Below are 448,864 nucleotides of genomic sequence, written 5' to 3'. Positions count from 1 at the left end.
AAATAATACGCATAGTATGTTTTTCCTTTGTTTGGTCCTGGGTATGTTTTAAAGTTTCTGTGTGTGTGTTTGTGTGTTTGTATTGTTTTTGAGACAGGGTCTCACTTTGTAGCTCTGGCTGACCTGGAATTCACTATAGACCAGGCTGGTCTAGAATTCACAAAGAGATGCCTGCTTCTGTCTCCCAAGTGCTGGGATTAAAGTCTTCTTTTAAAGATGTTTTATTATGTGTATGTGTCTGTCTTCATGTATGTGTGTGCATGCCAGAGCACATGCATGCAATTGGAGGCCAGTTAGAAGGGGAGTTACAGATGACTGTGAGCCACCATGTAGGTGCTGGAACCAAACCCAGGTCCTCTGCAATACCCACAAGCACCCTTAACCGCTGAACCACCTGTCTAGCCTTGGTCTTGTGATTTGAAGGCAGGACTTCATGGACACAGGCTGGTCTTGAATTTGCTATGACTTTGCCCATCTGCCAAATGCTGGAGCGATAGGTTTGAGCCACCATAGCCAGCTCTGTGTGCTATGGTTTTTAATCAAGGGAGAGTTGGGTGTGGTGACTCATACCTTTAGCCCCAGCTCTCCAAAGATCTCTGAGTTTGTAGCCAGTTTGCTCTAAGTTCCTTATCAGCTAGAGCTGCACAGTGCGATGCTCTTTCAAAAACAGAAACATAAAGAAAAGGGCAAAATAGCCAATGTGCCTTAAGTATGGATGTTGGACCTGGACAGGTGGCTCAGAGATTAAGAGCACTGGCTGCTCTTCCAAAGGTCCTGAGTTCCGTTTCCCAGCAACCACATGGTAGCTCATGACCATCTATAATGAGATCTGGTGCCCTCTTCTGGCATGCTAGTGTACATGCAGGCAGAACGCTGTAATACATAATAAATAAATCTTAAAAAATATATATGGATGTCAACTGCCGGAAAATACTAAATAATTCTTTCCCAACTTTTTCAATACAGCCCTAATTTTATTTTCAAAAATATCTCATTTTTATTATTACTATTGGTGTGTGTGTGTGCACACAAGAGAGAGAAAGAGAGAGAGAGAGAGAGAGAGCGCAGCTGCCCCCAGGCCAGAGTAAGTGGATTCCCTAGAGGTGGGGTTCCATACTGCACCACCCAGCCAGGGCATTTGAATACTTGAAAGAGCAACATGTGGTTTTAGCAGCTGAGCCATCTCTCCATGAGGCCCAGAATTATACTACTGAGTGCTGGTGCTGGGATTGGAGGCGAACATCACCACCTCCTGGCTGTACTGCGTTGTTTTTGTTTGTTTGTTTTCCTCCTCTTTTCCAGGTGCTGGGAATCGGTCCCCAGAGCCTCACACATGCTAGGTGTGAGAGAAATGAGGCCGACAGACCTGACCTCACCAGGCAGACGTTGCTCTGCTGTGACTGCGAGGGTCCCCACCCTTTCCCAGGAGTGAGGGTTGGCCACATTTGGAGAGGCTACACACAGGTAGCTATCTGGTTATTATCACAGTTATTATTTTGTGGTTTGACTGGCGCAGGGTGGGTTGTTTTCCTTACAGGCCATGCTGCTTCTGCAGGTGGAGTTGAGGGGTCAGACTGGGGCTACTCCGCGCTTTACCGATAGGGGCTATTCCTCAGCACAGCCTGACTCAGTTCTTCATGACCTGAGGCCAATACCCAACACATCCCAACTCTGGGTGGGAAAAAAGAATAAAGGAGGGGTCAGAGTTTGGGGGCAGGGCCCTCCTTCCAGCTGGAGGAGGTGATGGTCTCAGTGGAAGAAAGGACATGATGAAGAGGGTTAGGGGCTGGTAGTTGTCTGGCCATGAAGAATTCTGCGATGCTCTGGGCAGTGAGAGCTTGTAGTCTTTGTTGGCGGAACATAGTGAGACCGCTGAAGGGTCTATAGTCATAATGACTGGGGCCACCAAGGGAGTGACCCACAGTCCCCAAGCACGTCCATGTGTCCTTCCAGAAAGTACTGTCTGTTTGGCTTTGAATTCTTTCTAATAACTGTTTAGCAGTTTCCCTTAGTAGGCCAGATTGGTTTGCATGAAAACACCATTCTTCGCCTAGGAAGGCACAGATGCCTCCCTTTCGGCAGTCTAGTCCTCTGCGCTTTGGAAGGCCCACTGGAGCCAAGGAATCATTTTGATTTTAGAGTAACTATGCACTGTTGGACCAAGGTCTTGTCTCCCTTAATCTGACTAACGTGAAACCTTGTTGGGTATGAGGGGAAGTTCCGATAATAAAAGACAGTAAAATATGAGTATGTGGATGATACAGAAATAAGCCATTCAGGGGAGGAGCCGGAACGGGAGGGAGGCTCATGTTGAATTTTTGTCTGGTCTCTGTGTCTTCGGGCTCCATTACAAACCAGTTAAGATTCATCCGTGTGGAAGCGGCACCATTCAAGGAGAAGAGGGCACAGATCCCTTCCTTAGCAGTATTCAGAGCTGGTTGTGGTGGGCTTTGGCAGCTGGAGACGACTGTGTCCTGACAGACGCTAAACTGACCGGAAAATTCTCTAAGGTGTTTGAGAGCTGGTGAGACAGAGGCTGGTTGATAGAGAGAAGGCTGTCGTCCTGCTCAAGGTTTTAGTTCTGAGTCCCCAAGCAAGGTCCAGAGTGCCACAGGAGGGATGAGTTGGACGGAGTTGGATCCTGAACTGCACTTAGGGGTTTAGGCTAAAGATGAAGGGTACCCCAGAAGAGGCTCGGTTATAACCTCCAAGATTTTGCGATCTAGAGGAGTGAGAAGCTCCCACGGCTTCTGGAGTCTGGTCAGGGCGCCTTTGAAGCAGACCCGGTGGATGCTTACCTTGTCCTGCACAATTTTAGTTCCTGGGTAGCACCAATCAAACTGCTAAAGGCCTCTCAGCCCGGCGATCAGAGTCTCTGGGAGGAGGAGGTCAGAAGGAGGGGCAGAGTAAGGTAGGATGGAGAGGAATCGGATGAGACCAGAGGACTGGGGTCAAGTTGGGTTTAAAACAAAGCAACGATAAAGCCCCTTAAAGCCCGGGAACTGAAGATCATCTTGGGACTTGCACATGTCATGGAGGAAGAGGCCACAAAAGGGCAGAGGATTCGGGCTGGACTACTGGGTGTTTAGCCTATACAGTGAGCTTAGAGGAGCTTATATGTTCGCCCCCAGAGGAATGGCTTTAGGGAAGGGGGATGGGGAAGGAAGGCTCTCTGCCCAAGGACCCTAAAAAGGTCTTAAGTGGCACAAGAAAAACCAGACAGAGAGGGCTTTCCTGGAACAGCGAGGGGGCCTCAAAAAGTCCAGTGTATTTAGAGGGTTTGGAGGCAGGTTCACATACATAGGCAGCAGAGGGAAGTGACGGCTCTTTGTGGTTTGAGCAGAGCGGGTTGTTTCTCAGACAGGGCAGATTGTCCCTGCAGGTGGATTGGGACAGCCAGACTGGGCCAAGCAGGTCTTTACGGTTAGGGGTGCAGTCCAGCTGACTAATGACCAATGCTAGGCAAATGCTCTAATACTGAGCTACATCCCCAGCCGACTAGCTCCCTTCTACCTCCACAAAAGAAGCTGCAGGTCAAGCCACGTGACCCCAATTCATGGTGGAATAACAACAGCCTTGGCCACAGCTATATGCAAATGGGTGAGTATCTATTGAAAGTGCAACAGGGGAACCAAGGACCCTCTTGTTCTTCCTTCCAGTAGGTCCCAATTTTTTCTTTTCTTTGAGTTACTTAAAAGTTATCTCATCTAGACAAAGAGGAACCTCTCTAGCCCCGGGGCTCGGACTATGTTAATGTATTACCTCCCAGAACCTGCTCAGCTGCTCTCACCTGTTAGGATACCTGGGTCACCCAGCTCTCTGCAGCCTCTTGGGGGTCTGTTTCTCTGGGAACCAGTGGCCATCTTCCTGGTCCCTCTGAGAGGGGTAATTTTACTTTCTGAGGGCATGGATCTTGATTCCAACTCCTGTGGGTTTCAGAGCCACAGAACTTTACCATCCTGGTCTCTGGTCCAAAAAGGCTGGGCCCATTTGACAACTCTGGGTTCCGCTACACCCTGCAAGCCCCTCTTCTTGGAGGTTTGCCTGTTTATCCGCCTTTTTGTTTTTCCACAATCCAGGCAGCTGCAGCTGCAAGCAGGTTTCCACCCCAGCTGGTCCTCACCGGCCTTCCCCCACAGCCTCAGGGGACACCTCTAGGTTGTTGTTAAGACTCTTGAGCGGCCTGTAGAGACAGAAGGAGGAGGAGGAGTGGGGCAGAAATAATTGGCACAAAAGCTTGCCTGGGTTGTCAAAGACTCCGGCTGCAGATGAAATCTCCATTAAGCAGCCAGAACCCCCGTGAATTCCTTCCCCTAAACGACACCTCATGGCACCTCAGGCTGGGGGTATTGCTCACTGGCAGAGGACCTGCCCACCACGCAAGTCCGTGGCACCTATGCCCAGCAAACACCGTAAAAAACAAAAATGATGCAGCGACCTGAGACCTGGGCTCAAACTGTGACCCTTCTGTTGAGTGCTCCTGTAATAGCGTCTCTTGCAATCACCTGGAATGTGAGAATGAAGGCACCCACCTCTTTGGGTAGCAAAGGACTGGATAACCAAATGCACGTGAGTGACTAGGAGCTAAACATCATCTCCAACAGGCAGGCAGGCAGGGAGAGGGGTCACGAATAGACACTGAAGATGGGAGCATCTCTGCTTCTTTTTCTCCCTCTTAACCTTAGACAACAGCCTGGAGGACTTTTTTTTCTTCCTCCCCCTCCTCGCCAGGTCCTCTTATGGCTACTTATGTTGTTACAAACTTTTCCTGGGGAGATGCAACATACATCTATTCACCCCAGATAGGAACCCATAAAAGACCAAAGTATGGATATCAGCAAAGTCCAATTTGGGGAAAGAGTAAGTTTTATTAGGTTACTTACAGGGGTAGAAATGACTCATTGGCATCACCAAAGCCCACCCTAGCATGGAGCACACTGCACAGCCTGCAGGCAGCTTAATAGACTAGACAGAATCCTTCCCAGGTGCCTCAGTTGGTCTAAACCTGGTTTCTGCTTCTGTCAGGCAGTGGTCTGGCCTCAAGGGTCTCTTTTGCAGTTTGGTTTATCTAAATCTTTTGGGTTTTTTTGGGGGTGGGGGACAGTGGCTAGTGAGTCTAGTCAGTTTCAGGAACTTCCTGAAGCTATTTTGAGTTGTTTACCTTCTTGTTTAAAGAGCTTTCCTACTGCATGAAATGTTTCAGTCTTGGAGGAAACTGTTACATAACAACCGGTCAGATAAATTCAAGGAGGGTCCTATAGATGTTAATCTGAAAGTTCAAGGAGGGTCCTTAACATGTTAACCTGAAGCTGTGAGCCTGTCAGCTGCCCATTCTTTGTTTTAGCCTAATCAACCCCAAATTAGGGGAGACCTGCCCTATGACCTTCCCACAGAAGTAAAAGGCCCAGGCCTTCCCAAGGGGTTAAATTTCAGTGTCTCTAACCCTCCTCCAGCTCCCCACCTTACCCTGCTCTGATGGGACCGTCTGTGCCTCCCTCTGCTTCTTCACTGTTATTTCTGCCTTCTGTGAGATTCCCCCCCCCCCCCCCCCGCTTTTTAATTCCTCGACTGGTGGGAGAAAACAAACCAGATAGGACTAGCAATGGGTAGCAGCCTAGACAGATGTGCACCTGCCCCACAGCTCATACTTTTTTTCTCTCTTACTCTTTTACTTGTGTGTATGAGTGTGTTCCTACACACATGCACATGAAGGTATCCTGGGAGACCTGAAGAGTGTGTCAGACTTCCTGGAGCTGGAGCTACTAGCAGCTGTGAGCAGCCTACTGTGGGTACTGAGAACTAAACTCAGGTTCTCTGCAAGAGCTGTAAGCACTCTTGTTTTTGAAATAGGGTTTCTTTTGTAGTCCTGGACTTTCCCTGTGGACCAGGCTGGTTTTGAACTCACACAGATCCGCCTGCCTTTGCCTCCCAAGTGCTGGGATTAAAGGTGTACACCACCATGTCCAGCTGTAGTAAGCGCTCGTTGCACTGACTCATCTTTCCAGCCCATCAAAGTCGGTATTTGATGGTGGGATTTAGGGTCCTAGCTCAAATGAGAGTCCTATGACAACACTCGGTTCTGTGCAAGCGTTTGATTACTTCGGGATAAGTCTGTAAGACCTGAGGTCTCACAGCTCAGGAGTTCAATCGCGCCCTTCCCAGAAACTCCCCCAGACCAAGACTCGTTGCAAAAGCAAGAGGTTTATTAACCATTGTACAATGGGGTCACCCCTGCTGGTCAGCAAAGAGTGGCACCGGGAGACAAAGGCCTTTAGGTTTTTAAAAGAAAAATTGCGGGAAATTTGAAGTTGCAGTTTTGGCAATTTAGGATTGGATGAGGAAGTTATAAAGTAAGATAATCGGTTAGTCTTAGGTGTTCAAGCTTGGCCAGTCCTGCCAAGTGTGGATGCAGCTGCAATTGAAGGTGGGGGTGATTAGCTCATCCTTGAAGATTAGGGCTGCGGGCTCTTGGCTGGAAGTCAAAAGCTACTCAGAAGAAGTCTAGGTTCGTTGCTAAGAAACGCTATCTCAAGGACAAGGGTCTGGTCCTTCTTTTGCTGAGTGAAGGTCATTGCTTGCTTGCCCTTTTTCTATATCTGTCCTTACGGATAGGGTCACATTCCTTCACTCTCTGGAAAGGTACTAAGAGGCTTTAGCTTAACCTGGACCTAAAACTCAAAACTATAGGCTTTAGAAGACATATAGGTTACATAGTCTAACCCTTTCAAGTCGAGGCACACTTTTCTTACAGCAGGCCGGCCCCCTAGATGTCTCTCATTGATGCCCTTGCCTTGCCGGGGTACTCCACGGAAAGCCCCAGCTGTCTGGCCAATCTTCCTGGCATCCTCCAGAGCATTTTTCATTCTCAGGAGTGGATGTCATGCCAGTGTTTCTCAACAGAACCCTGGCCCTAAACCAAAGGCATGGCTGTTTGATCTGGGTGATGCCCAAGCATTCAGTCCTTCGGCTTTAGCAGTCCTGGGAGAAGTGACAACACTGGAACTTGGCTGAGCAGGACCTGGGGTCAGGAGTGGAATCTAGTCCTGGTTTGACTACCAACCAGCTTGCCATAGCAACCCTGGGGAGTAGTAGGCTGCACCCAGTAAAAATGGGCTGAATGGTGTCTCAGGTCCAAGGGTTGCAGGAAGTTTGTGGTTGAGTTACCAAGTTCCCCTCCCTGGGCACCACCAAGATTCCAGAACATTCCAGATTCTTGGTCAAAACCTTGCTGGGCCATGCTTTAGAGGACCAGGTCGTTGACTTCAGAATGCTTGCCTGTAGCATTCAAGAAACCTCAAAACCAATTAACTTAGCCAGGCACTGTGGCATGGTGTGCCCCTGTGATCCCAGGATGTGGATTGCTGAGGCAGGAGGATTGCCTCAACGTAGAAGACTGAGTGAAACGGTGTGTCAAACTACAAGACATTCAATTATTTAATATGTATTGGGTGACAGGGGTGTTGGTGAACCAGGGGATACCAACAGGAGACAGGCATCTTCATGGTGAACTCCCTCTGTTTGCCGATTCGAAGGCAGGTCTCTCTAAGAAGCCCCAACTTGAGACGGAAGCCTTTCAGAACAGAACGAGTGACTCTTATTCCATTTTTAGCTTTTTCTCACATATTTTACTTTGATTGGTTTTGCGGTGGTGGAGATGGAATCCAGGGCCGGGAGCAGGCGTTATAAATACTGAGTGTTGTTCTCTCTCAGTCCTCCCAGTATTTTATAAACTCACAGAAAGTCTGGGAGGGCGTGAGCCAAGGGATGTTCACCTCCAAGAGCCCACTTAGAAGTTTCCGCCGCGGTGTCTATGTTCTTGTTTCTCCCGGGGCTGTTTCAAGGGCAGATCCTCCCGAGGGCCCAGCAGTGTCGGTGTCCACCAGGATGCCAGGATGGGACGCCAGAAAGCTGAGCCCGGAAATGTGGCGCTCCGGGAATCGGCCGGGATGGGGTTGGGAATGGCAAAAAGGGACAGGCGTGGGAGCGCCTGAAAAACAAAACAAAACTCACTCCTCCGGTGCGGTCTCGACCCAAGTTCATTCGAGAACCCGAGCCTCGTGGTGGCTTTTGGCCGGACGGTCGAGAGATCATCTTTCCCCGGGCTCCGAGCGATGGCCGCGCTCTGGCCCGCCCCTGCACCCGAGAGCCCAGATGACAAGCGCGACAGAGCCGCAGGGCTGGGACGGCGCCCGGTGCCCCGCAGCCCGCGCGCAGTGCACAGGCCTGCGAGCGCTCCCGCACCGGCGGGGACCGGGGCTCGGGGCCGCCTCCTCCCAGGCCCAGCGGGACTGGGATCATCGCACAAGGCCCTCCTCCCAGCCAAGGTAGAGGAAGTCGCCGGAGAGGCGGGAGGGGGCCCGCGCCTGTTGTTTTCCGCCAGCCGGGCAGGCTGGGCGCAGGGGCGGGGCGCGCGCCCCGGAGGCGATTGCCGGGGCCCGGCTGGAGCATCTCAGTCCGGGAGCCCCTCGCCGAGGGCCTGGGAGCCCCAGGAGCAGCCCCCGCGCACGCCGAGCTCCGAGCTTCCCCGGCGGAGATCTAGGGAGCGATGGCCGGACTGCGCGTCCTCTTGTGCCTCGGAGCGCTGCTGGCCCGCCGGGGCTCGGCAGGTAAGGGACTCGCCAGGCCTACGGAGGGGCACGTGGAGAGGAAAGGGAATCCCCCCCCCCTTCCTTCTCGTTTCTAACTCTGCGTGCTGGCTCTGCCCGCGGTGCCGGCGCGCCCCACCGAGAGCTCGGGTTTGCGCCCGTTTCCCCGCCTCCCCCAGGTTGACCTGGCCCCACACCTGTGACTTGTGGCGTTGCTCCCCCACGCCCTCCTTGAGTGAGTCTACCTGTGCCGACCCAAGCGTTCCAGGCCCCGCCCGCCTTTTCTATCCCTTTTCTCTTTGCCTTTTTACTTTTTCTTTCGAAATCATTTCAGACTTGACTGAAAATTCCCCTCCTGCGAGACGGAGCTGGCGAGTGGTCTTATGGACCTCAGCTTTGTGTTGTTGCCGAAAAAATAGCGCGGGGGTGGCAGTGGGGGAGCGTGGGTCGGGTGGGGTTGGGAGGGGAGGGTTGCTTAGAAAGATACGTAGATTGTAAAAAGGTTGGAAAAGCATGTTTGGGTTGAACTCTCCGGCGATTTCGTGTCTGTTGTGCAGGCATGGTTTGTGGGAGTGGGGGAAACGGAACCAGGAGGTGGGTAATTTCCACAGGTGCACAGGGAAATGCTACTTTGTGTGCGAGTCCCCGGGGCCACCCCACCCACCTGCTGTCCTTGTGCGGATAGGAGATAAGCTAGCAAATCATACTACCTAGCAGCAGGGGCGAAAGTTCCTAATTATCATGCACTTATGATTTATTGGCTTGTATTTGGATCTAGCAGTCATAGAAAAATCAGTAATATTTCCCCGTACCTTAGGTTTCCCCAGAATATATGGAAAAAAAAAAAACCCTGAAGGTTTGACAACACAGACTCTCCCACCTGGGACTGGGCAGGGGTCATCTGTGTTGTCTAGGACATGTGACCCCAGATTTGTTCCGTTTATTCCTGCTGGGTTACTTCCCAGTCCTTTTCAGTCATGGATTTTTAAAATTTTTTGTGGGTGATGCGTGTGTCCTCGGCAGTCCTCAGCGCTTGGCCACGCCACCCTCTCCAGTCGTGGATGGTACCTAGTAGCCTTTCCGGACATTCGATACAGTGAGGCTTCTGCTGTCAACAGGAGGGTGGGAGTGAGGGGTCAGGTCAGTCTTCCTGGGTGTTCCCAGTGTCGCTAAGAGCATTCCGGAATGAACTTGCTTTCAAGGGTGTGTGATTCCTCCCACTTGGAGATCTCCCTCCAGATCTTTCCTGTTAAGTCTCTTGAATCATGGTCTCACTATGTAGTTGTGGTTGGCTTCAGATTTACCATTCCCTCACCCCAGCTTTCCCAGAGCTGGGGCTCTAGGCATGAGCCACCAGCTCCGACTTTCTGCCCAGTAACTTCTGCCCAGATGCCGTGGCCCACTTGACCTGTGATGGGTGCCCAGGGGCTTGCTGGGTATGCATGGTTCAGTCATTTCGTTGTTTCCAGGTTGAGAGGCGGGACAGGTGTCTTTCCTCTCACGTGTCCTTGATGCTTCCGCTTGTCACCTGGATGGTGTACTCCAGGCCTTCCTGGAGAGGGTTACTGGGAGAAAAATCCTGTTCTGGGATGACCCCGGCATCAAGAGTGGTCATCTTGCGGCTGGAGAGATGTAGCCTGGTTGTGGAGTGTTTGCTTAGCATGGAGAAAGCCGGATCCCACATCGGAACCCCTCCCAGCACCAAGAGGTTGTATCTTGTTGTGTAATGTGAATTTAAGTTTGGGGCCACAGCAAAGGGTCCCCTGGACAATGAGTGATGTGGAGTGGCACAAATGTTATTTTGCCTTTAACTTTTTTTTAATTATGTTTTAATTAATTTCTCTGTGTGTGGGGTATGTGTATGTGCCGTGGTGTGTGTGAGGTCAGAGGACAACCTTGAGGGGCAGTTCTTTCCTTCCACCATGTGGGTTCCGGGGATCAGGTCTGGTGGCAAGCATCTTTACCACACTGAGTCATCGCTCCAGCCCTGTTGCTGGTCTTTATCGTCGCGCTCTTTTCCTGTGTCTGTGATCCAAGTAAAGCCGACTGACCCAGTGCCCTCAAGAGTATGACTGTCCCACATCTGTAGGGACACATGGGAAGCCGGAAGTGGCAACAGTGAAATGAGAGTGTGTAGAATCGGCTTGTGTGTGTAGTTGATGTATAGTCGGGGCCACCCTGTTCTTGTCCATGGCAGACATCACCAATTGATGACTGTTCAGCCGCATCATTGACTAGATGATCTAGGGCCATATTTGGCCTCAGTAGTTAGAAGCAGCAGAGTGGGCAGAGCCAGGAGGAGACTGGCCAGACCATTGTCTTTCCTGGAGAAGACAGCCCAGGTTTAAAGGGTAAAGCCGTCCAGGCTGGCAGTCTATTATTCCTTTGCAGAGGGCTAGGAAGGAGCAGCTGTTAGTCTGAGGGACACTCTGTGCAGCGGTAGCTCTACAGTGTGTATTTTTCTTGGTGGAGGTTGCCATGTGAGAACTGGGCTGGTAGCCTAATAATTTGAAAGTGATCCTTCCTCACCCCCATTCCCCATCCCAATTCCTCCCATCCTCCTCATTGAGTCAGGGCCTTACTAACGAAGCTCAGGCTGGCTTTGAACTTGATCTTCCTGCCTCAGCCTTCCAAGTCCTGGGCTTGCAGGCCTGTGGCCTCAGACTCAGCTGTGGTGGCCTTTTAAATTATCACTCTTAAGTGTTCCGTGCTGTTTTGAGAGAGGCTGGTTAGTGGTAGTGGCTTCTCAACCTTTACAGATAATAGCCTGGCTTATTCCCCCTGTTGTTTCTGGCTTTAAGGCCTTTGGGGAGTAGTGTAACTAGAATTGGTGTAGACTTAGGACTTCTTGGGGCCTCACCCAACTTCAGTCTTTTGAAAGGAGCCTTTTCTTATCACAGGATTGACTAGCAGACCCAGCTCAGACACTACATGGCAAGGTCGCCAAAAGGCAGGTGGCAGTATCTTTCTTTCTTGTAATGATTTTATTGAGATATAATTTGCATACCATAAAATCTACCCTTGGCCTGGGGATATAGTTCAGTTGGTAGAGGGCTTGCTTAGTGTAACTGAAACCCTGTGTCCAGAACTCCATGAAACCAAGTGTGGTAGCAACGCCCATCATCTCACCACTGGGGATGTGGATGCAGAAGGATCTGGATTTCATGGTTATCCTCAGCTGTACAGTGAGTTCAAGACCAGCCTTCGCCGCTTCGGACCCTGTCATAATGAATTATAAGACAAAACCAAGTACAAGCCACTCTGTTAGGCCAGTGATGTGGCCCAGTGGGCAGAGGAGCTTGCTGTAGACCTGGATGACATGAATTCCATCCCTGCAGACCTCCCTCCGTCCCCTGCATGGTGGAAAGAGAGACCCTACTTCTGAAAGTTGTCATCTGACCTCTGTTTGTGTGCTGTGATATGGCTCATAGCAACTACCCCTGTTAATTATCTGCAAGATATTTTTATCAGTCCAGCAGGTTCTGCCCAAATCTTTGTCCCTGTGGCCTCTTGGTTGTTGATTGTAGAAAGTTCTGGAATGTTGTACTTCTCAGGAAAAAAAAAATAGACAGCATTTGTTTTTTGTTACCTACTGACTAATGCCCATCGGTCTTGAGCATTCGTTGGACACACACACACAAACACACACTATGTTTTCTTAGGTCAGGGTCTCAGTATGTAGCCCACATCGGCCTCCAACTCCTGATCTTCCTGCCTCTGCCTTTGAGTGTTGGGATTTCACATGGATGTCACCACAGCTGGCTCTGGTCTGGGCCTTGGAGTTAGCTGTTCCCTCTGCCTGGGATTCTGGCTCCTTCTGAACCAGTCTCATGCCTACTTGTCTATCAGGCCCTGCTCTGAAGAGCTTGGACGCTCTTCCCGTCTCCCTGCTCCTCACCTCTGTCCTTCATGCCAGTTTTGTGTCTGTTTTCCCACTAGCCGGTAAACTGGATGGTTCTCTCTCTCTCTCTCTCTCTCTCTCTCTCTCGTCACCAGCAGACCTACAGGGCCTCCCAGTGTATACACAGCACTTGTTATCAAACCATTTTTCCAGGGGGAAGGAGACGGAGGCCAAGATCTGACCCACCCCACCCCCACCCCATCTGGATGTCTAGGCAACAAAACTGCAGCCTAATGATGTGTGATTGTGGCCTAACAGATGGCCACGCGGAGAGGGTAATGCTTATTTGCTCAACGCTGCTTGGGGTGATTGGATAGGCAGCTCTGCTGATCATGCCTGGGCCGTCACATGTCAGGACGGTCTGCCCAAAGGTTGATCTAGCTAGACCCTCTGCCCTTCCCCTACCCCACAAAGGGTTCATTGCCCTGCAGTCAGAGCTGGGCCTGTCCTCGTGGACAGCAGATAAAAAGGGTTCCGTCTGATGACATGGCGCTTCCCATGTTGTGTGCGTTTCATTTCTCTTGCTATGATAAAAAAAAAAAAAAAAAAACAAAAAATGTGACACATTGACTTAAAGGATTGGAAGGGGTTGTTTTGGCTTACAGTTCCATCATGGCAGAGAAGGGGTGGCAGAGCGAGTCTGAGGCTGTCCCCTCTCTGTGCGTCCATCCGGAAGCACTGTACACTTGTGGCCATGTACACACCAGAGCCAGTGTCCCACTTCCTCCAGGAAAGCCCCACCTTCAAATGGTTCCGTGACCTTCCTAAACAGTGCCACCAGCTGGTGCCGGAAAACTCGGGGGGAGGGGAGGTGCATTTCAGATTCAAACCATATCACCGCTACTTAAAATGTTTGTAAGCTAGCTGGGGATTTAGCCTACTGTTAGAGCCCTTTTGCACACTCTGGGTTCGGTGCCCAGCCCTGGATAAGCTGGGCGTGGTGGCAGAGCTTGTGATGCCTGCCAGCATTCGGGACGTGGAGACAGTTCAGTGGCAGTATGTGCTAGGAGGTGAGTTCAGGGCCATTTGGGCTCCATGAGACTAGTGTTCCCAACAGGTTATTTCCCATCAACCAAAAAAATGTGCTAACGGCCCAGCCTTCCCTTTACAGAACCAGGGGCCGTGGTCATCGGCGAAATCCATGAAGACGTCACTCTTCGCTGTGGCAACGTGTCAGGATCCAGGGGCCCGGTGACCTGGTACCGGAATGACTCCCAGCCCGTCTTCCTGCTCTCCTCCAACTCCAGCCTCCCGGCAGCCTCGCCTCGGTTCTCCCTGGAGGATGCAGGCGCCCTGCACATTGAGGCGCTGAGTCTGGAGGATGCCGGCGGTTACACCTGCCAGGAGGATCGGAACGAGACCCGCTGGTTCCCTGTGTGGCTGCGGGTGGCCAGTAAGTGGGGCTGGTGGGGATGGGCGTGGGGAAAGGGGGCCCTGTCAGGAGCGAGGGCTGTAGTGGCAGGTGATTTCAGTCTAGGCAAGTTGGAGGCCGGCCTGGGCCACAGAGAGAACCCATGACTCAAAAAGAACAAAGAGAAAAGCTGGCTTGTATCTAAGGAACTGCAGCCGAGGTTGTCTTTTGTCCCCCGCATAGGCACACACCCAGGGGAAAGTGTGGGCCTGTGGTTGGTGCAGTTTCTGTAGGAGAACCAGAGGTGGTGCCCCGTCGCTCATGTGTGGCAGAGCCCTCTGGGATCTTCTTATTTCTTCTTCCCTCCCAGAAGATCCTGGGCTACAGACCCTCCCTGCTTGTGCCTCAGTTCGTGGCCATCTGGAGCCCGTCCCTCGGATGGGGACCTGGCCTCATTTTGTTCAGGGAGTTTGATGGCACGGTGGTCCTGGGCGGTCTGGTGCTGCCTCTTGTGGACAGAAAGTCCTCCGAGGGCTGCACACCTGGGCTCTGGTCTTGGCCCTGTTAGCTGCTATTTCCTCAGCTTTTGGTGTTATCATCTGTGAAGTTCAGGGTCATGGGAGAGTTTTGCTGCATCATGTGCATTGATAAGATAAAACTGGCACAGTAGACGTGACCTTGGCCATGAGCCTGGGGTCCACTGCTTAAGCAGGTGACTGGACTCCAAAATCCTGGCAATCAGGGTACATCCTGGTCTGTTCCTCCTCTATTCCTCTCTTGTTCTGTCATTCCCCCCTCCCCCTCCCTTCCTCCCTCTCTCTCCCTCTCTCTTTCTCTTTGGACAGGTTTCTCTGTATAGCCTTGGCTGTCCTGGACTCACTTTGTAGATCAAGCTGGCCTTGAACTCACAAAGATCTGCCTGCCTCTGCCTCCCCAAATGCTGGAATCACAGGCTTGTGACACCCTGCCCCGCTTCAGTCTCTCTCCCCCCCTCTCCCCCCCCCCCTGTCTTTCTCTATCAGCAGAAGGTCATGGTTGAGATAGACAGGGTCTTTCTATGTGGATCAGATTGGCCTTGCATTCATAGATATCGCCTGTGCCTGTCTCCTGGGTGTTGGGCTTAAACGCAAGGGCTCCTGCCTAACCAGCTCTTTATGAGACAAGATCGTGGTAAGTAGCCCCCACTGGCCATAACTTAGGAGTAGCGCGCCTACCCAGCAGGGCAAGACCATGGCTTTTGATCTTTCATCCAAAATGGGAGCAAGGAAGGAGAGGTAGATAGGTGGTAGGGAATGAAAGGAGAAGTGAACTTACTTTTGGGTGATATCCTAGCACTCTGGAAAGAGATGTGGGACAGTCATGAATTCAGGGTTGTCCTTGGCTACATAGCAAATCTGAGGCCAGCCTGTGCTCCTTGAGACCCCGTTTCAGAAAAGCAAAGTACAACAACAAAATCCCTCAAGGCAATCCTCCTGCCTCTGCCTTCTCAGGGCCTGAGTCACAGGCCTCCATCACCTCTCTTGAGTTTCCATCTGGGTGTTTGAATGGGACTCAGTGAGAGTCAGGCCCTGGCTTTTCTTTATCATTTCACTTAAATGGTTGATAATCTGGTCACATGCCTCTCTTTTCTTCTAAGGAGAAAAGTTGGCAAATGTTCTAACATGGCCTTGGGAACCAGGGAGGAAAAATCCCCAGCTGTCCCAGGCTTATGAGTGACCTTGGTTATCCAAGACAGAGAGGCGTGCCAGAGAGGCGTGTGTCCAGCTGTGTCCATGCTCGGAGGCTTCTGTTACCATACAGCTTCTACCCATGGGAGTCAGCTTTTCTGTAGGGCCCGGGTAGAAGAGACCATCTGTGGTGTGTCTCTGTGGAGAGACCACAGTGGGGTGTCATCTGTCACTTCCACCCAAAGTGTTCATAGCGCTGTGTGTCAGGTAAGCGTGTGGTGGGGCCTGGGGATGTGCTCAGTACTCACAGTGCTTATCCTACAGGCGTGAAGCCCTGGGCTCATCCCCAGAACCACAGTAAAGCTGGTCATCCCAGCACATAGAAAGTGGAGGATAGGAGTAGACATTCAAGGACTTCCTTAGCTAGGGAGTTCATGGCCAGCCTGGGCTACATGAGACCATGTCATTTTCTTTCTAAAGGTTTTTTTTTAAAAAAAGATTTTATGTGCATTAATGTTTTGTGTGCATGTATGTGTAGGTGAAGGTCCTTTGGAACTGGAGTTAACACAGAGTTGTGAGCTGACGTGTGGGTGCTGGGAATTGAACCTGGGTCCTCTGAAAGAGCAGCCCGTGCTCTTAATCACTGAACCATGTTTCCAACACTGAGACCCTGTCTTTCGGTGTATGTTTATGCGTGTGTGTGAGTGTGTGTGTTTTGGTTTTTGCTTGTTTTTTAAGACAGGATTTCTCTGTGTAGCCCTGGATGTCCTGGACTCCTTTTGTAGACCAGGCTGGCCTCGAATTCAGAGATCCACCTACCTCTGCCTCCCAAGTGCTGGGATTAAAGGCGTGTGTGTGATCACTGCCCAACAAGACCCTGTCTTTAGCAAAATTAGTAATGGGGCTGAAGAAATAAGTTGGCAGTTCAGAGCACTGGCTGCTCTTGTAAAGGACTCCGGGTTGGTTCCGAGCACCTCTTTGGTAGCTAATAACCATTAGTAACTCAGGCTCCAGGTGACATGATAACCACACTAGGCATGCATGTGGTGCACATACACACACGGAAGGAAAACCATACACGCAGAGTAAAAGCAAACAAACAAACAAACAAAGGCAGGATAGGCTGGGGCCGCATCAAGATAGGATAGGGCTTTGTTACTCTGTCCGGAAGGGTCCAGAAGCCCTCTGCGCCATCTTTCAGCACTGTCGAAGCTGTTGCTTTCATCTTGCTCCCCGTCCCCTTCTGGCTGCACATGGGAGTAGAATGGGATGGGCCAGCTGAGTGCTTGCCCACAGTGAGGTTGGAGGGACAGTGAGGGGTGGCTTGGGTTAACTAGTCCAGCAACCTTGGTGTTTTTTCCACAGTCTCCTTTTATTTTGGACAGGGTTTCTCTGTGTAGCCCTGGCTTTCCTGGGCTTTACAGGGTTTCTCTGTGTAGCCCTGGCTTTCCTGGGCTTTATAGACGAGGCTGGCCTCGAACTCCCTTGGTGCCTCTTGCACAGTATCAGCACGTAAAGGCATTTGGGAGCTGAGTAGTGGAGCCAAGTGAGGACTCCAAAGACCAGCCCGTGAAAACCCCAGTCAGATTTCATGACACACTGACCAAGGCTCAGCCTAGGTCTAGTTTTCCACAAGCAGTTGCTGTGGGGACACTGGACCGATTGGCAGGAAGGCAATGAGGAAGCAAGCTTGTAAAGACTGCCAAAGCCCCTTGGCCGTCAACTGGGGCTGGAGGCTAGGGCATGCTGGGATCCCGTGTAGCTGCCTCAGGGAGCTCCCAGCCCCTTGGTAAGCGCTGCCACAGCTTCAGAATGCAGGTTCCTGGAGAGACAGAGCAGTGAGCACACGGAGGGGGAGATGATTGGCCTTATCAGAAGTCGGGGTACTCCTTCTCAAGGTTTAATTCACTTGGGTCGGAGGAGAGCCTGAGTGCTTAGAAGAGGCCAGAGGGGGAGAGACTGGGCTCTGGATTTAGGACCTTGTACCAGGGAGCTGGTTGACACACCAGTGAAAGTGGCGTTGAAGGGATGTGGGTGTGGTGTGACAGGTCCGTAGCCCCGGCACCTGGGAGGTAGAAGCAGGAGGAAGATCAGAAGTTCCTTGGCTACAGTGTTCGTTGGGGGCTAGCCTGGGCCACACAAGAAAACTAACACAAGCAACAACAGCAAAAGCACGGTGTAGGGGTTGGTGGGGCAGCTCATTAGTGGACCTGCCCAGCCTCGCCAGGCCCTGGTTCAACCCAAGCCTCTTTCTCAGCTGGAGAAACTGATGTGCACATTCTAAAATCTGAAATCTGTGGACCCGAGCATTCTGAATGGGGAATTCTCTGCCTGTGGCACTTCCTGGGTCAAGTGAGAACCCGGGGCGGGGGTGGGGGGAGCAAGAAGACAGGCTTTATATAACTCAGGTTCAGCCCAGGGCTTAGGATGAGCTATGACCTTGGAGCAAAGCACCACTCAGGCTCAATAGAGTCTCACTTTGATTTTTTTTTTTAATTTCTTTTAAAATGATATTTTAATCTGGTTTGGCGGCATGCACCTTTAATCACAGCACTTGAGAGGCAGAGGCGGGAAGATGGCCGAGTTTGAGGCCAGCCTGGCCTGTGTAGTGAGCTCTGAGTTAGCCAGGGCTGCACAAGGGTTGGGGTGGGCTTCCTGCCTCGCCTTGTCTGGTGAGACCTCGTGTCAAAGGACAAAAGATTGGTGTTTATTCATGTGTCTGCCACAATTACATGGCTGGCTGTGGACACCAGAGAGGACTTCCGGTCTGCAGAGCTGGACCTACAGGCATTGGGGAGCCTTCTGCAGCCGAATGCTGGGAACAGACCCTGGGTCCTGTGCGAGAGCAGCAAGTGCCTTTAGTGTGTGAGCCGTCTCGCCAGTTCTGACTTTCTTTGTGTGTGTGTGTGTGTGTGTGTGTGTGTATTTTTACCCCCTCAATGTGTATGTGTGCACATGAGCTCACAAGCGTCTGTGGAGCTCATGTGAAGAGTCAGTTCCCTCCTTCCACTCTGAGCCTATCAAACTCGGGTCGTCAGGCTTTCTGGGAAGCCCCTTTCCCTGCTGAGCCATCCTGCCTGCCCTCTAAAATTAATTTCTGTATTTGTATGGGGAGAGTGAGTGCAGGCCTGTCAGAGGCAGGAAGACCGCTCTCGGAGGTTTGTTCTCCCTGCCCCTTGTCGGGTCTCTCTCGTTTGTCCAGCCGCCCCTTTCGCTTCCCAGAAGCCCCCCCGTTTCTGCTCCCTACATTACAGGAATACCACCACATCTGGCTTTTACATGGACTCTGAGAATCAGACACCGGTTGTCCGGTCTATGAGGCTTGGGCCCTTTCCTGCTGAGCTGTCTCCCACCCGATTTTTTGCTTTATGGTCCTCCTGAGTGGCTCCTTTCCAGTGACTCTGAGCAGCAAACTCTACTTCTTGTTGACTGTGTGGCCCAAAAGCCCTTTGTAGAGCTGCCTTTTGGAGGTTCACACTCTCCAGGCCAGGGCACCAGGACCTAGGAGACTAGAGGTCTATGACCAGAGTCACATGACCTTTGCCAGCCCGGGCGTCGGCTGCCAGTCCCTCAGTACTCTGACTGAACCCTGTTTAGTTGGAGGGGTGCCAGCGGAAGGCACGCCCTAGGACCTGTTGAACCACATACCTGACTGACTAGCCAGCAGTGGTGAATGGGACATTCAGGCACTCCCGCCCCCCGTCACCATCTAAGTCTCCCCAGACCCTTGCGGGAGGTGGGCAAAATGGTTTTCAGCGAGCCACCTGACAAAGATGTTGTCCTGGCCAGTGTGTAAAGCACATCTGTCATCCCAGCACTTGGGAGGCTGAGGCTGGGGGGCCTTAAGTTTGAGGCTAGCCTGGGCTGTGTAGTGAGGGCCTAGGGAAAGAAGGCAGTTTCGCTGAAGGGCTGCATAGGAAAAATCTCTGTGTCCCATAAGTGATTTTTTTTTTCCCACTGACCTATTTCTGGACTGAACTCCACAGCCATAGATGGATTCCTTTGCTGAAGCTCTGACCTTCCTGTTCTAAAGAGAGCCGTCTGGGGAGAAATGGCACACAAGATCACGCTAATGTGAGCAGCCATTGGCAAAGTAATTATATAGACAAGTTTTGTTTTTCTCCCTCCATATATATATATACACTTACTTTTGAGCAGCCTCTCCCTATGTCGCCCTGGCTGGCCTACATATATTCTTTCTATAGCCTTGTATGGCCATATGTTAAAGTAAGCTGATCTTGAATTCAGAGATCCACCTGGCTCTGCCTCTCAAGCGCTGGGATAAAAGATCTCTCTCCCTCTTTTCATGCTTCTCTTCTACCTCCTTTCCCTCCTCCTTTTCTTCCTCTTCCCTCATCTACCTCCTCTCCTTTCCTTCCTCCTTTCCTTCCTCCATCTCCTCTTCCCTCCTCCTTTTCCTCTTTTTCCTCTTCCACCTCCTCTTCCTCCTCTCGTCTTTGTTCTCCTCTCCTTCCTCCTCTCCATCCTACACTCCCTCCTCTCCTGTCCCCCATCCTCCTCTTCCTTCTCTCCCTCTTTTCCTTTCCCTCCTTCTCTTCCTCCTTCTGCCCCTTCTTATTTGTGGTACTCACTACTGAAGCCAGACTCTTGTACCCACTAAGTTCACACTGTACCTCTGAGCTGCTTCTCCGGCGGCGGCGGGGAGATGTGTTCTTTTTACTGAAGGGAACTTAGCTCTTGGATGCACAGGGTAATATAGCACAGGGTATTTTGGGGGTCAAGAAAATTCAGGGCTGTTTGGGGTGTAGGTGTAACTCATTGACAGGATGCTTCGTACGCAGATGTATGAGGCCCTCCCTTTCATTCCTAGCACTGAAGAATAAAAAATAAAAAAGCTAAAAAGACACCAAGGTGGACTAAGTTGAGGTCCAGCCGTTTTTAGGGTGCTTCCAGCATGCCAGGCTCTATCGAATAAACTCATTTCATGGGCCCTGTTGGGAGGATACTGTCATCACCCTCATTTCACAGACCAGGAAACTCAGGCTAAGCAAGAATGAGTAAGTGATCATTTCCTGTCAGCATGATGTGCAGTGGGAGAGGGGCCAGGTAGCAAGAGTAGCCTCAGGTTGACGGCTCCTCTAGAAAACTGGCAGGAGCTCAGCGTGTCCAGTGCTTAGAGAGAAAGCAGCCGCATGGAGGGAAAGGGCCCCAGGCCAGCACCCTGGAGAAGAAACACCGGAGCTTTTAGCACGCTCTGCTCTGCCCACACCCGATGAGAATTCTCTGAGGCAAGTGGCTGGTCTGTAACCACACAGCTCTGTTAGGCGGAGGCCCGGCGAGCCACGGTAACAGTGTTCAGCATGGTGAATGCGCCCTGGCATCAGCATTTAGGTTCTTCTGGGGCCTTGATGGGAGATCAGTCTGAGACCCAGAGTGTTAACTTCTTTTTCTGTGCCCACACCCTTCCTCCTTGTCACGGCGTTTCACGTGTAGGGGTGTTCTGCTTGCATGTGTGTCTGTGCATTCTATGTGTGCCCGATGCCCGCGTGGAGGCCACAAAGGGGCATCGGATCCCAGGAACTGGAGGTAAAGATGGTTATGAGCTGCCGTGTGGGTAATGGAACCTGGGTGGGCTGCAAAAGGAGCCAGTGCCTGTAACTGTTGAGCCAGGGCTCTAGCCCCTTGGCAAGGCCGGCTTTCTGTTTTTGTTTGTCTTACTCCTTTTCGGTTTCATACATTTATTTTTAATTTATTTTATGTGTACAGGTGTTTGCCCACGTGGAGGTCAGGGCGCCAGATCCTCTGGAATTACAGTTATAGACAGCTGTCAGCCACCATGTGGATGCTGGGAAGATAGCTGAGGGTTTTTGGAAGAGCAGCCAGTGCTCTTAACTGCTGAGCTGAGCCATGTCACTAGCCCCTGGCTTTTGTTTTTGTTTTCTTAAGACAGGTCTCACTATGCAGCCCTGGCTGTCCTGGAATTTTTGCTCGGTAGACCAGGCTGGCATTCGTGTGGGCATGTGCGTGAACTTGCTAGTTCGTGCATGCGTGTGCGTGCGTGTGTGTGTGTGTGTGTGCATGCGTGGGTGTGTGTGTAGGTGCCCAAAGGAGATTGTAGGTCCTCTGAAGCTGGACTTGGAGGCAGTTGTAAGCTTCCAGGCTTGGGTCCTGGGACCTTAACTCTGATCATGCCCGTAGTGCGGCAGCGCTTGGGAAGTGGAAGCAGGAGGGCTGGAAGGCCTCCAGGTCCAGCTACGGGTGTCCCTCAGGTGTTCACAGAGCGCCGTGAAGTCCTGCACAGCACCACATAAAACAGGAACAGCCCACACGTCTGTGACCACAGCACTTGGGAGGCAGAGGAAGGGGGATGGGAAGCTCGGGGGCATCCCCAGCTATATAGTTTGAGGCTAGCCTGGGCTACATGAGAGCCTGTCACAAAAAAAAAGGGAAAGGCCTTCTTGAAGGAAATACTCCCTTATCCATAGCTGATACCATGTACCTGTCAAATGTAAAATAAGCGGGAAGTGCTCACACACTTGCAGGGCCTTGTCACACACAAGGATGATCCGTAGACCATCCTTGTTGGGTTCCATTAGAGCTGTCAAGATGCTGAAACTCCGGCCACGGCGATTCCCACCCGTCCTCACCCGCCTTTCATTCCCAGGTGGTCCCACCCACATTGACGTTAACATCTCGGCCACCGGCGCCCTCCCCAACGGCACCCTGTATGCAGCCAAGGGCTCCCAGGTGGACTTTGGCTGCCACAGCTCCGCACAGCCCCCACCAGAGGTGGAGTGGTGGCTCCAGGCCCACAGCGAGCCTGAGTCCTTCGGCAGGAACCTGTCCGCCAACAGCTTCGCGCTGCTGCTGATGTCACAGAACCTTCAAGGCAACTACACCTGCTCGGCCACCAACGTGCTGAGCGGGAGGCAGCGAAAGGTGACCACCGAGCTCCTGGTCTACTGTGCGTAAGCAGCACGCCCATCCTCCAACCATGTCTGTGCGGCTTCCCTTTCAGCTTTAGCCCTGCCTCCTTCTGCCTCGGTTTCCTCTGCACTGCAGCTCTGTAGTGTGCTTTAGTGCTTCGTTTCTTATCGGGGCTATGTGATACTCCATCGTGTGTCCACGCACAGACTCTAAGACGCTTCATTGTCTCCTTCCACATGCATGCGCATGCCTGGACTGTCAGGCCTGAAAGCGTGCTCTTGAATGGAGCAGAATCCTCTGAGCCATAGAGGGAAGCTAATCCAGAGCGCCACACATTTATTTTTAATAGGGGGAAAGTACGAACATTTCAAAATATATACCACTGGGCGTGCTGGCTCGTCCCTGTAGTCCTAGCACTCCGAAAGCTGAGGGAGGAGGACCATCAGAGTCTCAGGCCTGTTTTTGCTGTGAAGTGACTGTCTCAAAAACAAAAAACAAAACAAAATAGGCTGGGGTTTGGGGTGGAAAGACAGCTGTTGGTAAAGTGTTTACCCTATGAGCATGAGAAACTGAATTCAGTCCCCAGCACCCATGAAAAGAGCAGGGCATGGCCGCCTGTGCCTGTAATCCCCATGCTGTGGAGGCGAAGACAGGGATCACTGGGGCCCACTGGCTGGCCGGCCTAGCCTACTGGGCAAGTTGACCCCTGACCTTCACATGCAGCTGCACACACTTGTGCACACACACACACACACGTGCACTCACCACACAAAAAAACCACAATTCGTCTGTGCCAGGCAGCTTTTTGGGTACTCTAATATAAATGACCTGACACGGTCAGCTTATGAAGAGAAGAGGTTTCTTTTGCCTCACAGTTGTAAAGGTTCCAGCCTGTGACTGACTGGCGTTGTTGCTTTGGGCCTGTGTCTACACGGCATGTCATGACTGGCACACGTGGGAAAGGGACCAGTTTACTTTACAGCTGGGTACAGGACAGAGGGAGAGACAGGAAGAGGAAGTGTCCAAGGTCCCACACTCCCGTTTGACCCACAGTGACCCAAAAACTCTCACTAAGCGCCCATTTCTTAAGGGTTCTACCACCCAACAGCACTTTCAGGCTGGGGACGTCATAGACCTGAATAAGTGCCTCACCCTTAGGAAGCTTCAGCTCCATTGGCCTCTGTCCCTGCTCCTCAGCCCCCTGGGGCAACCACTCTGCCCTCTGCTCCTCAGCTCCAAGGACCCTGATCCCTGTATTTACCTATTCTGAATATTTCTTTTAATTTTTTTACCTCTATTTATTTTGTGTATGCATCTGTGAGGGCACATGTGTGCCATGTCGAGGTCAGAGGACAACCTGAAGGAGTCTGTGCTCTTCATGTACCATGTGGGTTCCAGGGTTTGAACTCAGGTGGTCAGGCTTAGCCATAAGCACTGTTACCTGCTGAGCCACGTCACAAGCCCCTCCATCTACTGACTCCCTTCCTTTTTCTTTTTCTTCTTTTTTAAAGAATGTTTTTTTTTTTATTTTTAAGATTTATTTAATCATTATTTATACATTCTGCATGAAGAAGTGGGCACCAGGTCTCAGTAAAGATGGTTGTGAGCCACCATGTGGTTGCTGGGAATTGAACTCAGGAGCTTTGGAAGAACAGCTAACGCTGGTAACCTCTGAGGCATCTCTCCAGCCATCTCTCCTAACTCCCTTTCTTTTAGCTTGCCTCCATGTATGCAATTGCATTGTGTACGCCTGCTAGCCAGGAAGGCCAGAAGAGGGTGCTAGATCCCCTGAAACTGGAGTAACTGGTGGTTTTGAGCTTCCATGTGGGTGCTGGAATAGAACCCTGGTCCTCTGCAAGAGCAGCCAGTGTTCTTACCCACTGAGCCATCTCTCCAGCCATGTGACTGTTTTCCCTGCATTCTTATCTCAGATGCCTTTTGGCCCTAGTTAATTCCTTTTTGTTGTTTTGTTTTCTTAAGACCTGGTTTTATCTCTGTAGGCCAGGCTGGCCTTGAACCCATAGATCTACCTGCCTTTGCCTTCTGAGTGCTGGGATTAAACGTGTGTGCTTAACACTGCTGGCTCTCAGAGTTTTTAAAAGTTAATTCTGTACTTGTATGATGTGCAGGTGAGCATGTGGCATGGCACATGTGTAGAGGTCAAAGGCTAACTTTTGGGAGTTGGTTCTCGGCTTCCACTGTGGGCTCCAGGCATTGATTTGGGTGGTAAGGCTTGCAAGGAGACTCCTTTTCACCCACTGAGCCATGACAGCTCTTCTCCTCCTCTTCCTCCCTGTCTCTGACAGTGTCTGTGTATCCCAGGCTAGCCTTGAACTAGATAAGTAGCCCAGGATGACCCTGAGCTTCTGATCCTCCTGCCTGTTCCTCCCAGATGTTAGTATTACAGATGAGTACCACCATAACCATTTTGTGGGACCAAACCCATGGCTTTGTGCATAGTAGGCAAGCAGTGTAGTGTTTAAGCGAGGCCCCCAACCTTATAGGTGCTTTCTGAAGGTAGACCAGCTGGCCTTAATGGCTCTCTCAGACCCTGGCTCTGTAACACACACACACACACACACACCCTGCTGTCTGACTCAGTCTGAGATGAACCACGCTCTCTGTTCTATTGTAGGGCCCCCTTCATCAGCACCTCAGTGCTCAGTGGAGGTGTCTTCTTCAGAATCGGCCACCCTGGAACTCACCTGTAATTGGGATGGGGGATACCCTGACCCGACCTTCTTGTGGACTGAAGAACCTGGAGGAATGATCATGGGGCATTCCAGGCAGCAGACGCTGAGCCCGTCACAGCTGTCAGAGGGCAAGAAGTTCAAATGCGTTGGGAGCCACATAGTGGGACCAGAGTTGGGAGCCAGCTGCGTGGTACAGATCTGTGAGTCTGCCTTTCTTTGTCCCGAGGTTGGGGTTCACCTGCCTTCCTTTCTTCTCAAAGAATCGTTTGATGGTAGTCCTAGGAGAGAAACTCAGTGTTGGAGTGCCCAGAATTCCTCTCACTTCTTGTGCCTCACGGCTATTGCCTTGGAAGTTTAAAGATGCCTGGCTTAGCTTCTTCATCATAGCAAAGCACGGACTGTGTTTGTGTGCCTGTGGCCTTGACTTTTAGTCACTCAGCCCAGCCCAGTGAGCAGGGCGGATAGGATGCCTCTGTTGGTCTTTTTTATTATGTAATAGAAGATCCCCTCCACCCCAAAACTTGGTGGCTTAAACATTTGTTGCCTGAGGATTTCTGGTAGGGTACAATTGTGTGTCTCAAGAGTGTGAAGTATGTGTTGGGGGGTGGGGGGAGAGGAGGTCCAGGCAGAAGACTTGGAAGTCGGGGTGTAGAAATTATGAAAAAGATAGACTTTCCAGCTGGTCAGGGTTGGCCCGTGCCTTTAATCCCAGCACTTGGGAGGCAGAGGCAGGTGGACCTCTGTGAGTTTGAGGCCAGCCTGGTCTACAGAGTGAGATCCGGAACAGACATAACTACATAGAGAAACCCTGTCTTAAAAAAAACAAAAACCAAAAACTTAAAAAGATGCACTTCCCAGGTGCTTGGTCACATGCCTGGTGGGCTGTCTCCTACCCCTGTGGGACCACCTTCCTTGGGGCTATCAGAGTGTCCTCCTAGTGTGGTGACCCACTTTTCCAAGAGCCAGTGATAGAAGAGAGACCGAGCCAGGCAGAAGTGACCCTCTGTAGGCGCTGGCCTTGGGAGGCACTTGGTCTGCTTTCTGGAACACTGCATCTCTTAGTAAAGAGTCACTAACTGTAGCACACTCTCAAGGGCAGTGGGGGAGAATTATCAGGCTCCTTTGTTGTTTTTGGAGATGGTCGATCTCACACATACTAGGGTGTCCTCCTGCTGACCTCCAACCCTAAGGCCCTGCCTCTCGAGAGATAAAAAGGAAACTAGGGCAGAAGGCAGTGCATTACTCGCTCAGCCTGAGCGAGGCCATGGATTCTATACCCAGCCCCCGCTGCACCTCTGCAGAAGGGGATCTTGCTAGATTACCCCCGTGGTTCTGAGTTTCCTAAGTGGCCCTCCTGCCTCAGCCTCCAACATAGCGGTACCAGAGACAAAGAGCCACCATTCTCCGCTTCAGACATCTCAGAGCGGCCTGCAAGTCCATTTGTTGAAGAACCTCTGGTAAAGGGCCACCTTCGGCAGACCATCATGTGACGGCCCCCACATCCATCCTCACTTCCTGATCTTCGTGAATCTCCCATCTTCTGCAGTCTTTCTTCCTGTCCTTCCCGGCTGCATCCCCTCAGATAAACTCCTTGAGTGGATAGGTGCTGTACCGGTGTGTGCGTGAAATTTTGTATATGTGGATGTTTTACCTGAATGTATGTCTGTGTGCCACGTGTGTGCCTGATGCCCTTGGAAGCCAGAAGAGGGCATCGGATCCCCTGGAACAGGAGTTAGAGGTGTTCGTAACGTGCCATGTGGGTGCTGGGAATGGAATCCAGGTCCTGTGGGAGAATGTCAATGCCCTCGTCTTAGTTAGGGTTTCTGTTGCTGTAATGAAACACCGTGACCAAAGCAAAAAGGTTTATCTGGTTTATGCTTCTACATCATTGTTGATTATGGAAGGAAGTCAGGGCAGGAACTCAAGAAGGGCAGGAGCTGATGCAGAGGCCGTGGAGGGGTGCTGCTTAATGGCTTGCTCCTCATGGCTTACTCAGCCTGCTTTCTTATAGAACCCAGAACCACCAGCCCAGGGATGGCCCCACCCACAATGGGCTGGGCCCTCCCCCATCAATCACTAAGAACATTACAGGCCTGCATAGCATACAGCTCCATGTTTTGGAGGCATTTTCTAAATCGAGTCTCCCTCCTTTCCCATGACCCTAGCTTGTGTCAAAGTTCACAGACTGCTAGCCAGCACAGCTCTTCATCCCTCTCAGCCATGTCTTCAGCTCCGTGGGTGACATTTTGAAGAATGACTGTCCTCTGCTGACTAGTGTCAAATCTAGTCAGAAGCATGACCTTTGTTTGGGGACTGGGGAAAAGTCACCGGGGAGGCTTATTTAAAGAAAAAGGGGCTATTTCTGAAACTGGTTTGAGTGTCCCAGAATATCAGCATACTATTGAGACCTGCCACTGATGTTGGCTTTGTGACCCGGAAGGAGATATGGGTTCCCCACGGAGAGGGAGGAAAGATGTCTTTCCTGAGTTCGCCAAGCATGCCTTTAATCCCAACACTTGGGAGGCAGAGGCTAGTCTCTTTTGTTGACCGAACCTTGACAGCGAACTTGGAGGCTCTTCCAACCCCACTGGCCCCTTTCCTCCTCCTTTTCCCTTCTTTCCCTCTCTTTCCAGGGTGCCAGATGTGACATCCTAGCTACTCCTTTGGAACCACAGCCAAGAGACTAGTTTCATTCTACCAGGCAGGACCTCAGGCTGTCACAGCATGGACCTCAAAAATGCTTCAAGGTGACATCCCAGCCCAGCGGTTCCCAACCGGTGGGTTGAGACCCGTTTGGGGGTCGTAGGTCAGATGTCCTGCATATCATATATTTACATCATGATTCATAACAGTAACAAAAGGAGAGTTATGAAGTAGCAACAAAAATAATCTTATGGTTGGGGCCTCACTGTTATATTCTTAAAATGCCATGCACTCAATTAGATCTGGATATGAAGAGATTTATTTGGGAGAAGGAATAGAGAGAGAGGAGTTAGGACCTGAGTTAGGGCCATGAGGGTAGAGAGAGAAAGAGACAGATAGATAGACAGATAGACGGAGAGAGACAATGGGAGAGAGTGTAGGAGGAGAGGGAGATATCGTGGGTAGGGGGGGACCCTCAGGAGAGAAACTTGAAGCAGGGAGGGAGCCTGAAGTGATGGGTTGGTCCTTTATATCTGGTGCCTCACTGCCTCACTGCAGGCACGTGATGACATCATAGGTTGCTAGGCAACCCAGAAGCAGGCTGCCTATTTGCTAACACCACAACTTGAAAAATTGTATTAAAGGGTCGCAGCCTTGGGAAGGTTGAGAGCCTTTGTCCTAGCCCTTCCTGGAAGAGTATGCGTTAGAGAGAAGTTCTCAGTGAGGTGACTCCATGGTGTTCTGTGGAGAGAACTTTCAGAGACTAAAACAATATCCATCCCCAGCTAGGACCACCAGACCAAAGATCCATGAGTCCACTGAGCTTACTGGGGGTTGCTCACAGGAACTTGGGCTACAGAGAGCAAGTGACTCTGTAACTTACCTGAACCTTTCATCTTCCCTCCTCCCTCCTGCAAGGATTGTTGACAGGAAATAGGCGTGCAGCAGGAGGCCATTGTTCGTCATCCAGGGCTAGTAGTAGAGCAGTGCTCCACCTACAGAAGCTTTGTTCTGGTCCCTAGAGCCCAAGTACGCTTCATTGTGGATTATTTTATGGTCTCTGTGTGGTCCAGTGGGTTCTTACAAAAGGGAGGTGGGAGATCAGAGTCAGCCGGTAATGGAACCATGGAAGGAAGACACTAAAAGGGTCTGAGGAGGGGCATGGTAGTGTACCCCTTTAATCCCAGCAGAAGCAGATAGTATCTGTGAGTTTCGGACCAGGCTGATCTACATGGTAAGCTCCAGGTCAGGCCAGCCAGGGCTACGTAGTGAGACCCTGTCTCAGACAAACCAAAACAAGACAGAAGGCAAAACCAAGAAAGAGAAAAAGAGGGGCTGGAGAGATGGCTTAGCAATTAAGAGTGCCTTCAAGCTCATGGAGGACCCACGTGCCTTGTGGCAGTTGGCCACATCAAGGAGAGGAAACAGCCAACCCTGTTAACTTGATCCTCCTTGTTGACCTGTGTGTCAGCATTTAATGTGGTCGGTGTACTTGTATTGCTTTATGTCTGTGTGTTTGTGCTTGTGTGTGTGTGTGTGTGTGTGTGTGTCCACGTGTCATAGTGCAAGCAGAGAGGTCAGAGGATAACTCCCTGGTATAACGTCTCTCTTCCTGTATTGCAGAGATGAAACTTGGGACCTCAGGCCTGGCAGCAAGCCCTTTTACTCACTGAACCATTTCACTGGCCCGTGTACTTCTGTGACATAGCTGTATTAGGTAGTGGGCGACCCTGGTCTGGCTCAGGGTTGCAGGGTCCATGGTCATCAGCCTACGTGGTCTTACCCAGAACTGTACTGCTGGTCCATGGAAAGCCTCCTGGCCCAGCAGCCTTCTTAGTCCTAGGAAAAGTGGGACAGTGGCTCACCCTGGGTCTTAGCCACATCTCCTCTTTGACTTGTGTGAATGAGCAAGTCACTCGGCTTGCTTTATTGCCTCGGTTTCCTTCTCTACAAAATGGGAATAATCTCAGGGTTCTTTGGAGAGTGAGCTGAGCTCATTTGCATACGGCTCCTGTGTGCACTAAGCATTTGGTAGATTTTAGGCTTTATTCTGGAAGACCAAGGAGGTGTGGCTGTGGGAACTAAGAGCATTGTTTTGCCATGGCTCCTGAAACACTTGCCTCTGTTTACCCTCTTGTGATCACCAGCGAGCCCCTTACTTTCGTCTCAGCCCATGAAAACGTGCTTCTTGGGGGGCAACGTGACCCTCACCTGCCAAGTGACAGGAGCCAACCCCCCGGCCAGGATCCAGTGGCTGAGGAACCTCACTCAGCCAGAGGTGACCATCCAGCCTGGCAGCCGCTATGCCATTACCCAGCAAGGCCAGAGCTCCTCCCTGACCATCCACAACTGCTCTCAGGACCTGGACGGAGGCTTTTACTTCTGCCGGGCCGAGAACCCCGTGGGGGTGAAGGCGGTAGATATCTGGCTGAGTGTGAAAGGTAGGTGCTGAGAGTGGCCCCAAAGGTTAAGAGTCTCAGAACACCCGGCACCATTGAGGGGGTAGTCTTGGGGGACTCTTCATGGGGAGGGGAGCATGGGCTAATAAAGACGGCATCTACTTGTCTGTGGCTTGAAGGTACCTGAGAAAATTAGTGTTCAATCCTGGAATCACTGACACAGTGGTGTAGGACACAAAAAGCTACCCCTTTTACTCATCAAAGGATGTGTGCTAGAACACACACATACATATGCTGCCTCTGTGTGCACACTCACACGCCTATAATGGAATTAGTGACTTGTAACAGGAGAGTGAAGACTTCTAGCCCACTTAGAATGTATGTGGAGCTCCCTATGGGAGACAGGGTAACTTCTAGAAATCACTATTTACAATTTTAATCTTAACAGCTTTTATGTCTGGGTTCCGTCTCCCTCCCTCAGTAACTGGGCCTGGTGGCACCTACCTGCAGTCCTAGCCCTCAGGAGGTAGAGGTGGGAGAACGGGAGCTTGAGGCCAGCCTGGGCTACAGACCCCGTGTAAAAACAAGAATGGACAGACAGACAAACGGACAAATGGATGGACAGAAGAGAGGGAAGGAGGAATGAGAGCAAAGAAGGGAGCAAGAAAGGGACAGTTCCTTTATACCAGAGCTGCTTTTTAAACATTTCTCACTCTCTTTGTGCCCAAAAAGTTTTTCCAGGGCCCCTGGTATGAAGATGTATAAAAAGTAGGTACATGAATCAAACGTTTACTGATGATAAATCATGAAGCAGCTTTTTAAGGAAAACTCTCTGGGATATACGTACACCTTTAGCATTCTTTAAGAATGAATGCAGATTGGCCTACCAAGGCAGTGAATGCACGTGTTTTGACACAGAAAGTTAAATTGCGGGCTGGCGAGATGGCTCCCTGAGTAGTTTCCAAGTCTGACCACCTGAGTTTGTGCTCCAGGACCCAGGTAGTGGAAGGAGAGATCTGACTGCCTCAAGTCATCCTCTGAGTCACATGCTGTGACGTGCATGCATAAATGTGAGTGCACACACACACACACACACACACACACAAATGTAATAATGAGAATTAAATTTGGGGTATTTTATACCGCACAGAGCGTTTTCAGTGTTGTTCAGAGCTGGTTGGTGTTTTGACTGTGTAGTCGTCATTGCTTGAGTGCTTAGAATTACAGGTGTCTACTACCATGCCTGGCTTTCTTCTGACATTTTAACGTCCTCCCCCCTTGGTTAAGGATTTAATTCAGACTTGATTTTTGTGGGTGGTGTGTGATTGCATCAAGTTTCTTGCCTTCCTCCTTCACCTCCCACCTTGCCTAGGTTTGACCCAGCTCCATCTGCCCTGCTTCCTTTGTTTACTCTTAAGCAATATCAGGCTCTTCTATTTTCTTCATTTGAGACAGTCTTGATATATAGGCCTGGCCAGCCTGGAACTTCCTGTGTGGACCAGACTGGGCTTGAACTCATGATCCTCTTGCCTCAGGCCTGCGTCACCACACCCGGATGTCACATTTCTTTTTGTGTGTGGCCAGTAAATTCTCTGTCCTAGCTGAGTAGTGATATGACACTTTAATCCGAGCCCTTAGGAGGCAGAGATGGGCTACATAAAGAAAGCCTTTCTCTAAAGGCGAAACAAACAAACAAAATCCCTGTCCTAGTCCGTTGATCAGCCTGTTTACTGTGGTATTAATTTCCACGTGTGTCTGGTCCACATGGAGCCCCATAACTATGTAGTGTTCATTGATGTTACATGGTTCCTTTGACTCCCCAGATTCTCTCTGCCTGGGGTTGTTTTTGGAGAGGTTGTAAGGACATGAAACCCAAGATGGGACAAGCAGTGGATTTGGGCTGAAGAGGGGAGGTGTTTCTGTAACCCCGTGAAAGGGCTCATGGTGTGGTCTCGTTACAGAACCTCTGAACATTGGGGGCATCGTGGGCACTGTGGTGAGCCTCCTCCTGCTGGGACTGGCCATTGTTTCAGGGCTTATGCTGTATTACAGCCCCGTGTTCTGCTGGAAAGGTAGGAACCCCTTGAGTTCCCCTGCTTCTCTTTTGGGCTCTGGGGCTGGAAAGATGGCAAAGCATTTAAAAGCACTGGCTGCTCCCCCAGAGAGCTAGGGTTTGATTCCCAGCATCCAAATGGTGGCTCGCAATTGTCTGTAGCTTCAGTTCCAAGTAATGCCCCATTCTATGAATGCTTCCTTGGACCAATATGTGTAATAATGGGGCACCTAGGTAGCATCCCCAAGCAATTTGAATGCTTCTTAGTTGCTCATCTTTGTCAGTGTTAGTTTTTTTTTAATCTTTAATTATACTTTTATTATTTTTGTCTCTGTGTTTATATACTGTATGACTGTATGTACAAGGGTGTGTGGGTGTATGTGCCCGTATGTACCCATGCAGAGGCCAGAGCAGGACCTTGGGTGGTTTCTTTTTGCTTCCTCTCCCTGCTTGAGAAGGGTCTCTGTGCTGAATGCTCAACACTTTGGCTAGGTTGGCTGGCCAGCAAACTCCTGGGCTCTACCTGCCTCTCCCCACTAAGGCCAGGGATGTATAATACCATATCTGGCTTTTTAGGCATTTGACTTTCATCTCAGGCCCTCATGCTAATGAGTCATCCCATCTCCGCAGCCATGGTTGGTTTGGTTGAAAACTCTTGAGACCGAAACGATGGGCCTGGTACTTATTTTTGTTTTCTTTTCTCTCTTCAGCAGGGAGCACTTTCAGGTGAGTGTTCTTGGGATTCTGCTCCAAAGCCTTTTCCCCTCATTTCTTGGCACTGTTGGTTTCATTTCTTCCATAAGAAATGAAATGTAGATTCATAAGAAATGAAAAGTAGACCAGCCTTGGGACCCTGGGCTAGGAGCTTCCTGAGGCATTGTGGGAAAACCATCATCTTTGATGACATACTGGGGTAGGGGTGGCTTGTCTGTCTTACGGATAAGAAGGTGGAGAACCAGTGACGTGGTTTCCGCAAGTGCATCCAGGAAGCAGAGGGTAGGGTCTGAGCTCTGACTATGGTCTGATGGATTCTGTGCCCCTTGACAATGGGAATCTACAGGCTGGGCACGCTGAAACCTGTGGGCCATGTGTACACATGAACCAGGTCACTTGGGCATTTGCTTCTATTTCATTTTCTAAAAAGAGCTAAAAGGAAGACCAAGTCATAGACAAACAGAACTCTTTGGAAGACAAGTCTAAGCATGCCCAGAAGTCCCCACCCTCCCAGGAAAATTCAGTAAGGGAAAAGTAAACAAATGGAATTTGTATATTTTAATTTCCCAAGGTGTTCCTGGGCAGGAGACAGAATTCTTCTTTATGATCTGTGGACAAATAGTTCCTTTTTCTCTCATTCCTCACAGTGGGATCTCAATGTTCTAAAACCATCTTTCATGGGAAACTGTTCCCTTTGCCACTCTGTTGTTACAGGCCATTGTCCAGGCAGATTTGTCATTCCCAGGCTTAATATTAACAGGAAACAGCAGTGTGGCCTTGTGGGATGTGCTGCTGTTCCCAAGTCTTTTGTATAGGGTCTTCCCGATCTTCTGAGCCTTCCTCCCTCCATCCATTTCACAGAAGGGTGGGAGGAGGGTGAATTGTGGATATAGTGCTCCTGCGCCCTCTGTCAGCTGGAAACATTCCCTCCTTAAGAGGAACGTGGCTGGGGCTGGAGAATGACTCAGAGGTTAAAAGCACTGGCTGTTCTTCCAGAGGTCCTGAGTTCAATTCCCAACAACTACATGGTGGCTCACAACCATCTATAATTAATTAGGTCTGACGCTGTTTTCTGGAACATGGGCCACAAGCAGACAGAATGCTATATACATAATAAATAAATAAATAAATAAATAAATAAGCCAAAAGAGCATGGCTGGGCGGGGCAGGGCAGGCTAGAGCAATGGTAGACCTAGAGCTATGGCAAGATGCTGGGCACAGAACCCATGTGTAATTGGAGGGAGAGAAGACCTTACCTGAGGACCAGTAGGGATCTCCAGAAATAAGGCCATTTTAGGAAAGAACCTGGCTTTGTTTATTTTTACAATTTAGTTAGTTAGTTAGTTAGTTAGTTTAAAGACAGGTTCTTGAGTATTCTGGGCTGGCCCCAAACTCCCTGTGGTAGCCAAAGATGTTTTTGAACTTCTGATCCTCCTGCATCCACCTGCCAAGTGCTGGAATTACAGCCATACTCTGCCATGCAGATACACTAGGCAAGCACTCTGTCCACTGAGCTGGAGCCTCCAGCCCAGAATGCAGCCCAGAATGCATTCCATGTTGGGAATGTATATAGTATTAACTGTGCCTGATGTGTGGGACAACAGGAGAGGGACAGTATATAAACAAATATCCTACAAAAGACATAACTACCATCTCTCACCATCTGTGCCTACATCTTGTCCTGAGATTATACTCTCACCGTCAGGGCTAAGCCATGCTGACTACATGAAGAATTTTCTGTGGTCTTTTTTTTTTTTTTTTTTTAAGATTTGTTTATTTTATGTGTATGGGTGCTCTAGCTGCATGTACACCTGCATGCCAGAAGGGGGCATCAGATCCCAGTATAGATGGTTGTAAGCCACCATGTGATTGCTAGGAACTGAACTCAGGACCTCTGGAAAGACTTCCTGATTATTTTTTCTCCTTTGGAAATTAGGAGACAGGACATGGGTGATGTCATGGTTTTGGTGGATTCAGAAGAGGAGGAGGAAGTAGAGGAAGAAGGGGACAAGGAAGATGTTGCCGAAGAGGTGGATCAGGAGACAAACGAGAGAGAGGAGATGCCGAAAGAAATAAGCAAGCATGGACACATCCACAGAGTGACTGCTCTGGTCAATGGGAACTTAGACCTCATGGGGAATGGACTCCAGGAGCTCCAGGGTAAGCTTGCCCTCCTTCCGGATCTGTAGCCAGCCTTCCTGGAGGGAATCTCTGAGGAGCAGGGGCAATTTCTTAAAGCCTAGGGAAGATAGCTGGCTCACGTTTGGTCTAGAACCCGAGACTCCATACTAGGTTGGATGTTCCATTCCCCAAAAAACAAAATGTAAAATATTTAAGTGTCAACGAGTGCCACAAGCCTGATGCTTCAGCATACTTGAACTTTGTTTCCCGCATGAGATTATTTAAAATATTATAGAAAATGGGGCTGGCAAGGTGGCTAAATGGGTAAAGGTTTTTGGTGCTAAGCCTGATGATCTAAGTTTAGTCTCTGGAAAAAGTGAATTCACTCCCCAAAGTAGTTAGTTCTCTGACCTCTACCTAACCCCACTAAATATGTAAATAAACAGTAAGGTGAAATATTCTGTACAGAGCCAGGTGTGCGGTGCTAGGAGGCAGAGGCAGGCGGATGTCCATGAGTTTGAGGCCAGCCTGGTCCACAAATCAAGTTCAGGATGGCATAGGCTACACAGAAAAACCTTGTCTCAAAAAGACACACACACACACACACACACACACACACACACACACACAAAGGAAAGCAAGCAAGAAAATATTTTATACAGTTACCTACAAATGACCTACTTAAGGAAACTATGAAATGATCATGCAGTTCATGTTTAGGCTTGGGTCCCACCCAATGGACTGTCATTTTGAACATGCAAATTACCCACAATCTAAAGTCCATATCACTTCTGGTCTGAAGCATTTGGGTAAGATAATCAACATATAATGACGACCAGCACAGGGAAGAAATTATCCAGCAAAGTACGTGGGGAAGACACAGCATGGGTATTGTGGACGAGGAGGTGGATCTGTGTTGTCTGTCTGTGAGTGGGCACCCTGCCCCAATTAACAGGCTAAACACATTAAGATGTATGGGGGAAGTTAAAATGACCCAGTGCTGAGAGAAGGTCCTAGGAGAACTGTGCTAACAGAGGGGTTTGATTATCTGATGGTTGATACATTTAAAAATCCTGAGACCTGTGGGGGTTGCTGGCTCAATGCCTTTAGTCCCAGCACATGGGAGGCAGAGGCAGGTAGATCTTTGAGTTTGAGGAGCGAGTTCCAGGACAGCCAGGATTATACGGAGAAAACATATCTTGAAAAACTAAAAGGAAAAAAAAAAAAAGAGAGAGAGCTGGGAGGAGCACTTTGATCCGGAGCAGCTTTGGGAAAAGGTTACTCTGAGGCAGGTCTAAAAGCTGAGTTTGGTAAGTAGAGGGAAGAGAGAAAATCTCTGCTCTTGAGGCAAGAGCATGATGGCTGACAAGCATTCTAGACTCTGCGGGTGGCAGCACTTAGGAAGTAGAAGCAGGAGGATCAGGAGTTGAATTATTCTTGGCTACGTAGTATGGGGCCAGCCTGGGTACGCCCTGTCTCAAACCAAACCAAACAAATGAGATTGTGGTATACCCTGTCTTACCTCCTCCGTGAAATCCTGTTCTTGTGGCTCACAAGTCACCAAGATGAGCAGAGACAGAAGGTAGAAGCCTCCCTTGCTGTTGGAGGTAATTCATTTCCATCTCTTTTGCCCCTGAACAGATGACAGTGATGAACAGCAAAGTGACATTGTTCAAGAGGAAGACAAGCCACTTTGATGAACAGGATTGTCCACTGTCCGTGTGTCTTGCAAGTTCATTCAGTTGTGACTGCCCCCTCTCATTCTGCCCCAGGGAGCTTGCGTTAGGGACAGCTGGGGTCTGCCAGTACAAGCACTCATCTCTCCTTCCATCTTTCAGTGATTTCATTCGGTGTGAGTTACCCCGTAGGGTGGTGTGTGATGCACTGGGAAGGAGCAGCTGGTGTGGGACAAAGCTGAGGTGCTGTGAGGGGCCGCTCTGCTATGGCACCTGGCGTTACCCAGGTTGATGTACTGTGGCAGACACTGACGGGGTGGGGGAGCACTTGGTTCCTATGCGCTGTACGACTAGTCAGGGTTTGCAGCCAGCTTGCCCAGTGTGAATACAGAGGTAGGGCTTTTATCACTGGTGAGGTGAGGAGCCAGGCACCTTCCTGACAGGGGAAGGTATCCTTTTCCAGAAGTCTTTTGGATTGGGCTTGGTCATCACACTGAGGCTTCAATTCTTTCTTGTTGCTTTGCCTCTGTTTCCCCATCTAGAACACCCAAGAAACAACACCAATCTTCCAAGCTCCTGAGAAACGAAGGAGGTAGTTCAGGGTGTAAGAGTGCCAAGGGAGGGCCTTCACAGAGCTGCTGCAGGGGCCTTCTTTGTAGACTGAGTTGGCTCCACCCACTCCAACTATTCTTTTGTCCCCTAGAGAGGGATGCACCTTTCCTTATAAAGCCTCACTGTGTACAGAGCACAGCCTCCTAAATGATGGACCTTGGGTCAACTTTCAGCTGCTCTTTCCTCATGTCTCCTGTGCTATGCAAGAGAAACATTTCCTCACATGAACTGGACACAGTTCACTTAACCTCAATATTTGTGTCTTGGAATTGGAAATATGTGTTTCCATCCTACTTTTACCAGGATGATGTGCTGATTAAGGACAGTAAATTTCAAAAGAAAATAGTGGATGATGACTTTGGCTTGGGACAGCTAGGCTCTGGAGATTTTTTTTTTTATTTTTTATTTCATCTGTATATTCTGAAGTCAGGGATCTTCTAAGGGTGCAATAGGTATGTGCTAGCCATCAACATCTGACTTGAAATTTGCACTCATCCTGCTCTCGGGACAAGATCTAGGGCTTTAAGGACTTTCTAACACAGGGGCCCAAGAGTCCTGAGGAGCTGGTTAGCAGCACCTGCAAGGTGTGGGAGGGGGTATCTGTTCTCTTTGAATGCAGGGACTAAAGTGAAGAAACCATGGCCAGTGTGGCCCGTCCTGAGCACAGGGTATGGGAGAGTCTAGCTGGCTATGAATTTGAGCCCTTGGGAAGTGCAGTTCTCTTGGATCACTCCAGTCTGTGTCATTTCACAATGGGACACCCAGCTTGCCTTCAGTCCTGGGAGCTGGCCTTTCCTTTGAGGCCTGGTGACAAGAGTTCGTGAGTTTGTGTGCAACCCAGAGGCAAATTTAAAAGAGAACAGGGGGAGTTGATAGCTGGGACCACAGTGAATGTTTTGTGAGATCACTGGGTGTTCCCCACAGCTTCCTCTTCTGCACACACCTGGCAATAGGAAATATTTGAGGGTTTTTCCACTAGCAAATGGGAGCTTCAAGGGCTTGGTGCCAAATGCTGTTCTGAAGCCCCGACCAGCTATTGTTGTCACTTTTATTAGCCATTTATAGAATGGTAGTTCAGTTAAGAACTCAGGCACTAAAGGGCTTCATGTTTTAGTGATCTGTGCAAAACTGGAGCCCTCATGCCCTTCTTTCCCTTAATGCAATCCACACCCAGATCTCAAAGCATATGGACAATGGGTTACGGACGTTATATGGGAAAGTCCAATTTGTGCATTGATTTTTTTTTTTAAATCTTATCTGCATGTATTAGTTAACTTATGAGACCCAATTGTCAGAACCTGGAAGAAAAACACTTCATGGTTGCTTTAATCTTGATTTCCCTCAAAACACAGTAGAAGTGGGAGAGGGGCTCTACAACCCTGTGGCTTTAGCGTTAGCTCCATTTTTCACACTCTAGGGGAAGCACATAGGAAAAGTGTCACCACTGGGTACAACTTTGTACGTTAAGTGCCAATCAAATTTCTCACCACAGGACTGGATACCAGCTGCTGCAGAGAAAAGCTGCAGATGGTTCTATGTGATTGACCTTACCATTCGAAAGGGGAAATTGGGAGAAATTAGTTCTAAGGTTAGGAATTTTTAAAAGACTTTGGAATAAAGTTATTTTTAAACATATTCTCTCAGTGATCTTGACTTACATCTGACTAGTAATTATAAAAAATTGGGGGTGAGAGAGTTGTGCCTGTAAGCCCTGCACTTGGGAGCTGAGGCAGGACTGCCAGGAGCTTGAGTCCAGCCTGCCCTACAGAATGACACCTTGTCTGAAAAATCAACCAGGGCTGGCAAGACCACGCAGCCTGTAAAGGTATTTGCTTTTCAAGCCTGACAGACCTACGTTCAGTCTCTGGGACCCATATGGTAGGAGAGAACCTAGTCCTAAAAGTAGTTCCCTGATGTCTGCTGGTACACCATGACATCCCACAGCTAGCTGCATACACATACAGGATAAATACGTGGGTGATTAAAAGAAAACACAAAAGTAACCACCGAAAACGATTTGGAAAAGAGCTGGAAGTTTTATTTTTGTCACACCTTACCACTTGACTTTTCATGACTTGTGCACACTGAATGCGTAAGTACAGAAAGGGTGTAGCTCACTGACAGTTTATTAAATACATGTGAGTTCAGTCTTCAGCACAAACAACAAAACCATTAAAATTGAGTCCCTGAGAACACCAGGAAATGGACATTTGAGAGATAAAAGAGAAGGGGTCATGGTGGGATGGCTCAGTAACTGAGAGCACTGGCTTCTTCCTCTTCCAGAGGATCTGGGTTCAACTTCCAGTGCTCACATAACAGCTAACATCCATCTGTTGATCAGTTCCAGGGAAATCCAATGTTTGGACTCCTTAGCCACCAAGCATGCATGTGCACAGACATACGTTCAGGCAAAACACCACCCAAACCCATTAAAAAACAAAAACAACCCCCCCCCCCAAAAAAAAAAACCGACAATACCTTTGGCCTCCATGATGATGGGTATTCACAAACAAGAACACTGAAGACAACATGGTAGAGGTGATGGAAACAAGGTAGGTTAAAAAGATTGGAAAGAGTAGTAGGAAAAAAAATCTGGAGAGTAGAATTGAGATTTAAGGAGATCAGGAAGGACAGATAAAACAGGAACCGTGGGCTGAGGGTGGGAAACATGCCAGGTTTTAAAAAAAAGAAAAAGAAAAAGCTTTAAATATGGAGGGTGAAAAGGGGACTCGTAAGTAAAAATGGGAGATGATAAAGGGACAGACAAGTAGAAAAAGAAGACGGATGAACGTGTGTGTATGTGGTCCTCAAAACAGACAACTGATAAAGTACGGATATAATCCAGGAGACCCGAGGATAAACAGGTCACGGGAAATGTGCCTGGACTAAAAGGTAAGTGGAAGAGAATCCTACAAAGCAAAAAAGGCAGAGGCAAGGGTTTGGACTAACAAAACATGGAAAAACAATTACTAAACCCATCACTTTTCCTTTCCTGGCTCCACATTAGAAAAATCCATGTGACTCAAAGGGGGAAGGAAATTAGGGAGATTGAGCTTTGAGAAATATCCAGACTGGGAACAGGAAAAGGGACTTGAGACACTTTTGAGTATGGGGACGGTGACGGTGACAGGAGACTACCCGGGATTACAATTAGAGCCCGTGAGAAAGTCCAAGGCCAGGTACTACTAAAACCCTTTTCACCTACCCTGGCTCCAAGTTGAAGAAATCCATTTGACCCAAACAAGGACGAAGACCTGAGGCATTTCTGAGGACACGCAGAGGGAAGTCGGGGGTGGGGTGGGGGTTGGAAAGATGGGGTTGGTTAGAGTTGACTTTACCCTCACCTCTTCCGTCCCTCCCCTTGGCTTTTCCAAGCCAGGCTCTCCAACGGTCCTCCCTCTTGTGGGTGTCGTCAAGGCCAGCATTCCACCTCCACCATGAGCCCCAGATTCTTCAGCCCGCTTGATCAACACCCAGCATCATGACCCCAGCAGCTTCCCTGAGCCTCAGGCAGTCCTCTAGGTCTCTCCACTTCATCCCTGGCCCTTGTCCACCCCCATCTTTATCGCTTGAATTCTGCGCTTCCATTTTAGATCCTGTCAGAGCTCTCCACGCCCCATCTCTCAGTCAGACCTAGGCTCTTAGTCCGATAAATTCCCATATCGGATCCGGTTTCTGCACACCTTTCCTGTTGGCTTGTCAGGTCCCCTCGGTCAGTGTCCCGTAGCGGTTGCCCGCTCGCCTCGCTTCCCCCTCAGCCCTTCCTCAACCTCAGTCAAGTCCGCGCGCCCCCTCCTTTCCCTTCCCTCTCTGCTACGGCATCTCCCCCGACCTCCATCAGTCCGGTGTTTCCCAGCCTCGAATCCCACCAGCTCTGCGGCTCTTCCCCCTCCTCCCTCTTCCCGCATTCCTTTCGGCTCTGCGTCCCCCGGCCACCCGTCCCCTCACCCCAGTGTTCCCCCCAGCCCCTTAGCCCGGTGTTCCCCGGCACGGTGCCCTACCAACCCAGCGTTCACCCCCGCCTGATGTCCCCTTAGCGCCTTGTCCCCTCGGCCTGATGTTCCCCTAGCCCCGCGTGCCCCGGGCCCCGCGTTCCGCTCGGCTCGGCGTTCCCCAGCCCACCCGACGCCCCCGCAGCCCTGCGTTCCCCTGCGCGCTCCCCGCCCCGGCCCCGCCCCCGCCGGCCGCCATGTGACGGGAAGCAGCTGATGGCCTCTGCGGGCGGCGGCGGCGGCGGCGGGCGCGGCCGCGGCGGGGCGGGGGCGGGCGGCGCGGGCGCGGAATGAAGGCCCGCGGCCCTGGGGGCTGAGGCGCCCGCCGCCTGGCGCGGGCCGCGCGTCCTCATGGAGGCCGGAGGTGAGTGCGGCCGCGGCGGGGCGGGGACCGAGGCGGGAGCGCAGCTTTGTTTCACTTTCGCTGTCAGCGGCGGCCGCTGGCCTCCAGCCGCCGCGGGGACCGGAGAGGGCGGCCGGCCGGCCGCATTCCTCGAGCCCACGGCGAGGGCGCCGGGCCCGGGTCGCCTGCGCCATGGCGGGGCTGCCGGCCTCAGCGGCCACCGCGGCTCCGTAGTTGCAGCGGCCGCTGGGTGGGTGCCTGGGAACGGGGTGGGGCCCGGGACGCTGTCCCGCGGTGACACGTAGGACCCGACACCCTGGTGGGTGAGGTCCAGTCCTGGCCCTGCCCTTGTCCACAGCTGTCACTACGAAAGCTGGAAGTGCGAGCAAGGGATGAACTTCCTGGCCGACTGGAAACCGCATTGATGCTAGGGATGGCTAGACCTGCAGCCCCCTTCTTTCCCGGGGGCTTTTCCCTAAAGGGCCCTTGGCCCTGCATCCCGCCCACAGAATAGTGGCGTGGGTTGGAGGTCGCTACTGCCAGACTCCAGGATCCCCAAATACCCGAGCTTAAAAGCAGTTTCCGTTGGGAAATCCCGGGAGTTAAGGCCTAGGGCTCAGACTTGTTCCAGCGAAGTTGAAGCCTCACCTAGGTCTGGAGGAGTCGGATGCACCCGAGGGCTTCCAGTGCTGGATGGGTTGTTCCCGCCAGGCGGGTATTCCCTGGGGTGGTGTCCCCTTTGCATTTAGGAAATGACATTTCTTTGTTTGCAGGGGCCAAGCTTTCAGGGAAAGGTGTGGAGGCAGCTCTCCCGGTCTCCATCTAGATGAAGCCTTTCAGTATCTTCCCCATAGAATTCGGTTTAAATGGCCCCTACTGTTTTCTTCTGTGAATCTTTTTATAGCTTCCGATCTCATTTCCATTGATGCCTTATAGTTAAATCTCAAAGCATTCTGTGAGCGGACGGCTTTTTAACCGGAATCTGTTCCAGTGCAGTTTTTTCCTAGTGATTGACAGCTGTGTTGTAGGGGTGTGGGCAGAGCTGGTGAGCGCTGCCAAGCTACTGTTAAAAAGGCTGGACACCAGGCCAGAGTTTAACCCCCTTTTCAAACCGAATACCGTCTCTTGTAAAGTGTTTACAATAGAAAACACTACAACAGTGGTTAGAATTAATTTATTCATTCAGCATATATTTATTGAGTATCTGCCATGTGCCAGGTGCCCTATAGGTCATTGCTGGCCCACGGAAATATAATAGCAATATGCAATTTAAATGTAGTAGACACATTAAAAAAGGAGTTGAAATTAAAAAGCTATCTTTAAGAGTAACGTGAAATATTTCAAGTTGATTCATTTGTGTGATCAAACAATTATAGGAATGTTTTGGAGGCTTAAGAATTTTTCTGCGTGGTGTTTTAACTGTATGTCTGCACCACGCCGTGCATGCAGTGCCTGACGGGGTCAGAAGAGGGCGTCAATCCTCTGTACCAAGTTACAGATTGCTGTGAGCCGCCGTACTCTTTAACAGCTGAGACATCGCTACCACTAAGGTTTTACAGTCTGCTGTGTACTTTATTCTTTCTAAAAAAAACTTCTTAGTTTTTTTTATTTTTATTTTTATTTGTATGAGTGTTTGCCTGAGTGTATGTCTGTGCACCACGCATGTGCCTGGTGCCTGAGGAGGCTAGAAGGCGTCAGATCCCCTGGAACAGGAGTTACACGTAATTGTGAGCTACCGTTTCGGTGCCGGAAATCAAACAGAGGTCCTCTGCTTAACTGCCAATCCATCTCTCCAGCTCCATGTATTATATTCTTAATAGACCTGCCACACAGTCTGCAGCTGCTTGTGACTGGTGATAGGCAAGGTGGATTGAGGAAGACCACAATGCATGCAAACCACAAATGCAACCCAGAAACCCCTAGTGTAAAGAAAACTAAATGACTAAATCTGAAGGAGAGTAGCTAGTCACCTTGGAGAATCAGGAATGTCACCAAGAAGGTGACACAGAGCCCTGCTTATTATGATGGAGCAGCCAATCAGAACTATCCAAGCTGACAGAAGAGCCTAGCAATGCAAAGATCCCAAGGCAGGTATAGGCTCATCAAGCTTGCTGCCAGCCAGATTCCTGGCTCCACCTCTGTTAAATTGAACCTCCTTGTGAGGAAGAGGCTATTGCTAATTGTCTTTCCAGTCTGCCTGACTGTGGGTACAAATTCCTTGTTTAGTTGGAAAACCTGGAAGGGGGTAGGGTTAGAGAAATGCTGGTCAAAGGTTGCAGCATTTGATGATGACTCCAGCTAATAACAGTTATATACTTGAAAACTGCTGACAGATTTTTCAAGAGAGTCTGCACTGAAAAAAAAATGCTAAGAATGCGAAGGAGTGCATATGTTTGCTCATTAGCTTGCCTGAGCCCTCTACTCCCTGTATCTCAGTGGGCCAGTGTGTCACATGGTGTCCAGTAAGTATGCACTGCATATCAATGTAACAAAGCCCTGATCCAGCCTGATGCCGGTACAGTCTCAGGTGAAACTGGATCTTCCCAGGTCTGTTTTGTTTTCAACTTCTGTACTAATTATGGCTTTGTTTTCCAGTAGCCAAGTTTAGTTTGGGACCAGACTCCAAGAGACAGCCACTGCTTTCTTCTTTTAGATTCTAGATTCCTGACCTGAAATAGCAAGAGATGAACACCCCCCCCCCATCCCTGAAATAGAGTATGAATTCTAGGCAGGCCTAGGGTTTAAGAAGAATTTCATATGAATGACAGCACAAGCATCTCAGTATTTCAGGGGCTCCGTTTCCTCTATATTTAAAGAGGTATCAGAATCTCTTCATTACCTGGTAGCCTGACTGTTGGCACTGAGAACAAGCATATAAGGTTTGCTGCTGTGGGCATACCTAGTGCTGGGGGCTGGGTAGTGACCTCAGTAGTGATGAACTCACAAAGGAATTAGTGAGCTCTGTGAAGGTGCTGGATTAGAGGTCTGAAGGAGTTGTCCTTTGAATCAGCCACAATGAAGATGAGATGCATCCATGGGCAGGGATTCCTGTGTGGTGAACAGGGTGCAAAGTCCAGAGGTTGGAACTAAGCATAGTTAGATGGGAGAAGGCAGGGAGGGGAAAGGCACAAGTCCAGGTGTAAAATGGAGGCAGGGCATGGTAATAAGAGAGTTGGGGATAGGATAAGGGCCAGTGAAACTACAAGCTAGGAAGAAAGGAGAACGGATGGTTGGGAGCTAGAGCAGAACCCAGAAAACAGTTAAAAGACTGCCTATTGGGCCAGGCATCAGGCAGTGCTGTCGAGACCCAAGTAGTAGCCGTTGAGATGGAAAGGAAGCTTTGCTGAGGCTTTTGGAGACAGACTTGATTGAACTTTAGAGAGAATTTGGCTTGGGCAGTAAAAGAAATGGAAGCTGAGCCCTTTTATGTTCTGTGGAGTGCCATCTTATCAAAAGAGTGGGTGATGTATGTGTACAGGAGGAAGTGAGTCAGGTGCAAATAGTATCAGGATGGATGCAGTTTTCTCAGCCTCATCACTGTTGACACTGAGGCCAGAACCTGTTCATATCCAGAAAATAATGCCCATGCAGTTATGTGGTTGCATACACGAGAGCATTCCAGATACAAGCACACACTGTCTCTGGGAAGAGTGGTCTAAGTCTGTGTATACAGCAGTTTAGACCTGACGTATTAAAACCTGTATCTCCACACAGAACCTCAAGCAATAAATGCTCTCTATAAAACCAAGATATGATGCATTAAAATTCAATTTGAAGGTTGAATTTTTAGCAACATACATATTTTATGAAACGATGTATCTATTGGTTCAGTGAGATGTCTCAGTGGGTTTTTTAAAAGCAGTTGGCACAAAAATCAGTTTAATCCCTCAAATCCATAGTGGAAGGAGAGAACTGGCTCCTGAAAATTGCCCTCTGACCTCCTACACATGCCCTATGGCATTTATGTGTGTGCCACACGTACACAATCTATGTATTTTCCTATTATATACATAGCATTACTTTCTATGTCACCAATATCATGCTAACCATGGATTTCATTAGCCTGTATGCACCAAGAAAAGATGCTGTTCCTCTGACTAGGAAAAATTCCCCAATGTAAGGTATATGTTGATTTCTTTGAGGTCCAAATGTAAGAAAACACATACAAGCAGGTTTTGAAATAATAGCTTATTTAAATTACTTTCTGTGGACTCTGGAAAGGGAGCTTGGTCGTTAAGAGCACTTGCTACTCTTTTGGAGCACCCAGGTTCAATTCCCAGTGCCTACATGGTAGCTTACAACCATGTGTAAGTTCCAGGGGACCCAACTCCCTTTTCTTGCCTTTGAAGACTCTGCATACATATGGAACCAACATATATGCAGGCAAAACGCTCATACACATAAAATAACTTTTAAAAATTATGTTATTTTCTATTTATTAACATCCACAAAAGCATCAAATTCCAGAACTACTAAAGTGAGATGTGCACAGAAGGTAGTTATGGTGGTTAAAAACCTCATTCTTCGGGCCTCTGACTTACAAGTCAGTCATAGTGTTTCTTCACTGGAATAGAGAACTCCAGAGGAACTGTGGTTGGGTTGAACAAGCACTGCCTACTCTTAGGAAATGGAAGGAGCTCTCGGAGAGGGAGGAACAGTCATCTCGGTGGTGTGGAAAATGCTTAAGTGCTGGTCTACAAGACTGTAAAGTAGGTTTTGGCTTCTGTTTTGATATTAGGAGGTTGGGGTGCTGCCTGTTAGTAGACCTGGTTTCCACTCTTAGAAGCAGAAAATGAACAGGGTGTGGATGGGAAAGGGGCTTGGACCCTGCAGGGCAAGAGAATGCATAGGAAGTGGCCTGATGGGGGGTTAGTGCAGGGGTGGGTGGCAGACCTGGGCTGGGGCAGTTGGGAGCATTGGAATATATTTGTTGTGTGTCTTCAGTTTTGGCGGGATCCCTGGGGGCAATAGAATGAATTAGTAGTCACTTAGAGTAGGTTAAAGCAGGACTCAGGACATGGGAGGAGGAGGAGGTGGAGCAAGTAAGTCTGCCCTAAAAGGAGATGAGGGTTCTGGTGGTGGGAAGGAACCCTTGAATTGAAGGCATCGGTTCCTTTTGAGGGGATCTCAAGTGTACTCATTGGCTGGAGTCCAGACACAGTTGCCTCTCACTTTCTTCCTGCTTAGGCAGTCACAGGAAAAGGAGGCCTCATTCACCAGGTCCACCACACCGAGATTACTCTGAGTCACCCAGTGGGGAGGGCTGCCACTGAGTAACCACCGTGGAATGTAGCCTGTGGCTACTGTTACTGCCCTAGGTCATTTACGCGACAACTCTCTTCCACAGAGTCTTGGGCAGGCAGCAGCTTCCCTAGTCTGGTGGTCAGGCTGAAATATGCTATCTCCTTCCCCAGAGGAACCACTGCTGCTGGCTGAACTCAAGCCTGGGCGCCCCCACCAGTTTGATTGGAAGTCAAGTTGTGAAACCTGGAGTGTGGCCTTCTCCCCAGATGGTTCCTGGTTCGCCTGGTCTCAAGGACACTGCGTGGTCAAGCTGGTCCCCTGGCCCTTAGAGGAGCAGTTGTAAGTCCCCTTTATACCATGGGAATGAAGGAGGTACATGGCAGGGCATTGGGTACTTTCCCAAGTTGTTTCCTACTCTTCGGGATCTTTTCCAAGACTACGGTTCTTTTCCAAAGGAGGGCTGAACAGTTGAGGACTTTGATCATGAGGTCCCAAAGCCCCACATTCTGTACATAGGGAAGCCAGCTCTGCAGAGTGTGTGTTGGCTTCATACTGAATTTTTGGACAACTTATTTGAGCTAGAAGTGACACCTCACACAGTTTGTCCGTTTGAAGTATATAGCACTAACTGTGCTCTGTAATTGCAGTTCAAAATCACAGATGAGGCACGAGGACCATCAGGTGAAGAATACCCAGCACCAGGTGGTGAGACACTTCCCAAAGGAAAAACTAAAAAGTATTTGCACTCAGTATTTGCACTCCGAGCTGTGCACCTGTCACCAAAATCAATTCTAGAGCATTGTCATTTACTCAGAAAGATACCTGTCTCCTTTATCCTTCTGTCTGTCCTGGCAACCATTGTGTCTTGTGCCCCCACTGTGGTTTGCCTGTTGTGGGCTTTTTACTGTGATCTTTCTGCGAATGGCTGTCTTTTTCTTTTTAAGATTTATTTATTATGCATACAGTGTTCTGCCTGCATGTACATCTGCACCCAAGAAGAGGGCATCAGATCTCATTACAGATGGTTGTGAGCCACCGTGTGGTTGCTGGGAATTGAACTTAGGACTCTTCACCCCTGAGCCACCTCTCCAGCCCACGTGGCTGTCTTACACAGCTCTGAGTAGTGCCTGGTATATCACCCCAGTGTGCACACCACTGTTCAACCCTGCCCCGTGACATTGTACTGGTGTGAAACGCCAGACTCAGTTGACAGGTTTTTTTTTTTAGTGGGTGTGTTGTATAGCTCTGCTCTAATGTTTCTGGACACATCTATGTGGGCATGCGCGTCCAGTGTTCGAATGAGAGTGGCCAGTTCTTTTCCAAAGTGGCAGTACAATCTGACATTCCCCAAGCAGTGTCTTCAGATGTGAAATTCTCCACATCCTTGGGACAGTTGACACTTGTCCTCTCTTTTGCTCCAGCCTGGCACTCCTGGTGTGAGGTGGAGTCTGATTTGCGTTTCCTTCCTGGCTACCAGTGTTGAGCCTTTTTCCTGTGCTAATGGACCTCTGACTTCTTCCTTCAGAGAAATACCTCCTCCTTCCCATTTCTGGCCATTTTCTAACAGGGTCTTTGTTTCCTTTTTGTTTGTTTGTTCCTTTGTTTTCTAACCTAGTTTATAGTTTTCGATGCCATGCAAAGATTTCGCTTGGGATGGCAGGTCCTGGGGCCTGAATGCTATGAGCTCCTGGTTGATGTGTCTTATCTGTCTGGGGGTAACTTCATGTCTGCATTTACTTACTCATTGACAGTCTTCTTCACTTGGCACAGAGCAGAGGTAGAGAATCCTGAAGTACATCAGGCTTGTTCTGGAGGTTTTCAGCATTTCTCATCAGTAATAGGCTACATTTAAGCTTGGATACATTTCTTGGGAAACTGTTGCCTTGATAATGGCAATGCCACCAAGAGTTCCAGTTGTCTTAGGCAGCTTGATAATGGTAATGTCACCAAGAGTCCTGGTGGTCCTAGGCAGGATGCACAATGCTAGGGAGGAAGGTGTTTGTTACACCGTCCCCACTTCCTGGAACCCAGTTCCCAAGAATCCTCTGACTGTCCAAAGTAGGGGTCTCTGAGGTGACTGGTGGTGGGCTACCTCCTGTGTGGTTACACCCTGAAAAATTATTTCCACTTAGTTTCTTCTGTAACAGGAAGGCAAGGTCAAGGTCATTTGCTGTTTGAATGTGTTAAATTTTCTAAATATAACGAGAGCGCTTTGTGACTAGATTTGAGTCTAGGGTCAGCTTATTGTCTGAAAAGTTGTTTTGTTTTGTCATTTTCCTCTTTGTTATTTTCCTTTAGAGTACTTATTCTCGATTATTTACATCATTGTAGGCAAATACACCCTTCCTGTGATAACTTAATTGGGAAGAGCTGTTTGAATGTTAGTCCTTCTTCTGTGTCATTCAAACCGAGAAAAGTATTCATTAGTATGTTCAATGAGAAATTAATGGTGTGGGGGGATATCACAGATTTTGACGTATAATCATCTGGTGTAGTATAAGCAGATGGCTTCTTTTAAAAAGCAGCCAGGTGTGGCAGTGCACCTATAATTCCAATTTCTTGTGAGGCTGAGGCAGAAAAGTAGCCTGAGCAACTCAGTGAGACACTAAAATGGGATGCAGCTCAGCAGTAGGGATGTCTTCCTGAGTGTGTGCAGCTCTGGGTTCCATCCCTACTGAAAACACTGCAAACAGCAAAACAAAACACACCACCATCGCTACAGTAATGGCTGCCAAGTGCTATCACATGCAACAGCCACAAGCAGTATGTGATATGACCCATGTGACTTTATTAGAAGTGAGTACACAGCCCTTTGTGGTGTTATGTTTACTGTGGCTAAAGTCTGGTTGGACTATGAGTTATTTTGTCCTGTGCTGGACCTTGGACCAAGCCTTTGTGCACTGCCACAGCTGTGTACGCAGTCTGAGTAATTTTCATTATTATGTTTCCTAAGTTAATGTAATTGTTACATCATTCATATTCTTGTTAGGGGTGTCTGATCTTTGTCTGCTTATTTATTCACTTATTGTTAAGACTAGTGACCCAACCTAGAACCTTGCCTGTGTGAGAAAGGTCCGCTGTAACTGAGCTACACCTCAGCCCAGAATGGTGATACATTTGGTTTTCAGAGACAGGGTCTCTGAGTGGCCCTGGCTGTCCTAGAAGGTGCTATGTAGCCCAGGCTGGCCTCAAACTCCCAGAGATGCCAAGTGCTGGGATTAGAGGTGTGGGCCACCACACTCGGCATTACGCATTTTAAAAGAACCCTACTAGTCAGGCATGGTGAAGTGTGGCTTTAGTCCAAGCACTCAGTAAACAGAGGGAAGTAGTCTACCCAGTGAGTGCAGGACTGCATAACAGACACCCCCCAATACACACACCTACACTTTCTATTAGGAAATGCTTTTGTCATTGATTACCCAGTGTCAACCAAGAGTCATATAAACTGATAAGAATCTTTCTTGTGGTGAAATGAGCTAACTGAAGACAAGTTAAAGTATATAAATGCAGGTTTGTTGGGAGCAGCTCTCAGTGGGTTCAGAGGTTCTAAAGAATAGGGCTGGAGAAGTGGCCATTCAGGGGGAGACAACAGAGACAGGGGAGAGAAGAAATGCAGAAAGAAGAGAGAGGGAGTTGAGGAAGGGGAAATACAGAAAGAGAGGGCCCAGCACTCAGGATAGAGAGGCAGGAGGATCTTTGTGAGTTCAAGGCCAGCCTGATCTATAAATTACAAATGAGTTCAAGACAGTCAAGGCTACTCAGAGAAGCCTTGCCTCGAAAAACAAAAAGCAAAAACAGAAGGGGGGGTGGTTAATTAAAATGTCTGTATATAGTGAAAAGCCTCTTCGGGAGGCCCAGCCCTTGGGCTGGAGAGTTCAGGGCAGAGGGCAGGGGTATGCCAGCTGTGCCCTGCAGCAGGTAGGGGCCGAGGAATGCTGGGAGAACCTGGAGGTCAGGTCTGCATTAATTCCAAATGCACCTTAAGCTGCTTCTCCAAGGCCTGAAGCCCAACATACACTACTTTCAAGAATAAAAATTTGAGAAACTTAAAAGTTACCTATGTGTGAAGTCAAAGAACAACTTGCAGATATCAGTTCTATTCTTCCACTCTCTTGGTCCCAGGCATAGAACTTGGGCTATCAGCCTGACAGCACGCTCTACTGAGCCATCTCATCTGCCCCAGATTTAAGAAACTTTAATTCAAGTGAAGTCAGGTTCTGGTAGGACAGTGGTTCTCAACCTTCCGACTGCTGCAGCTCTTTAATACAGTTCCTCGGGATGTGCTATCAAGGCTGAAGGTGGAGGAGCCTCATCAGCACTGGAGGGTAGTATGTGAGGATGGACATCACTAGGCACCACATGGGCTGTAGTGGCAAGAGAGGGCTCACTTCAGCCTCCTTGGGAGTGTCTGAGCTGGAGCTGGGGGCTTGTTGGGCATAAGAGCAGCAGATTGACAGTATTTAGGTTCCAATTTTGTCTGTCCTGGTTCTAAACCTCCACTGTGCAGTACATACTTTCTCATGGGGAAAAGTGTTTGCTTCTCTGTAGGACCAAAACCCAAGAGAACTTCCTGAGCAAGCATGTGGCTCCCGGGAGGTTGTGTGATCTACTTATCTCACAAGGCAGGTCACCCAATTTTAGAGCTGTTGCAAGCCCATGTCCCATGAACTCCAAAAGGAACTGAAGCCACACCAGATTCACTGAATGCCAGGAGTGGCTTCTAGGAATTGAGTCTTGGGCTGGCAAGGTGGTTGATGTGCTTACAATTGTGGACTCATTCAGAAATGTCTGCTTTGCCCAGCATCCCTAAAGGATTTGAAGCCAAAAGCCGAAGCAGCAAAAATGACTCAAAAGGACGGGGCAGCCTGAAGGAAAAGACACTGGACTGTGGCCAGATTGTGTGGGGGTTGGCCTTCAGCCCTTGGCCCTCTCCACCCAGCAAGAAACTCTGGGCACGTCACCATCCCCAAGTGCCAGATGTCTCTTGCCTGATCCTGGCCACAGGTCTCAACGATGGACAGATCAAGATTTGGGAGGTGCAGACAGGTAGGGCTTTCTAGCTGGTTCTTGTCCAGGGCATTATACTTATGACATGTGGTCATGCCCCCCAGGCTCCACAACCACCAATTGGCTGAGACTGGGCAGCAAAGGACATGTCTGCCTTCACCTTGCACTGACCAAGGGCTTCTGCTTCCTGCAGGGCTCCTGCTTCTAAATCTTTCTGGTCACCAGGATGTCGTGAGAGATCTGAGCTTCACACCCAGTGGCAGCCTGATTTTGGTTTCTGCATCCCGGGATAAGACTCTTCGAATTTGGGACCTGAATAAACATGGTAGGAGAGAGGGCTGAGCCACTCAGTCCTTTATTGCTTCCCTCATCTCACCAGTGCCATTTAAGATGGGGTTGCCTGCCTTCTCCATCTCACCCAACAAGCCTTTCTAAGATGTTCTTTTAGCCACCCTGTGCCTACAAAGTACTGAGCTAAAGGTGTTTTAATTCCAGAGTTCCCTGTACAGCTGTCCTGTAGGGGCAGATGCTAAGCCTCCCCCCGCCCCAGAACACCAAGAACTGGGTGCTTGTGCCTCTTAAATACACAGACCCATACATTACCCTACTTTAAGCTGTCTGTAGAGGACTCACAGTCCCTAATTGCTGTAAATGCTCTGAAAATAGTTGCCATGCTGTCTTGTTTAGGCAGCACTGATAAGACTATATAGTCAATACAGACAGTCTTTCTTAAAATTTTAATTTACTGTTACTGTCCCAGGGTGTGTGTGTGGGGGGGAGCGACACATGCCACAGCTTACATGTGGAGGTCAGATGACAGCTTGCAAGAGTGAGTTCCCTTTTGTCTTTCCATCGGTGAGAAAATGATGGCAATAAACTCTTTTTTCTCCTTGACAAGGACACCCTTAGTTCTTTCAGGAAGCCCCCAACTGGATTGCTTCCAGACCAGGGGCCCCTGGGCAGAGGAGCATTATCCTCTGGGGGATCCTGCAGTGTCTAGAGGTTAGAAATGCCTCTAAGCAGACTGAGCATGGGGTGCTGGTCCACAGAACAGTTACAGAAGAGTTCGGAGTGTCTTCATCCAAACTACTGGCTCAGAGACCCCCATGGTTTCTATCTGGAACAGGAACATGAAAACAAGCAGCCAAAATGGGCCTCGTAATAAGGGCCTCTAGCAGTCTGGGCCCACCTGAGTTAGGCTACCTACCAGCTCCAGACCCACTGTAGTTTTATTTTTGAGACAGGGTCTCTCTATGAACTCTGCATAGACCAAGCCAGCCTTCAACTCACAGATCCACCTTGCCTCTGCCTTCCAAGGGCTGCGATTTAAAGGCGTACACTATTGTGCCTAGCTCTGCTGTGTTCATGCTCTCTGTGTAGAACTTTCTCACCATGTGGCTTGGTCTAGGCTAGCCCTGGACTTCATTAGAGAATGTGTTTCCTTCTCCCAAGTGCTGAGATTAGAGGCTTGAAGCACACTGGAGGGGAGATTCAGTAGTCCCTTGCTGACAGGGAGAGTGAATGGAACAAAGTGGGCTATCGGGGTGGGGTCGGGAGATCTTTTTGTTTTGAAAGTTTATGTGAATGTAATATTTTGTCTGAATGAATGTATGCACACCACTCATGTGCCTGGAACTCACAGAAGCCAGAAGGAGGTGTCAGACCCCTTGGAGTTGGAGTTAAGGATGGTTGTGAGCTACCATATGGATGATGGGACCCAAACCTGATCCTCTTCAAGGGCGGCAAGTGCTCTAAACATTGAGCAAGTTCTCCAGTCCCAAGTTGGGCTTTCCAAGGAGAAGAGAGAACAGGCCATTGTCCTACTAACCTGACCTCCATAATACATCCAGTTATGACAGCCAAGTTGCTGTAGAAGAAACCACAGAGATGGGCATGGTGGCCCATGCCTGTAGTCTCAGCACTCAAGGAGGCAGAGGCAGGCAGATCTCTGTGAGTTCCACGCCAGCCTACAAAGTGAGTCCAGGACAGCCAAGATTACACAGAGAAACCTTGTCTCAAAAAAACAAAAAAAAAAAAAGAAGGAAAGAAACCACAGTTGGCCCTCATAAGCTAATCATTTATAACCACACGTACAAGTAAACCTTGTAAACTGTGTTTCTTGCTTGGCTCTTTATGTCCCCATTCTTAGCTGCCCTCCCTTTTCTATGTCTTTCACACTTCCCTTACAATTGGTAACCCATGTCAGGAACCCACGATATCTCCATCCAGATGTTTGTACTAGTGAACATATTCCCAAACACACACACACATTGGGTGAGGTCATTTCACATAATTAGACTCTTATTCCTCATTTTTTCCCTTGTATATTGCAGTTTTCACTAAGCAATACCCCACGTGGGATGGACATGCTAGGTGTACTCCCTATTAACTCACTCATTCTCATGTGGGCCAGCCTTGGGGTTTTAAGAAAGCCCAGGCCTAGAGATGGTGCACAAGCACCTGACTGTACACAGTGCAGTGGCACTCAGAACCAGGCCATCTGACCCGAGAGCTCCAGCCTCTGAGGACTGCACCCTGCTGTGCCGGCTTCAGCAGGGTTCCATAGGGGAAGGAGGCCGTCACGCCTGGACAGATGCGAGCACTTACAGTGCTGCATTCCTGAAAATTGTCTTCTGTGTTGCGCACCTTTGCCCTGCTCATCTGCAGATTAGAGGAAGCCGCAGGGAATGAGCTCCCTTGGCCTCTCAGCTGCTGCACTCAGACTGCAGGTGCTTGTTTCTCCCTTTGATTTCCAGGTGTTTAAAATATAGTCTTACCCTACACTTGAATGTGGGTCTTTGGGCCTGAGACCTAGATGTTGCACTAAGTTTCTTATGTTCTGAGGACTGATTCACCCTCTGCTCTTCTCTGGCAGGTAAGCAGATCCAGGTATTATCCGGCCACCTGCAGTGGGTTTATTGCTGCTCCATCTCCCCTGACTGCAGCATGCTGTGCTCTGCAGCTGGCGAGAAGTCGGTAAGCCTCCAGTGGTGAGTGTGCGCATGTGTTGCCTGAGTCTGTCTGCCAGTGTGCCCCAGCAGAAGCAGGCAGGCAGCCTGGCTCTGGCCCCTCCACAACTGCCTGGAGGCAGGAGCCTTGAACATGACCATGGAGAGGAGGATTTGGAAGTGGTTGCTTCATCTCTGGGGGAGGTTCCTTTTCCAGAATGGCAAAGTGCAGTATTTTCAGACACCCACCCCCTGGAGTCCAGGATTTTAAAAACTACAGCCCACACCCAGACCTCTGAATTTGAATCTCTCCAGTTTGATTCCACGTGAGTAGAATTTGAGTCCAAACCCTGATAAGAATAGTGCTGATCTGTTGTGATTAGAGGTATTGGAGCCCGGGGGCAGTCTGGAGAGGTAGTTTCTGTTTGTGCAACTTCACTGACCTTGGATGTGACAATTTAGAGGGGGTCACTGTTTGGCAGAGCTCAGGAACTTGATCATGCAAGTGAGGTGTTGCCCTTTTCTTTGTTTTCTTAGAGACAGGGTCTTACATAGCCCAGGCTGACCTCAAATTCATTATGTAGCTGAGGATGACCCTGAGCTCCTAATCTCCTACCTGTACCACCTGGCCCATTTTATGCAGTGCTGGGATGGAACCCAGGGCTTTGTGAAATGTTAGGCAACCTCCCTGCTGAGCTACATCTCCCGCCTAAGTTTCACAAAGACAAAAAGGAAACCCTATGTTGATGATTCTCAGCAAGGTTTAAAGTTATGAGCAGGGTCAGAATCAGTTACGGGGCAAATTCCCAGGGTTCTTAAGCAAGGTGTCCAGCATCTGGGAAGGGTGCTTGCTAGTTGGTCCACTGGGCCCCCAGGCTCATACCTGATCCTGTGCTTGGCTTCAAGTGGAACAAGCCACCATTGCAGAAGTCTCCTTAACACTGCCACACTATCTCAAGCAGGGATCAGAAAGCAGTGAGAAATTTTGTGTAGGCAGCCTTCTGTAGGCTAGCCTGGCCTGTGCTATCTTTTAAAATGCATTGCACATTTTTAAATGCTTATTTAAACCTGCATGATGAGTCCTGGGAGGGCTGTAGAAAAGGAGAGAACCTTCCCTGGCTGAGCAGCAGGATCAGAGGATTTCTTTGCCTGTCACTGCTCTGGTGTCTATGCACCTTGCTCCTGCCCCTCAACACATCCTTCTGTACTGTTGCAGGTCTTTCTGTGGAGCATGCGCTCCTACACACTCATCCGGAAGCTAGAAGGCCACCAGAGCAGTGTTGTCTCCTGTGACTTCTCTCCTGACTCTGCCTTGCTCGTCACAGCTTCTTATGACACCAGCGTGATTATGTGGGACCCCTACACCGGCGAGAGGCTGAGATCACTTCAGTAAGGACCTTGGAGTCTGGGGCAGGATGGGACATTGTGGATGGAAGAGCACAGTCGACTGAGTGCTTTTCAGTGTTGAGCTCTGTTCAAGTCATATGAAACCACACTGTTTCCACTATCAGGTCCAGAGTGACTCTGAGCAGAGCTGTTACCTCCAGTCTAAATTCCCCTGTCCTCACAAGCTTGTTCTACTTTTTTTTCCCCTTAGCTTCTGTTGTTTCTGAAGCAAATGATAGTAGTCCTATAATTACCACAGATCAGCCTAAAAAGACTTAAAATTGAGTTTTCACCGAGGCATTGAAGTGCATGCTGACCTACTTTACATAAAGAAATTAGCACAAGGAAGTATTGGGAACCCTTCTGATACTTGGAGCATTCAAGGGACCTTGTTTTCCATTTTGGAGATGCTATGGATTTGCACAGGCTAGGGCATTTGGTGTGCTGCCTGCTGGTAAGGATTCTGGGGAGGGTAACCACTATTCCAGACCTGCTGTTTCTTTATAGTCACACCCCGCTTGAACCTGCCATGGATGACAGTGATGTCCACATGAGCTCTTTGAGGTCTGTGTGCTTCTCTCCTGAAGGCTTGTACCTTGCTACAGTGGCAGATGACAGGTAAGGAGGAAATTCATGAGGTTGCCTTTAGAGTCCGTACTTGCAAGTAATGACAGGCATTTCCTTGCTGACCTCTAGCTCAGCTCTCATGTAAACTTCTCTGTCCCATCCAGGCTCCTCAGGATCTGGGCTCTGGAACTGAAGGCTCCAGTTGCCTTTGCACCTATGACCAATGGTCTTTGCTGCACATTCTTCCCACATGGTGGCATTATTGCCACAGGGTATGTATCTGCACTAAACAGATGGGCAGCAGTGTCTCTTGTGTATACTATGAAGAGTTTGAGGAAGGAGAGTGTCTAGAATAGTCTTGCCTAAGAAAATCTAAGGTACATAAAAATAAAATATTCCATCCTGCCATTGTGTCATTTATAGATGTTAGTAATTAATGTATATGCAATGACATCTTTATATGGTTTGTCACCCTGAATGGCCAATTCCACACAAAGGAATAAAAGGTGATGTGGAATTTATATGGGAAGCCACAGAACTGAGGCCACTTTACAGAGCACATCTCTAAAATTTTCAGTGTTTGTGAACTCAGGCCTTCTGCTCAAGCAGTCTACTGTACCCAGTCCCTCCTTTTCCTTCTGAGCTAATATGTAGGAGTGCTGTGCTGTGCTGACAGAGATGGCTCTTGTCTTCAGAGGTTTTTTTGTTGTTGGTTTTTTGAGACAGGGTTTCTGGGTAGCCTTGGCAGTCCTGGACTTTGTAGACTCAAGCTGGCCTTGAACTCATGGATCTTCCTGCCTCTGCCTCCCAAGTGCTGGGATTAAAGGTGTGCACCACCACGCCTGGCTCATTAAAGGTAGTTTTGGGTTTTGTACAGTTTCACTATATTGCCTTGGCTGGCCTCAAATTCCTGGGTTTGGGTGGTCATCCTGCTTTAATCTTACAAAGCAGCTGGGACCACAGGTGTGGGCCACATCCTGGGTTCTAATGCTCCTACCACATTGTGGTTGCCACACAGCAGTTTACAGCCCTTCTCAGTCAAGGTGCACTTCGGCTTCTGGAGTCTCCCACTTGAGGTCAAACCAGAACCACCACTGTCTGCTATAATGGAAATGGCCCTTGAGGGCCTGCTAAGGCCTGGTTTCTGTTGTTTCAGGACAAGAGATGGCCATGTCCAGTTCTGGACGGCTCCCCGTGTTCTGTCCTCACTGAAGCACTTATGCAGGAAAGCTCTCCGAAGTTTCTTGACGACGTACCAAGTCTTAGCACTGCCAATCCCTAAGAAGATGAAAGAGTTCCTCACGTACAGGACTTTCTAGCAGTGCCAGCCACCCTGTCTCCTGCCGCAGAACCAAACGAAGGACTGGCTAAGATGGAGCCCAGTCAGATCACACTGGACCAGTTGTGGCCCTTTCTCCCCATGGCATGTGCAAGTAGGTCTGAGTGACCCCACGTGGTGCCAGCCTTACCTCGTCCTCGTCCATTGTGAGCAGCCTTTGTCAATCGAGTTGTGTTGAAGCCAAGTGCAGTTGTGGATGTTGTCTGGGTAATAAAAGGAAGCAGGCTCCAGAGTCTCTCTGGTAGTGGCGAAGTCCGCACACCCTTAACTGGGGAGTGCCTGCCACGTAGCGTAGTACCTGCTGCCATTTCCAGTCGGCGGCTGCATGGTTTGAAGTTCCCTTGCTCTGGTTGCAGGAACTTTTGATGTTGGTTTCTCACTCAGCTACAGGTGGACTGGGCTGTGCTCCTCACCAATACACTAGTACTGGCTTTTATTTTCCTTTAAACTTTGGTGTGCATGTGTAGGAAATGACAAACGAGTACATCAGATCATACGAGGAGGTGTTCCTCAACTGCATGACAGTCAGATGGCCATTTATCCGCATCATATTTATTTGTATTTTCTCAGCAGATATTAAGGTACAACTGTGTTTTCTCAATGGTCTCTTAACAACCAGAGTTCTTATGTGGCCCACTTGTGAAGCCATGTCTTAGTTATGTGAGTCAGTGGAGTCATTGGCTCACGCTGTCACTTAACGTTTGTCTCTGATGCTTGACCTCACGGGATTTACCCTCCAATTCCAACTGCCTGAACAGACAGTCCCTTCCAAGCACCGCTCCTCACCAGCGGCAGCAGGCTACCTATTGAAGACGCCTCACACAAAATCTGCCTTAGGAAAGTTAATATATTTTAAATTATTTTAAAAGAAAACATCTTATTCTTTGGCCTTTCTTAATTGATGCTTTATGGAGGCAGTGTTAACATTGTACAGTGTGCATAGAGGAGTCTCCTCTATTATTTGAAGAAAATGTTGTAAAATGAGGCTTTCATTGAAGGGAGAAAAGAGAGAAAAAAGCCTGTCTCTGTTCCTTTTTTTTTCTCCATTAAGAAAAAAAAATCTTTTAAAACAAGCACAAAACGGGATAGCAGTGGCAGCTTAGCCATGTGGCTGAGACACTGGGCTGCGGCTTCAGACTCTGCTCGACGACTTGGGGAGCAAGCTCTCATGGACAAGGAAACCATTCCTCCCTTGATAGCACACACTGAAAACATCCCCACCTCAGGCACATCTTACAGAGCTGGTCTAAACGGCAGGTCAGCCATGGTGCAGCGGCTACCAGCGCTGTGGCCCCTCATCTAGCCCCAAACACGTGTGGTCTCGAGTGAATGCACATGCGCTCCTGCTCTACAGAGGCCTGTTGGCAACAAGCTGATAGCTTTGAGGAACAGCCTCAAAGAGTTTGTTCTGGGGCACCAGCCTTAAAAGAAACGCAAGTAGATAGGCCAGCACGAATTAGAACCCTAAGCAAACACTTTATTCTTACCATGAAGGACGTGGTATAAATAGACCAGCAACTCGGACAGGAACATTTGCAAGGTCCCATCGCTCCCCAACAAGTAAGGTTTATACAGCCACTGGCCACAAAGGCCCAGTCTGAAGGCCAACTGCATTATTATAGTGTGTTTTCTGTTGTCACAATAGAATTTGGAACCTTCTGGTAACCCTCCAAGAGAGAGAGACCAGTGCTTGCTTTCTAAGAAGGGTCTATCTCACCTCACTAGGCTGGCCTGCAACTGGCTAGTAATTCTGCATAGGCTTCCTGAGGCCTAAGGTTACAGGCATGTTGTCACTTTGGGCAAAGACCGATTTTGAAAGTTTGTAACAGAATATTTGATTGGAAACCTACTAGCACCCATTTAAAGTAGAGACAGAAAGTAAGAAAGGGCAGGTTCAGAAGTTTAGGTCTGGAGATGTTGACCTTGAACTGGAAAACATTAAAGCATATTCAATTTGAACATTACACTGTAGAACTGAGGTAAGGCCAATTTTGACTTTAAAGCAGCCTTCCCCAAGAGGTGGGGGATTTATTCTCCCCTATAAAAGGTCAGCAGTGTGGATAGTTACGAATTAAAGTTGCTCTGTAAATCCTTGCTCCAAGCAGCCAGAGCGCTGCCTAAATCCCTGGAGAGACTTCTGTGATTGGTTTTATTCAGTGGTCCACGTCAGCACATCCTTTGTCCTCCAGTCACTGAAGGGCCTGAGGCAGGGCCAGCAAGCAGGCCTTGGAGTAGCTAGGCCTCTGTGACTATCAGGTCTCTGGTGACTTGAAAAGCAGCAATGAGGGAGCTCAGCTGTATCTTCTCATTGGTGCCAACAGAAAGTCTGTACCTGAAGACACCAACCCCCAAGTTGAGTATAAAGCATCCAGGCCCTACCTACTACAGCAGACCGTGAAAGCTACTGTGGCCTGTTATGGGGATACCGCTGCTTAGACATGCCCTGGAAAACACTTATCTGTGTCCTCTAGCAGTTTCTTCCCCGAAACACTCACTCAGCCATTTGAAGCTGCTGAGAACAGATAAAACTCATAGCAGCAGGTTCTGAATGGTACTCCACCCTCTCTCTACAGAGGGAGGACGGGGCACATGTGATGGGGCTTAGGAACTGTGATAGGAGTTGCTGCAGACTCCATCTGGCTGTGGCACTGCAGGAGGGAGCTGGGGTTTGTGGCAGTGCAGTAAAGCAGGGCACTGGCAGTCCATCTTATCACTTTTAAGTGCCCAGCCACTAACAGCAAAATCACCTCCAATGTAGTGAGAGAAAAATTACTTAATTTGTCTACATGGCTACTGACAGCCTACTGGAGCTTGTGATACTGGCATTTAGTTGGAGCCCAGGGCACTGTCCACTTAAATGGCACCTGCCAGCAGCACTAGGGACTAATGACATTGTTTACTGTGCTGGGCAAAGTAGAAAATTGAATTTGTGCTTTCCCTCTACTCTGCTCCCGTATGTCACAGTGCCTTACGAAGCAGCGTAGCTGGCTACCCCCAAACAACCTGCACGCCCACCGTGAGGCAGTCAGAAGCTAACTCTCGGACACGGACCGCTCTCTGCTTGTACTCTGCACCGCTTCCCTATGTTCCAGTGGCAGCACAGTCTTCTCACATTGCATTTGGCACTATCCCAAACTAGACCACCCCATGTCTGAACGGCATGGAAGCTGAAGCCACGCAAGCTGAAACTAACAAGAATACAGCAGGAAAGGGGGTAGGGGAGCCAAAGAGTTGAAACTGGGAAAACACTCACTCAATGTCGGCCATTTTGGTCAATAAATGTATCCGAACTGAAGATGGAAAGTCAACTGAAAGAAAAAAATGAGTAAGAGCGGTCACTTCTAATATAAAACAGCAACCACAGAAGAAAGACTGGGTTCAAGCATCACACACACACACCTTCTGACAAGCCTGAGCATCAGGTAGGTAGCAGTGACCAGAGCCTCAGGCCCGTTGGAGATCTCCAGACCAGTAAGCTAAGACTGGTGCAGGTCCCACTGGTCTTCATTTACTCTTTTTTTTTTTAATTTTAATTTTTTATTAATTACACTTCATTCATTTTGTATCCTCCCCATAAGCCCCTCCCTCCCCTTTCTGCATGCATGCCACTCCCCAAGTCCACTGATAGGGGAGGTTCTCCTCTCCTTTCTGATCTTAGTCCATCAGTTCTCATCAAAAGTGGCTGCATTGTCCTCTACTGTGGCCTGGTAAGGCTGCTCCCCCCTCAGGGGGAGCTTCATTTACTCTTTTGTGACTTTTGTTCACAGTGTGGCTGTAAGCACACAGGCTGGGGTGCAGGTCAGGAAGAGTGCTTGGCTGTGCCTGAGCAGATGAGTTCCATCACCAACAACCCCCCTCCCCAACCAACACTCAAACATAAACACATCCCCATCCCCTGTGGTCATAAGAACATGGACAAGTCGACACTGTCCACGATGGGGGACAGCTACACACTAACTAGAGCTCATGCTACCCAGTGTTGAGGCCAAACTTAAGCAACAGGTTCCACACAGGCACACAGTACTGGCAGCCTGAGAGAGCTTCTTTTGGAGGCAGCTGCTAGAAGAAAAGCTTCCAAAAGGCTATATGGAGGTCCCCCTGGGGAGCCTCATAAAGCTGGCATCTGGCTCCCCGCACCTCCGCCTCACTCCAACCAAATCATCTGGGGCAGCTCCCAGGTCCTATCCAGGCTTAGATTGATCCCAGAAATGGAAGGCAGGAATCGGGAACTTAAACAAAGCTTCCCAAAGACTGCCTAGTCTACAGAAACACAGATCTTCTCCCCTCTAAGGGAGGTGATCTTAGAATGTGACTTAGGCCTAGAGAGCAGCTTGGGGGTATGGTCTGTGCTTAGGATGCCCTGGGTGCAGATCCCAGAAACAAGGTCTGTGGATGCAGCCCAGTGGTAGGCCTTGTGTACAGGCCCAGAATTCGATCCCCGGTGTGGGGAGCGTGTAACAAGAGTGAAAAGTGAAATACGCTATTCACTTGAGGAAACTCAGCCTCTAGGGGTTAATGAGCCCCCCACTGCAGCTCCAGATTAAAAGGGAACAGAGCAATTCAGAAGTGCTCAAGGTTAAGGGACAGACCCTCTTCCTGTTTCTGCTCAGGAGTGAAGGCTTCCCACCCTTGTAGCCATCTCAAAGCTATGCCTCCTTCCCACTCCATACAGGGGCCAGTTACCTCTGTGCACAAACAAGTGAACCTCGGTCAGGATGTCATGCAGCGCCAAGCCCTTCAGAGTTTTCAGCTCCATGATATCTAGAGAGGTACAGCTAAGGTGAAGGGACCGTTCCAGATCATGGCACAGTGCTTCAAGCCCAGCCCTTGATGAGCGACTTCAAAGTAGGGCTTTTCATCCCAGCAGATGCCCGTCCACTTCAAGCTGCACACAGGCCTAATTCTCCCATTTTATCTTCAATAAGGCTTTTCTAAAATGTACAGCCCCATCTCTCAGCATGTGCAACAAACAGCCCCTTAAGACATCACACCATTCCCCGTAGCTTTGCATTTCACTGCAAACAGGTAATGCGTCCACTTGCACCACTGCTTCCTTCACCCCACAGCCTAACTGTGAACACAGAAGCCACATGCAGCCCCACATGGGCTAGAGCCATTCAGGAAGAGAAGGGAACGCAACCCCTGGAGACACCTGCTTCCCACCAGCTGATACCCTTCACCCTGGAGGCAGAGGTGCCGGCTGCAGCCTGGGCTCCCGGGCCACGCTGCCGCCTGAACCCAGTGGCAGTCACCAGAAAGGATACTTTTGTAGGCGGTGGTGAAGTCTTGATTCAGCATCCAGTCCAGGATGTTGGCAATGTCTGTCTTGAGTGGATGCCCAGTGCAGGTGTAGACAGTCTCCTCTGTCACCTTCCCAAAGGCCATATTGGTACTCTGCGGAGAGGAGGGCCCGGGCTGTCAGCCGCTGCCCTGCTGCAGGGACGGGCCGAGGACAGTGTGGATCCTGTACTTTCCACACTGGGAGGGCTGACCTCTGCTGCTGCACGCTGTGGAGCGGCAGCACTCTGCCCTAGCTTCCCTTGCAGCAGCTATGAGAACACACAGGCGGGGGGCTGGTGCGCGACAAGGTGAGTCCTACTAAGTTTCTGAATGTATGGACTGGCTGGCTTTCTCATGACACTTTCAAAGCAGTGGTTCGATAGGCCTGCAGTGGCACTATACCTGCAGAATGTTCAGAGCTCTTCGCATGTCCCCACTGGACAGAGTGACGAGGGCCTTCATTCCATCTTCACTTATATCAACGCTAAAGGAAACAGGCAAAGCGGTTAATGAAAACACCCCTCTCCTAGAAAAAGAGCACGAATATCAGCACGAGGACCTTGAATGATTAGGCTTTAAAAGAAGGAAAATATCAAAATGCAGGTGATAGCACTTCCTGATCCAGAGCATCTAAGCTACTGCACTTGAGTCACATGTGCCCCAAACGGTCTTACTGTGGACCAAGGCCCTAAGAAAGTGGCTGCCATGAGTGACATTTTTAGGAACAGAGGCTACAGCTTGGCATCTCATCACCCAGAATGGATGTCTCAGAACCTTACTTTCCAGTCAGCTGGAACATCCACAAAAAGGGACTCAGCAACAGTAGGTTCTCATGACAATGAGAGGGGACAGCTTTCAGGAAGATAGGAATGGGTCAAAAAAAAAAAAAAATCAAAAGGACTCATGAGGCAGAATGTCCAGGGCCCAGAGAAAATGACAGCAGCCAGCGGTCCCCAAAGCTTCCTTGTGGACTAGGCACTACTCTACCCAACCTCCATGCCAGTCAGTCCCCCAGCCCCCTTCCTTGTAATGCCAACTCACTTCTCTTCTTCTACTACGTGTTCCAGGCGAGGAACCATGAGTTCAGGTGTCAGGGGGCCAAATCGGAACCTCGTGCACCGTGACTGCAAGGCAGGGATGATCTTGGACAGATAGTTACAGATGAGGCAAAACCTGGTGTTTTCTGTGAACTTCTCAATCACTGGGAGGGAAACCAAACGGCTCACATCAGAGGGCCCAGGAGAAGCTCAACAGTCAGAGTGGGAAATGCCTGCAGGGGATGCTGAGCAACAGGGCGAGCTCAACCGCTACGCTCTGCAGATCTCCCTCTGTAGCCCAGTTTGGCCTCAAGCTCCAGAAGATCCTCCGGCTTCAGCCTCTGGAGTGCTTGGATCCCTGGCATGGGTCAGCACACGCAACTTGCCACTATACTTTCAAATCTAATAAACATTCCATCAGAGCGCACAAAATGCATCTTTTGATGATCTGCCCACATTTCTAGCACTCTTGCTAACTCTTCCTCAAGATCCAAGCTCAGAGTATCCATGAGCTCCCCACCCCTTTGTATAAGACGCTTTCTGATGTTGTCAAGGCTGGGGAATGGCTCTGTGCACACTTCCCTACAGCCCATGTCTGAAAGTCCAGGAGCATTTGGAGCAATAGCCAGCACTGAGAAATGTGCAGGACACCCAGTGTCCCCACACAGATCTGCCCACACTGACAGTCACTCGGCAGAACAAGATGCTGAAGGAAGGATGCCAATGCTCGAGGACCAGAAGAGATCCTGCCTTGCCCCCACTCCTTTTCTGCAATGGGTGCTGCCATTCCTCCCTCCCGGTCTCATTTTCCCAGGCTCCTGAAACTGCTCTTCCCTCCCAGCAGGTTCCCCAGCAGTGTTAGTGGGGGCTGCTCGCACAAAGGTCTGTGACAGGAGAAGCACCAGCCACACCCCAAAGGAGAACACAGGGCTCGCGCCATACCAGTCACTAGACTCAGAGTCTTGCCTGGTGTTTTCTTGTTGGTTTATTTGGCCAAAGGCAGAAGGTCTGCCAGGAGATTAGGAATTTAAGCCTTATCCCCACTGAATGACACGGACTCCCAACCTGGAACAGAAGCCAGCAATAGAGGGAGGATGCCACAACAGAGATTAGCCATACTGAGCATGCTGAAGGGGACCCAGGTATAGGGCATGAATCACTGGGACTAAGAGGGGCCTCCTGATGGCAAGATAATCTCACACCCAGAATTCCTGGCTTTCAGTATACCCCTTGGCCAATATGTCAGATGGAGTAGCAAGTCTTACCTCGCCTCAAGGCATTCTGGGCATCTTGAGTCATGGCATCAGCCTCGTCCAGGATCACAAGCTTAAACCCTTTCCTAGGAAAACAAATGCATGCTTAGGTTTCCTCAGCTCTCTCCCACACCCAGGCCGAGCCTACATCTTCAAACCCAGGCTACCTCAAGTCAGTCTTTCTCAGACTGTGATGAAGGCTGATGCCTGCTGCTTGCTTGTGGGACTGGAACCCAGGGCTGTGAGTAGGCCAAGCACAAACTTTCCCAGAGCTGCACACACCCAAGCCTGTTATTACACTGTACGTGTGTAGGTGCGAGTGCCACAGCATAAATACGAAGGTCATAGGCTGACTTATGGGAAGCAGTTCTCTTTTTCACCATGTGGCTCCTAGGAATCGAGCTCAGGTCATCAAGCTCGGTGGCAAGTACTCGAGCCCACTGTACCACCTCACAGCCTTGTCTCTTTTCTCATTCTGACCACCATGCCCAGCATCCTTCCTGATCTCAATTACCCCTGTTTACATTCAGACCAGTTCATCCGGTCTTGGATGTGATCCTTGCCCAGCTAATAACCCACGAGGCAAAGTCGCTGATGTAGGCTCAGTCAGTACTCTATCCTAGCACCCCAACATCTCTCTAACCACTCTTGACTACTCGTGCCTGCTTCGAACCAAGTCATTCCTTCATTCATTATACACAGGCCAAGGGGAGACCAAACAGTGAAGCTGTGTCCCAACCACTCACTGAGACCTTTAGGGAGAGAAATTACACAAATAATTCTCACTTGAAGATGGTTCTTGTGCTGGCAAAGCTAAGGATTGGCCCCCGAACGATATCGATTCCTCGGTCGTCAGAAGCATTCAGCTACATGAGGAAGAGAGGCTACAGTGAAAAATCACACCCTGTGCCAGCTATAAGCTCCTGGCCCAAAGTGTCTGTTCAGCAGCCCAGCAGTGCCAGCTAGCTCTCTAGGCCTAATGACAGCTAAGATACAATCATTAAAAACCAACGCCCTGTACTCAGTCACATAACACCATCACATACCATCCTAAAATGCACATGACCCTTCTCCCATCCTTCATGGACCGTCCACATAAACTTATGAGAGAAACACAGGGCCCGGGGACCCTGAGCCAGGACTTCTGCCACAAGCAAATGATGCAAATTGTAGTTCTCACTGCCTAGAGGTTGCAACGCTATGAATAAACTGAAGGCAGAACACTGACAGCAAGGGGCTGAGCATCATGCCTGATGCACAACAAATGCTTTTCTTCCGAGTGAGGGTCTTTTGTACTCAAGCTGACCTTGAACTCACATAACCTAGTATGACCGTGAACTTCTGGTCCTCCTGCCTCCACTTCCTGAGTGCTGGGATTACGCGTGTGCAACCTGTTTACTCATGCTAAGGATCAAACCCAGGACTTCGTGCATGGTAGGCGAGTACTCTACCAAATGAGCTACATCCCCAGTCCCTCAAATGCTTTTCTTTCAAACACAACATTTTAGGTTTGTAACCTCAGGCTATTAAGGTTATCAGCCGAGGTCCCAACAATCCACAGATGGCATATCTCAGTGAAGTAATCTGACAAGATCCAGATGAAGAGACAAAGGTTTTAAAGGTGTTTATAGAGCAGCGGCTCTCAACCTGTGGATTTCGACCCTTTTGGGGGTTGAAAGACCCTTTCATGGGGGCTGCCCAAGGCCATTGAAAAACAGATACTTATACTATGATCTGTAACAGCAAAATTATAGTTATGAAGTAGCAACGACCATAACTTTATGGTTGGTTAATTTTAATTAATTAACTTGTGTGTGCCGTGACGCACACGTGGAGGCCAGGGGACAGTTTTCAGGACTTGGTTTTCTTTCTTATGTATGGGTACTGGGAACCGAACCCGGTTGTCAAGCTTCGCAGCTGGTGCCTTTCTCCCGAGTCATCTCAGCAGCCCGACGTGCGCCCTGCTTACTGCTCTGTATTTTCCATAAAGAGTGCATATAGCATCCACAACACAAAAAACTGTGCTAAAGGGTCACGGCATTAAGATAGTTGAAAACCATTGGCCTAGAGAAACTACAGGGCTATGCAGTACTCATTATCTGCGTAGCCCTAAATCTGAACAGGTTCAATAATAGCTGTGGGCAGGTAGAGCTGTGAGAAGGGCGTGACCTCAGAGTTGGGCCCTGCAGGAAGGAGAGGCTGCCTGGTGTTAATGCCCTAGCAGGTCCAAGCATCCCTCACACACACTCCACCCCCACCCTCCACCCCCCGCTGCCAAGATCCTATTGGCCAAACCCAATCAGCACCCAGAAGGCCAGGGAGTAAGAGAACAAGGACAACCAATGGTAAGAGACCAGAGGCCTGAGCTATTTGTAGAGTGAGAATGCCTCCTTCACCTCCAAGACCATGGAGCCAAATTCTTTATCTTTGTATAGCTGCTTGGCACAGGCCAGGATGGTGGATGTCTTTCCTGTCCCTGGAGGGCCGTAGAGAAGCAGGTGTGGCAGGCGGTCTTCACTGATGAACTTCTGAACTGAGGGCAGGAGGAAGGGGACACCCGTCAGTCTCTGGGACCTGCATATTTGAGGAACGGTCTGGTTGTGCTGGATCTAGCCATGCTTTAGTCCTTCAGTGTCTCAACTGGAGCAGACACGGGAAGGAGAAATCCTAAAGCCATACTGCAGTTTGTCTTCCATGGACTTACACTAGCCATCTTGGGAGGGTCTAGAAAGCTTAAAGCACTGGTTCTCAACCTATGTGTCTTGACCCTTTTGGAGGTCGCATATTAGATATAGTGCATGTCAGATTACATTACAATTTATAACAATAGCAAAATTACGGTTATGAAGTAGCAAGAAAAAGAACTGTATGGTTGGGGGTCACCACAACACGAGGAACTGTATTAGGAAGGTTGGGAACACTGGCCTAAAGGCACAGCCTAGTTGGAGGACGCAGGTCACTGAAGGCATGCCTTTGAGGGTCAGACCTGGTCCCCAGCTCTCTACTTCCTGTCTACTATGGACTGAACAGTGCTCCCCTGCCAAGAAGTTCTGCTCACCAAGAGCCTAGAGTCAACGGAGCCAGGACTGGGGACCAAAAGCTCTGAACCCATGAGGTAAAATCAATCTTCCCTCCTCTAAATTGTCTTCTTGGGGGGTGGGGGAGTTGGGAAGATGGCTCAGCACCAGGTTCCTAGCACCAACATGGTGGCTCACAGCTGCTTACAACTCCAGCTCCAGAGGACCCACTGCCCTTTTCTGTCCTCTGGAGGCACCAGGCGCACATGGTACCTAGACATATGTGTAAACAAAACAAAATACCTAAACAATAAGACAACAAAATAAACAAATCCTTAAAAATTTGTTCTCTTAGATATTTTTGGTGTGCTATGGAAAAGGAACACACAAACACACACACCAAACACACACACACACACACACACACACACACACACACACACACACACACGTGACGTCCAATCCATCCTCTACACTGTCACCCAGCAGACTTGGCTTCATCATGTACCCTAACCCTCCCACAAGGACAACAGGCACAGATACTCACTGGTACTCAGAATGTCCCGGTGAGAAATGAGATCGGCCAGGGTCTGTGGCCGGTACTTTTCCACCCTGAAAGAGGATTCAGCACAAGTTAGGGTGTATGCAAGCCATGTTCTGTCACATGCAAAGAAGCCCCTTCACTTCCTAAGCAGCAGAGGAAGAGAAACCCTTCACACTTGAATATAACTAGTGGCTCTCACAACCAGGGGTTGTTCTGTCCCCTAGGGGACATCTGTCGGGCCAGTCGGCTGGAAAAACCGTGCAGAGGGTGTTAGTGGTATCTGTTGAGTACGAGTCAGGAGGCTGGACAGCTCCCTGACCTCACCACCACCACCACAATGGGCCCAAGTCAGCAGCACTCAGCCTGAATGACTTGAATCTGAAATGGAACTCATACTCGAATATCCACACGCAAGTGAATGGGCAAAGCCGGGATGATTTGCCTATGATTCACGATTCAAACGGGAACAACCTTGAGTTGGAGAAGCCAGACTCAACGGGCTACTGTGACTCCACTCCTGTAAATTTAACGTGTGGTCCAAGACAGTTCTTCCTCGTCGGCCTGGACCAGAAAACTCAAAAGACACCGCTAGCTGGTGTAGGAGCATTCAGAATGAGAACTCTGGGTCCCCTAAGTCTGAGGACCTGGGTTCGATCCCCGGGATCCAAGCTGATGAAAGGAAAGAACTGGGACCTGCAAGCTGTTCTCTGACCTCCACACGGTGGTCTGCTACGCTCCCCTCTCCCGCAAATAAACAAAAATATGAAAGGTAAAAAGAATGCAAGAGCTGAATTTGGACACTTGAGTTCGAATCCAAGCCTCCCCACTCCCCCGGCCACTGAGCCTTTCTAAAGAAAGCCAGGACCGATTTCTTAGGGTCACAGAGTGCAGGGGCGATGCTCAAGGCATGCAAGGACGGCTAGGCTGCGCTCAGGCCTCACAACAGTGACTGTTTAGTGTGGAAGCGGGCGAGCGGCTGCAGGCAAAGTTGCGGCGCCAAGGTCGGGTGTCCACAGCGCCGTCGCGGGGAGCCGGCCGGGAGCGGGATCCGCAAAGCTTCCAGGAAGAAGGACAGGGACCAGGATGAGGGGTTGTTCCTACCAGGGCAGGTTCCGGGCCCGGGCCGCCACGGGCCGCTGCTGTGAAGGCTCCGCCGCCATGAGTGACAGATGCTACAGGACCCAGCCACCGACCCGCGGCACTTGGAGTCCGCGCTCAAAACCAACCCTCGCGAGGCTTCGTCTCCCGCTTCCGGCTTCCGTCCTCTGGCCCGCCCCCGCTCTGTTGCTAAGAAATTGGTTGCTAGGTAACCCGAGGCGCCCGCCTGCCTCCGAGCTACTGCCTGAGCCGGCTGTACCAGCCACGCACCAGGCCCTGGGAGACCGCTCTCTGCAGCCAGTGCCACCGAGGGCCTCGCCAGGGTCCGGTGAGGTCCGGCTTCCCCTGCCAGTGCAAGGGGCAAGCCACAAAGGAGCAGCAAGTTGCAGAGACAGAAACATTTCCGCGGCTGGGGCTGTGGGCCGTGCGCCCTGAGTTTCATAACCAGCAAAACACACACACAAATACACGCTACATATGCATGTCCACGCATACATCCACATGCATATACAATCACATAATACATTAAACACGTACACTTGCACTTACATACACATAAACATATATACAAATACACAGTTAATATGCATGCACATACACCCACATTTATATACATGTACACTCACACACACAGAAACGTACACATTCAGACATATACACAAAAACACACAGTTACAGATATACACCTACATACATATATGTATGTATATATAGCATGTTTATATAAATACACACAGAAACTATACATTCAGACATATATACATATAAACACAGTTAAGATATACACCTACATACATGTATATATATATATCATGTTTATATAAATACAGAAACATACACATTCAGACATATATACACATAAACATAGTTACAGATATACACTTTTATATACATGTTTATATAAATACACATACATAAACACACACAGAGACATCTGTGTTTGTATAGATTCCTACATTTTTTCCCTACAGAGAGGATTCCAGACCAACTTCATTTTTTATCTTTAAAATTTATTTTGAGCCAGGCATGGTGGCACATGCCTTTAATTCCAGCACTTGGGAGGCAAAGGCAGATGGATCTCTATGAGTTCAAGGTCTACCGAGTGAGTTCTACACAGTGAGACCCTGTCTCCAAAAACCAAAATTTATCTTAACTTTAATTAACTTGTGTGTGTCATGATGCACACGTGGAGGCCAGAGGACAGTTTTCAGGACTTGGTTTTCTTGCTTTTTAAATTTTTTTATTATTATCATCATTTATTACAATTTATTCAATTTGTATCCAGCTGTGTCTCCCTCCCTGGTCTCCTTCCAATCCTACTCTCCCTCCCTCTTCTCCCTTATGCCCCTCCCCCCTCCACTGATAGGGGAGGTCCTCCTCCCCTTCTATCTGACCCTAGCCTATCAGGTCTCATCACGACTGGTTGCATTGTCTTCCTTTGTGGCCTGGCAAGGCTGCACCCCCCCCCCCCCAGAGGGAGGTAATCAGAAAGCCTGTCACTGAGTTCATGCCAGAGAAAGCCCCTGCTCCCTTATTAGGGACCCCACTTGGAGGCTGAGTCTATGGGCTACATCTGAGCCAGGGTTTTAGGTCCTCTCCATGCATTGTCCTTTTTTGGGTTATCAGTCTCTGCAGGTACCCCAGGGCTCAGTTTTTTTGACTCTGTTGGTCTCCATTTGGAGCTCCTGTCCCCTCCAGGTCTTTCTACTCCCCCTTCTTTTGTAAGATTCCCTGCTTGGTTTTCTCATGTGTGGGTGCTGGGAATCGAACTTAGTAATCAAGCTTAGCTGCTGGCACCTTTCTCCACTGAGTCATCCCAATAGCCCAACGTTTGTCCTGTTTGCTGCTCTGTATTTTCCATAATGCGTGCATGTAACATCCACCATAAAGGTTTTATTATTTGTTTGCTGGCTTTTAAGATGGGGTCTCACTTTGTAACCTCGACTGACCTGGAATTCACCATGTGGGTTAGAAGTCTCTGCCTCCACTCTTCCAACTCTTGGGATATAATGTGTTTCAAGACACCACCACGATGAATCAGATGAGGAAGACACTGGGAGCAGCCAAGGTTGCCAGTGGAACAATGCTGGGAGCAAGATACTAGTCGCTGTCACCTGCTAGGGGCAGCAATTGCTGCAGCCTAACCCCTGCCTGGAACCCAGTCTCAGGGACTTGGGGCTGGGGGTGTGGCTCAGTTATTCAGAGTGCTTGTCTCCCAGCATCACAGAAACCAGGCATGGTATTGCATGCCTGTTGTGCCAAGTCTGCAGCAGAATTGCAAGGTCATCCTTGGCTACATATCCAGTTCATGGCCAGCTCAGTGTTGTGTGTAACCCTTGGAGCCAAGCAACCACCATCTTGGGGATTTCAGCTGTGTCCACTTACAAAGAATTACCCCAGCTGGACTTTTTAACTGTTTACATCCGCTCACAGAAGACCCATACCTGAGTAATCCAGTGTCTCCCTCCAACTTACTGTGTGCAACTCTGCATATGGCCTGGCTGGGAGAGCAGACATGGGAAGGGGTGGCTAAGAAAAACTAGGAGAGGGGGCTCTATCTATGCAGCTATTCGAAAACCCTCACCCTGATGGATAAATGTTTTCAGTGCCATCTCTGGAGGAAGGGGTACTCACACCCCTGTAAGTAACTCTCACCTGTGTTCTGTAAGGAAATCCAGTAAATTCGTTGGTACCTCAGAGTGATGTTTGGCCATTTAATCATGCCACAAGGTTGTCATTGGGACCTTAGGAGGAGGGCTAGACATGCTTGTGCCACTTCTCCCAAAGAATGCTGGGCTATATGAGACCGTCTCAAACAGTACAAAACAGGTCACAGGAGAAGGGAGTCAGTTGAGGCTCTAGGGATGACACCACCCTGACTCGCTGCTTCCCCATAAGCCAACATGAATACTGTTTTGTGGGATCATTAACATGCCACTTTCCCTACTTGGCTCAGGGAAGCTGTGGATGATATATCTTCTCCTTAGCAAGCACAAACACACTACACTAATATCTACTCAGAGATGGCTGTGAGGGCTAGACATAGTGACATAGCTAACGCATCAGGGACTGTGCCACACTCTTCTCCCTCTCTGACCATCTTGTTCTTGATATATATATATGTATATATATATACAAAACTTCAAGAGTCGGTGTGGTGATTTCAATGAGAAGGGCCCCCATAGGCTCATATATTTGAGTGCTTTGTATTCCGTTGGTGGAACTGTTTGGGAAGGATTAGGAATCGTGGCTGTCTTAGTCACTTTTCCATTACTGTGAAGAGACACCATGTCCAAGACAACTAACATAAGAAAACGTTTAAAGTCTCAGAGGGTAACTCCGTGACTGTCATGGCGGGGAGCATAGCAGCAGGCAGACATGGCTTTGGGGCAGTAGCTGAGAGTTTGCTTCTTGAAACAACAACCATGAGTGGGGGAGAGAGCAAGCTAACTCGGAATGATGTGGGCGCACACCTCCACTAACAGGACCACACCTTCTAATCCTCCTCAAAACCTACTCCAGTACCATGCCCTCTGACTGCCACACTCACTACTAAGATAATCATGGACTCTAACCCTCTGAATCTGTAAGCTCCCAGTAAACTCTTCTAGAAGTTGTCTTCTAGATGGTGTCTCTCAAAGCAATAGAAAAGCACCTAAGAGAGTTGCCAGTGATATGTCACAATGGGTATGTCACTTGGCCACCTCATTTAAATTCAAACTGCTAATACCCCTTGGAATGGTACTGTCCCTTCCCAGAGCTGAGAGAATCAGTCGAGAATGGAACAAATTCTCAGGGCTGGAGAGTTTCTTACTAAAGAGCTCGCTGTGGAAGCAAGAGGATGTGAGTCTGATCCCCAGAACCTACATAAAAAAAGGCAGGAGTGGTGGTGTGTGTTTGTAATCCTAATGATGAAAAGGCAGAGATAGGACAACAGCCTAACCTAATGGGAATGCCCCAAGGCAGTCTGAGACCCTGTGTCCAAACACAAAGTGGATGGCTCCTGAAGAATGACTCCCAGAGTTAAACTCCGGTCTCTACACACATGCACATCCACACATATATACGCACCTGCACCCAAATGAACACTTACACACAAACTCACACACTCTATCTCACACATACACATGCACACACATACACATACATGTGCATATGCACACACATCCACACTCATGCACACATGCACATGGAAAGGACAATTTCTAATAAAAGTTCAGGTGCACCTGCTGTCCTGGCTTTTAGGGGTACAGTGTGATGTATCTGTAGCCATTTGGGACCAGAACATCAAGATGACCTCTGACTGGGTTGTCCCTTAAACCACAAGCAGATAAAAGCATTAGAGTCATGTCTGTCTTGACCTTTGTACTCTGGCTCTAAAATGCACCCAGCTCTGACTTTTCCTAAGATAAACCAGGCAGTTGTGGCATGTGCCTTTAATCCTAGCACTTGAGAAGCACAGATAGGTAGATCTTTGAGTTTGAATTCAGCCTGGTCTATAGAGCAAGTTACAGGACAGCCACGGCCACACAGAGAAACCCTATCTTGAAAAAGTCAAAACCAAAATCAAAACACAAGCAAAAAAGCACGGTAAACCAGGAACATCCTGGCCAGGATAAATCACCTTTGTCCTAACCTGTAACCAGGACTCTAGTTCTTACTAGCAGCGGTCCTCCAGTCTTGCAACTCTCCAGGAACAAGCTGGGATTAAAGGTGCGTGCCACCATGCTGGGCCCTACCTGTTCTTATAACATCTTGGAATGGGTCCTCATATACTAGAGTCGGATGCTTGGCACAAAGAATTTGGGTGCTGTTGAATTTGGGCACTGATGTCATCATCTGTGCGTGCCTCGGTGCGGACTGTAGCTCTATGAGGAGGGATGCTGTGTTACTGACCACCGAGTGCCAGGTGCCCATCATGCTGTCTGGCTCAAAGGAAGCACTCAACAACAGCAAAATGAATAAACGGATGGATGGACGATACCAGCTGATCTCCATTAGGCTGTTACCATGGTGCAGGCAGTGTTCTGAGTGTTATGCATTTCCTGCGCGTAACAGTTGGCTATGGTTCAACGTACCCCTTTTCATCTTTAGGCTGGGTTTGTAGGGGTTTGTTCATTTGTGATGGGGTTGGGAATATAACTCCTTAACATAAGCCAAGGAGGGTCCTTACGGAGAGAGAGAGAGCATCACTTCACACTCAACTGTTGCAAGACACCCAAGCTGTCATCTTGACCTCTTGTTGCAGATATATTAGGTAGTTGCTCATCTCGAATTGGGGGCAGAATGAGATCCTACCTAGAGTCTCACTCCCAAGCCCCAGCTCTTAGCTGTGACACCAGTAAAACTCTGGGTTGGCAGCAGTCTCAGCAGCCATGTCCCCTGGGACATTGTTAGAAATGGTAATTACCTTCCCCTACCACAAAACTCATCAATTCTGAAGCTCAGGGATGGTGGCCCCACATGGGGTTCAATAAATCCTCCAAGGGATTGCAACCCACTTAAGTGTGTGATTCCCATTTTCTTTACTATGTTGTTCCTTCATCCTCAAGAAGAAATCAGAGACAAAGGACAGAAAGCCAGTGGTCATTTCACTTACCCCTCTAGAAATTACTTGTCTCATGGCTATGACAAAATCCCTGGCAAAAAACATCTTAGAAGGAAAACGTGTCTATTTTGGCTCCTGATTTCAGAGTGTGGTGGCCCGAGATGGTGAAGAAGGCATGGCAGCAGGCACTCGAGGCAGCTGGTCATGCTGCACTTCTGGTCAAGAAGCAGAGGGAGATGGATGTTGGAGCACAGCTTGGTCTCTCCTTCTTACAGTTCTGGACTCCAGTCCCTGGGATGGTACAGCCCACATTTAGGTTGTGTCCTCCTACCTCCATTAATATAATCTAGAACTTCCTACACAGGTTTGTCTCTTATTCTAATTCTGTCAAGTTGACAACCCACGTTGACCAGTTGACTTCCTTAGAGGCTGCTGTGGTTTGGTTCTGGGGTGTGTATGTCCCCTGGGGTGTGCGTGTTGGAAGCATGGTCCTCCTAATTGCAGGGATGGGGGGGTATTGGACCCTTTTCATGGGCTAAGCTCAAGGTTATTAAGCTTTCCAGGGCATTTCCCTAGGAAGGCTTGGTATCACCTGGCACAAGGCGCTAGTTAGTGTCTCCTGGAGTCCTTACAAAGAAAGTTTGACTTCTGATTCTATCTGGCTTTCTCTCCCACCAGGAGGTCGTCACCCCCATTTATCCTCACTAGAAGTCCAATACACAGGGACAATTACAGATATTTACCTTCCCGAAGTGTGACTGAATAAACCTCTTTGCTTTATACATGACCCAAGCACTTCATTATCATCCCTGACCATAGACCAATATAAAGGGTTAAAGTAATAGGACGTTGCTACCGCACCCCCTTCAGCTGACCAGGCTCCTTGGGTCAGCTGTTCACATCTTGATTGTTTCTGGAAAACTGGCTCACATTAAACTTCCATTTGCTTTCATGTCTCCTGGGCTGGTGATTCCATCCAGGTTTGGTCAAATGTGTTGGGTCTAACTTCAGGAGTTTGGTCTCAGACAGTACCCTTCGCCACCAAGTTTGACTTAGCATCGCTCACTGGAACATTTGTCAAAACAGAGCTGTCTCATTAAGTGTTTTGGGTGTGTGGGAGGGGCTTGCTTATTTTCACTTTTGCGATTACTTGAAGATGTAATCCTTTTGTTAAGCTACTTAGCATGTCTTTGGACTTCAGTATTGGCATCTGAAAAAATGGGTATTGATGGTTTCAGATTAAAACCACCTGGGAAAAGATGGGTGGCGAGAAGGCTCAGGAGCTAAGAGCTTCAGTAGCAGAGGACTGGAGTTCAGTTCCCAGCACCTATATCAGGTGGCTCACAACCACCTGTAACTCCAACTATAGAGGGATCTAACTCCCTCTTCTGGCCCCTAAAAACATCTACACTCACACACCCCTGCCCTCCACTTATAATAGAAGTAAAATTGTTTCTAAAAGTACCTAGGAAGCCAGGCAGTGGTGGCACACACCTTTAATCCCAGCACTCAGGAGGCAGAGGTAGGCGGATTTCTGAGTTCGAGGCCAACCTGCCTGGTCTACAGAATCAGTTCCAGGACAGCCAGCCAGGGGTACACAGAGAAACCCTGTCTCTAAAAAACCAAAACAAAAATCCCTCTGACACAAAGTCCCTCTTCCCTTTCTTTATAAATGTATAACTGACTTCAGACTCATGACAATGGCCTCTCTTTTAGCCTTCCAAATGCTGGGATTTAAGGCACGAGCCATTTTGCCCTGCTCAAGTTTCTCAGTATAAGATCTGATCAGAAAACCTATGTGCAAGAATGAGACGCTGGCTAGATTGTGTGATCAATAGGAAGGCTGGAGGACTCCGGTGGGAGGTAGAGCAGAGACAAACTGCTTCCAAAATAAATGTAAAGTGCCGCCAACGAACCAAGTCATTTGGGGAGCTCAGGTATAAGCAACCGCAGATAGAAAAAGGTTTTTTGTTTAAGTTTATTTTGCTGTGTGTGTGTGTGTGTGTGTGTGTGTGTGTGTGTGTGTGTGAAGAGGGTAGATGTGCATGTGTGTTCATGCATGCAGGCTTTCTCACCTCTACTGGTACATGGGCCAGAGGCTGACCGATGGGACTGAGGGTCTAGTTTGTTTTTGTTTTTGTTTTTCTCTCTCTTCTTTTCCTTGAACTTGTTCAGGAAGTTGTAGCAAAACTGGCCCAAACTGTTGGCAGAGGGCCATTGATTAGCACTTTTTGGAGTTCATTGGAAGTGGTCCTCTTTGTTGAATAGTTCAGATCTGCAATGGCTGAATGTTTGGTTTGGTCTCCAGCTGGTATTGTCAAGAGGTTGGAACCTTTGAGAGGTAGGGCCTGGTGGGGCACCCTGAGGCCACTGGGAGGTGCGATTTTTAAGGGGATTATGAGAACCCAGGCTCTTTCTAGCTCTCTTCACTTCGTGTCTACCTTAGAGTGACTAGCTCCCTCTACCATGTGCCCCAGCCATGACACTGGCTCATCACAGGCTCAACAGGCTCAAAGGCGCAGGACCAGCCTACCAAAGAAGGACAGCCAAAAAATGTCAACAGAAGAACCTTCTCTTTGTAAATTGATTATCTCCAGTGTCATGTTACAGTAACACAGAGCTGATTCACATACAGAAATAATCTCTCTGAGTATCGACAGCTCCATTGTTGTTTTGGTACTTTTTTTTTCTCTTTCTCTTTCTCTCTCAACTTGTAACTGACACTCATGACAATTCAGAACTTTTATCATTTCTCCAATACCACACAATTAGATTGGGCTTCTCTGAGAGCTGAATGGAGATGGACCATGAGTTACACTGGCAGGGAGCTAGTTACAAGTGGGGCCTGAGTCACAGAACCTGTCTGTGAATAGGATTTCCGGGCAAGTCACGTGCTGGTGTCAGCCAATAAGCCCCTGGATATTGGCAATGTATCTCTAGCCTGGCCTGCCCTTCTTGGCTTTTCAGTGTCTCTGTGGAGAAATTATTAGCTCTCTCTCTCTCTCCTTCCCTCCCTCCCTATGCTCCCACTCCTCTCTAAGGCCCTGCGGGTGGTTTAACAGTTCAATTGCTTTCCCCCTGTTCCTAGGCTTTCTTGTTCCCCTAGGTTGGGCAAGCCAGACACCCCAGAACTCTAAGGTTTAATTGCTTGGAGGAGGGAGGGGAATTCCCTCTTGTGATGAGTCTACACCAGAAAATGCAGCCCTTAATTCTCAACCTCTTATTTTGTCACACTCATAAAAGACCCTCCCTGCTGGGGAAATAAAAAAAAAAAATTTTTTTTTCCTGCCTTTTGGAGTCTTCCTTATTCCTCCTACTTTGATTTCAGTGTCATTGCCTTGGGCTAGAGTCTCTGGGGTCATTATGATTAAGAAAGACAAAAGGGTTTAAGAAGCCCAGATCATCTCTGGCTTGTCTCAGGCTGCTTCAGGGTTTGTGAACATAAAAAACCCACTGGTGACAAATGATTGGGCTGACTGTTTGCAAACAAACAGCTGGCCAGTGTCCCACTTATCTTCACACTGTGACCCTGGCACTGTGAAGAAGAGGAATCAGATCTTAAGTCAGGGGTAGCACATGGGAGGCTAAAGGAGGAGGATTGCTGTGAGTTTGCTGGCCTAAATAGTGAAATCCTCAGCTACAGAGTAAGATGCTATCTCAAAACAAAACAAAAATATTTTTAAAGGTATGTGTGTGTGGTGTTCATGTGCACATGCATATTACAGTGAGGGTACATGTGAAAGTCAGCAAAACTGTGTAGAGTGGGGTCAGTTTCTCCTTCCACTGTGGGTTCTGAGCATCAAACTCAGGTCAGTGCTTTAATCCCTTAAACGATCTTGCAAGCCTCCCAAATCTTATCATCAAAGGGCCGTAGCCTGTACGAAAGGACACATAGTGACAAAAGAAAAATACAGATTACTGTCTCATGCTCATGGCACTGTCTTCTGTTGTTACCTGCACAGTGCTGTGTTGTACAGCAGACAGCACGTTGCAAGAGTGGCTATCTGTAGATGTGTCGTTCCAACCCTTTGATCCCCTCTAAACTCTCTTTTCAAGGCATTTAACTGAAGCCCAGCAGAATGTGATCTTAGAAGTGTGCTTTCAACATACACCCTGCTGCGGTAAAGTGCAAGTGAGCTCTGAAAACTAAGAAAGGAGGTTGCGCCCAGTCAACCTGAAGAGCCTTTAAACCTGAGGCTACCTTTGTGTTGCAGGTAGAGACAATCAAAATATGTTTTGTGTCTGTGTGTTTTAAATTCTTTCACCTTTGGACTGGGGAGGCAGCTCAGTCAGTAAAGTGCTCGCCTTGCAAGCATGAGGATCCGAGTTCGATCCCCAGCACCATGTGAAAAAAATGAGTGAGGTTGTGGGTACCTATAATCCCAGCACTGGGCACGCAAAAGCAGGAGGATCTCTGGGGCTGGCCAGCCAATCTAGCCTCCTAGTGTGAGGCCTGGGTCCTAGTGAGAACCCTGCCTAAAAAATAGTGTGAGAGTTGGGTGTGGTGGAACACTTTTTAATCCTTGGGAGGCAGAAGCATTTGGAAGCTCTGTGAGTTCAAGGTCAGCCTGATCTGCTTGGTAAGCTCCAGGATAGTCAGGGCATTACGGAAAGACCTCATCTAAAACAAAACAAAACAAACAAAAAGGACAACAGAAAAAAAAAATGGAGATGGCTCTGGAGGAGTGACTTCTGAAGTTGACATCTGGTCTCCTCACACACTCAAACACACCTGCAAAGACCCTCAATCCTGGCTAGTTTTATGTCAACTTGAGACATGGTGGTCATCAAAGAGGAGGGAACCTCAATTTAGAAAATGCCTCCACAGGATCAGGCAGTATACAAGTCTGTAGGGCATTTTCTTAATTAAGGGCTGAGGATGGAGGGCCCAGCCCATTGTGAGTGGAGCCATCCCTGGGTGGTGGTCCTGGGTTCTATAAGAAAGCAGGCTGAGCAAGCCATAAGGAGCAAGCCAGTAAGCAGCACCCCTCCATGGCCTCTGCATCAGCTCCTGCCTCCAGGGTCCTGCCCTGCTTGAGTTCCTGTCCTGACTGCCTTCGATGATGGACAGTGATGTGCTTCCCTTCTTTCCTTCTCAACTTGGATTTAGTCATCCTGTTCCATCAAAGCAATAGTAACCTTAACTAAAACAACCTCCTACTTTCCACATAAATGCTTTCAACCCCAAAAGTTCATATATATATATATATAATATATGTATACAGTTTTATTCTTTGTGTATAATCTATTCTGAGCATACCTACCCTCACCTCCTTCATCCAACTCTTCTAGTACCTTGCTCCCTAAACATGTATTCCTCCCAACTTTATGCCTTTTTTTTTTTTTAACCTACTGAGTCCCAGTAATGCATGAGATGGGGCCAGAATGGCTCATGGGCAGTCTACCAGAGAGTTTTTAAACTTCTAAAGATTTATTTGCTTTTGTTTTGTGCATGTGAGTGTTTTTCCCACCTGTGTGCATGTGTGTGCCTGTGTCCACGCATGTGCCTGTGTCCACGGAGATTAGAGTAGGATGTTGGATCCCCTGGAACTGGAGTTACAGACAGCTGTGAGCCACCCTGTGGTTGCTGGGAACTGAATTGGGGACCCCTGCAAGAGCAGCCGGTGCTCTTAACCTCTGAGCCATCTCTCCAGCCTCCTCTTAAAAATGTTTAAAAAGAGAGCGAATAGAAGTAGATTGTCCTCTAAATCTGAGAGGTGTGGCAGACTGTGGAAAACTAAAATATTATTTCTTACATTTGTTACTATGAGGACTGGACAACAGTGTTTTGGGAATGTTCTGAAATTTAAAGATTACTTCAAGTACGTACTTTAACAAAATTTAGCAAAAGTGATATTTTTCCTGAAGGTGTAGCTCGTGTTTCTGAGTCATGTGATAGTAAGATATGTGCTTTGCTTATTTAAGGAGCATTGGGTAAAAACAGCCAGTTCAGGGTATCCTAGCCTGGCCAATGTTGACCTGAGCTGGCAATTATCTAGCTTCAGTCTGTGCCAATTAGTTAATTGTTTTCTTAATGCTAAATTCTAATTGAGTTCCTAGTTTTGATGTGCAACTTCTCATTTTCTTCTGTTGCTCAGGTGATTTGAAATTCTAATTGTGGATTAATTTTGCAAAATTAATATCTAAAAGGGCATCGTGCTTCCCATTGCATAACTCCAAAATGCCAGGGAGGTGGTTTGGCATATTGGAAAGTCAGAACTTAAGTCAGTACATACATCTTCTCAAATCACCTGTCTGCTTCAGCACCAGGGGGGCCTGGAGGCCTGCAGTGGTTAAAGCTTGCTGCACTAGAATGCAGAGAATGAAATAAGATCAGCCTGGCAAAGTCAAGGTCATGGTAGGGCTTTAAAATCAATGAGTAGGGTCAGAATGGAGACTAAAGCAGCCTGAGACCCAAGAAAACACCACTATTTGTTTCCTGTCTCCCTCACACTCCTAAATTACTGCAACAGGAGAAAGTGCTCATGGGACAGAAGATGGTGACATCTTTCATCCAAGTACAATGAACTCTTAGCGCTTGGGCCGCACCGCTCTTAGCAAGCTTTCTCTTTCGTGGGAGGCAGCTTCATAAACAGAACAGTTACCACTCCTTATGTGGGAAGAGGATCTTCATCCTACATTGATGAAGGTGTGGCCTTGATGGTAACCAGGCATCGTGGTCACTTCAATGAGTGGTCGCTTCAATGCTCCGTCCTCTCCACTCGTTAGCATGGAAAGGAAAGCGTCCTGGTGAGACAGGAAGGGAAGGGCCGCTCATCTCTGTGCTGTTCCACAGGGCCAATGCGTCCGTGGTCCATCAGGCTGACAAAACACCTGGAGAGGGCACCCCAAGTGAGCACAGATTTTTTCCAGTTCATGCTTTTGGAGTTTCAGCACATGACCATTCATCTCCATTGACTTCTTTGGGTTGATCCGGAGGGGTAGAGAATGGAGAAGAAGTCAGGGGAAGTTCTATCCCTACCGGCTGGCTTTGTAGTGCTGGAAGCGTCTGTGAGCCCAGAGGAGAAGGGCGTTCAACCAGGGTCTTACCCAGCTGTGAACCCCGTGAGTTACAATAGTGACAGGCCTGATATAACCACAAGGGTCCTTATCACCGAAAGAGGGGTGAGTCAGACAAGAAAAGGATCATGCATGCAGAGTTCAGTAGAGATGATGGATCAAGGTTTTAACACTTTCTTTTGAGACAGGCTGGCATTTTGTAGCCCAGGCTGGCCTAGAATTCACAATCCTCCTTGAGCTCCTGATCACTGGGGTTAAGTGGGAATGAGCCACCACACCAGAATGAAGGATTGTTTTAGTGTCAGTTTTAAATCTTTTATTAAAAGGAAAGGGAGGGGAGAGCCATTACTTCTCTGCCTTTTGTCTAAAATCCAGTATGAAAAAGCAAAGCCCACAATTCCTCCTTGTCATGATCAAAATACAGAGCGTTTGATGTTTGCTGGAAGAGGCTAGCCTGCTGCTACCAGGTCCACTAGTGCAGACAAGTACAAAACATGGAGTTCCAGGATGCGGCTCCCTGGAGGGTTTCCCCCTCCCCTTTTCTTCAAAGAAAAAGAAAGCCCAAAGCTTGTAGGCCATCGAAGTGCCTGTGTTCAGTGGTGGGCATACCTTTAATCTGAGCGCTTGGGAGGCAGAGGCAGATGGATCTCTGAGTTCGAGGCCAGCCTGGTCTACAGAGTGAGATCCAGAACAGCCAGGGCTACACAGAGAAAACCTGTCTCAGAAGAGCCTATGTTCTGGGAGATGCTCCAGCAGCAGCTTGCCTGCTGTGCAAACCAGGTGTGGCGGTTCGAGCCTTGTAATCCGAGCAGAAACAGGAGGATTCGTGGGTGTCGCCAGGCAGCCAGGTTAGCAGAATCCATGAGAGAGACTCTGTCTCAAAAATAAGGTGGAGAGTGGTAAAGAAAACAACAACAAAACCCTTGATGTCAGTTTGTGGCTTCACCTGCGTGGGCACCACCCCCACACCAGAGTGTGGCCATTTTAAGGAACTCTCCGTTCCTCACCCTCAGCTGAGGTCAGCTGTGCCTGGCACCTCTCTCCTGACCGGACATCTGGTTGACAGAAGTAGCCCGTGCCCCGTTCCTCGCACCCTGCTGGAGCTACTTTGGCTGGTGGGGCAGAATGTCTTTGTCTTCCAGCATCCTTGTGACTTGAGAAAAAGAAACATGAAAAGGGGGCCCATATCAGTCTGGCTGATCCTTGAATTGGCATGAATAGATGGCCTGTGTAGGGGGCAGGCCCAGGCATCAGGAACATTCCAGGTTGTCCAGCCTCCTGACCTGAACTGTCTTCTCAGTCACTCTCCATCTTAGTTTTTGAGACAGGGTCTCTCACTTAACCTGGACCTCACCGATTAGACTAGACTGGCTGGCCAGGGAACTCCATGGAGCCCCCCCTTGTCTCTACCAGGTCCCCACTGCAGGAATTCCAAGTAGACAATGTCTGTACACGGCCCGTACTTCCATGGAAAACCTATTAAAATCCCAGCCTTCGTGAGGCAGAGGCAGGAGGATCTCTGTGAGTTCAAGGCCAGCCTGGTCTACACAGAACACAGAGGGTTCCGGGTCAGCCATCGGTGCATCGTGAGACCCTGTGTCAAAAAGAAGGCAACAGCAAAACCTTCCGGCCCAGGCAAGCACAAGTGCTGTGCGTCTGATTGTTTCCCAGGCTGAATGGTTCATAGTGACTAAACACCAGTGGGGGAAGGAAGGTCTTAGGGGATGCCTTGATAATAAAGCCACAATCTCCCCTCCGAAAACAAACAAGCAAACAGAACTACAGTGGAAATGGATCTGAGCATTTCTTGTATGCGTCAAGCTGGCCATCTGGAGAAAGGCTGCATCTGTAAGTGTAAGGAGCAAAAACAAGAAGTGGAACCTTAGGGGCTGGAGGGATAGCTCAGAAGTTAAGAGCACATGCTTAGTTTTTGTTTGTTTGTTTGTTTGTTTGTTTTTGCAGAGAACCTGGGTCTCAGTACATGGTGTCTTGCAAACATCCATAATTCCAGTTCCAGGATGCGCTTGATAAGCAGACAGGCAAAATACTCGTACGCATAAAATAATAAGTGTCTGAAAAAATTTAAAGAAGTGATTATTTTAGTCAAAACTGAAAGAGACTTAACTAGTACATTGTTTGGTCTGTGACGTTTGGTGGTAGGGACAATTTAAAAAAAAACAACAACCTCGAAACCCCCATATTCTTCAGGTCAGAGAAAGCAGAATGTCAAGGGCAGGGAATTCAGGCCCTGTGAGTGTGAAAACCTCCCAGGTTATTTCCCTTTGCATACATTAAAGGGGAAATGACCTTACCTCCTCAGCGGAGGTATGGGGTATGGCAATCACCATGTAGTTTATGTGGTTCTAACCTACTTTTGTTCTCACCGTCCTGTGCAAACTGGCGATTCTGCGCATCAGGGTGGAGACCAAGCAGTTCTAACAAAGGAGTGAGAGCCACGAGGGTTGGCCTGTGAAGTGCAGGTGTTTGAACACTGGGTCACCAGATGGTGGCGCTGTTCTGTGCAGTTATGGCGCCGTTGGCGGGCGGGGGGCCGGAGGAGCTTGCCGCAGGGAAGCAAGTTGCTGAAGATGGGCTTTGAAGGCTTTGCAGCGCCTGCTCTCTGCTCGCTGATAGCTCTTGCGTAACAAGCCACTCCACACTCCCTCCTGCAGCTCCTGCAGCCCCTGCCTGCCCGCTTGGATGGTTTGTATCCTCGCAAGCCATGAGCCAAAACCAACCCTTCCTGTCTTAAGGGACCCATCCCGGGTACTTCATCACAGCCGTGAGATGAGTCCCTAATACAAGGCCCAGCTGGAAAAGGGAGGGAGCCTGGTGCCTCCAGGGTGAGATACAGTTCATGCCAAGCTGGTTTTCAAAATAAGTGGGTGATTAGATGGTTTAAACGTAAAGCGTCCAGTTTTAGAAATGTTTGAAACAAATGCAGATTCTTTTTTAAAACTTTGTATTGCGTTTAGTAGTTTACTGTGTGTGTGTGTGTGTGTGTGAGATACACACACATGCAACAGTTCACAAATGTGGAGGTCAGAGGACAACTTTTAGGAGTAGGTTCTCTCATTTCACTATGTAGGCTCAGGGATTGACCTCAGGTCCTCAGGCTTGCCAGTAAGTTCCCTGACCTGTTGAGTTGTCTTGCCAGGCCCAAATTCAAATTCTTGTTTTGTTTTTGTTTGTTTGTTTGTTTTTTGTTTTAAAACAAATTTTAAAATATTTATTTTCTTTTTATTTTAAATGTATGAGTGTTTGAGTGTATGTTGGTCTACCATTGGCAATCAGTGCTCATGGAGGCCAGAAGAGGGTGTAAGATCTCCTGGAATTGGAGTTACAAGGGATTGTGACTAGCCACATGTGTGCTAGGAATCAAAACTCTGTCTTTTGCAGCGATTCTTAACCACTGAGCAATCTCTTTAGCCCAAGTGTTTGTTTTAATCATGTATTTGTGTGTCTGTGCATGTACGTGCAGATCTTGTTGGAGGCCAGAAGAGGGCGTCAAATCCCCCTAAAGCTGGAATTACAGTTTGTTTTGAGCCACTTAACAAAAGTGCTGGAAATCAAAATCTGGTCCTTTGCAAGAGCAATAAATGTTCTCACCCTGTGAGCCATTTTTCCAGCCCTAGCACACTTTTTTTTATGTTTATCCAATTTGGAGCACTGATCATAATTTCCTTCCTTTCAATGTGTAATTTTCCACTGTATGGACATGGCACATTTAGTTTATCCACTGACAGATATTAGGTTATTCCCACCTATTGCTATGGACATTCATGTACAGGTTTGTTTGCCTGCGGAGACAGAGCACAGCACCCTTCCTTCTCCTTAGCGCTCCTTAGAGTGAGTGAGTGTTTGGAGGAAGGCCCAACTGTTTTCAAATGCTGATGTCAGTACCTAGAGATCTGGTTACTGCCCTGCCGTGGGCATTGTTATGAATGCTGAACTGTCTCCTGTACCCACGTGACGTAAGGAATGTTTCCTCAGTTACCCCTGATTGGCTGATTAAAAGGCTTACACCTGGGCAGGGCAGAAATGAGGGGTGTCTTGAAGGTTCAGGAGCTTTGGGGAGAGAAGGATCTTGGGAAAAGAGACAGGTCCCAGGAGAGGAGAGAACGTGCCATGGGTTAGTGTGAAGAGAAGGACATGGCTGGAAGAGCATGGATGGAGGAAGTGGCCCAGATGAGAGAACAAACAAGTATTTATGGAATTATGGATGGGAAATAGCTCAGGTAGGAATTGCTGCAATAATTGGCCTGGAATGGGCGCTGGGAGGTGAAGGCAGTTTAGGAGATAATATCTGCCTCGCTCCAGGTAAGATAAGGCTATTCTAAAATCTATCAGGTGTCTTGTGTCTTTTATCGATCACAGCGGCGGATTAGATATTACTGCCGTAATAATTATAGGACTAAAGAAACATTAGTAGGCTATACTTTTAAATTATCAGCAACAAGTGAAGGACTTGACTGCTGTGTGATCAAATTGTCCCGAGTTTTCTTTGTTTGTCTAGTCTTAGCATCAAAGTTCTTATCACCTATGAATGTCCTCAGGCCCAGGGAAGCCGGGGTGGTTGGTCACCCTTCGGTGGATTGCTTAAACTCATTAGTAGGAGACCGGAGTTCAGGATTAAGACCTGAATCTCTGCTAATCGCGCCCTACTCAGTTCTGCTCCAGGAGGAGCCCAGCAGCTTGGTATTTCAGATGCTAGTAAAAAAAAAAAAATCATCGAGCCTGGAGTTCTGTTCAGTCGTGAAGAAGGATGAAATTGCTTCATTTACAGAAAAAAAATGGTCAGAGCCTGAGGTCATCATGGTAAGTAAAGTACCTAGGTTTAGAAAGTGAAATAGCATACATTTCTCTTGGAATACAGTATCTGGATAAGAAATACTCTTTTGGGGCTGGAGAGATGGCTCAGAGGTTAAGAGCACTGGCTGCTCTTCCAGAGGTCCTGAGTTCAATTCCCAGCAACCACATGGTGGCTCACAACCATCTATAATGAATCCGTCAGCCTCTTCTGGTGTGCAGGTGTACATGCAAAACACAACATTGTATACATAATAAATAAATAAATCTTTAAAGAAAAAAAAGAAATACTCTTTCATCAGGCGGTGGGGGTACACATCTTAAAATCCCAGCACTCGGGAGGCAGAGACAGGTGATCTCTGAGTTCAAGGCCAGCCTGGTCTGCAGAGTGAGTTCCAGGACAGCCAGGGCTACACAGAGAAGCCCTGTCTTGAAAAACAAAAAACAAAAAAATCCCACATGCATTTATGTACACACACACACACACAAAATGAAAATAGAGGACAATTTGGGGAAAGAAGAGGGCAAGAAAAGGCCAGGAGAAGTTAATATGTGTGAAGAATAAGCACATACAAGTGTGCACATGTCATAAGGAAGCTGCCATTTTATTTCGCATACCTTCAGTCCAAGCATTAGGGACATTGAGGCAGGCAGACCTCTGAGTTCAAGATCAGCTCTGTCTGTATATTGAGTTCTAGACCAGTCAGGTCTACACAGTGAGACCCTGTCTAGATGAAGAATTCTCTTGTCTTGGTCACATCTGGGGGGGGGGAGCTACCCCCCAAAAGGACCTCTACACAGAAGGCGGAGCTCAGAATCCTGGGTCAGAAAAAAAGGTCTCCAGCTGTTGTGACATACCTCCCTTGAAGTTTTTCATGTGTTCCCTTTTCCCCTACTCTAGTTTGTCCTTTGCAACTGAAAAATTAATATTTATATCCTATACACAGAGTATCATTTCTGGCCCGTGTGTCACACCTGCTTTATACAAGCTTGGTGTGGTGGCTTACACCTTTACTCCTCACACTCGAGGAGGCAGAATCGTGAGTTTGAGGCCAGCCTACGTGAGTTCCAGGACAGCCAAGGCTACACAGACCTGTCTTAAAAAAAAGAAAAAGAAAAAGAAAACAAAACCACCACCACGATAATAAACAAAACAAGCAAGCAAGCAAGCAAACAAACAAACAAACAGGAAGGGATTACACACTGTGACTTCCTGTGACCAGTTCCTGTTATTCCACATAGGACTTAGCACAGGTCCTCCTCCTGTTCCTCCTTCTCCTCCTCCTCTTCTTCTTCTACAGTTTTTCTCCTTTTTGGTTGTATTTGCTTAGGTATGCTTAGGTGAACACAGGTATCTGAGGAGACCAGGAAAAACAAAACAGAAAACCCCAGAAAACCACGGAATTCCCAGGTGCTGGCATTAACAAGTGTTTGTGAGTCACATGATGTGGGTGCTGGGGACTGCTAGGGAAGCAGCTCACTAGTGGCTGGATAGATGGCTCAGTGGTTAAGAGCACAGACTGCTCTTCCAGAGACTCATGAATTCAGTTCCTAGCACTCAGGTTGGGCAGTTCATAACCTCCTGTAACTCCAGCTCCTGGGGCACTGGAGCCACACACACATACTCACACATGTGCACACACGGTTAAAAATAACGCGGAATCTTAACAGAATTAGTGAAACAGTGCCGAGCTGGTGGTACACGCCTGCGGTTCTAGAGACTTGGGAAGCAGAGGCAGGAAGATCACAAATTCAGGGCCTGTGTGGGCTACAGAGAGAGTCCTAGGCTAGCCTGAGGAAGTTAGTGAAACCCTGTCTCAGGGCTGGGCCTGTAGCTCAGCAGGTAGAAACCTGGATTAACGTGAATGAGACCCTGGGTTTGATCTGGGGCATTGCAGTAAAAGAAAAGAGAAAAAGAAGAGGAAAGGCAAAGTTTAGTTCAAGGAAAGTCATGAGCTGGGAATAGGAAGGTTGCTGGTGGGGGTGTGCAATGGATCCTCTGCTGAGAGAAACGTCTCAGTATCTCAAGATGCTAAACACAGAATTAGAAGCTAAACACTGAAACCCTGCCGCTGGGGAAATACTGAGAATTAATGGTGGAGCGGATGCTCACAGAAGACAGGCTATTAAATGAAAACCTCGGTGCCAGGAGCAGGCCAGTGCCTGTGAGCTGATGGCTGTGGAGTCCCAGAGAACCCCTGCCCTATTCCAACATTACAGGCTGTTGGTATTATTGTTGTTTTCCCACCAAAACCAGACGGCAAGACCCTGTTGCCGAGCATAGCCTGTACCCTGGTAGCAGGACACAGAGACTCAGGCTGGACCTGAGTCAGCAGCTTCCTCCCTGCCGGCAAGCTTTCACAGTGGTGAGAAGCGTGGTGCAGGTCTGCAGAGAACAGAAGCCATCGACAGCCTTACCCACTCCGCACACTCCTGGTGTAATAGTGGCACCACTGTTATGGGTGGTGGTGGTGTGGTAGACACTGCTTTCTGATTGAACCTGAGGCCTGCTCCACAGGAGGGAATTCATACCTGGCACTATCAACCCGGTCAAAAGCCCATGGCTGGGGAGGTGATAAGCCCGAGGGAAGAACCCTGTAATTGCTAAAAGGACATGCTATAAAACTGACTTGTAGTAGGACACCATTATGTTGCAGGTGGTTTTTTCCCTCTCATCCCTTAGCTCCTGGAATAATGACTCATGAGTTTGTTTTTTTTTTAAATATCATACAAATACCTAGGCCACATAAATACACATAGCTAGGCTCTTCTCTGAGTAGCTCCTAAAAGCGGATAAGAGACGTTAATGGGTGGGTGACTGCGATCAAATATATACATGTATAAAATTTGTCAAGGAATAAATATATTAGAAAACAAGACACTTGGGCCCCTAGAGATATGGCTTAGTGGTTAAGAGCTCTGGCTGCCTTCCTAGAGGACCGAGGTTTAATTTCCAGCGCCGGCATGGCAGCTCACTATTTGTAATCAGTTCTAGGGGTCTAGTGCCCTCTTCTGGTATCCATGAGCACTGCATGCATGGGGTGCACACAGATTAAAAAAAAAAAGGTGGATGTAGGTTGTGCTGGTGATATGGCTTGATAGGAACTTTCAATGAAGTGTCTTTGATGTGTGTTTTTGGGGGCTTGGAGGGCGGCCCTGTAACTGAAAACACTTGGCAGATTACAGAGTCCTTTACTTGGAAAGCCAGAATAAGTTACTGGCCAAATGGCCCGTTCCCATGGGCCTGGATGATCCCCACGTGGACAGAGTGACCTACTTGCACCAGAAACGAAGACGCAGAAGCGAAAGGCCCCAAAAGGAGAACTCCAGAAAAATGATTTTCCTTGATGTCAGAGAAACCTACAAGATTAAAGAGAGGAACATTTTGTTTGCTCTTATCAGAGCTATTTTTAAAGTCATTTATATTTGGGGTTTCAGTGAGTTAGAACAGAATCACAGTCCCCGTGCAGCTGTGAGAAATTTGGTGGTATCTTGGGGGCTATAGTTTTGAGATTCTATTCTGTCTGAAAAACTTGGTAGGAAGGGGTGGGGGAGGGAGTGTACAAAAAGAAACAGCCTGGGAAGACAGAGAAGACACCCAGGAAGGTAGGAAAGGCTCAGTCAGAAGCGTTTGCTTAGCATTCACAGAGCTGCCCATGGTGGCGCATGCTTGTCATCCTTTCACTTGGTAAGTGGAGGGTCAGAAGTTCAAGGTCATTTCTGGCTGTGTAGTATGTGTAGAAGTCAACGTTGGTCCTGTGTAGCTCCAGGCAGATGGCCCTTTGCCTCCTCCTAATCTACCACTCTCCGGTTTGTGAGCCCAAGGAAATTTGGCAAACCTTGAGGCCAGCTCATAACTCACTAATCAAGCAGGGTACAGAGTGTCACTTTTCTGATGTCCCAGAGTTTCAGCTAAACCTCAAAGTTGATGGGAGAGGTGAAATTCTGTGAAGAGGTGGCCAGACTTGTCCCTTGACCATCTGCAACTATCAACCTCCTGCCTACACATGATAAGATCGAGATCTTATCTAGAAGTTTCTCTGACAGGCCTATCCTGTTCCCCAGGGGCCCTGTGACTGACTAGCTCACAGCATGCTTAGACTTGTGCCACCCCTGAAAACACTCAGCCAAGAGGGCAGCCTTCCAGCAAGGGGTTCTGGGAGCTGTGGTGTGGAAGAATGTACATGCGAGGTCTTCACTCTGTGCCTTAGCCCTGACAGGGTCCCCTGATTTTTAGGTCTCTAAAGGTTCCCCATGTGCCTTTTTTTTTTTAAATTACTTATTTGTATTTTATACACATTGGGGTTTTGCCTGCATGTATGTCTATGTGAGGGTGTCAGATCCCCTGGAGCAGGAGTTACCGACAGTTGTGAGCTGCTACATGGGTGGTGGGAGTTGAACCCAGGTCCTCCAGAAGAACAGTTGAGAGACCAAAGGATAAGCAGCGATTGGTAAGACTGTAGAGTAGGCGCGGTATAGCAGTAAGTTCCCTGAGGGGAGAGCTACCTCTCTGCGTTCTTTCCTCACCCACTAGAGATACAGTTGCTAGGAAACTGGGCCCTCCCCCTAGGGAGGGAAACCTGGTCATCAATGTTCTGGGAACCTTCCTATAGCCAATCGATTAAAAATGTAGCACCTTGACCAATAGATGCTTGCCAGGCAGGAATTGCCCCTGCCTTGGGCATGCTGGGATGGACCAGAATCTATATATCACCCCACTAACCTGGGCGCGGGGCGCTCAGCTCCCGCCGCTTCGGCGGTGGGTGCTGTGTAGGCCCGAGCTGCAGCTTGTAATTTTCAATAAAGAGAGACCCTCATGTGTTTTGCAATGGAGTCGATTCCTGGAGATCTTTTGGGGGCTCTCGAACTGGGTATAACACAGTCATTACTTATCTGGTGAGCCATCTCTCCAGCAGTCTCCCCCTCCCTCATGTACCTTTTAGATCAAAAGGTGGATGATAGGTGACAGGGTACATCGAGGAAGCTAACATTCTGTGCCCGTTAGTGCTCAGTGAGGATGGTCCTTTTTTTTTTTTTTTTTTTTTTTGTGGTGTGTGTGTAGCTCTGCTGGAGATGGGGAGCAGCACTCTCACTGCAAACTTCTGAACCATCTGAGGTTATATCTCAGCCCTGAAAGGGTAGAGGGAGCAGGATCCTAAGTTCCAAGTTATCCTCTGCTACATAGCAAGTTCCAGGGTATAGGCTTCCCTAGGGGGGAAGAGAGAGAGAGAGGAGTTATTTTTTAGAAAAACTAAATCTATCCCCTTCTTACTGGTTGTTAGAATGGCCTGAGCAGTTCTAGACCAAGGCATGGCTACAAAGACTCTCCAGGAGGACTAGAGGGACAGCTTGGGCTGTGAGGTCAGGGATGATGCCCCAAGCAATTGTAAGGGTTGTCTGTGAACACAACATTGGGCCCCTCAGCATGGGCATCACAACTCATACAGGACTGGCACCTAAAAGCAGGTATTTGTCTGCCATCAGCAGAGTCCTCTCAGTTGGGTACTTCACATTAAAAACCCCATATGCAGTGTCCAATGATATGGTCGGATTACATGGAACTTGATTCCCTCTCTTCCTTCTTTCCCTTCCTTTCTTCCTTCCTTCTTCCTTTCTCTTCTTCTTCTTGTTTTTTTTTTTTTTTTTTTTTTTTTTGAGGTAGGGTTTCTCTGTATAGCTCTGGCTGTCCTGGAACTCCATCCATCTCCTAAGTGCTAGGATTAAAAGTATTCCACATCACTGCCAGGTTTGGGTTTTTTGCTTGTTTGTTTCATTTTTTTCAACACAGGCTTTTCCTGTGTAACTCTGGCTGTCCTGGAACTGTAGACCAGGCTGGCCTTGAATTCAGAGCTCCACCCGCCTCTCCTCCTGAGTGCTGGGATTAAAGACCTGCTCCACCATTTCTCTGGTCCTCTCTCTGTGTCTCTCTCCCCTAAGGGGATTTTACTGTATTTCCAGGCTGACCTCAAGCTCTTCTGCTCAAGCAGTCCTCCCGCCTCAGCCTCCCAAGCGGCTGGGATTTCAGGTACATGTCACACCAGTCTACTCATTATTGTAAACACAGCCTGTGGGCAAGTCCATCAGGGATCCTGTCTGACCTGCCAGTCAGAGATGGGAGGCCTCCAGTGAGACGACAGAAGACTTCACCCTGAATGACAAGGAGAAAAGTCAGTGAGAAGAGAACCAGGCTGCGGTGGTCTGGGCAGAGTTCGTTCGTAGAGAGAACACAGATTTAATCAGGAGTTGGCATAGCTCTGTGGAATGCCACCTCTGCAGCAATCACTGGCTTTTCAACAGCACAAAAGTAGCCACGCACTCTACCCACATGGGTGGTAATCTTGAGGTTGCGGCCTCTCCGGCTGCTCACGTGTTTCGTGATGGATGCCCTTCTCCCAAAAAAGCCCGCCGGGGTTGATTTCATCTCAGTTCCTTTCTGTCCAAACTGTAATATAATGTCATTTCTCTTTTTTTTCTTTCTCTCTCTCTCTTTTTTTTTTTTTTTTAGACGGGTCTCACTACGTAACCCTGGCTGGCCTAGAACTCACCATACAGGTCAGTAGGCTGGACTCGAACTCCCGGAGACCCACCTGCCTCTGCATCCCTAGTGCCAGGATTAAAAGTGTGCGTCATCACATGCGGCTAAGAAGAAAGGCTTTTATTATTTTATCACAGGGTGGCGGAGATGGCTCAGCGAGAACGGACTCCTAAGTTCAATTCCTGGAACCCACGGTGGAAGGAGAGAATTGACTTCAGCAGCTGGGCTCTGAGCTCGCCGGCACGCTGTGCTGCGCGGCCCCTCCCCCACCCCATTAATTAATAAAGAGCGTATCTGTGACACGGGCACTCCAGTAAAACTTTATTAACTCCACAGTGAAATGTGAATTTCTTTACGAGATCCCCGTTGTCACGAAGTATTCTTCCCCGCCCTCAACCTGTTTAAAATGTGCTGGGCGTTCTTAGTCCACCCGGTGCTCTAGGTGGCTGCCAAAGGGTAAGGTGGAGGTAGACGCTACCCGCCCTGGTGGGACGGGATAGCAGTGAGGAGCAAGGCAAAGCCTCCTGTTTCCCTACAAATGGACCCCAGCTAGATCAGGCCCAGGTAGTCTTCGCCCGCTAGCCGCCCCAAGGAAACCCAGCAAGGTTTGTTCCCTCACTCCATCCCAACCCACTCCAAGACATTAGAAGCCATCCGCAAAGCCAGGCGCGGCGCACACGCTCGGAGCCCTGCAAGCCCGGCGCGCACCTGCTCCCGGGCCCCCGCGCACCTGCTGAGCCTCTCTCCAGCCTCGTCTCGCGAGATCCGGGCTGGCGTAGTGGCCCCCACCCCCACCCAGGCCACCGAGTACCTCTCCCCGCCCCCCTGGGCCCGGCCTCCCAGCCACCTTGGGGACCAGCCCGGCCCCCCTCCCCACCCCCACCGCACCGTAGCGGCTGCGCTCCGTACGCGAGCCCCTCGGTCCCGAGGGACCCCGCCTCCCGGGCTGGAGGGTGGCCCGGGTGGGGGGGGGGCAGGTGCACGCGCCGCCTGCCGCCAGCGGGTCCCAGGCGCGCCCGGGGTGGGGGGACCCGGGGACCGGCTGCGCGCACGGCGCCTCTCGGCGCTGCATCCCTCGCTCCGCTCCCCACCCCGCCCAGTGATTGACAAGCAAGATGTCGATGTGGAGCGAGGCAGGAGCGATTGCAGCAACCGTCACCCCTGGAGCCCGTCGGCGACAGCGACAGCAGCAGCAGCAGCAGCAGCAGCAGCGTTGTCGCGGGGAGCAGACCGCAGCCAGCCGCAGTGGGCGCCGCAGCTGCGCCGGTCGTGCGCACAGCATCCTGAAAGCGCGCTGAGCCCGGGGACCCGCGGACCATGCAGTGTCGCCGCGACCGGGAGGGGGGCAGGCGTGCTCCTTTTTGACATAAAAGCCAGCCGGCCAAATAGATTTTTATATACATATAATTCCACCCTTCACGGAGCCGGTGTGCTAAGCGTGAGCTCTATTTTCCTCTGCCTCCTCCTTCCACTCCTCCTCCTCCCCTTCCTCCTCCTCGCCCTCCTCCTCTTTCTCCTCCTCCTCTCTAAGTGTACAGACTGCACCCTACCACCTGGTTGGCTTCTGACAGACGGGCATCTCTCCCTTTTTAGGGACCAGAGACACAGAGAAAGAGAGAGGAGAGAGACAAGGGATATTCTAATGAAGACTGCCTGATACTCCCCCCAAAAAATAATAATAAATTTTGGCTCTTGTCCCCTCCTCCACCCCCCACCCCCTCAAGCTTGTGTGAGATGTTGGGTTTCTTCAGGAGACACTGCTGAGAAGTCGCAGTGGTTGGAGAGGCATAGGGGGTGGACTCCCTCTACCTCCACTCCCTCCCTCCCCCTTTTTTCTTTCTGGGAGGAGGTGGAGGAGGAGGAGGAGGGGAAGGGGGGTTGCAGAGCAAGCGATGGATGAGGAAAACATGACGAAAAGCGAGGAACAGCAACCTCTGAGTTTGCAAAAAGCCTTGCAGCAGTGCGAGCTGGTTCAGAACATGATAGAGCTGAGCATCTCCAACCTGGAAGGGCTTAGGACCAAGTGTGCAGCTTCCAACGACCTCACGCAGAAGGAGATCAGGACCCTGGAGGTAGGTGTTGCCTGCGGTGGGGGTGGAGGGACAATTCTTCCTTCCCTTCCTCTTCTCCAGTCTGTCCCCTACCCCGTGGGATTCTGTTTGTTGAGGGAGGGCCTGGGGAGGGGAAGGGGTGAAGCAGGTGGACACGAATGGTGCGCTATGATTTATCACCTGGCAAAGCCAGCGCGGATGTCCCTTCCCTTCCCAGTGCGGCTGTTGTCTGTGCTCTGCCAGGAGGCGGTGGTGGCAGTGATAATTGCTGTTCCGTATTTATTATTACGGGTTGTAGCTGTTGCCATGATTATTTTCCTGTGAGAGTGGGGAGTTCTTGTTATTATTGTTATTGGTGTTATTATTATTATTTTCTCTGGCTCTCTCTCGGGATTTGTTTATATGCCACGGGGGCGTTTTGGGTGATACATTAAGAGGCTGCAGGGAACCCACGTGACCTTGTGCGTTCTGCAGGTGGTCAAAGGTGGTTTTGACTGGCTGGATGGGTCTGCCTGAAGGGAAAGACTCAAGCCTTTGCTCTGCATCTCATCCACCTTTCCCCAATAAACACCTTAGGAAACCGTATGCATAAAAAAAAAAAAAAAATCCCCAGGGAAGTACTCATTTCTAATAGAATCATTTGATGTAAGGGGGTCGGAGCAGGCCCAAAATGTGTAAAAAGAAACAATGTTACGGTTGCCTGGAGTGGTTCTTGCACTAGGTGGCGTGGGAAAACCCTCTTAGGCTGTCTTGGTGAGACTTGGTGGATAGGGGTCCAGGAGGAGTTTAGGTTTGGCTAATGTAGCATCCGGTCTCCAGTAGAACTTGAGGGGAGTTGGAAGCAGTTTGCTGAAACGCAGGTAGGGTTGGCTACAAAGTTACCACAAAGAAAAGGAAGAAACTATTTTCCTTCAAAGGCCGTTTTTCCCCCAGAGGAAGCTTTCGCCGTTTTGGGAAAGGCCTGGTGCTCTGAAATCCTCCGGCGTCCACCTCGTTCCAAATGTCTCCAGATAGATTTAGTCCCTTCACCTTCCTTCCCTCAAAATGGCCCAGCTGTCCACATTGCTTGATTTAATTTGGGAATTCCCACTAGCTAGCATTTGCCAGGGAGTGGTGGCTGTGGGGCTCAGAGCGAAGGAGGGTGGGTTCCCCTTTGGGTGGCCTGGCTGTGTATGGTGGGACCTGGTGGTCCAGCTTGTGAGTTGCTGAAGCTTCAAGTCTTCTTCAGTCTTTGCTGACCCGGTCATCTGCATGAGTGCGCCTCTGATTAGTTTGTCAGGCCTCATGGTTCTCCTCCATGGTTTTAAATTTGGTCAGACGCCGGTAGGCTGCAGGGCGCTATCGTTTGAAGAGAGGAGTTTGTGTTTATTTTAATACAGCGCTTGCCACCCTCGGATATATGTCTGTGCTCACCTGTCAGGTGGTAACATGATCCCAGGGATGAAAGAAGATAAATGTTACTGTGGGAAGTGTGTTGGGAGGCACAGGCATTGCCTTTCTCAGAGTTGGGAGGGGGAAGGGGAGGGAGGATGCGGTTTGGCTAATGTTTAAAAGTGTGGGATGTGTTAGCCCAGCCCTGGTCTCTCTCTGCACAGGGCCCAGAAAAGATTTGGTTAGGAACTATACACAGGAAAGCTTACGTAGATAGCCCCTGATGGCTGCCACCCTCTGCCACCAGGAGCCCCCATGGTTAGGCTGATTATTACAGCGTGAGATGCTTAGAAGTTTCCTTCTGTTCTTTTCTATGGTGTTTCAGCCTCAGATCCCTGACTCCCTGGAGAGGGTGACTAACCCAGCTGGGCGTTCGGTGGCTGGGGATTGTAGCTCAATGGTAGAGTATTTCTGCACCAGTCCCCGGGTTCAATCCCCAGCACTGAGCAAACACACAAACAAACAGAGGGTACTTGGTTCTGTTTTGTCTCTCCGAAAAGTGTTTTATAATTGGAACTTGGGGGATGAAGTGCTGATGTGCTGGCCAGGAAGTTGGAATCATAGCTGTCTTCTCTAGGATTATTCGTGCTGTGATGAAACACGTGACAAAGGTGAGTTGGGGAGGAAAGGGTTTATTTGATTTAGGCTTCTGCATCGAAGTTCCTCATCAAAGGAAATCAGTGCAGGAACTCAAACAAGGCAGGAACCTGGAGGCAGGAGCTGGTGCAGAGGCCACGGAGGGGTGCTGCTCACTGGCTTGCTCCCCAAGGCTTGCTCAGCCTGCTTTCTTATAGAACCCAGGACCACCAGCCCAGGGGTGGCTCCACCCACACTGGGCTGGGCCTTCCCCATCATCACTAATTAGGAAAATGCCCGACAGCAGGATCTTATGGAGACATTTTCTCAATTGAAGTTCCTTCCTTTCAGATAACTCAAGCTTGGGTCAAGTTGATGTGAAACTAGACAGCACAATAGGGCAGTGCAGGCCACACCCACCCCTTGATCCATATTGCCCAGTGACTGTTCTGGAGCAATTATGCCAATTTCCACTTCCTAGTTCCCTAGGACCAGGGCGTAGGAGAGGAGCACTGGGGGGGGGGGGTATGGTCCTACCAGACTTCATATTTGCATTCACCAAGTTTTCAGCTCTAACAGCTATCAGATCCGATATCCGAAAGCCTCACAGTGATGCTGGCTGAAGTGTGGATTCCCAGCATCTAATGGCCACATTCTAATTTAGCTGAAATTAGACAGAGGGCCCAGGAATCTGCATTTAGTAAGCAGACAGCGTGCTTCTGTGTGTAATTTTTCTTTGGTGGTGTTGGGAGTTGAACCCAGGACCTTGTGAATGTTGGATGAGGGCTTTGCCACTGACTACATCCCCAGCTCCCACACCTTGTGTTTCTGATTCAGGTTTTGATAGGGACTTTATGAATTACTAATCCAAGCTGGGTGTGGTGGTGCACACCTGTAATCCTAGCACTTGGGATGCTGGGAGAGGAGAAGGGATCATCCAGGGCCAGCCTGGGCCATATAATGACACTGTGCCTGAAATTAAAAAGGAAAGGAGGGCTGGGCTGTAGCTCAGTGGCGGAGATCTTGCTTAATATGTTTTGTTCAGCCTCTAACTTTGAAAAACAGAAACAAAAACAAAACCACAAAACCCAACCAACAGCAACAACAAAAAGAAAATGACAACAACAAAACTCCAGATCCGTTAGGACATAAATGCTGTGTTCCAGCTATTTGTTTTAAACTCCTCTTGAATTATTGCTATTGTGCATATCGTGAGTACAGGTACTCGCTCTACTTTGGGTTTCAGGGATTGAACTCAGGTCATCAAGTTTTCAAGGCCAGTGTTTTTACTCACCAGGTAATCTTGCCAGCCCCTATGTATATTTGGGTGGTTTATTTGACTCGTGGCTCTGATCAAAGGTCGAGGGGCTGCGTCTGATGGCTGTATCCATCTTGCAGCCAGCATCCCAAGGTGGCTCAAGGCACCACATGTTGAGAGACAAGTTCCCCATTGTTTCTGCTATTGAATGGTGACAATTCCCTGCTCACAGGCACTGCAGTCACTAAGAGTTTGAACAGACCATCCTGAAGACATTGACAATAATTCGTGCATACTCCTGCAGAAACAAAAATACGCAACATGAACTTGGCCTTAACAAAGCTTCTCAGGCAGGGAGGAAATGGCGACCACAGCAAAGTGACAATGAAGGCCAAACACTCAATCCTTTGGAAGATGGCGGAGGAAGTTCTGATGGCCTTTCTGTGATGGTTATAAGACGGGCTTCCACAGCTCCAGCTGTCACCTCTCCATTCAAGGCAGGAAAGAGGAGAACCTGTGAGTGTGGAGGGATGGAAGTTCATATTTTTAGCTTCAGGAAACAAAGGGTTTCGCATGGTGACCCTCCTTCCTGCCAGCAATGTTCAATTATGTTTTCTTGGCCACTGTAAGGTCAAATGTTCTAGCTGCAAGGGAGGCTGGACAGCAAGAAGTAGGAAAGCCATTGTTTTCCTTGTCCGGGATGAGCTCTGTGCTGAACCATATAATGTCAAGGTTCTGCTTTCCCAGGGGAAGGTACCAATCGATGTTATTGGCTGGGCCACCAGTAACACCATCCGTGTACTTTCTGATAGGTATTTTGACAGAAAAGAAGTTCCACATGCTTTGTAGTTTGAAGCAGGTTGGCTTCCTTGCTGTTCTACTTTATCTCCGGATACAAATGTAAACATTTTAACCGAAACTGGCAATTAATTGTAAGATAATAACTCCTTCATCAGTGGGTGGGTGCAAGGATCACCAAGGGTGCGAAAGTATCAAGCAGGCGCCAAGCAGACAGTAGTTTCAGGCAGCGCATGCTAGTGACTTTCCATTTGCTGTGACTGATACTGATGGAAACCACGTAGAAGAGGAAGGGTTTGTTGTGGTGCTTTTGTTTTTATTTTCATTCATTTATCTTGTACTTTTTCCACTTAAAAACTTTGAAATTCACATCACTCTTCCTCATTCTCTTTCCCCCACTCCAGCTACTCTCAGCTACCCTCCTGAGATGCAAAGAGTTATTTTGCCTTATGGTTTAAAAAGGGACACAAGTCAGGCATGGTGGCACTTGCCTTTAATTCTAACACCAAGGATGCAGAGGCAGGTGGATCTCTGGTGAGTTCCATGCTAGCCAGAGTTATATAGCAAGTCCCTGTCTCAAAACAAAACAAAACAAAACAAAACAAAACAAAACAAAAACAACAGCCTATCAGGATGAGAAAGCATGGCGAAAGAAAAATAAGGTAGCTGTTCATGTTTTGTCTGTAGACAGGAAACAGAGAGCAGACATCGAACTTCAAGACTTACCCCAAAGTGACTCACTTCCATCCACAAAGCAGTGGTTTTAAAAGCAGCGATTCTCAACCTGTGGGTCGCAACCCCTTTACTCCTTTGGCATCGTATATCCTGCATACCAGATATTTACATCGAGAGTCCTAACAGTAGCAAAATTACAGTTATGAAGTAGCAATGAAATAATTTTATGGTTAGGGGTCACCACAGCATGAGTAGTTACTCACGTGTCAAAGGGTCACGTCATTAGGAAGGATGACCACCTTTTTAAAGGTACCTGAACCTTCTAAAACAGTGCCACCAGTTGGGGACCAAGTGTTTAAACACACGATCCTGTGGGAGGGAACGCGTGACTTTCAGGCATTAACAGTGATGGTGGTTAGCAGGTGATGGTGCGGGATAAATGGCATGGGGGTGGCTGGGAGCAGGGGAATCTGAGTGGCGTTTCTGAGTATGCTAGGTAGGACCCCACTTGTGTGGGACCTTAGCCCTGTCCCAGAAGCCGATGTTCAGCGAGTATCTTACGGGCAAAACAAATTCTGTGGTGAAGGGGTTCGGTGCAGGACTTCTTAGAGCTCCATCTACACACCGTGGCTCCATGAGAAGGAGCCTGGGGTGTTTTCTTTCCTCAGAGATTACCCTGGGGGGGGGGTTATTCCATAGAATCCACCTGGGAAAACTTGGCCCAGCGGTCAGGGAGGCCTGCTTAGCTGGGGAGGTGGGGATTTGGAATGGAAAGAAGGATGAGAAGGTGGAGACCGTAGCAAAGGGGACCCTGTGGCTCTCCAGACTTCACTGTGCTGCTTAAGGGACCAGTTGGCCCTGAATGGAATGTGCCTGATGGAGTGTCTCAGGAAATGAACTTAAGTTTCTGATCCCTGTGGTCTCACTAAGGGGACCCAAACCGACCACTTTCATCTCTTTGTGGGAAGGGACAGATGTCTTCAGAGGTTTCAGCCAAAAGGTGAGTGACAGCAAGTCTGATGGCAGCCTATAGCAGGGCTGCCCAGCCTTTTCTGTCAAGGGCCAAATAATAGATAGCTTTGTGGTGCCCAGGTTTCACAGTCACCCTACTGTGCTATCACAGCCTGTAGCAGCCACAGGCCACATATGAGTTATGGAAGTTTCCCAATAAAACTTTATTTGTGGCCCCTGAATTTTGAGTTTGATATCATTTTCACATACATACCATGATGTATTGTTTTTCTTTTGATTTGTTTTACTACACACACACACACACACACACACACACACACACGCACGCACACTATTCTTAGTTTTAGGACCTTGGAAGTGGTGGGTGAGACTTGGCTCATCCCTGGTCTGGAGGATGACTTGGACGGGATTGGACGGAGGTCATCTGGAAGGCGATCAAGTGACAACGTGGCTGCAAGGCTCTGGCCCTGCACAGGGAGATGGCTTAGAGCCCACTCTGGCCTGGTCAGATTGGAGGGGGAGGGAAGCGGTGGGTTTTCGGACCAAGGGCAGATGCTTCTGTGGTCCAGGCATCATGGCCACACTTGGCAACGCTGTTCTTTGTACGTATACCCACCTCAGTTCTTGGTTTCGTTGTAATGAGCCCTCCCTGGACTGAACTCCATTTGGGAAAGTCTGCACTTGAGACACTACTTCACAGATTCCCATAAGCCTGTGGGATGTCCTCCCGTTGATGCGTATATCACTCGCCTTATCCGGCCTCCTTCATGATCTCACCTGAAGCTGACAGAGGGGTTGGGGACAGGATGAGGAGGCTCCCAGGGCAATGGTTTGGGCGATTTTTTTTTTTTTATGGTGTTAGTGTCCCAAGATAGCAGGAACAGCACTTGTTGCAAGGGAGCTTGGGACTGCAGAGCGGCACGGTGTTGCTTCCATCATGTGTAGGGGTTGGAGTGGGTCTCTCGGCTAGCCTGGATGCGAGCGGAGGGGAACAGGCATCCCTCCTCCCAGCGGGAGTTGCTACAAAGTTAGTTAGGTGAGATGGGCTGGGATGACTAGAGCCGGTAGAGTGAGGTGACTCCCTTGCTCAGGAATCATTTCCAGGTGCTGTCCTCCCGTCCTGTAGCAGCATCACTGTTTATATCCAGGGAGGGCAGGGGGTGCAGAGAAGTCAGAGACGCTGAAAGCCTCCTTCCCTGAGGTCACCCTCATCATATCTGCCCGCCTCCCTGAGCTAGAGAGTGTGTGTCCACGTGTGTGTGTGTGTGTGTGTGTGTGTGTGTATGGGTGTGTGTCTCTGTGTGGGTTACCGCAGCTGTGGGCCAAGGAAGAAGAGACTTAAGTCTGCTGAGGGCAAGGGGTCTCTGGCACAACAAGCAATGAGACAAGCAAATGCCCAGGGCTCTCTGGCCGGTGAGGTCTATTCAGTGAGCTCCAGGCTAATGAAGAGACTTCTCAAAAAACAAGGTGAATAATGAGAAACAATGCCTGAGACTGACCTTTTGTGAGCACGCACACACACACACACACACACACACACACACACACACACGCACGATACAGTTTTGCATAGAGGTCTTTCCTATAGAAAAAGCCACCCCAATATTAGTGGCTACCCCGGGTCCTAATGAACTTGTGTTCCTCTGGTGGTTCCATTAGGGCTTGAGGACTTACAGTACGCTCTCTTACATGGCTGCCTGCTTCAGTGTCCCACACATTTCCTCTCCGCAGAGATGACCTGGGTTTCTCCCGTTGGAGCAGAGGCAGTGTTGCAAGAGGACAGACCCGGTGCCTGTCTTCTTTAGCCTTTGTTTTCAGATGACCCATTGGCCAGCCAAGGGGCACGGGCAAACCTGAGTCAACACGGCTGCACATCCTAGGACGGGGAAGCGTTTGAATGTTCTCATCAAGGGCGCCTTGATGGTGAAACTAAATGCTAAACACTGGCACAAGGGACCGAGGAATGAGTGTGAGCGGACCGCAGAGCCTCCCCCGTTCCGAGGGAACATCGCCAACAGACTTCCAGAGTGCCACGTGCTGGGCACGCTGCTGGGGAAATGGAGTTGGGGTAGAACGGGGGAAGGAAGGGGAGGTAACCCAAAGTAGGATCTGGAGACCGTGAAGGAAAGCAAAAAATGGAGGATTGCACAACAGGGGCGGTGGTGCACGCCTTTAATCCCAGCCTTTGGGGGGCAGAGACATGACAGGTCTCCGTGATGGTGCGTGCTAGGAAGACTTGCGGGGAGGCTGCACACCACAGTTGCTTCCTGTGCTTGTCAACAAGACAGGTGGATGAACAAGCTGGAGGCCGAATGGAGCCTGGAGCTGGGAGGCCACTCCTTGCACCAAGCATATCTCTCCTGATGATTCGGGCTGCAGTTTGGTGTGTGTGTGTGTGTGTGTGTGTGTGTGTGTGTGCATGGAGGCCAGAGGTTGACATCAGGTGTCTTCCACAGTCATTCTCTACCTTATTTTTGTTTGAGGCAGGGTCTCTCCCTGAACCTGGAGCTCACACAGTTAGCTAGGTTGTCTGCCCTGTATGTACTAGGGTCCCCACTGAAGGTCTCTGACCTTCAAGACCTGGGGCTATAGTGGGCTGACTGGCTTTTGTGTGGGTGCTAGGAATTCATATCTGATCCTCTTGCTTGCATAGCAAGCGCTTTACTGGCTGAGCTGGCTCCACAGGTCCAAAGTGTAATTTTAAAATATTTATCATTATCATTATTTGTGTGTGTGTGTGGAGTATATGTGATCCATGTGTAGGTATGTGTGCTACAGTGCATGTATAGAAGTCAGAGGAAAACTTTGTGGATTTGGATTTTCTTTACCATCTTTATGTGGGTTTCCAGGGATTGAACTCAGGTCCCCAGGCTTGGTGGCAAGCGCTTTTATCCACTGAGCCATCTTGCAAGCCCTTAAGTGTTATTTTCAGTGGCTGCATATCATTCCAGGGCCGTTCTACAGACCCTGACTGAAATCCTGCAGTTAGATGCTTGCATTGTGACGTCCCACCATGGAGGAGCCTGTGGTGGACTTCCTCATGGCTGGGGGTCGCCTTCAGTTCCTAGAAGTGGACCTGCTAGGTCAAACGTCACACAATGTTTTCTGGACCTTTAATAGGTTTTATCAAATTGCTCTCCGTGAACAGTGTGAGAAAAGGAGTGTTTCCCATAGCCTCAGCTTGGGTGCACATTTTGATTTATTATTTTACTTGTTGGTTTTGATCAAGGCCAGCGTGCTCCAACCCCGTGTTCCCCTCCAGCTCCCAACTTCGTTGTAGAGGCTTCTCAGAAGTATGGGTGGCGGGTGCATTATTTCTGAGGGGTCCATGGCCCCTTCTGACCTTTGAAAGAGCTTCTACTATGGAGTTTTCTAGTTTCCCTGCAATGAGCAAAGGGTTTTTTAGTTTTTCATTTTTGGGAAGAGAACAGACTAATTTTCATGTTTGGCCCCCTCTGTGGCTCTGGCTGGGAAGGGAGATATTCAGAGACTGGGGAAGACTGAGGGTACCACGTGGCTGGGAAGAAGTCTGGAGAAGCTGAGGGATGGCAAGGGAGAAGGGACACATTAGGAGGAGGAGCAACTCAAAGCGATTTTCTCCTGCAGGTTTCTGCCAGGTTGGAATGCCTCTCCAGTGGGTCATGGCCATCACAGTGGTCGATCCAGCTTTAAAAGCGAGTTTGCAGAGGTTTAAGTAATCGATTTGACCCAAGCTGTCGAGTGGCAAGGGCAGGCACAGATAAAGAACAGGTAGAGGGTCACCCCTGTACTCTGGCATCTTCAGGGGTGGCATGACCCGGAAGAGAAAGGGGTGAGGCCAGAGCAGATGCAGGGCAGGAGCTGAGTTTCTGATGTGGCTGGAGGTGATGGGTATAGATTAAAAAGGACTATAGTAATGGAATATTGTTTGACTACAATGTTTCTGGGTGACCGATTGACAGAAATAGCCTGAGGTGTCCACAGAGATGGGGGAGGGGAAGAGAGAGAATGAGGCCAGGAGACCCAAGCTCATTTGGTGTAGTGGGCTCCTGCCCGTGGCCACACTGTGTGCTATGTGGTTCTGGGCTCCCGCCTGTGGCTGGTGCTGACAGCACTCAGATTTCTAATCTCTTAGAATACTGCAATGAACGGAAAGCATCTCTTTGATGTTTTTGTACCAGGCACATTGAAATGACAATTTTTTAGAGATACTGGTTTAACTATTTCAAAGTTAAATTCCTATGTTATCATGATGCCTTTTTCCCTCTGAGGAGACTAGAAAGTTTTAAACATTAGTTGGATAAGGGACATTTCTGTGGGACAATACTGGCATTGCCCTCCCCCTTCTCCTCTCTTTCTCTTCCCTCCCCTCATCTTCCACCCCTCCATTTCCCTGCCTGCTTTTTCTTTCTCCTCCCTTCACCTCCCCTCCACTTTCTTCCCCTTGAATGGGTGCTGGGACTTAAACACAGAAAGCAGAGCAGAAGACAGCTTGTTGGGGTGAGAAGGAGGCACTGTGTTACAGATTAGGACCTTCCATAGAATTCCGTCTGAGATGAAGAACCCATTTTGGGGCTGATAGTGGTGACAGTCAAACAACCTACCAGGGCGCCTAGTGCCACTGAACCATGAACTTAAAATTATTAGAGTGGGAAAATTTATTTTCTTTACCATAATAAAAAGTGGCTTTTAACATTTTTATTACATTTATGTATTGTGTGTGCGCGCCTGTGCTTGCACCCTGGTACATGTGCCAGTGTGTCTGGAGGTCAGAGGACAGCTTGTGGGAGTCAGTTCTGTCCTTCCGCCATGCTGTGAGTCTCCGGAAGTGGACTTGGGTCTTCAGGCTCGGTGGCAATTGTCTTTATTCACCGAGGCATCCCAGCAGCCCCAACAGGTGAGGGCTTTGCCTGTGTTCATCCACGAATGACTGGCGGCTTGAAAGCTACACTCACTGTGGAGGCCAACAGATGGACAGAAGTGGCCATGAAGTGGGGGCACCCAGGGCCTTTGTTTTTAATTTGTCTCCATATCACATTTTGCATTTTCATCTTTATCTGACTTGGAGGATCTGTGTTTTGTGATAATTCAGAAAAGCAACATCCATAACATCCAGGCTACAGGAACAGACTTCTTTGCCACAGCTTCAAAGAGGGTCCTCCAGGGCAGGCACTCCCTGAGTTACTGTGACGCTAACCTAAGGACTGAAGTCAGGGAGCTAGAAACACAGGCAGACTTGTAGATCCTGCTCTCCTCCCCAAGCTTGTGAGGGCAAAATTCAAACATCCAGCAAAACTGCACTCCCCACCTGTGACCTGGAATGATTCCCTCTCTTCTTTTTCCACACATCTGTCCACCTCTTAATCCGTCAGGCCACCGATGAGGCCGTCACAGTGCCTGATGGGTTCAGAGCAGGCGGCAGAGACGAGCGCACTCCCCTTCGTGCGCGCCGTTGGTCGATGCTCAGGGTGTGACTTTTGTTTTGGTGAAGAAGGAACATGCTATGTGCAACCCGGGTTTGAGTGAGCATCACTGAGCTTCAGCAGATGTGTGCAGCCCAGCCAATGAAACCTCTATCCAGATGTGAAGCGTTCACCACCACAGGATTAACTCTACCAGCCTTTAAATCAACCAAACGTATGTTTCCTTTTCCTCCATAGATTGTTATCTCTTGCCTACTGTAGGGCTGTCTGCTAAATGAAAGGATGCAACATGTGCTTTCAAAACTTTTGGCTTTAAAGAAATCTCTGTGCGTATGTGCGTGTGTGTGTTTGCTCACGAGTGTGGAGGACAGAGGACAAACTTGGATGTTGCTCTTGACTTTTCATCTTTTTGCTGGCCAGTAGGCTCTTGGGAATGCTCCTGCCTCTGCATCCCATTTTGGTACAGGGGCACGAGGATTACAGATGTGTGCTACTGTGCCTGGCTTTACATAACTTTTAAGGTCCTTAACTCAGTTCCTCTGTCCTGTGGAACAGGCACTTCTGTTTTTCAGGCTTCTCACATCTACTTTTTGCTTTTTATATTTTTTCAGTGTGTATGTTTTTTTTTTCCTCCCCTCCTTCTTTCCTTCCTCCTTGTCCTTCCTTCATCACTGTATATCCTAGGCTGATCTTGAACTCCTGGAATCCTCCTGTCTCAGTCTCCTGAGTAACTCCAGGTGGACACCACCACAGCTGGCCGAGTGTTTTTTTCTGTGAGTTATAACCCACAGGCAGTCTGTAAGAGCTGTCATGCTCAGAGTGCTGAGCAGTTCTGCCACCTTCCCTGCTCCTTCCCATCGTTCAGCCCTCCCTCCCGCTTCAGCCTGCCCCTGGCAAACACTGGCAGCCGCTGGTCATTCTCTTTTAAAGAATGTTCTGTGCATGAAAGCACTGCTAATGTTGCTCTTGAGTTTGGCTTTTTTTTTCCTCACACGATGTCTGTGAGATTCATATCCACATGGTTGCACAGGGTAGTATTTCCTTTCTCTCTCTGTATGTGTGTGTGTGTGTGTGTGTGTGTGTGTGTGTGTGTGTGTGTATGTATGTGCATGTGTACCCATTTGAATGCATGTGGAGGCCAGAGGAGGATGTCAGGTGTCCTGCTGCTCTGTTATTCTCCATCTTAGCTTTTGATGCATAATCTCTCACAGAACCTGGAACAAAGCTCCAGCGAGCCTTCTCTCTTGGCCCCCCACAGTGCTAGGGTTACAGGCACAAGTGCTCACCCACAGCCTTTTTACATGGACCCTGGGGATTTAAAATCAGGGCCCCAGTCTTACATAGCCAGTTCTGTTGCCTGCTGAACCGTCTGCTCAGCCTTACTTCCTCCCTTTTGGGTACCGAGTAGTATGCCAGGACAGGGCACGATACAGCCTGCTTAGCCACTTTAGTCAGCCACTAAAGGACATCTCTAGTTTTTTTCTCTTTTCTATTTTCATGTGGTTATAAACAGAGCTACTGTCAGCATCCGTGTGAACTTGTTCACATGAACTCAACTTTAGATCTCTCTGGGATGAACGCATGGGTGTGGCGTGGCCAGATTACAGGGCGGATGGCTTCTGTCCAGCATGGCCTTACCCTATGCATCTGTATCATTGGGCATGACCATTGGCATGTCGCTGCACAGCTTTCCCAGCTGGGATGATCCCTGTCTGAGACACTGCTCTGCTGCTGTGAAGAGACACCACGACCAAGGCAACTCTTAGAAAAGAGAGCAATTCCGGCCTGCTTATAGTTTCAGAGGGTCAATCTGCTATCATCAGGGCAGAGGGCATGGCGGCATTCAGGCAGACATGGTGCTGGAGAAATAGCTGAGAGTTCTACATTGGATTCCCCAAGCATCTGGAAGAGAGAGCCACTGGGCCTGGCTTGGGCTTTTGAAAACCTCAAAGCCCACCCCCCAGTGACACACTTCCTCCAACAAGGCCACACCTACTAATCCTTCTCAAGTAGTACCACTCCCTAATGACTAAACATTCAAATATGTGAGCCTGAAACTATGGGGACCATTCTTCCTTATTCAAACTACCACGGTTTGTTTTTGTCTTAAATTTTTATTTATCTATTTGTGTGTGTCAGGGTTGGAAGTTTATACACCATGGCACATATGGAGGTCAGAGGACAGCTCTTAGGAGTCAGTTCTTTCCTTATTTGTGGGTGCTGAGGCACCAACTCAGGCCATCAGGCTTGTCAAGTACTTTTACCCACATGTTTATCTCAGCAGACCCCAGCATTTTTTCAGTCACTTAATATCAGCTGTGATGGTTTTCAGTTGTGTTCGTCTGATGCCCGAGGCATTGTGTGACTATCTCTCACCCACACACACTCTCTGAGAACATGTAGGTTCAGGCCTGTGATGGCTTGTCAGCTTGACACAGCTGGGGAGAGGGAACCCCGGCTGAGGAATTGCCTCCATCAGATTTCTCTGTGGGTGGTTCCACCCCTAGGTAGCTGGATAGACTGAGCAAAGGCAGAAAGTACACCAGTGAGCAGCTTTCTCTGTGGGCTTGGCTTCAGCTCCTGCCTCCATGTTCCTCTGCTGGGAGCCTACCCTGGCTTCCCTAGTGATGGACTGTTTGCTTCAGCCAAATGAACCCTCGTTTCCCCAAGCTGCTTTTGGTTAAGAGTTTAATGAGAGCATCAGAAAGCAAATCAGGACAGAGCCTTTTCTCTCATTTGAGGACAGTTAGATTGCTTGTAGACTCTGAACAAGAGCTCCACTCAGGTATGAGGTTGTGAATTCCTCCTCCCATTCTGCACACTGCCATCTTTCCTTTCTCTTAATATTGTCTCTGACAGAGCAGAACTTTTAAAATCTGATGAAGCCCAACTGGTCAATCATGTCTTTTGCACACTGTTGTTTTTGGTGTTCTGGTTGAGAACTCTGCCTGGCCTCAAAGAGTGTCTCCTGACTTTGATCGTAAATGTCTTGCATCTGATGACACGTGTTTAGCTCTATGATGTGTTTTGAGTCAGTTCTTGTGGGTTGTGTAAGGGGGACCCTTTCTTTTGGATGTGCCATTATCCCAAAGACTATTCCTTCCTCTGCTGACTCGTTTCTTGTATCTGGGCTGTAGAGTCAATTACTCATGCCTATCAGTAGCCACCTTTTCTTTCAGGAAAATTTAATTTTCATTGGCACACATAATTATGCGCACGAATGGGGTATGATGCATGTGGTGTGTGCTGGCATGTAGTGTCTCTTTGTGTGTGTGAGCAGAGGCATGTATATGTGCATGTGAGTACGTGTGAGGTCCTCACCCCCCTCTCCATCTTATTTTTAGGGTCCCTCACTGAATGTAGAGCTCAGAGACTTGGCTAAACTGACAGGTGAGCCCCAGGGATCCTCCTGGATTTTTAGATAATTTCTGGGGCTCTAAACCCAGTCTTCATGCTTGTGTGGCAAGCACTTTGCTGACTGAGCTTTCTTTCTCTACAGGCCCTTGATATCTATCTATCTATCTATCTATCTATCTATCTATCTATCTATCTATCTATCTTTCCCTCCCTCCCTCCCTCCCTCCCTCCCTCCCTCCCTCCCTCCCTCCTTCTTTCCTTCCTTCCTTCCTTCCTTCCTTCCTTCCTTCCTTCCTTCCTTCCTCCCTTCCTTTTCTTCTTTTTCTTCTTCTCCTTCCTCCCTCCCTCCCTCCCTCCCTCCCTCCCTCCCTCCCTCCCTCCCTCCCTTCTTTCTTTCTTTCTTTCTTTCTTTCTTTTCTTTTTTGTAGCTTTACTTAACCTTATGGATCATTGTCTTGCCTGCATGGACGTGTGTACCACATGTGTGCCTGGTGCCTGAGGAAGTCAGGGTAGGGTGTCTGATTTCTTGGAACTGGAGGTACAGATGGTTGTGCTGTGAATCATCCCCATGTCCCTTGGACGGAGCTCTCCACCGCCTTTTCCACCTCCATAGCAGGGCTTTAAAAATCGGGATTAACAGGCTGATTCTAAGACGGAAAGAGCAACAAATTAAGTAGCCAAAGCAATGTTGAAGGAGCAGGAGGAGAGAAGGAAGAGGGAAGAGAAGAGAGGAGGGAGTGAAACAGTTTGGTTTTGAAGAACTAGTCTAATGCTACCATGATGCTGAGGGTGTGGCATTGGCGAAGGGTTTTCAGTATGTAGGTCCTGATGTATCTGACCAAGTGTTTCTTTTCATTCTTGCATCTGTGATAAATGACATGACTCGGACATTTTTGGTTTGTGTTTGTTTCTTTTTAGTGCTATAAATGTGAGTGACCTTTTTTTGTTGTTGTTGACATTGCATCTTGTGGTTTTAATAAACATATTAGCATTTTTCAAAAAGATATAGATACTGTGGGAATTTTTTTACACAGATAACTGTGTCATCTGTAAACAGGGATAGTTGTATTTTTAATTTTTAATTTTACTGTGATGTTTAATAGGAGCAGAGGGAATGGACATCTTTGCCTTGTTTCTGGTCTTTTGGGGAAAACACTCAGTTTTTCCACCATGATGATGTTTCCTTTGGGCATTTAAAATACATTGTTTTGGTATATTAGCTTTTCCTTTAAAAGGTTAAGACATTCCTTTCTATTCTTAGTTCACACCAAGTTTACATTTGGTCAATTGCTTTTTCTAGATCAATTGGTACGGTCATATGGTTTATTTTCTTTATTAATTAGTACCGTTTATTTCCTTCAAAATGCTCTTATTTTGCTCCATTGATGGCTCAGCTAGCAGAGCAGAAGACTGTAAAATGCTTTTATTTGAAAATATCCATGTAAGGTTTTTAATTAATTAAATTTCTTTTAAAATATTTATTTTTATTATTTCATTTATGTTGTCACTTGTGTCTGTGCAGTCATGGAGCTAGAAGAGGGTGTTGGATCCTCGGAGCTGGAGTTACAGGCAGTTGTGAGCCACATTACGTGGGTGTCAGGAACCCAACTTGGGTCCTTTGGAAGAGCAGCAAGTGTTCTTAACTGCTCAGCCATCTGTCCAGCCCCCAAACTAAGTTTCTTGAACAGTGTTAAAATTACATAAAGAATTAATACTTGAGTAAATTTGGGTAGCTTGTGGTTTTCAGGGAGTTGGTAAATTTATTTAAATTTTTGAGTTTGCATCCATAGAGTTCTTGTGCTTTCATTTATTATACATTTGGTGCCTTTAGGATCTGTAGTGATGTCTCCTCTTTTGTGCTTGATTTTGTCAGTCTGGCTAGGAGGTTATCATTAAAAATTTTTTTTTTCCCAGAAAAACCAGGTTTTGGTTTCATTTATTCATACACACCCCTCCCCATTTCTTTTTTTCTTTAAAAAAAAAACAAAAACAAAAACAAAAAAACTTGTTCCAACTATTTTTCTGGATCGCTTTTTTTTTTTTTTTCTTCTCTGGGCTTTCTTTGCTCTTTTTAAAATATTTCTTGAGGTGAACGGTTATGTTTACTTGAGACTGTGATGGAAGCTGTGGTTTCTTTGTATGCTATGTAAATATGTTTTTGCTTTAATCCCAAGCGTGGGATTTTAGTTGGGCTATAGTTTGTCCATACCTCTTAATTGTCTCGTGTAGAGCATGGCCTTTGCCAGCTGGTAGCAGCCTTCCAAGTGTGGCATGGAGAGGGGCGTGGTCTAGGACTTTTCAAGTCAAAATAGGAGAGCAAGACAGAGATGAGGTGGCATTTGGTGTTGGTGTGTGGTGTGTAACAGTGTGGAGAGTCCCAAGAGGTGGATGGTGTGTCCGTTTGGAGAGGAACACATCAGAACACAGACGTGGGGAGGAGACTGCTGGCTGCATCTGAGGTTGATGGAAATTGGTACAGAGCCCTAAAACCTTGACCCTAACCAGCCAGGAGACATAAATGGGTCTGGGACCCCTCTCCTACTTAAGGTGGAGGGGTTGGTAGAAGGTAGGTAGAGGCCTAAACAGCCCAAATAAAGGAGAATAAAAAGAGTGCTACAGGTGGCTTTTTAGTACATGAGACATCTTCATTATTTAATTTATTTTATGAATTTCTTTCCAGGGACTATGTCAACTATGGCTTTCTCTTTTTTATGTCCTACATTTTAATTGCTCTTCAGTTTATAATATTTTCTAGTGTGTTTTAAGGCTTCTTAATTTATTTATTTTTCAGTATCTGTACATAGGCCTGACTGTCCTGGAACTCACTCTGTAGACCAGGCTGTCCTTGAACTCACAGAGATCCACCTGCCTCTGCCTCCCGAGTACTGGAGTTAAAGATGTGCGCCACCATGCCTGGCCCTGATGCATATAATCTTTGTATGTGTGTGGCTAAATTCCTAGTGGTTAGGACTTTCCTGTTGGCTTTTTGCTGTTTGTTTTTTTTTTTTCCTAGTCAGTTATGGTTATTATGGTCACCATCCGAAGACATCTAAGGTCATTACTCTGGATGTGTTATGTCATTCGAAGTGAGCTCGTATGTTGCTGTTGATGTGTGCAGTGTTCTGTAAACATGAGCTGGGCCCCAGGCTTTGATGGGATTGTCTACATTCTCTCTCTGTTGCTGATATTCTCTCTAGTTGTTCTTGATGCCCTGTGCATATTGTGTTTTTTTTTTAAATCTTTTTCCAGTCCTCTTAGTTTCATGTATTTTGAGCTGTCTTAAGTGTTTATGTTTAGAATAGTTATGTCTTGATGAGTTTATTTTTTAAAAGTTATTTTCTGCCCCATTTATCTTTCTATCTATCTATCTGTCTGTCTGTCTGTCTATCTATCTATCTATTTTTTATTTATTTATTGTGTCAGTGGAAAGGGGGTGCAGTGTGTATGTAGAGGTCAGAAGACAATGGGAGCCAGTTTTCTCCTTCCACCCTGTGGGTCCCAGGATGGCGCTCAGCCAGGGTTGGAGGCAGCACTTTTACCCACTGACCTTCTTACCCTTCCCTCATTTGAGACAAGCTCTCATGTAGCCCAGGCTGTCCTTAAATCTATGTAGCCAACGATGACCCTAAGCTTCTGATCCTCCTGCTTCCAGTTCCTGGGTGCTGAGATCACAGGCATATGCTGGGGTTAAAACCATGGTTTTGTGTGTTTGAGGCAAGCCTCTACCCACTGAGCCATACCCAAAGCCTTTGACATGCTCTTTAAACATAATTTAAGGTTTCTTTCTGATTACGCCTGTTGATTTTCCTTGCTCTGAAAACCGTTCCCACTGTTAGGGATGCAGCCACTTTTTATTTTCTCACAGGTTGTTAGGAGCTGCAATATGGAACGTATGTCATGTGGGGTTCAGCATTCCAACTGTCATGAAGGGGACAGTGGAAGGTATTCCTCTGTGTGTTCAGTGTCACACGCAGCAGATGCCTCACACTTGACACAGGGGTCAGCCCCAGCCACCTTGATCACACCCTGACACCTGTCGTTCTATTTCCTGTTACTATCATTTTGCCAGCTCTGGATATTTTACAACCATGAAACTGTACGTACAGAATGTGGCCTTTCTCATATGCTTTTATTTATCCAGAGCGATATCCCCAACATCCGTTTATGTTACAGCACTTAGCAATACTTCATTTTTTATGGGTGAATAGTATTCCATTGCATTCACAGATACAATTTATTTATCTACTGGTCAATCAAGAGCCTCTCGATTTAATTCCTTCTTATGGCTGTTGTGAATAACGCTTCTATTAATGCTGTTTGTTTAGCAGGGCTGAGATATTTTGGGAGCAAACTGGAAACTAGTTTTCCTCTTCCAAACTTGTCATTTCCTGTATCAGGCTGTTGGGCAGTTGGGAAGCTGTGCATGGTATGTGGCTGTGCATGGTGGCTCTCTGTGGCCATCCCCTGAAGCTTTGTCAGGGCACTGATTGGCTATTCAAGTTACATATTGAGCCAGTGATATGGCTCAGGTGAAGGTGCTTGCCACCAAGCCTGACAACCAGGTTTGATCTTCAGAGCCTCATGGTGGAAGGAGAGAAGATTCCTGGGAATTACCCTCTGACCTCCACCTGTATTCCGAGACACATGCATGCACCCCCCCCCAATAAAACATTAAAAGAACCCAAGCAACAAATAAATTACTAACCTCAGATTTAGAGAAAATGGTCATGTTGAGACAGTGTTGTTGAGGCAAAATGCATTCTATATAAAAAGAAAACAATATGAATCCAAATGAAGAGAAAATGAACAGCTGTAACTCACCACCCACGAATGAAGTCTTCAGGCAACTTTGTCGTGGAAGCTTATGAGATTTCCTCATGTAAGTGTGTATTTGTGTGTGTGTGTGTGACTTTTCAATGATAAATTATATGAATTTTGTAGTTCTGTCTTTTTCTCCTAAAAGCTGACTGAAGACATGGATGCCTTTCACATTCCAAACCATTTCTATAGTTTTTCCTTTTCCCTCCCCTCCCCTCATATCCTTCTCCTCTCCTTCCTCTCCCTTCCCCCCCCTTCCATTTTCCCTCAGGGTCTTATTTAGCCCAGGCTAGCCTCAAACTCTCTATGTAGCCCAGGATGATCCTAATCCTATCCCAGTACATGCCTCCCATGAGTACTGGGATTGTAGGCATATCTTAAAAACTATTGTTATTGCAATATTTTATTCAGATTTCTTTGGCTTAACCTAATGACCTTATTTAAAAAAACAAAACTCTTTGCTGGCTTCATTTACACACACATACACTCACTCACTGTATTGTGGTCATTGTGGTCAATCCTCCATCTTTCTTATTCATGCCCCCTGGCCCCTGAACCTCTTCTTCTCCAGAGCACCTCATACTCTCATGGTTTTATTTTGCTGTTTTTAGTGACCCCCTGCTTGTCATTAGGGCTGTTTGCATGAACACAGATGTGGGGTTGTTTACTGGAGCATGGCTGCTTGCAGGTAGCCATACCACTGAAGAAAATGACTTCACTTCCCCCAGGAGCCATTAACTTCCCATGGCCCCTGAAACAGGGGTGCGGCCTCATAAGCCTCTCATCCACAGTGCAACGTCCATGGCCCAGTCTTGTGTAACTAACTACGCTGCTGGGAGTTCATGATGTAATGGACCACGTCATGTCCAGAAATGGGGTTTCACCTTCCTCCCTGACCTCTTACAGTTTGTCCTCCTCCTCTTCCATGACGTTCCCCCAGCCTTTGGGGGGGGGTGGCACACCTCTCCTTTTTAGAGCTGACCTGTGCATTAACTACTGCCTACTGCACATAGATGCCTCTTTGACCAAGCTTGAGAGCAGCACCCGCCAATGGGTATAAACATAAATATTTACAAGGCAATTTCACCCCACGTCCATTTAGCAAAATAGTAGTAGGCTCCCAAATTAGTGCCTATGACCTCCCCAGCCATGGGCTTTGACCAGGTTTATAATGCCAGGCATGAATTCTCCCCTGCACACTTCTTGTAGGCTGGCTTATGTGTGTGTGTATGTGTGCTTACTTACTTATCTGTTTTGCAGTGTTGAAGCTTGAACCCAGGGTCCTGCATGAGCTATGCTAGTGCTTTGCCACTGGCTGGCATCACTAGCTTCCTATTGGCTAGGCAGGGTATGCTGGCTAGTTTTATGTCAACTTGAAACAAGCCAGCTGAAAGAAGGGAACCTCAGTTGAGAAAATCTCACCATAAGATCTGGCTGTATGGCATTTTTAAAATTAGTGAGAGCTCCATCATTGTGGATGGGGCCATCCCTGGGCTGATGGTCCTGGGTTCTATAAGAAAGCAGGCTGAGCAGGCCATGAGGAGCAAGCCAGTGAGCAGCACCCTCCATGGCCTTTGCATCAGCTCCTGCCTCCAGGTTCCTGCCCTGCTTGAGTTTCTGTCCTCACTGCTTTTGATGATGAACATTAATATGGAGCTAAATAAACTCTCTCTTTCCCAAGTTGCGTGTGGACATGATGCTCTGTCACAGCAATAGAGACCCTCACTAAGACAGATGGCTATTAATGTCTTTTCCTTTTCTTTTGGGAGAAGGGCATTGAACCCAGGACCCCAAGTCTGTTGGATGAGCTTTCCACCTTGGATATTTTTTCACAGCTCTTCCAACTTATACTACCTGTGTCTCCTTGGTATGGTAGCCTTTAGACCCGAAGGCAACTTACAGTGACAGCCTCTGTAGGTCACCTGGGGCTGATGTTCCCAAGGGGACACAAGCCCCTTAGCTGTGGCTGTGGACGTGAACTGTGAAGTGACAATTCTGTTCATATTTGATAGGAATTAAACACACTGCTTTGCCATTACCCAGTCAAGAGTACCAGCAACTTTCCTGTAAATCTGTGTGTGTGTGGAGGGAACCACTAGGTTGGTAGCAATTGCTAGTTCTGATTTTTTTCTAAGTCTAATACATCTGTAGGTTATAAATAAAATAGCACAGAGACTGTGGTGGCTTGGCAGGTATAAAAGCCCTTGCTTTGCAAGCTCCACACCGGAGTTTGATCCCAAGAATCCATGGTGGAAGAAGAGAAACAGGTCTCAAAATTTGTTCCCTGATCCCCACACATGCACTCATTTGCAGCGCACACACACACACACACACACACACACACACACACACACCAAATTGTAGTCAGTCAACCATTGTCCTCCTTGAACATCCCTGGATTATTTTGAAGCCCAACATCGCAGCATTCCACTTCTAAAATATTTCTATATATTTTTCTTTACCAAGTATTTATTTACTTTTATTTATGTGTATATGTGTTCTTGTGTGTGCCTGTGCGCCACACACATGCAGGTGCCCTCTGGGGCCAGGAGAGGGTGTGAATGTCCTGGAGTTGGACTTATAGGCCGGTGTGAGCCTCCTGATGTGGGTGCCGGGAACTGAACCCCCAGGTGCTCTGCAAGAGCAGTAAATGCTCCTAACTGCTCAGCCACCTCTCCAGCCCCGTATCCCTGTGTTTCTGCTAAGTGATGACTACTCTCTCAAAACTCAGACTCCCATGCCAGCCACTCCTTAACCAGGCATTTCCTTGAACGACAGATGGAAGTATTTATACCCAAATGAGTTCTGTCCTTGAAGGAGCTCCTGTGAGAGACACCTGCCTGCCCGAACTCCCCAGATGTCACCGAAGACGACTTAGAGTACAGTCTGGGGAGTCATAAGCGTCCACCCCCTCTTGAGACAGCGCCTCTCTGTGTAGCCTGGGGTGTCCTGGAATCACACTGTAGACCAGGCTGGCCTTGAAGTCATAGAAATCCACCTGCCTCTGCCTCTCTGAGTGCCTCTGGTTACAGGCCTGCTTTTTCTTACTTTTTCCCTTCCTCCCTTCATCCCTCCCTGCCCTGCTCCCTTTTTTCCTTCTTCTGTTACTCTTTCCCTCCCTCATTCCCTCCCTCCCTCTCTTCCTTCTTGTTACTTTTGTCTCTCCTAGCCCAGGTTTTACTCAAACTCTATGTAGCTGAGGATGCCCTTGAACTCAAGACGCTACTGGTCCTACCTCCCAAGCACTGAAGTTCCCAATATCACTGTCTGTGTAAAGGCTAACTCAGCTCCAACCTCTCAAAGAACAAATTAGTTGGAATTGGAGGTTACAGTCCTGATAGTCTGGGCCGGAATCTAAAACACAACTCAAAGGGAAGAGATGCCACATGGGTTTTAGTCTTCAACCATCCACATCCTCTTCAAAAGGGGGCCTTGCTGGCTGCTTCAAATTGAAGCAAAGCCTTGCTTCCCTAGTTAGTACATTACAAGGTACAAATAGGTATTGTATGGTAGGAACAGTGCTAGGGCCTGGACACAGGACTGCAGCTCTCAGACATTGGCCACGTGGCATTTGAATGAAAAAATGAAGTAAAAGGAGTACATGGCTACTCTTAAAGTATTGAGATTTTATTGTAGATTTTTATTGTAAGGGAGAAAGCAGACAGAGGAAGACTTTACCCTGGACTTGGCCGGCAGACTAAACTGAACCATGATAGGAGAGATGGGGAGGGAGAGCAAGAGAGGAGAGCCACTGACCAAGTAGGTGGCCGGGGCCAAGAGACCAAGATTAAAATGCTGAGTTATACAGGATCAGGCTCGGGCTTAGGAAAGCCCTGGGAGGGAGGGGTTTAGGGTAGGGGGCGGGGCGAGGAGTGCTGGGAGGAGCCACAGGCAGAAGGCAATGCTGGGAGAGCTGGGAGGAGCCATGAGTACTGAGTGGTGCTGGGAGGAGCCATAGGTAGTAGAGAGACTTGTCCTGGGTTAGGGACCTCACAGTGTTAAAGCTGAAATCATATGCTGATGAGAAAAGAATATTCCAGGGCGAGGGGACAGAAAACTCAGAAACTCAGAGGTAGGAAAGGCACTGGGCATCAGGGAACCAAACACGCTCCAAAGCGGCTGGAATCCAGCACCCCAGGCCTTCTGGGAAGCCAAGAGACCCGGACAGTCTATTTTCCCTTCCCTCCTCTGGCTTCCTTGCTTCTTTTCATAGGAAACCGAGGCATGTCATTGGCTAAATTGAATAAGCCTCTCTAATCTACCATCTCCACTTCTCAAATACAATTTGAAAGCCTAACATGGATTTATTGGTCCCCTAAGGTAGAGGCAGGTTCTGTTAACAGCAAGGCACACCCAGTACCTTGGGAGAATAGCGTGGATGGGCAGGACTCAGGGAGGCAAGTTGCCCGGTGAGGAGGTGCAGTTGGGAGAGGAGAGGTGGAGGAGTGGAAATATGTTTTCGATCCTCACTCCGTTACTGTCAACAGCAGCAGAGAAAGCATCTCCATGGGGTTATGAAAAATTCATTAGTAGCATGCTAGAGGGCCGAGAGGCCGACCATTGTTTGATTAGATTAGCGAGGATGAGAGCAGTCCTAAATGAACGGAGATTAAGAGGACTCCCTCTTAGCAGCCCTCTGTCTGTAATCACAGCTCCTTCCCGCCAGCCATCTTTGCCTGTCTGCTGAGCTGGGCAGGGGGCTGGGGCCAGATGTCATCTTGCGGGTGGGACAGTACAGTGGAGGGGTCTGGGGACTCACTGGGGTCCAGCTCCGTCTGTCCCTCCTGTTTGAGAGACCTGTTTTCTCTTCTCCTGGGGTTGTCCAGAGTTGAGAACCAGTAAAACAGATGTTGCATTTGAGCAGGAGGAATAGGTTGTGAGGGGAGCAGGAAGAATCCTGATATCTCACTCAGCAAGGAGTCTAGGAGACAGACCACTAGCGACCAACAGAAAGAGTTGTCAGGTGGCGTGGTGGCACAACCTTAATCCCATTGTTCCAGAGGGAGAGGCTGGAGGATCGCTGTGATCTGAGGCCAACCTGTCCTTAGGGTATCCTGGGACAGCTAGGATAACACAGGGAGACTCTATTTCAAGATGGCTTATTAGTCAAGAATATGTGTTGCTCTTGCAGATGACCCAAGTCGAGTTCCCAGCACCCACATGCAACCCCCATTCAGAGCCTTGACGCCCTCTTCTGGCTTCTATGGGCACTGCATTCCTGTGGTGCTCAGATGTACACATTGGCAAAACATACAAAAATCTGAGAAGAAAAACAGAACAGAGCCACTAGGATGGCTCCTCCGTGTGTAAAGCAGTCTACCATTAAGCCTGGCATTCACCTTCAATCCACATGCCCAATGTGAAGAAGCCAGACATGGTGAGTGTCTGGCTCACAGCTAGCCAGCTCAGTCTAGCCAGCAAATTCTGGGCCAGGAAGAGATTCTGTCTCAAGCACCACTGCGGGCAGCTGTTGAGTAATGACACTGAAAGTTGACTTCTGATGGCTACACACATGTGCACACATGTCTATACAAACACACACACACACACATACACACACACTCCAAGAAGGAGGGAGCTAATTAAGTGTGAGGGAAGGTGGAGCGGGCAGAGATGGCTCAGCAGGAAGAGGTGTGCCTGTGTCTGAGTCTAAGCACCTGGGTTTGATCCCCAGAACCCACATGGTAGGAGAGAAATGGCTCCCCTCTGATCTCCTTCCTCCACAGAATTTTAAAATGTAATAAATACCAGAGAAGGTGGTATGTATCTGGAAGAGGTGACATATGAAAAGAGATGTTGAGAGGTGGGAGGGGATCCATGATGCCCTTGGGGAGAAGAGCTTCAGAGCCTGGCAGCAGCTCATGCAAAGGTCCTGTGGTCTCAGAGAAACAGCCAGGAAGCATGCATCACCTGGATGGAGCGTTAAAAATCAGGTTGAGAAGTGACCTGAGACCAAATCATGGACTTTAAGAATCCCATGAAGGCTTTTACTAGGTGGAAAGAAACAGCCTGGAGGATTTGGGGCAAAGGGGTCCCATAAGCTGCCTGGAGTGTGGGTTGAGCAGTGGGTTGAGAACAGACTCTACTAGCCATTTGAGTGACTGTGGGGGAATGTTGCTTAAATTTAGCAATTGCTGTAAACAGGCTTTGGACCATGCCTGTCTGGTGATTGAAAAACAAAAACAAAAATAAAAAACAAAGAACACAATAGAAATTTATTGTTGTAATCACCTGAACTCATTTGGTTACAAGTGATGGAAACTGACCCAAATCTGTTATTCCTTGACTTCCGTAACCGGGAAGTTTTGGGGTAGCACCAGCTGAAAATGGTGCTACTTAGGGAACTAAAGTTAGGGGTCACCCCACCTCTCAGCTCCTCCTCTTCCACGTGTGTTTAGCCAGTCAGGCTCTCCTTGTGGTCACAGAGTGGCTGCTGGGAGCCCTACACTCGCCTCCTAGCCCCTCAGCTCCATACAGGAAGTGCACATGGGTGTGTGAGACCTCCCTCCCACCTGTCATGACCATTTTTCCATTCTGGGCTTCAGGAAGGCGTATTGCTCTCTTTGGTTGGTTCAAGGAGTGAGATCAGCCCTTCCCAAGTGCCATGGGCCAAGCAGGGATGGTCCCCGAAGGCGAGCTGGGATGCTGTTACTCTGGAGAGAACGGCTGCATGAAACAGTGAGCTCTAACTGGTGTGTCTAGGAGTCTCAGTCTGGGGCAGCAGCCATTCCAGACAATGGTAGCCTGGAGGTACGGGCAGCTTTGAGCCGTCTGATGTAGGAGCTGAGACCCCAGCTCGATCCTCCGCAAGAATAGCCAACACTCTTAATGGCCGAGCTGTCTCTCAGCCCACTTACTGTTACATTTTAAAACACCATTTAAAGCTACTTGGTTTTGGAACACAGCGCTGCCTCTTCTAGACTGAGCTGAAACCTTGGTGCAACTAGGTAAAGAATACATGACAGGTGCTTACAGCAGCTACAGAGGTCAAGACAGTACAGTGCCCGCGGGGTTATGCTATCGCCCGCCACACGTCAGCCCAGTGTGGCCAGGCATCGTCTGGCCTCGTTGTTGGAGTCAGTAAGCGGACAGCAAACCGGAGCGCAGTGCCTAGGTCTCGATTCTGCCCCGCCTCCCATGGTGCCGCTGTGTGATAAACCCGGCAATCCGCATCATCCTACAAAACCAGGAGGACCCTGGGAGAACTGAACAGAGGTTCAAGTGCTTAGCCTGGACTTCACAGTGCGTCCAATCACGGTGTGGCAGGTACAGTGCTGCCGAAGTTGACGTTCAGGTAAAGAGCGAGTAGCTGAAGTATGCCTAGATATATGCGCGGGATATACTTACACTAAAAATGCTGTTGGGCAATATTCTCAGAATACATGCTACGGAAGCCTGCAAATGGCACAGCGAAGCCCAGGATCGCCTAGAATGAGTAAACACTGGTAAAAATGTATGTATCTGGAATTCAAGGCCAACTGCACCAGTTTCCCCATCTCTTTGTCTCTCTAGCAGTGAACATCAGCATGAAGACGACATTGGCGAATCTGGTAACTCGAGATAATGAGGTTTTGTCATTGTCCAGCACTCTCGGTATGACAAAGAACCATGAGTCATAGTCACTGGTGGTGTTTTCACGTTGGCTATGAGTTTAGCACTGAGCTGCATCCCTTACCCTGATTTTATCGTTGTTGTTTTTGACTGTTGTTATGTTAGTTAGCTTTCTGTGGCTATAACAAAACACCTGAGAAAAATCAACTTACAAGCATGAAAGGTTTCTTTTTGGTTCATGGTTTCAGAGTTTCAGTCCATAGTTGGTCTCTGTTGCTTTTGGGTCTGTGGAAGTAGAGAGGGAGATAGGAAGGGCCAGGTCCCAGGATCCTTTGCAGGGCATGCAACTTCCTCCCATCAGGCCTCACCACTTAAAGGTCCTACCCCCTGTCAACATCTCACCAGGCTGCTGAGCCAGCCCTTAGCCCATGGGCCTCTGCGGACACCATAATGGCTAAGTTTGAATTCCTGAATCTCCCTTCTCTGTGGCTTCCTGTGGGCGTGTGCCAACCTCACGGGATGCAAATAGCACAGTAAAGAAGGTCATATTTTACGTTTAATTCTGTGTGTATGTGCACACTCACAGAAGAGGCCATCAGTCCTGTGGAGCTGGGAATGCAGGCAGCTTTGAGCCGTCTGATGTGGGTGCTGGGAGCCCAACCTGATCCTCTGCAAGGACGACCAAAGCTCTTCATGGCTGAGCCATCTCTCCAGCCTCCATAAATCACATTTTAAGTCGGCCTTTGAAGCTACCTGGGTTTTGGATTAGTGTTGCCTCTTCTAGATGTAACCTTGGGAGTAAACTCCCATGTGCCTCTGTTTCCCCATCTGTCAATGCAGGAGAAGGAGACCGCTTATCTCACAAATGTTGAGAGGATTGCCTGTCAGTTCTCAAACATGCTGAAGCTGTGACCCTTTAATACAGTTCTTCATGCTGTGGCGACCCCCAACCATCAAATTTTTTTGGTTGCTACTTTGTAATTTTGCTACTGCTGTGAATTGTAATGGAATCATTTGATAGGCAGGATATCTGATATGTGACCCCCATGGGGGTCACGACCTACAGGTTGAGAACCCTACTACACATGCTCTGCTCCGGGTCCAGCCAATGATGAGCACTCAGGAAAGCCCACATGATGATGGAAGAGATTCATTTTCCTAGATCCAGCTGCCCGGGGAGAACTGCCATTTCCTTTCCCTGAGAAATGCCTGAGATGTTGGGGACCTCCTGACTGAAATGTTCCTTGGGTTTGTGTCTAGGAGATGGAGTCCCACAGACAGACCATCCGTGCGTCTTCAGTTTAGATTGGGGACCAAGAGATCCTCCTTCTCTCTCCCTGTTCCCCCTCCTCCTTTCCCTTCTCTCGCTTTTCTTCCTATCTCTCTCTTCCTCCTTCCCTTCCTCTTCCCCTTCCTCTTCCTCCTCTTTATCCTCCTCCCCCTGTTCCTCTCCTGCTTTCTCCTTTCCCCTCCTCTTCTACTTCTTCCTTCTTTCTCCTCCCTATTCCTTCTCTTCCTATTTCTTTCTTGGAAACATTGTAGTCCAGTCTAGCCTCAGATTTACCCTCCTCTGCCTCAGGCTCCTGAGCACTGAGGTTACAAATGCTGTGGACAGGATTGTCCCATGGTAGGTGGGCCTGAGCTTGGCTGTCTTTACTTTGCCCCAGTCCAAGAGGACACACCCTCCCTCACAAGGGCACGTGGCCCGAGCCCCTCAGCCTTATCCCATGAGCCGTGAACAGATGCTGAGATCTGTTGCTGAGATCAACCAAGCTTCCAGCCACCAGAAATGTTCAGAGATGCCGAGAGCAGCGGGTAGACAGGCCACCTCCCCTGGGTCTAGCTGCACTTGTTTTTGTTTGAGGTCAGGGAGCAGACTGCTGTGTGTGTAGACTGATTGCTGTGAGGCAAGTGTGTCCAGTGTCTTCTGGAGGCTCTGTGCAGAGAGGGCGGGGCATGAGGGAGGCCATGGTAGCTGCTCAAAGCATGTTTCTTAAAATGAGTGCATCCCTAAGAGACAGTCATGGGAAAGGACTGGATGCACTTTAGTATTCATTGTGAAACCAGAATTACAGCCAAAAAGGGTTTTGTGGCGTGTGTGTGTGGGGGGGCGTGCATATGTGTGTGTGGGCATGCATCTGTTAGTTCAGACATGAAGGCCAGAGGCAGCCATTGGTGTCTTCCTCTGTAGCTCTCCAGCTAAATTTTTGAGACAGGGTCTCTTGCCGACCCTGGAATTCACCATTTCGGCTGGGGGGGGGGCTGGTCAGTGAGCCCTGGGGTCTGCCTGTCTCCACCTCCCCAGTGCTGAGGGTTACAGCCGTGCACCTCGCTGAGTGGCCTTTTACATGGGTCCCGGTAGCAAACTCAAGTACCCCCTGTACCGAGCCATCGCCCCAGTCACCCCACCCCACACTGAAGAGCTATGTTATGGGGTGCTTACCACATGCCAGGGCTGGGTCTCTCCCAAGGCCCTCCACAGACAGCAGCACTAGCGCCCCTTAGAGGCTGACTGGAGATGGCAAACACACTGTCCTATATCCCCGACAGACATTTTACCATCGTCTGGGTCACTTGCACATTCAAGTTCGAGAAACAGGAGTCTGGTCTGGTCCTATTTATTTGTTTTTAGTGAAATATTTCATTTTCACTAACTTGCAATCTCACAATTGAATGACATTAACTACTGTGTCACCCAGACTCCCACTGCCCCCTCCCCCACCATAGAAACCCTATGCCCATTAAAGAAGAAACCTACCCCCACCTACCTGCCCGTCCCTCACGGCTGCGCTTCTGAATTTTCCTCCTCTAGGTACCACATGTAAGTAGATTAATACAGTATTTATTTTTGAGCCTGTTTTCGGGCACTTACGTTTTCCAGTTTTACGTTGTAACATGAACTTAAGCTGTTTCCCCCCTAACCCCCACTCTCCACAGTGTTTCTCTTTGTAGCCCTGGAACTTGCTTTGCAAACCAGGTTGGCCTGGAATCCAGAGTGCTGGGATTGAAGGCCTGCGTCCTCACTTCCCCAAGTAGGAGATGGTGGTTTCCCGCTACCCCACCGTCTAAGCTACATTGTTTAACAGTGTAACAAGCCTCCCGGTAACCTGCTTCCTCCAACACCCGGCCACCCAGCTGCCAGTTCACAGTAGATTGATTCACCTGTTGGTGAAGTTGGAGCCATCATGATCCACACATGCACCTGCCATACGCAGGCCTTCAGAGGTCATTACTATGCCCAATCCACGATGCACAGGCACCCCGCCTTTTGTTTATTGCGGGTGTGCCGATGAACACATGGGTAGGTGCTGCTCTTGACTGCACCTGCTGTAAATGTGTGTGCATGTGATGAGCGCATGCTGTAACACAGATGAGCTTTGACCGCACCTCAATGAGCAGAAGACAGACTTAAGAGAACAAGCAAGTGACTCCGTTTACATCACCTCCCTAGAGGTCCAAATGTCAAAATCACCGGAAAGAAGGCGGGATGGCGGCTGCCCTGAGTGGAGAGAATGGCGTTACTTTGTGTCAGTGGGAAGGTCCCAGGGCTGGTAACACAGCAACACTGCTGTGTACTTACAAGGGTGGGTTTTGTGGTGCACATACTTGCAGTAAACAAATAGGGAGAAGAAGGGAGGAGAACAGCGTCCTGGCACTGGTGTCACACCAGTGCGGTGGCTGCCTCGCTCTGATGCTTACATGGTGCCTGGGAAGCCAGTGTGGTCCTCTGTTTGCTTTTAAATAATGCTGAAAGAGCTACCCTCCAGGATCAGTGTTACTGGGTGCCGAACTGAGTCGGGGAGCAGGTTATGTATGCACTTTCTGTGGACGATGCTGGCTTTATCCATGCAGCCAGCCTGGGAGGTAGAAAGCATGTGACGTGTAACTAAATGGAGGAGCCACCAAAAAGTCAAGTAATTATCATAACGACACACAGCTAGTCACGGTGGAGGCAGGATTGGAGAACCTCAGGATGGAAGGACAGACAGGGTATGTGTTCTGCCTCACAAGATCCTTCTAGAAGGTGCTCTAGCCTAGATAGCGGCATATATGTGTGTGTGTGTGTGTGTGTGTGTGTGTGTGTGTTTGCGATAACGTTTTGTTAGGCAGCCCAGGTTGACCTCAAGCTTGCATTTCTACATGCAACTCCACTTTCTGTTCTCTCTAGTGTTTCTTAGAGGGCATGTGGGAGGGTGAAGGTCACTGACCTGTTGCTGCCAAGAGCAGCCATCTGTGACTGTTTTTGCTGTGGCTATGGGTGAATTTTCTCCAAGAGTGAGTGCTGATATTTGACCATAGGATGGTCAGAGGAGCTTCTGAGGTGCCCAGAGCTCTTTTGGAGACAGGGAGGCACTGGCTGTGTCCCTCCATCGCCACCAGCCATTCTCTTATCCAGAATGGCTGAGCATAATGCAAATTGAATTTGCGATTTGCCTCCAAAGCTGTAGCTTCCAGAGTCCTAACTGTGAGATGCTTATCAGGCCCTCTGCCTGTTGTCGAAGGGGCCGCTCTGAGTGTCACGGCAAGGCTCCCTTGTCCCTGTCAGCAAGTGACTGGGCATTTATATGTGTGGCAGAGAACAGGTGTGCTGGCAAAGGGTTTGCCTAGGATGGAAGCTGAGGATCAGATCGGGGGAGTGGGGCTTGCTTCTCTTCTTTCTAAATTGTTTGATTCCAAATCCACTGCTTGATGTTCTGGGCAGCACATTCATGTACATACACAGGTATAGACAGACAGACACAGACAGACAGACAGACAGACAGACACACACACACACACAAACACAGACACAGGCAGATAAATAGATATGTACACACATATGTACACACAGGCATAGACAGATAAAAACAATGCACATAAAAGTAAATGAATCATTCAAAATGGAGAAGAATTGAAATGTGGATTCAGTACGCACATAAACACATGCACACATATACATAAACACATAGAAACAGACTGATGCATGCGTACATACAAAGGCAGAGAAACAGACAGACACACATATATACGTACAAATTTTTTCTCTCTCTTTCTGTCTTGTCCCAAGTGTCGATCTTACTTTTTTGCCTATTAGCTGTGTATCTTGGATCCACTATGATACTGGTTTTCCATCCTGGGGGATAAAGGGCCCTTGGGACCTGCCTCGTGGGTAGGATGTAATTAGAGGGTCCAAGTAAAAGGCCGAGCTTTATTCAGCTGTGCCGGAAATCACCATGTTCATGGCCACTGCTGCTGTCGTTGTAAGTGTGCAGCATACCAGCTACGACTGATGCGAACATACTAGAAGAAGACGCTAAAATAACTAAGACCTATGGACATGAGGGGCTGCAGAGATGACTCTGTGGTTAAGAGCCCTGGCTAATCTTGCAGAGTACCTGAGTTCGATTCCCAGCACCCACATGGCAGCTCACACAAGCACCTGTAACTCTAGTCTTGGGACTCCGATGCTCTGCTCTGGCTTCTCCTGTCACTACATGCACGTGGTGAAACACCCACATTCACAAAAAGCAATAAAAACTTCCATCATGATCTGTCTCCTCCTTAAAGAGTGGCAACCATAGGAGATAATTTTTAGTGCTTTTTTATTAATTAAATTTATCCTGTGGCAATTTCAAACGTGTGTAGGGCACTCCGTCCTCTCACCTCCCTCCCTCCCTGTCCTTTCTCTTTCTTCCTAATCTCCTTCCCACATCCATGTCCTTTGTTTCTGTCCCTCTGCCTCTGCCCAAGTTTATCTGTGTGGCCGCGGGATTGGGACTGTCCTGTGGAGCCTGGTTCCTTAACGAGAGGGCACATATGTGAAGACCACCACACCCTTTCTCAGAGCGAGTCAGCGGCTACCGGTTTGGCAGTGAGGGGCGGATCGCATGAGCCCCTGTCCCACCCATGGCTGTTGGGAGGGCCGAGCAAGGAACCTTAGCTGTTTGGCGTTTCATGATTGCATTGGTTGTTCTCTGTCTAAAGGATGGAATTTGTGAGCCTGTCTCCCAGGCTTCCGGCTCTTACATCCTTCTTGTCTCCTCCGCGTTCCAGGAGCCTTGGAGGGAGCAGGGTGGTTAGATGACGTGGTTGGTGGTGAGCCCCCATCTGTCACTTATTCTCAGCATCTTAGGTAGTTGTGAGTTTTTGCATTCACCACTGGTTCACTGCGAAAGAGAGGTTTTTTTGTTTTGTTTTTGTTTTTTTCTGATTAGGGTTGACAGTCACTTTTGTCATGCTGGCTGCATGGAGCCAAGAAGGAGGGAGAGGCTCCTGAGGCAGCAGGGACTGAAAGGGAAACCCCAACTTAAAATATAAAGATTTTAATCGTGTGTGTGTGTGTGTGTGTGTGTGAGAGAGTGTGTGTGCCTGCCTGGTGCCTGAGGAGGCCAGAGGAAGGCACTGGATTCCCTGAAACTGAACTTATAGGTAGTTGTGATCTACTTTGTGAGTCCAAGAATTTGAACCAGGTCTTGTGGTTCTAATTAGTTGAGAGCTGTTAACTAATGAGCCACCTCTCCAGGCCCTGCTTTTCTCTTTTTCTTTTTAAAATTGAACTTACAGACTTACCTTAGAACCAGCCAACCAACCAGCCAACCAGCCATGTCTTTTTGCCACCACACTCAGCAGGCAACTGCAGCTTCTGTATAGAGTATATTCTCTTTGTTCATAGCAGTTAGACTGTCACAGAGCTCCGGGTGCAGCCTCAGGGATCCAGGGACAGGTAGGAGAGATCCACTGTCAGGTTTCTACAGGCCTCCTTTCCATCTGTGCACTTGTTCTTTGGATGTTTCTTTTCTTCTTTCTAAATCCATCTATATTTTTATATACTTTGTTGTTGCACCTGCATGCATGTCTGTGTGAGGGTGTTGATTCCTGGAGTTACAGACAGTCGTGAGCTGCCATGTGGGTACTGGAAACTGAACCTGGTTCCCCTAGAAGAGCAGTCAGTGCTTTTAACTGCTGAGCCATCTTTCCAGCTCCTGGGTGCTTCTTAATATATTACACTGAGCTCGCTACCTAACTCATGCCCAACGCTTGCCCATACACGAAGGTCCTCTAGCACATTGATTCTCAATCTGTGGGTCTCGAACCCTTTGGGGGCTGCACAACCCTTCATATCAGATATTTAGGCTATGATTCCTAACAGTAGCAACGGTTTTGTGGTTGGAGGAACTGTATTAATGGCCACAGCATTAGGAAGGTTGAGAAACATGGTTGAGAAAGCACACAAGCTTTCTCCATTAGGCGCATGAACCTTTCTTGCACTTAGGCCGATGGGATAGCATTTCTCTAGCTTGGAGACCGTGGGGACAGAGAGATGGCTCAGCACGTAAGGGCACTTTCTGCCAAGTCTGTTGACATGGACTCAATCACCAGAATCCATATGGTAGAAGAAGAGAATTAACTTCAACAAGTTGTCCTCAGACCTCCACGTGTACACTGGGGATTCACAAGCTACACCCCTGCAAAAAACAAAAACAAAAACAAACAAACAAAAAAACAACCCAAAATACAAATTTTTATAAACAATAAAACCAATAGTACTGTTGTAAGGAGCACAGTAAAGAAACTGCTGATGTGACTGCTCCATTAGTAGGAGGAGGCTTTTTTGTGAATAAGGGAGAAAATATACGGAGGCTTCTGGAAACGTCTGGAGCAAAGAGCAAGTGAAGGAGAGTTCCCCAGGGCTGGGGAAGTGGGAGATAACAGTGGAGATACTGAGACGGCACAAGCTAGAGAATGGAGAGAGATGAGAGAGAGAGTGAGAGAGAGACAGAGACAGAGACAGAGATAGGAATCATGTGGATTATATGGAGGTTGAGTAGCTGTGGGGAGGGTGGGGACAGGAGCTAGCCTGGTCTTTGAAATATGTAAAAGGTACTTGTGATACGGAGGCCCCTGGAAGCAGGGCGGTGGTGGCACATGCCTTTAATCCCAGCACTGAGTGAGCCTGGAAGCCAGCATGCGCTCTAATACACTGTGGCAGACTCTGCCAGATGTAAGGGCAATGACTCCTTTTGGCAGATGGGGACCAGTTTCTCACAGTTCTGAAGAATGCTGGCTTTTATCTAACTGCCAGAAACCTTCCTATAGTCCAGGCTGAGCTCGTTTCTAGGTATACGGACTGCCCGAGACCCAAAAACTACAATAAAAGGCACAAATCTGAGCCAGTCGAGTGCCGCCTCCCTTGAATGTGGCTGGTGACATGGACTTTAGACAAATCACATGCTAATGTGTCCTCAGATGACTGCGGGAATCTTGTGTGCATTGATTTTGAGGTTATAAATGAATTTCAGTGCAGAGCAATGGTGACGTGCGAGGCCCAAAGGAGTTTTTCTCTCCTCTTCCTGTCCCATTCTCACCAAGGCGTGTGCCCTGTAAGGGATGCAGCTCTGCCGTATACCTTTTATTATCATCATTGTTACTTTTAAACAGGGTCTTGCTGTGTGGTGTCGTAAGGTCTGGAACTCACTCTGTAGACCAGGCTGGCCACACACTCACAGAGATCCTTCAGCCTCTGCCTCCTGAGTGCTGGGTTTAAAGGCCCAGCTCATGGTTTTGCTTGTTTGTTTGTTTGTTTAAAATGGGTCTTGCACAAAGTCCAGGCTAGCCTTGAACTCACCATCCTCCTGCCTCTGCCTCAGTGTTGGGATGATGGGTGGGTCTCAGCATTCCCAGCTTTGGTCCTTAGGGCTCTGTCTACTTGCTTTAAGGTGCTTTATATCTCCATTTCTGCTGTTCTGAAATGTAGCTAGTTGTCTGTTAGTACAGCTTAGAGCTGGAATGGGCATCAGTTGATCGGGTAAATCTTTGAATTCCAGGCCTCCAGGGGTTGCTCCCATAATGCCCAGTGGGTGTGAAATTGTCCAAATGCTTCAATCCTGATTGCTGTTCCCCTTGGATTTTCTTTAAGGAATTAATAAACGGCGCTTTCTTGTACCTGAACGTGATTGACACACAGCTTTTCAGATCCAGGGGCTAGGGCTCAGGGTCGGTTCACGAAGCTGCCCTCAGAGCTGACCCTGAGCGCTTAACTCTAGTGGGCTGGGAAGGCTTTCCCAGCAAACTCCGCTGAGCCGTTCAAGGCTGGTGGGGTTTTGTAGGGTACTGCTAATTTGAGCCTCAGCTGGGTTTGCCCTGTCTTGAGATAGGTGGGAATGTTTCTGGGTGCGATTAACAGCCTAAATATACCACCGTCAACACGCCTGCAGAGAACCAACCTTCCCGAGAGCTTGGGAAGGCGCCCTGGCTCCGTCTGGAGCACTCCCTCCATTAGCGTCTTCAGATTCAGGGAAGTAAAGCAGCGCTACAGCTTCTGTAAATAGCTGACATACAAACTCGAGCTCGCTCCCCACCCCTAAGGGATTGCTTTTATGAAGGGGGTGGGGGTGGTCTCCGCCCCGCCTCTGGCTTCATTTCAGAAGCTCCAAGCTGCTTTATTAGTTAGTTCTGCATAAGGTGGGCCGGTGTGGACCTCATCTTCATGGAAAGGGTCGTCTTCATTCGGTGAGCCCGAGGCCAGGGCGCACAGTCTGATTGCACTCACTTAATGAGCTCGCATCACTAAGAGCTTTATATCGATCGGGCAGGAGAGTCAATATCTCCTTTCCTGGGTGGGGAAGCTGAGGCTCAGAAAAGGGAGGTCAGCTTCCTAGGACCACACAGCCTGAACGTGGAAGAGTCTAGGTCTGCAGGACTTCAAAGCCTGTGCCTTAACTGCCATGTTGGCCGGTGCCTCTAGATATGGCCTTTATAATATGACCTTGCTCTGCAACCTTGAAGGTGGCTTGATTAAATTTGCATATCATTTCCTAGGCATTTACTACATGAATACTTATACTATGGAGTCGGCATCAATGGGAGTAGAGATAGCAACAAACAGCAGCTCATGTTTGCACAGGACTGACCATGGCTGGTCAAGGCAGCTAAGAGCTAAGAAGATGCAAAAGTCCCGCTTAATAATCTTGCGTTTTGGGCATCATGGGAAACTTGTGCCATTTCTTTCTTGCTGTGGATCTGTGCAGCCTGGGGGACACAGAGGCCTCCGTACCAAGCCACCCGAGAGCACAGCATCGTTAGGCGTGGTTTAAAAAAGACCAGGGGAGCCTAGCAGGAGACAACAGGGTAGGGAGTGTGGGGTCTGCGGCCGGAGTCTAAAGAACTTGGCTGGTGGGCACTGGGGCTTGTTGGCAAGGGCATCACATGCTTTGGGGAACGATGGGAGTTGGGCAGGAGTGGGGGCAGACGTTACATTTGGGATAGCAAACAGGCTCCAGCGGGTCACAGTGTGCATAAGGCAGTGGCTGATCGCTGCCCACCGAGCTGACAACAGTCACCATCCCTGAGGCGGCTGTGACCACTTGAAGGAGTTTGGTTTGGCCTGCTGACCTTCCTCAGAGACAGTGGTGTGGGGACAGTGACTGGACCCTCACTGTTCCCCAGCACCTCCCGGCCATGAGTATGTAATTCTGCCCGAACGGGAGTCTCTAGAGACCTGGAGTATTAACTGTGGGAGGTTAACTGAAGGGGGACTCCACCTATGCAGCTGGGGTGCACATCCGTGCTGGGGTGAGGCTTTCTGGGTGTGGTTGCTTTGGAGTCCCCCGTTGCTCCATACGTGAGCCCCCAAAACTCATTGGCTCCCCAAGTTTGGCTCTCGTGGAGTCTTACTTCGGCTTGATTGTGTGTGTCTATGGGGCTGTGTGAAGAGGGAGTGGACCCCCCAGGGAAGGAGCTCAGCCACGCCTAAGTAAATGCAGGGTCTATAACAGCAGCTGTCGTTGATTTGGTAATGGGACACCCCCCACCCCGTCTGGTTTCTTAGCTCCTTCTTTTCGTCAGAAAGCCACCCAGGGTGGAGTTGCTCCTATGGCAGATAGTAAGGGTCACAGGTGCGGAGGAGATGCAGGGTCTGAGACTGGAAGCAGCTGCTCCTGAGTCCCAGCCCAGGTTTCAGGTTGTACACAACTTCTCATTTTCAAAGCCAGAAGATTAAGGTGATGTGGAAAGGGGTCTGGCCTGGGAGCTGGTTTTTGTGGGTCGTCTGCTACTGAGGCGAGAGTGCGCACCTCGAGGCCACACACCATGGGCTGCGGGGCCCAGGCCACACCCCCACCTCGCATGCTGGTCGGGTGGGGCTTCCCAAGCTTTGTCTGTTTGTTAATAAAGGAAGCGACTCTCGGCTAGATACCCCCAACAGTGTTATTATTTTTCCTATGTTCCTTAAGTAGCTACCAACACAAGTTAATATAATGGTAGAAAATTATATTAATTTATTTAACTGTTTGCGCGTGCGCATGGCTTGCGTGTGGAGGTCAGAGGGCTGCTGGGGGGAAACAGTTCTCTCCTACTGTGTGAGTCCCAGAGACTGAACTCGGGCTTGGAGGCAGATGTCTTTATCTACCGTGTCATCTCTGCTGGCCAGTTCTTAGCCTGGGACATTTATCAAAGTCTAGAGAGTTTCTGTGATCGTGGCTTAGTTGAGGTTAAGTTATCAGACTTGGTGACTACAGCAGGGGAGTTACTCCTTACTGGCTGACCACAATGAAGGATGATTCACCCCCAAGTGTCCACAAAGCCTAGGTTAAAACTCTCACGTCCACACCAAAGCACAGCATCTAATATGTCCATACAGATGCCCAAAGCAATGACGGCCAACCAGTGTGCCCAAACTGAGTACGGGCTGCTTTGCAGAACCAGGTCATGTCATCGCCTGACATCAATGATGCAGATATTTTGCTGAGAATAAACTAGTCATTAAAATTCATTGTGCCCAACCTGCTCTTCTGTGGGTCATTTGGTCCCTGGTGAGCCTCAGGCCTGTGCGTTTGGTGGCTTATTTTTTCTGAAGTGTGAGGAGGAGTGGGCCATAGGAGTGACTATATTTGGCCTTCACTCAGGGGATGGGGCATGAGCCTGTGCGTTGAATCTGCTGAATTTCAATTCTCATTAGCTGTGATAATTAAAGCAGTGTGGCTCAGTGCCAACCGTGTTATAAGTTAGAGCTGCAGAGGGCCCTAAGCACTGGCTTTTAACATGGGTGGCTGGGTCACCCAGCAGGTACGTTGGCCCAGGTTCCATTCTGAAAACTTATATTTGAAATAAAAACTAAAAATTTTATCTTAACATTTTTTTTTTTTTAAATTTTATTTATTTCTGGGGCTGGGGAGATGGCTCAGTGGTTAAGGGCACTGGACCTCTCCCAGAGGTCCTAGGTTCACTTCTAAGCACCGCTGTGGTGGCTTATAACCATGCAGTTTCATAGGATCTGAGGCCCCCTTTTCTGGCTTCCATGGACATGGGGCATGCACATGGCATACAGACATACATGAAGGCAAAACAGTCATGTACATAAAATAAAAACGAATGAAGTCTGCAGAAGAATCAAAACAAAATAAAACAAAACCTCCTCAGCCAGGCGTGCTGGCACACACACCTTTTGTCCCCACCCTCAGGAAGCAGAGGCAGGCAGATCTCTGCCAGCTCTATGCCTGCCAAGGCTACAAAGTGATACTCTAGCTCCAAAAGAGAAGAAAAGATTCTTATTTGAGCTCAGACTGGCCTGGAACACACAGCAATCCTACTGCCTGAGCTTTCTAAGTGCCGGCATTAGTGGGTAGGCTTCACTCAGCGGTACAAGTTTGGGGTGGAACCTAAGACCTCATGCATGCTTCCGTTGGCTCGCAGCCCCACCTTCATCAGTTTTCCTAGTGTGTTAGTTATTCAAAGTGACATGTTTTACCATGACATTTTTGTTGTCGCGTGTGCTGTGCTTTGGGCACAATCCCTCTGTACTCTCTTTTCCTTTCCTCCCCACCTCACCCCTCCGCCCCGTCCCCCACACAGCCCTTTCCATTTTCACACCATATTAATCTCTACCTATTTCTTTCTCTACTCCCCTCTCCTCCTTGCCCCTCCCCCACTTCCTAGTTCACCTAATTTAATGATCTCCGATTCCATCCATTTTCCTGTAAATGAAGATTTTTTTTTTTTTCTAGACAGGGTTCCTGTGTATCCTTGGCTGTCCTGGACTCACTTTGTAGACCAGGCCAGCCTTAAACTCACAGGGACCCGCCCGCCTCTGCCCCCTTGAGTGTGTTGGGATCAAAGGTGTGTGCCACCCCACCTGGCTAATTTTTGTGCTTTCTAAAATAAAGTATTTTAATTGGTTAATTAATTAATTAAATTTATGTACATTGGTGTTCTGTCTCCATGTATACCTGTGTGAGGGTGTCAGATACCATGGAACTACAATTACAGACAGTTGTGAGCTGCCATGTGGGTGCTGGGAATTGAACCCAGGTCCTTCGGAAGAGTAGCCAGTGCTCTTAACCACTGAGCCATATCTCCAGCCCAAATCTGTGTTCTTTATGGCAGAATAAAATTCCACACACACCCCTTTATCTTATTTATTTATTTATTTAGATTTATTTATTTTTATTTATGTCTTTGAGTGTCTGCCAATCTGTGATGTGAGCTGTGTGCGTGTCTGCTGTCCATGGAGGCCAGGAGGGGATGTCAGGTCCCCTTCTGGTCCAGAACTGGAGTTACGGGTGCTTGTGAGTCACTGTGTGGGTCCTCTGCAAGAGCTGAGTGCTCTAATTACCAGGCTGTCTTTCCAGCCCTGTGGCACACTTCCCCCTTTTATCCATTCACCTGTTGATGGGAATCGAGGCTGGCTCTGTCATGTGGCTACCCCGAGCAGTGCTACCTCCATCGATGATGTGGAACCTCAGGGGCCCCCAGGTGGATTCCCAGGGGCCCCTGGAAGTCCATGCAGGGATTTGACATTAGAATAGAACAATCAGAATGCAGCTCCTGAGCACACCTGGAGTGAGCGGACCACAGAGAGGCCCACTGTGCGTTGATAGAGACGCTTCTGTGCTGCTCACGCAGTTTCCTCACTTTCTGGTCCCTATAGAGTTCAATTAAATGTCATTTCAGAGAGCAAGTTCAAGGTCACATCAACTGAGTGGCCTGCACCGCAGCAGATATCCCCCCCCCCCCACCAAATCCCCCTGTCGAAATCCAAATTTCCAGTGTCATGATGTCAGCAATGGATGCTTGGTGATAAAGGAACCATGAGGGTGGCCCCTTGTCAGTGAGATTAGTGGCCTCACTACAGAGACTCACTGAGATGTCTTGTTAACTTCCCTCTATATGGGGGCACAGTGGGAGGCTGGCCCTCTGTAACCTCAAGAGAAACTTCAGCAGGCCTGACTGCCCCGGCACCTGCTCTTCGTCTTGTCTCTTCCAGAACCATTAGAAAGGTTTTTATGTTGTAAGCTGCCTAATCATAATGCCTTGTCATAGCAATGGCATAAAAGTGGAAGGGCTAGTGGGGTTTGTTAAAACTTCGTGTGTGTGTGTGTGTGTGTGTGTGTGTGTGATGTGCATGAGTGTACACTATGTACAGGTGAATGTGTGTATCAGTGTGTGTGTGTGTGTGTGTGTGTAGGTCACAGGCTGATGTCCAGTCTTCCTTGATTGCTGTCCACCTTTCTCTTTGAGGCAGGGTCTCTCGGTTGATTCTGGATCTTGCCAGTGTGACTACCCTCACTTGCCATCTTGCTGTGGGGTTTCCCGTCTCTGTGTTCTGAGCACTGGAGTGATTGGGCCACCACCCATCTGGCACTTACATGGGTTCCGAGGTGGCAAACTCTGGTCCTCACGGTTGTCTCCCAGCCCTTTGTTAGATCTTGAACCCCCATTTTTGGCATGGCTAAAAAGCCACTGTGGGCACATGTTACTAGCACAGTAGTGACTTTGGGTGACTTGTACCCTCGCTGCTGTTCGGTGTTGTTTACTTTCACCGTAGAGCTGAGACCCTGGGTTCCTCAGTGGGTTCCTATTGGTCTTGTCTGTCCCTACCCTGACCCCATGCCACAGCCTCAGTTTGCACAGCATGAACACAGACCACACACGTAGAAATTTATTCCTTTCTACTCTCATCAGATTATTGGTTGTTGGGGCTGGAGAGACGGTTTAGTGCTTGCTCCTATAGAAAACCCCACTAAGGCTCCCAGTACCAGTGCTGAGCAGATCTCTTAGTCCTGTAACTCCAGCTTCAAGAGATCTGGTGCCCTCTTCTGGCCTCCAAGGTGCCTACAACTCATGTGCACACACCCACATAGAAGTGCACTCATGTCTGTAATTAAGAATAAAAACAACTGATTGGCTCTCATCTGTCACCAGTGCAAGAGACGGACAGGGGTGGAGATGGGAATAAATGAAAGAGCTTATTAGGGAACATGCTGGCAAGTGCTAGCTGGGTCTGAACCCGACTACCTGGGCTTCCATTTGGGACAATGACTTCTTTGCAAAGTGATTTCAGGAATCAAACAAATCACAGCTTGGCAGGTGGATCATCTGTAAAACCAGTGGGATTTGTTATCCAGCAGTGACTAAGTTTCTGAGTCTTCCAGGAATCCCAGAATCTTCCTTGCTCTGTTTTCATCTGAGGATACACGAAGCAGCCTAGGAGAAAAGGCCAATAAAAGGCACAGTGGAAGCTGCCTGCGGACTAATTAGGAGAGAGGAAAATATCTTGTGTTTCCCAAACGCTGTACTATATTCTTCATAGGTCATTTTCTGGTCCTCCTGAGGGCACTAGGGTCCCAGAAAGTTGTCCTTCCCAGTGTCCGGTTGAGATGTCTGCTGGCAGGGAGTACCATCTCACCCAGGCTGGGGGTAGGTGGAGCCCACTGCTTCAGAATAAGGGGAGGACAGGGAAGGAAAGTCTGGGGAGAGGTGCTCCAGAGTCATTGGTAGGGCAGAAGATGAGTCCTACACACGGGCTGTATCAACGCATCCCGACTTCTGGCAGCTGATGAACCAGAAAGTCTACCAGTCAAGGTTTTGGTGGGACCTCGGCCCCTCCGGAAGTTCTAGGGGAGAGTCCTGATGATGGATGGTCTTAGAGTTTCTTGGCTGTCATCTCTGCCCACTATCCTCGCATGGCCTTCTCTCTGGCTCTTGTGTTCTACTTCTGTGTCTCACAAGGATGTTCTCATTGGATTTAGGGACTGGCCTAATATAATGGGATCCCTCCCAATTCTTACCGCTGTGTGTCCACAGAAGATGCTGTTTCTAAGTAAGGTCACATTCCGATGTTCCACACAGGCGTGGAGCTGGGAGAACATTATTCGGTCCACTTAGAGGCAGGCTGAGATCCTAAAGGGACAGGTGCTTGGTGTGTGGAAGGGACAGACAAGGCCGAGTCCACTGTGTCCTGGACAGGACAGACACTTTCCTAAGCTTCCTTCACTTCAGCGACACAGGAACTGCTCACAGTTCAAAGAAAACAGGTCCCTGAGTCCTGGTCCAGAAACTGCCAATCCAAATCCCAGGATGTTGCTGCTCCAGGGCTAGCTGGGGATAGAGCACACTCTGCCTGTAATGCCAAATTTGGGGGGGGGAGAAGAACGACACAGATGTCATAGCCATAGCTGGTCTTCCATTCCCCCCCCCCATCCTCCAAGCCTGTTGGAGATTCTCAGCAAAAGGTTAATTCAGAGAAAGACTGTTTTCAGAACTGCTAGAAACAGTGTTTGCCTAGAGACGAGGATCAGCTGATGGGGACTTATAAAATAAACAAACTAGGTAAGGGTTTCTGGGGTTGGCATTGACTGTCTCTTCCGGTCCCCCTCCCCCCCTCCGTCACATCTCCCTAAAACACAACACACTAGGGGTGCAGCCAGAGAGAGCGAGTCCTCTGAAGTGTTAAGACTAGCTCCCTCTTCCTTAAAGTGTGTGTGTCCCCTCCATTTCCTACTGAGTCTGACTCCTTGTTGAACTTTTGGGACAAGGCATAAAAGGTGCATAAATGGCACCCCATAATCCCACCACCCAAAAGCATTTATGGAAATACTTTGGGTTTCTTCCCTTCCCCTTTTATGTTTTATTTATTTATTTTGTGGGTCCGTTTATGCGCGTGGGGTTGGGAGGTCAGAGGACAATTTGTGGGAGTCACTTCTCTCCTTCTGTTGTGGGTTTTGGGGCTTGAACTCCTGTCATCAGACTTGGTGGCAGGCACCTCTGCCCACTAAGCCACCTCGGAGGCCCTTTCCTCTTTTTTTTTATTTTTATTATTTTTTATTAATTACACTTTATTCACTTTGTATCCCCCCATAAACCCCTCCCTCCTCCCCTCCTAAACCCACCTTCCCTCCCAGGCCCTTTCCTCTTACTTACTGAGATCAGCTGAACAGAATGGTCTGTATCTTGCTTAACCTCGAATTTATCGCTTGAGGATGTTATCTGCGGTCACCCTCCTGTGCCATAGAACTCAAGACCTCATTTCCTACTCTTGTTTTAGCAAGGAAGCTGAGATGCACAATAACGAAGGTCAGACTTCCAAGTAACCCATCCTCTCCAGGGATGTAGCTTCTCCCTAACCTCAGATGTTATTGATCACAGCTAGAGAAGGCTGAGGCAGAAGACATGGGGTTTTGAAGGATGCATAGAAGTTTATTACGTATGAAGGTTTAGAAGCACTTGACATCTTGGGGCCAGTGAGCTGGCTCAGAAGATAAAGGTGCTTGCATCCAATTCTGACAACCTGAGTTCAGTCCCTGTGACTGGTACAAGTGTCCAGTGGGGAGTTACAATCATGCTTGGGTGGAGAAGTGCAGAACTGCCATCCCTTTGAGATGTATGTAGCTCTCAGGTTGGTCATACTAAAATAGAATACAAGTCCTTCACAGCCGGATGGCATGGTGGTCTCAAATGCCCAGACACTTCCACAGCACATGTCAGAAGTGATCTCCCTGACATGTCTTCTTTGTAATAGAGTATTTGTTGAAGCAAATAGGACTTGATACCCTGTGTTAGCCATGTAGCCCAGATTGGCTCCTGCCTCAGCCTGTGGCTGGTATTGAAATATCTTTGACAGGGGCTGCAGAGATGGCTTAGTGGATACTTTCTACCGAGCCTGATGACTTGATCCTTGGGGACCCACATAATAGAAAGGAAGAATTGGTTCCTGCAAAAGTCCACTATGGCACACAGGTGTTCCCAACCTCAAATACGTGAATAAATAAATTGACTGAAGAATCTTGTGGGTTTATGGAAGATCTGGAAACATACCTGACTGATTATTGGCTCCTTGTCACAGAGATGGGTAGAGTGTGATACTCTCCAGGGAGGAGAAAGGGCACATACTGTGGCCCTTGCCTCTGCCCATGGTCCTGTTCCTAAGGCGAGTTGCCTAGGGACGCTTTGTGCTGGCGCATTTCCTTAAAAGTGACGGTGGGCGTCTACATAACTGCGTTTGTGCGGATCTGAGCAGCCTTGTGCACCTCATAAAGCCGCCCTGCTCCATCAGCATTGCTGAGCGGTTCTGACATGCCATCCAGGAGGAAGCCAAGACCAGTGAGCAGTTAGTCCTGGGGAAAAACAAACAGAGCCAAGCAAAGCCACAGTTGATGAGTTTTTAAACTAACCCCCCCCCCCACAGGGGGGTTTCTTTAGAAACAGTTCTATGTGGTTGTATGAGGAACTCATTTAAATATGTTCTCAGATTTGCTTTTCCATATGCGAATTATTTTTATTTCAACTTGAAATACAAATTGAAAGCCAACTGTGGTGGCTCATACCATATGTGAGGGACTGAGGCAGGGGAATTGCTGTGAGTCTGATGCCAGCCTGGGCTACAGTGCAATTCTGTCTCAAAGGAAAAAAAGAAAAGAAATACAAATGAAAGATCTGCAGCCTTCTCTTTCCTTTCACCTGACCCCAGTCTTCTAGGCTCTTCCAGAAGCTTCTAGCTCTCAGCAGACACTTCCTTTTAGTTCTTTTCTCCCTGGAAGTCAAGCATGCCACTACTTGGAATGCCCTTCCAGTGATTCTCTGGCCCCTAAAAAAGGGTGGTGAGAACATTATTTTGAAGCCATAGTTTATACTTTTAGAGGAATAACAAAGGAAAATTTTAAAAAATCGACACCCACCGCCCCAGATGTTTTTGGAAATGTCTCAGGTTAATTTCTCCCCATTTGTGCTCCGTAACTGAACAGCGTAAAGTCTGCCTGCATCAGCGTCGCCCTCTTCCAGGTGGCTGCTTTCCGAACCCGTTTTTCCATCCACGCTTTTTGATATTCTCCTGCGCCCTCTGGTCTGTGTTCTTAATCTCTAAACAGGTCAGGGCAGGAGAGCAGTTTCCACCGGGGCTGACGTCAATCCAGCCCTGTAGATTAGTTAGCGCGGGGTGTCAGGAGAGGGGTGCAGCTGTTACCGCTTTACCTGGAGACCAGATCTCACCGGAGACACCTGCCGAGTGTTGCCCTGAGCTCCTAGAGCTGGCATCTCTGAGTCACAGCATGGAGGATTTTAAAATTTTTCTTCAGGTTTTATTTTTTTTTACCAACCCTGTAGTGTAAAGAGTGTGTGTGCTCTATCTTGAACAAAGGCAGTTTGTCACCAGGGCTGGTGATGTGGAAGGTTGTCACTGTGTCAGAAGAAACAGGGTGTGGCTGTCACTCCTTCAACTGTGCTGACTTCCCCCGAGAGCCCCGGTTTCTCCAAGTACTCAATACTCGCTAAGAGAATCATCTGGTTGCTGGCTCTTGAAGTGGCACCTCTGACCACCAACAGCAGTGTCACCTGGGTGTCCCCTTTGTTAGGAATGCAGATGGTTATATCTCACCTCACAACTATGGAGGGTGCAGCTGTGAGGGAGGAGCCCAGCCATCTGTGTTGTCACAAGCTTGGGGGTGGGGGTAGGCTTTGATGTAAGCACTTCTCCAGAGTGAGGAGTGGGACCTGGGCCTGTCTCTTCCTAGAGAGGGAGCAGTGTGAAGCCAAGAGTCCATCCCTGCTTCTCATCCCCCTCCCCCCTCCACTCCCTTCCCCCTTTCTTCCCCCTCCCTTCCCTCTACCCCTCCCACCCTTCTTGTTGAGACAGGATCTTGTGTAAACCAGGCCACCATTGCAGGCTTCTGTGGAGCTAAAGATGGCTTTCTGATTCTCCTGCTTCTACCTTCTGAGTGATGGGGTTATGGGTGTGCACCATTACACCCTGTTTATGAGAATGGTGGCATGGAGCCTGGGGGTTTTGCACATGCTAGGTAAGCACCCTATCCACTAGACACATCCCCAGCCATTCATTCATCTGTTTGTCCATCCATCCATCCATCCATCCATCCATCCATTTATTGCTGCATGTTCCCGCATCTGGCACAGTATCCGGCAGAGTACATTCCTAGTGATGATCTGAACTGAATGAATGAGTGAGCGCTATCACTCTTTTTACTATTTGCCATCTTTTTTTTTTTTCTTTTCTTTTCTTTTTCATACAGGATCTTGCTACACAACCCAGGCTGGCCTTGAACTCATACTCCACTCATTCTCTCTCTCTCTTTGGTTTTCTGAGACAAGGTTTCTCAATGTAGCACTGGCTGTGTTAGAACTCCATCTATAAACCAGGCTGGCCCCGAACTCAGGACTAAAGGTGTGCACTGCCACATCCAGCTCACAATCCACTCTTAGCCTCTCTAGTTCTGCCACGTCAGGCTTCTGCTACCTTGATTAGCTTTTCCTCCTATTTTTTAAGGTCACATAAAGAGAACTTGGAGCTGGGGATATGTCTCAGAGGGTAGAGCACTCGCATAGTCCTTATAGGCTCTGGGTTCGATCCCAGTACTGCATGAATGGATGTGGTGCTACATGTCTGTCTGCAATCCCAGCACTCGGGAGGTGGGGGCAGGAGGATCAGTTCAAGACTATCTTTGAATAGGTAGTGACTTCAAAAGCAATCTATGATGTGTTTGTGTATGTGTGTGTGTGTGAGAGAGAGAACACAAACACATGCACTCAATATACCTTAGTCCAAATCTTCCAGAAAGCCACAAGCCTTCCATTTCATTCTTTCTCTTCCTTCCTTCCTTCCTTCCTTCCTTCCTTTCTTTCTTTCCTTCTTTCTTTCTTTCTCTCTCTCTTTCTCTCTTTCCTCCTTCCCTCCCTCCCTTCCTCCCTCCCTCCTTCTTTCCTGCCTTCCTTTCCTTTCCTTTCATTTTCTTTTCCTGAGACAAGGAAAGCCCTGGTTGTCCTGGACTCACTTTGTAGACCAGGCTGTCCTTGAGCTCACAGTGATCCTCCTGCCTCTGCCTCCCTGAGTGCTGGGATTAAAGGTGTGTGGCACTATGCCGGGGGTGCATGCTAGTTCTATTTTGTGTTTTTATTTCATCTGTTGTTTTTCTTCTCTGAATGGCCTGTTGTGTGATATCCAGCATGCCCACAAAGCTGTGACCTGAGCCCTTCCTACCTGCCTCGTGGTCATCATGTCTTGTCTTCTGTGCCTTGACCTTGACAGGAAGAAGAGGGAGGCTAGCACAGTGGTCCTGAGTTCTGCAGCTGCTCTCTGTTCTGGTGGGATAGTTGGGCCTGGTCACCTACATGGCTCACTGTCCTTGTCTCTTCTGTTCTTAGAATTTGCCTGTCCCTTCATGGCATTTTGTCAGTTCTGGAGTTCTGAATACCCCAGAATGTGGTACATTTGATCATGAGGGATGCTCAAGGCGATTTGGGATTGAGGTGTGTGTGTGTACGTTTAAAAAGGGGATTTCTTAGAGTTGCTGGCAGATCTGGGTAATGCAACAATAGCTGTCTCATGAAAGGAAGACTAAGAACCCAGTGTTCAGCCCGAGAGGCCGGAGGCTTCTGTTGCTGCTGTCCTGCAGGACTGCTGGGGCTTTCGGTCCTCAGTCTGTGTGGGAACCTGGAAGAAGTGGTTATGACACCAGGGAGGAATGCCTCAGCAGCAGGAGAGATGAATTTGCCAGCAAGAACAAGGGCAACCAGCAGAAAGCAAGGCTTCCTTCTTCACGTCCTTTATGTGAGCTGCCACCTACAGGTGTGGCCCAGATTCAGGGTGGGGGTAGGCACTAGGTTTTAAAACTCTGCTTTATTTGGGGATTCCTTAAAGCCTCTGCCTCCCTGCCAACCCTCCAACTCTAGGAAGGAGACAAAGAAGGCTAGAAGGGAAAGGGAACATAGACCTCTTTACCTCTTCCGGCTGGATAGGGTTGCCGGGTTCTTTTTTGGGGCAATACCCTCCTCAGTTGTGGTATGCAGTAGTCCAGCAAACCAGCAAAGGCAGCAAGCAGTCCTCCATCCATCTCCTCTAAGCTGCCACACCTTCTTCCTCTGGGCTCTCAGTGTTTATACCCACCAGAGTCCTCAGAACTGAGCTAACTCTAGCTGGCAGAGACCATCTCCCTGCAGACAGCAGTTATCAGCTGCAGACAAACTAAAGGACAAACTAAAACCTCCCACTTGGGATGAAAACAAAAATGCATTTACATAGCATAGCTGAGTCTTTAAAGAAACCCAAACTTCCATTACGGGTGAGTCTTTCTACTTTAAATAATATAATCAGGAAAACCCCTCACAGGTGTGCCCAGATGCTCAGGTTTTAGTTGATTCCAGATGTGACAGCCAAGATCAGCCATCACAAGCCCACCCCTTGTCCTTGCGACACACAATCACGGCTTGCTTAATTTCCAAATGAAACAGTAACAGGTCATAGTTCCACCCGACATGATAAAAGTATCCCTCATATAACTGAAAACACACAGTCTGTTTTGGAAGAGGTGAGTGTTCCTTGAGAAATACTTACTCTCCTATTGTCATATAACTTAAATGTGATAACAATTCATATTACATCAATCGCTGTTACATGATAAAGAAGTAGAGGAAAGAAAAGGCAAATCTCTGCTTAGTATTTGTATATATGCACATCAATGTTCTTTTTTTTTTTCTTTTTCTCTTTTTTAATGATTTATTTTATGTGATTGGTATTTTACCAGCATGTGTGTCTATGTGAGGGTGTCGGATCCCCTGGAACTCGAGTTACAGACAGCTGTGAGCTGCCATGTGGGTGCTGGGAATTGAACCTGGTTCCTCTGAAAGAGCAGCCAGTGCTTTTAACTGCTGAGCCATCTCCCCAGCCTGCTTTTTGGTCTTTCTGAGACAAGGTCTTACTTTGTAGCTCTGGCTGTCCCAAAAACTTAGTCTGTAGACCAGGCTGGTGTTCAACTCAGAAATTCACCTGCCTCTGCCTCCTGAGCGCTGGGACTAAAGGCATGTGCCACCATAGCTAGCTCATGGACATGTTCTTAACAAAATAGGGCAAAAACGCTCATGTCTGTTACAGTTTTCACTTCTGCAACAGGTCATATAGCATCGGCTGGTATTTCTCTACTCCCATTCTGTATTTCCTCCACTCTCAGCAAGCACCTCGCTGGTATCAGCTCTTTTCCTGGAAGAGTGACTCATACACTGATCCCTGAAGTGTCTTGGCCATTTGATGCCCTACCTGGATTTGGTTGTTGTCGTTTCATGTTGACCTTGATCATAGGATGTGGTAGTAACAAGAGACCGCCTGAAGATCTCCTCTACTCCAGATGTACTTTTCCTCTGTAGGGGGGGCATGTAAGGCAAACCATTTTTTTTAAATCTATGGTGTGTGCATGTGTGTGTGTTGTATATGTCAATGCGAGGGAGGGCATGCTCCTGCCATATGTGTGTAGTGGTCAAAGGACAAAATTAAGTGTTGGTCTAAGTCTCTTGTTCACTGCTGTGTAGCTCCAGTTAGCTGACCCACAAACTCCCCAGGATTCTCCTGTCTGCTGCCCATCCCTCAGTAGGCACTCTGGGAATTCAAACCTGGTGCTCCTGTTTATCCAGTGAGTATGCTACTCACCAGATCATCTCCCCAGCCTACTGTTTACATTCTCATTCAGAGCCCTGCAATTGCTCTGACTTCAGTTAGGAAATGTGTAAACTAGGTTGTCACATTTGTGGCCTCCCAGAGATGAGAGAGGCTACTGGAGAAGAGTGCTTCAGTTACATTAGCTTGAACACATGGTTTTATTTTTTGAAAGATTTATTTTAATTATTTTTAAGTGTGTGTCTGTGTGTGTGTGCGTGTGTGTATATATCTGTGCATGTGACTGCAGTTGCCTGTGGAGGCCAGCAGAGGGCGTCAGATCCCCCTAGAGCTGGAGTCACAGGTGGCTATGAACCACCTGAAGTAGGTGGTTGAAAGTTGTTGGTTCATCTCTCTAGCTCCACTGAACACTCATTTTAAAAACCAATGGTAACTGCTGTTTTCAAATGCACAGCGGTGATGGTGGCAAAGGCCACAGAGAAGGTAGGCAGGGGACAAGGTTAGAAAACAGAGCCCCAGAGAGTATTGTCCTAGGAGCTAAACCCAGCTGGATTTGAATTTGAAATCTGATACTTCTCAGAGCTAGGACTTGAGCTTAGCATCCTTAAGCTACTGTGGTTTCATCCTTTAGATGGGGTGGGTAATATCTCCTCCCTCACAGGACCTTGGTGGATTCGGAGAGGAGAAAAGTGCAGAATGGTTATCAGGGCCCATCTGATAACATGGTAGAAGGTTCAATATGGAGATTATGTTGGGGATTTGTTTTTAATGAAATGAGGCTCTTACTTGGGCTAGGCTGATCTCATACTCCTGGGATCAAGCAATCCTCCTGCCTCACCCTGCAAGTAGCTGCCACTACAGGTGAGGACCACCATGCCCAGCCAAGCATAAATAAAATATTTATTTCTTGGGGAGTAGGTGTGTGTGTACTCCATGGCATGCATGTGGAGGTCAGAGGACAGATTCCTTGTGGGAATCAGTTCTTTCCTACCGTGTGGGTCCCAAGGATTGGAGTCAATTTGTCAGGCTTGGCTTGGAGGCAAACACCCTGTGTGACTGAGGACACACGGGGGTCTGTGGTCAAACACCCCAAACAGTTTCCATCTCATCAGGGAGGTTGGGCACCAGATAGGACAGAAGGTTTAGGACAGATAGGTTTCGGGGCAGGAGAAGGTTGAGGATGGAAGGGTGTGGAGTGTCGGATGGAAGGCTGTGGGATGGTGGGGGTTTTCCTGTGAAGCCTGGAGATGACGGCTTTGAGTAGAGGCAGGGACACCGGCCTGTTCTTTGTGAGTGGTCAGTCTTGACATGGGAGTTCCATTTCTTCTGAGGTTAGCACATGAACAATTTGGAAAAAAAAAAAAAAAAAAAAAGAACAATTTTCAAAAGTCCTTTAAAAAAAAATTGGAGACAAGCCGGACGTGGTGGTGTATGGATTTAATCCCAGAGGCAGACGGATGGCTATGAGTTCGAGGCCAGCCTGGTCTACAAAGCGAGTCCAGAACAGCCAAGGCTACACAGAGAAACCCTGTTTCGACAAAACCAAACCAAGACAGAAGAAAGACTGGAGACAAGGTCACCTTGAACTCGGGACCCTCCTGCCTCGGCGCCCCAAGTTCTGCAATCACAGGTGTGCACTACCCCACTTGCCCTTGAAGTTCTGCGTGTCTGGAGTCTGGCGGCTGCTTCCATCACTCTCCACTGTGATCTTTGAGGCAGAGTCTCTCCAGCTTAGCAATTGACAAGGGTGGCCAGGAGGCTCCAGAAATCCTCCTGTTTCCACCCCAACGCCAGCACTGGGATCACAGGCATGTGCTACCACACCTGACATTTTACATGAGTCCTGGGGATCCAAACTCAGGTCCTCCTGCTGATGCACCCGGAAGTTTCCCAGCTGAGTCTTCTTCCCTGCCCATCGATGTCATCATCAGCATTGTTGGCACAGGGGCTACAGCACTCTGAGGGGGCCCGGGGGGACATGGCGAGGGGGCGCAGTGTTGGCTGCATTGGGGAGCTTGAGCTGTCTATTCTATTTCTGGGTAGAGTTCCAGGGTAAAATTTAGATTTTGGACAAATAATGAATATCTAAAGGATACATTATTACTTTTTCTATTGATATAAAAATTGTATGCCACAAGGAGAGCAACAGAACCAAAAAATCTGGGCACAGGGGTCTTTTCTGAGACTGATATGATACTCCAACCAAGGGCCATGCATGGAAATAACCTAGAACCCCTGCAGAGATGTAGCCCATGGCAGTTCAGTGTCCAAGTGGGTTCTATCATAATGGGAACAGGAACTGAACTGATTGGCCTGCTCTTTGATCACCTCCCCCTGAGGGGGGAGCAGCCTTATCAGTCCACAGAGAAAGACAATGCAGCCAGTCCTGATGAGACCTGATAGACTAGGATCAGAAGGAAGGGGAGGAGGACCTCCCCTTATCAGTGGACTGGGAGAGAGGGGCATGGGCAGAGAAGGGAGAGGGAGGGTAGGGTTGGGAGGGGAGGAGGGAGGGAGATACAGGGGGGATACAAAGTGAATAAAGTATAATTAATAAAATTAAAAAGACTATGCATTTAGTTGTGTATTTTTACCGACATGGAGAAATGGCTCCTATAAACCGGTTGAAGTACATGTGTATATCGTTAAGGTTCAGATCAGGGACGAACTCCAGCTCACCCGGCATTGAACATTACTTTGTGGCAGACACGTCCAGAATCCTCCCTTCTAGCTTTGTGCGGGGACACGCTGTCTGTTAGTGATTGTGGAGAGTCACAGTATGTGCAAGTGTACACCAGAGCGTTGCTCTCGTCCCTCACTGCTGATGCCTAGTGACCAGCCTTAGCAGCGAGCACTGTGTGTGCGCACCTGTGTGTGTGTGTGCACCTGTGTGTGTGTGCTCACACGCAGATGCTAGAGGTTGACTTTGGGTGTCCTCCACCATCACTCTCCACCTTACTGTTTTGGGGGAGACGGTCCTTCTCTGAACTGGAGCCCGCCATCTAGGCTGCGTGGCCAGTGAGCTCCCGGGTGCCCCTGTCTCCCTGCTCCACCATGCCCAGCTTTCATGTGGGTGCCGTCAATCCAGACTCAGGTCCTCATGCCTGTAGGGCCAAGACTCTGTCTACTGAGCCTTCTCTAGTCCCCGTGAGCACCGTTCTTTTAGAATTTTATGGATGATGATGATGATGATGATGATGGTCTGCATATGTGCATGCTGTGTGTGTGTGTGTGTGTGTGCATGTACAGGTGTGTGTATTTGCAAAATGTGGGCACACATGTGGCATGGCACATGTGGAAGTCAGAGGGCAACTCAGCAGAATCGGTTCCCATGTTCCACTCTCCATAGGTTCTGAGACTCAGGCTTGAGTTGCCAAGCTTTCAGGACAACTCCCACTACCTCTTAATCTGTCTCAGCAGCTCTTTAAATAAAGATCACACTTATCATCTGAACTTGTATTTGCTTATGTGTACATATGTGCCACAACCATGTGGGATCAGAGGATGACTTTCAGGGGTGGTGTCTCACCTTTTACCATTTTGTGTCACAGGGATTAAGCACAGGTTGTCAGGCTTGATGGCAAACCTTTTTACTGGCTGAGCCATCTTGCTGGCGCCCATGACCCCTTTCTAATAAGAACATCTTCCATCCAATGCTGAAGGTCTCCTTTTGCTAACTTCATCCTCATTGCCTCCCCAAGATTCACACTCACTGGGATGGGTCTCTGCCTTTGTTTGCTAACTGTGGCCACTCTGTGACCCAGTGTTGTTTGTCCCCAAGCTGTTAAGATGCAAGTCACACATGGTCTCCTTTGTGTGAGCACCCAGGGCTCTGGTGGCCGGGGCAGCCATAGCTTTAACTTTCTGGCACTTCTCAACACTCAACTTCCTTAGTGGCCACACTGATTCTTCAGCTGTTGGTGCTCACTGCTGGCTGCGCTGCTGTGTGGCCCCCACGTGGTCAGGGTGGGATGGAGACTTTCTTACTACTGTCACATTAAAGCTGATAAGAATGCACGAATGAACGCTGAACGTCACTATGCTCTTCATGCCTGATATCTCAATGAAAGTCCACTGACATTGCAGCAGTCCAGGGGCTGGGTTTAAAGACACAGCTTGTTTTGTGTGGACATCCTCTCATGACCCTTCCTCACTCCCGTGACCCCTTTCCCCACCCACGTCCCCTAATCATCCTCCTTCTGCTCTCACGTGCCCCTCTCCACTCCCTGCAGATTCCACTCGTCAGACAAAGGACCACACTGATCATCCTCAGTCTGGCTTATTTCACTTAACAGCTCGGTCTCCCATTCTGTCCACCGTCCTGCGAATGCCATGATTAGTTCTTCTTTACGGCTGAATAGCACTCCCGTGTGTAGACACGCCTCAGCTTTCCACCCACTCATCTTCTGACAGGCGCTGACACGGATATGGACCTTGCCTGCTGTGAGCAGTGCTGTGGCAGGCAGGGGTCACTGGTGTGCGAAGACCCCTTTACCTGAATACCCAGGGGTGGGGTAGCTGCATCGTGAGACATTTCTAGCTTTAACTTTCTAAGGAGCCTTTACACTCATAATGGCTGCACCAACTTACATGCCTCACCAGCGCTGGGGAGGGTTTCAGTTTCTTGGGCCAAAGTATCCTGGTGGGTATGTGCTAAGCTGGAGCCCATACTCTCACCGGAATCAGCGTGGCTCTGGTTGTCAGAACTTTGCCTTGTGCCGGGCTCCGAACTCAGCACTGCGAATGAGGCTTCAGTTTTCTGGGTCCTCCCGAACCCAGTGAAACAATCTTCCTGTCTCTAAGGGGCTCAGAGTGGTTAAGGAACTCTCCCAAAGTCACACAGCTTGTAGCAGGCAGTCAGATTTGAATCTAAACAATTTGACTCCAGAGATGCTGATTGTTTGAGCGTTGTTCTGTTTATCTGCGATGAAACTGCCAGTAAGACACTGAGGTGGGGCGAGCTGAAACGTTTTAGTTTTTATTTGTATGTGTGTGCTTTTGTGTACATGTTCATGTGTGCCTACTCATGCGTGTAGGTATATGTACATGTGTAAGTGAGTGCACGCAGAGGCCAGAGGTTAGTTTTAAATGTCATTCCTTAGGCACTGTGCACCTGTTTGTCTTCATTTGTTCCTTCCTTCATTTCTTCCTTTCTCCCCCCCTCTCTTTCTGTCTCTCTATTTCCTTCTTCTTCTTTTTTTTTTTTTTTTTTTTCTGGACTCATTTGGAGACCAGGCTGGCCTTGAACTCACAGAGGTCCACCTGCCTCTGCCTCCCTGAGTGCTGGGATTACAGGCATGTGCCACCTTCCTTCCTTCCTTCCTTCCTTCTTTCCTTCCTTCCTTCCTTCCTTCCTTCCTTCCTTCCTTCCTTCCTTCCTTCCTTCCTTCCTTCCTCCCTCCCTCCCTCCCTCCCTCCTTCCTTCCTTCTGTAGTGGTGTTTTGCCTGCCAAGTATGTGTGTGCAGTACCCAAGGAGACCAGAAGAGGGCATCAGGTCTGTAGGAACTGAAGTCACAGGTGGTTGTGAGCTGCTGTGAGGGTGCTGGGAACTGAAGCAGGGTCCTCTGGAAGAGCAGCCAATGCTCTTAACTGCTGAGTCACCTCTTCTCCCAGCACCCTTGCTGCACTTTTTGCGAGATGGGGTCTCTCACTGGGCTGGTAACTTGCAGGTTAGGGGCCCCCGGAGTCTGTGTCTGTCCAGCACTGGGATTACAGGTTCATCCTTCAATGCCTGGTATTTTAAAACGAGATTGATGAGCTGGGGAGGTAGCGTGGTAAAACTTTACTTTCAAATGTGTTTGGTCCTCAGAAACCACTCCCCTCACGCGCACCCCGTCATGATGTGGTGATTTGAATGTGGAATGTTCCCCATAAGCTCATGTCTTTAAACAGTTGGTCCCCAGTTGGTAATACTGTTTGGAGGGAACGTTCTGGAGCTTGTCAGGCAGGAGGAGCCTTGGTAGAGGAAGTATGCCATTAGACATAGGCTTTGAGAGTTTGTACCCTTGCCCAATTTCCAGTTCATGCTCTCTGCTTCCTGTGTGCAGCTGAGATGTGGTCTCTCATCTACCTTCTCCTGTCCCCATGGCATTCCCACCATTATGTATATCCAGCCCTTTGCAACCAAGACCCAAATTAAACTCCTTACCTATCTCTCTGTCTGTCTGTCTATCTATCTACCTATCATCTATCTATCTATCTTTGTCCAATATATTACATTCTGACTGCAGTTTCCCCTTCTCCCTTCCTCCCAGCTTCTTCCCCTTTCCCTTCTTCCCCCAGATCCAGTCCTTCTCCATTTCCCTTAAGAAAAGGCCAGGCCTCCCAGGGATATCAACTAAACATGGCATAAAAAGTTATAGTAAGACTAGGCACCTCCTCTAATATCAAGGCTGGGCAAGGTGACTCAGTAGGAGGAAAAGGGTCCCAAGAGCAGGCAAAAGGGTCAGAGACACCCCACAATCCTAATGTTAGGAGTTCTACAAGAAGGCCAAGTGTCATAACCATAACATAGATGCAGAGGACCTAGGTCAGATTCATGCAGGCTCTGTGATTATGACCTTAGTCTCTGTGAGCCTCTGTGAGCCTAGTTATAGATAGACTGTTGCTTTGAAGTTGTCTTTGGTTACAATATTTTATCCCAGCAATAAAAAAGTAAGTAATACCCCAGGTGTGGTGATGCATACTTGCAATCCCAGGACTGAGCAGGCTGAGACAGGGGGATTCCGGGGGCTCTCTAAAATAGACTGCTACTTGGTAAGTTCCAGGAAAAAGAGTGGTGACTTCTGGCCTCTACACATGTGTGCACACATGCACATATATACAGTTTATAGCTGTTGAGCTAGTGTGAGTCAGGGATGTACAAAAGACAATGCCCTTAACCACCAGTTTGAGCAGACGGGGCTACCTTCCCGGAATCGCCTGGCTCTGTTTGCTGCTTCAGGCAGGGGTTTACTCTACATTTCCCCCATCCAAACAAAAACAAGATGACTGAATAACCTGCAAATTCCCCTATTATTTTCTTAAAGAAAGTGCAAACAGGAGTGGCTGTCTGGTCGCCTCTTGAGTCTGAGGACTTTTGAAGTGTGATTGCATTTAGCTCAAGGTGGCTGTTCAGGGGGACGAGTTGTATCCGGATCTTTCCCCTCCTTCCCTCCCTCCTTCCCCTCTCTCTGAGTATGTGTTTGTGACTCCATCACTGCTGTCTCTGTCCTATCTACTTTGTGACATGGTGTCATGTAGCTCAGGCTGGCCTCCAGTTCACTATGTAGCAGAGGATGACCGTGAACTTCTGAACTTCCAAGGATCCTACCTCTACCACCTAATCTACCTGCTCGGCACTCTGATTCCAGGCATGCTTCATTACGTTAGACTTGTGCAGTAAAGGGGGGCAGAACCCAGGGCTTCATGCATGAAAGGCAAGCTCTCTACCAAGGGAGCTGCATTTCAGCCCTTTTGGAGGCTCGTTTGAGCTTCCTGGTTCCCTGAGATGGACCAGAGTGCAGAGGCAGAGGTCTCGAAGGAAGCTCCTGGTGGTGAATCTTGGTGCTGTAATTGGTCCTGCGGTGGTCACCATGGGTTGATATGACATTTTGGATGGAGTGTGATCACACACACACACCTGCTAGCCCTTTTAGGGGTGTTTTTGTTCTCCAGCCAGCTGAATGGTAGAGTGATTTTGTTGGTAGACCTAGAAAGAAATCAGTACTCCCAGCCGGCTGGGCAGCAGATACCTTTGGGTGATAGCACACCTACTCGGTGTTTTCTGCAGCGCTAAAACTCCAGCATCCCCGTGCCAGCATCTCTGTGATGTCAGCCCCTTAGTTAGCCAGCTCACATCCTCAAACAGGAGAATCACTGAGCCAGTACTTATTTTTGTACCAAAGGGGATTTCCACGGGGGGGGGGAGCATCTTCCTCCCCCGCTGAAGGCCGTTGCCACCAAAAAAGCACGTGTATTCAGCTAGGTGATGGGGACAGTGCAGAAGACGTGACGAGACCGGGATGCGGGCTTGCCCCGGCATGGCAGGAGGCGGCAGCAGAACGTGGATTGTGTTTCTGGACAGTGCAGAGCTGGTGTGGGCTGAATTTTATGTATGCCTCTCGACAGCACTTGCCTTTCTCCTCAGAGAAGTAGAGATGGTTCCTCGGCTGGGTCTGGAGAGGCACCCGTTAGCACAGCCTGCTGGGAGCAGAGCTGTTCTGGGCAGCCGTGTCTCTCTTTCCCTGGCATCACTTCACTTTATCTATCTATCTATCTATCTATCTATCTATCTATCTATCTATCTATCTATCTATCTATCTATCTATCTATCTATCTATCTATTTGAGATGGTATATCGCAAGTTAGACTGAAGAAATGATCCTCTTGCCTCGGCCTCTTGAGTGCTGGGATTGTGGGCATGCTCCACAATGTCCACCAAAATCCACCCTTTTAAACTATGCAGGCCAACTATCTTTTTTTTTTTTTTGTTTAATCACATTTACATCAGTTGTTTGTTCCTCTTCCTGACTGAATGATATTCCATTGCTGGGCTATAGCCACGCATTTATCTGTTTACCTGCTGATGAGCAATTCAGGCTGTTTCCCCTGTTGACCGTTGTGAACAATACTCCTTGGAGTGTTCTTCTGAAAGCCTGGATACGTATTCTCAAATTTCGGAACTACTGACTTCATGCTTGATGCTTCGAGGGACCCCAGACAGCTCTCATCTGTGGCCACACTGTCTCTCACCCCACCGGCAGTGTAGGACGGCTCAGTTCCTCTGCACACTTGCCGACGCTTGTGACTGTCTTTTTGCATCACATTTAAAATGTTGTTACATTTATTTATTAATTGGTAGGCGGCATGTCCATGTGTGGAGGTCAGAGAGCAGCTCAGAGCTGTTGGTTCTCTTCTCCCACCTTGTGGCTCTGTCAGGCTCGGCAGCAAGCCCTTCACCTCCTGAGCTATCTCTGCAGCCCTATGGTCTGTCCTTTTGATGAGAGCCGACCTAGCGGGAGTGAAGCAGTCTGGACACCTAACAACAACAACAACAAAACAAGTGAAGCCTCCGCGTCTCTCCACCCAGAACAATTGTTTTATTATTATGTTTAAATCCCCCAGCCTGAGTCACAGGCACAGTGGGGTTTTGAGGCCCCCTGGACTGGTGAGAGAATGTTCATGTGAGATATTTAATAGGTTTCTGCCTGGAGTTAGTAGGGGATGAAGGTCAAGAAAGCCCCGGGACCCTGTTGGACAAAACAATACAATGGAAAAAATATAGCATCTTCAACAAATGGTGCTGGTCTAACTGGATGTATACATGTAGAAAAATGCAAATAGATCCATACTTATCACCCTGCACAAAACTAAAGCCCAAGTGGATCAAAGACTTCAACATAAAACCAGACACATTAAATTGGTTAGAAGAAAAAGTGGGGAAGAGCCTAGAACTCATTGGCACAGGAGACAACTTCCTGAACAGAAAGCCAACAACACAGGCTCTAAGAACAACAATCAATAGATGGGACTCATGAAACTGAAAAGCTTTTGTAAAGCAAAGGACACTGTCATCAAAACAAAATGTCTCCCTACAGATTGGGAAAGAATCTTTACCAACACAACATCTGACAGAGGGCTGATATCCAGTATATAGAAAGAACTCAAGAAGTTAAACAGCAGCAAATCAAGTAATACAATTAAAAAATGGGGTACAGAGTTAAACAGAGAATTCTCAATAGAGGAATATCGAATGGCAGAGAAACACTTAAAGAAATGTTCAATGTCCTTAAAGCTCAGGGGGACATTCAGAATCAGTGATGACAGGCTGTCTCCGTGTGGCTCAGGCTGGCCTGGAAGTTCTCATTTTCCTGCCTCTCTCTGAGTAATGAGATGATAGGTGTGTGCCAGCAAACCTGCCATATGCAATGTTGTAATAGGAAATACTTTCGTGCAATATTTGAACCCCCAATAAATGCCAAACGCTCACAAAAGGTAAAGAGGGAGTTTCATATAAAGATAGCCACTGACTCAAACTTAAATATTTCACTACCCTGATGTCGGCTCAGTTAGATCCTGCTGTGGTTTAACACTTTGAACATTTTTCTTCATGGGTATTTTTGGTGTTGATTTTTAACTTTAAAAACTTATTTCTTGTGGAACGGGGATGTAGCTCAGCCTAGGTGCTTGTCTAACGTGCGCGGCCCCAGATTCCAACCCCAGCTCTGTCAAATGAAAAAAGAACAGCGCTGCACAGAGGTATCTTTAGCCTGATCACTGAGGTTCGGGCACTGCCACAGCTTTTGCACCCAGGAGGAAGAAGAAATTTTATCCACCACGGGTGGGAGTGTGAACTGCCGCAGCCACCGTGGGAGTCAGTGTGGAGGCTCCTCAGAAGACTAAAGATAGAATGGCCGTATGATCCAGCTATTTCACTCCCGGGCGCCTACCGGGGGAGACTCAGCATGGCCCAGAGGCCCTTGTATGGCCTGTGTTTACAGCTGTAGTGTTCACGGTAGTGGGGAGACAGAGCCCACCTAGACATCCACCTGATGACGGGTGCATGGAGGAGGGTGTGGTTGGGATTCACAGTGGGGGTTTGTTCAGCTGTGAAAAAGGCATGAAATCAGGACTGGAGACCGTGATGTTGAGAGAGGCAAGGGTCAGTTTGCCTCTCTCAAACCACATGTTTCTTTCATATCGAACTCTAGACTTAAGTGTGTATGTGTAAGTTATGAAAATACAAAAGGGAAAAGGGGGCCGTGAAAGGGGAGGGGGAACTTAGAGGAGGGGGGGACAAAGGGGAGGGTAATGGGTGCAGGTGATATGAAAGAAGAAGGCAGAGAGAGAAAGAGAGAGAGAGCACGCTGTTTTGGGGGAGGAAGGTGACCAAAAAGAGTGGAGCATGGGGGATGAAGGGGGGCAGTGGAGGGTAGGGAGAGGGGTGGAAAGAGAAAATGTACACACACACACACACACACACACAAAACCTAGCCGTGTCTATGCTACCTTATTTAGGGCTGGGGGTGTTGGTGGAGCCTCCAGGAAGCCTTGGGCTCAACCCCTCAGCACAGGACAAACGAGATGTATTGGTGTACACTTACAATCTCAGCATCTGAGAGATGGAGGCAGGAAAACCATGAAGTTTAAAGTCATCCCTGGCTGTAGAGCATGTGGATGTCAGTCCAGGCTACAGGAGACCCTGTCTCAACCTGCTTTCCCACTTCACACTCCAGGGCCTCCCTCTCCTCATCCTTCTTCTGGCCCCAGAAACTGAAAAGTCAGTGTGCCAAGTATCCAGAGGTTCTCTGCGCATTTCGTTTTCTTGCATCTAGTGTCACAGCAAGCCTTGTCCGGAGATGTGATGTAACTTGTCTCAGAGCACAGAGCCCATGCCCCCTTTGCTCACATGTGGTGCCCAACACACCTGTTGCACGGTATCTTTGGGTTCACTGGCCTCTGCCAGTCCCGAGGAGTCTGTGGGGAGGGGATGTTGGTCTTCATCTGTAGGTGAGGTAAGCCAGCCTCCTTCAGCAGGCCTCTGGGGACTTGTTTGCTCTTTTGCAAAGGCATGAGTCTCTAGTTTACATACTCAGCTTCATCTTCAGCTGTTGTTAGCATTTCATTTTCTTAGTAAAACAAACCCTGATGGAGTCCGACGGCGTGGTCCCCCCCCCCCCCGCCGCCCCTCGTGCTGATTGCCAGGCAAGGGCATAAGGCAGCCACAGCCCAGAATCTGCAGTCTAGCTATAGTGCTATTTATAAAAATTCACTTCACAAGCAACTTACCGTGAAATGCATTCATTTCTTCGTCCTCTGAGCAATGGTTAGCAAACGATTCTGTAAAGATGCATATAGTGAATATTTTAGGTGTGTGTTCTAGGTCATCCAGTTTCTGTGTCGAGTACTCAGCTCTGCAGTTGTAGCCTAAAAGGAGCCCCAGACAATATGTAAATAGAGGAGTATGGTTGTGTGCCAATAAAACTTTATTTATAAAAACAAGCCAAGGGCCTGATTTGGAGGTTAGCCAATAAGTTTGTAGACTCCTAGTGTACTTTTGTTCCAGAAGCCAATAGGGAGAAAAGGGCTTGGAAAAATATAAAATTTGTCTGTGAGAATAGAATTTGAAAGACAAGAGGGGAAAAAAATGGGACAAATTCTAAAGGAAGAAATGGACAAAGTAGAAAGAAAGACTGTTGTGAACGAGCTGTTTCCTGGGAGCCGAGGAAGATAAAGATTTTCCAGTTGTATTTTTCTCTACTGTGTAACTGTGTTCACTCATCCTAGTAAAGGAGGTGTGCTCGTGCGAACAGGGCAGGAGGAGGAAGGATTCAGGGACTCCGCTTGTTCATACCTCTTTCCTCCTGCTTCAGCTCTGCCCTGGTCCCTCACTCGGCCTCTGATCAGCTTCATTTTTTCCCCCCGAGCTGACAGTTGAAGGACCCGGAGGTAATTCCCCATCAGCAAGGGACTCCGGTTGCCCTCTGAGGCCGAAGCTGGTGTGTTGCAATATTCCACTCCCGAGTTCCTTTTCCCTCTTGCTAGAGCCCAAGGTCGTTTCCATTACACTCCTGAGTGTGACGCAAGGTGTGGCAGGGCAACGTCCTGAGGTGGATTTAGGTAGGAAGAAAAAAAACGTAACAGTTATGATTATATGAGCAACTTCAGGTGACAGAGCACGAATGGTCTGAGGGAGAGACAGGAGCCCCCACGCTCAGGACTTAGGGAGCAGAAGCCTGGCTATCTATAACGCTTCTGTGTGTGAGCAGCCCTGCGGAAGGCCCTCTCACACAGGCCTTTGTAAAGTTTTGCTGCTCTCTGCTGCTGCGCTCGCCCGCATGCTTAGAGCTCCAGGTCTGACCCCAGCATTGGAAGAAAAGCTGTGGGACACAGAAGCCGTGATTTTAGGACGTGTCTCTTTCCACCCAAATCCACAGTCCTGCTGGGCGAGTGCAGCCCTTGATGCGGAAACTCGACACTGAGGTTCGACCCTGAGGCGCTTAGGTGCAGAGGCAATGCTGATGTCAGCAGGTGTCCACGGAGGATGGGACTCGCCGGCCGTGTGACATCCCGCTCTAAGTGGACCCGGGAAGGCTGGTGTGGGGGACCAGGGCCTTACAGTTTCTATCACTCAAAACCATTGGGTGGCCCAGGACAAGGAGGTGTTCTCTGCCCTTGCTTTTTAAATAAATATTCAAAAAATTTTCCGTATACGGCATCTCACTTCACGTGTCGTGGTAAAACCGGGAGGTGACAGAATAGGAGGCGGGGCCTGGCTGGAGGCAGCTCTCGTTGCTGTCACACCAAGAAGCCCATCCGTGGAGCTCTCCATGGATAAGTAAAAGCCTTTGCTCTGTTCGTCACTTCCCAGAGCCCCCCACTCCAAGCAGAGCCTCGGAGAGCCAAGCTGTAGTCACACCAAACTGACAGAGGCACAAAGTCGGGCCCCTCCTCAGATCTGCTGCACCGAGGCTTAGATGGGATCCATGGTCAGAGTCCTCTCAGGCTGCAAGGGCTTCTGCTCCGGTTTGGAAGCGGCTGACCTAGACACACATCCTGGCCGGGGATGCGTGCCCAGGCCTGGCTGATTGTTTGGGCGACAGTTCGGCACATGGGGGACACTTAGCTCTATCTTGGCCCTCTACTTGTAGATGCCAGGAGCGTGCTTTGTCCCCAAGTCCTGATAGCCCAGATGTCAGATGTCCCCCGGAGGGACACAGTTGCCCCTAGCTGGGAACCTCAGGGCTGGGATGGAGCAGGTCTCTTCTGAATGGTCTTTATTCCCCTCCTCGGGCCGTTCAGCTATCTGAACTCCAACATGGAGGCAGCACTCCAGCCTTCTGTACCTCGGAGCTGGCCCTGGACCTCATTATCTAAAAATAGCCAAACCATTTAAACTTTCTAGCAAAATTTTCCTTTGAGTAGAAGCTAAGCATGGAAAATCTCTGCCCCAGGGACCCGTGGTAATGTTCCCCTAAGAGCCTGGTTGCTCCAAGTGGGGATTTGGGTGGAAATCTTTGGCCTTCATAACTGCTAACTTTGCTGCAGGGTGCTGGGTTCCCTCCACGCACCTGAGCTTCCTCTCCCTGGGGGGCCAGGCGGCAGGCCCCTGGGGCCCATTGGTCTGTCCCTGTGGGGGCATTAGCCTCGAGCCTCTGCTTTCCATTATTGGCATGCTGGCTCTTAGCCCTGTGATTTACTTTTCCAGTTGACCCATGTGTGAGAGGCTGGGAATAGGGCCATCATGCTAGGGTTTGGATGGTTCGGATTCTGCCTCCGGCACTAACCCGAATGGGAGCTGTTAGGCAAGTCAGCCAGCCAGGCACCTGGCCATGCCTCAGTTTCTCTACATGTGAAACAGGCACTATAGGACTGGGCTGTAGCTCAGTGGTAAGGTGCTAGCCTGGCCCGTCCCTAGCATTGCAAAACCAAGCCAAACCAAGACATACGCAAAACCCCAAGCACAGCGATACGTTTTGTTTGCTTTTGATTGCTGTGTTGGGAGTTGAACTTAGGGCTTCATATATTCTAGGGGAGAGCTCTACCTCCCAGTTACACACCCAGGCAGCAACATGTGTGTGTGTGTGTGTGTGTGTGTGTGTGTGTGTCTATGAGCATGTGCGTGGACGTGTGTGTGAAGGTCAGAGATCAACAACGGGTGTCATTCCTCAGGCCTGCCCACCAGTTTTTTGAGATAAGATCCATCACATAGGCACCTGCATGTATGTACACATGCAAACGCACACACTCGTGCATACACACACACGCAGACATTCTCTCCCCTCTACGGAAGGAATACATTTGCTCTGACCTCTATTGCCAACGTGTCTCCCACCCTGGGTTCGTTCCAGCTGCCTGAAGCTGCTTTTCAGATCTCCGGTACCAATCCCCTCCACGCTTTATAACAAATCCAAAATAAACAGACGAGCATGCCGTGCAGTGTCTGGGTCAGACCGGGCCAGAGCCCAGGATCAGTCAGGCTGCTGTGGGTGTGTCTGTGGGGAGAACCTTTATCTGTTCCTTTTTGCACTTCAGGGAAGACCCTGTCCCCATAGTAGCTGCTGGTAGAACCAGGTTGGAATAGAAATGCTTCTATTCCAACATATTGTAGCTGTTAAGTGCACACAGTTCATCCACGTGGGGAGTGGAGGCAGGAGGATCGGAGATCACTGCCAGCCTCGCTTCGGTACAGAAAGTTTCAGGCTAGCCTGATCTCTATGAGACCCTTTCTCAAAATGAAAACAAACAGAAGAACCCTTGTGTTTTCAGAAGCTGGAAGTGGTAGATCACACTTCGGAAGAAAGACACAGAGAATCTGACCTGCTACTTGAAGGGTGAGCGGGAGGTCAAAGGCGGTGACCTCAATTACTCCCAGAGTCTCGCTCAGTATGCCTGCCCAACAGGCCCCTGGTGGGTAGCACCTCTGATCTGGGGATATCACTTTGAGAGGCCCCAGTGTAAGCAAAGGACTGCATGAGAGAGTTAAGAGAGTTGTTTGTTTCCTTCCTCCTTCAGTAAATAAAGCACCCACTATGTATCAGGCCCCATGCCAGGAGCCAGAGAGACAAAGGAGATGCCGATGCTGACATGCTTATGACCATGTGTCCCTGTCACGTGATTGAATGGTGTGATCAGTTCTGTGAAGGAAAAGGAACATATCAACAGGAAACATCACCCGAGCAGTGGACTCCTTTGTCCTGGCTAGGATGGACATGCTTTATGAATGGAGCCTACAAAGAGGAGAGGGAGTCGACCTGCCGGGTGGGAAGTGGGCTCCAGGTGAAGGGGCCGGCGTGTGCAAATGCCTTGGGGTATGGTCAGCTGAGCGAATTCGAGGAGCAGGAGGGTTCTCACGTGGAGTCGGAATAAGGGCTTTTGGGCTTTGTGGCGGGGGCTGAGGGCAGAGCCTCTCGGGCTGAAAGACCGGATGTCATCTTCAGGCTGCCCAGAGTCCTACAGAAGAAGGTTGTGAGAATGGAGTCTGAGGCTGTGTGGACGGAAGGTCTCGGGTGGTCCTGGGCCTCCATCTAGGCTGGGATCAAGGTCTAAGTGAGACGTAATCTCTAGTCAGTTGGACAGTATCACCTTACGTCTTGGCACAGCCTCAACCTTCTGCAGTTACCCTTTGCCCATCCGTCATGTCTACCCATCTCCGTCACTTTTCTTTTGCTGTGACAGGATACCATGAGCAAAGCAACTTATGAAAGAAAGCAGTTAATTTGCTTCCTTTCATTAATTAAAAAAATAAAGCGCTAATTTCAGTGCTTATCATCGTGGTAGGCAACATGGCGACAGGCAGGCGGTCAGGCCGGCATGGGCCTGGAGCAGTAGCTGAGGGCTCACGTCTTGATCCGGGTGGGTTGAAGCTTTGAAACCTCAGAGCTGGCTCCCAGTGACACGCCTTCTCCAACAAGGCCACCTGCCCGACACCCTTCAGCCAGTCCAGCCAACTATGCAAACAGCTGAGCTCGTGGGGGCTATTCTCATTCAAAGCACCACAGCACCCAGAAGGTCGGCATTAAAGTCCTTACCTGCTGCAGGGCATGGCTGGCATGCCCTGCCCTCTGCCCAGGGGCGGAGCTTCTCCTCTCCCAGAGGCCCATCTCTATATAATCCAGACATCTTGGTTCCGCCGGCCCCTTTCCCCCTTTCCTACTCTCTGTCTCCCTATCTCCTTCTCTCCCCCAGTGTACACCCCTCCCCACTGCTCCCAATAAACCTGCATTTATATAATATAGCTTCATCTCAACATTGGCTCATTCCATTTTATTTAATCAGTCATCTGGGAGAAGTTTAGACGATGGGGGTGACCACCATGGAGAAAAGGTTGTGTCCATACCCTCCAATATGGCTGCCATTGCTGCACGCAGCTCGCCCCTACTAAGTTAATTCATATTAAACACAACCTTAGCCTCAGCTTCTTGGCCATACACCCTGTCGCTGCTCCAAGCACTCCATAGCCATGTGTAGCATCACAGGTACAGAACATGGCCGTCATTTTAGAGAGCTCTGTTAGACCTTGCTGGCTCAGGTGCTTGGTCCCGTTAGCTGACCTGCCGCAGAGCCTGGCTCGATCCTGGTATCCCGGGCACTTCACAGATATGACTGTTCTTGCTGCAGGGCCTGTGGTGGCCTTCACATGGCCTGTGGTGTCTTCGTGGGAGGCTTGTGCTCCAGCCCAGCCCCTCACCCCTGTGTTTGCTGCTGACCTTGTCCCTGTGGCTAAAATTACAAATACAGAGATTCAGGATGGGTCTCTTGCCCAGCAGTGCAGAGACCCAGACAGAAAGCTCCTGGGGGATGTGTTTGCTTTCTCCAGTCGTACTGCTGATAACCTTGGGAGTTTGGAACACGATGTCACTCTTGAGTATAGCATTAAGAGAAAAAAAAATCCCCATTTAACAGAGAAAAGTGCATCTCTGAGAGGTCATGCAGAACATTTGAACCCACAGCTCCTCTAGACCTGAGTGCAGGGCTCTTCATTCTTGCTTTAGACTTTCTTCACCTGGGTAGTCAAAGGGCACAGTTGGGGCAGGTGAAAAGGAGGGGGTGGTGAGGGAGGGGGAAGCACTTGCTGTGGAGCCCGACCTGAGCTGGATCCCCAGATCCCACAGACTGGAAGAACAGACTGACTCCCACGAGTTGTCCTCTGACTTCCGCATGGCTCTGTTGCATGCAACACCTCCCTAAGTAACTAAATCAAAGAGTAAAAACAGCAAGGGCGTGGCCGTGTTTCTGTACTCGGGGTCCTTGTCTGTTTAACAGAAACATCCCCAACTGTATTTTTGTACCTGAAATATTTGGCTTGTGTGTGAAATTTATTCAGTGGAACTTGGAGTTCTGATCTGGACCTTAACAATTAAACACCTTCAGACAGTTTAAACAGTAGCGATACGTCCGATATATGGAAATTTTAAGTATCCTAATTATTGATTAGCAAGCCTTCTCAGCTATGTGCACAACCCAGAACGGCTTTGGGAAGTAACTTTGATGGGGGCCTGTGAGATGGCTCAGCACGTACAGGCAATTGCTGCCAGAGTTGGTGATCTGAGTTTGATTCCTGGGACCACCTGCTGAGGGGAGAGCACTGACTCTCGAAAGCGATCCTCTGATCCACCCCCTTCCGAGTGCTGTGGAGTGTGTGAACATGTGCACACACGCAGGCGCGCGCACACACACACTCACGTTTGCTGAAAAAACAACCAATCACATTGGTAAGCGGGTCTCATGACTCAGCGGCTCAGCGCTATGCTGGTTTGCAGGAGACCTGGGTTCATGCCTGAGCACTAGCAAAATCAGAACGCAAAACCTCCATAAATATGCTAAGCCTTTTGGTGAGGTCGACCTAAGTTTTGAGTTCAATTTCAACTGAAACCGTGTGTCTAAATCAGCCATTCAACCACACATTTCTTCGGGTCAGTGTCCGGGAGGCTGTGTTCATCTTGCTACGTCCTGTCTGGCTGGAGGAATAGGAAACAATCACCTAAATACACAAGCTGTTTAATTCAGACGCTCCTCAGGCGGGTTTGGTGATCGTTCATGTGTAGAAGGCGTCCCAGGTCTTGACTGGATCTAAAGATCGCATTCTGATGAGGGTCTTGGGTTTCCCCCCACCCCATTAATGTTAAGCCCCGATGAAGTTTTCAGGTTATTTGAGGGGGTTGAATTCTCAGCTGAACAGTGATCAGACCTCAGCAATCTGGATTCGATCTGGATTTTTTTTTTAAAGCTCTATTTATTTATTTATTTATTTAAAAATTATGTGTATGTGCGTATGTGTGTGCGCTTGGGTGAGTTCATGTATGCATGCAGGTGTCCACGGCAGCCAGAAGAGGTTACCAGCTAACCCTGAAACTGGAGTTCAGGCAGAAGTCAACAACCCAGCGGGGTGTTGGCAATCGAACCCGGGTCCTCCGCAGGAGCAATGAGTGATGGCAACTGCTGAGTCACTTCTCCGTCCCTGGAATTTTATTTATTATTATCTTGGGTCAAGCGTGCTGAGATGTAGGTTTATTCACTGGGTTGGTTATTTATGTGACCTAATTAATTTCAGTTTCGCCGCCGTAGTCCCGAGTGGCGCTGCGTTGTGGATGTCTTGGGCAGTGTGTGTGTGTGTGTGTGTGTCTCGGCTCCGGTGCGAAGCTGTGTAGCTGTTGCCTCGACGACATTCAGCCCGTAAAGTTTACTCTAGATCCTTCTGGTCTCTACCCGGTATTTTTTTTTTTTCTTTTTTTTTGAGACAGCGTCCTACTGGGTAGCCCAGGCTGACCTTAAACTCACGGCCCCCTGCACCGCCCACACCTGGCGTGGGGATCAGACCTTCAGCCCCGCCCCTAGCGCCGCCCTTCAGTGTGACACCCGCCCACAGGCCCTGGTCATGTCCTTTTCACTCTGTACCGCCCTTGACCTTTCTTACTTGCGTGGTTCAGAACGGAGGCACAAAGGGTGGGTCCCCAGCTTATCAACGAGCATTTCGCATACGCAGACGATGTGACCCCTGGGGAGGGGTTACGAGGGAGGGAGCTACCGTGTGTGTCTGTGTGTCTGTGTGTTTGTGTGTGTGTGAGAGATGGAGTGGGTGCGAGGTCCGGTAGGCTGGTTAAATTGAAATTGCGTTCAATGTGGGTATGATTTAGGCTGGGGCGTTTTTTTAGAAGTTGGCTGTATTAGGTAATAAGCTCCCCTGAAGGCAGGGAGGAAGCTTGTTCATATTTTGGGTACCTCCCTGTTCCAGAAAGGTTGAAAATGATTGCAAGGGAGCCACAGATTAAGTTTGTATTTTTATCCTCCTCAACCCCGTACCTGTGCCTCCTGGGACTACCGACTCTGTGCCTCTTCCCCACCCCCTTACAGCCCCTCACTGCTGGAGCTGCGGTGACTCAAGGAGAGCCAGGCTCTTCTAGGACAGTGAAGCCAAACTCTCGCCTCTCCTTACTGCCTGGGGACCTTGTTTAGATGGAAAGAGAAGCCCCCGGTCCCAGGAGTCCTGGGGGCCGGGAGGGGAGCCAAGCAGGGGCTTAGCATGTGAATTTTTAACAAGACCCCCAGGCAATTCTCTAGCAAGCAGTTTGACAACTTTGAACTCAGGGACAGGATAGGCTTGGCAGTTCTGTCCCTGTCAGTGTGCTCATCGCCTTAGGCAGGTTGGTGGTTACTTTATGTCTCTGCTGTCTTCCCTCTAAGAGGTCTTAGCCTGAAAGGTACACAGAGTGACAATCAAATTTGATATTAGCAAATCACTTATCCCAGTGTCTGGCAATCCCTGTAGCTATGAATTAAACTGTGACTAGATTATTAAATAATAGTTGGTGAATTAGTATTATTATCAGTAGACTGGTAGATACAGCAAGTATATAAAAATCTACAAGTGTCATTTTTACTACAAATATAATATGGTTACATTTCAGATTATATATCAATGTTCACGTATGCATGACTATATTACATAACTACATTGTGGCAGCGTATTGAACTGTTCGTATTATAATAATGGTAGCTCAGTGGGTAGAGCACTTGCCTGGCCTGCGTGCATCCCCAACATGGTGTAAACGTGGCGAGGTGGTGCATGGCTGCCTGCCCCGGCATTCAGGAAGTGGAGGCAGGAGGATCCAGAGTTCAGCATTATCCTTGGCTACACAGTGAGTCTGGGGCTAGCCTGGACATGTTGGAAGTGCTGGGGACTGAGCGTCTACATTATGTCTCTCACTGTGTTGCCACTGTTCCTTAGAGTAAGGAAAGCGACATTGTCTGGGTCGGTGACACAGCTCTGTGGCTAAGAAGGCACATTGCCTGTGTTCATTTCTCAGTATCCATATTGAACTGTTACCTGTCACTCCAATTCCAGGGGACCCAGCGCCCTCTTCTGGATTCCATGGGTACCTGCATACACACACACACACACACACACACACACACACACGCCACGCCACACCACACCACACCACACTATACACAGAATCTTAAAAAAAAAAGACAGAAAAGCCATCAGCTATCCTGGACCCAAAGTGGTGGGCAGTGGGATATCCCTCATCCCTTGACTGCCCCTGACTGATTGGACCCCTGTGGTGCTCCCTGCCTCCAAGTCCAGGCAGTGCAGAAGGCCCCTCTCTAGCAGGGAACTTGCCTCTAGATGCGACAGGGTCAGTGGTTTGAAACCTTCTCAGCCAGACGGTTCTCTCCCGTCAGCTGGTCCCTGCTGCAGGGGTGTTATGACAGTGGTCACCCTGGCAACAGCAGGCCAGCCTTAGGCCTCTGGTTGCAGCTCCAGCTATTTCATTACCCTGGCAGGCTTTGCCAGCCCTAGAGCCTTGGCTGCATGTCCAGCAAGCTAGTCCTGCCCAGGCTGCACCTCAGGAAAGGACTCAGGGCTTCATTTCTGAAGGTCTGGCGGTTCTTTCCAGCAATGAGCGTTTGTCGAAAGACCAAGGAAAACGGACAGACCACTGTCTGTCTGCTGGGCAGGCTCAAATGCTGGGGAACACAGGAGAGAAAACCTCTGCTTGGAGCTGACAGGCTGACGGGGCTGTGGTGGTGGGGAGGTGTAACCATGGAAACCAATAAACAGGATCGTCTATGATAAAGAGTGTTACCAAGGATGTGGGGTGCGTGTGTGTGTGTGTGTGTGTGTGTGTGGAACGGGTGGGCCTGGTTTGCCGAGGGAACTCTACAGGGTGGGAGGTCACTTTGGCGCGGCTAGGAGAGCTTCCTGATGGCAGGAGAGACGAGTGCAAGGCCAGACTTTGTGGTTGGAGGGGAGGCTGCAGGGTCGCGGTTCTGTGCAGCTTGCACGCTGCCTTTCTCATCCTTGGGCCCCAGATGTCCCATGTGTCATGGGTGTGAGATGAGCCCCAGCCCTGGTGGGCTGGGAGGTTCACAGAGGCCTGAGGGATCGGGGACACCCCCCCCATACCCTGAACTCCTCCCAGTTTTCCAGACTCCTCTTTTCAGAGAGAAGCTCCGGAAGGTGATGACTTTGGGTGGGAGCAAGCCAACCCCCTGCGTGTTTCCTATAGGTCTTTGCAGTTTGTCTTAGTTTAGATTTGGAGTGAAAAGTTTCCTGTTTCCCATTAGGGATTTGAGACAGAGTTATTTTTAGAGCTGTCACATGTTTTGACTTTTAATTTTTTTTTTCTTGTGTGTGTGTGTGTGTGCGTGCGTGTGTGTGTGTGTGTGTGTTTATGCTGCTAAATTTACCATCCTGCTAATACGGAACACAGTAATAAGGCGTGGGGCATGCTTGGATGGAGTCTGGGCCTGCAGACAATTTCCATTTGCTGTGTGAGGTGCCGGGCTGCCCTCTGGTGTGCAGATGGAGAACTACACCCTAAGATCCCACACTCCCTTAGTTGGTGCGGAATGGCGCCTGTGACCTCGGTGGGTGCAGTTGGACCAGCTTTGCTGAAATTAGAAGGTGGACCCTTTGAACTGTTTTTTTTTTTTTTCACGTTAGCTCTGTGTGGACTTGAATTGAGGATGACCTAAAAATCAACTAGGCCACTAGGCGGGCTGGGGCCACCCAAGTCTCTTACGCCGTGTCTTTCAGTGGAGAAGCAAGGAGAGGCCCTAGAAAGTGGGCATTATATGTCCTGAGGTCAGATTCCGGCCCTGCCACCTTTTCACTGTGTGACTTTGGGATGGGAGGCCACGACCCCAGCCTCCATTCCCTCATGTACAGTACAGTCCCAATAATGTGACCCCGACATCAGCACGAGACACATTCAAAAGGAGAAACATATCACCAACTATTTAAAAAACGAATTTAGTGATGTTGAAGGATTTCATTATTATTACAGTGACTTTTGGTTGGTTCTGGGGCTTGAACCCAGGACCTCATACATGCTGGCTGTTGGTATAATGTTCTTTTGAAATGTATACATCTTACCCTTGTTCATTCAAATGCTGATCCCCCCCCCCCCCCCAGTTTCAATCCGGATATTGCATTGTGATATTTATTCTAAGCATCACCTGTCTCAACTTTGTGTAAACATGACAAAATAAAACAACTAGCCACACTGTTGAGCAATAGAGAGGAAGGAGTAGGTGGGAGAGGGGAGGAGCCAGAGGACAGGAAGTGGTGGGAGGCAGAGAAGGAGGAGAGAAGAGGCTGGAGAGAAGAGAGCAGAGCTGGAGGACAGATCTTGGAATGACCATGGAGAATGAACCAGACCTAAGATTTCACAAAAAAACAAGTATAATGGGTAAAATCTAAATGTTAGGAAACTATGTGGGCTTGGAGGTTTAGAAGGGAGTAACTATTGCCCAGCATTGTGTTCTAGGTTAACTAAATAAACCCAGTCTCTGTGTGGCCATATGGTTATACAGCTGTTTAGGATTAACAGCAGTTTTACCAGAATATATGTCAATAGTAAATATTAATCGACACATACAACCCTGGCAATTTGCTCTGCCACCGAGCTACATTTCTAATGTAAAAGGAACCGAAATTTGGCCCAAGGGAATATTACTGCTTTGTACACCTTCTGTGGTGAAAGGCTGGCCTTTTCTTCTTCTTCTCCTTCTTCTCCTTCTTCTCCTTCTTCTCCTTCTTCTCCTTCTTCTCCTTCTTCTCCTTCTTCTCCTTCTTCTCCTTCTTCTCCTTCTTCTCCTTCTTCTCCTTCTTCTCCTTCTCCTTCTTCTCCTTCTTCTTCTTCTTCTTCTTTTTCCTAGGCAGGATTTCTCTGTGTAACCCTGGCTATCCTGGAATTCACTCTGTAGGCCAGGCTGGGCTTGCACTCACAGAGATCTGCCTGCCTCTGCCTCCCTGAGTGCTGGGATTAAAGGTGTGTGCTACCATTGTCGCCAAGGCTAGAGCCGGCATTTTCAATGCAGAGATTTTCATAAAGAAAAATGAGAAAAATGACTCCATAGAAAATGAAATGGATGGAGTAAGGCTGGCTGGAAAACAGACTCATTTTCCAGGATACTGAATTTTCAGGATACTGAATGATTCTTGCCAAATAGCTATGTGCCTCTAAATGCTCTGGTCCCTGGATTACCTGAAGGGGCATAGCTCCTGTCTTCAGCATCCCCATTAGGAAGAGCACCGCCCCTCACACAGGGGTGTGGTGTGATAAGCTTGGTGCTTAAAACCACCTCCCAGAACTGTGAGAGAAGGAAGGAGAGGCCCTGCTTCCCTTAGCAAGCCCAGCACTCCAGCCATTCCCGTTCTGTGATAATGGATCGTTGCTGTGCAAGAAGCTTGCCCATCAGTATTGCATCTCAGACGCCCAGGCTGACCTCTGGCTGCCCTTCTTGCTTGGCTCTGACCATGCGGCCTTGCGGTTTGTGTGTACAGCGTTGTCTTCTCAGAGATGAATGCTGGCAGTCAGCTCAGTTTCTCCTTTTCATTCAGTCCCGGTTCCTAGCACATAGAACAGCGCGCATATGTTGAAGGTGGCTCTTCTAACCTTAGTCACCCTACTCTAGAACCATGATTCTTGCCAAATTCAACTTGTCAATCAGGATTAAGTGTCAGCTGTTTAGTTATAAGACTTGGGTTCAAGACCTGGGTGAAATTTGATGGCCTTGAGCCAGGGATGACCTTGGGCAAATGCCTTAACTTTGCTTGGCTTCAATATTTTCCTTTGTAAAATGTGGAAGGCGATCAGAACTCAAGGTTGTCACAAGGATTCAATGATTAATGAAAGGGACCATCACTCACAGTCACGATTGCACTGTGTGTGACCTTAGTCTTGGGGAAGCAACATTTCTGGGAAAACTTATTGCCACTAACATGGCTTTATGGGGGCTGGACCCTCACTGCTTTTGCAGAAGACCCAGGTTCGGTTCCCAGCCCTCACATGGCTGCTCAAGATCATCTATAACTCCAGGAAATCTTTGGCCCTCCTCTGGCTGCTTCAGGCTCCTGCATGCAAGCATGCACACAGACTCGTGCAGGCAAACACATACATGTAAATAAAATAAATTAATAAATTAGAAGAAGAAAATGACACTGTCAAGCCAGGCATCACTACACACATCTGTGATCCCCAAATTCAGGAGGCGGAAGTGGGAGGATCAAGAATTTAAGTCCGGCTTGGGCTTATCACTAAGACCTTATCTGAACCCCCCCCCCCCCCACACACACACACGATACCTCAGGGTCATTTCCATGTAATTAGGAAGATCATAGATCTGAAAAACAAACAAACAAACCTTTATTTTAAAATCAATGAGAACAAACATGGATTGATCGCTGGTCAACCTAAGTTCCTGTGTGTGTGGTGTGCATGGGTTACGTGTCTCACATGTTTGTGGGCACATGTGGGTGGGGCTTCACATGCTCCTATGTGCACATGCTCATGGAAGGCAGAGGGTGCTGTCCAGTCACTCCTTCCCTCCCTCTCCACTGTATCGCGGCAAAGTCTCTTAAACGGAGAGCTCACCCCCCCAGCTCGTCTAGCTGGCCAGCTTTTCCTGGGGAATCCTCTCTTCCGCCCCTGCGAGCTGGCATTCCAGGGAGGCCAGCTTAGCCACAGGTTTTATGTGAGTTCTGGGGATCCAGACTCTAGTCCTCACGCTTGCACAACAGGTGTGACCCGACAAAACCAAACAAAGATGGCCATGCCCGGTCATACGCCTGTGTGGCAGGTATTCTGGGGGGGAGGACTCGGGAGAGCTACGCTCTGGAATCACGTGTGTGGGGGCGTCAACGCAGGGACAGGCTCGCCAAGGGGGCGTGCCCTCCGAGCTCTGCCCACCCTGTCCATATTCTGGCTCACACCACACAGCACCAATGTTCTAGCATGTTCCCCAGTCACACCTGGACTCGAGGATGCTGGGTGTTCTCTGCATTAACACCAGCGAATGTCCCTCACTACAGAGACAGAAACTAAAAACAACCGGCGTCAAGAATGTTCACAAAAAAAGCCTTCCTTCCACCATCGCTCCGCCAGAGAGAAGCGCTCACGTTTCACACCCCTCTGCAGGCGTGGTCTCTACCCTGCAGGCTCTCATGGCGCCGAGGATGGAGCCCAGGACCTCACGTGGGCTAGGCAGGTGTTCCTACTGCTCTGACCTACACTTCCAGCTCTCCTTTTACCTTTTTTCATTACAAGATTTTAGTTTTCATTTTATTTTATGTGTGGGTGTTTTGTCTCCAGGTTATCTCTGTATGCTGCGTGTACGTGTAATACCTGGAAAGACCAGAAGAGGGCATCAGGCTTGGTGGCTACTACCTTTCCTCTAGGCCGCTATGCTGACCCTCATTTTCTTAATGTCTCTTGTAGAGCTTTGGATTAACAATTGAAAAAAAATTGCAAATACTGTGTATTGTTCTGGTATCATCTGCTTGGCAAACTGGTATTGCCTGTCTGCCTGCTTGCCTTCCCTCCCTCTCTTTCCCTCCCTCCCTTCCTCCTTTCTTTTTTCTTTCCTTCCTTCTTCCCTGATTTCTTTTTATTTATTATTATTATTATTATTGTTTATGAGTGTTTGTCTACATGAATGTGCACCAGAAGAGGTACTGGATACCCTGGATCTGGAGTTACAGATGGTTGTGAGCTGACATATGTGTGCTGGAAATCAAACCCAGGTCTTCTGATAGAGCAATGCCCCCTCTAAGCCACTGCTCCCGCCTCCGCCTCCTGTATTGCCTTAATTTGGTTAGTGTTGTTCATTCGTACAGACTAGCCACGAACAAAACAGACAACATTCCTTTTGCATTCCTGGTGTCTGTTCAGAATCGAGGGCCAGGTCTCTCTAAAGAAGCACTGGATGGCTGATGGAGACTCGTGTGTGACTTGCAGGTCAAAGGACAGAGCAGGGTGGAAATGTTCTTTCTCCCCATTCTGTTTCCTACCTTCATTTTCCTCATCCCCAGAGGCTCAAGGATCCTTCCAGAAAGAGGCTCTGAGTTTACAAAGAAATACATGGCATGTTTTGCTGGAGAGTGGGAGATTCTGCTCAGGAGGTCTTAGAGATCACTGTCTGCTGCCATGTCAATTTATTTGACAGTGGCGTGAGCTTCTGGAACTTCCTCCCTTGTAAAAGTATGCTTTATTTGCCTGATTTAATTGTCTTCTTGGAGGCTTACTGCCTCTGTCTGCTAACCCAGGCCTAGTCCTGGAAGCTTCTAGCCTTCATACAGTCTAATCTAGGCCTGAGACTTCCTGCTGAATAAGCTCACCGTTTGTGCTTGTTTCTAAACTCTATTTTATTTAAGCCTCTACCTCCCTTCCACCAACCCTTTAACCCTAGGTAGGAGAGAGGTTAGTGGGGAGAGGGCGCAGCCCCCTTTACTCCTCCGGGCCATTTAGGGTCGATGAATTTGTTTAGGGATATACCAATCCCCATCAACAGCCAGCAGTCTCCTCCAAGCCGCTGTGTTGAAATGTTTCTGTCTGTCTCCTCTGGGCTGCCACACTGCCCATTTCTGGTCTCTGCAAACTGCCACACTTTCTCTCTGGGCTCTCCTGTTTATATTCCTCATAGTCCTAGACCACACTCCTCTCTGTGCTGCACAAGGCAGGCTGTCACCAGCTGGCAAAGACCACTCCCCACAGGAGGCTATTATCAGCTGTGGACAAACTGAAGCCCAAACTAAAATCTCATACTTGGGGTTAAAATAAAAACATATGTACGTACTATAATTGAGTTTTTAAAGAAACCAAAACCTCCATTAAACTCAACCTTTCTAGTTCTTTCTGAACTCTGGCTGGCTGGTTCAACTCAGCTGTTCTGGCTCAAATTCCATTTTGAGAAGATTGATTCAGTCTGGCTTCTCTCAATTTCTCGCTGAATTGCTCTGCTTGGCCTCAAACTAACTCTGGCAATCTGTTTTAATCTTTTGGCTCCTTCTCATTCTCTGGCTTGTTTTGTCTTCACCTGTGTTTAGCTTGTTCTCTCTTCAGTCTCTGTAAAACTGTCCTGATTTAAAAAAACAAAACCAAAAAACAAAAAAACTGCCTCTGAATTCCATGAACTGAACTGCCATTAACTTAACTCTATTGCACTGCCTCTCAACTCATTAACTCAGCCTGTCTCAACAGCACTGACTAGAACTCAGAGATTTGCATGCCTCTGTCTCCTGGCATTAAAAGTGTGTCTGTATTCCAGCCAGATCACATAGACCTGGAAGATTGGATGTGATCTCTTTCCAGAGCATGTATGTTCTGAATTAACATTCTTCTATAGCCACTTACCGCCCCTTTTTACCAGTGAAATGTTTATGCAGCTGGGGTATGCGGGTGTAACTAATCTAACATTGCTGATTATAAATCATAGCGAAGTTTATTTCAGAGTGATTATATACATTTATATGATGTCATCATTTATTAAAGATGAAAATGAATGTGTGTTCTAGTGAGATGGGTGTGCTCATTTCTTTTTATATGAATAACTAAACCTGAACTGAACATTTGATATTTGACACTGCAGGGTGCAGGGCATTTTCGAGGTTTCTTAGAGCCAGCTGATATTCTGATTTTATCAGTATCGAGACTGCTGCTTTGCGTAAAAACAGAGTACGAGATGGTAGAAACGCGTTCAGCACCATTTCGGAAGTCATTGAAAATTCTGTCCTAGTCCCCAGACAATTCATTTCCTGATTTTTAAAAAAACCATGGGATGGGGACACTTGTGGGCATTGCCAGGAACACCCCAGAGCCCTACGTGTTTGATCTGGAATGAACTTTCGGTTAGTGCATATTCAGAAATCTTTAATGTCCCCCAAACTTTCCAGACCCGACCCCACGTTCAGTTGTGCAGGACTCACAGCTTAGGAGCTGGGGTGTAGAGGTCCCTGTGTGGCCATTGTCGTGAGTGTGTTCACAGTCCTTTGCTATTGCAAGCAGAACTGTTAAAAAAAAATCCTCGGGGGGGCTGGAGAGATGGCTCAGTGGTTAAAGAGCACTGTCGGTTCTTCCAAAGGACCCAGGTTCAATTCCCAGCACCCACATGGCAGCTCACAACTGTCTGTTCCAGGTGATCTGACACCTTCACACCAATGCACATAAAATAAAGTTAAATAAATTATACAGTTTAAAAAAGTTTCCATTAAAAAAAAATCCTCAGGCATAGTTACTGTTCCAAAGATGGGTGCCATAGAATGAGCTTCTAGATGTGCAATTGTTGGGTCAGAGGATCCGTTGGGTTAAAATGGTGGCTACTGCCACAAAGGGGACGCGCCATCCTGCAGCCACCACAGCAAAATACCGAGGTCTACCTGTTGGCCCGTCTTCAGCGACATGGTGAGAATGTGGTGGCATCTTAGTTCATTTTGTGTGGCTCTAACGAGATACCGGAAGCAAGGTACTTCATAAAGAAAACAAACGTATTTGGCTCACGATTCTGGCAGCTGGAGGGTCCAGGCAGACTGTCGCTCTGTAACATTCGGGGAAGGGAGGAGCTGGCTGCAGGTAGAAGGGACCGAGGACGTGTGTGTGTGTGTGTGTGTGTGTGTGTGTAGCCTCTTCACCACTCACTTCCAAGGGCTGGACTCTTGAGAACCACAGCACTCCCTTCTGGGTGTCATTTCCCACCTCTGAGCCTCGGTCCACTGCAGACCAAGGTTCAGACGGAGGAACCTCGCTGTGGTGGAAGCCGTCTTCATGGCATGGAACTGGCCGGGCTTAGTGGGTGCTGTCAGGGCTTTTCGCCCCAGAGCCTGTGGCAGCGCCTCTGAGATGTGTCCCTGTGTTGTCTGTCTCCGCAGAGCAAGCTGGTCAAGTACTTCAGCCGACAGCTCTCCTGCAAGAAGAAGGTGGCCCTGCAGGAGCGCAATGCTGAACTGGACGGCTTCCCCCAGCTCCGCCACTGGTTCCGGATCGTCGATGTGCGCAAGGAAGTCCTGGAGGTGACCGAGGCAGCCTTGAACCCCTTCACCCTCACTGGCCACCTTCTTTCCCCGCTTCCTAGATGGCAGGGTTTGGGCTATACCCAGCATAGACTCTGGTACACAGTAGGCCTCCAGTGTGTGCTGGGTGAAGGCTACAAGATCTCAGGTGTATATGAGAGAGGCTGTTGAGGGCTGTTCTATAGTCAGGGCTCACTCACTCTGCCACTTAACGGAGTCACTCTAAGCCCCAGCGTAGACCCGTGCTGCCCATCAGCTTTTTGCCACGTGTCTGTGCTGTCTGATAGAGCAGCCATGGGCACACATGGCTCCCGAGCTCGCAGAGCACTGGGATTTCGATTCATGCACGGGATCAGGGATCTGCATTTTGAATTGTATTTAATGTAAATTACCGTGGCCAGTGCCACCATATTGGATCGCAGGGACTCAGGATGTCAATCTTTCCATGTGGAGAATGCACAGTTCGGTCCTTAGAACCCACATCCAGAAGGCGGGTGTGAAGGCATACACCTGTAATGGCAGAGCTGGGCGGGGGGGAGAGATAGTTGTATCCTTGGGGCTTACCCACCAGCCTGTACCCCCAGCACTATGTGAATTTCTCCACCCCTAGTTTCACTCCCAGGACTGCCGGAATGCCTGAGGCGGTGTGTTCGCTTCCTGTAAGCAAAGCAAATTTGGAAGGGATGGGGTTCATTGGCTCAAAATTCCAGGTGACGGCCCAGTTAGGGAGGCAGGAAACTGAAGCAGCCGGTCATCCCTGCTGCCCTCAAGAGCGGAGAGAATGAATGCGTGGTCGTGCTCGGGAGTGCTATGCAAACTTTCTCTTAAGCCCAGGGAGTGGGGTCTACCATAGTGGGCGGGGCTTCCAAGCTTAATAAATATAACCAGGACAGCCCCGCCTCCCAGACCTGCCCACAGGCCAGCCTGATGGAGACACCCCCTCCCTGAGACTGTAGGCTGTGTCCAGCTGACAGTTAAACTCAGCCTAATGGTACACGTGGTGCATTTTAGTTGCACAGCTCAGGGCACTTCCTAAAGGCTTTGGAATCATGTAAATATTTATATGCTGAGGACCCCCCCCGTGGGGCTTGTAAGGCAGAGACAAGTCTTTTAGAGGAGGGCTGAAAACTGTGGTCTTCAAATTGCAGTTAATGGACAGGCAGTTCTTGTTTGGCTGATAATATCTGATCTTCAAATTTTTATTTTGGCCCAATGCCTTAAAACTTTTATTTTTAATATATATATATATACATATATATATATATATTTTTTTAAATACTCGAGATCCCTGGTTTCAAAGCCACAGGTACTGATTATACAGAAGAGAATCCTTTTCTGATGTGATGGGCCACAGTCGACAGCCCTTTGGTCCCCAAGGCTCTCCCCCTCCACCCTTTGGAGATTTTAGTCTCCCAGCCGGGGATTCTGAGGCCTTCACCCAGGTCGGTGAAGGCTCTCTGCCTGCAGTTCACGCTTGATCACCAGGGGATGCTCTCAGGAGGGAGAGGGATAGGGAGACAGCTGTGAGACATGCCCTGGGTTCAAATGCTGCCTCCACCATTGTCCTGTGATGTAGGCTACAGGTTTAGCTTCTTTGAGCTTTAGCATCCTGGTCGGCAGGTGATGATAGTGGCACTTTTGCTGAGGATACAGTTCAAAGGTAGAGTCCTTGCCTGGCGTGCATGAAATATAAGTCCAGTTCTCCAACAAACACAAACACACACACAGACATTTGTACATACACACATGTACACACACACATAATACATGTATCACACACATTCACAATACATACACACAATTATCCACACATACCTCCAGATACCCCCCCATGGCCACACACACATCCAGTCACATCCACAAACATATACACACATCCACACAATGCACACACACACCCCTGCATACATACGCATGCACACACACGCTCACACACACACACACACACACACACACACACATGCTCACACACACACGCACTCACACACACACACTCACCCCCCTCCCCACTTTTAAATCACAGGATTAAAATGCACAGTTGGGTCCCAAAGCAAGGAGAAGGCCTTAGATTCTGCAACTGTCCCTACTTATCACCAACTGTCAACTCCGCGCAGCCTAAAGCCGCCTGGAGAAAAAAAAAAAAAAAAGAGTCATAATTGAATGATCATCTTTATCAGGATAGTCTGTGGCCACCTCCCTGAGACAGGTCTTGATGGCTAAGTGAAGCAGGAGGGCCAACCCACTGTGGGCGGTGCCGGCCCTACCCGGCCGGGCCTGGGCTGTGTAAGGAAGGGAGCAAGCCAGAGAAGACAGTGTTCCTCCACGTCTGCCCCAGGCTCCGGCCTTGCATTCCCGGACTGTGGAAGTGTAGGCCACATAAGCCCTCCCTCCCAAGATGCTACCGGTCAGCGTGTTTTATTAGAGCTGCTTTTTTTTTTTTTTTTTGTGAGAGCCAGAATTTACGGGTTCTGTTTTCAATCTGAATGTTACTGTAATGCACAGTCGTGGCCACGAGGGGGCAGCCGGAGCCCACACTGTCGCCGGGGACTCACCACCCACAGATTCACAAGACTTATCTAGATAGTATGTACTATTCGTGTATAAAATCCTTGGCTACCATAGAGACCGTGAATGAAGACTCTTATGTGCGTATGTGGAAACACTGGAAGGCGAGTAGGTATCAAAGCTTGAGGAACGCGGTGGCAATGTTGCAGACTTAGGACATTCTTTAGGGAAGGGGCTGTGTGGGAGGAGGGCCACCCGGCCATCCCATGGCCACCCGGAAATCCTGCTTCTGTCCCCAGCTCCTTTGTTCAGAGAGGTCCTTTCTCCTGTTGCATGCTATTCCTCAGCCTTACCACACAGCCTCACGGAGCTCAGTATTATCAAAACCCGCTTCAGTCTGGAGCCACCCATGGGCTTTTGGCCACCGTTTTCTTAGGCCCTAAGAGGCCCCGTATGACTCCTAGACCCCGTGAGTGCATCAGAAGGGAGGTGGCCGCCAGCCAGCACGACTCAGATTTGTGCTTCGCTGGCTTGCTCTGAGTCCACCCTGGCCAAATTCAGTGTGGCTGTCTACTCACGGAAGGATGAGCGGGGTTTGTCTGCACCGGCGTTAGCAGCCGCCAGTGTGGACAGTTGCTCATGTAGGCACCGCACCTACAGTCCGCACCTCCATTTTATAAGGGAGAAGAGCGAGGCCTAGAGAGGTTAAGTGCTCTGTCTAACCAAGTGGCAAACGGGACTCAAACCCGAATTCGGCCAAGTGCTTGCACAGTGGGCAGTACCCAGGCGCCACGGGGTTTCCCTGTGCAGTTCTTCTGAGCGCCGCAAGAGGGCCGTATGAAGATGCCAAGCCCGTTTGGGTACCAGGTCCAGCTGACTGCCTTTGTCCCCTCCACTAGGAGATCTCCCCTGACCAGCTGAGCTTGGAGGACCTCCTAGAGATGACCGACGAGCAGGTGTGCGAGACGGTGAAGAAGTACGGAGCCAACCGGGAAGAGTGTGCCCGCCTCAACGCCTCGCTGTCCTGTCTCAGGAACGTGCACTCGTCAGGTGAGCAGCCCAGGAGGTCAGGATTGTCCCCAGATGGTTGACCTCTGTCCTTCGAGCGTCTGAGAGGGCTCTGGAGAGCAACGCCAGTCCAGGAGCAAAGATGGCCATGAGAGCTAGGAATAGGCGGGGTCTGAGCTCCATCCTGCAGAGGATGGAGGCTTGCTCATCCTGAGTCCTGGATAATTAGGGTCCAGAAGTGGGAATCTTGGATGTTCGAGGGAAGGCAGGGTTTTCCCCTCTCAGGCACTCCGAAGTGGCTTTGTGTTCTGAAGAGCAGTTCTGATTATTTCTATGCACAAACACTATGCAGTTTTTGTAACAGAAATCAGGTTCTAACTGTCCCAGGACCTGCAGTTGTCATTTTACTATACTTTCAGGCACAACCCTTCCTTGCCAGTTATCTCTCTGTCTGTCTGTCTTTCTCTGTCTCTCTCTTTCCATAACAGGGGTAAGATTACTTAGAAATATTATTTTAAAATTCATTTTCTCCTAATCTAAACTCTGTGGCTTTGCCTTATTAATTTACAATCTAAGTATTTCATTATTTTTTTTTTCCTGGATCGTCCAATTAATCACTCAGAACTGTGACGTAGAGCCGTAGCTGTGGTGGTTGTTGGTAGAGTGTTTGCCCTCCAGGTTTGATCTCCAGCCTCATAAACGGGGTGCAGGAAACCCTGTCTCAAGAGAAAAAGGAAGAAAACCTGTGCAATCAGCCGATCACTAACAGCAGGTGACTGAAGCTGGCCTTTGCTCTCTGGGCTCCCTGCAAACCGTTACAATCACCAGCACTGCCGTTTCAGTTCTCACCACAAGGTGGCGCTGTGGACCACAGCTCTGGCACAACCTGGCGGCTGTTAATTCTTACTGTGGCTAGTTAATATGCAACCTGCAATTACGATTTACTGAGTGACTGTTGGTACGCTAGGAGGGCGGATGGGCCGGCGGCGGTGAGCCAGCCAGAACAGGTTTCCAGTGTGCATGCCCGAGGACCTGAGCTCCATTTTAAGAACCCCGTGTTAAGAACAAGCCAGTTGCGCGCACACACGCAGGCACTCATTCTTGTTTCCTGACAGGGGACCCAGCCTGGCAGGCGTGGAGGGGAGGCAGGTATTTCCGATTCGTCCCCGTTGTACAGTGTCGCCACGTGTCTGTGTGTGCTGCTGGCGACTGGACCCAGAGCCTTGAGCCTGCTAGGCCAGTGCTCTACCACAGGGTCACATCCTTGTATTCTGTACCCTACACCGAATGCTGGCCATGACCTGCCGTCCCCACGCGCCGCTCAGGGGGTTGTGAGCTGCGGCCTGAGAAGATAACGGTCTGTGGGACGGAGGATGGCGGAGGGGTCAGGAGGACGTACTGCTCTTGCAGAGGATCCTGGCTTGATGGCCAGCACCAATGGCGGCTCACAACCGCCCATAACTCCAGCTCCAGGGGACCCGATGATTTCTTCTGGCCTCTCTAGAGTACTTCACATATGTATTACACGCTCAGAGAAGCATGCATGCATGTGCACACACACACATCCCAAACTACGCACTTTACTCCTTTGGTCCAAGCGCTTAAGAGATTGAGGCAGGTGGATTTCTGAGTTTGAGGCTATTCTTGCCTACATAGTGAGTTCAGGGTAGCCAGGGATACAGAGCGAGACCCTGTCTCAAAACAAAAACAAAAACAAAACCAACAAACCAACTGAAGAACAAAACTAATCGGAAAGAGAGAGAGAGAGAAACTCTGATGATGTAGTTCATGCTGCTGGCTCCATCTCAGGTATTTCTGAAGTTCCCATGGCAACAGGATGCTAGTTCCTGCTTCTTGGGATGGCCAGAGTCAGGGCTTGGGTTCTGAGCACCAGTGGCTAGGAGTTGCTGTTGTGCCCAGCTATGGTGGCACAGAGGCCAAGCCTGGAGCCATGCACCCCTCTTGGGGAGCGACGAGCACTGGCTCCGGGTTTCCTTACCTCTAGCCCTCCGTTCTGTGGTACCCGCAGATAGCTATGTCAACACGTTGTCATTTTTTGCCTTTCGTGGGGTGCCCCTCCCAAAGGCACAGGACTGTCCATCGTCTGTTCCCGGTGTGAAAGTTAATATCTGGCACACAGTAAGAGTTTAATAAATAATTTGGTTGTTCTCCCCCCTTTGCCCTGCCCGTGAAAACACGGCGAGGCCTGGAAGCGTGGATCTCTCCACACTTAGTGAAGACGCTGAGGGGTTGGCTTCCACCTTGTTCCCACTTTCCTTTCAAGCCCTAAAATGTGTATTTTCAGATTTGTGTATTTGTGTGTATGTGAATGTATGGCGTGTGCCCATCTGTGTGTGCGTGGATGCTTACACCCGCGTGGTGCACAGAGCTCAGAAGAGGGCACCGTGGGCACAGCTCCGTCACTCTCCACCAATCCCCTTGAGGCAGGGTCTCTCTGAAGCCAGCAAGCCCCGGCCATCCTTCTGCCTCTCCCTCCTCGGGGCTGGGGTTTTAGGCATGTGGGGACACCTGGCTCACCGAACATGAGCTGGGGTCTGAACTTCAGTCCTCCTGATTGCACAGTGAGCACTATGAGTCCATCTCTGCAGCCCCTAAAAACTCGATGAGCCACCAGTTCTGCAGCACTGCAGATGAAGTTTCCTATCTCGGGTTTGCTCCTTTGTCCAGACTTCCCCACCCCTTCCCACTCATATCCTCAGACCCAAAGCCGGCTCCTCCCTATGCCCCCTGCCCCCGCCAAGCTCTTTCTGGACCACACAAACCGAGCTGGCTCTGACCCTTGATCCCTAGAATGCCATATACATTCAGTGACTCCCAAGGACTCTGTACCATGGATCCTCTCCTCTCCTCTCGCACCTCTGGTCCTGGTCAGTTTTATTCCAGTAAATTCAAAGAGGGCTCCTTGGTTTCCTCTCAACATGGCTGACGCGATTCTGTGCCTCAAGGCTCCTGCCCCTGGGTGAGTGAATGAAGGGATGAGCAATGAACAGATGCTCTGTCACTCATGCCTCATTGTGACTGTTTCCTCATCTGGGCACCCTCACTGGAGCAGGTCCCTCCTGTAGGCGGGCAGCTGCTGCCCTTGGATTTTGGGACCTAGCATCCTGACCAGGTTGAATTAATCTATGTTGGAGAAAGTGGAGGGTAGAGCCTCAAGATGTGCCTGCCATAGATATCCACCAGGGGGCAGCATCAAGCCAGCCACCATGGCTCCTTCCTGTTTCCAATACTCTCCCGCCTTCAAAAATTCTAATTATTTCCTTGAAGCTTCTAAACACCTCGGGACTGGATGCTCTTCTTTCTTTCCCTCCCTGCTTTCCGGTGTAAATAAGAAGTCTAATCTCAAACCAGGGAGTAAGTTGGAATCTTTTCTTTAGCCCAGGCTGTCCTCAAACTTGTCTCCACCTTCCAAGTGCTGAAATTGCAGACCTGTATCCTCGCCTGGCTTAGCAGCCTGGTAGCATCCCTTTATCTGTTTGGTTGTCCATCCATCCGTCCATCTGTCCTTCTGTGTGTGTATCTTTCTTACGCTACTGGGGGACCTAATTCAGGCCTTGAGTATGCTGGATGAGAGCTGTAGCAGTACCAGGAGCTCTGCCTCTGCTTCTGCGGCTCGGTCCTTCATCATTTGCTGGGATCCTCGAATCTGACAACCTTGGCTTTGGATTCTGGCTGTGACTTTGGTGGGTGGCGGCCGTGATTCTGAGCTCAGTGTCCCGAGTGCATGAGAGAGGATGGGCATTTCCACGGTGTGGTTGTGGGGAGGGTGATAAGACGATGCAGGCAGAGCACAGGGCCTGGCCAGAGTGAGGCAGGTGATGCTCCATTGAGCTCTTATTGTCAGTGCAGCTTTACCACCATCATCACATTGTCACACCCACTCCTATCCGAACACCACCACCACCACATTGTCATCACAGCCAATCCTAACCTGCATCACCAGTATCACCGTCACTGTCACTAGCATCATCACCCACTACCCTTCCTCTGCCCCCAACTTACTTTTCTCCACTTCTTCCCATACTTTTTTTTCCCCCTCAGAGGGACCTCAGTTCATCCTTTCCTTCTGCTGTAGCAACATATCTTAGGCTGATAGTCTGTAACAAGCAGAGATGTGTTACACATGGTTCTACAGACTGGGACATTCACAGTGGCCACATCACTGGGCTACCCGAGAGAAGGGCTCGGCAGACCCCCCCCTTCCCAAGGCTTGCTCACTGCCTCACCTTTCTCTTCCTCCCGGTATAGTTTAAGCCAGTGGCCCTCCGCCTTCCTAACACTACGACCCTTTAATACAGCTCCTCATGTTGTGGTGATCCCCCAAACAAAATTAATTTCACTGTTGTTTCATAACTGTAATTTTGCTACTGTTAAGAATAGCAGTGTAATGCTATTACACTCATAAGTGGATATTAGACATATAATATAGGATAAGCATACTAAAATCTGTACACCTAAAGAAACTAATCAAGAAGGAGGACTCTGCCTAAAATGCTCTATCCCCATTCAGAAAGGCAAGGAAGATGGACATTGAACAAGAAGAAAACAGGGAACAGGACAGGAGCCTGCCACAGAGGGCTTCTGAAAGGCTCTACCCTGCAGGGTTTCAAAGCAGATGCTGAGATTTATGGCCAACCTTGGGGCAGAGTGCAGGGAATCTTATGAAAGAAGAGGGAGAGTATAAGACCTGGAGAGGACAGGAGCTCCACAGTAGAGCAACAGAACAACAACAAAAAAAAATCTGGGCACAGGAGTCTTTTCTGAGACTGATACTCCAACCAAGGATCATTCATGGAGATAACCTAGAACCCCTGCACAGATGTAGTCCATGGCAGTTCAGTGTCCAAGTGGGTTCCATAGTAATGGGAACAAGGGACTGTCTCTGACATGAACTGATTGGCCTGCTCTTTGATCACCTCCCCCTGATGGGGAGAGCAGCCTTACCAGGCCACAGAGGAAGGCAATGCAGCCAGTCCTGATGAGACCTGATAGACCAGGATCAGAAGGAAGGGGAGGAAGACCTCCCCTATCAGTGGACTGGGGGAGGGACATGGGCAGAGAAGGGAGAGGGAGGGTAGGGTTGGGAAGGGAGGAGGGAGGGAGCTACAGGGGGGATACAAAGTGAATAAATTGTAATTAATAATAATAATAATAAAAAAGAATAGCAGTGTAAGCTAGGCGTGGTGGCACTCAGAGGCAGAGGCAGGCAGATCTCTGTGAGTTTGAGGTCAGCCTGGTCTACAGAGGGAGTTCCAGGACAGCCAGGGCTGCTCAGAGAAACCCTTTCTGGAACTCTTGCTCTGGTGAAAAGGTCATTCTCACCACCCCTCCCTCCGGAAAGGGGTTGTGACCGCAGGTTGGTAACTGCTGGCCTGAGCCCTCACTCTGTATCTGCAGGGCTTGCAGGGCTGAGGCTTAAAGTGAGTGACTTTTCAGGCAGTTATGGGGACAGGTGGGCTTCTGTGGTGCGAGGAAGGGTGGGGAACCCCAGGCACGCTAAAGACTGGTCGGGTGTGGGGGTTACTAAGTGGTTAGTGCCCATCAGTCAGAGGCCACCGCAAAGCGCTCACCCTGAACACCATCCAGCCACATGACACCCGGACAGACACCGTGGCTGTAGCCTAGGGCAGCGTCTCAGATCAGGGTGAGACGCTGGACATCCTTCTGAGGCCGGGAACAATGAAGGGAGAAGGTCAGAGCGGGACACTGCTCTCCAGGTCTTTGCTGGCCTGTTTGGTCCCCCGGGCCCCTCATGAGTATCAGGGTGGGGGTAGAGGAGAGCTGGCAGCCGGGAACAGGAAGTAGAGAGGCCCTGAAATAGACCAGCCTCAGATACTTTGTGGCTTCTTCCCAGCCAGGCTTTGAATGAACAAAGCCTGAGAATGGGTCTTGATTGCTCTATTGTTCGACTTGCTTCTGCTTTGGAGAAGGCAGGAGGGAGAACAGCTCCCCTGCCGAGAAGGGCCCAGGGGGGACCAGTGTGTGCCAACATGATGCCATGGCCTGCTCTCAGCGTCCCTCCCAGGCATGTGGCAACCCTCAGGATACATGCACATGGTGACAGAAGCCTGTCCAAGTAACCCTTCTGTCCCTGTGGCTCATCCACTCACAGTGTGGGACTTCCTTTGCTTCATTATTGCTGGGACCAGGGTCACAAGGATAGCAAAACCTTCACCCTTTATCAGGAGACTCTCTTCATTTTCACTGACCCACTGGCACAGTACATTCCTAGAACTTTCCATGCATTGAAGAGAGTTCGTGTGTGTGTGTGTGTGTGTGTGTGTGTGTGTGTGTATACATATGCTATGTATGCATGCACACATGTAGAAGCAGAAACAACCTCAAATGTCATGCATCACATACCTTATTTTGGGACAGGTTCTCTGACTGGACTGGGATTTGCCAATTTGGCCTGCCTGCGGTCACATGGGGTCGCGAGGCCCCGCTGTTGGGAAGGTTGGAGAGGGTACACAGGGACAGCACCTCAGGATCACACTTTCTATTGCTCCAGGGGCAGGTGGCCCTCCAGGGTGTGGTGGAGACTTCTTCACCCTGGCCAACATGGGCTTCTAGATACTTGCTCCCAGGAGGATGCAGGGGGGAGGTTGATCTAGAGCCTGGCGTAGCCCCAGGGGCATTGGCTGAGGGGAGATTTCCTGACAGTCCCGTGGATGCTGTCAGGAAGCTTGGCTTTCAGAGCTGACTGGGAACTGGGGAGGAAGTTTCTGGAAGGGCAGGGTCTCCATCCTGTCCTACAAAAACTCAGACTGGAAGGTGGAAGGAGCTTGCTTGAGGCAAGTCAAGCCTGCCCTCCTCCATTGCCTGGGACACCTTCCGTGCTTTCTGTCGTTCCAAGCTGCAGGACTAGGTGTAAATGGGTTGATTAAAGCCAAGCCTTCTCCCCGCCCTCTGGTGACAAATGAATGTCTAGCACTCTGCAGACCCTGTTTGTCTTCTGTGTTTTTAAAGTTTGTCTCCCGTCTCCTGCCTCCTCCCTCCTCTGAATGGGAACACTGGCCTGTGAAGCCTGGGCCTGATGTGAGACAGACTGTTGCCTCCTGGGCTGTATCTATACCTGGGGGTCAGAATCTCACTGGTGACCCACCCAGCCAGGGTCCCCCCACCACCACACCTGCCTTCCACACCTGGTCACTTCTACCTCCTTGCAGGTCATGCATCTGTCCCTTTCTCTGCTCACCGGTTGCTTTGAAGACAAGGTGATCAAAGACTTTCCTGGAAGTGCCTTGTGGGGAAAAAGGCTCCTGCCACCTGTGGCTGGTACCATTATTAAGATAATGGTAGAAGAGACAGGTGCATATTGACAGGGCCCTGAGCCACGTGGTTGGAAGGGCGGAGGCCTTTGAGGATCATGAGTTAGCACCAGGCAATGGCTTACATCTTAGAAAGAGCTGGTGTCCCAGGCTTCTGGCCCGTCACCTAATAATGTCTTCAGTAGCCCATTAGAAGGCTTTGTCCTTGAAATGTGCTGCCCTGGCCTTTCCCTGGCGAGTTCCTTATTGATTTGATCCATCTCAGCTCCAAGTCTCTTCCTTAGGGGGCCCTGCCTCTGTCTCAGGTGGTTTCTGCCTCATTACCTGGTAGTGTTTTTATCTGAGATGGGTCATTTCCCAGGCTGAACCATCAACCACAGGCCTGATTCCTAGAGTCCTCTCCACAGCCACATGGAGCCAGGGGAGGTTTCATTTCCCAGTAAAGAAATGAAGCTCAGAGAGGTTCATCCTTTTCCTGGGGTCACAGAGCAGCTGAGTGAAATGATGTCTGTCTGGCTTCCGAGTCAAGGCTCTTAGTTCACAGAGCAGTGGGAACGGCTTTCCCTCAACTCTGGCTGGTCCCCGTGTCCTCCTTTGCTCAGAGTGAGAACCAGCCCCTTTGGAGGTTCAGGAATGGAACAGATTTTAGTCCAGGAAGCAACTATGAGGCTGCGTTTCAGATGAAAATGTCGGTAAGACCACCAGCCCCGGTACCACCTGCAGGTGGGAGGCCAGGCCCAGTTTCCACGTCACGTCACGCAGACAGAAAAACTCTATAGACAGGCGAGCATTTCTCTTGGCCAGCCTCTGTCCTTCCTGGCTGTGATCTGAGAGAAGGTGGGGGCCTGCCTGGGGGACAGAATGATGAGCTGGGGCGTGGCCCAGTGGCAGAGTGCTTGGGGGCATGCATAGGACTCTGGGTTCTGTCCCCAGCTCTGCAAAGATAAGTAGCTTAAGCAATAAGTTATAGCAAACATGCGGGCCAGGGAGCATGGGAAAGATGGCCTTACTTTGGAATGCAGTATTTTCGCCATCACCTAGGGGTGGCTGGAGCTGGGCCCCAGCCCCTCACAGCCGACGACGTCCTGCCTCAGATGGCCTTGAACTTCATTCCGTTGTTTTCTATATTTACAGTCAGATACAGTCACGTATAGAGAAATGCCCAGGCTTTTTTGGGGAAGAAAAGATGGAAACAATTCCAACAGTGTATGGAGACTAATTTGCATCCACATTTGCATACGATTAATATTTAAAACATGGCCACTGAGGAAAAAGTCAGAAGGAAGACCTGGCTAGTCTCTCCTGCTCATCTTGATTTTTTCTCTTCTGGGGCAACGCCCACGAGGCTGTGCGGCTTCAACAGAGGTTTCAGGGGAAAGAATCCTCCTCTGTTTGGTTTGTGGACGTGGTCTATACTTCCTGTGCTGGGTTTCTCTCAGTGCAGCTTTCAGTGGCTCCTGGAATAAGCACCCCCCATCATGCCCCTCCCTCACCTGCGTTCCCTGAAGCCAACTTTCACACTCTTGACGATGCCTCAGGGTGTGGCAGCGTAAAGCCCACCACTCCCGGGCAGCCCTCCTGGGTCTCACCCTCAAAGCTGCCATCTTGTATCTGTTTGTAAATCTTGCGCTTCAGTAAGTCTGGACAGTGGGTCTATCTGGCAGCAGAAACAAAACAAAACAAAACAAAACAAAACAAAACAAACAAAAAACAATAACCGCATGGAAAGAGCACATGTGTTGTGCTATTCCAAGGTGACTTTGAAAGTGATTTCACTTACGTTCATCCTGCTTTGTATTCTCTTTTCATAGAAGGGAACCCAGGAGCAGGGAGGTGGCACAGGGCACCCAGGTCGCTCAGGAAGAGCAGGGGTGTGCACCCCAAACTCACCCCTTCATTTTCTACAAACTATTTAACGCAGGAACAAAAGTGTGGAATGTGCTAATAAGCCAGTGAACGACCTGACCCCACCACGGAGCCTCCCCCACCACGGGAGGGGCGGAGGAAGGTAGGAGGTGTTTTCCTGGGAGAGAGGGGAGGTGAAAGGACAAGCAAGTGAGAGCTTTCTCTCCGTGGGCCCATGTCAGCCTGATGCTTGCTTTTTAAAATAAAGTTTTACCAGTGCATTGCCACGCCCATTTGTTTACACATTGTCTAAGGCTAGCTTTTCGTTTTGAGACAGGGCACGTAGCCCAGGCTATCCCCTAACTCCGAGTGCTGGGACCAGAGGTGTGCACCCACAGGTCTGGCTCCTACGTTTTCACACTTAACACCAGAAGTGTATGGCATAGCATAGCGGAGACTGAGTAACTCACGAAGCCAGAAATATTTACTATCTGGCGCTGTAGTGGAAACACTCGTTAACCTTAAAAAAGGCCGAGCATGCGAGAAAAAAGAGTGAGAAATAAAACACACGGCTCTAAATCGGGAGAGGCTTTGGGGGGATATGGAGAAGAGCTTCCTTTAGGGGGAAGCCTAGGGAGGTGGCAATGGAGAGAACACTGGGTTGTGGCGTGTAGACTTCCTTCACGTGGTGCACGGCTTGTGGAGCCGGCATTCCCAGGGAACTTAAGATAGGATGCTCAAGGGAGGCGGAAATGAGCACGCCTCAGAGAGGTTGGGTAACACAGCTAACTCCTAATAGAGGGCCCAGGTAAATCTCATCCTGTCTTCGAGTTTCTGTTGCTATGATGAAACACCACGACCAAAATCAACTTGGGGAGGAAAGGGTTTATTCAGCTGACACTTCCACATCACAGTTCATCATCAAAGGAAGTCAGGACAGGAACTCAAGCAGGGCAGGGACCTGGAGGCAGAAGCTGATACAGAGGCCATGGAGGGGTGCTGCTTACTGGCTTGCTCTCAAGGCTTGCTCAGCCTGCTTTCTTACAGCACCCAGGACCGCCAGCCCAGGGTTGGCCCCGCCCACAGTGGGCGGGGCCCTCCCCATCAGTAACTTATTAAGACAATGCCCGACAGGCTCGCCCACAGATCAGTCTCATGGAGCCATTTTCTCAATTGATATCTCTTCTTCTTTGATGGATCTCGCATGTATTAAGGTGACATAAAGCCAGCCAGCACACACCTTAATCAGATGCTTCCGTGAAGTAGTTGTCCGTGACACCCCAAAGCAGGTTCTCTAGCATGCCAGGGTCATGGATGTCATGTGGACAGGACTTTCTGAATGCCGTTCCTACATGGGAGTCCCTCATTCTCTTTGGGTAAATGTATGCTGCACCCCAAAGGGATTTTGGGATATGGGGCTACCTCACATCCCCAAAGGAAGTCTGAAACTCCCCTTTCCCCCCAACCCCGTGTAGCTGTTGGCACATCGGGGCACGGGGATACCTCCTATCCCCATGCCCGCCCTGCTCTCGGGAACATGGCTCAGCTTAGCGTCATCGCCAGATGCTTTGCTTTGCTTTGAGCTGTTGCTTTGTCCTACTCTGTCTATCGCTCTGTGGAGAAGACATCAGGGCTTACTTTGTGACTGGATTGCAGGCCACCCCTGGAAGTGGCTGACTGGCTGTCAGGTGGGTCCCTCCGGGGGCCTTGTGCCTACATCAGCATGGTGAGCTACAGAACTGAGTAGCAGTCCTGCATATTTGCTTTGTAGCAGGGTCAGAGTGTTCCTTGGCCGGAGACTTTTTCATTGTTGTTTATTTGCTGGACATCCTGCCTAGGTGCCCTTGCGCTGGTGCAGTACCAATTGTGGCCACCAGGAGGCACTGTCTAACAATCTTCCTTTGGCCTGAATTGGAAGAGATGCCATCAGCATGTGCAATCTGGAAATTTCAATCTTCTGAAATGCGGGATGGGGGCGGGGGTGAGGGGAAGGGAGGAAAGGGAGAGGGACAGGACTAGAGTCCTGATGTGGGGGGAAGGTTGGACTCAGACACAGTAGGGAACTAGTGTGCGTGTAATTCACAGACTGAGTTTCCCGGTATGCTGACACCCAGGAGTGGGAATTTGGTCTCTTCCCAGCTGGCCTTGGTCTGTGGATGTCTGAGCAGGTTCACAGCTTCCTTCCGCTGTGGTCTGCTCAGAAGGGACCTTGCTGTCACTCACTTCCTCTCAGCATCCTGTCATCCAGGCTCCGGGTCTGTGTCCCTGCTCTGTTCTCAAGACCAGTTAAACTGTGAAAAAGAAGCACCATCTTCCAGGCCGAAGCTGATAATGGCAGAGTTGCAGCAGCTTGATTCGCAGTTGCTTAATTCTCCTAAGAGACATCTGAAAAGGGCCGAGGGTGGGATCTGGGGCTAGCTCAGGCTGTGAAGAAGCCCTCCTGGAGCCTTGGCTTCTGTGCCAATCTGAACCTTAGTCTTTAGCTTGGGGCCAGGCATGCAGGGCAAAATGGAAACCAAAATAGGCAAAAAGGAAGAGCTGTGTGCACAGACCCAGTTTGGCAGAGGCAGGAGGCCTGGCACCTTCTTTCTCCTGCCCTGGCCAGCCCGTGGCTCTGTCGGGGTGTTTCGGGGAGGCTGAGTTCTGAGCCTGGGATCTGTGGTCTGGGCCTCCTGTTGGCACAGCCACCTCTAGGGCACATGGAAGAAGCTCAGTGTGTGCACAGAGCATGGTCTGTGGTAGGCTCTTTGGTCTAAACCACAGACTTGAAGAAAGCAGGCGGGTCAAAGTTTCCCTTGTGTGCCTTGTCACCCCTAGGCTGTGCTTGTGCAACCTGCCTATAGCTGCTTTCTAGAAGGAGGTTCTGTCCAGGGCTGAGTCCATCCTGTGAACCTGGTAGAGACCAGGAAGCCCTTGAACTTACGGGAGCAATTTCCCTGTGGATGGAGGGACCCACACTCCAGCCCCCGGAGTGTTTTAGAGCAGAACAAAAAGGCCTGAGACACTGTCTTCTTGTAGCGTAGTTGCGAAAGCGAAGGCGGAAGCCTGTGGAATGAGACGCCACTCACAGTATCTCTCATTGCTGCTAACCTTGGGGGCCAGGCTTGGGAGTCCTGGGTTCCATTCCCAGGAAACGAATGAGTGAATAAACAAATAAAACAAACAAATAAATGACATCTTAGCGCTGCCAGCGTTTCTTGGCGAAGATTGCTGTGGTGGGGACCTCAGACTGACTTCTAAGTGCTCGAATGGTTCTGGAGACCGGGGAGATGACAGCTGAAGTGCTCAGAAGCCAGATGAAAGCCAGGAGATTCCGCAGGGGCTGAGACTCTGCAGAAGGCATAGACAACTGTAATTGAGTTGGTGTGAAGGCTTGTGATGGCCAGAGTCTGCCTTTCCCAGGGGACCATGGTCAAATTAACAGGAAACAGATGAAAGCTGGGAATTTTGATGCACCCCTCTTACAAACATGTGTGGACGTGTGCACAGGCAAACACATATGTACATACACACAGATGCACATACACTTAGCCATACTCGTACACACACAAACACTCAGAAAGAGAGAGAGATAGAGACAGAGAGATAGAGAGAGAGAGAGAGAGAGAGATGCAGTATGCAAACACACCACCATTTTTCTTCTCTGTGGCCATGTTAAATTTTCTATCAGATTTGTAGGTAAACAGTCACCGGTGGCCCAGGAGAGAAGCTAGAGGTAGGGCCAGGTGATGGGAATCTGTTCAGGCCACTGGCCACCCTGGACTTGGTGTCTTGTGACACACCAGGAGACAGGACAGATAGCTTGAAACCCTCCCATCGACTCTGTTGTGAATAACAACACTCAGTCTAGGAGCAGGGACTCCAGCTTGCGCTTTGAAGCGGTTCTGTCACTCGCATGGAGGCGGGATCTCTTCTCACTTTCTTCGGAGGCTTTGATCCTCAGAGGTGGATGCCTGTGGGCCACAGCTCACCTCACTCACCTCAGCACCCAATGTTAAAGCGGTGGTCATCAATGTAGCGGTCATTAGTACAGTGAACAGTGACAAACTGATCATTTGTCAATACCACCACTGATCTATCTACGCGCTGGGGAAGCCCAGGGCTTGGGGGAGCCCAGAACAGGATCCTCTCGGGTCCTGAGGGGTGATGGGCTGTTTGGGCTTTCTGCCTCTTCCTGCTTCATAGCTTCTTTTCATTTGTACACCAGATGCCAAGTTACGAATCTGCTCAGCAATCTTTTTCTTGTACATCATCACGGCTCAGAGATATTTTTTTAAAATATCTTCTTGAACTGTTTTGGGTTATAAAAGCCTGTGGAGAGATGGATGGCTCAGGTCGCACCCGGAACAGTCATGAAGTCAGTGTTGCCTGGAGGAGCTCAGCCTGTGGCCGTCAATAGTTGCCTTGGTCTCAAAGACAGAAGCTTGACCAAGGTCACCCAACTGGATTTAGTCAGATTTGTCTGAAATCTCTGGAGCTTCAGGAGCACAGACTGGATTCACAGGGGATGCCACCCACCCCCACCCCCAAGTGAGAGGGATGATTGTTTCAAGCTAGCCATGTCCAGGAAATGCTGGCAGATGTTTGGATGCCCTGGGAGGAGACAGGAGCAGGGCCAGGTTGGTGAGGAAGAAGGAGAAGGGGTGACCCGGGAGGGTATAGGATCAAGGCTTTGGGGTCAGAAGGCCCCCCCTGTCCTCTGAGATGTTCCTCAAGGCCAGCCCTGCTTCTGGCTTGCTCTGCAATGCCAGGCAGCTGCTGGCCTGGCCTCTGTGGGTCTCCTGGGAGTCTTGTCAGGGGGCTGCATTGTACCAGAGGCTCTGGGCACACAGCTGTGCATGCACACAAGAGCCAGCCAGAGGTTGCCGATATGGCTCAGCAGGGCCAGGTGCTTGCTGACAAGCTTGGTGCCTTGACACCCACATAGTCAGAGAGGATTCACCTGAAGGTCGTCCTCTGACTTCTGCACATGCACACATGTGAACACACGTATGTGGCCATTATCAGTTCTGTTGGTTAACCTTTTGAGAGACATGACACAAACTTGATAGAGGAAAAAGAAACCCTCAGGTGTCCTTGCTGGTGTGTCCTTGAAAACAGCGGCAGGTTCGCTGGCTGTAGAGGTGCTGGTGGCCAGCATGACCTAGCCTTAGCATGTGGCTCATGTACACAGTCAGTGTGAACCAGCACTCATGAGTACCTACTGTGTTTCTGGGGAGCTGCGTGGTGCTTGTTCTGTGGCCTTTGGCCTCTCTGTGTTGGCACTTCCTGGTCTGGAAATACTTTAAACCTGAGAATCAAGAGGCGAAAAGACCAAATCCACAGTTGTCTATTTAGAGCAAGCTGTATTTTGGCGTGTGCCTGGCGGCTGTCTCACCCTAAGTCAGGATTTGGGATGGAAGCTTTTGCTGGCCTCTTAAAGTCCTTTTTATAGGAGACAGAAGGTGTTTGCAGGTGGCAGAGAGTCGGCTGCGATACACAGTGAAAGGGAGGGAACAAGGGTAAAGACAGATATACAGCAAGCGAATGGGGTCCCAAGTTCCGTGTAGGTTGAGAAACACATTCTACAGTTTACATCAGATCTAAGAAGAAGAAACTTAATTACGATCAGAAACTTTAGCTTGCGAGGACTTAGCACAGGCCAAACGAGGAACTCTTTGATTTTTGCAAGGATGCAGCAAACACCTTAACAAGGACAAACACCTTATTCTTTAACTGCAGAAAACTTAATCTGCATGAGACAAATAGGAACTTATTCTTAACTGTCTTAACTGCAGAACCCTTAACCTGCAAGGAGTATTGTTCCTGCTCTGGTCTCCCATTAATTTTCAAGAAATATTGTTCCTGCTGTAGTCTCACAATGCCTCTGCCTCGTGGGGTCGTTTTGCTAATGAAATGAGGTCAGGTACAGAAAGCTCAGTGGTACCTTGTCGCTGCAGAGACAGTAACTACCCTTACCGTGTAGTGTCTTCACCTACACGAGTTTACTCACTCCATCCCCAGCCCCTGGCATATTCTTCCAACGTCATTTCACCGTTCCCGGTTGTCTTCTTTGTGGATTAAGGACATTAAAAAAAAAAAAGAGTATTGTCTCTCTCTCTTCCTTCCTCTCTCTCTCTCCCCCTCTCTCTCTCTTCCCCTCTCTCTCTCAGTATGGTAAGAGGACAACCTGAAGGAGTGAGTCTCTCCTACCAGAAGGAGTCCAGGGTCCCCAGACTCAGGTTCCCAGGCTTGGCTGTAAGCACCTTCACCTGCTGGGACATCTTGTGAGCCCAAGCCCCATGTTCTTGCCCCCCAGTTTCTAGATGACGATAATGGCAGCAAGGCTCACAGAGGAGCAGAGGGGAATAGGCCCTGGCTGTCCCTTCCTGCTTCTAGTGAGAGACGGGCCAGATGGCGGGTTTCTGTCAGTGTGGAATGCACGGCATGAAATTTCTTGAAGTAAAGAGGTTGTGCAAGGCTGTTTGAGAGCGTCAGCTCAGGAGTAAGCTGTAAGGAGGCAGTTTAGAAAGAAGCCAGGCTCTCTCTGCCAATGTGTTTATTGGTGAAGGGGAAGAGAGGGACAGGAGCCCCAGCCCGTGTGGGCGGACGTGATCGAATGTGGCAGGAGTGTATGATGGGGACATCAGAGAGATGCTCACTCTGGGGGAAGTATTTTTCATCTCTCCACTCTGCCACTTCTCCAGGAAACAGGGGCATGCAGGAAGTTGGATTTGGGGACTTGTCACATCTCCTTTCTTTTCTAGTCAAGAAATCTCTTTATTTAATTAAATTTCCGTTAGGTTCGGCTCCCCTCCCGCCCCCTGCCCCGAAGCTAATTTTTGCTTCTGTTTTCTTTCTTTCTTGTAGACATCAGTTAGGCCAGAATGCCTAACAGAAATGACAGCATCGATGATAAAAATAATAGAAATGGTAAAGCCCAAACAGTGCTTTTTCTTCTGGAATCTTCTGTTGGTGGCTGCAGTCACTTTGTCTCTCTAGATGAATCTATGGCTCACACTGGGGTTGAATTTTGTTCTGCCCATGGCTGCTTTAAGGGCCAGAGGGGTCTCAGTCTCTCCCACCCCATCTCTCTCTGTCTCTCTCCTTTCTTTCAGCTGTATCTGCAGGAAAATAGAGGATGCTATGCTGAAAATGAGGCTGTTTGCTTCATGTCACTCCCACAGGTACTGAAAAGTCTAAGTCAGAGTCCAGCAAGCTATACCAATGCCCACCATTTGCATTTTAAATAAAGTTTTATTAAAACGTAGCCACACCCACCTATTTATACAATTGTTTACCTCCAGTTTGTGCTATAAAGGCAAGACTCAGTGGTTACAACAAAGTCTGTTCTGTTTCTTACAGAAAACATTTTCAGAGCTCTCTTTCTGCCCATGACTGTGTTTCTCTGTGGTCTTCTGACTGATTCTGACATGTGTGTTTGTGAACAAGTAAGCTCAGTGGCTTTCGTGTTCATGGACCATTCATTGTGCCAAACCCACATTAGATCCAAGGGACTTAGGGATGGGTGGGTGTGATTGTGACAGAGGAGGTGTCGGCTGTGGAGGTGACAAGTCGGACGAAACGGGAGGCGTTTAGGGGTCTGAGCGCAGTAGGAAGTAGGAGGGCTCTGTAGAACAAAGGACACGGAAGACGGATATAAATAGAATGCCACCTGATGGTTGGGAAACCTGATCCCCTGCATTAGGAGCTGTCAGTGAGCTATGGGGATGTGGCCAAATGAGAGCAACCCACGGAGCTGGAACCAACCTGGACAAGGGCTTGAAGGATGAGAGGATGGGGTGAGGTTAGTGGGAAAGGGGAGAGATGGGGCTGGGGAGGATGTCTGAGGACAAGGATGACAGTTTCTGTGTCTTCGTTTTCAACGGTGACTCATTCCAAATAGTGGTTAACTTGGTTCGTCAGACTTGAGGGGACCCTAAGGTTACCCTCTTTGCAGGCAGCTTTGGTGCAGGTTGGTCTAGACTCAGGCCCTAGACCAGTGATTCTCAACCTTCCTAATGCTGCGACCCTTCAGCACAGTTCCTGATGTTCTGGTGACCCTCCCGCCATAGGATTATTTCATTGCTACTCCAGCTGTAACTTCTCTACTGTTACGGATTGTGATGCAATATCTGATATGTAGGATGCTGATATGAATCCTCCATAAAAGGATCGGTGGACCACCAAAGCATCACCACCCCCAGGCTGAGAGCCACTGACCTAGAGACTGACTTTGTCCTTTGGGAAATGACCATGGAAATGCTGTGAGCTCTGGGACTCTCCCAGACATATTTCCATTTCCTCAGTGGGCTACTGAGGCCAACTGGTAGGACAGAGAATCTGGTGTTTTCCACAAGGACTTGACAAGTTCCCCAGTGACAGGTAGGGGGTTTGGATTCTGCGTGTCCTTTAGAAAGTTGTGGTCAGAGCAAAGTCCAGACTTATGCAACCAACGTGGCAGCAATAAGAGCCCCCGGATCGTCTGGCTGTCACTGTAAAGTGTGGCTGACTTGGCTTGACATGGAACACAGAGCTGAGGCAGAGGATCACACTTAAGTCTAACGTAGGAGCCACAGAGGAACGTGGGGACAGTCAGCTGAGCTCCGAGAACTGTTTTGTTTCCAGCTGGGTCATCTTTACCTCTCTAGACCATAGGTTCCTTTTCTGTGGAACAAGGACAGTCCTGCTCACACACAGAGTCTTTGAACATGATGTGCAGGCAAGGAGGACCCTGAATCTCCGATCCTCTTACACCCACCTCTCGATTGCTGAGTTCACAGCCTGAACTACCATACCTGATTTACGTGGTGGTAGGGATCGAACCCAGGGCTTCGCACATGCTGGACAAACACTCTTCCCATGGAGCCGCTTCCCAAGCTCCCAAAACACTTTTTGTTTGTTTGTTTTCCATTTGTTTCTTTCTTCTTTGAGAGTCTCATTATATAGCCCAAAGAGGCCTCAAATTCATGATGTAGCTCAGGCTAGCTTTACCCTTGAGATCCTTTTTTGGGTGCTGGGATTACAAGAGTGTTCTAGCACACCTGGGGTTTAAATTTTCCTTTTGAATGTGTGTGTGTGTAAGCTTGCACGTGTGTGTGCACGTGTGTGCATGTGCCTGTGGAAACCAGAGGCTAATGTTGTGCATCTTCTTCAGTCACGCTCCTACCTTATGCGGAAGCAGAGTCTCAGTCTGAAGCCAGAGCTGACTGAGTTGGCTTGTCTGCCTAGCTGCCTTTCTCTGGGCATCTTCTGCCTCCACTTCCCACAAGCTGAGCTTAGGATGGGCCCCCTATGCCCCCATGACCTTTACACGTGTGCCAGGGCTCCAAACACTGGTCTTCATGTATGTGTATAAACCTTGTCCCTGCCGAGCCATCTCTCCAGCCCCGCTCACGGGGTCTGTGATGAGACAGGGAGCAAGGCAGGGCCATCCAGGGAGCTAAGTGTTCAAAGAAATGTTGGATAAAAGCGTACAGCCAGCCTCACTCAGCTCTCTGCTTGGTGCCGGGTACCCCATGTGAATGGCCCAACCTATTTCCCAAGGTGACGTCGCATGGCTGTTATGATCCTCATGTGAAAGACGGGACTGGAGGCTGGGATTGAACTGCCATAGGCAGCTAGTCAGTATCAGAACCATTTTAATCCATCCATTCATCTACCTACTCATCCACCCATCTTCCCATCCATCCCTATATCCCCTGTCCACCATCTATTTACTTAGCTATCATTTCACCTATCCATCACTTCATCCACTTGTCTGTCCAGCTACCCACCTCTCTCTCCCACACATACATCCAACCATCTATCCAATCTGTATCTTCTATGCACCAAGTGCTACAAGGCATGCTGAAGATTTAGAGCTGCTGAGCAAGTACTCTGCTGTGGACTACATCACTTGAGGAGGGAAACAGTTGGTAAACCCCTCAAGAAAGAAACAATTTGAGAATCTGATAAACGCTGTGAAGAGAGTGGTGAGAGAGAGAGCTACACACCCAGGCAGTTGGAGGAGGTCTGTCTAAGGAAGTGACATGTAATTACAGACAGAGAATGGGGAAGAGGATGGTAGAAAGAGTGCCCCACAAGAAAAGGTGACATGAAGGGATGAAGCTTGTTTTTCTTGAATGAACTTGATTTCTAGTGTTTGCAGGTATGAGCTATATGTCCATCTAGCTCCACACATTGTCACCCACTAGTGCACGCGTCTATGTGCCCTTTCCTCTCACTGTGATCAGTTATGTACATCAAGCCAACACTACACCTGATCCATCTTCCCAACTTGTCTATCCATGTATCATTTATGTGTGAACCAATATGCTTGATATCTCTATAACCCATGTCTACTGTGTACCATTCCATCTTTATGCCCGCTTGTGTATTCATATACCCCTCCGTCTATCTGTGTGCCCACCTGCCCACTCCATACCCCTCCATCCATGTGTATGCCTACTTGCTTATCTGTCTCCACACCTACCAGTCATCCGTGCATCCCTCTATCTGTCTGTGCATTCAACAGACATTTGTAGACAAGCTGCTTCCTGCCAGGCTCCTGGATATGGATGTGAACCACAGACAGATATGATCATGGCCTACTTCTTTCTTCTGTTTTTGAAACATTGCCCTCGCTTAGTTTCTGAGAAAGTATTCTCCCTGATCTCCTCTTCTATTTTTGTCTTGGAATGTATCACCTGCATCTTAAATTTCACCTAAGAATTAGTTCCTTTTCTTCCTAGTAAGTGGTTCTACTTACTCCTGTTTCAGCTAGAGACCACCCCAGGGCCTTTGTCCCCCTTCCCCCCCTCAGCCTGGACTAACCCTCTCCCCAGCTGCTTCCTACTAAACATTCACTACTGCCTCCTTCTCCTTTTTTTTTTTTTTTTTTTTAAACAGGGTTTCTATGTGTAGTTTCGTTGTCCTGAAATCCCTTTGTAGACCAGGCTGGCCTCACAACAATCTGCTTCTCTGAATGCTGGGATTAAAGGTGTGTGCCACCATGCCTAGCTAAACAGTCATTTTCATAAGTGTTTTTTTTTTTTCTTCCCAGAAAGTCCTCCTGTTCCTCAACCCCAGGTTTCACCACCACTTTTCATTTAGAAGTCTAGGTTTTAAATACACATTCATTTTATGTGGATTCCACATCTCTCTCATTTGACGTCTGTAGATCCCTCCTCTGTTCACCACCGTGGCTGTTACCTCTTCAAAACTGGTTTTCTATTAAGATTTGTGGGAACAAAATGTCGTTAGACCATCTTTAGAGAGCTTATATCTTGAGGGATGTGGTGTTTCCACCTCAAAAAGGTAGGTGAGAGGGAATCAGAAAAATAATCGAGCTGGCAGCATGCCATGTGTGTCTATAACTCAGCGCCAGGCCTTGTGTGGAGGGCTTTCCATGTGTTATTTTCTTTAACTCTCCCAGTGTCACCACAAACTGGAGGCTGTTTTTTTTCCCCACCCTGAAGATAAAGAGACAGAGGCTGAATGAGCTTAGATCGCATGTCCGAGGTTTCCCAAGAACTGACTAGCCTAGAATCTGAACCTAGACCTGGTCCTCGAGTTCACATGGCCTCATCTTGACTCTGCAGGGTAATGACATAACAAAACCTCAGTAACAGGCTGCAGGTGTTCAAGTATGTGGCTCAAGTGTTAGGGAATGCACTTGCTTTGAAGCAGGAGGTTGACCAGATGGCCCACAAGTGAACTTCTACTCCTACTCATCTGAAAGGTTCCTGAGTGTTGGTGAATCCCGGGTGTGTTGGTACAAATCTGATGTCCTCCTGAAGCTGAGTCCCCTGGGTAGGCAAGGAAGGGCACTTTTTCTTTGATATTGAGTGGTGGTGTCTAGGCCTTGGCCCCAAGCCTTCCAGTTTCTTCCTGTTCCTGCTTCAGAATCTGCAGCCAGAGCCTGGCTTTTCAAATTGGCTTCAAAGATAACGATCTGATTTAGTGATTTATCTGATTAGGCTCAAATGTATTTATTACTTGTTTAAACATATCCCAGCGAGCTGGGAAAACGAACCACAGGACTGGCCTGGGCTGAATTTCCGGGACCCGTTGGAGCAAGTTCAAGAAAAACCTAATCCACTTAGAGAAAACCAGAGCTAAGTCTAATCCAATCAGCATGTTCTTGAGGCAGGACACCCCACCTCCTGCCCGTAACCCTGGTGCCCCCCGAACCTCCGCCCAGAGTTCAGAAAGGGTCGAGGGTTGAATTCTGGACACTCAGACCACAGGAACTCAAGCAACTCAGATTCTTCCTCGTCACAGGACCAGGACAGAGACTCTTTAGGGGCTTATTATGTATTAAGATAATACTTTTCTTTATCATACTCACATTATTTCTACTTATACAAATTTTGGAACATCATGAAAAGTAATTAAAAACAACCAAATCACCAATCTTGCCTGCATTGACTTCTAGGGGGGAAATCTTTCAAGTGCTTTGGCAATTACTTTAGAAAACATGGGCTATATTTTATTTATTTATCTGTTTACTAGTTAATTGGTGTGTGTGTATGTGTGTGTGCATGTGTCATGCTACAGTACATATATGGAGGTCAGAGGACCTCTCTGTGGAGTTGGTTTTCTCCCTCCATCTTTTCATGGGTTCTGGCATTGAACCTAAGCACCTTAGTCATCTTGTTTTAATGATAATATTCTGAACTTCTCCTCTATGCTTTTGGTATTTTTGAGATATTCTCACTATGTAGCCCAGGCTGACCTTGAACTCAGCATACTCTGCTTCTGCCTCCCTAGTGCTGGGACAACAGACTTCTTTGCCATCACACTTGCCTCTGACATCCCTGTCTCTAAAGACAGTTGTCTCATGGTGCAGCGAGGGGTGGCATTCATTTATTAGTTAGGGGATGTAGTCGGCAGGACCAAGGGCTGGCCTAGAAGTGGTAGTCACTTCAGTGAAACAAGCCAGGCCTAGAACGTGTTTCCGCCCCAGCTCAGATGGCTGGCTTCAGCTTGCTACTTCTCAGTGCTCATTCCCTTTATTGCCCTGGAGGTGGTCCCCAGCAGGACTGTGCTGGACAGACCACACTGCTTCTTTCCATCTCAATAGGTTCAATGTCATCGGCATTTTAATGTTTTACAGTTTATAGACTAGGAGAGAGAGAGAGAGAGAGAGAGAGAGAGAGAGAGAGAGAGAGAGAGAGAGGCCATCTCCCATGGGAAAGAACCAAGGCTGGGAGGGACATTAAAATCTTCCTAAAGCCAAATGGAAACATGGAGATTTGACTTCAGCTGTGTGACCCTAAAGATTTGCTTGGAATCCCCACTCTGCATGCATCATAGAAGCATGCCAAGAGTGAGGGTAGGGTGGCCAAGGTTCCAGCCTGTGCAGGTCAGGTATTTTGTGTGCAGTGTCTGCTTGTGTTGACATGCAGATGTGGGGGTGTACAAGGGGCCACTAAAGGGACAAATTCAGATTTTAGTATGTGAGATCTTTCCTAAAATGTGAGATTCCTTCTCTCCCTCCCTCTGTATCTCTCTCCTTCCCTCTCTTCTTTTCATTCCTCTTTCATTCTTTCTTTGTTGCTAGAGTCTCTCTCTAGCCCAGTTTGGCCTTGAATTCCTGACCTTCATGGAACAAGTGCTGGGATCACAAGCCTGCATCTTTATGCCCAGCCGGTGGCTTTCTCTTTTAGAAGTGTCAAGCTTATCCCAGGCAGGTAACCCTGCACTCAAGTGTGTATCAGTTCCAGTAAATGTCCTGCCACACCCCACCTCCTTTCCTCTATTTATTGAGTCATTAATTAGAGGCATCTAATTTCCCACGCCAGTTCAATCTGGGAATGAGGGGAAGGGTGCTCAAGAGAGAGAATGAGTGAGAGGAATGAGATCATTATCCCCGTCACACTCCCGGCCTAATGAAGTTTTGCTAGACTGGTTTTAAAATCCAGAGGCAAAGAGATGGGAAGTCTGTAGGGACATCTCATGAGGAAACTCTCTTTTCCAGGGGAAGAGAGCTGATTTCAGAGAGGCTGTGAGTTTCTCAGGCGGCTTGTTAAAGCTCTCTCATCTAGGAGAGTTGAACTTGGTTCACGTTGAACTTGGTTCTAAGCCGACTTCTGAGGCTCTCGTCAAGTTCAGAGAAGCGTGATCGCTCCACGGTCCAGTCCCTGCAAACTGGAATGCGTCAGACTAGATGCGCCTGCTTCTAGAAGCTTCTCTGTGCATGGGTGTGGGACCTTCCCTAAGGCACTGGGCTGGGGTCTCTTGCTGTCAGAGCCTCTTGGGAGCTGCTACATCCTCAGCCATCCCATGTCACTCTCTCAGCCTCCCTAGTCTCTGTAGAGTGGGGGTGAGGTGGGGTGGAAGATGAGCTTTATCCCACGTGTGAGAATTAAGTGACACAGTCCCTACGCTCAGTGCCTGGACCGCAGGTTGTAGTCTGTGGCGCAGCTTTTGCTCTCTACCAGGCTCTGTGATGGGGACTGGACTCCTACCATGCATGGAAGAAGACACAGTTGTTGGAGGAGGTACACAGGTAAACTGGTACCCAAGATTAGGAGTGATGGCCATGGAGAGAGTGTGGAGGTCAGAAGTCAGTCCTGGCCTTCCATCTTGTTTGAGGCCACGCCCCTCTGTTGCTTGCTGCTCTGCCCCCAGATCCTGCGGCCTTTCCTTTTTCTGCTGCTGTCTCCTGGTAGGAGTGCACGGGTCTCCAACACCTGATGTGCTGTCTGAATTTTCTTTGGTTCCCGGGGACCATCGTGTGTCATCAGGCTATGCAGAAGGTTCTTTGCCCACTGAGTCATTTCTCAGCCATCGATCATACACACTATTCCAGGGGCTCAGTTTTTGGAAGTTGTTGTGTGTCTTGGTGCTATTTTACACCAACACCTACCAAACTGTCTTGATTTTTTTTTTTTTTTTTTAAATCTGGTCTTCTACTATTTGACTGCTCTGGCCAGTGCCTGGAAGAAAAAGGAAAAGTTGCCTTTTCATTAAGTGGTAAGGATTCTGGAAGGGAAAAGTTCATTGGCTCATTAGAGGGATAATTATTCTTCCCATCTCTTTAGCATGGCTCAATCCATTTTACTTTTTTGACAGGGCCTCTCATTGAGCCTGGAGCTTTGCAGTTCAGCAGTCTGGTGGCCACTGAGCTGTCTCAGCCTCCTCAGCACTAGGGTTCCAGGCATATTTCACTGTGCCTGGGTCCTCATGCTGACGCAGTAACACACCGTGCCCTCTCCTGGCCCTTCATTTGTCAGTATGTTGTATCCAACCCAGTGAATCCTAAACAGAGCCCTTAAGACATGTCACAAACTGTCATTCTTATTTGGTGGTACTGGGAATTGAACCAGGGTCCCATGCCCTGTGCCAAAGCTGTCTCTCAAAACTGCTTCTCTTCCGTGAGGGTTGGCAGGAGGGCTGAAAGTGGTAAGGGACGATGTTCGTACGCCGCTGTAACCTTGATCAGGCTGTTGATGGGAGAGGTGGCCTGCAGGGAGCTGAGCAGGGCAGGAGGTCAGCAATGGTCTTGAACACAGCTTGGGTGCCACTGAGGAAACAGTGCCCTCTCCACTGGGGCTGCTTCCACGTGGGTGACTTTGATTCGAGGCTCACGCCCGGGTCGGAAGCAGGGAAATCCCTTCTTCCTTGGCGGATCTGACACAAGCTCTTAGCAGACCAGCTTTGATCTCCCTGGAGAAACATCCCAGCAAACTTCACTTGCTACTGTTCCCTGGCCGCCGCTCCCGAGCACTGCTGACCTTCAGCTTTGCTTTGTGAGCTCCTTAGCTCCATGAGTTTCTTTAATTCAGATCCTCTCTTTTTCCCAAAGCAGGAGAAACAAAACCCAAAACAATCCCTGTGCCAGTCTGGGATGGGCAAGCAGTCAGGGAAGCTGTAGCTGGGAGGGAGAAGTGACTAGTTTAATGATAGTTATCACCTTGTTTTCTGCTTCCGTGTGTGCTGCGTGCGTGCGTACGTGCGTGCATGTGTGTGTGTGTGTGTGTGTGTTGTGCATTGGTGAATGCATGGTTTGCACAGCTGGTGCCTGGCTCCCAGCACAGGTTCCCTAACTATTTGCTGGATGATTGAGAGGGGAACTGAATGCCCCAAATGGGAAAATAAGACAGGAGGATTAGAACTCAGGGGATGAATGTGTGTGTGTGTGTGAGTGTGTGTGTGTGTTCGTGCACATGTGAGGGCATTTGTGTGTGAGAATCTGTGCGCTCCTGTGGGAGCCTGAGGTTGGTGTAGAGAACTGACCCATTTTCTACATCATAACTATGGCTAGCCTTACTCGCCAACTTGCCCTAGGCATGCCCTCTCTCCACCTTCTGAATCTGGAATTATAGACGGGCTGTTACACTCATTCAGCATCTGTGTGGACTGCTGGGACCCCTACTTAGGTCTTCATGCTTACACAAGCTCTCTAACCACTGAGACATTCTCCTGGCTGTCAGTCCCTATTATGACCTTTAAAATTGTGAGGCGAGTGTTTAGTTCTAATTCAGCAGGCCCTGTAGAATTCCCTGACTGGTTAGTGATCAGAGGGGAGGAGACACAATACCCCCACAAATGCAGAGACACCCCAGACAAGCTAAGGCCTCGTTGTCAGCTTCCAAGTGTTAGTGCCTTCCTAGTGTCCGACCTTGGGGGTCGGTGGCCTCAGTGAGGGCTCCTCCTGGACTCCACTCCCCAGCACGCAGCTGCTATTGATGAGGTGGCTGTGACTGACTCTCCTGGAAGCCCGTAGCAGGCAGGCTGCTTTGCCCTCTTCCCAGGGCACCTGAATCACTGTCTCTTTTTCCCAATTGCTCAAGTAATTGGAGGCAAGCAATGGCATCTCTCCCCCAGGTTCTAAAGCTCCCATGTCTCAATCCTCTCCCCAGATTTGGCATCTAATTCCCCTCCCATTCATCCAGCAAATAGCTGGGGAGCCTGTGCTGGGAGCTGGGCACCGGCTGTGCTAGGACGATAAAGCAGGGTGAACGAGGCCTCTGTTCTTGTGGGGTTTCTCTTCAGCGGGGGAGGAAGCCAACGAGTAAATAATGGAATCATCTGGCAGTTCCAGTGAGCGCTGAGGCCTGGGAAGAGCACTCAGGGTGAGGGATGCAGAAGTGTGGATGAGGCAGGAGCATGTCTGTTCTAGGGTGATGTTTGTGCCACTGAGGGAGTCCTATGGGAGCCATTTTACCCTTCTCCACCTGCCCCTGTGGGCATTTGGCAACCTTGGAGGCAGTTTAGAGTGTGACAGAGGGGCAAATGGACTAGCGGGTTCTTAATGTGTAGGAACTCAGACCCTCCTAATATCCTCCCGTCCCCCAGCTGAGGGAAATCCAAAGCAGAACTCCAGGGTGCTGTGGATGGAGACCCCTCGGTCCAGGCACTGGAGAGAACATCATGGCCAAGAGCTTTCCAGAGAGGCTGTGAGAATGAGGCCTGGGGGGAGGGTGAGTGCAGCTTTTGTTGATCACTTAGAAGGTGGACCTCGGGGTCTCAGCAGCTAACACGGACGTTTGTTCCTAAGCCCCGCATCATGGGTGCTCTTGATTGAGGCTGAGAGGAGGCCTCAGTGACGTCTGTTCCAAGATATCATTCATTCTAGAAGGGGGGACTCAGGCTCCAGCCTCATCACAACACATGTACAGGGTCCCTGGAGGGCTGGGTAGGGCGGGGTGGGGGGAGGCTTTGAAGTGCTGGGTCTCACTTCTACCCATATTGTATTGCCACGCTCTGGCTGCAAAGCATGCTGGGAAATGATGTCTAGCCAAGACCTAAGAGAAGAGAAAGGCATAAGGTGTTGATGGGGTAGAGTCTGAAGCGTGGCCTGCCCGGAGGGCATGCTCTGGCTCCTAAGTCATCATGGTGGCAACCCCTGCTCTTGAGATCTAGTAGGAATTAGACGCCACCTGCATAAGCTTGCAAAGGAAGTTGCCTTTATTCTTCATGTCAACCCTTGAAAGACTTCCCAGTGCGGCTCCCATTGGAGATGGAGACACTGAGGTTTAGAAAGGCTTAGGTGCTTGCTCGATGATCATACGGCTAGGACAGGTTGGACCTGGGACTTCAGCCCATGCTGTCAGAGGCAACAATGGATGCTGTAGGCTGAATGTGCCCTGCTCTGGTGTGGATTTACGGTCTCTGACATGCTACTTCGGTGGGTCCAAGGTCAAGGCTGCACGTGTAGACAGAGTCATTAGCTTCTGCTCCAGTGGCTTAAACATGTGCCCTCTTTGAGCTTCCTGAATCAGGGATCAGGAGGGAAGAAATGCATTCACTTCCCGTCTCCATGAGCTTGAAAAGTGGGGAGTAGAGCAAGCAAGATGCCAGGCCTGAAATGTCAGCTCCCAGAGATTAAGAAGGGCCAGGGAATCACGCAGAAAGCTGAGGCAGGTGGGATACTGTTGCCTCCCTCTGGTCTGGTGGAGACAGCAAATACCGCAGGAACTCTAAGGAGACACTGCTGGTGGGAAGGAGTCTGGAGAGGTCTGAAAGGAGAGGGTTTGAGGGGGGTCACACAGAGCACAGTTCAGATGCTAGACGCCCCTCTTCCCTCCCTTCCCCTCCTCTCCTCCCTCTCTTCCTCTTCTGCACTGTCTCTTCCTTTTCCTCCCCTCTCCCTTCTTTTCAAACAGGGTCTTACCATATAGTCCAGGCTGGCCTAGAACCCATGTCCCTCCCACCCCTTCCTCCCCACTGCTGGAATTACAGGCGAGTTCACCTGACCTGTGATTCCTTATGAATTCCATCGTCTGTCTTCTCCTACCGGGATGGAAGCTGCATGGGTGCAGGGAACATTCAGATGGCCATGGCCTCATCCCTAGTCCTTCAAACTGTGCCTGTCACAGTCTAGGCCCTTCACAGTTGGCTTGCTAAGAACAGCAGCGGCAGCCTGAGCAGGACTTCCTCCATGCCTTTTGAGGTGAGGTTCCATCCCAACACACACACACACACACACACACACACACACACACACACAGCTTTTCCAGGTCAGATCTGTAATTGAATGGGTGATTTTCTTTCCCAGAGAACATCTCGGAGACTTTAATTACTCAGATCTCCCCAAACGGAGGAGCTGATAGCCAGAGATGCTCAAACTTACCAGCACACTGGTCTCTTTGCCAACAGACCCTTCTAGCACATTGTGGGACAGGGTTGTTTAATGGAACCCAGCTTGGGATTGTTCTAATAGGACAATGGCTTTTTTTTGGGTCCTGCCAGCCCCCATATCTAGATCATATTCTGTGGCTCTCAGGTACAGAAGCAACTCTTGGTGGTGAGCAGAGGCCTAATGGTTTTCTAAAACGTTCCTGATGTCCCGAGAATCCTGGGGTCCGCCTGCTTCACTGTGCCCTGCTTTGTCACTGGAGTTGTGGGTGACATTGACTCTGCTTCTTCCCTGACAGTCCTCACCAGGGCCGCAACTGCCCCATGACCCTGGCAGATCCTCCACCATGAAAAGGAAGTGTCAGGTCTGCCTGGGCTGAGGTACATGGGGCTGAATACAGGAGGCGCGTGACTTTTTCCGCGTTGCTGCTTAATGGATCCTGACAGGGGTTGGGGGACCCAGAGAGGCCTGTGACAGGTGTCAGGAAAGCCATGCTGTTCTCAAGGCCCAATGAGCAGCCTTCGCCTTTCCCAGCATGCCCTTCCCACCCTCCCCCCCCGTCCCCAGCTTTCTGCGCATGCGCATGCACGTGTGCGGTGGGCAGAGGTCAGTGTTGGGTGTCTTCCTCCGTTGCTTGCCAAGTTGTTGTTGTTATTATTATTGTTGTTGTTGTTGTTACTGGAATCGCTCTCTGAACCTGGAGCTGGGTGTCGAGGCTGGGCTAGGCAGCGGAGCTCCAGGATCTGCCCGTCTCCTCTGCAGTGTGGGCATCGTGGGCATCGTGAGCATTGCGGGCATCGTGAGCATCGTGGGCATCGCGGGCCACGCGGGCCTCGCGGGCCTCGAGGGCCTCACAGGTGCATGCCACTGTACTTGGCTTTTGACGCACATGTTGGAGCTCGAACTCAGGTCCTCCCGCTTGGAAAGGAAGCGCTTTACCCACTGAGGCATCTCCATGGCCTCTAAGAAATGGTCTTAAAAAGTCCATAGACTGACTCCTGTAATTCAGAGGGAGGGCTGCGGAAGGGTCTAGGGGCTACATCAGGCCAGAGTCCCAGTTGGAAGTCACCAGAGAATACCTTTGAACTCTGCTTGCCTGGACTCCTCTCCAGGGCAGGCCTAAGATTTGAGGCTAAGTACCAGGGCTTTAAATTTTCTTTAGTTTTAAATTTAATTAAAAAAAATCTTGACACGGGATAACTGTCCCATGTATGTGGGGTATGAGAAGAGGCACGTATGCAGTCCGTAAAGCTCAGGGCAGTGTGGCTGGCGGATCCGTGGTCTCAGACGCTGCTTATTTCTTTCGGCTGGGCACATTCAGAATTCTCTCTAGTAGGTTTTTCAAAGTACGGGATGAGTTGTGAGCCACAGCCGCCCAGCAATGCTGTAGAACATTCTAGGTTGCCCTCCCCTTTTCAGCTGCACCTCTGTCCGCCTCATGCAGCTTCTCCACCTTTCCTCCCCACACCCACCAGGCACTTATCACCACAGTTCTAGCCAAGGATTTTGTGAGAACAGCTTTTTACTTTGCTCATAGGAGTGAGAACCTTTGGCTTTTGGCCTTTTGTGGGCATCGGGGCGTTGAGAGGCCTTCTGCGTGATTCTGCTCTTGTGTCTGGAGCTAGAAGCAGGGAACCAGAACATGTAGCTCATGACCGTCAAGACAGCCAGAGTAAGATGCTCTGATCCTGGGTCATCACCGGCTCTCTCCCTACCCACCTCCACCGGCACCCTCACCTTCAAAGAAGACCTAATGTTCAAAACAACGCTTACGCTGGGAAGATGCCCAGTGGGTAAGAGCATTTGCTGTACCGCCGTGAGGACCCAAATTCAAATCCTCAGCACCTGTTTGTAAGCCAGTCCTGGCTGGGGGAGGGGGGATGTCTGTTAACCTGGAATCGGAGGGTCAAGAGAGGCAGATCTTGGGGCTTGCTGAACAGTCAGATTCAGAGAAAGAGCCTATCACAAAAATTAAGATGGAGAATAATTGAGGAAGATACCTAACGTCCTGCTCTGGCCTCCACACTAATGTGTGCACAGATGTACATGGATAAATTTATACATGTACATAGATACACGTACACATGCATAGACACTCTCTTTCTCTCACTCACTCCAGAGCTTTCCATACCCTCTGTATTCCCAAACCATTTGGAATCATGTTCATACCAACATGGTGGGTCTCAGGCTGGCCTTCTAGACTGCATCTGTTTGGTGCTGGTCCTGGGGCTATCTTCAGCCACTGTCTAGAATCCCAGCAGGCCAGTGTATCCAATCCAGAGGTCCGGGTTGTACAGAGCTCCCTGGCAGGTTACTACACAGCTCTGCTTGTTTCGTTTACCCCAGCCTTTGCTCTCTGAAGCAAGTGGTTCCATCATCCCTGTTTTCAGACTCGAGGCAGGGAGTTGCTTGGCCATGCTTATAGGAGCTAGTGAGTGTGGGTCTCAGCTAAGGTTGATCTGGGACACGCTAAATCCAAACTCTGTACAGTAAGGCTAGTCCTTAAATAGATGTGTGTATAAGCCGGGCGTCATGGTGCACACCTGTAATCCCAGCACTTGGGGTGGCAGAAGCAGATGGATCTCTGTGAGTTCGAAGACAGCCTGGTCTACAGAGTGAGTCCAGGACAGCCAGGGCTACATAGAGAGACCCTGACTGAACAAACTAAACAAAGGTGTGTGTATGCATGTGTACATACATGTATGTAATGTGACAAGTGTATATACATGCATGAATAAACATGTCCATGAACATATGCATATTTGTTTGAATGTGTTTGTATGCTTTTGTGTGTGTACATACGTTTATGTATGTATGCATGGTATGCACACGTGTTTATATGTGTGTGTTCCCTTACACAAAGAGCCTCAGCTTGTCTTTGGTTATCTTTCTTTTTTTTCGGGAAATGCCGTTTGTCTTGGGGGAGGCTGACCAAATCATCCTGGTTCCACATCCTTGGCTTCAGATGGTGGCTCATGCCTATGATCCCAGAACTTGGCAGGTGGAGGCAGGAGGATTATGAGTCTGAGGCCAGCCTGGCCTGCACAGGCTGGACTGTCTTCCAAAGTCTAGAATGCATTGCCCCTACTCAGGGATTGGGAGCTTTCTGCTGCTTCTGAGGATGCAGGCTGGTCGTGGTGTCAGGGTCCAGTGTGTGAGCCTGCTCGCCACAGCCTCTCTCAGGAAACAGTAGAGACCTTTCCCAGCTGGCTGTCTTTGGATGCTTGTTTTACAACAGGAGAGACAGCGTGAGTTTTCAGAGGAGCATCTTGAAGGGTACGGCTGTAGCTTCAATTCTCATTAGGAACCCTCTGGCTGGGAAAGTATTACAGTATTATTAAATATGTTGAAGGGTCCTGATTTACTGCAGAAACAGGACAATATCTCAAAGCCTGTCTCCTCAGCAGGGGTGGCTGGGACTATTTCTCTGTCTGTCTCAGAAAGGCGAAGATGGTCAAAAATTAGCGTAATGAGAACAGCCATGCCAACACAGTAGCAATAACCATCATTATTATTTTGGGGACCCTTTCCTGAGCATCTGGGGGAAGGGGTCGTTCTTTTACTGATCTGTGAACTTGCTGGCAAATTGGCAGGTGTGAGCCTGAGGGGTTTTGTTTTGAGACAGGGTCTCTCACCTGCCTGGGGCTCACCAATCTGGCCCATCTGGCTGGCCAGTGAGCCTAGGTATCCTCAGAGCTGGGGTGACAGGCACCATGGCACCAGCTTCTTCATAAGTGCCCTGGGCATGGAGCTCAGGTCCTCATGGCTGCTCAGTGAGCTACCTACTCAGTGGCTCAGGCCATGAGCACTAAGCTTGAGCCTGCAGAGTCTTAATTAACTGTCTATCTATCTACCTAGCCATCCACTCATCCATCATCTACTTATTTGTGTGAGTACGGAGGACCCCTTGAGGGAGTCCATTCTCTCCTTCCACCATATAGATTAAATTCAGGCTTGCTGGCAAGCTCCTTTACTGTTGGAACCATTTCACTGGCCCTTGATCCTTAATTATGAGACAGGGTCTTGCTATATAGCTCAGGTTAGTTTTGAACTCATGATCCTCCTGACTCTACCTCCCAGCACTGGGCATCTCTTTTAATGTGCTCCTTCACGTGTGGGTGGAGGACACAGGAGACACGCTGACACTTAGTCTGAAGGTCACAGTGTGCTGTTGGAACTCCGATCTCCCCGACTTTGAACTCTACCTCCTCCCCACAGAGGGCTCCTGGCTCAAATTGGGACTGCAGCTCCCTTCCCTGGGTGCAGCTAATGAAGGGAATGAGAGGCCTTTCTCTCTCCTTGCTTTCATGCCTAATAAATCACTCTGACAAGGGCTTGTTATTGTTTAACTCCCTACATTGTTCGTCAGTCCCTGGAGGTAGAGGGGGATATCGTTTTTTGCCTGCAATTGCATCAGGAATGAAAATATTTTTGCGTGTGAATTAATAATCATCAAATAGGTCAGGTAAACATCCCATAATTAGAAGGTGTGGGCGATTTGTCATTTCAGGCTTCAGAGTGCAATTATCAGTCAAATGGCTCTGAGACCCAGCGATGGAACTGCCCCCGAAGGTCCTATTACTCTCAGATCAGGGGTGGGCTGGGGGTGCGAATGTATTTTTCACTTTTATATGAACAATGGTGCCTCCATCAGAGCTGCAGTGGGAGTTAATATTTTACCCTCTCCAGAGCCTCAAATTTGGACCTGGAGTGTGGACAGCCTGGATCTCAAAGACCCTGGACTGGTTTGGGTAAATTGCGGACGTGAGTGAAGGAGAGGTCGAATTTTTGCCAGCTCTTTTCTGCACCTCCAGACTGCTGTCACGTGACTTTCTAGTCACCTCGCGTAGAGAAGCCAATGACAGACCAAAGGAATGCTTCCATCCGCCAGTGCACTGGTGAGGTCACAGACGTTTCTTACAGGGGTCTGGGAAGGTCTGTTTACTGACAGAAGAAAGCCCACCGCAGCCCGGGTGATGACCCAAGACCCACTGAACAGCCCACAGGCACTTCCAGCAACATCTCCTTACACCCCAGCCGTGGTTTGTGACTCACAGCATCCAGGGAGGGGCCCTGAGTCTTGTGAGTCTCCAGAGCCTCCTCCCTCACCCTGGGAAGCCTGTTTCAGTCTGGAATAAACCACCACCGTGTCGCCCTCTAGTCAACTGGAAGCCGGCGTTGAGTTATCACCCCCATTTCACAGAGGAGATGCTGAGGCTGGGGCGCACTTCCTTGCCCTGGTGGGGAGACTCTACTCCCCCAATAACAGCACCCACGTGGAGGTCTGAGGACGACTTCTGGTAATCAGTTCTCTTCATCCACCACGTGGGCCCAAGAACCAGACTCAGGTCGTCAGGCATAGTGGTGAGTGCCTCCACCCGTTTCGCCAGCCCGCATCTCCTTACTCACAAGCTCTTTTCAGAGCAGAGACTTCACAGTTGTGGTCCGTGTAGGATCCTGGGGGAGGGGATTACGTGGACCTAGAAGCTGGCTGGAGGTCGGGTGGCAGACAGAGAGAGCTTGGGAGATACTTGTCTGAGGCATGGGGGTGGAAGGACCAGGACCAAGGGGAGGGGTGGCCTTTAACCGTGGGCAGGCAAGAAGATAACCTCTCCCTCAGACCGCCCAGAAGGAAATACCTTGGCACCCGTGTGCCGTTAGTAGGACTCACTCTGAACTTCTGACAACCGGCTGTCACAATGCTAGCCGGAGACAGTGAAACCAGCTACGTCAGGGATGCTTGTTACACAGCCGCTGGGGCTACACACACTTGCTTTGATGTGTCTGGGTGGGGACTGGATCGGCTCACGTTTTCTTCGGCTCACGTTTTTTTTTTTTTTTTTTTTCTATGTAGCCCAGGCTGGCCTCTAATGTATGACCCCACTGCTTCAGGGTTCTGAGAAGTGTGCACCACCATGCCCAGTTTCCATGCCGAGATGCCCTGGTGTGCATGGGAAACACATTAAAGAAACCCCACGAGGGTCACCAAAATGCATCCGTGTCACATTCAAGAATTAGGCGGTTTACCCAGAGCTGGCCTTGAACTCCCTCTGTAGCTCAGGAAGATCTTGAGCTTGCTGTCCTCCTGCCTCAGCATCCCAAGTAGCTGGAATGATGAGCTTGGACCACTAGGACCTGTTGATTTTGCCCTCAAGCACCGGAGATCTCACTTAGCTGGTTGTCAGTGGGGAGGACATCCACATTTTTTCCCTGTTATACGCACTCACTCAACTGATGACTGTGCCTGTCAGGTGTCACTGCAGGGACGGGACGTCACTCCTCTCCTCACTGGATGCTCTTTCTTGTTTGGGATCCCCCAGAGGCCCTGTCACCCCACCCCTTGTCCATCACAGTAGCAAACAGAATAGGAAAGGACTCTTGGTTCAGATTTTGCCTTCTCCATCTGTGTTGGTCTTGGATCTTACGTATTGTGTATGAGGCCCAGGATTCAATTCCCAACAACCTCACTCCTGCAAGCAGACATTGATCTCACAGTTCTGAAGGCGGGGATACCCAGACACATAACCTCTGGCATAAGATACATAGCATGGCACAGAGTGTGCTATGGAGAGACGGACCCGGCGTGCAAGGTCAGGCCCCTTTCCTTCTTAGGAAGCCACTGATCTCATCACATGACCTCTTATAGTCTCAGTTACTGCCAGTGTCACCAGTCAGCTTTCTGTTACTGTTAATAAGTGCCTGGGATAAAGGTTCCCCTCCAGCATGGGTCAGCCCTGTTACTTTTAGACTTGTGGCAAGGCACCGTGTTGACATGGGAGCCTGTGGCAAAGCTGAAACTACTCACCTCAGAAAGCGAAAGAGAGAAGAAACTGGGACCCCATAATCTCCATGGAGAGTATGTCCCCATGACTTGAAGGTCTCTCTTTAGGCCCCGGCCCCTTAGCCCACCTTCCAATCCATCCTTTGACACATGGGTCTCTGGGAAGGGAGACATTTAATGTCCAAACTGTAATCCTTTGAAAGCCCTACCTCTGAGAACACGATTCTAGCATTTGGACTTTTGGGGTACACACACTGTGGCTCTGACGGGACCACCCAAGCCTGGCACCATAACTCCTGCATCAGGCCACCCTTAGGGCTCGTCACTCAGGTTGGAATTATGTGGACCGTGACATTTGTGTTGCTGAATTCCGCACACGCAGTTCTGCCCCACTCTGTGATATTTTATCAGTTAAAGAGGTTTAATTATTTGTGAACCCAGAGGGATACTCTTAAAGACACTATTTGTTCTTTATCTCTGGACTCCAGGGCACGAAGTTCTAAAAATATCCTTTGAAGCTCAGTGGATGGGAAGCCAGGGCCTCAGCAGCAGGTGGGGGTGGGGGTGTTGGGAGAGGGTAGCTGAAGGGAGCTTGCTTGTGTAGGACTCCTTCCAGTTGAGCTAGTGCTGACTCTGTGCCTGGGCCTGAGACATGAGGAGCAGACAGGAAGTCCGGGAGGTGACCTCTGACCTCCAGAGATGAGAGGTCTGATTGCAGCTGTGGTAGGTTCGCCACTCAGAGTCAAGTGGGTTTGGGTGATTAGGGGTGGTCACTGGGGCTGTGAGACTGTAGCTGGCGCCATCTTTGGGGTAAATCTTCATCACGGTGGTCTGTGGGGCCCCCTGACACAGTCCTTTGACTAACCCCACCATCTGTGCTCTGGCCCATGGCTCCCAGTTTTTTCTCCAGCCTGTCACATCCTTGGGCATGTTGGCTCCGGGTGGGACACTTGTTCTCCCTTCTTTGCCTAATTAACTGTCACTCATCCGCCAGTCGAAGCTCCCATGGATCTTCCCGAGGAGACAGTCTCTACTTCTGCTCAGTGACATCGTGACTAACTAATTAATGTGGGATTTCCCGATTCCTGGTGCCTCTTCTGGGTCTAGACAGCCTGTGTTCAGCGGAAAGATCACGACTCTACTTATGTCATTTTAGATGTTTTAGTGGTTATATTTAAAAAAAAATAACAGATCCACCTGACAAGTATTCCTATGGCTGTAAAAATACATGATGAAGCGTGTCATTTTAACCACTCTGAGTGAATTCAGCCACAGAAAGTACAATCACATTGTTGGGAAATTGTCTCCACTGTCTTTCTCTGGGAAATTTCCATCATCAAAACCAGAAACCCCTTTTAATTTTTTTTGTTGCTTTTTTTTAAAATTTTTTTTAAAAGACAGGGTCTCATTGCCCAGGCTGGCCTCCAACTTACTAGCTGGGGATAGCCCTGGACCCCTAATCCTCCCGCCTGGGTGCCAGGTATGTGTCACTCACCACATGGAGCGAGGATTAAAAACATAGTCACGGATCAGCCCCAGCCGCTATCCTAGGCAGAACACAGTCCATTTTGCACACGTGACTTCCCAGATGCTTTGCTCAAGCACACATGTGTAACATGCGTTTGTTTGTGTCTGCGCTCTTTCCTAAACACCCTATTTTTGCTTTTCTTGGAAGAAACTATTATTATCATTTTGGTGGGGCGGAGCATGGGTGGAGTTGGCTCTCTGCCCTCATCTTTATGTAGGTTCTAGGAATTGAACTTGGGTTACTAGGCTTTTGCAGAGAGCACCTCTACCCACGGAGCCATTTTGCTGGCCCAGCATGCTGTTTTGTAGGCATCTGTGTTGTGATGGATGATGGACTTTTCTTCCTTTCTGGTGTGTGTGTGTGTGTGTAGAATCCAGAGGTCACCTTCTCAGTTCAAACCCAGAATCTGGTGTCTGCTGCAGAAGACAGAGGTTAAACAGGTCTGTCAAAGATTTCCCTACACCCTCCCCTGGGAGCCACCTACATTCCTTTCTGGGTCTGTGTGGAGACAGTGTGGATAAACTCAAACACACTGACCTGCTGCTACACTGGGCTGGGAAGACCTTCTTGGGCTGTCTGTGAGGGGAAACTGAGCCACGAGGGCAGGTGGGCCCTGCTGAAGCCTCATGGCAGTCAGCTGGAAGACAAAGGGATTTGGAAAGCCCCCCCCCCCTCATGTCACTCATCTAGAGATAAAAATAGCGAGCCTCCAAGCGCCCAAGGCCGTCTAATGTTGCCTTCAGCTCTCTGGAATCCGCAGACATGAGCAGTTTGAGAACTAATGTAACACCTGTCACTCAAGGGAGGCTGAGCGTTAGAGTGACGGAACTTTCTGGAATTAGCCCTGTCTTAGAGGTCAGGCTTTTCTAGTCTGGCTCCTCCTGCCATGAGTTTTCTTCTGTGGTTCTCACCGGTGCAGGGCTGGACAGGACTCCCTTGCTTCTGCCTTCACATCCCTGCTCTGAGGCTTGTGTGATAGCCTGTCCTGGGCGTGCTAAATGTGGAGAACGACACAGCTGTCTTTTGATGTAAGCCAAAGGAGGCAGAATCAAAATACAGACACCATTCCGCCATCTCTAGCCTCCGTGCCACCCTGTCTCAAGGCTGTCTACCCAGGAAGTGTCTGCCATGAGTGGAATTCAGGCCTTCCCAATCTGCTTTTCTTCCAAGTTAAAAAGTGGGTGTCCTTTCCCTCCCCACACCCTCCTGATGCAACTTGACATGCTGGGATAGGTTTCAGGGGGTTCTTTTTTTCTGGGAAGAAGGGGAGGGGAATAGGAGGAAAAGGGTGGGAGGTTAGGATTGGGAGGAGAGAAGGGAGGTGGGTAAAACTGGAATGTGAAGTGAATGTATAAATTAACAAAAATTTAAAAAGTGGGTGGCCCAGGTGTCCCCCCTCACCTACAGTTTTGTGTTCCAAAGTTTTAGTGACCCACCGTAAAAAAAGTCCAATGGGGGGAAAAATCCTCAAACCATCCACACATTTTGTATCGCACATTGTTCTGGGTAGCATGGGGAAGCCTTGAGCCAGCCTACTCTGCCTGTCTGGGACATGGAGAGTCCCTCTGTGTGATGAGTGCACATTGCGTGTGCCACCCTCCTCTTAGTCATCCACATGCTCTCCTTGTTATCTGATCAGCGCTTGGGGTGTCTAGGCTTACCCCGCCATCAGTCATTTAGACTCCCTATTAATTTACTGACCCTCTGTTGGAGTGTCCACAGTGTCTAGGCTCCCCTCTCACCCGTCCTTTAGCCCTGTTAATGTACTTACCGTCTGCTGGAATGTTCACACTGTATATGTTACATTTAGACGCTCTCTTGATTATCCAGTTAGCTGTGGGGGTGTTGTGGTGCTTTCCTTCAGGGTAGCTTTTGGCACCGGATGAGATTTGCCCATAGTGCATACGTGTGGTGCTGCTGACATAGTGGGCGCGCTGAAGAGAAGCCATGAAAGTGGAAGGCAAACATTTCTGGCAGCGTGAGGAGAGACGAGAACTCATGTGTGGAGCTCTGTCTGTGAAATGAATGGTGATGGAGGAGGAGGAGTCGTCTCTGCCATTGTTGCCCATGGGGGCATGGAAGCCCCTGCTGACATTCTGTGTGGGTCTGCAGGTGTAGGCGGTCCATGGAGGGCATGGTCCCACCTAGGACGTCTGTGTGGGTCATGGCCCATATCCCCACCATTAAGGAGCATGGTGTGCAAATGACAGTAGCATTGTGACAGCTTGAAGCTGTGGCTCTTTCAAGTCAGCCATCTGAATCACTCGTCGAATATCTACTGAAACAAGGTCTTACACGTCAAGACAAAGAAGTATAAATTATATGCAAACAAATGAGTGTAAGTAAATGCTATCTGCAGCTGTGGTGGCAGGCCCTGGGCAGGGCTGGAGTGGGCATGTCGGCCAGGCAGCTTGTCTTGAGCCGGTCTCCTGCAGGAAGGACGGATGACCAAGGAATCCAGTTGAATAATTCTCACTCTTTGCGGACTCCATAGGTGTGAACACACCAACTTTCTGAAATGTATTTGTCGCCCCAAATAAGAATTGCACATACTGAGTGGCAGAATAGTCCAGTCCTTTGATGCACACGCTCCCAAAACTGAAATGGGCGAGGCCACACTCTGCTACTACATGCTGTGGCTCCTAGAATAGGAGCACCAGCCTGACAGGAACTCAAACCACCCAGGAGACAAGCCTCGGGGCATGACTGTGTGAGATTATCTAGATTACGTTAGCTGAGATGAGAAGACCCTCTCCCCCAAGTCTAGATTGCACCATCCTGCGGTCTGGGATCCTGGAATGAATAAAAAGGGAAAAGTGAGCTGAGTACCAGCATTCGCTTCCCTCTGCTTCCTGACTGTGGATGTGGGCAGTTAGTGCACTTGTCTGCCTCATGCCTTCTCCATCGGTGAGGGTGGGTGGGAATGGGTGGGAATGGATAAGGATGAATCAGGATGGGTGGGACTGGATGAGGATGGGTGGGGATGGGTGATAGACTGTGTCCTCAGACTATGAACTGAGATAAATCCTTCCTCCCTCAGGTTGCTTTGGTTCCTACAGCAAGACAAATAACCTAGAGAATAAACAAATGTCCTGAGGTCTCTTAAATTTCAGTGTCTTTCCTCCTAGTTCTTTGAGTGCTTTTTATTGGTGAGTTCATGTTTTTAAATGACCAAGTGCAGAGGCGAAGGGCAGCCCTGTGTTCCTAGGAGCTGGGTTTGGAGCCATGGCTGATGGGGAAAATGGGAGCATCGGATGTTTTTCACTTGGGACCACAGTGCCATGGCTCAGTGTTGATGAATCAGTCACATGTGCACAGCAGCGAGGCCTCGAGACAGAAACACGAACACATGGTTAGTTATGGACTTGTGTATGAGCATTCATAACCAGAGGCTCCAGGGTTTTATCTCTCCCAGGAGACAGCTCAGGGGCTTGCTAATTCAGTGTTTGCAACTTGATAAAACACAATCGTGGTCCATAATGAGAGCTGACTGCAGCAGTGCAACCCAAGGAGCAGAATGAACTTTGGAGCAAAGAAAGAGGTGGAAGAAAAGAGAGTATGTGGGGAGAGGTGAGTGGGATGTGTGGGAATGGATAAGGATGTGGGATGGATGAGGATGGGTAGGTATGGTTACAAATGGGGAAGGATGGGTGGGGATGGATAAGCTTAGGTAAGGATGGGTGGGAATAGGTGGGAATGAGTGAGGATGGAGGAGGATGGATGGACCAAGCGGTCCTCAACCTCTGGATTGTAATCCATTTAGCAAATATATTTATATTATGATTCAAAGCAGTAGCAACACCACAGTTATGAAGTAGCAACAAAAATAACTTAATGATTGCGGGATCACAGCAACACGAGGAACTGTATTAAAGGGTTGCAGCGTTACGAAGGTTGAGGGGGCTTAGTTTTCCTCTCTGATAACATATATCTTGGCTCTCCAAATATCCAACATCAGATCCAAATATCCAGTGGTGGGAACAGACTAAAGCCAGCTGAAAGTGAGTTTCCGGTTTTGGATATTTAATCCTCTGGGCTGAGAGGATTGAATCGACGTGGTGGATACTGTGTCACAGTGTTGTGATATTGCCCTCAGACCCCAGGAACTGAGTGGGATTTTAGCCTTGGACAAGTGACTCGACTCTTCTCAGAGCTTTAATTTCTTCACCAGCCTCATGAGACTGTAATGAGAGTGTAATGAAGTAAGGTGGTAGAGGGGGAGAGGAGGCAGAGAGGAGCCTGGACCACAGTCAACGCCCAGGGTCTCAGCTGTGGCCGCCAATAAACATGCTTTGATAAATACCCACCAGGATGGAAATGTTGATGGTGGTGATGGCAGTAATGGTGTGATAATGGCGGTTGTGGTGCTGCTGCTGCTGGCGATGATGGTGATGATGAGATCAATAGTCAAAGGATGGGAAGATTTGGAACCATTCCATGCAACTGGTGGGAATGAAGACTGGCACAGCCAACCAGGAAAATGGCATAGTGGTTCCTGGGTGGTTAAGAGAGTTACCACCTGCCCCAGAAATCCCACTCATACTTTATGCTCAAAGCATTGGAAACTTGGAAACAGCCACACAAATACTGGTTCACACATGTTCCTCACAGCACTTTGAAAGTAGACACAGTGTGTGTGTCCATTGACTGCTGAGTAGAGAAACAAGCTGTGGTACCAGTGTCAACCTCGGCCATGGGAAGGAAGCTGTAAAAAAACCCTTAACATGACACAGGGTTAGCCGGACACCAATCATCATGCATGACACGCTCCCACTGATAGGGAAGATCCAGAGAGGACAAATCCACAGAGACGGGGAAGCAGCATCCTAGCTGTGGAGGGCGGGAGAAAAGGGGGATGGAGGGTGATTGCTGATGGGGGCAGGTCTTGCTTCTGGGTATGGAGTGCATCTTGAACTTGATGGAGTGGCCATGACATGACACTGCAGGCATCCTAAATGCCGGGGAGCGTCCGTCACACTTTAAAGCAAGTGTATGGGGCTGAGGAGATTGCTCATTTGCTAACATACCTGCTGTGCAGGCAAGCACGAGTGTGTGAATTATGGAAGGTGCAGCCTCTCGCCCCATGGCATCCAGAGCAGTGGAAATGGCACGACAGTCAGGAAGGAGAGACAGGAAGAGGCTGGGGATGAGGTATATCTTTTAAGGGCACATCTCAGGGACCCACCAATGGGGCCCCACCTTTCACAGCTCCAAGGGTACCTCTGCCTATTCTGATTTAGGATCCAACAGTGGTTGAAGCCAGCCATTGGGACAAAGCCCTCAGATCCGATCATCCATGGAAACGTGAGACAGACATGCCCAGAGGCATGCTGGGACAATCTCCTGAGCAGTTCTTATTTAATGAAGTTGGCCATCAGTGCTATATGGTCACAGTCTATACTCAGCAAATAGTAACTACCAGTATTATTAGCAGCTAGTAAAACAGACACACACTTTTGTGTGCACACATCTATGGGCATGGAGGCCTGTGGTTGGCCTCCATGTGTCTTTTGATGTCATTCTTTACCTTATACTCGGGAAGAGTCTTTTGTGAATCTAGAGTTTGCTGTTTAGTTGAGTCTGGTTTGCTGGTTTGCTTGTGTCTCTGCTTCCCCAATGCTGGGATTACACTGGTGCTGTCACACCTAGTTTGCTTTTATGTGGATTCTGCAATCAGATCCTGTGCTGGTTAGTTTAGTCAAACTGACACAAACCAGAGGGGCGGGGGAAGGGAGAGACAGAAAGAGAGACACACAGATTGGGCTGTGAGCATATGTTGTGGGGTGTTTTCTTAAGTAATGATTGATGTGTTGGGGGTCCAGCCCACTGTGGGTAGCTCCATCCCTGGGCAGGAAGTCCAAGGTCAGTGCTTCGCAACCACTATCCTAGGTGGTATAGGAAGGCAACCTGAGTAAGCTGTGGGGAGCAAGCCAGAAGGCCATGCTCCTCCATGGTCTCTGCTTTAGTTCCGGCTTCTATGTTTCTGCCTTGAGTTCCTGTCCTGACCTTTCATCCTGCTGGACTGTGACGGGAATGTGTAAGTCAAATAAATCCTTTCCTTCCTGGGTTGGTTGTAGTGTTGATCACAGCAACTAAAAACACCGGTCCTGGTGTCCGTGGGGCAAGCACTTCATCCACTGAGACATCTCTGTAGCCTCAGAAAATAATTTTGCGCAGTATTTTTAGTGTGCCCATGTTTGCACTGTAGATTGTCACATGGGGTCAGCCATGGAATTTTCCACTTGGTGCTTCATGGTGGCACCAGAAATGCTTTGGACTTTGGAACTTTTTGCATTTTGGATCAGGAATCAAGGCTGCTTTTAACTCATAATCATAGTAGCTGTTTCCAGTCTTTAACTTACCCTGCATCTGAGAAAATATTCTCAAGCCATGTCTACAGATCCTGCCTGCCTCCCACCTTATAGTTAGACCGATTGAAACAGCAAGTGCTTTGAAATATTCAGGGACGTTCCAAGCTCCAGTATGCAATCTTGGAATGGTGAGAGGTGGCGTCCACCGGGATCTCCCCAGCTGATTCTGGAAAGCTGAGGCCTGTGTGATGCTGGTTCCAAAATCCAGACAACTTCTAAGCCATGCATTTGTCTGTTTATTCGGTTTCAATGGAAAGGGTCAAAGAAGGCAGACACTTGCTAGACTTTCTGAAGTCATTTTCTCCCTCTCGAATGGCTTTTATTTCTCCCAGTCCCTTATCAGAGAATGTCAAAAGGAAAAAAAAAAAAAAAAAACACCTATGCCTTGAAATGCCTTTAATCAGTCCTCAGACCTTTCATTTTTTAAAATCTATTCCCTTCTCCCCGCCCATCTCAAGACTTGAAATAAAACGATTTTTTTTCCAGAAACGAATGACAGGAGGCAAGGGTGACGATTAATAACCCTGGAGCCCATGCCACCACACCTTCCCTATTTAAAATGAAAAATTACCTTCCCCCCCTTAGACTTTATTAAAAAGGATCAAAAAGGGGGTTGCTGATAGCACACAGCCCATCAGCCAGGCGCCTCTGACACTTCGCTATTTCGGAGCCAACTCTCTGATTGAGCAGTTTGGGTAATGAAATGAGGCTTTGCACTTCTGGCTCCCTGAACTTCTGATTTTGATCCTCTGGGTGTGGAAAGGAGGTAGATTTGCCAGGGAAAGGAATGTGGTGGGTGTGGTAGGATAGTTTTCTTTTAATCTCTCTAAATTTGAAGAAATGCTTCAAGAGGATGACTCCCTGAAGCCAGTGGAGTGTCTGTCTGTCTGTCCATGAATGTGAGTAGTGGATCATGGGCAGCAATGATTGCTGCCCGCCAGCTGCAGGATACTGTGTGGCAAATGGGAAAAGTGAAGGTGCTGATCTCCATCTACTGTGGGCTTTTGATCAAGTTCTGTCACTCATCCAAAACTGGATTAAATAGGCCACTGACCCACTTTCAAGATGATGAGGTAACTGAACCCCCAACTCTGAGACCAGCTACTGTCTCCCAAATGTTGTTCTCTTTCTTAGTTGCTATTTTTAAAATTATGTGCACATGTCTGTGTGGGTATGTGCATGTGAGTGCAGGTGCCTTCAGAGGCCAGAAGAGGGCGTCATATCCCCCTGGGGCTGGAGTTACAGGCAGTTGTGAGCCTCCCCTGTGGGTACTGGGAAGTAAGCTTGTGTCTTTCACAACAGCAATATCCTATTTTAAACACTGATCCATCGCTTCAGCCTTAGCTTCCACCCCCATTTGTTTAAGACAGGAACATTTTTGTTGTTGTTGTTTGTTTTGGAGGCAGGGTCTGTCTGTGGCCCCAATTAGCCTGGAACTTCTGGAGATCTTTACCTCTATTTGTGCTGGGATTAAATGTGTGTGCCACCACACCTGGCCTGGTATGTCAGTTTTGAAGACTTTCCTCAGTGTTTAACACACATGGATCTTTCCCCTCGATAGCCATGGTAGGGATGTAGGTGCTGTAGGGGAACACATTAACACAAGTCCACACACTCACAGTTCCCAGGGCTTGGAGTCAAGCAGCAAAGGGCGGGCTCCAGCCTCTCTGTGGGTCTGATCCCTGCCTCTCCCTTCCTGTATCTGTTAGTATTCTCATATCCCTTGGCTTGTTGCACACCCCACCAGGCTCTCCCACCATCTTCACTCCACTCCTGTGTCCTCTCTCTATTGAGACAAGGTGTCAGTGTGTAGCCCAGGTGGCCTGGAATTTGCTGTGTAATCCAGGATGACATTGCACGTATGATCTTCCTGCCTCGGTCTCCTGGGTCCTACAAAGGCCGATATGTGCCATCATGCTTGGCTCCTCTCCTCTTCATACAACTGCAGCTGGTTAGGGATGGCCTTATCCAGAATGAACTTGGCTCATTTCCATCTGCAGGGACTTGATTTGCAAATAGGGTGTTGGGGTGTCAGTGCTGGACCCTTTCACTCACATCTCTGTCCTGAGGCTGAAGTGAGACCACATGCCATCCCGCTCCCCAAGGGCCTGCATCCTCCGATCTGCTCAGCATCCTCCGATCTGTGCTGCATTGTGCTGTCTAGACAGCAACCGAGGGAACAAAAGTCAGTTCAGGGGTTCACATTTGTTCAGTTCTGCTGTTGGCTGAGAACCTGAATCCACATTCTTTACTGTGGGAATGTGGGTTGCCTTTGAAATCGGCTCTGGAACACCCTTCTTTCCTCCCTTCTCTCTCTCCCTTCCTCCTTCTTTCCCTCTCTTCCTTCTTACCCTTCCTTCCTTCCTTCCTTCCTTCCTTCCTTCCTTCCTTCCTTCCTTCCTTCCTTCCTTCCTTCCTCCCTCCCTCCCTCCCTCCCTCCCTCCCTCCCTCCCTCCCTCCCTCCTTCCCTCCCTCCCTCCCTTTCTTCCTTCCTTCCCCCTTTGGTGCTGAGAATCAAACTCAGGGCCTCAAACACCCCAGGCAAGAGGCCAACCACCAAGTCTCACCCCAAGCCCTCCCCTTTCCTAACTGAACTGTTTGCTCTGGTTTTGGATGTCTGGGACAGGGACTTGCTGTGTCACTTGGGCTAAGCAAAGATTTTCCTTGGGGTACTTGTGGGTACACATACAGTTGTAAGCAAAGACCACAGGGGGAACCTGGAAGGCTTCTCTCAGTTTCTGTTAATGGTCACATCTTGCTTGATAGAATCACAACCAGGGTACCAATATGGATACACTCCAGTGATCTTGCCCAGATGTGTCTGGCATTGTGTGTGTATGTGTGTGTGTGTATGTATGCATGCCTGTGAGTATGCATTTGTATTTGGCTCTTCATAATGTTGTCCCAAGGTGGGCTCATGTGTCTAGACCTCTGTCAAAATCCCGCACGCATCTCTCGTGTTGCTGTTTTGTAGCCACCTGCATTTCCTCCCGTTCCCTCATTGCCCACCCTGACTTCTGCCAACCACGTCTAGAGCGCTCGCTGTTCTGTAAAAGGTTGTGGAGATGGAGTCAGAGAGTGAGCCCTGTAGCATTAGTCCCCTCGCACTCCCTGGGGACCCCCCCCCCCCCGGCTCTGCGCACGGATACCGGCTCCTTCGGGCAGCACTGTCGCGTCCGTGGTTCGTGTGGACCATCTGCTTTGAGGCTCACCATCATGGAACGCTGCCTACCCTGCCCCCCTCCCTGCGATCACGTGAAAGGCTTCCAGGATGCCTTGCCTGTCCGTCAAGTCTGCGTTCATGTTGGAGTCAGGTTTTCAGATGCGCTTTGAGGGGAAGCGTTATCCTTGCTTTAAAAGCATCCGGATGTTGTTGAATGTTGTGACGCGTAAGGGCAAGGACCAACTGCTTTGCTTTACAGAGTCTCTGGGCTGTGGGCTTCACAGCTGTGGGGCGAAGGCTGCTATGTGGGGCGAGAGCACGGAGGCAAAGAGACTTCAGAGCCGAGGGGCGCAGTCAGGCGTTGTGAATGGGCCGGTTATGTAATGTACACGTGTGCAAATGTATGTGTGGCGTGATGAGCACGTGGTCTTGCACACATGACATATGGTCTATGTGCACCGTCTGGTGTGCGTCCAATGCAGCATGTGGATGCTATAATGCACTTCCGTAGAGCGTGGGTATGGAGTAAGGTGCACACGACGCCACACGTGTACGCCTCGGTGTGGTACGGTCTGAGGTGTGTATGATGAGGTGTGTGGTACAGCATGTCTATGGCGGCACAGATGTGTTGTGTGAGGTCCCTCTGACGGGATGTGCGTATGATGTGAGGTGGATATGACGCAGTGTACGTGTGGTGGGGTAGGCAGATGGTGTGAGGTGTGTGCACACGGCAGGGGTGTGTGCCTACAGCATAAGGTGTGTGTGTGTGTGAGTGTGTGTGATCACAAAGTGTGAGGCTCTGTACGGGGCATGAGGTGCGTAGGAGGTGTGTGCCCAGGGTGAGGTGTGTGGCCTGAGGTGTGAAGGGATGTACACACTGAGCAAGGTGCACAAGATTCGCTCTGCTGTGTGTAGCTTGCTGTGACGTGACGTAAGAAGCGCCGGGTGTGACGCACATGTGGTAAAGTGAGGATGGTGCAGCTCTGCCGAAGGCGACCCCACCCTCCCTCACCCGCCTTTCTTTTCTCCTTTGCTCAGGAGGGAACCTCTCCAAACAAGACTGGATCATCCAGTGGCCCACCGCGGAGCCAGGGCAGGAGAACAACCCCGTGTGCCCCCCGGAGCCCAGCCCGTGGATCCGCACCCACCTCTCCCAGAGCCCCCGGGTCCAGTCCAAGTGTGTCCAGCACTTGTGTCACACCAGCCCTACGCCTGGAGCCCCCGTGTACACCCACGTGGACAGACTCACTGTGGATGCCTACCAGGGCTTGTGCCCGCCGCCACCCCTGGAGTCAGGCCACCGCTCCCTGCCCCCATCACCCCGGCAGCGGCACGCAGTTCGTACCCCACCACGCACCCCAAATATCGTCACCACCGTGACTCCACCTGGCACGCCGCCCATGAGGAGAAAAAACAAGCTGAAGCCTCCGGGGACTCCACCACCCTCCTCCCGGAAGCTCATCCACCTGCTTCCCGGCTTCACAGCGCTGCACAGGAGCAAATCCCACGAGTTCCAGCTAGGGAACCGCGTAGACGAGGCCAACACACCCAAGTGAGTGGGGTCAGTGGGCACTCCGGGCTGCCGAACCCAAGGAGCTGCTCCTCCGGGGAAGCTGGGCGCGGACAGTCTTGTGTCTGTGGGTCTAGGAAAAGGCAGGCCGGTTTGCACCGTGGGTTCTGAGAAAGCGGGTTGGATGGAATTTTCCAGAGCTGACAGTTACTTTTTACGTGATGTCCTTTAGTATTTCTGAGTGGTTGGTAGGCCTGTCATTGCTTGGAGCTAGATCTAAACTGCGGCCATTTTAGTAGAGAGTACTCACGGGAACACAGCCGAACCATCCCATTAGTGTTGCCTGAGAGTGCTTTTGGGGAATGCTGGCCGAGTTGGGTATGGCCCACCGGGTCAGACACGCTTATTCTTTGGATGGACACAGGGTCACCTTCTTGCTGGCCCTAGACATAGGTAAAAGTTACATGTTAGCCTTGAAGTATCTGGTGGGCACTTTAAAATGAGTTAAAAAAAATAAGCTCTATGACTCTACCAAAATAATCGTCATTCCAACCTAGCGTCAATGTAAAATGTGACTGTGAAGGCATTCTTTGTTCTTTGAAAGCCAGGCTCATTTTGTGTGAGGAGGGTAGGAGGAAGTGTAGGAGAGGAGGCAGGAGGCCCCTGTGGCTGTGGGCCCTGGGCACACAACAGAGATGACACCGAGGAATTAGTCATGATTCCACTCATGACCTATAAAAGTCAGGGACTGCCTGAGTGTCCTTCAGCAGCTGTGTGAGGAGGCGAGGTGGGCCTCTTCATACAGGGGAGTAGTATTCAGCAGCGAGAAGGGGGCAGTTCTGACGCCTGCTATGACAGGATGGAGTTGACAGCAGTAGGCTGAGTGACAGAAGCCAGACGCAAAAGTTCAAAGCTAGAGGGGCCGAGGCTGTGGACAGGAAGTAGAATGGTGGTTGGTTGGGGTGAGGGAGTGAGAAATGGGCTGCCATTATTCAATGGGGACAGAATTTGGGATGACAAAATTTTCTGGTGACGGCTGGTGCCATTTACATACATACCTGTGAATCTGTTTGACGCCTTTGAGGTTACATTCAAAACTGCTTTAAACAGTCAATCGTATGTTAAGTTTATTTTGCTAAAAACAAGAGAATTAGGATCCAGTCATCCCAGAGTTCAAAAACTGTGAAGGGACAGACAGTAAATATGGTAAATAATTTTGGTTGTGCCAGCTGCAGGGGTTTTGTGTTGTCATTGCTCAACAACCAAATCAGCCTGTCCACAGCAGGTAAGCAAATGGGTGGGCCGTGTTCCAATAACACTTTATCTTAACAAACCAACCAACCAACCAACCAACCAACCAAACAAACAAACAAAACCAGCTTCCCGCTGCCCTTGGCTGTAGTTTGTCTTAAGACCTCCCCCTCCCTTTTGAGGATGTGTGAAGGGGAGAGTGAGGTCAGGTGAGGGGTGTCCTAGCAGCTGGGAGCCTTGGAGACAAAACCGTCTAGTCCCTCAGAGGCTGGAGCAAATGCAAGAGGCTCTTCTGATCAGAATTAGATTCGATGTTCATGGTTTCCTGAGAACCACTGAGATTGAGGCCTGGAGACCTGAGGTGAGGCTGTGGGAGAGAGAGTCCCAGGAGGGCTAAGTGTGAAACTGCCAGGATGGAAAGTGGTGAGGAGCCTGGGGTCTGCCTCTCACCATCCCTGTGTGAACCATGAAGGGACTTTTGAGTCACCCCCTGCAGAGTTTCTAGACCTAGAGCATTATATATAATATATTATATAATATTCCAATATTATATATGTGTTATCTATAATATGTAAAATGTAATATATAACACTTTGGTTTCTAGACCTATAATATTATATATATATATATATATAAATTAAAATATGGTTACATCACTTTTCCCCCTCCAAACCTCCCATGCACCCTTCCCCCTTACTCTGTCTCAAGTTCATGGCAGCTATTTCTCTAAATATATTCCTGAGCATATAAATGTAGTCTGCAGAGTCACATCATGTTACCTGAATATGTATGTTTTCAGAGCTGGTCATTTGGTGTTGGATAACCAATCTGTGTGCTCTTCCCTGGGGAAGACTATTTCTCGCCCTCTCAGCATTCCTCTAGGGGTGGGTCCCCAAGAGATCTGTGGCATCTTATCGCATGGTTGGGCTTATGTGAGAGGCTGCCCCTTTGTGTCTTCAAGGCCGACCTTCCTCCTTGAGATCTTGACTTTGACTACAGACACACTTAATCTGTTCCTTCCCCAAGGTCTTCCAAGTGGTCCCAGCCACCTTCAGGTGCTTGGAACTCACATCAGCATCCCGGAGGGTAAAATGTTTCCTGTGATGGTGTTCTGTCTGTGTCAGTACTTTCCTTAAGGGGACAGGTCCCTGGCCACCTCCAAGGATCCCCAGATTCACCTCAAAGTGTGGTGGGGAGAGGAAGATTGTGGTCACTGAGTTCTAGCAGTAAGACAGGGCAGGTAACAGGAGCTCACACTTAGCCTTCCCCAAGATGGCCTTGGCTTCCATCATGAAGCAGACTTGGGACCTTGGCTTCCACCCTGGGGAAGCACAGCTCGCCTGCGTTGGTTGACCGAAAGAGCTTGGAATACGTTCATGCTTTTTAAGTCTGAGGTTAGAGGCCATTAGCAGATGATGATATCATTTTAATGGGCTGTGACCAGCATTGGAAGGAAGAAATTGATGGACTTAGAGGAGAATACATTGAGAAAGTTGGTGTGGTGAAAGAATGAGGGTTGGTTTGTGATACTTGATCACACACACACACAAACACACACACATACATACAAATGAATGCGCACACGTATACACATACACCCAAACACATATAAGCACACACACATATACAATATGCACATATACACATGTATATACATATATATACATATGAACAAACACCTATGTACATATATGCACACACACATGTACACAAGCACATATATCAACTATAAATATGCTTTTTCCATTTTGATTTTCCCACTGAGAGCTCTTACTACTCAGGACATCTTTGACTCTAGAATGAGACATATGTCTTCCCTCTGTCTGATTCTGCCCTTCATCTCTGCTGGCATGGTCCCCATGGAAACTCGGCTGTGTTTCATCCACTTTTATTTCTTCTTAAGGGTGGTGAGGCAGAGCAGTTCTTTCTGAAGAGAACACAGGCTTCCCAATCTGCTGGCACCTGTGCCTTCTCAAGGGTGCGCCCTGGGAGGCTTTTGATCAGATCAAGACCAGCTCTTTCAGCCTTGGCCTGTGTGGAGTGTGGGTGGTATGGATCAGATGGTCCGGGGTGTGTTTGTGTGTGTCTGAGTGCCGCCCCTGGAAGCATCTCTTCAGCCTTTGCAGAATCAACAGAGTCAGAACACAAGGAAACAGGGCTGGGGCTGTCACTCAGCTGGCAGCACCTTCCTAACATGTCAGAAGCCATGGCTAGATCCCCACACAGTGCACACTAGGTATGATGATGCACGGCCTGTCAACCAGCCCTTAGGAGATGGAGGCAGGAGGATGGAGAGTTCAATAAAAGCCATCCTAGGCTACATAGTGAGTTTGAGGCCAGCCTGGAGCAAGGAGACCTTGCAACAAACAAACAAACAAACAAGCAAGCAAAAAACACAAACAAAAATCCAGTAAACAGGATAGGACTGGTTAGTGTGCTGGAGCCTTGCTGTGTGGCAGCCTGGGGTCCGATGGGCCTTTGTCACACTTCTCTGTCTGCATCCTCAGGAAGATGTTGTCTTCTTTCTCTCTCTCTGTCTGTCTCTCCATCTCTGTCTCTGTCTCTTCCTTTTTGTTTGTGTGTGTGTGGCTTTACTTGTTGGCATTACCAAAGACACATATATGTGTAGAAAGGAGGCTTTGTTCACCAAAAGGAATGCTGGGTACTGAGGAGGCCTCAAAGTCTTTCTCTCTCTCTCTCTCCCTCTGTATGTATATGTGGTATACACATGTGGTGCATATGTGCTGTGTGTGTGTGTGTGAATGACCTCATGTGTGCACACAGAGGCCAGAAGAGGAGGTTGGATGTCCTGTTCTATTACTCTCTGTCATATGCCTTTGGGACAGGGTCTCTCCTTCAACCCAGAACCAGGCTGTGCACCTTGGAGATCTCCCTGTCTCCATCTGCTCTCTTAGTGCTGGGGTACAGGTGCACACACCACTCCTCCTGTTTTTTGACAGGTGCAGGGGAATTTGAATGCAGGTCTTCATCCTTGCTCAGCAGCCCTCTTACCCACTGACCCATCTCCCCAACCCAATGCCCCTTCTAAGCCCTCCTGTTTGCCCGAATCACATCTAGAATACTCTTGGTGCTCGCCTCTATTTCTGAGCCTTGTGTTGTTTCAAAGCTTTTACCGGCCTAAGAGGAGAGAGCCAGGCTGAGTAGGATTCAAAAATACCTATTTGTTTTGTCTGTGTTTGAACCCCAAACTTTTTTTATGCCCAGCTAATTCTGATTTTATGCCCAGCCTGGGCAGTATTGTTTGTAGTTTGGAAGGGAACAGGCCTAGCTGAACAGATTCATTATCTAAATTGGGTTTTGGGAGAGATCTTTTTGTCTGTTTCAGAAAACTAATTATGTGCAAGGATTTAAGCTCATTGACACACACCTACAGATCACTGTGCTAATTATGACAAGGCAGGCTGATGTAAGGATGAGGGTAGAGCTAGGTGGTGTGAACACAGATGGCAGAGTGGTCATTAAAGTGGGATGGCGGCTCTTCCTTCCTGTGTCCAGCATTTCCTTCCAAGTTTGTCCTTAGGTACACTTGGTCCCAGAGTGACCCAGGAGGTCCAGGACCATGGCAGATGTGGCTTCTGTGCTCTCTGGGGACTATGGAATCATGAGACGCACATTAAACAGGTGTGAGAATTGTCCTGGTCAGAATACTGGCTCTTGTGTGATGACTCCCAGGGTCCAAGGGCTATGGCTCCCTCCTTGCATGTTGAAAATGCAACTTGAGAATTCCCAGTCCCCGCACACCAATCAGAGGCACCTGACCTTCTTAGCAGGTAGCCAGAGGAGCCATGAGAAGAGCCATGTTCTTATTTGGAAGGGAAGGGAGGGGCTTGGCTCGCTTTACCTGATGAGTTTCTGGAAAATCTTGTCCAGTGGATTTGCTGCTAAATTTCTGCCAACACTTTCTTCCCTCCCTCTTCCCTCCTCCCTCCCTCCCTCCCTTTCTGCTTTCTTTTCTCTCTCCCTGCTTTCCTCCCTCCCTCCCTGCTTTGTTCCCACCCTCCTTTTTTTCCTTCTTCTTTCCCTCCCTCTCTCCCTTCGTCTCTCCATTCTCCCTTTCCTCCCTGCTTCCCTCCCTCCTATTCTCCCTCTCTTTCTCCTCCCTTCTCATTTTTCTCCTCTCCATCTTCCCTTCTTTCTCTCCTTTCTTCACCCACAAAGTACTGGGGATCAAACCCAGTCCCTCACACGTGGAGACAGAATTTCTTAGCTCCAGTCAGTGGTGTCTTTCATGAGGCTTATGAGTTTTAGATTTGGAACATACACCCTATCCAGTTGCTTCTTTGGAGACTTCTTGCTAAGCCCTTGTTATTACTCTGAACAAGAAAGTTCTGAGTCCTCCCCCTTCTCCTTCAGCATTAATAAATGCCCCTTTCTCAACCCCAGGCCCAGGGTCTACTTTGAGGAAACAAGACATATTATTCAGGCCTGAAATTAATGCTGTCAGGTGAATGGATATGAGAATCAGATTTGGAAATAGACAGAGACACTTACAAGTCTGTGGCTGTCACCCTGTGTCTGAGGAGGCATGTGCAGACAAGGTGGCTATGGGGTGACGTGGAGCTATACTTTTTGCCTCCTGATCCTTTGATTTGGACACAGGGGGCTTGGCCGTGCTAGGTGAACATTCTGGCACAAACCCCTCTGTGTAGGTGCAGAGTTCCACCCATGCTCCTTCAGTTTGACGAGAAAGCCTCCTTGCTTGACCTTGGAGTTGACGGGAAGTTATGTTTAAGGTTGAAGTCATGGAGGAGCTCATGCCAGGCCCCAGCCAGCTGTGGCTTTTGTCCCCTCCTTAGGTAGGATGTGCCGGGTGGCTGATGACACCTACCAGCCTCGTGTGTAACCAGTGACAGCCAAGCAGGGTCTTATACCTAGAACAGGGTGGATATGGGGACCTGTGTCACTGTGAGTTCAACCTAACACTCACTGAGCGCACAGTATGCCTGACGCTCTTCATGTTGTAGCTGATAGAGTCTCACAGCCAACAGGAGAGCTTGTCAGTGACACAGGCTGAACTTTCTGCATCCGAGATGCTGGGGTCCAGTGGGTTTCATGCTTTGAAATTTTCAGATTTCTCATATGCACAGTGAGATCTTTCAGGGGATCCAAGCCTAAAAGTGAAATTCTTTTGTGTCTTACATGTACCTTAAACACACAGCTTGAAGGTAATTTTATACTTCGTTTATTTATTTAATTTAATCTGTATAAACGTGTGCATGTGTGTATGAATAGGACAGATGACAACCTTGGTGTGGCTCCTCAGGGGTCATCTACCTTTTTTGAGGCAAGGTCTCTCACTGGCTTGGGAACTGACAAAATCAGTCCCTGGTCAGTGAGCTTCAGGGATCCACCTGCCTCTGTGTTCCCAGAGTTAAATTAAAATTAAGTTAAATTAAAACACTACATTTTAAATAAGTTTGCATGCCCCAAAGGATCATACCCATGGTGTCATGTGAAATGCTCAGAGTCTTGGATATGGGCCAGTCCAACAACCAGGATGCTCAGTTACTTGTAAAGCCACATTGTATTTGCATACAATTTTCACACGTGACATCATTAAGAGGTTAATTATGAAACCCGGTAGTTCTTCTGTTACTTCTTTCTTTCCTCATTCTTATGGGAAAGGAACACATCTCCCCAGTCCCAGGTTAAATGAGTTTTGATAAATTTATATTTCCTGGTACCCAAACAAGATAAGGAACATGACTTACCTACTCTAGAAAGTTAAATTTATATTTCCTGGTACTCCAAACAAGATAAGGAACATGACTTACCCACTCTAGAAAGTTCTTTGCTGCCTCTTTCCCACCATCACACCCACCCCGAAAGCAGCAACTGTTCTGATCTGTGATCACTCAGCTTAGATTTCCTCTAGGACTCTGTAAATGGAGCCACGGAGTACAGGTGCTTTGGCGGCTCATTTCTTTCATGAAACCTCTTTCTTTCGGCACGTTGCCACTGAGATTCACTTCCGCGTGGCACAGGGTCTTTCTGTCATGTACGAGCAACTAAGAGTTCGTTGCTGAGCAAACAGCAATTTACCGGTTTCAAGCGTGTCTGTTTCCTGGTCCACGGCAGACGGCAGCGGTTTGTTGACTTAGAGGGCTCCAGGCTAGAAACCCAAAATCAAAGTGTCAGCCGAGCTGTGAGCCCCGGAAGCTTCTAGACAGAATCCTTTCTTCTCCCCTCTGTTACACATTTGTTGCTTCGAAGCTTTGGGATTTTCTGTCCCCCCTTGAGATAGCGTCAGCCAGGTTGTGGGGCAATGGAATGTGGGCTTTTATAGAAATGGAAGGTGGCATTTATTTAGTATTATTTACATGCATGCAAGTCTCTCTGTGTGTGTGTGTGTGTGTGTGTGTGTGTGTGTGTGCATGTGCACACATGTATATTGCACTTACCTGAGCATGTGTGTGGAGATCAATCAGAAGTGAGTCTTGGGTGTCTTCTATCATGCTCCTCTTATTCCTGTGAGCTCACCCAGATCCTGGAGCTGGGCTGCAACCAGCAAGCCCTAGAGAGCCTCTGTACCGTCCACCATAATCGTGCTGGGGTTATGGTGCAAGCTGCCGCTTGTCTTTTCATTATGATGTCATGCTGGGGATTTGAACTTTGAACTCAGGTCTCCATGCTGGGTCAGCAAGGGCTCATACCTGCTAATCCACCTCCATGGCACTGCTCAGGTTTTAGTTTGGTTCGTATGATGTCTGGATCTGAGATCATGACTTTCCCTGCCTCAGGAGTTTAGGGACTGAGTGTGAGTGTGGGTTGGTGTGTTGTTTGTATTGCTGTGGCTTATGGCTTTGGGAGGGATGGTGCTTGCCTATCATAGACTCATATACTCTGTGGTGTGACCTTAACCACAGTGGGGGGGGCTAAGGTAATTTAACTTTTTTTTTTAAGTTAATTTAGTTGGACAGTAAATGGGACGAATGAGATGGCCCAGCTGATAAAATTGTGTGCCACCAAGCCTGGGGACCCGAGTTTAGTCCCCAGGACCCACATGGTGAAAGGAGGGAGCCAAACTCCCACAAGTTGACCTCTGACCTCCACGTGCATGCAAGCTTCCTCCCACCAGTAAATAAAGAACCAAGCAAACAAGTAAGTAAATAGAGCATTAAAACTGGAAAGAAATAGGCATGCTGCCGTGTACAGGTGTGTGGGAAGTGTCCTTATGGAGCACAGTGTCTGTTCCAACGAACACACACCACAGAGATGAAAAACAGAAGCAGGCAGTAGAGAGCTATTGCACTGGAGAAGGTGACGAGGTTGTGTCAGCCATCAGTAATTGTACACAAATGCAGGGTTCGGCCAGCTGTCTCCTTATAGCAAGAGTGGACACCAACATGGCGGCATCAACTGGTGCCACCATGTTCACAATGGGTCTTTGACTGGTGTAGGGCATCCCTCACCAGGCTGCAGAGAGGCTCCTGGTCCAGGTGAGTCCAGGTCTGGCTACGCCGGCAGTATTTAGCCATCGAAGCCCCAAGGCCTTAATTCTCTTGACAAGAGGTGGTTTTTCCTTGGGAGGGTTAGAAAGAGCCGGGTGGTGGGCAAGAACCGTCCTCAACATCTGGGTGTGTTTACTGATGGGTGTTTTGGTGCACATATCTGATTGCTGCATTCAGAACCCCAAGACAGAGGGATTGCCCTTACCTGCAGTACAACCTGTGCTCCATAGTGAGTTCAAGGTTAGTCTGTGCTGCAAAGTGAGACTGTCTCAAAAACCAAAGCCAGGGCTGCAGGGACGGCTCAGTGGGAAGGACCCTGGCTCAGAGTCATGAGGGTCTGAGCCCAGCAAGGACTGAAGAGGGGGACACGCCTGCCACACCCGGAATCCCAGTGCTGGGGTGGTGGAGATGGGCAGGCGGCTGGGGCGTGCTGGCCTCAGGTTCAGTGAGACCTGTATGGAAGGAGTAAGAGTGAGAGTGATAGAGCAGGACACTTACCCTGGTTATCATTACTTATCAACACCCACACACACATACATACACACACTCAGACATATACTCACACTCATTCACACAATCTCATACATAGTTACACTCACACACATATTCATACACAGACACATTCAATCACACATGTACTCTCATACACGCTCTCTTTCATACACACTCACACACACACACACTCACCCCCACATTCTCATACACACTCTCTCACACTCTTACACACACACTAACACACAGAATTCATTCACGTACCCGCTCTCATACACACACACACCCTCATACACACTCCCTCTCACAAAGACACACTCACACTCTCTCATACACACTCTTTCACACACATACACTCACACGCACACACTCACACCCAAACACCCTCCACCCAAGTCTAGCGGCCCCTTGAGCTACCCCGTGTTGAGTGTGGTGCTGGGGTTGTCTCATGGAAGCCCTTCCCCCCCAGATCACCCACGCGTTGATCTTATCGACCCTGCTGCTTGTTCGATCACAGGGCTGCCGAGCCACAAGTGGAGTGGGGGTGTGTGGCTTGGGATTAGTGTCAGGACTGGGGTTCTGGGATAAGGCGGCTCAACAGTGTACAACAAAGTGTAGGCTGCCCGGAGGGCTACATTTGTTGATAGGATTTATGGCTTTCTTTTGCCTTGCTTTGTGGTAATGAGTTGAGTTCTCTTCTCCTTTCCCCTCTCTGCTTGTCCAGTGGTGCCAGCCAACTGGGAGGAAGTGTCACTTGCTTGCCAAATTAAAAGCTCCCAAATCTGTTCCCTCTAGAACACTGAGCTGGGAGGCTCTCTGACCTGTTTAACAGGCTTTGGAATGAACCCTTTAGTATAATAGATGGGGGACATCAGAATTCCTTCCAAGGCCGGCTTTGCCACTGTGCCTGGCTCCCAGATGGCATTCTGAGTCACAGAGGGCAGCTTCCTGGGACTTTGATTTAAGATGGCAGGCAACGGATGGTAGGCTAGTGTGAAATAGTGACATTGGGGCAGATAGGACCACCGCTGAGTGGTCCAAATATATTCAGAAACTGGGTGCTGTGGTGGTGAAGCCACCCGGAGTCAAGGGTGTGGCCTCAGTTGGCCAACACCAGGCAGCCATGACACAGTCAAGATCAGCCTCACTAAGGGGACTTGGGTGCACATACTGGATCAGAGGGGACAGTTCTGGGTCTGCCCTAGGGTGAGATCAACACCAGTGTGCCCTAGATAGAAGCTGCACTACTTTTCTTCCTGCTGTGACAAAGTACCCAACATGAGCAACTTAAGGAAAGAGGGCGTTACTTTGGTTCAGGATTTGAAAAGCACAGTCCATCACTGTGGACTTGACACTACATGGTGGATGGCGACACCCACATTTGAAGCTGGTCCCTCCACCCCAGTTAACCCAGTCTTGGAGCATCTTCCCAGGCCTGCTCAGCAGTATGCCTCCTACATGATTCTCCATCCCATCGGGTTGACAACCATCATAGAAGGCTCTCTGCTTGGGGCTCTCTCACACCTACCTGCACACGTCACATGGTTTTGAGTTCCTGGGTGATGCCAGGACCCAGAAAGACGTCTCTGGTGAGCTCATGAGCCCTGTTAGCTAGTCTCCTGAGAAAGTTGCCAGCAATGTTCAGGTTTACTTAATGTCATTGGGTTGTCCAGTATCAAAACACTCATTCATTCTCCCACTCTTCCTGGCTGTATATTTATGTGTGGAGGACCTGTGAGTTGTTGAAGGTCCCTGTAAGAGTCCAGGTAATACAGTTAAAAAAACAAACCTCCATATTTTGTTTTCAATGTGTTGGGGGGGACGGGGACAGAGGTCATCATTGAGTGACTTCTGCCTTGCTTTCCATCTCACTTTTGGAGACTAGCTGTCTCCCTGAATCTGGCTACCCTGGTTGGCCAGTGAATTCCCAGGAACTGATCTGTCTGTCTTTGTCCCTTCCTCTCCGTCTCTGAGGTTACATGCTACCACCTGGCTGTTTCCACGGATGCTGATGATCAAGGTCATGTTTGCACAGCCCACTCTGACCTCTTCCCAGCCAGCTAAACCTTTTCTTAAGAAGATCATGCTCTAAAAGAGACAGTGAAATTACTAGTTCTAATTCAATGCAGAGGGCTGATGGGGGAAACAAATCTAGATGATGCTCATTTAAGACATTTTTGGGGAACCAATAACAGCCTTCAAGATAACTGTCCTCTAACTGTTCTAAAAGGAGCCAGTGGGGTAAATGTATCAGGATTTTTGCATCCCTGTGGTCTCTGCTGGAGTCATTCTACTCTGCCATTGGGAAGAAGAGCAGCCATGGGTAGTATGCAAATGATGGGTGTGGGCATGTCCCAATAAAGTTTTATTTATGAGAACAAGTGGTGGGCCAGATTGGCCCTTTGGCTTGAAGTTTGTCTATGCTGAATCTGAGAGGAAAGTTGATCAGGTAAAGAGAAGAAGGCACACCTAGGCAGGCGAGGGGGAAGTGCTCATTCCTGGAACTAGGGCTGCTTTGGGAAGTAAGCGTTCGTGCCTGCGTGTCAGAGAGAGAGAGAGAGAGAGAGAGAGAGAGAGAGAGAGAGAGAGAGAGAGAGAGAGAGAGAAAACCAGAGAGTTAAGAGCGTAGGTTTGTTCTGAGACAGTCAGTAGAGGAATAAGGGGGGCTATCACTGTCATGCATGCTTTCGGCTGGACTACATTTTGACCTCAAGGCTCTGGTCCAGCTGCTCAGAATGCTTTCTTTCCTCTTCGTCATTAATTAATTCTTGCAGGTGTACCCCGAGCTTCCCAGAACACCACACAGTGTGGTTCTGGTGGTGATTCGAGCGGAAGTCAATGGGAGGCACCACCATCTGCTTCTGGTGGCTGCTGTCAGAGAACAGAGAATCAGACCCTCTTCTAGTACCAGACACCTCCCGCCTGCGTCACCTCCAATGGCCAGGTGACAGCTTCCGATGGCTGGTTTAGGCCTGTGCCATTTAGACTGAATGTGGCTGGAAACCTTCTGGTTGCTTGCAATGAGCCCTGCCCCCACTCCTGCTCCTTGTAGGCTGGAGGTATTCATTAACTCACATTAATAGAGGAAGAAGAAAATCCTTAACAGCCCTCTGGACCTCCAGACAGGCCTGCTATGCTACGGCCAGGCTCCCAAAAGCTTTTACTACAGGGCCAGCCTAATCAATGGCTTTCAGGAAGCAGATGCCAGGCTGTCCCTTCCAGACCCAGCTTTGTCTTGGGATCATCCTTCGCACATCAGGGAATCAGCCTCTGTGTGTGGCAGTGGTTTCTCTTACAGGAGGCCAGCCCCACAACTTCCTGCCCACACAGCCTAACGTCAAAGAACAAATCGTTGCTATCAGAAGTAACGAGTGTTTACAGCAATATTTTCATGTGCTCTAGCATTGCTCTGTATCACCCCAAGAGGCAGGGTGATACCTCACCATCTCTTTTTAAGGGAAGGTCCTAGCATCCTTGCACAGAAAGGTACCAGAGGACCAGATCTTTCAGTATAGCTCGGAGAAGTGTTTAATGAATAAAAGAACTAGGAAGTGTTTAATGGATGAATGGGTGAGTGCTTTTCCCAGGCTCCCAGCAGAGAACGAACAAGAAAACCTGCTTGATGTTGAGACCTTATTCCTCAGCTCCCTCAAGGCAGGGTCATCCCTGTCAGTGGCACGCGTCAGTTCCTTTCTAATCTTGATCCTGCAGGGTAGGGCAATGTGGGAGCCAGTGGCTGAAAACACACCTATTGTTCTCTTTTAGTTTCATTTCTGTAGCTGTGACACCCTGACAAAAAGCATTGCGGGGGAGGAAAAGGTTTATTTGGCTTACAATGCCAGGTCCCTGACATCATTGGAAGGAAGTCAAGGCAGGAACTCTGGCAGCCAATCACATCACATCCACAGTCAAGAGCAGAGAGAGAGGAACACAGCCATGCTGCCTGCTTGATCGCTTCCTTATATAGTTTAGGATCACCTGCCTAGGGAATGGTGTTGCCCACAGTGGGCTGGGATGGATCCTCCCATACCAATTGACTATTAGGACATTTCCTCACTGATATGCCCACAGATCAACATGATCTAGACAGTTTTTCAGCTGAGTTTTTTTTTTTCACCCCCCTCCCCCCAGGGGATTCTGGTTTGTGGCAAGTTAACATTTAAAGCTAACCATTACACGTTCCTTGAACAAATCTAGGGCTTTTTTTTTTTTTTTTTTCAGTTGGGAGTGACAATACTTCTTACATTGTTGGTGCAGGCAACCTCTGTTCTAAGGCATCCCAAGGTGCCATTCCCTACAGATTCCCCAACACATGTGTGGGTGAGATGAGCTTGCGTGAGTCAGTGAATTCTCGGGGAGGAAGTGTATGTTGCCATTGGTGTTAGGCTGTGGGCGCCAGAAAGGCTGGTGATTATGTTTGTTGCCGTTAAATATGATGCCATGCTGATGACTTATTTTTTTCTGTATTTGATAAACCCTTCCATGCCATACCGCCCCCCGCAACACTTTGAAGTGGGGCTTCTGGTTGCATGTCACCAAAGGAAGCTAGCATGTCCCACATGGAGTACCCGTTCCTAACACACATGTACTGTCTCCGTTTCCTCCATGAGACAGTGACCGCAGCAAGAGCCGGGTGAGGAGCCGTCCGTGGTTGTCTGCGCTGCACACTTGCTGTAGTTGCTTGCCACGACTGGTCCGTGAGGTTCAGGTAACCTGAAGATCTAAGGCTGCCCCGCCCTGCTGAGCCCCTCTGTGCCTGTAGCCCGCCCAGGTCCCAGCCAGAAGCGTCACATGAAATGTGAGCTGAGTAGAGATGGAGAGCCGAGGGTCTCCAAAGCCATTACCCATGCTTGGCGGAGCTCTCGGGATGCTCACGCCAGGGCACTGTTCCGACTTAATCTCAGCTGCCCACTTAAGTTTTCAAGGTTCTTCCTGATGTTCGAGGAGGCTTGGGGCTCTCAGAAGTTAATGTCCCGTTCCTGGCTGTGATGGACTGCAGCTGGGGCAGCTGCCTGGGGCCAATTTGCTGTGAGCAGCCCAGCAAATTTGGCCTCCAGTGAAGAATTTGTGAGTTTACTTAACCATGGCAAGCACTGTGTGTTAACAATGGCAAAACTCGCCGGCGATGGGGCCAAGTGACAGGTGCCTTGGCCTGTGACTCGTTTCCCACAGTTGTTCTGTTACTTCTTTCTCCCCTTTGTTCTTGTGGGAAAGGTACACAGGTCCCCATTTTCTCTTCTCTTTAACTTCTTTATTTACAGTTTTGAAAACTGAGGTCCCGTGTTTTCACAGGAGAAGCCAGCCAAACAAAACGTAGGGCTGGCAAGGTGGCTCAGTGATAAAGGTGATTGCGTTCTAGCTCAACGAGCCAAGTTTAAATCCTTGGAGACTTACACAGTGGAAGGGCAGAACTGAGTTCTATAGGTTATCCCCTGAATCCACAAAATCAGCATGGCTTGTGCCCTACTCCAGCGCAATAAGTAAGTGCATAAATAAATAGGTGCAATGAACAAAATGTTCTTTTAAAGAGCCACAGATTTTAAGTCCAATGGGTTTGTGTTTGTGGGGTACACAAGAGTGTGTGGGCACATACCTGTGTACAGTCATATAGAAGCTACAGTAGGATTTGGAGTAACATCCTCTGTCACTCTCTGGACCCCTCTGTCTCCATCCCAGTGCTGGAGTTCCAGGCACATCCAGCCATGCCAGACTGTGTATGTGGGGGCTGAGGATTTGAACTCAGGTCCTCAAGCTTATACACCAGATGCCCTTACCCACTGAGCCATCTCCCTAGTCCTAAGTTGAGTGAGTTTTGATAAATTTATATTTCCTGGTACCCATCACTCCAAACAAGATAAGGAACATGACTTACCCACTCTAGAAAGTTCTTTGCTGCCTCTTTCCCACCATCACACCCACCCCGAAAGCAGCAACTGTTCTGATCTGTGATCACTCAGCTTAGATTTCCTCTAGGACTCGCTGTGGATGGAGCCACGGAGTACAGGTGCTTTGGCGGCTCATTTCTTTCATGAAACCTCTTTCTTTCGGCACGCTGCCACTGAGATTCACTTCCGCGTGGCACAGGGTCTTTCTGTCATGTACGAGCAACTAAGAGTTCGTTGCTGAGCAAACAGCAATTTACCGGTTTCAAGCGTGTCTGTTTCCTGGTCCACGGCAGACGGCAGTGGTTTGTTGACTTAGAGGGCTCCAGGCTAGAAACCCAAAATCAAAGTGTCAGCTGAGCTGTGAGCCCCGGAAGCTTCTAAACAGAATCCTTTCTTGTCTTTTCATGATTGCCGTGGCTTCAGGCTATCTTTGACGTTCCCTGGCACAGAGCCACATGGTTCAAAGGCAGCTTCTCTCTTCGTGAAGTTAGTAAGCTCCTCTCTATCATAAAGACACCAGCCGTGAGAGCAGGCTTGCTCTAACCCAGCGTGACCTCACCTGAGCATGTCCCACATCTACAAAGACCTGAACTTGCCAGATGAGATCACATTCATGGGGGACTAAGGGTTAGAATGCCAGTCTCTCTCTCTCTCTCTTTCTCTCTCTCTTGTGTGTGTATGTGTGTGTGTATGAGAGAGAGTGCAGAGTTTTTCGAGATGTGCTTTCTTACTAGGACCCAGGACTCACTTATTTGGCTAGGTTCCCTAGCCAGCAAGCCCCAGGGCTTCTGTCTCTACCTCCTCACACTGTAGGTGGGCACTCAGCCACACTGGGATTTTTATGTGGGTGCTAGGGATCCAGTTCACAGCCTCATGTTTGTGAAGCAGGCGTTTTACCTACTGAGCTATCCCCTCCTTCACTCCTTATACACAGTTTCACTCACCCTGTTCCCATCAATGACCTCTATTTAGTCTGTTTACAGGTTGGGGCTTCTAGGAACACATCTGAGTGAGCTGTGAACATGCTCATGGGACATTCCTTGTGTGGACAGTGTCTTGTAACTTGGTGTCCCCTGGTTAAACCTCCAGTGAGAGGCCCTCTGACATCCTCCTGGTGACTGTGCTCAGCTTTATGTGTAAATCCTAAGCTGGTCTTCGAGCAGCTTGCATGTTTGATAGACTCACTAGCAGTTGAGGGAGGCCAGTGGCCTTCTATTGCTGCTCCTCTCAGTGTGGGGCAGTTTCGCCCCCAAGGAGGACTTGGGCAGGTTGGAGGACATTTTTGCTTGTTACAGGCGGGGTGGGAGCGCTGATGTATTAGTGTCTAGCATCTGGATGCAGAAGAGTCTGGTAAGAGCATCACACATTCAGTCCTGTGAAAAGCAGAGACAGAGAGCCCTGCCCTGTATCCCACTACATCTTGGTCCTGCGGTGCTGTCACACTCCTCATTTCTTCATCCTCGCACACGGGAAGCGAGACTCACTGCGTCTCATTGGACAGCTTTATCTGTCCAACGACTAAAGCTGCCAGGCATCTTTCCACAAATTGCTGCCTTCCCCCATGTGTGTGTGTGAAACATATCTATATACACATGTGTGTGTGGTTTATTTGTGTGCATCTACATATATGTGCATGCCTGCCATAGCACTCCTGTGGAGGGCAGAGGACAACTTGTGGGAGTGAGTTCTCTCCTGCTGCTGTGTAGATCCCAGACCTGGAACTTAAGTCATCAGCTTGGTGGCTGTGCCCACTGAGCCATCTCACTGTGGAAACATCCCAATTAAAAATAGTCCAAAGGATACATGGGTAATTCACATTATGACAGAAAGACATTTGTGATGTTTACATTTTAGTTACTGTGTTGTGGGTCCTATGTCAGAGATATGGACATTTTTTCCCAGTCATTAGCTCTCTCAGCCACTTTCTTCTAATTAATTGTCTCTCAAAGAGCTGAAGTTTGCATTTCAATGGAGTCTGATTTTCTCTCTCATACATGGTGCCTTCTGTTCCTTTATTCTCCATTAATTATGTATTCGTGTTTGAAGCCCCCCTTTCTTTCCCCAAATCCTCCCTTTCCGTTCTCCCTCTCCTTCTCCTCAGAGAAGGGGGAGGTCCCCAGTGGGAACCAGCCCGCACTGGCACATTAAGTCGCTGCAGGACTAGGCACAGCCTCTCCCACTGAGGCAGTGCAGGCCAGTTATGGGAACAGGATCTAAAGGCAGGCATCAGAGTCAGAATGGTCCCCCGATTCAGTTGCTGGGGGACCCACATAAAGACCAAACTGCGCATCTGCTACATAAGCTCAGGACGCTTAGGACCAGTCCAAGCATGCTCTTTGATTGGTGGTTCAGTCTCTGTGAGGCCCCAAGAGCCCAGGTTAGTTGACTCTGTAGGTCTTCTTGTGGTGTCCTCGACTCCTCCGGCTCCCTCAGTCATTCCCCCAACTCTTCCACAGGAACTTCCGAGCTCTGTCTAATGTTTGGCTGTGGGTCTCTGCATCTGTTTCCATCAGCTGTTGGATGAAGCCTCTCAGAGGAGTTACGCTAGGCTCCTGTTTACCAGCATAGCAGAGTAACATTAATAGTGTCGGGGATTGGTTCTCTCCCATGGGATGGGTCTCAAGTAGGGCCCGTTTTTGGTTGGCCGTTACCTCAATCTTTGCTCCATCTTTGTCTCCGCACCTCTTGTAGGCACGACAAATTTTGGGTCAAAGGTTTTGTAGATGGATTGGTGTCCTTATCCCTCCACTAAAAGTTCTGCCTGGATACAGGAGATGGTCATTTTAGGCTCCATATTCCCTGCTGCTGGGAGTCTCAGCTAGCATTACCCCCATAGACTTCCTGGGGCCTACCCTATCCCAAGTCCCTGGGAAATCCCAGAGATGTCCGCCTCTTGTTTCCATTCTCTCACCACGCTTTCTCTCTCCTGCTCTCCCTAACCTAATCCCCACCCCTGTTTCCCTCACCATTCCCTCTGTTTCTTAAGAAACCAGCTAAGCCTGACATTGATTGCCAGGACACTCCCCATTTTCTTCTAGATGCTTTAGAGTTGTAGCTTCTGTGATGAGCTTATGACCAAGCTCACATTAATTTTTGCATGTGATAAAAGTCAAGGCGTAGGAACTCTCAAGCCCACAACCTTTGTCAAGTGTAAATTAGCCATACACATGTGGACATCTTACAGTAGTCTGTTTTTTTTTCTGTGTGTTGGTCCATCTGCTCTAATTCATCTGTCTGCATACTTATGTAGCAAGACCTCTCTGTTCCTCCCTGCCTTCCCGTCCTTCCATCCATCGCTTCTCTCATTCTTCCCTCCTTCTCTGAGCTTGGGTGAGTTTCTCTGGGTTTGGGTTGAGTGTAGGTTTATTTCTTAATCCTACATTCCTTTCTGTCACTGCAATGAAAGATTCTGATAAAAAAACAAAAACAACTCTGGGGAGAAAGAGTTTATTTGGTTTATGCGTTCATGTCACAGTGCGTCATCAGGGCAAGAATTGAAGCAGAGGCCACGGAGGAATGCTGCTCACTGGCTTGCTCCCCATGGCTTGCTTAGCCTGCTTTCTTATACAACTCGGGACCACTTGCCCAGCGAAGGCCCACTTACAGTGGGCTGGACCTTCCCACATCAGTCATCAATCAAGAAAATGCTCTACAGGCTTGCCTACAGGCTGTTCTGAGGGAGTCAGTTCTTTCAGTGAGATGACCTCTTCTCACATAGAGCTAGATTTGTGTCAAGTTGACAAAAGTAACTAGCACACTCCTCAGTGACAATGCTCATACAACTGCAGCATACCATCAAAACCAGAGCATTGATGTCACGTCAATACTGTCACTGTAGGAGCAGATAGTTTTTAGATTTTGGTAGTTAGCTTTCTGTATACATTGTTTCTAGAGATTTTTTTTTTTTTTAAAGAATCAAAACTAAATATTTTGTTACTTAGAAGAGGATGTGAGCTGTTAAAGCTTTGGAGAGGGAGAACTGGGTTCGAATCTGGCTTCTCTGTTGGACTGAATGACTTGTTCATTCAACTTTTTAAAAAAATGTAAAATTGCATTTATTTTCTTATTTGTTTATAGTCTTGGGGTACGGGCATTTGCCACAGTGTGCATGTGGAGACCAGAGGACAACTTTCGGAAGTTGGGTCTTTCCTTATACCCTGTGGGTTCTGGGGATGGGCTTGAACTCCAGTTGTCAGGCTTGGTGGCAAGCCCCCTTTCCCCACAGAGGCGGGTGTCTGTCCTCACTAGCAGGCCCTTTCTTCTTTTATTATTCAGCACCACGTTTTTCTCTTGCCCCAAGAATGTCCTGACCAAGTAACATGCTCAGCCTCGTTCCTCCTCTTGACTGTGACAACCATCTAAGTCTCCCTAGAATCAACAGGAAAAGGTCATGTTTCTTCTTGGCTAATGAATGACTCACCAAGCCAGCACTGAACACTCACAAACAGCCATCCCTCAGGGGGAACGAAACCCACCCTTCTCTGTGCTGCTGTCTCCCATTCTTGGCACGCTCTTGAGTATCTGGCTGGTGATGCCTGTCATGTCCCTGCTTCGCAGACCACCTGTCTATTTGATGTGGGTCATGGGGAGCATCAGTAGCTCAGAGTTGGTGCAGTGGGGGTGGGAGTAGTAAGGCTGGTTTTGCTCCAGATCCAGAGAGATGTGTGAAATGAGCTTCCAGCCACAAAGCCAGCCAGAGCCTCCTGGTGTTTCAGGACTAAATGAAAGGATGTTGTTCATGGTGTCACGATTCACGGCAGCTTCGTGAAGTTCTAATACTGCTAACGTCCTAGTTTCCAAGGCGTTACTACTTATTTCTTCTGGTTAGCTTCAGCTGCCACCTTAACACAGCCCAGAATTATCTGAGGGAGTCTCATTTGGGGAACTGCCTCCATCCCATTGGTCAGTGGGCAAGTCTATGGGTGGTGTTTTCTTGATTGCTGTTTGATGTATGAGGGCCCAGCCCACTATGGGTGGTCCCATGCTTAGGCAGATGGTCCTGGACTGGATAAGAAAGTTAACTGACGTCAGCCAGAGGTGGGCCAGTATGTAGCTTCTGTCCATGGTTTCTGTTTCAAAATCCTTGCCTTCAGCTTCTGCCCTGTCATCTCTCAGGGATAGTGATCTGGAAGTCTAACATAAGTGAGCACCTCCCCCGCCCCCTCCAGCAACAGAAAGCTAACAAAGACAGTTTGGTAGACATGAAACTCTAGTCCCCCCTCAGCTGCATTATGCTGTAACAGTTGGAATGAAATAGGTAAGAATGTGTTTTAAAAACATCCAGAATCTAAATTCCTTACAGAGTCATATCTGGAGGTTTTGGGGGATAATTCTACAAGTCCTTATCCTACGGTGTGGGGACGATACAAGGAATGTTGTTTCTCACAAACTTGAAGAAACTTTATCAGGTTTCAATAACTTTTGTCTTGAGACAGGGCCTCCTGTTGTAGCTCAGGGCAGCTCTTCCTGCCTCAGCCTCCCGAGGTCTGGAGTCTGTAGAGAGAGCTGCCATATCTGCTTGCCATGTTTGTCTTCTTTCCTTATTTGGATGGTCTTTCTTGTTTGTTTTGAGGCAGGGTCTCTCTGTGCAGCCCTGGCTGGTCTGGAACTCACTATGTAAACCAAGCTGGCCTAGAACTCAGAGAGCACTGCTGAGTGTTGGGGTGAAAGGCATGGCACCATGCCTGGCTGCTTTCTTTCAATTGACATTCATTGAGAAACACTTTAAGATGCATAAAATGTTGTAGCGGAGTCTTCCCTTTGTTCTTCCCACTCCATGCCACCCATGAAAGCACTTATCTCACTGTGCATTGTCAAAACCAGGACATTGACGTACAGGCACAGGTCTTAGTGGGATTTAACTAAATTACACATTTTACATGCATTAAAATTTTTATTGTTCAGTAGGCGACATGCATCATTAAGGAAAGCTTTGGCGGGAGAAAAATCTGGGTTCGAACCCCAACTTTGCCACTTACCTTGACTTACTTGACCTTTATGCCCCCCCCCCCCGTCTCTTCATCTGTAGAGATATTAGCCTCACAGGGAAATTGTGAGACCTCATTGTTTATTTATTTATTTTAGTCTTATGTGTATAGAGCTTTATAATACTTGTATGTATGGATAATGGACTCAAGCGGACAACCAAAGGTGGTGTTTCTCAGGTTCCATCTACAGACTTTTTTTGTTTTTTGAAACAGGCTTTCTGATTAGTCTGGGACTCACCATGTAGGGCCAACAAGGCCCCAGGATCCTCCCGTCTCTGCCTCCTCAGTGCTGATATCCCAGATGGCCACCTGTTGCCAGAGTTTGTATGTGGATTCTGGGGGTTGAATTTAGGCCCCAAGCATTGAGCCATCTCCCCAGACCCCTTCCACAAGACTCCACATATGCAGGCATCTGCTGAGTGGATACTATGGTGACAGGTCTGTTGTGACATCTACACTGAAGTCTCAACAGAGGACAGAGGAAAGCTGGTGACTTCTCTGAGTTGTGACAAATGTCCTCTTCCCATTGAAGGATGGCTCAGCTGGATTCTTCCCTCTGTGTTGTTCACATGAACCCCTGCCAGCTTTTTGGTACTGCCAGGGCTTGCCCTGGTTCTTCTGTTAGGGCTACTTTCTATAGACATGTCAAGTGTGGCTTTCTCCTGCTTTCTGTACACTTATCCTGTCCATCATTAGCACTACCATCCTCAGAGGCAGCCCGTCACAGAGGCAGATCATTCTTGGCGACTCCATAAATGGCGTCCTTGGCCTCTCGAGCTCCCACCACCCTTACATCCTGCTCTTTTGCTTCTGGAGCTGTGGGAACATGAGGTACTGTTTCGCACTGAGCGCGCGATGGGCTGGGGTAGAGGGAGAAACCTCCACACTGCGCCGGCTCCCTGCTTTTGTGTTCTCTGAGCATGCTCAGGCACTGTTTGTCTAACAGATCCTACTGGTGGCAACATCTTGATATTTACTGTCCAGTATGGTGGCCAGCAGCTGCGGGTGGCTGTTAATCCATGTTTAAACCAACTCAGATCAACCATGAGTAAACTGTAGTTCATACACTGCATTGGTCGCATTTCCTACAGTGACTGCCACATCGAATGGCTCTGGCACGTAGCACACATCCATATGGTAGGAGGTTTTGGGATGTTGCTGGTACGGACAATGCCTTCCACTCACCAATGCCCATGTTCATCTCTTCTGAGAACTCTCCCATCCTTGGTGGGTAATGACGCCATGGCCTGGCATATTTCAGTACATCTCTGCTTAAGAAACCGAGTGTCAGTTGCCTGGGAGAGCAGGCACCTCCAGGCTCACTTTGTGAATCTGGGGCTCTCAGATGGTCAAAGTAACCATAAACATCTGCTTTCTAGTATTTAACAAGTAATATTGAGTCTAGGAGTCTAGGAAAGGGTTTTGTGAGTCAAGGAGAGAAGAGCAGTGTGAACAGATGTGCCGAGGAGGAAGGGTGGTAAAGCGTCCGTCGTTTTCACAACATTTTTACAAAGGCAACTGAGCCACCAGGATGACAAAGATGTGGACTGGAGACCTATGTAGTGTTTGAACATTTAAGGATGGTCCTTCTTCCCCCTCGGGTGGCTGGACAGCCACACTGTCCCTGGCAGGTCTTGCTGAGTAGGTGTAATCTGTCCACAGTGCTACTCCAAGCCAATGCTCCTTATAGGCAACTTGCTGGAACTTGAAGATGAGGAAGGGGAGGGGTTACATCTCTATCTTTCTCTTCCTCCCCACATAGGGTCTCATGCATTCCAGGCTGGCCTTGATCTAGCTGTGCAGAGGATGACCTTGAACACTCTGACCTCTTACCTCTACCTCCCAAGTGCTCCACTACACCAGTTTTATACAGTGCTAGGGATCCAATCCAGGGGTTCATACATGCTCAGCAAACACTCTGCCTCCTGAGATACAACCCAGGCTCCAAGTATTCAGGTCTTTCTGGAAGATTCCAAAGTGAGTAGCAAAATTACCCCCTTTTTCCACAGAAGAGTAACTAGGGCAGTCTTGCAAACTTTCTAATGCTATGAACCCTTAACACAGTTCCTCACGCTGTGGTGACCCCCAACCATAAAATTGTTTCATTGCTACTTCATAACTGTAATTTTGCTACTGTTATGAATTATAATGTAAGTACTTTTAGAGATAGAGGTTTGACAGAAGGGTCACGACCCACAAGTTGAGAGCCACTTGACTAAGAGCCGTTTCCAAGGAGTTTCTTTTCATATGGAAAGACAAGAAGTATACAGAAAGGCACTAATTTCTAACATACCAGCCTCAGGAAGCTTCCGGACATCTGGTCAACCTGGTTTGGGGTTGTCATTCTATAAGGCTGAGATAGAAGAACCTTTGAGAAGTATATTGTTTCACCTCTGACTTGTTGGAATTTTGTGTAAACAGTCAATACATCTGTGTGTGACCATCAGTCCCTGGGATCAGTAACGCCTTTTGAGGGCAGGCAGGAGATTTCACTGGGTGAGGAGGATCTCCCTGGTGTGAGAGGTTAGTGGTAATTTGGTATTTCACTTCAGAGCAATGAGTCACATTAGGGAATGGTAAGGAATGGGGTACACTGGGGTGGCCCAAGCCAACCTCACGTTGGGGACACTCTACCTCTCTGGTTAGCTACAGGCATATTAGGGTGACCTGGGATTGGTCCAGTTTATCAAGAAAAGTTACAAATGTGGACATTTTTCCAAGTGTGACTTTTCGATGTGTAAAAAAGGATGCCCACAAATCCAGGTTACAATCTTGTATGATCTAGGCTTAATTTCCCTGCAATCCTGATGTTAACCTGCAGGCTGTGAGTTTTGAAGAGTAAATGTAGAAATCTCCAACCCTTTCATGCTGTTTTTGTCCCCTTGAGGTCTAGCTGAACACAGAGACCATTTGGGTCCACGCTTGGGCAACCAGCTGGAAAATTTCAAGTCCCTTTTTGTAGGGAGATGGTGACTGAACGTTGTCGCATTTGACAATAGCAATACCCTATTTCAAAAAGCCACATTCTAGTTTCTGTTGCCGTGATAAAGCACTCCGGCCAAAAAACAACTTAGAGAGAGAAAAGGTTCATTTCACTAACACTTGTGGGTCCCAGTCTGTCCTGGAGGGAAGTCAGAACAGGAGCTCAAGCAGGGGTTGAAGCAGAAACCCTGGAAGGTGCTGTGTTCTGGCTCACTTCCAGGCTTATGCTCACCTGCCTTGGGATGGCGCTTCCCAGTCGCCTGGGTCTTCCCAAATCAATTCACCATCAAGACACACCCCACCCCTGCCCCACCCCTACCCAACACACCTACAAGCCCATCTGATCTGGGCAATCCCTCAATGGAAGCTTTTCTCTCAGGTATCTCTAGGCTGTATCAAGCTGACAGTTGAAGCGAGCAAGGAAAACAAGGAAGGACTAAAGCTGAAGTCACATTGATTGACAGGCCCAGGAACTAATTCTGGATCATTGCACCTGGAGGGACTCACCTGAACTTCAGCTCTGCTAAGCAGTCTTGATCCTTTTCTCCACAGTGCCCCGTGGAGTTTGGTAAAAGAATGGCTCCCTGAGAAGTTATTTTTCCCATAATCCTCTGCAGTCATTTTTAGGAGAGATTGTCTGTGTTTAATCCATAACCTAGTTAGTGAGCCTTTCATCAGCCCCTCCAAAGCACCTCTAGACACCACCTCATTAATCTGTGTGGAGTTAGTATTTTAATGAAAGTCAGAAAAGCAAATTCCTTTTCAAATACACTTGTCATTGACCCCTTTTCTTGATGAAACTAGAAGTTACTCTGGCTTCTTCCCCAAAGTGTGTTTGCTGGCTTTAATGACAATGTAGTTCATTGGAACAGTGTCTTCAGGTAAGTTGAACCTAGGTACTTAAACAAAGTCTAAGAAACTCTATGTCAGCCTCTTGCTCCGTGATGGTTCTACTTCTCCATTTGCATTCTCTTTCTTCCTCAAGCTTGTTTCTTGAGAAGTTTCAAGCTTCTGATCTTAGTGGAAAAAGAAGCTGCTTTCTCAAAGGTTCTTTTGAAAGTGCTGATCCTGACTTAGTTATCTTGGGCCCCTTTGCATAACTTTGAAACCATCACAGTATCCATGAGAGTAAAAAAGTTTTCTGGGCCAGGTGTTTTTACCCCTGCCTGCTCCACATGGTAGCATGTGGGTGGGCTCCAGGTAGATAAAACTGACATACGTCACCTACATCTTAATAATAAATAAAGCATCACCTTTAGGTCAGCCTGCATCCTGTGGGGTTGCCTTCGCCTGCAGGTGACATGTGTAGCTCTAGGACACAGGGAGTTGTCAGAGTGACCCTGTTTGCTCTGATACCATCTTCAAGGCCCCTAGAATATTACAGACCATCCCTGAAGGGGATGTGAAGGAGAGTGAATCATGGACCATCTCAAGTGACCCTGAGAAGCTGGAAATTAATGTGCCTTGCTCCAACTTTAGCTTTGGAAGTGGCAGTTTTGTTGCTAGTACTGACTTTGGAAGTCTGACAGTGAGGAACAGAGGCCGGGAAAGCTGAAGGGTGCTGGGCAGTACATCCAGGGGCCAGTGAGGGTGGGAAAAACCATCTGGGGCCTGAGAGAGTCAGAACAGTGCATTTTAAGAGCTCTACCAATAGTTTAGAGGGAAACCAAACCTGATTGGTTGCTTACTCCATTTCACCACTGCTTGGTGATTGACATTTTGGTACCTTCCCAGACTAAACAATTTGCTTTAGAGCTAGCTTTTGAGGCTTCTGCCCATTGCCATGGAACCCTCACAGATGTTAACCTACTTATGGCCCAGGATCTCTTCAGATGTAGGCTGGCAGGCAGAAATATTCATATTAACTTGTTTGCAGGGCGATGGAGGCTTCTTGAGGTTAATTGACTGGACCAAAGTCAAAGAGTTAATTAGGAGGAAGTCAGTGGCGTAGAGCAGCTCTCTTCAGGAGTCAGCAAAGGTGAAGCACAGTCGTCATCCAGAGCCTTCTCATGGTCACTCCAGAGAACCACAAAGAAACTGATGTAATTGGTTTTAATTCTTTATTTTAACTCACCGTATAGATTAAAAAATATCATGACAACATATAGTCAATGTAAAAGCAGAGGTGTTTGATGGGTTGGTGATGATGATGGGTTGGGGATGGACAGATAAATTGATGAAAGAATGGAAGGATAGTGTGTTAGTTTACTTCCTATTTCTATGATAAACACCAAAAGCAGCTTGAGGAGGAAAGGGCTTATTTGACTTGCAGGTTAGAGTTCACCATGAAGGGAAGTCAGGACAGGACCTTAAGACAGGAACTTGGAGGCAGGAGCTGATGCAGAGGCCATAGGTGGGGGATGCTCTCCATGGCTTGCTCAGCTTGCTTTCTTACACAAGACCACCGGCACAGTGGGTTGGGCCCTCTCACATCAATCATTAACCAAGAAAGTGCCCCAAAGACATAAACATAGGCCAATCTGATGGAGGCAATTCTTCAGTTGAGGTTCTGTCGTCCGAGTGACTCCAGTTTGCATCAAGTTAACAAAAACCAAACCAGCACATATCCTTACACAGTTCTGGGTGCCATGAGAGTCTCCTGCCCCTGTGGACGTCAGTGACTTACCCATGGCCCAGCACCCAGCTGAAGTGAACTTTTTGGCCTCGTGCTAGGACGCACAGCTTTCTCTGGGCTCCATCTCTTGTTCGGGGCAGTGGGAAAGGGGTGTGTGTTTCCTGAGCGTTTCTTTGCAGGGGTCTGATAGGTGGAAGGGGTGTGTGGAGAGTGGTGCCAGCATGGGGGCAAGCTTAGGGGCTCATTGCTGTTAATTACAGCCGCACCTCACTGTGAGGGAGCGCAGGTTCTTATTGCTCTCAGTGGAGAGATGCTTCCAGCCTGCCCTTAATGAGAACTTTGTCTCTGGCTGGCATGAAATCAGAATGTGAGCATGAATTTATATGAGGTTTTTAAATCCAGGAGCAACCCAGAGAGGCAGCTTCCCAAATACTTGCTCACTCCCAGGTGAGTTAGTTTCCCCAGGGTGCTGGGAAGAAAATCAAAGCCCAAGGTAGGGTTTTCTAGAACTTGCAGGGCGATGGTGAGACTGGGGAAGCTTGGTGAGGTATCTGGCTTCTTGGCACTGTAACTCTGCTGGGTCCTGAGGATAAAGGGCGTTTCTCAGCCGCTGCCAACTAGATGCCATACAACACCAGCCTTAGCCATGACAACCAACACTTCTGGACATTGCCCAATATATATCCACCCAGGGCTTATCACTGCAGGTGAATTCAAAGCCCCTCATCTGGACTGTGCTCGGCGTGTTGTGTGACCTTGGACAAGTGGCTAACCCTCTCAGAGGAGAGATCTTGTTTCAGAAGGGTTGGGCAGGATGAAATGAGATGATGTCAGTAAATTTCCAGGTCCTTTATACCATCCTACCCTTTGTCCCTTCTTCTGGGACTCTGACAATATTCCCCTTTCTCCACAAGTCTCCAAGGGCCAAGATGGAAGGATGAGGGATGGAGGAATGGAGGGATGAAGAGATGAGGGATGGAGGGATGAGGGATGGAGGGATGAGGGATGGAGGGATCAGGAATAGAGAGATAGAGGGATGGAGGGATGAAGGATAGAGAATGGAAGGAAGGAGGGAGAGAGTGAGTATTTTCGGTCTGCCACTGAGGCCCCCAAAGTCTCAGGGCTTCTCTGTGCTGTTCCTTCCGTTCTTGTGGGGAGTCAGCACAGGGGGCACACAGGAAGGAGTGACAGTAACTAGAACTAAAGTAATCTTCAAAGAATGGCATGGGCTTATCATTGCAACCTCATATACCGCTTGCTCCAAAAAGAATAACAGATCAGTGAGTTTCAAACTTTGAACCTGCCCTTCCCCCTGACTGACTAGTTAATGACTGACTACCTGCTTGGGTAGGGACAGCTGCTGGCCCTTACAGTCAATATGAGACACCCTCCTCAATGCCTCCCTCCCAACACACTTCCTCAGATGAAGAAAGTGAGGAGAGAATAAAGTGAGGGGGGGCGTCTACTGGGCTGAACTGGTTTGTGTGTTTATTCCTGACTCGGGAGAGTCGAGGGCTGAGATTGCTGGAGTGGTCAGGACATCAAGTGTTCCAATGCCCAAGACCAGGGAGGACATTGCATGTAAATCACCACAACTAGAAGCTGGGATTATAAAATAAAACAAAACCTTTTTGACTGTAATTTTTTTTCTCAGATGTTTCATGACAGAAAGAAAAATGAAACTAGAACAGAGGCCAGGGTTTAGGTGCCTCCCACGATAACTGTCCCATGCACATAGCTCTCATGGGACAATTCTACAAGACACAGCCCAGCTGCAGAGGGACCCATGGTTCCTAATCATGGGGCGTGGTCTGCCAGAAAGCTGAGGTCATCTCAGTGAGGGCTTGAGGTGAGGGAGAAACTGCAGAAGTCTCCAGGGTGCTCCAAAGCCAGAGGCCAGCAGCCTGTGGTGGCACGTACATTTAATCCTAGTATGAGAGAGGCAGAGGCTGGTGGATATCGCTGATTCTGAGGCCAGCCAGGGCTGTACATTGAGATCTCAAACAACAATAACAAAGCCAGAGGCCTATCATGATCTCCAGAATCTGGGATGTCTGTGAGCCATTGGTTGTTCGACATCCCAGACCTAGCACACATTTAATCAGCAAGCAGTGTCTGTCATTCTCACCCCGAGAGTGACCTCTGCTCTACCCACCCCTGGGGCTCCATTGACACCCTTGTGCCTGTGCCGGTGACACCTGCAGTGGGTGATTGTGATGGCAGCCTGGCCATGACTGCTCCTCCGAGCGGAGGGCTCCAGCCACATGGTCGTCAGTGAGTTCTCAGAGCTGGGACACACTTTGTGCCTCAGGATACTTGCACAGTTTCTGTAGTCTCCAACTCAACTGTTTGTATGGTTGATGCCTCCTGATCATTTCGTATTGATCTCAGGTACTCAGAGAACCCTTGGCGGGCACCTGTCGTCTTCCGCTTAGCACCTCATGTGCCACTTTCTTTGCATCCACTTTATTCACTGATTCTAAGCATATCAGGCAACCTGCCATTTCCTTCTTAGAACCTTGAATCTTCTGGTAGAGATAGGTGTGTGTGTGTGTGTGTGTGTGTGTGTGTGTGTGTGTGTGTGTGTACATGCAGGTTAGTGTATACACAGGTGTGAGGTGGCAATGGAGATCCAAGGACAATCTTGCGTGTCATTCCTTAGGCACTGTCCACAGTCTTTTGGGGGGCCTTTCAGTGACCTGGAGCTCACCTCACCAGGTGAGGCTGGCTGACCAGAGAGCCCCAGGGATTCACCTGTCTTTGCTGCCCCAGAGTCCACCACCAGATCTGGATTTTTATGAAGAGTGAGCTCTGGAGATGGAGTTCAGGCTTCAGTGCTTGCCAACTCGTGCTTTAGGGCTGAGCCATCTCCGAGTTGTGAAAAAGCAATGGTTTATAAATAGCGAGATATATACATGATAAAATCATGGTAAGGAGCAGGTAAGAAGTGCACAGTGAGGGATGAGGACACGTGGAGGCTCTGACCTGAGTGGACGGTTGGAGTGTCTTTGATCAGGTGACATTTGATACAATCTCTGAAAGACATTATGTTGTTACCCAAGGAGAGAATGGAGTTAAAACTGTTCCAGACAGTGGGGGCAGTGTATGCAAAGGTCCTGAGGCAGGAATGGTTTTAGATCCCTCCTGGAAAGAAGGCTGGCCTCGGTGAAGCCTTTTAGAGGGAGTGGGGTATGGTGCTAGGCAGCACTAGAAAGTGTGTTTATGAAATGCCATCAGCACCGGCAGGCATGGTAGCATGCGATTGTAAACCCAGTGCTGGGGAGGCAGAACCAGATGGATCCTTAAAGCTCAGTAGCCAGCCAGCCTAGCCTAATGGCTCCAGGACCCAGTGAGAGACCTTGTCTCAAAAATCAAGGTCAGAGGCTGGGAGATAGCTCAGTGGTAAAGGCACTTGACACTGATTCTTACGACCAGAGTTGGCCCTGGGACCAACATGGTAGAACAGAACTGACTTCTGCAAGTTGCCCTCTGACCCCCATAGGTGTGTCGTGACATGCACAGTCCCTCCTCTCCAACACTGGCGTTGGTCTCTGGCCTTGTCTTAGAGTTTCTGTTGCTGCAATGAAACACCATGATCGAACAGCAGGTTGGGGAGGAAAGGGTTTATTCAGCTGACACTTCCACATTGTTGTTCATCATCAAAGGAAGTCAGGACAGGGACTCAAACAGGGCAGGATCTGGAGGCAGGAGCTGAGGCAGAGGCCATGGAGGGGTACTGCTCACTGCCTTGCTCCCCATGGCTTGCTCAGCCTGCTTTCTTATAGATCTCGGGACCACCAGCCCAGGGATGGCCCCACCCACAATGGGCTGGGCCCTCCCCCATCAGTCACTAATTAAAAATATGCCGACAGGCTCGCCCACAGCCCCATCTTATGGAGGTGTGTTCTTAACTGAGGTTTCCTCCTCAGATGACTTCAGCTTGTGTCAAGTTGGCACAGAATTAGCCAGCACAGGCCTCTACTCACATGTGTAACACCTGCACACATGTGAGCACCGACACAAATATACATGCATGCACATACATACACAAATGCATGCACACACACGCACATAAACATTCATGTGCACACACACCCCTCTCTCCCAGAACAATGGTGCAGAGCATTTATCCAGCCCTTTTCAGTATTTCCCCCTGAGCTAAAAGCTTTATAATTTTCCTCCCATTCTCCCAGGTAATCCTGGGCATAACCAAATATCAGAACAGACATGAGGAAAGTTAACTTCCTCAAGGTGCAAATGCCCACCCTACCATCCAGCCAAGTTGGATTTGAGCGCAGCTCTCCTAAACCTTAACACCATAAACCCTTGGCTGTGCTCCAATGTCAAATTGTCAAATCCCTCTGCCTCAGGGTCGGAGTGCACCCGGCTCCCCATAACTCACACAGGACAGCCTTCTGCCCACCCCGCTCCAGGCTTCCCTCTACAATGCATGAGAATGTTCCCCCCGCTCTCATCCTCTGGTGCTTGGAAATTCTGTTTCCTTGTTAAATAAAAGATGAGAAGCGGATAATAAAATCCAGATGCCCCCAAGGCCTTCCATGTCACCTGCCAATTTTTCTGCTGGTCATTTTTCTTCTCCCTTTAAACAAAACAGAAATGATGATTTGATGGCTCGGAGCAAGAGGCCATATTCAAATGGCCTCATTACCTGTCACGCCAGGCCGTGTTTTTGTCTCTTGCTCCACTCCTTAGATTCTGGCTCGCAATTCAGTGTGTCAGCACCCTGGTCCATGTCTGTCCTCACTCGGCCCCTCCTGCTCTGGCTGCACCCTTGTTCCGCAGCCTTTCTTCTTCAGACAGTAACCAGGTGTGAGGACTCTCTGATCAAGGGCTTTTAGCATCTGTGTGTGTCTTGGAGTCCAGTGGTTCTTAATCCCACTCATTTAGCCCCTTTCTAGGGGCTAAGTGATGCCTAACAAGTCTGCAGTTTTGTTTTTTTTTTGGTGTTCGCAGGTTGGGTAGTGGGTAGAGACCAGAGATATTGTTCAGTGCGTGTGATTATGTGTATGTATCAAGTATGCTCACATGTGTGTGCATCTGCCTAGCTGCTTTGTTAAGCTGTAACTGGCACTTAAAAATCACCCACTTGCAACAATTGTGATGGTGCACACGTATTGTCTCAGCACCTGGGAGGCCGAGGCAGCAGGATCACGCATTGAGAGTTCATCCCAAAAAGCCAAGGGCAGGGACTGGGCAGATGGCTTAGCAGTTAAGAGCACATGCTACTCTTCCGGAGGATCCCGGTTCAGTTCCCAAAAGCAATGTGGTGGTTCACAACTGATGCCCTCTTCTGGCCTCCTTGGGCTCCGCTCACGTGATGCATATAAACTCGTGCAGGCATGTGTACAGGCACATACAAGTAACAAATAAAGAACTCTTGAAAGAAAGAAAGAAAGAAAGAAAGAAAGAAAGAAAGAAAGAAAGAAAGAAGAAAGAAAGAAAGAAAGAAAGAAAGAAAGAAAGAAAGAAAGAAAGAAAGAAAGAAAGAAAGAAAGAAAGAAAAGTAAGCCAAGGGCTGTGGCGGTATCTCTGTGTTCCACACCAGTCTGGAAAATACCATGATAGCATGCTGTTTTGTCTCCAGCAACACACACACACACACACACACAGGCACAAAGGGACGCGTGCTCATCCTAAGTATAATTTATAGCACTTCATTAAGTTTGCAGAAGAGTCACTCAGTTCTAGAAAGTGTCTGCCCCTCCTGCATGCAGTTACACCCACTTGGGCCCCCACCCTTGCTGGTGGTGGACCCACTTTATGTTCATCTGTCTTCATGACAGGCCCACCTTTAAACCTCCCTCCTCACAGAATGGCTTATTCTGAGGGGAGGTGACTCATTTCTAGCCTGGCCTTGCCTCCCAGTCAAACAGCTACCATCTTGGGGGAAACTCAGCTGTAGTTGCTTTTAGATAATCCCTGCTGGACTTGGAGACAATTCACACCACATCAGCGAGGACCAGGGGGACTCTTACCGACTGTCCAGCCTCTCCTACCATGTGTTGTATGCTGCTCCGTCCTGATTGCATGTGATCTTGGGAAAGGATCTGTATATATGCTAGGAAGGCTAGGGGAGGGGGCTTCAGCTATGCTGCTACGGGGGAGACTCCTCCTGAGGCCTTTTTGGGGAAGGAGCATCCAGTTTTGTAAGGGAGTCCAATAAACTCATTGGTTCCCCAAACTGAACTCTGATGGAGTTGTGCCTCAGTTTATCATTAAGACCTTGGGGGGAGGGGTAGATGTTGCTTAGGTCTCCTGCTGGGAAGAATTTTAGTGATGCGTGTTCTGAGCACCTGCTAGTGGTGGAAGTACAGGCAGAGGACAGGATGCTTGGGCTAGTGGTTTCACCTCCTAGGCCCTCAGTTTCCCCATATGTGGAGTGGGGTTGGCTGTAAATGTATTTGAATACTCAGCTCCAGATTCTGCCCAGTGCTCACTGTTTACTGGTAGCCGTGGCATGAAAGAAATTGCCCTGTACGATAGACCCAGCGCACTGGTACCGTGAGCCGACATAAGTCTCTCTGCTGTCAGTTGTTCTGCCAGCTTTGTGTCACAGCAATGAACATCTGATATAGGCTCCAGGGAGAGTGAACTTACCTTTTACAGACTACCCCACCCCCAGCCCCAACCCTGCCTCGCACACAGTATTTGTTGTGTGGACAGATTCCTTTATTTTATACTTGAAGTGACACGCCAAGAGGTCAGGATCAGGCAGGTGTACCGTTCATGGTTAGAGTACAGCTCTGACTCCAGAACCAGCTGCCCCTCTCCCTGACTGCCTCTCCTCCCTCATTCTCCTTTCTTCCCAGTTACTGCTTCATCTCCATCCTGAATGCCCCTTCCGTTTCTGGGTGAGCTTTCCCTAACTTTGAGCTTGTAGAGAAGAAAAGACAGTGATCTATGGTTGGGAAATGGCCCTTTCCTAATTCTCCCCGGGCTCAGTTGTCTGGCTGAGAATAGAGAATTACTACCCAAGTACATTATAATATAGATAGAAGAGAACATTCAGAAGGGTTCCAGTGTGGGGCTACCAGTGCCTGCTTGTACCCAGGGTATCTGTCTTCTTGCAAGTCCTTGGTACCCCTGGCTTGGTAGCTGGATGTGACTATCCTAGTTTGTGTTCTGTCACTGTGTCAGATATAAAATACTGACAAAGAGCAACTCAGGGATGAATGGGTGTATTTCAGCATACACTCCATCACTGACGGAGACCAAGGCAGTAGCTCAAGTAGCTGGAGTCAGGAAATGAACCAAGACCATGGGAGAAGGCTCCTCACTCACTTGCTTCCTGCTTCCGCCCAGGTACCTTTCTTCTACAGCCCAGGACCGCTGTGGTTCTTCCCACAGTGAGCTGGCATCAATGGGCAACCAAGAAAATTCCCAATAGACACGGCCACAGGCCAGTCTTAAAAGAATAATTCTTCTTCCAAAGCCCCCTCTGTTCCTAGGTGACTCTGGGTTATGTGATGCTCAAGCCAACTATGACAGTGCCCCATTTTAATGGGGGAAGTGTGTGTGTGGGTCTTGTAAGACTGGATGAAGGTCCTAGAAAAGAATCTGGCTCTGTCAGTACCATAGAGTAAGGAAGTAAAAAAGTCCTGATTTGACACTACCCATTGGCTCTGGAAATTACTTTGATGTGGCTAATGGGACCATGAGTCAGGTTAGATTGCTTGCCCACCCCAGGGACCTTTTAATCTCTTCCTTTCCTTTTCCAGATGGATGGGTCTATTTAACATCTTATTATAGAATCTATTTTTGAGTTGCAGTAAGTGACACATCCTCCCCCCACCCCCACACAGTCACTGGCATATCTGGGTGTCCATTATGTGGTAGTCACCACTAATTAGTTCTGGGCACAGGAGTGAAGAAGACAAACATATCCCATCCTTGTAGAGCAGTTCTGATGGGAAGAGCACAGATCCCCACACCTTCGCCATAGGAATCTGCAGAGGCCACCAGGCAGAGATGCTTGGTGTAGGGGCAGTCTGCAGGGGGGCGGGGATCACGGTTCGCCTGTGACATTAGTGAAGGCTTCCTGAGGGGGCCAGAGATAGAACTGAAGTCAAGGTGCAAATGGCACGTGCAAAGGTCCCAGAGAGGGGCAAGGGAGCATGCTGTGCTTGACCGATAAAGAAGAACAGGGTGCTAAAAGAGAAAGAGAGCATGGGTATTTCTTGTAGTACCTGCAGACTGTATGAGCTTGGCGAAGCTGCTGTAACAAATGGCCTCATAATTGGTGTCTTCAAGCAATAGAGTTTTCTTTTTCTTCCATCATTCCAGAGACTAAAAGTCTAAGCAAGGTGTCTAAAGGCTTTAGGGAGGGCTTAGATAATAGTGGGAGAGCTTATGATGGTGCTCTACAGCCCTTGGTTGGGTGGCATCATCTTAACCTAGGCTATTGGTATTGACTTTGTATAGTTCCTCCCCTCCTCCATTGCTTTCACCTCTTCTGGTTGCATCAAAGATCTCTCGGGCTCTCTCATATAAGAAAGAGAGCCCTTGGTTTGGGTTACAAATAGATAACTGAGAATGTTCTCACCTCCAGATTCTTAACTGAGGTATGCAAGCATCCTCCTCTTCTCCAAATATGGTAACGTCACAGGTTTGGGCAGTTGTGGCTTTGGTCAGGGGTATGAAATCTAATTCTCCCTGAAGACACCGGTGAAGATAGTGATCTTGATTTCGAGAAGCTTAGGAGGTCACCAGAGAGTCATTAGCCAAAAGCACAGGATGAGCTCACTGGTGCTTTCAGCATTTTCATTACATCGTCCATCTTTCTGCCTATCTATTGTGTGTGCACATGTGAGTGCCGCAGCATACGTGCGGAAGTCAGGGGACAACCTGTGGGAGTTGGTTCTGTCCATCATGTAGGCTGTGGAGATCAAAGTCGGGTTGTCAGGCATGGTTGCAAGCTGAGCCTTCTCCCTGCCTCCACATTGATGCTTTTTGATGCAGGTAGAAGATGGTGAGTGTTCAGGTTCACCAAGCTACGGGATACCACAGCCTGGTGCTGGAAGTGAGGAGTGGAGAGGGTGAGAAGCAGATGCAATCCGAATGACTGAGAGAGTTTTGTGTGTGTATGTGTGTGTGTGTGTGTGTGTATGTGTGTATGCACATGGTTGTTTGTGTGTACATGTGTACACACGGTATATGTGTGTGTGGGTGTATATAGTGTATGAATGCAAATGTGCGTCTAGATACATGCGTGCATGCATGGAGGCCACAGTCAGCCTTGGGTGTTATTCCTCGGTCACTGCCCTTCTTGTTTCCTGAGACAAGCTCTTTCACTGGCCCGGAGCTCATCTCATCGGCTTACAAAGCTGACCAGCAAGCCCCAGGGCTTCTCCTATCTCCTCGTCTCATGGCCCTGTGCTGGGGTTGCAAACATGTAGCACCGTGCTTGGCTTTCCTTTGTGAGTTCTGGGGATTGAACCCAGGTCTTCATGCTTGCGAGGCCAGCACTTTATTGACTGAGCTACCTTTCCAGCCTGGGAATGTTCTCTCATTTTTGGCTGGAGTAATGTATGCAGCACCATTTCCTCTGGTTGGTTTGATGCTGAGAATTGTACCAAACCTAGTTCCAGGATTTCCCTGGAGTCACACTGAGCCACTCTCCCTCACCTGAGACACTCCAGCTTCCACTCAGCGGATGCGCCCTTGTTACTCGGCTTTCCTACGAATAAATGTTTTCTTTAGTGCAGTTAACAGCACCCTCACCTAGCTAAGTGCACACAGCGCCAGGCAGGCAATTACAGCCCGGACCAGCTTGATCTGTCTCCGGCTCATTGACAGGGCATCATTATTTTCCAGTAACATTATTATTATTTTTTTTTTTTCTGTAACAACCAGGCTTGTTCTGCACAGGAAAAATAAATAAGAAAGATCTCTTGGTGGTGCGCGCTGTGAGTTGTGTTTAATCTGCACTTAATTTGCATGTCATTAGGGATCTCCTTGTACCACACGCTGAGGTCAGGGTCTGGCTAGGTGGGTGAAGGGGCAGACATGTGCTGAATACCCCTGTCCCATGGGGTACCTTCGAGGGGAGGGAGGCCAAGGGTCAGGGATGTGGGCTCTGCGGTCTGGTATCTTGTCATATCCCAGATGCGTGCCTCTATATGGCTTGCGTGTCCCTCTGTGGTCACACCCATGGGACGGTCCCATGACCTTGGAGCAAGCATCCTAGCCACAAGTTCTAGCTATACAAGCTCATCAGGCTGATGATGGAATTCAGTGAGGTAATGTGTTAACAAGACTAAGCAGGTGGTGATGGTGGCGGGGACAGCACCGGGATGCTCTGCACAGATGCCGAATGGTCCACAGGGATTCGTAGCTGCCTAGCGTACAGGTGCTCATACGTTGCTACCTGCTGGCAAAATCACAGACCTCTCTTGTCTCAGGGAGGCTGGGAGTCCGAGTCTTTAGTCGGCCACTCTGCAGCCGCTCTTCAGGGTGGGTCACATTTTGCAGCAATTTTACGACTTCAGCATATCTGGAGATGGTACCGGAGCTCCCTGGAGAACTTTCCATGCACCTCTGACTCTCAATGCAGGGAGTCCCGAGCACGTCAGAGGGTTGCTCTGTCAGTGCTCACGTGTGCCCGAGGAGGTCAGAGGTAAATGAAGCCCCTGAACTAGGCTGTGAGTTGCCTGATGTGCATGCGGGGAGACGAACCCAGGTCCTCTGCAAGAGCAGCAAGTATTCTCCCCACAACCTTCCCCCGAGATGGGGCTTCTCTGTGTAGCCCTGGCTGTCCTGGAACTCGCTCTGCAGACCAGGCTGGCCTTGAACTCACGGAGATCAGCCTGCCTCTGCCTCCCCAGTGCTGGAATTAAGATTGTACACTACCATATCCAGCCCAAGGTTGGGGCTCTTTGAAGTGACTTCCAGGCTCTTGTTTCTAAGGGGACATCATATAGACCTGGCAAGATGATCTAGGTGTTCTTGGATGTCTGAGGGTCCAGGGTGAGTTGACACTGTGGCAAGTCCTAGGGTGGACTGGAGCTGAGAGGGCCCTCTCAGAGGCTGATTCCATGCGACCAGCAGAGCTTGAGTGGGCTGGGCGTCCGCTCTATTGGTGGCTGAGCTGTTCAGGCACCGCTTTCCAAACCTGTGTACATGGTGAGGATGGAGGCACTTGCCTTGCGGAAGACAGGTCCAAGGAGTGGTCCCTGGTCTGCCTGCCTCCACATCCCTGCGTTCCTTGGCTGCTGGGACTACCTGAGTCACCCAAGGACACTCACCATCACGATGACTTACGATAATGTGTCCGCTGTGCACCTCCTATGGCATGAACTCCCCTCCCTTTGGGGCTCACCATCTACCGGTTTCCTTATGAACCAAGTAATGTGTTGATCACGGGTGAGACCTCCCCTAAACCCAGGCTGGACAAGGCAGCCTCCCCAGGGCAGCGGGCGGCAGGTGGCTCCCCATGCTATCCTTCAGTGGCCTGCACTTTACAGCTCCTCTGCTCATGGTTTATAAACATGGCATTTGCTTTTGAGTCTTGGGGGAGCCTTGCACTTCTAATTAAATTGGCTCCAAGCAGGTGGAAAGCAGGCAGCCAGGGAGGACATCGACCAGCTGCTGAGAAGATGAAGGGGGACCGTTTCTGCTCAGCCTGTGGAAGACTGTTCTGGTCAGTCTTGACTCGCAAAGAGCAGCCCCCCATGACACCGCTTGCCACAGTGGTGACCTCTTTGCCTGTGCTAAAGAAAGGTAATTACTCTTTCAGTGTCTCTTTCTCTCTGGCTCACAAAAGCTCTTCCTCTCAACTCTCCACCATTCAAAGGCGGGTATCTATTTTCTAACATAGCACTAATTTTTATTTTAACAAAATATTGTGCTAAATTAGTCAAAATATAAAATTTATTGTATTCAAGTGCGGTTGACCATCTGTCCTCAGAACTTTTCTTCCCTCAATTTCAATGGAAATTCTGTAGCAAATAAGTAACCCCCCCCACCTGTCCCTGGAAACCATTAGTGTAAGTCCTTTAGTTCCCTCATGTATAGGGATAGGATGTCTTCCTTTTACAAGGCCAAGTCATATTCCAAATTCTGGGCAGATTGTGTTTTGCTAGTGTTTGCTCATCCGTGGATGTTTGGTTGTTCTGTCCTGTCTGAGTCACAGGGATTCCTCCCTGTCACAGGTGATGATGGAGTTCAGAGAGCGTCGTGAGACTTGAGTTGCAGAGCACGCACAGGGAGCTTTGCTGTGTTGGAGGAGGTGTCTCCCCACCCGTAGGTCCTGTAGCACCTATGCTCTTGGAATGAAAGCCACCACTGTGGCCATGGCTGTGTGTTCCTCCCTTAAGCGATGCCCAGAGACCTGGGGGTTCTTGGAAGCATCTGTGTTCTAGTTATTCTTCTCATTGCTGACAGAAGCAGGGTAAGGGAGGAAGGGTTGATTTCGGCTCACGGTTTGAGAGTCCATCATGGCGGCAGCAGCATGAGATGGCTGGTCCCACGGCATTCACAGTCAAGAGACGGAGGAGATGAAGGCTGAGGCTCTGCTTGCCTTCTCCATCTTACTTGGTCTGGGATGCCAACCCCTGCATGGTGCCGCCACACTCAGGGTGGAAAGCTGCTCACAGCCACACCCAGAACATGTCTCCTAGGTGACTCTAAAAGCTGTCTTGTTGGTAGTGAAGATTAATTGTTACCATTGCTCCTCTTATTATTCTTCAGCTTACCAGGGCTGACAGGTGCTTGGCTCTGTGGATCTTTCCTTGGTTCCGCTTGTTCTGCTTAATTTCTGTGTTCTCCATCTTGGCTCCCTGACTAGAATCTTGGCTGCTAGAGGACAGAGTAGCTTTGGCAGTCATGACCTTCATGTTTCCTGACTTCTACAGTCACTTTGAATTCTCTCTCTCTGTATATGTGTGTGTCTGTGTATATGTATGTGTGTATGTGCATGTTTTAATAGTAAGATGAATTTTATATAACATAAAGTCAGCTATCTTAAAGTGAACAATACAATAAAGTTTGGAACATTTCCAGGGGTATGGGACCACCACCTCTAAATAGTCTCCAAATATTTTCATCACCCCAAATGCAAACCCATTAAGTAGTTAATTTCCACTTTCACCCCTGTTCTCCAGCCCCTGGCAATCATGAGCCTGCATCCATTTCCACGGACCTTGATGTTCTGATGTTTCCTGTACATAGAATCCTGTTATTTATGGATTTGGCCACTGGCCTCTTTTACTTCTGTATTGTAATGCGCCATCCTTTTCAGTGGTAGGCAATATTCCACAATATGGACATATCATAATTGGAGGGTCTACCTTTTAGCCTCTGTGACTGATTGTGATGAGAGATGTGTGAATGTGGATTTAAGTACCCCTTTCAAACTGTTTTACGAATATAGCTAGGGGCGGGCTTCCTGGGTTGTGTGTTAATTCTATTGTTAATGCTCAGAGGTTCCCAAGTCTTTCACCACAGGGGTACCTCCTCCCATTCCCATGGTGTGGAGCAAGGGCCCTGTTTCTCTTCACCAGCACTTACTCTTCACAAGCCATGCCATCTGGCTGTCCATGGAGTGCAGTGTCTGCCTCTGTGGCTTCATTTCATATTTCCTAGTGAGTGACAATGTTGACCTCCTTCAAGTGCTCACTCACTCCTGTTTGTGCATCTAGCTTCTTTGCAGAAATTTCTCAGGTCCATTTTGCATTATTCTAGCTCTCTCTCCTTTCCCCTCATCTCCTTTCTTCCTCTCCTTTTCTATCACTGAACTTCGTGATAGAGCACCTACTCTCCCTTTTGATCTACATTTGTGATCTCTCTTCTCCTCTAGTCTCTAGCCACTTGGTATTGGCAGGGTCAGAGCAGAGACTGAGCCTGGTGCTACCTCCATTGGCCTCAGGCAAGCAGCCTCCATCCTCTGTGCTTCTGTTGCCTTTGTAAATGGGGATGGAATCCTCTACTTGCCACCAGACACAGAAGCTGAAGGTACTGTAAGGAAATGCTGCCTGGGGCAGCCCCCATCACATAGGGCTTTCTCTGAACATGGCCTCCTCCTCCTCCTCCTCCTCCTCCTCCTCCTCCTCCTCCTCCTTCTTCTTCTTCTTAAATTACACTTTATTTACTTTGTATCCCCCCCTGTGGTTCTCTTCCTCCTCCCATCCCAATCCCTTTATCCCTATGGTAGACTTCATTTGCAGCTGCAGCCTGGCCCTGTGCTTTCTGCTGTTGGATGCTTTAGCACCCTGGAGAGTTCTGAGATGGATGCTGTCAGCAGAGCCCAAGACAGCCACACCAGTTCGGAGTTCACCAAGGTTTATACTTGGCTAAAGGGGCCTTTAGAACACAGTGTTCCAGCGCCAGTAGCAGCTGGTACGGCCTTTGGTGGACACATTATCTGTCTGTTGACCTGCCAGAGCTTACTGATGTACACTTCATCTTGCTGATGGGGGAAATATGGCTTGGAACTGACCCCGAAGGCTACAGAGCCAGAGGCCAGGTGCATTTGCATTCGTAGGAGGGAAGTGGGGCTGGAGGATGGTTAGAATTCTCTCCCAGAAGCCCCAGTGGGGCCCCATGTTTATGGCCCCTGACAGCAGTAAGACCTTAGGTTGTGCCTGCTCCAAGGTCTTGAACATTGAATTGAATTTTGACTCTGATCCCTCAGGCCCTCCCGTGCCCACCTGCCATGTGCCCTCCATCTCAAGATGCCATGGAATGAAGCATCCCAGCATGCAGTGGCTTTCTGTATACTTTAAAATCCACCAGTGTGCTCTGCTTTCCTCTTTCCCTCCTAATCCTTAACATGGTCTTAATTCCTTTCAAAGTCACTTCTCACAGCTGTCAACCGACAGTGGGTCCCACTCGAAGCCCTGTCCCTCCAACAGAGCAGGTGCACAGATTCTTATCCGAATCTGAGTCTGTCTGCGTGGGGTTGCAAATGCTCCCGGAGTGGCCTTTACAGATGCAGTTTCCTTGGAGATGACAGCATCAGCCTGCAAGTCTGGGGACCCACCTGACCATGGATCAGATTTTATTCCTGGCGAGAACTGGGAAACAGGTCTCTAGACAGAGCCAAAGCCATCAGCAGCCATCAGGGTTTTCATTTTGAAGCCAGCAAAGTGCCACAGAGCGAGACCCCTTTGATGTGATAATGTGAAAATGAGAATTGATTTTTTTTTTAAAAAAAGATCACTGCCATTTAATTAACCTGTGTGCTGGCAGCGATCATTTGCAGACATTTAAATGAGTAGCACACAGCCAATTCTCTTCAAGCATGCATGTGTCAAGGGCTTAGGAGAAGGTTTGAATGCATAGATCTCTAGTTTACAGGATGGGCTGTGTTTTCTTTGGGACCTCAATGAGCAGGGTCTTCAGTCCTTCTGTGTACTTGGGACTTTCAGGACATGGGATACAGCAATGATCCCATTCTACATGATCTTACATCATAAGGCTAATGGCCCTCAAACTGCTCTGGCCCATAGCTGGGTTTCTAAATTAAGTTTTATTGAGATGCTGTCTTCCACCTTTAAAAAAAAATTGCTCCTTTGACATACTCCCTTTCCTTCCCTTCAGTCTCTTCCATCTACTCTTCCTCATCCTTTCCCTGGCTCTCATCGTCCTTCAGACTTCTTTCCTTTCTTCCCTGATCATTTCTTTCTTTGCAAATTATGTATGTTATGGAAGGCAGTGAGCCTTTTCATTGTAAAATGTGCTCATTTACAGTCAAATTTGGATGCTCTCGCATTATCCTCATTACATTTCCTTCACCATAAACCTTTATAGTTCTTCAAGTACATCATACAAATACACAGTGAACATTCAAGCATAATAGTCATGTTTTTATTCACATTTATGTTCAAATACTGTTTGTGTAGGAAAGGTCACATTATATGTATTGTTTGGCAATTTGTGTTCTTGATAAATCAGTGTGCTTTGGGCTTTTAATCAACTGTTTGACCAGGAGCCATCAGATCTTAGTTCATGGACTAAACATGACCCATGTTATGTAGTCTATAAAGTTTTATTGGTGAACACCCATGGTGCCCCAGTTAATTGTAATTGTCAACTTGACAACCTGAGTGATTTAGGGAGAGACTCTCAATTGAAGAATTTCCTGGGCCAGATTGGTCTGTGGACACTTCTGGTGGGGTGGAGGGGGTGGTGCTGACTTGATTGTTAACTGGTGGAGAAGGGTCTTGCTGGGCGGGGGGGGGGTGGAACACCATTTTCTAAGCAGTGGTCCTGACTGTATAAGAAAGCTGCCTGAGCACAAACCTGTTTGCAGGCAGCAAGCAGCATCCCCCATGGCTCTTGCTATACATCTTTGGGTGTGAATGAGTCCCTGTAGGTAATGCTTTGTGCACTAGCAAGCAGGCCTGCCTTCAGGCATCCTGATTTCTCTCAGTGATGGACTGTGACCTGAAGTGTAAGCCAGACAAACCTTTTCTTTTTCCAAGTTGCTTTTGGTCAGGGTATTTGTTACAGCAGCAGAAAGGAATTAGCTAGCATATATGACAAACAAACACGTCTGTTTGTTTACATATTGCTTATGAACTGGACAGTCGAGTTGAGTAGTTGCCATGGAGACAAGACAGCTTAGAAAGCCTGTGACATTTGCTATATAGACTCTCATAGAAAAAAAATTGCCATCTACTGCCAAGCCACTCTTTTTCTTCTTAGTGAACACATAGTATTCTACAGCATGGCTGCAGAATATTTAAGATTTCCCATTAAGATGTCCAGCTACTAGTCTATGCTGTAAAATGGAGACCTGCCAAATGGGCTGGGTCTGGGTGACCTCAATGCTGGGGGGAGGGGGCTGATCCCAGAGCCCTTGATACGTATGACTGTGATGGTGTCATAGCTGTGTGACTGCGTTCTTGGGACTATGATCGGAGAGGGCTTGGCTTGCATTTCTTCTTTCCTTCTGGAATGTTCCAGCCAGTTCAGTCTCAGTGGCTGAGCTCTCAGGTCCTGAAGTCTGGTTCCTGGAGTGTCTGAGCAGATGTTGTCCTCTGCAGAGAATTTTGTTCTATAGGTGCTTGTTCTATCGGTGCTGATGGCACAGGTGAGCGTCGTACTTTGGAATGAACACACAGAGAACACCTCTGAGGCACGGGGATAGGGCGGTCACCAGAGGGCTTGTTAGGATACAGATATCTGGGACCCACCCCAGAGGTTTGAGAAGGTGTTTTTTTTGCAAAGAATCTGGCTTAGTGAAACTTTGAGCCTCTGATGTTTAGAATGAAGAACCATAGGGCTGGGGGCGTGGCCCTGCAAGCAGGGTACTTCCTTAGTGTTCAAAAGGCCTTGGATTTTGAAACTAAGGTTGGCAGAGGCATAGAGGCTGATTTGATTGAAGAAAAGAAGTAAGAAAAGAGGTGGGGGAGGGAGGGGGGAGAGGGGAAGGAAGGAAGCTCATACAGCCTTAGATGGTGACGGCAAAGGCATGGATGCTGAGGGCCGAAGCTGGCTCCAGCTGATTGAGCAGAATATGAGCCTGTTTGGACCCTTGAGGGCCGATGCTCAGGACAGAACAGAAAGCTGCAACAATCCTGGCTCAAAAAGGATCATCACCAGGCCATCTTAAGGGCTTCCTGTAGCCGGAATGACCCAACAGGTTGCTGATGAACCGTCACCAGACCAAACAAACTTCAAACACTTATTTCCCCGCATCCCTGAGTCACTCAAGATCCATTTCCCCCAGGGAGATTTGAATGGGCCTGATTGGCACTTGGTGACTCAAGGAGGTTGGAGTCCTCTAGTTGGCATCTCCAACTGACCTGTGTAGAACAGCAACAGTTCCCAAGTGGGGAGGGATGGTTGCCAGGTCCTTAAATCAGACACCTCCTGCAAGGCAGCAGCACAGACCATGGGCTCAGGTATTTAACACGAGTGTCTGGCCGAGGGGGGAAACTTCTGTAGATGAAGGGGTCCAGTTGCCCTTGACGATGGGTGCACCCTCTGCCCTACTTCATCCTAAGTGACCAAGCTTTATGACAAGCTTGCAGGCTGCATGCATTGAGTGTGTAGGCCAAAGGTCTCACTTTGTGAAGAAAACACTGCTCGCCCCCACCAAGACAAGGGTTTCTCTGTGTAGCTTTGGCTGACCTTGAATTCTCTCTATATACCAGGCAGGGTTAGAAGTCACAGAGCTCCACCTACTTCTGCCTCCCAAATGCTGGGATTAAAGGCGTTGCTCACAATTCCTTAAACTCACAAGAAAAAAATAGTCGAAGGCCCCTCTCGGATTCCCTCCAGGCCAGCCACGAATGACCATTCACCTAGACCTCGATGTAATGCTTCTTGCAGACTCATCTGCCCCAAATAAGCAAGGGGCAGCCAGGGAGCCACAGAGGCGACCCCACTGTGACCCCACCGTGACTCCGAAATAAGTCTTGAGCTCAAAGCTGTGCAGCTCCTGATAGGGTCAAGGTCACAGTGCTAAGCCTGAAGAAGGGGCGAGCTATCTCACACAGTGAGCAAGCTGGGGAGCGAGGAGCTCTTGAGACAATCTGTGCCGAACCCTGCAATTTACGGATGAGAAGCTGGGCCTCGTGAAGTGGCTGTCTCTAGGAGTCTAACCAGCAACCCTTCATGGGCTAGGCGCTTCCAACCCTGGTGCCTGGGAGAAGCTTCTCACCGGCCTTGTGGGCTCTGATGGGACCCACAGAGCCACCAGATAAATCCCAGTGCTCCAGACACAGCGGGGACATCTACTCAGCCTCTTCTGGGTGTATTTGTATGTGTGCAGGTGCTTGCATTTATGGAGGCCCAGGGACAGCCTTGGTGTCATTTCTCAGGGGTTACTCACCTTTTTGAAATTGGCCTGCTCTCACCAACTCAGCTGATTGGCTGGCCAATAAAATCCAGGGATGCCCCTGTCTCTGCCTGTTCCATACTGGGATTACAAGCCCATGACACCAAGCCTGACTTTTTTTTTTTTTTAAACATGGGCGATAGGGATTGGAACTCAGGTCTTCATGTTTGCAAAGCAAGCACTTTGCTGACGGAGCCATCTCCCCAACTCCTCTTCCTGAGGAGAAAGGGGAGGGAGTGGGAAATGGTCCATGGGGAGTGAAATAGTCATCCAACTCAAGTAAGTATTTCCAGATGACCTCTGGCTTGGGTGGGGAAGGGCCTATACTGGCCCCCACCTCGGGAAGGTGACTGTTAATGCTGTGTTTGCTCAGAGCGCTGACCCTGGCTGTTGTCATAGAGCGATGTCTGAGCTTTGTGAGCCCCCTGTTGCCTGGAGTTTCAACAAATCCAAGTCCTGGCATGGCTGTGATATATGAGAGAGCTTTGGGGTTAGGCAGAACCTGGTTCAAATCTCGCCTCCGCCTCTTCAGTACTATGTGACTGAGGAGTCGAGTTGCCTAGCCTCTTTTACCATCTGTTCATTCAAGTCCCATCTTGAAGATGACCCAATGCACATACACACACACACACACACACACACACACACACACACACACACACATTTATTTATTTATTGGCACAAAAGCAGGGGGCTAAAAGCCATGCTGTTTGCTCTTCCCAGCCCCCCTTCCCTCTGCCATCCTCTTTCCAGTTTCTGATATTAGTGAGCTGATGCTCTTCCCTACTCTCTGACCCCAAGGCAAGGCCAGGAGGAGTGGGAAGAAGCTAGCCTGGTCATTTCTCTAGGGAGATCATCATTTGTTGGGCCGACAGAAGCCTGGCTGCGTCTCACCAATCCCAGGGAGACAGCGAGCAGAGACCTCTGAACCAATTTATCTTGGAAAATTGTCTTTTTTCTTCAGGCAGAGGGAGGAAGGAGGAACTTAGGAGAAAGCATCTAGCCAGATGCCTGGCGAAATCTGCCCCAAATCAGCCATCCTTTTTAATAACGAAGGTTGTCATGAGCCTCGGTTCAATCGGAAATGACAGGCTATGTAAATATTTGTTCTGTACCTGATTTATGGAGCAGGGAACAACAAAAAATAAGATTACTCACTAATCATGGGGCTGCGGGAAGATCATAAAGCCCGGATGCCAGCCCTTACTGCCTGGAAGGCTCAGGCCCTAACCCAGGTCAGCAAGTACTCGGAGGGTAGTGGGAGAGATGAGGAGGCATGGAGGTAGGGGGTGGGGGTGGGAAGATGGGTGCTATGTAGGAGTCTTCACCTGGGGACGTGAACGTGAGGATTATTCTGTAGGGGGACTTTCAGGCAGCGACATCTGTGCCTGAGACCAGCCTCTAGCCGGATGGCCAGATAAGAACCCAGGATGGGATTTTTCTTGAGTGTGGCAGCTGGTGAGCCTCCTGCCGGGATGGGAGCCTTTGAGAAATAGGAGTGAGTGTGTGTGGCCATCTCGTACGTAAGTCGTCGAGGTTGACAGGCCGAGGTGGAAGCAGCGTCCAGTCAACACACCCAGCTCTTCCTGAGGGTGCTTTCTCAGGCTGCTTTCATACGAACTATTGAGAAGGCCGAGAGTGGGCGTCGTCATTCCTTCTGCAAGCGAATTGTGTCCTAGCACATCAGCCAGGCTCTGGCACAACAGAGCTGGCCTGGAATTCCTGGGGGTTGTGTCCCATTCCCTAGTTCTGAACCTCCTGCGGTTTCAACTCCACACAGACAGTCAGAGCCAATGCCTCCTGTCAAAGTGCCACCCTCAGGGTGGGTACTGGGGTTCACCTCCGTGTAGACAAAGTGGAGTCCTGGGATGGGCCAATCCCTTCAGGGTCACCACCCCCTTCCTGGGTCGCCAGTGTGGAACACCCACTAGCGCTTGTGCTGCACTGTATCAGAATGCATGGGTCTTCAGCCCTGTTGTACTGGAGCTGGGGGGTGTGGCTCAGTGGGCGAAGCTTGCCTTGCAAACAATCAACAAGGACCCGAGTTCAATTCCCACCACCATTGCAAATATCTGGGTATGGTGCTGTGTGCTGTCGATTCTAGAGCCGGGGAAGCAGACTATGAGAAGACATAGCCAGGCAGATTAGCTGGACCAGGGAGCCCCTAGTGAGAGACACCATATCAAAACAAAAATAAAGACAAACAATCAAGATGGACAGTGCATGAGGAATGACACCCAAGCTTGACCTTGGCCTCCATGGGCATGTATCTACACACACACACACACACACACAGCTGTAATACACATGCACAGTCCCCATGAACATGACACACAGAAAAAAAAATCCTTACTAATGTCATGTCATACGTAGGCATTACACTAGCCCCTGATGTTTGTAAAGAACTGGCCAGACATGACACCTGCCCTCCTTGGGCTTTCAAGCAGGAAGGAGACCTCAGTGTCTCCTTCAGGGTCTCAGTGTCTCAGGGATGATTGGAAAAGCAGCTGTGTGCTTCCAAACCAGGGTCCAAGCTGTGGAAAGCCATGGCCGCTAGTGATGGAGCTGAGCTTTCCCAGGAGGAAGAGGAGAGGGAGACATTGGATGGAATCTGGGTATCAGGGACAAGCGCTGTCCAGCAAGCCAGGTAACGGGAAGTGAGATTCAGGGGCGGCTTTGAGCGGCTCCTTGGACTTCTTCACTTGTAGAAATGTGTGTTAGGACCCAGTGAACCCCAGTCCCCAGTGCAAGGGCAGGGGACCCCTTGCCTACTTTGGGAAAGAATCTTCTTAAGATGTGGCCCTAATGACTCAGGGGTATAGGGCCTCTTGCTGATGGCTTGCCATGAATGCAGAGTTGAGTGTGACAGTTATTCCTAAAGCTTCGGAGTAGACAGTCTTGGGTCCTTCACTGTATCCTCCTTCCTTCTTTCGATCTTCTTTCTGTGCATTCACCCCAATCTAAAGCCATGATTAATGGGCAGAAACAATAGCTTAATTTGCCCCTTTCTCAAATCTGGGCTTTGACTATCACATACTTTTCAGGTGTGTGTGTTCACACTATGCACACTGTATGTGTCATATGCATTTACATGTTTTAATTTCTAGGATTTTTTTTTTTTTGAGACAGGGCCTCCTGTAGTCCAGGCTGGCCCTCAGCTCACTATGTTACCAAAGATGACCCTGAGCTTTTGATCCTCCTGCCTCCACCTCCAGAATTCGGGGATTACAAGTGTGCACCACCACACCTGGTTTATGCGGTGTTGGGGACCTAACCCAGGGCTTGGTGTATGCCAGCCGAATCTGCTGACCAGTTACTAGTGAACTTGGAGCATCTTAATTGGGAAACAGAAGTACATTTCAAGTTTGGTCTTGAACCTGGACCATCTTGAAGAAGAGACACTGCATCACAGTGGACCACGCCCTACCGTATCTGTCTCTCTGCTCTCTAGGGCATTATTTTTCTTTCTTTAAATAAGATGCACAGAGAAACCGTTGCATATGCCACTTCAAATATGTCTTGTTATTTAAAAACAGTACTCCTGTTGCTAAATTGAAACAGTAGAGATGAGTCTAAAAGTAATGAGTTGCCTGTCTCTGAAACCCCCACCCTCTTCACAAGCCTGCCAACTGCCTCCTCGTGTGGATCCTTCTAGAAAATGTGGATACAGATGTCCCCTGCCTCGGGATGGCTCTGCTCGTGATTTTCCTAGTTTACAGTGGCGTGAAAGCAATTTGCCTTCAGCAGGAGCCGTGTCTGGGAGCCGGATCTTCATCTGTCTGCCGGCTGGCAGGGTTCAGTGTGATCTCTGAGATGGCAATGGCAGTGAGCCGCGGTTCCCGTGTGTCACACGATCTTGAAGGGGGTCAGCTGCATTTCTGTACTGGGCTGGGTAGCTGAGCTTCCAGGCTTGGTTGGGTGGGTGTATCGATGCGGTTTCGGCCCATGATAGTTTCGCTTGACGGTGGGAGGGAACCGTATGGTAAGCTGAGGAACACCCCTGCTCGTGTGTGCGCCTTACTCACCCGTACGACACACCTGCTGAGGGAGTAGCTGGGTTCTCCCTGCATCTCTCCCTCTCTTAAATCAGCCAGCTTGCTCTAGAGAGCTGGGTCTCTGTGGGATAACCCCTCTACTTCCACAGCCCCACCCTGGCCTAAGCCGTTATTCTTTTGTCTGGGTGGCCATCCTCCACAGTCTTTTTTTTCCCCAGTAACATTTTTTTTTCTGGTGACGGAGATGGAACTCAAGGCCTTGTGCATGTTTGGCAAGCACCCTGCCACTGAGCTATACCCTCAGCCCCTTACTGGGAGATTCTAGGCAAATGTTCTACATCTGGGCCACACCCACCCCACCCCAGTTTTTGTTTAATTAAAAAAAAAGTAAGATTAAAAATACTGTGTATGTGTGTGTATATGTGTGTGTGTGCATGTTTGTGTGTGTGCTGGGGGTATCTAATGCACCTGCCACAGTGCATGTATACAGGTCAGAAGTCAACTTTTATACAGGTCAACTTTTGGGAGTTGGATTTCTTCTTCAAACCGTGGGTTTCAGGGATCAAATTCAGGCCATCAGGCTTGCATGGCAGACACCTGTCCCCACTGAGCCGTCCATCTCACCCCCATTTCCATTCTTGCTCCATTGGCCCCATTTTACACTTCAAGTGGAGAGAGCCTTTTAAAACAGTCTGATGTCTTCCCTCTCCAACTTCCTGGGGCCGTCGGAATAGAATTTAGTGTCTTCTGACAGAGCCCCAGCGCATCTGCAGAGCTTTGGCACACTGTCCCCAGCCTGTGCTCTGAGTTCCCTCCCCTGGCCTTGCTTTTATTCTGTCCACTGACAGCACCCCTGCCTTCTTCCTCACCCCAGACCTTCCCCAGGCTCACTCCTCCTTGACATTCAGGGCTCCTTGGAATGCCACATCTGTCTACTCCCTGGTTGCCACCGTGCTGCCGGATCTTACTGCCCCAGACCTGTTGGCTGGGTTAACTTGGGATGAATAGACATTTTTTAAAGACACAGAGACACAGGGACCACACCGCACACATCATATTTGCTTGTTTGTCCTTCTACTGAATAACAAATGTTGGTGCCCCCTCCACCCTGACTTTTCCCGACCCCTCCTACCAGTGAAGGTGCTTCCACGTAAAGTTAATTTTACTACTACAGGAAGAGAGAAATCTGACAAGAGAAAGAGGAGAGGAGGGGGCAAGGGGAGGGGTAGGGAGAGAGAGAGGAGGAAGAGGAGGAGGAGGAAGGAGGAGGAGGAGAGAAGTGGAGGGGGACCAGAAGAGGGAGGGGAATGGAGCTGATGCTATAACAGTGAATCACTGTGGGGGTTCACTCCGCCATGATGGGAGTTTCGAGTGGCTGGGGGCGACCAAGTGTTCCACCTTCTACAGCAATGGCTACTGACCACGTGTGACATTTAAAAAGTCTGAATTATCGTTACTGTTGCATGCACCTGTGCGTACCCATGTGCCCCGGTGTATGTGCAGGTCAGAGGATGACTTGTGGGAGTCAGTTCTCCGCTTCTACCATGTGGGTGCCAGGCACTGAACTCAGGTCATCAGGCTTGGTAGCAGGTGCCTTTATCTGCCGAGCCATCGGTTGACCTGCCCATTGCTTTGGCGCTCTTCAGATGGTGACTGTTGTAACCAGTGAACAGGATTTTCAATTTTATCTTAAAATTTGAGGCTAGTTGAAATGTTAGTGGCTTTAAGGGGCAGCGTGGGTTTAGGCAAACGGCTCCGTTCTGTGGAAGAATCTTCTCAGCTACTTGTGGGAGCTGAGAATGTCAATGATGGCCCTTACTGCTGTTATTGTGGCGATTATTCATCTGAGACAAGATCTGATATGTAGCTCAGGCTTGCCTGGAATCACCTGCCTCAGCATTTCTGTTCAGCCGCTGCTTCCTTCCTCTGTTTGAACCTTCTACGCTCTCTCAGCGTGGGTTGCCAGGGCACTAGCTGCCTTAGATCTCCTTGCTTTAGGCCCTGAAAGTTCCGCTTTGTCATGGAAGAACCAACTACACCTCATACTGGACCTGCCAATTAAGTCACAGGCTGTTCCCTAGCTTGAGGCTCTAAACAGTCAGGGTCATGGAAAAGAGAAACCATGGGAATCACACAACCAGAGAGCCTCAGAAGTCCTAACTCTCAGTATCTAAGCATGTCTGAGCTCTGGGCAAGAAGTCCCCACAGTAGAACCGGCCTGGGATGGTGTCTCATATCGTTGTGTGGGCTGGTACTCTGGGTTAGGATCTCAGGGCATCGTGTGGACTTGATGAGATGGTTTCTGCCCCTGTGGCTGAGACAGCAAGACTCTCTTGTTATGTCTCATCAAAAGTGGTATTCCAGAAGGCTTTCTGCCAGGCATGCTTTTAAACCTCAGAGATGTCAGTGGATGGGACAGAGATGGAGGGCCAGTGAGATGGCTCATCAGGTAAAGGGGCTTGCCACCAAGTCTTGAACAACCAGAGCTTCATCCCAAGGACCTGCAGGGTAGCAGGAGAGAACTGATTCCTGGAAGTGGTCTTCTGGCCTGCACATGTGTGCTCACACACACAGGAGTGTGTTTCCACACATACTTCTATACATACATACACATACATACATACACATACACACGCACACACACGCGCACAAACACACACACACACATATGCACACTGTAAGACAGGTGGAACCATGATCTTGTTTTCTCAATATAAAACTCAAGAGCAAATGCAGAAATGAGAAGAGATATTTGGAGAGGGGCTGAGACAGGGGCATTACAATGTGGGGCACCCAGTGACCAGCCCATGAGTGATAGCAGGTGCCAAGGAGATCCTTGAGATGAACACAGGACTGTAGATGAGGCAACTGAACAGAGGGAGCTCTTCCTTGGTTCTGAAGGGTGGGAAGTCAAGATCAAGGGCTTCCCTGGTCAGGTCGGTTTCTCCTGAGGCCTCTCTCCTTAGTTTGTATATGGCTCCTGCTCCGTGGTCCCAAAGGGTACATTCTCTGTGTGTTCCTTCTAACACGAAGGACACTAACCCTACTGAATTAGGACCCCATTGTTGTGACTTCATGTAGCCTTATCTGCTTGTTTTTTCTTTCATCCCTTCCTTCCTTCCCCTCCTCTCTTCCTTTCCTCCTTAATAGGGTCTTCATGTAGTCCAAGCTGACCTTGAACTTGCTGTGTAGCCAAGGATGACCTTGAACTCTGTGCTTTTTAAGATCTCTGTGTATGAGGTATTTGGCTTCCAATCCAGGGCTCTGTTAGCACCAGGCAGCACTCTGCCCACTGGGCTACATTCCTAGCTCCTATAATTAGATCTTTCAAGACTCAGGCTCTCATCACACTTGCATTCTGAGATTTGGGGGGTAAGGACCTTATCATATGGATTTTTTTGGAGGGTGGATAATTCATCCCAAGCCCTGGGAAAGTTTGGAGGATGGATGCATTTCGAGTATCCCCTCTGAGAGAGATTGCTGCCTCTTCACGCAAGGACAGCTCTTCTTTGCCCTGTCGGCATGGCCCTCAGACCTTGTGTGTGTCCTGAGTCAGGGGTCCAGGGCAAAAGGAATTGTGTAGTCATCTTCATGGTTGCATGCCTATCTTTGCTCAGTTTTGAGTGCTCACCTGCCTCTCCACAGAAAGGACTTTGCCCCCTATCTTGAAACAAAAGCCCTTGTTGTCCAAGGACAAAGGTCCCTGGCAAATGCAGCAGCCAACTGGAGTATTCCCTGTCCAGTTCATCGGCTCCTTAAAACAACCCTGGTAGAAGTTATTTGTACCGGCAAAGACCGTGGGACCCAGAGAGGTTAAGCTGTTTGATAAAGGTCACCCAGCTAGACAAGGGGTAAATACACAGCACAGCAGTGTTAGAATGGTTTCTCTAACGCTCTAAATGACTGTGATGCCGCATTGGTCATTTTAACCTTTTAAAGGCCACGCTCTGGTGTGGCTAAGTGTGCACACGAGGCTCAGCAGTTGCCACCTCTGCCCACTTCCAGGGCTCTTTGTGACCCCAAAGCAAACAGCATAACAGCCCTTCCCTGTGTACTTCCCCACCCCTCCTGTTCTCCAGTCCTGGCATTTGCCAGCCTGCTGTCCAGCTCTGAGGACTTGCCTGCTCCCGTAATTTATATATATAAAAACTGGAATGTGTGGTCTCTTGTGTTGAGCTTTCTTCCCGAGGCATGACAGCTTCGAGGCTTACTCGTGTTTGGGCTGTGAGTCGGAACATCACAGACTGAAGCGCATTAGACGGCCCAGACAGATCTCATTTGTCTCCCTTTGCCCAGTGATGTGCATTTGGGTTTTTCTCTTGCCCTTTGGTGATTGTCAGTTTCTGTCGATGTTCATGGGCATTTTGTGTCTGAAGACTTATTTCCCATTCTTTTGGATACCTATCTAGGCAATTGAACTGTTGAGTTGTACAAACTCTAGTTTTACATGGCCAAAGCATGACCGTACAGTGTTTTCTGAAGCAGCCACGCCCTTCACATTCTTACCAGTGATGCCTGTGGCTTCCCGCTCTCCATGTCACGATATGTTTGAGCATGACCATTCCTGGAAGACATTGTAGCTTCTTATCATTTTGATTCACTTTTCCCTCCACTAATTTTCCTCATTTTCTCCACGAGTGCTTGGTGGGGCTTATATACATCTTCTTGAGAGGAAATGTCTTTTTCAAGCCCCTCACTCACTCTCAACTTTTTAATTATTGTCTGGAAAACCCCCTTTTCTAAGCCATAACTTCCCTGTAAACTTTTTGGCTGTGAAGCCTCAGCCCAGGCTGGCCCCAGGGACACCGTGAGCACAGCCACCTTATCAGGGAACGCTGGCTTGCTATCTGTAACAGAAAGTGCCTGGTGCACCTGGGGCTGAGAGCCTACGGGATGGTGCCGCTCCTTCTGGGATCTGGGGCTCAGCTTGTCTCACTATTACCAGAGTTGGCTCTTTGTGGGAAGATCTTTCTGGGAAGATCATGGCCAGGTTGTTCTCTTTCTTCCTTCAGCACATGGTCACAGCCTGCCTCCTCTGAGGGTCTTCCTGGGCAAGGGGTCAGGTGCCAAAGGTCAGGAATAACTTTACGTCTGCTCCATGTGGCTGCCTGGGTAAGGATGTGGCTCAGGGCATCTTCCCTACTGCTCTGTCAAGATGGTCAATCTCCCTCTTCTTTCTCTTTCATCTTGTCTTCTTTTCTTCTTTATATCCATCTCTATATCTTGCAATGTTTTCCTTCTTTCATCTCATCCATTCACTCATCCATCTACTCATCCATCTTCCCATCCATCCATCTGTCCATCCATCTATCTATCCACCCATCATCCATCTATTCATTCATCCATCCCCCAACCACCCACCAGCTACTCACCTGTCCATACCCACCCACCCCCTCTTTCCCTCTCCCTCTTTCTGTTATTCCTCCATCTCATCTCTTTTCTCCCTTTTCTTCTTTTCTCATCTTCCCTCCCTTTCTGTTCTTTTATCCCTCCCTCTCTCCCACTCCATCCTTCTTTTCATTCTTTCTTCATTACATCTCCCTTTCTTCTCCTCCCTCCTCTTCTGCCTTCTCTCTCTCCCTCCTTTCTCCCTTTCTTCCATCTGTCCGTCTGACAGTTATCTATGCACAGCCTTCTCCTGTGACTCGGCAACCACATCACTTCTGGCATCCCTGAGCTGCGAGTTCAAGTGTGGCACACACCAGTCTTGCTTGGATTCACATGACCTCATTTCAGGGGCTCAGTGCCTCAGGCTCTCCTGGGTTTTTAGGGAGAGGGGGGATGCTTGTAGCTTCATGCTCAGGGGTTTGCCCATGCCCTCTTCCCTTGCCAAGGCTGGTAGAGCGTGGATGGTGTTCTGGGTATTTCAGATAAGGCCCAGCCTGGCTTCAGCACTCAGCTTCTTTCTAAGCTTTCTGCATGGCCGTGTGGCCATTGGACATAACCAGAGTACAGCCATGCTCGTGACAGGAAACAGCCTGGGACAAGCATGCCACCCCAGAGACCCCCCTTCTGAGAAGCACAAAGAGGACATCTCATTGCTGATGACTCAAGTCCCATCTCTCTGTCTCCAGCACTGCTGGCCTTTGTGCATGCACCTTTTTAAGTCCCCACTGCTGGACACTTGTGGACAAAAGAGAGTCACTGGCTCCTGCCCCCTCAGTTTTTTTCCAGCCCCGGGCAGGGATGAATTCCTGGATGTACGCTTTTATAAGGGGAGTGCCTATCTGAGCCTTGCAGCAGGCCCCTGGAGGGATAATAAGTAGGATTGGAAGCTGCCACAGTGGCACTGAAAGGGCTGGCTGGGCAGGCAGACACGCTTGGCCTCCTGTGAAGAGCACGGCTTTTTTTAAGGTGGCCTACAGGCAGTTTGCAAGTAGACTCTGCAGCAGCCACCAGAGGGCGCTCGGCTCCATGAGGGAGTGATGGGCATGTGAGGAAGTGAGTGGGAACATGGGGAGGTGGATGGCAAGGCGTTGGGAGATGCAGACTTAAGCCTAGTCCTCTTAGGCCAGCTCCTTGGAGAAGGAAGACACTTCCAGCGTATGAGCGTATGAGGTGTGTTTTGTGCCACAAGTGCCAAACCAGGGGCTGAGAGACGCAGTCACACCATCTGCATGGTTCCTGGCCTCCGGGAGCCAGCACTTAGGAGGGGAAGGCAGAGAATTAGAATGTAGCGTGACATCTCTGGGCCACAGCCTTCATTCAGAACACTCCCTTAAGCAGCACCTAGTGTGAGCCAGGCGCCAAGCCAGTTGGCAAGGCTGGAACAATGAGAAACCCACTGCCCTCACGACCCACGTTCTGCCACAGAGATTACAAGTGTGGGGAAGATGGGAAAGTATGACCATGAGATATGAAAACAAAAAAGAAGCACCTAGCTCGGGCTGGGGGTGTGGGGGTGTGGGTGGGGAGGGTGGATTCTTGAAGGAGACACACCAGAGCTGAGTTATCAAGACAGAGCTCAAACAGGCTGAGCAGAGGAGGGAACCCTGAGCTGTGGAGAAAGGCGGGTCAAAGGGGAGAAGGCTACTGGGCAGAGTATATGTGGAGGGTGGCCACTGGGAGCCAAGGTTGGGACTGGACTAGGGAGCATGTGTAGGAGTTTGTCAAGCAGGGAAGGCAGCAAAACAACGCCAAGTCTAGTCCTTGGGGTGACTGGCCTCGGGGTTGTGGCACTCTAAGACTCGGCGTGACACAGTCTGGACCAAGTTGCGATAAGGCCTTGGGAGCCGCCTCCGCTAGGTTTACCTCCATCTCATGCGCTCTAGTGTTCTCCCCAGAGGAAAGTGGACAGTGGTGGAATGTCCTTCCTAAGACGACTTTAACGCTTAACTGAGGGGAAACCCTGGAGTCCTTGATTCAGTCTCCGGACACAGCTTGTGCTTAGCTCTGACCGGCGGTGACTGCTGCCACTGTCACTGATGGTGCTAATGCTCCAGTCTCCTGTTTGGTAAAGGGCAAGGGTTTTCAGGCACCAGCGTTCTGTGGGAAGCCCTCACTTAGCTCTGACCAAAACTCAATCAACACCTGGCTAGAGGCAGGTCTTTAGTGTGTCCGTCTCATCTCCATCCCAGTGTGAGGGATCTCACTGGAAATTGAATAACTTCACCCCCCAGTGATCTGTTTACAAGGAAGATGGCCAGAGGAAAAAAATCATCTCCAAGACCCGCTTTTTCTTTTCTGTTGCTTATTCGGGATAGAGCTTTGCTTTGTGGTTCAAACTGGCCTCAAAGTTAGAATCCTCCTGCCTCAGCTTCCCTAGTGCTGGGATAACAGGAGTGCATCACCACACTAACCAAGCCCTGGATTTTTATGCCAGCCTTCAACCATTTATAATGGCTAAGCCCGTCACCTTATGTTTTTTACATCAAAAAAATATACATTTTATAGCTGTCTCAGTTTGTTTTTTATCGCTGTGATGAAATGCCAGGACCAAAAGCAACGTGGGAAGGAAAGGTTTTCTTTCAGCTTACAGTTCCACAGCACAGTCCATCACTGAGGGAAGTCAGGGCAGGAACCTGGAGGCAGGAGCTGATGCAGAGGCCATGGAAGGGTGCTGCTTACTAGCTTGCTCCCTGTGGCTTGCTCAGCCTGCTTGCTTATAGAACCCAGGACCACCTAGGTGCCCAAGGATAGAGCCACACACATGGAAGGCTGGTCCCGCCCCCATCAATTATCATGCAAGCAAACTTATCACAGGCTTGCCCACAGGCCAGTCTTGTGGGGTTATTTTCCCAGTTGATGTTCTCTCTTCCCAAATGACTGCAGCCCCTGTCAAGTTGACATTAAGCCACCCACCACAATGGTGCCTATGAAATACTATTTGAAAGATACAGTGAATGTTATTCTCAGGTCAATGTCAAATGATCATCTGGTGGGCAGACTGCATACTGGCAGGAATGTTCTAGAAGACGAAGAGATGCCCAGTTACATTCCGGCAGGTTGTTCTCTCCTGGAATAAACTGTGCTTGCGTTTGGCGGTGCCCCTCTGTTGTCAGGCAGGCACTGCTTATACTGCTTGTGTAGACCAAACAGATCCATTTTTCTTCTCTCCTCATTCTGCTTCCTTTCCAGAGCCAAGAAGAAGAGCAAACCCTTGAACCTCAAGATCCACAGTGGCGTCGGCAGCTGTGAGAACATCCCCGCCCAGCAGCGATCCCCGCTTCTGTCCGAGCGCTCCCTGCGGTCCTTCTTTGTGGGCCACGCACCCTTCCTGCCCTCCACCCCACCCGTCCACACTGAGGCCAATTTCTCCGCAAGTAAGTCCCTGCTAGCCCCTGGCCGCCCTGGCTGGGGCACACCTGCACTGTACAGCCAGCTGTCTCCCCTGCCGGGTGCGTGCCGTTCATGCTGTCCACCCTCCTGAATCTCACAGGTCATCCATCGCCCACCACCTCCCTCCCTCCTACCCGCACAGCTCCTGGGGCCTTTGGATGGTTTTGGAAGGGGCGACTGGCTGTCATACATCCTCAGTATCCGCTCTTTGGCTTGCAGGTGTGAAGGAATAACAGCTGAAAGCAAAGTCAGGGGGGCATCAGAGGCAACACCCATCTTTCCTCTCTCTGCTCCCCACCACCTCCGAACAACTCGTCTTAGAGTTTCTCTATCCGTGTGTGTGTGTGTGTGTGTGTGTGTGTGTGTGTGTGATGACATCAGGCATATTTTACTAGCTGGGGTCAACATGTATAACTTTTGTATCTCCAGCATGTATAGGGACTCAATCCAGGTTCAGTGTGGCCTGGGATCTACAGTCCATGTCCACAAGTGCTGCCAGAGACGTGGTGCTAATGACTCAAATAGAGGTGCAAGTTCCCGATGGCAGAGGGCTGGCTGGCTTTCCAGGAAGCTCTGATCTTACCTGGAGGCATGGTCTGCTAAACGGGTGCAGATTAGGGCAGCGGGGAACTCACTGAAGCAAGTCCGGCTTCTCTTGCAGCCGGGGAGCATGTTGACTGAGGGGCTTTCAGGGGACTCTGGGTGCTGGCTTTCAGAAGTACTGGCCCCTGCCCCTTGCACTGCCATAGGCTACTTGTGCCGTCCAGTTGATCTGGTGGGTGGTAAGAGGAGTTTAAGGAGCATCAGGGAAATCGCTGCCTTTGGTACCTCACCCTGATATTGCAACTGACCATTGCCGACAGAGATTATTTCCATAGTATAAGTGGGGAAACCGAGGTTCAGGGACACCAGAGAAATCCCTCACAGTCACAAAGCTACTAGATAGTTGAGCCAGAATTTGAATCTAGTTCCTCTTTCCCCCCTCTCCCTTCCTTCCTCCTCATCTTCATCTTCCTTTCCCTCCACTCTCTCTCCATTCCGTCCACCCCCCACTCCCAGAGCTATTTTTATTATTATTTTCTGTTGAGACATGGTCTCACTATGTAGCTGTCCTGGAACTTGTTGGGTAGACCAGGCTGACCTGGAACTCACAGTCAGCTGCCTGCCTCTGCACTCCCTGACCCCGTGTGTGTGTGTGTGTGTGTGTGTGTGTGTGTGTGTGTGTGTGTGTGTGGCGTGGAACCCAGGCCCTTGCTTGTGTTCGTTATACACTCTTTTACTGAGACAGTGTCTCACTAAATTGCTTAGCCTGGTATTCAGCCCGTTCTCCAGCCCTTGCTGCCTTTGCCTCCCCAGGAGCTGGGGTCCCTTCAAGATCCACACAGAATGATGTTGCCTTTCTCTAAGTGTGGGGTCCATTCATTACATAAGCCATCTTTCCAGGGAGCCTGTGGGCTCTCTTCAGTGAGGAAATCCATTACTCCTGACTCCAGGAAAGGCCCAGTTAACACTTAACACACAGCTGTAAGGCAGGGCCTCAGTGCTCAGCTTAGATCAGTCCACGGACGTGCGTGGGTCTGTGCTTCAAGGGGCCAGCGGAAGGTCTCCTCTTACAGGACATGTGCAGGTATCAGTCGGGGACCGTTCTAGTGTGTGGTTTCTCCCAGTGCCTGGGAGGCTTGGGCTGTGCTTTGGGCAAACTAAAACACCCTAAAATGGACACATCAGCAGCAGGAGACCAATTTATTAATTTGTTAAGAGGAATCGCTTGTCTGAGAAGCCAGAGATGATGCTATGGGTGGTGGGCCTGCCTGATGGTCAGAGTGTCGCTCGGTAAGTGGTGACAATGGCCTATAGATCAAAGAATTGGGACATTAGGTTGGGACCTCTGTCAGAGCAAGTAATACGGACTCTGGAGGGAGATAACTGACTGGGTTTGAGTCTTGGCGTCCAGTAGTCTAGTACTCAGTGAGCTAAGAATCTGGACTAGTGGGCTAAGAGTTTCTTAGTCAAGCCCCACTTTTCTTATCTGTAAAATGGGCCAATTTTACATTAGCCACAAGCATAGTGTGGCCAGTCCCTTTGTACAGGGTCTGTACATAGTAGGTACTTGACAAAGACGGCTGTTTTTCTAGCAGTGTTCCCAGGTCCTGCCTCATGGCTAACTATGGCTGTCTACTCATGGTTCCTTCCTATCCAAGTCCCTTCACTGTAGTCCTAAGAGGCTTGGAATTTACCTCTGCATCAAGCTGCTGGCGGCCCCCTGCAGCCATCTGTGATTGGGCCTCACTGTCCTCTGAATGAATGCCAGCATGATCCATTTTGAGGGGATGGCTGTGGCTCTGATCTGTGGTTATAGCCAGAGGGAAGACATCTGTCTATTTTTAGAAAACTACAGACTGGCCTATTTGGGTCGTTTTTCTCATCCTACTACAGTCCTCCAAGTTTCCCTTTTCTCTGGTCTCCACCATGGAGGAGGGCAGGCCTGTCTGCTAGCCTGGGGTCAGCTACAGCAAAGTCTTTGTGAAAAGGCAGCTCAGAGCTGAAAATGATGGTGTGCAGGTCTGTAATCCCAGCAATCAGGAGCTTGAGGCAGGAGGATCCAGAGTTAAAGGTCACAGCCTGGACTATATAGCTAGCACTAGTCTAGCCTGGGCTATGCAGCAACATGTAAGTGAGCCCAGGCTACATAGTGAGTTCTGGGCTAGCCTGGGTTACAGAACAAGACTTAAAAGGCAGCCCTTCTGAGCATGGCTGCCCTTTGGAAAATCCTGGTGTTTGTACACAGAGGCTGTCTTCTGGCCTCTCAGGAAGGATCAAGAAAACACTGGTCTCTGGGAGAGTTAGTTTCTGAGGTCCCTGGTCTGCCTCCTGAGCTTCATTTTCAGCGCATTCCTGCTTTAGCCCACATTCTGTATTTCCCAGGCAGGAATTTTCTCTTTTGATCTGGGTCTCAGTTTCCCCAAACTATCCAATAAGAGACTCGAGACCAACAACTAACTCATTTAGAACTCTCTGGGAGTGGAAAGAACTCAATTGCCAGGCACTAGTTCCCCTTGCTTCTCATGGTCCTCTGTTTTTCCTACCATTCCCCGAAGCTTTGGGGCTTTGGTGCCAGCTCTGCTCCTGCAGACCCATCCCATAGAGTCCTTGGGGTCATGTCTCTGGGGCCCCGCAAGGGTTCCCGTTAGTCACCCTTTGTCCTGGTCCTGATGTGTTAGCTGAAGGATGGTGTCATGCCGTCTTCTCCCTGGTAGTGACACCTGGAGATGCCAGACGGAGCTGGCTGGAGTGGCAAGGCCTTAGGACCCAGGGTGCCCAGCCTCACACAGGAAGTCCTCTATCTGCCTGAGCTCTTACCCTACTCCCTAGTCAGGGAGGCCATCAGGACAGAGTGAGAGTCTCAGCTGGTGGAGTGATCAAGTCTCTCCAAGGCTCGCCAACCATTTGTGTTCATAGGTCAACTCAGATATGACCTCCTCCCATGCCTCAGCTCGCTATGGGGGTATAGACCGTTAAGTCTGTTGAGAGTTGATCAGACGCTGAGTTGAACAGGCCCAGCTATATAGCAAGTGACTGAGCACCTCAGCCCCGCAGCTGGGGCTGCACCCAGGCCAGTCCTAGGGAAACTCATCCAGGCATCCCCAAAGATGCTACACTGAGCATGTCTTAATGTACAGGAATGTACTTCCCAGCCTGAAGTTGGGCAAACCCATTGAACCCAAACATTATTTTATGAAAAGTGTGACTTATGTTTTCTGGTGCATAGCATTCTCTGTGAATGAAGACATAGTGTCTGTGTGAACATGCTTCCCCTCTGTCCTTTGACTAGACCTGTGAACTGTCACATGTCAGGGACAGCCTGTGTCCTTCCGGTGTTTCTCAGGCATGTCTGACTGGCTGTCTTCTACCCACCTGTCTGCAAGCCAGAAACATGTACCTTTTTGTAGAATTGTCTCCGATCCTAGCTGCTGTAGATAAGGCTGTGTCTAAATACTCTTAAAAAATCTGTTTCAGGCTGCCCTAGAATTTTCTATATAGCTCAGGCTATCCTAGAATTCACTATATATCCCAGGCTGGCTTAGAATTCACTATATACCCCAGGCTGGCCTTCAACTCTGGATCATCCTGCCTCAAACGCTGAAGTGCTAAGATTACAGGGGCGTGAGGGAGAGAGGGTGAGTCTGGTGCTGAGATAGCTCTGTGCTCAGTAAAGAGAAGTTTGGGGAGCTGCTTGTGTGTGTTATGTGATGGAATGACTTGAAATGGTGACGGAGATGAGGATACCAATAGCTGTTGGCACCAATAGCCGTGGCACTCATTGTGCAGTGACGGTGCCATAGGCCTTGCTCAAAGCCCTCCCCCTCATTTCAGTAATGCCTCCCAACCCTCTACAATACTGAGACTTTTTAGCATCCCCTCTTCAGAGATGAAGAAACGAGGCTGAGGTTAAGGCCCTGGCCAAAGGTCACAAGGTCATGAAAGCAGGGAAGGGTCGGATCCTTCACTGACCCTCCGGCTTCTTGATCACCTTCTGTTTTCTTTCTGGCTCGGAGAATGCGGTGGCTCTCTGGAAGACATTGCTCCGTTAGCGTGCCGCAATCACACGCTCTACCACGTCTCTATCCCTGGATTCTGCTGTTAGCATTCACTGTTTCAACAGGCCCAGGTGGCGGCCATCCCTGATGGGGGCAGGCAGCTGCAGAGAGTGGCTTGAAAAGCTAGCTACTGGCAGCTTCCGTCGAAGCTGAGGAATGATTTAGTACTCCCAAAGAGCTCTGGGAGTTTCCGTGTTAGCTGCCTGTGGCCCTCCCAGCCCTTTAGGGCAGCAGCCACTAAAGGAAACAAGTGGCTATAACTTTGTGACTTTCTTATCGTGGTCATCATGGTGGCGGCTGGAATCATATCCCAGGGCTGTCTAGGGAAACAGTCACTTTAGAAGATGCTATACCCCATCTGGGATGTCCCTCCAGCATCTCTGGGCATCACTTCTATCAGCAATTCCTACCCCTTGTCCCAGAAACAAGGTGAGGAGTTGACCAGCAGCCAAGAACCTGACCTTGTGCCTACCTGGAGGCTGAGTCAGATCCTGGTGTGACGGGGGCGGTGGCAGCAGGTGGCAGTAAAGGGTGATGAAGCTGAACGGCCATGTTCCTGCAAAGGCGACTGCTGGGGTTATAAAGATACCCAGGATGGGGCTGATTATATAATGGGGCTTAATGAGGCTTGAAGCCAAGGCTCATTACCCCTGGAAGAGGGGGAGGAGATGCGCACATCTCCACAGAGGTTGACAGCTTGAACCACAGGCCCATTTCACAACCAGGGTGGATCTGAGCACTGTGCCGGGCGACCCTGACTCAGGGGTGGCAACTCCAGTAGGGCTGACCACAAGGATTTTACTCACTGGGAATGATTAAATGGTGGTGCTGATGTTGGTGCCTGGGTCCGGCCCCTGCACTGATCCATCAGGCCTAGGATTTGCTTGACATCGAGACCTAGGCTATGCAAAGTTTCTGTTGCATGCATTTCCCCGCTATATTCCACAGGGCCCTGGACCATCTGCTTGGTAGGCACGAAAAGTTGTCCACTTGGGGATAAAATGATATGCAGGAGTCCCTCACATAAAACCCTGGCTCCTGTGGACACTGCTTGTACTATCCTGTCTCCAGGGAGCCACACGGAACTCTCTCTCTCTCTGTGTCCCTCACTCCCTCTCCTTGCCTCTTACTTGCTATTTTTCTCTTGGTGGTCAGCTTAACCTCAGGAATGCCAGGGGGTTCTTTTTTTAAAGTGTGCCCAAGATGCCCCACCATCAAGAGCCACACACAAACACATGGTAGGACTGTAAATGTGTGCTGGGTGCAGTGGCTCATACGTGCTCACACCTGTAGCTTTATATTCAGGGGCAGAGGGAGGAGGATCCGGAATCTGAGACCTGTCCAAGCTCCTTAGCCAGACTCTCTCCAAAACAAACAAGTGTAAATTCTTTCTGTTGTCCCCAGCTGAGAGGAGGAAGCCAGGGAAGGGGTCTCCTAAGCTGAGTTTTCACAGACCCTACCTTCTATGTAGCAGGTTTAGCAAATCAGAAGCCCTGGCTCTAGGACCATTTATTTCAGCTTTCCGCTTTTGAAATACTGTCCTCTCTATGTATCAGCATCCGTGGGTTGAAACAGCAAACTCCATGGAGGGAAAAAAGCATCTAAAGCTATCACTTTGTCTGCGCTGAACAGGCATACTTTTCCCCCTCCGTTTACTTCCTAGACAGTATGGTGGGCCATCTCCTCTACATGCCTGGATCCTGGGTGGTGGCGTGAGTAGTCAGAGCTAATGGAAGGTGTGCACAGACTCAGGGAAGGCATTTCTGGCAATTTCAGTACCCACAGCTTATTCCTGGGATGGTGCTCTGTCGACACCGAGGGAGAAGCTGAGCTTCAGACACGTTGGAAAGTAGCTGGGGTGATGCTGAGAACTTCTGAATACCATCAGAACCTCCTCCGTTTTTTATCATTTCCTTGCATTTGGTCTCCCTCCTCCCTCTCACTTTTCAGACTGTTGGAGGCTACATAGCACTTTCATTTTCACAGACCGTTGGAGGCTAGGTAGCATGATTTTTTTTTTTTTTTTTTTTTTTGCCTTCTCACATAACCACATAGAACTGCCCGGTGCAGTAACCTTGACCCCACACCAGTATTTTCAGACAGCTGTGCTCCCTACTTAGCAATTGCCCCAACCATGACCTCCATCACTGTTTTCTGTTGGTATAAGATCCGACTCAGAGTGGGCTATTGCACTGAGCTGTTGCATTGACACAGGAATGTCTTTGCCGTTTATGACGCTGGCATCTCTGCAGAGGGGCACAGTGGCACTCCACAATGTTCCTCAGTGGAGCCTGTGTGATGATCCTCTGCACTGGGCTGCAGCTATCTGCAGGGCAAAGGATACCCAAAGAGGTAGTGTTGTGCCCTGCTTATGGTTTTGTAGTCCCTGTAGGAATCCCCATGGGGCCATGTTAGTCTGATGTCCTGAGTTCAATCTCTAGAACCCACAATGTGAGAGAGAGCTCCCTATCACAGGTTGTCCTCTAACTTCTAACAGAGCAGAGGGTGATACATGCATGTCCAACCCCACCCAAGACCAGCAAGATGGCTCAGCAGGTAAAAATACTTGCCACATAGCCTGATGACCCAAGTTCGATCCCTGTGACCCCCCACAAAAAGATGGGCATGGTGGTGCTCATCCACAACCGCAGCATTACTTCATTAAAGATGGGCAGTTGGGACAGCAGAATTGCCTGGAAGCTCATAGGCCAGCTGGCCTGGAGTGCACTGTGGCAGAAACAAGAGACCATGCCCCCCCCCAAAGGTGGAAAGAGTTGATTCCCTCAAGTTGTCCCCTGACCACGTGTGGATCATGGCATGTGCTGAATCCTCTTCCCGCACCCTTCCAAAACAAATAAACAAATACTCTAGCCACCAATGATAGAGTTATTTCCACCCAGTGTGAGCTGGCATGTCACAGAGGCAGGCAGGTCTGCAAGCTGCATTTGAACTGTACTGGACATTGGGGCTCTCGTTCGTTTGTTTGTTTCATTTTTAACCTGAGTTCGAGTGTCATCAACAAGGGAGTTCAGAAATCACCAAGTCCAGTTCCTCAATTTGCACATGAGGAAACTGAGGCCAGAGGAGTAGAAAGAGCTGGCCCAGGGCTACAAGGCTGAGGCTGGAGCATGGCACTCTTGAAGGCCATCTGTGAATATTCTTCTAAGGTTGACCATTGATGTCTACCATGACTCAAAATGTTTAGGAGTGAGGCAGTAGAAACTCACTGAAGACGGGGCCTGTGCTTAGCCAGTGAAACATTTTGCTGTGTTCAGGGTGGTGTCTGCTGCATGTGTGTATGCGTGTGTGTACACACACACACACACATACACACATACACACACACACACACACACACACACGCACGCACGCACGCACGCACGCACATCCTCCTGAAGGGCCATTTCCTGATTCTTATTAACTCATTTCCTCTCACCTTGTCTACCTGCAAACTTTGCACTCCTTGCCTCCGCATACAGTTTGGGCTCAGCATGAAACTGGCATTCTCAGACCTTCTGTTATGATTGCTCCCCCCAGGGATCGAAGCGATCAAAGTTGGTTGATAAGTGGTTGGTGCAAGGAGCCAAGGGTGTCATTTGTGTCTAATGGGTAAGTCAGTCTGTCTTGGCTCTGGTTCACGTGCAGGCTGCCAGAGCAGACAATCCCTGCCCCTTTTATCGGGGCTAGTGTCTGAATGTCACCCCCTTGGTCCCAGTAAGCTCCCAAGTGCAGGGTCTTCAGACATGGCTCAGTTCAGAAGAAGAAATCACACAGGTCTAGGGCTCTGAGAGGCACACTGGGCATTCATAAGCTTCTCCATGCTCCCACACCCACATTCTGAGAGTGATGAAATGGACTCCAGGAGAGGAGCCGAAGCTGCATATTCATGATTCACGTTCATGATTCAGTAGAGCCAAGGCTGAAGACTATGGTGCCTTCAAGGTCTAAGTTTTACAGGCTTTATGTTCTTTGAGCTCTGCCTGCCTTTCTGTCTTCCTGTATGTGTTACGCATGGGCACTGTGCATGGATATGTTTGCAGAGGTAAGGGTGTACATGAATATGACATATGGGTATGGAGGGGGAAGACAACCTTGATGCTCAGGCATCTTCCATCTTTTGTTTTGAGGTAGGCTCTTTCATTCACCTGGATCCTGAACCTCACAGACCAGGCTATCTAGAGGGCAAGGTCCCTGTCCTTGTCTCTGCCTGCCCCTTCACCATCACTGGAATCATAGGTGTGCACCACTGTGCCCAGATTTCTTCTTTTCCACAGGTCCCTGGGATCTGAATTCAGGTCTTTATCTTTGCAGGGCGAGTACTCTAATGATTGAGCCATTCGAGAGCCATGTGTTTTGTGAGATAATAGTTTGGCGTTCACTGTTTTAATCAAAATTATTCCCTCTTTCCCAACAACCCCTGATCCTTCTCTACTCGCCCCATTTTGCCCATCTAATGCGTTGAAAGATCTAGAAGTGACCTCTGACCTTCCCTTTCTGTGACGACCCATCTCTTAGTTCCGTTGAGCTCATTTTGATATCGGAAGTTGTAAGCTTTCCTCTGTGAATGGCCAGAGAGTAAACCTCTTCAGGTTTGCAGGCTATGTGAACCAGATTTCCATTGCTGTGACAAAACAATGGAAGGAGTTGATTTTCAAGAAGGAAAAGGTTGGTGTTGGCTCATGATTTCAGACGTCTCAAGTTCCTGTCTTTTAGCCCATTGCTTTTTATTATGAGGATGAAGTGAAATGATACTGAGTCCCATGTCTTGTGTGTGATTTTTTTTTTTAATCCCATGAGCTTTTCAAAACTCAGAGGGCTGGAGAGACAGCACAGTGGTCAAGAGTGGTTGGTACTTTTGTAGGGCACCCAAGTTTGGTTTCCAGAGCTCACATCTGGTGGTTCACAACGACCTACAGCTCTCTTTCTTGGGTTCCGATGCCCTCTTTTGACCTTCCCAAGTCCCAGGAAGGAAAAAAAGCCCCCAAATCTCTGAATCCTAACTGGGTTCTGGGATCACTAGATCAGTGTATCCCTGATCAAATTAGAAAGGTCCATCCCACCCGGAGACTCAGTCACCCGTGTAAACCTCAGTGGGAGGCAGCACCTGACCTGTTCATTCTGTAACTGACAGCAGCATGGTCCACGGAACTTAAGTTGTTTTCTCAGGGGCACCAAGAAGACGGGAAGATTTGGGGGAAAATAGATCTACCCTGCAGCCTGGACTTCCTTCAGCTTTTCCCGAAGTGACAGTCAGCTGCGGCAGTCGGCTGGAGTCATGGACATACCCAAGAGTTATTCTTGCACCTGTTCATCGAGCCTAAAAGGTCTTTAGGGTGCCTGATTCCAGGGGTGACCCCAGGGATACTGGGATGCGGAGGTGTTGAACGTCTCCATCCTGACCCAGCATCTAGATGACTGCAGGAGGCAGAGAGCAAAGACCTGACTACAGAGCTCTTCTCAGAGGACTAGGGGGCTGGGTTCCTGAATAAGTGCTGCTCCTGCAGAGTCCTGAGGGCTGGGTGGGAGCAGCCCACGAATGGAACTGCAACTGCAGGAGAAGAGAAAGGACAGATTGGCTGATAGCGTTTGCTGGGTTTTAGGGACTCAGGACGTCTGGAAGGAGTGGGGTAGAGCGAGGTGAGCGACACCAGAGATGCAGCTAGCCAGTTTCTGGTGGTCAGGTATGTAGTCACTCATCTTGGGTCTAACGGAGGCCTTCAAACCTCAGACTCTGGCTCCAGCTTACCTGCTGCTGCTTCTGTTCTCATGTCATTCCAGTGGTTGAGTAGAGAGCGGGGATGCAGAATTCCGCTGAGGGAGGAGGGCACCCTCCAAAGCCTCCATTCCAGTGTTCCTGAATTCCCCACAGGGAGTAGAACCTCACTGGTCATTCAGCCATGACTCGTGGGCTCCCACAAAGACACGCTGACGTCTTCAGCCCCAGTGCAACAGTATGGGGACTCCTCTGGAGAATAGAGCTATTGCGTGTCTAATGAGCAGGGTGAGGATGACATCACGCTGGAAGGGATGCGAGTCATTGGTACAGAAACCGGTGTCCTGAGAAGAGGAGGAAAGGGCTTGCTGCTCAGTGGGTGGAGTGCCTTTAAGAGTGAGGTACCAATTTCTGATTCCCCAAAGCCAGGAGTAGTGAGGGCATCTTGGTGGTTGCAGTTTCCCTGCAGCAAGATGGGAGGCAGACAAGAGAGAATCCCCAAGCATTCACGGGCCATCTGGCCTGCACACACAGTGGCAAAAAGCACATGCTTTATCTTAAACAAGGTGGAAAATGAGTCCTGGCACAGAAGGCTGTCCTCTGCCCCCTCTGTCTCACATACATACACACACTTACATACACACATGTACTCACAAAATACACTCACATACACAATACACTCACACACATACACACTCACACTCAAACACATTCAGACTCACATGCACACACTTATACACATACACTGTCTCCCACTCATGTTCATACACACACACACACACAGAAGCATACAAACTCACAGTCTCATACCCACTCATACAAATACACTCACATACACACACACTCAAATATACACACACCTGTCTCTGTCTATTTCGAGCACTCGCACGCACGCACACACGCACACACATACACACACACAGACACAGAGAACTTTTTTATTGTTTTGTGTTGAGACAGGGTCGCACTGTGAAGCCCTGGCTGTCCTGGAACTTGCTGTGTAGACTAGGCTGGCCCGGAACTCACAGAGATCTGCCTCTTTCTGCTTCCCAAGGGCTGGGAATAAAGGTGTTTGCCACTTGAATTGCACACAGTTTTGTTTTGGTTTCTAAGAAGAAGGGGGGAATTTGAGCATAGAGAAACCCAGGAAGCATATCATGTGACCACAGAGGCCTTGGCATCCAGGGATCACCCATGATTCCTGGCCACCATCAGAAGCCAGAAGGAGCAGCAGATACTGGACCCATAGTCTCCACCCAGAAGAACAGAATGGCCTGGCCTCCAAGTACCCCAGAAGTACTGTTCCATTGCTTCCAGCTCTCCAGTTTGGGCCATGACCCATGGGGGCCGTGAGAACCTTCTGCTTTGGCGCGAGTGACCTCAGAAATAGAAGACAAAGAGTTTGCTTCCCCTGTGGAAGCTGTTGGGCAAGGGTCCTAACTAGGCTAGTAGTGAGTCTAGGGGGTTCTCACCACTCATTTGGGGGTTTCAGGGCTGTGCAGATGCTGGCTGAGGCCAGAGGCGTCAGACCCCTGGAACCTAGCAAACAGCTGTGCTGGGCTAAGGAGCCAGCGATCCAGGGCCTGTGCAGTCAGCTAGGGAGTGCGGCACCACTGGGGGAGTGACGCAGCTCTTCTCGGCTGTGAAATTGATGTCAGTCATTGAGTTCCAGCGGTCGCCTCACAGATGGCCCCCCAGTGACCATAAAGAGTTAAATGCAGCTTCTCCAAATGCCCCTTGGCTCTCTGGGTAGCAGTTTGTTGGGGAAAGTAGGGAGGGCTCCTGGCAGAGGGGGCTGGAGCCAGTTAGTCACAGAGTTTGCTGCCCAGCCGTGGGCACACAAGTCTCCAGTGCCTGCCCTGCTAAGGGAACAGACTCTTTGGATTAAAAGGGTCTCAGCGGGGCCATAGCTTAGTTGGTAGAGCACCCACCCAGCATGCAGAAGGTCTTAGGTTCAAACCCCAGCACCTCATGAATGGGTATGGTGATGCACACATATAATCTCAACAGTAGGGAAGCGGATATAGGAGGCTCAGAAGCTCAAGGTGATCCTCAGCCACATAGAGAGGCTGAGTCTAGGCTGGGTTATATGAGACTCTCTCAAAAAAGGGGTTCACTAGAACCCCTTTGGTTTTGTCTTGCCAGGCCATTTTCCAAATTAGTAATAAACTCAGCAACTTCTTGGTTTGGAAGGATACCGGTCAGATGGGCTAAGATGGCGTGTGAGTGCTAAATGCATTCTTGATCTCCCTGAGACCCAGAGGCTCCCACTCCACAGTAGAACCACAAAGGTTGACCTCAGTAATGTGACAGAGACTGTGAGTCCCCTATGGGGACTGTTGGGGAAGGGTCCTAACTAGGCTTACAGCGAGTCTAGGGGGCCTGTAATAGTTTTCAGTGACATGCAGATGCTGGCTGAGGCCAGGGGCGTTGGATCCCTGGATCTGGAGTTACAAGTGTAAGGGGCCCTTTAAGAGTCCACTCTTTCCTTCTAACATGTGGGTCCTGGGACTAGAACTTGGGATCATTGGTCTTGTCTGCAGGTGCCTTTACCCACTGAGCCACCTCACTGGCACGTAGAACATTCTAATAACACACTCCCAACAATCTGGTGCGCAAATTCCATGGGCCAGCCACCTATTGGTGTGAATAAAGTTTAATTTGAAGCAGGTCTGAGATTTAAGGGTGGTAATGAGCAGATCACCTACCTGTGCAAGTGCAAGGGTGAATCCTGTGTTTTGAGACTTGGTTCTTTATGAGTATGGTTTGTTTAGATGCCTATTTCCTGGTTATTCAGGCTTCAGTATTAGGTGGAGGGTAGAGAGTGTTAGAGAATTCTGGAGTATCTTTGTAACTCTTCTTCAAACCTAAAAAGGGTTCCAAAGTTAAAACAAAAGATTAAAATACTTTTCTCATTTAATTCCCCCTTTATTTTATATTTTCTCTTAATTCCATGTCTTAATTCTTAAACCCGTTCCTTTTGCATTTTTAAATTTGTCACGTCTTGGGGTTAAATCATTCATCTTTTTCAGTTCTCTTCTGCCCTTCCTCTTCTACATGTTGGCTTTATTGGCTGGCTGTCTTTTCTGTTTTAACCCCCGCCTCTCCCTCTCTCATACCACCCCCCCCCACACCATTTGAGAAGACAATGAATTCATGGGTTCTGTTTATTTTAGTTGGAAATGATATTTAACTTTTAGGTCACTTGTCTTTTAGATTGCTTACAGTTTTAATCACTTCATAACCATCTGTCTCCTTTCATTACACTCACTGTTTCTTTTCTGCTCTGCTTTGTGGCCATGGCCACCAAGGCACATGTGTTGAAGGCTTTATCCTCAAGGTGGCGCTGTTGAGAGTTAGTGGAACCTCTGGGAATAAAATGTGTGAATGCTGTGCGTGGGAGGTGAAAGTGGTGGAAGGTGGGGAGGTAAGTGGGAAGTAGGTGAGGGTGGGTGGGAGAGGGGTGAGGGGATAGAAGTATTCCTTGACGGAACCACAGGCTCTCCTTTCATTTTCAGTTGTCTTTAGTCATCTGGTTTGCCACACTTTCCTCCTTAGAGTAGCACAAGGACTACTAATCGATAATGGATCCTTCGCTGATGGATCCTTCATCCAGGAGCCCCTGGGCAGGGCAGGGCTGCTGTCTCAGTTACTCTTGCCTGAAGTGGAAGGTTCACTTTGGCTCACAGTTTGAAGATGCACACTCCTAGAAGCCATGGTGGCTGAAGCGTGGGTGGGACAGCTGTCACATCACACCCTCAGTCAGGAAGCAGAGAGGGATGAAGGCCGGTGCTCATTCCACTTTCTGTTTTTCATCCACCCAGCTCCTCATCCCATAGCAGGAGGCGGTGAACATTTAGGATGATTCTTCCTGCTTTAATGTCTAGAAACTGAATAGACATGACCGTTGATTTGAAACTCCTTCAGGTAGACAGTCAAGAGTGTAAGGAGAAGCCAGAAGGGGGGTGCTCCAGGAAAGAAACCCTTCCTCTGGAGAGTAAACAGGTTTGGTGTGCCACAGTGACAGCAGGAATGGAGAGAAATGGTCTTTCATCAATCTAGCCGCTGTGTCCAGGAGCCAGGAAACGAGGGCCGATTTTGGTTAGTAAAATACACCCAAATGATGTTGGGATTCCGGAAGAGCTGGGCAGGAGCTGCCCTACAGCTAAAGACAGGGGGAGGAGCCTTCTCTTCCAGGAGGTTTTGTGACCTGCATCTTACACAGCTCAATACAAATTCAACACTATTGAAGAATCCCCTTAATGGGTAGCTGGCCCCTCTCTAATTGGAGACAAAAGCCAAAGGTCAGTGAACAGCTAAAAATATTTTTTTCTTAGTTCTGGCAGATATCTGACCCTTTCATGACTTGCTTTTCATTAATAGTCTTTCATGCTGTTTATGCCAGTGGGCCTCACTGTAACTGTGACAATATGCAGGATAGGAGTTACTTAGGAGTGAAAACAGCTCTTTTGGCTCATGGTTTCAGAGATTTTTAGCTACTGGCCGGCTGTCTCTGCTGTTTCTAGGCAGTAGTGAGGCAAAGCATCATGGGAGTTGGGAGGGGCAGGACAGTGAGCTCACCTCACATGTGGGATTTACTTACCACTGTAACAAAGCATCTGACAAAGGCAACTTAAGGCAGGAAAGGTTTATTTGGTTCATTGTTTGGGAGGCCACCCATCTCGATGGGGGAGGACACCATGGTGGGAGCTAGGTAATTTCACAGCAGCCAGCAATCAGAGAGATAGGGTGTGCACCTGGGTCCCCAGACTGCAGGATGGCACCGCAGGTCCTTCTCTCATAGTTATTCTCCTCTAGAAACTGACACCACCAGAAACGTGTTTTTACTAATCTCTGGGTTGCTTCTCAATGAAAACAAGTTGATAGCGACATTAAGCCACATGCTGTAATCCTCCATCAGGCTCAGCCATGTACTTAGCACTAGTTTATAACTACAGGCACACCAAGAAGCCATTCCTATGCTTATGGATTTTCCTACAGTAAATGATAATAACAGTTCAGATCTTGAATATTGCCTTTGGGTTAAAAGTGGTCCTCCCCCCATATTCTCTCATTTGATAAATAATGATAATTGCCTCCATCCTGATGAAAGCAGCCCCAGTTCTTATGGATGAGTATATGACCATCATTGGAGCTTCACTTGGGTCCTGGTTGTTAATGAGCACTTAGCATGCTCGAGGAGGAATGGGCTGAAGATTATCTCAACGTATTATCATAATGCTTAGCATATTGAGATAGAGATGAAGAGAGATAATTAGGCGTGGCCAATGCAGATGAAAGCCGAGTGCTTTGCTCCTGATGGAGAATAGATTTAGATCAGTAATAGTCACAGAAAGGAATCACGAAGTTGGTTTCTGGCCACAACACAAGGGTCTTCAATAGTTTTCAGATCTAGAAATAGAGATCAAACCATCATCGAGGCTACATGGCATTGAAAATGCACTCCGAGGCTGGAGAGATGTCTCAGTCAATAAAGGTCAAGTTGCCCCAAAGATGCTATCTATTGTAACCACAGGACATTATGCAAACCAGGAAAATGACATTTGTGTAACACTGTGAAGAGACCCAGAGAAGGTCTGTGTCCTTTGTGTGTCCAGGCATGTGGTTCCTCTGGACCAACCTCTATTTGTGTTTCATCACATTTCCTTGGACAGCCTGTGTGTCAATGGCTCCCTTTATCCCCATTGTGCAAACGAGCAGACCGAGGCACGGAGACCTCCAGTGCCCACTCTAAGAGTATGAAGCTGGTAAGTAGTTGAGCTCTGATACAGACCTGGAATTGACTCCAGATCCTAGGCTCTCAGCTCCATTCTACATAGCCCCCCAATCCAGACACAAAACTCCCTGGAAGCAGAGACCAAAACTTCCCACTGCAATTTGCTGACGCCAGGGTGTCACTGCACTGTTCAGGTTTGTGTCTGTGGACTGAACACGTAAGGAGGGTCGCAGATGAGACTGGACTGGGCTAGGCTGGGCTTGCCTGGCCTCACCTTTCTTTCCTTGCTGTCCAGAGCTTGCTCTGAAGTCCAAATTCTAACAATGAGTCTACCCACCCTTCTGGCTCTTGCTACTGACCAAAAATCTGGGGCAAGTGGACTCCATATTTCTTAAGAGTTCGAGAGAGTGTCAACACCCACAGTGGCTGATCCATACACCTTTGTGTTAGGAATAGTTCTCTAATTTTTTCTCTTTTCCTTTCTTTGGTCAGCTATAGCCCAAAGGCATAACCTATGAGCAAATAATAGTGGGGAGTAGTTCATTCTGAATGGTGCCTGTAGATGGGGAGCAATGTAGGATAAGTGAGTTATAAAAACACTGTTTGGGCAGAAGGGGGCAGGGTCTTACAAAGCTCAGGCTAGCTTCAAATTCTGTGGTGAAGGATGACCTTGAACTTTTGATCCTACTACCTCCATGCTCCAAGTGCTGGAGCTACAGGTATGAACCACAGCACCTGGTTTATGGGGCTCAAACAAAGGCCTATGAACAGGCGAGGCCAGCACTCTATCAATGGGGCTACATCCTAGCCCTCAGAAAATGATTTTTGTTCACCTGTGGATGGACCAGGTCCTGTGCTCAGCACCCAGGGTTTAGGGTTTCCTGGAACTTGACTGGCCCTCCGGAAGCTCACCTAGGATGGGGTTGGGGTGGGAGACTGGTTTGTAGAGAGGAAAAGCTGTTAGATATGGGCTCACATCTTGGTGCCCTTTTCCTTGACCATCTAATTCACATCGAGCGAGTCTCTTAACCTTGCCAGTCCTCAATTTTCTCATCTCTGGAGCGAGGATAACAACACCCACATTGTAGATCCACTGTGATAAATAAAAGAAGACAGACATAAAAGACCACAGACTGGATGATTCCACTCTCATGAGATGTGCAGAAAAGACAAATAGGGAAAGACAGAGTGGAGAAGGGTTGCTCAGGGCTGAGAACAGTGACCGACTTCTGTGGGGTGACTTTCTGAGGTGATGGAATATTCTAGAAATGCTGTGGGATGATGACCTCAATTTTGTCCATTTTCTTGAAGTCCTGGAATTATGCTCAAGCTTTTTTTTTTTTTTTTTTTTTAATAAAGTGATCCACTCCAAGGTTCAGGCAAGATGACAAATAGTCATTACTTAAGACAGGCCTGCGTGTTGCATGTTAGATATATACACATTGTCAGGATTTTCAAAAATGGAAGTCAGGCCAGTGAGATGGCTCAGTGGCTTATAGTGTTCTCTGCACAAGCCTGATGACATGAGTTCAATACCCAGATCTCAAGATGGAAGGAGAGAACCAACTACCCAACGTTGTCCTCCAACCTCTACAACTACACAATGGCATGGACCACACCTCCCAACAACAACAAAAAAATAATTTAAAAGCTGGAAGTTAGTCACAGCTGGGGCATCTGTGTCATACTCCCCTCTACCCAGAGCCCAAAGAGCACCAAGGAAGAAGGGAGAAAAAGATTATAAGAGCCTACACTGGGTAGAATGGTGTTGAAATAGTGTCCTCCAGGCCATTGTACTAATGAACTCACAGCAGCTGCGGTTTGTCTGCACAAGACCTCTACAAGATCAAGAAATGGACCAACCTGACTCCATGTTAAGATTGGAAGCCATCTTGTTACAAGGCCTAGATAAGTTCCCCTCTGTTAACAAAACAAACAAACAAACAAACAAACAAACAAACAAACACCAAACCAAAACACAAAACTCAGGTTTGACCCAGCTTTAAGCCTTTTCCTGGATTTTGACATGTTCCACACTCTATGAGATCTGACCATATCGTGACCTAATAAGATAAAGTGTTCTGCCGAAAAATCTTGAGATGTTCAGCCAAGAAGATCTGTCAAATATGCTTATCTGCTGCCTGTTCCCATAAATTGCCCGCTGAACCCCTACATTACCAAATTCCTCTGAAAATCCCCAGTCTGCACCTATTTCTCCTATAAGAAGAGGCCTGAAAAACTTCACCCGTACTGCTCAAAGTCCACTTTGGAGAGTCAGTCTTATGCATCTGAAAGCTACTGGCACTTGATGGCTGTTGGAGGAGGGAGAATAAGTTTTCTTCTGTGATGTGGCCCATGGTAGTACCCATGCTCCCGCGGATGGTACCGTACACCCATGCACATATAGGCCGCAGTACCAGGACTCTGTTAAGTTATGAAAAAGAAGGAGGAGGAGAAGAGAAGGAGGGGAAAAGGAAGAAGAAGAGGAAAAGGAGATGAGCATGACAGTGTCGGGAAGAGGTTGTGACGGTGAGGTTCAGGACAAGTTGGAGGGCGGAGATAAGATCTTAGCCTGTATTCATGTTTGGGATTGCCAGATCACATCTGTTGCTCGGGAGAGCATAGCATAGGGTGCCAGCGTGGGAGTATAGCACACAGTACTGTAGTCTTTCTCAAACACTCATGAGAAGTTTCTTGAAGGCCTTGCGTTTCTTGTCCTCGAATCTGAGCCTCCCTAACACCCCAGCGATGTGTGCTTCCGGCCATGGTGAGTTGTACTGATGCCAAGAAGAACCTGGGAATTGGCACCCAAATATTATCTTAAAAGTTGTTAGAAAGGCATTAGCAAGGCACCAAGTTAGAACTTGCGTAGTCATAGTCCCAAAAAGTACAGAGGTGCAATGGTGAGCTCAGAGCTCAGTGGTGCTTTCTCCACCCAACCCAGATAATAGAAAATGGCCCCAGAAGTCTATGCTAATTCCAAAATGGCAGCCAAGAGTCTAAGAAGCTGAGTAGAACTTCCTGTCCTGTCACTTGTGTTGCTTAAGGGAATAATGGATCGTAAGACTTACAGAGCAGAAGGAGGTCCTTGTAAATACCGATGTGTGCAGCAGGGACCCAAGGGATTACACTGTGCACATTAGGCTGAACTAGAAATAAATCATTGCTTATAAAAATAAAGCCTAGCAGCAGATCTGCCCCATGCCTGACTGGATTAATGCGACCAACCTCCCAGATGCCTGCCAGAAGAGAAAATTAAGTTCTCCCTAGAGAGAAGTGACATCACCCAGCAACTCCCCATTGTCTCCTCTAATTTTAGGAATTCAATAAAAATTTACCAGACATATTAGGAGACAAAATTATATGACTGAAAACCAGGAAAGGAACAAAACAAAACAAAACAAAACAAAACAAAACCCTCCCCTCAAAAAACAGATCCTGAGGACAGCCAGATATTTGATTTACCAAATGCAGACTTTTTGACTTCACCATGATTTAATCCATTTTGAATTCTTGTGTTCTGGGATTTGCCAGAATTAGGAGCTGTCCCCTAGTGGGTTCAATTGAGTTTTTTTTAATAGCTAATATTTTGAGATTAAGTAGATGGCACCTATTAAAAGTATACTTTGGGTACATAGATCTGTATAAATGCCACAGCAATGGACATACAGTGCAAACTCATACGTCCCCCCACCACAAAGTTCTCATTCCCTCCACTCTCAGTTCCTTTACCCTTCTGAAACCACGAGCCATCTGGATTTCTCCTAGAATCTCATAGAAACAGATAGATAAAGTCATTTCCCCCCCTCTGGTATCTGTCTTCTGTCGCTTGGTCATGTTGAAATGTATGCCTTATTGGAGGGTTTTCGTTTTAGTTGTTAATATTCCATTGTAAGTCTTTAGATAGCCATGAGTGTACAAGAAATTTCACAAGGCTTTCCACAGAGATCAGGGACCCATGCAAAATAAGAATGGACTTTCAGGCAATCACAACTGCAATAGCTAAAGCTGGAACAACACCCGGGTTTAATTACAGACTGGACACAGATTAAAGGATCAGGAAAATGAAAGGCAGGTCAGAAGAAAAATATCCAGTTTGAAGGAGAGTAAAAAACCATGGGAAATGCTTCAGCATCCTTGTGAGATGCTTGGGGCCGGCTGAGGGGGTGTGACAAACTTGTGTCTGAGATTCCAGAGGAAAAGCCAACTATGAAGAGATAATAATGACTGCAAACCTCTGAGCATGGGCCTCAAGCTCCAGCTTCAAGAAGTATGTGAGGGTCTGAATTTGGATCTCAGGCACCCACATAAATGCAGGTGACTGTGGCCTTGTGTCTGCAGTGCCAGGAGGGTTAGCAAAATAGACTGGGTGAATTGGTGAGCTCTGGGTTCAGTGAGAGAGCCAACTCAATAAATAAGGTGAGAGTGGTTGAGGAAGACATTTTATGTCAAACCCTGCCCTCTATGTGCATATGTATACATGCTCATTCACCCACATACTCATCACACACGGATGAGGAAATAATACAGAAAAGATGAACCTTGAACCCCAAGCAAGATAGGTCCAAAGGCAACCACTACAGGGCAGAGTATTCTTAGTAAGACTAGTAATGTGGCTGGCCTACAAACAAATCCTGAATCAAGTAGGGCCCTTGGCCCATGCTCCCTGTGTGTACGTTTAAATGAATGAATGAATGAGGAACAGTTGACAAATGCAAGGAAGGAAAAAAAAGGAAGATGGCTGAATCAGAAGGGGTTCAGGGAGCTGTTGGCCCAGCAGTTGAGGGAGTAAAGGAAACCAGAGTGAACAGAAAAAGTTGGGCTTGAGATCCAATGTTTCCAAAGAGTTCATCCAACCTCTGAAGTGCCAGGAAACTAGGCCAGCAACACTGTGGTTCTGACCGGCAGACTAGCCCTCTCCAACTAGTTTTTAATAGTGGGGGGGTCCACGGAGTGGGGTCCTGTACTTTGGGATGAGGGTCAGGAGCCAAGAGGGGCTATCCAGGTGAGGTTGTGACACTGTTGACTCTCTGATAGTATCCCTTACACACAGTAAAGAAGAGGTGTGGGACTCAACATCCCAAGGCCAAAGCCTTCGAGGAAATGTATCCTCAGTATCCAGATAAAGCAACCTGGACTGTTTCACCACAGGATGAGGGCAGGAAGAGTTTCTATGGAAAGTGAAGGCTGAAAGTTCTCTCACCTCTTCTCATTTTTATTTTATGGTGTGTGTGTGTGTGTGTGTGTGTGTGTGTGTGTGTGTGGAGGAGAGGTGGAGAGGGAGAAGGAGAAGGAGGAGAGGGAGAGGGACAGAGCGGGGCATGGACAGGTAAAAGGACAACCTTGGTGTCCATCCTCACCTTTCATTTTGTATTCACTGTGTAGGCCAGATGGCCTTTGAGCACCCAGGGATTCTCTTTTCTCTACTCCAACCCTTCACGAGCTGAGGACTGACCGAGGGTCTTGTGCCTGCGAGGCTAAATCCCAAGCCTCCTACCTCGAATCTCTCCACAGGAGTGCTGGAGTTACTGACACGTGTGCTCCTGTTTCTGGCTTTACATGAGGATAAGGCCTTAGGCCCTCGTAGTTTCACAGCAAGTGCTTTCATCCATTGAACCATCTCCCCTACTCCTCTTCTCATTTTAGTTGAGTTCACCCCCCCCGTTCCCCAAATTCATGCATTTATTGAGTCACCATTTAAAAATAGTTAGAAACTATTTTAATTAACTGTACTGGGTACTGAGAGTTCCTTCTCTTTAAATCCTGCCAGTGTTACCTGCTGTGCAGCAAATTACAGCCACACGTTTTTCGATGGCAGGGATATGTTCCGAGACACGTAGCGTTAAGCAGTTTCATTGTGGCTGGAGCACCATAGAGTGTACATATCCAAACTAAGGCGCCCGTGATGTCAGCAAGTGATGTCATTTTATGAGAGTCATATAGCCATTGTTAACCAAAATGTCATTAAGCAACACATGACTGTACCTCAAAGTTTCGAGCCTTAATACAGCAAGAAAGGAGTGGGGATTTGCTTAGGGTAGAACGCTTGCCCAGTGTGTGCTCATCCCTAGATTCTCCCCTGACAGAAAACAAAAATAAAAATGTGAGCATTTGCTACCTCACAATATCTACAAGTTATGAATGTTAGGGTAGATTAGCTGGGTAGCTTGGATACAGGTCTCTCAGGTAGGTGTCATCTGGATGTGGCCTGGGGCTGTGCTCGGCCAACATAGAAGGGAGCACTTGTAAGCCATTGTCCTCCCACGGCTGGCAAGTGGCCTCAGACCCTCTGCTCACGAGTCTTCCTGAGGGGTTACTTGTGTCTCCGTGTGACACAAAAGCCCTCACGGCAGAGGAGCAAGTCTCTGCCCCTCCATATTGCCTTGGCCTTCTCCAGCCAGCTTTGGCCCGAGGTGGGTAGCGTCCGGAGCCTATTCAGCTGACTGAAGACCAGACTTGGATATGTGTGGGCACTGGGTGCCAGGAGAGAGGCACAGGAAGGCACATAACACTCTGGGCCAGATGGCCTTCCTTCTCAGTCCACAGGGTCATTGGCAGGACTGGACCCCTGTATCGGTGCTGCCTCATGTCAGAGTGAACAAGTCCTTCTAGATCAGTGATTCCCAGCTTCCTGACTCTGCGACCCTTTACTACATTCCCTCATGTGGTGACCCCCAGCCATAAGTTATTTTAGTTGCTACTTCATAACTGTAATTTTGCTACTGTTATATAATGTAAACATCTGTGCTTTCCATGGTCTTAGGTGACCCCTGTGAAAGGGTCATTCAAACCCCTGGGGCTTGAATCCACAGGTTGAGAACCACTGTTCTAGAGGAAGAGATGAGCGTGCCTTTAGTATGTAAATGGAAAGGGGGGCATACCTGCTCAGTTCCCCCGAAAGCTTTACTAGAGAAGAGTGGGAGTGAGTGCTGGACCGTTACCCACAGGTCTTTGCTCTTGTGGCCATAGCGGGTGAGAACACCCCAGGGCTGAGAGGCCTGAGCATCACCCCCTTCTCCCCCCCCGACCCCCATCCCATGAGCATAGAGGATGAAAGCCAGGTTCCTGGAATGTGCAAAATGCCATGTATTTTTCTTGAGTGAAATTTTTCTTAAGCACTGTCTTAAATGCGTGTGCATTTTTCAATCCCGAGTATCAAATTCAAGCCAGGTCTCGGCTCATCAAGAAAAGATGTCAAAACAGGGGAGGGGAGGGAGGCACACTCTTTCCTCAGTCACATATTAATGGAGAGATAATGCTTCGAGAATATTGAAGTAAATTTCAGAGCACCTCTGACATTTCCAGAATAAACATTAGGAATGAGCGTCCGAGTGATCTCAGGGGTGTAAATTAAGAGGCGGCTCTGTGATGCTGCCTCTGTCTGCTCTCTACTGTTGAGTGCACGGAAGTGCGGTGGGAAAACACGGAGGGACCTTTCTCCACATGGAGATGTCAACAGCTGGCCTTTTATCTTCTGGTATTATGCTTTTCCAACCGGATCAATCATTTACTTTTAATGGCAATATTAAATTCACATTTTATTAGGTAATGAGCTAGAATTCCGTGCAGCCCACCCAGGGAGATAGCATCAGAGGTCTGAACATCTTCCCCTGAACCCAGACCAACACAGTCAATTCTTAATCATTCGCTAGTCTGCTTTCTCTGCTCTTGTCCTTAGGATGAGTTTTCAGAATTACTTTTTAAAATTGTCAGATGGAATGCATGAACAGGCCTGGCAGCATCAACGTCCTGGTTACTCAGGAGGACCAAGAAGTCAAGGCCTCTCTGGGATAACAAGGCCAGCTTGGGCAGCTTGGGCAGACCATGTTTGAAAATAAAAGTAAACAGAGGGGAGTTGGAAAGGGCCCAGAGGTTAAGAGTATTTGATGGTCTACCGGGGACCTATGTTCGTTTCCTAGCACCTAGGGTCGGTGACTCACAACTGCTTGTCAATCCAGCTTCAGAGGATCATGCAGATTCTATCTTCTGGACTCACTTCTACAAACGTGGACACACACACACACACACACACACACACACACACACGCCACCATTTCTAGAAAACACAATCTCACAATTTCCTCTGATTCTTACAATCTTTCTGTCCCTTCTTCCTCGATGCTTTCTAAACCTTTCCTAAATATTGGGTTCATTGAGGTAAAAAGCCCCATCCTAAATGTGGGTGACCTCATCCTATGGGCTGGGGTCCAGACTGAATAAAAGGGAGAGAGTGAGCACCAGCATCCGCTCTCTGCCGCTCTCTGCTTCCTCGATGTGGATGCCACGTGACCAGCTGCCTCATGATTCTGGTGCTGTGACTTCCTCATTCTGATGAACCCAGAATAACATCCCCCCCTCCCCCAGCTTGCTTTTACCAGGCGTTTTTGTCATGGCATCAAGACAAGTGGATATGCCATCGAAGAACGGCCTGCCACCCAGTTTTCTGCCGTCATTGCCTCAAGGTCTTGCCTCAGCGTCCAATAATTTCACTCATGGGCTCTTGCTCTAGGATGCCACGCAACTGATCCAAACTCACTCAAAACCACGCCCTGGGTTTTTGGATTACAATGTTTTCCTAGACTTGGTCAGTGAGGTGCGTTCTGACGCTCCGTCGAGACGTTGGCCATCAGCAGCAAACTGACTTTGCTGTCGGGCAATGTGCAGTCACACAGGCTAGTAACCAGGACACTACAGTACCTGTGTCCAGGAGGCTAAGTGCGATGAATGTGGTCTTGGTTCATGATTGGCTTGTCGGGACAGAACCTCATTGTAAGCTGTGGAGCTTCTGGATTCTAAGTATAATTCCAGTTGTCCCAGCTTATGCCAGAAGACAGCCTGAGGCCGGGATTAGCTGCTAGTGTGTCATTTTGTGGTCGGGGAGGGCAGTCACAGGACAGTGAGAGCGAAGGGAGAGAAATAAAGCAGGGGAAGGCTGCTTGTCTGCAACTCTCCCCACTGCATCCCTGTGAGCCACACAGACACAATGGGTACATTTGCTTAGTCACATGGGTTGTGTTAGGGCAGGCCACACACACAAAGCCATGCTCCAGGACCGGTGCATTGAAGAGGGGAGGAGAGAGAGGACCTGTGCCACTTTTTCTCACTCCCAGATTTCCAGAGGCCAAGTCCATCACAGCAGGAGCATCACTTGGTAGTTATATCATCTAGCTCATCGGACAACTGCTCGCAGAGACAGGATCCCAAGCCCCGCAGCCGAGGGGTTATCCTAGGTCCAGTGTCCTAGAGACTCTGATCTGCCTCCAGCACCAGAGCCCTGTGGACCAACTGGAGTTGTGTGGCAGCTGAGGGGCAGTGGACAGCTCTCACAGTGGTTCTCAGGGAGGCCAGAGGCCAGTGAGTGATGTCTGGGGACAGCACTTCCTAATGATGGGTTCCTAGATGTCAGCCGGGTGCTGGCAACATGGCAATTTCTTTCCAGGACTGTTATTCTGATCTGGAGCCCCAGGTAGGGAGCCTGGCACCATTTCTGCGTCTTCCCTGACTACGTTGTCTCAATCCTGCCTGGGCCCTGCCAGCCCTCAGGGTGAACTTGTTCGCCCTAATGTACCATAGCGTTTTTAGTGAGAGAGTGCACAGTAGCACATTGCACTGGCAGCTGGTATCTTTTCGGTGACTTTTCTGCTTACACATGCAAGAGCTGGGTATTAGTTTCTGTTCCAGAGTGAGCCTCTGGCCTGGTCTTTCATGCTTTTCAGAGTGCTGAAGCATCATCCTGAAAATAAGGACGACACATGCCAAAATGATGTGATGTTCTTTCCATATGCAAATGTGTGTGTGTGTTTTCCAGTTGCTTCTTATTTGAAATATGTATGTATGAGGGGAGGGAGACTGAGTTCGGAATGGTGTGTGTTTGTGTGTGAGTGAGTGTCGTCCAAATGGAATCATTTTTAAGGGCTGCATAGTAGCTCATCATAACATGTCCTGTGTGTGAGTCACTCATCTCCCCATTGTATGCCGTTCTGGCTGCTTTCTAATTCAGGGACATTCTAAACAGTTCTGTAATTGTGAAAGCGATCAGAACAGCTCCCAAGCTCTGTGAGCATCTGTGACTATTTCCTTAGGTGGCACTTTTTGGAAGAATCATTTCTGTGTCACGGAGTGTGTACATATTTAGAAGGAGATTGAATTATTTTGCCAAATTGTCCTGTGGAAAAATCATACTGATTTATTCTCCCTGGAAGCTAAAACTCTCTCTACCCGGGTGGCTGAGTAATGTCATAGCAAGAACACTTGGGGAAAAAATTAGGTCTAAGCCAACTATGGAAACAGCTCTCCTGCCTGCAGGACCCAGCTTGGGGGATCTGGGCAAGTCACCCCCCCAGGGCCTTAGATTTCCCATTTGCACAAAAGGCACATCAGAGTAGCTCAGACTTTGGCAAGCTCAGTCCATAACAGTCTATGTAACAAATATTTTGGGTTTTGTTTTGTCCATAATGGGCCATATAACAAATATTTTGGGTTTTATGGGCCCCGAAGCAGTAGTGTTCAACAGGGAACAAATTTCTGCTCCCAGTAGCTAGGGGCACTTGAGGTTGCCTCCGTTTAGGATGGAATGCTGTAGCAAAATGTGGTGGCGAGAGCCTGGGTTGCCACTCAGCATCCTCCAATGAAGAGCATAGTCTCTGCCCTATAGATGTCACCAGCCCCCAGTGTCAGCTACGGTTCCGTGGAGTCCATCTCAGTTACACTGCTTCCACGAGTGCCTGTAATCCCAGAATTTATGATGGAAAGGCAGGAGGTCTGCTAATTCAGGGTCATCCTTGGCTATTGAGTTGGTTGTAAGCTAGCCTGGGCTACATGAGACCCTGTCCGCTGCCCCCCCCAACAAATTCACACTAGAGAATCAGTTGTAGTTTACTGTGCTACACAAAGGCACCCCAGTTACTACAGAAGAGAGTGGGAGCAGTGGGGTGCCAGGAAGCACTTGATTTGGGGTCTGGGACCACAGCTCAGGGTTGCAGAAATGCTGGCCTACCATACACAAAGCCCTGAGTTTGATCCCTAGCACCACATAAGCAGGATGTGGGCATGCACACCTGTAATCCCAACACTTAGGAGGTGGAAACAGGAGGCTCTTGGATTCAAGACCATCCTCAGCTACATAGAGCGTTTGAAGCTAGCCTGGGCTACATGGTGAGTTTGAGGCCAGCCTGGGCAACTAAAGACCCTGACTCTACAACAGCAAAACAAACAATAAAAGCAGTGATGACTTGATTTGACTTGAATCTCATGTAATTTTCACATTGCAAAATAGTTTTCTTTTCAAATGTTTTATCCTGATCATTTGCTTCTACTTCTGCAGCCCCAGGTAGAAGCTAGTAGTTTTAGCTCCATTGTACAGATACATAAACTGAGGCCCTGAAAGGCAAAAACACCCATTCCCAGTGATAGGCCAGAGAGCAGAGTTGAGCCCAGGAAGCTCACCCATTGCTACCCTAGCAGTCCACACCCATCATCCTCTGATGTGGTTCTTGCACTTGTCTGAGCTGACCTCACAGGGAGCCAGTTCTTGTGGGCCAGGCTTGTGGACTGAGGACTGGCAGATGCCTGAACACTGAGGAAAAGCTGTCACTCACATGTCAGTGGCCACAGGCACAGCCTCGGCGGCCGCACATCTCACTGTGCCCTCCTTTCTCGGAAGGGCACCAGTGGCACCAGAAGCCCCGTTTCCTCCTGTCACATCTGTCTGTCAGGCTGGGAGCCACAGAAACCTTGGTCTAATCTCCTGTCAATGAAATGGCAGCAGGGTCACCAGCTGCCCATCAAGCCACTTTTCTCTGCACAGTCTCCTCCGCAGGTGGGGATTGGAGCTCCGGTCCAGACAAGTGGCCAGTGTGGCCCTAGTTTCTCTTTGGAGGGTCTCCCACTGAGGAGAAAGCTGAGGCTCAGGGTCCCAGCCTGGGTTAAGGAGGGCATGCTGACCCACAGGATCAAGGCTGGCCATGATTTCCTCTGCAGGCACCCCATCTGGAATCTGTCTTTCTCATCCATTGTCCTGTCTGGCTTCCCAGCATCCTCCTGTTTCTGTCTCTCCAGTGCTGGGTTTACAGTTATATGCCTAGCTAATGTGGGTGCTGGGGATTCGAACCTATGTCCTCGTGCTTGCATGGCCAGCACTTTATCAACTGGGCTATCTCCCCAGGCTCAACATATGTTATGATGTATATAAATATATGCACATGTAGAGTGTGTCTAATTTTCCTTCAATGACATCTTTATAAAAGTCAGAAAAACTGAGCCAGGCATGGTGGTGCATGCCGGTAATCCCAGCACTTGGGGAGGCAGAGGCAGGTGGATCCCTGTGAGTTCAAGGCCAGCCTGGTCTTCAAAGCAAGTCCAGGACAACCAAGGCTACACAGCAAAACCCTGTCTTGAATAAAACAAACAAACAAACAAACAAACAAAAAAAGTCAGGAAAACCAGTTAGATCAGGATGGACCTTTCTGTTTCTCTTTCCTTCTTGTCTGCTCTGTCCCTCTTCTGTTTGGCCACTGGGACCTCAAAATGCCTTTCTAGCTCAGGGCTTAGCAATCTATCCCTTCGAGTCAGATCCTGTCCAGGGAAGTGCAGTTTGGCTGTGGCTCCCAAACACAGAATTAATACGTGTCTAGCAATGTCCTCCTGGATGTATGTGCCAAAGATTTTTTTTTATTATTTTGTTTTATTTTATTTTTTTCAATGCAGTTTATTCAGGAACCTTGAACAATCATCTGACCCTGGGGAAAGCCAGCCCACAGCTTAAATAGCCTCTGGGTAGCCAACTCCAGCGTGCCACGTGGGCAATGCAGATAGGTCCACATACATGGAGGCAAGCCAGATCCTCAGCCTTAGCCAAATGTGGAATTGTTCGTGACAGAGAGCACTCACCATCGGGAAGGTGGAAGGCAGAAACCAGCTCCATCTTTAAGGCACAGCATTCCGCAGCTCTCTACAGTTCCCCCTTTTTTTTGAAACAGGTCTTCAAACATGAATGTTGACAGCAGCTAATGCAGAAATGGCCTATTCATTCATTAGAGGATGAAAGGATCAATGGTGTGTGTGTGTGTGTGTGTGTGTGTGTGTGTGTGTGTGTGTAGGGTCTACACATGCATGCAGTTCTCCTACCCCCTGGGGGGCTCTTGGCCACCATCCCACAAAGGCAAGAGGAGCAGAAGGTGAGATGAAGGGCTTGGAAGGCTGTGAGCATGATGGAGACTGACCACACTGGGAACCATTTCAGGGAGACAGTTCAACTTTAACTCAGGAGAACAAAGGCTATCCACCCCTTGAGGATTGGGTGGAGGACTCTCAGGATAGGTGCACATAATTGGTTAGAACGAGGGACTTCAAGGATACTTGATTTGCATTAAGTAGCATACCCCTATCATGTGAATGTGAACACAGCACCTAATTATCCTATTGGCGCAGGGAGGAGAGAGCTAGTAGGGAGCTGTGTCAAAACTTTATATCAGACATGGGTAGAGGCATCTATGCCTAAGGACACTCTCCAGATGAGGTCAGGCAGAGAGTAGGAAGCATGGCTGGGGAGAAGGAGTCCTGCACCTTCTCAGACTGCAACCTCAAACAGGAAGGTGCTTCCAACACATGCAATGGAATATTATTCAGCCACAAAAAGAATGATGTACTTGCATGTGTCACACATGGATGAATCCCAAAAGCAGAGTGTTAAGGGGCTGGAGGGATGGCTCAGTGCTTATGAGTACTGGTTGTTCTTGCAGAGAACCCAGGTTTGGTTTTTAGCATCCACACTTCAGCTCACAAGCATCTGTAACTCCGGTTCTGGGATCTGATGCCCTCTTCTGGCTTCTGCACACACTGGGGCATGTATGTGGTAGACAGGCAGACATGCAATGAAAACACTAATACACATAAAATAATTTAAAAAAATCTTTGCTAACTGAAAGAAGCTAGACAGAAGTGTCCACACATGAGTCCATTTGAAGGGATTATCAATCATAACCAAACCTGAGTGCAGACAGCAAATGGGACGTTACCAGGGGTTGGCTGAGAGGATGGAAAGGATATTAAATGGGAATCCCATCTCCATAAGAGCAATGGAAATGGTTCGGAACTGTGCAGAGGCTGTGCTCTTCCTGGAAGCTCAGAACAGCATTCATCCTCATCTCTTGGTGCTTCGGAGGCCACAGCAGCCCTGGACCATCCGCCTTAGCCTGAAGCTGCTTGCTCCGATCCCTCCCTCCTGTGCCATCACATCTGTCTCCTAATATGTTGCATTTGGAGGTTCTAAGTATGACATTTTTGTATGTGTGTGTGGGGGGCACTATTCATCCCAGTGTATTAGGCTCCAACATGAGCTTTGATTCCACAGGAGGGACTATGGGAAGGGTATAGAGGTATATGCCCGCAATCCTCGTTACTCAGGAAGCCTGATCAAAGCTACCCTGGGCTGCAGAGTGGGCTGGGAGCTACCCTGGGCTACAAGTTTCAGACTAGCCTGGGTAACTTAGAAGACTGTCTCAAACTAATTAAGAAGGAGCTGAGGGTAGCTCCATGGTAGAAAACCTGCACAATGCGTGAAAAAGCCTCCGGGTCAGTCTTCAGTAGCACACACAGAAAGGTGTGGATTTGGGGGCCTGCCTTATGGCACAGTGGGTAAAGGTGCTTGTCGCCAAGCCTGAGGGTCTGAGTTCGATCCTCAAGACCCACATGGTGGAAGGCGAGAATTGACTTCTAAAAGTTGGCCTCTGACCTACACACACACACACACACACACACAGAGAGAGAGAGAGAGAGAGAGAGAGAGAGAGAGAGAGAGAACAATTATAATAAAATTTTGAGTATGAACAAAGTGCCTGCTCTCGTTAGAAGCACACTGTGGTTCCGACGAGGGAACAGGAGTTAGAGGAAGGCTGGAGAGGTTAAGCAAGAACCTGCCCAAAGTTTATAAAGCTCCAACTTGTAGAAACAAGTGCCTGGCTCCAGAGTTTCTCTTCCTCTGCCTGGAGGGCTTCCTGTTTCAAGCCTTACACAGCAGACTCTGAGGTGGAGAGATTCAGCCTCCCCTCACCTGGCTCCCTGCACACATAGGAGTCCCCACCCCTGAACTGTTTTCTTCCTGGGAAGAGGTGAGTGAAAAGAAGTAGCAGGTGCAGAACAACACCCCTCCCGGGAGGGTGGGGGCTCAGAGTCAGGCTGAGCACGCCTTTCAGTCATGAAAACCCCCATTTCAGCCCTCCAGAATCAAGGTCCTATTGACAGAGGGTTAAGACATGGGCGTGCGCTGAGGCTGTGCTGCCTGTAAGGTGAGAGGCATAGATGAGGCTCGTGAATTTTTATTTTTTCCCTCCACCTTCACACGAGTGAGAGTGATCGTAGGTACCGGAGCCATCATTAGGGCGCCCTCCTTTCAACAAGGATGGGGACGGGCAGGTAAAGGCAGAGGGGGTGTGGCCCAGGGCACATTCAGAGCCAGACTCTGTAGAGAATCAAGGCAGGTGGCCCAGCGCCGGGGGACTCTGAAAGCCCCTCTGATTGCATCCACACCCCTCTATCGGGCCCGGTTCCCACGCCTCTTCCTGTCCCCAGCCATCAGCCACGTGGCTTTTGAAAACCTGAGGAGATTATACCTTCAGATTTGGTTTGCTGAGTCTGAGGAACCTGGATGCCTTTCATCCTCTGTAACTGCAATCAGATGGGTTTTTGAGCACCAGCCCCGAGCACCTTGGCCAGCCCACGCCCATCATCCATGATGAGCTAAGGCTGTCTATTAACACCTTCAGTTACAGGGTTGGGTTGTGACACCTGGGAAAGTCAGTTTCTCTGAGAACGTCGGGGCAGGGGGACTTTAAGAAGGCAATGAGCCTCTTGGCTGGTCAGGCCTGAAGCTGCTTGACCACCCTGTGAAGGTCCCCCAGGCAGGAATAAATGTGGGTGGGCTTCCTGTGACATTTCCTTAGTCCCCACAACCTCCCAGCCGCCTCTCTCCCTTGTACCCACTTTTGCTAAGTCTCCGGTGTCCACATTGACAGCCCCAACGTGGAGGAGGTCAGTGCAGTGTTTTCTGCACTGTGCAGTGGTCCTCGGGTAGGAGAAGGGTTGGCCACCTGCAGTGACCTGCAGTGGTGTTTGTAGGCGTTTCTGTTTGTCGAGGCTCAGATGCGTCGGCTACTCAACGTTCTACGGTGCACACGGTGGCCGAGTGGCCCCGCCCCAAATGTCTCCAGTGCTAAGGCAGAGAAACTGGTATGGAGTGATGACTCTCCTGGACCGGTCAAGAGAGCTGCATGGGAGACATGCAGAGCTTGTTAGAAAATTGGGTCCTTGGTTCTCACCATAGCCACGGAAATGGCCAATCTCAATGAGGGTGGGGGTGTCTGGCAAGGGGTGGTGTGTGGGGGTTGTGGGGTGGGTGTGGTGTGGGTGCAGTGTGTGGTGTAGATATAGAGGTCAGGGGGTAACCTCGGGTGTCTCCCATCTTCTGTTTGAGACAGGCTCTCTCATTGCCTGGAACTTCATCCAGCTGGCTAAGAGGCCAGTGACTCCCAGAGATCAGCGTGTCACCGTATCCCATCACACCATCGCTAGGCTTACAGGTTAATGTCTCTCTGGTCATATTTTTATGTGGCTTCTGGGGATACCACCTCAGGTCCTCATGCTTGCAAGGCAACTGAGCTGTAATTGGTGTTCTAAGGAGCCCGGCGGTGACTCAGACATATGACGTATGAGAATCATTAACCCAGAGCTAAGAGTGTGTAAAATTCCCAGAAATGGTTGACCTGTGGGTTCAGGCTCGTCTACCCAGCGCTTTAGAAGGCTGAGGCAGGGGGACCACAAGTTTAAGGCAAGCTTGAGTTGTAGGGTGAGTTCGAGTCTAGCCTTCAGAATTTAGTGAGACACTTTTAGCTAGACTTTAAAGCCTGATGTGGAAACTGGACCACCTGCTTGTCAGGGCTCAGTAGATTTTATGGTCTACAAAGTCCTCAGCTGGTGGTTTTCTGGTGAATAAGAAGCAGGGAGAAGGATGGTGGCTACTTGGCCAGATGGATATGACTTCTGCTTTTCCACAGGTAGGGGAGGGCCTCATCTCACTGTGTAGCCCAGGCTGGCCCTGAATGCATATCAGTCATCTTCCCGCAGTCTCCCAAAGGCTGGGGTTTCAGTTGTGGTCACCACACCTGACATGATAACTGGTTTGACATATGCAGTGAAGATGTGTTTGTGTCTAGAGCAGCTGAGGGGCTCCAGTAATGTGGCTACCCCTGGTTTCTCTGCTTTCCCAGGCTACCAGCTTCCTGCTGCATCTGATAAACTTTTCCTATGGATGCTCAGGTGTGCAGCTGCTGGTGAGCTACTGGAAGGGGAAGATGGAAAGAAAAAGAAAAAGGGAGGGGAGGGGAAGAAATGGGGAGGGGGTAATAAAGCTCCCTGGTAATAAAGATTGGCCATCTCGAGTGTGTGCTTCTGTCTGAACCAATCGTAATATTTGAGGAGTCAGAACAGGAAGCCACTTATGATACCTGGCAGGAGGATGCTCTACTCCAGGACCAATAGGAGCTCAGTCTGCCAAAGCTTCAGACAGATTCCCAATGCGGAATCAGGATGCTCTTACTAGGAAAGAGCTGTGGATTCAAGCCATATCCAAACCCAGAGAGCTCTGTCCCTCCCTGGAAACATTGGGTTGTGCCTTTTTTCGTGGTTGATGGAGCTCTCTTTAGATCTATGTATTTGTTACTTTTATGATTGCTATTACCAAACTATCCTGCAGAAGCAACTTAGGAAGGGAAAGTTTTACTTGGGCTCATACCTTCAGATGGTCCAGCCTTTGGTCCCGTGACCTCATGAACTTGGGCAGAGCTTTATTGTGGTGGGAACATGGTGGGGAGCCGGTCAGAGAGTGACAGGAAGTAGCCAAGGATAGGATACCCCCTTAGACCTTCCCCTAGTCCTTGAGGTACAACCTGCTAAAGTGTCCACAGCCTCCCAAATTGCACCACTAGCTAGGAACCAAGTATCCAAGCTGTGAGCCTGTGGAGGACACTTCCTGTTCAACCCACCATAATCTGTCCATGTATTGAACTGACTGTCTCGAATCTGAAGATCAAGGTTCCTGTCTGGGCATCGAGGCAGAGACTTCTAAACACCCGTTCTGGCCACATGAAGCTGGACAACTCTTTGTGTGGGGCTGTTATGTTCCTTTGTTAAGATGTTGATCAGTGTCCCCTGGCCCTTTGGACCATCACCCTTCCCCTTGGAGTTGTGACAACCCCCCAAAATGTCTCTGTATATTGGCGACTGTATAATGTGACCCTGAGGGTCACATCCAATAATGAGAAAAACCGTAGGCACTGTTTCTATGTCCTCAGACCTGCTATTGTTAGTGAGCTTACTCTTGCAGGGCCAGCTCTCTTCTTTATCTCTGGGCTTTTGGGGGACTGTGGATCCACCTCATCGTGCTGTTGATGTGTTCTGATGTTGAACCTACCCTGTCGGGGCAGGTCTCCAGCCCCTGTGACCTCCCTGGCAGAGCCCGTCACAGCCCCATCATCAACAGACATCCTAGTCATCTTTTAGTGATGCTTAAGAAAAACACACTTTGGAATATGAGCCCCATGCCTTGACCTTGGAACGTGAGCCGTCAGTAAGCTGCCTCTACAGGATCTGAAAAATATAGATGGCGTGACACCTCTTTGGACAGTGCTCTGAGTCTCAGACAAAGGGAGACATCAGTTGTCTGAAGCTCAGACCCGATGGTGCCTGGCTGGGGGTCTCTGGTAGCTGGGCTCCTCTGCTCTGTCCCCACAGAGCTCACTAAGGCAGTAAATTCCACGGAATAAGCCTGTGTGGGGAACGTCTCTGCAGCCCTTTTGTCCCATGGACGATTAACTTCCGCCAAACGTTAAGTAGAAGGTGGCTGCATAATTTAAAAACGTCACATTTCCACTGGGGAGAATTTTCAGCTCAGACAACTCCAAATGGGTCTGATTTAAGTTCCATAAACTCAGTTCAAGGCAATAAATGTGTGAGTAATTGATGATGTAGCATGTGGGGAACTCGGGCCACATCCATCACTCTAGGCGAGCCAGGGCTGTGGACACGCTCCGAGGAGGGGAATAAATGGTTGGAGACTCAGATAGCTCTGTCTTCTCCATAACTCAGGGATGCGCCCAACCCTCTCCCACTCATGGCCTCCCTCCCCAAGAGCCTCTTCCCATGTCTTGTCACCTCTACCAGGGAGAGGGGCTGTTTAGGAAAGTTCTCAATAGATACCTTGGTTGTAGCTGGGTTCCCCCCGACACACACGCACACCTACTGTGTGCTAATCACCTGCTTCATAGTTCAGTATCCAGCCCATGGGGACACTTTGAGATTTCTCACTTCCCAGTGTTTTATAGAGAAAGAAGACCAAAGTTGGGAAGACCTCAAATGGCAGGGTCAGGCAGCATGGAGCCAGCCTTCACGCCCTGCTCCATGCTACAAACCAACCCCACTCTGCCTTCAAGGACAAAGAGGGGCCCTGTGCTCTGGAAGTGTGTGTGTCGGGGGGACTTTTGATCATTTCTGTGTCTAAACACCCCATCTGACTTGCGCATCCCTGCCTGGGGTTCCAGGTCTCCCTGCCAAACCCTAACCCGTCACCTCTAGTTTAAACTAGCATCTGCTAGTTTAATTTCAGCGTGCAACCATTTATAACTGAAACTGATGGGGGCCCAAGGCTGGCTGCTTTTATCTCTTCTTAGGAACATTTGCAGTGATGGCCATTTAGGCCTCTGTCTGTCAACTCTTGTTTCGTTCTCATTTAAGCCTGTGCCAGGCAGAGCAAGCCAGCTTCTTTCCACGTATCGTCGTCACTCCCGGGGTTGTGGACACAGTCCGTGGAAGTGGCCTTGTGCCATCAGCCCTGCCCATGTTTCTCAGGGTCTTCAGGATGCCTCCCCACTCCTGCTTCTCTCCTGGGAGACTGAACAAGCAGGGAGCCCTGGGGCTCACCCCGGTTGCGGGTCTCAGCTCCTTCTAGAAGATCTATTCAGACAACAGGGCAGAGTGTTCAGCCATGGAGCCGTGCCATCAGGGAGGTTCGAATTCATGCCAGTGTCAGAATGTCATTTTCCTCGGGTGATTTCCCATGTGTCAATTTTCCTATCTGTAAAATGAATTCACCTCGGGGTGGATCATTCATTCGTTCCTTCATCCCATAACTATGCATGAAGGTGCCGCCCTGGGCCCATCACGGCCATACTTGTTTATTGATTATACAGGGCAGGGGCGGTGATACAGACTTGACTGTTGGACGCCTTCACTTGGCAAATGAATTTAGAACATTCAGGCCAGCACACTGGTCAGCACTTTAGAGTTGTGGTGTTAAGGTTTGAATCTGAAATGTCCTCCACATGATGACACTGTATAGGTACACTGTGGAACCATGAGGAATCGGGGCCTCATTGGGGGATGCAGATCCCTGTGGGTGGTCCTTTGAAGGTTATGGTGCTATCCCTGGTTGCAGCCACACACTCTAAGCTTTCCTGCTCTACCACCATGTAAACAGTCTCAGTCTCTAACACATTTCCCACCAACACAGATGGAGCCTGAGTTAGTCAGGGTCTCTGTTGCTTCGATGAAACACCATGGCCAAAAGCAACTTGGAGAGGAAATTGTTTGTTTGGCTTATGCTTCCGCATCACTCTTCACCATTGAAGGAAGTCAGGACAGGAACTCAAGCAGGGCAGGAACCTGGGGGCAGGAGCTGATGCAGAGGCCATGGAGGGGTGCTGCTTCCTGGCTTGCTCCCCATGGCTTGCTGCTTTCTTATAGAGCCCAGGACCGCCAGCCTAGGGATGGCCCTACCCACAGTGGACTGGCCCCTCCCACATCAGTCACTAATTTAAAAAATGCCTTACAGCTGGTTCTTATGGAGGCATTTTTCAATTGAGGCTCCCACCTTTCAGATGACTCTAGCCTTTGTCAGATTGACATAAAATCTGCCAGTACCGAGTCCCTCTGTCCTGCCTTTAAAAGCTTCTGAATCCACCTTTTCACCTTCATGTCTTTCTTTTTTTTTTTTTTTTTTTTTCTTTCAGATATTGCACTCACAGAGACACAAAGGTAACTAAGGTACCTGGGTCAGCACAGGTTTTGTCAAAGGGCCAGGCGGTGATTATCCCAGGCCTCTGTGCCACACAGCCTACATGATGACTAGTTAGCTCTGTAGCCATGGACAAATGGTTCCAATAAAATTTTATATAAAAAAAATATGCTGTGGAATGGATTTGACCGAGAATTGCTGACCGCTGAATGAAATCAGCCTGGGTTTTCATTGGGTGGGCCCCGTAGCTGACAGTTTGAGGAAGCCCAAACGTCAGCACACCTGGCCTGTGCTGGGGACTGTCACTAGGCTGAGCTCAGTTCAGAGAACCGGAGTAACTTTACCAGGTGCTGGCGCAGAAGCGACACAACAGCCCTGGTGGCTCTAAGGCCTCTTACTACCGCTCTGTCCCTGTGTTTGGGTCTCAGAGCTTAGGGGCCCTTGTCTACACATGAAACCTACACAGCCTCCCTGATGGGGTGGTGGGAATGATGCAAATATGGGCCTGAATTCCAGGACCCTGGGAAGGATTTCATCTATGGCCCCCTCATAAAGGACATTTGGGAGAGGCTGAAATGTGTCGAGCTCCCAGCCTCCTGTCAGGAAGACAGGAGCATAGATGGAGGTGTGGAGAAGAGCAGTGCATCCATGGCGGGGTGGGTGCATTTTGCATCCATGGCGGGGTGGGTGCCCCAAGATCAGCTGTTCTATCTGAGGTCTCAGTATAGGGCAGGTCTGGGGAGGTGGCTACAGAGGTATGTACGGGATGTGGGGGTGTCAGGATAGGACAGGACTCCTGATAAGCCCTTCAGTAAATGGAAGAGAAAAGATGCTGCTTGGTGCCTGGGTTACACTATATGGTTAGTGGTTCATCCCAGCAGAAAGCCAAATGCTGCCCAGATGCATTGAAGCTGAATGGTTGGCACTTAGTCTCTCTAGCAGCTCATGGTTTAAGGTAAAAAAAAAAATATATCCATTTACTTCAGTTAGGGTTCTATTGCTGTGGAGAGACACTACGACCAAGGAAATTCTTAAAAAGGGAGGCATTTGATTGGGGGCTGGCTTGCAGTTTCAGTTTATTCCATTATTATGTCAAGGAGCATGGCAGCATGCAGCCAGACATGGCACAGAAGCAGGCAGAGAGAGAGAGAGAGAGAGAGAGAGAGAGAGAGAGAGCCACTGGACCTGGCATAGAGTTTTGAAACCTCAAAGCCCCTTCCCCAATGACATGCCACACCCTCTGGTCCTTCTAATCCTTTCAAACAGCTCACCAACTGGGGACTAAGCATGCAAATAAGCCATGGGGCCATTCACATTCAAACCGACACACACATTTATCTATTTATTTGTTTGGGGTGGGGAGGGGTTCAGGTTTCACAGCCCACGTGTAGAAATCAGAAAATATTTTACCGAAGTCAGTTTTCTCCTCCTCATGTGAGTCCTGAAGATAGAATTCAGGGTTGGCTGCAAGCTCCTTTATCTACTCACTCAGCCACCTCGCCGACTCAGGATCGGCATTTCTTAAAACATGAGTTCTGAGAATCACGCTCAGGACTTCCTGTTTGCATGATAAGCACTTTACCGCCCAAGCCATCCCCCCAGCCCCTAACACATTGCCTATCTTTGATGATGCCAAGAAAGATGTCCTAGGTGAGTGATCCCTCCCTGGCCCATGTACCAGGTGGTGTACATTTGTAATCACAGTGCTGGAGAGGCAAAGACAGGTAGATCTCTGTGGCTTGCTGGATAGCCAGCCTGGCCTCCTGGATGAATTACAAGTCGGTGAGGGTCAATGAGGATGGCATCTAAAGAACGACAGTTCAGGTTGTCCTCGGGCCTCTCTGTGCATGTGCACGTTCGGACACTCACTTCCCACGCCTGCACACACACCTGTGCCCCCACAAACACACTGCAGCTTCGTGTTATGAGGAGACTATGCCCCAGGGAATGCTGGGCCAAGGCTAGGATGGTAACAAATGACAGCCCTCGCTTAGTTCCGTCACATACCTGGGGAAGGGCTGCCTACTTCCTTCCTGCCCACTGTAATGGAGGTCTTTGGGACAATGACCTTAGATTGTCCCATGTTCCGAGGTACCAAGGCCATGTTATCAGTTACTTGCTTTGTAGGCAAGACCCTGCCCCCTGAATCCCAGGTGAGGGATCCCTCCCTGGACCATGAATCCCCTGTGGACAGTTGATCTCACAAGCACTTACCCCAAATAGGGTGAGGCAGGGCTATTACCCTCAGGATCAGTCTAGATTACTTGATGTTAATACTTGAGTTCTGTTTCTGTCACAGCTGTGTCATCTCGTTACACTGGATGAGTCTGGCATCCTGGTGAGTCCCCCTCTGCTTTTCAAAGCTGTGAAAACATGGGAAGAGAACGAATGAAAGGAGGCTTCCAAAAATGACTGTCTTCAGATCCTGGAAGAGGCAGAGCTCCCTCACCTCCTCCCATCTAGGAGTGACAGCTCATGACCTCACTTTTCCTATCACTCCTGGTTCCTGCTGGCTCCCACTGTCCCCAGCCTCCATCACCTCCCACCATCTCCCCAGCTGACTGTTTACATTTCAGATTCTCCATCCATCATTTCCACAATGGAGTGATGCCTTCTCTGTCTACAAGTTTGGTTGACAGTGAATTGAGGGGAGAAATTACCTGTAAGGATTCAGAGGCCAGGTGGCAATGGTCTTTTTTTGTTTTTTTTTTTCGAGACAGAGTTTCTCTGTGTGGCCCTGGCTGTCCTAGAACTCACTCTGTAGACCAGGCTGGCCTTGAACTCATAGAGATCCTCCTGCCTCTGCCTCCTGAGTGCTGAGATTAAAGGCATGCACTACCATGCCTGGCTGATAGCAGTCATTAAAAAAAAACAGTAGGTATCAGAATAAAAATGGCCACACCTTCCTGCTAGATCCCAGGAGTGCCATTTTGTTTATCTTATTTTTAAGTTAAACTTTTTAATTTTTTTGTAAATTTTATACATGAGTACCTTTTAAGCATAATTCTAGTCCCTTACCCTGTCCAAGTTTTCATGTGCCAATTTTTCAATTTTTAATTATATTGGGGTGTGTGTGTGTGTGTGTGTGTGTGTGTGTGTTTGTGTGTATGAGTTCATTTAGTGTTGCTCATATGTACCTGTGTTTAGTGCTGACCACTTGGGATTGGATAATCTGTCAGGGGACTCATCCCTGGAAAAAAACTAATTTTCCCTTTCTCCACAGCCATTGATTTCCTGTAGCTCTTCTCCTAGTGGGTGAAGCCTTAGGAAAGATTTCTCTCATCCACACTGTCATGTCAGCTGGTGTTGTCACTGTGCAGATCTTGTCTTATCTTGACCATATCGATAGGATTATATGGGTGCATCTCCCTGTCATACCTAGAAGACAGTCTCCCGGAAGGTGTATGCTCTGCTGGCTCTCACAGTCTTTCCATCCCCTCTTCCTCGGTGTCCCCTGAGCTTCAGGTACAGGCATGTTTTAGTTTGGGTTGGACACCCTATGGCACGTGGTCTCTGCGTTTTGACTAGTTGTGGGATTTCTGTAACAGTTTCCATCTGCTGCTGAAGGAAGCTTCTCAGGTGTGGCGCGAGAACTCTATTTCTCTGTGGGAGTAAGCAGAAGCAGTAAGGGTTCAGTTGGCAATTGTTTTGGGGTATGGAAGTGGCAGTAGTAGGTTCTCCTCTAGGGCCTGTAACCTTACCAAGCACCAAGACAGAGGGGACAGTGATAAGAGCTTGGACCGGGCCCCTCCTGTGATGTCTTCTTGCCACACTCTCTTTATTTTCCTGCCTCTCCCTTCCACACACTGCCTTGCCTCCCCCATCTTTCAGCAAATCTTTCAGTTTGCTCGGTGCCTCCAACCCCTCCCCCACACTCACCTGTCTTCCCAGGGTACTTTTCCACCTGGATACACTCCCCAGAGGCATCTCCTTCATCCTCGTTCCCCGTAACCACCACCCGCCTCCGACTCTGGCTCACATATCCTCAAGGTCTTTTCTCTGCTTTGATAAAGTAACAACTAGAAAAATCTCATTAATGAAGCCAGACAGCAGCAGCGGGAGTTAATTTTCTTGTTCCTCTGCTCTGAGAGTTGACATGATTTCAGCAGTGACTTGCCATCATTGTCTCTGGGAATATTCCACCAGCAGACAGCAGGGGGTAGGGAAGAACACAAGCTGAGCTGGGCACGGTGGTGCATGCCTGTAATTGCAGTGCTCAGCAGGTGGAGGCAGGAGGATCGGGAGTTCAAGTCCATCTTCAGACACATGAGACTCTGTCTCAGAAAAACAAAAGGAAGCAAAGAAAGAAGGAGGGAAAGAGGAAGAGAGAGAAAAGAAATGGAGGGAGAAACAGGCTAGGTTTAGCCATCTGTATGTGGCATATGTGTACATGTTCATGTGTGTGCATGCATGTGTGTACTCATGTAGAGGCCAGAGGTTGGTATTAAGTGTCTTCCTCAGTCATGTTCTACCTTATTTTTTGAGACAGAGTTTCTTTCTTGGAGCTTGCCTATTCAGCTAGGCTGGCTGATCAGTGGGCCTCAGCGATCCCCCTTTCTCTGCCTTCCAACCCCAGTACTACACTTACAGATGCATACCAGCACATCTGCCTTTTTTTACATGGGGGCTGGGGATTTGAACTCATGTCCTCATGCTTGTGTAGCAAGCGCTTTACCGAGCCATGTCCTCAGCCCCTAGGGCTAACGTTTAGGCTAAGACTGTTGTGGCTCTCCCTGTGATCAGCAGCTGCTGTGTGAACAGAGGGGACTCATATGCATTTTGGCTTGGTCATTTGTCAGAGGGTTTCTATTACCAAGTAGTAGAAGTGAGTCTTCATCCAGGCCGAGCGACTGCAAGGCGGCATAGGAAGAAATCGTTTGGTTGGCCAAGGAAATGAGGCTCTCAGGCATCGGTGAACGTTTTCTATAACAGTGCAGTTGGTCACTATTTTTGGCTTTGTGAGTTATTTGGCCTCCGTCATTGCCGCTCAATTTTCCTGCAAGGCAAGCGGGCAGCCACAAATAACACGTCAGCGTCTGAGCGCGGCTATGTGCCAATCAAAGTATATTTACAGAAGCCGACAACAGGCTTCATTAGACTCAAGGGTCAAGTGTGCCGGCCTCTGCCCTGAATCACAGTGGGCAGAGAGCTTTGCCTTGTTCTAGCTGGCCTGTGAGTTCTAGGGGAAGAATGATGATGCTGCCGACCAGACCGGTAATAGCAATGCATCAGGTGCTGTGCCGAGGGAGGTCTGATCGTGGCTCCCTGCAGCCCTCTCACAGCCCCATAAGGAGAATCTATGATTCCCGTTTTTATAAGAGAGTCGGGGAAGCAAGGGCACCCAAGGTCCCTCAGCTCGTAAGTGACAGAGCTGGTGCTGGTCACACATCTGCCTACTTGAAAATTCTGTGTTCTCCCTCCCACGTTGCACTGGGTGGATAAAACCCTTGTTAGGGCTCCTCATTCAGAAATACTGTATGTTTCTGTCTCCTCGGGAGCCTCATGTTCTAGGTCAGGTCTCTACCCTGAGCCCCACACGTGTGGCCATTGCCTTGACCTTGGCAGCTCCATTCATTTCATGCTGGGGTTTGGGTATATGATTGGATAGTCCATCCTCAGCTGGTGGCACTGTTTTGGAAGGTCCTACAGTCTCCTGGAGGGTGCCCTGGCTGGAAGATGTGGGTCTCTGGGGAAGTGGGCATTGACAATGATAGCCCAGCTTCCGTTCCTGTCCCGACTCTCCCTCTTGGCCCTGTGAACAAGCCGGCTAACCAGCTGACCGACTGTCCCGCATGATGGAAACCAGAGTCAACCCTTCTTCCCTCAAGTCGCTTCTTGCCAGAAACCCCCAAACCTAGACAGGTAGCTCCACTGTTGCCTCTTACTTGGTCTCAGTGCCACAGGGAGTCCTCAGCAGCCCCTCTCAAATCCTTATAGGCATTTCTACCAAATCTCATCCGAGCATCACCGCCAACCCTTCTGCCATGGCTTTCTCTATAGCACGGCGCCAGAATCCACGGTGCAGGGGACACATAGCTGTGACAAAACACCCAATGGAAGCAGCTTCAGGAAGGAACGGTTTGCGGTGTCTGATGGTTTGAGGCTGCAGCCATCAAAGCGAAGGCACTCGGCAGGATCCTGAGGTGGCTGGTCACATGGCACCCACAGTCAGGAAGCAGAGAGAGAGAGGAACGCTGGTGCTCAGATCACTTTCTCCTGTGTCCCTTTTTATTCAGTCTGGGATCACAGCCCACGGTGTGGTGCGACCTCATCCAGGGTAGATCTTTCCTCCTCATTTAAACCTCCCCAGAAGCACCCACGTGGGCGTGCCCACGGATTGGCTTCCTCAATGATTCCAAACCCAGCCAGGTTGACAGTGAATCTTCTAGAATTATGATGTGTGTGTGTGTGTGTGTGTGTGTGTGTGTGTGTGTGTGTGCTTGCATGCACTTCTCTCCTTCTGCCTTGTGGGGATTAAACACAGGTTGTCAAGCCTTGTGGCAAGCACCCTTACCCGGTGAGCTGGCTCCCAGTGTTCTTTGATTCTGACTCATTTTGTGTGCTGGGGGTTGGCATGTATGCAGCACTCAGGAGAACTTGTGGGAGTCTGTTCTCTTCTTCCACCATGTGGATCTGAAGTCAGGTGGTCAGGTTTGGGGTAACAAAGGCCTTTATCCAGCAAGCCAGGCCATCAGCCTGTCAGTGATGTTTAGTCCTCACACCCGGTCTTTGCCAAGACACTAGCCAGTGCTGTGTGGCCCCATGTGACGTTGTCAGGAGGCTTCTGGGTTGATGTTTGGCGCTTGGGACATGGTCTGTATTTGTCTACGGAGAAAGTTAGGTCTTAGTCCATGAATAAACTCCAATCAGCTCCCAAAGCATCACAGAGCTGTGACCTTTGGAGACAGCACATAATTAAAATGCTTTTAGATCTGATATGTTATATTTGAATTGGATATTAACGATAATAGGGTTCTCACCTGCTGTGTGGAGGGTATGGGCAGCTTTAGTCAAGGCTTGCTGGGTACCTCAGATAGATCAGTGCGACTCGGCTGGTGCCCGGCCTGTGGCCTCAAATGGAAGGTTTAATGGTTTAAGTTTTATTAGTTGCAGATATCTTTGGGCTCAGAGAATTTTCTAGCCTATCTGAATGTGGCTAAGTTGTCACTCAATCCGTCTCATCCCTGAAATGAAAGGGACCGTTTGGAACTTCAATTTTGTTTATGTTTTTTTTTTTTTCCATATCGACTCTCTGGCTCAGACCTCGCCTTCTCCACTTAACATGCAACCATGGGATTAAATGGAATCCTGAATCCAAATTACATAACGTGGGTCCTGTCATACAGCAGGCACTCAATAAATGCTGACTGTTCGTATTAATGTTCTGCGCTCAGGTCTTTATCTCCATGGTAATGGTGAAAGATTAGGAATGCCTCATCTCTGCAGGGGCTTTAGAGACTTCCACGGACTGCTTCTCATCCATGCCGACTCTAGGAAGGCTCGGTGCTTAAAATGATTGTCACATTTGCCTCAGAAGGGGACACAATGATAGATGGGGAACATGGCTTAGGGTTTATAGGAACTGGCTTCAGAAGTCTGCCCAGCAGTAGCTGGCGACTCTGAACAAGATGGCTGTGCTCCCTGGACACGGTTTCCCAGGGCTGTGCTTATTCCTGAGGCAGAAGTGGGTCAACAGGAGCAGCACTGACGTGCACAACCCAGCTCGTTTCTTTCTGCTTCCTGACTGCCCGCGAAGGAGGGCAGCTTTTTCCAGCCACGTGCTCTGCCAGGACGGACTGAGACCCTCGAAAACTAGAAGGTGGGATAGAAATCCCACCTCCCTGAGTCTTCCTGTCAGGTACTAGGCCACAGCACTGTAGAGGGGCCAGATACAGGCCGCCCTCACTTGGGACATGCGCAGTGATTGAAGCTCTGTCCGGAGCAGTCCAGCAGTTAAAGCTCGGTGCACATGACCTCATGCAGCTCTCCAGTCAGACCACGAAGCAGCTGTGATGGTCAGGGGCCGGCGAGGACTCACCGCAGCCACGTCTTAGATCTGCCTCAAATTGCCATCTGTAAATTGGAGATGGCGTTAGCGCCTTTACTTTCATACCAAGGATTCTTTTTCTTTTTCCACGTGTGTTGAAGCTGATGTTGGAAATCAGCCTTGATCACGGTCTTTTGCCTCACGGAGGCGGGGTCTCTCAGACCAACCCAGAGCTTACCCACATGGCTGTTCTCTGGCTAGCTTGCTCTGGCTCTCTTCTGTTCTCACCTTAGAAAGTTGTAATTTCAGGCTGGATCTCCTCCCCTTGGCCACCAGGGAGCTTATAAATTTCTAATGCCAGGTGCAGCCTACAGCTATACTAGAGTTTAAGCCCAAGTTCCCATTGCCTTAAAACTCCGAAGTCTGGACTGTTCTGTCTTTCCAGAAGGCTCTCTCTTGTTCAGTCACTCGCTTTCTATTTCCCCAGGAGATTCTGAAGCATAGAAAACTTGCCTATACTGTTCGTTATGTCGCTGATTCTCCAAGCCACGTTTAGCGCAAGACGGGAGCTGTGTGGGGCTTTGTACCGTTGCAGTAACAGATCACTACAAATCTAGTAGCTTAGAGACCACATCCTTATAGCTCAGAAGGTCTACAAAGGGTCTCACGGGTAAACCGAGGTGCAGATAACCTGACCCAGAGGAGGGGTGCATTTTATTTCCATTGGCAGTTTCCAAAGAGCTTAAAACGGGTTGGAATTCATCCCCTCTTCTGCTCATCTCAGATGGCGGTAGGAGGCATTGCTGGGTAAAGCCTCAGTGTGCCCACCAGGAAAATGGGCTGTTGCTTGTTGAGTCTTAGCTGCTTCACCTGTCCTTGGACAAATGGGATGACTTCTCAGTGTCTTGCTGGTGAGCAGAGGGGAGAGGATGGTGGCTGATAGGCTGCCAACATCTGTACACTGTCACGCGTGGTGCCACGGCTGGCACCACACGTGGCTCCAGCGGGATAGTGGATGTGGTGTGTGAACTCAGTGAGGATGTGTGAGGACCTTGGATTACAATGGCACTGGGCATTCAGTGACCTTCACCAGAAAGCTCTCATTATTTCCTTCCCCCAACCCTCCTCTCCCCTCTCCTGGCTGTCCCTCCCTTCCCCTCCCCTCTTCTTGTTTCTTTGTTACTAGGGAAGCACCCAGGGCTTCCCATTCAGCAAGCAAACCCCCACTGAATCAAATCCCCAGGCTTCACCACCCCCCACCTCCCCCTTCACTTTCAGGTATTGAGACTGAGTCTGCCTAAGTTACCAAGGCTGCTCTTGAACTCACTCCAGAGCCTAGGCTGCCTGGGAGCTTGTGAGCCTTTGACCTCATCCTAGCAGTGGCTAGGATTGCGGGCCACCACAGCCAGCTTTCTATTTTCTCATTTCTGGTTTTCTCCATATTTCTTTCCCTTTGCATTCTTCTCTTCCTCTGCTTTCTCATCCTGCAGTTTTGTCTGATATCTTTTCATACCTCTCATGTCCCACCCCCCCACACCTGATTTCAGACCCTCCAGATCAGAGCTTGAAGCTTTATAGCAAACATACATCATGTGGGCCAGACAGCGGTAGCTGTCTGGAATCCCAGCACTTGGGAGGTAGAAGCAGCGGCATTATGAACTCAAGGCCAGCCTGGGCTACAAGCAAGTTTGAAGCCAGCCTAGTCTTCGCAGCAGAGACTGTCTCAAAAACTTGACCAAACCAAACCAAACAAAAAAATTTATGTAATGCAGACACTTCATTAACATCGCTCTTCCGTGAGGTGTTCTGTTTGACTCTCTGACTGCCAAGGTTATCTCAAAGGACTCCAGGTTTGTGTCCCTTGTTCCGTTGGGTTTCTTAAAGAGCTTCCACACCCTAACCTAGGGCTGAGGACATTCTTTCTCCCAACTTTCTCTTTCCTTTGCCGGGAGGGGGAATATCTCAGGCATCCATTATTCTTCCCCTGAGATGAAGGCAGCGCTGAGCAAGACTGTCTTGTTATCAGAAAATTAGAGCGGGAAAGAGGCTTGCACCGGCCACGGAGACATCTTAATAGACGCTTTGGTTGTTAAGCAGAAGTTTCTAGATCAGTTTAATTGCCGTAAATGTTATTTGCCTTCCCTGTTATGATAAGGCCTCCATTCCCCAGGATCTTTTTTTTCCCCCTCTCCTCTTCTCTTTCAACAGTTTCCCTTCACTCTGAGGCTCGCATCGGCAAGTTTAATGAAACCCAAACAAAGGAAGCAGAGAGAGGCTCTTGGAGTCCGAGTCTCACGCCCACAGACGAAGCCGAGCCCTGGAGTGACGGCTCCAGACTAATGAGGCTTCGCTGCTTAATGCAGTTGACAGGATGCAGCCCTCCAGCCTAGCCCGGGAAATGAAAGCCAGCCCCGGAGCTTAATTGCGTCTGCCCTGAGCAAAGGGGCCGGATGGGGACTAAGTACCACACAGAGCTAATGGGAGACGCTCATAGCCCAAGCCGACTTGCCCCGCCCCACCCCCACCCCACCCCCAGCCTGGGTCATCTGAGCATGCGTTATTTTCTAGGGGAGGCAGTTGCGGAAACTTCCAGATCAGGAGTCTCAGCTTGGTGCGCGTGATACTCTGGGTGCTTTAACTTCTTGACTGTATGCCTGACCTGTGTATTATGGGATGCTAAACAGCACCTCTGGCTTCACCCCACTAGCTGCCAATAGCAAACTCCTTTGCTCAATATGATACCCCAAGAATATCTTCAGAAATCTCCAGATATTCTAAAGGGAGTGGAAGCTCCTATTTTATGGACATCGAGAACACTACCTAGGTGTGTGTCTGTGTGTGTGTCTGTGTGTGTGTGCGCGCACTTGCACACGCATGCACGAGGGCTTCCGTGCCTCCCCCATGCTGCAATGATAGATAACTTTTTTCCTTTTATTTTTATTAATTACAGTTTATTCACTTTGTACCCCCCGTACCTCCCTCCTTCCTCCCCTCCCAATCCCACCCTCCCTCTTCCCCACCCATGCCCCTCCCCAGTCCACTGATAGGGGAGGTCCTCCTCCCTTTCCCTCTGATCCTAGTCTATCAGGTCTCATCAGTAGTGGCTGCGTTGTCTTCTTCTGTGGCCTGGTAAGGCTGCTCCTCCCTCAGGGGGAGGTGATCAAAGAGCAGGCCAATCAGTTCATGTCAGGGACAGTCCCTGTCCCCATTACTATGGAGGCCACTTAGACACTGAATTGCCATAGGTTACCTCTTGTGCAGGGGTTCCAGGTCATCTCCATGAGTGGTCCTTGGCTGGAGTATCAGTTTCAGAAAAGACCCCTGTGCCCAGACTTTTAGGATCTGTTGCTGTCCTTGTGGAGGTCCTGTCCTCTCCAGGTCTTACTATCTCCCACTTCTTTCTTAAGATTCCCTGTACTCTGCCCAAAGTTTGGCTATGAGTCTCAATATCTGCCTCGATACCCTGCATGGTAGAGGCTTTCAGAGGCCCTCTGTGGTAGGCTCCTGTCCTGTTCCCTGTTTTCTCCCTCTTTGCCTTTCTGAATGGGGATTGAACATCTTAGCCAAAATCCTCCTTCCTGATTAGCTTCCTTAGATGTACATATTTTAGTATGTTTATCCTATATTATATGTCTAGTATCCACTTATGAGTGAGTATATACCCTGTGAGTCTTTCTGCTTCTGGGATACCTCACTCAGGATGATCTTTTCCAGTTCCCACCATCTACCGGCAAATTTCATGGTTTCCTTGTTTTTTATTGCTAAGTAATATTTCATTGTGTAGATGTACCACAATTTCTGTATCCATTCCTCAACTGAGGGGCATCTGGGCTGTTTCCAGCTTCTGGCTATTACAAATAAAGCTGCTACAAACATGGTTGAGCAGATGTCCTTGTTGTATACTTGAGCATCTTTTGGATATATGCCTAGCAGTGGTATAGCTGAATCTTGAGGAAGTGCTATTCCTAGTTGTCTGAGAAAGCACCAGATTGATCTCCAAAGTGGTTGTACAAGTTTACATTCCCACCAGCAGTGGAGGAGAGTTCCCCTTTCTCCACATCCTCTCCAGCATGTGTTGTCACTTGAGTTATTCATCTTAGCCATTCTGATGGGTGTAACATGAAATCTCATGGTCGTTTTGATTTGCATCTCCCTGATGACTAAGGAAGTTGAACATTTCTTTAAGTGTTTCTCTGCCATTCAATATTCCTCTATTGAGAATTCTGTATAGCTCTTACCCCATTTTTTAATTGGATTACTTGATTTGTTGCTGTTTAACTTCTTGAGTTCTTTATATATACTGGATATTAGCCCTCTGACAGATATAGGATTGGTGAAGATCCTTTCCCAGGCTGTAGGCTGTCATTTTGTTCCTTTGCTTTACAGAAGTTTTTCAGTTTCATGAGGTCCCATTTATTGACTGTTGATCTTAGAGCCTCTGCTGTTGGTGTCCTGTTGAGGAGGTTGTCTCTTGTGCCAATGAGTTCAAGGCTCTTCCTGACTTTTTCTTCTGACAGGTTTAGTGTGTCGTTTTTATGTTGAGGTCTTTGATCCACACGGATTTTAGTTTTGTGCAGGGTGATAAGTATGGATCTATTTGCATTTTTCTACATGTAGACATCCAGTTAGACCAGCACCATTTGTTGAAGGTGCTATCTTTTTTTTCCGAAGTGGAGAAATATTTTTAAAGAACATTGTTTTTCTATTTCATCTCCCCAGAAACAGAAATAAGCTGTAAAGTGGGCTTTGAACTGCAAACATTCTGCAGGCTGTGGGTCTAATGGATATATCATACTACCTCTTTCTTCAGTTTTCTTTAGCATTTGGGGCTTGAAAAATCTTCAGCCCATGCAAAAAAGGGCCTCATCTTTTCGAGGGCAGCGTAGAGGTTTCTGAAAACAGCTTTCAGATGGCTCTGACCATCACTAGATAGAAGGAGAATAGGCTGGGCTTAAATGCTCCTGGATGTGTTCTGACATGCCCAGCTTCCCCAATGAGAGCACGCTCCAGGACAATGGCTATGAACAATCAAGGGCTGCAGATGCAGCCCTGACGCCCCCAGCAGGCTCCATCCATCTGGCCGAGAAGTGGGCACTGGCACAGAGTTGGCCACTTGCCCCTCTCCCTGTCTGTCTAAGGCAGCTGCTGTTTTATATCTGCTGCCTGCAAGGTCTTTCAGGAGGCCGGTGAGGGGAGCAGTGAAGTGGGGGAGGGGCTTGTGATCAAGGTTTCAGAAGATGGAGAACTTGGTCATTTGTGACTATGTGGTTTGCTCAGATTTAGCCAAAGGCATGAAAAGAAAGAAAAAGAGGAAGAGGGGTGGATAGGGAAACAAAACAAAAACAACAACAACAAAAACCAGTGCCAGGCACCCAGTCTGCAATTTGTGTGCTTTGTTGTTTCTTTCTTATTCTTATTTGTCTATCCATCCACCCATCCATCCATCCACTCATCTACCCACTAGACATCATCCATTCATACACCTAGCTGCCCCCCTATCCGTCTATTCTCCATCCCACATGCTCCTTCATCCTACCTACGTATCTACCCACCCATTACCTCCTTCTTCATTGCGTTCATCGAGGCGTCCGCACTCCCGCGCTTGCTCTAGCATGAGTTTAGGCCACACCCAGCCTGATGTTCTGAAAGCCGCTGTCTGCAGTATACAAAGGGTTCTCCATATAGAGTTTCTGCTTTTGCTTGTGCGTTTGTTATATGCAGCTCAGGCTGGCCTCATGCTCACCATCCTCCTCCTGCCTCACCCCCTACCCCTGCCGCCAAGTGCTGGGATTACAAACACGTATCACCATGCTGGGCTTTTGAAGTAAATATTTGAACAACAACAACAAAAGTATGTGACATAAAATGATAAGTAAGTCCTCATGTGGGCGGTGAGGGAAGTGTTGCAGAGGGGGACTCCAGGGAGGAATCAACTGCCTTACAACTTTGTGTGCCAGGATGCAGGCTTGGGGACCCCCTACTGTGGTTCCCAGCTACTGTGCGGAGTGGGGGTGTATGGCCTCAGGCAAGTGACTCCCCTTCTCCAAGCCTTAGCTTCTCCGTGTGTTCAGCTGAGGGTGCTGGCATGGGAGTCCCTCAGCCCACACGTTGCACATGCTAAGTACTGTTAAACTGAGGTCATGCTCAGCTGTATTTTTTTCTACAGTGCCCACCCATCTCTTCTATTTTTAGATTACAAAAACATAACTTTTAACCAATTAACTGATCGATCAATTGATTGGTTGCGTATGTGTGTGGCCACATGTGTGGAGGTCAGAGGCCAACTTGCAAGAGTCATTTCGCTCCTTCCCACCATGTGGGACCCGGGCATCGAACCCTGGTCCTCAGGCTTGGCACCTTCGTCCATCCACTGAGCCATCCCACCATTTCACATATCCAGCTTCTTCCTCCTTTCTTCTTTTCTTTTAGTACTGTTTCTCCCAGAATGATGCTGAGCTTAGGCTCCTCCTGCTTCCTCCTGAGCACTGGAACGACTTGGTGTGCTTCCCCACACCCTGCCTCTACTGACAACTGCTGCCTGCCCTGCCCGGGGAACCTCCTGTGAGTGGAGCCCATGACCTAAACTGAGGCTCCCCCTGGCATGACTCTACAGGCTGATGCAACCAGGAACCCGTGGATGGCGCTCCTTTGTATCTCCGGGGCCCAGGCAGAGCAGGCTCAGCCTTTGACCTTCCCCTCTCTCCTTGTCCCCACAGACACTCTCTCTGTGCCGCGATGGTCGCCGCAGATCCCACGCAGAGACCTTGGCAACTCCATCAAGCACAGGTAGGTAGGAGGCTGTGCCTGTGGGAGGGGGTGTGGAGGGGGAGGCTGATGCCTATGGATGCCAGGACCGTGTCCACCCCCAGCTCCCACACCACCGTGCCCTTCTGTCTTTTGCTGGACCAGGGTATCTGCATCACAGCCTTGCCCTTATCAAATCCACACTGGGCAGTCAGAAGCAGAAGCTTTATAGTCAGGCTGACCCAGGTTCTAGTCCTTCCCGGTGAAGCTTTGCAGCCTCGAGAAATGACTTAACCTCTCTAGGCTCCATTTTTACTTAACTGCCATTTTTTTTTTTATTGTTAAAAAGCACACAACATACAATGTGAGAAATCAAAGGAAGACTCTGGGATATCATAACCAAAACCTTTAAAGAAATAACATTAAACTGACAAGCCATGAAACAAGTCTTGCGGGCTACAGAGCGTGTGACCTCAAGCCATAGTTAGAGAAGAAACTTTCTTTTTATCGGGACTTAAGCCAAATTCTGTAAGTCCATACATCCTGCTTATAAATGAGATGATGCATTAAGGGCCAGGCACACACCTCCCTGATATCATAAAGTACTTCAGGCTCTACCCTGGGGCTGTCTACTCAGGAAACTCAAGAGAGCCCGCTAAGCTCATTGCTAGAGGTTAGCCCAGAGCAGCAGGCCAAGAGGCGAACAGCAGGCCCTTCCTAGCGTCCTCCATGGCTGAAAGTTGTTTCCAACCATTTCTCGACTCTCCCAAATTCTGCTTTTACAGGCTGCCCCAGGCTCCTCATAGCCTCAGGGGAGAGTAGGGCAAGTCAGGCCAGGATGGTCACTGACATGAGGAAACTGAGGCAGATAAGGAAGGGACTGAAAGCTAATGATGCTCACTCAGCCCATGTGGGCTGAGATCCCTGGTGAGTGTTTGTGCTCGGACCAGCTGGACTTGTTGTTTGCTCCTTCATGGAGGCTTCTCTGCACTGTGCAGAAAGCTAGTGTCAGCACTGCGGGACACACGTGCCCCTGGGGAGCTGGCCAGTTAGCAGAGGGTCTGCCGACACATGGTGACAGTCCCCAGAGGTTTGTCAGAGGGCCGAGGGGAGAAACACCAGGTAACAACACAGACGCTCTGCCTCAGCCTGGGGCAAGGCTGGACTGGGCCCTCCTCCGTGACAGCTCATCAACAGCTCCGAAAGAAAAACGTCAAAACTGGAAACAGGAAGACCTTGGTGTAGCCATGAGAAACAGTGACAGGCATGTCAGCGACCAGGCTGAGACATGACCAGAGGCTGGGCTGAGGAGCGAAGGGGAGGCGCGATGAGGGCCCTGTGAAACATTCGTTGGATCAGCTCCATCCCTGAGCTGGCTGCAATCCCTCCATCAGCCAGCGCACTCCTGGGTTAGCCATGTGGTCCATTTCCCCATCTCTACTAGCCACCTCTCTGGCCCAGCCACCCCTGGAGTTTGGTCACACTTGTGGCCCAGCCACACCGCTGGTTGGCTTCCGCCCCTAGGCTTTGTCACCGTTGCACTATGGAATCCTGTGCTGCCCGAGCTTCAGATACTGGTGTCTGGGAGAGTGAAGCAGGCTGATTAATTAACAATCCTGGTCCCAGGAGCTACCTTCCTGATGAGGCGAGGTCCTCCTGATGTCTGTTAACTCTTCAGTCTTGCCCTGCAAAACACTCCCCCCCCCAGATGTCAGGAAGGACAGAGTCCCAGCCTGGTAAAGCAGTGACATTAACATCCCATTCCTGTGTGTTGTTGTTGGGTTTAGTAGCGCACACTAGCAGTCCCAGCACACAGGAGGCTGGGGCAGAGGGTCAGGAGTTCAAGGATAGCCTGGGCTTCAGAAAAGCCAGTCTCATAAAACACACCACCACCACCAGCAGCAGCCGATCTCACCCTCACTAGAATTATCGCAGCAAGAGCCAGGCAACAGAGATCACCCACCCAGGGGGCAGGACAAGCTGGAGAGGAGAGAAAACAGGCCGCTGTCGGGCCTTCACACCTGCCCGCCCCCATTCCTGTGCCGCTACCCAAAGGGTCTCTTGCCATCCCCTCCCCTGAGCCAGCCCAGCTTGCAGAATAGACCCGCTAAGCCCCTCTAAGACCCAAAGGGGCTTAGCTAAGCCGAAGTCCAAAGCTGGAGAGGGAATATCGGCAAGCCCACACTTCCGCTGTGAATATTGCTGTTTGCTTAGCTGTAGTAGCTCCAGGCTGCCGCTTGCTCGCTCACTTGCTCGCTGACTCCCTGGCTAGCTCGCTCACTGTGTTCGAGGGACTGACCCAAATCCCGCAAGACGATGGGACAGCAGAGGGAGGCGGCCTCCCCTCCCCCCCCCCGTCAAAGTTCCCTGTCTCTGAGTTATATAACCGTGATGACTGCGTCCAGGTTTTCCCGCTGACACTCGGAGGAGGCAGTAGAGATTAGATACAACCACGGCCGGCGGTGGCACAAATTGAAAATTAAAATTAACTGTGACCTGGGAACCTTCGATGCTTTCGCCCGGTCCAGCCCCTCCTCTGTCTCCTATCTCAAGGCAGAAGGCACACCAAAGCACGGGGGAGGGGGTGAACTGCAAGTTAATCTGATGACTTCCAGCCTGCACTGGTGACCGAAACGTGTGGGGACTTCCACACTGCCTTTGCGGCCGGTGGTAGCGACTGGCAGAAGATGAGCCGATGGTCTGAAAAGGCAGGGGCCAACTCTCCCCTGCTGCTGAATTTGGTGGTCCATTACCCTCTTATAGAACTGAACTTCCCATGCAGTAGGGCACCTGCAGGGTTTGCCGAGTGAATGAATGACCACAATGAACACTCAAGGTATTGACTGTCACAGCCAGTTCGTTGAGCATTACCTATGTGCCAGATGCCACGGCACGTTCAACATGCTGTCATGATTGCCCCCACGTTAGAGGCAAGGAAACTGAGGCTTCACGGTTTAAGCAACTTGATTAAGCTTAATTATCACCTGTCCCGGAAGAAGCAGGGCTGGACTTACAGGCAGGGCTTATAGGCTTCCTGTTCTAGGGGTACATCCTGCTGGAGGCGGGCCTGCGGCCATTGCCTCACCTTGGACATTTCCTGTTTTTTTCTCACAGGTTTTCCACCAAGTACTGGATGTCTCAGACTTGCACCGTCTGCGGGAAAGGGATGCTTTTTGGCCTCAAGTGTAAAAACTGCAAGTGAGTGATTTCCCTTGAGGGGACTTTTTACCATGCAGATGTCAGCCAGCGTTGCGATGGACGTTGGCACGCTCCGGGGAGTATGAGTTCTTCACTCTGGGGAGAGACATTTCCTTTGTATTTCAGAAGGGTCCCAGGTGAAGCTGTGTGTTCGGGTGTGGGGTCGAGGAGAACAGTTCTGAGAAAAGCCAGAGCTGAGAGGAGAGGGTGGGAAGGCTCCTCCCGTGCCCTGGGGCTGGCAGGCTGTCTAGAGCTCAGGGACTCTATTATGGTTTTGAAAATGAAGGGTTTCCCACAGTCCTATGTGACTGGACACTTGGTTCTCAGCTAATGTTTTGGGAAGTTGATGATCCTTTGGGACATGGGCTATAGGAATAAGAGCTATTTGTCCTAGGCCAGCTCCCTTTCTGCCCCGAACCTCTCTGCTCCCTCAGTGCCCCTGCGACGGGCCCTCACCATCTCACCACCAGGCTTTCCTACCATGGTGGAAAGTGTCCCCTGAGCTTTCCTTGCTCCAGGTGTCCCATCACAGCAAAAGTAACTAAGTCGGTGGTGAAGATCAGTTGTTAGCAAACTTTTCTTCTAGTTGGCCTGTAATAAACTCTTTAAGCTTCATGGGCCTCCAGAGCCTCATTGTGTCCCTTGCAGCTGCTGAAAAATGGACTCCTGTGTCTTGAAAGCAGCCACAGACAATTCAGAAATGACAGTGGGCTTGGTCCAATACAACTGGTTTTGTTTTTGTTTTTGTTTTTGTTTTTTTAATTTATGAAGACAGTTGAGAGCATGACTCCAGCCCGGATCCCTTTGACAGTTTGCAGTGTTCTTTCTACTCTCTTCTCTCTCACTGTGTGCCGTCTCCTAATGTGTGTTATGATTTCCCTGTTTTATAAATGTAAAAATTGCATCTCAGCTTAGAAAAGTCATGGCTCAGAAGGAGGAGGGAGGACTCGAACTCAAGCCCCTTAACGCCTGCTACTTTTCTTTCTGTGGCTCTATGTTGGATGCTGATTCTGGTTGGGGGGACCACCCAGACCTCCACTCCTTCCCCATGCCCATTCTCCCTGTGTCTGACAGAATGTCAGGGAGATGGTAAGAGAAAACACTGACACCAGCTATGGCTTTGGGAGACATATTAAACCAGGTTCAGGGTTTAAATCCTATCCCTGTCACTTAGTAGTTGTGTGACCATGGGCAAGCCACCTCACATTTCTGTCCCTCATATGTCCCTCTGTATATATCTGTACATATGTGTTAGCTACCTACCCATTCACAGAAGGTCCAACATTCACAAAGCAATTTGACTGTATGAAAAAGACAGAGGTAGATGTGTCTTTTTTATAAGAGATACTTGGTAAAAGTCAGTCTCTCTCTCTCTCTTTCTCTCTCATTCTTACTCTCACTCTCTCTCCTTCCCTCTTCCTCTCTTTTTTGGGCCTGTTCAGGTATCTTGCAAAATGCCTGTCTGGTGGCTTCACCTGAGTAAGTCAGCCAAAATGAGCTCCCTGCTAGCCTGGCCAGTGAGGAGGATTAATTATTTCCGGCCCCTGGGGAGCCTTTAGCTCCATGGTCTAAGGTCTGTTGGGACAGTAATTGCTCCATATTAGCATTCTGAGCTGCTGTCCTCTGTGGTCCCAGGTTCTCAGGTGGCCCCTCAGCTCTCTGACTCTGAGATGGATGGGGCAGGTGCTTAGGTCCGTCTCAGAGGCTTGCTGATCTCCCCAGTACACCTGCTGCCTTGGAGACCCATCATGACTGTATCAACTCATGCTGTGTTTTGTGGGGGAAATGGCTTTCACATCCTCACACCTGCTGCGTGGAGGCTTTGAAGTCAAGTAATTAGGTGACAGGGACACAGCCAGGAGTCAGTGAGGCTGAACACTTCTCAAGTCTTTTCAATTTTCAGCACTAGAGGTGGGACCCAGAGGCAGCTTTCCTCCCTGCTTTCTGTTCTAGGGGTAATGAGCAAAGCCTGAGATTCTGCCAAGGGTCGGGAGAGGAGGCTGGGGACAGGAGAGCGGGCCAGTCACGCAGAGATGCTAGGCTTGAACTCTTAAGAGGCCTGTGATCTTGGCCTTTTTTTTTTCCTCTGAAGAGTGGACATGATATTGGTGCCCACTGCAGGGCTACTGGGAGGAGTCATTGAAATGCCCTTTCGTCATACTGTTATCCAGGAACATTTTCCCCTCCACCCCTCACTCCATCTTGTGGGAAATAGCTCCTGGTACATGGAGGGGTGGGGTCAGAATTGAGACCAACTCTGGTTGGATGGTACCTGTGATTTCACTAATGTGCTCATCCCTTCAACGGTAACAGTTGCTGCTGCAGCTAGTATGGTGTCCTGGCATGTTTTTTTCCCGACCATATACCTCTGTCAGCTGCAACAGAAACAAAAGCCAGCTTCTGGATATACTTATACACATGCCCTGAGGCTGTCAGTTGAAACCCACACTCATCCAAGGGAGAAAGCCTCCCAGGGAGCATCAGTTAAGATGAGAGGGTGGGCATTTATTTGCATATGTTCTCAAGGATTGAAAAAAAAATGTGGACACATTGAATGGGCTCGTAGGAGGGTTGGGTGCAGGATGGAACGGGGAATATGCAGGCTCCATGGTCAGAGAACTAAGAGAACACTCAGCAGAGAAGTGAGTCCGAGTGGAACTGAAGGACAGAAACGGACAGAGGCGGTGACATTTTAGAGAGGTGATCCTGAGAACAAGGAGGTTGGAGGTCACTTCTCAAAAAAAGTGGGCAAGACCGTTTCATTAGTTATTCAACTACTATTTGCCAGCTGGGTTCTTGATATTGCAGGTTAAGAAGCCATTATCTGTAGTGTAGGGACCAAAAGTGTTTATAGGTTTGACATGTATTCTGACTTTGGAATATTAATGAAAACCTTTGCATATATGAGATGCCTTGGAGATGAAAGCCAAGTCTAAACCCCAAACCCAAACTTCATTTGGGTAGTGGTTTTGGTGGGCTGAGGTTCAGCATGGGGTGCTCCACCTGTAGTCCAGTGGGTGATCAGAAAGTTTCAAATTGGAGGCCATTTTGGATATCAAATTTTTTGGGTTAAAGGTGTTTAATTTTAAAACATTAATGTGATGTACCAAAGGGGTTTTCCAGGCACTAGAAGCAATGGCAGGGGATCAAATGGACAAAGTCCCTGAACTGGTAGATTTTGTATGCTGGGTGGGTGGGAGATAGGTAGATGGTGAATGAAGTGAATTTGGCTAAAATCACTGGATGGTGCTGGATACTATGAAGAACACAGCAGACGTGGCACCATGCACGGAGACGTCCATCCTAGTGCTCAGGAGGCAGAGGCGGGAGGGTCTGGAGCAGCCTGAGCCACATAGGGAAACACTGTTGAAAGATACAAAAAAGGAGGGAGAGAGGAAGGGAGGGAAGGGAGAAATAAAGGAGGAAAAAGAGAAAAGGAAGGGAAGGAGAGAGGAAGGGAGGGGTGGGGAGGGAAATAGGAAGGGCCATGGTAAGAGGCTACAGGCTTAATTCAAGGTGTCTGAGAAGTTCAAGCTCTCCTCTCATTCGGCTCTTGTCTATCATCATCTGCCCAGAAATTCACATATGTATGTGGGACACATGGAAAGGAGGTACGATCAGAAGCCTAGGCTGCAAGGCAGGCGTGCCTATGACTCCTGATGCCACCACAGCTGGCCATGTGATCACGTCTGTGTCTCCATTTCTCTTTCTCTCTAAAATGGTTTAATAACAGTGACCTCAACAAGACAGTTACTGTTGATGGTCAACCTGACAGGATCTGGACTCTCTAGGAAACATACCCCCAGAGTGTCTGTGAGGGACTTTCTAGGTTAGATCAGTTGAGGTGGACAGACCCAGCTCAAGTGTTGGATGCACCATCCCTTGGTCTGGGGCCCTGGATGGAATAAAAAGGAGGAAGTGAGCTGAGCATCAGCATTCATCTCTCTCTGCTTCCTGACTGTGGATGCCACATGGCAGCTGCCTCATTCTCTTGCCTCCGTGCCTTCCCACCATGACGGACTGACTGTATCCCTTCGAACTGTGAACCAAAGCAAACCCTTCCTCCTTTAAGTTTGCCCTTGTCGTCGGGTATTTTGTCACAGCCAGGAGAGAAGTCACTACTAAAACTGTTAAAAAGAAAAAGACAAGGTAATTGCCCGCTAGAGTGCTCGCTCCTCCTTTCCTTGGCCCATTATGAGGAGTGCTAATTAGTGAAAGCTCACACCATTCCCAGCTTGACAAATTAACATTGGGATATCCCTCCACCCAGGAAGCAGAAACGTCTCCTTCGTGCCTAGCCCTCTCCCCCTCCACAACTCTCCTCTTAAGTGCCCACTTCCTGCGGAATTATCATCAGCTGTCTTGTTGGGAGGCTGAATAGAGAGATTAATGAGCTAATAGGAAATTAAGGCTCAGAGAAGCAATTTCCAGTTATCTAAATGGAGGCGTTTTCATCTAATCGGTTCAGAAGTGTGGAAGGGAGCCGCGCGCAGAGTAGCCGGATGTCAGCACTGTCGCCACATCATCTCACCAGTGTGCACTCAGCAGCCAGGGGGATGCTGTCGGGCTTTCCGGCTCTTGGTTCAGTATTTTCTGTGTCCCAGCCTCCCCACAGCTCCTTCCATGGGAAGCCAAAGCCCCGAGGTCTCATTTATTGGAAACCCCTCAATGGCCTCTCCTTCCTTTTTTTTAAAGAAAACTTTGTATTGATTTTTTGTAAATTTCACATCATGCATCCTAATCCCACTCATGGTCCTGCCCCTTTGCCCTATACCCTTTTGGCCTTCTCCCCCCCCCACCACCACCAAGAGAAAACAAAAGAGAAAAGAAAACAATAACAATAAAAACGACAACTGAACATCTCGTCGTGAAAGCTGCAGTGTTTTCACAGTGTGTCCCACAGTACCCTCTTTTGTCCACATATCTTTACTCGTAAATGTTCGTTGCAATGCGTGATTGGTTCGGTTTGAGGCCTCTGTCGTTTGATGCACTATCAATACTGGATCCCATCAGGATGCCTCTCAGCTATCCTGTTGTTGCCCTGTGTCATGGAGATCTTGCCGCTTTGCATCTATAGGACCCTTCATGCACTCCAGCAGTTCATCGATGGAGTAGATGTTGGGGTGGGCCAACGAAAGCCCTAGATCTGAGCGTGAGTGGTAGCTGAGTTGCTCAGCCCATGAGCTGTCTCACACCTACACCACCGGGGCCAGGTCTCCAGCACTGCCCCAGAGAGTTCACCCAGTGCCATACCCAGCAAGGGGCAGGGCCAGCTCTCCTGCTCTCATGACCTCTGGCTGGCTCACCTGCACCCATGCCACCAAAGCCAGGTCTGCTGTGCTGCCCAGGTGAGGTACAGCTGGGGAGGGGGTGTGCTTTCCCGAGTATTTCGGCTGCTGAGGGGCAGGGCCAGCTCTTCCACATTCATACTCTCAAGGTGGTTCTTTTTTTGTTTTGTTTTTGTTTTTAAAGCTACTGGGTAGCCTAGGACAGCCTAGAACTAAGCTATGTAGCCCAGGCTGGCCTCAAACTATGACCATTCCCCTGCCTCAGACTCCCCGGTACTAAGATTATAGATGTATATCACCACATTTGGCTTCATCCAGTTTCTTGCAGGCAAATAGCAATGTACACAAGAGTATGACTTTTGAATGGTTTTTGCAGTAGAAAAAGAGAATTGAAGCTGAGATGCATTTTTTCTATCAGTGCGAGATACAGATAGGAACGTCTGGGGTTGGAAAGATGACACAGTGGTGAAGAGTGCTTGCTGCTCTTTCAGAGGACTTAAGATCAAGTCTCAACATCTGCACCAGGCTGCTTACAACTACCTATAACTCCAGGAGATCTAGCTCCTTCTTGTGGCCTCCAAGGGATCTGCATCCATGCACACACACACACACAGACACAGACACACACACACACACACACCACCACCACCACCACCACACAAAAGTAATTTTTATAAAGGGGGAAACATTATCCCAAACCAGTAAAGACTTTAAAACTAATGTTTTATTTCAGCTTCCTCAACCTCAATTCCACACCAGGCTTTAACTTGCATTAGGCCACCCCTCAACTGTGTATTGATTCTGTGTGACCCCCACCCCTAGGTGTGATAACAGAAAAAGTTTGTGCATGTTGCTAGATAGAGGCATTATTAACACTAGTTTAGAGAAACATGTTTATGTTATAAATCACCCGCTCCCAACCAAAGGGCTTGCTTGCATCCTGCACTATCCAATTTCACTGTGTCACCTGCCAATCACTTGCCCAGCACAACCATGGACCCAGTACCAAACCTCCCTCTGGTAATAATATTACCACCTTCAGGGTCTAGGATGATTTATGGGAGTTTTCAACCCCGTAACTGCAGAATGATTATAACTTGCTTAGCCTGGGATATTCCCTATCTTAGCCAAAGTTCCAAAAGCTTAAATAAACTCCCTGGTCAGCCCTGAGTTAAACACATCGCCACAGAGGCAGGTTGGTGCTAGCCAAAGCATTGACTTGTTCCAGTCAAGGCTATTGCCAGCCTCCGTAGGCATGAACCCCCTGATGAGTTATCTGTAATGGGGGCAGGAGCATCATGGGACATCTGCCATGGCTACGGCAAGTGTTCTGCCTTTCCAAAGATCTTTGGATGTCCACCCTCTCCGAGTCCCCTGCCTGCCCGTGGCTGCACAGGCTGACTCTGCATTCTTTCCACATCGGCGCTCACTCATTTGCACTTAGATGGGGCTCCTGGCCCTCTTCCAGTTTTGTCGCATTACAGGATCTGCTCACTGCATTTTCAATTTCCTCCTTGCCCCGTGCAGTCTCCTTACCTGTGTGCGCTCTTGAATCAACATACAACATCTTGTTTGAAAAGTTCTTGGTTTATGAAATGGCTGTAGCCACAGGTGATAGGGAAATGAAAAGTGAGGGTAGTAAGGTTGGTGCAGGAGCTAATTGCTCCTCCCTTACCAAACGGGGGGCCCACGGGTGCAGCTGCCGCAGCTGCCATGGAGTTCCTGGAGGCCCGGGAGGCTGCCCACAAGGCAGGATGTTGGCAGGATATAATTATGAGCATGCGTTTTGGAGATCACCCACTTGAAGCCCGAGCTCGCTTCTCCATGAATAGAAACACTTCACTTCTTGCAAAAACCATCCTGGGAATTAATTGTCTCTTATGTGCAATAGTGTTTATTATCACAGGAAAAAAGTCAAATTACATTAGAGTTATAGGTAAGAAAGAGATTTACATAATTTTTATAGAAACTGAGATAGGAATTGGATGAGGCCAGGGTAATAATTATGGTAATGATAATGATGATGATGGTTGTGATGGTGATGGTGGTGATGGTGAGGATGATGATGGTATTAGGCACTGAAGCTTCATCACCTTGCAGGCATTTTGGTAAACACTTTAGAAGCGTGCTTCCATTTCATCCATGTTACCAACTGGGAAGGCAGGTGGGGATCACTCCCATGTTACAGATGAGGAGACAGGGGTCTTAGAAGTCTCTCATGGTGGGTGTGTCTGTTACTCAAACATGGATGCCATTAATTCATTTCCTTGGACACTTAATCATTTTGTGGGGGCCAAGGGCTTGCCACACAGTAATTGCTGCTCTGCTTCCCTTGGTCTCCGCTGAACAGAGTCTGAGAACCTGGACTCAGCCATAACCCTGGACCAAAGCTTTCCCCTCTGTCTCTCTGGCCTGCCATAGTCTTCCCTCATGCCGTCCTTCCTGGAAGCTAAAGATGCCCGAAGAGCCATTTGGGCTGTGATGGGCACCACTGGTACCAGGGAGCCAGACTATGTCTGGGGTTCCTTTCTCGTCTTTCTGGGAACAAGCTTGACAGTTTCAGGGTCAGAAGTTAAGCTGAGGTGAGGCCAAGATGCCGAAGTACCGAGAATATGAGGAAGGGAGGGAAGGTGGGTGGGGTGGGCCATCCAAAGCCACACGGGAAGCCTGAATTGGATCCTGTAGGTATAGGGGAGCCCTTGGAGGGTTTAGAGCACTCAGACATCTGGGAAGCCTCAGCCCAGGGAACCTGCTGGTATCAAGTGGGAGTCGATCGAAGAAGTATCTACACTCAGAATAGCTGAACTCCACCCCAGAAGCATCCGGAAAGAAATGTTTCCTTTCTACCATCCCCCCACTGGCATCTTTTTCAAAAAAACCTCTTGGAAAGATGATTTACTACACAAAAAAGGGAAAGATGAGCAGCTTAGTTTAACCTCATTTGGGTGTGGGTGGACTTGCAAACACAGGAGGAGTATCTCCAAGGCTGGGCTCTTCCACCTTGCCCTGAGGCTCAGAGGAAGGAACCGGGGCTAGCTCACAGAGGAACGGCCGGCAGAGTTGACAGGATTAGCCACACGCTGAGATGACAGCCCCGGAAAGGAGGGCAGGTGGGACCCCACCTGAGCTCTGCCCCAGGTGCCCACTGTGCCCCACTTACAGAGCATCGTCTGCCCAGCTGCAAGTAGACATCATTCCCCCAACCAGATCACCCCCATGCCTGTCTGTGGAAGAGCAACATGTGTGCTGATCAAGCAATTGATCTATCAATGGATGGATCCATCAGCTGACCGCTCGCTGCAAAGTGGGCTTCTGGGCTCCCCAGGAGTATCTGTGGGGATCGAGGTCTTTTCTTAGCACCCAAGATAAGTAGAGAATCATCGCCTGAGAGAATTCCCAGTTTGGATGTGGAGCCTCCAATTCTTTAGAGTGCTCCCTTCCAACAGAAAATAGGACCGGGAGAGTATTACTAACAAACCTGGGTTCAAATCCCAGCTCCCATCACTTCCTGACTGTGCTAATGTGGTCAAGTCGCTGGCCCAGTTTGAACCTCAGTGTCTTCCACTGTGAAGTGAGGAGAGTCAAACCTTCTGCCTCACAAGGTCTCAGAATTAAGGATGGGAGTAAGGTGCCGAGGACAGATACTTGACGCAGAATAGGTCTTCAAGAAGGGGCAGCCACTCTCCTGTTCACTATGGAAGCAAGCATTGCTTCTCCCATTGCTGGGAGACTTGCTGGCTGGAGAGATGGGCTGGCCTGGGTACCAAGAATCCTAATGCGAACCTGAGAGTGGGAGGGACATGGGTTTTCCTTGGCTAGGAGATGATCCAGAGTTCTCTCTATGCATGCTGGTAATGAACCCCAATCTTTCAAAGCCCCAGCCTGTTCAATGCAGCTGGCAATGGCTGAATGGCTGTCTTCCCTCTACGCCCAACTCAATGGGTCACCTTACTGCCAGGACCAAGCTTGCCTCTTAAATGCGGCACTTAAACCCTGGAACCTGGGTTTGTCCTTGGCTTAGAAATGGCATCCCAAACACAACATGATATTTAATGAGGTTCTGAGTATCACCTCCACTTGTGTGTCTCCAGCCCTCAGTACTTGATGAACTTGGTCTTGAGGGTTCCCTTTTACTAGGAGGAGAAGGAAAAGTGGGAGGATCCAGCTGACTCCCCAGGAGCTGAGAAGAGGGTGGACTCTGGACTCAGATGCAGGTCAGGAGGTGCCTTGTGTTTTGGCATGACAAGCGAGAGAAGTCCCCAGGTACCAGAGAAAGGTCTTAGTTGCAGAGAAGTGGGTCAGGGGCTGAGGAGATGGCTCAGGCAGTAAAATGCTACCCACAAATAACAGGAGGACTTGGATTGAGCCCCAAAACACATGCAGAAAAAAAAGAGCAGGTGTTGTGGTCCACACATGATCCCGGCATCGGGGAGGTGGAGACAAGAGGATCCCTGGGGCTTGCTAGGCAGGCAGCTTAGATCACTTAGTAAGCTCCAGGTCACATCTCACAGATAAGTTGGATGGCTCCTGACAATTGGTACCCAAGGTTGACCTCTCACCTCCAAGTATACATCCATGAATGTGATCATGTACCAGCATCCTCACACTTACCCGAACATATATGTGAACACACACACATGCACCCACATATACACATATGTGAACACACACAGAGAGGGAAAGGGAAGGAGGGAGAGAGAGAGGGAGAGAGACTTGTTTGCCTTTCTTAACTATGTGACCAAAGGGACATGAAATGACACAATGCCTGAGCAGGGTCACACAGGCTCCAGGAAGACAGTGCATCTCTGCAAGCATAGTCTGGGTGTGCACAGAGTGCCATTCTGCCCTGCGAGAGCTTGGCATCTCGGAGAGGAATTATGTAAAACTTTCTTTGAAGATGGCTAACTTTTTTGTAATTCCACGGCTTAAAGGGATAAACCTCAGTTATGAGGAAAAGTTACTTGTGTGGAACATTCAGTTCCCCCAAAGGAGCTGTTCGCTACACGAGACAGTATCTTCATCAGAAGACCAAGTCTGAGTCAGCCTGATCATGTGACCCTCACCACCTGGGCAGCCGAGGTAGGCAAATGGCTATTCCTATGCCTGCCTGGGCTGCACAGTGAGTTTCAAGCCAGCCCTGGCAATTTAGTGAGATCCTGTGTTAAACTATTAAGCAAAAGTAATGAGAGGGCTGGGGGCAAAGCTCAGACATAGAGTGCTTGCCTGGCATGTGAAAGATCCTAGGTCCATCCAGTCCCCATTACAACATGGATGACTGGCGTGAATTTCTTGCCGGTGTTCCTCTCCACGGTAGTCTTCTTTCCTCCCCCACTTTCCTGACAAGGGCCTCTGGAGCCTCGGATGCTGGGCAAGCATCACAGAGATAGTGGAAGAGAAGAGAGGCAGAACACAGGCAATCATGTTGATTTGGGAGAGTTACGTTTTTCACCAAAAAGAAAGAGAGGGAGGACAAAGGAAGAAGAGGAAGAAGAAGGAGGAGGAAAAGGAGGAGGAGGAGGAGAAGGAGAAGGAGAAGGAGAAGGAGGAGAAGGAGAAGAAGAAGAAGAAGAAGAAGAAGAAGAAGAAGAAGAAGAAGAAGAAGAAGAAGAAGAAGAAGAAGAAGAAGAAGAAGCAGCAGCCTGGTTTCTATTTCTGACACATTGTATTGTTCTTCTAAACTGGGTTTCCTTGGCTTTCCTTCACAGTTCCTTCCCTTGTCCCTAACCTGGGGCTTAGGACAGGGGTGTTCTCTCCAAGGACTTTGCCCCTTTGTGAGGGGATCTGGTCCTTTCTCTCTGTTCTGACCATGGCCCAGAGCAGACCTGTGAGGCTGACAGGGGTCTGCAGGCCAGCACAGAGCTGGCTGAGAAACAGGTTCCCAGAGAGGGGACAGGTGGAACTCCCTAGGGGAAGAACCATGCAAGTTTGAACAGTTCCATTCTGGAAGTCACTTGGGGCCAGCTAAGTCCCCTGCTTCTACCGTATCTTCCTGTTCACTCTGAGTTTGCTTTTAAAGCTGGGCTTAGGACCCAATAAAGAGACTTGGTTTGGGGAGGGTTGTTTTTATACTTATTGAGATACGGTCTTGCTCCGCAATCTGAGTTGGCCTGGGGTTCACAGTCTTCCTATGTCCCCCCCTTACTGAAAGTGCGGCTGAACACTGCTCTGCCCAGCCTGACCAAGCATTGACATTTACTCCAGCACTTTTATGCGATCTATTTACCCTGAGACAGCCATTTCGAAACCAGGAAAACTAAAGCCAAAGAAGATAGCAGCTCCTGTGCAAAAGAGAGACCTGGCATGCATGCAGAAAAATACAGCACCAGGTTCCTACCACAAACCAACGGCTGTGCTGGGCACTAGGACAGCAGTGGGGAGGTCACATAAGAAGGAAGACAAATTCCTTCCTTAAAGGCCCTATGTCTGGGGAGGGGGTGCACATCAAGGCATTCAGAGCCAACTGCATGACTTCAGTATGAACACCTTGCCACTCACCCCTGCTGTTTGAAAATTGCCCGTGCAGCTTGTTTTGTGCGCTCAGAAATGGAAAGGACTATTCCTCCCAGATGCCTCCTGGGCACCTCATATGCACCACACTTGTACACTAGTCATGTCACTAAACATGGGATCACCTGGACGTGGCTTTCAGCTCTGATCACTAAAAGCCGAGCAGGAAGACAGGCTGGTGGACAGACAGACACCTTAGTTGTATATCTTGTATTCGGGTATGACTGGGGAAGGCAGGGTGGGACAGCAGTCAGGGAGGGCTCCCCGGAGGAAGCTGTGGTTGGGCTGATCTGGAATGATGAGAGGGACCTGGTGGCACTGTGTCAGAAGGATCCTGGATGCTCAGGATGCTTAGAGAGACAGTGAACTGCACCAAACAGGACGGATGCTTGGCAAATGGGAGCTTTGGCTAACAGCTCAAGGGAGAGAGGGATGCTGGGAAGAAAGAGAAGTAAGCAAACCCCCTGAGGTTTGCAGGGTCTCAGCATGAGACTGGCCGTTACCCTGAGAGCAAGGAGGATACAAGGCAGAAGGAATGCTGGGTAAGATACCTGCAGTGGAAGGAGCCACGGTCCCCCACGGTCTCTCATCTTCTCCCTACCCTATGTCTGTGTCCTACAAGTCGCTACTCTAAGTGTTCCGGGGCTTCTGGCAGTCACCAGCCCAAATCTCTTGCCACTTCCCAGTGGGCTAATTGTCCTGAGCATTTCAGCCTCATTTTGGCGCCCTGGGACCTCTCTCTGAGCCAGTGTTTCTAGAAAGGCTTTGGTAGGCTCTTGGCACAGGAGACTGACCATTCTATCCCTGGCTACTCAACGGCCCCACAGAGACCAGCTCATCAGCCTAAGATCTCCTAAAGGAATACTCCACAGAAATGATTGACGGGGGTAGGGGTTGGGGAGCATTGGTCTGTGACTTAGACCTGAAGACCCAGGGACACCATGATGGCACTTTAGTGCTCTTCTCTTCATGAGAGAATGAGGGAGAGGAAGGGTAGACTCATGACTTCTTAGAGGTGTGTGCGTGCGTGTGTGTGTGTGTGTGTGTGTGTGTGTGTGTGTGTGCATGCCCCTCCCCCAGCTCCCAAAGGAGCAGAACCTCACAACCCAAAGAAAGGCTCACTGGCACCGTCCACTTCCAGAAATGATGCAAGGTGTTCATACCAAAATCATGCAGTTGGCTCTGAATGCCTTGCACTCCCTCCCCAGACATGAGGGAAGAGTGGCACGTGGGTCACCAAGGCAGTGAAAAAGGCTCCGGTCTGTGGTTTTCACACTCTGCTCTGTGTGGGAAGTTCACAGGGAAGCAGGGGGTAGTCAGGAGCGGCTGTGGTCCTACTGCGTGGCCAGCCCTTGTCCTTGCAAACTAACCAGTTAAGCATCTGGTCTTGAATCATAGAGGCCTGTGTTTTGACAACTGATCTACCTTCTGTGATGTTCTGTGCCAGGCATTTACTTCTGAGGCCTCAGTTTCCCTGCCTGTAATAATAGTGATAGAGAGCTCTCCAAATACTATCCAAAATACAGGATGAGCCAGAAACCCTGATGCAAGCATTGCTTTTTGTATACGTGTACAGAAATGTCAGAGCACCAGCTATCGTATGCATGATTTAGCATACAGCTGTGAAAACTAGACCTGTGTTTAAACGATAATAGTGCAGGTTAGGAACAGTTGATTTTGATAATCAGGAGTCGTCAAAAAGTGTAGGTGGAGCTTGAATCAGGCAGACGGGGGTAGTTGAAAGCCATTAAATGGCGGGTATGACTGGCAGATTCACAAGCTGAGACCCTCAAAGCAACCAGAGCTGTGGTATCTTAGTTTAATTGTCAACTTGACTGGATTCATAGCCAGCCTGGAAACACACCATCCCTGGCTGCATCTCCGCGGGTGTTTCCAGAAAGGTCTAACTGAGGTGGGGAAGGCCTACCCTGGATGTAGATGGTGCCATCTTACAAGATGGGGTTATGGAGTGAACACAGACAGGAACGTGAGCTGAGCCCTGGCATTCACCTCTCCCCGTGGATAGCTGTGGATGCCATGTGACAGCTCTCTGAGTCTCCTGCCACGTCTCCCCCAGAATGCTCGAGTGTGCCCTTAGAACAGATCCAGTACACACTCTCCCTCTGTAAGCTGCCCCTGTCAGGTAGTTTGTCCCTCAAGGAGAGGGGTGACCAAATGCAGTGCATGAGGTGACGTTCTGGGTACTTTACTTGGTCACTTTGGTCTCATCAATGGCCCTAAGCAGTAGCAATGATAGGTGCCCTGTCTCACAGAGTGGGAAATTGAGGCCAGAGTCACAGGGCCAGTGAGCAGCTAAGGCTGGAGTTTGGCCCTTGCGTGCTAGGTCTCCTGACTTTCTGTCCCGGAGACAGGGATAAGAGTCAAAATGCTCCTTTTGGAAACAGGCCTGGGCTGTCCCCAGGCTCCCACCGGTCTCTGGTTCACGAGATTTCCGCCAGTCTGACTTGACCCTTTCTCTGCTGGCCCTTTCAAATTCTCTGACCTAGGGGGAGGGTCTGTGTTCTAGTTCTGGATCAAACCCTAGTGACTCCACAGGTCTTAATAAGCTAGGCTGAAAACAGTGCGCGCCGGCGGATGAAGTCCTGTGTTTGAGGGGAGAGGCAGCCCACTTGGTAACAAATAAGTGATGCAGGCTGGAGATGTCATCACAGAGTAAGACAGAGAGGAAATGTGGAGCAACGGGAGTGTGAGTGGGGAGTCCCTGCTAGGTGCAACAGGCAGTAGCACTAGAGTTGAGCTCTCTGAGCTCCAGTTGAGTGAAACTAGAGAAAGGATGGGTGCAGCTGCCGCAGCTGCCGTGGAGTTCCTGGAGGCCCGGGACGCTGCCCACCAGGCAGGATGTTGGCAGGATATAATTATGAGCATGCGTTTTAGAGATCACCCGCTTGAAGCCCGAGCTCGCTTCTCCACGAATAGAAACACTTCACTTCTTGTAAAAACCATCCTGGGAATTAATCGTCCCTTGTGTGCATCTTTTCGCTATCATCAGTAAATCGCTGGGTCTGATTATGCTGCTGTGTGAAGGGTGATCATGAGTCTCTCAGAAGCTGATGTGGGAACTGGATGTGGTGATGATACGGTGGTGGGGTGGTGGGGGATAGTGGAGATGGTAGGGATGCTGGATGCTGGTGGGAATGATGATGGGGATGATGTGGGTGACAGTGGGGATGGTAGGGATGATAATGGTGATAGCAGAGATGACGGTGATGGCGATAATGATGTGGCAATAATGGTAATGGTATTGGTGGTGGTGGTCGTGATGATGATGATGGAGGAATGGTGGCGATGGTTGTGATGATGGTGATAGTAGTGATGGTAGTGATGATGGTGATGGTGGTGATGGTAATGATTATGGTGATGGAGGTGATGATGGTGATGGTTGTGATGATGGTGGTGGTTGTGATGATGGTGGTGATGAAGATAATGGTGGTGATGAGATGGTGTTGATGGAGGTGATAGTAATGATGGTGGTGATGAAGATAATGGTGGTGATGAGATGGTGTTGATGGAGGTGATAGTAATGATGGTAGTGATGATGGTGGTGATGGAGGTATGGTGGTGATGGTGACTATGGTAATATAACATACTGAAAGTCACTCCATTGCAGGTATTTTGTGTAACACTTTACAAACATGGTATCATATAATCCTTGCTAAGTAGTGGAACTCAGAATTAATCCCAGACTGACCTCAAACTTGCAATGATCCCAGCCTTCTGAGTGCTGGCCTTACAGGTATATGTCACCATGCCTGACCTTATTGTCTTTTTGGCTAAAGTGTGTTGTGTTCTCTTGTCAGTGGTGAGGGCAACTCAAGGGAAGAGAGATTCATTTTGATTTACGGTTTCTGCATTTCATTTATCATGGCAGGGAAGACAGGGCGAGAGCTTGCAGAGTGGCATATTCAGGAGACAAGAACCAGAAAGTAGAAAAACAGTCTGGACCCAGGGTGGGCATGATCTCCCAAGCCCACTTCTTAGTGACCTGCTCCCATCATCCAGGCCCCACCTCTTAAAAGTACCACAGCCTTCAAACTAGCATCCCAGCTAGGGAACCAAATGTTCAAAATGTTCCCCATGAGCCTCTTGGGGACACTTTAGATTCAAGCCATAGCGCTGAGTTTATTTAGAGATGAAAACACCTCTTTACTGTGAAGGGAAAAACAGTATCACATAAGGTGAGCTGAAAACAGATGGAAGAAGACAGTGATCGGGTCCCTCGTGGCAATGTCCATTGTCTGTCTGCATGTGGGACTGGGTGAGCATTTGAAGACCTTCTCCTCGGCATATTCAGATGGAAAGGGAGTGTGCAGCTTCTTGATTGTCTGGAACTACCCAGGTTCCTCCTGGCCTGTCCTCTGCATGCTTGAGGGCCCCGGGTCTAAAGTCTCCATATCAGAGATGAATCCAGGGCTCCTCTCAGAGCCAGGAATAATGGCGAAAAAACAATGGGGAAACAAGTGTAGACTTACACAGCAAGCGAACCAGTGGTTCCCCAGTGTCATACACATCTGGGTCACTTCAGGGCTTGCACTAGCCTAGCTTCCGAGATGCCAGTTCTGCAGAGAATCCAGAGAAGTTCCCAGAAAGTACTGATGTTTTTTGGGTGGGGAATGCTGTGTTGAGAAACACTGGACTAGAACTCAAGGTCTGATCTATGTCTGTGGAGAGGACAGTCAGGGCTTCAGAGGGAAGGGACATACTCTACTCTCTGTGTGGTGGGTGGAACTTATGTTCAATCCCAAGGGCAGTCACCTGGCAAAAATGTTAACTATTGGCAGTTTGTCTGGGATGCACAAAATGCCAGGGGAACCCAGAGGGCCTAGATGGAGCTTATGCACTCTCTTGCACGGGGTGTCCATCTTGTCTGCATTAAGTGCAGTCAGCTTCGGTGACTTGGGGGAGGGGTGGTATTATCCTTGGGAAGTCAGGCAATGTGGTGGGCAAGCGAGGTGATACCTCAGGTTTGTCTAAAAGAAATTCACTTGTCTTCTTGCTCTTGAATGCTTGCTGATATTTGCATCCTAAAGGGAAGCTTTGGTTTGATGCCTCCCAAGAGCCTTAGGTTTTAGGATAGATTGGGTACTACCTGTGGGAGAGTGGCTTTGTCCGGGACATGTCAGTTCATCTCAATTTCCCCACCTAGACAGCGGCAATATAATAGTAGCTATTTCTTACAGTTGTAAGATTCAAATGAGACAGTGTATGGAAAAGGTTTAGCACAGTGGCTGGCGAATGAGTCTTTTAGTACTTGGTAATGATGATTAAGATTGGGGTGTTGTTTTTGATGACAATGCTGCTGTTGCTGTTGCTGCTGCTTCTGAATATGACCATTATCCTAAGCATGAGGTCATCATGGATATTGTTAGTAAAAGAGTTGCTGCTTACACAGACAACCCAGGGCAGAGCTGGAAGAGTCACAGTTGGCAGCTTCTTTCCAGAGTTATGATCAGGGTTGCCAAGGATCAGCTTTTGTGGTTGTTTCCTCCGGTCACCTTTCATATATCGCTGTCCATGGTGTCTGGAGCCTTCTCGTCCACTGGGCCATCTCATTTGTCCGTCTACTTATTCCTCCACCCGTCAATCCATTAAACATCCTCCCTCCATCCTTCCATCTCTTCCTCATTCCATCCATCTATCTACCAGTTTATACAGCCATTTGTCCTCTATAGATCTATACGTATATTCACCTACTCTGTCTATTGGTCTGTTGTCAATCTATCCATACACCCATCTACTAGCTCATTCATCCTCCTGTCCTTCTATCATCTACTCATCCATATTTATGTCCATCCTGTCCATTTATTTGTCACTCATCCATGCAGCAGTCCTTCCATCCACCAACCATCCATCCATTTACCAGTTCATCGCTTTGTCTGTCCAAGCATCCATATTTCTATCTCTCCACGCAGTATCCATTCAGCCTGTCCATCCACTTCATCCACCCACCTATTTTATTAATCCATCCACCCATCCATCTGTCCACCTGCCCATCTACCCATCTGTTCACCAAGCCATCCATCCATCTACCCAACCTCCCACATACCCATCCATCCATCCATGCAGTTAACCCATCCATCTTTCTTTCTCTCTGTCTTTCAGGTTAAAGTGCCACAACAAATGCACCAAAGAAGCCCCGCCCTGTCATCTCCTGATCATCCATCGAGGAGGTAAATATTTAACACTTGCTTCCCTGTGGTGGGCTCAGGAGCCCGTGCATCCCAGGCCAGCATGATTCCTAGATAACTCCCGATCCCTAGATCCTTGCCCACCTGATTTCTTTCCTCCCGATGCCCTCTTCCTTTCTGCTATGTCGCGTGCCCATTCTGCACTCTGGTCATCCCTATTTCTTGCTTTTCCACTGGTCCTTCTGATATTTTAGTACCCACTTCCCCCTGGCTCTTTGTCTCTGGTCTTAATTTCTACTCTGTTTTTGTATTTCCACTCTATTGCTTTTCCTTCACATTCCAAAAAGAATGGCTGGGTCTTTTCCATTGTGTGACCCAGGCTCACTCAGCTGGTTCTGCAGAAGCGGCAGAGGGGAGGAGACTGGCCCCGGGGCAGTTGTTATAGGCTATCTGTATCCCATGCTTTGAGATCCTAGGGCCAACCTCACCAAGCTGGCAGCCTTTCACAGTGCCCAACCAGACCCGTTCAGCTGGGAAGAAAAGTGTTGCGCTCTCTGCCACGTACTTGGTAGGAGACAACAACCCTTCATAAGGTCTGATAGCCCAGCTTGCCAAGTAATTCCTTAAATTTTCTGTTTCGTGGATCCATTACTCCCAGACCCTCATGAGCCATGCCCGGGGTGATTTCTTAAGTCTGGGCCGTCGGATTAGAGGCTGTTAGCCACATGCGACTATTTAACCTGAGACTAATGAGAATGCCCTAAAAACACACGTTCTGTTACTCGCTGTCACCAGCCGTACCTCAGGGCTCAGGAGCCACGTGTGGCTGCTGCAGTGGATGGTGGCACAGGGACAGGGCAATGCCACCACAGCAGAGACCTCTCCTGCTGCTGTTGCTCCCTTTTGTGAGATCAGAAATCTGCTCCGAAGATGCTGGCTGGTGTAAACGGTTGCAGCCTGAAGAGCTCAGGCCGTGCGCTTCCTGCTGCCCTCTCTTTTTTTTGGGGGGGGAGGGGCAGATAATAATAAGGATCAGTGCTGTGGCTTTTACAACCTCTAGCTTATGGTTCTTTTCTGTACCTGGCTCCCTCATTGTCCTTGTCATGCAGGCTATCCCAGACTAAAGTCCCATATGATGTGGACCTTCCGGCCACCCCCAACAGGAAGTTAAAGTCAGATATTTTCCTTTGTTTGGGAATTTTTCTGAAGGCTCTGCCTCACCCTCACACACCTTATCATCCTGTCTGTGACAGCCATATATGTCACTTTTCCTTTAAGTGTGCTCGCTGGCTATCTAGTTCTCTCTCTCTACAACAATTTTATTAACTATTTGAGCATCTCATACCACGTATTTTGAACATACTCACCCTCCCCAGCTCCTTCCACCACCACCCTCCCATCCCTTCCCACCCAACTTTGAGATCTTCTTTCTTCTTTTCTTTTGCTTTCCCCCACTTGAGTCCAGTTTTCGTTGCCCAGCTAGTCTTGGCATTGTCCTGGGATGATGCCAATCTACCCGGGGTCACATCCTTAAAGAAATGAAGCTTTTCCAGTCATGGCTCCCATGGTTAGAGACTACCCTCTCCCAGTAAAGCTCTTTCCTACAGGATAATCCCATGTTCGCTCCTTTCCTAAAACAACACCCACACTACCCGTTACTCTGCCTAACAGAAGTGTGGCCCTTGCATGTGTGAACCCAACACTCCCTGGGCATGCCCCAGAAATGCTGAACGAGAGTCTACCTTTTAAAATTGGATCCTGTGGGGGTTCCTGTACACACCCAAAGCAGGAATCATTATTCATAAGCAAAAGTTCTATAAAACTCACACACTGATAAGGGCCAAGCAAGCATCCTGAATGAGAGAAGTTGGTCAAATGAGGCCTGGCAGACTGGAAAGTGCTGGCAGGGACTGTCCAGAGAGGGTGGGCACCACAGCAAGAAGCCAGGCACCTGCTTGAAGCGTCACCTGCATTTGTGACCTTCCAAGCAGAAGCCTGCGTGGCTCGACGTGCCTTAGGCTTTCCGCCACATGTTGGTGGTTTCCTGGCTAGCTCTCAGCTCTAGGTTGGATGGAGCCTCAGACCTGCTAGAGAGCAAGCCTAAGACACAGAGATTTGTTCAACCAAGGCCGAATCTTCCTTCTCCATCCTTCCACCTCCCCTGACATTGTTTAGCTCAGACATTTCCTGGGAGTACCCATCCAGTTTGAGAATGAACCTAAGAGAAGCTTTAGGCGGAAAAAAAAAATGAGTTTTCCCCTAAAGCAAGTTCAGAGCTGTCACAGGCGGTTGGTTTTTGATGTGTTTTCTCACCTTGGGCCTCCATGAATAGTGTTTGGCTCTTTGCTCCTGCCTCTTCCTTAATACACCTAGCATGGCTATTTTGAAACCTTCAAAATAGAGTTCACACAGCTCTTGAGCCCCTGTCTGAAGTCAAAATCACTAGGGAATTTCCCTCCCACAGAAGCCTGCTCCCTAGTGGGTGCTGGGAAGGCTAACTCCCACAGGAAGTCGGGACCCAGGTTGCAGGAAGGTGAGCCTCCCTCAGAGTCTGGTATTTGGAGAAGGCCTCCTCCCTCCCCCACCTTCCAGGCCAAGCTCCTGAGCTCCCGGAGGGCTGGTGTCTTACAAGTGACTCAAAGGGAACTTTCTGGAGGAAGTCCACTGGCTTCTTGCATTTTCCCCACCTCCCTGTTGGTGGGAAGTTGAAAATAGAGTCTGTTTCCATGGTAATGGCAGCTCAGGCTAAGCAGAGAAATTAAATCCCTGGGTCAGTGTGAAGCTTTAACTCCACAACTCCTCCCCCCAACAAAAACACAGCTAACAAGGAAAGGTGGTAGGCAGGCAAGTCTGAACTTGTACTCATACCACAGCTCACTGTGTTCCCCACGAGTCACACAGCTAATGAGAGACAGGCGCTTAAGGGTGGAGACCTCCTCCCCTACCAGGAAGCAGTTATTTAGCAATGCCCAGAGGTGGGAGTGGGAAGGCCAAAGGAACTGGGCCATTATTGTAGGGATCCATAGTTATTTGGGACAAATGTGGTCCAATGTGTGTGACAGTTGTTTCAATCCTAACAAACTCCACACATAACAAAAGGCATCCTAGCACACAGTTAGAAGCTCAGCGACGGGTGTCCATCATGACTTGTGTGCTAATTGTAGGCCTTGAGGAATCAGGGGTCTTTTGTATTGCAAGTAAAGTTCCAGGCCGAAGTAAAAAGAGCCAGCAGTGGGTGACAGCAACAGTGTGGAAAAATGAAAAATAGTTGCTTCCTATTTCTGTTGTCAAAAAACTCGTGTGAGGGAATACATAATTTAAAAAGGATGTCTGGAAAAAAATACGTAGTTTCTGGAATGGTGATGGCTCAGTTGGTAAATTAGTACATGCCATGCAAGCCTGAGGACATGAGTTCAGATCCCCAGAGGTCATGTCAAAATGCCAGGATGACAGGCCACGCCTGTAACACCAGTGCTGGGGTAAGAAATAGGGATGACCAGAGTGCAGAATGGGCAAGCGACATAGCAGGAAGGAAGAGTAAGAGTAAGAAAGAGAAAGACAGTGGACCTCCCCCTCACCCCTGAAGCTCATTGGCTATGAGCTTTTCAGGTTGAGTGGCAGACCCCAGCTAAAAAAATAAAGGTAGACCTTATGTGAACCTCCGATTACCACACTTATACCCATGTGCACACCCATGTGACAGACACATCTACGCTAATGAGGACATTTGTAGGACAATTTGCAGTTACTAAAACACACACACACACACACACACACACACACACACCACATTTATACTAACAAGTACATATGTTAGGATACCTTGCATAAATTTACACACACACAGAGAGAGAGAGAGGGAGAGAGAGAGAGAGTTTCAGAGCTAGAGAGACAGCTCAGAGGTTAAGAGCACTGGCTGCTCTCCCAGAGGACCTGGGTTCAATTTCCAGTATCTACAATGGCAGCTCATGACTGTCTGTAACTCCAGTTCCAAAGGATCTGGCACCTTTGCACAAACAATCATGCAGGCAAAACATCAATGCTCATAAAAATAAATCTTAAAAAAAAATAAATTTTAAAAGCCAGGGTCTCATGTAGCCCAGGCTGGCCATGGACTCGTGAATGTGTACTCCTATCCTCCGCTTCCTGAGTGCTGGGATGGCAGGTGTGCCAGGTAGACGACACAAAGAGGGTAAAAACCACAGAGGACACCCAGAACATCTGTCATGGTGATACACGGCTGTCACTTCTAGTGTTGCTGGTAGGTTTCAAAGTGGGATGTGAGCTGGGCTCTCCTGACACGATCAAAGCTGATGTGCTGCTTAGATTCTCTCTTTGCGCTTTCACCCCTACGGACCCAGCAAGGTTAGTGCGAACAGAGTCTGTCCCCTGTGACATCAACAACCCTGTCCGGAAGCCAGCCCGATACTCAGATCTACACATCAGCCAGACGCTCCCCAAAACCAACAAAATCAACAAGGTAAGGTGTGGCTTTTACAGGGTTAGGGGTGGGGGCCAGATGGTGGGTGGGAAGGAGGAGACGCTTGAGCCAGGGCATGGTACTCACACTCCTGGACTCTTCTTGCTTCTGAGTAGTTTATATACAGTAAAGCTCACAGGGCGGAGGGGAAACATCCCGTGATTGGTTGAGGAGATCCTCAGGGCAGACTGCACGTGGATCTGTGAGGGGAGGGGGATGGAACTGGGATGGGAGGAGATGACAAAAAGGGCGTTTCTGTGGTACTTCAGACCCTGGCTGCACTGGCGGGGATGCTTCCTATCTGCCCCGTCTGCTGGAGCAGCTGTGTACTTGGCGGTGGGTTTTCTGAACACCTGTTGAACTAAGGGATGGGGATCTTTGGTGGGGAATTGGATGGATGGGTAGCGATTGTTGGGAGCTCCGAGGGACAGATAGGCCATTTTCTTCCCTCTGGCAGATGGCTAACAGGTGGCTCCCTGCACATCTTTCTTTCTGGCATGATCACTCTATGTTGCCAGTTTCACGTATGTCAGAGGTGGTTTCCCAGGCCCACAGAGCCTTTGTGTGTTGTGTTGAAGACGGATAAAGCAGGGTGTCAACTCGGAGATGGGGGGGTGGTCACAGATCTGTACGCAGATGCAGGTGAGCATCTTGGAGACAGTGGACCTCCCCCTCCCCAAAGTGTGGCCTCGCTTCCCTGTATTGGCCACTGAGAGGAGGACCCCTTTCCCCACCCTGTCTCCCCACAACAGCTGTAGTGGGTCCCGATGGATGTTACTCAAAGGGGGCCATGCTGCCTAAAACCCAGCTACTGGTTTTTGTTGGTTTCTGGAAGCAACTTTTTTTTTGACCATGTGTGTATGTGGTTTCGCATTTTTGTGGGCACTCGTATGTGGGTACATGTGCACATGTGTGATAAGTGTACTTGTAGGGGTCCCAGGCTGATGTCAGGAACATCCTTGTTGGCTCTTAGACCTTATTCACCGAAGGATGGGGCTCTTAGTCAAATCCAGAGCTTGATGCTAGGGCTAGTGCTAGGCAGTTTGCTCTAGAGGTTTCCCTGTCTTTGTCCTCTGAGGATGGGATTACAGGCAGGATCCACTGGTAATCCAGTACTTAGTTGGATTCTGGGTATCTGAATTCTCTTGCTTATACAGCAAGCGCTTTAACCACCGTTTCATCCCCTCAGTTCAAATGTTTGGGTGTTTTTTGTTTTATTTTTGTGCTTTTGTGTTCTTGTTTGTTTGTTTTGCTTTTGAGACGGGGTGATACTGTATAGCTCGGGCTGGTCATAAAACTGAGATCCTCTTGACTCAGCCTCTTGCAGGCTGGCATTGAAGATGTGTGCCATCACATTTAGCTCAAGTCCCACTGTTTAGGGCAGTCTCAAGGCTGTGTGTCACCTGGTCCCACCCTCTGCCTCTGACCTCAGTTCTTGAAGCAGTCACTTTCTGGTTCCTTGTCACATCATCCCAGCATTTGAGTGAGCCTGTGTTTGGGGGTCAGGGCAAACTGGCAGCCAGCCTTGTTGGCTGTGAAACAGTAGCAAGTGACTTAATCTCTCTGGGATGGAGTTTTCCTCTGTTTAAAATGGCCACGTTCCAGCTGTCTGTTACACAGCGAACTGCCCCCAAATTGAAAGTGTATAATATCCACCCTTGTATTATGCTTACAGTCCTTGGGCTAGGGGATAGGACTTGGGACAGAAAACCACGGGGTGGTCTTTGGGGTGGTGGTGATTTTGCCTTTGCCCTAGCAATATACAGAGACTCGTTTGGGAAAAACCCTCTGACTGGTCAAGGTTCAGCCCGCTACCTGCTTCTGTGTAACTCAAGAGGCACCCACTGTCTGTTGCTACTTTCATACTGTGGGAATAGCACAGTGTGTGGGCCACAAGAAGGGCTATGTGGCTGAAAAGCCCAGAATTTTACCATCAACTGCTTCACAGTTTTACAGCCTTCTTCACTCTGATGTTTGGTGCCTGGGTTGGGAGGGGTCAAAGTCTGTGCCTGGCAGGGAGGTCAGCCGGAATGACCGCCCACAGCCTGGGCTTCCTCCCAATGAGGCTGCGTCACGGCACCTGTGATGAATAGATGTCATTTCCACAGTTCTTAACTAAGGAGTCCCAGGTGTCAGGCTCAACGTCGGGCAAGGTAGACTCCAGTTGTCATTGGGAAGAGGTTTGGGGTCCCTGCTTTAACGATGCTCACAGTGGCGGATAAGAACACCAACCCTGGAGTGCTGTCCCTGGAGGAAGCATTAAATAAACCGCATTTGAGAAAGTGTTGTGTGCTTCCCCGTGCATGGTGGATGGAATTGTAGTGTGTTTCCTTTGATCTCAGGGCTTTGGACAAAACGTCAAGCTGGGGCCCCTTTACTTCAGTTGTTTCTAGAAGTCTCAAGGCTGGTCTCAGTGGATGTGCATTTGGCTCGTGTGTGCAAGGTTCTGGCTTCCATCTGCAGAGAGGAAGAAGGGAGGGAAAAAAAGAAAGGAAGGAGGGAGGGAAGGAAGGAAAGGATCTCTTAAAAGGGACCTGTGAGGCAGCTGAGGGCCTCAGTTGGCATGTTTCTCTAGAAGTGACTGTGCAGGTCTCAGAACCCAGCTTTTCCTCTGTGGCATCGTGAGGGGCCAGGAGCTCAAAGCCACCCCAAGACTTTTCTGTCTGGCTTAACCAGCGCTGGAGCATCCTGATGTCAGATGGGACAAAACCACAGGTCAGACAGATGAGCCATAGTGACATTGTTCTGCTTGCCTACCAGCAGGGGCTCTTGGAAAGGGACAGGACTTGGCCTCTGCACAGACAGGAGCTTTGCCACGGAGGTGGACAGGCTCTCTCGTTAGAGTGGGATTTTTTTTTCCTCCTCTTGTCTCACTGGCTGTATGCAGGTTCTTTCTGTCAGGCATGATGTGGTTAGTGAACAGATTTCACAGCCAATTTGAGCTGAAGGGTTCCTGCTCTCATTTCTTGTTGGACCCCCGGTCTGGCCAGATATATCCCACTTCACAGTGGCTCTGCTTCCTCACCTGGCAGGTTGACAGAAGGTGGATTTGGGAGTCAAAAAGCCTGGGTTTGTAGCACAGCTCCTTAACTTGCTGTGGTGCTGTGAGCAGACCAGTTCAAAGGTTTTTTTTTTGGCCTTAGTTTTCTCCTCTGTAGAATGGACGAGTGATGGGGGCAGTGTTGGGGAGGAGTGGATGTGCAGTATGTGTAAAGCAGTTAGTCCAACAGAAGATGCTCAGGAATGGAGGAAGAGGAGGAGGAAAAAGGGTAGGGAAGGAGAGGGAGGAGGAAAGAGAATAAGGAGGACGGGGAGGAAAAAAAATAATAAGGGAAGAGGAAGGGGAACAGAGCACTGGAATGAACAGAGGAGGAAGGAGAGAGGGTAGAAGGAAGAGGCAGAGAGAGAAGATGAAAGAAAATGGAAATGAGAAAGGAATAAATGATGAAAAAGAGTAAACAAAGCTAGAAGCAGAAGTGATGGAAGGAGACAGAGGGAATGGAGGAGATGGTGAGGGGTGGGAAAGGTAGAGACAGACAGGATGAGGAGAGAATCCAGACAAGCAATATCAATGGTATCTACCAGCTCTTTCAGGGACCAGTCTCCAACCCTTGTACTCTATATCAGGGCATCAAAACAACCATCCTTAGTGGCAGCAGAGACAATGGCTCTTATTACTGTGATCAGGGGCTTGGAAGATCTGGCATGCTGGCTTATTGCTGTTGCGAGGAACAGAGCCAGCTCATCAGTAAGCTGCTGTAAGGATAGCCAAGAGGCAAAAATGCAACAGCAGGTCACCCTTAAGGAGCTGGGCTCTCTGAAAGTAGGCTTGGAGGATGGCCTCAAATCAGGTGGGCTCCCTGACCCCAGTGACACCAGGACTTTGTTTCTAAAGATTTATTATTTTAATTGTGTAGAGGTAGGTATGTGCATATAAGTGCAGGTACCTGAGGAGGCCAGAAGAGGGCACTGGGTTCCCTGGAGCAGGAGCTACAGCCATTGTGAGCCTTATGGTGTGGTGCTGGGAACTGAACTTGTGTCTCCCAGGAGAGCAGTGTGCACACTTGATCACTGATCCATCTCTCTAGCCATAGACACTGTTGTTCTGAAGATAATATGAAAAGGCAAAGTAACTAAAATAACCAAAAATGCTTTTATGAAAAAAAAAGAACAAACTGGAAACAGAAAAAAATTCTACCCAATTTCAAAACTGAATAAATAGCTACTCTAATAAAAACAAACAAATAAACAAACAAACAAAAATTCCAGAGCAGCCCAGGAGAGGATGCTTACTATGGCTGATTGTTGAAGCAACATGATGCACCAATATCCCATTCCCAAGAGAATAAGAAATGATGACACCAAGCACTGTCTAGGATACATAGAAAACTGGTCAGTGTAGAATGAGGGTGTGAAACGGTACAGCCAGTCCAGAGAACTACACACATGAACCTCTTTATAAATATTTACAGTAGCTTTATCCTCATCCACACAAAATAACCCCAACCAGGAAGCAACTTAGATATTCCTGACGGGGGATAAGTTCACACATTATGGTATATCTATACAGTAGAATATTACTCCTCACTGTTGAAGTAATCATGCTATTATGCTATAAAGGTGCCCTCTGGAGGCTTGGAAGGAGGACCCACTAACTCTTCCAGCTTCCAGTGGCTTCTGCAGCCCTTAACATCTGGTGGCATCACCGTGGTGCCTGTGTCTGCCTTCTCATACTCTTCTTTTTAAGTATCTCCCCTTTTTTGTCTCTCATGAGTCTATGCATCCGTAGGGTCAGGACCCAGTCTGTCTTTAATTCTTTGTCTTTGTTACATCTGCAATGACCCTTGTTCTAACTGGGATTAGAGTGTAAGCTTCTGAATGACATGTCTTGCAGGAGGGCACATTCAACCCACTGACCTGCTTTTCTTAAATTCACCCAACAAGACCATTCTGCAATGCACTTGAGGAGTTTACTCTTGCCCTTCCTTTGGAGCTGGTCTGAGGACAGGACAGACATCGCAGACCCTAGCTGCATGCTGGGGAAGATGCTGAAGGCTCACTCCCACGCTCTCTGGAGCTGTCAGGCTGTTGATTCTTTAATAAACACTTGGGAGGAGAAGTGTCAGAGTGGGGACAAGTCTCTGGGCATCTCGGCATGGGGCCCCTGCAGATCAAAGAGACACAGAGTACATGGCTGGCACCTCTGCAGATTTCATTATGTGCTAACCTTTCCTGCCTGGAGTTCAAGCACCAAGCAGGAACGAGACTCCAGAAACTTCTCTCTGCATCTGGGTACAACCCCCTTAAGTTGACTGGCTCAGGTAGTTTGTCTCTCTCTCTCTCTCTCTCTCTCTCTCTCTCTCTCTCTCTGTGCGTGTGTTGGAGGCCACATACCTGTGGAGGTCACAGGTTGACCATTTGTCTTCCTCTGTCACTTTCTAGCTTACTTTTTTAGACAGGGTCTCTCACTGAACTAGGTTAGCCTCTGGAAGGATCTAACAGTTGCAGAAGGGGCAGCCATTGCTGAGCAAGCTGGCTTGGGAGCCCCTTCCTGCCCAGCTCATCCTGTCTGCTGTCTCTGCTTCCCCGCCTGTCCCTGACCCTTGCCCTGTGTTTCTTTCCACAGGACCACATCCCTGTCCCCTACCAGCCAGACTCCAGCAGCAACCCTTCATCCACGACGTCCTCCACGCCCTCCTCACCAGCACCCCCTCTCCCTCCCAGCGCCACGCCGCCTTCTCCCCTGCACCCTTCCCCACAGTGCACAAGACAGAAAAAGAACTTCAACCTGCCAGGTACTTCTGTGCTGTGGAGACAGGTGGGAGGGAGGAAGTTGGGTCATGGCCAAAGCCAGCCAGGATGGTGCTAACCCTTGCCTGAAACCAATGGGTTGGTGATCAGATAGAGTCAAGACTGGTGTATAGACATGTGTTCACAATACATGGGGCAATTGTCATACAATACCACATTTCATCATTAGAGGAAATGTAAAGTAGGAATCATCAACTCTACTTGACAAATGGGGAAACTGAGGCACAGGGGCTCTTAGAGATGTGTCTTTTGTTTAACATCGAACCAGTGTCTTTACCTGGCTAAGTCACAAGGCAGAGCCGCCTACTGTGGAGTTGGCTGTTGTCCAGTGAGACAGGTTGTTTGAGATTGGGTGGCAGGCTGCTGTGCCCAGGATCTCAGGGATACATGTGAGAGCACGGTTACTTCTCAAGCCCCAACCCAGGCGCCCGACATGGCTCTCAGAATGGAGTGTGTGAGGTCCTGGATTCAAGATTCACATCTGTTTATCCTGCTCCAGCTCTGTGACCTCTGACCTCTGTATCTTATCCCAGTCCTCAAGAGAATAGTGGAAAAGCTACTTGTGAGAGACACTGGATCTTTCTATGCCTTCTAGTGGGCCAGAGCTAAGACTTGCTGCCTCCTCCAGGGCCTACACAAGCCCATAGGGCCCAAGAAGGCTACATAAGACAGGTTTCCATCACTATGCTACCTGGGAAGGGGCTGGAGAGGTGGCTCTGTGGGGAAAGTCCTCACTGTACGAGCACGGGGTCCTGGTATAGTGACACATGCTTGGAATCCCAGCACTGGAGAAGTGGAGGCAGATGGCTCACGGAGGCTCACTGGAATCCAGCCTAGCCAAATTGTTGAGGTCTAGGTGAAATGACACCCTGTCTCATAAAACAAGGGGGACAGAACCTGAGGAATGACACCTAAAGGCTAGCTTCTGGCTTCTACATACATGTGCACACACCAAGCATGCACACATGCATACTCACAGGCACTTGCACACACAAATACTATCAGACTTAGCTTCTGAGGAAGCTAGTTTGTCCGTTGACGTTTCAAATGGAGTCAGCAGCATCACTGCTAGGAATCTTTATTCTGACTCTCACACGAGAACACCGGGATCTGTGTGTAAGGACATTAGTCATTGCGACAGTGAAGAATTGAAATGGTGTCACGTGCCCATCAAGAGAAGGGCTGAATGCGCTGGAATGCTGCTCTGCCGCCATTTGAAGGGACTCGGCGCTCGGCAGAGATTTCCCAGCGCGCAAGGACATTTGGCAGTAAGAACAGGCGACTCGCAGAACGGGTGGCACACCGGCGTTCTGCTTACTGTGAATCATTGCCGTGCGTTTCTGCACTGCGAGTGTGACGTCGGCCAGCGCTTCACGGCTGTTGCTAGTGAGCAGATAGGTTTTGGCTTTCTTGTTTATAGCGTTGGGGATTGAACCCAGGGCCTCGTGCGTGAAGCAGGCACTGTGTGACTGAGTGCCACCCCTTTGCCCACGTGTGTACTTCATAAGAAAAGCGCAAGAATGGTTCTCCCTTGAGTGGCTGTGCCATTTGACACCACCAGCACATGAAGACTCTGGATTTTTTTTTTTTTTTTTGAGACAAGCTCTCAGTATGTGGCCCAGCCTTGCCTCAAACTCACCATCCTCCCCCTCTGCTTCTGGAGAGCCGCTGTTATTGCTGTGCTCCACTAGCCGAGTCCGGGGAGGGTGGGGAGTGAGTGTGAGTAGGTGAGTACAAACGATGGAATGTGATGCTGAAATGAAAAACAAAATACAAACTTCCAGGTCTTCCCGGGTGGCAGGCACCTGGCTCTCAGCCACACTCTTGATTCTGAGTATCTGGAGATGAGGAGAGGAGCTTGGAGTGTGGCCGGCTGTAAGATGCTGGGTTCTCTGAGTATGGAAGCTAATAGTCGGATGTAACAGTATCACTAGCCGATTGACCCGGAGCATTCAGGGGTGTCCAAATGGGTCTGTGAGGTAGCTCACCTGGCGAACCCAGAGCACAAGGAGAATGAGGTGTTAGCAAGCCAAGTGTGACATGTGCTGACTGGTGCTGGTGGCCACATCTGGCGCATTGGATTGACCAGTGCTTCCCATCCTTCCCTGAGCCTTCCTGCCCTGTGGACAAACCCAGTGTAGGTCAGCGGGGAGCGACCCTGAGCACAGCTGAATCTGCCTTAGGGCCCCAGCTTTGTTTTGAGTGGCTATGGTGTCCCCGTGGACTTTCAGGTGCGGCCTCCAGGTATCTTCTTTCTTCAGAACCATCCCGGCACACAGCATACGCAGACACTCATTCACGCACTTACACATATGCTCACCACTTCAGGAAACATAAAGTTCGGTGCCGTAGAAAAGGAGAGACAAGAAAGAAAGCCGTCTTTGGTGGATACAGCCAGATTTCTTTTCCTCTCTGTTTTTTGGTTTCAAAGGTACATAGACTGTGTGGTTAGCACAGTCACCCCTATCACACTCTAGCATCCCCACTTATTTCCCTCTGAACCCCTTCTTCCCACCATTAGAAAAAGATGCTGCCCTCCTCCAGCAGGCATCATACGCAGCAGCGTCTCAGGAAAGGAAGAGCCTCCTGGGCCCAATGGAGAGGCTCACGGGCACCTCCTCTACCTGTGGGGGAGAGTTGGGGCCCAATCTGGTCCAAGTACCCATGGCCGTCCTGTGTTTATGGTTGCCAGGGCAACATCATGTTTGGATGGCAGCATTTCATCAAACTCTTTCCCACCTTCTGTCTTTTTAGTTCTTTCATTCTTTCTCTTTCTTTCTGTCTTTCCTTCCTTCTCTCTCTCTTTGTGTGTGTGTGTGTGTGTATGTGTGTGTGTGTATGTGTGTGTGTGTGGTGTGAATGTGTGTGATTGTGAGGTGCATGTGTGCATGTAGTGTGTGTATGTGTGTGTGTGTGTGTGTCGGAGGTGATATGGATGTCCTATACTCACTGGTCATTTGTGGCCAGCACTTTGACCAGATCTGAGTCTCTGTAATAACCATCATGTCACCCTCTAAGGGCTGGCAGGATTTCTGAGATTGCACGCGATCTCAGTACATCCTCTCTTCTGAACCCTGCCGCCACATCATTACGTAGTCATGGGCATTTTTTCTTGCTCTCTGTCTATCCTCTCCACCCATACACCAATGCCATAAGAACAGGAAACTTGACTGCATTACACATTTTATGCCCCAAACGAGCAAACAGAGTACTTATGGGATAGTGCAACGTTTGTTAAGTGACTAAATGAATGAAGTAATGACTTAAATCCTGTATACTTCCTAGGTCAAATTGTCTTCTTGACCTTCAGAGGGCATCTGTCTATAGATTTCATTAGCAAGCACCCAGTGAGCATCAACTGTGTACCAGACATTAAATGTAGAATCATGAACAAGCTGCTATATCTCTGTTTTAGAGCTCTAATGCCATTATAACAAATGATTACAAACTGAACAGCTTAAATAGCACAAAGTTACCTTTTGTTTCTCAGGTTAGAAGCCCAGAGCAGGGACAAAACCTAATGCCTTCGTGAGCCCAGGTTATCCTGGTTGCTATGGGTTGAGGCCATTTTCTTGTTTTTGTTTGTTTCCTTTTGTTTTCCCAGCTTCTGACAGCTGCCATCTTCCTGTGTTTACACCCATTCATCATTCTACCTGGGCCTTTCTCATCACCTGTCTTGACTGACTCTCTTTGACCCCTGACTTCACTCTTACAATCACCTATAGAATCACAACGAGGTCATTCATATAGCCCAGGCTAGCCCCTGTATCAAAAACCCATATAAATTCATCTTCAAAGGCCCTTTGGCCATACAAGGCCATCTAGTCATGAAACTCCAAAATTAGGACATGTGCAACTTTTATTAAGGAGCAGAACCCAAGATCTTGCTATGTTCTTCTGGCTTGTCTTGAACATGTGGTCCTCTCACTTCTTGAAAGAACCTGACCAGTGTCCCACCTCCACTGTGGGTTAAGAGTCTCTCAGTGCAGTCAGAGCTGGGGAGGGCTGAGATGCAGAAGTTTCTCATTTTGTGATTTTAGCCTTTTGTTGACAAGGTGGCTGTGTATGAGATTTGTATTGGGTGGTATAGCCAAGAAGGCTCCTGGATTTGTGAGCTTTTGTTGGACAGCTGTACTTTGTGACCTGAAACAAATTATTTTCCAGTCTGTGTACCTATGTTCTGGAATCAAAATAACCCCACTGGCATTCCAAGGCTATCTCAGACTAGGAAATGGGCTAAGCCAAGAACTTACAGTCTTTAATCTTTGATAAAAAAAAAAAAAAAAAGAGGCGATTGCAGTCAGTCATCAACATATGTTTCCTACCTGCTGTGTGGGCACTAGGGATCCTGAGACACTGGGATTTACTCTCTGTCCTGAAGGAGCTTGTAAATCACTGCCAGCCTCAAGGGGAGTGTTTCATTTGCACACACCCCCACTAACAGTCTAGTGCTTGAAGCTATATGGCCGTCTCTTGGTTCTAAATCATTCTTGTCTGTTAGTTAAGAGAGCTGAGAGTCCATTTTTCATCACTTGCTAATGCATTCATCCTGTGGATCCAGGGCTCATGAATATCACAGTCCAAGGATGCTCACGTCCTTGTGTAACATGCACATGGTCTCCACATATCCTCCCATATGCTAAACTATCTTTGGGTAACGTGAAGCACTGAGCACTGGGTGAATGCTGCGTAAATGGTTCTAATATACTGTTTAAAGACTCACAGCAAGAAAAAAAAAACGTACATGTGGTTGGTACAGGCAGAGTTTGTTAAAAAAATTTTCTGTCCTCGATCATTTGAACCTGCAGAGGAAGAAGAACCAAGGCCCCAGATGTCCTTACTCAGAATTTACTCCTGTAGAGAGATGGTCCCAGAATCCTGGGCCCAGGACTAGTATTGTATACATTTTGCCTGTGGACACTGGAAAAGGGAAAAGTTTGCATGGGTTTTATGAGGAACATAAACAAAGCAAACCCTCAGTGCTTCTAGGCTCCAGGATCAGAACTGGGTCCTTGCAGCGGGGTGTAAGGTGGCCATCAGCAGTCCCTAACTCTGAAGGAAGAGATAGGGTCCAGGAAATGTCTTGGTGGGGGAAAATCCTGCTCTCTGAAAGAGTGAAATAAAAGGGGAAAAGATATGCACAACCTAACCCTGGCCCTCACTTGCTGATTCCCTTGAAAACTTTGCCTCTGGTCTATGCAGCAATGGCAAAGGTTTCTAATTTGGTTTCTAATTTGCCACTTGCTCTTTTGGGGTACGGTGCTAGGAGTAATCTCCATGTCTGTACCTGCTGAGACAGAAGGATCTTGGTGTCTGGGGTTAAATCGCAGATTTTCAGGGGCACAGATTATTCTGGATTATGCTGAATTTCATCCCATAAGGGGCAAGCAGGAAGGTCAACAGGAAGTGACATTAGATAGGAGACACTTGCTGGGGCAGAGGGCAAGAAGAGAGCTAGACTCTATTGAACATGCTTGCTGGAGAAGACAGAACTGCCTGCCAAAAGACATTGGATTGGATTCTCCAGGGAGTCTAAATCATACAGCATGTCTGTGGCCCTTTAAGACTCATTTTGCTGTTCTAGCCTCCAGACTATAAAGGGATCTGTTAGGGCTGCCAGGAGTCATGACATTTATTGTCACTTTATCACAGTGAAAAGAAAAACAAAAGCAATACAAAGTTTGATGCTGAAAATTTGCATAAAGGTTCTATAGAAGCAAAGATTATTTTGGACTATGTCTACATGGTGTGTGTGTGTGTGTGTGTGTGTGTGTGTGTGTGTGTGTGTGTCACTGTGCCTTTGAGAGTGTGTGGCCAGATTTTATAGTGTGAGATGTCAAATGTTTGCATCCCACATGGTCCTACTCCATTATAATTCACAGTGTCTGCTGTAGTGTAGACAGTCTTGGGGTTGTCAGGAAATGGCTGTGTAGTGGTGATGGGAATGAGGCTTGGTACCCAACGAGCCAGTACCTGGGTGAAGCTCACGCTGCTGTTCTCTGTTTTTTTTTCAAGCTTCCCACTACTACAAATATAAGCAACAGTTCATCTTCCCAGGTGAGTGTGCTGGCAATTGGCCGTCAGAGGATCGGGGATTGTGAGGGCTGGTAGAGAAAGGTCAAGAGCGGAGAGGAGACTAGTGGGGTCTCCATACTCCAGGATAACATATGGACATGGAAGAGGAGAATCTAAGGGTGGGAGATCCCAAGAGCACCATGAGACCCTAGAATGTACCCAGCACAGTGGAGGCCCAGAGGGTTATCTAGTCAAAGGGACTGGAGTTGGACAGAGATGTGAACTGAGTGGCCCCCTTGACCCAAAGGGAACTCAGGAGTGAGGAGGATTCAGGGACGGGCAGTGGATGCTTGGTACTCTGTCTGGCTCCCTTTGCAGTGAGGATGTGTGCTCAGGATCTCTAGATTGCTGGACCATCTCAGTAGGCAAAGCCCAGGCAGGTGAAGCAGGGGAAAAGAATGCTGGCCAACGTTGGAAGCCATGGCACAGGGAAGGGTTGCTGGCTGCGCTTCCTCTTGGGAGGTGAAGGTCGTGAGCTCCAGGTCTGATCTCTAAGTATGTGATCTCTGCCTCGCAGATGTGGTGCCTGTACCGGAGACACCTACCCGGGCGCCCCAAGTCATCCTGCATCCCGTCACCTCGAATACAATGTAAGCGACGTCATTCTTTACTGAAAGCTTTGGTACCTTCAGCCCTCTTGGTTCTTCTGCTGTCACTTTTCCTTTAGCCCGAAGGGTGGGAGTCGGGGACTGAAAAACATGGGGCGCATACAAGGGGCCTCGAGCTGAGAGAGAAGTGAGGACAAGCAGTGTGAGCGTCCTGGAGCCAGCTCTTTCTGTGGCTCTGGCCCTGTGGGGCACCTACAGTTTCCAGAAGTTACACTGTTACCCCACAGTGTCCGCTTCATGGTTCCAGACCACTGTCCTAGGCAACAGCTAGACTTTAGTTTATATCATGGTCTCCCTCTTAGAAACTGTCATTTCAGCTGGGCCTGGTGGCACCTGCCTGTCATCCTAGGTACTTGGGAGGTCAAAGCAAAGGAATTACAAGTTCAAAGCCATCTTGGGCAACTTAGTGAGAGGGCCTATCTCAGAAGCCAAACATCTGAAAAGGGCTGAGGATCTACTTCCGTTGGAAGGCTCCAGATTTAATACCTAGTCCTGAAGGGAGAGAGGAGGTCACGGTGAGAGAAAGAAAAAAAAAAAAAAAAGATAAGGAAATATTTGGTTTTCACCCAGGATCAACAAACCCTAGCCTGTCAGACAAATCCCATCTGTCACTTGTTTTTATAAGTAAAGTTTTATTGAAACACTGCCATGCTCATGTGTTTACAGGGCCGAGGCTGGCTGCCTTCTCTGTACAGCAGGAGGGTTAAGGGGTGGTAAGGAAGCATATGGCCCACAAAAGTTAAAAAAAAAATAATGACTCTGGCCCTTTGCAGAAAGAGCCTGCTAGCCTCTGTTATTTATATCACTATAAAACGAGGAGAAGTTAATTTGGAAGAATTTAGAATATTCTGTGAAAAAGAAAGGGAAACTCCACGCTTGGAGTTTCATTCTGCTAGAATGCTCTAATGTGCCCTCTCATCCTATTCATATGTTTGTGATTCATGACGAAGGCAGTTAGAATCTTTATGATCCTCTTTTATCTTTAATGTGGCGACACTGATTTACCCAAGGGACTCTGGGCACCTCTTAGGGCAGTATCTTAAAGACTACAGGGTGACACACTAATGTGAAATTTGGATCTCCCTCCTGTAAACAAGGTGGCTGTAAATGTCTTGGTGCATCCGTCGTTCATTGCTTAGACAACCAGAGAGGTCACCCTCCTTCGCTTTTGGCTTCTGTGCTTGAGCCCAAAGTCTGGGGCATGCTGGGATGTGAGGAGTTTCACAACTCTCATTTCTGCCCGCCTGCTCTTTCTTCTTGCCTTCCTAATGGCGCCGTCCCACTTGACCTCCATTAGGACTCTGTGAAGAGCCGACATCTCTAGAATCAGAGGAGCGGTGTCTTGTCAGCAGGGACTCTGCTGACCTAGATCTCTGGGTCATTCCTCTGCTGCTAACAAACGGGCCTCACAGTTGGTACAAGATGAACTCCAAGTTATTAAGGACAGTGAGAGTCGCTGCAGTGGTGTAGGGGCTACCTGTGATATGCTGGAATGTGTGAGGAGTGATGGGCGGGAAGACTGCAGGGGGACGTCTTTGAGTAGCCCCAGCAGCTGGAATCCCACCTTGAAACAGAAGGGGGTGGGCTGTCCCTGGATGGCTAGGCAAGGGGAAGGACTCCTGTGTCCCCACAGACTTCCACCCTACCTCCTAGGACTATACCATACATAATGGGTTAACACGTGTCACCCACACTGGTCCTTCCTCTCCTGTTTAGCTCTTGCACGGATATAGATTGACTCAGTCAGCAGAGCCTGCAGTTCCCTGAGATCTGAGGGGGAAACTCCCCCCATGATAGGATGGGAACATGGAGTTGGCTAAACTTCTGTCAGAGAAATTTGAAGGGGACATGGTTTCTCTGGCGATGGCTTTGTCCTACTTGTTCTGAGTTTTGTGTGCTGTCAGCAGCCAACCTTCTGTGTCACCACAGCGCTCCACAAACACATCATCAAGTGTAGAAAGCTTCTTCAAAGCACCTCTATAAACTTGCTGTATCCCACATCCCCATCACAAAACTATGCATTCGATGGTGCCCTCACACTCTTGGTACACAGGCGATTATACCATCAACACACAGTGTGTCCCCAATACCCTTAGGGTGTCCACAAAACTCAAGTCAGACCCTACAGACAACACACCCCATCATCCCTTGCGCTGCCCACACATGAACACAGCTTTTTATACAGAATATAGCCACGGCTTTTGAGCTTTGCACACATGACACACATTCACACTTGTGTCTTCCCACCCAGAAAAGCTCTTGTTTTCCTTCCATGGGTCTTGATTCCATGACATAGGTCAAGCTGAATTACAACACGACTGTCTTAGTCACTATCTTATTGCTGTGAAGAGACAGCATTACCAAGGCAACTCTCATCAAAGCATTTAATCGATTTAATCAAGGGTTTCCTTACAGTTTCAGGGGATTAGTCCATTACCATCATGGCATGAAGCATGGCAGCAGGCATGGCGGGCATCGTGCTGGAGAAGTAGCTGAGAGCTACATTCAGATCTGCAGGCAGAGAGACAGAGACAGACAGACACACAGATAGGCAGGCAGACGGATAGACAGACTGGGATTGGCATGGGCGTTTGAAACCTGAGCGCACCGTATCCTCAGTGACACGCTTCCTCCAACAAAGCCCCACCTCCTAACCCTTTCAAATAGTCCCACTCCTTAGTGATTAACATACAAACCTACAGGAGGCCATTATCAGACCAGGACAACCATGACCTTCCCAATGTGCTCAGCGAATCTCCCTTCTGGGAATTCCACAACACTCCATTTGGTCATGTCAGTGGTAGCTGCTGGAGCTTGTTGCTTTCAGCTCCTCCCCCGCCCTGCACCCCTGCTCCATTCAGCAGTAAAAAGACTTAGCTTTGTATCAGGAGCCGTGCTGTCTCCAACTCCAGAGCCTCCTTTTAAAGACACACCTGGTGCAGAATTCCAGATGAATGAAGGAATGAATTAAAAATAAACAAATATGCGTTGATATTAAAATCCTTGTGGGGGGGTGCTGAGAGCTGTTTCAGTAGCTAAGAGCCAAGCTCTTGCAGGGCACCTGAGACTGCTGCCCAGCACCAGTGTCCCGTAGTGTGTTAAGTCTTATTTCTATTGTGATAAACTTGATGACCAAGGAGGAACTCTCAGGTCACACTCTGTCACTGAGGGAAGTCAGGGTAGGAACTCACGACAGGAACCTGGAGGCAGGAGCGGATGCAGAGGCCATGGAGGGTGCTGCTTTATTGGCTTGCTCCCCGTGGCTTGCTCTGTTTTCTTTATTATACAATGCAGGACCACCTGCCCAGGGGATGGCACCATGCACAGTGGGCTGGACCATCCCACATCAATCATTAATCAAGAAAATGCCCCACGGACTTGCCGGTAGGAAAATCTGATGGAGGCATTTCTCAACTGAGGCTCCCCTTCCCAGATAACTCTAGTGTATGCCAAGTTGTTTTTTTTTTAATTTTTTATTTTTTTATTTTTTAACCAGCCATAACAGGTGGCCTCTAACCCCATGAAACTCCAACTGCTCTCTGGCTTTGACAGGTATCACGCGTATGTGCGCGTCCACACAGAGACACACAATTAAAAGTTAAACTAAATCTTTTTTTTAAAGACCCACCTAGCAGACTCTGACCCTCAAGTTTAGAAACGTGATTTATTCTTTCCCAATGTACATTTGGACCTCTGAGGATTTGCTTACCTGTGGCATTTTCCCTATTTAAAAGGAGGCTGCTATACCAGTTAAGGATGAAGCAAAAAAGGAAGCAAGCCCCGAGCAAACCAGAACTTCTTTTAAAATAATGGTTGCATGAGCTCTTTCTCTGCTCAGCTGTAGATCATTTGAGATGCAAGTGTTGAAATGACACGGGAGGTGAAGGTTTTGGGGACACCCCATACCATCTTGGACTCCTGAGCATGGTTCACCTCAATACTTGGTTCTAAGGATGACAGGTGTTTATTTCCCCCTCTTATTTACAGCTTGGAAGGAAATCCATTACTTCAAATTGAAGTGGAACCAACCTCCGAGGTGAGAATTGGAGTTCGGAAAGTGGCTTTTGCTAGAGACTGGCAAAACCTCCTCATGCCTTGGATGCTGCAGAGGGCTGGGGTGGAGAGATGGGGTACGGTGGCTGTTTGATGGATGCTCTCACTCTAGGAAAATTAAGGGGCCGTAGCCCCTCCAGGCACTGAGCCTAATGGGCCGTTCTACTGTGTGCATCCTGGCAGAGCCAGTTGGATGGGAATCGGCCTGGGATTTGCATTGTTAGGTAAAAAATTAGCTCAGAGCTGGGGGAACCGTGAGGGGGGATGTGCCCCACTGCCTTCAAAATAACTTACAGGAGCAGGTGGGAACCCCAAGGATGCTGGCTTGCAGCGCAGTGAGGATGTTCTGGGCTTTCTTCCATCTGCGCAGACTGCTGAGGAAGTAAAGAAACAGCCCAGGGAATGGCCATTGGGCCTGTCATCTCGTGTGCTCTGAGCTGAAAGGGCTGGCAGCGGGGCTCCAGGAAAGAGGGCCACATCCCCTTCTGAAATTGTAGCCGAAGTTTCCTGGCTTTATCACACTCCGTGTCGTGGAGAGCCAGCTCATACATAGACTTGGGGTTCACTGAAGAGGGCACTTTCTGAAGCCATCTTTCCAGGGTCTCTGGACTGCCCACTGCGTCTGACATCTGCTCCCCTCCCCCGCCATGTTATAAAAGAATCCAAAAGACAAGACATCCCCAAGCATAGACACCAGCAATTCCTAGGCATTCTTCCTTGATTGATCACAACCCCAAGACTCACATGGCTAAAATGCAGGTCTTGCTACAGACCCGTGGATGTTTTGACCCAGTAGATCTAGGTGGGAGCCTGAGAATCTGCATTTTGCTCCAGCATCCCAGGGGATGTTTGATGTAGGCAGCCAGGCTGGTGCTGGGAACGTCAGATCTCATCATCTCATTTAAAACCTCACACCACCCCCTGGGGAAAATTTTTATCTTCCACTTTATAGTGAGATAAGGAAAGCTCAGAGGGACAGGCCAATTTTCCCAAGATCGCACAGGCCAGAGGCCAGTGAGCTGGCCTCTGAATGTCCGGTTCATCATTGGAGCTGTCTGTTCTCGTGTCTCCCAGCTACCTGGAGACATGTGTGCTGTGGAGATCAGGACACACTTGGAAGACACATAGCTTGGAACTGTGAACTCTGCCAATCTCTGAATCAATTCCAAATTTCCCAGGTGAAGCTGACAGACAGCCCATGTTGATGGTTGTCCCATGTCCCATGTAGAGACACAGCAGCACATCCATCTTTTAGCCTGCTGTTCCTGTCATACACAGACTGTCAGGCAAGTCAAAACCAATATGGTAGACTGGATTGCAGAGATTCAGAAACCTGAATCTAAACTGTCCTGCTTGGCTGTGATCCAAAGTGAGGACCTCTTGGGGTGACCAAGATCCCAGTTTGCCCAGGATTGACAGGCGTCTTGGGACATGCTGCTTTCAATATGGAAAGTCCAGCCAAACTAGAATGGTTGGTCCCCTCAGCTTTTCTCCTCTCTTAGCACAAGGCTGTGGGCCACCTTGTCCCTCTGGTAAGTCCTTCACTGTGGTTTGATGCTAATTCACAGACAGCTGGGGAAACAGCTGTGTCTACATATGGAAATATGGAAGTATGTCCTGCTCTCCACAGCACACACAGTACCCAACAGATCCCTAGGGAGGATGGAGTTGGGGTGGCATTGGCACTGACCTCTCTCCTTTCTGGCCACAGAATGAAGAGGGCCACGATGAAGCAGAGGAGTCTGAGGATGAATTTGAGGAGATGAACCTGTCGCTGCTCTCAGCCCGGAGCTTCCCTCGAAAGGCCAGCCAGACCAGCATCTTCCTTCAGGAGTGGGACATCCCCTTTGAGCAGCTGGAGGTCGGCGAGCTCATTGGGAAGGGACGCTTCGGGCAGGTCTACCACGGACGCTGGCATGGTGAGGTGGCCATCCGGTTGATTGACATCGAGAGGGACAATGAGGACCAGCTCAAGGCCTTCAAGCGGGAAGTGATGGCTTACAGGCAGACGAGGCACGAGAACGTGGTACTCTTCATGGGAGCCTGCATGAGCCCACCCCACCTGGCCATCATCACCAGGTCAGTCCCTTCCGCTCCGATGGGGGCTTCTCTGGGCTTTGTTCATGTTAGTGGTGTCTTCAGGTCTTCATGGCCCACTCACAATCATAGGGAGCTAGGCCTGACTCTACCCTGCATGGGTGCATCTCTGACGCTTGTATCTCCTTATGTAAAATGAGTGGATTGCTTTAGACATAGCCTGCTTGTGTAACATGCCCATTGGGATATGTGAACCAGCCTCTCAGGCCATACAGTTTCTGTCTTAGGAAGTTGGTTCTGCCACTGTCACACAACAACAGTCAGAGACGATATATGGATGAATGTGCATGACAGTGTTGCAATAAAACTTTGTTTATGAACCCAGGTGGTGGACCAGATCTTCCCCATAGTTTAATCTGAGATGCTACTGACTATGATTGTGGCTCTTGATGGTTTAGAGTGTTTGTGGAGCTGTTACTGCCACTGTTCTGAGTATCCTGCATTCATGGGCTGCAGGAGGTTGGAGCAGGGTGGGGGAAGGATAGTTAATAGAGATCAGCTTTAAGAAAATGGCTGATGACACCTGAAGTAAAAACCTTGGTCTTCACAGACATTTAAAATCATATACATGAGCACCTACAAACATGTGAACACACACACACAAGGTGAAGAGATGGGTCAGTCAATGTCTAAGTCTGATTCCAGGATGTAGATTTAAAAAAAAAAAAAAGCTAGGTGTGGCGATGCATGCTTATAATCCAAATTCAGAGAGCCCCAAGTCCCAAAGATCCTGCCTCACAAGAACAAGGTGCCTGGGAAATGACAGCCAAGGTTGCCGCCTGGCCGTGTACAAATGTGTATTCCAGGACACAAGTCAAGCCGTAACGTCTTGGATGGGTTTGTCCTCCATCGTGGAAGGTGTTGGAGCAGGGACTGCATGCTGGGCAAAGGTGGTGTATGTTCAGTCTGTTCCCTTGAGTCTGTTTATTAGATGTTGGTGGCTGGAGAATTATCAGGTCATCATTGATTATGCAAATGGTGGGATGACCAGGACCTCTGAAATTTGGGGATTGTGATAGAGGCCGACAGCTCTCCTTAAACCAGCTCTCATGTCTACCCAAGACAGAAGTGGCTCTTAAGTCATCAATTCAGGGAGCAGGCTGTTGTGACGAGGCTATGGATGCCTGATGCTGAGTAAGAAATACTCGATAACTCAATGGCTTCCCTCTGTCCCTCTGGAGACAGCTCTAGATTGAGTCCTTTTCTGTGGCTGGACTCCACTGTGTGGCTGTGGTCAGCTGGCAATGCTGGGGACCTGGTCACTTGTAGATGCCTTTCTTTACCCACCTGCTGCTGGTTATCCTGTCAGTTTCACGTGGCCTCCAGCTCAGGTCTCTCCCAGCAAGGGGTCAAAGGTTAAATGTGCAGGCTCTTTTTACACTTCCTCTGGTCATGCAGTGGATGACATCCATTAGCCAGAGCATCTCATGTGGTCAACTGGATTCAAGTTATGGAGAAAGACACTCTCTAAATGGCAGACTCTGTAGGGAGAGGACCACAGATGGTCGTTTTTACAGCCCTCTTCAGTGACCCCCTTTCTGCAGTCTGTGCTTCTCACTCATCAAAAAGCAGCTTCTCCTCTCCCAGAAGTCAGGAGCCTCGCACTTGCAATATACAAGTCTGGGGGACCCATTCCTCCTGTCCTCCCACTGCTTCCCAAAGAGGGGCTCAGTGCGCATTATACGGACCCTATTAGCAGCCTCAGAAAATGAGTGGCCATTATGAAAATGTACTGTTCATCCCTCAAGCCCAGCTGTGCTGTAGCCTTCCATTCTGTGACAGAACTCTGAAACACCCCCCCCCCCCGTGCCAAAACAACCCACAGATTTCACAAAGCACCCAGCCTTTTTCTGGCACCACAATAATAATAATAATAATAATAAAATTCTGGCAGCTTTAGGATGTATAATTTGTCACTGAAGTATCTGGTATCTTGTGTGAGGATGCCAGACAAGCCCTGAAGAAGGAGCACTTATTCCCCAGTTATTGCGTTGTTACCTATTTATCATGGGGAGAGCTCAGTGTGTCCCCCATTTAGCTCCACTTACTTGTTGGGCCTAAAGTGTGCCCATCTGAATGATCTACTTGCAACCAGATAGCTGAGTAATTGGATCAATCATTTGCATTCACATGGTTGACTGTTAGAGGTTGATTGTTGGAAGCTAGCCAACTGACTAGAACAATTCTGGGGACCTTGGTTTTATTTTTACAGGGTGCATAAGACCAGATAATTATCTGGCATATTCTAGATAAATCCACAATGGTGTGTTCTAGCAATTGCTTGGTAATTATCATCAGAGCTAACAAGTATTTCTGGGCTTCGCCTCCTTGTAAAGCCATATGCTTGGCTCTCGGGAAATGAACAATAACTAGCTAGTTACACAGTCACGATAGCCACAGACAATTCAAATCTGGAAGGCTAAATTATTTCACGATTTGGTCATTATAGAATTACTGCAGGGCAGTCGACAGCACAATTTCTCATGCTGAAAACTCCAAACAGCATCAAAGGGCCAACCAATATGGAAGGATTTGATTGACAGCACCCCCCATCCTTCTGCCCAGCTGCGGGCCCGGGCCTCAGTTTCTGCATCTGTGGGATGAGTGGGCTGAAGCAGGTGTTCTTCCCAACTTTGGCAAAATACTTGGGATCTCTGGGAACGGGATGCAGCTGGGAAGAGCTTGGAGCAGTGGCTTTCTGGGAATGGTCTGTCTGGACCTCACAGATCTACTGAGGGAGAAAGGCCTCTCAGATGCAGATTCCTGGAAGCTGCTGTGTTCCCTTCCATGACTCTGTGGTGCCAGACATCACACCCTGGCTCCCTCACAGTTACGAAGGCCTGAGTGGTGCTCACTAGGCTGACAGAGAAGTAGAGTCTGGAGGACGGGGCCCAGCTTATTGCCTTTTCCCCCATGGCTTCTGGCTTCTTCCTCCATCTCAAGGCCTGAAACAACAGGGCACCTTGTTTTGATGATTATGTCAGCTACTTTGGTCAGCTGACTTCCCATGTGATGGGACAGTTACATTTAGAGCCCACCCAGATCAGCTAGAACCACCTACACATCTGTAAAGTCCTCTTTTGTCACCTGAGGTAGCAGGCAGCCTCTCCAGGGACTAGAACACCCTGGGGGCCATTCTTATAAAAAGTAATGTTGAGTTAAGGTTGACTGAAGGGGAGGCAGTCATCAGCAGACAGGCAGAGGGGCCGTAGCTGAGGTGGGGGGCCCAAAAGGTGTGAAGGCCCTGAGACAAGAAGACCAGTAGGGAGCGAGGAAGGAGGGAGAGGGCTAGGAAAAGGGACAAAAGATGCCAAGTGATTGCGTGCCCTCAAAGGCTCTGGACAGTAGCATGGCATTTGAGAAGCCACAGGGCTGGCCACTGTCCCTTCATTCATTCAGCTGGTTGATTCAGTGTGTCTCAACTCCCTGTTGTGTGCCAGTGATGGTCAGAGAAGAGTGGCCAGGGCACCATCTTGGATGCTGCCTTGATATTTTCTACTCTTGTGGACACCCAGGAAAAGAGGACCCATGGTTCCTTTGGCTTTTAGGTCATCAGGAAACCTTGCCAGGCATGCTGGGAAGAGGAACATGGTTTGTAAACACTGATGGAATGGCTCAGCTTGTATCCTCTTGGGAGGAGGTTTTAAAACATCTCATTTGGCACATGTCATCAGTCCCTTCCCCAGGTTCCAGAGTCCTGAGGAGATGTCTCAGTCCTGTGAGATGGACTTGGGACTGGGAAGCAGTGACATCTCAGGGTCCTCATTTGCAGTGCTTGAATCCAATAAGCAACAGGGGTTCATCCACAGATTATTTATGTCAACCCCAAATCTCCTCTGTTTCTCGGGCTTTCAAATTCAGTCACACCAAACTACCAGATCTGACAGACAGGCAAACAGGGCCACAGCCTCCTACAGCCTTGCATGGAGATGGTTCACTTGGTTCTTGGATGAGATTTCGGCTTGCTTTTGTTTTTGTTTTTGTTTTTGTTTTTCTGTAACTTGGGGGCTTTTGTCTTTCTAGTTTTCTTTCTTCAGACCAGTTTGAGTGTCCTAAATATAACATGCAAGAATTGGGGGGCCTGAGCCATGATATTTTATAGCCTCCCCCTGTGACACACACCATCCAGTGAGTGACTTTGGCTTCCTTTGGTGCTTAGAAAGGCTGAATTGCTTTCCTTTTATGAATCTCAGCTGAAAGGAATTTTTTTTTTTTTTTTTTTTTTTTTTTTTGTCTGTGGCTGCCTTTAATTGTGCGCCATGCAGGACTTTTGTGAAGGAAGGCGCTAGATTAGCATCCTCTTGTGTATGTTTGCATATAAACAGTCACGTGGCCAGCTGAGGACTGCCTGGCTGAGGATCTCGCTTCTTTCTGGTCACTGCTCCCTCACATCTCCAACATGCTGGATTCATGTGTGTGACATCTGTCATCACTTCAGGAGTATTTTGTCTTACTGCCCAGGAGATAACTCGGCGGTTGTTGACAATACAGACCAGATTAAAAAAAATAATAATAACTCTACATAATACAGCCAACCAGAGAGAACTACAGGTGTGATGTGGGGGCTTTGTGTCAAAATAGGTATAAATGCTCACCAGGATCGTGGTGGCTGTCAAACAAGGAAGCCTCAAAACAGGAGATGCTCAGGGGTAGGGAGGGGAGGTTGGCTCATCAGGAGTGTGATTGCCTGAGTTTGAGATGCAGAATCCATAGAAAATCGACAGGTGTGCAGGCAATCCAAGTGTTAGGGGGACAGAGATGGGAGGGTCCCAGGGATCCCAGGCCAAGCAGTCTAGAGAAAATTGTGAGCTCCAGGCCAGTGAGAGACACTGTCTCAAAGGAGGTAGATAGCCTTCTCGGGGGATGACTCCTGATGGCGATTTCTGGCCTAAATACACACACAAACCAGGAAGTGGCTCAATGTGAGTTTATTTCTAACAGAGCATATGGGAGTACCACCTGGGAATCTGAGAAATAAAGATGATCCGGATGGCTTTTATTCTGTGTGTGGAGAGATGATCCATACTCTTCCACTTTTGTTCCACCATATACTACTAGGGTCAGAGATCCCTTCATCTAGTTTAGGGAAAAGAAAAGAGCATAAAGGGTCACGTGCCCCCAGTGACGTCTTGTGGTTTCTAGTGAACAATGCACCCATGGCACATTTTTCCCGTCCTTCCCATTTATTATAGTTTCTTCATTTATAACATTGCCGTGATACTTACGTTTTTGAAAGACAGGGATAAGAATTAGGAATCTCTGGGCTGGTCAGATGGCTCAGTGGGTAGAGGTGCCTGCCACCAAACTTGACAAGCTGAGTTCCAGCCCTGCAGCCCACAGGGTAGAAGAACCAGCTCTTCCAAGTTGTCCCCTGAACTCGACACACACATCACCCCAGCCCCGCTTGGTCTCCGAGCAAGGCCAAAGCCAACCTAGGAAACTTAGTGAAACCTTCCCTCAAAAAATACAAAATGGAGAGAAAAAAGAACAGGAGCTAGGAATGTAACATTCACAAGGTTCAGTTATTTCCAGTACTGGAAGGAAGGAAGGAAGGAAGGAAGGAAGGAAGGAAGGAAGGAAGGAAGGAAGGAAGGAAATGAAAGAATAAAAGGACATTCGATACAAAAAGGCAATAGCGATTTCTGCAGCTAGCTAGCTTTGTGTGAGTGTGTAGCCTGTAGCTTTGGATGGGTTATTTTTGTTTCCTCATTCCACAATGTGAGGGAGGAAAGCTCCATCTCCATTTCAGACGGTTTCAGTCCATCATGGACGGTATGTTTGCCCTATGCACAGGGTCAGGAGCCTGAGCTGCAAGACTGCTCCCTCAGTGGAGGCATCCAGGAAGCAGAGAAAGGTAACAGGAAGTGGGGAGGGGCCAACCTTTAATAGCCCACCCTGGTAACCTACTTCCTCCAGCTGGGTCCCAGCTCTTAAAGATTCCATAGCCTTTAAAATGGCACCACAAGCCAGACACTGGGCTGGCCTTCAAACCATGAGCGTGTGACAGCATTTCAGATTCAAAGTGCACACATGGGTACACATGGATGATGTAATTGTAATAAGGATCATGAAGATAATAGCACCTTGGAGAAGTAGGGTATCGTTCTTGGTACCACAAACATCTAGCACCTGCTACTTATTCAATGACACGTGGTGATGGCCGGGGTTTGAGGGCTTCCTGTCTAACCTCTGCCCCCGCTGGTCCCTTGGCTGGTGGCTTCTACCTCTGTCCCTGGCTGGTCCGTTGGCCGGTGGCTTCTCTTCCCTCAGCCCCAGACCATCCAGAGGGAGGTGTGGAGTGACAAGCTGTATCCACTGGCCTCTAGCTGAGCGGAGAGCTTGGAGCTAGAAATAACCTTGCGTGAGTCATCTGGGTGGACGTGGTGATTGAAGCCGTGGGTCTCAGTCGCTGAGGGCATCCAGGGAGGCGAGGGGGGTCACCCGAGGACAAAGGCTGGATGAAGCACCTGCCACTCCTAGTGGACTGTTGGAGATGGCTCATCCTGCAGTGAGCCCAGGAGATGGCTGTCTGGGTAGTGGGAGTAGCCAGAAAAGTGTGTCGTGGGGAAAGCCACCTAAAGTCACAGACATTGTACGCTTTTGTGCTGCCTTCTTCTTTGTTCTTATTAGCATGTGTGCTATCACGGCTCATCATTTTCTTGCTTCTTTGTTGGTTTGCTGACCTTTGGCCTTTCTCCCCTGCATCCTCTTCCCCACCTTAGAACACAGCCCTGAGCCGAGGGCCTCAGCTATTTGGCTTGCCTCTGTTATCTTCAGCCCCCAATGCAACTATCAGGTCATCTCCATGTACTTGTCAGATTAATGAATATATATATATATATATATATATATATATATATATTCCCAGTCTATGCCTCTTGGCAAATGTAGCAGGGATGGAACTATTGATTTGGGTTTCCAAGGTGTGTCAATATATAGAAACAGAGTTGGGGGTTGGGCTGAAGAGTGGAAGAGAAATAATGGTGAAATTCTAACAGTGTCTTACTAATGCAATACAGGGCCAGGTGACTTGAGGACACTTATGTCAAACATCCACTGTATGTAGATTTCTGTGCTGGAAGCTGGTACTATTGAGAAGGATGGCCCTTGCCTTTATGGGGCTCATAGATGCAATTCACTGGCCGAGTCTCCAGTGCCATGGGGATCCAGGGCTGGGTCCATTGTTCAACCAAGTAACTGCCAAGTGGGTAGGAAAGTAGTGCCATTTGGCTGTCAGAGTACCCGAGTTTGGTCCCCAGCAACATAAAAGCCAGGCGTGGTGGCACATGCCTTTGATCCCAGTGCTGGTCATACAGAGACAGGAGGAATCTAGCCAGCCTAGGAGATCCAGGTTCAGCCCATCAGTCAGTGAGCTCAGGTATAATAAGAGAGACCCTGCCTCAAAGAACAAGCTGGAGAACAGTTGAGGAAAGACATCTGACCTGTGGACACACACACTCACACACACACACACACACACACACACACACACACACACACAGTAGTGTTGTTCCTAAAAGAGGGGCTGGCATTGCAAAGGCCCAGAGACTCCAAGAGTTGTGGATTAGAGTGGATAGGGGGCATGGGAGAAGCTGAAGAAACTGGTAGCCCATCTTAAAGATTCTGGTGAGGAAAGATAAGGAGTTTGAGTCTCTCTCTAAAGATGAAAGGGGGGGCAGTTTAAGGGTATAACTGGAGAGATTACACAGTCTAGTTGACTTACTGTGATGTGATCTATTTGAGATGAGGGGCCATCCCTTACCTCAGGAGCCCAGTAGGAAGGTTGATGTACTCCTCCCGGAATGGGGTGGACAGCCACTGTTGGTCCTAGTCAGAAATCAGCAGGCATGCTTACGGGTTTGAATGCCCTGGCTTCTGAAAACTAGTTAGCCTGCTTTGGTTTGGGGAGAAGCAGCAGCGAGCTGGCATCTTCCGGAATCACAAGTGTTTTCAACAGCTTTCACTATCTGCTGGAGTTAAAAATAGCTGGATGCGTTTCCATGTTTTGAAGGCAAGTGTGGGCACCATCAGTCCCTTCATGTGTGTTCCAGAGAGCTCAGGGACGGTTTCCTTCGCGTTGCTGACAGGCAGTGTTTAAACAATGAGAGGGGAGTTTGCAGTAGGGAGGGCTTTGTGGAGAGAGGCAACATTGGAATTAACACCCTCTGAGGCTTCCTTCTGCCCTTCATCTGTTTGCTTGTCTGTAAATGGTGGTGGGGGTAGGATGGGGTGAAAGGCACCTACTTTAGAGGACTGTTCAAATGACTCAAGGGACAGAAGAGACAGCAATGAGCGTCTGAATATAGGTTGATCGGATGGTAGGGAATTGGCTTTTAATTATAATTTTGCTCAAGGGCATCAGGCAAGACCGGAACCTGAGATTGTTTGATTGGAATCAAAGCCTGGTCCAAATGTGTTTTCCTTGCTCTCAGAGCCGGTGGGCTCCTGGGTTTGATTTGATGTTTTCCCAACCCAGTTCCAATTGCCTGGTCACTGCTCAGTTTTTGCTTTGGCCCCATCTGATTGTGTTTAAGATAATTAAGCCCATATATCAAATAATAAATAGATATTGACTGTTTGTCATGGCGAGTATGAGGATGGATTGACCACTGTGATTCTGCTCCTCTGGATCAATGGGAGCCATGGGGATAGATAAATCCTGATCATGACTGACAAGAGGAAAATCGATAGTCGGATTAATATATGCACCAGACCATCGATCTTCCAGTTGGAAGTGGGACTTGGCTAGAGAGGGGAGCCAGAGACGGAGGGTAGGCAGACAGACAGTCCGACCAACTGGCTGGGGATAGGAAATAGCTACTCAGTGATTATGAGTATATATACAAGGGCAAGGGGGGGGTGTTCTTTAAAAGAAACAAGACTCACTATTTGTGATCTCCCTTCTCTGCTCAGAAATCCTTTCTGCCCGCAGGCAGCGTGGTTCTTGTTAGGAGGAGAGGGGAGAGAGAAGAGAGCAGTATGGATTGTGTGGGAACACAATCCTATAGGAACCTATAGGAAACCTATAGGAACCTATAGGAACCGCCTATAGGTTCCGGTGACGCTCAATGTCAAAGAGATTGCTGGATCCCATCAGGCTGGGGAGAAGGGTTAAGACAGTCGGGGTGGGGTTCCTGAGTGTGTGGCCCCTCTGAGGCTGGCAGAGGCCATGGTAAGCTGGCCTCTAGGAGATACCTACGTCCCACATGTGAATGCGTGTCGGAATGCCCTAGGGCACTAGGTCTCAACCTTCCTAACGCTGCGACCCTTCAGTACCGTTCCTCTGGTGGCAACCTGCAACCGTAAAACTATTTTATTGCTACTTCATAACTGTCATTTTGCTGCTGTTATGAATCACAATGTAAAGATCTGTGTTTTCTGATGGTCTTAGGGACCCCTAGAAAAGGGAAATTTGACCCTCCAAGAGGTCATGACCCACAGGTTGAGAACCATGGGCAGTTTCTGAAAGCCAATTTGCTGCCTCTACATCCTTCCTCACCCAGAAGTCCTGGTCCGTGTGGTAAGACCTAGAGATTTGCATTGGTAGGTGTGTGAACTGAGGCAGCATCTCAGCATCCTCCTGCCTCAGTCTCCTCAGTGCTAGGATGCAGGTGTTTGTGTGTATGATGATCAGAGGACAACTTACTGAAGTTGATCTTCTTCCATCACGGGTCCCGGGGATGGAACGTGGCTTATCAGGCTTGTCAGCGGACACCTTTATCCCATGAGCCGTCACGCCAGCCCCCAGGGGCGTGTGCTTTCAAATAGTGTCTGAGAATCCTCTTCAAGTGATGGGGGTGCAGCAGCGTGCAGAACTTTACTTTGAGAAGCGATAGCCCCAGTGGAAAGACCCAGGCTCAGAGAGAAGAGGAGATTTGGAAAGGTGGCTTGATCACGGGACACTATAGGCCTGGAAAAAGCAGGGAGAGGCCCATCTGGAAGCCTGGAACAGTCCAGCATGGAGGTGGTTCCAGGGTCCAGGATGGGAAGGACAGATGAAACACAACCGACAAAATATCCCTCAGGACACCGGCAGCCTTAGCATCAGGTTGGCCATCGGTGCCATGTCCTACCAGCTTCCTGCAGCGAGTACAGTGCATCACCTGACACAGCAAACTGTGTCCACTCCAGGAAGGGTCTCAGGTCACGCGGTGGTGGAGCTCCTTACCCTCCCAGGCAGGCAGTGAGGCTGTCTCAGAGGAGATAGGGAGTGTTTTAGAGGGCATAGGGCACAGCAGGGAGGGCATTCCTGGGAACAGTTCCTGGAGGGCAGGCGCTCCAGGTTGTCACATTGCTGAGAAGGGGCGCTGGAAATAAGACACTGAGGCTGCTCACGGAGGCCTCCTCTGGAGGACTGAGCAGCATTGGTTTTAAAGTCAACCTTTGACCTCCCACCTCCACTGTTCTTTCAAAACGAGGGAGTTGTTAGCTTGGCTCAGTTCCTGGAGACAGGAAGCAGAACTTGCCTAGGGGAATGGGTGTTTGAATACTCCTTATCAGGACTGTTTGCTGACTGGCCACTAGAATCCAGGCACTGTGCTGAGGGCCATGTGGCTGTTGCATCTTAGGCTCTTAGAGTCATTTCACCAGCCTCAGAGAGGGGAGGTGGCCTGTGGAAGGACATACCATGGAGGAGGCCATGCCAGGGAGTGACTGTGATGCTCTGAGTCTAGAGTATGAGCCCATGTCCTGAGTCACCTCAAAGATAGAATTCTTTGTTTACATGTTCTTTTGGGGGAGGCTATTCTCCAGGCCCTCCAAGAACAGTTTCGTGGCTCATGCTACTAGCCTCGTCTGTAAACCTTGGGTATAGAGTCAAGTTCGTGGGACTTTACCACCGTAAAGAATATTGAAATGCACACCAAGCTCTCAGCTATATAAGCTGAGCCTCCATGTGTCCTCCAGTGCTCTGCCTTGGGGGCCTCCAGGAAACAGATGGTGGTTACCCAGTCAACCCCATGCAGAGAAATATTTGTGGATAGTTGTTTGCCAGCTTGTCTTTCATTCTGGTAGCTCTTCAGGCTTCTTGGGCCTCAGTTTTCCTCAGGGCACAAGGGGAGATAATGGTACCACCCTCATAGATTCAAGTGCGGATGAAATGGACTGTAGTCTTCACCACAGTGCTCAGAACTAACCCCACACAAGGCCGGTTTCAGCGTTCATCGGTTAGGGCCTGCGCTGATGTACCTAGGACCCCGCAGAGTGGCGGAAATACACAGCCCTCCTTTCATGCTGTCAGAGTGAATGTTGGAGATGCAGCTAGATGCTTTAGATGAGTGTTCTAGCACTAGTAATGTGCTGTGTGACCTTGGATAAATCACCTGGCCTCTCTGAGCCTTAGTGTTTTCATCTGTACAGGATGTTTTCACCTGGAGATGATGGTATGTGTTTCCCTGAGTGGACAAGAAGAATAAGAATAAGAAAAAATAATAATAAGAAGAATAAGAATAAGAAAAATGACAAAGCTGGAAACTTCTGAATATGGAGCTTATTTTTTTAAGAAAAATCTATATTTCAACCAGCATATATCGATTAAAAATAACAATGGATTTTATTATGACATTTGTATACATACATGTACCAAATTATTGTATTCGCCTCCATTACTCTCTGTTTCCTCTTCCTAACGCAAACATTTTTGAGTAATATGGTACTGATCTTAATGGTTTGAAAACAGTGGTCATGAACCCATTCCTTTCCCAGCTCAAACTCTTCAGTGGTCCCCATGGAAGTTTCTGCCTTTGCTGTGTGGACGAGTGAAGAGAAGCAGCGGCCCCCTCCCCAGCCTTCCCGTCAGATCCCCTCTTTGACGGCAGTAGACAGGCTCAGGGCTGAGACGGCGCTCCAACTTTTAATCAAAAGGTTTGTCTCTGAGTTCTCTTCAAACAAGGATTCCGTTTCTTCTAGGTGTTCAAAAGCCTCAGAGAAGTGCCGCAGAGGGGCGAGATCAGACCGCTTCAAAAGCAGAGGTGGGCCCCCCAGCATCCGCACACCGTCCCCAGCTGTGCCCGTCCCTCCAAAGCCGTTATTAGCGTAGCCCTCGGGGACTCACAGCCCCAGATCAAGGACTCTCTGTGGGCTTGTTTGGAAGTGTTTGTAGACTGTTGAGGGCTGTCATTTACTCTTGATCACCAGGGTCTGATTCCTCTCCAAGTGAGCTGGGCTGCCTCTGATGGCTCTCAGAACTGTGGGCAGCATGCCGCAGCTCGGGGGGCCGCCATTCTGTCTTGTCAACAAACACAGTTCCTGGGCTCTCCGGCCTCATGGCCTTGCCACCTGCACACAGGAACTCTGCTCTCTTGGCCTTTCTCTCCCGCTTTGAGCCGTGGGACTGGTGCATCCTTGACATCCCACTACAGGAAGGTGAATGTGAGGCAGTGTACATGGAAGACAGGCTTCCTGTCAGAGGTCGAAGCCAAGCATGGGGAAAGTAGGGGCCTAGGTGTCAAGGTCTCCCCTTCTCTGTCTCTTCTAGCTCCCATTTTCTTTGTTTTATGAAACGATTGTGTCATTGCCCACTTTGTTCCTAGCTGAGTCACCACTTCCTGGTCTGGATTGTTTGACCCAAGGTGGGCCACTAGAAGTGAGCAATTATTCACCCATCTATCTGCCTTCCTGCACCTCTTCCTATGTCCCTATCTTCATTCACCCACCCTCCTATCGACTCCTTCATCCACTGATCTTCCCATCCCTCAGCCTCTGTCCCCACCTGTTCATATGTGCATTCTGTTTATCTACCCACGTGTGTCTATTTATCCATCCATCCATCCATCCATCCATCCATCTCTTTTATCCATTCTCTAGCCACACAACTATCTATCTAGTGTCTCTCCACCTATTTCTCTGTTTTCCTAGCCACTGCTACACCTAACCACCCACCCAGTATCTTTTCTCCTACTTCTGCATCTGCCCAACCACCTATTCTCCCTTCTACCTATTTATTCGGTATCTATCACCTGCCTCTCCATCTACATAAATGTAGACACCATTAATCTATCCATCTATCTATATACCTATCCGTCTGTGTACCCATCCACTCATGTATATCTATCCAAACACCTCTCCATCTACATTAATTCAGACACCATTAATCTATCCATATACCCATATACCTGTTCACCTATCAACCCAATATCTTCCCACCTCTCTCTCCACTCAACAACCATGTATCCACTCATCCACCCACCCACCCATCCATCCATCCATCCATCCATCCATTTATCCATCCATCCATCCATCCATCCATCCATCCATCCATCCATCTACCCATCTACATTTCCACTAATCTAGTCTAGTCATTAAGCGGTAGCTACTAGGTTTCTTTGTCCTATCAGGTACAACAGGGTGCCACGAAGGAAAAATTGGGGTATTTTTTTCTGGGCCATCAACTCAGGTAAGCAGCCCATGATACTTTAAGTCAACTTCTCAAGGCCCGGCACCATGGCTGGTCAGGAAGACCTTGAAGTTGTGGTTGGCATCAACCTGGTCTCATTGGGTTAGAGATACTAGTGCAGAAACTCAAGGAAACATAGATCCATGGGAACTCATCCCACTGCACAGCTTTGGATGCACAGCCTGGGTCACATTCCAGATAGGAAACCAAACAGGTGTCCCCCTGCCAAAGAAGAGACAGAGAGTTGTTTTAAACTGAGTGGATGTTTTCACTGATGAGCAGGGTGAGGGCTCCCTACCAGGACACCCGAGGAGAGGAGAGGCCCTATTTTAGCCTAATACCTGGAATGGGGAAGATGAGCAGAGCATGATCTTGGGTAGTGGTGGTAGGGGATGGAGGGTAAGGCCCGAGGTTGTTCAGCACTGTTTCTAATGGTGGTAGAGCTAGGGGGATGGGGGAATGCAGACTAGAGGCAAGGCTTCTTATTGCTGACTTCACACCCCATTAACTCCCAACTCATAATAATTTCTCAGCAGCAGCTTGCAGTTTACTTGCTTGTTATTTATAGAAAATGTGTTTGCTAAGCAAATAAGTAGTTCAAACAAGATAGAAGCAGGGGGAGCTTGAACCCACTCAAAGGACCCAGCTTGAGGGGCAGTCTCAGAAAAGCTGACAGTCTGAGGGCAGACGGGCATGCCAAGAGCAGATGGCAGTCAGCCCTCAGGCCTCTGACATACACACTTGATCTCCAAATGGCCCCTTTAAGGAACACATCTCAGCCTCTCACCTACCCCTTTTTGTCTGGACTTGACCCACTTGTCAGTCTGAATCTATGTTGACTTTCTTATGTCATAGTGAAAAGTTTTGGTTAACCTGGCATGAGTGTCTTGGTGGTCAAGTGGAAAAGTCAGGTCCCTTAAAGCCCTTCTCTAATGGGAGATGGATAGCTGTGGAATTTGGCCTGTGGCCTTGGACTTCGAAACCTGGTTTCTTCCCGGTGTTGGGCATCTGTCCTAATTTCAAACACTCCAACAAAAGCCAACATGGGGCGGGGGAACAGTTGGTTTGGCTTCATTTCCAGGTCACAGACTATCATTTCAGGGAAGTCAAGGCAGGAACTCAAGCAGCTGTTGCTTCACATTTACAGCCAAGAGCAGAGAGGGTAAAGAAAGTAAAGCTGCTTGCTTTCAACTCACTTTCTCTACCTCTATACAGTGCTAGGGATCTTCCAGAATCAATTTTACAATCAAGACGTCATGCCCACAGGTCAATCTGATCTAGAGAATCTCTCACTGGGACCCTTTTACATCAAGTTGTCCTTGGGCAAGCCCTTTGGGCTCTGTGAGGCCCACCATCTTTATCTGGTTCCCTGGGGCATAATCCGAGGGACAGTGCTTTCCCACATAGCGGAAGTGACCTTTGGGAGACTGTTCTCATAAAAGTCTGGGAGCAGGAACAGAAATGATGGCTGATAATTGAGTGCTTCCAGAACCTATGCTTAGCTTCATGGGAATTACTTGGGGTCATATTCAGCATCCCTGCAGAGGTAGCGGGACTGTCATTCTCGTTTGGAGGTGCCCGGATGACTTCCCGAAACACCTAGGAAGGATGTAATAAAGCTAGAGCTTTAAATTCTGCAAGGGGTTCGGGGAGGGGGGGAGGGGGGAGGAAAGGACCTTGGTGGTCACACTCTGCCCTGTTAGGCGCATACTGCAGGCAATCCTTCCACTCCTCTCTTCCCAAGGAGGCTGCTCAGGAAGTCACAGTCTTCCTCAGAGCCTCAGTTTCCTCCCACTAAAATAGGGGACTCCATCCTTGCAGGATCAGATGGAGGATAGGAAAGGAGGATGTCTGTAGCTCACCCACAACCATGTGTGTAAAGCAAGATCCGTGGGACAGTGGATTCTTGGACCCTTGGGGTTTTTCCTGAAGACTTGCCTTCAGCCAACCTCAGCCTCTTCTCTTCTTGGCTGTGTGTCCTTGGGCAAGCTATCAAGTGACTTACCCTCTCTGTGCCCTGATGCTGCTCATCTATCAAATACACAGTGCCCACCTCACTGAGCTGTCATTCATGATTAATTCAGTGCTTTGGGGGAGCATCAGGCACAGCTAAAGATTAGTGGCTATCATTGTTATAATTGTTTGTAAATTCTTTCTTCATTTATCTCTTGATTTTTCTCCTTGTACTGAAGTCTGATCTCTATAAGGTGAGGGCATGATTATCTGTCTCTCTGGTTTTTGTGCATATTCGCTAAATGGATGGATGGACACATGTGGGGACTGATAGATGGACAGAAAAGCAGATGGATATGTGGACGGATGGATGGATATATGGATGAATGGTTGGATAGAGAGATAGATGGATAAATGGATGGAATAACAGATACATGGGTGGATTAATTAATCAATCAATAAATATGCAAATGAAGAGTATTGGCTGCCAGGTAGCACATACATCTCCTAAATATTCTAGTTTGGCTACTTTTCAAAAACACCCATCTCTGTACCTCTGATGTGACTAATGAACTGAGCTTACCCTGTCTGTCTGTTCACCAGAAATCACAGTGGCCTTGCTCCCTCTCTCAGAAAAATGTGTCCTTCCCTAACTTAATGCTTTTATCTCACCCAGCCTGGAAGTCAGGCATCTTTTTTTTTTTCTGGTTTTAGTTTATTGCTCTAGAAGTTGTTTCATGCTCCTCTGGTTACCATCCATAAAGCTCTAGTTCTTGGGACACCTCAGAGAGTGCAGAGCAATAGGCAGGGATCAGGTCCTGTGGCAAGGATGACATCACTCTGGTATGGAAAACCCTAGGAGGTCAGAGCAATAGGTGACATCACTCTGCTATGGAAAACCCTAGAAAGATGAAGGTATGTGACCCCTTCTGTGGGTCATGAAGGTTTTTCCTGTGCCTAGCCAGAGACAACTGGAATCTAGCTTCTAAAAAACAGCCCTTGGGGGCTGGGGAGATGACTCAGTTGGTAAAGTCTTATCCTTCCAAGTGTGAAAGTCCTGAATTTGATTCTTAGAACCCATGTGGAAACTCTGGCACTGTGCTGTACTCATGCCTGTAATCCCACTGTTGGTGAGTTGGGAGGCAGGGTCAGGTAGATCCCTGGAAACTCTCAAGCGAGCTAGCCTTGTCTTCTCAGCATAGGTCGAAGCCAACAAAAGGACAAAAGGGAATGCGGGTGTGCTGTTATTGAGGTTACAGTCATTCATCTTACTGTCATGGGACACACCCAGGACCCCTCTCAGGTGGAACAGCACCCTGCCACTCACGCAGGCACCCCGTCTGCCTTGGTGAGGCACTTACTGTGCACATTGTCTCTAGCTCTTACCTTTTGAGATGTGACAGCAAAAGCAACATAGTTGCTGGAGAGATGGCTCAGCGGGTAAGGTGCTAGCCATGCAAGCCTGAGGACCCACGTTCAGTTCCTGGGACCCACATGGTAGAAGAGAGAACCAACACTGCAAAGTTGTCCTCTGACCTCTCTGCACACAAGCTGTGACACATACTCCCCAATAATAATAAATACATTAAAAAAAACTAACACAAATTCCTTTTTGTTCTTCACAATGTCACAGATGAAAGATTCATTCTTACCATATATATCTTAGCAATCCCCACACGAGACATTGGATCGCATAATCTCACCTTTTGACTTAAAGGAAATGCCTGGTGGCTTCTGTCTATCGTTCCTAAGTTGCGCCATTCTCACGCTTTGGGGCCTTTGTGAAATAAAATAAGGGTCACTGGATCACCACTCCCAAGATCTCTCAAATTGCTGATCTGCTCACCAGGTAGCTCCTGGGTGAGCAATGGGTGGGTAGCATATATATCGTGGATACACTGATCAAAGGAATGGTTCAGATCCCGAGCAGAATGGGGTCATGGAAGAGTAATGTAATGTGAGATTTCATCATATACCCATAATGGCCTGCTGCTGAAAATATATGGTTTGTTTATTTCTGGAATTTTCCACTTCTTACTTCACACCATAGCTCAAGCTCAAGCAAAACTGTAGGGAGGGGGTGAGGGGAGCACCGGCTCATCTCCTCGTTCTTAACAGCTCCTTGTTCCTTCTCTGAGCCAAGCAGAAACAGTCCTAATGTGTTGTCTCATTGAACCCTGCTTGCCGACGAAACAGAGGCTTGCACAGGTAAAGCACCATCTAATGCAGAAGCTGCCAGGCTACCCCCTGCCTCCTCACAAGCCTCGTGTTGTTGCCTTTCATTGCAGACAGGGGAACTGAGGCTCAGAAAGGTTAGCTGACTCGCCTGGACCACCCCCTACACAAGGGACTGGGCCCACATCACTCTGTGGATCAAGAGTTCTCTCCCCTGGAGCCTCCCTTGCAGGAAAAAGACTGATGTCCGCTTCTTTCCAACATGCATAGACTCCCGCCCATCCTCCCAGGATTGCTTGTTGCTGGGTGGCCATGGCCAGTCTCGTGGGTGGTACCAATCAAGTTTCTAGGACCAAAGTGAAAAGATTTCTCAATCTCTGAAGCAAACAGGTCCTCGAAACGCACACACAGCAGAACAGGAACTCCAGCCTGAAGCCGGCGACTCAGGAAAGAAAACACATCAGTGTTTGCTAAGGGGGAAGACAGACGATATTGGCTCAGGAGAAAAATGTCATTTTTCAGTCATCTGAGAAGAATGTTAACATATAACGTAGAAAACCAATTTAAAAAAAGTCTAATTCTTCCAGGCTGCCTACATGAAATAATTCATGAAATTGCATCCAAGAGCCCTGACATTTCGCTCCTAATTTTGCTAGGGAAGATCTTTTCCAAGGCCTGATGTTGGCGGCAGGTACATTGACTTTACAGATTCCTTCCCAGCTGTAGGTGATCAGTACGTGTGCCCCCAGTGAAAATGTTCGGAAAGGGCATTGTTAACCAGTGCCTGTGTCTGTTCATATGTTCATCCAGCCACCCAGCTGCTCTTTCAGGGAAGAGAGCTAGTTCTGGGGTCACAACGCCTTCTAGGACAAGCCTGTCCCACGAAGTCTTTCAGCCAGGGCAAAGACAGATAGGAGAATCATCCAGAAACTGTGATGCCAAATAGGAAGTTCAGGGTGAAGGTGAACAAAGGGTGAACAGAAAACAGCAAGAGGTGAGGTGACGTTAGGGTTTGAGTGTGAAATGTCCCTTTAATGGGTGCAAGAGTTAGAGCACTTGGTCCCTGTCTGGAGGGTAAGGAACTGTGGAGACTTGGGGCTGCCTGGCCCCTTGCTGGCCTTTAGAGTCGGGCTTTGAGACTCATAGCCTGACCCTACTTCCTGCTTTCTGTTTGTGGATTGACAGAGATGGAAAACCAGCTACCCCCCCACCATGCCTGCCACTGAGCCATTCCCACCATCATACCTTACCCCACCATGATGAACTGCCGCCCTCCAACCATGAACCAAAATTAATCCACTAAGCAGCTTCTGTTGGGCTTTCGGTCACAGCCAAATAATATAACTAATCCTGACGGAACGGCCGTGGAAGAAGGAGGCATATTGAAAGAAACAGGCAATTATTATCAGTTCCTCTTCTCTCTCTCTCTCTCTCTCTCTCTCTCTCTCTCTCTCTCTCTCTCTGTAGTAAAACACCTTGACTGGGGCACTTCATCTGGTCTTCAGTTGTTTGGGTTTATGGCTCCGGGTTAAGAGTCAGTCTCAGCTTGGAAACTCGGCAGCAAGCAGCAGCTGTGGAGGCTGGGGAAGGAAGCTGAAGGTATACATGACCCATAAGCAAGAAGCAGAGAGAGAACCAGAACACCACTGGTTTTTAAACTCTCACAGCCCACCTTTAGTGACTACCCCAGCGAAGCCACTGTTCTTGAATCTACCCAAACACTGCCACCCACTGAGGACCCAGGGTTCAAACGCACAAGACTAGAGGGGGGGGCACTCAAACCACCATAGCGAAGGAGGAAGGAGGGACAGAATGGCTAGTTAAGCAAAGATTCATGTCTACAAAGTCAACTAACCATGGATGGAAAAACTGTTGGGGATGGATTCTAGAAACTTCCAAAGGCAAACATTTGAATTGACTGCACACTAAACAGTACACTGAATCCATTTGAGTGGAGAGGTTGGTTATAACACATGTGCTAGGCTCCCTCTCGTGATCTTCAGGCTCCCCCAAGCCCTTAATCAAATGTTGTTCCTCTGTGTCTCGCTCTGTGGAGGCAATCAGTCATGTTTGTGTCTAAACGAGACATACAGGGCCTTCTGTTCTTTCTTCTCCCTAAATTCTATGGAGTTAAGAGCCACTTACAGAATGTTCACGTTACAGAAAGTCAACAGCTCCATGTATTAGCAACATTGTTATGTAAACCATCTAGAGATGATTTTAAAGGACACGGGTCCATGTGTGTAGGTTGTACACTGATGCAGTGCCATTTTGTGTAAGACAGCTTCATCAGAGTTTGGCCTCTGTGGGGCAAGATATTGGGAGCAGAGGGACAGCTGTGGTTCACTTAGGACTTAGTGGTGCCAACTGGGAGGCTTATCATAAAACACCAAAGCCAACGGTGATTTCTTAAGAGCAGATAACGTCAGGGACCGGGGAGGTGGCCCAGTCAATAAAAGGTTAGCCACACAAGAATGAGGACCTAGTTTGGATCCCTGTCACTTATATAGAAACCAGGCACAGAGACCCAGACCAGAGCGAGGGAGGTGGAGGCAGGAGGATTCCCTGTAGCTTGTTGACCAGCCACTCTAGATAAAGTGTGGAGCTCCTGGTACAGTGAGAGGTGCCGCAAAAAGGAAGATGGAGAGCAATTGAGGAAGACACCTGATGGTGACCTCTGCTTTCTACAAGCTCCCATGTTCACACACACGTAAACACAAATGGACACACACACACACTCACACACCAACAAGGAAGAAAGAGTGGCTACTGTCTCCCTATGCTTTATACATGCCATGCTACAGAATGCTCACAGCTATCCTCACCTATGACTGTGAATACTCACCCCTTTTTACACACCAGGCTCAGAGTACCATCCACTACTAACTGGCATCCAGCAGCCAAATTCACATTTAACTTGAATAGCAAAAGAGGCTGTGCATTGCTTGGGATGCCTGTATCTCCATCCTCAACGCTTCATAGATAGAATCTGGAGTGTCTGTAGGATTTGCCAGAGTCTGGGGTGAGGGTGGGGGTGAGAAGATTACCCGGGCAAACATCGGAGAAAAAATTCTCTCAGAGCCCTGGAGTTGAGAGCTTAAAAGGAAGAAGAAGAAGAAGAAGAAGAAGAAGAAGAAGAAGAAGAAGAAGAAGAAGAAGAAGAAGAAGAAGAAGAAGAAGAAGAAAAAGCCCACATGAACTTGACTTGTGATTTCAAGTCCCTGAGAAATTGGCAGAAGCTTACATTTTGTTCCTGCACCTTCTAAATTGGGTTTTGGGGGGACTGACAGGACTTTCGATGGAAAGCGATTAACAAGGTGAAGCTCGGTGGCTAATGGAAATATTCGTAATAGGGATTACAAGGAATGTTTTTCCATCTTGCTCGTGGGGGTGTGGCAGTCTTCTGGGGCACGGCACCCGTTGTCTCTAATCTCTCTGGACACTTATCTTCTGTTTTTAAATGATGGAGAGGGGAGGTCACATCCCTGCCGTGACTGGCTTGTTATCTGGGACAAGCTAGAGAAAGCTATTAACAAAAAACATGAAATTGAATCTCACCAAGCAGAGATTCCCATTTGCCTGTAGCTCCTTCAGAGCCACCCGATGGCCCAGTTTTGTGAGGATGGAGATGTCTGTCGGCATTTTGGGGAGAAAATACCATGTTTCTTAAACACCGAGAAAAATACAGTCCAGTGCCAAGGGAATTTGGTTTCTCTAGCAATCCTTCTTGGAGAGCTTGACCCGACCACAATCTCTTTGTTGATCTGGCTCTTCTTGTCCATTTCCTGCTGTTTCTCGTGGCCTTGATTCACTTATTTTGAGATCCACTCATCCACTATCATAGCCTGTATTTACTGGCAGCTTTTCTATGTTCTGATCTCTTTGCATGCCTATTAGAGTTATAATACCAATTATATTCACCGATTTTGTACCTGTGGGCACTCACATGCCAAGATACTTGTGTGGAGGTCAGAAGTCAATCCACAGAGATCAGTTCTCTCCTTCCACAGTGGAGAAAGTGGGTTTCCTGCTGATTAAACTCAGGTCCTTGGCCTCGAAAGCAAGCACCTTTACAAGCGAAGGCATCATCTCTGGCCTTTTTCTGTCTTTTAGTCAGGGTAGGATACGTGTAAGCTGCAAAGACAAACAACCACGAAACTGCCATTTCACATTTGTCAGCTATATGCGGGCAGTCTGGGGCTCCCCCTCTCCATGTGGTTGCAATTGTCTGTGTAACTTTGTGACCCCACGTGTTACCACAGATTCTCCCTAGTCGTAATGGCACAAAATGAAGAACAGACTGGACATTAGGCAGTGGGCTTTCAGGGACCCCAATCTGGACAGGACAGGACAGGGCTCACCTCTGATAGCCTAGAGCTGGTCACATGGTTCTGCATAACCAGGAAGGGGGATGGGGAGGAAGCAGCATGGGACAGGATATGGTCGAGATTGGTGCTGTCCCAGCCATGTAAGTTTTCCAGTTAACTCCTCCCAGGTGGCCATTTGTTTTAAGTAACCATTCTAAATGCTTATGGTAAAAAAAAAAAAAAAAAAATTCAACATTGACTCTGGCATCTGGCTGTGCCTGACTCCAAATTCCAAGCTCCTTATTCCCAGTTGGGACTGCCTTCCCCTGAGAAGCCCTGTCTCCTATCCATCCTCTTTTATGTTTCTCTTGAAAGTGAATGCTCTCTAGACAGACTCTCCTGGCTCCTAATTTTTCTCCATTTCTGTTGGGGTTGTGAATTTGTTTTCCCTCCAGGGTCCCGCATGGCTCTGCCACCCCAGCCACTGTTCCCTCTAGGTCCTCCGGCATCTACTGCCAAAGCTTTAGGAGACAGAGCACAGGTGTCCTTTGCTGCAGAGGAAACAGAACAGGTTGCACAGTCTGCGGGAGACCCTTCCCGCTTTGACAGTGCTGTGACGTGTCTTATTTTCCCTCTTTCCCACCACAGGGAGTCTCAGTAAAAGCAACAAGGAAAGAAAAAAACAAACAAACAAACAAACAAAACGAGTATTTGATTTCTGTGACTTCCCTCTGCTTGGGTTTATTAAGTAACTCACACAGCGTTCGAACCCCACAGTTTGCTCTTTTGGCACAGTTCACTGTAGCTCAGTGACTTTTTGTGCACTTATAAAACTGTACTGAAATGTACATTTAAAACGTTTCGAAACCTTTTGACGAAAGCACTCTGTTCATTGATGGCCACCATAACTCCCACCCCCACCCCTTCCTTCAGCACTCTGACCATTGACAACCTTCTCCTCTCCCAGCCTCTCCCCTGCCAATGGCAACCTCAACTTCCAGTTTGCAGAGGATTTTGGGGTGGGGGCAATGTGGACACAGAGCATTCTCCAAAGGTCAGAGGCTGGTTATAGGCTTGTCATGAAGGTATCCTGTGTAGCTGTCCCCGCCTTTAGTCCTGAGCACACACTTACACATGTAAGAACCTGCAGGGACCCCTGCACGGGTAGATCTTTGCATTGGATGCAAAAGAACGCACCTATGTAAGCATCCTAGACCTCTTAGCATCACTGAAACACAGGATCCCTATGCAAACACAGAGAAAGGCTTACTGTGTTCAAGTCCACGATGGTGCAGCCCTCCGTCTGGGCCTCCGATGAGGCCAAGCGCATCATGGCAGGACAGTAGGAGCATAAAGCAGAAGTGGTGGTCGCATACTTGTCTCACTGCTAATGACAAGACACCCAGAGGCAAAAGCACACTAAAGAAGGCAGGTTTTTATTCTTGCCCTCAGTTCCAAGTTGCTTCTGTATCCAGGAGAGGTGTGCATGCTGGCACTCTGCTCATCCCCTCCTCTTTCTTGAATTCAGGATCTGCTCTGTGGAATGGTCCCGACCACACTAAGGTGGCCTTTCCCATCTCAGTTAAACGCATCGAGGAACTCCCACACAGACTCGCCCAGAGGCTTGTCTCCTTGTTGATTCTAGACCCTATCAAGTTGATATTAATTATAACAGGCCCCAGTAGCCACTAGTCCCACCTCTAACAGGTCCCCAAGACCTCATAATACCACCACTTTGGGGGACAAGGCTCTACATATTTGGGGGACACAACAAAAACCACAGCAGTAAATATATGTACGTGTGTGTACTCTGTTCAAATACCTGGACATGTATATGTTCATTCATATGTATGTACATGCCCATCTCTGCATTGACATATGTGCACAGGAAGGGGCCCAGACATGTGTTTGTAACCACAGAAACTATAACGGACATATGCACACTTGTATCTTTTCGTTTGTGGCCCCATCTAAGCCAGTCATCTGGAAGGGAAAGCCTTTTTAAGGCAAGTTGGCATTTACCTCTCTTAGATAGACACTTACACATATTATGTAGTGCCTGGGGACACCACACGTGAGTGAGGTGTTGGGTTCTGGGCAGGGAATGGAAGAGTTGGGAGAAGCAGGAGATATGGGCTTGAATTGGGTGTGTTTCCTCTCTGCCTGGGTAGCCATGGGCAGCACAGCCAATGTCCACCCTATGGAAGGTTGGTTGTTTTCTTGCTTTTCTGCACTGGTCCCTCTCTGGTCAGTCCTCAGAGCTCAGTCCTACCCCAAATGCAATGTTGTCTCTACACCATGATACCGTCTTGGTGTAGCATCTGTCTGCCGTCAGACTTGCTGTCCCCAAGGCCTGGCAGGGCAGGGGAGAGCTTTAGGGAATATGAGCCCAACACTTGTATGGATGTGTGAGTGGCAAATCGAATGAAGGAGTGAGTGCAGAGATAGAAAACTCATTTGGCCTTAGCCCTCCCTCGATACAGAGAAGAGTGGCCCATAGTTTTCCTGGCTAGTTTTAATTGTCAACTCCACTACATTCCAGAGGAGAAGCCTAAACTGAGGAATTGTCTAAATCATATTGGCCTGAAGACATGGCTTTTGGGGGCTGTTTGGATTATTAACGGATGTGGGAGGGCCCAGCTCACAGTGGGCGGCACCATTCCCTAGGCAAGTGGGCGTGGCTGTATAAGAAAGCTGGCTGAGCCTGAGCCTCTATGAACAAGTCGGCAAGAAGGACCTTCCATGGTTCCTGCTGTACTTCCGTGTTACAGTTAATGCTGAATAGAAAAACCAGCAGTCCTGCCTTCAAGTTCCTGTTTGAGTTTCTGCCCCTACTTTCCTCACTGGCGCACTGTGATCTGCAAGTGTGAGAGGAACAAAGCCTTTCACTTACTAACTGCTTTTGCTTGTAGCTTTTTATCACAGCCCCAGAAACAAGAGCAATGTTCGTGTCCCCCCCTGCCCCCGTCCCATTTCTCTGGGTATGTGGCGGGGACATTGTGGGGTAGAGAATGTCCCAAGTCTTTCCTGTGAACGACCAGCAGCAGAGTGTTGTCATAGTGCTTGCCGCATCAGTGTGGCTCTGCTACTGTTTGCACAGAAGCAACTGTGGACACGTGTAAGCCCAGGGTGGATGTGAGCCAGACTTTGCTAAGGACAAAGACACTTGAATCTCGCCTGATTGTCTCAAAAATAGCCACCTTTTGGATCGTTTTCATGTATTAAAAATGTAAACACCACTGGCCACACAAAAGCAAGAGCTGTGTGAGATCTGACCCTCTGTCAGTGGTTGGCAGTTCCTAACAGGACCAGGTGTCCTCACTTTCCCAAGGCCTCCCATGGCCTGGAGCAGTGTGAGTAGGGTGCTAGGGGCCTCTGGGCAAACGGGGCACAGTCTCTGTCCCCCGTCCTGGTGCTGAAGGGTCCCAAGCAAGTCATTTTTCCTCTGACCTCCACATGCATACCACAGTGTGCACCCACACAAAATACATTCAATCTTTTAAATTAAAATGGATAGTAACAGGGGATGGGGCTGTTGCTCAATGTTAGAACACGTGCCTAGCATGCACGAGACACTGAGTTCACAATACAATACAGCACACACACACACACAGACATAAACAGACACACAGATACACATACATATACACACAGACACACATACATACACACCCAATACACACACCTCACACACATATATACACACATACACACACATACATATACACTCATTCACACATATATACAAATATGTATGTCTATGTACACACATAGACACACATATACAATTACACATACACATACCACACATACATATACACATAACACACATCAAACACCTTTACACGCACACACACACACACACACACATGTTGTTTTCATTAGGGAGGGAACTTTTCCAGAGAAGACACATTGCTCGACTTTCTGGCATGCACTGAGTGTTTGCCATGTGCCCGGAATTTGCAGAACCAGGTCACCAGATAGGAACAGCAAACACGGCCGAGCCGCCTGGAGCAGAAACTCAGGCTGAGCTCTGTGCTTTGACTCTCATCAGCTCAGTATTTTCCAAACTTTCTGCAGAACAAACACACACGTGTCTGGTTTCACTTCCATCTGACTCAGAGTTCCTCCTCCCCCTCCTCCCTCCTCGCTCCTCCTCCCCCCTCCTTGCCCCCTTTTCTCATTTTACAAAAGTAACATGAGTTTATTGGAGAGAAATTAGAAAGGAGAGATAAGCAGACGGAGAATGTGTAAAGCCCTGGGTCCCAGCACTCGGAGATAAGTCTGCCAATACCCTGTGATACCCTCTTTGTGGGTTTTCAATGCATATAAATTAGGTGAGCGATGTATACATCTTTTAAAACCGCAGTTCAGTTTACCGTTTGGGTGGAAAAGAGGTGTGACTCCGGCTGACAACAAATACCCATAGGGTTTGGCTATCCAGCCCTGCAAGGCCACAGGTAACCATCTGTTTGGTCCTCTTGTCGTCTCTGGTACCTGAGGGAGTGGGGGTGGGGGTGAGTGACAGGTAGCCCCACTGTGTTCAGGTCATGATGTAGAGTCCATGTTAAGATGGAGCATGTAAAACCTACCTTGGCGTTCTATCCTGATGGGCACAGGACCTATGGCTTGGGGGACAGATAATAGAGGCAGGCCTGGAAGATGATGGCCACTCTGGTTCTGGCCAGAGCACTGTTTCTTGCCCTGGTGTGCCTGTGCTCTCAGAGCCACCTGTGAAGCAGCCGCACCTCCTCCACCATGCAGGACTTCCTCCCTTTAAGGCTGTTTCATCACAGCAGCTGGGGCTGTAGCTGGGACAGGAAAGTGGTCTCCCCTGAGCTCAAGGGAAGAACAGGGCCCCCAAGGTTCTTTAAATCAGGGGTCTACTTCTTTGTGAAACCACCTTTTCCCCAGGCCTCTTAGAAAGCCCTAGAAAGATGTGAAAGTTCAAGGTGAAGACTCAAATCCAGAGCCTATTGCTTCCTGTGCTAGGGAAAGGGGATCCTGTATTCTTGTGCATGAATGTGCCCTCTGTAAGAAGCATCCCTACCCTGGGCAAGGCAACACCAGAAACTCTTAGCTCTGTGGCTCATCAAAGGAGCCTCTGAATAGTGGAGACCATCACTTTATCTCATGCCATCTCTGGTGAGTGCCCAGGAGAGGGTGTTTTCCCTGAGTGAGCACACCTTAGGAAGAGGATAGGAGAAGCACCTCCTGCCCTCAGTCAACAACCACCACGTGTCTGCACCTCAGCTGAGCTACATGGACAGCAGTGGTGGTGCATATGTGTTCAGCCCCCGTCCCCAGTTCACAGAGCACTGTGGCTTCCAGAGATTTCTGGTAATTTGCTTGCTTGCAATCCCACACCCTGGGAACTCAGGAGAGTTTCTTCATGGCTTCTGTTTCTGAGGTGTGTGAGGGTGGGGGGGGAGGGTGCTGCCTCAGTTTCCCCATCTGTCCTGTGGTAATAGTCATAGGACCTCAGAGGGCAAGGGAAACTAAGAATCAGAAAGAAAGAAAGAAAGAAAGAAAGAAAGAAAGAAAGAAAGAAAAGGGAAGCAAACGAATGCAAACAAAATAATTTAAAGGCCTCTACATGCATATACACACATGTGTACATGCCCCCACACATGTAAGAAGCAGGATTGAGACAGTTCAGCTAATGAAAGTTGCCTGGATGCCTCTGCATTGTCCCAACACCCTAGGTAACCCTCGGAGATAACTGTCCCCCCAAACAGGATGCTACGATCTTCTTGGGGGAGAGTGGCCAAGGAACGCTCGGTTAGAAGTTGTCCCGGCACCACTTCATCTCCATGTGGGAGTCAGGGGGCCTAGCCCTCTGTGTGGTGACACAAGGAAGCAATGATAGAAGCTTCTTTTTGTAATATCGCTGCCCTCCATTTCTCATTGCTGTAACAGAATGCTTCAGCCTGGAAAGTTTATAGAGAATAAGGGTTCACTCAGCTCAGGGTTCTAGAGGAGTCCAGTAGTGTGGCTCTCCTGTACCTGGTGAGGGCAGCCACAAGATACAACGCAGGCATATTGTCTCTAGTCTCTCCTGGTGCAGGGATCTTAAAACTATTTAATTTGGTTTCTTATGCCTCTACCTCCCTTCTCCAGCCCTTATTCCTCTTGATACCTTCCAATACCCCAACACTAGGTAGGAAAGAAAGAAGGTTCGTGGGGAGATGGGGTGGATTTTTTGTTGTTGTTTTTGGCTACTTCCGGCTTGTTGGGGTTGTCAGGTTCTTTGGGGCAACACCAGTCTCAGATGTCAGGATATTGAGCAGGACAGCAAACCAGCAACAGCAAACACAGCAGAAGGACAAACCAGCAACGGCACGGGGAACAGCAGCCTTCGTCTCTCCAGGCTGTGGTGTTTATGCCAGCTCCTCAGAGTTAAACTACCTCCAGCTGGCAAAGACCACACCCTCTGGGAGCTGCAGGAAGCTGTTATCAGCTGTGGACAAACTAAAAGCAGCTCCAAGTGCCACGCTTGGGATTAGAACAAAAACCTGTTTATGTAACTTAACTGGGTTTTTAAAGAAACCAAAACTTCCCCTTCACTCTCCCTCCCTTGTAAGGGACCAACTCCAACACAAGGCCTCCATGATGGCCTCACTTAATTCTACTTCCTTTCCTAAGGCCCCACCTCCAAGACCATTCACAGGTGGGTTGGGGGGTCAAGTTTAGAACATGTGAATTTGAGGGGACATTTTGAAACCCTAGCAGATAGCCAGAGTGTTTCACACACTGGACGGTCAGCAAGGGATGAATGAGCTGACTGATCCAGCGTGTGGGTCAGGAGTGGCTTTGAGGGGCAGACTCCTGGATGATACTGCAGGCTGACCTCAGAGGTACTGAGAACCCAAGGATCAGGGCTCAGGGAAGAACACATCCCAAGATGCCTGTAGACAGCGTCCTGGGCTGCGCTGGGCCTCTCGGCATGATAAAAGGCTACTCTTGCCTGCAGGTCTACAGTGAGCGGGAGGCCTTACCTCCCAGGTGGCTGTTTTTCCGTCTTGAATCTCTCCCCTTGCAAGCGAGACCAGCAGAGGATGAAGGTTATCAAGTGTCCTACTGCACCGGGTCATAGTCAGGCTGGCACGGAGATCGAAGGATGGCCAGAGCCAACTATCTCAGTCCTTATAGGGCCAGAGCAGCCAACTGCTGGCCCCTTAACGGAAATCTCAGATCCAGCCCTAGGAAGGGAGACATCAGAAAGACCTCAGAAAATGCATGCCTCCCTCTTCCTGCCTGCCCTCTCTGAGCTCTGCACCAGTGTATGGCAGGATGAGTAATCAGAAGCCAAGTTCCTGGGTTGGAGAGATGGCCCGGCGGATAAAGAGCCTGCCACAAAGCGTAAGGACCCAAGATCCGTAGCAGCTGCATGAAAATCATGTACACCTCTGGGGGTTCAGCGCTATGGAGGTGGAGACAGGGGCGTCCCTGCAGCTCATTGGTTGGCTGGGTCAGCCCAATCAGTCAGCAGCCCTGCCTCAAAACACACAGTGGAGAGCGGCTGAAAATGACAGCAGATGCCAACCTCTGTGCAGCAACACAGCACAGCACTTGGCCCCACACCCAAAGCCAAGACCCCCTCCCCTGGGATCTAGCCTCACCTCATTTTGACACTACTTTTTCCTGCCTGGCCTGGATGTGAGCCTACTCCAGGCAAGCCCTCCTTTAATGGAACTTCATAATTCTTTATTTCCTAGGAACATGCTGGGTTAAGCAGGTGACAGATCTCTGGCACTTCCCATTTTTACAAGCAGCTAACCTGGCAATTTAAAAATAAAAAAAATGTAAACTCCCCAGAGTCCTGAGGTTTAATATCGTCAGTGTTAGATTCATAGAGAACTTGGAAGTTGGAGATTGCCTGCGGTCAGAATTTGATGGGGTGTGCAACCTGTCACTCAGGATATGATTTATTGGCTCAGGGGAGGGAGAAAGAGCACGGGACGATTAAGTGGGACTTAAGTGTGGCAAAGTTGGGACTAGGAAGCTGAGTCAAGTGAACAGCAGATATTTGTAAATTGCCCTGACAGCCAGAGAGCTTTAAAAATAACAATTGATTTTTTTAAAAACCAACTGCCTTGGGAACTCAAGGAAGTCAGAGCCTGGGACTGTCTACACCTAGCTGGGGCTCTGAAAATCAAACACTGGGACAAGCCCTTTGGAGTCTTGCCTGAACTGGGTTACTCAAGCATCCTACCTGTTGTCCTGTCTCAGGGCCTTTGCACTGGCTGGTCCAGCAGCTGAACAAACCTTAACCCTCCCCAGAGTGGCCTTTTGAAAGAGAAGCTCTTTATCTCCTGAGCCATGTCCTCAGCCCTCGTGGTGATAATTTTATCAGTGATTCACCATTCAAGCAATCCATGCCCTGGCCAGGGACTGCACCTGCATGGTCCCCCTTCCGTGTCATGAATCAGTACTAACTGATCACTGAATTAGTGTCTCATAGTGACTGTGACAGGTAGCCAGAAACTTAGCTTTTAAAAGAATAAAAACGTGTTTTAGAAGTCAGATATCCAAATGGGATTCTCTGTGTTAAAATCCCAATTTGGGCTATATTCTCCCAGGGGCTTCTGGGAAAGATCCTCTTCCTCATTCTCTGGCTTCTTGCCCTGAGTTGCCCTCCAGAATCTTCTGAGCCATTACTCATTACTGGTGGTCTAGATTTGTGATGTATTGCTCCAGTCTCCTCCCTGCTCCAAGTGCCTCTGCTCTCCATTTCTTTCCACTGGAGCCACTAGATGATCCAGAATTGTCGCATCACCTTACCTTGAACTGGTCACATTGCTATGCCCTTTAGTGCCATGGATGGCACTCAGTGGGACACTGTGACTCGGGGGTTGTTGTATCAGCTTTTAGAGGGGGGTGCCTCCTGAAATACCAGCACTGTCCACCCCGCAGCCCCCATCATTCACAGCTGCTCCTGGTCCGTTGGGCTTGCTGGTAAACAGACAGGCAAAGAGAGAGGAAGTGAATTCCTGATGTGGCTTCTGTCTGGGTCAAGTGAGAGCATTTGAACAGAGACCCTTAAATGCTGACCCTGCTGTGTAGGCTTGCCTCGCCTCATTCCGACAGACCCATGGCAGGCTGGCTCATAACACAGATTTTCTACCTCGGGGTTATCTTTGCTACAGGCTTGCTGCACTGTTCGGATAAAAAATTCAAGGTAGCCTTGGGATCACTGCCACAGGCCAGGCTGAGAGAGGCTGGGGTAGCTTGCAGAGAAGGCAAAACCCTGTCTTTGTGCCTCTTTCTGGAGAACTGTTTGTTACTCAGAGAGATACCAAGAGGGTGTGTGTGTATACATCCATGTGTGTGCAAGTATGCATACATACACTGCCTCAGAAACTAAAAGAGAACCAATTAAACCTTTGTGCCACCTTCTCCTGACCTCCAGACTAACTTTTTCCGAGCACAGCACGGCCCATTAATCTTCATTGCCTTGGATGATGGTGGTAGAGATGTCATAGCTGCACTTATTGAAGATCTATGTGCACCAGGGCCTCTGAAGAAGATGCCACGATGCAAGCAATGGGCTCCTGGGGCGCAAGTGTCATCTAAGCACCCTGGGTCCGGTTGCCAGCTCTGAATGAAGGAGACACCTGTATAGCCTTGTTCTTGGCAGTACTGGGCACATTGGCCAAGATACGTGTGCTGGTTAGTTTCAACTGTCAACTCAATCGAAAGCCAGAATCACTAGGGAAGAGAGTTGCAGTGAGGGACTGTCAATGTCAAGTTGGCCTGTGAACATGTCTGTGGGGGATTGTCTGTTGGCCATGGTCTATCTGCACACACACACACACACACACACACACACACACACACGCACACACACACACACACACACTGGTGAGCAGCCCCCCATAACTTAGCATACTGAAGACAGGAAGCCGCCACTGTCAGTGGTGGCCGAGAAGGAATAGGAACAGAGATGGAGACTTCCCGAGGTCACCCTGAGCCGTATATGCCGGGAGTCTTGGAGCCCGGTGCCAATTATTCACTCTTCTGTGTGCAGCAGGGAGGGCTCCGGTCTGTAATGAGTGTAGGTGGCCGTGGCCGCTCGAGAACGAGGTATCCAAGGGAGGGAATCCACCCACGGTCTTCCATCCCTGATACTTAAATATCAACAGAGCAAAACTGACTGCTTGGCCAGCCCTTCCGCCACCTCTGCTGCAGGCACTCAGAAAACTTGCCGCCATGCCTGCAAAGAGGGGGCAGCCTTGAGTCATCTTAGACTGCCTCCTGCCGTGCGCTGGGCGACCTTGGACAGGTGACTCAGACTGGCTGTGAGTCAGCCATTCTTAGAGCCTAACCCCGGGCAGGTAAAGAAATGAATCTTCGCCGAAGATCATGGCTTTAGGTAGCATATGGGATGGTGAGTGGATGGATGGACAGACAAGACAGATGGACATACTAGGGTGGTAAACAGGTGGGCAGGCAGAAGGCATACACAGAGAAACATGTCACCTCTCCATTTGCAGATGTGTGTATTCAATATTTTATTGATCGTAAAGGCCATGAGGACCTACTGTGTACTGTGCAGGAAACGTTGCTTACATTTTTACACAGCTGAATTCTGGTGAGGCAGGGAGTGTCAACTCTGCTTTAGGATGTAGACGCTAACTTAGGGTCATGCAGCCACCCCAGGGCCACACAGACACTCTATGACAGATCAGGAGCCTAACTCCATAGAATCTGACTTTTGTCCCATAACCAGTGGGCTGGACTTCCATTCAGATGCCAGACACCAGGCTGGACTCCATCTTGTTCAGTCCTTCTATTTATCTACAAATCAGGTTTGCTCTGGTAAGGGAGGGAGCTACAGCCCGGGGACACTGGGTAACCCATCCCAAGGCCTTACTGTAAACGAGGCACAGGACTGGGATTGGAACTGGGATTCTCCCAGATACCCCAATCTCACTTCTACCCCAAGAAAACAAACAATTCCAGCCAAGTCCAGCGTGAAACAAAGGCTGAGTCAACACCAGAGGAGGGAAACGTCATGCCCCAAGCACTTCAGCAATAAAGCTGTGTATTAAAAGAAAGGCATTCAAGCTGTTAATTTTATAGAGATGGAAACTTAATTAACATAATAGCTTCCATACTTCTTTTATCCAGTGCAGGCTTCTGGGGACCAGGCAGGGGAGGCTCTACTGGATACAGAATTCACCAGTTCATTCACTCATTCCATTGGTGGCTCTTCACAGCACCTATTCAGTGGATGTCAGGGGTGATACTCACCAGGAAGGATGAGTTGGAAGAGCAGGCAGGCTGCGGAGTGAAAAGGTCCTGCTTTCATCCTGCCATTCATCTTAAACTGCCAGCCCCCTGAAATCAACTCGAGGAGGCTGCACATGGGTTGTGCGCCCTCTGTCTAGATAGGTGCCTGATTGGGTGGCACTGTTCCTATAGACTGAATGCACCGTTTGTTGATGCTGCTCAGAGCACAGCAGCTGAAGCTCTACTCCTCCTGTCCCCCCACAGGGACTCCCAGCGGGGACAGATGGCAGACGGCGCAGTCTGAGTGTTGTGAGGGACCAAAAGTTATTAGTTTGTGACAGCTTACCCTTGAGATGCTGGATGGGAGCCAGGCATGGTGGCATAGGCCTGTAATCCTAGCAGCTAGGAGGCTGAAGAAGGAGGAGCATGAGTTCAAGGCCAGCCTGAGAAGACCAGCCTGAGCTGTATAGTGATAGTCTGTTTCCAAAATGGTGTCATGGGGCAGCTGGAGATGTGACTTAATTGGTTCAGTGCTGGCCTTGTAAGCATGAGGGGCTGAGTTCAACATCCCAGAACCCACATTAAAACATAGGTGTAATCCTGACGCTAGGGAGGCAGAAATGGGTGGGTCTCTGGGACACATCAACCAGCCAGCCTAGCCTATTTGGTGAGTCTAAACTTAGTTAGATCCTATCTCTGAAAAAACAAACAAACAAAACAAAAATCAACCAACCAAAAGTCCAAAGTGATTGGCACCTCAGAAGTGACAGCCAAAGTTGTTGCCTGGTCTCCACAGGCATGTGCACACAAGTGCTTGTGCACCTGTGTACAGACATGCGCCTGCTTGAACATGCATACACTGTATGGAGACACACAAAGATGGGGGAGGCCCACTGTCTCGTCTCTGTTCTAGTGCCGTGAAGAGACGCCATGACCAAGGTGACTGTCACAGAGAGAGCATTTAATTGGGGCTGGCTTACAGTTTCAGCCGTTTAGCCCGTTATCGTCCTGGAGGGAAGCATGTGGCATGCAGGCAGGCAGGCACTGGTAGCTGAGAGCTGGGAGCTACGTTCTGATCCATAAGCAGAGAAGGCGTAAGGTGGGGCTGGGCCTGACGTGGGCTTCTAAAACCTCAAAGCAGACCTGCAGTGACACACTCCCTCCAATGAGGCCACGCCTCCTAATGCTTCCAAAGAGTTCTTCTTACTACACGAGGGGCCGTTCTTATTCAAGCCACCGCAGACCACTTCTGAAGCTAGATGGATCTTGCAGGGGTCTGCATGGCTCTCCATGACTTCTGATGACTGTGTAGACCACCTTCCTGCCAGTCACTACCCTGAGTGACCCTGTTCTCTTGCCTTGCAGCCTCTGTAAGGGACGGACACTCTACTCTGTGGTGAGGGATGCCAAGATTGTCTTGGATGTCAACAAAACCAGGCAGATTGCTCAAGAAATCGTGAAGGTACCTTGAATTCTGGGTCCCCTACCTGGACCTAGACAGACTCATCCCCTATTTGTCAGTCCCTTCAAGGATCCTAAGACCCACAGTCTGGGTTTAGACTACCAGTCCGGACCTCAAAGGAATTAGATTTAGTTTGGAAAACACTAGGGTGGTATGTTGTGAATGTGCATCACTTAGGAATATTGCCCAAAACTTGCTTTCTTGCTGGCATCACATGATACGGGGAAGGGCCAGTGGGTACAGGCCAGCTACTCAGTTCTCTTGGTTAGTGGATCCATTACTGAGTCAATCTGATAGAAGAGTTGAGGGAGGAAAGATTTATTATTTGGCTCATGACTTTAGACTGTTGTCATGAGAAAGATAGGGCATAGCAGCCCAGTTCATGATAACAGGGATATGTGACAGAAATGGTTCACATCACAGAAGGCAGAAAGTAAGACAGGAAATGGGCAGGAACAACATTCCCACAAAGACCTGCTCCAAACAGCCTACTTTCCCCAGGAGTTCCACCTCCCAAGAACCTTCTAAAACAGTGCCACCAGTTTGGTACTAAGCATTTAAAACATGCATTTCAGATTTAAACCATCGCCATTAGGAACTGTTATACTGGGATCTTGGAATTCCTATGAGCACCCAGTCATCTTGTCTCTCTATGGCCGGGGAAACAGCGAGTTGTTGGGTGTCGCTTTAGATGAAATTGATAAGATATCCGGAATCTCTTGACAGGTGCCTTGTTGGTGAGTTGCACTCAGGCCCTCAGTTCCCATCAGGAGTGTTAGGAATGAGCTGTCAGAATATACATGTGGCAACTGCTCACCAACGCAAAACTAAGTAAAAACAACCTCTAAATGTTCGCCCCTGAGCTAGACTGCCAGTAGGTTTCCCTCTGTCTTCCTGATGTGAGGTCATGAAAGGTCCCTTGAGAACTCGGGTCATTCTTCAGGGCTGTGGGCTGAGTAACAGAGGGGCTGAGGCCCCTTTAAAATGGAGATGAGGGAAAATGGTTGATGGGACTCCTTTCTCTAGTGCCTTCATCATTTATGATGCCCCCACTCTTCGCTCCCCCACAGGACACTTTACTTTCTTTATTCTTCAAGAAGCAGAGTGCCAAAGTAGAGGTGCCTTTGCAGGGGTCTGAGGGTAGTGGTGGTCTGTGACTCACATACACTTTGCCCTCCATGGGTAGACCCTACATCCTGCCACCCTTGAGGATCCCAGCAAGAGTGGGGTTGTTCCTAATAAGTCCCTGTCTCCTCATCTCTTACAGGGCATGGGCTACCTCCATGCCAAGGGCATTCTTCATAAAGACCTCAAGTCGAAGAATGTCTTCTACGACAACGGTAAAGTCGTCATCACAGACTTTGGGCTCTTCAGCATTTCCGGGGTGCTGCAGGCTGGCAGGTAAGAGGTGACAGAGGGGACCAGGGGGATTCTTGCTAAGTGAGCATTAGGGGTTCGGATCTCACTCCAAATGTCTTGAGTGGCTTAGATTAAGGGTCGAGCTTATGGTTGTTGAGGGTTGTGGCTAGGCTGCCCTGCCAGTGGGGGTCGCCAAGACTATTTCTCTTATTTCCGTGAGCCTTGTTCACTTGTCCCAAAAGTGGCACCGTTGAGAGTGTGGCACAAGATCCAACATATCCCTAAATTTCACGAGCTCTTGCCCTGGGGTGGAAGATTTTCCTCCTGGCCTAGGGGGCTTTCCTAGGTGATGGGGTCAGCCAAGCCCTAGCTCCAAGCTGTCTTGGGAATTAATTTTAGCCCAGCAACTGAAGACAGCCCAGAGCAAGTGGTTTTAGGTCAGACCACCTGCACCAGATGGGGTCCCACCAATTCTTAACCATGACTGTGGTCAAGGTAAACAGTGTCTGAACTTAACATTTTCTTGTGAGTTTGAAAATGCGCCCCTCATAAGCATCCTTGTGAAGATAAAACATGAGGATACAGGACAAGCTTCCAGCACAGGACCCTGAGTGGCAGCAGATGAGGGGCAAATAGCTGTACTGCTGTGTTGTAATTAGCACTCATTTGCATATACCTCCCCGGGATCACCCAGGGAATGATTAACCATCTTTAAGTAATTAACTCTCAGAGGCCACTCACCCTGGAGCCAGCCACATTGAGTCAACCATGCGAGAAACAGCTTGATCCCAGATAAACAGCCTATAACTCAGAAGGTCTGCCCTCTCGGATTTTAATTTGGAGTGTGTGCTGTGTACACACGCTCTCTCACACACATCTGAAACCCCTTGCCTCATAGAATGAATAGCCTCTCTCTGCAGGAGACAGCACTATGATTTCTCTTGTTGTGCCATTCTGGAGAGCCACTAATTTCTCTGAGGGACATCCTCCTGTCTTCTTGAAGGACATTATCCCGGCTGTGAGCTACCTTTGAATTTCAGTCAGAGTGCCTGAAATTTACTAAACGACATAGCTCTTTCTGGGGTTGTGCGGTGACATACCACAAGCAGGCTTGGTTTCCATCTTCAGGAGTCCCCCCTGCCCCCATCCAAATAGGGTGTTCCCAGTTTCTAGAACTCTCTATGGCACTGAGATAGGTAGAGGCAAGCAGGCAAACAAACAAAAATAGATCAGTAGACACACGGAGAGAGTGAATCCATGAAGGGACACGCAGATCAAGATTGAGTAGGGATCCTTCCTCGCCCTGGTCCCATAGCAGTACCAAGGTCCCTGGCTTGACAGAGACAATCATACTTATGTTTGTCAGAGCAGATGAGATACAATTGGTGATGTCACTATAAACCCAAGTATTTACACGGGACTAGTGGAGGCTGAGTAAGTGTTTTCTTTAACTAGATTTGGAGTTGGTCCTCTCTTCTGGTGACCTGTTCCTCACTGTGAACAAAATAACTGACACAAACAGCTTAAAGGAATAAAGATTTGTCCTGGCTCACAGTTTCTTGGATTCAGCATGGATCCTTGGTCGCATGCCCTTGTGCAGCTATCATGGAGGCAGGCCCATGTGGAAGAGGAACTTCTTCACCTCGTGGCTGACAGGAAATGGAGAATGAGAGACAGGAAGTAGCTAGGGACAAGAGATTTTCAGAGACTAGCAGCACCACCCATGACTTCTTTCCTCCAGTTATGTTCTGCCTAGCTGAGCCTCCCAAAATAGCACTCCCAGCTAGGGGACCAAGCTCCCAACAGTGAGCCTTTGGGGACTACTTCACAACTCAAATGTAACATCTAAATCTACATCTGCCCGCTGTCCTCCCTGTGGAAGGTGGGGCCAGGAGTCTACAAGTGTAACCCTTACTTTGTTGTGTTGCTTAGACCACACTGCAGAGATAAGGAAGGAGAATTGGGGGCGGGGCTTGGACACTCTTTTCTTCCATTCCTCCTGGAGACCCAGTGTGGACCGACCAAGAAGGAAATCCAGCCCAGTCAAAGGCAAGGTGGCTGCTTGCCTTATTGTCCAGACAATGACCACCCCCCAATCTCTGTCCCATCCTGGCTGTTAGCACACCCCTATCTAGTGTCAGGAGAGGTAGTGGATTCTCAGGAGCAATGCCAGACAGGAGCAAGGAGGTAGAGACAGGAGACACCATTGAACATGGAACAACTGGGTCCCTACTCAGAGGCTTGGGGTTGGATGATGGTAGCCGAGGCGAGGGAGGAGTCAGAACTGAGGGCAGCAACAAATCCCTTCACAGGAGTGAGGCCTAAGTTCCCAAGTCTGTGTCTCCATTCAGCCAAGCAGCACATGGCCACTGAGAGCACTGTAGGGCACTCATCAACTGAGGTTACTAGCCAAGCCGAGGCCCTTGTTCTTACCTGTATCGCCAAGAGCGTTTCCCTCAGGGCCTGAGGTCACAGCCATGGCATATCAGACAGGAGACACAACCACGGTAGGTGCTCGGCCAAGGGAGACCTGGCTGACTAGAAGAAAAGATGTAGTCGCACAGATCCCTTGCAAACAGCTGCTCCGCCACCCTCAAGAAGTGTCATTTACGATGCCAGTCCTGCCATGCCAGCCACATGCAGCCCGTTATTAATCATAATAATAACCATAATGGAAATTATTTGGACTTGTCGTTGGTGGGCCAATTGCCATGGGAACGGAGCTCCCCGGGGTGTATGCACCAGGCCTGGCTTCTAACCCTCTCCCAGGCATGTGCCTGTGCCAGCCCCAAGCTGATGACATTTGTGTGTCTGCCACAGCCTCTCCTGTCCCAGTGGTTCACAGGCCGCTAGCCACTATAGTCCTGGCCATGCCTGAGGAAGGCTGGCTAACTCCCTCCAAGTTCCCTCTTCTGCCTTAGACGTTCTCACTTTGGACTCTAGTCTCAACTCCATTCCTGAATCCTCCAGATAAATGGATCTATGTGTGTGAGATGTAGTGTGCAATAATTTCTACCCTGTGGTCACATGGCCCTGGCAGCTGACACAGCCCTAAAGTAGACACTCTCATGTTGCCATAGCTATCTGAACTATAAATGAATGTGTCCACTTGGCACATGGGAAAATAGAGACCCCAGTGTGCCTGAGGCCTCACAGCTGATAAACGGCAAATGAGTCCCTAAGTCCTTACACGTCAGCAGGCATTCTTGATGCTAGAAGAAAGCGATCATTCAACTATGCCAACCCCAGGGTTTGCGATAGGGTCTGAGCCCTCTGTACTAGCAGGGGACACGTGTTCTTTGTCCACAAAGAAGTTCTTGACTCTGGAATCTAGACCCACTCTCTTCTCTGATGTGTATGAAATGAGTGACTCTCAATGGGGGTCTATCTTTCCTGCTCATGGGCCTGGAGACGTTCCTCACTGCTATAACTAGGGTCTGTGTGTGGGGGGGGGTGCTGCCAGAAACCACTGGGTAGAGACCAGGGGGGTCATGAAACATGGCACAATGCACAGACTAGCCCCACCTGGCAGAGAACCAGCCACGGTAATGTGGCAGCGAGGATGAGAAGCCCTGAGTTAGGATGGATCTCACAGCGGCCATCTGGCTGTGTCTGGCTCCTGGGGAAGGAGTGCAGGCAGTGGATGAGTGGCCCCTGTGCTGGATGGAGAGGCACCCCAAGGAGACCCCCGATCTGTACACAGAAGCAGGCTGAGACTCAGTGATGCCCCGCTCCTCTCCTTCCTTCAGCCCCAGGCTAGGGACCTCTCAAGAGCTGTCTTTATCCCAGTGGAGGCCATGCGCCCTCAGAGAAGAAAAATGGCTTGGAGAACCGCAAGCCCAGAAGGTTCCTAGCCTCCCTTGCTCAAACAGCAAATGTGTTGGCAACTCTGGAACCCTGAACCCCCAAACTTCTGCCCGGGGTTTCTGAGGCTGTGCATGGATTTTAAGGAGGGGAATGGACAAGCACTTTCTATCTTCATTTTAATGCGTGCTGGGAAAATACTGGTTTCTGTTTATGGCTTTGCTAAAAGTCACTTATTAAAAAATATTTAAGGATTTTTTTTCCTTTAAAAAAATGTTTTTAGTAAATGATCATCTAGGTCTGGGCTTCTAGCCAGACAGGTGTAACTGTGCAGATTAAACTTGAATTAACATGGAATGAGGGGCTGTGGGGGTACTCCGTGGGTAGAGGTGCTTGCTGCCGACCCTGGAGACCTGAGTTTGATCCCAGGGACCCTCATGCTAGAAGGAGAGAACTGGTCCCTGCAGGTAGACTTCTGACCACTGTGTGTGAGCACTGCAGTGTGTGTGTGTGTGTGTGTGTGTGTGCGCGTGTGTTTTACACACTAAAGTAAATAAAATTAGCATTTTAAAGTATTATTAAATTAAAAGCTCAGTCCTTGGGTCTGGTGAGGTGGCACAGCAAGCAAACATACTTATCACCAAGGAAACCAGTTCCTGCAGTTTGTCTTCTGACCTCCATGAGCATGTCAAGAGCACACATATACTCTCTCTTTATATATATGTATTGTGTGTGGATTTCTATACATACGCACATAGTTCTCTGTATATATATACATGTCTCTGTGTATATACACATATATGTATATCAAACATATACATGTATACCAAAGGTAGCCGCCACCTTTGAGGGAAGAGACAGGAAAACACCACTCCTGACGCCATTCAGACATAGGGGACATCATGATGGGGGCTTTGCCCGAGTGCTCTGGAGGGAGCAGCACATCACAGCTCAGTCAGCTCGGAAGCACACCTGGAAGAGCTGTAGAATGCAGCCAGCCCCAGGTCCCCACAGAAACTGTCACGGAGATTGCAGGCCTTCCTGCTCTCAGTCTTGATCCATCCTGCCTCTCAGTCCTGCCCCTCGCTAACAGCCCCTTCCCTGGTGTTCGTCGGTCATTGGAAACTTTATGCCAGGGCCACCTAGCATTTATCCCCAATGGAAAGCTCTGATCTTGCTGAAGACTTGCAAGACACTGGAGTGACCTGGCCTCTCTCCTCGTCCAGGGACAGCGAGATGCACATGGGAACAGTCACAGCGTCACATGCTCACTGCACTGTTGTTTATAATGAGGGGGAAAGACGGTGTCGCCTAAAACCACCATCTATGTTCATTGTGGGGGGGGTGCATGTTGCCTTCCTATGCACCAGCCCCTGCTGGCTTCTACAGCTGTCCCCGGAGGACTGCCCTGGTCTTTGACCTCACTTCCCCTCTAGTTAAGATGTCCTCTTTGCTCACATGGGCTGGATCCTTTGCCACCTAGGTCTTTGCTCAGATCTGTCCCTGGTTTGGACTCAAGCTCGGTTGGGACCCTTTGTGCACTGTCGTATATTAAACAACACAACTGGTCTCTGCCCAGTAGTTGCTGGCAGCAGCCCCCCACCCACCCAACACACACACACAGACCCTAGTTATAGCAATGAGGGACGTCTCCAGGGTCATGAGCGGGAAAGAGAGCCCCCACTGAAAGTCACTCATTTCATACACAATACAGAAAAAGGCTTGAAAGTCACTCATTTCATACACAATACAGAAAAAGGCTACCAAGCGGCCTTTTTTTTTTTTTTTTTTTCCGTTTAATTCACCTGTTGACTCTTTTTCCTGCCGATTTCAAGAGTTCATACCTCGTTGGTCTCGCTCCCAATTGCAGGTCTGGTGACAGGAATCTACTAGGATGGGCTGTCTGGGTGGACTTGGGTTTTAATCCGTGAGATTTTACATAGTTCCCCTGGAGCAGTTCTCAGAAGGGGTCACGTCCTCCTTTGGGGGTCCAATGACCCCTTTCCCAGGGGTCACCTAAGACCACGGGAATACACAAATATTGACATGACAATTCCTAACAGGAGCGAAATCCCAGTTACGAAGTAGCAACGGAGATAATTTTATGGTTGGGGTCGGCACAGCGTGAGGAACTGTATGAGAGGGTCACGGCGTCAGGAAGGTTGAGGACCACTGCTCTAGAGGCAGCCTTAGACTGCAGAGTGCAGCTTGCGGGGCGACAAGGAAGGACAGTCTTCAGCAAAGATGAGCCAGAGAGCCCAGAGGCTGTGGATGTGAGGGTGGCTTGGGTTGGCCTCCATGCAGCCCTGTCCCTGCACCTCCCCCTGGGTCTCAGGCTCACCGGGGCTCTGCCTCTTCCAGGCGGGAAGACAAGCTGCGAATCCAGAACGGCTGGCTGTGCCACCTGGCCCCGGAGATCATTCGCCAGCTGTCCCCCGACACAGAAGAGGACAAGCTCCCTTTCTCCAAGCACTCGGATGTCTTTGCTCTTGGGTAAGTGGGCCACACCCCGGCCTTTGACCTCCACAGTGTGGGCAGAGCCACTGCATAGTGACACCTTTGGAAGAGTCAGGGCACATGTTGGTAGGGGCAAGATGATAGGATTTCTGAGTGAGCCTGAGGGACCTGAGGGGGACATGGGAGAAAGAATGTCCATAACATATTTGTCTGCCTGGTTTCCAACTGATTATGGGACCATGACAAATTACCCTTCTCATTCATTCATCCATCCATTCATTCATCCATCCATTCATTCATTCATTCGTCCGTCCATCTGTTAATTGTGTATCAACTTGCTGTTACATTGTTACAATGTCCCATGTGTATCAACTTGCCAAAGAGCCACTTCCAAGATGGCTGTTCATGCTCAGTCTACTGGGGACCACAGGCCATTCTGCTGTGTGGAGGCCACTGGAGCATGCTCCCAACATGCCAACAAAGAGCTTATTGCAATTGTGAGCTAAGTCTACGGAGTCACACACATCGCTCCCACCATGTTTAAGCTTTCTTTTGGAATGCCGTCTTCACGTGCAGCAGGCTACTCTGGCATATGTGTGCCTTGCGTAATGATGACAAGCAAACTCTGAGCGACCACCCTGCCTCTGACCTCACTCCTCACTCTACTCTGCCTTGTAGAGTTCCAGGAAACAGCGAGTTGCCACACTGGGCGTGAAGGAAGGACTCTGGGGATGAAAGAGGAGGTGAGGGAGGGCCTCCAGCAGGAAGTAACTCCTAAGTGTAGTCGGAGATTAGATGCCAGGAGACAGGTGCTCTGAGGGGAGGTAAATCCTCTACGATGGAGGAATGTGGAGCAGTGGGGAAGGTGCTGAGGGGTGAAGAGCTGGGTGGGGAGTGAGGCTGAGGGGAGACACTAAGGAAGAAAGCAGTGTCAGCCCTTCATGGACTTAATGGTGGGGTGGAGGAATTGCATGCTCAGGGCATTAGGGAGCCATTTTGGTTATAAAGCAGGCGAGTGGCAGGCGAGTGGCAGGCGAGTGGCAGGCGAGTGGCAGGACTGCCACGGGGTGCCATCTCAACTGCATCACCCTGGCTGCTCTGCAGAAAGCCGAATGGAGGCAGGCTTGATGAAGGCTGGGTGACTGCCACATGGGGGCGTGGTGGTCACTGCAGCAATCAGGAACTTCGGGTGTGGGCTCAAAACAAAGAGGCCCTTTTCGGGGTGTAAGTGCTACGGCTTAGCGGCAGCGTCCTCATCCTCGGGTAGCTGCGACCAGGTAGCAAAGAGGAGTGGTGTTCGCCAAGGGAGCGGCCTCGGAAGTGAGTTGTGGTTGGGTTTTGCAGACAAGTTGGGTATGCCCACAGTGAATCTGAACAACTTTGAAGCCAGATGGAAGGCGGGCAAATCTCCACATCCGGAGCTGGGGGGAGGAGGTATTTGCGACTGTCAGGAACATCTGCAGCCACAGGGAAGAATGAGGAGCCCTTGGAAGCAAAGAAAGACGAGAAGATTCGAAGACACGGGTGCAGGTTCTGAGCAGGAGCACCCAGAAGGTCTAGCCAGGAGACGGGAGCAATACTGTGCGCCAGTTGCCAACATGCAGGAGGCTGAGGCATGCCGAGATACATAATGAGAATCTGTCTTAATGTAATAATAAAAAATAATGGGTCGACGGTGGTGGTTCAGGCAGGGTTTGTCACACAATCATGAAGACCTGAGTGTCTTACCTTAGGGTCTATATAAAAAACTGGGTAGCTGGGTGCTGTGGAGGCTGACACAGGTGGGCCCCTGGAGCTCAACAGCTAGCCAGCCTAGTGGAATTGGCGAGTCCGAGCCCAAGGAGAGACCCTGCTTCAAACAATAAGGTGAGGAGAAATTGAGGCAAGATGTCCAACATCACCTCCGGCCTCCACACATTTGTACACACTTGTGCATATTCATTTATATTCACAAGTTTATTTACACACACACATAAGCACATATAACACACACACACAACCACCACCAAGAGATGAGAAAATGCAATCAGGAAATAGCTGTGCTCCATCCCTTAAATAGCCACACTAATCCTTGCCTTATTCATGAGATGGATTTAAAAAGTGGGGAGACACTGGCCAGGGAAGCTGCAAAGTTGTAGACTTGTGCAATTAGACCTGTCATCCCTAAAGCACATTAGAGAGGCAGTCAGTCTCCTGTAGAAAAGCACCCCACTGTGCCCTCACTGCCAGCCCCCAACTGTGCATTCTGAGAAGATCTCAATCCTCAGAGCTCATCATTTCAACCCCTTGAGAAGCCATCACTTGCTCTTACTAGTTAATGCCCAAATCTTTACCTAGTTAGATATCATTATCTGGAACCAAATTGCAGTAATTACGTTAGTATATTTTTACTGCGAATTTAGTGAAAGAAAAAAAATGTAATTAACAAAATGTACTAGCGTAAGTAATTGGTTTCTCACTGGAGTTTTCTTCTATAACATTTTTTTTTTTCTCCTCAAAGTGAATTTTCCTCTTAAAAGTTGGGTTAGGATGGAAGTTTTAATGAGCCTTTTATCGGTGACACCTTCGGATTGCAAAGGACCCCATGCCCTCAGACTCCAACCAATTAGGAGCATCTCGTTGCCAGGGAACCTCATGTTCGCAAATGATTTAGAGTGTAAAGAAACTATACAGAGTAAGAGCGCTGAGCTCTTGTGTTTTCCTGTGTGTGGTAGCATACAGTCTTCACCAAAACCTCCCAGAGTGGGGTGTGCCACACACATGTGCACAAGGAAGAGAAGGATGGAAAGGTCATCAGTGAGCTGGAGTCATTTCTCAGGCTCTGGGTGGAGGGACTGGGGACATGGACCTCCATTGTGAACAACTGGTCAAGAAGGTGTTGTGAGCTGTTTGGTTTGTTGTAAAAAGCTCACTCCCTGCTCAGTCCCTCCCTGTCTACAGGAGTCAGTTAACCTAGGCAAGGGGTGGTCCACTGGGGCCAGAAAATCACCAACGAGTGCCCTGACCAGCAGGGCTTCAACGTGGGTTCCTAAGGGAGGAGAGTGGAAGGAATGGGAGGGGACGAGAAGCGCAAGGAAGGAAGCCAAGTCTGTTTGTCTGATCAAGGCTTCATTTATTAGAAATTTTTACCCAACTTATGTAGGGAGAAGGCAGGAAAAGGGGGAAGGTAATTAGCTGCTGCAGGAGACAGGAAGAGTGCTTTCATGTGTTAAATAGGGTACCTGCAAGATACCATAGGGATGTTTTCTCACGGATGCTCTAACAAACGGATGTCCTCACAGTCTATCACCCATGAGTTAGGGTCCTAGATAACTTTCACTAAATAGCTTTAGGTCTCCACTAAATGACCTTTGCTCACTATTTAGCTTTGGCCTAATAAATACCTTTTGTCTCCACTAGATAGCTTTGACTCACTAATTGACTTAGGCTTCAGTAGATAGCTTTGGTTCCCGGCAAAGGAGTTGAAGCATCAGAATAAAAAGACACAGAGCATTAGGCAAGAGGCTCGGCATGGAGTGGTTGCCTAGCACTTATGAGGCCCTGGACCCTGTCCCAGCAACTCAAAACCAAACCAAGCCTGCATTCCTCCAAAGACTGTGTCAAGCTGATCTTCATGCTCTCACACTGATTGATTGAAGGGGTAAAGTCAACACACACCAGGCACTGGGTCCCATCCCCAAGCACCAAAGAAAATAAAACACAGAAGGGATTTTTTTTTCATTTACTTTTTATTTTTAACTTTTTTTTTTTTAAAAAAAATCTGGTATTATATTATATTCTTCAATATAACCTGCTCAGTCTGTGTAATGTTATTTGTATGTATGTTTTCAGAGCTGATCATTTGATGTTGGATAACCAATTGGTGAACTCTTTCCTGGAGAAAGACTCTTTATCCTGTTCTCAGCATCCTTGGTTGCCTGTAGTTCTTCATGTAGGGTTGAGGCCTCCTGGGCTTTCCCCTGTCCACTTTAACCTGTCTGTTGCTGTTGTCCTTGTTCAGCTCATGTTTGTACAGCACAGTTAGGGACCAGAGAGATGATTTCGTGAGATCCAGGCCATCTAGGGCTTTGTGGTTATTAGCACTTTTTGCACTTACAGAAATCTGAAGTTTGGTCCCCAGCACCCAGGCAGCTCTCAACTGTAACACCAGAATCTCTGATGGCCTCTTCTGGCCCGCACAGGCTCTCACAGTCATGTGCATATACCCACAGATACACTTAACTAAAAATAACACACAATTTTGAATAAAATAAAGTTGTCTATGAAGAGTTGAGTTAAAACTGTCGTTGATCAGTCGCAAGAATGCTAGAGTGCTTTGTGTTCCTTGAAGGAAAGCCAGAGGCCTCCCTGGGGAGGAGGAAAGGTATTTCTTGAGGTTAGTGACCTGCTTCTCAGGATATGGAGATCGCTGGCCACAGTATGGCTCACTTACATGCCAGCTTCCCCATGTTCATCTCTCACCACACTCACCACTGATGGTGCTACATAATGGCATTTATGTGCCATTCAGCCATTACCCCACCCACGGCCAACCTCTCTGCCAACAGCCTTTCTCCCTCTATTGCATTGCTGTGATTTATGGGGCATGTGGCATGGCAAATATCCATGGAGCAATCCTAGCACTGTATCCGGATGCACGGTGTCTCACATAAACACCTTTTCACGGACGTGAGAAGGGCGTGGCTTCACCACATCATCTTACTAGCGTAGATCTAGGCCGGTCTTCATCATATCACAGTCTTTTTTGTTTGTTTCTTTCTTTCTGCCATTCTACACTATGATCTATCCTTACAGTGTGCAGGTATGAAAACAAAAGCTCCCCATCCCACTATTGCCCATGAGCATGTTGCTGGCTTTCATGATCATCCTCCATCCATGCATATATAGTGATTTTAAAGACCCCATAGATATTCTTTGTCCGTTTTTTTTAACACTTAGAGTGATCTATTGAGAATTTTTTCCAGCAAAATGTCTTGTAAATGTTCTCAAGGCAATATGGGTGCTGTTTTATTTTAAGGATTTACCATAATGCATACATCTTCCGGCTACTTATAAGTTGTTATGCTGTTTCTACGTTTTTCAGCGTTTTTATATATAAGGCCATAGAAAACAGCTCATGAATAAAGTATTCAAATATAGTTGTTTCAAATACAGAATTTAAATATAATATTGTAAATATAAGGTCAGAGATGGCCACTACATTGTGTTAAATTATTTAGATAGAACTGTATCCATCCTGGCATTAAAAAAGGTATTCTGGGACAACAAGCCCCTAATGTCTAACTAAGAGAGTTTTGAACAAAACCCAACCCCTTGGGAAGAGACTACAAAGGGGAATGGCTGGTCGGGATGAGCCTCTGTTTGTGCAGTGGGTGGAGATGGGGCCGCAGGGTCACAAGTGACACACCGCAGCCATGTCTTATTAACTGTGTCCGCTGTCTCACAGCACCATCTGGTACGAGCTCCACGCCAGGGAGTGGCCATTCAAGACCCAACCAGCAGAGGCAATAATTTGGCAGATGGGTGCAGGCATGAAACCCAATCTCAGCCAGATTGGCATGGGAAAAGAAATCTCGGTAAGTCCCATGAGAGGCTGGATTGGGGGGACAAGGAGAGAAGCAGCCAAAGTCCTGGGGTTCCCTGGTCCTGTGTGTGAAGGTTATAGGGGCTTTCCCAGAGAAGGGCTTAAAGGGTGACCTGTGTGGAGTTTAAAGGGTAAATTCTCAGCACTATGCCTGCAATCCCAGGTGCCTGCTACCAGGGGCGCGGTAACATTGCCCTGTTGGCAATGGATTGCTGCTTCAGATAAACCAATGGATAACCTACCTGGTCCCTTAAAGCATCACCAGCAGTGCCAGCACTCATTTTCACTTGCATCTTACAATACCACTGAGCCATTTCTCTAATTCCAAGTATGCTAGGCAGAAACCAAGAAGCCTGGCTGTAAATGAGTAATCTTCCCCTTAAATGCAATGGGAAGAATCCTCTCTTGAGATCAGAAGACAGATAAGCCAAAGAAGCAGTAATCACCCCAAGGTGTTCATCAGGACCACCAGCCTCCAGGTTCCTCTTCCTGGATGAGGAGATGGTGAAAGTTAGTTTTTCTCTTCTGTATCTTCATGGAACATCCACTAATAGAGTGGAGTGTAGCTAGCGACTTCGGGATTTCCTTCCATCCCTCGCTTTCAGGAAAAATGCCAAGAAACTCCCTGAAGGTACTTTTTGTCCCAATATGTCTCAGGCCTTCTAGCACAGAACATTCCTAGCTTACTGGAGGGACTCATCAAGTACATGAGAAGAGGGCTAAGAGGGAGAATGGGGGCAATGCGGTGAATGGGTGGAGAGACAGATGACAGATGAAGATAAGTAAGTGGATTGATACAAAGGAATGGCTATATGGATTCACGCTTTGTGGACAGATAGATGGGTGAACGGGTGTATGAAATGTTGTGTGGATGTGTAGGCGGGTGATATGTGGATGGAGAGATACCTTAGTGAATGGAATGATGGGTAAAGAATGAGGGTGAGTGAGTTCATATGGATGGATGGGTGGATGCGTAGACGCTTGTGAATGAATGATGATGTGGGTGGCTGATAAATAGATAGTGGATATTAGATGAAGGATGAATGAATAAGTTGATATGGATAGGTGGTAGATGGTGGGAAGATGGATGAATGGATGTTGTATGAGTGGGTGGATAGATGGTAAGTGTTGAGTGGATAGGTGGATGGATTAAGATAGCTGGGTAGGTGGATGAGAGGCTGTGCAGAGGAGTAGTAGGTAGATGAGTGGGTAGGTGAATAGATGGTGGATGCTAGATAAAGGATGAATGAATGAATGAATGAATGAGTTAATGGATTGGTAGATAACGGGCAGATGGATGAATGGTTGGGTGAGATAGATATGAATATGGATGGATAGGTAGATGCTGGCTAGTGAATGGATACATGGATTGGTAGGTGGATGGATGGATGGATGGATGGATGGATGGATGGATGGATGGATGGGATAGCCATGTATATGAGTGAGTAGGTCGATGGTTAGTGAGTGGATGAATGTGTGTGTGTGTGTGTGTGTGTGTGTGTGTGTGTTTGTGTATGGGATGGCTGTGTATAGATTGAATAGATGGATGGTGGCTGGTGATGGATAGATGGGTGGATGGGATGGCTAAGTTTATGAGTGAATAGATTGACAGTGGCTACTGGGGGGGGATAGATGGATGGATGGATGGATGGATAGTGGGCAAATGCTGAGTAAATGGATGGAAGGGTGGAGAAATGGGCCAGATGAACCCATGGTTAGAGCCAGAGCAATGCCCAGGTGCTGAGACTTAGATGAGGACTCAGTAAAATCACCATTTAGGTCCAGTCATGGCTCGCTGGTTTCTTCTAGGACATACTTCTCTTCTGCTGGGCCTTTGAGCAGGAAGAACGGCCCACCTTCACCAAGCTCATGGACATGCTAGAGAAACTGCCAAAGCGAAACCGCCGCCTGTCGCACCCCGGACATTTCTGGAAGTCTGCAGAGTATGTGTTTCCCTTAGCACCTCCCCCGCCCTGCCTTAGCCTTTGACCTCTGTCTCCTATTTTCTCTCCTCCTCCAACCTTTCCCTCAGCTGGCCCCCACACCACATACCCAGCCACCCCACTTCCCTGCCAGTGTCTGTTCAGGGGACCCCGTTATGACCCTGGAGCCCCACACTGTCTGCCTGGGGCTGGCTCAGTGGCCTCTGGCTTAACTCTTCCTGATGACAGATGATATGTCAGTCTGAACAGTACATGGAAAGATCAGGTCCCGTCTGTCATGTGACTGGCGTCTCCCCCATGAAGCCTGACTGGCAGGGCTCCTCCCATGTGGACCAGCAGCTGCCCCATCATGGAGATCACAGCTCTCAGCGTCCTCCATTGAAACAGGAAGGGCTCGCAGCTCTTCAGCATCCTCTTCATCTACCTCCTTCTTAGAAGGCCCCAAGCCCCTCCTTGCTCTTACCTTAGCTGTGGACCCAGTGCCTCCCCCAAGACCAGGAACAAGCATTTTACCCTGGGATCCCCTCCCTAGGCCTGCCTCCTTAACAGATCTCTCTTAAAGGTGAGAGGGAGGCTGCTTAGGAGACCCCATTTCCTACTTTCCTTCTAGGTACTCCCAAGTGAGCTCACACAGACTCAGGTATACACACTCAGGTGAACTTAAATACAGTACTACACACATACACACACACACACACAGAGAGAGAGAGAGAGACTCAGTTGTACACACACCTTCATACATATGAACACTCTGTGGGAGTCCCAGGGGCTTGCCCTTTCCCTGGATGATTAGAAAGAACACAGAGTCCGCTGTCAGAGGGACACAGGTTGGGTTTTCCTCTCAGCCTTTGATAGCCCTGTGGCTGGAGCGTATCCACTGGCTTCTCTGAACTACGATTTCATGCTCTGAACCTTGAGGGCAGCAGAGCCCATAGCAGGGGCGCTGTGAGGGCCCAGTGAGGTCATGTGCTTGGCACTGGGCACAGTGAGCCTCAAATAACCAATGTTCACTCTGCCCTGGCAACCACTGTGTGCCAGGAGGAAGTTAAGAGCCTTGGACTGGCAGCCTGGTGGCACTTTGACTAATCATGCAAGAAACAGGCAGGAGGCAGCTCAGACAGGCTCCACTCTGGCTTCTAAGAGAGCCTGGAGCAGGGGGAGAACCGGCTTGGGAGTTCCAGCAGGGCCTCAGAGTATCTGGTGCTATAAAACTCAAACGTCCTTTGAGCCGGCACCCAATGGCCCATGCGCAAAAGCATTCATCTGAAGAGAAGGGCTTAAACTCACTGAGGGCTGAGGAGGAAGGAAGCCTAGTTTTCTAGCTTCTTCTCTGGACATAAACCAAAGAAGAAACAGAGGATGGTTGTGGTCCTGTGTCCCATGATACTGGAAATCCTGTGGAATTTTTCATTCGTCTTATCATTAGTATCAAACTCCTGTGGGGAGTCAGATCTGATTCTAAGAGGGACATCTGTGATTGTACAGGTCAGCTCCTGTTGTCACTGTCAAAGCCTGTGACACAGGTCTGGTCTCAGCCAGTGAGTCTCTGTCTTCAGCAGTGTGTCAGACTTCTCCCAACCTACACACGGGGCTACCTACTGTAGTGAGGGAGTTCTGGGTTCAAATCCTGACCCTGATGCTTCTAAGCTGTGCACCGTTGGGCAAACCACATAACTTCCCTGAGCCCCAATTTCCATTTGTAAAAAAGCTTACAAAATGCCCATAGATAAACATCTTCACAGGCTTAAATGAGATCAGGGACAGGCCACACTCAGTTCAGAGTCTAGCACACAGTAAGACCTTTGTCAGTAGAAGTCCCTTCTGCTTGGCAGGGCAGGAGCCCACTCAAAGCCACCCTCTAAGAAGGTGTTTGCCCACAAAAGATGGCACGATGGGACCCATATCCCTCTTCTCTACCCTTTCTTCTCTCCCCCTTCCAGGCTGTGACCATGGACACGGGCCAGCATAAGCTGCCTCGCCCCCAAACCGCCTCTTCCTCCCTGCTTTGCCTCCTGCCATCGCAGGAGGCCCAGGCTCACCACCAGGGGGTCCCAAAACAGCTCAGCCTGGGAGACCTGTGATGACACCGCGGAGGCTTCCCACACCTTGGACGTACACCCCTTTACTCAGGCAGGATCAGGGACCACTGAGCTAGGATCAAACTGAACCAGGGAGGGTCCAGCGCACGGCTGGAGAGCTGCGGACTGAACACACCTTCGGGCTGTGGAGACCCAGGTGCGCGGCCCCGCGGGCAGACTCACCCACCTCGCCAGCGTACATGCGTGCGTCTACGTGTCCACAGGGCCACCTGCTTCCCTTCCGCCTGGACAAGCCTGCCCAGCTGTGGAGTGTCCCAGCTGTGCTATCCCAGAATGCAGGCCTCGGATGGAACCAGAAACAACACACCTACTCCGCTCTGTCAAGACTCCCAGGGCAAGGTCAGGGTGGGGAGGGGGCAGGCTAAGCTTGCACACATCTGTTTTTAGAGGGCCTGTTCCAAGCTGGAAGCTGCCAGTGGCCCTTGGTGTATAGCTCTGAAGGACAGCAGGCAGTCCTGAGTGTCTTTTTAGCACAGAGCCTCTGTGGGGACCAGTCCCTCGGCTTCACCTTCATCCTGTTTTGTAAGAACATCGCTCTGACTCACCTCGTTGCCCACCCTGGGCAATTGGAGGACACCATAGCTTCTTAGCTGGTATGACACCTGGAGGCCCTCTGTAGCTCACCATCACTGTGGCTCCCCTGAAGTCTGAGTCCTGAGATCTGGGGCTGTGGTGGGAGTGTTCTGGTACCTTCCCTCTGTGATGCTGACAGTGCTGGAGTTGGTTATAATGGTGAAGAATACGGGTCCTGGATATGCAGGTTGGGTTCTGTGGGTGTGCACACAACTGTTTACAGCAGTCTCCCTGTCTCTCACCTGCTGTGTTCCTTGTCAGGGAGGCGGGAGGAAATGCCTATGGAGAGGTCCCTGGTCTCTGCCCTCACCTGGTGCTGAATCCTCTCAGTGGTTTCCCCACTCAGGACTCTGTGTCCCTGTGTCCCTCACCTACTGTGCCCACTCAGCCCCCCCCCCCCCATCTCCCATGCCTTTCTTCACAAGCCACCTGAGATGGAGGCTGTTCTGGTCTGTGGTGGGCTGCACCCCATCCCCTGCCACAGTATCCTGCTTGATGGATGCCAAGAATCGGTGGTACAGAGTGAATGGAATGGAGAGCCCCAACCCGATGTCACTGGTCCATGTCCCCAGCTATCAGACGTGACATGAGAGGGAAAGCTGTCCCCTAGCAGAGAACTAGCAGAGGTAGCCAGGCAGCGAAATCCAGCCAAACGTGCACAATTGTACCCTTCTTGGGTGGCCCTACTAGATACACACCTTGGGGTCAAACATGCTTCCAAGTCAGGAAGGTCAATTGACAGTAATCACACCCCCAGGGAGACTTACCCTACGACACCCTCAAGTCTTTGTAGGACCTTCTCGAGTCCCTTTGTAAAGCTCCTGCTGTCTATACTAAGGGCCCCAGGTCCCCACGGCCCCACTTGAGTTACTCCTGTGTGAACGTCCCTCTCCTGGTGACACCAGTCTCCATGACTCAGCATCTGTGTCCCTTGGAGACAGCTTACAGACATTTGCCCATGCCCCAGGGCTCCAGTATCACTGCAGTTCTATACCCATCTAACATGCCCCCCTCTGAACCCATCCCTGTGGCCAGGGCTGGGCTGAGACGTGCCCCAGCAACCGACTAAGCACCTCGTAGACCCTCCTTTCCCTCTCATCTCATTGGGACCTCTTTGGCCCATGGACCCAGTCTTTGTCACATGCCTTGGTATCAAGGAAGAAGTAAGTAGGAAAGGATAGGGCTGGGTAGGCCTGAGCCACTGGCAACCTGAATTGTCCCCAGGAACTGGAACCCCCTCATCTGCTTCTCCTGTTCGTAGCTAAATGGCCCAGTGGGGACTGGAGAGGGACAGTTCTCCATAGTCCTGGGTGCCCCAAGGAAGCCAGGAAAAGGTGTCTCTTCAGTAAGGAGTGAGCAGTCACCTGTCTCCCAGGGTTCTGTCCTGCTCTGAATCTCAGGTCTGCGATCTGTCAAGGATGCATAGACTTTAAAAAGGGAGTGTGGTGGCAATCTGCCTGTAATCCTGGCACTCTGGAGGCTGAGGCAGGAGGATAACAAACTCGAGAACACAGGATTCCTGTGGATCTGTTTGTGATTAAGGACTTGGAGGACACAGGGAGAATCTCAGCCTTGCCGGCTCCTATGCCACTCTTCCACTTACAGGATCGGGGTCTCTTGGGTCTAGGTCTTCGTCAAGTGTCACCTGTCTTCACTCTTCCTGCCTCCCTCCCGACCTCCACTCCCACCGAGACCTGTGCCTGGGCTCCAGGCTCCATCCCTCCCTAACTTCCCCCTCTACCTTCATCTACCAGGCCCTTCATGTGCAGACATTTGAATCCAGGGATGAAGAAATCCAATCTCTTCCTTGAGGAAGCATCTAGGGGAAGGTGTATTCCTTCGCCCTGTGCAGAGACAAAGGGAAGAGAGAGAACCGTATAGTAAGATTCATTTCCCCTCCCAACTGCTGGCCCATCCAGCAGCTCTGTCTGTCCGGTGCCCCTTGTTCCATCATGCCAGCCACCCACTCCACTAACACCAAAAGGCTTCTATCCCTACCCCACATAGCAAATCCCAAGAGACACAGGCTTCTGAGGGGGGGGGAAGTCCCTTCTAGTCTTGTGTGGGGACATCTCCTTTGTCCCCACCCCCTGAGCTAAACAAGAAACTCCAAGTGGCCCCTTGGATTATTTTATGTTTTTTTATTCCTCTTACTAATCAAAGCGGGGAGGGGGGCAAGCTTGCCATGGTCTCAGGCCTCTTCTTCTCTGTAGCAGTCTTGAACTCTTGGCCACTGGAAATCCTAGATTTGGTGTTACTAGGTAGGTAGCTGCATTTAGGATGCCTAGGGCAGGAGGTGGGTAGAACACTTGCCTGACACACACAAAGCCTTGAGTTTCATCCTCAAGGATCACATAAAACATGTATGATGATGCATGCCTGAGTTCCCACATGTGAAAGAGGTAGAGGCAGGAGGACCAGAAGTTCAAGGTCATCCTTAACTATATAGTGAGTTTGGGACCAACCTGGACGACATGAGATGTTGTCATAAAAAAAAAAAAAATACTTTTTGTAAGTTCAGGATTCTTGGCACCTCACACTCCATGTTCACACACTGCATGGAGTACAAACATGCACAAAGCCAGAGCTCCCTAATCTCCCATACCCCTTGTCACAGTTGTATGTGGTCAGCGAAGGCGCACAGACAAGCAAGTGCCATATGCTCAACCTGGGGCAGGGGATCAAGCTACAGCCTGAAAAGTGGGTTTTACAGCCTTTGTAACCGAGGATGCAATTCAAATTTTCCATAGGTCCCATATTGGCCCCAACAATGACAATATTGTTTGCAAGGAGATCCTATAGAGTCAAAATATAATATGGCTTGGTTTGCGGCCAGTTGGCTGGCCTACGATGTAGTGGGCTATCTTCCTGATGGATAAACCAACCAGATTAGAAGGGACTGGGGGGGGGGGGGGTTCTGCTGCAGGAAACAGTCCACAGGAAGTGCAAAGGCTGACAGGGGACAGATGGCTCCCTGACCCTGGATGGGTGCTGTGCCTGCTAGGACTGTGAGTCAAGTCCTGAGGCTACTGTGTGCCCCAGGACAACTGTGGATATGACCCAATACAAAATTATAAACTGACTTAAAACATTAAGGGTTTTTGTTTTGTTGTTATTGGCTTTTTTTGGGGGGGGTATTCTTTTCCATTCTTTTCTTTTTTTCTAACTCAAGTGTGAACTAGATCACAGTATCACACCCCAGAGTCAAATCCCAGGACAGGATGCAAGGCTAGCTAGATTTCCAGGCTGCCTTGGTCAGCCAGGGACATCAGCACAGACACAGGCTGGCTTAAGCGACAGATCTGCTCATTTTTCTCAGATCTTCTTGCAATCTCTTGTCTCTGGTGTCATCTTCTAAGACCACTAACAATGCTGCACTTCTCCTTGCTTAGGGCCCCACTCTCCTGACCTCTCCAAAGATTCTTTCTGTGAGTGTGACATTGGGGACTTCAACTGATGTTGGGGAAAGATTCAATATCAGTGTTCTGGGAAGTCTTTATTCAGTCCTGCACCAAGACCCTGTGGGTTTTCAATACCTGCAAGCCTCCCAACTCTAGCTTTTTGCTCCCACCCACTAGCCCCAAGCTTGAGTCCCCATACAGTCCCTTCCTGTCCCTATGCCCTGCCAATCTTCATTCCATCCACCCACCCTCCTGGGGACTGGTTTTATTCTAAGAGTGATCATCCTGGTAAAGCCAAGCCTCCCCTGCCCCTGTGCTGTCCTCCTTAGAAATTCCCACATGCAGAGAGGTTTTCCCCAGTGAAGATTTATGTTCTCACCATCTTCCAGATCTGAAGTCCGAAAACAAAGTGTCCTCATGACCTACATTCCTTGGCTTACAGAAGTAAGCCCCGATGATCTTCACCTTGCTCTCTACCAGCCACACTGATCTCTTTGCATCTCTGTTTTTCTGAGGCTCATTTAATGAGGACCCAATCCTGTTGAATCGGAGTGCTGTGTATTAGGGTCCCCCCCTTGTGATTGTAACCAAATGCCTGATGGAAACAGCTTAACAGAGGAACTACATATTTTTTGGCTCACGGTACAGGGGGCTCAGTCCATAGCTTCCTGACTCTGTGTTCCCGGGCCTGTCTTGAGGCAAGTGTTCATCATGGTAGAATGAGGGTGAGGAGAGGGAGTTTCTTCATGGCAAACAGCAAGCAAAGAGAGCAATACAGGAAGGGGACAGGGTAAGATGTCTTATTGCTGCTACCCATTGGACTACTTTCTCCAGCTACGGCCTTTGAGCATCACATTGTGAATCCGTCCAGGCACTTGAGTTAGGTCAGAGGTATCAAATGGCTTCCAGAAACTTCATCACAGACACCCAGAGGAACTTCACTGATCCCTTGAGAAGCGTTTCTTAATTTTGTCCAGTTGGCAATCACATCCCTTTACTTGAGCGCAACCTCATGTGAAGGAACACATCTGCATGACCCTGTTTCAGATCAGGGCCCATTCTGTGACCCTGGGACACTACTCAAAGCTTAGCACTTTTTTTAGTAACTCTCCTGTGTGTACATATCTCATCTTGGTTCCTTTGTGGCAAACTCTGGGTCTCCTAGAGACAGATTTCCCAGAATCCCTGGGCCACTTCTCAATCCTACTTAGGACAGACATGTCCCTCCTCGAGTTTCCATAGTCATAGAGTTCAGCACATGGGTGATGAGAGTGGGCAGTGTAGAAGCACAAATAAGGTCACTGGGATAAGGATCTAGAAATATCTGTGTATAAAAAAATCTATAAGAATGAAGATCTAGACCAAGGAGAATGAATGGGTAATGTTCCTTCCCCTGTTGCCCCTTCCTCTAACCTTGACAGACATTTCTAATCAATTTCAGCATAGCTTCCAACTACAGTCACAGAGCATTTGTCACATAAACCCTGAATGTGACTTATACATGCTGAAAAAGGAAGGTAGGTTTTCCCATAAAATCTCCTCTGATAAGCAATGGTGGCTTAGAACTTACGTCTCAGAATTTCCCAGAGACCCAATCACTTGGGCTCTCCTTCTTTCCAATTAGGGAATTTGGCAAACTGGAAAGGTTTCTTTCCTGATAACCCTGTAGCTGATACTATACTAAATTATTCTCTTGGATGGCTTTCCCACCACAAAACACCTGGGCTGTGAGGCCCTGAAGATGGACACCTGGACAGACAGCTGCATATATGGGTGGCATGCTGGGAAACAAGAAGGAGTTCTGCAGCTTTGCCAGTAAAGTCAGGATGTGTGGCATACAGTGTTGAGAGCAAGGAATCTGACTCCAACTACTTACTGGTCTCTTCCCCACATGGGAGGCTCAAGTTTCTACCCAATGACCTCTGGGGTCCTAGGGAATCCCAAACTCGCTCTACTTCTGAACTCTTAAAATGCCACTGATAACCAGATTAGTGACCAATAGGACCCTTACATGGGCCATCTCCTTGGTCTCCTACCCCATTCCATCTCTTGTCCATGTGTTGAGAAAGATTGAAAAATAGCCACCACATACTTAAATTAGATCTTCAGACCAGGGCCCCTCTCCATGGAGCTTTTAGACATTGTTTATGGCTACGTGATCCATTGTGGGTCCTTTGGTTTGAAAGTCTGATAATTCAAATCAAAGCTTAGTTTTTCTTTTCTCCCATTTTGAAGGAAAAATCTAGCTTGGCTATTTCTTCATGTTTTAAAAATGGCTTGACTTCTCTTGATAACCAACTTCAGGTGCCAGGATATGAGAAATGCTAGGTCCAGGGATGCTAGAGGTGATTCTATTCAGTGATAGGCAATGCCCAGGAAATAGCTAATCATGGAAATAGATGTTTGTGATATACAGAAGGCTGGGAGTGGATGGAGGGGACTCACAGGGGTGTGGGCAGTGGTCTAGGTAAAGAGGAGAAGCTGAAGGAAGAGGAGGGGCCAGGAAGGTCAGACTTGGTGCTGTTGACCTTGGACCCAGTCAATTCTTGGGTTTCTGTTGTTACCCAGGATAGCCTCAAACCCTTGATCCTCCTATCCCTGGTGGAGACACAGCCACTGAACAGTGTGATAGTATGTGACTGCTCTGTTCCTGGTCTGGGTGTAGCTGATGGAAAGTTCTCTGTATCGTGCCTCTAGTCAGATCCAGGAGATCCAGTGGCCCAGAATTGGAGGAGGAGACAGAGGGGGAGGTGGGCATTGCAAGAGATTGGCTCTTGGAAAGCACTTTGGAATTTGACACACATGGCCACCAACACCCCCAAGGGAGGAATCTGGGTCACCAGGACTCTGTCCCCTGAGGGTCCAACACCCCATATCCACCCTGCCCAAGGTGGGACATTGAATGTCCATGGGTGTCTCTGCTGTACATAGGCCAGTCACAAGCCCTTCTCCTTACAGCCTGATCTTGTCTGATTTTGTTTCTTCACCACGCTCACCTGCCTCCTCTTAAGGCAGTGCTCTGATGTGTCAGTCACCTGACCCACAGACCCATATGGATACACTAGAAAGCCCCACCACAGGTAGCCTTGCCACGTTCTCTCTCTCTCCAAATGGCCACTGGAGTATTGACATCAAAGACACACAGGAACATGGAGATGTATTGATGGAAAGACCCTCCACAACTCACATAATTCTCCAGAGAGATAATGAATGTCATGGGCAAAAGGTTGATTTGTTATCAAAGAGGCTGACAATGACCCAGACTGAATCTGTACTGAAGCCTAGAGTGTAGGAGAGAATGCAGGAGCTTTGTTGGTAGAGTAGGGTTTCTTCCATTCCCATAAGTATCTGTACGGGCTTGAGACATGGAAAACAGCACCTTGGCCAACTATAGAACTCCCTGGGGTTGAGGGTGTAAATGAATGGGGTTCACAGCCCTGCTTCAAGTTGATTCACCTTACAATTCTCCCGCCACTTCCTCTGGCTGACTGTGACATCAGCAACAAGTCCTCAGCATCCTTGGCTCTTCTGGAGCATACTTTAGACCTTCTTAGCTTTGTGAAGTCCTTAGCACTTAATATGTTGCTGGTCCCATGTAGATGGCTGCAGTTAATCATCAGTGGTTCCATAATGTCCAGGTCTCTGGCATTTCAGCACCCAACTGAATCTCTCACCCTAATGTGTATCTCTCAGGGTATCCCTGGGCACATGTAGCTGAAATAGAGAGGCGGTGGGTATCTCCCACCCACGTAGATGTTGATGGCCTGGGGACTGTGAACAGGGACAGCTGGGTCTCCTAAGGAATAGCTTCCAGATACAGGGTGTTGGCATCTACCAGAGGGAACTGAGAAGCCTCCAGAAAGACCCTTCCCTAATCACCAAGGCCTTTGTAGAAGCAGGAACTCTCCTTCTTCCTGTCCCACAGCCCCGAGGTCAAAGCGAAGAGCATCACCCGGAGCACACAAGTCTGTCTCCACAGGCAAGCAGCCTGGCCACAGCAGGACAGACTCTGCAGCCCAGGATGCCACTCCAGACATGTTCCTACATCCCTGACCCGAAGTGATCTTTCTAGGGGTCTGTCACATGTCCCAACAGGCGGAAAGCTCTCCCAAGTCACCAACCGGAGGAAAATCCCTCATTGTAAAAAAGGCTTTCTTTGTAAATTATTCTGTTGCCTTTTTCTAAACACAAAGTATATATACCTATAAATGCTATATATATTATATATATGTACATAGATATAAAGACTAATTCTTGTACAGCCCTCTGCGGACCTCAGGCCCACTGTTTTCTCCATGTCTGTCTGTACTGACTGTTGCAGACTGAGCTGATGTATGACCTTGGTTTTCCATTTTCCTTCTGGACCACTGTATCTTCCTTTCCCTTTCTAGATCTGTCTTGTTCTCTGTCTGTCTCACTCATTGCCAACATGTTGCTGGGAAAGAATATTTGATTTAGATGCCATCCAAGAAAGCAAGTGGGATAGATGGATGGGTGAATGGATGGATAAATGAATGGATACCTACATAGATGGATGGATGGATGGATGGATGGATAAGGGATGGATGGATAAGTTGTTGGGTAGGTGTGTGGATACATGGACAGGGTGATGGATGAGTATGTGGGTAGACTGATGTATTGGTGAGTATGTGGATAGGTGAGTAGATGGTGTGTGAGTAGGTAGATAGACAGAAGTTTGGACAAGTAGAAGAATGAATGGATGGGTGTGTAGGTGGATGGATGGATGGATGGATGGATGGATGGATGGATGAATGGATGGGTGTGTGGATGGGAAGATGTGTGAATGAGTGGTTAGACTGATGGATGTGTGGGTTGGTAAGTGGCTAGATGAATGGGTGAGTGGGTAGGTAGATAGACTGATGGATGGGTGAGTGGATGGTTGGATAGAGGATAGAGGAATGGGTAGATTATTGGATGGGAAGGTGGGTGGGTGGATGAGTGGATGGATAGCTGGATGGATGGGCAGATGGGTGGGTGGATGGTCCACTGTGTATATTTGTATAGATCATTTATAACGTTTTCTACACTTCTCAATAAAGTATTTCTAACCTGGGCTGTTGGACAGTCTGTGAGCCTATGAGCCACAAGCCTGGTGTTTCCTGTGTTTAGTGCACTGTTTAGTGAGAATCCAATGTCTGAGTTATTTATGCCAATAAAGAATTTGAGAATTACTGCATCAACTGCCGTCACTGCAGGTCTGAATTCTGCCGTTGTCTGTTGTATGGAAGGAAGCCTGAGGGGACAGTGGTTGCTAATTGCCTTGATGCTGTGTAACAAAATGTTCCCCAAACTCCACCACTTGCAACAATGAATGGACACTTACCTTCATGCACTTGGAGCTGTGAGTCTAGGTTGGGCTCCTTTGCGGCTTCTGGTCAGGTTCCAGATCAAATTGAAGGTCATTCTTGTTCACGTGGACAAGAGAGCCAGACCAGAATGAACAAAACCACATGCAGACCATTGCCTCCAACCGCAGCCAACAGTGCTACACTGGCCAGTGCTGGTCAGACGACCCAGCCTCTTCCAGCATGGTTGCAAACTCCACCACAGTGCAGGCGGGTGATGTCCCCCCAGGGAGACCACAGGCGTGCTGCCCTGGAAAGATGATTGTGGTATGGACACAGCAGCCCCCATGGTCACACTCACAGATATGTGAAGGATGTGTGTGTGTGTGTGTGTGTGTGTGTGTGTGTCTGTCTGTCTGTCTGTCTGTCTGTCTGTGTATGGGTATGGATAAATGGATGTGTGCAGTTGTGTATGGGCAAATGCCTGTGTGTGTTTATTGGGGTGGGGGGATGTTTTACAACAACCTCAGGTTTTGCTCCTAGGCATCTCCATCTTGATTTTGAGACCGTGTATATCCCTGACCTGGAGCTCACCAATTGGCTAGTCTGAATGACCAGCAAGCCCCAGGGATCCTCCTGACTCCACCTCCCCAGCTCTGAGATTACAGGCGTGCACCACTCTGCTTGGGGATCAAACTCAGGTCCTCATGCCAATGGCCAAGTACTTTACCCACTGATTAGGCTCCCCAGCCCCACAACGAGGCTTCTAAAGCACTCCTGTGAAACAAGATCTCCATGAAGGGACAACAGGGAGAGCCACAGTCTAGAAAAGCAGCTGTGGGACCACTCCTTCCCTGGCTAAAGAAAGGTGAGACCCAGCCTCTGTTCTGACCAGCTGGCCTGGGAGATTTCTCTCCCACCCACACTCAAGGTTCATGAGTTCCCTGATAGGCCTGGGGTCCAATCACCTCTAAGACAACTTGCAAGCTGGAAGGCTTTGGGTAGCTGGCTTGGCTTCTCTGGGCCTTCATGAACTAGGTGTAACCATTGTAATGCTGCCATCTTTCTCCCAAGCTCTGAGGCTTCTGTAAGGGCCAAAAACACACGCTGCATGTGTGAGTCTGCATTGCTAGTGCGACACATTCCCCACCCTACTGCAGACTTTCTGCTCCCTGGAATTTCCACTCCCCGCTGAGAGCTGAGCCAAGCCTTGGTCAGCCTCCTGAATATGACACTGTTGGCAGTATCGGTCAGCTAGTGCCAAGGTCATGCTGGGATCTGAACTCAGGTCCAAGAGTCAAGATTTCAATCATGTTTTTGTTTTATTTCTTTTTTAAACATCTTGCTATGTGGGCTCTGGCTGCCCCCAAATTCTCCATGCTTAACCTTAGCCTCCTGGGTACTAGGCTAATAGCCCAGCAAGGTTGCAGTGGTGTGTGTGTGTGTGTGTGTGTGTGTGTAGGCCAATATTGATACTACATCCCTTTCTTAATCTTTCTTCACCTTGTTTTTTTGAGGCAGGGTCTCTCACTGAATCTGAGGCTCTCCCATTCAGCTAGTGTAGTCAGCTAGCTCAGTCTGGGGAATCTCTGTTTTTTTGGGTTTTTTTTTTTTTTGCTGGGATTGCAAGCAGACAGTAACACCCACAGGGTATTCACATGGGTGCAGGGGTGGGGAGGACCCAGCTCTGGCAAGAGCTTTGTCCACTAAGCCATCAACCCATCCCCAAAGCTGCAGTCCTCCAGCCACTGCTTTTGAGCTATGCTAGGTAGAATCAGAGCTACATATAATTTAGGGAACCCTATTCCCCACCCCACAGGCCAGACTTTCCACAGCCTCTGTCCCCACAATACTGGGAGGATTAAAAAGATTTTTTCCATTCTGCACAAAGCACCAACTACCATTCCCAGGCCTGTGAGACAGTTTCCTGTGAAACACTCCTTTATATGGATTCTGTCTGCCCTTGCCTTGGGAATGTCCTCAGCCACTGTCAGCATTTTTGCTGAGGATACAGGAAAACTTCTGCAAACCATCTTCACAGATCCACTAGGCAAGAAGCTGGCCACCTGGTACTAAATGGCTGTGGGGTGCCAGCCATTCATGCTGTCTGAAGCCAGATAGTCACTTGCTATCCTGGGACCAGGTTCTACTGATCAGCACTGCCTCGGACCAGCCTAGGGCTGTTCCCGAGTCTCAAATGAGGGTATCAAGGTACAAGGGCATTTGAACTGTGGCCAAGCCATGTTTGGGCCACCAGAACTCTGGTTCCAACCAGTTCTGAGTCCCAAGCCTATAGCCCACAGGAGGCCAACAATGAGTTCCACCCCAGGGAAACAAATGTGGGAAAATGTGGGGGATTCCCCCACACTGACTATGTAGCCCTGCCCCATGAGTCTTGGTCAGAAGGCCCTTTGATGGTCATGGCACTGTCCAAAGCCCAGAGAGGTGGCGGAATGGGGTCACACAGGACTCCTGTTTTAGCGTCCACCCAGCATTCTTTCTCCTAAACCGCAAGCTGTGGGCCAGCTCAAAAGCTGAGATAAGGACACACACGGGCCAGAAGAGAAGGCCTGCACCTCAGCAGGACACTGCATGCCCCCGGGTCACCTGGCGCAGCATGCTAGAGCTGTGATGAAGAGGTAAAAGTATCAGAAATGATGGTACATGTGCCATCCTGGGGTCTGTGGGTTCAGGGCCACCTGACCGTGGTGTGGAGGACAGCCTGCCTCTCCCGCTCAGTCATGAGCTCTTCTAGATCTGCATTACTTCATACATGCCGTCAGGACTGCATAGAGCTGGAAGCCAGCCCTGGCCAAGTGAGACTTTAATCAAAGAAATAAAGTAATGCCAGATGTGGTGGCAAACACCTTGAATCCCAGCACTCTGGAAGCAGAGGCAGGCGGGTCTCTGTGAGTTTTATGCCAGCTTGGATTGCATAGTGCGCTCTGTCTGGAAGACAAAATAACAGAGTAAATAAATAGAATAACTTGTCCATAATTTTTGCACATTTTGCACAAATTTTGCATAAATTTTGTACATTTTGACGCAAGCATTTTGCATGTTTTATGATATTGGGTTAACGTTTGTTGCCATAACTTACTTATCTTTTTAAGTTTTTTTCCATGTAGGTTCTGTCACACTGTAATCCACACCAGCCTTTTGGAACTTTATATAGACCAGGCTGGCCTTGAACGCTACACCCTTCTGACTCAGCCTCCAGAGAGTCTTCATCACAGGTGTGCTGCTCACCTGGCTCTGCCTTCCTTAACTAACATCACCTGCTCTATCCCTTTGGGGTGGTTCTGGCGTGTGTGGATGGTTGCACAGAACCAAATCAACCTCACTCTGCAGGGGGCTCAGATAGAAAGCAACAAAGTAACAGATGAGCATTCAGGCAGGTAACTTAGAGCCCCAGCTCCTGCCCCTACAGCCAACCTTGGAGGGGAGCATCCGGGTTCTGCCTGCGCAGCACACCAAGGAAACGGGATCCTGGGCTGGGAGCAAGGAGCTTCTCCTCCCAACATGGAAGCAGAAGTGGCTGGTAAGCAGCAGCTCCTACGTGGATGCAGGGCCAGGGTGGTAGCCATGACAGTCTTTAATGCCTGTGACCATTACCTTAGTCAGAAGTGCTACCCTGAAGCCAATGAGGTGATGCATACTGTAATCCCAGCACTCGGGAGGGGAACAGAAGTTCAAGGTCACCCTTGGCCATAAAGCCAATTGGAGGACATCCTGGGCTACATGAGACCTTGTCTCAAAATAAACACTCAAAACCTCACAAAACAAAAGAACCATGGTGGACTGGAGAGATGGTTCAATGAACAAGAACACTTGCTGCTCTTCCAGAGGGCCTGGGTTCAGTTCCCGGGGTTCAGTTCCCTGTGGCCCTGTCAGGCAGCTCACAGCAGCCTGTAGCTTTATCTCCAGGGGGACCTACAGGAGCATGTACACACACATACACACACACACACACACACACACACGGAGGGGGGGAGAGGGAGAGATAGAGAGAAAGGGAGACAGAGAGAGAGGAAGGAGGGAGGGAGGGGGAGGAGGAGAAGGGAGAAGAGGAAGAGAGAGTGGAAAGGGAGGGGAGGGATGGAAGGAGAGAGAGGAAAAGGGAGAGAGAACCACTGTGAAGGCGCTGCCCACCTGTGCCACACTTGCTCCAAGCTAAAAGAATCACCGAAGCAAAGGTTTCAAGCAGTCTGTTCGTAATAGGCGATATTTGCTGAGCACCTACTATGTGCTAGGCCTAGGGTGATGTGAAGAAAAAAAAAAACAGCTCTAGCCTTAGGGCTGGGCTGAGGGGGAAGAGCTGGGGAGGGGTGAGGGAGCACCTGCCCAGTGAGGGTGTTAATTCCGAAGACGTCAGGTGATGACGTCTAAGATCAGCCCCAGAAGAGGGCAAAGGTCCACTCTTTTGGAATCTCTCCCAGTTTCTGGAATGCGATGGATAAATCCCCTTACAAGGCAGCCTGCCTCGTTATTCTTACTAGAATATTCTAGTTTGCTAGAATGCCCTCCCACCATCAGCCATCTGAGCTCAGAGCTCTGTCATCTTGAGGTCACAGCCTGTATCCCATCACCTGCCTTGGGACCTGGCTCAGGAGGCCTCATGGCCGACAGCCCAGCCAGCTGCCTTGTCCCTTCTTGTCTCCACCTGACAAGCCAGGCAGGCTGAGTCACGGCTCATCTTCCCCAGCCCCACGTGGAGGCTGGGCCTGAGCCAGGGGTATGAGCTACCAGCCAGGGTGCCCGCCAATCGGACCAAAATGAGCCCATAAGCTGCCCTGAGGATTAGTCCTAAGAACATTCTAGAATCCCACACTTCACTTTGGAGCTCCGGAGGGGGTAGACCACAGCAGACGGGTGTGTTATTCAACCACACATGGGGAAAACCAGTCTTGCCTGAGGATGATGAGACAGTAATTATTCAGTCAGCCAAAAGGACACAGGCAGGCCTGTCAGCTGCTACAGCCCCAACGCTTGGGAGAATGCCGAAACACAGTAAGCACTTAGTAGGTTCTTTAATCAAATAAGGACACAAACACTCTTAGCTGCCTCATTTCATCAAGTGGCACAAGTAATTAGACCTGTGCCATTAACATAGACTAATAATAATTTCAAAAGGATTGCACCTCCATTTCTGTCTCCATCAGGTAGGCACCACTATTCCATCTTCCCTTAAATCCGCCCCCCCCCCCCCACCGCCAGTAGATGTTCAACAAAAACCATTAACCAGAGTCAGGTGCTGGGCATGGTTCTCTTCATGCTCTCACAGCTTGGGCAGGGAGGCAGTGTTCTCCAAAGCAGAGGTCTGTGTATTTGCAGAACCTGTGCCCTCCTACCACCTGGGGCCCACTCCCAGCACTGAGGAAAAAAAAAGGTAGTGGAGAACTCGGGGAAGGTCTCGGGGGAGGTCTCGGGGGAGAGCAGGGATCACTTTTCCATTCTCCTAAACCCTTCCTCAGCCCCAGTTACAAAGCGCCCATGGGTAGCTGCCGGGAAGCCCAGAGAGGTAGAGGAGCCTGCTAGAGGTCACACAGCAAGCTCGGCAGGGGTCTCCGGACTCCGTACCCAGCGTGCTTTCTGTCATATCTCCAGCGGTGGCTCCACCCTGGCACCCTTCGACCAGCCAGGGCGGGCATGGGTGGGTCGGGAGGGAAGGCATCAGAAACCTGACACAACGCAGCTAGTGGCAGGTCGTGGTTTGTTACGTGGCTGTGTGTTCTCTAGAACCGGCCTCCTGTCCCCGAGCCTCAGCTGTTCTGGTCCAGACAAGGGGCTGATGCTGTCTACTATGCAGAACCACGCAGGCGGCATGGCACAAAGTCCTAACTCGGGGTCAGGCTGA

The 448,864-nt window shown here is 49.0% G+C and overlaps 4 protein-coding genes across 6 annotated transcripts; 3 read left to right on the top strand and 1 right to left on the bottom strand.

Moving 5' to 3' along the window:
* Positions 1-8,406: 8,406 nt before the first annotated feature.
* Positions 8,407-38,938, top strand: Vsig10 (V-set and immunoglobulin domain containing 10). The gene is made up of 9 exons (XM_021642809.2): positions 8,407-8,606; positions 13,598-13,879; positions 22,130-22,429; positions 25,028-25,285; positions 29,876-30,169; positions 32,089-32,199; positions 32,891-32,906; positions 34,831-35,054; positions 36,657-38,938. Exons 1-9 carry the CDS (start codon positions 8,546-8,548, stop codon positions 36,710-36,712), a joined length of 1,602 nt encoding a protein of 533 aa, XP_021498484.1. The 5' UTR covers positions 8,407-8,545; the 3' UTR covers positions 36,713-38,938.
* A 2,560-nt stretch (positions 38,939-41,498) lies between these two features.
* Positions 41,499-58,577, top strand: Wsb2 (WD repeat and SOCS box containing 2). Of its 2 annotated transcripts, XM_021642788.2 has the most exons (9): positions 41,499-41,659; positions 47,053-47,221; positions 51,684-51,928; positions 52,083-52,214; positions 54,765-54,865; positions 56,054-56,226; positions 56,731-56,841; positions 56,955-57,062; positions 57,947-58,577. In XM_021642788.2, the coding sequence occupies exons 1-9, from the start codon at positions 41,647-41,649 to the stop codon at positions 58,107-58,109; spliced, it is 1,215 nt and encodes a 404-aa protein (XP_021498463.1). In that variant the 5' UTR covers positions 41,499-41,646; the 3' UTR covers positions 58,110-58,577. The 2 variants fall into 2 exon arrangements, with proteins under 2 accessions (XP_021498463.1, XP_021498455.1); XM_021642780.2 differs by lacking the exon at positions 41,499-41,659 and having other exon boundaries at positions 47,019-47,221.
* A 1,008-nt stretch (positions 58,578-59,585) lies between these two features.
* Positions 59,586-70,503, bottom strand: Rfc5 (replication factor C subunit 5). The gene is made up of 11 exons (XM_021642800.2): positions 70,362-70,503; positions 69,264-69,328; positions 68,096-68,232; positions 66,486-66,565; positions 65,712-65,785; positions 64,451-64,610; positions 63,812-63,893; positions 63,394-63,523; positions 62,813-62,890; positions 61,383-61,437; positions 59,586-60,461 (listed from the first exon to the last, which is right to left on the bottom strand). The coding sequence occupies exons 1-11, from the start codon at positions 70,418-70,420 to the stop codon at positions 60,365-60,367; spliced, it is 1,017 nt and encodes a 338-aa protein (XP_021498475.1). The 5' UTR covers positions 70,421-70,503; the 3' UTR covers positions 59,586-60,364.
* Positions 70,504-96,162: 25,659 nt separating this feature from the next.
* On the top strand, positions 96,163-442,898 carry Ksr2 (kinase suppressor of ras 2). 2 transcript variants are annotated; one of them, XM_021642767.2, is made up of 20 exons: positions 96,163-96,342; positions 176,440-176,580; positions 179,985-180,135; positions 227,160-227,673; positions 285,653-285,837; positions 337,666-337,735; positions 340,808-340,891; positions 358,807-358,874; positions 363,194-363,312; positions 368,939-369,107; positions 375,139-375,180; positions 375,716-375,788; positions 379,794-379,842; positions 381,571-381,938; positions 416,385-416,481; positions 417,749-417,882; positions 424,006-424,137; positions 429,548-429,677; positions 431,495-431,628; positions 433,569-442,898. In XM_021642767.2, the coding sequence occupies exons 1-20, from the start codon at positions 96,163-96,165 to the stop codon at positions 433,573-433,575; spliced, it is 2,847 nt and encodes a 948-aa protein (XP_021498442.1). In that variant the 3' UTR covers positions 433,576-442,898. The 2 variants fall into 2 exon arrangements, with proteins under 2 accessions (XP_021498442.1, XP_021498434.1); XM_021642759.2 differs by having other exon boundaries at positions 363,188-363,312.
* The last annotated feature ends 5,966 nt before the right edge of the window (positions 442,899-448,864 follow it).

This window comes from Meriones unguiculatus, chromosome 4 (assembly GCF_030254825.1).
Source record: "Meriones unguiculatus strain TT.TT164.6M chromosome 4, Bangor_MerUng_6.1, whole genome shotgun sequence".
Classification (NCBI taxonomy): domain Eukaryota; kingdom Metazoa; phylum Chordata; class Mammalia; order Rodentia; family Muridae; genus Meriones; species Meriones unguiculatus.
The sequence above is the reverse complement of the archived record's forward strand: the minus strand, read 5'-3'. Positions and strand labels throughout refer to the sequence as shown.

What these genes read in the sequence shown, in the direction of transcription:
- Vsig10 (XM_021642809.2), top strand. Translation starts at nt 8,546, where the DNA reads ATGGCCGGACTGCGCGTCCTCTTGTGCCTCGGAGCGCTGCTGGCCCGC. An exon ending in GGCCCGCCGGGGCTCGGCAG is followed by an intron (nt 8,607 to 13,597) that starts GTAAGGGACTCG and finishes TTCCCTTTACAG; the next exon opens with AACCAGGGGCCGTGGTCATC. An exon ending in TGGACTCCAGGAGCTCCAGG is followed by an intron (nt 35,055 to 36,656) that starts GTAAGCTTGCCC and finishes GCCCCTGAACAG; the next exon opens with ATGACAGTGATGAACAGCAA.
- Wsb2 (XM_021642780.2), top strand. Translation starts at nt 47,034, where the DNA reads ATGCTATCTCCTTCCCCAGAGGAACCACTGCTGCTGGCTGAACTCAAG. An exon ending in TGGCCCTTAGAGGAGCAGTT is followed by an intron (nt 47,222 to 51,683) that starts GTAAGTCCCCTT and finishes TGCTTTGCCCAG; the next exon opens with CATCCCTAAAGGATTTGAAG. An exon ending in GCTACAGTGGCAGATGACAG is followed by an intron (nt 56,842 to 56,954) that starts GTAAGGAGGAAA and finishes TGTCCCATCCAG; the next exon opens with GCTCCTCAGGATCTGGGCTC.
- Rfc5 (XM_021642800.2), bottom strand. Translation starts at nt 70,420, where the DNA reads ATGGCGGCGGAGCCTTCACAGCAGCGGCCCGTGGCGGCCCGGGCCCGG. An exon ending in CCGGGACATTCTGAGTACCA is followed by an intron (nt 68,233 to 69,263) that starts GTGAGTATCTGT and finishes TCCTGCCCTCAG; the next exon opens with TTCAGAAGTTCATCAGTGAA. An exon ending in CCAGAATGCCTTGAGGCGAG is followed by an intron (nt 64,611 to 65,711) that starts GTAAGACTTGCT and finishes TTTCCCTCCCAG; the next exon opens with TGATTGAGAAGTTCACAGAA.
- Ksr2 (XM_021642759.2), top strand. Translation starts at nt 96,163, where the DNA reads ATGGATGAGGAAAACATGACGAAAAGCGAGGAACAGCAACCTCTGAGT. An exon ending in CACCTGGCCATCATCACCAG is followed by an intron (nt 381,939 to 416,384) that starts GTCAGTCCCTTC and finishes CTTGCCTTGCAG; the next exon opens with CCTCTGTAAGGGACGGACAC. An exon ending in TTGCTCAAGAAATCGTGAAG is followed by an intron (nt 416,482 to 417,748) that starts GTACCTTGAATT and finishes CATCTCTTACAG; the next exon opens with GGCATGGGCTACCTCCATGC.